Source organism: Zootoca vivipara, chromosome 5 (genome assembly GCF_963506605.1).
Source record: "Zootoca vivipara chromosome 5, rZooViv1.1, whole genome shotgun sequence".
Taxonomy (NCBI): Eukaryota; Metazoa; Chordata; class Lepidosauria; order Squamata; family Lacertidae; genus Zootoca; species Zootoca vivipara.
This window is the reverse complement of record NC_083280.1, coordinates 34,793,926-35,370,641: the sequence shown is the minus strand read 5'-3', so window position 1 is coordinate 35,370,641 and position 576,716 is coordinate 34,793,926. Positions and strand designations below refer to the sequence as shown.

At 42.5% G+C, this 576,716-nt stretch overlaps 1 protein-coding gene across 2 annotated transcripts; it reads right to left on the bottom strand.

The window, feature by feature from the left end:
- Nucleotides 1-92,128: 92,128 nt before the first annotated feature.
- LOC118093423 (glypican-5) lies at nucleotides 92,129-491,994 on the bottom strand. 2 transcript variants are annotated; one of them, XM_035132482.2, is made up of 9 exons: nucleotides 491,377-491,994; nucleotides 454,069-454,230; nucleotides 376,407-377,101; nucleotides 333,069-333,202; nucleotides 330,110-330,169; nucleotides 328,382-328,507; nucleotides 264,013-264,133; nucleotides 196,215-196,365; nucleotides 92,129-93,373 (listed from the first exon to the last, which is right to left on the bottom strand). In XM_035132482.2, exons 1-9 carry the CDS (start codon nucleotides 491,567-491,569, stop codon nucleotides 93,180-93,182), a joined length of 1,836 nt encoding a protein of 611 aa, XP_034988373.2. In that variant the 5' UTR covers nucleotides 491,570-491,994; the 3' UTR covers nucleotides 92,129-93,179. The 2 variants fall into 2 exon arrangements, with proteins under 2 accessions (XP_034988373.2, XP_034988374.2); XM_035132483.2 differs by lacking the exon at nucleotides 330,110-330,169.
- Between the last annotated feature and the right edge of the window lie 84,722 nt (nucleotides 491,995-576,716).

Below are 576,716 nucleotides of genomic sequence, written 5' to 3'. Positions count from 1 at the left end.
TTAGTAGGAGTTGGGGTACAATTTACATTTTATTCCCCAGGTGTGAAATGTCTCTGGGTAGGCCTGGCCAAAGCACCCTATCAGCAAATTGAACACTTGCTGTTAAACACCCCCACCCTCTGGGCTGACAGTAGCTTGTGAAAAAGCAGCTGTCTCAAAGGTATTAGTAGATTTCAATTAAATCAGCCTCTATTTAGGAGAAAATGGGGCTATTTAAAATGCCTTCCGCTGCCAACTTTTATCCACTAATAGCAGTAGTTATTTTACTAGACGTTCCTCATGCTAATCTTTGCCATCCATAAAATTAAGAGATACCAGGGCTATGAAGTATTTTATAGTCACCTCACTGAAAACCAATCACTCGAAACAGTACTTGTTGCAGAGGAGGAAATGTTTAAATATGACAAATAATAAAATGCTCTGTTTATAAAGCTCAGACTTTCTGAAGAAACAAATGGATTCCCATTGCCAGAAGTAATACATTATGTGTATATTCACTGATTATACAAGCACATTCTTAACAACTGTGCACCGATAGATCTATTGGTTTCTATAGCAATCTATACCAATATGAGTAACTGGGTTTAAGCCAGAGGGTGGATGCAAACATTCCAATATAAATACCTTACTTAAAAATATAGCTGGTTGCTACCGGGTATGTATTTACAGGGACTATTTCACTATAAATCCCAAAGCGTGCAAATGTACAGGAGCAAGATAAACGGAAGCAATGAAATTTACATTGGTAGAACTGTATCCATTCTTAGTACACTATCACTGAACTCGAGTGCGATAAAATGACAGCTGTTGCCGACAAAGGGGAGCATAAAGAAAGCCCTTCTGATTTAGACAGGATCATCAAGTCCAACATCCAATTTTATATGATGGTCAACCAGACGTTTCTGCAAACCCACCAGCAAGGAATAAATGCAACTGCTCCCCCTTGTCAAAGTTGTACCGGTGGAACACACACAAACATTGCTGGTGGGAGGAAGGATGAAAAATGGTCCGAGTCAGATTGCTGAAAAATAACTAATTTACATTAACACTCTCCTCTTAAGCATACTTTCCTTGAAGAACATCCCATTGATTTCAATGGTGCTAACTTTCAACTAGGCATGCTTTGGAGTGCAACCTTGTTCTTTAAAACTAATCAGTTTATAATTCAGTTATGATTTGTATGCCTTTCCTTTAAGTAGTAACATGAAAACAGCAATTGGGGGAGGATGGGGAATGAGATTTTCCCACCTTATTTCTGTAATTGTAAGTCCATTGCAAAATAATATTCAGTGCTGGTTTAAGATCACTGGAGGACTCTTTGTGTGGTCTCAATCTTCTTCATACTGCAAGCAACCGCTTGGCAGAGAGAAACACTCAACAAATGCAACAGGAGGAAGTTGCTGTATTATACCGTATGTGTGTGGATGCAAGGCTTGTGGAAAGGGGGGGTACATTGTTGAAAAAAACATCCCCAAGTTACCCAAGTAAAAAAATTCCTTTAGTAGCACCTTAAAGACCAACTAAGTTTTTATTTTGGTATGAGCTTTCGTGTGCATGCACACTTCTTCAGATACACATAAGTGTGCATGCACACGAAAGCTCATACCAAAATAAAAACTTAGTTGGTCTTTAAGGTGCTACTAAAGGAATTTTTTTTATTTTGCTTCGACTCAGACCAACACGGCTACCTACCTGTAACCCAAGTTACCCATTTGCTATAAATGTTTTATTAGCAACGAGGGCTAGATTAGTTGAAAAAGAGAACACTTCTAAAAAATTTTTAAAGGAATAACCATATTTAGTAGGGGTAAACAAAATTGTATTGATCAGGCTAAATATCATCAGTACTACAAAAACAAAGGAATTGCAAACTTGTGTTTCGGGTATATAGGATCTTACAAGCCTTATTCAGTTGGTGGTCATCAGTTTGGGGATTTAACCTTAAGGATTCTTTCTACATGACAGTAAAATACAGCTGGCAGCAGGGCAACTGTCACTGTGAAGAGTAAGTAACAATCGCTGGGGAGGTAGCCAAAAATAAAAGGGCAAAGCTCTGAAACATGTCCCATAATCTATTAGGAGTGGGTCGTTTTCAGATAATACCGGTGTCATTACTTTGTACCCAGGGAGCTGTCATCAGGGCAGATATTGAAAGGGCACCTCAGGCAGATTTGAATCCTTGTTCCCAACTTAATGACATCTTGCAGAAGAGAGAGAAGAGAGCAAGGAGTCAGGAAGATAATGGAAGGATGAAGGATTTTTATCTAGAAAAATGAAAGGTTATTTACTCTGGCACTATTATAAGATACTCCTCTTGTATTTGTTCTGGAAATGTCAGATTCCTTTGTTTCAGAACAGGCGGGTATCCATTAAGGAATTTTTTTGGGGGGGGCTGCTGCTGCTGCTCCCCACCTCTGTAAATTACTCTGTTAGCCTGTTGCAATGAATAACTTTGCAGTATCTTAAGGACTAGCATTTTTTTTAATGGTATAAGCTTCCATGGACCAAAGTCATTTTCTTCAGATGCATGAAATAATACAACTTTCAGTAATGTTTGCATTCTAAGCAAGTTCACAACAGCCACGGAAGGCAGGTTGTTTTCTGGATCCAATTGTGGTGGATAGTTTTCTCCATGGGTGAGGGAGTAGGCACTCAACAGATTTGCAAATGATGCAATATTACACTGTCCTGTGAACATCCCAGAGGATAAGTTCAATTCAAGTTTATCAGAACAGACCAAGGATCTGGACAGATTGCAACAAGAACAAGTGTAAAGCATTAAACCTAAGGGAAAATAACCCAAATGGGCAGATGAAAGTTGGGGTGGGATGGGAGATTCTCTCTAGTCCACTCTCTGAGAATGCAGATACAATTCCCAGCTCTCCCAACAGTTTCTGGGATTCTTTGGCAGAAGCCATGTACTTCAAATGTATGGTGTGGGTGTGATCGGAGACAGGCTCAAACTAAAACAGCTTTAGATTAGATGGCTCACGGACCACTTAGACCAGGCATAGGCAACCTTGGCTCTCCAGATGTTTTGGAACTACAACTCCCATGATCCCCGACCACTGGCCCTGTTAGCTAGGGACCATGGGAGTTGTAGTTCCAAAACATCTGGAGAGCCAAGGTTGCCTATGCTTGAATTAGACGAAGGACAATGAAACAGAGCAAGCACGCACTAGAGAAATCTTCACTTCTAGAACCCTTTCTTCACTTTTAGAAAGGAGGATTCAGAATATTGCGAGGCTGGGAAAGAGCAAGCAGAATATAGAGAATCTCCCATCCTTGCAAGATATGGTCTTATATTGTACAGACTTTTTCAATCAGGCTGCATTAAACTATATTAGTATTTGGGTTTCTTAAGGCAGCCAAAAATCCCGGGCATGGTATGCATTTTTCATTACTGTGAGAGCCAGATCAGCCTAGGGCTCCAGGGTCAATAAATCACTCTGCTCGGTTGAGATGCTTCTCCCTTAAAGGCAAATGGAACTTCCCCTCCCTTTCCTCCTTAGACACAGAAGATATACTGGGACCTAGTTCTGCCCTGCTGTAATTCCAGTGACTCTACCCCAGGGATAAATTTCACTGCCTGTGAATGTCACTAGTGTGTCTCCTATGATCCATCAAGTCCTCCGAAGTAGGAGGAATTTCCATTGGGATCAGAGTGGTGTGAGAAGCAATGTGTCGGATGCAGTCTCTCAAATATGTACTTTTTATAACTAACAAAAGGTTCGGATTTTTATGTATTCTTTGCAAACTAGTCTAGTACACGCCGTGAAGTTATTATGAGTGAAATTTGCAATATTCTGCTGTCATTCCTCATTCCAACCAAATTCCCATAGCAATTTACCAAGATCATGCCACATTTGTCCCTAAGCAAATAGCTACCAGTCCCCCCTGCTTTAACGGGCTGCTTTTTGTTAAATTGGTCTTCAGCAGCCCTGCTTGCATTTAACGCTGAAGCAGAACTACCAACATTTTTCAATGACATTTACTTCTTCATTCATTTTATTTGGTTCTTGTAATATCACCTCTCTGGGACTCTGCTTAGGCTGAAGCTTTCAGTAATGATTTTCATCTGCTCACTGTATTAAAAACTTAAAGTACAATACTCCCTATTTTGCTGGTTGCTGCCTTTTATTATTGATTGTCTTCAGTGGTCTTTACATCCAGCTTTATGACAGGAGATTAAAGGCTGCAGATTTCTCAGCAGTGATAAAGAAGACGGGAATGGCTAGCCTTACCACTCAGTACTTCTGTTTGAATAAAAAAAAAGGTGACTTTCAATGATTTTATTCATTACATTGATGTATTAAATGTATTACCCTTTCTCCAAGGACCTCTGGGCATACAGTTTTCCAATGCCTTGCATGTCATCCCCATAACCCTGTGAGGTAGCTTAGGTGAGAGAAATGACTGGTCCAAGGTAAGCCAGGGAGAAACAGGTCTTCTCATTCTTAGTCCAACCCATTAAGGTAAAGGTAAAAGGTAAAGGACTCTTGGATGGTTAAGTCCAGTCAAATGTGACTATGGGGTTGTGGCGCTCATCTCGCTTTCAGGCCAAGGGAGCTGGCATTTGTCCTCAGACACCTTTCCGGGTCATGTGGCCAGCATGACTAAACCACTTCTGGTGCAACGGGACACTGTGACGGAAACCAGAGCGCACAGAAACATCGTTTACCTTCCCACTACAGCGGTACCTATTTATCTACCTGCACTGGCATGCTTTCAAACTGCTAGATTGGCAGGAGCTGGGACAGAGCAGTGGGAGCTCACCCCATCACGAGGACTCAAACCGCCGACCTTCTGATCGGCAAGCCCAAGAGATGCTCAGTGGTTTAGACCACTGCACCATGTGCGCTACATCACATACACACACTCTCTCTCAAAGGAGTGTCTTTGGTAAGTAGTTCCTTCCTTTTGGCCCCATCTGATCAAAAGTTTCCCATCCACCATATGATGTAAACACTGTTTTACTCTGCTTCCACTTTTATAGGAAGGCTTGCCTCTTAGGCCCTAATGTAGCCAAGTTATGACAGGAAATCCTATTGACTTGTTTCAATTTTATGCTACTATTGCCACTAATAATATAAAATCATTCAGACTAGTACAGCAAACTAAAGCAACAACAGGCCATTTAAATAGACAGTGAAACCAAACTGGTCAGAGTTAAAATGCATACATTAGTAATTCTTAAGAGCTTGGGAAATCATAAATATTTTTGCTCGACACCAAAATAGTAATAATTAGGGTGGCCAAATGCAAAGGATGGGAGTCCTGGACCTTTAATTGTTTGTTGCTTGTTTGTTAAAATAAAAGAGGGCTGTTCTCTTTTGCATCTGGCCACCATAGGGAGTAACTGAGTGTCCAGGTTCTTGGGGAGAGCATTCAAAAAGTCAGAAGCCACCACAGAAAAGGCTGGTTGAGGCTCTCTGAGAAATTCCGATAAACAACAGTTTCAGTGAACTGACAAGTTGATACTTAATGGGACTAGTTTAAATGGGAGGCTAAGACTGCAATTCTATCCAGACTTACTTGGGAGTAAGTCACATTTTGTTAGGTATAGAGTTGTACTGCTAGTTACAGCTGCAGCTAAATAGGGGTTTAATTGGCTGTACTTGAAAGGCTTAGTCTGGAAGGAAAATGGGTGGGCTATATTGGTGAGAAACAAATTACTATCACCTGTAGTTTGAACTCCCAAGCTTTCTTGCAGAGACTAAAGGCTGCAGAAGAATCTGTGCTAGGGATGTCTCCTTGGGGTTCCTTAGAAGATTTGTGCGTTCTCTGTGTTGTGCAAAGTAAGTAAAAATCCATTTGCTTTGTCTTTTTACATCAGACTCAATTCTGTGCTTGTGCTAATATATGTGCCTACTGGGGATGCACAGTTTACAGTGGGGTGAGAAAATACTGCTGGTTAAATTAAGGATCTTTAGTACTGCCAGCCACCCCTCCCTCCAACAACTATCGTACTGATAGTATCCTTATTTATGGGTGCAAGTTCTTTGAAATGAAATTTTAAAGGGGTTGGGAAGCTAATGGAAATGATTCTAAAGATAGCCAGGTGAGGATGATCACATCTTTGGAAACCAAACTGAGCGGAATAATAACATCAAATTCCAGAATGAACAATTTCATACAAGAATTGATGGCAGGTTCTGCCCTTAGGCTACAGTCATCACTTAATTTAATTAGAGGAGTACTGTGAAAAGGCAGTATTACACGCTATCCTGGAATGAGCTGCCACGGTTTATATGGTCTTTTTTTGTTTGACTTCTGTCTTCTGAAGTTAAAGCTCAAAGCGAATGCTAAATTGTTTATTGTGTTGTACATGGAAGTGTGTGAATGTGATAGAATGTAATGTAACAGAATGCAAAAAATATGCAGGAGTTGGGATGCTTGGGTGTTTGTCTCAACTTGAGAATACTGAATCTGTGAGTGGGAGGGAGGGTTGTACATGCAAACTCTACCCCCACAGTCCCCACCCACTGACCCTCTTTGTGTTGAATGGAGAAGATGTGCAGGGACTTTTACTTGCACTTACTTGAACACAAGTAGCACGTAAGGGATCGTCTACTGATATGATTATGCTTAATTAAATTTACCATATAAAAACCACAAAAATGCACACCATAATAACAACCAAAAACTATACCCCCAAGTTTAAAAGGCCATCAACTTCAGTTATATTTCACATGGTGTGTCTGCATTCCTTTGTCTTGTGATAGGGTTGTCTTTGTATGAAGCATGATTGCTTGGACACACTTTCTAAGTCCACAGGCAGCCAATGAAGAAAGCTGTGTTTATGCAATAAATGTTAGAAAGGGTTTTTAAAAAAATATGTTTAGCCATTTTGAGGATCCACAGATACCGGTAGTGAATAGAGCTTGATTTCTGCAAGCGCTGCCATACTTGTGATGGAGAGCTGGCCTAATAGTAAATAGCATTGTGCTGTGGCCATAACCTGTTTGCAAATAGGCTTTGGTCAGCCATGCTGTGGAGATAATGTGCCCTGCAGACAGGTTTATGCTTGTAGCAATAAATCGGGTGTCATTAAAGTTGAGCACAGTGAATTTCTGGTTTCTGAATCCTTTTCCTCTCCCCTAAAGGGATAATTCATTTCTTCAAGGCTATGTTATACATATATAATAGCTTTAATTAAGATCCCCCCACCCAAGCTCTTGTGCCTGTATAATCCTCAAGTCATAATAAGAATGTATGACACATGAATTATGGAAAAGCATCATTGATTTTTAAAAGTTCAATAAATATAGTTCAGGACCTTGTGATCTCGATTGACAATATGATTGCCCTCAATGATGTCAAAAAATAACCCTATTTTGGAACACTTCAACATAGTTGTGCTTTCCCCCAAACCAAGGAATTAAACAACTGCCGTAAAAATAGCAAGTGCAGTATGCTGATAGAGATGGATGAATCTATTTTGTTTTTACTGTTTCTCATTTTTGCAACCCTAAGTTCAGTTTGCCCCATTTCTGCACCAATTTGTGATCTACTTTAAAAGAGCATGAAAATTCATATGCATTTTTGTGTGCATTATCTTAATATATGCATTTTGGTACATAATTTTGCCTGATATGCACCTATTTGCAAGTCTTCTCCACATATATAATGTTGTTTTCACTACTCACCTTTTTATATACACTTACCCCTGCCCTATACATTTTTTTGTACTCGTGTCTGGTTGAAGAACATCACCACAAAACACAGAGGAGCAAACTTCAAATAATAGCTGCATTTCAGGTTTCATATTGGTTTGGGATGTGTGGATTTTGTAACAAACAGAACAAATTTCTCCCCCATACCTGATCCTGTCTCCATCAGATTTCATAACTGGACTCAAAAATTTGACATGAGTTGAATAACAACATGTAATGGGACCGGTGTTCAAAGGGTGGGGTAGCAGGCAGGAAGTAAGTAATTTGGATAGCTTCACTTCAGATTAGGCTGGATTCAATTTAGCCTGCGGTTCATTCACCAACTTCGTACTCTGTAAAACTATTTGCTAACGAGTTTGAATCTGTACATTTCAAAGTGTGAATGATTAAAGTCAATTATCCATCGAGCACCTTCAGTTTATGTTAGCATTGCGAAAAGTCGCTTGACCCAGGCTAGAGCTGCTGGTAGATTTGGAAGAGCTAAATCTTCTAAGGCAGGTGCTTGAATAGAGAGCTTCTACTTCCTCCAAAGTGATGAGCAGGAATGGTCATCAGAGGCAGATTTAGGGGAGCACAACCGGTTCAGTTGCACTGGGTGTGGAGCCATGGGGTTGCTGCTGAGGATGCTGCAACTGTTCTTTAGAATGGAGTGCGAGCGGCGCATGAGACGGTGGAGAATTTTGGCATTGCACAGGATGCTGCTGAAATTTGAGGCTCCAGAGGCATAGGGCTTCTGTTTGAGAAGTGTCTTTGTACCGGTAAGTAGTGTCTGCTTCTTCCAGTTCTGGGCTGCATCAGGTGACGTCTCACAATGCTGATCTAAAACTCCCCTATGTAGCATCACGGGATGGTTTTACATCAACTGAAAAGAAGTGTCATTGCATCTCCCCCCACCTCCCTGCCCCCCACAAATCAACTCCATTCAAGTCGCTCAATTTTTTCCGTCTACACAGACTGGCTGTGATTGTCTAGCATTTTGAAAAGGACTTATAATCCATCCCTTCCTAGAGACCCCATGGGCTGAAGCTGGGATGTTTTGCATGCAAATGTCCAACCAATAACCCACAGGCTTTTCCAAATCTTGTCTCTCCCAGTCTCCCTAAACCGAACCCCTTGGGAAAAGCACTATATAAATACAGCAATGGCAGCAAACACATTACTTACAAGTTCTTTCATTCATTGCATCATTGTCTGCTTCCTATGGCTACAGGGCATGGTGGTCCAATATCTGCCTCTTAGTTTATCAACTTGCATACAAAACCAACATCTAGCACTTACTGCTTTGAGGTTAGCATGACATATGGGTAGCAGATGCAATCCCATAGCCATTGATGCAGTTGTAGATTCACTTCCTAATAACGGTTTTGAGAGGTGCCGGTATATTGATGCCCTCATCATCATCTAAGAACACTGCACGTTGGGAGTCCCAGGGAAATGAACCGGGCGACATTAATGTCCCACAGGCAAAAGCAAAAACAGAAACAACCCTGGGGCATTAATACGGGGTAGGAAGCTGTTGCTATCTTTTTCAGTTCATTAGCATGGCAGTTAGTAGATTGGGAGACTTGGCGGGAGCTACCAGCAGGCTGGGAGGACTGTGTAAGCTATTTTGGTCATTTGTGCATTTTCTGTGCTAGGAGAAAAGAAAGTCTGTTCCAGGCTTTAGTGCTAAATTGGGAAACCATGATTATTTGGGAGGGAAGAATTCATCCTAAAAATATGAGGAAATGAGGCAAAATTTCTGAAAGGGATAATATCAGTGTTTGGAGAACCTTTTCATGCATTAAAAGCTATTCAATTAAAACCTGAGAACAGTGTGTGTGTGTTCTGAACTTGGACAGCAAAAGTGAGAAAAACTCCGTGAACAATTTCAATGAAGCCTTAGCAGTGGTGTCTTTGCTTGCATGCCTATTGTATACAGGCACAAAAGATGGAAATGGAAAATACCTGCTTATTCAGATTCTTTCTCACAGACAGACCATTAAAAGTGAAATCGGATCTCGAGGTGAAAACCTTGGTCACTAACACTTGTTCCCCTGCCACTTGTCAATTTCACACCACTCAGGCGTGATCCCTGCGCCTCTCCTTGTCATCTCTGCTGTGCTTCTTGTCAATTCTGTGCCAAAGAATGGGGAGGAAATTGGCAACCTGTACAAAGAGATCAGAAATGGAATAATTTGACAGAGTGGCAGAAGAACTCTGCAACGTTTGTACTTCTTCGTAGCAGTTGGAGGAGGGAGGGGTGGAGAGAGAGAGAAAATTTGTGAAAATTAAGATATCAGGAATGCCAAACTGTGAGAGATCAGAAATGTTACTGCAATGAAAGAAGAGAAGACTATGAATTGCTTCAACACAAAGGCAAGGGGATTATGGAGCAAATGGGGGGTTTCCAAGGGATAAGCTAGGGCCAGAAGTTTGTGTGGCAATATGCCCTCCTTCCCCCAGAATAAAGACTCATGACACCGGGATTAAGATTTAATTAATTGGGTGGTTAAGGCCACAACTTTATTAATTATGCATGTAGAGCGGAATTGGCTTAGGCGTTGGAACCTAACAGACTATATCCGACTCCAACCCGTGTGTTGAAGTCTGTGAGAAGTTAACCACCAGAAAGGAGCCCCGCGACGTAGATCAACTAGAGCTCCTCCTGTGGCCACCGAAGGGGCGTGCCTTACGGCCCAGGCAACTCCAGGCTCAGGACCAAGCCTCGCCCCCGGAATCCTTTAACGGAATTACTTCTCCAAATTAGGGCAGCTGATGATGTAACTTGCCCCTCCTCCATCTAATTATTATGCAAATTTCCAACGCCTAACCGCCACTCGAGCCCCTCCAGGCTCGCCGCCAATCCGCTCACATGTAATACCACCCTACTTCCCAATTCAAAATTAATTATTTAATTATTTTAACACTTCAACATTATTAAGGGGCTGTGGTCCTAATCTCTTATTCGCCTAGTTATGTACTCTAACACGTAACCAATCTCAGATTCCCGTAATTATGTTCTCCAGCCAGATATCATTCCCCATAGGCGACAGATGTACACCGTCATAGCGATAAAGGGCTGCTTCACTCTGTTTCAAACTTGGGTGCGAGACGACTCGGCTATTCAAGGATAACACTCTGCGGATCACAAAGGAATTCAGGCGCTGCCTGGTTCTGTTCAGAGCGATAGGGCAACGTCCATCACGCCAAATGCGCCTCTCCAGCAAGGAGGACCAAAGCAGCGTCATCCCCGGGCAGGAGTCGGGCAGCCCACAACCCCACCTCCGACGCAGGCATGGAAGTGGCTATCTCATGAGTGTTCTTTTAGCTGGTCTATGCATTTAATAGCAAGGAAATGGTTGGAACTCATCCAGAGGTAAGGAGCCTGCTGGGTCAGTCTAAAGGAATGGTTCTCCTGGTCCCAGATATCTGTGGTAAGCAGGAACCGAGCAAAAGAGCTCCCTCCATGATTTCCAGCAAGTGGATTCCAGAAGCATTACTGCCTCTGACCATGGAGACAGAACGTAGATGGAGGGAACCCAGTGGTTCATCTAGTCTAACCCTCAAGAGAGAGTATCAGTACAAAAGGCATTCCAGATAGATTTCTTGTAAATCCTTCTTTGGAAACTGACCAAGAAGGAGCTATTCTAACTTCCCTGTGGAGCTTATTTCATTTACTAGACTGCCATAGGAGTTCCTTACGATAATTCTTATGGGGTCAATAGCTATTAGTGAATCAAACTTAAACCACTGTCAGAGAATCCGCCCCAATTTTGGATTTGTATGTTAAGAGACCTCTCCTTGCGTGGAAGTGACAGAGATAAAAAAGCAGCAACACTGCAGTTGGTGCTCTTAAGAGTAATTGCTGTTATTTAGGGCCCGTGATTTCCCTTTCTTTTGTTGTTCTTCCTCAACCTGCTGCAGTTGACTTTATGCAAAGCTTGCTCCACAATCACTTCCCTGGCACAATTTATTTCCCATATTTCAAGCTGTGGGCTTTACCTTGCCAATGAAACCTACGATCTATCTACGGGTGCTTTTGTGGTTCTCCTCCCCCACAGTCAGCGAGCATCTCAATGGAGTCTGCCAAATCGCTCTCGCTACTAAATTATCTAGGATGACTGTGAAGGCTACTCAATAGGCAGTTTTCCCAGTTCGCTGTTGTAGGAGAGGCTTCCTTACATCATTTCTGTTATACATTAAAATGAGGTACACCGTCTGGATTTCTGGTTAGCTGATGCCTCACATTAAATTTCTAAAGGATGCTCCAGGCCTCCAGTTGATGGACTTTTGTATGACCATGAAGTCGCTGGTGCTGTGGGACCTCAGGATATCTTCTGGCAGTAGGACAGTGACACTCTAAAAACCAATGGGATTACTTGTACATGTAGTAAGGATAGCGGCAGCATGTTCAACAGAAAAACAGAACCACAAATATTTTACTGGAAGGCTTCGGGTTTTTAAAAATGACTAAGTAAGTTGCAACATTTCCAAATGTTGCAATTTCCCTTAGACAATACGATTGCTGTCTGTTTCCCCTCTCCCCACTCCCCCCCCTTAATTCTGTAACTTTAATCTCTGGTCAGTGGATAGTAAATAAAGTATTGTTATAGATTTTGATGGGGAATGAAAGTCATGTAAACATTCCCACATTTTGCAGCTTTAACAAAGGATGCAAATGACCTATCTGTGTGAATGTAGCTAGGGCAGGAAAAGTAGGAACTACTGAAATGTACCTATATGAAACACAGAAAAGGGGGGAAATATGTGTATAAGAGAGAAAGAGAGAGAGAGAGAGAGAGAGAGAGAGAGAGAGAGAGAGAGAGAGAGAGAGATGGTATGCTTCCTATAACAGGCTTAAAGGAGCATTTGAAGCCTGACTCAGCCTCTTCAAATTAATGGGCTTCTTTTCAGGGGGCTTAAGCCCAGTTCTCAATCATGTGAAAAGCAAACCTATACTTTGAAGTCCTGTGGCCACATTCACCTTTGACAGAAACACCTGACACTTTGTTGAAGTTCCTGTGAGATTATGGAGGAAGCAAATTGAAGACCAAATGCCATTTAAAGTACGGTTGTACTTTCGCATGAAAATAGCATTGCTCCCCACCTGACAAAATGATTATCGTTTTGAAAGTCTCATCCCAGGGATTCTTATTTGAGGTCAGGAAGTGCTGCCATGTGAATACTAAGATGAAGAGATGAAGAGATTCAAGGGTGCTTCAACATCCTGGCACATGTAATTAGTAGCTCGGGTTTAGGACATTTGTGAAACCTGATAGTTTTGCTGACTTTTATACCTGGACATTCCAAGGGTGCAAATGAAGCCATATTGCTATTAAAGGTTTCTCTTGGGCCCAATGTGTAACTTGATGTGTGGGGTTTGCACTGCCCTAACCCCTATCCCATCTCCACTGACATAGAGGTAGCACTGTCAAAGTACTCAGAAGTGGTTTCACGGTGGTGGTGTCATATATCACTCTATATCTTATCAATCTGTCCATTTCATTTATATCCATCCTTCTTCTGTATCAGCTAGAACGACAGCTCCAGCAATTCCTGAATTCTGATAGTTTTGCTGCTGTAGTTCAGGCATTGGTAACCTCCAGATTAGATTACTGCAACCTCATGGTTGGTTTGGAATGCTACTGCGAGATGTTGATGGATTATTGACAGTGCATACCGTAGCACCTGGGCTGAAAGAGCTATGTTGGCTGCCTATATGATGATGGACACATTGTAAGGATTTGCTGTTGATGTGTAAACTGATGGGTCCAGTTTACCTTCAGAATGCCTTACCATGTATATCCTTACCCAGTCACTCAGTTCTTGGGAGAGACATTCTTAGTAGTGCCACATGCTCTCAAGGTTTGTCTTACATCCATTATAAAGAGGGCCTTTGGTGTGGCAGTACCCAATCATATCAGTATTTAGGCTCCTGCTTAAAACTCGTCTGTTCACCCAGGTTTGCCCTGAGGGTGATGATGATGATGATGATGATAATAATAATAATAAATAAATAAATAAATAAATAAATTATTTATACCCCACCCATCTGGCTGGGTTTCCCCAGCCACTCTGGGCGGCTTCCAACAGAAAAATAAAACACGGTAATCTATTAAACATTAAAAGCCTCCCTGAACAGGGCTGCCTTCAGATGTCTTCTAAAAGTCTGGTAGTTGATCCAGCTACATTGATGTATTCAACTAACCTAACTAAGTTGTGAAGCAGTTTACACTTGTTTTATTAATTTAATTTTACTGTTCATTTTATCCTGTTCACTACTGCATGCCTTCCAAGTGGCCTGGAAAAGGTGGGACATCCCTTTTTTCTTGTGAGATCTTGGTGGCCATCTTGTGTGCTCTTGTCTGTGCTCTTGCTCATTTTTTTTCAGGGCAAGAGCAAGGCAGGGGTCATGTGACTTGCCTGGGAGCATGACCCAGGAGATGTGTGTCCTGGTTTTGTATGGGGAAAGGTGGAAGCTATGCCATCGTGATTTTTTTCATTAATGCTGGTGGCCTAGTGACTTTTCTGGCAAATAAATAAGTGATGGAACTCAAGGCAATGTGTGCAGGGTTCCCAGGCAGTCTCTTGCCTACCTTGCGCATAGCTGCTGCATCACGGCCCCGGCCCCAGACCCATCAGGCCTACAGGTGACAAAACATTCCATTGTGTTGCCCTTCATTCAGTCGATTAATTGCCATTGTTCACACATCGGGCAAAATTTTAGCTCATAGCAGTGCAAACCTTCATGATGGAAATATTGTTGTTGTTTAGTCGTGTCCGACTTTTTGTGACCCCATGGACCAGAGCACGGCATGCACTCCTGTCTTCCACTGCCTCCCGCAGTTTGGTCAGACTCATGTTGGTGGCTTCAAGAACACTGTCCAACCATCTCGTCCTCTGTCGTCCCCTTCCCCTTGTGCCCTCCATCTTTCCCAACATCAGGGTCTTTTCCAGGGAGATGGAAATATTAGTTCCTCAGTATTAGCATAATGCTGTGAATAGTAACACAGAAGGAGTCTGGGCTCTTATTAAGGCACACAGACATCAAAACATGTCTTGCCAGCAGGGTTCATTGATGAAAAAGGATGGCACTGTGGAGTTTGGCCATATCAGTCTGCTCAAACTGTTTTATGTTCAACATAATGAGGGATGACACCCTAGGAAATATATATGCCTGCTCTAGGTGGGAAGAAGGCATGAAGGGAGGGAAAGCGGAACATGGCTAATATTTGAAATGCTGGATGCAGTGATTGCTTATTGTGGATTAGTAGGAAAACATATGAACTAAATATTTCCAAAAGTTTTCAGCGGGGTGTGGCATTTACTGGACCCAATACAAAGAAATTGCCCGTGCTGCTGTCTCTCTCTCTCTCTCTCTCTCTCTCTCTCTCTCTCTCTCTCTCTCTCTCATTCTCCTGATCCATGGAGCCACCTTCTCCCATAATTTGAGATAAGTGCATGTCTTTTTTAAACGATAGAAACTATGAGACATGACAATTATTCTGAATTGGTGGCTGACCCTTTTGTTGTTGTCATCCTCTGTCATCCCCTTCTCCTTGTGCCCTCCATCTTTCCCAGCATCAGGGTCTTTTCCAGGGAATCTTCTCTTCTCACAAGGTGGCCAAAGTATTGGAGCCTCAGCTTCAGGATCTGTCCTTCCAGTGAGCACTTGGGACTGATTTCCTTAAGAACGGATAGGTTTGATCTTCTTGCAGTCCATGGGACTCTCAAGAGTCTCCTCCAGCACCATAATTCAAAAGCATCAATTCTTTGCTGATCGGTCTTCTTTATGCCCCTTTTAGACATAGCAAAATCACGTCCATATCAGGCTGAAATGGCACAAGCATGTGTGTGCTGCCTCATAAATACCTGAAGCTACTTTCGAGAGGTTCTTTGGGTGTTTCTGTGAGGACACCATATTGACAGCTATAAGCTATGATGATTAAACGTAACCTAACATGCCACTGGTGATGAGGTACTAGAGATGAGGTGTTTGTGGATTCACACATGCTGCTTTCATTTCCTGCTCCTGGGCTTCTCAGATGCATCTGGTATGCTAATGTGAAAAACAGCATAACAAACTAAATGGATCTTTGGTGGGATGCTGAAAGGCTCATGTTCTTATGATAAAAAATGAGTATGGGCAATTGGGCTGTTCCAAGAAATTGAGAAAAACAAAGACCGACCAATTTGCCCATCCCTCTGCATAGTATCTAAGTTATGGCCAAGTTATTTTGGCACCTGAGGCCGAAAATCGTCCAAATGCTTCTTCCCATTTCTGAAATAATAATGATGATAGCTTAAATAATCAGCAATTTGCTGCACTTTCATGACACTCCACCACCTCACTGTGCCTAACACCTGGGGTTCAGATTGATCCTACTGGAGTTCCAGCAGGGCAAAAAAATGTGACACACAATTGTTATCTGTTGATTGAACAGTATGGTCAAGTCGTCTTTTTTGCGATGACTCCACAGCTGTTCTGAATTGACATTCTTCTGTGAAATGCAACAACCTAACATGCAAGCATCCAGATTAAAGCTGTTTCTTTAGTACACTGAAACATTCCACACTTAAGAGGATTTTGTAGAAGCATGTTTTGAGGCATCATTATTTGCCCTGGTTTCAAAGCAACCCATGCGTGTCCAAAATGATAAATGATTCAGGTATGCCAAATATGATCTGTGGCATTTGTTTTCAGGGTTTTCCCTCCACCACCCTCTCATATTACTGCGGAAGATACTATGGCAGCTGTTCTGTCTGCCTCATATAAAAACCTAGTATTATATTGAAAACACACATTGCCCATAACACAAAAACAGCATGGCAGCTCCTCAATCTAGTGCACACAAGGATCCCTCTTATGACCCTTGAACACTGTGGGACATCAGCACACAAATATTTTCAGTTTAGTTACCCATCCTAGTGATGGGTAAACTCTTTTTGCACATTTGGAATTGGTCTTTCTTGGGAAATAATTGGGAATATCTCACGGTGTCCTCCCATGGGCATTCCAAGAAAACTACCTGATAAGTGCCAGAGTCTATAAAAAGTCTGTTCTGTTCTTTTCAACATAGCAGCAGCAAGCAGAACATTACGGCAGAACTTAAAAGTAGTTACAGTGGTACCTCGGTTTAAGTACACAATTGGTTCCGGAAGTCAGTACTTAACCAGAAGCATACTTAACCTGAAGTGAACTTTCCCATTGAAAGTAATGGAAAGTGGATTAATCCGTTCCAGATGGGTCTGCGGAGTACTCAACCTGAAGCGTACTTAACCCAAAGTATGAGTGTAATTGGTTCTGGAAGTCCATACTTAACCTGAAGCAAACTTTCCCATTGAAAATAATGGAAAGTGGGTTAATCCGTTCTAGATGGGTCCGTGGAGTACTTAAACTGAAAGTACTCAAACCGAAAAAAAAAAATTCCTTCAGTAGCACCTTAAAGACCAACTAAGTTTTTATTTTGGTATGAGCTTTCGTGTGCATGCACACTTCTTCAGATACTTTCGTGCATGTACACGAAAGCTCATACCAAAATAAAAACTTAGTTGGTCTTTAAGTTGCTACTGAAGGATTTTTTTTATTTTGTCTCTACTCAGACCAACATCTCTACCTACCTGTAACTACTCAAACCGAAGCGTACTTAAACCAAGGTATGACTGTATTCTATTTCCAAAATAATCTCTCTCTTTTTTAGTTTTGACGGTTCATTGACTGTCTCTTGAGCAGGTGAAAGCTGTATAAGGAAATCAGCATTTCTGAATGGCATGACTTTTGTTAATCAGTGTTTACAAGCTGCAGACATTCAAGAGCTTCTTGCAGGTTTCCAAATATAACCAAGAAATAGGATTATACAACCCTTCCCTTTAATTTTTTCCCCTAATCTCAAATCCTCATTAAAGATAGGTAGCCGTGTTGGTCTGAGTCGAAGCAAAATAAAAAAATTCCTTCAGTAGCACCTTAAAGACCAACTAAGTTTATATTTTGGTATGAGCTTTCGTGTGCATGCACACTTCTTCAGATATCTGAAGAAGTGTGCATGCACACGAAAGCTCATACCAAAATATAAACTTAGTTGGTCTTTAAGGTGCTACTGAAGGAATTTTTTTATTTTGCCTCATTAAAGTGTTAGTGAGCTGTTTCTTTCTCCCAGTCTTTCACAGAGTATTGCTTGTGGTGTCCTCCTTTGTTCCAGTTCACAAATGTGTCAACTGTGTATACATGTGAACATGTATATATACATACTGGTGATTATTTTAGGGCCCAATCTACTTGTATTCATGCGCAACATGTTGTGTTTGATGCATATAGCGATGGGTAAGCACCTCCATTTGTATAAAAATGAATGCTGAATAGGTTTAATGGAGCTTAAATCAGGCACCCCCAAACTGCGGCCCCCCCAGATGTTTTGGCCTACAACTCCCATGATCCCTAGCTAAGAGGACCAATGGTCAGGGATGATGGGAATTGTAGTCCAAAACATCTGGAGGGCCAAAGTTTTGGGATGCCTGGCTTATATGAACCCCACAATATGGTGGTCAATTTCATTATCTACCTTAGCTATGCACACAGAATATTCAAGCTTGACCAAGACAACTCTGTTGAATTTGGGCAGCCGATAACAAAAGTTCATCATTGCAGATCCTCTTGCAACATACCTGAATGATTAATTTCTTCTCTACTCAAGTACTTGAGGTAAAGACTTGCAACAACAAAGTTAATTGAGGTTTTAACATTGGATTCCTGATGTTTGCTCATGAAAACAGTACTTAGAGATTATTCTTCAACACAATTACTGTTTGTTGCTTTCTAATGCCACTGCTCTAACATTAGTGGCCCCGGCTAACGATACAGCAAGGAGGAAAACTGCAAGGTCATATGAGTGTGCTTAACAGCAGGGTGTGTGGGCTGTGGGGGTGGCTGGGAGTTGATTCAGGGGGAAAACAGTTTGCCCAGTCCTTTGCCACCCAGTGTGAGGCTGCATAATTTGCTCCATGAAGAGCAAACGCCTTCCATGAATGTAAGCAGCTCCTTAGATCCTGCTGTGAATTGCCTGTGCCAGGAGCATTGAAACACAGACACCTAATGACCAGGAGTGGGTGAGAGAAACATCCCAGAATTAATATGCGGGCAAACTTCTGCTGTATTTATGAATAGCTTTGCACAAGCAGAAGAGAAGGAACTATTATGCCAAACATCCGAAGCATGTAGAAACACTGTTTAAAATCTGATACTGTATAAACAGTACCTTAGCTAATGATGTACCCAAATGTTTCGGTAACATTGTGTAGCATTGTAACATCTGTAGCATTGTGGGGTATGTGTGTGTGTTTGTAGGATAATGTCAGGTAGAAGGGACAATCATTGTATACACCACAGGGCCCAGAATGGAAAGCTATTAGTGACTGTGTTAACACAAAAAGGGTACCTATGTTAGACACCCAAAGAATTGGGGAAAGGAAAGTAGTTCTCTATTGAGAAGAATTAACATAATAAAAATGAGCATACTTCCTAGGATCCTATTTTTATCACATAACCTCCTTGTCTCTAGATTGAATTCAGTAGTAGAATCATGGCAAATGATAATTGATAAGTTTATATGCAAAGACAAAAAGCCAAGAACATCCAGAACGGTTAGGAAAGTAAATAAAAATGAAAGGTGGTTGGGCACCCATGAAATAAGCCAATGTTTTGATGCAGCAGGATTGATATGGTTAATGCAATGGCAAAGTCCAAAGGACAGCTATAACAGGCCAATGGAGAAATACTTAGTGAAGACCAATATTAGGGATCTATTGTGGATAAGTGGGAAAGACAGGCAAACCATGTTCATTATTAAATGGAACCTGTTCATTGCATTCCAAATCTTGTACCCAAAGGTTTTGGCTCTTCCTAGCTCTTGATTATTATTTTTTAAAGCACTGGAATAGAATAAAACAAATCCCTAACCATGAAATCCTGTGTATGTGTACTTAGAATGGGACTGAAATTCTGTGGTCTTACATCTGGAGGGAATGGAGTTCACGGGGGCTTTCTCCTAAGTAAGAGGCTATTGGGCTACAGCTTAAATGTTTCATAGAAAGTCGTATATTTCTACGCCCAGCGCTGCTTTGCATTCCTTCTGATGGTTGTATAAATGATTAATAGGCAGAGGGTCTGCTCAGCTTGACAAGCTTCCAGTCTGAGGGGCAGCATGATTCAATGGGGTCCTTTTGCATTAAAATGAAGCATCCTGTGCTTGCCCTCTCTGACATCTCTCACAGGAACTTGTCAGTTTGCTGACTTGAAGCTGCTGTAAGAGGGAGGGAGGGGGAATCTCAAAACAAATGGATATGCCAAAATATCCCATGGTTGCTTTCTTGACTGCGTGAACGATTACTAGGTGAAGAAAGGGTCATCTTGGTTTTACCTTGGTTTCGGCTTCAGGCCCACCGCCTTGTGTATGTTTTAACACCTGATTTTAAAATCCACACCGAACGTACTGAGTAGACCAGAGGTTTGCAACCTTTTTGCATCCATGGTTCCCTTGACCAACTATGTACAGTCTTTCTGCGGCACTCTCAGAAGCCCAGTTATGTCACCCCTTGCCTGCAGAGCTGGCAGCCTCTCCCTTTTTGAACACCCTTCCTTGTGGACTGTTCCCTTAGCATCCTCTCTTCTCCCCTCTCTTTGGGAGTCCTTCAGGCAGGCAGAGCTGCTGCCCCTTGTTTCTGAGCTGCTTCCCCTCCCCTGCCCCAGAGAGGTGCCTCCTCATCCTGCCCCACAGGGGCCTGGGACTTGTTTGTCCAATCCCAGCAGCAAGGGCTGGCGGACTGGTTGGCTGGGCTCCCTCGCCTGTTTGTTTGTCTGCTTGCTCTGAGGCTGCCTCAGCTCCTGGAAACCAGCACTCCCTGGCAAGCCCCGGAGGACCATTTGCCTGCAGAGCTTGTAGCCAGGGCCTCCGCAACCAACAGTTGTGCAAGCCTTTGCGAGGCAGAGACATGGGAGGGCATCAGAGGATGGAGGTAAGGAAGGAAAGAGGGAAAGAGGCCAGTGTTTCCCATGGCACCCCCGGCCATCATTCAAGGTGCCCCAGGATTCCACGGCACACTGGTTGGAAACCACTAGAGTAGACTGATCTTGTTTGCACTCATTACTTCCTTTACCCACAGTATTGCCAACATATATATTTTTTAAAAAAACGCTTGGAACCCAGACTGCTTCCTTCATCCCCCTTGGCTGCACTAGGGAGTTCCTGATGGTGAATTCTGCATTGAGACCAATCCAGGTGGAATTCAGCTGACAGGGAGCCCCACTTGCAAAGGAGTAATTGGGAGCTCTTTTGAGCTTGTTCCTCTTGAGCCTGCATCCCTACCTGCCCCACACTTGATGTCACAGAAATGTCATGTGTGGGGCAGCTGGGCATAGTTTGAGAGACATGGTCTCATGGACCAAATTGGGCCCATGCGAGGACTAATTAGGCCCAAGAGGCAGAGCTTCCTCACCTCTGATGTAGCAAAGAGATAAAGGATGCTTTTGCTGCAAGCTGACAGGGAGCCATTGGGAAGTGTGTGTGTTTAAGTTTAAATTGTCTGCTCATACCAACACCATGCATTTAAAGCACGTGGCTTCCACCAAAGAATCCTGGGAACTGTAGTTTGTTAAGGGTGCTGGGAATTATAGCTCTGTTAGGGGTAAGCTCCATTTCCCAGCATTCTTTGGGGGAAAGACATGTGTTTAAGATGTGCTTTCAGCGTATTGTGTGGATGTGACTGTGTGTGAAAACGTTCTTTCAAAATTTATGCTATGTTACTGCAAAAGCTTGTACAACTGGGACAAGCAATATAGTCCTTTCCTTGGCTCCTAAATCATAACATCGTATGATATAACCAGGATATTCTGAATTGGGAGAAAGATTTACTATTTATTATTACATTTATATTCCACTTTCTTCTCGGGGATCTTGAGGATCTCCTTCTCCCCATTTTTCCCCTCAAAACAACCCCGTGAGGTAGGTTAGGCTGAGAGACAGCAACTGACCCAAGGTCATCCCATAGGTTTCATGGTTTAGCCCAGTTTTAAACTCTGTCCCGGTCCTAATCCTATGCCCTAACTACTGGACATCACTGCCTAATATAGCGCCACGTCAGACAGCAGTGCCCACAAATTTTCTTTTAGTCCTGCAGTACTACACATTATCTGGGGACTACAATCTTAAGTCTCACATCGAATATGACTGATCTGTAGAAAGGACTTCATAATCTGAAAATAGAGATGATGTACTCATATGTACTTCTGTAACCCCCCAAAATCTTAATTTTTTAAAAAATTAAATTAAAAATCTGGGGACAAGGGGAGAGTAAGAAAATGGCATAAATGGCTGGACTTCTCATGTATAATGACAGCCATTTCCTGTTGAGCCTAAGGCTGTGCTAAGGCTAAAGAAATAGGATATTGCCTATGCAAGTAAAGACTACTTTTCTTGCATGTTATATTATTCACGGACAAAGCAATTTTAATGGATGTAAACATAAATATGCATCTTTTCAGTTTTTGTGGCCTTTAAAACCTAGGCTGCATGAACACCATATTTTAATACCCCCCCCCAAAAAAATCCTGAGGTCTTTCATTTGTTAAAGATGGTATTTCTGTGAGGTGTAAGTTATATCTCCCAAGGTTCTTTGAGGGGCAGTTTTAAATGGATAGTCTGCACACAGTTTTAGGGTGTCTTATCCTGACCCCAGAATAAGCAGGGTATGTTTAGCTAACAAAAACCAAAAAGGCAATGCAGAATACATTTTGTTTGGCTTCCTCCCTGATGTCAGAGAAGACTGCCAAACTATCTTACCTGTGGAATCATCAACAACAAAACAGGGGAACATGGGGTCTTCCACATGTTGTTGAACTACAACTCCCATCAGCCCCCAGCCAGCAGGGCCAGTTTTTGGGGCTTGTGGGACTTGAGTATCAGCAACATCTGGAGGTTCCCCAGCCCTGATGTATGTCCTGCCTGTTTGTAGATATGCAATGACTAGTAACAGCTTTTGATCAATGCGTAAAAGAATGAAAAATTAACAGTATTTAACAAGACTGTTCTGAAACATTTACCTGTCTCTGCAGCTGTTAAATAAAACCAGTGATCTTTACACACACCCTGCATGGCATTATGTTTTCTTAAAGATTTTTATTGGTTTTCACATAAACACACAAATTAACAAATATAAAACACACACACACACACACACACACACACAAAATACACACATAACACAACCTCTTGCATCTTATACTCTTCTGTCTTAATATAATTCGCTCCGCCAAGCTAAGACTTTCCTCCCTCCCACCCTTCGGCTTTGTTTTTCCACTCTTATCCTGCAGTTTCTTTTACCTACTTATTCAAAGTCAATTTTTAGTCCTGCAAGTGTCCTTAAACTTCTACAGTTCCTCTCCATGTATTCAACGAATTTACTCCATTCTTTTTGGAACCTTGTTTCCCCCTGGTATCGGATCCCGTGGGTCAACTTAGCTAGTTCTGCATAGTCCATCATCTTCGTCCTCCACTCCTCAACTGTCGGTAAGTCCTGTAATTTCCATTTTTGGGCCAATAAAGTTCTTGCCGCGGTTGTAGCTACCCTGCACGGCATTATGAAGGCTATGCATACCGGAAAGGATTGTTCTGTGATGATTTATTTAGCTGTAAGCATTACAGTGCATCCTTATTTTTTTTAAAAAAGATTCTGCTCCATTTTACTTACTTCAGGAGCAAACACCCAATGGGGGTACAGTGGAATCTAGGTTGGTTGGTTGGTTGGTTCTTCAACAGACAACCCACCAAACATTTCTCGTGTACAATCCCCAAAGATGTGAACAGCCCCCCCCCCCGGTGTCCAGTTAATTCAATGGGGTTTGTGCAGGGAGACTTCACTGTGAGTGAATCACACCTTTGGCTTTTAATAAACGCAGGAAGAAGGATATAGGGCATTTGATAGCTTTAATAATTCATAACCATGGAACCTTTTTATGTCAGACAGACAGACAGACAGACAGACACACATACACACACCCCTGAAAAGAAAAGAGGTGTGTTGAGGGAATAGCATGAAAAGCACCACTCTGATGGCAAAACTAAACGGGGGGGGGGGGAATCAAATATTGATCCATGTTGCTGCGGCCACTTGCAGTTCAGCACTGAAGGGTTGGGAAGAACACTCCTCAGCTCCTCTGTGGTAATGAATTTATGTGAAGTCTTCCTCCTCTTTTTTTCTGAGCAGATGCAGCTCAGAAAGCAGGGTTTACAGCCAAGATGACTATGAGGAGCTAAATTCCACACACACACACACACACACACACACACACACACACACACACCAGCCATGGATTTAATGGTCCAAAATTGAGATTCGCAAAAATGGTATTCAAGCAGTATGTGTTCTTTCTTTTGGTAAGAAGTGTCTTTCGGCCTAGGTAAAATTCCATTGTCAGCCTGTACTGCATGCTCAGCCTAAAAATAAAGGAGAAGCAATGATAATTAAACTATGCAGGAGCAGGAAATACGTTTAGCACAGAGGATTAGATTACAAAGAAGCAAACTGGAGGGCTGCAGCTAATGTAAATGTTATTTTTCTACATAATTAACAGGCCCCTTCTACATCATTCTGTGTATTTCCGATTGGTTATTAAGCCCAGATCCCACCTCCCTCCCTACAGAATGTTGGGCTTTTCTAAAAATACCCTCTTGCTACTAACTCCCAACAAGCCTGAATCCTTCATAAGGATTTGCACGATCCACTCAAAGGTTAACATTTCAGTGATGATATAACAATAGACAAACATGGCAGGAGCAGACAGTTGTCCTGTGTTAATTCTTAGGTAAGTCTATATATAAAATAGATGGCAGATGAACCTCCTTGTACAATATTATGCATTCATGATGTTTTGTGTTCATAATGGTCTTAGGGCGGTTATACGTAATCTTGCTTTCGTATGGCATTTCCAACCAGTGTTTGTTCTGTAACTTCTTGCTGAAATCCTGCAACTTTTCATGCTGCAAATGATCTAGATATTTTTCTTCTTGCCCTGCTTTTGTGGTACACCCCCCCCCCCCGGAAATCATTATTGTTGTAATTTTGGGGAAGTGTTGCAGTAGAACTAGTAAAAGCAGAGTGATGCGTGGACGGTCCAATATTTTATTTATTATACCGTATTTCTATGCTGCATTTTGCTCACACGAGTCAGAAAGCGGTTTACATACAATAAATAATATCATAGTAGAACATCACAATTGCAACATAAATTGTATAAAATAAGGAACAAATCACCAGTAAAACAACAACCTTCTATAAAACCCTATTAGCAAGACAGCTGGAAAAATAAATGGCACAACCACAGGAAAAGTCGTATTATAAAATTCACAAAGTGTTAGAGCAGGGGTTCCCAACAAAATTTTCTCGAGGACCCCTCATCGAGCCGCTATTGTGACAAGGACCCCCATTAATTCCTAATCCTAAATCTAATTCCTAATTCCTTATCTAATTTTTCCAGTAAGCTTAACACTGATCTTGGAAGGGTTAGGTTCAAGGTACGCCGACGATTTAGGTTCAATGGACACTGACAAGATCGGTTCAAGAGTCACTGACTTACTTGCTTGAACATCAAATGCATTATCTTCCTCTTCATCTGTAGGCCTTTGTCGTTTTAACGAACCACTTTTTAACCAACGGTCCATTTTTAACTACGCGAACTGTAGCTTCCGCGAAAAACAACGCTTTGTTTACAAACACTACTGTTTTGCAAAGAGGCAGCGCGCGCCAGGCAGGAGGGAGGGGAATGGAGAAGACAGGGTACCTGCGCAGTAGCGCACAAATGAAGCCGACGTGCACAAAGCATCTTGGGGAGGTGAGCGTTAGTAGAATGCGCACGCTGCCTCTTTGCAAAACAGTAGTGTTTGTAAAGCGCCACCTAACGGCATACAGCAGAACTACTGCCATCTAATTCTAGTTTTGCGCTAGACTCTGCTCATGCAGAGAGCGGCCAAAACAAAAAATCTGTTATCATACGAAATATATTTAATATATTTTTTATTCTAATAGCATCTTGCGGACCCTTCTGGCATAGCTCGCGGACCCCTGGGGGTCCGCGGACCACCTGTTGGGAACCACTGTGTTAGAGCACTCATAATCCACAAAACAACACTGACAACATTAATGAACTAACAACCAAAAACAAACTTAGCACTGCTGAATTCACACACACTCTCTCTTCACCCCCATGACTCATACTCTTCTATTCAGTTAATCAAAAAGCACATTCACATAATGGCCATGGTAGCAACTTAGAATCATAGAATCATAGAGTTGGAAGAGACCACAAGGACCATCCAGTCCAACCTCCTGCCAAGCAGGAAACACCATCAAAGCATTCCTGGCATATGGCCATCAAGCCTCCGCTTAAAGACCTCCAAAGGAGGAGACTCCACCACACACCTTGGCAGCAAATTCCACTGTCGAACAGCTCTTACTGTCAGGAAGTTCTTCCTAATGTTTAGGTGGAATCTTCTTTCTTGTAGTTTGAATCCATTGTTCCATGTCCGCTTCTCTGGAGCAGCAGAAAACAATCTTTCCCCCTCCTCTATATGACTTCTATCTGAAATCTGAGACATCACCTTGCCGACAAAGACATCACCTTGCCGACAAAGGTCCGTATAGTTAAAGCTATGGTTTTCCCAGTAGTGATGTATGGAAGTGAGAGCTGGACTATAAAGAAGGCTGATCGCCGAAGAATTGATGCTTTTGAATTGTGGTGCTGGAGGAGACTCTTGAGAGTCCCATGGACTGCAAGAAGATCAAACCTATCCATTCTGAAGGAAATCAGCCCTGAGTGCTCCCTGGAAGGACAGATCATGAAGCTGAGGCTCCAATACTTTGGCCACCTCATGAGAAGAGAAGAATCCTTGGAAAAGACCCTGATGTTGGGAAAGATTGAGGGCACTAGGAGAAGGGGACGTCAGAGGACAAGATGGTTGGACAGTGTTCTCGAGGCTACGAACATGAGTTTGACCAAACTGCGGGAGGCAGTGCAAGACAGGAGTGCCTGGCGTGCTGTGGTCCATGGGGTCACGAAGAGTCGGACACGACTAAACGACTAAACAACAACAATCTGAAATCTGGCAAGCAGAGGGTCCCATTCCCCTCCACCACTATCTAGTGAGCACTGATCCTAAGCATGAATCTTACTTACATATTCTGTTGAAAAATATCGGCTGATGAAGACTATTACAAAACAGTATTATCATTCTGGAGACACTGTCCTTTTGAGGCTTTTGAGACGTCTTCCGTTGAAACTTTTGAAAGACTATTGAGAGACTTCTGCAACTTTTGAGACGTCTTCTGTTGGAACTTTTGAAAGACTATAGTGAGACTGTCCTTAGATATCTGTTTTGAACGCACGGCTTGACGGTCCTCGCTTTGTTGTTTAGTCGTTTAGTCGTGTCCGACTCTTCGTGACCCCATGGACCATAGCACGCCAGGCACTCCTGTCTTCCACTGCCTCCCGCAGTTTGGTCAAACTCATGTTCGTAGCTTCGAGAACACTGTCTACCACTCTGTTATTTTGTACATAAGAACTTTGATTGGCTTGTTCCTCCAATTTGAATGATATACTTATTCTGTTAAATATTCTCTACTAACCATTAGCCTACGTATTGTGTTTGTATTGTTGTGATTAGTTCTTATTGCAACACAGGGGTTTGTTTTTGGTTCCAGTTGAAAACCAGGCAGGTAGCAACTTCCGTGGAATTCATTTATTATCATGTAGTGCAAAAGCTGAAGATGGAATCATCTGAGGCACTGCATGGAGAACGTTCAAGGTTTGTTCAGGGTCACAAAGGAATTTGTGGTGTAGCTGAGAATTGAATTAAAGTTGTATAGTCCTTGGCCCAGGGTTTTAGCTATAAAACAATACCTACATTGCCTCCTCTGTTATGCCCTACCTTTTCAAAGCAATCAGGGACTGAAAACAAACCAAGGATAATAATGTGCTTCTTCATCCTCTTTTGATTACCTGCTACTACCAATTTAGGTGGCAGTACATTACATACTTGGACCAACAGCATTTGCAGTCCAGTAAATGAACACTAAAACATGAAAAACATCTTTTTGATTTAAGATGCTTGAGAAAGCATTCTCTGTGTAGTCAAAGTACTCGGCATCCACATGCTCCTTTGGGTGGGAGGAAAAGAAAAGTCAATGTAATGCAATAGATGGAAGGAAATCTAATTATAATGGTAACTGAAACAGCTACAAATAAACCAGCACAATCTTTAAAGAAAGAAAGCATTCCAGCTCACTATCTGTTTTCTTAAAATCAGCTATGAGGTCCACTGTTTGACCAATCAGTCCTTTATGCTGGTGTAAATGCTGCTTCCAGTCTAGATTTGCAGCAAACTCATTATTCTGGTGAATGACTTGTATCAGGGACACAACTGGGGAAGTACAACCATTTTGGATCTCTCAACTGCTTTTAATACAGTTGACCATGGTATCATTCTGGACCATCATGCTGAGATTGGTGGTGGTTTTGTGACCACTGTTTCATCATTCAGCTGTTGGCCTTTAGGGTGCCACAAGATTCCATCTTCTCTTTCATACACTTTGAAATCTACTAGTGGAAGAAGCCATCTGGCAATTTGGGCCGCAATGTCATCATTATGCAGATTGCACTCAACTCTACCTCTCTTTTCCTTCATCTGATCCCAGGAAGACCATGGAAGGTGTCTGGAAGCACTCTAGGGTTGTATGAGGGCAAAAGGCTGAAACAATATCCTTACATAATGCATTTCAGTAAGGCTTTTGACAAAGTCCTCCATGATATTCTTGCGAAGAAACTGTTAAAATGTGGGCTGGACAACGTAACTGTTAGGTGGATTCATAGCTGGTTGACTGACCAAACACAAAGAGTGCTCACTAGCGATTCCTCATCATTCTGGAAAAAAATGTGACACATGGGGTGCTGCAGGGTTCTGTCCTGGGCCTGTTGTTCAACGTCTTCATAAACAACTTAGATGAAGGAATTAAGGGGATGCTCATCAGATTTGCAGATGGCACCAAACTGGGAAAGGTAGCCAATGCCACAGAAGGCACAAACAGGATTCAAGATTAACAGATTGGAGAACTGGGCCCAAATTAACAAAATGAATTTCAATAGGGACATATGTAAAGTTCTTTGCTTAGGCAGGAAGAACCAGCTGCACCAATATAAGATGGAGGACACCTGGTCTGCCAGTAGCAAAAGGATCTAGGGGTCTTGGTAGACCACAAGCTTAACCTGAGTCAACAGTGTGATGCCGCAACAAAGAAAGCTAATGCTATTCTAGGCTGCATAAACAGAAAGGAGATTCAGACTGAATAGTAGGAAGAACTTTCTGGCGGTAGGAGCTGTTCAACAGTGAAATTGACTCCCTTAGAAGGTTGTGGACTCTCCTTCCTTAGAGGTTTTTCAGCAGAGTTTGGATGGCCACCTGTCATGGATGCTTTAGGTGAGATTCCTGCATTGCAGGGTCTTGGAAGGGACCCTTGAGGGTCATCTACAACTCTACAATTCTATGGTTCTGTGATTCTAAGTTTTGTGTGTCACGAAATCTTCTGATCTGGATGGAGGTGGATTACTGGTTCTGGAAACCAAGGGCATAGCACCAAATCCAGGGGAACCCCCAGACTATCTTTGGAGGTGTAGATTGTGTTGGTGACCTGAATGCTTCAGTTGGTTCACCAGGAGAGGGCCCATTTAGAGAAAACATACTTTGGAACATAGGAAGCGCATTTTAACTGACTATTAGTCCATCCAACTCATGGCAGAGCACTTTAGAAGACAAAGCCACAGCTCTTTCATTATTTAGAGTGGATTATTATTATTATTTTTCTTAGTGGCTTTACTCACAGAAATGGCTCAAAGTGACTTAACAAACACAATAGAAATGCTAAAAGCAATTACAGCAAACATAATCAATAAAAAAAACCCCTAAAAGCCAAGCAAGCACATCTATACAAATAAAACTCAGGCCAAGAAGGCCACAAAACCCTTCAGATTAAAGACCAAAAGCCCAGATAAAGAGGAAGGTTTTTGCCTGGTATCTAAAACTAGACAAAGATTGTGACAGTTGATTCTCCCTGAGGAAAGGATTCCACAAGTGGGGGAGCCATCACTGAAAAGGCCTGTGGTCATATTGTCACCCTCTGGACTTCCTGTGGAGTGGGTACCTGAGTAAGGGCCTCAAATAACATTCAGGTCAATTTCTGTGGGGAGAAGTGGTCGTTGAGATACTGGGGTCCTGATCCTTTATAGGTCAAAACCAGTACTTTACACTGAGTTCTGAAACTAATTGGTAGCCAGCACCATCAGGCCAGGATTGGTGTTGTGTGTTGAAACTTGAGACTGTCTTGCTTCAGTGAGCAACCTGGCTGGTAAATTCTGCACCAACTGCAATTTCTGAACTGACCTGCTATAGCACATAGCAATAATATAATATAAGGATTACCAAAGCATAGACAATAGAAGTTAGCCCCTCTATACTCTTGGTCAACAAGTACTAGGTCAGGGAAGGCTGTTCTTGGTGGACGGAAGAGTTTAGAAACCTAAAACAGTTCTTACCTGGGAGCAGAAGTGCTTCAACTAAATGTAACGTGACATAATGTTTGTAACATCCTGAGACCAACAGCATCCAAAACAACTTCACAAGCAAGCCAGGCACCTGTCCTTAAGATTTTGAGCCAACAGAACTTTCTAGTAGCACAACACATCCTGGGCTACCTCTCGCCAAACATTTTGAAAGAACAGGCTCCCAGTGGATTTCCATAGCATGTCTGCTGCTGGGTTCTTTTGAACTTTTAAACTTTTGCTCTACAACAGACTGTAATTACCATGCGTCCTTCTGCATCTGTGCTGCAGAATTCTCCCTTGTGCCTCTCCAAGACTGTGGCTGGCTTAGCAGATCACAATAATAGTCCCTAGATAGATATTCCGTATGTCAATTAACGGTTCAGCTGCTAGCCATGTGTTCTAGAATCTATCCAATGTGTTGATGCAGAAATCATCCGTCAGAAGGAAGCTGCCACAACAATTGTCTTGCGTGGATCAACATGGATTTTCTTATTGCCTCCTCCTCAAATTTTATGTTTGTTTAATCACCAAATCCTTCAAAATCACTAACGCATAGTGCTCTTTCCCACATATTTCTCTCCAGCCCCCTGAAGGAATGGTTCTTAATACAGGCTTGAAGAGCTTCTAATTAGCAATGAAGCAAACTGCTGGAGACTGAATGTGGACTTTGCAGAATGTTTATACCATAAAAAGTTGCAGGGTGCCCATTATCTTTGCCATTCACTAATATATTTAACTATGCATAGTGGCACAATTAGCCACATCCCAGCTTTATATTCCACAGGCATTGTGGTGGGGATCACAAGCACTCAATCTTGTTAATGGAAATGGGAAATCCTGGTGTGAGCTTCAGTCTTTCATTTCCCTAGGCAGGTATTTTGAAAACAAAATACTTTCAGGACTGCTTCATATTTCCAGTGAGTTCCTTGCAGGTATCTCTGGCAGCATGTGGCACTGTCAGACTTGTGATGGGAGGGTGGACACATGGAACCATGACTTATATAGACCAGCATCTCCTGGGGGCTTCAGGTGTATGAACCAGATTTCGGTCCTTTAAATCAAGAGGAGTTTAAAAAGCAATTTTGAAATATGTGGTTTCTGGCGACTCCAGAGAAAGGAATCCACAAACTATATATTTCTAAGGATGAGGAAGACCCAGAACATTTCAGATAAGCAAAGCTGTCTTCTACCAAACTGTGAAGTTTGGCTTTCATTATGCATTTTTTCCCTGGGGTTCCCCCCCCCAACATTGTGTGCGCTCTATTTATTTGGAAAATTCAGCTTCTCTACTGCTCCTATGTTTTGTAACTTTGATTACTTTTTTGTTTGTCTTTGCTTATGATTTTACATCAATGGAAACTACTTTAAAAATGCAATTTGGGGGCTATTATAAGCAGCAGCTGAAAGGGAAAGAGGAAGCTAGACAATGGTAGCTCACATTTTGTGTAGCTGTACCGGATGTCATTATCTTGCTTCAGAAAAGAATACACACACTGATGGTGACACAGCATCAAGAACCACCTAGTAGGTGGCATTAAGTACTCTCTAAGGCAGTTAGATGGGGCTGGTATCTTGTGGTGGGTGTCAGGGTTGATGGCCTGGTGGAAGTCTTGCCAGGAAATTAAGTAATTCTATGAGCAACTCAGCCTGTACCCAAAATGCATTGCTCAGACTGAGAAGCCAAGTCAGTACCAGCAGCTTATAAGACCAAATGGGGCCCTTTTAGCTCCAAGTATCACTTGATTCCTGCTGGGTTTCAGCCGAAGAGGTGGTGTTGCACCACAGCAGAGATCTGTGCAGCAGTTCCCTATTACACCATAGTGACAGAAGTAGCAAGGTGCCTTGGTCCTGCTCCAGAGTGCAACCAGAGCAGCAGTAGGCACTATCCTCAAGCACTCATGGTCCAGCACGCACAGTAGGCACTATCCTCAGGTCCAGCACTCATGACGACACTGTCCTGAAACCCCTTTTCTGTCACTTTGGAGAGTACTGAGGAATGACCTCTGTAAGTGCCGCAAATACCCTATGGTGGCAGTATGTCAGTGTGGGCAGTTACCTGGTGATCCTCAGAGAAGCCCCCTTGCCACCTCTGCCACCCTCTTCTTCCCTTTTCAGTTCCTCTGACAGTAAGCCATCTCACCTGCCCACATGCCTGGGCAGAAATGAGGAGGAGGAGGCGGCGGCGCTGACATGGAGAAGTACACTAGAGAGATCCATAATGAGTACCCCCTCAAAGTTGTAGTGACCAATTTAGAACACTGGCCTGCCCTCCAAATTATAGTGGGATTCTGAAAACGTGGTGGTACTAACTGCCCAGTTGCCCTAAATTATCAGTGAGATTTCAGCAGCCAATGTCCTTGGATGTGCCTTTAAAAAAAACAAACCTGTCTCTAATTGCCCTGCAGGTTTAAATGCCATAAATTAAGCTGCCATGCTAAGAATGTTCAAGTAACATGAATATATGACTGCTTTTAATATTTGAAACAACAACAGCCTAGCTTGATGAAAGGAGTATAAAGCCTATAACAATCCTGTTATGGTTTTATGGCATTTTATATGGCTTAGGTAAACTAGCTATGAGCTGTCCCCACTTAGGTTCCTTTGATTTGCAGCAAGTCCTTTCATGTAGCAAAGTGCAACAGATTCGCCCGGAACTTAGTAAACATATGAAATGAGAAACATTGAATAGATCTGCAAGTTAGTACAGAGGTACAAATCAGGTTCTTAGTTTAGAGGCTGATCCCACAAACACACTGACAAGCAATTCTTAATGCAGCTATACCTTTTTATACATACTTTGGCTAAGGAAATGATCCAGTAGCAACTGTTGACTTAGATTTATACAATCGGGCACTTAAGAGAACATATTCTGGAACAGAAGCATCTTTGCGTATTGTTGTTTTTCTATCTTTAAAAAGAATTCAACTCCGGAGATTTACTTGCTTTTCAACACAGTCCCTCATAGGTATCAAGTATACATGTGTAGTTTCCCCCCTCATAAAAGCTTGAGGACACACTGGCACCACACCCAGTTCACCTTTTGAGCATTCATGAGAACAAAATTGCATTAACACAGAGGTACTTGCCAAATATTCTCCACCATTTTGTGTGTTTGTTGCCACTTCCTTACTACCCTGCCTTGGCAGGGCCGGCCCTAAGGCATGGCTGGGTGGCACAATGCGCCGGGCCACCAGGGGGCACCACACTGCGCCCGCCAGGCAGCCCGGCCACCCTCCCTCCCGCCCTGCTCCTTGCCTCCCTCCCTCCCGCCGCGGGTTCGAGTCCCGGCCTCAGCCTGGCAGGTCAGGTCAGGGGCATGAGGAGGACAAGAGGCCGGACGCTGCGTGGCACCGCCCCCCAAAGAGGCCTCCGCACAGGAGGAGGCAGCGCTAGCGCCCCAGAGGACAACCAGGCAGCCCGGCCCACCCTCAGCGCCCGGCCCGCTCATGCCATGTCCCTCCTCTGCGTCTGCGGTGAGTTGGGGGGGGCGGCGACGGAGGGACCTTTGCGCCATGGCGCTTGATGTGGTTAAGACAGGCCTGTGCCTTGGGATGATGCTAGATCCCAGGAATTGTGGAGGATGTGAAATGGTGGCCAGGCACTTAACACAGCGGCTGCTGTTGTCACAAGTTGTTGGTGGCGGTGGCTTTGGGAAAAAAGAAAGAAAGAAAGAAGCTATACTACTTTGATTGGTTGGTAGTGGTGAGCCCCACCTCTTGGGAGAAATTAACTGAAATAGTTCTCCCCACTTTGTCCCCTCCTGGGTTACTCTGTCCACAAATAGCACAGAACAAGTTAAGAGCCATTTGCAATGCAAACTAAGCCTTCCCTAGTAATTGAGCAAACCAGCATCTAGGTCAGTTGTATGGTTTTTGTTGACCTCATCTCCTAATCCCTTCTACCCTCTCTTTACCCCATTTACTCTTCTTCTTGGAACAGATCATTCTTCCACTTGGAAGTTCCTTGTCGCTGTCACACCAAGGTTTTGCTTAGGAATGTTCTGCTGTGTATTTATAATATAAATTTAGTCATGAGAGATATACTTTAAAGAGAAAAGTACTCTCTGAGCACAAAACCTAGATTAAGGCCTAAATTGCATGTTTATTTGCTTTTAAAAAGCAATGGGTTACATAGCGGCTTTACTATGCCAGTTTTGTTTGGTGAAATATTTCTATGAAATAGCTCTCGTATGAAAAATTTAAAAAGTTACTCTATTCGAGAAAAATGACTCGATTTGAGGATACAGCTCATTTACATGCAATTATTCTGTGCATGATGCCCCCACAAACATTATTCTAGAACCAGACTTTGTAGGGGGTATTAAATTTACACCAGTTTATTGGCTATTCTTTCACATTTGCTTATATTCCTGAGTGGTTATCATCAACAATTTTAGAACACATTTAAATCAGAAAACAAAACAACAACAACAACAAAAAACATGTATATGAGGTCTATGTTAAAATTTACTTTGCTACTTGGCAAGACAACCAAATTACTTGTGTTGGGAGAACACAGTGCTGTGGTAAACTGGTCATCTGTTTGGACTCTTTGTCTTGCCAGGAATTTAAAAAAAATATATCTTTGTAACCACCAGTTCCTAGACCAAATGAAGATGAGACCTAAATGATTAATCATCATCAAAATGTCTTGAAGACTGCATTGTAGACACTGTCTGAAATTCAATGTCATGTCAGCAGAGACTCTATAGTTGTTAAATGCTTTTTAAGATGCAGGATGGAGATGTCATATATGCTGACATGGTATGGATTGTTTGACATTAATTCATGGGCTGTCAGTCTGAAAGATATAGCTAACAGAGTATTTTGAACTTTTTTTCCACCACCCAGGCTACAAACATTTATCTTTGGATTTTTCTTTGAATGAGACGTACGGCTGTTTCTGACAGTAATAGATTGTCCCATGCAGTGCGGCCCGAGAATTTCTCAGTATGCAGCCCCATCGGGGAAGAAATGGCTGAGCTGGTGTGTCCGTAATAAGCCTGTACTGACCAATATTCTCCACTTTTGACCTTCTAGTTGAAAATAGCGATATTGGAGAGACTCCCCTTGCACCAAAAACTTTGTGCAAATAGTCACATTCCTCCTCCCCCCATCCAAACCAATGAAATTGTTTTCAGTGGCTATTGGCTTCTTCTTCTTTCTCCTTCCTGGATATATGTCCTGCCCTTAAATATTGACATCAGGGAGGCTAGCAACATCACTTCTCGAGGTGAGGGAACCACCAGAAAGCCCTCAGAGCCAATCAGATATGACTGGATGATAAAACCGCGGAAGGCAATTGGGAGTCGAAAAAAGAGAGAAGACAATATAAACTAGGGGTCGGCAACCTGTGGCCCATGGGCCACAAGAAGCCCATGGGGGTTGTTTATATGGTCCACGAGCTGCCCCCGAACCAAGCCGCCTGCTCAGTGGCTGTGCTAAACTGATCCAGCCCACGGAGTGATCTCCGTGGGAGTGAACTGGCCCAGGTGAGGTAAACCTTGCCAACCCCTGATATAAACCAATAGGTGAATCTTCTCACGTGGGCTTCCAAAAATCATGGTGAAAGGGAAGCATGTGGGGCAAATGTATGTGTGAAATTGTGGGTGGTTTTGACTCAAGGTTAATCCATAGACGCATCTGTTTCTTCCCAGGAGGGATCAGGCAGCGCATTTTCCAGCAACTACATTCATGCTGATTGCTCTTTGGAGGAACTGTTTTGGAACCAGATATTGCATATAATAATGGCTGAGTTTGTACTCGAGTCCGCTAAAGTTCAGGCCAAGCTATTGGGAAAGGAGAAACACTGAACTGTGGTCCATGACATTCACTTGGGGGCAATGCTGCAATAGTGTAGTGGAAGAGTCCCTTCCCCCTCCAAAAGTCGGGGGAACTGACTGGGTGCTCGTGTGGAGAGTTTGACTGAGATCGCAGCCTAAATCTGCCTGGTGCAAGAGAGGGCTTGCAGGCTTCTTCCCACCTTGCTGCTGCAATGGATCAAGCAAGAACGTACTAAGTTGTGAGTTCATCTTAGTCAACGTCATTCTTCCTTGGTGAGCAGCCTCCTTTCTGCCACCTCCATTCAGTCTTATATTCACACGGGAGACTCCTGGTCTCCTGGGGCTGTGCTTTAGCACACAAGAAGAGCAGTGGGTAGCAGTAACCAAAGGATAATGATGAAAATAATGTCTGGAGGATGCACTATGGTTTTTTTTCATTTTCATTTTCTGGTTTTTTTTTTTACATGCTAACATTGCTCTTTCCCCACACAGGCTCTGCAATCTGTGCACAGCCCACACTTTGCTGCAACTGTATGTGGATCTGTAGTGGATCTGTGTGGGTTGTGCCATGTGTCCTCCAGGAATCAGTTGCACTGAATGAAAGCACCTCCGCATCTTAAAAAGATGCACTGTGGAATGTCACTGTAACATCTTCGAGCTGAAATGATTTAGTGTTGTCCTTTGCCTAAATATATCCTCTTTGAACATCAAGGCCCAGGAGAACTGCATGCAAAGAAATGTTCACTTGCACTAGAGTTTCAGTGAACCTTCTTTTTGTTTTATATAAAGGGATGTTTACTCCAGGTGTTTTGGCTAAGAAGTAGGATTTTTAGAGGGTGAAATGAAATCGCAGACTGAACAACAACTACCACAACCACGCCAATTTTTGAGAGAATACACCATTACAGTCACGAAATGGGATAAAATTTGTTCAAGGCTTGCATGATTTTATATACAGGAGTCTTCTGCATGGCATAGACACTTTTCCTAATATGCTATGACCTAACATATGTCATTGTAGGATGCAGGATGAAATAACAGATCTTGCATGCTGTTTGAGAATATATATAATGTTCTGGGTATGTTGGCTGCCCCTTCTATAATTCTGTGTTTAATGGTTGAATATATAACAGATATGTTTCAGCAGCAGTCCTAAGCTTTTAGCCCAAGACCAGTGGGAAAAAGAGAGGTTGACTGCATTTTGCATTCTTATTCAAGCCTAGATGCTGAACTTAGCAGTTGCCTCATCTCTGTGTTAGAGGGACAGGTTGCTTCCTGGCCCGCTTTTCTCCTTGAGGAAACAGAATTCCCTGTGAGACAGTTGACAATACCACCTGGATCAGGCAGAGATTATTTCTCATGGTCTTTGCAGAGGCTGCCTAAGTTTCACTGTAGTTTAATACGTGTAGCCTGAATGGTGAGTTCCTTTAAATCCCTTCTCTTACTGAATCATCCTGCCTGTGTCACTTTACTGCTGGGAGATTTGCTTATGAGTCAAACCAAGTCAGGGTCGGATGGGACCGCAGCTTTTTTTTTTTTACGAATGCCTAGCAATTAGCGACATTTACTAATTGTCCCCGAAGAGCAAACATTGTGAAAAATGTGGTGTGTTACACTTCCACTGTTAATCTTCTGCCTTTGCTACATTTGCTTCTGGTTTATAGGTCTCAGAGGAGGATAAATGATCAAGGCATGCGCTTTTATTGTTTGTCTGTGGAGCAATGCACATACTCAGCACTAAGGAAAAGTTATTTTTCACGGGGAGTACAGCTTTAAGACTTTTCAAGGTCAGAAGGCTCCAAGAAAGGGGGCATGCAATTGTATCTGGCTCATTACCTCTAGGTTCCCCCTTTTAACTAAGAGTGTGCTTTGAGATAGCCTGGGGTGGGGTCCTCAGCAACTTAAGGTGCCCGGAGGAAGAGCTTGTATCAAAGCAGTTCTATTAGCATCTTTGTTTTTTTTAAAGCAGAAGATGGTTCAAACTAAAAATAGGAAGGAGAATAAACTTTCCTGCTTAGCTTCTTGGCATCTCAGATACCTGCAGTCCAAACCCCTAGTTAACTAAGCTCACTTTGTGTTGCTCTCAAATCCTATGCCAACAGCTCACCTGTTTGGGAGGACATCCTCCTTCAGTGATTATCAAACTCTCATACTGCATTCCATGTTTAGACACGCGATGGTTCAGCACCTCTGACAGTGTAAAGCTCATAACACATGTTCTCATTTACACTGGAGAAAAACTGAGGAATGATGTAGGTATGCCACACCCTGAAAGCAACACTACAACCATTACAGATGTGATACCAAAGCCCCTTAAGGATAAATATACTGTGCATTAATTAGACTAATTAATGGGCAGATATTTCCACTGTTTGACTTCCACTGAATAAGGGCTGTTCTTCTGTGCAAGCGGGTCATGATAAACATTTTCTGAATAGTAATATAGTAATAAGGGATTCCGTGATTAGCATGCTTTTTTGGGGTCAGGCACTGTGTCTTCATTATACGTGTGTACCTTGTTTGCATAATGAAGCCTTGATTCATGGCTCTGCTCCCTCAGCAATTCCATTATACAAATAATAGCCTCCACTCTCGAAGTAGCTATGCTGCGAGTTCATTTATCAAGGTGGCTGAAAGAATGGTAAAAAAAAATCAAAATAATCAGCAGTTTGGGTAGGAAATGTGAATCTTTTATCTTAGGGTGCTTCCAAGCAGGGCTTTATATAGCAGATGGGGCATTCAGATATTGCAAATGCATAATTGGCAACAAATTTATTTATTTATTTATTAATTAAATAAAAAAGAATGGATTTTCCACAGGAAGGGTAAATGTGGGTTGAATGGGAAGAAAATTTAGCCCTGGCGATTTAATGGTGATGACACTGTGTGGATGCTGTGAAAATCCTGCATACATGAACAGCAACGACCTCACAGTGTACCCTTCTGAGAACATGCTCTGAGGAACTCAGGCCAGTTAAACAGCATTATCCAATGCTGTGTTTGTTTGCTTGTTTCCATTTATATCCCACCTTTCCCCCCAAGGAGTTCAAGGTAGCACACATGGTTTCCCCTGACGCCTATTTAATCCCCCAATAACCCTGAGAGGTTGGTTAGGCCAAGAGGCAATGACTGGCCCAAGATCACCCAGTGGGCTTCATGGCCGAGTGGGGATTTGAACCCTGGTCTCCCAGGTTCTAGTCCAACACTCTAACCACTACACCACACTGGCTCCCTTTGTGCTATCCTTGCAAGAACCCTGTGTGGTATCTTAAGCAGAGAGTGAGAGTGATCCAACCTCGCCCTGTCCACCCAATATTCTTAGCCACTAACACATTCCTTATCACGCTTTGTCCACACAGAGGCTTCAAGCGGCAAAGGCCTAAATGGAAGGTGATGCATTTGATTCGCTAGGGAAAGTAATCTCCAGCTCTCTTTTTCTTATGCAAGCCACGTTGAAATAAATAGATCTGCAAGAGCATGCCCATGGGGATTACGCTCTAGGTGCTTAAACCGAGGTTCTTTTGAAAATGAATGTATAGTTCAAAGTGGCGTGTGCGTGCGTGTGTTTTCTTTAAAGAACATTTTGTAGAGAAATTCAGAAGTCACAGCCAAAGCAATTCTTTAAAAGGTTGGGGAAAGCTAAGAAACACTGTTGTTTGTCAAAGTTAGACAAGCCAAAATAGCAAGCATTTGTTCCTTTCAGAATTGCAGCCATCAATATTACTTCCCCCTGCTCCTAAAGCTGGGCTCCATTTGATGTTTTTTAAAAAAGAGTATAGTTTCTTCAAGGAGGCTTGATAAGCTAATGTTTTGTTAAATGTGATCAGCAGGGCAGTGTCAGTGAACGGGAGCAATGTGTGCATATGGGGGAGCGTGCTGCCAAAATAGGTAGCAGGTAGTGCCAAACATCTGGTCTCTGATTCCTCCAAACATAGCTCCATTCACTTGGAAGGTGATATCAAGTATTTATTAAAACACAAAGAGTGTCTCGAGAGCCCCTTCTTTTCACAGCACCTGAGCGCCCTTTGCTCCTGTGTATTCTCCTTCCTGTATTTGATTGCAAATACGCCGAGCAAAGCAAGAACAATGATGTGCACCGGTGCCGAATTATTTGTTCAATGCTTTCTTTCTTTCAGGAATATGATTTAAATGAAAACCTGCACGGACATGTTTAGGAAAGAATTGCCTTGCAGCCTTTGTGGATTTCAGTAATGCATTTGGTAAATGTAAATGAGCACATTGATACTGTATTGTCCTTATGCTCAGTGTACTGGTTTTCTCAAAAGAAGCAATGCATTGAAACATTTCACTGGCTCCAGGGAAAAGGCAACTCTCTGATAAGCAAGTTGCTTATGTGCACATAGGTTGCACAGATCTGATTTTTACATGTGTGCTTTTCTACCTATTCATTCACACACAAATACTTTCAACTGAACTCTGTCTCCGCATTCCTGTCTTTCCTCTAAGTTGCTGTTTAATGGGATATATTCACTGATCAACTGTGTGCTGTTGTCATTTCTCCTTAATTAGTACCTTCCTATCCTCCCTGAATTCCAGAAACCTGAGGTCTGTTGTGGGCATGTTCACAGGGGGGCTTGTTGTCTAGGCAGTCCAGGACCTCCTTACACACTGCCCAGGCTTGCACCACGGGGAAGTCACTTTGGTGTTCAGGGGTGCCAGCTTGGCCCATGATTGTGGGTGCCTGGGGCTGTAGGTGCCACACAGTGTGCATGACCATGGCGCCAAAATGTGTGGGTGACCAGCCTCTTCATGGGGAATTTTGTGGGTGCTCAGGCACCCAGGGCCCCAGCAGCTATGTTGGTGCTGCTAATGTACCAGTTTGATTTCAACCCTGGAGGCACCTTCCTTTGTCTCTCAAAAATAGAGGGATGCCAACAACAGTGTATATTGAGATAAAAACTGGTATGTTGCCCAGAAATCTATATAGGATGAAGAACACTATACAAATATTATAAGTAACTCACAAATGTATTTCTGTTAGACACTGCTTTGCTGTTAATGCTTGGGTGCAAGGGGAAGAGGTAGTAACATCTGTACTGTCCCTAACTCTGTACTGTCCTGAGAGCCAGTGTGGTGTAGTGGTTAAGAGTGGTGGACTCTTAATCTGGGGAACTGGGTTCACGTCTCCGCTCCTCCACATGCAGCTGCTGGGTGACCTTGGGCTAGTCACACTTCTCTGAAGTCTCTCAGCCCCACTCACCTCACAGAGTGTTTGTTGTGGGGGAGGAGGGGAAAGGAGAATGTTAGCCGCTTTGAGACTCCTTCGGGTAGTGATAAAGCGGGATATCAAATCCAAACTCTTCTTCTTCTTCTAACTCGACTATAGTGATGTAATTTCCATAATTTCTTTGGAGAAACCTCCTACAGGAAATTAGGACGAACTTACTGGGTTTCACTCCTAAATGTATTTTATTTCAGGCCATTCTCTCCTACTTCTTATACAATATTAAGCAATTCATTCCATTCCCCCAAGATGGTAGGCATAAGATATCTGTAGAAGGTCACTGCACCGTCTCTTAGCCATGTTTATAACCTCTTTTCCTCTCTTCTCTATCCTTCCAGTCACCTAATTGCTATTCTGTTCTCTCAGCTTTCTTCAATTTGTCTTCATTTCTCTGATATTGATATGTTCATAGCTGAATACAGTTTTGCGCATGGGCTTTTTGTGTGTGGCAAAAGTTCAATGGGAAGAGGCTATCATCCACTCCATACTTTCACGATGGCATGCCTTTGGTTTGGAGGCCTTAAAATTGCATTGACCTTTGCAGTAGCATTGCAAAGTCATAGATGATTTTGTCTTCCACTATCATCTCTAAATGTCTCTTAGTGTCACCACTGAATAACCATATGGGATCTTGCTTTCTTAGCCTCCTTTACAGACTGGTTTGCTTTTGGCATGAAATTCAAGCTGTAATGCTTCCTATGTGTGTGAACAGTACTGGAAACACGTACTGGAAAACACTGGTGATTGGTGCCCTTTGCTAGTGGAAGGCTGAGAGACAATCATCACCATCATTTATTTTTTTACCTGCCCATCACTCAAATGTCCCAGGATGGATCAGAACAATTTAAAATGCAACATTAAAATGGCTTAAAACAAATTGTAATCACAGGAATAGAGTGGTTTCTAAAAATATGTATCTCAAGTATCAAAGACCAAGGGTGTCACCATACAGCACATACCTGATTGGTTGTAAGTAAGAAGGCAAGCAAGCAGGTATGTGGGGGCAGCCTGAGGTTGGTGGGGCACTGCCCCATTTGCCCTAGTAGACCAGGGAACTTTGGATGAGCAAGTGGAAGTCGGTTCCACTCACATATGGCTGCTGCTGGAAACAACCCTTTTGTTTTTCAATGATTTGATACATGAGTCTCAGCAAGAATCATTTTAGAAAGGGCATTTTCCCCTCTCTTTCAATATGGTATTTGCCAACTGCACTGACATTTGTGTAAGTACTAGTACAGGTGGTGATCATTTCATGCAGGAGTTCCATTCTCGCCTCACAGGTGTAAAAGGTAAAGGTAAAGGATCCCTGGATGGTTAAGTCCACTCAAACAACAATGAGGTGCGGCGCTCATCTCACTTTTAGGCCAAGAGAGCTGGTGTTTGCCCACAGACAGCTTTAAGCCAGCATGACTAAACTGCTTCTGGCACAGCGGAACACCGTGACGGAAGCCAGAGCGCGTGGAAAAGCTGTTTACCTTCTAGCCGCAACGGTAGCTATTTATTTACTTGCAGTGGCATGCTTTTGAACTTCTAGGTTGGCAGGAGCTGGTACAGAGCAATGGGAGCTCACCCCGTTGTGTGGATTTGAACCGCCAACCTTCTGATTGGCAAGCCCAAGAAGCTCAGTAGTTTACCACAGCACCACCATCAGCAGAGCGTGCATAAGCATGCCCCACCCCATTCTACCCCACCCCCTTCTGCCCTCTGTTTCACCCCTTTCCACCCCCATTCTACCCTCTTCCTGGTCCAGAAGGACCTGTGTGTTGGTGATCATGTGTCAACCGGATGTGCCTAAAATGGTTGCCTCCTGTACTGAATTTAAAAGGAGAAAAATCTGATTTATCAGGAGAATGTTTTTAGCTGATGAAAATGCTTTGAATGGATATAAATGACTACAGGTGTAATCCTATATCCACTTGTCTTAGAGTAACGTCTATTCAACTCATTGGGACTTACTTTAGAGTAGACAGATTTAGGATTGCACAGCCTTACTGAAAATCAGTTCCTCACCCCCATGTCCCAGCCCTGGTCCCTTGTGCTTCACTCTGAAGTGTCTCCCCAGAGTCAGTCTGCTCATCTAGCCAAAAGTTGTTCCTACATACCCTACAGTTTCTTAAGGCAATGGTGTGCTTTTTTTACAGTGGTTATTCAAGCGTCCCCATTTCTGACTAGATCAAAATACGCACAAGTTACAGCATTAGGCATATTCCAAACACATCTCAGCCTTCAGACCATCTCTCTGAAATACACATTCTTGATGCAGCTGTCCTTTTATGGTGTGATCAATTGATACCCCTGGCTTTCCTTTCCTCTGTGCATTGGGGACCAGAAGCCATCCGCCAGTCTCTCTTGCATGATTTGTGTATGAATACGAAGCCTTGAATGGCAGAGTGCAGGCTACATATGATTTATCGCTCGCTGACATATATGAATACTGTCAAAGACTGCAAGGACTGCATTTTGATTCTAATGCTGAGGTGTGCCCCCCCCCCAACGGAGCCTAGGATCTAGACATGTACAAATATTCAGGCAACTGGATGAAATATTAAACTTTACTGGAACATTTCTGCTAACTCCTCACTTGCATTTTTAGTGGCTGTTAGCAGTGCAATTTCACAACGGAGCTTTAATTCTTCGGGTGTGTTTATTGTATGTGGCATCCCTTGTGTTTTGTACTAAATGGTGAATTGTACAAGTGTGTGTCTAAAATTCAGCAGGCCTGTCCACCCATGAGCTTATCTATATCCACATGTGTGAAATTGCAATGATGAATGTGAAGTAGACACAGATTTGGGAGTTGGTTAAATATAATCTATCCTTCTCATTCCCGCTGTATAACTGGATCCTCTTACAGTCTGCTCAAGGCATTTCCCCTGAACCAGAACTTGCAGCTTAATGAGTGAGGCATTTCCTCTCCAGAATCTTTATACATATGCAAATAGAAATCTGTCCAAATCCTGCCCACACCAAATCACATAAGCTTGTCAATGCCTCCGATGACTTATGAACCCTTCTCCCACTCACCAAGTAGGAAGGGACACATCTCGTACAAGAAGCTCAGGCAAAACTGGAGAGTTTTCCATGATTAGTGGAGTTTTCTTGAACTTTCAAGTCGTGGGAACATCTTTCTTTTCTGAAATTTAAAATATAAGTTCTATGAAAATAGATGGAATTGGATCACAACACAGAAGCTGAGAGTCAAATGGTTAAGCAATTAAAAAGGTACAGCCGTACAACAGATATTTGTAGCTTTTTTTTTAGCAAGTACTAATACATATTTCAAATTCATGCAAATCCACAAGAGCCCTGACCCAAAGACCCTTATGTGTATCTGTGGGCTGCTGCATGACAGGATATCCTTGCCAAACAGATGCTCAGGACTTTCAGCATTGACAGCACTTATTGCTCACTGGTGGAGAGGCAGAGCCCCCTCCCAGCATCCTCATACAGTACTGGTGTTTGGAATTACCCTGGTGGTATCAGTTATGTGTGGTAGTCACTGCACTTGTTCTGTTAGTGCAAGGATTTATGCTTGCACGACAGAACTTCCCCCTCTCCTCCCACCACTGTTTTTCTAGTTTATTTAGTTATATATTTAAAATGCCACTTAATTTAACAAAAAACACTAAGCAGCTTCCATAAAAACATTCACTAAAATGTCTTAAAAATTAGATAAAAACAAAACAAAAACAGCATGTTTCCGAGCACAATTCAAAGTGTTGGTGCTGACCTTTAAAGCCCTAAACGGCCTCGGTCCAGTATACCTGAAGGAGTGTCTCCACCTCCATCGCTCTGCCCGGACACTGAGGTCCCAGTGCCAAGGGCCTTCTGGCGGTTCCCTCGCTGTGAGAAGCCAAGTTAGAGGGAACCAGGCAGAGGGCCTTCTCGGTAGTGGCACCCGCCCTGTGGAACGCCCTCCCACCAGATGTCAAAAAGAAAAATAACTACCAGACTTTTAGAGGACATCTGAAGGCAGCCCTGTTTAGGGATGCTTTTAATGTGTAATCGATTATTTTATTTTATTTTTCTGTTGGAAGCTGCCCAGTGGCTGGGGAAACCCAGCCAGATGGGCGGGGTATAAATAATAAATTATTATTATTATTATTATTATTATTATAAAACACAACTTTATCTCACAAATAAAACTGAGCAGTGTATGAAACAACTACTATAAACTGTTAAGAATCAGTGTTCAAGAAAGCTTCAGAAAGCATAGAAGTTTTAAAGAGGCATTTAAAGCCCATTTCTGTCTCTGCTGCACAAATTAACTGAGGGAAGGCATTCAAGAGGGTGGGCAATATCACTGAGAAGGCCTGCTTCCGTGCTGTCACCAAGTAAAACTCCTCTGATTGTGGAACAACCAATGGGGGTCTCCTCAGAAGGTCACAAAGATTAACTTGGTCTGTAATGAGAGAGGTGGTCTATTATTTCACTCTCTGTCAATCTCAGCATGAACTTTTAAAAGCATTAATTTGGTTTGCTGTAGCTTGTCAGCATCGCATATAGCACATGAATTAATTTGTTTGCAATTTCTCCCTAAATTACATGCTCCTAGTAACTTTTCAGCAGTTCCTCTCTCTCTCCCTGTACCAAATTAGTGTCAGTGTCTTTAATCTCTTTGGTAATTGACAGGCTGATGCTTATAAAAGTCCCAGAAAATGCTCCATAATTGAATAGTATCTAGTTATGATACACGTCTTGTTGCACGACGATAGCTTGAAGGTGGGGATATAGAAAGAGAGCTGGGGATTTAGATATAATGCTTCTCAGTGAATCACAAACCATCTTTTGCAAATAAGGGATTGGTTTTATGGCAGTCATTGAGTTGGCATTTCATATCTTAAAATGTCCCATGCTGCCTCTCAGAAAAAGAAGATGATAAGAAGGCTGACCCTTTTTCATTGCATTGAAAGAACAGAGACATCTCACTAAGATGTGATGATCATGAGGTTAAAGCTAACAAGTTTCTCCCTGTTCTGTACCAGCATGATAGTGGCTGTCCCAGGGCGCTGTGGTCCCTCCTGAGGACATAAGTCCTTGGCCAGTGCCTCACCTGGCTGGCCAGTGCCACCAACTATGATAATAACAACAAAAATAAAAATCCTAGGAAGGGAGGATAAGTTGAGGCTACCAGTGAGTGAACTGAGGCTCTAGAAAGGGATAAGGTTATGTTCTTATTCCATCAGCGGTGTCTCCGAAAATTTTTAGACATCACTTGGGAAGACAGGCGAACTAATATCAGTGTACTGGAAGAAGCAAAGATCACCAGCATTGAAGCAATGATTCTTCAACATCAACTTCGTTGGACTGGTCATGTTGTGTGGATGCCTGATGATCGTCTTCCAAAGCAACTGCTCTATTCCGAACTTTAAAATGGAAAGCGTATTGCTGGTGGTCAACAAAAGAGGTTTAAAGACTGTCTCAAGGCAAATCTAAAAGAAGTAGTATAAACACTGACAACTGGGAAACACTGGCCTGCAAGCGCTCCAGTTGGAGAACAGCCTTTACCAAAGGTGTCATGGGCTTTGAAGAAACTCGATCTCAGGATGCAAGGGAGAAACGTGCTAAGAGGAAGGCACGCTTGGCAAATCCACACCGTGATCAACTCCCGCCTGGAAACCAATGTCCCCACTGTGGAAGGACGTGTGGATCCAGAATTGGCCTCCACAGTCATTTACGGACCCATTGTTAAAATCGTGTTTATGAAAGACAACCTTACTTGGCTACGAGTGATCGAAGAAGAAGAAGAAGAAGAAGAAGAAGAAGAAGAAGAAGCCTGTGAATACCAGTTGATGGGAATTGCAGATGGAGATGCAGTCAGCTTCTGTTTGGCAGCTCACTGTGGATATCTGTTTAGCCACAGTGAGAACAGGATGCTGGACCAGATGGGCCTTTGACCTGATGCAGGCGGCTCTTCCTGTGTTCTTATGCATGCAGGCTGTGTGGAAGAGCTGATGAATGCATGGAGGTCCTGGGCCAGCTTGTTACCATGATTCCCCTCCCCTCCACCATGTGTATAGAATATTCTGATGGTCATGCAACAAGGACAGTTGGTGGGCTTTCTTGGTGCAATTGGCTAGACTGCTGAGCTCTTTCGACTCTTTCACATTTCTTAATGTATTGCTGTTCCAAAGATTTTTATAAGCATGTAATTCTAATAATATAATTAATATATTAATATTGTTAATAAGTAGGCTAATAGGATGACACCCCTAATTCACAAAGGCTCTTATTACTGGACGGCAGTAGCCTTGAAGGTATCATTTCTATAATAGAGTGGATTTGGATGTGGTGCCACAGATCTGAGAGAAGAGGGTTTATTAAACACTGAGTAACTGTATGGGAGACACCCGCACTGATTGGGAAAAAATGGTAATGTATAAAAAGCACAATACCAAGTACTGTAGTTAATGTAATAATTATCAATTAAATTAGCATATGCCCTATAGAGATGGATAACAGAGTACTTAGACTAATTTATCTCCAGCCATTTACAAAATTATCTGTATGGCTATTCTCCAAGTGTGTGGAAGGAGCTACAGAAAGAGAAAAGAAAAGAAATATCAAAGGTTGAACATTGCATTTGTAGTGAGTGGACTTTTGTTGTCCATTTGCACAGGTCCACTAATATGAAATTGCAATTTCATATTCTCTCTCTCTCTCTCTCTCTCTCTCTCTCTCTCTCTCTCTCTCTCTCTCTCTCTTACAGAGACTCTGATTTGCACTTTGGGAAAGACAAGGTTTAGGGAGAACCTTACCATGTTGTAGTTTTTTTCCAGCTGCTTACCTATGTAAACCCCAGTGTAAAACTGTGGACAAGGAGTAGTAGCTGGAACAGCAATGAATGGAAATGGCATAAGCTTCAAGAGCTTGGTGTAGAATTTGATTGTGGGAGACCTTTATAAAGCCATCTGATAAAACTTGAGCTCCATTAAATTTTATTTGATTGAGGTCAGGGCTTTTTTTCCAGCCAGAATTTGCCGGAACTCAGTTATGGCACCTCTCAGGTGGGCACCATTGCCATTATTATAAGAGAACAAGGGAGGCACTCCTGGTGAATTCTGACACCTTTTTTCTAGAAAAATAGCACTGAATGAGGTAGCGTATAGTGTGTGTGTGTAAATGTTTCTGTATATATCTATCTCTGCATATACGCACACTGGCTCACCAACAACCATAAATACTCCACTGGTACTCCATTCCCTCAACTTGCACTTAGACTGTCATGCTTGGACTAACATAGTCATGTTCATTAATTTCAGTGGGTCTACTTTGAGTAAAACTGAGTTCTCCTTGCTCAGTCCTACTTTAAACCGTAACATTAATTTGTAAATTCAACTTGAATTAATGAAAATAAATTTTGCAGATAAGTTTAATTCAGTATGCCTAAACCTAGCCATTTGAAGCTCAACATCAAAAAAACTAAAATAATGGCCACTGGTCCCATCACCTCCTGGCAAACAGAAGGGGAAGAAATGGAGGCAGTGAGAGATTTTACCTTTTGGGGCTCCATGATCATGGCAGATGTTGACAGCAGTCATGAAATCAAAACACGGCTGCTTCATGGGAGAAAAGTGATGATAAACCTAGACAGCATCTCACAAAGCAGAGGCATCACCTTGTTGACAAAGATCCGTATAGTTAAATCTACGGTTTTCCCAGTAGTGATGTATGGAGAGAGCTGAACCACAAAGAAGGCTGTTCGCCAAAGAATGGATGCTTTCAAATTGTGGTGCTGGAGGAGACTCTTGAGAGTCCCATGGACTGCAAAAAAATCAAATGTACCCATTTTGAAGGAAATCAACCCTAAGTGCTCACTGGAAGGACAGATCCTGAAGCTGAGGCTCCAATACTTTGGCCACCTCACGAAAAGAGGACTCTCTGGAAAAAACTCTGATGTTGGGTAAGTTTGAGGGCACAAGGAGAAGGGGACAACAGAGGACAAGATGGTTGGACAGTGTTCTCGAAGCTACCAACTTGAGTTTGACCAAACTGTGGGAGGCAGTGCAAGACAGGAGTGCCTGGCGTGCTCTGGTCCATGAGGTCACGAAGAGTCGGACACGACTAATCAACTAAACAACAACAAACCTAGCCATTACCTATCTACTGCCCAATATTATGAATGTTTACTTGATAGTATGGCTCACTGAATTCAGCTGTACTTACTCCCAGGTAAGAGTGGCCAGGATTGCAAGACAATACTGGGAATATACCTAATTGAACTGCATAGGACTTATTTCTGAGTAGACAAGTACAGGATTGGGCTGTCAGTCTCGGAGGAGAGTTTGGTCAGGCACAGAATATCAACATTCAGTAAGGAAGAAAAGAGCTTTTAATTAGAGCCTTTTCTCAAGCTATTGCTGCAAGGAATGATCCACAGGTATCCCAAAATGCCCCAAGATGCTGCTGACTTTTGTTGGTACCACTTCAGTTAAGATACACAGTTGTTGATTGGCTGATGGAACCCCAGAGGCAAAATGTTGATTATTAATTGTATTTAATGGCTTAGCAAAGTGAGATTCATGCACTTGATATTTGTAGTCTCCAAGTTCTGCTCTAAATTCTGTGTACACTGAAAAAATGTCCTTGGAAAGAAAGCACAAGTGTGTGTTTGCACATGAAATGCTATGACATTTAGTATTGCTATTATACGGCTTTAAATAGGTGAATGACATCTCATGAAAGTATTCTCAAGAACCCAAAAACATACTTGCATTAGGGAGAGCTGCTCTTTTGACTGTTAAAATAGAGCAAATTCAATTCAATTACCATTTTCATTGTCAAATTACAGTATTGCGTGCCAATTGTCAGGAATGTAAGAGCAAAGAACTGTCAAACCCTCAGAGAACATTCACAGAGTTTGTGAGAAATTAGATATAAGTGTGATTATGTTTCCCAACATAGTCAGAAGCTCTTCCTTGTTTTCTGGGAGTGGGTCGTCTCAGGGCTGATTAAAACATTTATTTTCCCCATATGATCCCTCCAGAATAGGGGTTATAGTACGGAAATCGCCTATCTATCAAGTTGCACGCATGCCAGAAGCAACGTCCACAGCCATAATATTACTTGAATCTGTAGATGAAGGGCTACATGTTTTAATGCTTCCTCACATAAAAATATTCTTTGCACGGGGAAGTCTAGAACATCAGGGAGATAGTTTGACTTAAAGTCTTATTCTTGCAACCTTACAGGTGCAGGAAGTCTGGAAGAGAGCGAGAGCGTGTGTACACACACACACACACACACACACACACACCTATGCACATACAGACAGTGGCTGAAGTGATACTCTCTGGGAAGGCTGCAGCATGCAATTTTTAAAAAACCTTTGAATTGTCTGTTATTGTTGGTGAATTAATTAAATGCAAGATTCCTAGTTCCAGTCAGTGGCAGACCTACATTGGGGGCCCCCAAAGTTTGAACTGTTATGGTTGCCCCTTTGCAACCAGTAATGGTAACCACTGTTATCTTCTTTAATGGGGTTGTTCCACAACAGATCACCAGATATCTATATATTTAATTAACCATTACATCTCAGATTTTGAATAAAATTGCCATGCTTGGTTATCTCGCATGTCAGAGTCAATAAAGTGATTAAGAAATCCCTGCGCCTTACAGTTTTCAAGTTATATGGGGGGATACAAATAAGGGAAATGTTATGTACATGCACGATGCCTCATAGAATGAAGATATTGGGTCTACTAGACCTTTTTTTTTCAAGCAATATGAACTAAAGTTGTTTCTGGAGCCCCTCTGGGATTAGGGGCCTTGAAGCTTAAACTTCATTAGTTTCATGGTAGATCCAGCTCTGTTCCCATCGGTTTAATAATTAGGATTCAATCAGTGCTTTTTTCAGCTGGAACTCACCAGGACTCAGTTCTGGCACCTCTCAGGTGGGCACCATTCATGATGAGTTCCAGAACCTCTTTTTCTAGAAAATAGCACTGGATTTAATACATTTCCTTTCCATTGGATTGTACCCAATAACCAAGGAAAACTCCATAAGATAGGAGGTCCCCTGTCATTTGGTCTGCTAGGCATTTTGAAATGACATGTTAATTTTGAGTTCCGGGACAACGTGAAATACTGTGATAAAGGTGGTTGTAGGAGGAAACAGCAAATGCTGGCAGCAAAGTCAATGGGATAGTGACAAACTGAGGAATTCGTTTAATTCAAGGAGACATGCGAATAGAGTAACCTGCAATAAAAAGGCACCATGTGGCTTGGCTCTATCATAAAACACATTGCTTATTTATAGGATTTGTAGTTGCATCTTGGCATTCTACACCAAACTGAGCTATGCCTCCAGTTCTTCATCAGTAAGATGGTATGTTGTACCATGTGTGATATAATCAGTGGCTCGCCAAAACCTTCATGGTATTTTCATGAAATTGATCTCCCCAGCTTATTGATGACACGCATGCCTTCCTTCCAAACTTGATGGGAGGGGCATTTCACAGTGGAAACTGGAGTTTGAATGCCATCCTTTGCTGGGTAGATGGCGTAGCTTAAGATTTCCTTTAGTGACTTTAATTCCTATAAAAAAAGCTCATGGCAATGTTTGGCATTTCCCCTGGCGTGTGACCCTGGCACCTCTTGCTGAAAGGATGTCAGGCAGCAATTAAATGAGTTCTGTAGAAGCAATTCCATATCTCTGTAGATGTAATTCCTAGGCAGTAGCTTCCTAGCACAGTAACACGATTAATTTCACATATATCACAATTCCATTTCCAAAGCTGCTAAAGGGCAGGGATGGCAGTAGAGCACATGATTTGCACACAGAAGGGCCCAGGTTCAGTCCTTGATGCCATTGGTTGAAAGAATCCAGTAGCAAATGGTGTGAAAGACCTGTGTCTGAGATCCCAGAGAGATGCTGCCAGTCAGAGCAGGCAATATTGGTCTAGATCAGGCATCCCCAAACTGCGGCCCTCCAAATGTTTTGGCCTTCAACTCCCATGATCCCTAGCTAACAGGACCAGTGGTCGGGGAAGATGGGAATTGTAGTCCAAAACATCTGGAGGGCCGAAGTTTGGGGATGCCTGGTCTAGATGGATAGATAGTCTGAGCTGGCATAAAGTTTACGTTGACCCTCCAAGCTGGGTTCTGTTCATAAACTCGAGAATTTCTCCACCTGAAGCACCCCAAATGTCCTCAGGGATGTCGCTGCATGGAGTCATTGTTGACAGACACAGCCCTGCAGGGCAAAAACCCTAGAAGAGGGTGGAAAGCAGGCCCAGGAAAATGTGTAGATGGCCTTTGGCGGGGAAGGGAACGTGGCCTGAGATAGAGAAGCCTGGAGTTTGGCCCCAAATCTGAGGTCCCCTCCCCTTTTTAGGTAGATCATCAAGTCTCTCATCTGTGGAAGCTCTGACCCAGCTACTCTGTGTTGTGACCATCATCCAGCAAAAAGTGCATACTTTTGTTCCTATTCTTATCTAACCCCAGTGTTTTGTCTTGTTTTGGGGAGGTTTGCAAAATATAATGGATTTCACTCAAATGCTTGATGCTGCTGCCTAGGCAAGATGCACTCAGTCACTGGACTCTGTTAGGGTAAATTGCTCTTCTTCTACTCAGGCAGTAATTACCATCACATCATGCTTGTTCTGTTTGCTCTGAAGTGTGACTCAGCTAATCATTACTGTTCTCCAGTCATGTCTCTTCAGTCACTTCTCTGGACTGACTACCTGACATCATTGATCTGATAAGTGCTCTGCTGGATCAGGGCCTAAGTACGAGAGTAACTGTAAGGGCATCATTTTACAAGCTCCTGGTGACTTCAAGTAGGCTTTGAGTCAGCCCCATTGATCTCCATGAAGCTACATGTGTGCTTAAATTTATGCACATACTTGAGTGTTTTGTTGGCTCGAAGCCACGCTATCTGCTTACTGGCACTTGAAAGGCTTTTCATTTCCAAAGTAGGATATTTCCAGGGAAATGTGTAAACTAAAGAGTACTGTATAGTGAAAACTTCGAAGCTGCTTCAGCAAAAGTTCTAATTCCGTTTTATTTATTAATTGCATTTATATCGTGCTTTCCTCCTGTGGAGCTCAGGTGAGCGCACATTGTTTTGTTTTAGAAAAAATACAGAAAGGTAGAATAGGATCCCACAAAATGTGCCACAAAATCAATTGTTTAGTAGCAACATTAATAAGCTGTTAAAGACACACATAAAAAGTTATTCACAAGAAACCAGCAAACTGAAAGCTTACACGTTTTTAACTTTGAGTATACAAGAGCACTATATTTATCCTTCGGCATATAGAGCGAGATGAGCGCCGCAACCCCAGAGTTGGACACGACTGGACCTGATGGTCAGGGGCCCCTTTACCTTTATACAAGAGCACAAAAAGAGATTGCTGGATCAGGCCAGGACCCAGCTACCTCCCTATTGAGTTGTACAAAGGCAACACTAACAGGGAGGAGGAGGAGGAGGAGGAGGAGGAGGAGGAGGAGGAGGAGGAGGAGGAGGAGGAGGAGGAAGCAGGTAGCCAGTTCACCTGTTGGGCTGTTGGTAAGGAAGAAGACAGATAAGTGGGGTCTGGCCAGGGCCGTCTTAAGCATATCTGGCACCCTGGCGCCAAGATCCCTCTGGTGCCCCCCTGCCCCATTTCCCAGCGCCTGCTGCGCGGCTGCCCAACGCCACCCAGCCTTGCCTGGGTCTGGCTGAGGGGAGACTGAGGTTGGCAGTGGAGCGGCCCATTTGTCCAAATGGACCAGCCTCCACTGTCTTAAGCCACTTCTTACCAATTGCCTCATTAGTGAAAATGACAAATTTCTGCCCTCATTTTGGCAACCTTTATAAATTATTTTTTTTCCATCGTAACTTGTTATGAGCATAGCCAGGCACTCCAAACGGTTTAGGAAGTGAATAAGTGACAACCGTAAAAACATGAAAGATAACATAATTTTAGCTCAGTGGTAGGAATGGCGTTGCGAAAGTGACTTACATGTTAACACGGGTTCCCAATTCTTGTGATTTGTTCATGCACTGAACATCTGTATATTCCAAATCTATTGCTCAATGGAAACTGGTGAATACAGGAGATGGGTTTTCCATTGTTGGCTGTTGGAACTGCCAAGTTTCTGCCGTATCAACAAGGATAAGCCTTTGGCTTTTGGTGATTCAGCCAAGCTGCTTCGAAGCTTTATTAGAATTGGACTGTGTACATAGGAGGAATAGAAAACTGGCAACCTAACCAATATATTAGCTATATATTTAATAAATTATAGCCCAGCCATGCTGAACAGAAATGACTTTAAACATGTTGTAAAGTGCAGTGATAAAATATTAACTTTCCCATAATTTTTATCTTCTTGTATTTATATTTATTGAGGGCCTGAAAATATCATTTTAATTAGGTCTCCAATGAACGTTTTTCAGTGAAAATGTTAAAAGGTCTCCCTTAGTGAAAGAAAATGGACATGCTACTTAATGCACATAACTCCACATCATACCTTTTGTTTGTCCATTTATGGTGTACATCCTTTACATCCTTTTAAAAGTTGAAAGCATTATGACCCCCAAGAGGAAACTTATTTCCTTGGCCTGGCACTAATCTAGAATACTTCAAATGGATTATTTTATTATTAAGAAGACCCCTGTGAATTGCGATGAGGAGTTTTTAGCTATTTAAAAATCGTAGACTTTTCCTAGGGTCTCTTAAGTGCTTCCGCTGCCTATGAAATATGCAGGCTTTAATGAAAAGCGAGTTTCATTCTAGTCTCATTTCTTGCAATAAAAATATATATCAAGGAGCACACTCGCAAGTTCAGACTTCTTTTTAAAGAAGGTCGTTGAAATGCACAATAAGGTGCAGCTGATTAATTGGTTTTGCCACAGCCTATTGAACTCTATTGTGCTTGCTTCTAAGCAGACATCTATAGGATTGCCTGCACCATTAGAGAATTGACTAGGGAGGTGTCAACCTTTTTGCGTCCGGACAAACTTTGCTGTTTTCGTTTTGCCAAGATTGTACAGTAGCAGAAAGAGTGTGTGGAGGAATTGGATTCTTTTTCTAAGACCTTTTTAAAGTGTCATTGTTTTTTGTACTACTGTATTGCACTCTTCTCTCGACGGCTCAGAGCAAAAGGTATTGAAAATAAAAATGCATGGAAATGTCAATTACATTTATAAGATTGTGGCATAAGCTTGGGAGGGAGATACATCAATATGGCCAGTTTGCTGTTCTTGAGTGGAAGCCTATTGTGAGTAATTGACATGGCCTAGCAGGAAGCAGCTGCTATGATTTCTGCCCCAACGGAAACGATGGAAGGACTGACAGCTGTGCTTTTGAAAGCAATATTTCGTAAAAGGAAAAACAGAGGATTTTAATTCCTACCATAGCAATTTAGTGCATATGTTAACTTAGACTCTAGGAGCCTGGCTACATGTTACATTTACCATTAGGGATTAGCTCCCTGCAATATGAGACAATTCTACAGGCTCCCCCGCTAACAAGCAGAGGAAGTTGGAAGGGATAGTAAACATGCAGCGAAAGGAAGAGTTACTGGCTACCTTTCTCCATTCATTGCATATCTCCCCTAATTTATCTTCTCTCTCGGAGATGGGATTGGTGGTGGTGGGGACTGTGACAGAATGGCCTGGTGGGCAAAAGAACTCCAGGGTGCAGAGAGTTAAACCCCAACCTCCTGGATAAATGATGCATTCCATTCCTGAGGGGCGGGACTGCCAGGAGTTTAAAAGGAATGGGAGGCAGTTAATTCAGGGGAGAGTGTTGTGGGAGCGAGGGAGAGTGTGGGTAGGCGTAGGAGATCTTAAAGTGTTCTGAGGAGTTCAATTGGATTATATTATCTAGCCATTGTTAATTGAAACTAAGAATATGATCTAAGAGCCTGTACACATGAAACCATTACGCATTTAAAAGTCATCTAGTCTAAATAAAGCTTTCTTAAATGTTAGTGGATGTGCTTAGTTATTCCAGCTGGGTATCTAAACTCACAGAAGTGGTGGCTCAATAGAGGACAAAACTTACCTCGGGAATAGAGGCAACGGTTTGTGTCTTAGAGTTACACGGAGGAGGCTTAGGAGGATAACCTGGGGTGCTACAAAGTTGCCAGAGTGGAAAGGGCAAACTTTTGCAGTGGGGAATCAATCTGACTGAGACCCTTTACTGTAGACAAGAGGTTAGTCCGTCAAACAGCCTAGAGTTTATCAAGATACCAGGCCACGTAAGCTGGAAGACTCTCTTTACTAAGGAACCCAAGTAACAGGGGTTTATTTTAAGGTGGCAGGAGAAGTGGGGGGTGGTGGTTTCATCCCTGGATTCCTGTGGCTCATTTTTAGTAATAGAGAGGGAGGACATTTCATCACATATTAAGAAGGATTCCTGAAAGTTTAGTGACAACGCCAGGACTGGGTTTGTCGCATATTAATTGGTGGCAAAGTCCTTGGGTTCGTTACAGGGACCAATAGGGAAAATTATCCACTAGGTGAAGAGATAAGGGAAGATAAACAATATACAGAGAAAAATAACTAGCAGTTTCTTCATTGGTATAAGTAGTGATTTCTATCCCCTTTGGTTTTCTGTGCCTGTTGGCGAAAGAGTCTTCATAACTCTCACATGGTGGGCACTGAATTGTCATGAAGAGCATAATATGTAGCCAGGCTCTTATTTTATTGGGCTTCATCATATCATACAAATACAAAACCATTCAGGTCCGGACCAAGAAATTTTGACACCTGAGGCAGACTCGAAAATGGTGTTTCTCTCCTGCCCCCCCCCCCAGGGAAGAAGGGGTCAGGAAAGATCTGCATCAGCAATGGGGAGGGGGGAGGCAATTTTGACATCAGGATCTTCTGCCCCAGGTGGACCCTACTGCCTGAGATGGTCACCTCATTGGTGGACCGGTCCTAAAACAATTCCAAGAATCCATTGTCGCTTCGGTGGACAGTATGTTGTCAAGGATTAGCTTTGCAAAATTTGGCTTGCAAAAGTACTAGTTTATTGAGCAGGCTCAGGACAGGCAGTGTCACATCAGGACCTGGTGGATTGTGGGTAGAGCCTGAAGGTATCTGGTGGATGAACATCAGCTACAGGTTGATTTGAAGGGTCCCAAATTGTGGGGTCCCTTGATGTCCTCAATGTATGGGGGCAACCTCTCCCCTTCCTCCATGGAGTCAGGTAGGCGGTTTTACCAATGGAGGAGCAGGAAGTGTCAGCACTCCTCTTATGAGCACGAGGAATCTACCCTTGGGATATCCCACATAGCATTATTTCAGGGCATTGTGAGAAATTAAAACGGTGGCTGCCTAGTGCTAATTAGAGCTCCATAAACAGGAGTCCCTGGCAGTGCCACCAAGCACCAGCTCATTCTCCGCCTCCAGCTCAGCAGTGGCAGCACTGGTGGGGGAAACAAGGACATTCCAGGATCAAATCAGAAGCCGGGATGGCTTTCATAATTCTGGGACTGTCCCTGGAAAATCAGGACACTTGGAGGGTTTGTAACCATGTCTACTGTGAGGTAAACCCCATCGTATCCAATGAGGCTGACCTGACCCCTAGGTAAGTGGGCTTAGGACTAATTACAGGTAGGTAGTCATGTTGGTCTGCTGTAGTCGAAACAAAATAATTTCCCCCCCCTTCCAGTAGCACCTTAGAGACCAACTAAGTTTGTCATTGGTATGAGCTTTCGTGTGCATGCACACTCATACCAATGACAAACTTAGTTGGTCTCTAAGGTGCTACTGGAAGGATTTTTTAAAATTTTGTTTGGGCTTAGGACTGCAACTAAAGTGTGCATAGGGACATCTAAGTGTAGGATTGCATTGCATAGCTGCCAAGTCTCCCGCTGAAAAATGCGGGATCAGCAGCGGTGCGGCACTGGAAGTCACTTCTACGCATGTCTGAATATGCATAGAAGCAACTTCCGCTGCCGCTCTGCCCAATTTCCAGTGCCCAGGCATGGGCGGAGCGGCACCGGAAGTCGCTTCTACACATGTCCGGACATGCGTAGAAGCGACTTCCGGTGCTGTGCTACCCATGTAATGGCACTGGAAATCGGGCGGCGCCAGGACCCAAAATGGAGCCTCCCTGGCAGGTAGGGAATACGGGAGGGTTTACAGGATTTTTTCCAATCCGGGCTGCCAGCAGGAAATGGTTTAAAATACGGGGGTTTCCCACGAAAAACGGGAGACTTGGCAGCTATGATTGCATTGCCTGCCACATATTAGGTACACCAAGGCGTTACTGCCAGAAACATCACATTTTCATAAAGCCTTTATGAAATGACTGGCCACAACAAAAAGTCACTTCACACTAAATCTCCAGAGTAGTTAAACCACTGGCGATACACCCTCTCTCTTGTTATTGCGACCACAGCTGACAGACTGTCTTGTAAACTCTGGGAAATATTCACCTGCAAGAAATAATGATTGCTTCATTTGTAAGAGTCATATTATCTATGGAATGCTATTTGTCAAATTTCTATTATCATGTTCTCTAACAGAAATGGGTATTGTAATGAATATATTGTCGTCCAGAAAGCCCCAGGCGACACAGACTTCTATAAAAAAGCTTCATAATGTTTCAGTTCAGCTTCGTAATAAGAGATAGAAATGAAAAATTATCTCATTGTTACTGGGAACTGTGTTAGTCTCCAGTTCAGACGGCATGTAATGTAGGAGTCCATCCTTCAGAACACAGAAATCTGAAAGTTCTCCAGACAAGTTATGCTAGCAGGTGACATGGCAATAGCGAGTTAAAAGTTATTGATTTGAACACTGGGGGTAATGGGGTGGGGGAGAAGAGAAGGCCACCCTAACACTAGCAGTATCTTAACCTTTACTCAACTATCCTTGAACTTTGCTAGTAAGTTACTTTTGTATTGATTCTCAGTCTATCATCTATCATGTCTTTCTGTCTACCTATAAACCTATATACTGCTTTTCTTTTCTGAATTTATAAAATCACAAAGCAGTTCACAATATACATAAAACCATTAAAATCAATAAATGGCAACTGTCAGGAAGAGTGGCTGGTAGGGAAGGTACACCATGACCTTGTGTTAGCAACACAGCTGCATCTTACCAGGAAGGAGCTGAGTGAGGTAACAGGGAGGTCTGTGCTGTGTGGGTGCCTATCTGGCACTCACAGTCATGTGCCCGCACAATGCTGGCTTCCCCAGTGACTCGCTGCTCCGTCTCCCAGTAAGCTGCAGTGATAGTGCATCTCCTAGCTGGCTGCACCTACAAATAATCATAGCCAGATAAACAGAGCCAGAACATAAATAACAACAGTCATGAAACGCCAGCACAAACAGAGAGGTCTTTCTGTAAAAGCACGCGGTTGCTTTTCTGTAAAAGCACCCGGTTGTCCGTGGTTGCCTCATCTCCATGGGGAACTCATTCCACTAAATGGGTGACACAACTGGAAAGGCCAGTTGCCTTCCAACTATCAATGTATTTTTGATCTCACGCTATGGGTAAACGAAGCACTGACCCTTATGAAGGATAAACTGTGGTAGAAAATATTAATAATAATTGCTTAATTGTACATTGAAATGGGAAGTGATTCTGTATGTGTATGGAAATTTCCATTGTATGGTAGCAAAGTAAGAGCTTTTTGAGTGCCTAACAGGTTGACGCGGGTGGGACACAGGTGGTGTTGTGGGTTAAACCACAGAGCCTAGGGCTTGCCGATCAGAAGGTCGGCGGTTCGAATCCCCACAACGCGGTGAGCTCCCATTGCTTGGTCCCTGCTCCTGCCAACCTAGCAGTTTGAAAGCATGCCAGTGCAAGTAGATAAATACCCTGTTTCTCTGAAAATAAGACGTAGCCATAAAATAAGCCATAGCAGGATTTTTAAGCATTCAAGGAATATAAGCCATGCCCCGAAAATAAGCCATAGTGATAGGCAGTTTAACCTTGTAGGTTAAACTGTACCATACTTAATTAAAAAAATAAGACATCTCCTGAAAATAAGCCATAGTGTGTTTTTTTGAGGAAAAAGAAATATGACGGTGTCTTATTTTCGGAGAAACACGGTAGGTACCGCTGTGGCGGGAAGGTAAACGGTGTTTCTGTGTGCTGTTCTGGTTCACTAGAAGCAGCTTAGTCATGCTGGTCACATGACCTGGAAGCTGTATGCCGGCTCCCTCGACCAATAATGCGAGATGAGCACCGCAACCCCAGAGTCGGTCACGACTGGACCTAATGGTCAGGGGTCCCTTTACCTAACAGGTTGATAATTAACTGTTGATGTATCTCTGCTGCTTTCTCACATAGTGCTTAACTTTAGATCACACAAGTAAGGTATTCTGTTGCAAATCTCCATTTTGAGGGCATCGTCTTTGTTCTCAAGCCACCGTAGAAGAAAAGTGTGCTAGTGATTTATCTCAAGGAGAGAACAGCCTCAGGTTGGAATGCTGGCTAATGGAGTCTGTGTGTGGAAAGAAAGACCTTTGATTTCAGGTCTATTTGAAGTAATTTAATATTACTAAGAAGATGTACCTATACTTGGACAAGCATATGATTTTATGCAACTATTTGATGTATCCTAATTGTTATAGGTCTGTCTTGGAACAAGTTCTGTTAGCAAAGCTTTGAAACCATATTTTTGGTCTGGACCATTTTTATTCCAAAAAGAGTTAGGCTTTATTCACCCTATTGCTTCCATATGTGCAATATTAATAACTGCAATAGGAAATCCTTGAAAAGAAAGATTCCGACAGAACAGGATGAGAGTAGCAATTCTGGAGAAAAATGGAGCACTAACCTGCTAACAAGAAATGCCCTTTAGGTGGATGGCTTGCAGATGATTCCATATTAGTTTGCCCGAAACACGAGGACATCCTGTGAAATAGGGGGTATGCTCACACTATTCTCCGAGCCACTGCATTTGCCAACTGAGCATATCCAGTCCTGGGTAAAAACAGCTTCAACAAACAACCAAATTTAAAGGACCAGCAAGCAGGCAACACCTGTCATCAACCTTCATGTTGACAATGATGATCTCATATCTTCTGAGGGGAACAGAGGAGTGAATAGTGCGCTCCAACACATTGTCAGAGAGACTCAGTTCACACAAACTCTTTTGATGAGGAAATTGCCACCAACAAGATGAGACTGGAAGGTGGTTAAAGTGGAGGCACTTGTTGAGTGAATGCATCGTGAGAGATTAGACTGCAGTTTTCACTGAGCATAACAAAGAAGGTAGTAAAGTAAAAGAATAGCAAAAATATCATTCATTATCATTAGGATTTGGACTCAGTGGCTACTGCACGAAGGCAGATATGAAGTGGCTATCATATGAGATTGCCTGTACATTATGATGCTCTCTATGTGCCCATGCCGTCTGAAATACAGCGTTAAAGCCTGGTTGGTGGTGGTGCCAATATTGTGGAAGTCCCTCTCCAGGGATGCATAACTTGCTTCTGCCTGGCTATCCTTTCACTGAGGCTATGGGCTCATCCAAACTTCATTTTGTGCCACATTTCTTGGCAGAGGTTCAGGCTTTAAAGCTCCATGTCCAAGTCCTTTTCGTGTGTGTGTGTGTGTGTCCCAGCACTTTCCCTGGGAAAACCCGCATTTTGCCGCTGAATTGCAGCAAATGACAATCCTTAAAGACCCCAAAAGATACCAAAATAAAAACTTAGTTGGTCTTTAAGGTGCTACTGAAGGATTTTTTTTATTTTACTTAAAGACCCCAGTTGCTGTTTGCTCTGCTTCAGTGGTAAAATGTAGGTCTTTTTCAGGAGAAACATCAGGACAAACAAACAAAACAAAACAAAACAAACACACAAGCAAGCAAGCAAAGAAAGAAAGTTCGGACACAGAGCTTTAAAGCATAAACCTGTTCTTAAAAACATGGAAATGCACACTTGGTTATTCACTCAGTGCATTTGTGGGCCATATTTTGGGCACATTGTGTGCATATTCAGCATAATCCTTCACTTCCAATGTGTGAATCAGACAGTGTTATAAAACAAACAGCCCTTGGATTACAAAGGGGTTTGGTAGATACACTTATTGCCCTGCGGTTTACAGTCCTGGCATGTTATTTACACAGTTTGGTGGTTTCAAATCACTGCGGCAGTTTCCCGGCCCTTCCAACATTAATATTAGACTCGCTCTTTTTCGCCAATGCAGACTCAGAGAGGTTAGATCACAAACTTGCTGAAGCACAAAATATATTTTGTGAGGCCTAGGAAAGAGGGATCAATATCTGAAGAGTCTGGAACGAAAAACATGGCTAGCTTTCCCTAAAACATCTTTACTCATAACCAGGGAGTGCTGTGACTCAGTTGTGTATATATTTCAAAGACTGGATACTTGTGGATGTGAATAATTGATTTTTCATTTTGGGAGAAGCAATGTCAAGTGAGGTTTATACTAACCCCGCTTGTGGCTTCAGCTTTGCACATAAACATATTTCAGGAAAGGTGGAGCGTAGAGAGCCTCAAACGCCTTTTGCCTTAAATCTCCCCTGTCTGTCTTCAAATACTGTAGTCTGCTGCTGCACTAAAGTCATTTTCCTGCTGGAAGGATCCAGGATTGCTACTAGGGTGTAATTTTAAGAACACAGTTCTGCAAGGAAGAGCTCATTTGTATCCCTGCTATATTCTCCTTCATAATAATATCTCAGCACAGACCTTTTCTGATTTTCATTGATCTGTGTTTGTGACAATTGCTACCTCAAAGTATTAGAGAAATGCTGTGGAGAAGGAGGAAACATTGCTGCCGCTGAGCAGGGTGTGTTGCTGTTCTTCTTTACTCTTTCACTGCGAGGTTTGCCACCTTATTATCTGTACAAAGGAATGAGCACACATGGCACAATAGTTTTGTTCAGGCTTTGTGTTTTCACAACGTAGCCCATTTTTTTCTGTGAAAACAAGGAACATGCTGCAGTGTGATTTTTAGCTAGTTACAACCTGCTGTCAGAGCTGGGTGGTCACATGTCCTACTTTATGGAAGACTGTTTGAAAGTGTCCTCTGTTTCAGTCTGTCCAGTCTGGGTCCAGTTTAAAAATAAAAGAAGTGAGAGCAGGGGGCCACCCACAGTTAGCACCTGGGCTGAGCAGGCACACCTGGCCACACGCTTTCCCACTATGGGGAAATGCATTATAGTTTCATTTTAATTATAGTAATTATTTCTAAATGTGCATCCAGACATATACATTAGCACATGCTACTGGTAATTCGATGTGAATCAGCATCCCCTTTGTTGGCAAGACACTTCCTCCTTTGGGTGATGCCTTGACACAGCACACACTTCTTTTCCATATATTTATTTTAATTTCTGTCCCACCCTTCCTTCCAAAGATGCCCAGAATGGCAAACAACAATCAAGAACACTTCACACATTACATATTTTATGTATGCACCTAGTAATTTTTTTCCCTTAAAAATGTTTAGGGGTACTCTCAATTTCCTACTCGTATTGAAATAATGCCCATCAACGAAGCCAAACTTAGATTCACGAAACGTTTTGGGCTATGCGTCCCCCCAGAAAAAAAGCACTGCATGCACCTAAGGTTTTTAAATGCACATACAAAGTAAAGGTTAGAGCAGGCATCCCCAAACTACGGCCCTACAGATGTTTTGGCCTACAACTCCCATGATCCCTAGCTAAAAAGACCAGTGGTCAGGGATGATGGGAATTGTAGTCCAAAACATCTGGAGGGCTGAAGTTTGGGGATGCCTGGGGTAGAGCAACTGCAAAATGGTCCCCACCCCCAATTTGTTCTCTAGTTTATGGGCAGCAGCTTTGGGCACCCATTTTGGCAACTCTTTGGGAAGGCAGTGCAATCTCTAGTTTTTTGCTGGGAGGGTAGTAGCATTGGCAAGCTGCAGTAGTTGCCACAAATCTCTTGTATTGCTTAGTGACTGAAGAGACTGTGCTATAATTCAGCCAGTCCCTGGTTCCAATTTCACCTCTGTCATTAAGCCACTAGGCAGCATTTGGTGCAGTGATGTAGCTTCATGCTCCGCTACCAGGGGCGGAGAGCAGGTGGGGGAGGGACTGCCATGCATTTTGGGAGCAGGGCGCATCGCCCACAGGGGCGGGGTGCGTGTTTTGGGGTGGGGCGTGTCGCCCGCAGGGGCGGGATGCGCTTTTTGGGGGCGGGGTGCGTTGCCCACGGGGATGGGGCGTGTGTTTTGGGGTGGGGCACATTGCCCATGGGGCGGGGCATGCATTTTGGGGGCGGGGCATCCAGTGTGGGCGGGCAGAGGCAGCCACCATGGCACCCTCGGGATCGTGCACTGCCCGGGGCCCCTCTCTTGCCACGCCGCTGATTTGGTGAACCCACTGTCTCTCAAATTCAATCCCCATGATCTCCAATATGGGGTCATCATGGCTTATGAATACTGTTGTATCTTATAGAGTTGATGTACTAGATAAATACCCGATGTGGAGGGCTTTGAACACTTGGAAGCATTGTATAAATATTGAGAATTATTATCAAATACAGTATTAAAGTCACTACAAATGGCGCCTGCACCTAATTTTTGCAGTGTGGTTTATGTTCAGGGTGTCAGCCAGCCATTTCATTCTCCAGGAAACTCAGTTTTGTCCCCAGTAGTTATCCACCCCACCCCACCCCCCAAGAGTCAGCCAGCATTCCTTGGGCACTGGGCATAGTTGTCCTCACTGGGCTGTTTGGGGCTCTCTCTCCCTTGAGGGTTTTTGCTAAAATAAAATTGTACTTCTGCACCCCTTGGGGTTCCTTCAAGCTTCCTAATAACTCCCTTGTAAATGTGGCTGGTGACATTTTGGCTACACAAGGGCCAGCACATCATGAGTTTGCTCTTTTTATATATGGCTTCGTGTTTTGTGCTGTCACTGAGATGGCATCAGCAGAACTCTTTGAAGGCATCTGTGGGCTGGCACCCTCCATTTCTCTATCCCCAAATATCCTGGATGCAACATAATTAAGAGACATTCTGGGGTGGGGTGGGGTGCGGAAAATGGTAGCTGTCACATACACACTTGATGAAGAATGCTCTGGATGTAGCATTGTTCTGGGGAATTAATCTGGAAAAAAGAATTTGTGTGGAAGTGCCATTTCCTTCCCAGAATGCTCCTTAGTGATGCACTGAGGGAGAAAATGGCAGCCATACATCGGCAACAGCCTTAAGTTGCTCTCTATCGCAGCTGCCTTGGTGGCGGGGGGGGGATTAAATTTTAAAAATTGAGACTGTTACGGCTGCTGCCTTCCAATGATAAGCCCCCCCCCAAAATACGTTAAAATAAATTTTGCCACCCCACCTTGATTTACCATGCTAAAAGGTCTTGTTTGAGAATTTTTGCTCAGCTGAATATATGACACAGATACACTGGGCAGTGTACAGCTGCATATCCTTGTTTCATGCATATTCAGTGACATACCTGGGTTTATTTTTGTATAATGTGTGAAAAGGCAGCCAAAGTTCTTTTAAGTGTAATTCCTATATCTAATGGAATCATTGTAACTGTCGTTCTGTACAAGATGGAAAGGAATATCTTAAAAAAAATATTCTCGGCATTCTCACTAAAATACAATTCCCAGGGAAGCCAAGACATTACAGTCACATTTGTAACGCGGACAAATAATGGGTTGCTCCAGTCACTCTGGATGGCTTCCAACAAATATAAACGCATAATAAAACACCAAGCACTAAAAAACATCCCTATACAGGGCTGCCTTCAGATGTCTTCCACAGGGTGGGTGCCACCACCGAGAAGGCCCTCTGCCTGGTTCCCTGTAAGTTCTCTTCTCATAGTGAGGGAATCGCCAGTGAGCGAACAATGCTCAGAATATGGGCCAGTCAGTTTAGACCAGGCATCCCCAAACTGCGGCCCTCCAGATGTTTTGGCCTACAACTCCCATGATCCCTAGCTAACAGGACCAGTGGTCAGGGATGATGAGAATTGTAGTCCAAAACATCTGGAGGGCCGAAGTTTGGGGATGCCTGGTTTAGACAATACTGAGCTAGATTGGCTGAATGGCCCAACTAGGTTTAAAGTATGTTCCTGTGACAAATTAACTTTGTTAAGTGCTGGAACATCTCCTACTCCCAAATTTCATACACAGCAAAGGAAGCAGAATAGCTGGATTTCCTTTTCACTACTTTTTAGGAGCACCACTTTTGTGCTCCTAAATGAAATGTGGAATGAAAACCTTGTCAACAATACAGTGGTACCTCTACTTACGAATAACTCTACTTATGAATGTTTCTACTTACGAATGGAGCTCCGTCCGCCATCTTGGATGTGGTTTAGATAGGATTTTTTCTACTTTTTAGATAGGGTTGCTTCTACTTACGATTTTTTTTCTCCCAATGCATTCCTATGGGATTCGACTTACAATTTTTTTCGACTTACGAATGTGCGTACGGAACGCATTAAATCCGTAAGTAGAGGTACCACTGTACAAACCTCCTCCAGGTTCACAAGGTCATTGTGTTTCTCTTCAAACCCCCCCCCAATGGGAAGCTTAGAATCTTAAAGCTTTGGAAGACTTACCATGTCCATAAAGACTTGAACGCAAGAATGGCAAATATTCCTGAATATGTGCAATATGGTATTCGTTTTATCTTCATAATACTGAGTTTTACAAAGAAGCCCTTAAACCAATAGACAGGCCCTTATGAAGCAAACAGGCACACCCATTCACATACTATATCAAAGTATCTGCTGTCAATCCCTGGTTTTAAAAGGCAAAGATGGTAAAGACAACTGGAAGCAACTACAGAACGAACACCCACTGGTTGTATTTTGAGATAATAAAGTGCATCTTTTGTTCCACAAGTCAAGCGCATGCCTTCAACAATCTGCACCTGGCAAATGTTATTGTTCATAGTCCTTCAGAGAGTCCTTTGAGTATAGAGCCCATTCAAAGCTAACATTTCAATTTGTTGCCCTTTGCTACATAAATGCAAGTGATTTAAGTGAAAGTCAAACATTCGCCCACTGGGATTTAATAATGTTTAATTATTATAATTCTCTTAGTGGTGGGCAAAATGGGATAGAACAGCACTCAGAGGAGTCTGGTATTCTCAAGGTGGTTGTACAAATGTGGATAGAAGCAAAATATCAAACCGGTAGACATCCAGCTCTGCAAAGAAATGCACAATGATTGATGTTCTTGAGGAGAAGAAAAGTCAAGTCATCACATGCCACCCAGGAAGATATTTGTCTGTGGTTTGAATGGCTTACAGGAAAGCGGTGGGTGTTTCCTTTACTGAATTGTATAGTTTGCAAAGGAAGATAGGGGTTGAGAATTGTTTAGGCAAGCATATTACTAATAAATTATGATTAAATAATCACATTTTAAGATTCAAAATAAATAAATGTTAAATTGCTTCCTTTCCATTTTTAAAAAAGAAAAAATATACAGTCCCCTCCCACCATCTTCTATGCTGAATGTTGCAACTTTCCCCAAGTATAATGCTTTCTGCAGCTTCTGAAATGGTCCCACAATTCTTGGAAGACCACACAGCATAGTCCAGCCCACTATAACACAGGTGCTATACCCTGATCCCAAAACGTGAGCTGCTGTGTTGATCTTTGCAGATCTGAATGTTTCCATAACACGGAATGTGAATGGTGACAGTAAGGAACAGAAATGACCTATTAAAAACAAGAGTGGTTGGGCTACATTCTGTAGTCCAGCATTGTTCTCTATGCCACTACTTCCTTAGCACTGATGTACAGAACCAAGAAAATTCAAAATTGCACAGATTTAAATATCCGGCTGGCTTTGGATTGGTTCACACGGTTAAAGTCCCTCACATATACATAAAAAAGTACAAGAATTCACCAAATCCCATGTACCGATAGTATGCCTAGTGAAGAACCATTTGCTACAAAGCATTGGTCTTCAACTGGTGGGTTGCAAGCAAAAAGTGGGTCTACCACCAACAATGGTTGTTGTACCACCAACCCCACTAATCATTGGGTTAAGTTAGGGGTTTCCCAGCCCCCAGCCCCAAGAAAAATGATGATATACCAAAAAAAGAAAAGAAGAACTTCAACATAGAAACCAAATGCAAAAGAGGAAGGAGCTCATTTGGTTTTAATAACTGTGCAAATGCAGAGATTACAGCTATACTCCTCCATTACAAGCTGCACCTACCGAAATTTCCTCTTCTGTGCAAATGTCAAAGCTACAGTAGCCCTGTTTGTCATTTTACCTGGTGAGAAAAAGACGGGCATTGAAAATGGCAAGTGGGTCCCATGTTGTAGGCTTTAATTGTCTGTGGGCTCTAGACCTGGAAAGCTTGAAAGCTTCTTTCCATGAAGGCATAGTTAGTCGGTCCTTGGCTTCCTTTGTTTCTGTCCAGCATTTTTTCCTATCTTTTACTCCGTTCTCACCTCACAATCTCATTTTAGAGCTTGCTAATTAGAAAACATTCAATCCCTTTGTGTTCTACATGGCTTGACACTGCCTTACGCTACCAATTGCTCTGTGAAAGAGAAATGGAAGGCTGGGAGTGGGCGTTATTTTTCACAGGTGATAATTGAACATGTATTCTTCCTTCGTGGTGTTAAAGATCAGATGAGTGAAGCTGGTTTCTCTCCCCCCCCCCCACCGACTGACAGGGGTTGTTTTTGCGAAAGAATTCTCTGTGTTCTTGGTTCGGTGCTTTAGGTACAAAACAGAAATGCAGGAAGCAGCATGCAAAAGAAGGTGTCGCAGAAGCTTTCGTGCACCCTTCACACAGATAAACCTCACTATGAACACTGACTCAGCAACTCTACCCATAATCCCTCCCCCCCCCATCTGCAACATGGGTGACATGGTGGAACAACCTGGCAAGAGTCTGGTGGAATAATTTTTTTTAAACTAAACAGACACTTTAGAGTCCCCAAAAAATGTTTGTTGGGAGGCATACCCAAACAAGAGCTTCAGAGACCGGTTCATCAAAGTTTAAATAAGAACACTGATTATTGGCATGCGGATCTTTCAGAGTTTGTTATTAAAGCTGTATGGTTGAAAAATCCTCTAACACACTTTTTTATTATCATATCCATGCTTTCTAAATCTCAAAAAACACACAACACCATGAAATCTGTGTTCAAAGTATAATCATTTCTAGCCATTATAAAGGTAAAGGTTAGAAGGTAAAGGTTAGAGGACCTTCAGAGTGAACAAGAGATAGCCTAAGTGTCTCTTATTCTGTGAACTAATGCTTTCCTTTTTCACTAGACGGTTTTCCACTTAGGGAGCCACTGTAGTGACACCTGGTGGCAGATTACAAACATTACATGCATTGTAAGCAATTATTAATGTGTTCCGTTCCAGAGATGGCGCACTTAAGCCACATATAGGGAACCTTGTTCAGCCCAAGGAACAGATTCCTTTCCAGACAATCTTCTGGGTGCCACATGCCAGTGTTGAGCAGAGTCGGAAACAAAAGTGGGTCTGTCCAGTGGCAAAAATGCATAGAACAAATGTGATGTTTACTTTTGTAGAGTAGGCTTAGTTTTGTCACACTCTCAAACCCCCTCTATTTTTTGTGTGCAAACTGCTTGGAGGTTTTAATTACAATTAAGTATAGGGTTGCCGGACTCAATAGAGGACAGGACTTCTGTGCCTTTAATTGCCCTGCTCTCTCTTGAGTCTGGAAACCTTAAAGAGAAACCAGCAGACCCTTTGTTTAATTTCCAAGCAAAGGGTCTGCAGGTTTCTCTTTAAGGTTTCCAGACTCAAAAGAGAGCAGGTCAATTAAAGACACAGAAGTCCTGTCCTGTTCTCTTGAGTCTGGCAACCCTAATTAAGTAGCATACATGTTCTGTTGAATAAACAAATATTGCACATACAGGGAGGTAAGAAGCATGATCAGAGTCCAAGAACACATTCCAGCCAAGCAAAACTATTTAAGGAGGGTGAAAAGCAGGGCTGGTGGGGCGTGTGGTTCAGCAGGGTATATGGCAAGCAGAGAGGCCTCCAGGCCTAAGGCTCCCCATACCTGGTTTAGACATAACTCTGTGCCCTAATCCAGGCGATAACATCAGGAAAGAAACTCAGCCACAGGCAACCATGCTCAGTTTCCACATTTGTCTCTTTTTCTGACATGATGAGAGGGCTCTTGCAGTATTTTAATGTTAAAATGCATTAATGGGTTTTGCTCAGGCAGTAAGCCACTTTGATTGCACACTGAGAAGATGCTGTTGAGGTTAATGATTAAATGATTAATTGCAGGAAGCACCTTGCAGTCAAACGTGGCATGGTGACTGAAGGCACAAGAATCAACTTTGTTCTGCCTCAGTTTTGTACTTCAACACATCATGGGGTTGACCGACATTTCTAGTAAAGTCACGACTAGTTGTTGAACAATGGGGTCTTTAATGCAATAAATGCCTGCTATATGTCATATCATTTTAGGAGGTGAATTAACCAGTGTTTCAGTTACAATGAAGAGTCAACCAGCATAAGGGAAGCCATAGCTATGGGTCAAATATATCAGAAGTATTTCAGTGGGAGAAATACCATTCTGCTTTTTTCCTTTTTTGGGGCTGAAAACTGTGTCACACGTAAATGGGGAGTTACCTTTATAGAATAGTTAAATGAGTGAAAGTTTGCTGACTTTTCATGGCACCCCAAAATGTGCCTTAGGTGGGCTACTGTATATTGCCTAATGGCAGAGCCTATGCATAATCACTGCTGCATTTGCTGCTTCCATGTAACCCTGTCTTCAGCACACTATGTGGGCTGGTGAGGCTGGGGTGGAAGTTAACCAAATGATCTGCCCATTCCACATGGGTAACAGCTCCCTGTATTATTACTGCACTGCAGCCAGTTGTCAAATGCAGAGAAAGAGGCCCTTTCTAATACCAATCAATACATTGATATATTAACAAATTTATTCAGAGGGCAAAGGTCTGTATCATGATTTTTTGTTTATTTAATTTATATACCACTTAAGATTTTACCGGTAGCAAAAAGAAAATCTCTAAGTGGTTTACAAGTTTCATTAAAATGCTACAATATATATATATATATATATATATATATATATATATATATATATATATATATATATATATATAAGTTGTTCCATATCCAGTTCTAACTGCAGCTTCTTGTCCCACATAGAGATTTCTCAGGAGACAGATGAGGTGATCAGGCACTCCCATTTCTTTAAGAACTTGCCATAGTTTGCTGTGGTTGACACAGTCAAAGGCTTTTGCATAGTCGATGAAGCAGAAGTCGATGTTTTTCTGGAACTCTCTAGCTTTCTCCATAATCCAGCACATGTTTGCTATTTGGTCTCTGGTTCCTCTGCCCCTGCGAAATCCAGCTTGCACTTCTGGGAGTTCTCGGTCCACATACTGCCTAAGCCTGCCTTGTAGAATTTTAAGCATAACCTTGCTAGCGTGTGAAATGAGGGCAATTGTTCGGTAGTTGGAGCATTCTTTGGCACTGCCCTTCTTTGGGATTGGGATGTAAGGATGTGCAAATCTGTGCAAACCTCATGTAGGGATGTGCAAATCTGTTCATTCTGATTTCTCTCTGTTTCTCACTTTTCCTATATTAAATTCAGTTTGTGAACTTAAAAAAAGCTACAAAGATTCGCCAGCATTTTAATGTGAATTTCTCCGAATACACACTTATGCATTTTTGCCTAAAATACACATTTTGTAAGGTGGTTTCTTCTGAAATAATGCATTTGGGGTGTTGTTTTTACTAATATATTTATTTTTCTGGGCTTTGCTGGTAAATGGGAATTGAATTGAATTAGGGCACATATGTAACACAGGTAAATTCTTGGCAGGTAGGCATGGTCAACACGTGGAGGGGACACCAGCGCTGTCCCGCTCTTACTCCACATGGTCATCTGACATGTGAAAAGGATGTTGTGAAAAGTGCCTTGAGGGTTTCACCTGTCAGTAGGGACTAGTATTCTGACACCTGGCTTCACAGGTATTGTGTCATCTGCTGTCTGAGACCAAGCTTGGAGTTGCAATAGGAAAGCTAACAGAGTCCAATGGAAGATAGACTCAAAAGGGGGTAATCTCCAAGGCATTTAAAGATTACTGCCTATATTTTAAATCATATCATTAAAGAGGCCTTTTAAAGGCTAATCCCTTATCCCCATCATGAGCCTGCCAAGAGAACAGGGGGGGGAAGTGAATTGCTTTTAAAGAGGCTGTTAAAATATTTTGCAACCATGTCATTTAACAACATTTATAACATCTTAAACAGACTCTGTGGTTGCCGGCAAATGGTGCATGTTGCAAAGGAATGGTTTTCTTCATCAGCCTAAAGTATCATTGATAGCTGTGTGCATATTACACACACACAAGCGCGCACACAAACAAACAAACAAACAAACACAGTAGCTACTACTACTACTCCGAACTTAAAAATGGAAAGCGTAATGCTGCTGGTCAACAAAAGAGGCTCAAAGACTCTCTCAAGGCAATTTTTTAAATAAAAAATGTAGTATAAACACCGGCAACTGGGAAACACTGGCCTGCAAGTGCTCCAACTGGAGAACAGCCTTTACCAAAGGTGTCATGGGTTTTGAAGATGTTCGAACTCAGGACAAAAGGGAGAAACATGCTAAGAGGAAGGCACGCTTGGCAAACCCTCACCATGATCAACTCCCACCCTGAAACCTACGTCCCTGTGGAAGGACGTGTGGATCCAGAACTGGCCTTCACAGTCACTTACGGACTCACTGTTAAAACTGTATTTATGGAAGGCAATCTTATTCGTCTACGAATGATCGCCAAAGAAGAACAACTACTGGTATGGGCAGAGAACCATAGCCCAAAGTGGTAAAAGATCTGATGCTTAAATCTCCAGGAACTACCATTAAGAAAGATCTCAGGAACAACGCTGAGAAAGTGCAATCCTTTTTTTAAAAACACACACATCCAAATTGGTGGCCATTGCACTTGTGGGGACAATTGCCACAGTTTATGCAATCTGTGAAGAAGTACTTTGTTTGTCCTGAATCTTCCCACATTCAGCTTCTTTAGATGGCCCTGGTTCTAGTACTATCAATATTATCTCCACTCCATGTATATCTTACATACCTCCCTCATCTCCCCCACCCCTTACTTCCCTTGGTGCTACTATGTTCTGCCATTGCAAACTGCATATCCCACCTAGAGGGCGTAAGGATTACACTTTCAGACAGGAAACATTAGATGAATGTGTAGTGGCAGGAAACAATGATTAATTAGTCAGGAAACATCCTCTTAAAGCTGCTGACTCAACAGACTTCCCACCAAGCAAAAACCCTAATGTTTCAAATTTCAGCATTTGAAGCTTAATTTGAAAACCAGCATTCAGTTCTGGAGTTGTTCGAAGTGGTGTTCCAGTTGTTGACCGTAACTATCCCACTTAAATACAAACTAGTTGGCATCCTATGCACCAGCATTGGTGAGGTTGTTGGACTCAAACTCCCAAATGCGCCAACCATAATAGTCAAATGGTCAGGGCTGATGGGAGTTGTAGTCCAAAAACATCTACAGGGCCACAGGTTCATCACCCCTGTATATTGATAATAAACTCATGTTTTGCAGAAGTAGAAAAGAATTTTTGGGGGGTGGGGGTGGGGAAACTTAAAGGGAGAAAACCCCCCAAAACAGTCCAGTAAGGACTGAGCATGCTTAGTGTGCACATAATGCTGACAGACTACTGGGGTGATGGTGGAAAACTGGATGATGGTGGACGAATGGGGTTTACTGGAAAGGGCTGGAATCTTGAACATGAGTACTCCACACTGCAATGTCTTGTTGTACGCCTGACTTGTTTTCTATAATAGCATAGCATTTAAGATGTTTGCTATTATATTCCTGGCCTCTTGTTCCAGCACTGAAATACAAATGGTCATTTGCTAAGTCTTTGCTAATGCCATTGTTGTCTGCATTAAGGTGGTGTCCTTCTAGATTAGCACAGCTCAGTGCAATAGTTCCTGATGGAACACAGTGTCATTAAACTCTAGTCATTCTCTAGTATGTAGTTCTGTCTGTATGTCTGACTGGGGACAGTTAAGGGAGCCTGTAGCCCTTCTTATAGCTGGTATCCTTGCAATGTCAATGACATTTTGCTAGTCTGCTAGTCTTGCTAGTCTGGGAAATTACTCCTATTGCTAATTAGTGTTCTTGTGATCTAATCTTAGACATGCATGCAAATCAGCACGGTAAACTAAACATCTGCATAGATAGGTGAGAGGGTCTGTTTTTCATCCTACTTTAATTAACCCTTTATCTGACAAAATTACCTATACTTGCACAAAAACGTATTTTTGTGTTAAGTGAAGCAAAAATATCATTCTTCTACAATATCATTCTTCTAAAGTCAATACAAGAACATTTATAGTGATCTATGGGTGGACACTATAACCTGGTTGATGTGTGGCCTGGAGGTAACCAAGAAAATGTTTTAAAAGAGAGGATACAAAGTCAGAATCAAAGGTATACTGCAGCTGACAAACTGTGGAGAAAAGAGATACAGTACCGGTAAATCACTACTAATTTTGTTTAGAGATCATAGGAAGAGCTGTTTCCCATACTGCAATTTTCATCAGTGGAAGTGTTTTAGCAAGCTGCTGCCACATTAAAATCTGCAATGAGTTAAGCACTGACAGCTACAGCTACTCACAATTTTGAAAAGACAATGCCAAGAATCCAGAACATTAACCAAATAACAATGCCCGAGTCCCACATTTACCCTTCTCATAATGTTTATATTTGTAACCAGTTGTAGCCCTGCGAGTCTGAGAGCTTGGGTGAAGGAATGATGGGCAGAGGTAGAGGAGGAGGGGTTGCCCCCACCCTTTCACCTCTGACTGTTTTCCAGCTCAAAAATCACATATGCCCCCATGTAGACGGAGATACTTTCCTTCACATAGGAGAAAATATCTTGGTAATTCTGAGTACTCACAGAGATAAATAGGTCCTTTGTTATGCTATTATTTTCATCACGGGGGTGATTTGCACCACAGTGAATGCAAAGTGTAAGAATATAGAAACGTTAATATCTTGAGGAATGACTTAAGAACAAAGCAGCCCAATTTCACGAAGAAGGGCAGGTGTAAATATTTTCAGCAAGGAAATTCTTCCTTCTGTTCTCATCCATTTATTGAAATGGAATCCACCTTGAAACTCAGTTTGTGACGGTAGCCACCAGTCACTATCCCTTAGGTTAACCTTCCCACAGGGTTGTTGTGAATGCAAAACAACAACAACAACAATGCTTTTTGACTCCGAACACCCATCAGCCCCGCCAATGCCAGGGTTTATGTGAGTTGTTTATGGTTGGACAGTGTTCTCGAAGCTACGAACATGAGTTTGACCAAATTGCGGGAGGCAGTGCAAGACAGGAGTGCCTGGCGTGCTATGGTCCATGGGGTCACGAAGAGTCGGACACGACTAAATGACTAAACAACAACAACATGTGAGTTGTGGTCTTGTAATATCACCTTCTGTATCTTCTTTACGGCTGCTTAAGACCTGTGTGACCCAAGGGAAGGCAGACATCAGGAGGTCCAGGCCAGGGAGCTTGTGCCATCAGCCCCCAGATGCCCTAAGAGGACTCGATCAACCTTTTTATATCATTTATTAGTTTTAGTATATTGAAATTATGAACTGTTCTGGGGGCCTTGGCAGAAAGGCAGGATACAAATCCTCATCTAATTTTAGCTTCACAAATGCCCTGTTTAGTAGGTGTTGCTGTTATAGTGACTTGTTGAAGGTTTCCCAAACAAACTCCATGGCTGATCAGAGAAAACGTTCTACAGGCATTGTATTTTCCTGTCCAATACCATAATGTAGCTGCTATGCCAAACTGCTAGAACTAAAATCAGGCACCTTTAGTTCTCTATGTTAGTGTCCCATTTAGTGAACTGCCAGAACTGCAACTTGGAATATCTTCCAGGGTGCAAAGTTTTTTTTTGTTTTTTTTGCAGGCTTCAGACTGGCACTCTCACCCAAGCAGGCTGTCCACTGGGCCCTTCTTGACAGGAATAACTGTAGAGGACTGGGATGCAGGACTTTGTAGACTAGGATCTTACTACATGGGCCACAAGGCTTTTCTTGCTTTGGTTGTTGTTGGTTCATCTCTGACAGCATAGCTGCCAAGTCTCCCGTTTTCCCTGGGAAATCCCCGTTTTTCCAGCTGTTCCTAGCTGAAAAAACAGATTTTTTTGTTTTCCCCCGGTTTATTCAGGCGCGACGGCCATTTTGGAACTGGGCAAAGCAGCATCAAAAGTCACTTCTGAGCATGCTCCGCCCAGTTCCAAAATGGCGGCAGCACTACTTCCAGCCTGCTATTTTCGGCCCGGTCCCTTATTTCTCTGACAGCAACTTGGCAGGTATGTCTGACAGCTGCCTATGGCTCAGTCACAATAGGCGTCCGCTTAAACTTGCCATTTAAAACCTGAGATTTGTTAGATTTGCCATAATTAACAAATTTTCACATTTGAATTCAATGTTCACAACTGCAAGACACTCAGCACACACCCAATTCTTGCAGTTTTGATTCCCCTATGCTATTGTGTAAACACAGGGATCTGCAGTTTGGGGCATGAGTAGAATGGATGCACTGTGAACATTTCCAGTTTCTATCCATAACTGACACTGGAAAATCAAATGAGATTGCTGACTTTAAGGGGGAGGGGAAATACTACACGTGTAAAACAAATGCTTCCTAATTATGCGATAGTTCACATTAATCATTATTACACATTTGCTAGTTTATTGGAATTCCTAACCTGCTTCTCAGCTGAACAAAGTGAATTTCAAGCTACTGATCTCCTAAACTAAAAGCAAAACTGGATGATTTAGCACCCAGCCCAGCTGCGCAGAGTGGGAGCACAGAAGACTCAGATTCTGTGTGGGTTGTACACAGAAAGGGAATGTAACAGAACCTGACAAGAGATTTAGCGTTAAACAATACAAGAAGACAGGATCTGCATCCACAAGAGCTCACTGAGTCACAGAAGCATTAAAAGGAACACCTAATACAGCCTGACGTATGCAGTATCCTAATTGTTTTTGTCATTTTCTCATACTGCTTTCATGAATAGCTGGTAAGAAAGATAAGAGTTTAGAAGAAGGGGGAAATAGGAGCTAGGCCCGTCAGGAGTGATATTCCTAATAGTATGTAATCCATCTCAACATCCAAGGGCCTCAACATCCAAGATAACTAGGGTGGTGTCTTCTAATTCCAGGTTATAATTTATTGACAATCTCCCAGAAAACACCATCCTAATGAGGTCTTTTATGCCAACATTTGCCACAAAAATGGACTACAAGCCACTAGGAATAGCAGACCTGGCTACCCATAGTTACTTCAGACATGGGTTTAACTTGCATCTGTGTGGTATAGTGGTTAAGAGCGGTAAATTTGTAATCTGGTGAACCGGGTTCACATCTCCGCTCCTCCACATGCAGCTGCTGGGTGACCTTGGGCTAGTCACACTTCTCTGAAGACTCTCAGCCCCACTCACCTCACAGAGTGTTTGTTGTGGGGGAGGAAGGGAAAGGAGAATGTTAGCTGCTTTGAGACTCCTTAGGGTAGTGATAAAGCGGGATCTCAAACCCAAACTCTTCTTCTTCTTCAGATCAATGGCTCTGTCTTGAACACTTGCACATGGTTCCAAAATGGCTGACACAGAGCAATGCTTTCTCAGCTCCTGTCTCCAAAAGCCTCTCCTCAGCTTGAGATACATTGATGACATGTTTATCATCTAGAGCAGGCATCCCCAAACTTTGGCCCTCCAGATGTTTTGGACTACAATTCCCATCATCCCTGACCATTGGCCCTGTTAGCTAGGGATCATGGGAGTTGTAGGCCAAAACATCTGGAGGGCCACAGTATGGGGGTGCCTGATCTAGAGTTATGGGCAGGAGATACTTGAGGAGTTTCAAGAGTACTTCAATGATTGTCACCCTCCATTAACTTGAGCCTAGACCAATCCAGGCAAGGGTCTCTCTGGACACATTCATGCAACTATATCATGAACCACCTTATGCAGAAAAAAAAACACAGACCACCACATTTACTGACAAGTTTCCAGTTGCACCCAGAACACATGACAGCTGAGGCCTATGATACATCTACATGTGTTCAGACTTCAGATTCATTGAACAGAGATTCACAGCTTAAAAATGTAAGGCATTCCTCAGCATGCCTGCCATTTCCTAAACTACAATGCCCACCCAATGAAATGAAAGCATCAATAACAAATAATTAGGGCTAGATTGATATGCAGGAACAATTTACTTTAGAAGAGAAAACGACTGGCCACCATTGGTCGCTTACAGCTCCTAGCTGGAACCACTCAAATATTTTATCATCAATGATCTTCAGCTCAACATTTCACAGGATTTGGGTCACAGGCCTGTACTTGCTTACAGACAGCACCCCCACCCCCCGGCCTAAAACACTCACCGGTAATAACAGACCACGTCATAGAGATATGGACAAAGGAACTGGCCAACACTATTACAGGACCTAATAATGTCATCCTCTACATCAGGGATTCAGTTCACCTGCTCATCCATCAATGTGATAAATGTCATTGTCTGCCAGCAGTGCCCTTCTGCATCCTATATAGGAGAAAAAGGCCAGTCTCTACCCAAAATAATAAATGGACATGGACCTTGCATAAAAATGGCAACATCCAAAATCCAGTGGGGGAAAATTTCAACCTTCCAGGACACAGTGCAAAGTATTATAAAGCTGCTACTCTAGAACAAAGGCACTTCAAAGGAAGGCTTCAGTATGAAACTGCTGGATTGTAGTACAGTACATCAAGGGTTTCAGTGCTTTTGTGTACGGATTGAGCTGAGACAAATAATTTTTAGGATGCTGTATGTATTAATAGCCTCACCAGTGCCTGGATGTCTGTTTCCTCAAGAACTGTTTTGTGAATTACCACTATTCAGGTTGTAATTACCACTGTTACTTTTCTGCATCTCGTTTCCTTCCACACCCCCCTCCCGAAAAGAAAGTTTTGAGAACACCATGCACCTGATAAAGTAGATTACTGTTGGTCTTTAAGATACCACTAAATTCCTTGGTTTTGCTGCAAAAAACTAATACAACCACTGTTCTGGAAATTGTATGAGATAGTGTACACAGACCTATACAATACTCTGGTTTAAACTACAGGCTGTCACTATGAATGAGACACTCTGATCCAGTGTGACTAGAACGTTTGAGACCTAGGCTCAAATGTATGGGCTAGTTTGGACTAAACTCCCCTAAATCATTGTTTTCTGTTCTTGGGTTGCCTGTGCTTAGTACCCAGTCTGACTTGATCCAAATTCACCATGAGCACCCCGTAGCCCTGTTCTCCTGCCTGGATTCCTGTTGAGCTTCACCAGTAGATCTTGGCCAGGGCAATAATGGAAGTAATTGTGCTAAGATTCTTGACACAGCATTTATTTCTATTGGGATCCAGGTGATTTAGCATACAGCCCTAGAAGAACAAGTACGAAAACATTTCTTTTGGCCAAGTGAAATGCAGGTAAACAGTGAATCAAAGCATTGTAGTAATCTTGAATGGGAACCTGTGATTTCACAGCAGCTGGGGGCAAAAGCTACTGTAAATAAAATAAAATAAAACAAGCCATCTTTTGTTTTATAAGCTCTTCACGCAGGAGCCGAAAGCAAGCTGAGCAAAAAATTACACAGTCTAATGGAAAATCTAGATGAGTTAATATTACAATAAAATGGCTGTGATGATAGTTAAGAATCAGTGGGAAGTTCTTTCAATAATCAATCTGTAATAAAATAAGGCAGAAGGAAATAGAGAGCAAAGCTTTTATCAGCGATTGACAGGTGGAAATAAACAGGGATGGTTCTATAGGTTCATGGGGCCAGATGGCTCTTATGTTTTGTCATATTATATGGACCTTAGACACACCTATAGGAATATGCTGTGAGGATGCTGCTGTCTGCTTCAGTGCACAATACTGTGTTTCCTCTTTAGGATGCAACTAGTTTGCTTGAAGCAGATGCTCAGGACCATTTTGCTCTGTTTATTGTCACTAATGAAGGAAGCTAAGTTCCAGTGAAATAGCTGCCTGCTTCAGGGTCAGCTATTCCCCCATATTAAAATGGAAAACTAAAGAAGCAATATAATTATAAATCCAAGCAACTGATATCCATCCTTCTAACAGATTGCAACGATTGTTTTCTTGTTGTTTTTGTTACTGATATTATTTACAGGTTTTTTTTTTAACAAAACATTTACCAGTAAACAATAGAAACATAAAAATAAAATGACTTTCTCGCAAAACAATTACAGTAAAGCATGAATTCATCACATTTCACCTCATTCAAATATCATTTACAAATGTAATCAATAATAAATTGATTAATTTATTTAAATACTCTTGCCTTCTTAGGTTTCTTAACTGAATCATTACATACTTGGATTACCCATCAGATCTGACCCTCATAAACTTCTAAAAGGCAGAGTTTAAATCCAGAAGGTAAAATAACACTAACCCTGACCTCTGTGGGTGCCGTGGTGCCTGAGTCCAGAATTAATGGACACAGTATTCCAGGTGTGGTCAGAGCAAGGCCGAATAAAGTGGTACTATTAATTCCCTTGATTGGGATACTATACTCATCGGCTCTCTTATCTTCTGCTGTGAGGTAGAATCCTTTTTAAGCAGAGAGGCCCCAGAGCTCAGTCTGTTTTGGAATTTGGATTGATTCCTAGTGCAGCTAATAAACTGCGCACATTCTCCTTAATTATACTCCGGCCGCTCCGTTTCTTCTCATCTGTGAAAGAGATCCTTTGCAGGCCTATGTAGAGGTGCCCTGCCAGGGAGCTGTAAATAACCACATAAAATAAATCACTTATGTTGCAGGCGTACAATAGTCAAGGTTCAACAATCAGCATGAGAGGCTTTCTCACTCATATGGAAGCCTGGCCCCTTCACATCTCAGATATGTGGTGGGATTAGGTAGAGGGGAAGCTGTGGTTAGCCTGTGGTGAGGTAAAAATCGGTTAATATATTCGGAAGCATTCTTACTATATCATACATTCCAAGGATGCCTAGTTGCCCTTGCTAATTTGCCCCTACCACCTCATTCTCTCACACCCCGAAAAAAAGCAGGGTTGGGGAACCTGTGGCCCTTCAATGTTGTTGGACTTGGGATGACAAGAATTGCAGATCAACATCATGTTGGCAACCCTGGAGTAGAGTTTCTCTTCAGTGAACCAATGCCAAAACTACTTTGAAGATGTTTGACAAGAGTCACCTAATAGCTGAAATTATAACAAACACATAGATGTAAAACTGTGGAAAGTTGGTAAAGGTAAAGGGACCCCTGACCATTAGGTCCAGTCGTGACCGACTCTGGGGTTGCGCATTCGAACCGTTGGAGTTAAATAGCAATGGATTGCAAAAAGTGCAGTCTGTGACTTCTGAGCTGCTTCTGTACTGCTTGTTGCCCTCAACCACCCCTAATCTAGGCTGAGAATACATGTCTAGCTAAATCTGCCCCCAAAATAGCCCATTTGTGCACAAGCCTCAATTCCTTTCATTTGCCATATATTACTTGACAAGCTTCCTGAAATACTCTTTAGTTAGCCTTGCTCACTCAGACTATATGTAGCAAATGACCCACTAATCTTCCTCTTGCTCAGCTGATCTCAGTTAGTCCCAGAGCAGTAGAGACAGAAAACTGCATCATTTGGGGTTGGCTGGTCAGAAACCTGCCCTATTAACCCTTTTGGTGACAAATGTGAGATTAGCACAAAAACGTATAGGTAGGACAGTTCCTTCTCCACATGGGACTGCTTTTAAAAGAAGCCTTCTAGACTTTTCTTTGCCGTTGCTGCCATTCTGGCAACATATTACTAGACTGGAGAAAGCATTTTGAAAGATCCCTCTGTGTGATCTCTTTTCCTAATAGACACCATAGCTAAGGGGGTTTCCTCTTGCCAGTCGTGTGTGTACCTCGCAGTGGCTCATTTGCAGAAGCTACAAAAGAGATCTGCCCTCCTATTACATTCTAGGCAGCAAGAAACCACCCATTCGTTAACTGGAGAGCTGTGCTTCCTATTCTTTCATTGATCAATGAATCATCATCATTCACAATGGCTGCTTGTTCCAGGAACCACAGCCTTCCCATTTGCCATGAATACCCTCCATTCAGAAAGATAATGCTCACTTTCGAGTAGGTCAGAGTTTTCTTTTTTTACTGTACAGAAAAACACAGGTTGTTTGGCAATAGCTTCATACGGCTCAAATCCCCACCCGGTTGCTGAGGCAATTGAGTTTATTTCTTTTTGCCAGTGTGTGGCATGATCCTTTTGTTGTTGTTGTTCCTAGCCACAGTTTATGCTTGATCATAGCTGCCAAGTTATCCCTTTTTTACAGGGATTTCCCCTTATGCTGAATAGGCTTCCTCGCGAGAAAAGGGAAAACTTGGCAGCTATGTGCTTGATTTAGAGAAGAAGGGGAGAGGCGGACAGCTTAGATATGAATCCGAAACACTAATCAACAGCTATCATTGACAATATCTCCCCTCTCTTATACGTTTGTTTTCCCTACAATAAAACCACTGAATATACACACAGATATCTCTCATGAGGGTCTCATTATTTTTTCCTAATGGGTTTTGAATAACCTTTGGCCAGTCTGTAGAAATCCAGCTGAAAAAGAAGAATATAAATTTATAGAGGTCGTAGAATTGTAGAGTTGGAAGGAGCCATGGGGGGTCACCTAGTCCAACTCCCTGCAATGCAGGCAGGAATCTTTTGCACAACGTGGGTGGGGTTCAAACCCATAACCCAGAAGCTTACTGAGACGTACTCCCAGTTTGAGTCCAAGACTGACACTTTAGGAAACCAATAGACCAGGTTATCCTCCTCATCACTGGTTAAGAACTTTTTTCCTGATTGTGTAGTTCAGAGATTGCAATACGCAAGTAACAATCATATCTTACTTACTTACTTACTTACTTACAAGTGGTACCTCTTGTTGCGAAAGGAATCCATTCCGGAGGCCTGTTCGCAACATGAAAAGGCCACATCCTGAAGCGCCGCGTCTGCGCAGGTGCATGACATCATTCGGTGCTTCTGCGCATGCACAAAGCGCGATTTAGCACTTCTGTGCATGCATGCGAGCCGAACCCGGAAGTAACCCATTCTGGGGCTTCCGGGTCTGCCGTGTCCGTATCCTGAAAAGACGCATCCCGAAGTGGACGTAATATGAGGTATGACTGTACTTACTACTTACTCACTCACTCACTCACTCACTCACTCACTCATGTAAGGTAAAGGTAAAGGGGCCCCTGACCATCAGGTCCAGTCGTGTCCGACTCTGGGGTTGCGGCGCTCATCTCGCTCTATAGGCCGAGGGAACCAGCGTTTGTCCGCAGACAGCTTCCAGGTCATGTGGCCAGCATGACAAAGCTGTTTCTGGCGATCCAGAGCAGCTCACGGAAACGCCGGTTACCTTCCTGCAGGAGCGGTCCCTATTTATCTACTTGCACTTTGATGTGCTTTTGAACTGCTAGGAGCTGGGACCGAGCAACGGGAGCTCACCCCATTGCAGGGATTCGACCCGCCGACCTTCTGATCAGCAAGCCCTAGACTCTGTGGTTTAACCCACAGCGCCACCTGGGTACTTACTTACTTACTCACTCATGTACTTACTCCTTAAAAAAATACCTAATACCCTGCCTTTTCTATTTAAAAAGTCACAATGTTATTAGACGTTTTGTAAAATTGTGAGAGTGTCTGCTTTAAATCCACACAAACACATATGTCCTTTGTGGCAGCTAGGGGTGGATAAATCTATATCATGTTTGGTTTTACCTGGTTTCTCATATTCCCCATGCTATATTTGCCCCGGGTTTGGAGAAATGAAACCTGCCACCTAGCTGCTCTTTCTATAAAAAGAAAGGCACAAGACGAAAGCTGACAGGTTGTGGTTCTGAATACCAGTTGTTTGGATGGTTTCCTGCTGTTTGTGGAATTTAAAGCCATTTTTCTTTTCTAGAGTTAACTTGAAAACTCTTGACAGCCAATACATGCTAAAACAGCAACAGTAGTTTTTCCTCTCAGGGAACCAGCACCCCGGTTTCTTTTGATCCTTTGATAGGATAGCAGATCATTTTTGCTTTCCAGGTCATTAAGCATGTGAGCAGCGGGTTTTCTAATGCAGCTGTTCTTTTTAAAAAATAATTTACAATTTTATTGAGTTTTACAAATAACACACACACACACACACACACACACACACAGAGAGAGAGAGAGAGAGAGAGAGAGAGAGAGAGAGAGTATTGACTCAATAAAAAGCATCACTTAGAAACTGCAGCGTTAGGTGACATATAAATTCTTGAAATAAATACATAAAAAAGTTTTGGCTACATATTTGTGAATATACTTTTAAAGAAGCAAACTTTGTGTGCAATTATATGCTTCAAACATGAGTGAAAACTGTGTATAGGGATGGAGTATCAGAAAAGCCCTGCTGGATGAGACCAAATGGGTCCATCCATTCTACATTCTAGTTACAAAGTGTGTGGCCGGCCACATGCATCTACCAGTAGACATGACTCACTTGTAACATCAGAAGCCAGTCAGAAGCTTTTCTGTGTCTGTGCATCACTTGGAATGCCATTATGTCTCAGGGTCCTGTTTACTTGATAGCTGCTGAATCACAATTGAACATGTATCTTGCAGTCACAGGTTTCCAACCTCAGGAAGATGAGGTATCAAAGCTCTTGACTCCACCCCAGGAATTGGGATCGGAAAGAAATATGGGGCACATTCCAATATGAAATCACCTAAGGGCTTATATCCAATCTTAGCCTTTGCCCTGTTCTTTCCAGGCAGAGGTCTGCACTGTAGTGCTCTATATCGGAGCATTTTTTAATTTTTTTGCCCTAAGTTTCCCCTGCAAAAACTCACTGTCTAAAACTGAATCAGAGCAAATGTCAATTTGGATTTTCCGCAGATTGACATTTGTTCCAACTGAGCTTTAAAGAGTGGGGTTTTGCAAGGAAAGCTCCGGAGCAAAGGGGGTGGGGACGGGGAAGAGGACTCAGACACAGAGCTTTAAATCGCGGACTGTAAGAGTGAATAAGCCCCAATCCACACTTCCAGCCATGCGAACCGAAATGCAGCTGTTTGTTTGACATTTGCACTTTCCTGAGTTTAGTGTAGCTGTTCTCCAACCAAAATGATGCGTACAAAAATGTATAGATGAGGGGAAAGTGTGTATGGAAATGTGTCTCTACCTGTGAAAAGTGTATATGTAGAGAGAAATGCATACAAAAATATGTCAAATATGCACTTTAAATGGCTGTTCAATTCTCATGAGAATTTTTTTAAAAAATAATAAAATAAAAATCCAAGTTGATGTGGAAAAGTGGCAAATTAGTTTTAGGATTGAAAAACTGGGGAAAATGGAGCTGGTCAGATTCATTCATCCCTGTCTGTATCACTGTGTGCACAAGAGTGCATAGTGTTTTGTCACCAGAAAGCGGAATCCAAAGAAAAGGGAAGAACATGGCATCCTGGTTTTCTGCATCCTTTTAAGTGCCTAGAAAGAAAAAAATACCCGTAGTCCATGGGGAAAATATAGGAGCAGGCAATGGCAGGGGCTGTGGTTGGGGGCAGTGCTCACTTGACCTCCCAGCATTTGAGTCCCTGCTGTTTAGAAGGAAGGCGAGGGGAGACAATTGAGAGGTTGGTGTGGTGCAAACAACCTCCCTTCCATCTTGCCACTACTAGTCCACTACTAGGAGCAGGAGATGAAGCCCCTCCAGTGTTATTAAAATCAAGTTCCCAATGTGGAATATGTAAATAAATAAACCACAATTCTTCAGATAGCAAAGCAGGTGGGAATAGATCTAAGGGAATCTAAATTTCCGAGAGAAACGGTTCCAATGATTGTGACAGCCGTTTAATTAGGGGATAAATGCCGAGCCTTCAGTTTAAAAACGTCTTTCTGAAACAGCAGTTTGTAGAACAAGCATTCTTACTCCCTCAGCAGGGGAGAAACTGTATGCCAATACATTTTGAATTAGGTCATATAATCTCTCAGGCCCAGCTAGTCCACAGAGTCTATTCTGCATAGGCAGTGAGCTGAGTGTTTTACATTTAACTAAAGATCAGCCATTAAAGCGGGGGGGTGGTGGTGGTGGTGGACCTTAGCAGTTGGATACATGTTTCAGTAATGAGGTTTATTCTACTACCACTATTTAAAATCACAAAAAGCTTGTGTGTGTGTTTGTGTGTGTGGCCTCGGCCTCCACAGTCACTTACGGACCCATTGTTAAAATCGTGTTTATGGAAGACAATCTTACTCGGCTACAAGTGATTGCCAAAGAAGAAGATGACGACCACACACACACACACACACACACACACACACAGAGTGAGACCCAAAGAAGAAGAATGCTAATTTATGAACACCTAGTTGATCCAATTTTTCATAAGTTTTGGGTCAAAATCTATCCAGTATATCCAATGCGGGAGAATCTTTTGGTAAAAAACCATTAAGCACTTCCCCCAAATACAATTGTTATTTTAATCAAAGTTTCATTGGTTTCTGAAGGATGTACAAGGTAAGGTCAAATATTTGTAGGCCTGAATATCCCAGTTGTCACCATGGATACTTTATTCTTTGATTTTTAGGTTGTTTTCTTCGTGGTTCCAGTCTGGCCCTTCCTGCTTCCTCAGTTCAAAATCAGGACCAGGTAGGCTGGACTATTCAGTTTTAGTATTCTTTATTTATCAGTATTGAATTTATATCCATCCTGCTTTTCCTCCAAGCAGGTCAAAGTAACATTCATTTTACTTTGCCCCATGTTATCCTCTCAGTAACCCTGTGAGGTAGGTTAGGTTGAGAGACAGTGACTCACTCAAGGTGATACTGTGGGCTTTCTGACAGGGCGGACTGTTGAAAGAGGGATGCTCCAGTCCTACTACACCCAATAGCCCTCCATCTTATTCCATATTCTGAAAAGAAGGCATTTAAGTAGGTAATATGGGGAAGGGAAGTAATCTTTTTCCTTAGGTCTGGAATTTTATGCCCTTGTTAACAGTTCTGTGTGGCACTTTTAAGATTAACCATTCAAGTTGCATTCCTGTACACATTTATCAGGAAATTCCTTAATAAACATATAAAACCTCCACAGATATAATTTCGGATTATTTTTTATTATTTGTTATCATACAGAAATAATTGTAACTCACAAATATCACTCTATTGCAATTTTTTATTGTCTCCTCCCTCGATATTGCCTATGGCAACGGCTCTTGACTGTTTTGAAAACTCAGATCCCACACGCAAAACATACCAGAAAAAGTTGATGAGTTTTATTCAGTATTACGTCAATATTTGAACATGGTGCTGGATTAAGAAATCCCTTTTGGTGTAAAAATAACCAGCAATTAAATTAATGTAAAAATCTTCAAATGGCCAAATCTTCTATAAAGTGCTGTTTCAAAAATCAGAAAAGCCAGGAATTATATTATACCTCTGGGCTACAATCCTGCCTGTAGTCTTAGTTCCACAAAACTGTATAGGAAGGGTTCAAGAGCACTGCATGGATATAAAAGATGACTGGCTATTTACATTTCTGAGAGTAGGCCAATGAACATGAACTTATCATGGATACTTATCTCCATAAACTGCTTTTTGAACATTGGTGTGCAACACTTTTTAGAGATTAACTAGTTTCACAGGTGGCAGTTCAAAACATTTTTACATTGACATCAGTGGATGTACTGGATTTTACGAAGTAAGACTTAGAATTGTCAGTCTATTCCTGCTTTATGTCCTTGAATTATACTCATCCCTTGCATGCTGCTAGTTAATCATTCTTTCTGCCTAAGTCGTCTGCCACTCTTTGCTTCTAGTAAAGCAGGTGTGGTGGTAGCTGGTACTAAACCGTTGTCGAACTCCCAATCCAAACTGGTACAAAGTAGACAAGGAGAAAGCTCTTTAGAGAAGGCATTGAAACTCACCTTTTAGTGTGTGGCAACCACACACCCAAAATAAATACCATGAAACAGAAGGGTATGGAAGAGCCCTGTGTGTGTGCTTCATGCAGGTGCAAATTTTGACACTTGCAATATGGGAAAGGCGACAGTCCTAATTGTAAAAGTAGGACAGTAAGTATGATGGACTTAAATCCAGAGGAATCTGTACTGAAAGGAAAGATGCTAAGCCAGGTCAGCATAGAAATGATTAGCAAGAGCTATACTTAAAGCTGCAATCCTACATAGATGTCACAGGCATTACATAAAAAAAAAGAAACCAAGTCAAAATGTTGATGAGGAGTTTCTGTATCAACCCAGCAAGAGCTGTGCAGAGATACAGAGATACAGATTTCTGTAGAACCCTTTTCAGCTTGGTTCTTGCAAATAAAAACCCACCGGGAAAGAAAACCTTCGTCTCTCCATTCAGGCCGGAACGTTTGGTGTAGTTTTGTGACTCCATCACATGACCCTCCTCCCAGTTAGCAAGGTTTGTTCCAGGGGGAGATCTTGAATGCAGCAAAGTGTGGGCAGCCCCACTGCGGTGCACATGGATCTCTGGAGCGCAGAGGCACTCAGGAATGAGCATAGCAGAACAAGTGGCAGTTACCCAAGCCCCAAGATGAGAAGATGGCATACCTTCCAGCACTTTAAAGCCCAAGTCCAGGATTCAATCTTCCCTATCATGAGAGCATGGCTGCAGTTCCCACCCCCAAAAGTACTTTTTTGGGCACTGCGCCTCAAAGTTCTGCAAGATCATGGCAACCAAATTGACCGCCGTTATCTCGCAAAAAAAACGGGATGTACCTTTCTTCCCAGGACACTTCCAGGGTATGAGATAGACAATCTTAGCCTTGGAGGTTTCTGGTCTTATGTCATATATGTGTATCTCTTTCCAAAAGGCAGTGGAGCACATTGGTCAACCTAATCCTTGAAACTGGGTTTTGGGAGAAAGGTTCAGAACACAAGCAATACAGATATTGTTTGTTAGCTGTATTCAGATCTAATATCTATCAGCAGAGATGATGATGTTGATGTCAGTTAAGGCTGTGCACAGGAATATCTTTATATGTAAGGTATATACACACTTTTAAATTCAATTCAAATGGTTTTTAAAACAGTGTGGCCCAGTTTTCACAGGCTCAGCAGGAAATCCTCGATGCTCTGACACCATCACCTTTTTTGCTTCAGTGAGCAGAGAAATTGTTCAGTTCTTCATACAGTAACATTTGAAAGATAGGAGCACATCGCATTACAATGTAAATGAGGTATTGTTGACAAGAGATATCCAACACAGACCATTTCAAAAGCCTGCCAAGTGGGAACAGGATTCTAGCTGGAAAACGTTTTACAAGAGTACAATTGCAAAAAAAATTAGAACATTAGAAATCGGTTCCTCCCCCTCGCACTACCAAATTCAATGTTCATTACCTGGAGAGTATTTCAAAATGGCTTTAATTAGGTGCACAAAAAGGGCACAGTGGACAAATTACACATCCTCTTGTAACAGACGAAGTGAACAAATGTTAATTGCTTATACCATGCAACAAATGACTTCTCGCATGGCAGCATATATTAGGTGCAAATAGTGTAATTGCAAATTATTGTTTAACAGCACAAAAACGGGGGGAAGAGGAGGATGAAGTGAAATGATAAAATACAAGCTACATCACTCTGATTGTTTCAATACATTCTGCCTGGAGACAAAATGATTGATAGTTGTTCACTAATGAAATTTTTTGTGTATTTCATGACATAACTACTGAATTTTGGTTAGATTCAGTGGGTGAAATCCCATATTGGGCATACTCAAGAGTACATGAATTTGAGTACATTTCAGTGAATATACACTGATTATGAGTTAGCTGGATATCACTCAGGGTACATGTCTGAATTAAAGGGACACAGCCATGAACCAGTGGCCCTAAAATGCTTTCCTGAACAGGGAAAATCACAGTAAGCTGTGTTTTGTATGTAAAAGGAAACAGGCAGCATCGGTTTGTGGTAGAGCTTGATGCCGTGGTCATTGAGTGATAGGCCAATGCTCAGTTAAAACCGCAGAAGAATATTTGCTCCAGTCCTCCAGTGTATGAATTCTATTTCCACATGAGCCATCTTAATACCTTGGGGGAAATACTGTGCTTGTTCCAGTCTCCAAAGAATGGTGTCTACGTGTGAGTATATTCCTTGCGCAATGCCAGTTTTCTTGTGTGCATTTGAAACAACTGCAAACTTTTGGACATAACAATAACAAATAATTCAAATTCAGTTTATTCTTTTTGAATTCTGGAAATGAAGTATTTCTGTCCAAAATCTGATACAAGTCTCATAGAGGCGAGTGCTGATATTTGCTCTTATATGGTTCCTTTTCTTGGACGTAGTACTTGAATGCAAAAGCTTAATTGTGAGCACAGATGTGTCTCATATCATATTTTGTTGCTGTGTGAATGACTGATTAGAATTCCGTAGTATGAACTAGGAAACTATAACAACCACTCTTGTTCTCATCCCGTCCATGTGCTGAATGTTGTTAATGAAAGAAACTTAAGTTGCCTGGAGTGGCAGAAGTAACCCAGTCAGATGGGCGGCATATAAGTAATAAAAATTATTATGCTTATTATTATTAAGTACATGCTTAACTCTTCCATTGACATGAATGGGACAAAAAGTGCTTGCTTTGGTTGGGACATGACCTTACATAAAGATCAGGGATCAATATGGGTTTAAAAGCACCATTCCATGATGCAAAGGATTATGTATCCTCTGCATGTATGGACTGTTATGCACATGAGAAATATGTGCAAAGAATGTGCCACTGAAGTGAATGGGGAGGCCCCTGAGGCCACAATTCTGTGTGGACATCAAACCTGCATTGCCTACAAGGAACAGTTATCTAGCTGTGTCTTACCCTTTGACCCTAAACACATATGTTTTCAAGAATTGGTGCGCTAGACTGAGCATAAACAAATCAAAATGCTGAAGTAAATGTTTTTACACACATATATCACACACAAATCAAAAGCAATATTTTACATTATATCTTATAAAACTGTACATTGTAATATTCTGTGTTATGAAAACTACTATTCAGTTATGCGAACAACTGGCTTTGTTTAGTAAATATAAACCAGAGGCAAAAGTGACTGTTACAATTGTTAATTCTACTCAGATTGTATTGTATAGATTTTCAATGGCACTGCAAAAAGAGTTGTCAAAAATACATGGATTTGCCCTCTCCCATCTAATGGTGGTATTGTAACATCTTGTCAAGCTGTCAAACACATCAGTTTCATTTTGTAACTGAAAAGCCCTCATTACAATAACAAAAAAGAAAATATGTATTAGAGAACAAGCAGAAAATAATGTATTTATTATTCTAGGTTTCTTTCATATTTATTATTTTCTATCATAGCACAATAAAACATTAATTGTAATTAAATGGAAAACTATGAGACACACTGTTCTTCATAGCTCTGTAGAGCATCAATATCTCTTTTGAGATAAAAAGTAATAACTTCTGGTAGCTAGATGGAAACATTTGCTCCAATTCAGCAAGAGCGACTCATGTACCAGTCCTCTGCTGGACCATGCCCCACATGGTTACCCAGAGAAGAGGGACTGAGATCATGCACAAACCAACAAAACTGGCAGTGGTTGGCTCTGCCATCTTTAGCAATGCTGACCAGCTGTTTGTGATGGGCATTTTGGGATTGATTCCAGGCCTTCCCCTTCCTGCTCCCTTTAACAAAGGGGAGGGGAACCTGTCACACTCTAGAGCAGGCACCCCCAAATTCGGCCCTCCAGCTGTTTTGGGACTACAACTCCCATCATCCCTAGCTAACAGGGCCAGTGGTCAGGGATGATGGGAGTTGTAGTCCCAAAACAGCTGGAGGGCCGAGTTTGGGGGTGCCTGCTCTAGATGTTGCTGGGCTACAGCTCCCATCATTCCTGACCTTCGGCCATGATGGTTGGGGCTGATGAGAGTTGTAGAGCCATAGCATCTGTAGGGCTGCAGGTTTCCCACCTCTCTTCTGATAGCTATGTAGCACCATGTGAGGATCTGTGGACCAGGGCTTTTGTTATCTCAATGGCTACACCATACAGGAACTGTAGAGGAATTTAAAGAAGTGACAGTTTATGTCTCAGCAATCAAGTGCCGCTCTTCTCCCTTTCACGTTTGTCAGGTATTCACAACACAGTCAAGTCTTAAGCGTATGGTAATGAAGTGCATGGGCAGTGAAACACTTCTATATGTTTCAAAATAACTTGAGAAGTGTTTCTACGTGTTGCCAACAGTTAAGGCAGCTATACTGATACATTAAACACAGCATATGGTTCTTATATTGCTTTCTACATCCTAAACACTACGAAAGAAAATAAGAGATTTGAACATGCTATGGTTTTCCTGACCGCTTCAGAATTTTATCCAACTGGTAGATAGCACTGTACTTTGTTTATAATATATAGTGGCTGATCCCAAAACATATACCGTGTTATTGACCTGTACCTGAAAACCAATTATGCAGTGAAACTCACAAGAAAGATCAAACAAATAGGCAGCCGGTTCATTACTCAATGAGAAAAAAAGAAAAGGGGGGGGGTGCCAACATATTAATTTACAACTTTAACATTCTTAATTGTGTCTGCCACAATAACTTAATCTACTCAGGTTTCCTGTCTTCATCCTTTTATTTTTATTTTTTTTACATCTTGAGTAGATGAGGTGTTATCAAGAGCCATCTCCAGATACCGACAGCTATGGAGATGCTTGCTGTTAACCAGTCCCAGACTAATGTTTAGTACTTACACTAACATACCACATAATGCTAGAGTGCACCATTGAGAGAGCCATTAAACTTGGTTTTTACTTGGATAAGGCTGTAGGTATAAATGACAGCGAGCAGAAACTGCACAGTTATCGCCGCATAATGCAGCTACAACAAAGAGTGCCACAAAACTGCAAGGGCTGTAATAATAAAGAGCAAGGAACTTGAAGCTCTGTTTCCCATATTGCTGCTGTCCACTTTATGTTTAGGAGATGATTTTACAGAAGCTGTGGTTGTGGTGTCCACCTTTCTCACAGTTGGCTTCGGTTCATTCCTGTCTTCTGGACCAGCTCCAAGAACATCTGAAGGAGGTAAACACAACAGAAAAAAAGGCAATGTTAGTTTCTTACTTGACACAAAATGTCAAATGCAAAATGAAGCCCCATTATCAATGAGTTAGAAACAAGGCATTCAGCAGAATCTTAAACATGTACACTGAAAAGCTAGACTCCAGGGAATTTATTTCCTAACAAGGGTTCTTAGAATTGCATTTTTAGCGCTAGACTAGGACCTTGGAAAGCAGGGTGCAAATTTCCACTCAGTCATGAAGCTCACTGGGTGACATTGGGCCAGCCACAGTCTCTTACTTTAACTGAAGGGAGAGATTTGCCAATTGTATTATTGAGCTAAATTTGATCCTATCGTTCGCATTGCCTGCATTGTATGATTCTGATTGTATGGCTTACTCTTTAGCCCCTTTAGGCCTTTAAGCGGAAATGTCATAATTGCTGGGGAAATGAATCAAACAGTTCCCATTCCACTGTGTGTGTGTTTATCTTTTCTTGGTCTTCTTAAGTATATTTTATACCCCAGCACAGCAGCTTTTAACATTCTGAATGTTGATTTTTGTTGTTGTTGAGGATCATTTGGATGAACTTGAATTGAACTGTGAACTGAATATGAATCAAATAAGTTTGTTTTTATAAAGGGATAAATGTGAACTTGAATTAGTTCCTTTTTGGAAATATTGAACTTGAATAAGACCTGGTTACTTTTTGAAATGAACTTTCAAAGCTCAGCTTCTGAGTTTTGTGCAAGACAAGACTATCAGGTCTGTGATCCAAGTGATCTATGTTCTGTCTAAGGTTATCTTGCTTGATTTGATAGCTGAAGTTCCATGGAGTGCAATCACACCCTATTAAAAGCAGAGGTAAAATATGCACTGATTTCTGGATTGTTTTATTTAAATGAGTAAGATTGTCTAGCTAATGGAGTTGTCTGCAGGACTCAAGTGCACAGATGACTCATGGGAAAAAAGAATAGCTAAAAACCTTATATTTGGGTGATTATTTGTCAGAGAGTATTCATCAACTGTTCAGCCAAAGCTTAATGACAATAATCTCATTTGCTAAAGTTAATAGAGCTTTTCCACACCTGTAAATATTTGAACATTCATCTTTGACAGTTAAATCTGAATAATTTCAGAAGTTTGCTTTCAGCTAATTCAAGTGCCAATCCTCTTTTCTTAGAAGTAAGAAACCAAGCTTTCTACAACTTTGAAGCAAGTCCATGTGTAACAAAATCATTTGTGGTTCTGAATATCAGAGGATGCAGTTATAAATCTGACTGTCATGATTTCCAAATTCTAAAACCATGTATCAGCCATCTTTTAAATCAAAGCCTAATAATAATAATTTGCACATTTTGCAAATGTGGCAGGAAGTCCAATTTGCATGTGACACTTTCATGAAATTCAAAGTTTGTTTCGTCTGATCGTTTTATTTTTTTTAAAAAAAATCAGCTCTGAAAATAAGGCAGTAGATTCTTATATGACGTTTCCTTGGTCTGAATCTGACACTTAGTTGGTGCCTCTGGGGATGAGATTTGAAATGATATGACTGACATTCAGGAAAATGTTATGTAGTGTGACAAAGTGACAGCTCTGCCACAGAGCTGGGGTCAAGCTTTGATAACCAGACAGATTTTGTCAAATCTGCAAAATTTTCAGTAGAAACTTAGGGTGATGATATCTGAATGCTTCAGGAAAAGCTCTACATGGAAAAGCAGTTCCAATGTACAGTTGTTGTGTTGTTGTTGTTGTGTTGTTGTTGTTGTTTAGTCGTTTCTGACTCTTCGTGACTCCATGGACCAGAGCATGCCAGGCACTCCTGTCTTCCACTGCCTCCCGTAGTTTGGTCAAACTCATGTTCGTAGCTTCGAGAACACTGTCCAACCATCTCGTCCTCTGTTGTCCCCTTCTCCTTGTGCTCTCAATCTTTCCCAACATCAGGGTCTTTTCCAGGGAGTCTTCTCTTGTCATGAGGTGGCCAAAGTATTGGAGCTTCAGCTTCAGGATCTGTCCTTCCACTGAGTACTCAGGGCTGATTTCCTTAAGAATGGATAGGTTTGATCTTCTAGCAGTCCATGGGACTCTCAAGAGTCTCCTCCAGCACCATAATTCAAATGCATCAATTCTTCGGCTATCAGCCTTCTTTATGGTCCAGCTCTCACTTCCATACATCACTATTGGGAAAACCATAGCTTTAACTATACGGACCTTTGTCGGCAAGGTGATGTCTCCTGCTTTTTAAGATGCTGTCTAGGTTTGTCATTGCTTTTCTCCCAAGAAGCAGGCGTCTTTTAATTTCATGACTGGAATCACCACCTGCCGTGATCATAGAACCCAAGAAAGTAAATTCTCTCACTGCCTCCATTTCTTCCCCTTCTATTTGCCAGGAGGTGATGGGAGCAGTGGCCATGATCTTAGTATTTTTGATGCTGAGCTTCAGACCATATTTTGCGCTCTCCTCTTTCACCCTCATTAAAAGGTTCTTTAATTCCTCCTCACTTTCTGCCATCAAGGTTGTGTCATCAGCATATCTGAGGTTGTTGCCTTTCGCATGATGAATTCTGCATATAAGTTAAATAAGCAGGGAGACAATATACAGCCTTGTCGTACTTCTTTCCCAATTTTGAACCTATCAGTTATTCTATATTCTAACTGTAGCTTCTTGCCCCACATAGAGATTTCTCAGGAGACAGATGAGGTGATCAGGCACTCCCATTTCTTTAAGAACTTGCCATAGTTTGCTGTGGTCGACACAGTCAAAGGCTTTTTGCGTAGTCAATGAAGCAGAAGTAGATGTTTTTCTGGAACTCTCTAGCTTTCTCCATAATCCAGCGCATGTTTGCTATTTGGTCTCTGGTTCCTCTGCCCTTTCGAAATCCAGCTTGCACTTCTGGGAGTTCTCGGTCCACATACTGCTTAAGCCTGCCTTGTAGAATTTTAAGCATAACCTTGCTAGCGTCTGAAATGAGCAAAATTGTGCGGTAGTTGGAGCATTCTTTGGCACTGCCCTTCTTTGGGATTGAGATGTAGACTGATCCTCTCCAATCCTCTGGCCACTGCTGAGTTTTCCAAACTTGCTGGCATATTGAGTGTAGCACCTCAACAGCATCATCTTTTAAAATTTTAAATAGTTCAGCTGGAATATCATCACTTCCACTGGCCTTGTTATTAGCAGTGCTTTCTAAGGCCCATTTGACTTCACTCTCCAAGATGTCTGGCTCAAGGTCAGCAACCACACTACCTGGGGTGTACAAGACCTCCATATCTTTCTGGTATAATTCCTCTGTGTATTCTTGTCACCTCTTCTTGATGTCTTCTGCTTCTGTTAGGTCCTTACTACTTTTGTCCTTTATTATGGTAATCTTTGCATGAAATGTTCCTTTCATATCTCCAATTTTCTTGAGCAGATCTATACTTATATATGGTATTTTAATGCAAAAAATTTTTTGCATATTTTTTTTTGGGGGGGGAGAGAAACATAGATGAATATGAAAATGGTAATAGATGGACTTAGGAATGGAACATATGTGAAAGGGGCATTGGTCCAGAAATAGACTGGTCCACCCATCCCCAATAGTGATTGGCCCAAGATCACCCAGTAAGCTTCATGAATGGTATTCCTAGCCTGGTATTCTATAACCACTACACCATACTGATTCCAGCACTCTGAGTGAGAAAAGAACAGTTCAACCCTTATAATATTGGTACAGCTTTTACTTCCAGTTCTGTTGAAGAGCACAGATAAAGCTATTGACATCCCTATTATACAGAATGATATGTAAGTGATGGTTCTGTATAAGCTGATTATACACTACAACTGCAAAGACGTAAAGCACAGCAAAGTGTACTTTACACATCCTTACTTGTTAGTTTGGTCACATACTGGACTTAATAAGACAATAAGCTAGAAAATGTATTTCCCACAGGATATGCACTTCTAGAGAATTTTCAGTGTCAAGAGGAAAGTTCTTTTGTGCTTTAGCTGGAATTCCCATTTTATCAACATAGTTTCACTGAGGCAGAGACAAACTTTGCTTTGTGTTTGTACGCAAAACACCCAGGCACTACTGCAATAATGACAACCAACAATTGCTACCTGAAACTGCTTACTAAACTCAAGCATAAACGTGCCATTAAAAAAGAAGCATCAGCTCTATTATACAGCTAAAAACCATGTCTTTGGATTTTAGAAATACAGTAGATTCCTGGAAGAACAAGCTTGTTAGGTGGCATAGATTCCAGAAATGGAAATGTAATCTGAGATCACTGTCTGCCGGCCAGTGGCTTTGGAGAACTATCAGTAAACTCTCTCTGCATCATAAAAATGAGTTTATTCTATTTGAAAATACAAACTCTCCGCAACACAAATCACGAAAGAGATGCTGTGTGTTCCCTTCAGCTTCATCATAACATTACCATTCATTTGGGGAGACTAATAGCTTTGAAAATGTACTTAAGGTTGGCTGCAGGTAATGGCTGCATAAGAGGAAAGGACAACGGCCATCCCATCGTGTCATTGTTGAGAATACAGTTCCAGGCTCAGTGCCATTTCTCTGATATCCTGTGCTGGGGTTTACACAAAGGGATGGGGGAAGCAAAAAACAAAAAACCGAGCGGGCAGATATTTACAGGGAAAGAACAGAAGTATGAGAACACTGAAATGGACATCCTTTGGGCTGCCATTAAAGTAAATAAATGCATTTTTCAGGATACTCCATTACGTTTTATTCTCTCTCCCCTCCGGTTTTCTAGTCCCCCAATATGTTAGTTAGCATTCTGTGACCATTGGGGATGTTCAATCCTCTTTGGACTGCTTCAGAGTCTCCCCACCCTGCCCCTGGGTTTGTACTAAACATTTTTTTTTGTACAGGCAACAACCAATTTACACACATCCAATTGATGCGTTTGCTCTGCACACATCCATTGCGCTGAACCCAGAAGTGACGTTAGAAATGGTAAGAAGGGCCTACAAAGAGCCCTGAAAGGGCAAAAAAAGGCATGAAAACAGCCCTTAACAAACTCTGGCACTGACCATTGAGGCTTGTGGGGAGTCGGGAGTTTGAGGAAGGACATTTGGAGGGAGCGATTGTGGTGGAGTTAGGCAGAGTTTGGTGTCTGGTAACTGCTACTGGTTTTTCTCAAGGGTTTCCAGAGGTTTAGAGGGTGCTTGCAGTCTTTTTAGATGATGTTTCAAATGTATGTGATTTCATATAAATATGCGGTACCTTGTACTTGGCCTGAGCCTGTTGATTTCACCCCACCCCGCCCCATGCATTTGCTGTGCCGTTTTGGCTACATATTGGCACTCCTGCCTGAATATCAGTAATAAGAGGGAATTATTAGGAATAAATCATGAGAAGAGGTGGTTTTCTGACAGCACCTGGGCCCTCTTTCCATCACTGTCATTCTCCCTTTCGACTGCGGTAAAGGCACAATTTCTCCATTGCCTCTTATATCATCTTGGGCTGCTGACTTCAGCTCTCTTGAGCCAGCTGATTAAATAAAGACCTCACTAAGTCAAATCTATCCCCCACTTTCACTTGGCTATATCCAGCATTGTAACTTGATTGGCCTCTATAAATTGGCCAGGTTGGAATGTATTAATTCATTTATTTTCCATATATTGACTTAACCAAAACATTTGAGGCAAGATTGAATGCTATCAACAAAAGGGCTGTTGGCTTTTAAAAGCCTCCCCCTCAGTACCGACTGCTTAATGCACTACGTAACAAGCATTAAATAATACATTAGGAAAATCTGTCTTTAACCTTTCTAAGGAAAGGACTTCAACGTTAATTTTCTCGTTCACTGTGGTTTCATAGCAAAGATTATTTCACAGGATGGTATGCATGGCTATTTAGAATCAAAAAGTTAGAAGGTTAGATGTGCAAACAGGGCATTTTGTAAATTTCTATTTAAAAAGTAAACACATGGTGTTTGATAAAGTATTGTAATCAGCCAGGGCCATCCTTTCATTGGAGAAACCTCAGCACAGAGGCTGTGCAATGTTTTATTCATTCTTGATGGGAATTGGTTACAGGTAGGTAGCCGTGTTGGTCTGGATCGAAGTAAAATAAAAAAAATTCCTTCAGTAGCACCTTAAAGACCAACTAAGTTTTTATTTTGGTATGAGCTTTCGTGTGCATGCACACTTCTTCAGATACAGTGAAATGGAAGTTTCCAGGCACTTATGTAGAGAAGGGGTGGGGAGGGGTGGGGATGGGGAGGGGGGATCACTCAGAAGGGTGGTGGAAATGGGTGATTGACTGACTGATAGCTGTTGATGACTGCAAACGACTGCAAATGGTTTTGCATGAAAATGCAAATGGTTTTTGCATGAAAAATATCGTCAATGTATCGCAGGTACAGGAGAGGTTTGAGTGGGTAGGAGTTAAGGAAACGTTGTTCTAAATCTGCCATGAAGATGTTGGCATACTGTGGGGCCATGCGGGTGCCCATGGCTGTGCCGCTGATCTGGAGGAACAGGTCATCACCAAATTTGAAGTGGTTGTGGGTAAGGACAAAGTGGCAGAGTTTGGTAGCAAAGTCCGCTGTGGTTTTATCTGAAATGGTGTTCCTTATGGCTTGTAAACCATCATTGTGTGGGATGTTGGTATATAGAGATTCCACATCCATAGTGGCTAGTATAGTATTGTTAGGAAGATTGTTCAAATATTGTATTTTCCTCAGAAAATCTGTGGTGTCACGTACGGTGTACTACAGGTACTACAACCTCTCCTGTACCTGCGATACATTGACGATATTTTTATTATCTGGACACATGGACAACAGACCCTGGAAACCTTCCACCAGACATTCAATGACTTTCACCCCACCATCAACCTAACAATGAACCAATCTATGCAAGAAATACATTTTTTGGACACTACTATAAAAATACAGGATGGACATATAGACACCACCTTATACAGAAAACCAACTGACCGACAAACATATCTACATGCTTCTAGCTACCATCCCAAACATACCAAACAATCCATCGTATACAGCCAGGCCTTACGTTACAACCGCATCTGTTCCAACTCTACAGACAGAGAATCTCACCTAAGAGATCTACAGCAAACCTTTTTAGAACTAAAATATCCACCTGATGAAGTTAAACAACAGATCAACAGAGCCAGACAGATACCTAGAGAGAACCTGCTGCAAGACAGACCCAAAAAAGAAAATAACAGAACACCACTAGTCATCACATACAGCTCCCAAGCTAAAACAGTACAACGCATCATCAGAGATCTACAGCCTCTCCTGGACAATGACAGCTCCCTTTCTCAAGCTCTGGGAGGAAGACCTTTCATTGCCTACAGACAGCCACCCAATCTTAAACAACTCCTCACCCACAATAATACAACCACCAGACTTAACATGGACACTGGTACCAGAGCCTGCAATAAACCCAGATGCCAACTTTGCTGCCACATACACCCAGACAACACCATTACTGGCCCCAACAACATCCAACATACCATCTCAGGACTATTTAATTGCTCATCTTCTAACATTGTGTATGCCATCAAATGCCAACAGTGCCCTTCAGCTCTCTATATTGGACAAACAGGCCAAACCCTACGCCAAAGGATAAATGGACATAAATCTGACATCAGGAACCAGAAGACAGAAAAACCAGTAGGAGAACACTTCAATCTCCCAGGACATTCTATACAAGATCTCAAAGTAGCTGTCTTACTACAAAAGAATTTCAGAAATAGACTGGAAAGAGAAGTTGCTGAATTGCAACTTATCACCAAGCTCAAAACCATGGAGGGACCTGGTTTGAACAGAGATATCGGATTTTTATCTCATTATACATGATAAGCGATCTTCAGCCATCTCAACCCTTGCTTTTTCATGCAAAACCATTTGCAGTCGTTTGCGGTCATCAACAGCTATCAGTCAGTCAATCACCCATTTCCACCACCCTTCTGAGTGATCCCCCCTCCCCATCCCCACCCCTCCCCACCCCTTCTCTACATAAGTGCCTGGAAACTTCCATTTCACTGTATCTGAAGAAGTGTGCATGCACACGAAAGCTCATACCAAAATAAAAACTTAGTTGGTCTTTAAGGTGCTACTGAAGGAATTTTGATGGGAATTATCTCTGAGATGAAAGAAGAGAAGGCTCTTCCTCTTAAATATTGGACGTACCAGGAGCAAATACCTGGGAGAATGCAATACAGAATTTTAGACACTCCCCATGCGATTATACGTAACTTGTAATTGCTATCTTTAGCTATAATGCAGTCTCAGTGGCAAGAATGAATTTAGCAAATCTATGTCAATGTATGTGAGAATGTGGGGAAGAGAGAACAAGCCACAATTTTAGACCCCACCATGGGGATGAGCAAATCTATTTATTTCTAGTTCCTCTCACTTTTGCATATCTTCACCCATAATTCCATTCCATTTATGCATTAATCTGCAATTCTAAAATATCTTCAGAAAATTTTAAAAATACATGTTCTGTTAAAAGACAACTTTAAATGCATACTTGGATATTAAACTAATGAGAACTGTGTTGCAAAAGATATTCCAACTCTGACTGATAAGTAAGCTCCAATATATACATTACAGTGGTGCCTCGAGTTACGAATTTAATCCGTTCCGAAGGCACCTTCGTAGGTCGAAAAATTCATAAGTCGAAAAGCGCCATTGGAAATGCGATTTCTCATAGGAATGCATTGGAAACGAAAAAATTCGTAAGTCAAAGCAACCCCATCTAAAAATCTGTAAGTCGAAAAAACCACCGCGGTTTCCGTTCAGATGTTGAGAAATTCGTAAGCGTGCGGCCATTTGCCCCATTCGTAAGTCGAAAAATTCAGTTGTCAAGTCGTTTGTAAGTCGAGGTACCACTGTAGATTGAGTGGTGTGGATTGAGTCATTTCATGCAGGAATTCCACAAGGTTGAAGTATCACCTGAATACACCCTCCCCCCAAATCTTACATACGATAAGATTCCTGCCCCATAGGAATCTGCTGCCTGTGTAGGCCACACTTGTCCAAAGAACTTGTCCATACCCTCAGGTTTCAACAACTGAAAACCATCCCATAGCCAGGACAGAGGCACAAACATCTAGCAGTGTCTAGGTCACAGCATCTATGAGCAATTTTATCCCCAAATTGCTTAGGAAACATGACACTGTGTGCCAATAAGGATTCTATAATGGTTTGGACAAAAACCCAGTTTCCTTACCTGTTACTGGTGTTCTGCAGTCACACATATGTGTTTCTAGTTTTGGACCTCTAACCTCCCTGAGCTATGAGCCAGGAAAGAGGAAGACAGTTGTGGAAAGGAGAATAACACCTGTCCTCCTGAGGGGTGTGTGACCTTCACTGAGAAGGAATCAACTGGATTTTAATCTGCCTATGTATGCAGAGTTTATAGAAACATGTCGAATTCCCTTAGGTGTTTCCATATACCTGCCCTTTGTTCATTCATTATGATGGACCTTTTGCTAGTCAATTAATACATTTAAAAACACGGGTAAATAATTTCAGAACAAATAAAGACATTTCCAATAGAATTTGGTATTGCAGTCTTAGGATTTTGTAGTATACTGCATAATAAAGCTCGGCATCTCCTATATAAAGACAATTGTTTAGAGAGATATCTGGTATCAGAAAACTTTTCTTACTCAAGATTACACAAAGCATGTGGTTCTCTCATCAACTAGAGATACTGTCAAAGTACTAAGGACAGTCAAGATGTTATCTTAAGCGCAGCCAATTATTAAATATATAAAGTCAAAGGAAAGACTTCATCAAAAGTTTAATATAGAGGAAACTGTGCCAAGGTTACAGAAGCTCACCTAACTACATTCAAAAGCAAATGCCTCAGGATCTAGGGATCACACGGAATTAATTTTTCCACAAATGCTGAGAAAAAACCTCAGCAGTTCCTAATCTTAAAAGTCAATCATAAAGTAAGGTGGGAATACGTTGGATATGTGTTAAGGATGAAGAGGAACATCTGCAGCAGATAGTGAAGAATAAACATGTAAATGATGGATAACCAAAAGATTTTACCCCTCCACAGCCTCTAGGGATGATAAATCTCTGGACTATAACAATAGAAAGAATATAAAAGTACTGTATCCAAATTGGAACTGAGATCCTAGTATCCCAGTTCTAGAATTCACATACAGCCTAGTCCTGCTGAAACTGACCAACTCAAGGGTACTTCAGGGATCATATTATCCCATATGAATCTCCTGGTATGTTGAAGTCATAACTTGAATATGATGACAAGAAACAGGGGATTGGAAGTAGCAGCAGCCTCATTGCAGAATCCCTTGCCTAAAGAGGCCCACCAAGGAAGTATTCTCATTGTTTTTATGTAGTTGGTGTCAACGTTTCATTTGATTAGCTGTCAACATGAACACTATTTTAGCTGAATGAATGAATGAATATTTCAGAAGGCATTTGAAGCTCTTCTCTGAAGGCTGTTTCAATCCTATTGCGATCTTTTAGTAGGTCTGTTGGTCTAGTTTTATGTATTTTATTTATCGATATGTGTTTTATGCTAACATTATTGTTCTTTATGTAATTTATAAGCTGCCTTGAGTGCTCCTTTGGGGCTAGTAGGTGGGTTAAAATACTACTAATAAATCAACAATGTAGTGTTCAGTGCAACCCAAGAGATGAGCATTGCTCATTCTAGTCTTTGTCGCAGTACAGAAACACATGTACACCCATAACCAGAGATGTTACTCGAGATGCCGATGTACATCTACCTGATGAAGATCTAGCTGCCAATTCAGTCAGAGACATACAGTATATTCCTGCGTATAAGACTACTTTTTAACCCAGGAAAATCTTTTCAAAAGTCAGGAGTTGTCTTATACGCCGAGTCGTTTTATTAATACGGCGAGTATATCCCAAACTCTATATTTTTACTGGAAAAGTTGGGGGTCGTCTTATACGCCCAGTCGTCTTATATACGGTACATGCACAGAAGTCTTTTCCTGCATAAACACAGCCCATGCTGGATGGCAGCAATCAAGTGTGCTCTGCCAGAGTTAACAGGAAGAATAGTTGTCACTCAAAAGAAGACCTGATTTATCTTTTGCATGCCAAAATTAAAAGACTTTCTTGGAATAACATTCAAATGCTCAAACAATACTTCTTTCATTGCCTAATAGTTAAACTAAGAAGGCGCAACTGTGACTAGGATCACTAAACCTTGTGTTCCTAGAGAAGAAAGGTCACCGTGACTTATGATCTCTATTCCTTATGCAACATATGTGCACTTAGCTGACAACTGAGGTGTTCGTATACATAAGGAGTGATGGATCATTATGCTAGTCAAACAGACTGGCCCTGTGGGGTTTGAAGAGAGAACCCAATTTTGTTTGGAATACAAGCAAGCAGAGACTAATTACAGACGCCTTGAGCCAACTCAAACATTCACTGGCTGAAGTGGTTTAGAAGGAAACAAAACACCACATCCTAGTTTTGCCTCTGAGGTTTGGACACGACACATAATTTTCATGTCGGGACACTTTGTCCCAACTGAAAACTGAGATAGCGAAGGCCTGTGTGAGCACTTCCTGATTTGTGATGGGCTCGTAGTTCACAATAGTTGCCTATTGAGGGGGCCAATGTCTGATGACATGTGCCACATCGCACATGACATAATGTGTGCCACGTCACTGCTCAGTATTGAGGGGCCCCGGCCTCCTCCTTAAGAACTGGGGGTGGGGGGCAGCTGGGGAGCCTCAGCCTCCCCAGCTGGCGTGCCTGAGTGGTAGAGTACCTCCCTCTCTTGCAGGCAGAACATTCCAGGTGCGACCCCTAGCATCACCAAGTAGGACTGGGAAAGACTCATGCCTGAGATCCTAGACAGTCTATTTTAGTCAGTGCAGACGATAGTGACCAAGTCAGTATAAGGGAATTTCCTATGTTCACTTCAGTAACACAAGAGAGACTGGGCCAAACTAATGGGCCAGGACATGAAGAAGTTGAGGAGAGCAGCAAAGCCTCGTGGTGCATAAAAGGTAAAGGTAAAGGTACCCCTGACAGTTAAGTCCAGTCACGAATGACTCTGGGGTTGCGACGCTCATCTCACTTTACAGGTTGTGGGGGCCAGCGTTTGTCCGCTTCCGCAGACTGTTTTTCTGAGTCATGTGGCCAGCATAACTAAGCCGCTTCTGGCGAAACCAGAGCAGCGCACGGAAACGCTGTTTACCTTCCTGCCTGTTTATCTACTTGCACTGCGTGCTTTCGAAATGCTAGGTGGCAGGAGCTGGGACCGAGCAACGGAAGCTCACCCCGTCACAGGGCCTCGAACAGCCGACCTTCCGATCGGCAAGTCCAAGCGGCGCAGTGGTTTAAACATATAAGGGCACAAATATTTGAGAACTTGAAATCTGTCACCTTTTCTGGTCTTAGCATCCTCATATGAATTGCAAAATGCTCAGGCCTGTTAGCATCTTCAAATATTTCTTTCAAAAGTCACATAACTATCTGTGGTCAGAAGTTAGATATCTGGGTGATTTGCAATAGATTGGAAAGGGTTTCTTTCTGCTAATTGAGTAGCAATGGCAACAAAATGCCCTTCTTAAATTGCACCACTGAAACAGGGTGGAAGGTCTGTGGACTCAGTTCTAGTACTTGAAACAAATTTCTGAGCTGGATAGCTCAGTTGGTTAGAACATGGTGCTGATAACACCAAGGTTGCAGGTTTGATCCCCGTAAGGAATAGCTACATTTTCCTACATTGCAGGGGGATGGACTAGATCAGGCATCCCCAAACTGCGGCCCTCCAGATGTTTTGGCCTACAACTCCCATGATCCCTAGCTAACAGGACCAGTGGTTGGGGAAGATGGGAATTGTAGTCCAAAACATCTGGAGGGCCGAAGTTTGAGGATGCCAGGACTAGATGATACTCAGGGTCCCTTCCAACATTATTGATTCTATGAATTCTCTAATTAATTATTTCAATCCAAATATATACGTTTCACACCTAGTTCCTTTTATGGGATCTTCGATTTCTAGCTAAAAACAAAGTAGATCTCACTCGTTTAAAATCTGCCCTACCCTGGACTATATAATCACAGCTACCACAACAATGAGTTTTAGCAGGACATTTATGGAGTATATAGCTTGTGAATATGTTATTCCCAAACTTATTTCCTGGGAAGCACAATGAAATGATTTCATTGTGGCTTATTTTCAAGTTAAGTGCATTTAAGACTAAAGTGTGTAGGTCGCTAAGGCTGCAGTCTATGCACACTTACTTGGGAGAAGGCCCACTGAATACAATGGGGAATTACTTCCAAGTAAGCATGCATAGGATCAGACTGCATGAGTTTGAGCTTCGGCCTTGGCAAGTTATCACAAGGAGAATAAAATGTCATATGGCATCCATCTCGAGGAAAATGCAAGCATGTTTATAGTGATATTCAGCAAGTTGATGGGCTCTCGTCTGATCAAAGAGACTGTTTTGGTTGACAGCTTTGTGAGAAAATTAAAGAAAAGTGCAACCTGGTGGAACAGGCTCTTAAATTACAGTAGATGCTGCACTACTGTTATTACATTTTTATCACCTTTGGTATCACTAGCTGAAATTGCTTTTACATATCCAAAACAAGGAGCCCTCAAAACAAGGTAATAACCATGAAATGTGCACTTTTCCAACAGCACCAAACAATCTCCAAATGATGCATTATCCTGACATCATGACCAATACTAATTATTTTCAAATGTGGCTGTAGCAGACAAATGAGAGAAATGAAAGATTATGCCTCTTAGAATGGAAGTGGAAATTAGAGAACCCTCAAACTGTCATGCCTGTAGAATTCATAATGCAGATCTGGGGTCCTAATGAATTCTTTTCTGCCAAAAAACTGGTTGAGGTAGTCAATTGATATTTATTCATGCAGTAGAATGCATGATTAATAAGCCTGCTTTGGATGCTGCTACTGCTAGTTGCCGGCATTTTTTGTCTCTAAAATTAAAAACAGGACAGTCCCAAGGCTTGCTTCTGTACTAGTTAATGATTTTTAACAACATATGGGAAGAGCAAGATATAAATATAATAAATACATAAATATTTAAATAAAAGCACTTTCTCCAAGAAGCTGCTCAAACATCTGATCGGCGTTCTGTACTCTAAACCGAAGCTAATAAAGGAGGAACTCTCTGTACTGGACAACTCTATCAGAAATCACCCTGCTTGGCAAGAGCTCCACAAGGAAAAACAAACCATTTACCACTCTCAACTGGAATTACTGAAAAACAAACTTAGTTGGTCTCTAAGGTGCTACTGGAAGGAATTTTTTAATTTTGTTTCGACTACGGCAGACCAACACGGCTACCTACCTGTACATAAATATGGACTGGAATGAATGAGAGCTCCCACTGCTAAAGGCAAATAAAAACTAGGGATAGATGAATTGGTCAGTTTCTGTTGTGCCATTTCTATATGTATTCACTCTGCTCCATCCTATTTCCTGATTAATATTTTTAAATTAAAAATGTAAATAAACAATCACATTAATGTACTTTTTTTTTACTACATTTCCCCTCTAAATGCACATTTTAAAAGGCATTTGAATGCTTTTCCTTTTCTACGTTCCGATGATCACATTAGCGCATTAGGTGCTGATGGGGTCAGTCTGCACCAGAATGTGCAAAGTCTACATTCCCCGTTCCCTTGGCTCAAGGGGCAAAGTTCACTGCTTGCTTAGGGGCTGTCAACCTTTTGCTTATTCTTACTAGCTCAAACTCCCATCCAGATAATCCGGGAGCAGATAGCCCCTTCACATTTCTAAACATTAATGTCAAGCAAAAGTGTTCAAGTAATAAAAGGGAATATCACTCTGAATATGGCAGCTTTAGCAAACATTAATATATGGGTTATAATTTCTTTTGTTAAATATTAGCCATGACTTCCCCCAGTTCTAGGGAGAATATTAGATTTCCCCAAAGTATAAAAAAATCAGAGTCAAAATGGTTCATTCTTCATTAACGGGAACAGAGGGCTCTGCTTATTCTTTTCATTTGCCAGATTACAGCAACTGTGGTGTTTCTTTAAAATCACGAAAAGAAGAGCAGCTGACTTAAAAAAAACCATAATCACACTTCCCTTTTAAACAAATGTTGTGTGAGCTGCAACGATGGCTCTAGATTGATAACTTTCTCACAAAGAAAATCAAGTCCTATTCTTTGGGCTCCCCTGAAAACGATCCCAAAGCTTTGTTTCTCTAACTTTTTTTTTAATAAACAATTTTGTGTATTAAAAAAAAATCACACAATTTTTACACCCCCCAAACCGCAGCATAGCTTAAATGCCAACATTATTTTGTGGGAGGGGAAAGGGGAAAGTAACATTAACTTAAAAGGTATACATATATTAAGATGGGAAGAAAATCTACAACAGGGATGACGAAAAACAAAAAACAAAACAGGGACAAAGCTGAGGATGAAGCAAACCGTGGACTAAAGATAAAAAAGAGAAGCTTGCCTAATAAATAAAGGTAAAAAAATAATGATGCATTTATCGCACACTGACTTGGGAGTAAGTCCCATTGAACTCAATGGGGCTTAGTTGTGAGTAGACACACACGAGACTCCACTGCTAATGAATGAAGCCCTGGTAACTAGAAATGCCGCATATTTAGCTCTGCCCAGTGCTTTTTTCCTTAAAAAAATGTTTAGGGGGGTACTCTCATTTCCCTACTCATATTGAAATACTGCCCCTCAATGAGGCCAAACTTAGATTCACAAAATGTTTAGGGGTATGTGTACCCCTGTCCCCCCAGGAAAAAAGCACTGGCTCTGCCCAAACTGATTTCAATTTAGTACAGCATCTCCAGCAACAGGAATATCCCACCCTTTGACAACCAATGATTTTGAACTTCTCTCCCTGCTCTCTTCTGATGTCACCTCTTCCAATACAGCAGGAGTGGGGAACCTCAGGTCGAGGGCCCAAATAATGTTGTTCAGCCCTCTCTACCAGACTCCTGTGACTCTCCCCAGGCCACACTCTTCTCTGAGTGCTTTTGTGTGGCTGGAATGTGTTGCTGAATAATGCTGCCCACTTGCTTGGATGGGAGATGGGAAAATGTGTATGTTTGCAGAGAGAACCTCTGACTTTCGCGTGGGTGGATTACAGCCTAATGTACAAGGCTGCATTCCCTGCTCTCCATTCTGGCCCATCAAATGGTTACCAGTAAGAAAATGTGGCCCTCAAACTGAAAAAAGGTTCTCTGCCTTTGCAATACAGGGCCTCTGCTATCCGCTGTTACTGCAGTTGTTAGCTGCACAAATAAAACTACAAATACAAAAGAATGGGGTCAGTTGTCTTCGGGAAAGCAAAATACAGAACTTATGCATCATTTACAATGCCGTATTTTCCTCTCGTTCGACATAACTGAAAGCAGTTTCATTGTATACCTATGCTGAATATTATATCTTCTTTGAGGTGGCATTGCAAGACAGCCTGCCTGGTTTTTTTTTATGTTTCCACTGATATACAACTGCCAGAGCAAAGGATGGTGATTTTCATGAGGAACAATAAAATCCTATTGCCGGCGGGCGGGGAGGCGAGCAAAGAAAAGAAAGCAAACCAACAGAGATAACTGTTGTGTGATAAAAACGCCAGTTTATTTCTTTTGGAGCAAATAATTGGAAGCCACAACCAAGAGGCAGATAATATGCCAAAGTAGGCATGCATGCATACACACACACACACACACACACACACACACACACACACACTTGGAGTTTCTGTTTGTATTGCAGAACATCCTAAAATGAATGGGCCCAGAAGAAAGCAAACAGTCTAAGGGTGTGCTTGAAACATCTGCTTTTCTCTTTATAACACAGGTTACCCAAAGTTTTGGATTTTAGATTTGTAAAGCTTGAATGGTGTACCTTGCACAAACATATACTGCAAACCAGTAGGCATTACGGCAAAACCTGACACACAACTTGGGAGTCCTCGTAAAACATAAAGTTTCTAGTCCCTGTAATGTAAATTTCATTGTAACCAAGGAAGCAATTAAAGATTGCAATATAAACAAACTCCCAGCATTGCTGCAATCCCTAGTTAAGGCTCAAAATTCTGTTCTTCACAAGGAAAGGCAATGACCCTAATCTAGAGTACACTTGGCCACTCAGAAAGTCCATTAAATTTAACGAGCATTTGCGGGATGCCAGGAATGCAAGAGTGGCTTCTGTGGCTACACAGAATTGCCTGCTACTAGCTTCAAAGGCCAGGTATCCCTGCCACTCTGAGTTCTTAGAAGTGATTGCAGTTGGAGCAGAGCACTGGAGACATCTGCTAAATATCACTCCACAGCTAGGAGCTGCAATTAAGAAGGGAAAATATTAGTAATAATTTAAAATGCTATGGCTGTTGACTTCATCCAGATGATCTCATTAGCTCTGGGCCAAAATAACAGGCTTCCCTTCAGCTGAAGTGGGGTGAACTACACATGGGTGTTTGCTATGAACACATTTTCCCCTTGATGTTTTGTTGCATAATGCAATAGGTCATCTTATGGAGATGGTCTTGACTGGGGAATTTACTCAATTTTCTCCCCTGTGTTCTTCGGTATTTGAGGGTGAGAGACCAAAATTTACATTTGATGTAAATTAATCCCTTGCAGATAATAACCGTAGAGGAAAAGAAGGGTCAGCAAGTTTAACCTCATTTATAAACTTTCCGTGGTTATCGTTTCAGTTAAATACAGTTCTGAAGAGACTCAAAGTGCCAATTATTTGTGAAACATATTCTGTCACCAAAAATACACAAACTTTCAGGATCATTGAACTCTTCTAGCTTAAAAAAGCCGCAAAGAAGCACAGAGAACATCACATCTTGCGCATAATTGACAATGTAGGTTTTTGTGGTAAAATATATCATAATTGCTGCTCAGCCAGGCCCAGGGTTAACTAGTCTAGTATTCTGTTTCCATATGTGGCTGGTCAGATGCTCACAACAAGCTCTGAAACAGAGCATGATCTGTTGCCTTCTCCCCTGCAATTGCCTCTGAATATTAGAACTTGGAGTCACCTTTTATAATTGAATGGCACTAGATTCAAGACAGAAAAATGAATTATTGACAGAATTCACCACCATGTGGCATTGGCCACTAATTTAGATGGCTTTAAAGGGGAGAGGGGGGAGGCTAAGACAATAGCATACAATATGACACTAAGAGGTCTTGGCTGGGGACAGGCATTATGGACATATTACATGGGTCCTTTGTCACTTTCACTGGCTTCCAGTTTCCTTCTGGGCCCAATAAAGCCCTTTATGGCTTGGTATCTTGGTACCTGAAGGAATACCTCTTCCCATTAGGGAAGAAGGAGGGATCAGTCCATTTTGATGGTTGGTTAGATTTCCAGTGTGGCTTTATCTCTTCACATGTGTAAAATGTGTTGTGTAGAGCCATGTTTTACTCTATCGTTCTCCTTTGACTTTTAGTGTGAATCTGTATTAATGATAATTTTTTTTAAAATTCTTTGATTTAACTTATTGTACATCATCTAGAGAATCTATATCATGAGCTGTCAGGGACTGGACATTGGAGGAGGATCTTCCTGAATCTTCCTGAGGAGGAGAGTATAGATTTACAAAGGTGGTTTGCAGAGGGTCACAGCTCAGAGATAGAAGATGGGCAAATCTGGGAGATAATGGGAGAAGCAGAGCAGGAGCAGCTGGCTGACACATTATCACTAGAGAGCATTCCAGATCCCCCTTCTCCCAGGACCCGATGAGCAATGAAAGTAGGAGAGCAGAGAGGCCAGAGGCAATTGTGCCTAAGCAGACACCGTAAGGGGGGGTGAGGGCTGTTGATGACTGAGAAGGGAAGGGGGGGGAGGAGCATACTTGGAGCAACGCCATTAACAAGAGGCAACGTCTCTAAGCCTCTCTCTGTGAACATTGATTAAAATACATTGGTAAGAACTTCTTGTGTATTACTGGCAGCCAGTTGTGAGAGGGCAGGATCAGATTCCCTGAAGCTTGACACGAGCCAGCAAAGAAGCAAGCAAACAAAGACTGATCTGTCAACGGCCAGTAGTTGTGATGGCTAAATGGAATCACTGTCAGCCGCGGGGGCCAAGACTGGGGTGGGGGGTGGGCTGTCACCTTCATGCCTTACTGTTGGGCCACTGTGGGAAGAAAAATGGTAGACTGCAGCATGGACCTTTGGTCTGATCCAGCACGGCTCTTATGTTCTTCAGCTTTCTAGACCACATTTATATTAAGGATTTACATGGGGGAAACACCACATCTGAACTCTCTATTATATCTGTTAAATGAGATGGCAGAAATATTAACCATTAAGTCAAAATAAGAGCTTGCTCCCTAAGTATGGATTGTGGTCACCTTCAGAGAGAGGGATATGAAATGATCAAAGAAAACTTCAGGAGGATAATATTTTTGCATAAGCCATTTCAATGCTTGAGATAAACGAGTGAAAAGAAAGCATCAAGCAGAATCGAGAAGGCTCCAGCACAAGACATTTAGCTGCAGTTTTTCTCAGGGATTGGTTTGGCAAATATTCAGCGTACATCCCCCCCCCCAATTTCACGTTGACAGGTTTATCCAGCCAACCAGAACCTTAGCTCTATCACAGTTGACAGTTATTGACGGCAGGCTTGATTAGCACCATCAGTCTGTTGAATATCTGTATTGAAAAGACAGCATTTCATGTAGACACACCAAACTGGTTAGAAGCATTATCTTATTAATAGCATGCTGTGAAACCAATGAACGCTTATCTCATGCAGCCGGATGAAGAATACCCACATCGACATAGATGTAATGGAGGTAAACAAGCAAGAATGAAAAATAAACTTTCAGAATGCTTCACAGAATAAACCTGCATGCAATACACTGCTATGTTGAACAAGTGGGTGTTCTTGAACAGTGTTTAGCTGTGCCCATGACAGGTGTGTGAGGGGGAAAACTCATTTGGGGAAACACTAAAGTGTGGAGGTCTGGGTAGATCTGGCCTCTGAGAAACTTATCTACCTCTCTGCTGGTTCTCAGTGGGTAGATCCGCTAGCCATCTATGGGTGGACCTGCCATCTTTCTTCCCACCTCTGAAACCCTCAGTTGTTTTCCTGGCTCCTTTCGCCTCCTCCAGCCCTGAATTAATTGCATTGCTCCTTCCGTGAGCTTCACAGCCCCCTTCCTACTCCATGTTCCAAAACGAAGCTCCTAAAAATGGCCAGGTTAACAACAGTGCTCTACACTGGAAGGGAAATACACCATTTCCCTTCAGCAAAATGGGCATAGCAACACTGGGCTACTTATAGTTACAGGTAGGTAGCCGTGTTGGTCTGAGTCGAAACATAATAAAAAAATTCCTTCAGTAGCACCTTAAAGACCAACTAAGTTTTTATTTTGGTATGGGCTTTCGTGTGCATGCACACTTCATCAGATACACTGAAACAGAAGGGCTACTTCATAGGGCTTCCATAACCATATTCACTTAACCACAGTCCTGCCTCCTACAATATGGTAAAATAATGATGGACTTTATCTGCAATGACATTAACAGAGTAATCTTTAAAATTTTTATGAACTCAGAAGAATCCCCCCTCCTGTGAAATAAGATCTGAGTTATAAAGATCATGAATGTCTATTTTATTTTTACAACAGTAATCCCCAATCACAGCTGCTCTAAAATCCTGGCTATCTAAATTGTTTTTATTTATTTAAATGGGGCATGAATCACTTCATCAAGGAGGACCAGCAGAAAAGGCCTAACACCAAACCAAGGGTCTTGATAATGGTTATTTCACTCCAGCTAGATCTTCTCCCATCATAGCTGCCAAGTTTTCCATTTTCTCGCGAGGAAGCCTATTCAGCATAAGGGAATTGCCCTTTAAAAAAGGGAGAACTTGGCAGCTATGTCTCCCATGAATGTCAGCCAGTGCTATGACACTGAAAGCTGGAAACAGGCTAATTTATCAGAAAAGGAACAAGAATAGTGCCCGTACATTTCCCCTCATATCTCAGGTTCTACAGCTTATGGTCCAACCAGGAGGGCAGCTTAGAATCATAGAATTGGAAGGGATCACAAGGGTCATCTAGTCTCCCATCCAATTTGAAACCACACTGGGCCCTGTTTAGCTTTGCAAATGTGCTAGCAGACTGTCCCCCATTGTACCAGCATGCTTGCTTGTTCATGGTGGTAACCCATGGTTAGCCATACTGTTATGTGTGAATGAGGCCAGTATAACAAAATTGCCATTGGGTTGTGGCCGGGAAGATGTCATAATATTTGGGGACAAGGCTTTCTGCAATTCTATGCTCATGGCTAAAGTCTTGAGGTATGACACTGACAACAGCAAATTTTCACCCCAGCTCTGTAGACAAAGGGAGATGTTGGGTGCCTAAATCGCACAGAAGCAAATCAGAGTTAGGCTTCAATCCTAAATTCAATGACCCACTTCAGGTTATGTTTTGGTTTAGAGATTGTTTGTGGATGCAAAGGTGATGTGATTGCACCCAAAATGGTTGGTTAGGAAATGGAAGTATAGAACAATGCTTTTCCTAACATTGTTCCAAGACAGATGACGACGCTGTGCCTTTAATATCTTTAAATTCAATCAGTGATTGATTACTAATTCCCATTTATTAGATAGAGGAAAGCCATAACGAATTTTACAAGCCCTGACAATCTGCTATGTTGGGTGCTGCCCTTGTGTTTTATTATGCAAAGTGCATGAACGGACAACTCAAGACATAAATTATGCAAATATCTATTAAGAGACTTTGAAAAATGCAGATTACTCACCAAATACATGGAACAAAAAAGAAAAGTTAACTGGCTTGTGAACTTGGGGGTAAAGGTCCATATGCTCTGAAGTCTATTCTACCCCTAGGAATGCCACATTAATACAACCCTGGAATTTGTGTTGCAGAAATTAGCTGCTACGAACTGCTAAAGAGACTAATGGCATAGCTGAATTCTTCACAACATCTGCTCTAGTGAGTCTCTCACTTCCCATAAAGGCAGCCTAAAATATTTTAAAATTAATCAATTAATTAAACTTAAATAACAAGCCTGGTGTCGAGAGAAGACACTTCCCAGGAGAGGATGAGCACAAGCTCTTCTCTGTAGAGTAGGAATGGGAGCCTGTGGCCCTCTGGAATTTGCTGGACTCCAGTTCCCATCAGCCCCAACCAGCATGGCTAATGGGAGTTGCAGTCCTGCAGTGTCTAAAAGGCTGCAGGTTCCTTACCCCTGCTGTAGAGTTATGTGGAGTCATTGGGTAAATGTAAGCTCGCCCCAGGAGCACCTAGATAACTGAAAAGGCTTCTAGGCAAACTCTCATTCCCTAATGAGCGGGATGCTCAGGGGCAGCACCACAAGGACAACAATTCACACCCTGCTCTCTTTGCTACAACGTGGGGCTCTTTCCAGTAAACTATAGAAAATAATCTCCCAGTCTCTTGTCTAGTGACCCACTTAAAGCTGGAACCAGCCATGGGCAATTATGTACCTCCTAAGACTTTTAAAACAAACAGAAATGGACAAATTAGAAGTGATATTTGTGGTTGTAGCTAGCACAACAATGTGGTCCTCTAGAAGTTGGACTGCAACTCCCACCATCCCTGAGTTTTTTCTTTGCTGCTTGGGGTGGAGTTGCAACAACACATGGACAGCCACAGGTTTCCCATCTCTAGGGTATGAGCAGAAGTAGGTATGTTGTATGATTAGCAAGTCTGGAGATACTGGGTGTAGCCACCTGGAAAAAGTGTCATAAAACACATGCTTATTTTAATAGCTCACTCAAAACGAAGGAAGACATTTTATTAGTTCCATGATTCATTGAGCAAACTGGTGCTTTATTAGCCTCAGAGAAAGGTGAGGGAAGAGGCAATTTGATATCTAAGACTTTCCAAGCCTGATGAACTTTGCTGTCAAGGCTGCTCCCTTATAGGTATGCCAAGCTGTCTGGCATGATAAAAGAGATGCAGCTTTCTCAGTCCTTCCAGACTGATCGACTGATAAGGCAGGAAACCAAATTTGGCTGAGAGCAGAGCAAACTAATGAATTGTTAAGAGTGGGCCTGCATGCATTATGGATATCAGCAAATAAACTGTTGCTCAGTTACTAGGTTGATAGTAAAAGTTGTAAAAGAAAGACTTGGGCGTTTTGTTAGATCAGTCCTCACTCCCCGTTTGGGGTTATCTTTGGATGTGTGATATAGCTCTAAGAAATCTTTATTTAGGGAAGCAGCTCTGTGTAAGAAAATGAAGGGAATGTTCTTCAGCCACTCTGTGGATGTCAAAGTAACAGGTAAAAATATCCTCATTAAGCCCACCCCCATGGAATTGAGGCAGATAGTTGCTATTATGTTAAGATTAATTCTCCTGGTATTGACAGGAAAAAAAGAATGAAAGTTGTTTCCTTGTGCTTTATTATATGGAGAGCATCAATTGACCTCTCAAAAGACAAATTATGTCAATATCTATTAAGGGACTTTGTAAAATGTAGATTATTCATAGAAAGTACAATAAATTGTCTGGTTAGCCAGTTTTTAGACATCATAGTCAGGTTAGAAAAATTGTATGCCAGAAAAAGAGTTAAGTGAGGGTACGAACTAATCCATATGGACTAGAGATGATTGTTTTAAACTCAAATTGTTGGCTATAACAGCCACACGTGTATTACCATTTTCTGCACAGCATTTTGAGTTTAAAATTGAAGAGATAAAGTGTTCTTGGTCCCAATCTGATTTTAAGAAATGCGTTATTGGGATTTAAAAACTTACTAGACCATTTCTTGGTATTTTTTTTTTTTTTTGGTAGTATGGCCTTCCGTTTATACTTTTAAAATGTATCCTGGGGTTACAGGAATTAAACAGTTTAGTTTATAGCTAAAAGAATAGAGACAAACCATTTAACTTTGCGTTGAACTGTCCTAATTATTGGTGATAGTCTTTAAGCTGTCTCCTTCTGAGACCTCAGCAGCAATTTCTGGGGGGGCTTGCACTTGCCGATTGGCCTTGAAAGTGCTTTTCGTTGTAATTTCCTGCTCTGTGTTTGGAGATTATTCATTAGCTAGGTCTTAGATTTGGACAGTTAGGTCCTAACTAGATGGAAGAACAATTGCACACAGTGTTTGAGTTGGATGGAAAATTATAGGACTTCCTTCCCCAACCTGGTGCTCACCAATGTTGTTGGACTATAACTCCCATCAGCCGCAGCCAGCATGGCCAAGGACCAGGAATGATGAGAGTTGTAGTCCAACACCTGGAGGCACTAGGTTGAGGGAGTATACAGACGAACTAGGGCTGGCCTAAGAGGCAGAGGACAAACAGCTGATTGGACTGTCAGTTGAATCTTAATGGGAAACAGGATGCAGCCCCTGAGAGACTCTGACAGGTAGACTGAGCCAGATTGTTCCTTTGCAAGTGTGGTTGCATGCCTACCTAGGTTCCCTTCCACTAGGGCAGGAAAATGCTGAATGCTCTACAGAAGACTAGGCGTTCTGTTTGGACTAACTCTCACATATGGCTTTGTGCATCTGCAAAAAACAAAAACAAACCCTAAGCAAAAAAAGAAGTTATTTCTCACTGCTAAAAGCGACTTCTATATCAGTGTGAATGACAAAGATAAAACTTGTCTCTTATCTTCACAAGCTATTGTACTAGGAACATCTCTACTGGTTCTTTAATGTGAGAAGTGAAACGTAAATGGATTAGAATGCAGCTACTGCTCCTGGATCTTATTCATTTAAATTATTTTGTCCCAGATGAAACAAGAAGGATAATTGTGCTAGGAGTACAGGAATATCACTAATCAGTTACATCAGAGAGAATTTTACCATCAAGATAGGTGTCAGAACAAGCCAAAAAGCAAAAGGAAAAGGTGTTAGGGAAGGTATTATTACTAACAGCAGTATATGAGTCTGTCCCTCTGATGCAGCACTCAGCCTGCCTAGGTAGTGGCCAGAAGCAGCACAGCCTGCAGTATTGTAAAGGAAGGGCTTTAGCTCAGCGGCAGAGTACTTGCTTTCAAGGAGCACAGCCATAAAAGACCTTCTCCCTAAGACAGGCATAGGCAAACTTGGCTCTCCAGATGTTTTGGAACTACAACTCCCATGATCCCTGACCACTGGCCCTGTTAGCTAGGGATCATGGGAGTTGTAGTTCTAAAACATCTGGAGAGCCAAGGATGCCCTAAGACAGTGTTTCTCAACCTTTTTTGGGCCACGGCACACTTGTTCCGTGAAAAAAATCACGAGGCACACCACCATTAAAAAAGTTTAAAAAATTAACTCTGTGCCGCCCTATATTATAATTATGACTGTAAGAAACACTTGCCAAATATTGCTTTCCGGCGGGTCAGCGCTGCCGAGTTCTTAAAAGATCCGGGTTTCTGATCCACCCCACTCGACCCCGCCGTCCCGTATCTTACCCTGTGCGTGTTCTCGGACTTGTGAGAGGACGATTTGGTCTTCATGCCTCTGTGAATTAGCAACAAACTACCTTTTGAATGATGGAGATTGAATATTTTAAAAGTAGCTACTTGAAGTCCGCTCGATTTTCCAAAAAAAGAGACACACGTGCGGCACTATTAGCTGCTGGGGGCTGCCATCTTGGCTAAAGGATTCTGGGATGATCCTGTCATGTGAGGCATGGGGAAAATGGAAATAATGAAAGCTGATTGGTCTGTGGAAACTAGAAGGGGCGAAGAAATAGGACGCCCAGGGAGGTGGAGTTTGCAGCTGCAAAATCGCCCTTCTCCTTGCACACCAGCCAGCGTCTCGCGGCACACTAGTGTGCCGCGGAACAGCGGTTGAGAAACGCTGCCCTAAGATGATGGCAAGCCACTGCCAGTAATGAGTAGACAACAAAGTAAGGCTATTTGGATTAATGTTTGGGCACAGCACAAGGCAATACAACAGGAATGCAGAAACACAGAAAACGACCTTCTGTCTTCATAAGGCAGGTCTTTATCAGACCTTTCCAGCTCAGTATCATCTACACTGCTTGGAAGTGGTACTCCAGGTTTTCAGATGCAAGTCTTTAGCAGCCATACCTGGAGATGGCTAGAGACTGAATTTGGGGTATTCTGTATGCCATAGCATGCAGGGAAGACTGAAGGCTTGGCTAGACAATAATGAAATCGAGTGTATTCCATGTATATGCTTTTCTCTCTCAATTGTAGCCATGGGGGGAGGTAGGGTTGCCAGACTCAATAGAGGACAGGACTTCTGTGCCTTTAATTGCCCTGCTCTCTTTTGAGTCTGGAAACCTTAAAGAGAAACCAGCAGACCCTTTGTTTAATTTCCAAGCAAAGGGTCTGCTGGTTTCTCTTTAAGGTTTCCAGACTCAAAAGAGAGCAGGGCAATTAAAGGCACAGAAGTCCTGTCCTCTATTGAGTCTGGCAACCCTAGGGGGAGGGGGCATGTAATCCAGATCAGGGTCATGATACACAGAGAGGATGTATTCTAACCATTTCTCCACACATTGTGGACTCAGTGGAAATTACCCCCCCCCTTCTTAAGTCTAGGAGTAAAGCTGTCATTTGGGGCCAGTTGTAACCTCTCTTCCAGGGAAACAGAAACTCAAGGTGTGCATGGATGTGACTTTTACAGGACCTGCAAAGTTGGGGATATGGGTTTAATCCCTTCTTTATGCGCGGCCCCAATCCTGATTACCCCTGGCAAGGCAAAATGGAGGTACTGTCCAGTTACCGTATTGGCCCAATATAAGCCACACTCCCCCCCCCTTTGAATTCTGATTGTGAAAAGTTAAATTGTGGCTTATATTCGTGACCTTATGGTATCGCTGCTGAAACAGCTGCCCAGGAGGGCCATTGGGAGTGCGGGACAACGGTGCGCCACCTGCCCACAACTCCCAAGCCTTCCCCAAGCTGTCAAGGAGGGGGGGAGGCCGCCGGCAAAGTGGTGTGGCTCCCCCCCCCAGGAAGCAGCCTGGGAGCGCGAGCAATGGCACACCACCTGCGCGCGACTCCCAAGCCTCCCCTGGGCTGTCAAAATGAAGGGGGAAGGGGGAGGCCACCGGCAAAGCCCCCCCCCCCGTTCAGGATGGTAGGGGTGGGAGGTGGATCGCACCCGCAAATAAGCCTTGACTTTTAAAGGTGCGGCTTATTTGCGGGTGCATCTTATATTCGGGCCAATACAACATTTAGTTTCAGTCTTTCTACAGTGCTTTTATCCGAAACAACTGAAATAATGCGCCCTGATTTCTTATAGTCTTGCTTTAAGGTGGGGGAGTTAATTTTGGAATCATGCCTCTTTGTCTTCTGCATCATTGCCACTATCCATTGATCACTGCTTCATACTGTTCTTCTATACAGTTGTTACTTCTGTGTAATGATAACCTGCAATTCACCTCCAGCTAATCATGTGCAATAGGTATGCTGGAGTGTATTTTGTGCTATGGAAATGGGGTCATGGGCGGTGGTGATGTACATGTGCAGATTGTACTGTAGGTTTCCTGCTTCCATGGAAGTGCATTCCATGTAAGGAAGTGCAATGTGTGAAGCTACTCTCAGAGAGAGGGGGAGGGGATTTGTGTTTCCAAGTCAGCTGGCCCAGAGTCTTCCAGCTCTGCGCTTCCTGAAAACTTCCCTGGGGGGTGGTGCAGCCAATATTGGCTGCTCTGTATTTGCAGGAAATATTTTTCTCTTTAATCTCTGCATACCAGACTTTCTCACCTATGCATCCCCTGACAGAAAAGCTACGCAGCCGCAGCCGCCATTCGCTGACATTTCCAACGGTTAACTCAGTAACAGCAGGCGGGGGGAAATGTACAGAACCACCTATGCTTCTCAGTGAGGAGAATGGCATAAAATGACTAATGTTTCCACTTCTTATATTAAACATTTTTTCCTACTATGGGAATCCCCTCCAGAATACAGTTTCCTGTATAGCCAGTGGGGTGTTGTGGATAGAGTCTAATCCCCACTCAGCCATGAAGCTCAGTGGGCAAACTTGGACCAGTCACCATCTCTCAGCCCAACTGACCTTACTGGGTAGTTGTGAGGATTAAATGGAGACAGGATGAACCATGTCCACCATCTTGACCACTTTGGGAACATATAAATGTATTAAATACGTAAATATGAGAGTGCCTTTTATCAAATGTAGCTGTGATTGCTCTACAGGCATCATGAAGTACTCCTTGCAGTAACAGTCAATGTTTGTAAAATGTTCTACCTGCCTCCTCCACCTTCTAGTAAGGTAAAGTTGTAAAGGGACCGCTGACCATTAAGTCCAGTTGTGAACGACTTTGGGATTGCATCCCTAATCTCACTTTAAAGGCCGAGGGAGCCAGAATTTGTCCACTTCCACAGACAGTTTTCCCGGGCCATGTGGCCAGCATGACTAAGCCACTCCTGGCGAAACCAGAGCAGCGCATGGAAACGCTGTTTACCTTCCCGCCAGAGCGGTACCTATTTATCTACTTGTACTTTTTGGGTGCGTTATCGAACTGCTAGGTTGGCAGGAGCTGGGACCGAGCAACGGGAGCTCACCCCATTGTGGGGATTTGAACCGCCAACCTTTCGATCGGCAATCCCAAGTGGCACAGTGGTTTAACCCTCAGCGCCACCCGTGTCCCCCCACCTTCTAGTAGTGCTAAACAAATTTGAAAAGGTGTTATCAGAGTGTCCAATTGCTAACATTATAGTAAAATTACGATGTTTGTGGGTAGAAATTACAACATGTCACTATCACAGGAAGTATGTGACATTTGGACCCTGTGGTGTTAGTGATTTTCTTTCTGAAGAACTCATAGAAACAAATTTGCAATGTCAGACAAGGACATTAGTCATCTGTTGTCTTCTCAGGGGCATAGATATCTTTTCCTTTAGTCGTTTATTTTTATTTTCCTCCTTTTCTCTAGAAATTCCTTCTCCTGCTGCAGAATAACAGATGCCAGGACCGTCACTTTGAATCTAGGTTAATTTGCTAGGAGATTACTTGCTGCAATTAAGCACTTTTTTCCTTGGCCAGAAAGATTTTTACCATTTACCATCAAGCCAAATTGCACTGACATGCCTCTGCCACAAGCTTGTAGGAAATATTCCTAGATTTACCCTAGGTAACGCTGAAAGGACAATTTAGTTCACAGTTCTGAAGGGAGTCTGCAAAATTAAAACAGATGGGGGGAGTTATTTTGGGTTTGCTTTTGATACCCATGAGAAAATTCCCAGACTTTGCAGGAAGTCTATATTACACAATCAGAGATGTGACTCCTTTTAACCAGGTTTGAGATGCTCCGAATATCTTTGAATGCTCCTTGAAGCCATGTGGTTGTAATTGAAAGCAAAGGTTTGCTTGTAATTCCTTTAAAAAACAATAAGCAAGAAAAGGCAGAGGTAAAAAGAGGAAGTGAGGCAATTAAGGCTGCAATCTTACACACTTAACTGGGTGTAATTTCCACTGAAGTCAATGGGGCTTCGGGGGAGGCAGGTAAAGGATATGCTTTGGTGTATGTACCAAGTACAAAAATGTGTTATGCTGTATTAACATAGTGTCACAAATGTGCTAGTTACTTAAATGTGGCATGTCCCAGAGGACTTGTGCTCCACATTAAATAGACAAATCAGGAAAGGGGGGACAGGGACATAGGAAGCGGCCTTGTACTGAGTCAGGCCATTGGTCCATCTAGCTCAGTATTTTCTACACTGACTGGCAGGACCTTTCCAGAACTTCTGACCGGAGTCTCTCCTGGCCATACTTGGAGCTGCTAGGGACTGAACTTGGGCCCTTCTGCACACAAGGCAGATGTTCCACTACTGAGATAGGACCAAAAAATAATATTATTATTGACCTTAGCTCATTTAATATATGTGAAAGTGAAACAGATGATGGAACCAAGGCCCTCCTTACAGAGTATTGAGCTTTGGGGCACAACATATTACTTGAACATTCTTGTGTTTGTGCGCCATTGGAGAAAAGTATAGCTAACAACATGATATTAGCAGATTTATTTTCAAATCCTTTCCTGACAATTCTTTCCTTGAAATCTCTCCCCCCCCCACTTTCCCTTAACCTTCCTTGCAAGGGGGGGGGGGAATTGACATTAGGGAAGTCTGGGGACATTAGTAACTTAAATGCCAGGCACGGTTGTCTTTTTACATTTAATGATGTGTTTTTGGCAAACGCTGTAAATAAAATCTAATGCTCTGACCTTAAACAAGCTTCAGTGCTTCCCAGGTAAGTTTGCTTAGTTCCAGGATCTACATCGAGCTGATTAAGTTAATATATATGAGCCTTGGTTTACATAAACTGCCTTTAGCATATGGGTTGTTTATAATTATGTCCCAGTAACAGCATTTAAGCTGCTGCGATTAAAAATGCAAGCTTGTTTTATAGCTACTGAAATTTATTTCTTTTAATGGTGCTTGTGTTTAGATCATTTTTTAAAAAGGCCTGTCAGAAAATAGAACCAAAGCAAGCAATAAAGTCAGAATGAAACACTGGAGAAAAATTGCGTGCCCCAAGTAGAGTCTATAATTCTGTTTGGGCACATTTTAAGGCACAGCAGTTAAGTAAGCTTCAGATGGAATGAGTGTTGCAGAGACTTCCCCCCCCCCGCCCCCAGTCAGTATTCACCACATCAGTTGTCACTGTGGCTGTGCAAATCAATTTCCTTTTGTCTTTGTACAATCATAATATTCTTTCTTAACACAGTGATATTAGCACCTTGTGAGTGGAGTTCAAAAGTTCCAGTCTGTTACCCTCACAATCTGACCAGGCTCCCACAAGGCACTTGTCTGGATACAGGTGCAACCAATGGAGAGTGGGAAGAAGGCCACGATCCACATCTTTGTTTCTTAAGCTCTGCTCAAACACATTTAGATGATTTATCAACACAAAGCCTTCTCAGATATGCACTGGGTCTGTTCTGCACTTATTGCTCTTGGAATTCAACTTGGATTCAAACTTCAAGAAAGAAGATTCCACCTAAACATTAGGAAGAACTTCCTGACAGTAAGAGCTGTTCGGCAGTGGAATTTGCTGCCAAGGAGTGTGGTGGAGTCTCCTTCTTTGGAGGTCTTTAAGCAGAGGCTTGACAGGCATATGTCAAGAATGCTTTGATGGTGTCTCCTGCTTGGCAGGGGGTTGGACTGGATGGCCCTTGTGGTCTCTTCCAACTCTATGATTCTATGATTCTATGAAGTTCTTTCTGAAGAACTTAATCTTAAATGCATGAAGCACCTTTTACACATGCCACATGGTTTGCAAGCATAGTGTAAAACAGTGAAAAAATAATTTTTAAAACAGCCCTAAAAATTAACTTAAGACAGGTGTTTATTTTGTAGTGGTTTTTATACCTCAGGCAGAGACCTTTTCATCAAGCTGGAAAAGCTTGTCAAAACCAACGTGTCTTCTGTTGTTTCTGGAAAGTGCAGATAGCGGGAGCCTGTCACATATTGGCAAGGATGTTGTTCCACAGAACGGGGAAGCCACACTGAAAACCCTGCTCTTGAGTTACTGTGGACCATGCTTCTGATATTTTAAAGTTATTTAATATGCCAGCCATTTAGTTTGTTGTTGTATTTCAATCATCAGGTGGGGGGGGGGGAGAAGTGTTTGTGAGATTTTCTGCCTCAGGTGCCAAAATAACTCATCTGGCCTTGAGAACTGCATACCTTCAACTGGGGCGAGGGCTTTTGATGCTCTACCTCAGGCAACAAAACGTCTTGGGCCAGCCCTGTAATTACAGAATGTGCCTGGAGGAAGGAGTCCCATTAATTTCAATTAGTATAAAAAGCACAGCAAGATCCATCTGAAAACAATTTGTAAAACTTTATGATCCCGATTTAATGGTTGCTGTTGTTGTTTTGGTTGTTGTTAACTGTAAGTCTTTAAAAGCACGGAATGGCATGCCATTTCTACGCCTGTTCAGTAGCTAAGTCTAAGCTAGAACATGCTATTTTGCTCCTGCTGTCCAAGCCCAGAACCGAGTGAGACTGGCTATTATGCAACTTCTTTTCCATGTTATTAAGCACATGTTCCGTTTTGAACGGCACATGCAATAACAGATGGTGCCTCAAAGGCTCATTTCAGTGATGAGGCCAAGCCACAGCATCTCTTCACAAGGAGCCAAAGGAATGTGCATATGGCATTGCGTCAATTTTTAGGGCAGTGGCACACCTTTCTTCACAGCTGGTGACTGGGATTTGCATGCATAACATCCTATATGAAGCTGCCTTGAACTAAGTCAGACCATTGCCCCAGCCGCTTCTGTAGACTGGCTAGCAGTGGCTCTCTGGGGTAGGTCTTCCCTGGACACTCACGGGACTGAATATAGAATTTTGGCTTTCAGCACCCATGCTCTACTGCTTCCGTAACATGAGAGAGGTTTCTGCAGCCCATCAGGGAACACACAAACTGTTGGCAAATAAATTATGAATGTTCATGATAAAAACGAAACAAAACAGAAGGGACGCTAATGCAATATGTTACAGGCTGTTGCAGATCAGGAAACAATGGGCAGAGAAGTCCCTCTGAGGAACTTGTGCTGCATTGCAGAGAGGGATCCATGTTATTTGGGCAACAAGGAGGTAAGATCTCCTGCCTAAAAAGCGCCATTGGATAGTTAAGATAGGCTGGATCTAGACCAGTGGTTCCCAACCTGTTTTTTGGCCATGCCCCACCTAAGCATCTCTAAAATCCTGACACCCCCTGGTGACATATAATTCTTATCATTCAAAAAGCAAACTCCTATTCACATGGAGGAAGCCTAAAAAGCCATTCACTGTTAATAACTCATTCTTGAATTGCCCCCCTTAAAAATCAAATTGTCCTCCTGTGGGGCATGTGCCCCACCTTGGGAACCACGGATCTAGACACACCAAAGAAGCATTTCAGTTAAATGTGTTGTAAACTGTGTATGAGAAATTGTGTTGGCCAAAACAGAACTCCACAGTGCCATCTGGTGCCACAGTGTTATAATGCGTATACAACGCATATACAACACTTTTTCTTTACCAATTTAGCTGAGTCCATAGGACAATTGTGCATTACTCTTAGTACACCCCAAGGTTGAGGTGGCATGTTGGAACAGTACAGTGTTGGAGAATCAAGCTTCTTTCTCAACTGAAATCTGGGCATTCTTAAAAAAAATTTTTTTTGGCCCTTTCAACCCCATCCTTACAACAAGCACCTCAACTTAGCAGCCTCCACTTTGTCCCTTGGTAACACAATGCAACATAGCTGCACTGTGAGATTCCCTGCCCCCTCAGGTGCTCCCAAGGGGAGCATGGAAACTCACAATGTGATGAAGAGAGGAGAAGTATTCAGATCCAAGAACCACTTACAGGAAACAACACCATTTACTTTTAAGGAAAGTCCTTCTTAGTGTCCACGGGAGCCCTGCTTTGAATTTCTAAACCCTCTTTCTCACAATTACCGGTAGGCGATGTTTTCGTTTGAGGGTAATGATATTACCAAGAAGAGCATGACAGTGGTGCAGGTGAGCTGCAAGGCCCAATTTAGCTTCCACGTGCCTAGTTTAAATTGGGACTGCCATATTTCAGCAGGGCATGTTCACACTGAAGCCCCTCCTTTCACATACTTGTCATCTCCCTTGCTCTTGTTGTGTAATGAGCCGGGCAGCCCAGGAGACAAGGCAGGATAATGTTGCTTCTGCCTGCTAGAATCAAAAGTCCCATCGCTGGTGCTAGTCTGGGTCACATCCAAACCGAACATTTAAAGCACTATTATACCACTTTAGCAGTTATGACTCCCCCCCCCCCCGGTCAAAAAATCCTGGGAGCTGTAGTTTGTGAAGCATGCTGAGCGTTATTAGGGGACCCCTATTCCTCTCATAAAGGTACAATTCCCAGAATGGTTTAAGAACCAACCCCTCTTCCCAGGGAAATATGAGAACAGTAGCTCTGTGAATGGAATAGGAATCTCCTAACAACTCTCAGTACTCTAAGAAATTACAGTTCCCAGGAATTCTCTGGAGGAAGTACTTTAAATATATGGTGTAGATGTGGTCCTTGTACATCTGGATGAAAGGGCTTGGGTCTGGAGGCAGATTGTTTCTCTTTGGTGTGCCCTGTCATTATAAGGGGAGGGAAGGCCACACTAGTCAGCACTTTCAGTGCATTTATATTTCTCCCCCACCTATGTACAGGACTCTCAGAGGGCATTACAGAAGGGGAGGTCACTATTAATAATGATTCGTCACCAGCTGATGGAATGAAACACCAGGGGCTACTGCAAATCTATATTTGATTCTACAGGGCCAGTTTTTATGTTCTTATAATGGTTAACAGTAGATCTGTTCTTTTCCATCCACATCACACATTCTTTGCTATGCTTCATGTGCATACAGTGAGATGGAATGGTCCAGCACTGGAAGCAACAGGACAGAATGGGATGGAGTTGACCTATATCTAAGGATCATTGAAGCCAAACCTGGATAGAATTGGCTGCTCAGCCCAACTGTATTAATTCCTCAGGTTTTATCACCTAATATTGTTACTCCTAGGGACCCAGGTGGTGCTGTGGTTAAACCACTGAGCCTAGGGCTTGCTGATCAGAAGGTCGGTGGTTCGAATCCCTGTGACGGGGTGAGCTCCCGTTGCTTGGTCCCAGCTCCTGCCAACCTAGCAGTTCGAAAGCACGTCAAAATGCAAGTAGATAAATAGGAACCGCTATAGCGGGAAGGTAAACGGCGTTTCCATGTGCTGCTCTGGTTTGCCAGAAGCTGCTTTGTCATGCTGGCCACATGACCTGGAAGCTATACGCCGGCTCCCTCGACCAATAATGCGAGATGAGCGTGCAACCCCAGAGTCGGTCACGACTGGACCTAATGGTCAGGGGTTCCTTTACCTTTACTATTGTTACTCCTAAGGGACCCAGGTGGCGCTGTGGTTAAACCACTGAGCCTAGGGCTTGCTGATTAGAAGGTCGGCGGTTCGAATCCCTGTGACGGGGTGAGCTCCCGTTGCTTGGTCCCAGCTCCTGCCAACCTAGCAGTTCGAAAGCATGTCAAAATGCAAGTAGATAAATAGGAACCGCTACAGCGGGAAGGTAAACGGCGTTTCCATGTGCTGCTCTGGTTTGCCAGAAGCGGCTTTGTCATGCTGGCCACATGACCTGGAAGCTATACGTCGGCTCCCTCGGTCAATAATGCGAGATGAGCGCGCAACCCCAGAGTCGGTCACGACTGGACCTAATGGTCAGGGGTCCCTTTACCTTTACCTTTATTGTTACTCCTAATGCAGGAGACCACAGATGGTCTACAAATTTTATCCAGGTGGTCCACAGCATGCCTGTAAACACGCAATTAAAAATCATGCAGCATCTACATAGTGCTTTAAAATGGCTACAACATACAGAAAAAATATTGTGGTCCATTGAGATCCTGAGCAATTTTTAAGTGGTCCATGGGGCAAAAAGTTTGAGGACCAGTGTCCTGATGTTCTACCTGCTTCCAAAGGGACCTAATATCCCCATCAATAGTGTGGATGTCCAGTCAGGTTTTGTAGCTAGAGAAAGGTTGCATAACATCACCACCTGTATCTCCACCCAAAGAAAGAGGAGGTTAAATTTCTTGTGCCTTTAGAGACTGTGATATTGCTTCTACTATATTATGCATTGTCCTGTAATTGCTGACAACGAGAACAGGCAGGTACTTGTGAATATAATTACCATTTGATAACGGGGATTATATTTTGCCCTTTATCTACAGTTTCTCTCTAGAGCAAACCAGGTTGGGTGAGTAGTATTCATTTGGAATGAACTTATCAGTGTTTTGCCCCGACACCAATTGTTCCCTCTGTAGCTCCTTTTCATTTTAAATGGAACAATGATTCACATTAGAAGTAGCAATAATTCCGTCGCTACACCCTGGAGATTAAAGGGACGTGATTCGTGTTGCAGTCAGAGAACACGCAGCACACTTTGCTAATTGCCGATTACCAAAACAGCACAGGCATGATCCGTAAACGGGAAATAGCATTAGCATCAATACTACATCAATAGAGAAAATGAAACGGAAAACAGAGCTACAGCTGTAGCTGATGAGCCCCACTGTGACATTCATTATTTATTGCAGCAATGAGAGTTTGATTTTATTAAAATAGCTCAGTCGGCTCCTTTGCTTTTCTGGTACATTATATACATATACATACATATACATATCTATCATCTATCTATCTATCTATCTATCTATCTATCTATCTATCTATCTATCTATCTATCTATCTTTCAGGAGTGCCTGGCGTGCTATGGTCCATGGGGTCACGAAGAGTCGGACACGACTAAACAACTAAATAACATAGGGAAAAGTGAAAGGAGCAAAATACACAGAAAATGCACCCACCATGCACAAACACACACCACAACAAGGCTATTCCTTGAATAGTCCAGGCCTGCATCTCATTAAGCATGTTGGCTTAATGTCACCAGAAACAATGGAGTGCACCTCCAGAGGTGAAGTCAAACTCCAGGGGTGAAGTCAAACTGTTGCATTGGCAGCACCAAAGTGACCTCCTCGCACAAGCATGGACAGTGTGTATGGAGGTCCTGGCTGCCCAGACAAGAGGTCTCTCCTCTTAGCCTCAAGGACAAAGGAAAAACAGAGCAATACATTGGCCCTGCAGCCCACTTAATCTATCACAAGATGTGACGGGCACACGCTCTTTGAATGGCAATGCCCATCAACTTTGAGTTGTTGTAAAGATGCTTGAATCAGGAAACTCTACCCAAAATGAAAGCCAGGCAGTTTCTGATAACGTGAACTGGTCCTACCAGCCAATTCACATCTTATATCCCCCTCCTCATTTTCTTTTTCATGAAGTTCATGCAAGAGGCCCACTTGTGTGAGTCATGTAATATATAACCTGGGAATTGATGTATGGCAGCAGCAATTTTCTTGATTTATTAGGCCCAGTTTGGAGCTCTCCTTATCACAGGAGCTGCTGCTGTTCGGTTGCGTTAGTTCCTGGCTGCACTGCTAACCCAAAGTGATTGCTCACCTGAGCACTGGAAGTGGCACAAAACCACAAATTGGCTCCCCCCCCCCCAACAGGGAAGAAGGGGTATGTGAAGATCTAGATTCGGGAACAAGGAGGGGATCCAATCAACCTTACCTGGTGGCTGAAGTGGGAAGCAAAGCCTGTTGCAGGGGGGAAAGTGGCCCACTCTGAATCCTGTGGGTGGGTGCACGACCATGTCCTCCCTGGGGTGGGAGGAGACCAGCAGAGCTGTGGATGTGGCATTGGGCGAGGGCTGCTGAGGAGGTGGCGCATCAGGCTTCCAAGGAGTGTGCCACAGCTGTTGCTGCCACCGTGGCAGCAGCAGTAGGCAATGCATTCCTTGGAGGTCAGAAATGCTGCCCCTATGGATCCTGCCACCTGAAGCGGTCACTTCTCCTTCCCTCAGTTGACCAGCCCTGATATTAACCCCCTAATAGAACATTAAAAAGGCAAAGGACCTCTGACAGTTAAGTCCAGTTGCAGACCACTCTGGGGTTGCGGTGCTCATCTCGCTTTACAGACCAAGGGAGCCAGTGTTTGTCCGCAGACAGTTTTTCTGGGTCATGTGGCCAGCATGACTAAGCCGCTTCTGGTGCAACAGAACACCGAAACCAGGGCAGTGCACGGAAACGCTGTTTACCTTCCCACCGGAGCAGTACCTATTAATCTACTTGCACTTTTTGGCGTGCTTTAGAACTGCTAGGTTGGCAAGAGCTGGGACAGAGCAACGGGAGCTCACCCTGTCGCGGGGATTCGAACTGCCGACCTTCCGATCGGCGAGCCCTAGCCTCAGTGGTTTAGACCACAGCGCCACCCGCATCCCAACTTCGGATTACAGTGTGCATATTCTCCTGGGTTCTCAAGTCAGTTTTGAGGACTACTAAACAGTCCCCTGTTTTGATATTTAAATTTGAATAATGCAAATAAAAATTCCCCCCGTTTTTACTGTTTGAACATGAAAGCAGTAGCAGGGGAAGTTATCTCTTTGTAAACTTCACCAGCATTATAAATCTGGAAGAACAAATTATTGGAATGTATCATTTGTTTCGAAATTTACCGATAACCTGGACAACATACACAATACATGGCTCAACAGATTGGCTTTGCTATTGCTTTGGTTTTTATAAGGCTACACACATTTAGCTTAAGCAGACAAGTATGAAGGGGAAGGCAGAACTATTTATGTGACCTAAATTAAAGTAGAAATGCAGACTCATTTCAAACGACCCCAATAATTGTTTCTGTATCAGTTACCTTTTGTCTAAATGTATCCTTTGACATTTAACTGCATGGCATGGCGCAAAATAATCTACAGCTACTTGAAAAGCCTTCTGATAAGGAAAAGTTATCTTGGATTCCTAGCACTGTCCTTGTCTCTAGAATTGTTAAAGGCCTATACAGCGTGTTTGTCTCATTCTGGTAAAAACACATGAGAGAATGGTTTAGTGAAGATTAATTGCATTCCTTTTGACGTGGGATTCTTCACTAAATGTGTTTGTTCCCATCATTCTGTCTTACCAAAATGACAAGTCTTCTGATAAACATGCAGACTTTGTATAATTCATCAGGAATTTAAACAAACACTGTCTCAAACTTCTAATTCCCTCCCCTTTAACCCCACAGGCATGCTCAAAAATAACAGCTTCTGGCATGAAAACGCAAGGCCATTTGGGGGGACATTGAGCTTCAATAAAGCTCTTTGGAAACATAGACATCTTTAATATGCACAGCCACAGAAAAGCAGAGTGCATCTGGGTTTAATGGCTGAGTCCATGGCTAAAGGACAAGAGACTGTGGATTATATGACCTATCAATTTGTTTATCAGAATATATACAGTAACAGGCTAATTTTACAATTGTAATGGTAAGGAGGAGATGGGGATAGGGCAGGGTGAGGGTCAGCTGGAATCAAGTGAACAATGGCAGCTGAGATAGCAGCAGAGCATTAATTGAAGCATGGGAATTGCATATCACTACTGTTGAACCCAAGGGCGTTGCAATAGGGGGGTGGGTGGGGCACCCTGGACTCCACTCTGCGGGGGGCAGCGCGCCCCCCCTTGCCATCTCCACTGATGGCTGCTGCTACCGTGGCGGTGGTGCGACTGCCATCACGGAGGCCCTGATGTTGCTGGCCTTGCCCCTTGCTTCTTCCTGGTGGGGCGCAGGCAAGGGGTGGGCGAGAGAGCAGCATCAGCGGCGGCCGCTGACGCCCCTCGCCACTCCGCCTCCGCCTGAGTAGAAAGAAGCACAAAGCGCACAATGGATCGGCTTGCCGCGCACTTTGTGCTTCTTCCTACTCAGGCGGAGGCGGAGCGGCGAGGGGCGTCAGCGGAGACCAAGATGGCCACCGCCATGCGGCCACCACCAAGATGGCCGTCGGGCATGCGTAGAAGCGACTTCCGGTGCCGCTCTGCCCTATTTCAGGTCCCACACATGGGCAGAGCAGCCCCGGAAGTTGCTTCTACGCAACTTTCGGTGCCGCGCCGCTGCTGATCCCGCATTTTTCAGTGGGAGACTTGGCAGGTATGGTCCCACCCTGTTTGGAGCGCCTATACACATTTTTGCAAACAGTCTTCCCTAATAAAATGCATTTGTGCACGCCATTTTCACATATATATACATTTTTATGCACACTTTCCCGTAAGATACCCATTTTTTTGTTAAGATTTCTGCATCACAAAATTTAGAGAAGTGCAGATTTCAAAGGATAGCTGTTTTTTTGTGTTGGCATATTGTTTTGGGAAGTGTAAATTGGGTAGTTTTGCATTAAATCTGAATCTCACTGCCATTCCTAGTGTCATCCTGCGATGACCGCTTCAGTAACTTCCATTATTGTTAAGGAATACATGTACTTGCTAATATTGTTTCTGGGAAATTCATACCCTCAAAGATATAGCTCATTAGGCCTCTCGCAGTCTTTTTGTCTACATTTCTTGAATACTTGGTATATCATTCGAAAGCCCAAAGAATGCAGCCTTATGAATCTTAAGCATTATTGTTTGCATAAAATTATTTTCAATATCTAAAGCAGAGTAGAGGACTACTGCAATTCAGCTCACTTTAGAGTCAATACCATGAAAAATGTCATTCTTGTTTTAGCAAATGGCAGCAGATATGCAATACAAGGAGCAGAAACACTAATATAGAAATCAATATCTATTACACTTTAAATCACATTTCGGTCCTTTAGCAATCCTTTAAAAGCTATTGCTGATCCTGTTTGTATTAGAAATCATTTCAGTGCCTTTCAGGATTTTAATTCTTTTACTAAAAAAAATCACCACTTAAAAGCACACTCACCCACGTTATATGATCATTCCCCTTTCCTCATCCTCTAGACACAACACAACAAACAAATATTGCTTTTGCTACATTCCTAAGGTTTAGTAGATAAACCTATTGTGAGTGACCACTGGTATGCAGACCCCCACTCAAAGGTTATGATTTCACATAGTTTTTGTTAGGGTTCAGCCCTGCCCAGACCATCTCAGGTGAGCAGCAAGGTAATCAGGACTCTCCAGCAGATCTCAACACAATCAATGATCCTAAGAGTCACTAAATCTGGACACCCCCATGCAGAGCTGAATGTCACCACAACAGGTTCCTGGTGGGCTCAAAGCCCCCCCCCCATCTCATCCAGGTTCACAGGAGCAGAGGAGATGGCGACCCAGGCAGGAGCTTCAGAGCCATTGTTGAAATGCTCAGTCAGTGGTCCATGGCGCTGCTGGAAGGATATGGAGCAGGCATCCCCAAACTTCGGCCCTCCAGATGTTTTGGACTGCAATTCCCATCATCCCTGACCACTGGTCCTGTTAGCTAGGGATCATGGGAGTTGTAGGCCAAAACATCTGGAGGGCTGCGTTTGGGGATGCCTGATATGGAGACATCTGCTTGAATTAGAGACAGGAAGGGGCAGAGTCTCCAGCACCTATATAAGCTCCTGGTTTAACCTACTTCATTGCTCTCACCAGGAGGAAGCAGACAGTTTTATTGTCAATTAGCACCATTTCTGTTTGAAATGTCAACTCCAGAACTGATGGAAACCCAGGAGTCCAACAGGAATGTTTTCCAGGCAGCTACGATGAATATAAGACTGAATACAATTCCTAAATTTCTGGAATGCACAATCTCAATTGTACACCAATGTTCTGCTTTTTCTGGTATAATCCAGACTAAAAGCCAATTCTAGCATCATTTTTGAACAAACAAGCTCATCTTTTATGACCTAAAAATTGTGTTTGTGTTGTGGGTTTTTAGGGCCTAGTAAAATGTAGGAAACATGTATGCTAAATTTCCAACTTGACTTCCTGAGGTTTTGACTGTACCCATTAAGAATGCCTTCAAGAAACATTAGCAAATAATATCCAATTAAAACAAAAAGACCGGTTAATAGATTGTATATATCAACCAGTGCAATAAACCTCTTATGATTGATTATGTGTTTTTAATTCTTATAATCTCCATGACGTTAAATTAATCATTACTATGGAAGCGTATTAATATAGGACTCTAGTGACATATCTCTGCTGTTCAGTATGCCTTGAGGAATCGTAAAAAATGATTATTAAAACAACCAGAGCTGGCTCAGATCATAAGCACACTGTGATGAAAAGAAGATGAGCTTCACATTGGGAAAAAAAGAAACCTAGAATAAAGATATTCTTTAAAATGCATATTAATATTTATTAGAAAATTACATTTGCTTTAAGTCTGTAAGCAGTGGAAGCCAAAAATACAGCAATATGCAAATACAGTGTTGCCCTACCATAAACAAACAGGCTAGTCCCAATTAAGTCAATCTATTGTATTTCCAAAGTCAATCAATTGTATTTCCAAAAGAGCTCCAGACATAACCATTTGGTAGAGGTGCTATTTAATTTGGGCTTGATCAAGTACCCCCTCCTGTCCTGGCAAGCCCACTCAGAAAATCAGGCCACAAAGGAATCCTATGTCTCTCCCATTCTCTGTGGCCAAGCTAGAAGAGGCAAGCTAAATAGGCATGAGGTATAGGTGGTCTGCACAGGCCTTCCATTCCCAGGAATGATCTGGGGTTTTATCTGTGAATATATACACCAAGAATGGGAAAACAGAACTCTGTTGTGTCCTTTGGGGGATCCCTCCATGTAGTTGCAGTCGATGGGCTTAATTCCTTTGTGTAGTAAAATGATACCTTTCACTAATGAATACATCTGAAATAACAAATAAATATTATCTGATGGCTCTGAGTATGTGAGCAGTTGGTGTTTGCTCTGTTTTTTTATCTAACCAGAATTTGTTTGCAGTTTACAAACACGCTGGTGCTAAACTAATATTAGAAATACGTGTAGGCAGCGAGCCACCTGCTGTTTTCAGGTAATGCTTCCTTCCAATTAATTACCCACAATGTTTTGGACCTCAAGAGTTACAGTGGTACCTTGAGTTGCGGACCCGATCCGTTCCGGGGTGCCGTTCGCACCCCGAAAAGTCTGCAACCCGAGCGGCCAATAGAGCGCTTCTGCGCATGCATGCATGGTGAAACCTGGAAGTAAATACTTCCGGGTCCGCTGTGTTCGTATCATGAAAAAACACAACCCGCAGCAGACACAACATGAGGTATGACTGTATTGTGATTATGGGAAGGTCCAATGTGACAAGCTCTTTCAGAGTCTCAGGCTGGGGAGACAAGAGGGAAAGATTCGGCCAAAAATTGCTTTCATAACTTAGGGTACACATAATAGTTTGAGGAATATGGAACAAACCCCGCCTCATTTTATTCCTAGTGTTTAGACCAGTAGTTCTCAACTGGTGGTCTCCAAACCCCAGGGGCTTTGTGTAACCCACCCAGAGGGTCCACGGCACCATTCACATAACAAAAGATAGAGATATCAAAATTTTGCAAAGTAGGAGGTCCATGGGGGTCCACAGTACTTAGTTAATTGGGAATCACTGGTTTAGACCATTACACCGAATTATGACGAGCAAAATTACTGAGCAATTTCCCAATCCAGGGAATTGAACAAGAAACAACTGGTCACGAAAGACAGCTTCCTTACCCACACTCATGATGGGGCTCTGCTCTGGACATGCTAACGATCTATTAGGAAGAGAGCTTGTAGTGGTGTTGTTGCTCCTATTTGTAATTACCTTGTTAGGTGATTTTTAGTAATATAGTAACACTGGGTTGTATTATGAATCGTTTCCCTAAGGAGTTCTTCTCTAGGTTGGAAAGGAAAATGAGATGCAGCACATGAGACGAATGTGTGAGAAGTCCTGCCGCATCCTACCAAATGCCTATCTAGTGCAGCCTTCTACTCCCACAGTGGCCGACCCAAAGCCTATGTGAAGCGCACAAACAAAGCATGAGTGTGATAGACACGTGCATGTTCAGAGAGACTGGCAAAACATAGTAGCACACAGTGCTATTAGAGAAAGCAGCAGCATGTGCAGTACCAGGCTATGTCACAGTCAAGCCTGCACTAGAACTAAATTGTTGGGAAGTGGCATTAAGGCTGATTTACAAGAGGCAATGTGTAGGCTTACAATGGCTGATGGGAAGAATATAGCATATAGTCTCTAATTCCAATTCCATTCTCACTTCTGACTGATGTGACTGACCTCTCACAAGGGCAAAAGCTGCCATGTATAGGCTTGTATAGGTGATAGAAAACCCCGCAGAGTCATGTGCACAAAGCCTGTAAGCATGGGGCCTGTTGTCACAGGCTACTGAATACTTGTAGACTAGGTCAATGACCACAACCTGGTGCTTTTTTTCTGCGTATACTCAAGGGTACACAGCACCGACACCTATTTTCTAGAAGAAAAGCACCGCCACAACTCTACTCCACCCATGATCCAGTAAACCCAGACTTCTTGTCTTGAAAAGGGGCTGCAAAGTTTTTGTATTTCTAGAGGCGAACTACTGTGGTGGCCAGCCTGTGGCTACAGTATCTGGATTATCTAGACCAGTGATAGTCAACTCTTTCCTTAGTTGAAGAACCACTGTATCCTGTTGCGACATCCTGCAGAACCCCAGCCTCCTCTTACTGTCGCCCCCTGTTGTTTATTTAACAATTATAAAATGCCCCCCCTCGAACATATACAAAGTAAAAATCATAAGGAATATTGGTAGTAAGAAGTGTATTTCATCATTACAAAGCTTCATGGAATCCTGGAGGGGGGAGGGGGGAGTTCACAAAACCCACGGGTTCCATGGAGTCCTGGTTGAAAGACATTGATGTAGACATATTTGGTTGTCTCCAATGGTACCACTCTGCTGATGGCAAGGATGTAATTGCCCATGATTCTTCCTTCCTCCACCCTAAGCCTCCCACATTCCTAAATCTGCTCCAGAGGATTGGGAAACCCTTCAGAGCAAGTATAGGAGAAACGGGTGGGGTGGGGTGCAAGTGAGAGGAGGAATCACTGAAAATGGCTTCTCTCCTCGTTCTGCTGCTTGAAGGCTTATTGGCAGGTGCCAGCTGAGTGACCTCACTGATTACAACCCTTTAAAGTTAATATTCATACCAAACACGTAGGTAACTGAAGCCTACATTATCATAATAGGTCAACATCTGTTTTTGACGTCTGTTTGACTGACGCTCCAATGTTCAGCAGGTCTTCAGGTAGACCTTTGTCTAGCACTGGCCCAAATACATTTTCACAGCTCCCAAGGTTTGCAGTAATGTTCAACTAGGACGGCACATGCTACTAATTTCCAGTGTGTGTGTGTGTTTATCATGATTTGTGATAAGTTATGGTAAGTGCTAATTTCCCTGCTTTCTTTTGATGTACAAGCGGTGGCAGAGCTACAACCTGTACACACTGCCCGCAATCCCTTGTATCGAGCATTTCCTGTGCGCAAAATAAGCCCACACGATCCCTTGTGCGGGCTTGTGTGCTCTCAAGTAGATTTATCCAGGTGATTATGGCTACAATGGCATAGCTAGCCGCCTGGCTGCCCGGGATGGCAAACGCGAAGGCACCTCGACGTGTGTGTGTGTGTCTGTCGCACGCATCGCACGGCGCATGCACGCACAGGAGGCATGGGGTGCGGTGATGTGGCAAACCCCGCAAGCAAGCTGCAGAGTGAGGCAGTCTCACTTGTGTCAAGGCTTCTCCTCCATGGCGGTGGCGGCCGTCAAAGGTGGTCAGCCCCGTCCAGCTTGCTGCCCCCCACCCAGCCTGCTGCCCGGGGCGGCGCGCCCCCGCCCCCCGTTACTACGCCACTGCATGGCTATCAACTGAACTGTAGTATTGCCACCATCACCAAAGCTCCGTTCAGCTTTTCTGCATCCACCAAAACCTACTTGTGGAGAAAGGGACAGACAGCAAGGCTGTTTGATCCTGCCTCCAACCTTGTACATGACATTAGCCCCACCCCTGGACATCCATGATTCATTTTATTTTATTTACTGAATTTATATACCTGGGGGTCTCAGGGTGGTTCACAGGATAAAATCAAGATATAATAAAACTAAAAAAACTAAAAATCAAGATATAATAAAACAACCCAATAGCACCCTCAAAAACACACACATTTTAAAAGGGCATAGGATGTCAATCGGATCAACCAAAGACCTGGTTAAAAAGGATCATTTTTCCTGGTGCCTAAAGGTGTATAATGAAGGCGTCAGGTGAACTTCCCTGGGGAGAGCGTTCCACAGATGGGAAGCCACTGCAGAGAAGGCCCGTTCTCGTGTTGCCACCCTTGGGACCTCTTGAGGAGGAGGCACATGAAGGAGGACCTCAGAAGATGATCTCAGGGTCTGGGAAGGTTCATATGGAAAGAGGCGGCCCTTGAAGTATCACAGTCCTGAGTCACTTAAGGCTTTATAGGTCTAAACCGGCACTTTGAATTGGGCATGGTACATTGGACGCCTGCAAACAGAAAGCCTGTGTGTGATCAGCTGGTCAGATGTCGGATCTTTCTATGCAAATGTCTGTATCAAAGCAAGGATGTTTGCTGGGTGAGGTGAGCTGCCTCCTTCTCTGTGAGTACGCTCCGTGCATGAAGGATGCCCATGGTAGCGATGACATTGCTACAGTTCCGTTGTTCGCCATGATCACCTGAGTGAATATACTTTCAAGCGCACCAGCACATCTGACTGATACTGCAGGCCTATTCCCCTCACAGGAAATACTGAATACAAGGGATTAGCCAGGTCACAGAACGCAGCGTGACAGGAAGTCTGATCAAGGAGACAGACATATCTGCTTAATGAGCGTGCTCTATGAGAGAAGCTGCCAATACCCTGTGCAGCAGGCAACCGAGAAGAGATACGCAGGTATTGATTGGCGCCTTCAGGGGGCGAGGAGAAGCCTGATTATAGTTCTCATGAGAACATAGGCTGCATGTCGTCTTTGAATGGGCAGGACCTGCCAATAATAACCTTCTCCTGATGCCAGCAGCACAGATTCCACCCCACCCCAATGCAGCACTGTGAGAAGTGACAAAGGCTTTCCCACAGCATTTTGTGGGTTGTTTTTTAAGCCGCGTTAAAAGCAGATCATTTAAATTAAATCCCAATTCCACATTTTGTGGCAGGTGGGCCTTTGTGCAAAAGAAACAAGAAGAAAAATGCCAGGGTAACTCCTCATCGCCAGAGCTGCCAGTTAAGAAACGCAGAAGCTAAGTCTTCTTGACGTCTTAAATGCCACTTAGTCACAATGTGTGATATTCCCTCCTTGCATGTGAAATAAACAGATTGAGCAGCTACAGACATTTTGTACTACACACACACACACACACACGCACACACACACACACACACACACACACACACTTCAGTTCTTGAAAGAATAGGGCACTGATTCCAAGTATGTAGGAAGGAGAGGAGGAAGACAAAGCCCTTTTCGCACAGTAATAATAGCTTTCAAAATCAGACTTAAAATAAACACAATGTTATTTTTGCAATCAAAGCGCCACTAATGCAATACTCATTTTATAAACAGAACTACAAGGCAGACATGTTGCATGAGCATTTCTGTATAGCGCTCCCATATTCCCTCCCTCTCGCCACTACTGTGTTTTCCATAACGGTGCAGAGATCAGAAGACATTGTGGTGCCAAAGATGCTGGCACTGTCAAAGGACAGTAAGAAAGCTTCCTAGAGAGGCATCACATTGAATAAATATTAAATTAACACCGCCATCGCCATCATGCTTATGATATAGTAAAGGCTTTCCATGTTCACTCAGGTTTCAAAACGCAAGGGAATTACACCCTTAACAAACATATTATTAAGGCATACCATGTTGATATGGTATAGTATCCTATCCTATGGTTAGTTCCAGCTTCACCACTACCTTGTGCGTGGGAGAGTGATGGAGTTCCCTGTATATACATGGCATCAATGCAACTAAAGCTACATTACAAACACAAAGCCAATTTCTTATTGTAATGGTGAAATGCCAGTCAGCCACCTCACCTTTAACAGCAGAGAGAACTGTGCTTTATAATTGATATCTAACTCCTTTAATAACTTAAGTAGTCCAAATGGTTGGAGGCGTAAGTCAGACACAGGGCAGATTTTTAGCACGCTGGAAGTTTTCCCCAATACTGTACAGTAATAAATAGCACTGGTGACAACAGATCATCAAGGGCAAAGGAAACCGTTTGCATCAAGACATAACACAATCAATGTAAATAATTATCAAATAAGACAAAAGGAAAAAGGGAAATGTATCAAAAATTACCAAATAAAACATGATACAGTTGTAAACTTAATCATGTGAAGCCAATCATTTAGCTCTGAGACTGAATAAAAGAAGGTATTTTGAGAAACATGTTATTAAACCACTGTGAATAAACAAAAAATATCAAACGTAAGGGCACATTGCACAACAAAACAAGATAAGGTAGTGGTGGAACTATTAAAGTATTTAGCCTATTTTCCCATAGAGGTATATATTGATATGGGAAGGTTCCAGTCATGTCTTAGTTCAAAATTATATATGGAAGCATTGACCGCTATATACATATATTATATAATAATAATAATAATAATAATAATAATAATAATAATAATAATATTTATACTCCGCCCATCTGGCTGGGTTTCCCTTGCCACTCTGGGCAGCTTCCAACTGAATATTAAAAACAATACAGCATCAAACATTAAAAACTTCCCTAAACAGGGTTGCCTTCAGTTGTCTTTTAAAAGTAAAATAGTTGCTTATTGCCTTGACATATTCTGAGAGGGTGTTCCACAGGGAGGGCGCCACCACCGAGAAGGCCCTCTGCCTGGTTCCCTGTAACTTGGCTTCTCGCAATGAGGGAACCGCCAGAAGGGCCTCAGCACTGGACCTCAGTGTCCGGGCTAGACGATGGGGGTGGAGACGCTCCTTCAGGTATACTGGACCGAGGCCATTTAGGGCTTTAAAGGTCAGCACCAACACTTTGAATAGTGCTTGGAAACGTACTGGGAGCCAATGAAGATCTTTCAGGACCGGTGTTACAAGGTCTCGGCGGGCACTCCCAGTCACCAGTCACATTAATATAATCCACTATATAAATATATGTGGAAGACAGGAGTGCCTGGCGTGCTCTGGTTCATGGGGTCATGAAGAGTCGGACACGACTAAACGACTAAACAACAACAAATATAAATATATATATATTTCACAGTATGAATTGACATTTGACACGGAGATTATATTATTATCTTAGGAAATTTAACTGAATGATGTAAGTGGGGTACTGATCAGTAATCTTTTATTAGCTGCAATTTCTGGCACACTTCTTCTTCTTTTTTTTTAGTAAGAGCTGTTGTTGATATTTGGGTCTCCGTTGCTAACTTTTTAAAATCATACTGTTTTTACTGCTATCATTTTTACTGCACTGGTTTAAATGTTGTTTAATTTATTTATTTATTTTTGGTAAGATGCCTTGAGTTTGATTTTCTCTTAGAAAGCCATCATAGAAATATCAAATATCAAATGAAATCTCTCACTTGCCAAGCAGAAGATCAGGCTTTTCCTCCAGTGGTACAAGTCAGAGCTCTACTAGGTGTGTTTGTTGCTGTTTCATGCTACTTTGATTCCACTTCACTTTGCCTTTGATACCAAATGTATTTTGTTAGAAAGGAAGCAATGCCAGATACAAAATATGCATCCCATACTGCAATATTTGAAATGATGAAGAAGCGACTTATGTTAAGGAGGAACAGCAGCATTTTTAATGTCAGCAATTATTTCCTGGATTTGACTGTAAGATAATAGAATTGCTGGGGACTTTCCAGGTGGAAGCAGCAAAAGGGCATGGGAAATAATTGTATAGAAGACACTGAAATTACAGTGGAGTAGAACAAGGTTTTGGACTAATGTCTCTATACTTCAGGAACAGGGGAACACTGCCAGCAAGGGGGATAAAGATGTTTGTGGTTTTGGTGGGGTCAGAAAGAGTGCAATAATGTTCACACGTCCTTTGATCTCCACTGGGAAGGTGAACAACAGTGAAGATGACTTAAGTTGCTAAACAACTTGAAATCCTGCTGCCATTTAATAAATCCATTTGGCAAAGCAACACAGTGGTTTCCTTAATTCATGGCAAACTTTATTATGGATGACTGTAATAGATATATTTCAGAACATGACATATGTTTTGGGTATGGCTGTTCCAATGATTTCAACTGCAGGGTTTGTTTGTGGGTTTTAGTTTTAGTTTTGCTATTTCCAGGGAAGAGGTGTAAAAGCAATCGCCCTAAAAAGATTTTCTGGTGAAATTTAAAGGTGGGGAGCAGGTCAAGCACTAACTTTAATCATTTGTGTTACAAGATGGCCAAGGGCTGTGTGTGTTCTTGCCTTGAAGTTCAAAAATAATAATATTCACACTGCTCTCTGGTCCTCTGCAGCTTTCCCTGGGAGGGTTGTTTTCTGGAATACCCCTGGGAGGTAATAATGATGTAATCTAATATACAAAGTAATGATGTAAAATCATGATGTAGTGTATTCCAAGAAATGAAATGGTTGGGGGAGTTGTAGAGCACTAGAAAATATTATGATTTTTTTTTAAAAAAAGAGGAGTTAAAAGCAACCCCCCAACATCTTTTAGTGATCTTGTCACATTAATGTAAGTGACCAGCCTTGAATTTCAGCAAGATTATCCGTTTTCCAAGAAAGAGACAGGAAAAAGACTGCTTCTTTCAAGAGGCAAAAATTTCAATAAAATATACAGGTGGGATTCGGAACAGGATTAGTTCAGAGAGCAAAACAAATATTAACAATAGAGAAAAAAACTACCAGAAAAGGTACTACTTGTTACAACTCTATGAACTTTAGAGGCGCTGAAAGTGAGGTTGTTTCTGGAAGTTGCCAAACAGAAATGTGTCGGTTGTTATGATCTACATACATTCTTCGAACATAAGCAATAGGAGGAAGTTCTTCCCCTGGGTTCTTATCCCTTTTCATTTGTGTTCCATTCACAACCAGAATTCAACTTTAAATCTCCTTATGTACACAAACACATGCCACCTCTGCCACCACTATCTGATGTTAGTTAAAAAAAAATATGATGAATAATCCAGCATGATATTTCATTCTTTGGAAGAGCCGACACAATTTTATATTTACAGAAAACCAATATAAAGCCACAATAAAAAGGACATTCTAAGGTATTAATAGTCACTTGGATTGTTTCCTGTTGCCCTAAAAGAGCAACTTGAGAATGCTCACTGACGTACTCTTTTGCATTAAGCATTATCTCTGATAGTAACCAATTTACTAAATAGAAGCCTTAATGATTCAGTAAATTGTAACAGTTCCTATCATTACACGCTGGCATTTATGAGACACATATTGATGTATTTTTTGCTTCCCAGTGTGTTAGAGATACCTACCTGCTAATATTTATTCTTCATGCTCAAATGTGACTCATGAATATCAGTTAACAATCACAATATCACTGATTAGGGGCAATTCACAATTTGCAGCATTTGCCTTCTTTATGCCAATTAACCCAAACAAAATCATACAGTAAAGCAAGACTGCTTTCCTAGCATACATGCTAAGGGGGGAAAATGTATCGAGTTCTGGGGTGGCTAGCCTATGACTCTCAAGATGTTGTAATGCACACCAAATTATCCCTGACCATTCCTGGCCATGCTGGTTGGGAACGACTGGAGTTGCAGTCCAACAACATCTGGAAGACTATGGGTTAGCCAGGTTTTGCATTTTTTACTTGTCACTAAATATTGCAAAAATAAAGATGGTTGGTTCAAAAATGTTGCAAGGATACTGAAAGTATCACACACAAAAATAAAAAAAAACCAGCATGATAATGCAGCAAATCAAATAATAAGACCTGATGGTAAGCATATGAGCCTGTACCAATTTAATATCTGGCAGATTCATGAAGTGTAATGAATTTTGTCATGCTACCAGAATTTTCAGATAAGGATTTGGAACAGCTGAAACCACAGTATTTGCCATGCATTCCATTGCTTAATTAACATTTTATAGACAAATCTAATTTTTCCACACACCATCTTTTGTTATGTTGTACTTGCAAAACACCATTGCCGACATTGGCTAACTGGAGACTAGTAGGTATTTAATAGGAATGAAGATGGATGGATAACTAGGAAGCATAACTATCTGAAATGGCTGAATGGAAGAGCTATATCTATCTTGAAATTCAGTGACTGGGCAGTTCTTTTATTCCTAGGAAATCTCCTCTCTGGCAGAATGAATCAGCTCCTGGGAAGAACCAGAAATCTCAAACTTTTGAGTTGTTCAAGTAGTGCCCAATAAACAGAGACAAAATTTGAAAATAAAGCACCCGATATTTCCTAGAATATATTAGCCTTTTGCTCTGGATAGATTTTAATGGAAATCTTTGAAAGCATGCTGCCTATATGAATGCTGGTGGGCATATCACAATACAAATACAGACAGATAAACCAAAGGATTTTAGGTACCTATCATGCAAACCATTCAACATGAAATACAGACAACCGCATATAGAAAACTGCACCTTCAGTTGCTGCCTTCAAACCCTTACCAGAGACTAAAATTCCCCTAAATAGTCCTACACAACTTCAGAGTAGTCCCATAAGATTGCCAGGGACTGGCAGGGCTCTGATGAGTGTGTGGCAGAGGCAGGAGACCAGGGGATTGTTCCAGAAGAGGAGGCCAGTGATTTAAGGGGTTTCGTGTCGCCCGTGAGGGAGAAGCCAGGGCGGGAGGAAGTGGAATGATCAGAGCCATCAGAGATGAATATGCAGAACACATTGGAGGAAGTTGTCGTTCAGGTGAGGGATGGGCCAGACAATTCCTCACCACCCTTGTCTCCTACAACCAGGAGGGGCTTGAAGAGGGAAGCAGCAGCTATAGCTTCCATGTAGGAGAAGCCTGATGTTGTGCGCACACACACACACCCATCAGATAAGGGTACATAAGCTGGAGAAGCACACTCCCACGGTTCCACTGGGCACAGACCTGGGGACTATCAGGCATGTGCCTTTCTTGTCTGGGGGTGCCTATGATAGAAATTCACTTTATGAATCTCTCTTGTCTCGTTATAATTTAGTCTGAGTCCCAGATCATTTTTCTTTAGGATTGTTTTTCAGCATCTGCAGTGAGGGATCATTTACCTAGATGACATTTCATTTCATTTCTACAATTGTAACCAGCAAACTAATGGAATTATTTTAGAGACCGTGGATTCAGGAGTACCTGTAACAGAAGTAGCACTTGGTTTGCTGGTGGCATTAAAAGAGGTGAGTGTGTGTGATAATTGTAGCAAACTGTGGTTGAATCTTTTCCGGAAGTTATTTTAGAAATTCTCCAGACGAAATTGGAAAGCCATCAGAGCCGAACATGTGGCAAATTCAACTCATGAAACAATAGTGAAACAGAAAAGAGAGCACCCTCTAATCCCCAATTGCTAGTTACTACCAGGGATTTTTAAGAAGGCATGAGAGGGTTTGCAGGGCTATGTAAAGCCAGGAGTTGGTTAAAAGGGTGCTGCTGTATTAGGTTCAGAACCAGAAGGGTCCAGACTATGAGTTTTCTATTCTGTCAAGACTCTAGATCCTTTAAAATGAAAGTTAGGACACAAAATGTGCAGGCACTATTTAAAGCAATTGTAAGAGTTGTTAGCCAACTGAGTGACGTCACACCTGTGAATGTCAACTGTTAAGAGTCATAAAAACCCAAGGAAAGACCACCCCTCAAATGGTTTCAAAATGACCCAGGAGGTACCTTCTCCAGGCAACTGAGACATTTCAAGCTGGTTTCACTATTGAGTTTTCTCTGTAGATTCATTTCGAAAGAGCTTCCTGCTTCATTTTGATTCTTATTTTATTTTTTGTCTTCCCTAGGCAGAGGACTGATTGTTGAGTGATAATTGAGAAAATGAGGATGTTAGTGTAGCTGTGGCTGGGTGGTAGGTTGCCCACCCAAAAGCAAAAGGTAGCTACAAAGATAGGCTCTTTTCAGTGCCAGTATAATTTCATGCAAAAAAATGCTATTTTTCTTCTGAGTATATGCACATTAAGAATTGATGTAACATTAGCATTGTATTGCAGGGGGGCAACCTTGTGGATGAGAAACTGCAGGCTACATCTAAGTAGTCTAGTGCTATTATACTAACATTTGTAGGGGTGGGGACTGAGGGACAGAGAGAGGCAGAGCAGGACACGAAACCCTGTACTGCACTCCAATATTGTTATCCAACAATTTGTAGTAGTTTCTTTTTTAAGGGGGAAATTGTTGGTTGGGACTGTAGAGGTGATTGCTGCAATAACATGGGGGGTGGTTGCAGGAGATTAATTGCTTTCCTATCCATGGGGTAAAAATAAGGCAATTCTTGGGTTGGGGGTGTGTGTTGTTGCTGTGACTATAAATACTTAAATGGGTATATTCATTTCAAAGGCTGAGATCCTTTATGTTCAGATAAAAGAAAGAGAAAAAGAAAGAGGTGGCTGTTTGACCTGTGCTGATGCCGTTGCTGTAGTTATTATGAGGTATAAATAATAAATAATCACAACAAATGTTCTTAGAACGCACTGCTTGCTTTAGAAACAATTCATCCAAGCATGGATAACTGAACCTTAGTTGTTGTGAATCTTAAATCTATTCTGACTGCTCTGCCCATCCCCCCACCTGTCCAAGCCATCTGAAATTACGTCTTGCAGTGACTATAGTATTATCAGCCCAGGATCAATTGATGTAAGATCTACAGTTACAACACTGGTTTACAACTCATGATCTAGGGTTGGTGCTGGGGGAGACCAGGTCTGTTGTCCCTTTAAGCAGGCAGGAATTCAACTGATTAAGCCTTTTCTAATATAAAAATATTATGAAATATTATGAGGAAACTTATTTGTTGTGGTAGCCCCTCATTTATTTTTTGGCCCTCCATCCTTCCTGTCAACGATAGGAATTTGGATGTGACACAAAATCTATGCAAATCCCATGCAAATTTACTTCATTTTCTGGTGGAAACAATCCATGTATCATGGGTGGAGTTTATGTATGTACATAACTGTACATACATAGTATAAGCCCTTGTATTGGCAAATGGTGTCCAGCTGCTGCATGGCTCATCACAGGGGGGAGGAGCTATCAAGCATTGACCCAAGATGGCCAGGAATGGAAGGGTATGCAGCAACTGGCAATGAGGACTGGGCCTGGTTTGATGAGGGGTAATCCTCCTGGTGTAGTGCCCTTCTTAAGTCATTGGACTACAACTCCCATCAACACCATCAACTGACAAGGCAGTTGTCGCAACAGAGAGGCCCTGCCCTCAACCTTGGCTTATATATCTCCCCTACTGGGAGACAGTGGAGCAGGAGAGGTAGGTGGAGGAGGTGCAGGTGTGGAAATACCCTCCCCAAATCTGCAGTTTTTCTGCTTCTGCCTCTCATCTCCCAGGGGTTATAGGTTTCCCTCAGTTAGGGTCGTACAAAGGTGGGGGCGGTCTGCCCCGGGTGCCATCCCAGAGGGGTGTGTGATAAAATCCCCCCTGGGCGGATCGTGCTGCTGTGCTGTGATCAACCCCCCCCTCCCGGGCCGGGAGGATCACACTGCTGCGCTGTGATTGGACCCCCTGGGAGGATCACGCCACCGTGCCACGATCGGACCCCCCCCCCAGGATCACACTGCTGCGCCGATCGCCCCATGGGCGGATATCCCCTCCGCCACTGCCCCCATTTCACTGATCCTTTCTTCCAAGTCAGTCTCCAACCCCCGCTTAACCAGGTGTCCACTCATTTGTATGCAGCCACCACTCCTCAGGGTTCAGTCTGTTCCTGACAATGGTGCTATCAACAGCCAGGGATGATGGGAATTGTAGTTCAGCAACATTTGGAAACCTTCATGCCGGCTAACTCTGCAGTAGGAAAAGGCGTAAGGTGAGCCTACGATGGCGCAAGGGAGACATTATTAAAGATATAAGGAAAGCCATGAAAGAGAAGGATGACGTGGCTGGGGGAACAAAGAATACAAGGCTCTTCTAGGTACAAGGAGGACCATGAAGATTAGAGTCATCGTGGTTTAATCGTCTTAGTTGTGTTTGACTCTATGTGACCCCATGAACCAGAGCATGCCTTGGAAACTCTCACTTTCTTCTCAAAGCTTCTCCTTTTTTTATGTTCATGGAGTTTTCTTGGCAAAATACTGGAGTGGTTTGCCAGTTCCTTCTCCAGAAGATCAGAGTAGAACGGGGGGGGGAAGGGGGGGAGTAGACAGCAGACAATGATCTTCTGCAGAGTGGAGGAAATCAAAGGAGGCACAAAGGAATAGCAGTGGAGAATTACAGTATGGGAGATGGAGAGGTGAAGAGGTTTAAGAGCATAGAAACGGATGTGGACCGACGGAGGCGACGTAAAGAGTTTGGTAAATGATCATAGCCATGGAAGAGAGAAATGAATGCGGCTGCCCTTCTAATCAGCATTTCATATGTGCTCTTCACTTCTCACTGCCCTTGTTTGACTGGAAATAGAATTATCAGCGTGGGTCTTGCATTCTTATAACCAGTCACATGAGGCAATGGAATAATTGACTAAAAAGCTTAGCCTTTCTTTATTAGACTTCAAACAAATTAGAATTCAAGTGTCTGTGCGGGCCCATACTGGAAATATTTTTAACCCAGAGAATAATGAATTAACAGTCTAATAATTTAATTAGAAAACCTGATGAGTCATTGGAGTGAAGAGGGCTGAAAAACAGCTGGACCTAAAATATAATGGCCTTTTCTATCTGGTTGTTCATCAGATGTCACACACGAAGCTTTGTATGAAAGCCCTGAAGAAATCTTACACACCACACAGGACTGGCCATCAGATACTTTCCCTAGTAACTCACCAAGGGTTGGAGCAGGCATAAGCAAACTCGGCCCTCCAGATGTTTTGAGACTACAATTCCCATCATCCCTGGGATGATGGGAGTTGTAGTCCCAAAACATCTGGAGAGCCGAGTTTGCCTATGCCTGGGTTAGAGCTTTCTGTTTTGCTGGAAACGTGTGTGTGTGTGGGTTAGTAGTAGGTTTATAGGGAAACATATATGACTATAGAGGCCTGCCTAGGGCTGTTTTAAGTATTAAACTGTTTTATACACCCTGGTTCCGAATTCTTGAAGTGAGGTAGGCCTCAGTTGGCAATGGTTTCTGTGGAACATCCCTACAGAACCGCCCTCTGAATTAATTTTTTCTTCAGATATAGAAGATGGAGGTTGTGTTCACCAAGGAAGAAGCATATTAATGTTTTCTCTCTCGCTCTTGGTTAGCACTGTGGTGCAGTACTTCTCCCCTGACAAAGCCCACCTGGTCAGAATCAAACATTTTCTGAAGCTTTTCTTGTAGCGTCTTTGCCAGACTTCTGCCCACACACCTGCTGCGAGCATTAATGAAGGACACCAGCCTAACCCCTGCAGGTCTATTACGCTTGTCAGCTTTATGAATTAATTGTTACAGCAGGGATCTGGCTCATAAAGTCTTCTAGGATCAAAGGGTCCAGCTGCTTATAGTGGCAACAGAATTTACACCAGCTCTGGTCCTTTCCAGGGGAGCTGTCCTTACTAGCTCTCTCTTAGAGAAAGCTCAGCTTCCACTTTTGTGACTGGATTATCCATGTATTTCTTTACCATCCAAGTGCAGTGGTTTGATACCGTTCATGAAGTCCCCAGTCACTGTTGGCTTACAGAGAGGATGAGACACATGGTTTTTGATGAAAATCCATGAAAGCCTGGCTTATTTCTTTTGGATCCTTACTTACTGTTTCCCTGGGTAGAATCTTTGTGTATCGAATTACAAATAAAGGAAGTAGGGTTGTTGCAGAATACTCAATTTAAGTCTCCTCTAAAGTTCCATCGTATTATGTATAGCCCAGCAATGCCAGAAAAAGGTTGCAATTTGATTATTAAATATTTTCTGAAAGCATGATAGATTTGCCTTTGAGTCTTTTTGATAGGCTCCTTGTACATTTGTTATGAATTGTGAGTTCATCATCCCCTCTACCCACTACCACTACAAAGCCTTTGATGCTCCACTGGCTGGCCTTGTTTGTTCTGATTATGCAACCTACTCCACAGAGCTCACCTATCCTTGAGTCTTTTGTCTCTTCCTCTGCCCACCTTCTTCTTTCTTCCTTCTCTTTCACCCCTTGGTCTCTTTCCTAGTTTTTCATCCTTGGTGTCAAGCATGCTTAAAACTTCTTCATCCTCAATAAAGTTCCATTGAACCGTATCCAGCTCTGTGAAGTTTGCATGCAACAACTCTCCAAAGGTAAGTGCTTGCCATGCGCTTTCTCTTTTAAACTCTGCCCCTCCTTTCCTATCTACTGAGCAGTCTGATGCAATTCCAGTACAGGCTTGCTGCTACTCATTTGTCTTCTGTTCCATTATGTGGATTCTTTTTAGAAAGAACACAGGAAAAGTCCACATTTAAATTCTGTGCATTTTGTAGGCACTTTTGACTTTACAAACAGAACAGACTTTTCAATTTTTTAAACATATTTGCCTGTAAAATATGATTTGTGTGCACATCTTTAATGCAAGACATTTATGTTTTCAGCCCAGTATACCTGAGGGAGCGTCTCTACCACCATCGTTCTGCCCGGATACTGAGGTCCAGCTCCGAGGGCCTTCTGACGGTCCCCTCACTGTGAGAAGCAAAGCTACAGGAAACCATGCAGAGAGCCTTCTCGGTTGTGACACCCGCCTTCCTATCAGATGTCAAGGAATAAACAACTATCTGACTTTTAGAAGACATCTGAAGGCAGCCTTATCTAGGGAAGTTTTTAATGTCTGATGTTTTATTGTATTTTTAATATTGTGTTGGAAGCCGCCCAGAGTGGCTGGGGAAACCTAGCCAGATGGGCGGGGTATAAACAATATATTATTATTATTATTATTATTATTATTATTATTATTATTCACTGAAATCTGGTGAGGTTGCATTCCAGTCTTACTAGGCGTTGTGTTCCAACCCACAGGTACATTTGGGAGCATAGGATTAGATCAGCTCCTGCAAAAAGCTGACCAAATTCCTTCCCAATCAACTCTTACCCAGAAGTCCAAACTTGCAGAAGCATCCACTACCCCTGTCCACTGTCATCAAAAACTTCACAGATACTGCTCTACAAGATTCAGCCCATGTTTCCCTTACCTCCCTGCTCCCAGATCAAGGGTGGGGAGCCTTTTTCAATCCATGGGCCACATTTCTTTCTGGGCAATTTTCTAAGGGCCACGTGCTGATGGGAGCTAGAGGCCAAAGTATACAGCAGGTTAGTTTCTAGACACACTCACAGAACCCTCTTCAGCCAGACAATCAAGAGGCTCAAGGGACGTATCCCAGCCTGGCAAATACAGGGTCACTGAGGTCTTAGTGAGGGCTGTGCCTTGGGGAGCGTTCCAAGGGTCAGATAAGGAGTGCCTGAATGCATATTCAGCCTCCAGGCCCCTGCCACTGCTTTAGGCCAATAGATGCAGGGTAAAACAAAGCAACTTGGGCAAGTGGAGGATTACTTTTTGGTTCTTAAAGTAGGCACCTGATTCCTAATATCCAACCTAGAAATACTTTATTATGTTTAAAAAAAGGAAAGAGACCAGAAAGCAATCAAACAAGGTGCAAGATAAAAAGTAAAGGTGTTTCTACTGAGCACCTAGCAAGCAAAATTCCCAAAACCTTCATGCAAAATAGCAAGAGTCTTCATGGGTGTCTGGAAGAGGAGAATTTCAGAGAAAAATTCAACCCCATTATCTTCCGTCTAATGAAACTTGGACCGCGCTGTGCCTGCCCACCCGCCACGCAGCAGTGTCTGTGGCAGCCGCGCTGTGCGCTGCGCCCGCCCACCGCGCTGGGAAATGGGGCGGGGGCGCTGGAGGGATCCGGAGCACCACGGCGCCAGGGGCGCTTAAGACGGCCCTGCTGCTGGGTTGACTACGTTCAACATGTATGCACAGAAATGTCAGTTATCGTGTTTCATCTCAGGGAAAACAAAATAAAAATGTGGTTAGACTGAGGGGATTCTCTTCCTTTCCTGCCAGACAGATATAACAAAGGAAACCTCATCCTGTGGATTTGGTAAAAAGATAATGTGCACTGACAGTTTCTCTAAAATGAAGAAGCTACTCTCTCAACAGGCTTAGGGATTCTTAAAGGGCAGCTCTGTTAGGTCTCCAGCTTATTCTTCACAACCTCTAACATCTCCTTCCTTCTGCTCAATGTCCCTAATACACTCAACTGAAATCTGAAACTGCTCTCAGTAGCGGGTAAAATAGTAATATTGGCAAATTTTGGAGGAGACATGGACATGACATTTGAGACCCTGCTGAGGCAGAATTCTGTAGCGTTCGGGAACATTTTGTGTTTCTCTTGTCACCAGTTAAATTTGAGTGGAAGGGAAGGAAGAGCTGTGGGTTTGGTTTCAACAGTGGAGACCTTGTTTCTCTTAAGTTACCTAGAGATTCTAGCATATGTGACCCACAATAACTACTACTACTGATGATAACAATACAGTTGATCAGAAGAACAACTGATAGAAGAAATTATTATTTTATATAGGGAAAAGGGAAGCCTGGACTACACATGAAAATCATTCTGCAATGGTGCCTTCCCCAAATGAACCAATCCAATAATTAAACTGTTTGAGAATTTATTAATGTAAGGGAAAACCCCACAACTCCTTAATTATGTAGATTATATGCACACAGAAATCTCTGTTGGAAAAGTGCCCATCATGTATTTAAAACCTAAAATATTGTTTTGCATTCTCAAAATTCATACAGTGCACAATGCCATGGGGGGCAATTGTTGTGTAACGCATTCAACAACAGGATTAAATATGCTTTGAAAATTAGCATCGGGAATCAAGATTGGAATTTTGATCTTCATGTTATTTCTAGATTAAATTTCCCATCTCCCCTTCAAATGGCTCCTGCAATTGTTTTGATTTGAATTATATGTGCAAGTTAAATTATTCATTGCATACGTAAATAGTAAAATGCATTCTTTTTTCCTGAATGCATTATAAAGTGCATCATTTTATGTCATTTGAAATAAGTATTAGGGAACTAGATGCAATATAACAGCTGGAAAAGCTTCTTCATTTTCAAACAACTTTTACACTGAAAGTTTGAATTCTTTTATAACTCTTGTTGGGTCTCTCCCTGTACATGCACAATTTGAGAAACAGTCCCTGTTTAAGGAAAAATCCAAATGTGGACATGAAAAAACAATAATATCCAAATGACGAAAGCCTTCTTATTTATATGCTGTTTGCACGGTTCCTACCCACTAACCTAGAAAAATAAATAGCATCCTTAAGCACTCAGAGAGAAGAACAGCAAAATCCCATTAACTGAAAGAAACCCTAACAGCTGCCTTGAGAGACATTCTGGTATCCATTACCTTCCTCTCATCCAGTGCATTTCTTGTTGGTTGTAATTAGGTGCACTTCAGATTTATGCAAGAGTGCTTTCCAGGACAAGAGCACATCCTCATTCTTGTGTAGATGGTGCAGCCAATATACGCCCCACCAAATTAGGATGGGCCTTCTCGACCCCAGTAGATACTTTATGATTGTACAGTTCCTTGAGTAGAAAGGCAGCCATCTGGTTCCCCAGAATATCGAAAGCTAGGATGCTTTCAGCTGAGTATTTTCAGCTTCATGACTACTTAAAAACACAGAGCAAGAAATGTTACTGCTGCAGCTTTGTTGAAAGGAATGAATAGGAGTTGTGCAAGAGCAATGGGGCTCTTGCAGAACTTCCCAGTGGAATGTGTCCTCATTATATTGCAGTCTATTGACAGAATTCAGCAATATAGTAGACATAACAAGAGTAAGAGACAATTATCAGTTTTGACAAAAAAAGACACACTATGATGCTACTCAGTAGTTCAGTCTTCTTGGAAAAAATGATTCTCTCCTCTGGAGTGCCATGAAGATTTGAGCTCCATCTTCCACAAAGCGTGTGGGATTCAGCTGCTGTTTGTGGAAGTGAATGGGGATGCCAAACTCATCACAATCTGTGTCTGTATCATTTTTAAATGTAGCAGACTTTCAACTGGGTTGTTGTTGTTTAGCTGTTTAGTCATGTCTGACCAGAGCATGCCAGGCACTCCTGTCTTCTACTGCCTCCCACAGTTTGGTCAGACTCATTTTGGTGGCTTCGAGAACACTGTCCAACCACCTTGTCCTCTGTCGTCCCCTCCTCCTTGTGCCCTCCATCTTTCCCAACATCAGGGTCTTTTCCAGGGAGTCTTCTCTTCTCATGAGGTGGCCAAAGCTTCAGGATCTGTCCTTCCAGTGAGCACTCAGGGCTGATTTCCTTAAGAATGGATAGGTTTGACCTTCTTGCAGTCCATGGGACTCTCAATCAACTGGGTTATTTCCTCATAATAAGGAAACTACTTTTCATAATGTAGGAATAATAATAAGGAAGCTACATTTCATCTGGAGGCTGTGTCATAAACCAGGACGTCAGAGCTCTATTCATAGATTTTTCTTTTATGAGCTCCCAGCGCTAAATTCAGCACTAGGAGGCACCATGGTCTTGGCAACCTATGCCAAGGCAGGCACTGGCTCACTATGAAAGCTTAACAAGAGAGGTAAATTCACCTTTGTTGCTTCATAAAAGAGAATTAGATGTCAACTTCTAATTGCCAGTTAATCAATGTGTTGCAAAATAAATGAACTATATTAATTCCACTTAGCTCCGGTACGACTTAAAATAGCATGGAAACTATATGCTCATTTTCCCCAATGAGCTCAGCAGTTGCAGTCCATATCAAGAAGAAACAATTTGCCCAGAACCCTTTATTTCAACATAATCACAAGCCCACAGTAGACTATGAAATGGAATATAAAGAACTGAAACTGGGTGATAACTTACTTTCCCAGTGTATTGTATATTACCAGGATTCCTGAGCAATAATAGATCGCTGAAAAGATTTAATGCACACCAACTCTTTTTTTAAAAAGAGCTGCCCTGTTTGTTTGCTGTCACATGACCTTTTATTGCACTTTGAACATGTAAACCTTCCATTTATACTGTGCTGTCAACTCCCTTTGATGAAGCACTGTTATATAAATGTATTTCTTTAGACTGTTGTCCTACATTATCTCAAGGACGTTTCCATTGTTTTAGTAACTTTATTGTGGTTAAATTCAAATGAGACCCCCAAGTCAACCTGTCCTTCAAAGTGCATGATGATCACACATATGATCATATTTTGTTTCTATATGCTGTAACACCAACTGACCCTTTCAGGTGGTACTTTTGGAAAACCAGCACAAATCACAGTGAATCAGCTCTCTTATAGTTAAAAAGAGAGATGGAGAGATAGATTGGTGGAACATACTCTGCATTACCATCTTTGTTGATCACACACAATATAACTAACTGGATAGTTAGACCCCAACCCCATGCATTCAAATGAGGGATTAATAATATAACCCACCCTCACTGATAGCAGGGGCATGTTGGCTCCTAACCCCTTTCTCAAAAAGGAGTTATGAGAGTGGCTCTCAAAGGCAGGGGGTTGAGAAGACCAAGGGGTCCTGATGGGAGTGGGGTAGGTGTGGCTCTATAAAGCCAACTCCCTTCCGGAGCTCATCCATATGCTTTTGCTGTACCTGTACCCATCCTTCCTGCCTATATGGAGTGTGGGATTTTGCTAGTTGCCTGCTAGAAGGAGCCAAATAGGATTTTCTCCTTATTAGCCTATTTCACATCGCTTGATAGAATTAGGTTGACAGTTGGAAGTGGTACGACTCAGTTGTTCTTTGGGCCATGAGTCTGGGCAGGTGAGGACGTTGGGCAGAGAAACATTAGGTATACTGAGGCATTACTGGATAAAGGGAACCCATTTGGGACTTGCCAGTACACAGTGTCTGGTGGGACTGAGGCCCAACATGTGCATTTCAGGGAAACATTTGTCTCTTGAGTCTTCTTTGAAGGTGTGGGAGCAATACCATGCATTTCTGCATATTCCATAATGCATATGTCCTGATGTGTTCAGTGTGGCTTACTCCATGGTGCAGATGGTTTTACTGATGTGCAGCATACTGCTACTACTACTGTTACTACTACAATGGTACCTTGGTTTAAGTACACAATTGGTTCCGGAAGTCTGTACTTAACCTGAAGCGTACTTAACCTGAAGCGAACTTTCCCATTGAAAGTAATGGAAAGTGGATTAATCCATTCCAGATGGGTCCGCAGAGTACTTAAACTGAAAGTACTCAAACTGAAGCATACTTAAACCGAGGTGTGACTGTGCTAGGATGTACCCAACAGTGTACATAAAGAAGAAGAGTAGAACTTCCTCTTCCTTTCCTCCTCTATGCACCCCCCCAAATCTGCTCCAGAGGGTTGAGGGACCATTTGGAACAGATTGGGGGGTGGGTGCAGGGAAGGAGATGAAGGGGGAAGTTCTGTTATGTGAGTGGACGCCTGCAAAAGTGACGTTGTATTAGGGATGGGGGGGATCCAGTTCACTTGCCATTTTCATGTGACTCTACGTAATTCACACTTCATGGAAGGATATGCAGCCTGAAAACTCAGCTGTCCTTTGAAATTCACACTTCTCTGAATTATGCAATGCACTTCTCCAACCAAATAATGTGTGTGGTGATCTGTTTATGTGTGTATTATTGGAAAGGTGTGCTTAACAATGCATATAGGAGTGAAAACAGAGAAATTGAGAGTAACAGAATTGACAGCTTTGTCTATCCCGGCATTGGCTACAACCCCATAATAATGATTTAAAGGTTTTTTGAGCTAGAAAATTGATTTCCACAGAAAACAAAAGTAAAGTTATGTCTTCAATTTCATAACTTTCCATTGCCTGAAGTGAGAAAACAGCAAGCATGCTTCCCTTAATATACATGCAGCATACATTAGCTGCAACTGCTTAAAAAAAAGGGTGGGGTGGTTGTACTTTCCATGTAACACACTTTTTGCCAGCTAGGTCATGTTTGGGTGTGGTAGAAGTGACAATTGCCTCAGGCTTCTCCACTCTAGACAGTCAAATAGAGGCAGCATTTGAATGATTTAAATGAGGAGTGTGAGTTAGGTTTGCCCTTCCTGCTGTTTCATTATATATCAGTAATAAATCATCATTAAACTCATGTACATTCTTCCTTTTCACTCACCAGCTTTTACTTAGACAACTCCTATAAAAAGATAAGGCAATACTTAAGGCAATACTGAAATATTGTGCCAGAAAAACAGTGGGAATTTGCTTTGCCTAGGATTATAAAATCAAAATTAAAGCAGAACAGGGAGAAGGAGAAAGAGGGCACAACCCTTGAGCAGTAGTGTCTAAAATGTGTTTGAAAGTGATATGCAAACTCTGAAGCAAGCGATAATCCTTTAGGAACCTTAGAGAATTCCAACAGTCTTTCCTTATCAGGGCAAAACCTTCCCAACAATAATCCCACAATGTAATCAGTCTGTAGCAGGCACCCCCAAACTTTGGCCCTCCAGATGTTTTGGACTACAATTCCCATCTTCCCTGACCACTGGTCCTGTTAGCTAGGGATCATGGGAGTTGTAGGCAAAAACATCTGGAGGGCCGCAGTTTGGGGATGCCTGGTCTGTAGGTTAATGGTTGTAATGGTTGATACTCAGGAGTAACAGTAAAGGAGCCTTCCATCCTGTTTCTCCATTTCTGGGGTATTCTAGTTGGTTGCTGTAGGCACCAGGCAGACTAGATGAACCTTTAATCTGATCGAGGAGGACTCTTTTTAAAAAAATCCACATATATGTGACATTTGCATGCTGTTCCATAACTGTTCTCCAATGATCTTATATTCTTGCATTTTTATGATTCTGAGCTCATGACTGGGCTGGAACAACAGGGTATGTGGTACTTGTGTATCTCACCAACCTACCTTCTGCTTTGAGTGCATGTTGCACAAGCACATTCAGGCAATCTAAGAAGGCACAAAGCCCCTTCAATCAGGTGTCAACATGCTGTTCAGCAGTGCAAAGGGCAGGGCACGGCAGGGCAGTAAAACACAGGAGCAAGGTTTGTTTGTTTTTAAGCCAGGGAGGATTGCATTCTGAGTTCCCCCATTGCAAATTTGCTCATAAAACTACTGGTAATTAAGACCAAAATTAAAAGTATTAAAGCCTGGAAGCCAAGAATGCATCCTTGCCATCCATTCCAGAGGTGGGCAGTGGTGGACTTTGGGCTCTCAAATTTCAGTGCCGCCCTGTGTGATGCTAAAATTCTGTGCCACTTGCCTCTCCTGCTGCATTCTATGGCATTGTTTTGACTGCCCCTGCAGCGCAATGTGCACTGGGTATGCCACCCTAAGGCTGCCTCTGAGGTGGGTAGCTGTGTGTTAGACTGTTGCAGCAATACGGTAGAGAAGGCAGTGTTCATTTCCTTTGCAAACCAACCAAATTCCGATCTGCAACATTCAGTTGCATCACAAATTTCCTCATCTTTTTACCTTGTAGTGTTTGGTCTCAGCACTCCGATGCAGCACTAAAATGGGCTGCCCTAGTAGTGCAAAGCTGTGAATGGGCAGAATTCATCTCTTCTGCTCAGCATGCCTGATATCACATAAATAAAACATACTCTGTGTGGGCCTTGCCCCTTGTGAATTGTCTGATCTTCCCCCACTTAAGGCACAAATACGATGTCTTAATTTAGGCTATTGCAAATCCTCTCTGCAAAGGTCTGTAAAATGCAAATGCAAGCCCTTTAATTCAGTGGCTTTACCACTGTGAAATGGAACACTATGAATTACATCCATTTATGAATGGAAATAATAACGAGCTGTCGCCAAAGGCCTCATTTTCATGCAAACAATGTGGAGGATAGCTTATTTCAGAGATATACGTGCATGTGTATATTGGCTCCAGTCCAAAGACACCCATTCATAGCAGCATGGAATCACTGTCCCATAGACAGTTGGCCACACTTTCCACTCTATTAAAGTGGGGTGCTGCCCTGTGGTTCTGATCCATCACTCAGAAAGAGATGTGCAATCTTGATCCCTAGATGCAGGGATCCACCTGTCGGAATTCCACCCGCAACATTGGTGTGCGCACACACGTGTGCCTGTCTGTCTGTCTGTCTGTCTGTCTGTCTGTCTGTGTATTTGTTGCGGGATCCACCCTGGCTTTCTTATGCGGATTGTTCTGATTGGTCTAGGTTTGTGTTTCTGTGTCTGCTTGTTCCACTAAAATAGCATCAAGTTTCATGAGAGAGATCATCTTGTTAGGAGGTTCTAGCAGGGAAGTGCAGCTATAGTGTGGAATTAAGCCTGCCCAGAGCTTGTCTGAGGCCTGGGGTGGGAATCTTGTTAGAAGAAAGTTATAAACTCAAAGAAAAAAGCAGCCGGTCCCTAGCAGCAGACCCCCCCCCAGTTGCCTTAGCCCTCTGAAACCTGGGGCAAGTGTACCCAGCTGTAACCTGCCCTCCTCTGCAAGTGCCTGTCTGGGATGGTCATCCTCTTCCATTGATCATGCATCTTCGGAAGGGATGCACATGAAGCGGTGAGGGAAGAAGGGGGCACTCATCTAGGCAGCCAGATCAGTTGAATCAACCCTGCTGTTCAGCAGAGTGACAGATCCCCCTCATATTCTTCACAACAGAGATTATGTCAAAGAACCATTTGGACAGAAAGACTGCCTAAGGTATGATGTAGACCTTTGTATGTTACAGGTACTTGTGTGATAGGGGGAAAGTGGTACTTATTCACTTAGTCATGTTTCATGCAGGAGCTAGCTAGTCTACTTCCATGATAAGATGGTGTTTTACAAGTCCAGACATTCGGTTAGTCCAGCCTGAAAAAGATAGATGGATATGTAGTGGTCTTGGAGAATAGTGAAAACTACAGTAAATGGTGAAATGCATCTCAAACTTTCTCTATATGTATTCCAGGACAGAAAACAGAGAGCCCAAGATATCCCCCAAAAGTGAAGGATGTAAATCAATGCCATGGGATGTAGCCAAGGTTCGTTTTATGTAGAGTGGATCTACTGAAATTCATGGCCATGACTACCTTAGGTCCATTAATTTCATGGGGTCTACACTTAGTTGCATGCAACTCCACATTCTTAGCTGTGACAGAGGTGGGCATCTGCCATTGGGATCAAAACTTGCTTTTATCCAAAAGCCCCTGCGGGACTTCGTAGCTATGAAGGCTACAGCAGAATGAGGTTTACAGGGTGTGTGTGTGTGTGTGTGTGTGTGTGTGTGTGTGTGTCAAATTAAAGAGTGCACCAGTTTTATCTGCACAAGATGAGGTTTTCCATATAAGATTCTCTCATCTCACACAAACATTTTCATACAAATACAACACATGCATCTGGAGTGCTCAAAGCAACCCTACATGAGTTGTGGGGATAGATGCATAACACACCTTTATGGACTGCAAGGTTTAAAATAATATTTAAAAACACATGTACCTAAAAAAAAAACCAAAAGAATGTGCCAGTGAGTGGCCAAATTAGTATTATTTTACTTATTATAACAGCAGGTACTGTAGAGGCAGTATTTTATGACATTAAATCAAACCGCAATGCAGCTTGAAATAAACAGTAAGTACCACCTAGAAATAGTATGTCTTTGTTCACTGGAATTTTTGTTATATACATCAAGAAGCTTTTACTCTTGACTAGCTCAACCAAGGCAGCTCTTTAAAAAAAACCCTGTGCACGCACAAAATGGAACAAGGCTTTTAGTGCTTTACAGCTGTCTACATGGGGGCATATCTATAATTTCTCTCACTATGTTGCCTTCTTGGTTCTTTGCTTGTTTAAAAGCAGTATGCCTCCTAACCTGTAGATTGTAATTTCAGAGCTAGGCAACAAAAATGCTCTTGAAATACATTATCTTTGTAGGTGAGCAACCAACGCTTCTAAATAACTATGACATGTGTTACTTGCAAGAGAACAACACGCTTTCCCCTACACCTTCCCTGGAGCTCCTATGGGAGAAAGGGCGGGATATAAGTTGAATAAATAATAATAAGGCATATGTAAGGATCAATAGTGTTGACTGTTATGTCTTCAGGACTTCATATAGTAAAAAAAGAAAACTAAAGGAAAGCAGAGTCAGTTTCAGGAGCTACTTATTATTATTATTATTATTATTATTATTATTATTATTATTATTATTATACTGCCCTTCATCTGAAGATCTCAGAATGGTTCACAGCATAAACATACAATATAAGTCATGTGAAAAGAAGGACATTCTCATATCTATTTAATTTGAGGAACTGGAACGATGGTACCCACAGGAGCAGACCTTGGTAATATGCCGCCCTGTGGGAGGCCAACATTTGACACCCTCCCCAAAGCACTCGCAGTGCCGGCTTCAGTAGGGTAAATAAGGTGCCAGACTTTGGGAAGGAGGCAGGAGGACTCTAGGACCCTGTCAGAACCCTCACACCTCCTTCCTGAAGCCAGGCAAGTGCTTACTCCGAGAAGCCGCCCGCCTCAGTTGTGTGCCCAGTGCCCCTCCCACAGCTTGCGCTGTCCTAAATCCACCTCTCGTACCTATTCCCTATGACTACATTGTTCACATCCCTGTGAAAGTCTCTCCATTTGGTAAGCTTAGCCAACCCCAAACCATCTGGTCCAGAACAGTCTCATAGAAGCCAGTAGCTCTAAGTAGATAGGCTAAAGAATTACAGTGGTACCTCTACTTACGAATAACTCTACTTACGAATGTTTCTACTTACGAACGGAGCTCCATCCGCCATCTTGGATGCGGTTTAGGTAGGATTTTTTCTACTTACGAATTTTTAGATAGGGTTGCTTCTACTTACGAATTTTTTCTCCCAATGCATTCCTATGGGATTCGACTTACATTTTTTTTCGACTTACAGATGTGTGTTCAGAACGCATTAAATTCGTAAGTAGAGGTACCACTGTAAATGAAAAAACCCAAGAGACATGTGGTTTGAGAATTACATCTGAGAATAATCAGGCGCTAATCAATTTTGTTCAGTACAATTGTATGACAGATGATAAAAGTATGACCCTTTTCTTACAAGGCCTTTATCAGGATTCTAGATGCCTTAGAAGTGGTAAAAATAGAAATACAAATGGCTTTCAAAACACAATGTAGTTATGAACTTGTTCCAAAATAAGGAGTAATAAATAATAATAATAATAATAATAATAATAATAATACTTATACCATGCCCATCTGGCTGGGTCTCCCCAGCCACTCTGGGCGGCTCCCAACATAATATTAAAAACACGATAAAAGATTAACCATTAAAAACTTCCGTAAGCAGGGCTGATTTCAGATGTCTTCTAAAAGTCAGATAGTTGTTTATTTCCTTGACATCTGATGGGAGGGTCAGGCACCACTACCGAGAAGGCCATCTGCCTGGTTCCCTGTAACCTCGCTTCTCACAACTTATGTGACAGTCAAGTACCATATTGTTACGTGAGTGTGGTATGTAGCAAATCACCCGATTCACACGTCAAATCATTGCAGAAAGGACAGTGGCAGCAGCCATCATACGAATCAATTCAAAGCAGCATACATATGGCAGCCATACAATTATCTCAAACAATCCCTTGAATCAAAAGAAAAGTGCAGATGCTGCATTAAACAAGGAGTAAAGCCCAAAGTAAAATATTCACAGGTGCTAAAAAACATGCTCATCAAAACAGAAAAAGATACAAATTATAGTGACACATCCCAACCGGATTAAAAGCAGCGAGCACATTTGTTTTCAGATGGATTTAGAAATTGGGTAGTTCCATTAAACAGATATTTGCATAAGCCTGTAAGGTTTTATACAAATCCTACAAAAAGAGAAGTTTTATTTTTTTTAAATAAACCTTCTTTAAAGTGAAGGCTGCAAATTATTTACCCCTGGTTTAAAAACTGTGGTTTCAGTGGATACAAATAAAAGATGACACAACAGCAAGATACTGTACAACTGTGTCACATTATCCACAACTCTCCAGGATGTCAGCAAAATAATAATAATAGAGGAACCTTCTATCAGAAGCCAGAGGTTATTTTGCTATCTGGAAACCATCTTGAAGGTTTAGGGCTGGTTCTTCCCAGTGACTGAATCCATGCAGAGCACTTGTGAACAGATATCTATTAAGAAGATGCTCACTGTGGTCCACAGGATATTTTATAATAAGCTATTTCAAAGCTGCTGTGTCAAATCCTGTTCTTGTGGCCCAGCTGATATCAAACTACCTTAAAGGTATAAATGATCTGAAGTTTGCATTCACTAGAACATTTTCCTAATATAATCTACAATGTCAAAGAAACAGAGTATTAATCTGTCCTCCTCCAAGATATGCCACTTCAACGATAGCATCAGTTGGCGTACCAAGCTACAGACAAGTGCAATCAAAACCTCAGGTGAGGTTACATTTATGCTTGAACATCTATCAGGAAGGAGTGCAGTAAATGCTTGATGTTTGTGGCTTGATTTGCCTTTGCCTATTTATCATGGTGCAAGTCATTCTCAAGTTTATGACTTTATTGTTCTAGCCAAAGACCATGACAAATTTGTATTAGGCTATAGTATTAATAAAATAATACAGAACATACATCTGTAACATAAAAATCCATAATCTAAAAAAAGAAAACTTTCCCAAGTTCCTTTATGCATCTCTGACGGCTCCAATTCTAATACTATTTGCCTTTAAAAAATACTATTTGCCAACATTTATGATGTAAGAGAGAGACACCAGAGACACCAACAAACTCAAATTCAGCTTGATTTCAGATTAAACCTCTGAATCACAACAATTTATAGCAATTTTACCTAACTCAATTTTCCTGGTTGTTGGTTTTTTGTTTTTTACAGCCAGTGCATAGAGGGGCCACTCTGTGTGCTACAAAGCTATTTGTTGTTGTTGTTGTTGTTGTTTAGTCATTTAGTCGTGTCCGACTCTTCGTGACCCCATGGACCAGAGCATGCCAGGCACTCCTGTCTTGCACTGTCTCCCGCAGTTTGGTCAGACTCATGTTCGTAGCTTCAAGAACACTGTCCAACCATCTCATCCTCTGTCATCCCCTTCTCCTAGTGCCCTCCATCTTTCCCAACATCAGGGACTTTTCAAAAGAAACCAAAACATTTCTGCCAGGGTGTATCTTCTTGCTTGTGTGAACAAAGGTTTCAGAAAGGGATCTCTTGGACAAGGGGCAGGCTAACAGATAATGAGTGATGTCTTCCACCTGAGGTTGACCACAAATGCCAAGTCTGTCTCTGTATGGGACCTTGTTGTAGTGGCCATCCAAGACTGCAGTTGGCATCACTTGGAAATGCAGCTCAATAAAGTCATTTCTTAAGGAAACTGGTGAGAGTTTGGTCAGATAATGAGCGCTAAGATGCTCTGTTCTCAAGTGTGGATACCAAAGGAAAAGTTGGTGTTTCTAATTAGTTGTAGGTCCTTTCTGGATTCTATCAAGAAGAGTCAATCCCTTAGTTGACACTTATTCAAGGGCAAAACAGAGCTCAGTTCTAGAAAATAATAAAACTTAAAACATATTGACAAGCTGCTTTCCAGAGCTGGTTATGACCCAATTCCATATAGCACAGCACAGGAAAATGCTCAATAGGCACAGTAGCAATTTTAAAAAATATATTTAACTGAGCGCAGTCCACTCTTCTCTTAATTGTTGGCTACCCAGATTCTGTATGAAGAAGAGCGGCTATTCTTGATGGTAGAGACTATAGCTTCAAAAAATAAACAAATCATTCTGCAGTTTCCAAAACTTCAATGAAGTTCAAATCAGAGTCCCAGATTTCAACACCACAAAGCATTTGAGTAAGTACTTTGCCAGTAAATATCTTCTTGGCTCAATAAAGTACGACAAGGTTGTATATTGTCTCCCTGCTTATTTAACTTATATGCAGAATTCATCATGCGAAAGGCTGGACTAGATGAATCCCAAGCCGGAATTAAGATTGCCGGAAGAAATATCAACAACCTCAGATATGCAGATGACACAACCTTGATGGCAGAAAGCGAGGAGGAATTAAAGAACCTTTTAATGAGGGTGAAAGAGGAGAGCGCAAAATATGGTCTGAAGCTCAACATCAAAAAAACCAAGATCATGGCCACTGGTCCCATCACCTCCTGGCAAATAGAAGGGGAAGAAATGGAGGCAGTGAGAGATTTTACTTTCTTGGGCTCCTTGATCACTGCAGATGGTGACAGCAGTCACGAAATTAAAAGACGCCTGCTTCTTGGGAGAAAAGCAATGACAAACCTAGACAGCATCTTAAAAAGCAGAGACATCACTTTGCCGACAAAGGTCCGTATAGTTAAAGCTATGGTTTTCCCAGTAGTGATGTATGGAAGTGAGAGCTGGACCATAAAGAAGGCTGATCGTCGAAGAATTGATGCTTTTGAATTATGGTGCTGGAGGAGACTCTTGAGAGTCCCATGGACTGCTAGAAGATCAAACCTATCCATTCTTAAGGAAATCAGCCCTGAGTGCTCCCTGGAAGGACAGATCGTGAAGCTGAGGCTCCAATACTTTGGCCACCTCATGAGAAGAGAAGAATCCTTGGAAAAGACCCTGATGTTGGGAAAGATTGAGGGCACTAGGAGAAGGGGACGACAGAGGACAAGATGGTTGGACAGTGTTCTCGAAGCTACGAACATGAGTTTGACCAAACTGCGGGAGGCAGAGCAAGACAGGAGTGCCTGGCGTGCTATGGTCCATGGGGTCACGAAGAGTCGGACACGACTAAACGACTAAACAACAATCTTCTTGGCAGGATCAATCAGCTGCCCTCTTTATTGTAATAGAAATTCATCAATGCCCCAATGGTTTTTTGTGTTTTGACTTTCACGGCTCCATATGATACTTCCAAGAGAGGGTTTCACATGTATCTAAATGAGTGAAGTTTGTTCTATAGCTTGCTGATCTAAGCTCCATTTATACCTAGGACTGTGTTTGCCAAAAATCATCTCAGTCTTAGAGTAATTTATAGATAGGCTTTCCTGTTTACACTATGTGCTGAACACCTTCAAGCAAGTCGTTCTCAATATCATCCATTTATTTGCATGCCACTTTCCCACGATATTGTGCCCAAAGCAGTTGGCAACATGTCAAATGAGCAACAAATAAATAATAATCAGTATGTAAATGCAGAACAAAAGTATAAATCCATATAACTTTAAAGAAGACGTTACAATAAACTCACATGATGCAAAACAAAACAGGAAAGAGAATAAAACCGAACACAGAAATAAAAGCACAGCACATCCAAGTCCAAATGGATTGCCAAAATCTTTCAGAGTGTTCCATAATAATTTTATTGGCTTCCTTATGGCTTCCTTGCCACCTGCGAAATCTTATCACGGTTTCTTCCACTGCGTTAATCTTAAGGTATATCTTGAGGGCTTCTTTCCATTCTGTTAGGGTGACAGCATGCAAGTGGAGGTGTGGGAAACATGTCCAGAAAAGGAATGGACTGAAACCCATGTAGGTACTGCAATTATTCACAGTATCCAAGGAGGGAAGCTGCAAGGGGCCATCACAAGTGCATGTGGACTTCAGAGACTGTAGAACAGTGGTGCAGAATCTGTTGTCCACTTCCATGTTCCTGGGTTGCAGCTCCCATCGGCCACAGCCAGCAAAGGTCAGGGATGATGGGAGTTATAGTCCAGCAACATCTTCTACAGAGTCACAAGCTCCCCATCCCTGCTGCAGAAATTGGTTGCACTGTGCGAGTGCATCTCATCCTTGAAATAAACCTGTTAAGATGGATCTGTCCCTACAGCAGGGATTTAACTGTTATAGATGGGAGGCCAATGCAATGTGAGAAAGAGAGTGGAAATCTTCTGCTCACATTCTCTTTATGGCTTATCTCACAAGTGATGAAAAGTTTCAAGGCAACATTGCATATCGCACAGCAGATTACTTAAGCAGTGCTTCATTTGGGCTGAAAATAATTTCTGTTTATTTATATTACTCATTTTTTGCAGCATGCTACAACATCAGCTTTGAAGGGACATCTGAAAACATTGTGCTTCTTCTGTTTACCTATCTGGACCTAGCAATGTAATTATGGATTGGCTGAGCATCTAATTCCACCCCAGCCTAGTCTTGCTGCTACTCAATCATAGGTCTGCTCCATCCCATTACATACCATCACATGCCATTCCATTTCATTCAGTCCCATTGTATGCATTTTGTGCATGCTTTTTAGTTTTTTTAAAAAAAATAAAAATAGGAATTTTCAGTGTATTCACCAGCAAAATACACATTTTGCATGCATCATTTATATAAAATATGTATTTTATGTGTACTTTTATACAAAAAATGCAAAATCCAGAGAAGTGAGCCGTCAGACTGGGAGTTTCATTCTGATCTGCAAGCAGCTTTGGGAGAGTCGGAGCCAGTTGTTATGAAAAGCAGACTAAAAAACTCTCCCTCCCACCCCCAGTTATAAGACTATCTTGCTGTTCTGCAAGTGCTGATTTGCTTGCCATGTCTGTTTTCAGCCAACATCTATGCCCTTACAATGGGGCTGCCATTGCTACCACATCTACCACTTACTTGCTCGGGAGCAACTGCTACTTTCCCCATCCAAGAGGACATATCACTGATTACAAGGCTGTCCTAAAGCAATCACATTGCATTATCCCATGGGAGCAAGTTACTCCACTTGTTGATCCATTTATGCCTTGAAGCACAAAGATTAATAGCCTTGGCTGACGTTAACGGTGGTGCCTGCAAGGGACATCTTTGCTTTGCTTCCATTTATTTTACCTGACAATATCGAATTTCTTATTTGTCCCAGACAGCTCATTTGAGTGGAGCCATACTTTTTTGTGTGAAAGGTATTAATGCTCTCAGTAACTACATATTTCAAATCCTTCTGCCTACTTTCCAGCCTGATGTTCCAAAGAGGTGAAGGCTGTTATGATGGATTCTTTGTCTCAGAAATCTGCAACTTAGAAGAAGGAATCTAACTTTCCGGAGGCCACACGAGATTTCCTATCATTTAATGATAAGGAGAAACTGTCCCCTATTCAAGGAGAGAAGCAGCTAAGCTGGCATGATGCTAGATAACTACCTATGTCTGGACCAGTAAGAAACAGTGATGAAGTATAGGAAGCAAGGGCATGAAACCCTCACTATAGGACCTGCACACTTCCCAGGTGGAATGACACCTAACATCATCCCAGAATTTCCCTCTGCTTTTCGCATATACTTTGGCAAATGTTATGTTAAAAAGGTAAAAGTAGAGGACCCCTGACAGTTAAGTCCAGTTGCAGGCAACTCTGGGGTTGCGGCGCTCATCTCACTTTACAGGCCGAGGGAGCCGGCGTTTGTCCGCAGGCAGTTTCTCCGGGTCATGTGGCCAGCATGACTAAGCCGCTTCTGGCGCAACGGAACACCGAAACCAGAGCAGCGCGCGGAAACACCGTTTACCTTCCCAATGGAACGGTACCTATTTATCTACTTGCACTTTTTGGCGTGCTTTCAAACTGCTAGGTTGGCAGGAGCTGGGACTGAAGAACAGGCGCTCACCCCGTTGCGGGGATTCGAACTGCCAACCTTCCAATTGCAAGCTCTATGCTCAGTGGTTTAGACCACAGCGCCACCTGCGTCCCTATTATGTTACCAAAATGTAATTTGTAAGGCTAAACCTATGTAGCATAAGACCTTAGTAGTTTGGTGCCAAGTCCCTGACTGCAAAGCCTGGGTTTCACTGCATACATTACAGTGAATTGAAGTCTTGTGACAAAGCGGCAGGATTGTGTTGGCATCCACACATACACTAGTTTATTAATGTTGCCTTCACAGTTTTCTTTACATTCTTCCACCGTCCTGCTCAAGGACAGAATGGAGCATGTGCAAGGGAAACAAACATTATCTTGACACTGGGTGGGCCAACCTATTTCTCAGAGCCTTTCCCTCAGTGCAGCTACTCACCCACCATCCTAGGTTGATAGTGAAGGCTGAGGCAGGTGCCAAAGAGGATTTTTTTTGGGGGGGGGGTAACTAAATTGACCCTTTTCATTGACTACTCACTGTTGTTGTTGTTTTCAATTGTGGGGGGTGTTACTTTGTCACTTTGGAAGTGGGCAGTGTGGGCCACAGATAGGTAAGTGAAGATGATTTGGTGAACTACTTGAGGCATTTCCAGGGTGAATGGACGCTAACCCAGCCTCTCTCTTATTCCTGGCTGGCTTGAGAGGATGGGAGCACACTTTGGCTCAGAAAATCCATTAGTTGAATGCTGACCAGAAGTTATAGATAGGGCAAGCACAGTTCCCTTGGCCTGCCTTTATGGCAGGGTGTTTATGACAGATGTTAATCCACTCTGCTGGGTTGGTACCTTGAGTCAGAGGGAAGAAAAGAACTCTGGTAGTTCAATAGTGGTCATACTTGTCCTTGTTTCTATTGCGGTCTTTGTGATGAAGGCCATGAAAGCCAGGGAAAGATTTATGGATGATAAAGCAAAGACCCCTTCATCGTCTGTTTAACTCATTGCTTGTTTTCCTTCTCTTTCTGTTTTGTGGGATGAAGGTTTTGTTGGGATAGTATGTAATGAATTTTAACATTTTTAATTATTGTTTTTAATTATTGTTGTGTTGATATTTGTGTACAGGCATGGTCCTCACAATAAACAGTTTTGTTGTTGTTGTTTGCTATTGCCTTGCTGCAGATTCTGATTTGAATGAATAAAGGGACTTATTCAACTAAGTTTTTGTGTTGTGGCATCAGTCTGGTGGGGAGGAGGGGGGATGGCATGGTAAGCAGTGCTCCCCCCCCCAATTGTTCATTTATATGTTGTACATAGCAGTATTTATTCGTTACTTAGAAGACGAAATGGTTTGAAAAATGGATGGATGTTAATTAAGAAAGCCACACTCTGGACAAGTTCCAAGAGTCTTCCAATGACCAATTATGGAAATGAAATAATAATAAAATCCTGCCAGCTAATTTTGTCTTGTCAGAAGTTGGGTGGCCAGGCTGAAAAAGATGCCTCAAGACATGATCGTCCAAAGTAACTTAGCCACGCTGCCCTCCCATTGGTCATGCTGCATGAAGTAGGATGATCCTTTTTTCCTCCATGAAGGAGAGGCAAAGAAGTCTCCTGCACAAAGCACACGAGGAGTCAGAATCTGATTGGCTTTGTGGTATGTGACATCATGTTCATTACATAACTGGCTGTGAGAGTTCTGGGAAGTAAAGAAGATGGGGAAAATGATGCTGAAGCACAGATGAGAGGGAGGAAAACTAACAAACAGAAGTGAAAAGAGGTGCAGAATGATTTGGGGAGATTGGAAACATTTTTTGGAAACACAAGAGAGGCAGGACATAAGAAACCTGTTGGATCAGACTAATGGCCGAATTAGTCCATCAACCTGAACTCACAGTAGCCTACCAGATGCCTATGGGAAAGCCCACAAGCCAGAGTGATCTCTCTACTTACGATTCCCCAGCAACTGGAATTCAGAGGCATACTGCCTCTGACAGTGGAGTCAGAATACTAGCCATTTTGGCTAGTAGCCCATGATAGTCTTATCCTCCATGAATTCGTCTAATCCTCTTTCCAAGCCATCAAACTTGGTGGCTATCTCTACATCTTGTGGGACTGAATTCCAAAGTTTAACTATGTGCTGAGTGAAGAGATACTTCCGTTTGTCTTTTGTGAGTCTTCCAACAATTGTCTTCATTGAAAGTCCCTAATAGTTCCCTTTTAGTCCCCAAATGTTTGTGAATGAACATTTGGCACGGGTCTAGTTAAAACATTACGAGAACGGCAGTTCACAGAGTTCACTGAATCATGGGGCATCTCCAAAATTAGGAAATGCTGCTAAGGTCAATTTGATGGGACTTTACCAAATGCAACCCCCCCCCCTGTATATTATGATCCTTTCTTTTTCCACCCTGCATAATTTCATTATTCAGAAGGCAATTGGAACCTCAGGAATATTCTGCTTTGCTGCTCCAAAGCAAAAAAAGTGCCGTAAATTCTTGAAGCCCCTTCACAGCACTTTCTATAAGGTGGTAATTCAAAACAGCCTGAAGATAACGTAAGGTTGGCTTGAAAAGCAATAGCACAAAAATGAAAAATGAGAAGTGAACACACTGTTTATTTCATACGTTTAACTCAAAAAATGAGGTTCACGCCTTAGACTGTAAATATATGTTTATTCATGAGGAGCTTACTCTTGAAACTGCAGGCCTGCAGCTGTTTTACATTACAAAGCAGTGGCATATATTGAGGGACAGGTGAAAGAATGTGAGGTTTCAACAGAATGAACTCATTCTGCTTGACCATAATGTCAGTGTGAATCAGTAAACCTTCTGCAATTCTCTACTGTCATCTTCTAATCAGCTAAGGGAAACAGTCCACTCTCATTCTAATTCAAAGAGCTGCAACACAGGACAACGTCTGAAAGTCTCTTATTCAGAAGCAGAATGACGTGCTGCTGTTTTTATGCTGTGTGCTGTTGTTTTTTGACCCTCAGTGGGTCAAAACCTTCCCTAATCAGGTGTAGAACCCAGTACACAGCCTGTTAGGGAAAGTCTCTGAGGCAGCAAGGACAAAGCACCATCCTTTCACTGCCTTGGAGAACTATCAGAAGGGTTCAGTGGGTGAAAGTGCCTTGGAAGATAAAAGAAGGCAAAAACATTCCCCCTTCCCTTCCCTAGGGATCTCCCTTTAATAACATAGCAGGTATAGCACCTATCAGAAAGCAGTGAGTGCTGTGCCTATTTTACAGATGCTTCCATCCTTATTGGAAGAGACTGTTCTGGACTAGTTTTCTGTAAGGGGAAGATCTGCCTTATTCAAGCTGTTTTCTTTGGCATTCATACTGCATGAGACATTCAAGCACTGGAAGTGCTATCATTGCCACTGGCCAGTGCAATTGACCATTTCCCCGCTGACCTAGAGTTGATCTCATGGGGCATTCTGTTTCAACTTAGAAGGCAACACTACATCCTCGGTGGCAGGACATCTTCACTACCACTTCAAGTGGTGGCAAATCTTTTGTTTTCCTTGTAAAATAGAACAACTTGGCCCCCTCATCTTTAAAGCTAAGCCCATACCTGCCTGAAAATGACGAAACTTTCTCCCATCCCCGGAAAGTCCTCATATCCCCTCTTACGTCTTTGCCAGGGCTGAAAGTACTCTGGTGTAGAGCTAAATTGCAAGGGGGATTGGAGAGCCAAACAACAAAAAGAAAATACAAATATTTTTGTATGGTTTTGTTGTCAGAATTTTTTTAAAATAAATATATTATATATATAAAAAAACAACAACAACAAACTGAGACGTTCAAACTGCAGATTGGAGATCCCAGTTTTGGAAAATATTTAAAACATGACAGGGGGAATCTCTCTCTCTCTCTCTCTCTCTCTCTCTCTCTCTCTCTCTCTCCCACTATAGTTCAAAATAGTGGGGTGAATATGTGTGAATAGTAGCCCAGAAATATGAAAGAGCACATTATGCTTGGATCAAACTCATCCTGTTTGCAGGTGATGCAGTAAAGCACCAATGGGTGACAACAGTATTTGATAAAGACATGAAAGAAACATTTATGATGTCAAGGCTGCATTTGCCTCAAAGTTAGCACATCACAGTAATCTCACTGGCCCTATTCAGGCACCATGTCTGAATAAGGAACATAATCATTTGTAGGGGCTGCCAGGCAGAGAACTCAGACATGCCAACCTACTTTCAATATCCCTTCATGTGCTAGCCAAAGGGAGAATGGGCAATTCAAAGGCCACAAAATGCTTCCAATGAGTACTTTATAAAAAGTCTTAAAAAGCAGAGAAAACCCTGAAGCTGGTTAAGTTTCCCTGTAAGTGAAGGTGAACCAGTGCAGTATTGTTCCTTTGGAAATCTGCCCAGTTTTCCTAAAATGCAACATGGAGCCAGGAAAATGCATTGCTTTAGAAAGTGACTTCAGATACGATAAAACTTGGCACTCAGAAATGGGTATACTGAACATAAAAGTGTCATGCAGCAGAGTTCATAGTATGTGAATAGTCACTGGGTCAGCAAGGGTATTTAAATGACGAGAATGCACTGTAAAGGGCACATATAAGACCTCTCTCTACAATCCATTCACTACATAATAAATCTATATTTGCTTCTATTTTGTTGTGCATCGTTGTCCACTTGCCCCTTGAGATTGCACTTCAAGATTGTATTGATGAAGAAAATTGTGTTCCGGGGTGATCACATTTTCTCACCAAATATTTTGTATCTTGGGAAACTGTCACACACTAGGGGTTGTAAGAGTGACCTGGCTCGGGGGGGGGGGGGGGGGGTTCAGTGTATGTGTGAAGCAATTAGTGAAGAGCAACACAACCTTCCCCTAGTATCTGTGCAACATTTATTTTAGAAACTTAAAAAAACAAAATGGAGCGTGCTGTACAACTTCAGCAAAGGAGCTCTCACTGAGCAAAGGCAGAAATACCACAGCATTTCATGGTCCTTTTGTTTAGCAGGATCTAGGAACACAATAAACTGCCTTAAGACAAGCCAATTGGTCAGTCTAGCTCAGTATTCTCTACAGCGGATGGCAATGGCTCTCTGGGATGGAGTTTCTCTCAGCTCTACCAAGAGATGCTAGAGCAGGCATGGGCAAACTCGGCCCTCCAGATAATTTGGGACTACAACACCCATCATCCCTAGCTAACAGGACCAGTGGTCAGGGATGATGGGAACTGTAGTCTCAAAACATCTGGAGGGCCAAGTTTGCCTATGCCTGTGCTAGAGATTGAGGCTGGGACCTTCTGTATACAAAGCAGATGGGAATTTATATTTGGCAGCAGTAATTTCCTTGATTTATTCGGCATAGTTTGGTGGTCCCCTTATGAAAACTGTATTGTCTACACCAGGCATCCCCAAACTGCGGCCCTGCAGATGTTTTGGCCTACAACTCCCATGATCCCTAGCTAACAGGACCAGTGGTTGGGGAAGATGGGAATAGTAGTCCAAAACATCTGGAGGGCCGAAGTTTGGGGATGCCTGGTCTACACTGCCTAGGATTTCTCCCAGCCCTACAAAGAGATGCAAGGGATGAACCTGGAACCTCCTGCATGCTTTCCACTTCTGATCTATGACTCTTCTCCACATTATTGTATTTTAATACTTCTGTTGGAAGCCTCCCAGAGAGGCTGGGGAAACCCAGCCATATGGGCAGGGTATAAATAATAAATTATTGTTATATTATGTTTTCTAGTTCTTTGGAAGGGGTTGACTTGTCTTGTCCCGTCCATCTAGCAAGTTTAAGAGAATGTGATAAACAGAACTTTATATTCTCCCTGCTTGCCTTATGTACAGATGAGATACTATGTTATTGTCACTGGAAAATGTGAGTGACTCTACAGAGAGGCCCCAAGTTCTATTCAACCGAGAGAGCTGCCATTTTTTTTGCAGCAGCAGATGTTCTGTTCTTTATTATGCTGCTATTTCGCTATCTTGCTGCCATATAATGGAGGAAGAAAAGCAGGCTCTACTTAGGGACATCTATTGTTACAACATATATGCTGCAGCAAAGGCCACTAATTGAATGGGGGGATTCCTGTTTATAACAGGAAGGCCATAACAAAAACTTAAACAAGGGGTTGTCTTTGCTCTTCCTGTTTTCTGCTTGTGATAAATTGAAAAACAAATTGGGCATTTGCTGTACTGTTTGAGCAGATCCAATGTATTAAACATTTTAAAATAAGGAGCCACAAGAGGTTGCAGTGGAGTAGTGGGGACCCCGGTAGCCAAGCTAGAGATTAAATTGAGTGAAAAGGAAGGAGGAGCTCCAATTAATAGTGGGTGGAAGTCCTCATTTCTTAAAGTGGTACCATGGATGATTGGAATCATAGAGGTTTCAAGTTCCTATGATTAATTTCTCCCATAGTTAATGGAAGTGCTCTAGTGCTAAATTCATGCACCAAAGGTTTTCTAGTTTGCGTCTTATTATGGACAGACATCTGTCTGATTCGTATAGATCAGCACTCTATACACCTGACTAATTTCACTCTCATCCATTAAATATTTGCAACAATTGGGTATTCCCATATCCCTTTCCCACACTTTTGGGAGGCCATTTCACTTCACTTCCATTCATCTTCATTAACTTAAATTACTACAATAAAAGGAAAGTTATAGGAAAATCTCATTTGTACTAGACAGATTAAACTTGCATCAATTTAAATTTGCTGCAATAACCAGTTCCTTATGATGGTGCTGTACTCTGGGGCCTTTGGCAGGTTTAGGAATATTGTGAGTTGGGTCAGGAGAAAATGGTGGATTTGGAAGGAAGTGCTGCTGACTAGATAATTCTGTATGTTGCTGATGCAAGTTTGAAATAATAAAAAAGATGGAAACTCTTGAAGAGACAAAGAGGACAGCAAGAAGAGGACATCTCAGATATATTGATGGCACCTGCCATTTGGAAGGTAGAGTAGCAGTGTGTAAATATAGAGTTGACTGTGGTGAAATATATTTTTTATTATTCATTTTGATCCCTAGCTTGTCCTGCCCCATCTCAACCCTGCTTTAAAGGGAAAAAATGGGCGTTAGGCTGCTGTCAGCAAGAACTCAACCCAATCAGAAGTTTTTGAAGCTAGATCTTAAGAGTGTCAGGTAGGGTTTCTGCTTCGTATGCTGGTATCACCTAATGCCAATCAAAGGAGTAAAGTACAGTACAGTGAAACCAGCCAAATTATCAAGTGGCAATCCTTGACAACAATAGTCATGTGGTACTCCATGACACCTGTTTAAAAGCTTGCAGGCTAGACTTGCTCACTCCTTGCTCAGGCATAAGAGAGTTTTGCTGCTCCTGTGAGAGAAAACTATCACTTTGGACTCCAACTTGACAGGACAAGAGAGAGGACATCATTTACACTGACAGCACAGATTGATTCAGACGTTATGGAAAAGTAGAGCTGTGTGTCATCAGCATACTGATGGCACCGTGCTCCAAAACCCCCAATGATCACTCCCAGTGGCTTCATATAGATGTTAAATAGCATTGGAGACAAAGTCGTCCCCTGTGGAACCCCAAAGCGCAGTTGCTAGGGTGTCGAAGAGCACTCCCCTAATGCTACTTTCTTGACCATCATCTTTGAAGATGACTTGGCCATCATCTTTACTATTTGATGCCTGACTGGCTGAGATCATACAACTCCTACAGCCAAGCTGGTGCCAACTGTACTGTTTTGCTTTCCTTTGGACTACACCAGCAAGGCCAACGGGGGCGGGGTATTGTTGCCTGGGCAGTCCAGGACTTCCATATACACTGCGCCCAGGCTTGTGTCCCAGAGAGGTCACTGTGGTGCTGCTAAAACAGCAAAACCAACACAGGAGCTAGCAGTTGTAAGAGCAACCTGTTTGGCATTAAGCGTTATGGTTGCCTTTGTTGATGGCAGAGATCATTGTGTCTCCCTGGTGCCCCCAGTCAATAAGATGCTGACCCACCACTGTCCGTCTGCTTTAATGGGTGCTTGGAACTCAGAGTATCACTCAACAAGCAGACTGAACCACCAGGCAACAATGAAAAGAAACAAACTTCCTTATGCCAAGCAAGCTAGAATGTCAGAACCATGTGTGCTGGCTGTGAAGGTCAATGACTCATGGAAGACAGCTATCACAGAAAATATGTCTCTTTCGTATTGGTCTCTACAGCCACAGCAGTTGCCCTAACTCTCCAATGGTTTGAGTTTACCCCCAATGGCACACTCTTTCATTGTTTCTTGAGACAGACAGATGCCAACAACAAAATACAACAAAAAATAAGTACAGAAAGGAACAACACTTGAATACTTGGATTGGGGCTACAAATTGCAACAGAAATGCTGCAAATTATTATGGGAAACCAGTTGATATAGAACTCCGTAAGTATTAACAATGCGCTTTTCTTAATGACAGTAGCCTGAATGGCTTTTGCAAAGTCACCATTCTTCATAGTATCTAAATTCACAAGTATAAAGAGTATGTTGAAACCCAGGCTGAGCCCCTGAAAGAAGGCTTTAAATTAGCAAACGTCCAATTTCATAATAGCAGTAACATTCAGGAAACCTACTAGTGTATTAAAACAGAAGGTCTTTTTGACTAACGTAGAATCTATACTACATTATGAAACGGCAGGTGTTAATGTTATAGAGCTTTGTGTAAATATATGTACTTTTACTAATTTTACAAAAGAAACACTATTGCCTGTTTTAATATACAGTATCTGTTCTGATTAGTAACTGTATCTCTCCAAATGTTCTAATGCACAGAGGCAAACAAAAAGTTCAATAAAATGTATTTTGCTACAATTTTGCAAGTTTGTACTGCTTTAATTGGCATGTGTTTACATTTCTTTCAAAAGATAAAAATGGAAATATGCAAAAGTATTTATGTTGTAATCCCAAACACACTCTTATGGCAAAAAGCACCTGCGGCAATCAGTGGGGCATACTTCTACATAAATGTGTTTAGAGCTGAGATGTCAAACCATATGTAATGTGCCTTTCCTAAAAGGTGCCTGCAGTACTTCAGGCTAATGAATCAATCTTTAATAATATTAATGTCAAAATGTAATTTTAGAAGCAAAGTGGGAGTGCCTCTCTGGCTCATCCATTAGTATTTTTCCTTGCTGAATATTACTTAAGAACCTAGTAGTCACACAGCTGATGTGGGGAATTTAACAGCATTAGCACTGCCAAATTTCTCTAATTTCTTTTCAGTATAAATCTCCTTAAGTGTCTACATCTTAACACTTCAGAAGACTAAAGACCTTGCATCCTGAGACTTTAATGGAAAACATTAACATGCAGTGTGATATCTTCTGTTGTTACTGCACCTTGTACATGACCTATATTATTATTATTATTTATTTATTTGTTTAAATTTGTATCTTGCCCTTCATCTGAAGATCACAGGACAGTTTACAACATAAAAACAAAAACTCGAAAAACGTAACAAAAAAAATAAGCATACCAATAATCCACAATCACATTTAAAAGCCCATAGATCATTTAATAAGCCAAAGGTCTGGTTATATAGAAACATTTTTACTTAGCACCTAATGATATGTAATGAAGGTACCAGGCAAGCCTCCCAAGGGAAAGCATTCCACAAATAGGGAGCCACCACAGAAAAAAGCCTGTTCTCATGTCACTGCCCTCCAGGCTTCTCATGGAGGGGGCACAGGAAGAAGGGCCTCAGATGATGATTGCAGGGTCTGGGTCAGTTCATATGGAGAGAGGCGGCCCTTGAGGTATGGTGGTCCTGAGGCTTTATAGGTCAAAACCAGCACTTTGAATTGGGCCCAGAAACTGATTGGCAACCAGTGCAGTCAGACCAGGGTTGGAGTTATATGCTCAAACCATCTTGCTCCACTGAACAAGCTGACCCCTAAGTGCCTCAGTCTTATCTGGAGTGAGCTTCAGTTTGTTGGCTCTCATCCAGACCATTACTGAGGCAAGACAATGTCTCATCCATTGCCACACCTGCAGATATAATGGAGAATTAGAGCTGTGTGTCAGCAGCATATTGCTGACAACTTACTTCAAAACTCCAGATGACCTCACTCAGCGGTTTCATGTAGATGTTAAACAGCATAGGGGATAAAACTCAACCCTGATGAAACCCACACTGAAGGCCCCACAGGGCCAAAAAGTATTACCCTCTGGAAATAACCACCCAAACAGGACTGGAACTACTGCAAAGGGGCACAACCCACCCACAACTTGGACAGCCAGAAGGATACTATGGTGGATGTAAGGGGAAGACAGTATAGAGAACCTCTCCCTTGCATCAGGAATAGCTCCTCCCCAAGCAGCGATGGAAGCGCGGGCTCTGAAGGGGCTAGTCAGGAAGCGGAGGGAGAGTGCCTGGGCTCTGACAGCATGGGAGAGCCCTGACTACACAGGAGGGAAAAGAGAGAGATGGAAGGGGGGGGGAGGGAAAGCACAGAGCGTAGACCCTTTCCCCCGGTTCCGGAATTACGGAGGAGGAAAAAGGGGAGGAGATTCACTGTCCCGAGATTCTTATGTTGGGAGAAGTCACGCCGGGGGGCAGTGCCGGATTCTGGATCGGAATGAGCAGACATGTTTCCAACACCCCGTTTCACTGTAACTAGAGTGCACCAATAAAGACTGTTAAAAGACAAGCCTGTGGAGAGTCGTTACTCTGGAGTAGTCGCAACAACCCATGACAGTTGATGATATTGAAAGTTGCTGAGAGGTTGAGGAAAAAATTAACAGCGACACATTTCCCCTGTCTCTGTTCTGACAGAGGTCATCATACAGGGCGACCAAAGCAGTTTCTGTGCCAAAACTGGGCCTAGAACATGTTATATCAGACAAGTTTCCATTAACTAATGTTTAGATTACCCAACCACACAGGCAGTAGCCAATTCCATGGGTTTTCCCATAGAACAGTCACCTCTTCTGTTCCTGAGCTGCTGGAACTCTGCAGATGCCCTGAAACTTCATGAATCTTTTAGCTTCGCTCAGGTGACTGTGCAATTAGTGTACCCTTGGTGTAAGCACAACACAGAGAGAAACTCTTGGCCTATTACTACCGGTACTACTGCTACAGTACTGCTACAATTTAGTAGATTTCTCACTCACCCTTCACCATGAGGCCCCAGGTAGGATACAACAAATAAAAAATACAATATTTTTTAAAAATACTGAAAGATATCTCAGCTGTCAAAGACTAGGCTATAGAGATGCATCTTCAGCATCCGATGATAACTACATAATGAAGGTGTCAGACACATCTCTGTGAGGAAAGAATTCAACAACTGGGGGGTGCAATGGAGAATGTCATCTTATAGACCACCAAAATCTGAATATCTGAGGGCAGATACCAAGAGGGCCCCTCATGTTAATATCGACATCAGAGAGGGTTTGTAGGGAAGCAGGTGGTCTTTCATTTATTTGGGGCTTAAGTTATTTAAGGTTCTAAACACTAATGTGAATTAGGCCCAGAGATCTCACAGGGTTGTTGTGAAGAGAAATGGCACATCGCTCGACCACAGCCATAATACATGTTACAAATAGCAGCAGAACCATCCATAAGGAAATATACAGTAGTAGTCTTTTAAGCTAGCTTCTTTTACCAACACTGTGTGGGGAATTTTTAATTTTATGATTTGATATTTAACAAGATGCAGAGAGTTTGCACATGGTTAGCCAATAGTTTAGTACTTTACATAAATGCTTTACAAATCGTGACAGTAATTACAATTCCAGCAAATGGTTATTATCTGTCTCTTTGAAATTTTCCAGACTAAATAGAAATTTCATGCATACTGAGTACATTTGCACTACTTCCATTCTCTCTTTCCTCCCCCCTCAAAAATGCTTTATAAGGTAAGAATAATATTAATTTCAAATTACTATTCAAATATTATATGCATCCATTCATCACAAGTTGCATTTTAAAGGAAGTGAGGTTGCACTGTAAGCACATTCAGTGTTTGCATAATCCCTTGGAGAAATTTATCCCACCAATTTGTTATTTGCATATTTCCTACAAACCTTCATTTGATGTAATCTGTGCATTGATTCCCCCCCTGAAACATGTCTATGTATTCATTTGCACACATTTTAATGTTTATCTTTGCCAATAAGCACTTTTTATCGTTTGCAATATTTTTCTTTACACATTTTGCAAAATAAGTCTTGGTACCGAGCTGCAGTTTATAAAAGTAAGTCGCCACGAGTACAAAGTACTACACAAGTTTTTATTGAAAAGCAAAAAAATAAAAATGGCATGGCAAGTTTGCTAACCCACTTTAAAGGAATGATTGGGCTGTGAAGCTTAGATGACTGTACTCTGTGTACTAAATCACACCGACTCTTTCACTCCTATGCGAGCTGAGACGACTCATCTTTAGCATCCAATGCGGCATCTCCCACTAGACCCATCTCAGTTACGCATCAAGTGCAGTACTGAAAAACAGGCATGCCTCTATTCAAGGGGGCTGCTGGGAGAGAAAATGTTGTAGAAGGAGATGCTAACTTGTCACCATTGTGGAAGTAAGGTTCAACTGCCAAATCCAGTTAGCTTTTGTACATGGAATGTGTCATGTGTCATCTGGCCCTTTGCCCTAGGTAGCAAAATGTCTTGGGCCATGTAAGAATGGCAGAGGACAGGAAAATCTGGGCTCCCAGATTTTTTTGGTAGCTTTCTTAGCTTTGACCTTGTCCCAGACATAGAGAGAATGAACCAGACATCCCACAGGTCTGCAAGTCCCCGATTCTCATTTCCCTGCCTTGTGTTGTACCTTGTCCGAACTCCCTGCAATAATGACCTTGGGCCATTGCCTGACTTTGTCTCAGGGTCACATTTGGGTCTAGATGCCTGAGGGCATCTCCTAGAGCATGGGCAGGAAAACTAAAAGTCTCAGCCCTTTTGCTGGGTTCTGGTTACAGATAAATTGTAGGTTCTGCCATGGAAGTAGCGGTGTCTAGGCCAGGCGTAAAATGCCTTTGTTAGTAGGAAGGGATTTATAGATCGATGACATTTTATTTCAGAGGTGTGGGCTACTTGATTGTTTTTCCTCTTATCTGCAAGGCTGTTGTAAAAAGACACAGGCTTTGGGGTAGATTATATGAGTTTTCTATCCTCACATTCATTATTATTTTTTTATGATGTGCAATAAAAATATTCTAGCTGTTTCTGGCAACCGACCAAAACGTCGTAACAGTATAGTTTCCTGATTGTGTGCTTTTTCTGTGGCTAACAGCTCATCTTTATACTATGCTGCAAACTCAATCTGTTTATCGTGCATGTCATAAAGATGCAGCATAAAATGTGATACAAGTTTTTAAAGAGACCAAGGGTGGGGTCCACAAAATAACCGTGCAGGCAGGCGGCTGAAACTCTGCAAAATCCAGGCATCTTGAGTTTCTGTGCAGCACCTACTACCGCTATGAGTGCACAGAGCAGCCGGAGTTAGGTGCCTTTTGTGGGAGCCACAGATATGCAGCTGGCGTGTAGAAAATTAGAGTTGGAAGGGACCCAAGGGTCATCTAGTCTAACCCCCTGCAGTGCAGGAATCTCAAGGAAAGCATCCATAACAGATGGTCATCCAACCTCTGCTTTAAAAAACCTCTAATCAAGGAGAATCCACCAATTTTCAAGGGAGGTGCACTTACTAGGGATGTTCCCAAAAATTTTGTCATCATTAAGAATGGAATGCAGGGCAAAGCAAACTCATGTTAACAATAAAGGAGTGGGATGAAGATAATCGGCTCATCCTTAGGCCTAAAATCAACTAAAATAGCAGCATTGCAACAGTGGCGGAGCTAGCTGCTCTGGCACCCAGAGTGGCGGGGCGGGGCTAAGTGCCATGGGGGCGGGGCTAGGTGCCCGTGGGGGCCAGGGATGACACCTGGGGCAGGCCACATCCGCCTTCTTCCGCCAGTGCTTTGCAAGGAACTTACTGGGTTTGGTCAGACGTGAGCTGCTTTTGTTGGTGCCAAGGAGAAGAAGGGCTCTCACTTGTGGGGTGCCTCAGGGTTCCATCCTCTCCCCCATGCTTTTTAACATCTATATGAAACCGCTGGGAGAGATCATCAGGGGGTTTGGGCTGGGTGTTCATCAGTATGCGGATGACACCCAACTCTATCTCTCTTTTAAATCAGAACCAGTGAAGGCGGTGAATGTCCTGTGAGAGTGTCTGGAGGCGGTTGGAGGATGGATGGCGGCTAACAGATTGAGGTTGAATCCTGGCAAGACAGAAGTACTGTTTTTGGTGGACAGGGGGCGGGTGGGTGTGGGGGACTCCCTGGTCCTGAATGGGATAACTGTGCCTTTGAATGACCAGGTGCGCAGTCTAGGAGTCATTTTGGACTCACAGCTGTCCATGGAGGCACAGGTTAATTATGTGTCCAGGGCGGCTGTCTACCAGCTCAATCTGGTACGCAGGCTGAGACCCTACCTGCCCGCAGACTGTCTCACCAGAGTGGTGCATGCTCTAGTTATCTCCCGCTTGGACTACTGCAATGCGCTCTATGTGGGGCTACCTTTGAAGGTGACCCGGAAACTGCAATTAATCCAGAATGCGGCAGCTAGACTGGTGACTGGGAGCGGCTGCCGAGACCACATAACACCGGTCCTAAGAGACCTACATTGGCTCCCAGTATGTTTCCGAGCACAATTTAAAGTGTTGGTGCTGACCTTTAAAGCCCTAAACGGCCTCGGTCCTATATACCAGAAGGAGCGTCTCCATCCCCATCATTTAGCCCGGACACTGAGATCCAGCGCCGAGGGCCTTCTGGCGGTTCCCTCACTGCGAGAAGCAAAGCTACAGGGAACCAGGCAGAGGGCCTTCTCGGTAGTGGCGCCCGCCCTGTGGAACGCCCTTCCATCGGAGGTCAAGGAGATAAACAACTACCTGACATTTAGAAAACACCTAAAGGCAGCCCTGTTTAGGGAAGTTTTTAATCTGTGATATTTTAATGTATTTTGGTATTTGTTGGAAGCCGCCCAGAGTGGCGGGATAAACCCAGCCAGATGGGTGGGGTATAATAATAATAATAATAATAATAATAATAATAATAATACAACACAACAGTTTGTGGTCAGTGTCCTAATGTTCAAAGCATCAAAGATTCTGGTCTGAGGCCACATACTTCAGATAATTTCAACAGCTGTTATCTCAAGTATAAGAACATGGGGCCAGCTCAAGACATTTTACCACCTCAAGCAAAGGACCAGATAGTGATCTTCCTATTTCATGTGATTTCTAAATGACTGGGCCAACAGTGACATCTTAGTTCAACAATGCATCTTCTACTGCACCAGAGGTCCACAGGCCAACTTAAAGAGTGTAGGGCAGACACACAGCTCTGTCCCCCAACACCTTGCTGCCATTTCCTGTCCCCATCTCCAGCATTTGCTTCTTAAGGTGGCCATTTCACCTATCTCTGACAAATAATAAAGCCAGCCTTACAGATATAAGCAGCAGATCATACCCGTAAAACAATGAATACGGACTATTATAGTATGAGGTTCATTTCACTTGCTCACACAAGAGTAATGGCTTAGAATTACCATTCATACCAATGATTGTTATGGCGACACCCACTAATTGCAACACAAAGTTGAACACCACAGAAGTATATTGAGAAGCCTGGTACTGAAATTACTGGGATAAAAAAATCTTTCTATTAAATTAAAAGCTAAATCCCCATTGACCTCATCACAGTCAGCTTTCTCACAACATACTATGCAAAATAGACTTAAATATTCATGTACTGAAAAACAATGTGAAAACAAAACCTTACTTGGCTCATGAAAATAAATCCTCACAATAATAGCAATTTTTGGCATTTTGATGCCATGAATCTGTAAAAAGCGAGCCTTCTGAAAAGTGATAAACAGAGCTTTACACAAAATGAGCACTTCACAGCTCATGAGCTATACATATTGCTCAATAATTGATCTGCTTTGTTGGCATATGGGTTTGGGCAGAGTATTCCTCCCAGCTTGTGATTGATTTAGAAATTCTGATATCACAGAAGGCATAGGCAAGTCAGGGAGAACTTTCTTTTTTTGCAAGGGTGGGGGCAACCATAGAATTCTAAGGGCCATGGAAGTATTTGCTGTTGGGAACCCACAGACTTTTTAACATCACCTCCATGCACTTTGGGTGGGTTCTTCTGGATCCATGCAGCAAACAGTTATTATCCACAGAGAAGAACCCCAAAGTTCTATTTTCAAGAGTGAAGACCCAGAGCATGGAAAGCAAAATACAGCTGTGGGGTTTTTTTTTTGCCTACCTGTAAATTAATTGGCTTCAATTCGGCTACTTCCAGCTTACAAATTAAATGATTTATCAATATCTGATATAACCCTTCTTATCTGCTAACTGAGAAGAGCAATTCTGTGAGAAAGGGGCTAAACTTGTCCTTTTTTGAGAGTACTTAATGGTTTTCTAAGGAACTAATTGGAAGGATCAATTATTACTTGTGTATGCTTCCAAGAAAATCATTGCTTACCATTCATGCCACAAAGTTATTGTATCACTGAAAACACCTGGAGAAAACTTCAAATACATGCTTAAGATGGAAGAGCTGCAAGAAATCATACCCTACACTGTTCAAAAGTTGAAATTTCTATTACATTTACAGTTCTCACAGTTGAAAGCATTCTATATTCATTTGTTTTTAAAGCCCAAATCTAGGGATACATATTTCGTTCTGCGTAGAAAAGCTAACCAGGTAATATTTGCTTGGTTCTTTTTTTTAACCCCACAACCCACCCTTCCCCCATGTGCCTTGATCAAGAAAAATATGCTACACTTTCAGGAAGCACAACATCAGGAAACGGGAATTTATTTACCTGAAATGAAAAACAGATTGTAGACTTCAGGGATATATCCATTTGGAAGATGAACAAACTGTAGAGTTGACATTGGGCACTTGGGTATAACAAAGAAAGAATTTATCTTCAGTTTTGAGATGTAATTCAATCAAAGTGTCTTCCCTGCAGGCTTTTTTATGTCCCCGCATGATTCCCACATGATTTCAGTTTTATTGGCCAACAGGAACAAACTCAGGAAACAGCAACAGAATAGTTCAGAGGACTAGGGCAAATGAACAGTGAAGACGCGCCGGTGTTACATGTCTCAAATCAATTACGATGGAATTGAATTCTGAAGGCCCAGTCAGATGAAAACAGTTTCAGCTTTCAAGACTGGAGACTCATAGACCCACCCTAACTATGTTCATTGGGGAGTTTTGTTTACGACAAAAGCAGTGGTGTAGCAGTAAATATTGGCACACAGGAACTTACCATGGCAGCCTCATCCCCAGAGCCACATCTCTAAGGAGATTCAAAAGATGCAAGGAGCTTTGCTATTCCACTGACATATTTTCGTCTCAGCTGACAATGAGGGACTTCTAAGTTGGGGTTGTAGCCAACTTAGAGTAAACCCATTGGAATTACTTAATATTGTCTATTAACTTCAGTGGTGCAGGGAGGAGAGAACAGGTTCAATTTTCCACCCTTCCACATCTCTGGTGCTCCATCAAACTGGCTAACAGAATGCCGTGGGGTTTAGACAGATGTAATTCCCCCACAGGTTTTGATTTACCTTTTGAGAATGATAGTTTTAGTTTGCCTTTTAGCTTTAAGATAAACTTGCCATAGCAATGATATTCTATGAATTTTGAACTTGACAGCCACCTAAGCAAAATTAAATCTTTCTGAATTAAAAATAACTCTGAAAAGTATGATGGAGGCATTATTTTGAAGAGTTCATTTCACTGCTGTGAAGGAATGTTGATCCAAACTGAAATGTTTCCAGTTCTCAATATAGTACCAGAATTTTCTTCGCAAGTTTTCATTTTCCCATGACAAACCACTGATGGCAATATTTTTTCCAAGCAGAAAATGGAAGGCTTTTTGATGCGACTTTTGCAAAATAATTCAGTGGACTCAGAGATAATTGATTCATGCCAAGAGGGAATTGGGCTGTTTATGGTTTGTTAGATTATTTTAATATTGAGTTTGAATTTCTCATCTTTTGCTTATTGACTTCTATTAAATTTCTATGCCTCATTGGTACTGTTCCCTACTGTTCTATACAAAGCTCTATGAGAAAGTAACTTTTAAATTCTGCAAATGTATGTAGGCTGGTGGGGGTGGGGTGGGGGTAGAATCCAGGACTCAGAAATGAGCAAGCATGCATTTATAAAGTTTACAAGCTACTGTTTTAAAACACTAAAATCACCTAACACTATAGTTATGTACCTAGTACTGTATAAAGGATGAAAAACATTTGCCGCAGTGACGAAAATATATCTTTAAAACATGTTGACTATTAATCCTCCCTATATTTCCTGCCTTTTTCTATCACAGAACCCAAGATGGTAAACATGTGTTTCTCAGGCAGCAACCCATCCAGGCACTGACCAAAGCCAGAACTGCTTACTTTCAGCAAAATGGCAGCCTTGTGTTCAAGAGCCCCTGTGTTCCACATCTTCATATCTGTGTGGGTAATATCTGCCATGGGAAGCCAGAGCTGGAGATGCCACAGGACCAGCAAGGTGCCAGCAACGGTTGAAGCAACTAATACTTCTAGAGCAGGGATGGGGAACCTGTAGCCCTCCAAATGTGGATGTGTCATTCATGAGCCTCAGTCAGCACTGACAATGGTCAGGGATGATAGGCGTTGTAGTCCAGTGATGGCCAAACTTGGCCCTCCAGCTGTTTGGGGACTATAATTTCCATCATCCCTGACCACTGGTCCTGTTAGCTAGGGATGATGGGAGTTGTAGTCCCAAAACAGCTGAAGGGCCAAGTTTGGCCATCACTGTTGTAGTCCAACAACATATGGAGACATCTGCTGGTATGCACTATTACTGCAGTGCACAAGGATCAAACCATTGTATATGAAATCTCTCACGTGCGTGATGTGAGGACACCTTCCTGCAAGATGGATTCTCCACCTCATGATACAAGCATAGTGACTCAGACTTGATAGAGCACTCTGAAGCCTGGCTGCTACCAAGTAATAGATATGTCTACTGGATTCATGTGGGATGCTGTGGTAGTAGCTGTTGCCACTGCTTGTGCTATAACATCTACAGCAGGGGGCAGGATTGAGAAGTTAGATTGCAAGCCAGGCCCATGCAGCTTATCTAAGGCCCAGGGTGGTGGAGTCCTATTAGAATAAGGTAAAAGGTAAGGCTAAAGGACCCCTGGATGGCTAAGTCCAGTCAAAAGTGACTACAGTATGGGCTTGCGGCACTCATCTTGCCTTCAGGCTCAGGGAGCTGGCATTTGTCTGCAGACAGTTTTCTGGGTCATGTGGCCAGCATGACTAAACCACTTCTGGCACAATGGAACACCATGACGGAAACCAGAGCACATGGAAACACTGTTTACCTTTCTGCCACAGTGGTACCTATTTATCTACTTGCACTGGTGTGCTTTCAAACTGCTAGGTTGGCAGGAGCTGGGACAGAGCAATGGGAGCTCACTCCGTCACCGGGATCCAAACTGCTGACCTTCTGATCGGCAAGCCCAAGTGAGACCATAGCGCCACCCACACCCACTTTTTAGAATAAAGTTATAAACTCAAACAAAGAAGCAGTTTGTCCCTAGCAGGCCCCCTCCCCAACTAGGTTAGCCCTCCGAGGCCTGCCGCAAGGGTACCCAGCTGCCCCCTCCCTTCTGAATGGGCCTACTGCAAGCTGTCTATGTAATGCCTGTTCAGTCAAGAAACAGAGTTCATTGCACAAGTTAGATTTTGGTATCAGCAACAATAGTGTAACATAGGTCTGGGCAAAATCTGTCCATTTTGGTTTATTCCAGTTTCTCATTTTCCCAACCTCAAGTTCAATACTCCACATTTCTTCATTGTCAGAAATTTGGTGCATGATTTCTCTAAAATCCACATTTTTATTCCTCCAAATATAAAGCTTTGTTGTGTACTGCTTTTGCTAATATGCACATTTTTTCTTCACCCTTTACCCCGATATAATTTCTTGTATGCATTACTTGGTTGGAGAACCACATTGCAAAATTCAGAGAAGTGTGAATTCTGAAGGATAGTTGTGTTTCAGCTCATGTACAGTGGTGCCTCACTTAACGAATGCCCTGCTTAACGAAATTTCCGCTTAACGAAAGGATTTTTCGAGCGGAGCTTGCCTCGCTAGACGAATGCATTTTACGAAAAAATCATCTAGCGAATCGCGGTTTCCCATAGGAATGCATTGAAATTCAATTAATGCGTTCCTATGGGCAAAAAAAAAAAAATTCAATGCATTCCTATGGGATTCGCTAGACAAATATTTCGCTATAAGAAAAGACCCGTGGAACGAATTAATTTCGTCTAGTGAGGCACCACTGTAAAGTTTTGTAAAGTACAAACTAGGTAGTTTCACATTGAAAGGCTAACATCCCTTCGTTAATGCTGCAATGGACTGGGTACAATATGCCGTCATTTTATTTTTGTCATTTCCTTTCCCGCTTTCATTTGTGCGCCACCCTCCCTCAGCAGCTCTGCTAAGCCATTTGATTTCCCATAAACTGTGAAGAAATTCACCCCACTGTGTTGATAATAGGTCTTGATTAAGCTGTAGCTGGGACAGACAGTAATCCTTCCATGCAAGAACCTAAGGCACCAAATAAGTTGGATGTCAAGGACGTTTTAAGCTAAAGTAGGCCATTAAGCTCTTCCTGAACAGAATGAACCATTTACAGTGGTACGACACTGAAATCATTTGTAAGGATTGTAAAGATGGAAGCGGAAACAAAACACCTCATGAAACACAGGAAGGTGGGGGGAAGAGAGGCTGCACTCTCAGAATGATGTGGGATGTGAAGAATTCAAATGACAGGAGCAGAGGGGGAAAATATTGAGAAAATTCAGTAGTATGGTAATCTGCTAGGAGGTGGGAGACCTGTGGAGATGAAGATCTAGTACCCCTGGCATGTTGCCAGCAGACGTTCTACCCTTGGAATATTGATGAAATAATCATCGCTTAAAAAATAATATCACCAGCTGTACAATTACATATTTAGATACACGCAAGCTTTAGCGCAACCTGAGAACGCGACACATGGGGCAGGAAGACTGATTAAGATGGCAATTTATACAGCACATTGGTGTTGAGCAGCAGCATAGAAATGTTAGCAGATAAGAACATAATGAGGGCTAAAAGGTTCTTGACATGTGAAAACGGCGCCTAGTGATAGCATTTGTGCTCAATGAGAGAAATACATTAGTTCTGAACAGCTGTTGAGATGTGATAGAAATCAAGCAGGGAGATGTCATTAATATATATATTAAATCATCTGCCTATCAGTGCAGAGGGGGAAATAATATATACTTATAGCAAGCTCATTCTCTGAGTGCAAGTCCTTCTGGAGATGAAATAGTACCATGTGTGCACAGGAAGTAAGTCAGGTGGGGGATGAACACTGGTTGCAATAACACAGTTTTTAAAGGTAGGTAGCCGTGTTGGTCTGACGTAGTCAAAAAAATAAAAATAAAATCCTTCTAGTAGCACCTTAGTTGGTCTCTAAGGTGCTACTAAAAGGATTTTTTTATTTTTGTTTTGCCAGTTTTTAAAAACTCTAATGGGGAAGAAAACACAAAACCACAAAGTAAGGGTTAAACATACTCAGTTAGCACAGACTGCTGCAGGGTCACAGGACAGAAAACTGGGAAAGGGAGTGAAAGGCAATATCCTGAAAAAGGGCTTGGCTTGTAGGGTTGAATCCTGTAGAGGAGCTCTTCACACAACACAACCTGTCACAGGTGCCACTTCTTTCCTTCTTGGCAATTACATGCATGCAAGGCAGCTTTTAATCCTTGCTTTTATTTATAGATAAAAATGATTCATCTAGTCCCCACATTTCTGACTTGCAACTATGATTTAATAAGAAAGGAGGGGGAAAGTCCTAGAGTGTGCAGGCTCCCCACTTTTCTTTCTGACTTCCTTGAAAATCCTCCAGCTTGACAAAGAACTCCAAATGAACCACATTTCATTTTAGCTGAAACCAATGGCTAGGTTGTAAAACATCACTAGTGGCGAAGCAGCCACACAACAGGGCAAGGGAGAAGAAGAAGAAGAGTTTGGATTTGATATCCCGCTTTATCACTACCCGAAGGAGTCTCAAAGCGGCTAACAATCTCCTTTCCCCTCCTCCCCCACAACAGACACCCTGTGAGGTGAGTGGGGCTGAGAGACTTCAGAGAAGTGTGACTAGCCCAAGGTCACCCAGAGCTGCATGTGGAGGAGCGGAGTCGTGAACCCGGTTCCCCAGATTACGAGCCTACCGCTCTTAATCACTACACCACACTGGCTCTCGAGCAGTGGCAAATGTCCTGGTAGGTAGGACTGCAGTGGCTGCTTGCTTCCTGCTAGGCCTGGCTGGCTGACCAGACTTGACAGCAGCCGCTAGGATTATAAGACCAGGCTATATGGGAAGCTCGTATAGCTTCTCTGCCGCATGTGCAGTAAGTAGCTGGTGGAAATGTGATGGGACTCAGATGGCAGAGTGGAGTGGCAGTGGCAGCAGTTCTGCCGCTTTACCTCAGGTGGCGAAAGGAGGCACATTTCACAGAGAGCGAAAATGTCCAGGAAATGGGGCCCCAGATTTGGCTCAGCAGGACTATTGCTAAACATTTAAATAGCTATTTACTGCCTAGAAAGCCTGACAAATTGTGGAATACTTGAGAATGTGTTTAGCTCTGCTAGGTGGATTCGTACTTGAATACGCTCATGTGGGTCTGTAGATGTAATTAAATACATTGTGCTTAAATATTTAAATGGGTTTTTTAAGAGCTAATAATAGCTTTTGCTATAAAAAGGCTTATTTGCAATTATAGTAAACTAAACACTGGATTTATTTATTTTTTAAAAAACAACTTTTAATGGAAGAGTTTAAGGAAAGCAGTTAATATTACTTTGAAGATTCGTGGTTTTAAGAAAAATGCTCGGTAGGTGGAGTTTTGCCAGAAGCATGAACGTTTGCTGACCTGTCCATTAATTTTGGAACCAGTTTGATGGTAAAACAGGATTTGTGGGCCACTGATTAAGAGGCCGTCAGTGAATCAACCCTGCTGGACCCACTTTGACCCTGGAGATGTGAACATGAAAACAATGCCCTTGAGAATGTACCCAGTGCTTTCCATTACCACTGCATTACTGCAGCTAGCCTTAAAACATTAGGATGCTGGGTTTCTAGGAAAATGGCTATTTCTTCCAGGTTGCACTTCTCTCCTCTCATTTCAAATATTTATGAAGTTTTTGGTCGTGGTTCACACAAACAATTTCTGTCGCTACAGTGAATAGGAGGTTGTAGACTCTCCTGCATGTGTGTAGTCTCAAGGAAGATGATGACTGCAGTAATAAATGGTGGCTATTCAAGACACCTGAGCTCTGGCAACTGCCCAGTCCACCCCAACTCAATGATGACATTGGCCACGACTGTAAGAACATGCACAGGTTGTGCTTTCCATACTAAACTAATTCCATTACAGAGTATATCTGCCTGGGTTTGCTTATTATTTTACAGTTTTGCTTGCACGTCTTTATGGTCTGAAAACATCTCTGGCAGTCCACTTTCTCTCTTGCTCATCCCCCCATAAAATCAGGTGCAAACTGTAGGCTAGCTCTGCCCAGGACAGGCGTGCAGGGCGAGGAGGGAGCTGCTGTGGCGGGTGTACCACAACTGAGAAGGGCAGGCAGCAGCATTGCCACGACTCTCCTCTCTCTGCCCCAGGCTGCCCCCCACTACGCCACTGGCAACGCTGGACTTTTTGCCCTGTATTCATCCCTTTCCTTTACTCTGAAAACTTTTCAATCCATGGTGGTGTCACCATGTAGACCAGGCACCCCCAAACTGCGGCCCTCCAGATGTTTTGGCCTACAACTCCCATGATCCCAAGCTAACAGGACCAGTGGTCGGGGAAGATGGGAATTGTAGTCCAAAACATCTGGCGGGCCGAAGTTTGGGGATGTCTGATGTAGACCAACGTGGTGGAACCAGGTGGCCAATCCCCCCCAAAAAAGTGGGCAGTTAAGTAGCAGAAGCATAAAAGGAATGGTAAAAAATACTTGTAAGAAACCACTTCTTCAAATAAATTCCAGCTACCCAAAAGGAGGTACATTTATTGTTTTTTAATATGTTCCATTGCACACAATGCAGTACTCATTTCTTTCTATAATATGCTTGGAACATTTGCTCATTGACTACTAAATATTTTATCCACTGTAGAGAAAGCTACACAGGATCCAAACAATGAAAGCAACTCATCCTGTTGATGCTTTAGCACACACTTCTTTAAATACTGGCTATTATTTAAGGGGAAGTGTCTCATATCACATTGAATTGCTTTGAGAAGCTTAATTGTAAGATAGTTGAGGAATTACAGTGGTACCTCGGGCTACGAACTTACTTCGTTCTGGAGCTCCGTTCTTAACCTGAAACTGTTCTTAACCTGAGGTACCACTTTAGCTAATGGGGCCTTCCGCCACCGCCGCCACGTGATTTCTGTTCTCATCCTGAAGCAAAGTTCTTAACACGAGGTACTATTTCTGGGTTAGCAGAGTCTGTAACCTGAAGTGTCTGGAACCCGAGGTACCACTGTATCACTTTTTGCTAACTGAATATAGCATATGCACGTAATGAATCGTTCTCCTTCCCCTCTTCCCCTCAACATCTGGGCACTATTTACCCTGCCTCCCCAAATGAGGGAAATCTTGGAAGTGGAAGTCACACCATCTTGCCAAATCAGGTGAGACTGCTTACCTTAGGGGCAGCAATGGTGACAAGCCCTCCTCTTTTTACCTTTGTAATGCCACTGCTTGTGAGGGGGGCAGGTAACTTCTCCCCCTCCCCCACCATGTTCCCTTCAACTCTTAAAGTCACAGCGATTGGAGCTTTTGCACTGTGTGAGGTGCATTCCCCCACTTCCAGTATCTGGAGCCATGACATTTGCTTAAAGAACCAGGAGAAGCTGGAACCAGCAAAGAGAGCAGAGGGAGCCCTCTATCACCCTCAAAGGTGCAAGAATGCAAAAGCTTTTCATTCCCTGCAACTAAAATAAATGCCCCCTCTAAAACGAATTCAAGCAAATTGATTCCATTCCCCGCATCTTTGTAAACAATTGACCTTCCTTTCCAGTTAACCCTATTCAGATGGCCATGGCAATTTGGGGGTGGCCAATCACGAACAAACATTCTATGTGCTAGCACTGCCGCACCAAATTCTGCATTAGATTAGGGTGGCTGCTAAGAGAGGGGAGACAGAAAGCTCAAACTAGTGCTAACATTATAAATGGAACAATTATTCTGGGTATGTCTCAAGCTGTGAAATACACACATCTACACTATGGTACCAATTTAAATAGACCAAGGTTTACGGCATTATACAAAACTGACAATGGATTGAAATTACTAGGATTCTGTAAAATCATACTACTGTAAAAGCAAAGGAGCCCTTTAATTAGATGACTCCCACTCTCTCTCTTAATTGCATCGGAATATGCAAAACAGATTTACAGCTAGCGGCCTAAACACATAACACTACTTTAAAGTTAATTACAAAATACCATTATAATTTTTTCAAGGTGGAATTGCTGCTGTTAATGTTATAAATATAAACATGTGCAACACTTTATATGAACTATATTTTTGGAATATATGGTTTCTACCAAATAATTTCATCACTAGTTATGAAAAATATTTTTCTCTCTTTCTCACTTCCATCTGTGGCAATATCAGGAGGAGGGGAGAATGCAGATTTCACATATTGTGTAGATGAGCCAACTATTGGACAAGTTTTCAATGCTTTTCATTTTACATTACTGAGTGTCTGAAAGACAATAGAGCCTTGGTAGATTCTGGCACAGCTATAGCATTTAAATAGTTTAATAGTCAATTAAAAAATACTTAGTAGCACCTGGCTGCTGTTTAATTTGCACCGCTTTGAAGAGAAAACATGTTACTTAAAGCACTTAACAAGTCTGAAATCCTGGCTGGAAAACACAGAAAGGAAAACATTGTACAGGGTTTTCTAGAATGCACATGAACGTAGAAATAATGGCTTTAAATTAAAAGTCACCACTGCAGTATGGCCTAAGGCGAAGAACCTATAATCATGGATGAAACATAGCTCCTATCCTATAGAGCAGCATACTGCCTCAGACGTTTACTCCATCAACATTATCCATAACGCATGCCTTGCCCCGCAAACAGGTCACCATTCCTTTACAGGAGTAGAAACACCAGAGAAGACAATGAACTGTGGGTGAGCAGACAGACAATACATCTTTAGTAAAATATCATAACCGAATGGCAAAACTTTGGTTCAAGTGCTATGCTTGCTTACTTCAGCTATGTTCAAATTAAAAGAACGAGCAGTTGTTATTTTAAAATTTGTGGCGCCACAGTTCTATCCAAGAAAGGCTTAAGTCACAGTGGTTGTGGTTCGACTTCATGCTGAACCATGGCTTGTGAATGATCCTAGCTTCTTCCTGGGCATGCATGTTTACCATTCGCCTGTCCCTTTTTTAGTGCGGCTGAAAGCAGCAGTTTGGAAGTCTTCCTGCCGTGCCCAAACTATGGTTGGTTCCAGCACGCCAGATTCACAGCCCGTGGTTTGAAGTTGGCTTGTTTTGAATCTCACAGCTAACGTTAAGCAACAATATCTGGCCCACACGACACAAGAAGCTGCTAAAATGGGGAGAAAAATGTTTTTGAATACCTCCTCTCAGCCACATATGAAGATGGGACAGTAGTGGTGGCGGGGAGTCCAGGAGGAGACAAGGCTCGTCCCCAAAGCATCAAATAATTGTTTTGCGCAGAAAAGGGGAACCTGCGGCTCTCTAGATGTTGCTGCATTACACCAGCCACCCATTGGTCATGTAGGAGTCTTAGCAACATCTGGAAGGCTACAGGTTACCTATCCAAGGGTTAGTGTAGTACCTGGATGAGATTAAAGTCAAACACAGCTTAGTGAATCTATGCACAACTATTGGACCTACCTTTCGTGAGGCTCCTCTCACCAGATCCTTGACATCCATCCTCATCATCACATTCTCCGCTGGATCCCACCTCTTCATTCATTCCATTCCCACTGCCGCCGTCCCTGATAGCCATTCTTTCCGACTTTAAGTTTGTTTTCTCAGTTGCCCCCTAAAACACAAAATAAAATGTTGGCTATTGTTTTAATGATTTTCTACAGTTCGGTCTTCAAAGGAAAGGTGCTGGGGGCTTCCTTATTTCACTGGTCCATTTACCCACTGGAAGCCACGTTCTTGCAATTTCATATCAGCCCATATAAAACAGCACAGAGTCACTGAATGGAAGGTGGGACATTGTTGAAGAGCTCATAAATGAGACCCTGGGCATTTGAGGTCCTGGAACACACATGTGGCTCAGTGAAATCTCCTTCCCTCTCCAGCGTCAATCTTTCACTTTACAACATCTTTCACTTGCTGCTTCTCTGATGTTAGGCTGTGCAGGGGGCTGTCATTTTTCTACCACTTCCTTTCCCCACTTTCCTGAAGTCAGTAATTGCATTGGCTGGGAGCTGGAATACGACACCATGAATGTTCAGTGAAAAGCCCCCAGGGATAAGGCTAGCTATAGATGTGGCTCATAAGAACAGAATAAGGACCCTACTGGATCATAACCAAAACCTATCCAGTCCAGGATCCTGGTCCCATAACTGCCAACCAGATTCCTATGGGAGTGGAAGAGCACTCTTCCTGCTTGTGTTCCTCAGCAATGACCGCTCCCCACATAAAATGGGGAAACATTTTGCGTAGTCGCGTGCAGCCCCCTTGACCCCCAAAAACGACTCCCTGGAAGTTCGGATCTGGCACCACCTCACCAGGCAGGATGCAGGGGGTCTCCGCCTACGCCAGCCAACTGCCCAATCCTGCCTAGGGGAGGTGTTTGCCAGGGGTCTGGCCAGGCAAGGGGAAGGTCTTACAGCTCACACAATAGAAGTTGAATCCTACCTACAGGCACCAGTTGGCTCCGGAGGTTCTCCCACCCTCCACACACTCATTGACCATTTCGTTGCAGTTCACTGACTTTCTGTTGCAGATTAACCCCCTTTTTCCACAGGTACGCAGGCACTGCTACGTCAAGGTCATTGTTGACCTTGGCAGGTTTAGCCTTTCCTGTAGTAATACGTCACAACTTTGGCAGTGTCAGGCCTTGGGAGGAATTCTTTAGGCTATCTTCCTGATGGGAGGGGTGTGAGGCAGTGACCTCACCCCCTTTGCGGCGACATGATCGGGGTCCCCCCCTAAGGGATATTGGGGGGGAAGCATTGTCCATGCCAAGAGGTTGACATTGCTCCCCCCCTTCCAGTGGCGGCAAACGGGGGGGGGCGGCTCTTTCTGCTTGAACATATGTTCTCCATAGCCAGCCCTACCCCCCTGTACATTCTGGATAAACCCGAAGCATCCCAGAACCCCGGCTGGTGCCTGGGAGAGGATAACACCCAATGCCTGAGCCAAGGTCTCCCTACATCTGAATCTCAATAAAGTTGTGGCCAATTTTTTAATCCCATAGCATGTTGTCTTGCGTCATTATTCCGCTCAGGGGTCGCATGGGGTTTGGGGGACTCCGCCTGTCCACACAAATGGTATTCAGAGAAGTACTGCCTTGGATCCTGGAGGTAATACAACCATCATTACTAGTAGGCATTAGCACCCTAATTCTCCATTCTTTTAAAGCTGTTCAAGTTGCTGGCCATCATATAAAAATGAATTCTGGAGTCTAAACACACACTATATGTACTTCCTGTTGGTCCTTTTTACAGGGCACACAGCTTACTGAACCACCATCTTGAGGTCAAAGACTTATGGAAAAACTGCCACATATGTTGATTTTTACTTGTTTTCTCCAAGTAGGGATCCTGGACCCTAAAGTCTCGAGGCTCCTGCACTGCTGCAGGATGCACCACATGTACATAAAAATGCTGTTTGGGGGTTTGCCTGTATGTTGCCCTGAGTGTCTGTGCTGTGGCATGGTGAAGGAGGAGGAGGGGTAGTAGTAGAGGCAGGCTGCCTATCAGAGTGCTGGAAGGCTGCTGATAGGACCACAGGAGTCCTGGGTATTTTTCTTGGGACAGGGTGAGGAACTAGTGCTGCTCGAGACGTTGTTAGACTATAGTTCCCAGGCAATATAGCCCAATGCTGGTGCTGATGAGAGTTGGAGTTCAACACTGACCCTTGGTGTCCCTCCCAACTCTACAATACAATTATTGAGAGGGCCACAAGGCAATCAACATATTTGCAATCAGTATAACATTTTTTTGTTACGCAAATATCAGCCAGAGAGAAGTATTGGGACCACGGCAGGTAGGGAGGGAGAATTTAGCTCTCCCTCTGCTATAGTTCTGACAAGCCTTTCTGAAGCTGTTGTTTGCTTTTCAAGGCCTCCACTAGCACAAGTGGGATGAAAAGCATAAGTATCACTGAAATTTTTGAGGTTTCCCCCCCTACCTTTAGTCTCAAAACTTCAGCTTCCCTTTGTATGATCATTTACAACAATAATCATTTTGCTTGGGCTGCTTTCATTTTGAATGGTTTGAAACGTCAGTATTGTATAGCTGTTCTAGTTATGGGGTGTACAGCAGCAATTAGAAAGGATTATCAGTTTCCCCCATAAAATCTCCTCCCCCTTTTTTCATCAAAAGAGACTGTGTAGTCACTAACTACTCCCCTTCCCACTGTTCATTTTTTTATTATTATTACGTCTGAGGTGACCCACTAGCTATCTCCCTGAAGACTGGACAATGGTGAACACTGCAAGAAATGGACAATTACTTTCTTATGCTTACAGCGTTCAAACAATGGAGGAGGTAGGTGGTAAGACTAGACACATACTGAGTATGTTGACATATACTTGCATTACACACCATTCAGTGATTCATCACAATCTTTCATGGGAGGCAACAAAAGCATGCATCATCAACAAATGCTCCTTTCTTTTGGAGAAACACAGGGTAATTATTCAGCCCTATTGCAAAAAGTTCACAGTGTCACACTTTTTACAGATGGGCATCAGAGGCATGATTTGTGTCAACATGACAATATCCAATTGTAGTTCAATTTTGTTTTAAAACAAGCAGCTTGATGTTCATCATTACTATTATTCATTATCTGAAAGCCTGATGTCATGCCGACATGGTAGAACGAGCTTGCTTTTAAAAGTCTTTTTATACTTGATGAAGGATTGCTTCATTGTCTCATAGATTTCTGTTGTGTTTTGGCTGTAAGATAACTAGACACAGTCAGCTTTCTACGGCCTTCCTGTTGAATAAATGCTTATGTTTTACGGAGCCAATGTATAATTAAATACAGGCTTATATGACTGCTTGCCACTGAAACAAGTCATATTTACTCTCTGTGAAAGGCAGAAAATCCTGTTAAGAGTTATTCAGCACTTACAGCTCATTTCTGGCCACGGCAAGAGCCTGATTCTGACTATGCTCCCTACTGAATTCAATGGGACATATTTTCATGTCATTCCACATAGTCTGGCAATTTGAAAGGGCTTCACTTAAACATTTGTATGCATCGCATAATCACTGAGCACAGGTGCTTTTCTTATGCATTTTTTTCCTGCACTCTTTTCAGGAGAAGAAAACTAGTTTTGTCCCACCTCTGCAACCTGTTTTGTAGTTCTGATATTGCATTAATTCTAATAACCATCTTATACTGTATGGAAATGCTCCCAGCCTGCCCGTTTAGTTTGAAAAGATCAGCTATACTACCACATGCAGATTTTACCTCCCAACCTGTAGCTTCCTTTTGCTCTGATCACCTTCACCTGCAGAGTCCAAAATGTTTCACTTTCTCTACTGAGATTTCTGAAATGTTACTGGCAAAAGGGATAAGCAAGTTCAGCTTTGCAAGAATAAAACCATTTGGTAAAAGGTTCCATATGCTGATTCCTCTGTTGGATCAAGAGCTGTTAAGTGCAAATGGGTTGCTAGGAAAAGCATCCAATGCAATTCTAGCCTGTGTGGTATCTTGAAAGCAGGATACGTTTCCCTACTTGCTGTCTCAGGCCTTGCTGTGTATGACTATGCAGGGAACACAACGCATCCATCATTTAAGAGAACTCTGAGAGGGTATACCAAACAACACTGTAGGATTGGAAATGAAGAACAATGATATGGAAGAAGATCTGGGAGCTTGCCAGCATACTTTAAGGGCTAGTTTATTGTCTGTCCTTCTAAGAAAGGATACAGGATTACATCCAGAGACCACAGCTTCAGTTTCTTAACTCTACACAGTTAGAAACGGGGAACATGACAACAACATAAGTGTGTCCAGGTTCAGTGTCTGTTTTCTAGTGTAACAAGGAGACAGAGAAATGAAACTTTACTGATCAAGCCAAAATTGAGTTGATATATGGGGCTAGATAGAATGCACACAACCTGATATGCAGTAAGGTAAAGGTAAAGGGTAAAGGAGCCCCTGACCATCAGGTCCAGTCGTGTCCGACTCTGGGGTTGCGGCGCTCATCTTGCTCTATAGGCCAAGGGAGCCGGCGTTTGTCCGCAGACAGGTTCCGGGTCATGTGGCCAGCATAACAAAGCTGCTTCTGGCGAACCAGAGCAGCGCACGGAAACACCGTTTACCTTCCCGCCGGAGCGGTCCCTATTTATCTACCTGCACTTTGACGTGCTTTCAAACTGCTAGGTGGGCAGGAGCTAGGACCGAGCAACGGGAGCTCACCCCGTTGCAGGGATTCGAACCACCGACCTTCTGATCAGCAAGCCCTAGACTCTGTGGTTTAACCCACAGCGCCACCTGGGTCACCAGCGTCCACCTAGATAGATATAAATATGAACAGGATTGTATAGCTCAGGGGAAAAAAACTTATCTAATTTACTCCTTCCCCCCTCATATAGTGTTAGATTTATTCTAGCAAGCCAAAATGATACCGTGTAACAACATTAATGACCCTTACAGAGAAGATTCACAGTAATAAAAGTAATTCATCATCAATTCCTGAACCCAGCTCTCCACAGCCTTGTCTGATATGCTTTCCACTATGCCACACTTGTCTTACAAGGATCCCATTCAAATAAAGCTGACTAATAGCGCGTGCTTGGAATATAGAGGCCTGAATTCTGTATGGCAATTGCTTTCCAAAATGCCTCTTCACTTGATTGTTGTGGTAACCTTCAACAAACCTTTGCATTCAAATTCCCCCAGTAGGCAATCACTGCAAAACAACAGAAACACCCAGAACTGTCCTGCTCCCCCCCCCACTTTAATCATCTACAAAGATTGAGAGTGGAATCCTGGCTCTCACTTGCTGATGCTTTCCTGAAGGCCAGAAAGACATTGGGCATGGATCATTTACTAACCAAAAGCATGATCTTTCAGCAAGACTTTGGCAGTTAGTTTCCTTTTTTAATATGCCGTAGCAAATTATGTATTGGCATCTAATGGGGTGACCAAATGCCACAGTGCTGACTTTTGCACAAATGATGCAAGAAAGCATCCCTATGCAAATGACTTAAAAGTGTGATCTTTGCTTAGAGACACGTAGGAAGCAGCCTTAGCCAATTTGTCTGTATCATTTGCCTATCGACCTAGTATACAGTACTAGTACTCTGACCAGCAGTGGCTGCCTGGATCTCAAGCATATCATCTTTTGAAAACACTGGATATGCTAGGGATTAAATCTGGGGCTTTCTTTCTATATGCCAAGTCTGTGCTTTACCACTGAGTTATAGCCCCTACCCTGACATGCTAATAGTTTTTTTGACATTAATTTCAATAGACTTCTAATACAGTTAAATAACATTCTCTAAATATGTTTAGATTTCTTTTTTCAATTTTTAAATAAAATTGTACTTTGAATGGTTTCGGTATTCTCAGTAAAGCTCATGGCATGCATTGTTCTAAAAACCATTCATGCCATTCCTCATCTATTCTTTTTATCATTTCATGGTTTAAGGCTGCAATCCTAAGGCATGCTTGCCAGGAAGTAAGGCCCACTGAACTCTGCAGGGACTTACATTTGAGTAAACATGCATTTGTTCTGGCTCTTAATCTTTTCATCATCTTTCGGACTTTAAAGTCTTTTACTTCACAGGTTCTGTACCTATAACGTGACGATATTTTAGAAGCAAGGGATCAAACAAAAGAAAGTTTTAGAAGCAAGGGATCAAATAAAAGCTAGTCATCTATGCTAGCTTTAGTGCCTACAGGATTCCTAAAGCTGTGTTTTAGCCTGGATTTCTATATAGCACATGGCTAGTTTAAATGGAAGAAGTTGATAGAATTTATGGAACTGTCTGAGCAGACCGGGAGACTCCGGGATCGAAGTGAAGTAGCAGTGGAAGAAGATTGGAAGAAATTTAAAATTTATTTAAAGAATAAACGTATAATAGATTAGAATTAGTGGAAGTGAGGGAGATAAAATAGAGGTTGTAGATAATACAATGGTGTGAAATAAGCATTGATAGAAATTAAGGGCAATTTAATTAAGAAGTAAGATCTAGATAGACTATAAAAGGATAAGATATAAAAGATTAAAGAATTAAGGTATAGTTAAAATAACAATTAGAATTTATATAAGATTTAGAGTTTACTATGGAGGATATGTAAAGAATCGCAGAAGGAGGTGGAATGAGGAAGTCAATAGATTGGAAATAAGGGTTATAGTTAGAATTTTTGTTTTTGTATTTTTTTGTATTCTTGTTTTTTCTTTTTTATGTTTTGTAATTTTCTTTGTGTGTTTTGTATTTTTGTATGTTTTTTTGTTTGAGAAAATCTTTAATAAATACATTAAAAAAAGTTTAAATGGATGCCTTCCTGGAATGATGGGCAATATTATCAAAATTATATTAAGAAAACTAAATATTTTCACTTTTCTTTAGTAAACAAGTCACTGTGCATTATCATCACCATCAACATCTTTATTATATTTTTAATTTTTAATCTTTATTACTCACCCTTCACCAGCGGGTCGGGGGTGTGTGTTACTATCAACTCCACCTCTTCCTGCCCAGGTAAGTTACGTGGGGCCTTTCAGAGGAGAAAAGGGGGAGATGGTAGCTTTGGGCACCGATGAATGTTTTGTGTTTGTTCACTTTGGATCAAGCTGGGATTGAAATACTAATAAATTAGTAGGGATAGAGAAGAAGTTTTGTTTGTTTGGCACCTTACTGCAAATCAGCACAATTCACATTCCTGAAACAGTATAGAAACCCAAATGCACCCATCCTCTAATTCACACTTTTCCAAATTTTGTACTGCAATAAATTATGTACAACGATGTGAATATTATGGAGAAGTGTGCATAAAAGCACATATATTAGTGAAAAGTGTACACAAAATATTGTTATTGTCTTCCACATATCTCTCAGGGCGATATACAAAATGTAATGAAACAGTTTCAAAATAGCACCAGAAATAACAGACAAGTTTAAAAAGCAATACAAAATGGACACCCACGACAGTCCACTAAATGCATGATGGGGAAACCACTTGCAAAAATCCATGTATTCTGCAAAAACGCATCCCAAAATGTACATATTTGGAGAAATGCTGACAAATTTTCAGGAAGGTTTTTAATACAAAAATAAAAATCACCAATCAATGTGGAAATCTAGTTAACCGAACTCAAAATGGGGAAAAAATTGTAACTGAGATACACCAGTACTGAAAGCAAGAGTCCATCTGCAACAGTCAGCCAGCAGTTCTCTGCCATATATATGTCCTCATTACACCTTAGGGGTGGTTTGGGTTTTTTTGCACTTCTGCAAATCTCATGGTTTCCCTAGGTATGCCGATACAACCCCCCTCTAGTGCACAGGTGGTATGATTTTGGCTACATAAGTGATGGTACTCTCCCTCTGAAGAATAGGTATAGTGGAATAGTCTCCATGGTGACATGCAGTATCAGAGACTGGGGATATACAATTGAGAGAAGACTCTTGCTTCCCTGCCCAGTTGTGTACTTCCTGGAAGACCTTTGGTCTGATCCAGCAGGACTGTTACTTATTTTGAAAATTTATACGTTGCTTCATCTTCAGTGAACCCAATCACAACAAACCCCCGAAACAAGAAACATTGAACTGCAAGCCAATAAGCTACTAATCACTTCTTATACTCTTACCAAAATTCATCAGAAAACTTTTTACGCTGTGTGGTTTTCAGCAGGGCTGTGCAGATATGAGGGCAAACTCTTTCCGAGATAAATTTGTGGAATTAATGACTGATCAGCATGAACCTGTGATAGAACTGTCCTGCTTTAAACATTCACACCTGCCAGCTTTGAGGCTAGTAATAACAGGGCAAAAACATTCTGTTTGATCAGACCTAGGAAGTGTGAAATGAGACGTGTCTGCAATCCGGAAGCTTGTCTCACTCCATCAGTCCTTGAATGGCACCATTTTGAGGAAGCATGTTCTGATGGGTTAAACGAATAAACAGTGCTCCCTCCAAATTGTCAGATAGAAGGGAACAAAACTCTTCCCCCCCCCCTGCTTTGTACTCCGACAGCAATTACCTTGCTTGTTTGCTGAAGGAAATGTTCATGACATGCTCTACTGCATGTTAATTCTGTTTCATGTTGTCAGATAATTATTTGTTTCCAAGCTCTGCATTAGTTTGGATTATTCTCATGACAACATGAAAAGTTTGACATTTCTCCATGAAGACTGGAGAACATTCTTGCCATTTATAACAGCAAGGTCTCAGGCAGTGTCAAATTAGTAAAATCACATACATAGCTATATGCAAAGCTACTAAGAAAATGGATAACTTTACTTGAACCCTCCACTAGCGAGAATATAAATTATATTTAAAGAATATGATCAAACAAATTAGCACTGAGCTAACTTCTTTGGTCTTGTTCTGAAAAAAAAACCCCAAACTACCTAGTTTATTTGGCTACTGTGGGTTTGAGTTGCATATACAGTGGTACCTCGCGAGATGAAAATAATTCATTCCGCGGGTCGTGCCGTCTTACGAAAATTTTTGTCTTGCAGAAACAAACGGCAGATGGCAAAAAAGCGGCAAAAAAAACCATATTGCGAGACGCGGCCATAGAAAGCTTCGCCTTGCGAGGCATCAAAGAATTGCTAGACGCTTTCGTCTAGCGAGTTTTTCGTTGCGCGAGGCATTCGTCTTGCGAGGTACCACTGTATATAGGTATAACCCTATCCTGTTTCTACACAATTTATTAGTGAAACAGGGTTGATGTGTACATTATGACTGGCTTTTTACAGCTCATGTACGAGGAATATAACATGAGGAGTATAATGCAGGAACCAACAGAGCACTGCAACATCTGTCAAGGTGGTTGGAAGTCCAACTGAACATGCATGATAATGGAAATGGGTACTGCAGTTGACATAACAGTGCTTATGCAAACTGAGAAAAGAGAAAATGAGAAGGCAACTACAACATGATTCAACAGTTGCAGAATTCCTTTTCGTTCATACCTTCCTCATTCCCATGGAAGGGACAGACCACAGCTGTTGGGGCCACGGCTGTTGAATTCTACTCACTCCACCACTGGTATCTGTGCTTTCAGTGGGACATATTGAAAAGGGAACCCATGTGCATTCAGCTGTATGTGTATAGATGCCTCTTTTCAGACATCTTGGTGAATGTACCAATCAGGGTGAGGCCAGCAGGGTACTACTCCCTCCCCCTCCCAGTTTACATGGTGGGATTACACAAAGAGCAACACAGATGTACCAAATCCAGCATTTTTAGCACCCAGACACACCAAGTGTCTGCATTCGTCTCTGCTGCGCAAGTGCCTACTCACACCCTCTTCAGTGCCAAAGAATGTACAGTCAAGGCATCTCCCAAATCAAAGTGAATAGAGAGGATAGGCCGTTGCTTGTGAAACTTTCTACAAGCCTTAGAGCAGGGGTCAGCAAACTTTTTCAGCAGGGGGCCGGTCCAGTGTCCCTCAGACCTTGTGGGGGGGCCGGACTATATTTTGAAAAAAAATATGAACGAATTCCTATGCCCCACAAATAACCCAGAGAGGCATTTTAAATGAAAGGACACATTCTACTCATATAAAAACACCAGGCAGGCCCCACAAATAACCCAGAGATGCATTTTAAAGAAAAGGACACATTCTACTCATGTAAAAACATGCTGATTCCCGGACCGTCCGCGGGCCGGGTTTAGAAGGCGATTGGGCCGCATCCGGCCCCCGGACCTTAGTTTGGGGACCCCTGCCTGAGAGTGAGTGGGGGGTGGGTGAATCTGTCCATTCTGGTTTCTCTCTGTTTCCCATTCTTCCAGTCTTAAATTCAGTTTTCTTTGTTTCCACATCAGTTTGTGTATTTTTTTAAAAAAAATCATTGTGAAAATTCATCAGTTTATCCATATATATATATATATATATATATATATATATATATATATATATTGCAATTGTGCCTATTAGACACATTTTTTTGGCAAAGCTAATGCATGCATTCTTATGCACACTGCAGCCCAGTACATGCATTTTTGTACCCATAGCTTCTCTGGAAAAGTGCACTGAGAAATATGGAGAAGTATGAAAATTGAAGGATGGCTGGGTTTCAGTTTGTGAATTGTTTCAGAAAGTGACAACTAGGTCAGTTCACCTCTAAAAGCAAACTGAATAAAATTTCTCCTCCATCCCTAATATTAGTGAGTAATACTGTTGGTCCATATAGCCAAGTACTGTTCATTATGCTTGGCAAAGGATCCAAACCATTATGCACATGTCTTGCCCAGCCCTGCTTTAACAACGCAATCTGAACCATGGTTAATCAGAAGTAAATAAGTGGGGTTGGAATGGTAGCCTAAAATGCTGGAGATTGAAGCTGTGCCATTATGCACACAAAGTATGCGTTCTTCCACCATGATAGATAGATGATAGATAGAAATATATATATATAGTATATAAAGTCTGCAACTGTAAACACACATCTAAATTGTGCATGTTTACATATTGCCACATATTACTGGTACTAAAAATGCCTGATTGTACAAAATTATCATGCTACATACTTGATATGTAGATGAAAGTTTAATATCTAGCTAATATGCAGGGATATATTATTGTAAGCAGAAAAATTAGTCAGTATGAGCACATTCAGTGCAGGCACAGCTACTTGATATCCTGCATTTTTTTCTCAAGACAACCTTACTGTAGTAGGAATAACAAACAACAAAATAATGTTCAGTTCTACGAAATAGCTGTGTTTGTGGGCAAAGTATGATAGGTTGCTGTTGGAATGATTTTTTAAAATAAGCAATTTATTAAAAAGGAGAAACAATGCAGTCTTAATCATCACTGCAATTAAAACAAATTTACATTATTTATCCCATTTATTTAAATATCCACAAATATCACATTATACGGGAACACTACAGATGGATACACAGCTTGTATGGGAAATCACGATTATTTGTTACAACAAAGGATCATTTATGCAAACAAGATGAAAACTTCTATACAGTTAACTTGTCAGAAATATTAATGATCCACTTGTATGTTAGGCTGCCTTCATTTAGCCTCAGGCGATTCTCTCACAGCTACTCATTAAGTACCAAGAAAGAGACAGCAGACAGAGATTATGTGTTAATTTTTTAAAAACAGTACTTCATATTTCTATTGTTCTCCAGATTTAGGTTTGAGGAGGCCCTAAGCTACTGAAGGTAATGGGGCCCTTTCTATGTCCAGCTGTCCTTTGCCAACAACAAATTGTTGCTGTTTTATGTGTTGAATATATGCTATATGGTAATTTATGGACCTAACATATAGGTCTTAACCCCTTCTGAGTAATACCCCTCCCCACCCTCTCACTATATATAAAGGTCTGGTGACTTCTGTTTCAGTGTATCTGAAGAAGTGTGCATGCACACGAAAGCTCATACCTATGACAAACTTAGTTGGTCTCTAAGGTGCTTCTGGAAGGAATTTTTTATTTTGTTTTGTCCTAACATATAGCACATGTTTCCATGCAACCAGTCCATGCAGAATGTAGGCATCCTATATATAGAAATGAGCAAACCAGTGATATTTTAGGGAGCAGGCTAGCAGGTGGGGCCCATTACTTACATCATAGGCTCCTACACAACACAAAACACTGCATGTAGGTTGTTTTTTATTTGTTTTTTATCTTATATTTTGGAAATGTACATCCGGGTTTTTCCCCTTTAATTTTTTTGGGGGCCCCCAAGAGAGTGGGGCCCTAAGCTATAGCTTGTTTAGCTTATATGTAAATCCGGCACTGCCTGCAAGTAATAGGCTTCTGTCTTTCTGGATGCCTCGTGGCTTTCCCTTGAAGCCCCTTATTCTGTGCACATGAGCAATCCAGTCACTTCAGCTCCAAAGGCATGTACCTCTATTCTACAACATGCTAAGAACACAGGTGTGTTAAAACATATGTGTTGCTATAGATACATGCCTGACAAGTGCAATTCCATGCATGTTGACTCAGACACAAGTCTTCACTGGGACTTTACCAGTAGGAGAACACTTCAATCTCCCAGGACATTCTATACAACATCTCAAAGTAGATGTCTTATTGCGAAAGAATTTCAGAAATAGACTGGAAAGAGAAGTTGCTGAATTGCAACTTATTACCAAACTTAAAACCATTGAGAGACCTGGTCTGAATAAGGACATTGGATTCTTATCTCATTATACATGATAAAGCTATTTTAACCATCTCACCCCTTGCTTTTTCCTGTAAGACCAATTGCAGTTGTCAACAGGTTTACCACACCTATCAGCCTATCACCCATTCCCACCACCCTTCTGAGTAATACCCCTCCCCACCCTCTCACTATATATAAAGGTCTGGTGACTTCTGTTTCAGTGTATCTGAAGAAGTGTGCATGCACATGAAAGCTCATACCAATAATAAACTTAGTTGGTCTCTAAGGTGCTACTGGAAGGAATTTTTTTTATTTTGTTTCGACTACAGCAGACCAACACGGCTACCTACCTGTAGCTTATATGTAAATCCTGCCCCTGCCTGCAAGTTACAGGATAGCGAGTTCAACCCTTTTGGTTTCCCTTCTCCAACTACATTGTAGGACTCTGCTTAGCTACAGGGAAATGCCACAGCGACTCATGATTAGTTTGGGCTCCTGGGGGAATAAATGTGTTTCACCCTCATATGTATGAAGCAAGCATTTCTGTCTTGTTTCCACCTGTTTCCCCAGGATCAGTGGAACACTGGGTTTCTTGGGCCTATTATGAGATGATTTTCCCAACACATCCAGCCTTTACATTTGCGTGTGGAGACCTTTTAACCAGGCCTAGGAATAAATTCAGACAGGACTCAAATTTTTGGTTTGGTTTTTGGCAGAATTTAGGCCACAACCTTATTGATTACAAATCAAGCGAGTAGTTGCATAGGCTCTGGTTCAACTAGCTACCTGCAGCCCTGCAGGCAGCCCTGACTCTGGGCACCAACCATAAGTCAGCCTTGGGTGAACACCTGGGACACAGAGGCAAGCAGGGGTGTCTGCCACACCTCCACCCAGATGATCCCTGGACTCAGGCTCAGGGCACAACCCCGCACGGGGAAGACCAACCATGAGTCCGTGGATTCCTTCTTAAAGGAATAACCAACACATAGGGATGGCTAGGCACCCTGCTACCCCTATCACCTGAACCAGGGCCTATCCGCAACCTTACAAGTTGTGACGATTTGCTACAAGGCAGGTGAAACCCAAATGGCACCAGACAATCAGCCAAGTGGGGAAAATTCCTGCTGTGCCCCTGTCCCAATGACAGGCGATACACGACGGCATAGCAAGGTCGAGCGCAAGCTCTAAATATAGGGAGAGGTGGGTGGGTGTTCCGATGCACTGAGCCCATAAGAGGAAGCACAGGGACACGTGCATCAGCGTAAATACCGTGTTTCCCCCTTTTTAAGGCGTAGTCATAAAGTAAGCCATAGCAGGCTTTTAAAGTATTTGTTAAATAGAAGACACCCCCTGAAAATAAGCCATACCTCCGCGCTGCGCGGAGTGAGACCGCGAGCGCCCAGCCAGCCAGTGATACACAGCATGCTAGCCGCAGCAGGAGGAGGAGGTTGTCTGCCTCTTTTCGGGAGAAGGAGGCAGACGCCCGGAACCGGCTGCCGCAGCTGGGCCCAGCAGAGGCGAGGCCACTGCTCGCCCCTGGGGGCTGCGGAGGCAGCTGGGCAGGGACAGCCGGAGCCCAGCCGGGCAGCAGCAGCAGCGGGAAGATGAGTACGGTGCTGCTGCTGGCCACGGCAGGAGGAAGCAGGCGCCCGAAAGCGGGCCAGATGGGGGCGAGGCGATGGGTCCTGCTTCCTCGGGAGGAGCTGCTGGCCACGGCAGGAGGAAGCAGGCGCCCGAAAGCGGCGGCTGCTGCAGTCCCGACAGAGCGCGGAGCAGCGCCGCTCGTCCCGAGGCAGTGGGACCCAGCAGCAGCGCCGTCCTCATCCTCCCGCTGCTGTTGCTGCTGCTGCCGGGCCAGGTGGCTCCTGGGGGTCGCAGAGGAGGCTGGGCGGGGACAGCCGGAGCCCAGGCAGGCAGCAGCGGAAGGACAAGGACGGCGCTGCTGCTGGGTCCTGCTGCCTCGGGAGGAGTGGCACTGCTGCACGCTCTGTCGGCGCTGCAGCAGCCGCGCCGCCTTCGGGCGCCTGCTTCCTTGCCGCGGCCAGCAGCAGCGCCGTCCTCGTCCTTCCGCTGCTGCCTGGCTGGGCTCCGGCTGTCCCCGCCCAGCCTCCTCTGCGACCCCCAGGAACCACCTGGCCCGGCAGCAGCAGCAACAGCAGCGGGAGGATGAGGACGGCGCTGCTGCTGGGTCCCACTGCCTCCGGATGAGCGGCGCTGCTCCGCGCTCTGTCGGGACTGCAGCAGCCGCCGCTTTCGGGCGCCTGCTTTCGCCTGCAGTGGCCAGCAGCACCGTACTCGTCCTCCCGCTGCTGCTGCTACCTGGCTGGGCTCCGGCTGTCCCCGCCCAGCCACCTCCGCAGCCCCCAGGGGCAAGCAGCGGCCTCGCCTCCGCCTGGCCCAGCTGCAGCAGCCGGTTCCGGGCATCTGCCTCCTCCTCCTGAAAAGAGGCATAGAATCATACGATTCTATGATTCTATTAAAAGAAACGCCCCGCGGCAATGAGGGAGGGTCTCTGGGTTGGCTGGGCATGGGAGTTGAGCGTGGCGGCCCCAGGAGGAGCGCGGGCAGCACTGGGCGCGCTCCTGGCTCTGACCACGCTCGCCTGTGAAAAAGTATGACGGGTGCCCAGCTCCAAAGGTCAAAATGTAGATTGCTTAATTAAAAAAATATGACACCCCACCGAAAATAAGCCACAGGCTTATTTTCTTGAGTAAAATAAATATAAGACGGTGTCTTAAAATGTGGGAAACACGGTAGTGGTCCCTTGATCGCTTTGGCTGGCGTCCCGCTAGCCCAATTGCTCCCAAGATCGACGGACCACTAATAGGATGTTATGGGAGGACCCGATTTACCTGCACCATGGATGGAGGCCAAGGCAGTGGAAGCAGCATGGTCATTGCATCACTGCATATGCATTGCTAGTACACCTGAAACATTAAGAGCGTGTTCCATAATGTTATTGAAGCACATAACAATTACAAAAAAAACCACTCACTGCAGATATTGTTTTCTTATGCTAATTAAATGTTGTACAAACAAACAAACAAGGATAGGAAAGACACTCACACACACTTTTTCTCTCTCATTCTTCAGGTTTAATTAAGGGACAAAAAATAAACTCTTGCTGCCCTGGCTATCAAAAGAATAAAATGCATGAATGGTATTGGAATTAACTTTTAAATATTATTACATTAGCAATAAGATTTCTTTTTAAAAGAGTGACCATGAAGAACAATGACTTAATCATTTTCTTCACTCTAATATTGGTTTATTTATGGATTGCCGTTTACATTTGTCTCAAGGCTATTTACAAGACAATCTTGGATATATTGTCAGGGCAAATGGATGCTTATTCCCCTGCACTGTTCCATGTAGTATTGAGTGAGAAGTAGTTCAAACATTTGAGTCCTTCTACCAATCAATTTGTTCAAATGGTGATGGTGTGTAAACTGCCCCCCTCACCCTACATATGAGACAAACACTAGAAATATTTGTCTACCGGACAGGATTCCCAGTGTATAAATTAGTTTAATCCCTATGTTAGGCCTTGCATGGATAAAATCATGTGGAGGACAATGATTACTGCCTGCTGAACCCTCTGAGCAGTTATTGAACACCTGAACCTTCAGAAGGTTTGTTTAGCATTGTCCAGTCCTCCTATTCTCTGTTCCAGTTGGCAGCAAGACACTAGACTTTGATAGGGTAAGCAATCTCCTGGTTGTACTACTATTTACATATATAACTAGGGGGAGCAAATCTAGGGATACACATAACAAAAAGGAAAAGTGTAGAACTCTCTTGGTCACATGGCTGAGAGCTCCATTTCAAAATACAGAGAAATGCAACTTTCAAAGCATGGCTGCATTCTGCTTCGTGGTTTCAGAAAGTGTGAATTACATAGGTTCGCCTGAAATGTGAACTGAATCTAATTTCAAGTTAGTGCAATACCTCTCCATGCAGCACATGGATTCAGGGAGGGCCCATGCCAACATTATGAGCCTTCTTCAAGACGTCTGCTTTGCAAACCATCAACAAATGTCATCTTGATGCTTGGAAGCTGCCCATCCTGAAATTTTGCACCACTGTAGGCCACTTAGCATTTGCATAAATTTAATTAATCTTAATGCCTAGAAGTGTGACATTTGCCCTTTACGTAACATTGAATCAGACACTGTGATAAAAACAGAAGTGGCAGGCGGTGGAAGCACTGGCTTGTTTAAAATTTACTGGGAGATTATCCTACATATTTTCTACTTCATTCCTGCAAAATTGTCAGGCCTCTAGCCAAGTATGCCAACTTTCATCCTTGCCCAGTGTTCCAAACAACCTACCAGCTTTCTGGCTCTGTCTGGTTCTTTCGCCCCACCATTTTCTTTCTCCACCCTCTCCTCTAGCTCTTTTGAACCTACATCACACATTTGATTCAGTGAATTCAGTCAACACTGCACCTATTTTTCTGGTTACAGGTAGGTAGCCGTGTTGGTCTGACGTAGTCGAAACAAAACAAAAAAAATTCCCTCCAGCAGCACCTTAGAGACCAACTAAGTTTGTTATTGGTATGAGCTTTTGTGTGCACGCACGAAATGGTATCATGGTATCTGAAGAAGTGTGCATGCACATGAGGGGCTACACTGATGGCACAGGGTTTCAAGCAAATCCTGTTTGCCTGTCCATACATTAAAATAAAAATGTCACTTGCTGTCATTTCCCTATTGGAGTGCTCCAATTCCTTCATCATTCAATATATGGATACCGGGAGAGATAGGCAGATTAAACAGATATTACATTGTCTATACAGCAGTTAATGAATCAGTGTATGAACAGACTAATTCTGCTCATTATGTACCTCAGGGTTTTCTTGCTGCTCTAATATGACAGCTTTTCTTATTGAGGAATTATACTAAGATGCACATGCGCGTTATGCATTCTATTCTATTTTTTATTTTGCTAGGGAAGCTGATAATGTGGAACCTTAATAAAAGACCTTCTGGTGTCACGTTTTATCATTTGGAAGGTTTGGATTAATATGAAACACACAGCTGAGGTACCTGTGGTCTGAAGTGCTTGAGAGACTCTTTTAATTGCCGCAATCTGTTGTTCCTCTCAGATCTATTTGGAAAGGTGTTCAGCAAGGCATGTGTTTTGCTGATGAGCTGCTCTACGTCTTGTAAAGCAGTAATATTTTGGCTTGTGTCAGATGTTGGCACTGCTGATACTTAAATGTTTAAGAAGAGGAAATGAAAGGATGAGGACTGAATGTTAAAGAGAGAGGCAGAGATATGTTAATGGATGCTTGAAGTAATAGTGTGTGATAGGTTAAGTTGCTGTTCTCTCCTGTTGTGTTGCTTACAATAACCAGAACACAGAAATCTGCCAATAGGGAAGTATCAGCGTAAACATTATTCTAGCAGAACACAGCAGTCCAAGTCAACTGCATCTCTACCTCATGCCTTGCCTTGTTTTCATTAGCAATGGTGTTTTGTTTTGCTAGACTCCCCCAAAAGGCCAGCTTGGTTCAAATTAAGTACTCGGTCCAGTATACCTGAAGGAGCGTCTCCACCCCCATTGTTCTGCCCGGACGCCGAGGTCCAGTGCTGAGGGCCTTTTGGCAGTTCCCTCGTTGTGAGAAGCCAAGTTGCAGGAAACTAGGCAGAGGGCCTTCTCGGTAGTGGCGCCCACCCTGTGGAACGCCCTCCCATCAGATGTCAAAGAGAAAAACAGCTACCAGATTTTTAGAAGACATCTGAAGGCAGCCAGCCCTGTTTGGGGAGGCTTTTAATGTTTAATGGATTGTTTTATTTTGTTTTTCTTTTGGAAGCCGCCCAGAGTGGCTGGGGAGACCCAGCCAGATGGGCGGGGTATAAATAATATATTATATTATAATATATTATATTATATTATATTATATTATAATTATTATTACTCTTTTTAAAAAATAATTGCAGTGCATTAGAAGTAAACAGGATGCACTGTCCTTTATTATGAAGCTATTCACCTTTGGAATTAAATATACGTATTTATCTTTAATTACACATTATTTTAATTACACTTTAATTACACATATTTCCCTTGTTTGAATTGTCTGACAGCTACGTGAATCAATAGTGCACAAAGCTGCATTACCATTTTGATTTTTGTGTGGTTTTATTGTATTATAATTGTTGCATTGATATTTTCTATTAATTCTTAAAATATAAATAAATAACTAAAAATGACTACAGGGCCTACAGCACTTGCCTTCTGCCTGCTCAAAATTCCAGGTTTCCTTGTCAGGTGTTGTTTATGAATGAGTCATGGAAACAACTCACAGGACTACCTAGTCTCAACTATTTATTATTATTATCATTATTTAACATTTATGGAGCATCTTACCACTTTAATTTTAACATATAATTTTATGCACATCACATAACATTTACATGTAACTAAGCACACTGCATACCCATAAGCATTGTTTAATTCCGAAATAATGATTGTACAGCACTGCCCAGTTGTCTTTCCCACTGTTATTAGGGATGAAAAATGTTAAAATCATATAACAACTACTGCCAAATGTTAATCCAATGGCGATCCCAGTGCAGGGTTGAATTCATTGCTCCTGGACATACCCTAGGCAACAGTGCTGGCTGAAGTAAAAGCTACTTGCAGCCTTAAAACTAGATTCTGGAGGATCATCCATATATCATTGCCTTCACAAGAAGATGCTTCAGGTTGCTAAGCTTACCTATCTTCCTGTTTCTTGACAGACATGATGGAAAGGGCAATGCAAGGTGACAATTAATGTTCTTTTCCAAATCTGCACTGAATATTTTAAAACTTCTGATAAGTATTTAATTTAGAATACCCTATACTACCCCCACTGCATGTGATTGAACTTTTGCAGCTGTTTGGCATCTGTGCTGAGACACATGGAATAGAAAGAATATAATAAAGGTCTGCTAATTTGAAAAAAGAAGAAAAAGGATGTGGTTCTGGTAAGTATTCTGGGAAAGACATATTTAGTAACTCTAATAGAAACCTTCCACATCTCTGTTGAGATGTAATGCTGGTTTCTCACAATTACAGTTGTACTCTAATTCAGTTGTTCTTCTTATGATCTATACACACATTTTAGCAACACTTCCAGGCATATTTTAATTCTTATTTGCAACATTAGCTCTTCAGATTAAAATTAGACTATGCATAGAAACACGGGCCGTTTCCAATCGGCAAACTGATGTCTCCATAAAAGAAACCAACATGCTGTCTACAAATATACCCCTTTGCTTCATTCCAGGGATCTTGTTAACACTGTACATTTGGGCAACACATTTCCAGTGCAAACTCAAACTCTTCATAGAACATTTTCAAACCTTTGATCACTGAAGGGTGTCATGTGGCTTCAGACCACAGGCAGTAACCTTCTTTCACTGTTCCAAACTATTTTCAGCAAGTAGTTATACAAGGCTTAAACAACAGCAGAGGAAAGATGGTGCAATGCCAGTACCTCATTCCTGGTTATTAGTGAGAACAATCTTCTGCACTCACATACCTGCAAAATTGTCTCTTCAAGGATTAAGTGGAAAATAAGCCATGAGACAATACGATCATGTGTGAACAAAATTAATGCCACCAGAAATAAGAACATACTGCTGGGCTGAAATTTGGGGGCTATGTCCTCAGATGTTTCCGTAAATGGCACATTTCTTGTGCAGACAGTGAGGGCTGGTCCACACCTCAGCTTGCACCATGCCTAGAAACAGGGCCGTCTTTACCCGGGGTGCAATGGGTGCGGGGCACCTGGGCGCTGAATTCTGGTGGGCGCCAGGTGCCCGCCTCTGAAGCTGCCTAAGCTCTTAATCGCGATCGGCTTTAAGATCCGTTCTCTTTTGCAGAAGAGCTGCAGAATCAATGTATCTGGTGCTGCCCCCTAGTGGTGTCTTTCATTTTTGCATGATCACAAAAATGGAAGATGGAGCTATTCCTGCTGCTTTTTTAATTATGGAGCTATTCCTGCTGCTTTTTTAATTATTCCATGTTGGCAGTTTTTGCTCCTTAAAAGCCAAACAACTTAGATTTGCGCCCCTAAAAAAAGGTCAACAACTTTGGGCGCACTGGGCGGATCTTTGCACCCCGGCGGCACATATGCTAAAAATGGCCCTGCCTAGAAAGCGCAGGTCCAAGAGGTTTCTTGCTTGTCCTATGTTTTTGAGACACAGATCTGAGAAGTTTTCCATTTGCCCCGCTGCTTTTCTGGGGAAAATGCAATCTTTACTGCTTAATCAGGCATTTACACTTTCACATACTCTGTCCTCCATTTGACACTCCAGCAAGGCAAAAAAGACTTGCGAGGGGTAAAAGCAGGGCCCATGAGGGGTATAGTCTGTGGAGATGAGAGTTACCAGGGCCAGAGAAAGAGGCCTGAAGAGCTACATCTGGCCCCTGGGCTTCAGGTTCCCTACCAGTGACTACACTGATCAGGAACAGAAAATAAATTGGGTTAGAATAATCATTGTTTTCGGACTTCCAGTATGCCGCCATTGCTGACTAGCGAGAGAATCTCAAGCTCCGGGATTCCCTAGCGTTGCAAGGGAGGGGGGAGCAGTGAGAGCGATGTGGACCCCCAAAAGATCCCCAGATAGAGCGTTCTGGGGACGTGGGGACTCAGCTGCACTGTTTTCGGCCTCCTCCGCCCCCCGGTAGCCCTAATAAGGGCGCTGAGAGCGAATGGAGTGGAGACGGGGTGCCTTGAGTTAAACTGCTACCCTCGCAACGCAAAGCTCCATGCCAGCACCCTGGAGCGGTGGAGTCTTCTAAGTTAGTTGGATTTGAGAACATTGGACACTGTAAGTATAGAAAAAGACTTTGAATTAATTTTTAATTGGATACGGGAAGAGATTTAAAGAGGAAGTCGATCTCCCCCATTGAGTGAATTGAGACGCAGTTAATTTGCCCGAAGCCAGAAAAACTGACAGGAAGCATTCAATTATCAAAAACTGCAGCTAAAACCTTCCCCCTAAGGCAGGGTAAAGGGGAGAAGGATTGAACCTAGCAAAACCCCTGTAAAGATCTTTATTCTGGACTAGGGAAAGTCCCCCTGAAAGTCCCCCTGGAGGGATCAGCGAGCCGCCATTATGACATCATAAGAGAAAGGAATTTGCTTGCCTCTTTGAGGCTGGAAACTGTCAGCAGTGAAGAGAGCACAAAATATAAGGCTGTGCACATGAAGTTGGACAATGCTCCTTTCATAAATGGACACAAGATTTTTAAGATATGAAGAATTAAAAATGAGAGTTTGTAACCAGATCGGACATAACTTTTGTTTCTGAACTTTGGAAATAAGAACTATGCCATTTCCTGTCTAGTAATCTCTGCTTTCCCAGGAAATTTGAGACGAGCAAGATGTCAGTAGATACAACATCATCTGACTTGGACTTTCAAAAACAACTTCTGGAACTTATTGAAGATTTAAGATGTGATGTGTATCAGAACACAATACAGATTGCAAAAATGAAAAAAAAAATCAGATCAGAACTGTGTGGAAAATGAAGAAGGATTATTCCCAACTGAGAATTTAGACAAGAAAGACCTACAACCACCAGTCCTGGACAATGTAGAATGAAAATAAGAAAAGGAAGGCAAAGGGAACATTGTTCCCCCAGTGAGGGGGGGGGGAAACAAGATTCCTGTTTGACTTTTAAAGAAGAACCAGTATGGAATAATGCCCTCCCAGTGAGAGAGGGAGGGCGGAATCCATACTGGGGCCATACTGGGAAAGAAAAATTGTGAAAGGGCTAAAAAGTGGGAAAGCAGTTGGATGGTGTCTTGTAACATTTAAAGAATTGGGGAGGCAGCCGGGGATGGCCAAGGAAGAAGGGTGGATAGGAAGGGACATGGTGGGAGTGGGGTGAGGAACAATAATGGATGTTACTTTTTGATTGCTTTAGATGGTCTGAAACTGGAATGACCTATGGAACTTGCTGAATCATCTGGGAGACCCTGAATCCAGGGGAAGGGGGGCTGATTTAGTTTTAAGTGGTTAAATGTTATTATGTTAGAAAAATTAATATTTGAATTCATGGAAAGTTTTTGGTAATAAATTTTAGGCTAAGGGGAGAAATAAAAGATAGAGGATGGGAAAATAATTTTTTATTTGAATTAATTGATTAATTATTGGTGGAGGATAGTGGACATTTTTCAGAATAGAATAGTTGAGAGATAATGATAAAATGTGTTAAAATGATTTAAGATACAAAATGAAAATTGCTTAATTGAGATTTTAAAATGGACCCAGTTGGGGGGGGGGGAATTGAGGAAGTCAACAATGTTAAGTAAAAAATGTAAGAACTGTTATGTTTTTCTTTTTCATGTTATATTTTTATTTTTGTTTTATGTTTTTTGTGAATATTGGAAAATGAATAAAAATTATTTGGAAAAAAAAGAATAACCATTGTTTTCAAGGTGTGGCTTAGTTTTTCTGTGGTGTTAGGAACAATCTGAGCCATTTTTCTGCAGTCAAAGAGCTCTGTTCGTGTCAGGATCTCTCCTGAAACCTCTCCATCAGTTATATTTTAAGTCTCCACTGCTGATCCTGTGTTCAAGTATGTGCCAAATTAAGGCAAGTGGTGGCTGAAAAGGCAACTTCCACAGCAAAAAAAGGACACAAAATGAAATTCTCCCAGGCAACAATAAGATATGATCAGTATTTCCCCCATTGCTGAATGAATAATTCCACTAGCTACTAGACTTTAAAGTTTCCCTTTCCCAAAGAACCTGAAGCCAGCCCTCTAGGTTAATTAGCTTATTTGCAGCTTTTGGAAATGAGCCCCTTCAAGCAGAAAGAGAAAAATCAATATGGCTTAGACAAATGATCAAGTGTGCCGATACAGACATAGCCAGCACCCTTTAAGTATAAGCCATTCCACCAGCACTCTGTGCCCTGGCCTTATCACTGGAGACTGCCTTGGCAATACCTTCCATGCTCGTGTCAGAATTACGTATGCTAATGCTATGCCTTCTTTTTAACTCTTCTTTGACTTTTACATAACCTTCAACATGGTCTCATTTCATCAAGGGCACACAAAATCCACTTTCCCAAGTATTAGTGGAAGTTTATCTTGTGCTCTTAGCAGGCACAACTCAAAGCTGTACGCAAAATGTTGCTCTGTTCTGTGCAGGAGACATGCCCTTCTTCTAGGGTGATAACTAATACAAGACATCTAAAATATCCCTGATTTAGGATTACTAAGTACATACCAGCCTCCTTGGGCCTGCCCATAGAAAGCAAGTCTAGAATGAGAGGCTAGGATGATGTCCACTATTTCCAGAAAGTCTTCTCATTGTGAGAATTTTGTGGATGAGCTTGTTTCGACCCTGGGTGAGAACTGGAGGCTGGCAGGGTGTGTCAGAAGGAAAATCACCCGATACTGATTTTTATATATTAGTAACTTTGTATTCAGGTTATATTTTTTTTATGTAGCCATGTTTTGTGTTTTAAATGTCTGTTGTTGCTTCAGTTTTTCTACACTGCTTAGAGATATTTTTAATGTACTAAGTGGTATAGAAATTAAATAAACAATCAATCAACTAAGTCCCACTAAACCCAATAGAGCTTACTGTTTGAGTAAACTTGGTTAGCTTTGCAGTGCGTATGCAAAAAATAAAGAACTACACTGGTACCTCGGTTTATGAACACAATTGGTTCCGGAAGTCTGTTCATAAACTGAAGCGTTCATAAACTGAAGCGAACTTTCCCATTGAAAGTAATGGAAAGTGGATTAATCCGTTCCAGACGGTCTGCGGAGTAACCGTTCATAAACTGAAGCGAACTTTCCCATTGAAAGTAATGGAAAGTGGATTAATCCGTTCCAGATGGGTCCGCGGAGTACTTAAACTGAAGCGTTCATAAACTGAAACATGGGTGTAATTGGTTCCGGAAGTCTGTTCATAAACTGAAGCGTTCATAAACTGAAGCGAACTTTCCCATTGAAAGTAATGGAAAGTGGATTAATCCGTTCCAGACGGTCTGCGGAGTAACCGTTCATAAACTGAAGCGAACTTTCCCATTAAAAGTAATGGAAAGTGAATTAATCCGTTCCAGATGGGTCCGCGGCGTTCATAAACCGAAAATTCATAAACCGAGGTGTTCATAAACCGAGGTTCCACTGTACTATGGAACAAACAGGGGCTATATTTCATCCTTATTGTGGGGGAGAGCCCACCCCATAGATAATCTTTCAGGCATGAAGCTTATTGAACACAGCATATCTTTCCAAAGAAAAGCAACCACCTTTTGATTTATACTAGTAATATCATGTCCTCCCTGCATGAAATTCAAAGTACAAGATAATGTGCAATGCATCTCAGGAATAATGAAGGGAACCCCTGGTTAACTGGCTGTGTTTCAATAATACATGCAAGGACGAATAAAAAAAAATTTCAGGTGTGATTTTCCAGTCCCTCTTTTTGTACAGTTAAGTATGGGAATGTCATCACCAACAACTACTGTTGATATATTTGCGGGATCCTCACCCTCTGGGGCAGGGACGTGGGTGGCGCTGTGGTCTAAACCACAGAGCCTAGGGCTTGCTGATCGGAAGGTTGGCGGTTCAAATCCCCACAACGGAGTGAGCTCCCATTGCTCGGTCCCAGCTCCTGCCAACCTAGGAGTTTGAAAGCATGCCAGTGCAAGTAGATAAACAGATACCGCTCCGGTGGGAAGGTAAATGGTGTTTCTGTTCACTGGTCTGGTTTTGCCAGAAGCGGCTTAGTCATGCTGGCCACCTGACCTGGAAAAACTGTCTGCCGACAAACGTCGGCTCCCTCGGCCAGTAAAGCGAGATGTAAGGGGGGAGGTTTATAGAGAACAGCCCCCCCTCATCAGGTCGAGCTCTTCAGAGAGCAGCAGGTCCAGTAGCGGGTCGGATTACAAGAATCAGGAAGTAGAGAGCGAGGTGAGAGGCTCTGACAGCATGCGAGAGCCTCAGCACCACGTCGAGAGGGAAACAGCTGAGAAGGAAATGACGGGATCGGCCACTGGAGAGCAGTCACAAGGACGACCCTTCCCCCCGACGCCTGAATTGACGAGACGGAGCCGCTTTGGGGTTCCCAAGCTGTTATGTTGGGCGCGAAACAGGAAGAAGCCATTGAGAGGTTCTGACTCGGACTAAGCAGACATGTTTCCCAGAACAAAATAAAAAATAAAAATAAAATTCCTTCCAGTAGCACCTTAGAGACCAACTAAGTTTGTCATAGGTATGAGCTTTCGTGTGCATGCACACTTCTTCAGATACCAGACTCTTTGCACTGTAAATAATATGCACAATAAAACACACATTAAAGACAAGGAGGTGTGGAGCATCGTTACTCAAGAGTAGCCACAAGAACCCGTGACACAAGATGAGCGCCGCAACCCCAGAGTCGTTCGCGACTGGACTTAACTGTCAGGGGTCCTTTACCTTCACCTCACCCTCTGAGTGGTTCCTCCCTTTGGTATCCACACTTACAGTGCAAATGTACGGAAGAGTGAGGGGAAAACCTTTGTGTATACAGTATTCCTGCTCTTTATCTAGGCAAATTGATTTATGCCACAATCTTCATTTTGTTTCTATGGCATTAATCATGGTTCCAATGTGCCCCAGATCCATTTTGCACCCCCCCTCCACCTGATGCATTAATTCTGAATATGTTGCATCTCCATTTGGTGAGATATAAACATGAGGTGTTTCCTTAAGGCCACCAATGCTTTCCTGCTTGTGTCTCCAGGCTTTGTGAAGGAAACAAAGCAACATATTTGAGTTAAAAGCACCAGAAGAACTGCTTACCCTCTGGTCTTCTCCAAAACAAAAGCACACTGTTAAACTTCACCAGTTACTGATAGATATTGGCCTGATATTTATTACAACATCTAAAACTAGGTTAATGGGCCATATGACCACTTTTGCACTGTACAGAAGTTGGTAATTAAAGTGCCTTTATTCTTCACATTGTGAGAGGGTGAGTAGAAAATCAAGAAGAGTTCCCTTGGGGAAGCAAGAATGTTTTAAACAGATTGTTCTCACATCCCTAACGGGTGTGTGCGTGTGATGCCACAGTAAAAGAGACTTTACTCTTCTCTAAGCAACCATAGGGGTTGACCTGGAAAGCAAGAGACTAATCAGAAAAATAATTTTTAGAAAAGCGATGTTCAAATAATTGTTCCATTTGATTATTTTTGCATTGGATCTCTAACAAGATTACAGTTTCTGAGACATTGAGTGCTCTACAAAAAGTAGTCCTCATATTCTGGATCACAGACCTGACACCAGCGATCAGATGAGTATTGGCTCATCATCCTGACCCAGTCATTCACCATAGCAGGGTGCTGCTCCTCCTTTTGAATGAGGGTAAAGTTCAGCTCTCTTCTACAGCACCTACCCTCTATCTTCATTTACCCTAAATACAATGTACCAGTCTATAGCTATACAGGTTTTAGAGATCTATGGACTGGGACATAGCATTCTGTTTGATTGGCAGGCAGCCACCACAGCTGGCTATTAAGCTTGTCTCACATTCAGAAGTGTCACCCCTGCCTGTCCACTGTACAGTGCAAGGGTCTCCTTTGAGTTTGATACCAATCCTGCTGGCTCAGGTCCAAAAGTATTTCTTACAGTCAGTTCAATTAGCTTTGGCAGTGCCGACTATGAGCTGAGAAGAGGTAGGGAGACTGAATCCACAACTTTCCCTCTTCTTCAACCTCCTCACACTCCAAGCAGGGCCAGTCCAAGAGAGTTTGCTGTCTGAGGCAAAGGACAAGATTCCACAAACAGAAGCCATCAGGACTGAACTGTGGTGATGGGATAGTGCAGCAGGCTGGTTTAGGGTGAAAGGAGAGACTGTGTGGCAACAGAAGGGAATGGCAAGGTGGCTCAGTAGGACTAGCAGGGGGCTGTTGTTGCTGTCCCCAAGCATCTGCCTCCTGATGGGTTGTCCCCCGCTGTCTAATGGTAGGGCTGGCCCTGCCCCCAGCCATTGGTGCTATCCGCCATGGCCGTCAATTATATGTTTGGCAAGCAAGGGCACAGAGACTGTTGCACCTACATGTGTGCAGCCCTCTGCTGCTGCTAAAGGTTTTGAGCATGTGCCCACAACCATAATATGAAGTTATTTAGCAAGCTGCCGAGGGTCTCTAAATATTAAACATGCTTTACAGCGAGATATTTCACCAGCTGCTATACAGCTCTAAGTTTTAAATATTTCAAGAGCTTCCCTGCATAGCTGTTGAATGCCTACGTTTTAACTCTTTGAGAGGTTTTCCCTGAGCAAACTTTATCAGAACTCAGGGCACAGTTGGAATAAAGCAAAAATTTCATTATGGCTTGCACATCTCAGCCTGTTCGGGTGGTATAATGAAGCAATGCCTAATAAGTTGAGGAACAAAAGGCATTTTGAAGGGCAGGTGGTGGGCAAGTCAGATAAGCAGAGTAAAAGTCTTTTTGGAAACAGTGATCAGTTACTTATAAACAAGCATTCCCAACTTATAAATCATAAAAATAATAGTCAGCTTTTTTTAGTGTTGGCATGTTACAATCTACATTCATTTTTATGTGCCCTGATTGATAGAACTCAACAATATTAAGAGTCATTCACATAAACTGGTATATTATGTGGAATCTTGGCTTATTTCTATTCCTCTTAGGGGGGAGCTGAAGTCTCTCACACCCAACATGAAACTCATTAACGTTTTTTATTTACTCACAAGATGCTGGAGGGAGAGACAGAAGCATTTCCCTCAGTATAATTTGCCTCTGTGACAATGCCACATAGACATGATTAAGTTACGGTATCTTTCGATGATGTCTGAAGCCAACCAAGAGTTTGGGGTGTAGGGAGGCTACCTCTAAAGATGGTTCAGAAACATCAGCTGGTGCAGAAGTGAATGAACAGGTTGCTCACCGGGGCAAGAGAGTTTGAGCATATAATGCTAATCCTGAACTGACTGCACTGGCTGCCAATAAGTTTCTGGGCCCAATTCAAAGTGCTGGTTTTGACCTATAAAGCCTGAAATGGTTGAGGACCACAGTACCTCAAGGACCATCTCTCCCCATATGAACCAACTTGGACACTGCGATCATCATCTGAGCACCTTCTTCATGTGCCTCCTCCATGAGAGGTCCAGAGATAAATAGATAGATAGATAGATAGATGATAGATAGATAGATAGATAGATGATAGACAGACAGATGATAGACAGACAGAGCAATGCTACTTGCCCTCACTGTAGTATCAAGGGTAAACAGTTGCCATGGCATCCAGCAGGACTGAAAAGTGAGGTCACTCTCACTACCATGATAAGCAACTAAGAAGTGGCAAAGTGGATTAGCTGAGTGGGGGGGGGCAATCACCATTGCTGACTGAAGGAAAGGGAAAAGAGGAGAATTTGTGGCGAGGGGGATACTGGTGAGGAAGGTTTTTTGGTAATTTCTGAGTTCACCTCAGGTGAATTTCAGGTACCTCACCCATCTCTAATAAAGGATGTTGTTTTTGTAGTTTTTTTGGTCAATGCAGACATGCACATTGGCAATGAACTGAAGGAACTGAAATCTGTAAAGAGAAAAATATTATAACGGATGGTTTCCAACACATTAATTAAATCAGGTCCCATCTGCATGATACATTTAAAGCAGTACCACATGTGGTGGACCTGCCAGGAAATTAAAAGATATTGGAATAATATATACGAAGAAATCAAAAAACTATTTAAACAACCAATAAAAAAGGCCGGAATTATTCTTATTAAACATACTACCACCAGAAACTCCAAAAGAAACAAAATCCTTACTGCTGTATGCAATGACCGCGGCCAGGGTACTAGTGGCAAGAAAGTGGAAGAGTGAGATCTTACCCACTATATTGGAGTGGCAAACACTTATGCTAGAATACGTACAACTGGCTAAACTCACTGACTCAGTAAGAGAATCATCAACACAAAAAGTATCCAAAGAGTGGAAGGTCTACAAAAAATACCTAAAAATGTATTATCCTAATAATTCCATATTGGCAGATATAGAATAACGTTTGTAATATAAAAATGAGATTAAGGGAAAATAGAGAAGAAAGGAAGAAAGTTATAACGAAGACCCGTAGAAAACAAAGAATTTGAAATTGTAATATTGGAAGGACAGGAAGTTTCTAAGAAGGAAGAAATAGGATTTAACATAAAGATAATATACGGTTCACATTGCGAAGAAGAATTTATTTTGAATTATGTATTTAGTTCTTCTGTATTTATTTATTTTTCTTTTGTATGAGATACGACGAGGAGAAAATTATCGTTGTATTCATATCATGCATATGTTCTACTCTGTATTATTTTAAACAATAAAGTCTTTAAAAAAAATAAAGCAGTAAAAAATAAAGCAGTATCACACCACTTTAAAGAGTCATGGCTTCCCCCAAGGAATCCTGGGAAATGTGGTTTGTTGCTGAGAATGATTAGGAGACCCCTATTCCCCTCAGAGAGCTACAATTTTCCAGATTAACCTGCAAAGAGGTTTTTGATGGTCAAAAACACTCTGAACTGTAACTCTCTGAGGGGAACAGGGTCTCCTAAACATATACTGCAAATGGGGCCCGATACAGAACTCCACTATCAAAAGAGAAATTTTGTTGAGAATTTTGGAAGCATCCCTATTGCATGTACCTGTTGTGCACATTATAGTTCTGTTTGCTTGAAGCGATTGAGTGCATGTAGGACAGGAGTGGATTTAATCCTCCCTGTTACACACATCCAGCCTACACCATTCTCACTATATGAAAAGGACTCTTGTAGAAGCCCTACACCAGGCATCCCCAAACTGCGGCCCTCCAGATGTTTTGGCCTACAACTCCCATGATCCCTAGCTAACAGGACCAGTGGTCGGGGAAGATGGGAATTGTATTCCAAAATATCTGGAGGGCTGAAGTTTGGGGATGCCTGCCCTACATGGATCTTACGGCATAACTAGCAGAGAATCTGTTGGTTCGATTCTCCCAACATCCCTCGTGAAAGGCACTTACAAAGATCTGCCTACAGAGGAATGGGCTGTGAGTCTCACAATCCTAGGATATTTTCACCACCACTTTCCCATCATTCCTTCTACTTAATTCCATTTCAGGGCTTATGCACTGGTTGGTTAGTCATGCTATATCAGCCTATTATCAAAACATGGAAATTTCTGCGAAGAGGAAGAAAAATCAAATCAATGTTGCCGACTTGAGAAATAAGACTCTCTGCAGCAGGCACAGATCTTCCCTCAAGTAATTCAAACATATAAAAACCAATTTATGCTTATGAAGTATAGTAGCAATACTAAAATATTGGCAAACGGATCAAGGAAAGACTGCCATTGTTAAAAATATATATTTATATGGTACTATAAAGGAGATGTTATTTGCCAGTGCAGATATCACCCGTCTCTCTCTTATGGAACAGTTTAGGGAAATGGGTTATAGATCTCTGTTTTTCTCCTTTTTTCACTTTTGGCATCCTGCTTGTGCTAAAGGAAGAGGCAATGTTATTACATTGCTTCATGCAGTCTGTTTATTCATTTCCATGCTGAGGAACAGGGGAATATGATAGGCAAGAAATATATTTCTTTCTCTGCCCAATAACCCTGTGGGATCCATCTTGCTTCTCTTTGAAATAAGCATTTGGCCAGGTCTAATATGGCTGGAAAAGGCCCAGTTAGAATCTAGATTTAAGGTCAGACAAAGACAAAGACAGACAGACAGACACAGACACACAGACACACAGACACACAGACACACACACACACACACACACACACACACACACACACACACACAGAAGAGGTATGCACAATGGGAGTCCAAGGTGGAAAATGCTTATATGGGGACCACATGATTTTTCAGTCTCCAGGGGAATGACTGTATGTGCCACAGAAAAAACCCTGAAAATTCATAAATGTTATATTGCATGGGAAGAGCACCCGGGATGCAATCAGAAACATTATCAGCACCCAGCTACCGAATGTGAGCTTCACCCAGCAGCACCCAAGTGCTTTTGTAGGGAACCAAGTACTTGACCAGGTCAAACCTGCCACCATTTTAAGTTTCGCAGGGCAGGATGTCATGGAGTATCAAACGTTAAGTGCTCATGGTAATGCATGTTGAGAAACTTGTTTGCCAAACCTTTATTAGGCATTCCAAGTATAGGTCATCATAAAACATCCATCTACAAAATTTTTCAATATGTACAAATAAACAACCATGTAAAATATGCAATAATGAGGATTTTCATTAGAGTTTCTTCCCACTAAATAGTGCTATTCGCCACTCTAAGAGATACTATTGACAAAAACTCAGCCACCCTTGCAGTTACTTCTGGGTTAATTCCAGACAGATAGATTCTGATATTTTCATTGTGCATGTCGAGAAACTAAAACTGGTGGATTCAGTTGCTCACTCCTGTATTACACACAACCTGGGATTAAGGACCACTGAGGCCTAAAGGAATTACTTGTTTTAGTGGATATGGATAGGAATGCACGGAAGTACGGCCCTAAAGTAAACTTGTTTAGGATTCAGCTGCAAATGTAATTTAGTTCCTTTCTTCTTTTACAGCTTTTTACTTCTTTTTACTATGGATCATAATTCATTGGAAAGATTTTTTTGGTGGGTAGAGGTGCTGGAATCCTTTCCTAGAAGATATTCAGTTTCAATAAAAGAAATATTGCTGCAAAGCACATTGCAATTTCACAGCAATAAAGATGGGTCAATTGGAGTCATTTAGATTTGCAGCATCCACTGTTTCAATACCTTACAAGAGAATGTATTGCCTTGGAAAACAGCAGTCTTCCTTAATTTGGCATTCACAGTAAAAGCTAAATTACAGAATGTCAACTTGAAAGTACTAAACAAAACGTTTGCCATTCTTGGGAGTCAAACATGCCATGTTTTACATCAAAATTTCAAAAGCAGTAATGACATTTTTTACAAATACAACTTTTTTTAAAAAGGGTTTTGAAAAATATGCATTAACTCCTGTACTTATTAATAAGTGACGCAGTTCTAAGCTCACAAAATTTGGCAGAGAGAGCAGAGTGGGGCAATAACTTGCCATTCATATTTATTGCCATGGACCTGGGTCTCATTCTGGAAGCAGTGGGAAAGGAATTCACAAAAGCTTTCTATTTGTTCCTTACAATCAATGTGTGCCTAAATGAGAGCTGGACCATGCTGTCAGGAGCCAGAATCATGGGAAGGTCAGCAATTAAGAAAAACACTGGTGTCGGTGAAGTTAACTCATTATTCAAAGAAACCAAAACAGTGCAGGCATAGTGATCTCAAAAACTCTTCCTAGTAGGTCTTGCCCCAATGAAGCAGCTGTGAGGACTGAAGGTCCTCACCTTCCAACAGCGGCCCAAGTGCCCTCCTCTCCAGGTTTGCCCCCCCAAGCAATCAGAGACTGTCTGTGTGCAACCAATCTTTCTTCTCATTTCTCTCTGTGTTCTAGGAGACCAGGGGAAAAGGAAGCTGGTCACAACAGGAGGGGGAGACTCCCTGGATTTTTCAGTAACCTGACTCCTCTCTGTCTCCTGGCCCCCTCTGAATAAGGACTGCTCTTTGCTCCATCTTCTTCCTGCTCACAAATCCCTGTTGCCTCTTCATTTTTTTGGAAGTATTTTTATTAAAGATTTCTTGATCTACAAAGGTATGTGCAGTGTCTCTCTCATACCTTTACGTGCATCATTTTTGCAAATCAGTTTCATTTGTTGAGACACTGGTAAGAAAGAGGGGGAACGAGGTGGGTAGGGGGTGGGAGGACAACAACCAGACGAGAAAGATGTAAAATAACCAAGCAAGTAATAGAAATCACCCCAGAATTGGCCTTACTAAACATCTTCCAAGACAATAATGCCCATTTACACCATGCAGAACTCATAACCCACCTACTTTCAGCAACCAGAAACATCATCACCAGACACTGGAGAGACCTGTCAGGAGTAAGCATGGACCAATGGTACCAAATAGTATGGGAAACAGCCTTACTCCTAACCAATAAGCTGAAACTGACACGGGGACAAATAGAAGAGGATGCCTTCACCCCGGTTTGGCTCCCCTTTATCACACACACAGCCCAACAAGACAATGACAAAAATCTACTGAGAGCATACAAATCAGTATGGCTAACCTGATCCAAAACACCCACCCAACTCACTCACACATGAAAACAAAGACCACCACAGCCTCTTCAGCTTTTGACACTACACTTCCTCCTCCTCTACGTCTGCTCCCTCTTCTCCCTCTGACCACTCAGCGTCATCTCACCACTAGTCCCCTGGGCTCTGAGCCTTCTTCCCCTAGAGGTTCTCTTGGGGGTTCCTCAGTTGGTGTCTCCTACAACTCCTTTGCTTTCAGCCAGGCTTTTTCAGCCAGTGCTTCATCAGCAGAGCTTTGTCTTCATTTTGCACATAGGGAAACAAGGTGCTTCTGAATCTTCAAGATTTGTGAATATATTGCTTCAAGGATGGCCAACCTTTCAACATTAGGGCTAGCATTGTTTAGACAAGGAAAGCTTAGGTTTAGTGTGGCATGCAACAGTATTTCTGGAGTGAAAACTATTGAAAGACCTAGCCCAGATTCAAAGAAGCTGTTATACACACAGTGGGACAAGGAGTGGTTTGCTGAGTTTTGCTTGTGGATTGGTGCTCAGTCCCCCAAATGAGCATTTGTACTCATTAATTGAAAATGGGGTCCTAGATAAAATAGGTCGACCACCATTAATGAATCAGATCACTTGAAATTCATAAAAGCAAATAGGGTACACACTTTATTGTGCCATTATGAGTAATGGAACAAAGCACATATATGCTGTAGCCATCCATTTCCTCAATAACTTTACTCAAGACATTTCAAATTGGTTGTGCCATTTCAAAATTGGGCTTTGCCAGGCCCTTCCAAGCTTGCAACGAAACTATATTTTCTGCAGTCATCAGGAGAAAGGGAGAGAAAAAGGAAATGGAAACAAGTAAGAATTCTTATGTCCCCTAACCTATTTAACACATAACCTATTAGGATTGGAGTTCACCAGTGTGGGGATTTAGCTATCAAGTATTTGGAAGTGGCTTGAGGTAGGGATTGTGAAAAGCCACCAAAGTAAGCCTATGAAGATTCCATTATTGTATTTAAAAAGTGTGATTTGAAACTAACTACCTAACCATCAGACAGGCCAGGAAGGTGAGAATTTAAAGCTGACACCACTGCTAGGCAGATTGATCAAAAACTGGGAAAAATCCCCAAGACCAAATTAGAACACTTAATGAGGATTAGGCAGTGAATAGAAATTGGAGTGAGGGGGTGGGTGGTGGGCTTTGCACGTTAAGCAACAGAAAACTGGAATCCATAAAAGATATACACTAGAGTTACTGACTCCTCAGAATGGAGTGTTGCCCTCTGTAAAACCAGCCAGTAGTTATGTCAAACGGGCCAATATAAACCTGGGATTGCATGGGCTTTGCTGTGTGAACCTAGTGCAAGGCTTGAGTTGCAGGAGCAGGTTGGTACACAGGTGTCAGGGACTGGCAGGGCTCAGAGGCCAACAGAGGAGAGAGGGCCAGCAATTTATGAGGTTATGTGCCACCTGCAATGCATAAGTGAGGTGTCACAGACTCGTTGGACCCAGAGGAATGGTGGGAGGAACCAGCTGGGGAACCCCTAAGGCAGTGATGGCCAAACTTGGCCCTCCAGCTGTTTTAGGACTACAACTCTCATCATCCCTAGCTAGCAGGACCAGTGGTCAATGATGAGTGGTCAGAGGGAGGGGGGGCATCAGAAGCTGAACAGGCAACAGGGCTTAGTGAGCAGGGGGAGTATGTTGCAGAGAGAAGTCCAGAATCAGGAAAAGAAACTGAAGCAGGAGAGGAGGGAGGCAGAGAGGCAGAGATGAGTCCAACTGGTGAACAGGTATGACTTTCTTCCTCTCCTGCTGTAACAATTAAACTATACTAGATGACCCTCAGGGTCCCTTCCAACCCTACAATTCTATGATTCCACTGACCGTTTCCCTTCCTTGGGGGACAAAGCTAACAATAAATACTGGTACCTTAGATTTCAGAGGTTAATATGTCATTTCTTGCAGCAGGTGCTAATCTTGGTTTTGCTCCTGGCAGCATTTAGCTTTACAGTCAATATATCTTCTTGTTCTTCTCGATGTGAGTCAACATCTTCTTAATATTTCAGGATATAGCTAACTGTTGAGCACCAAATAAATTTGCTCAGAGAAGCAAATAAGGGGTAATACAAACTACCTGTGAAAATATGAGGCACAGCACATATTTCCATTGTATCTCAAATTATATCTTGGTGTTGCACATTATAAAAAGGGAACTATGCCCTAAATTCTATGTCTTCAGGAAGTTATCTATGCACAAAGTCAGTTATGCAAAAATAAATGTCTCTATGATCATGACCTGAACTTGCTAAAAGTCTGTTATTTATGTGTGTAAAATTGTACTTCCAATTTATTCTAGGAAGTTAATATTCATTTGACCTTGAGTTCTTTGATTAATTTCTACTGGGCAGACAAATGATGAAGCCATAGCTGCCAAGTTTTCACTTTTCTCGCGAGGAAGCCTATTCAGCATAAGGGAAAATCCCTGTAAAAAAGGGATAACTTGGCAGCTATGGATGAAGCTCAAATTAAACAGAACCACTGTACTAAAGTGGTTAATAACTTATGTTGGGGAGGGGACAGGGGCAAGAAGGCTTGTGGGCTTCATGGTATATATATATATATATATATATATATATATATATATATATATATCCTCCAGAAAAATCACCAACATTTAGCAAAAGTTGGGGTGCATCACATATTCCAAAATCAATTCAAAGTAAAAAATCTGGAGCTCAGAGATCCTGAGGTAAGACTAAGGAAAGTTCTTAAAGTAGTGGGCTGTGAATCCCTAAAAAAGCACAACAGAGAATTATGAATGAATGAATGAATGAATGAATGAATGAATGAAATGGCTATATTACAGCATTGTTTACTATGGATGTAGCTTCCCGAGAAGATCTCCTTCAAGCCTATGATTCTCTGCAAGTAGCCTCTGGTAAACACCCAGAGAAGGGAGGGCTTCTTAGATCAGGCATCCCCAAACTTCGGCCCTCCAGATATTTTGGCCTACAATTCCCATCATCCCTGACCACTGGTTCTGTTAGCTAGGGATCATGGGAGTTGTAGGCCAAAACATCTGGAGGGCCGCAGTTTGGGGATGCCTGTCTTAGATCATGCCTTTTTCTCCAAGCTTGGCCACTCACCTCCTAATACTTAACAGACTATTCCCAGGGTAGGCTTTGGGAAATAAGCATCTGGGGCAAGCAGGGCCGTCTTAAGCATGCCCGGCGCCCTGGCGCTGTGGTGCGCCGGATCCCTCCGGCGGCCCCCCCATCCCGTTTCCCAGCGCGGCGGGGGGCTGCCGTGGGTGCAGCTGCACTGCGCCACCCTCCGGAGAGTGGCCTGAAGCCGCTGAACAGCGGAGGCGCGCCTGGGGCAGCCTCAGCTGTGCCTCTCAGCGGGCGCAGCCAGGAGCGGGCCTAGAGCCGGCCCTGGGAGCAAGGGCATTTAAGAGCAGCAGTAACAGAAAGGAAAGTCTTGAATGGTATGTACTATTGAAAATATCCATGTTTTTTCCCAGGGTCAGCAGCATCTGTTGCTTAATGAGTCCCATTACAAAATTATGCCTTAGTATTGGGCTGAAGGTACTTTGATTATGAAAGCACAAACAAAGCAGCACAGAGATCAATTGGCTTAGCATGTTACTAAATGGATGTGCCATGTTTTGTGCATCTGGTTTGAGGGACATTTTTGACAAAGCAGCAACTTAAAAGCAAAACTGTCCAATATTGTCAGCTTCTTTTAAAAAAAAGTCTGCAGGCAGCAGATTGATATATTCCAGATTGAGTATTAATTTTGCAGGTACATGCAACTGTCAATTTATATTGAGGAAGAAAGTACTGGGTATGGTTGAATTATTAGTCTATTTCCAAACTGTGTCAGTTTCACATGTTCACACTTAAATTTGTTTCATCTTATTTTAGCATTTGCAAATTTCTTTTTTTAAATCTACACAAATACAGTCATACCTCGGTTTAAGTATGCCTCAGTTTCAGTACTTTCAGTTTCAGTACTCTGCGGATCCGTCTGGAACAGATTAATCCACTTTCCATTACTTTCAATGGGAAAGTTCGCTTCAGGTTAAGTACGTTTCAGGTTAAGTATGGACTTCCAGAACCAATTACACTCATACTTCGGGTTAAGTATGCTCAGGTTGAATACTCCACGGACCCGTCTGGAATGGATTAATCCACTTTCCATTACTTTCAATGGGAAAGTTCGCTTCAGGTTAAGTACGCTTCAGGTTAAGTACAGACTTCCAGAACCAACTGTGTACTTAAACCGAGGTACCACTGTATTCACTTTTAAATACTTAATGTATTTTCTCTCAAAACGCACACTTTAAAAACTGTGTCTGGTTGTGGTTTTCTTGAGCCAAGAACTATGTTGGCACATTTGGGAGGTACAAAAGCAATTAGATGACTTAAGTTCCAACCCACACAGGTCAGTTTGTATTTGAATTCATGACTAATAAATTGCCCAAGCAAGGCTATTAGGCTTCCACCTCCAGTACAGTCGTACCTTGGATCTCAAACGACTTGCAAGACAAATGTTTTGGGTCCCAAATGCCACAAACCTGGAAGTGATTGTTCCAGTTTGCATAGTTCTTTGGAACCTGAACGTCCGTCACGACTTCCGCGGCTTCCTATTGTTTTAGAAGTCGAACGGATTCCATTCGACTTCCAAGGTACCACTGTATTTAAAAGAGAAACAAGGCCTATGGTTATCATGACCTCAAAAGTCAAAATTATTAAATCTGAGGGTTGAGGGAAAATTAGTAAATGCAACTGCCAAGGTTGGGGGGGAGGGGAAAGGAAATCACCCTTCCCCAAATTGGTACACTCCAGTTGTTTTGGACTATAACTCCCACAAATCCTAACCAACATGGGAGTTTACTCCAAAACATCTGGAGGGGACTAGGCAGGGGAAGGTTGAATTACACAATGTCCTTATAAGTGGGAAGTTTACATCTGGGCAGGTGGCAAAACCTGAGAAGACCGATTGTAATAGCATTCATAGAAATACTGCATGAGGTAAACCATTGTTCCAGCAATAGGACATAAACTTAAAAGGGATGTCCATTATTAAGGATTCATTTATATACCCTCATAAATATGGAGAAGGAATGAACAGAATCTTAACCTTACCCTTCCCATTTCATTCTCATGCTCCATGTTTCCCCCTTTTTCAACTGGGCACTTATTTCCCCTATAGTGAATAGAGCTCTCCATTAAGTGGAAAGCTGCAGAATTTTAATGAATTGCAAAATATAGCTAATTATGAGGGGGGAAAGCATCCTTTGCACTTTCTCATGCAAATTAGACAAATTAATTGGTGTTCAGGGACTCTCTCTCTCCCTCTCTCTTTTTTAATGCATTAAGACCTTGGAGGGAACAGTGTGGGCGTGGGAAGGGGACTGACATTTCAGGATCATGTTCGCAGTAAGTAAATAAATACAAACAGAAAAGGGCATTTTTAATATGTCGAACAATTCTTATTTAGACCCCTGGGAAGCTTATTTGTTCTAAAACAAACAAACCCCAAATCATTCCATTTACAAATTGCTCATGTTGACAGAGAAGGGCCTAGATCCAAGGACACCCTTCCTCACAGAAGGGGGCCACTGACCCCCCCTGCCTGCCAAGAGGTGCTGCTGATAGGTGGTCAGCAGGTCCATGCCCAAAATAAAACATTAACATTTTTAAAGGTTCTTTCTAAAAATGGGTAGCAGGCCTACAGCCAGCCCTAGCTGTCAACGCTGTATCCACTTGCATTTACAGGCGAGGTGAAAAGCAGAGTCACAGGTGAGACAATTGAGCATGTACCGTAGTATTGAGAATCGTGGGCTTCTCTTCTCAACCTTTGTACAAGCAAAGGAACCAACCTGTGGTTACATGGATACCATACATTCAAAGTACTCTTGAACAGTCACGACTTCCCCCAAAGATTCCTGGGAACTGTAGTGTGTTAAGACTGATGTCACAGACCTCCGCTTCCCAGCCTCCTTAAACTACAGTTTCCAGGACTGTTGAAGTGGCATAAGAGTATGAACATGGTTGAGGCGTCTACTGTTCAAGACTCATCTCAGCATCTAAAGAATGCAGGAGGCTGGTTAATATATTATCCACAAACTAATATACAGTGGAACCTCTACTCACGTACGGAATCCGTTCCAGAGGTCCGTTCATGAGTTGATCCGGGTCGCTGGTAGAAGCGCTGTTCTGCGCATGTGCAGATGGCAGCAGCCGCTTCTGTGCATATGCAAACAGCAGAAGCTGCTTCTGCACGTGCATGAATCGTGGCAAACCCAGTATTCGCGAGTCGAATTGTTCGCGAGTAGGGGCGGTGGTAAGCTGAGGTTCTACTATATTAGCATGTAATGGCCCAGATACTAGATGAACGAGTACTCTGAATGCATTATTCTTATTTAACTACATGACTTTTAGAAGACACCTGAAGGCAGACCATACAGGGAAGTTTTTAATGGTTGATTTTTTTTATTGTGTTTTTAATGTTTGGTTGGGAGCTACCCAGAGTGGCTGGGGCAACCCAGTCAGATGGGCAACATACAAATAATAAAATTTTTCCTATTCTTATCATCATCATCATCTGCCATACCAAACTCTCTTCTTATGCTGTGATCCAAAATTAATTTATTTTCCCTCTCCACATATACCTATGCAGCTTAGCACAGTTAAGAGGGTGCTTAACTACAATGTGATTTGGCGTCCTTCAATAAAGTTCAGAAAGTGGGGCCCATTTATTTGCACATTGCTGGATGAAATCTGATACGTTGTATTTGCCCTTTCCTCTTGATGAATTATATAATCAATGACAGCAAGGACTCATGGGTAATGTTCATATTTCCATTCAGAAAAAAACAGTAGCTTCTTTGTATCTTAGCAAGAGAGCAGTGTGGGAAGTGGCATTAAGAGCTGTGACTCCTTGTGATTCAAAAGGGAGAAGAACAAGCTCACTAGCAATAAAGGCCTCTGTATGGTGTTTCTTTCCATACATATAACTGTGAGGAGTCAAGGCTGAGGAGCTCAGAATCACATATGAAAGCACACCCCTTGTTTCACATGGCTTATGAGAGGGTTGAAATCTGGGCAAACCAAGTGTGTGAGATCAGAATAAGGACTTTATGCTTTCCAGATGCTATTCTGATTAACTAATTCACTAATTAATCTTCACAGCATCCCCCACAAGGCAAGCACCGGAGGGGCCTTTTTCACATCTCAGGGAACAAGGAGAGCAAACTGTCAAGATGTCAAAAAAAAAAAGTCCAACATTTAAGGGAAAGAAAACCTTAAAATGAAAAATGAACATGAAAGTGATGGAAGAATGATAAATGCTACATTTTTATCAAGGTAACACAGTTCAAAGCAATGCAAGCCACTGATGATATTAACTGAAGAGAAGAGAGAACGCCCTACGGATATTACAGCTGGCTTCAAAAAAAACTGATTGATTTGAAAGGTGCATTTAAAAGAAAAACCACACAAAATTGACTGACATGGAGGAGGTCCCCCCCCCCTTCCAAATGACAAACTGTGAATCATGAGTAGGTTGCATTGCAGTAATGACAAAGAAAAACTGAAGGAATGATGGTGCAACTCTGATGGAAACCATTATCCAGCATACTGAGCCCATGAATATGCTTGGAAACCAGGCACCCTGACCTAGAGGGTGCTCACACTCTTGCAAGCTTGAGTAATCCCATTAACTACTAAGATCTAAGCTACCACATCCTTGACAGTGAACCAGAGTTCTGGTGCATATACGGGACTGGGTGCAGAAAATTCATGAAAATTCATCTGCACTTTATAGTTTATATGCAGTTTTAACTAATGTACACATATTTAGAGTACTGTAATTTTCCCTAATACACAACATTTTTGTATTTTATTCTCACTAAAATATTCATTTTTACATATACTTTCTCCTAATAAGGCATTTTTGTAAACGTTGGTCATTGAAGTGCATAGCAAAACCTGGGTAAGTGCAAATTTCCAAGCAAAGCTGTGTTTAGGTTTGGATTTTGTTTTGGAAATTCAAATTGGATAGATTCACCTTTCAGTGTAACCTGGATCAAATTTCTTGCTCATCCCTATCCAAGAGCTGAGTGATATTGTACAGCAACAATGTTTGGGAGCAGCGGGTGGCACTGTGGTCTAAACCACTGAGCCTCTTGGGCTTGCCGATCGGAAGGTCGGCAGTTTGAATCCCCGTGATGGGGTGAGTTCCCGTTGCTCGGTCCCAGCTCCTGCCAACCTAGCAGTTCGAAAGCATGCCAAAAAAAAAAGCAAGTAGATAAATAGGTACCGTTCCAGCGGGAAGGTAAACGGCGTTTCTGTGCACTGCTCTGGTTTCGCCAGAAGCAGCTTAGTCATGCTGGTCACATGACCCAGAAAAACTGCCTGCGGACAAACACCGGCTCCCTCGGCCTGTAAAGTGAGATGAGCGCCACAACCCCAGAATTGTCTGTGACTGGACTTAACTGTCAGGGGTCCTTTACCTTTATCTTTTTATCAGCTTAAAACAGGCACCCCCAAACTTTGGCCCTCCAGATGTTTTGGACTACAATTCCCATCTTCCCCGACCACTGGTCCTGTTAGCTAGGGACCATGGGAGTTGTAGGCCAAAACATCTGGAGGGCCGCAGTTCGGGGATGCCTGGCTTAAAACAACAAGGAAGAACATAGTCCGCCAAAAGAGCATGCTTTTGATTGGCACATGTAGAGGCTGAAAATACATCATACTTAAATAGTACTACCTTCCTCAAGATTGAGGCTTTCAATAATGTCACTGGCAGGGCCGGCTGAAGACATTTTACTGCCTGGGACAAAAGCCAGGATGGCGCCTCTTCTCCCAGTTCGACATAGGGAAGCTGAGAATGGATCTTTAACACTGGTAATGTATCTCCCTCAACACCTGAGGACAGCAAGCTAGGTCAGAGGAACAGGCAGCTTGGACTGTTTCATGCCCAACAGCACCTGCCACCTGAGGTGGCTGTCTCATTCTGCCTAATGGTAAGGCTGTCCCCGATTCTTGACCTCCAAATACCACAGCACCAAATAGCTACCCAGGATTGCTTTTCTGTGTGTGTTTCTTTAAATGTGCACATCTCTAATATTTAGTGATTTAGTTATAGATGGCCTTACTTTAACTGAAGGGCGAGTGCCACCCTTTGCACAGAGCACGTCAATCTTAAATGCCAGGCGAGCTTCCCTCAGCTATAATCAATCATAATGCCGTTGATTAAAAAGGTGCGTTGTTTCAGACCTCAGGCATGCACTACTGGGGTCAGCGTCATTGACTATAGTGGAAGCAGGATCAGTCCATCAGGGAAAATTAAAACCATCCCAGGAATGATTATTACAAAGCTGATGCTGATTAAAGGAAACACCACAAAATCGCTTAGGTTTTGAATTTAAAATCATAACCTCTGGAGGAAAAATAAAAAAATTCCTTCAGTAGCACCTTAAAGACCAACTAAGTTTTTATTTTGGTATGAGCTTTCGTGTGCATGCACACTTCTTCAGATACAGTGAAATGGAAGTTTCCAGGCACTTATGTAGAGAAGGGGTGGGGAGGGGTGGGGATGGGGAGGGGGGATCACTCAGAAGGGTGGTGGAAATGGGTGATTGACTGACTGATAGCTGTTGATGACCGGAAACGACTGCAAATGGTTTTGCATGAAAAAGCAAGGGTGGAGATGGCTGAAGATCGCTTATCATGTATAATGAGATAAGAACCCGATATCTCTGTTCAAACCAGGTCCCTCCATGGTTTTGAGCTTGGTGATAAGTTGCAATTCAGCAACTTCTCTTTCCAGTCTATTTCTGAAATTCTTTTGTAGTAAGACAGCTACTTTGAGATCTTGTATAGAATGTCCTGGGAGATTGAAGTGTTCTCCTACTGGTTTTTCTGTCTTCTGGTTCCTGATGTCAGATTTATGTCCATTTATCCTTTGGCGTAGGGTTTGGCCTGTTTGTCCAATATAGAGAGCTGAAGGGCACTGTTGGCATTTGATGGCATACACAATGTTAGAGGATGAGCAATTAAATAGTCCTGAGATGGTATGTTGGATGTTGTTGGGGCCAGTAATGGTATTGTCTGGGTGTATGTGGCAGCAAAGTTGGCATCTGGGTTTATTGCAGGCTCTGGTACCAGTGTCCATGTTAAGTCTGGTGGTTGTATTATTGTGGGTGAGGAGTTGTTTAAGATTGGGTGGCTGTCTGTAGGCAATGAAAGGTCTTCCTCCCAGAGCTTGAGAAAGGGAGCTGTCATTGTCCAGGAGAGGCTGTAGATCTCTGATGATGTGTTGTACTGTTTTAACTTGGGAGCTGTATGTGATGACTAGTGATGACTAGTATGTGATGACAAGTAGAACAAACTACATCCCCACAACACAACACCTCTCAACTTACTGGGGAACAACCATCACCCTCCAAACGCATCAATGAACAGAACATTGACCACCAACTACCACCGAAAAGAAGTTACACAAAAAGGGACTCCACATGGACCCCTCCTGATGGACGCAATACCACACTAGATCTGTACATCGAATGCTTCCGCCACAGAATCCAAACGGATGTGACCAGAAAACACCATCGCTTACAACAAAATCTAAACCATGCTGAAAGGAGAGCCATAGAAAATCTCAGGAACAACCCAGACATAATAATTAAAGAGGCAGACAAGGGTGGAGCTGTCGTCATCATGAACAAAACTGATTACATCCAGGAGGCCCACAGACAACTTTCCAATACTGCCTTTTACATGAAATTGGACTCAGACCCCACACAAGCATACAAAAAAGAACTGAACAAGATTATTAAGGAGCTACCCCTACACATCCAAGAACAGATCCTCACAAACACACCAGCGGAACCTCGGCCAGGAACTTTCTATCTTCTACCCAAAATACACAAACCAGGAAACCCAGGACGCCCCATCATCTCAGGTATTGGCACCATTACAGTGGGTGTTTCCGGCTATATGGACTCTGTTCTGAAACCATATGCCATCAGTGCTCCCAGCTACGTACGTGACACCACAGATTTTCTGAGGAAAATACAATCTTTGAACAATCTTCCTAACAATACTATACTAGCCACTATGGATGTGGAATCTCTATATACCAACATCCCACACAATGATGGTTTACAAGCCATAAGGAACACCATTTCAGATAAAACCACAGCGGACTTTGCTACCAAACTCTGCCACTTTGTCCTTACCCACAACCACTTCAAATTTGGTGATGACCTGTTCCTCCAGATCAGCGGCACAGCCATGGGCACCCGCATGGCCCCACAGTATGCCAACATCTTCATGGCAGATTTAGAACAACGTTTCCTTAACTCCTACCCACTCAAACCTCTCCTGTACCTGCGATACATTGACGATATTTTTATTATCTGGACACATGGACAACAGACCCTGGAAACCTTCCACCAGACATTCAATGACTTTCACCCCACCATCAACCTAACAATGAACCAATCTATGCAAGAAATACATTTTTTGGACACTACTATAAAAATACAGGATGGACATATAGACACCACCTTATACAGAAAACCAACTGACCGACAAACATATCTACATGCTTCTAGCTACCATCCCAAACATACCAAACAATCCATCGTATACAGCCAGGCCTTACGTTACAACCGCATCTGTTCCAACTCTACAGACAGAGAATCTCACCTAAGAGATCTACAGCAAACCTTTTTAGAACTAAAATATCCACCTGATGAAGTTAAACAACAGATCAACAGAGCCAGACAGATACCTAGAGAGAACCTGCTGCAAGACAGACCCAAAAAAGAAAATAACAGAACACCACTAGTCATCACATACAGCTCCCAAGTTAAAACAGTACAACACATCATCAGAGATCTACAGCCTCTCCTGGACAATGACAGCTCCCTTTCTCAAGCTCTGGGAGGAAGACCTTTCATTGCCTACAGACAGCCACCCAATCTTAAACAACTCCTCACCCACAATAATACAACCACCAGACTTAACATGGACACTGGTACCAGAGCCTGCAATAAACCCAGATGCCAACTTTGCTGCCACATACACCCAGACAATACCATTACTGGCCCCAACAACATCCAACATACCATCTCAGGACTATTTAATTGCTCATCCTCTAACATTGTGTATGCCATCAAATGCCAACAGTGCCCTTCAGCTCTCTATATTGGACAAACAGGCCAAACCCTACGCCAAAGGATAAATGGACATAAATCTGACATCAGGAACCAGAAGACAGAAAAACCAGTAGGAGAACACTTCAATCTCCCAGGACATTCTATACAAGATCTCAAAGTAGCTGTCTTACTACAAAAGAATTTCAGAAATAGACTGGAAAGAGAAGTTGCTGAATTGCAACTTATCACCAAGCTCAAAACCATGGAGGGACCTGGTTTGAACAGAGATATCGGGTTCTTATCTCATTATACATGATAAGCGATCTTCAGCCATCTCCACCCTTGCTTTTTCATGCAAAACCATTTGCAGTCGTTTCCGGTCATCAACAGCTATCAGTCAGTCAATCACCCATTTCCACCACCCTTCTGAGTGATCCCCCCTCCCCATCCCCACCCCTCCCCACCCCTTCTCTACATAAGTGCCTGGAAACTTCCATTTCACTGTATCTGAAGAAGTGTGCATGCACACGAAAGCTCATACCAAAATAAAAACTTAGTTGGTCTTTAAGGTGCTACTGAAGGAATTTTTTTATTTTACTTCGATCCAGACCAACACGGCTACCTACCTGTAACCTCTGGAGGAGCATGTGAATGTCAAACAGATTATCCCACAAGATGGGAATTTGTGACAAATGTAATTCTCTCACTCAAAGTGTGCCCTCTTTGCAGAAAATAATAATAATTCCAAGCCTTTTTGACTGTTAACAGAAAAGCTTCTCTGGAATCCAATGCGCTCCAGAGCAGGCCTCGAGTCATTTGAGCACCGTGGCAACATCCTAGAGAAAGCTAATTGGTATCTGCTGTTCATTGTTACTCCTCTGAAGAGGATTCTTGCGGTAGCACAGAAAGTGGGTTGATGCCCAACAGCATATCTACCTCATACTGCTGTTGTGCGGATTATAAAATTAATCACTGCAAAGTGCTTTGAACATGCAAAGCACTCTATAAATGGCAAGTTATAATCTTCTCCAACGAGAAAAAAGCCCAGGAGGTGAGAATTTTAAGCCTAGACAAAAATGTTGCAACTAATTAATGTTCCCAGACAAAGTTTATTGAGCACCGCATACTTTTGGCTAGACAGAAGATCAGTGTCCACCCCCTACCATCAGAGCATTTGCTAAAATGAAATGTTAAAAGTCCTGACTTTCACTCCTTCGAGTGAGGCAAATGGATTTACTGCTACCACCAAGACAGTGGGCCTACGCAAATGTCTTGATCAAAAGCTCCATGGGACTCTGGAGTTACGCGCCTCCTGGTATGAGCAACAGCTTCACGTCCCCTTCAGTGAAAGGAAGAAGAGAGAGTACAATGGGAATGATCGTGTGCAGCCGTCCTCAACAATAAAACGGGGAACTCTGCTTTGTATGCAGGACAGATTATGAGAGTTCCTGGACTTGAGCAATAATAGGATTTGGGGTTTGCTTGCTTTTTGGTACAGTGCTATATAACCAGTGAACCAATTTAGGAAACTCCCCTTTGTGTTGCAATATGTAGATTGTAGATCCAACATTTCTCCATTTTCCTATTCCCCAGGCCTACCTGGCGGCAAGTCAGCACGTCAACTCCCCAGTCCAGGGTCAATTCACATGTCCGAAGTCCAAACCGAAGCACAGCACAGTCCTACAGAGTTCCTGCAGCACCCAGGCTGAGGTCCATCAACATGGGCACTTGGGCAGACACAGCACCTGTGATCTGCTGCCCTCTTATACTTTGCATGTTGATTGCAGCATCTGGATTTGACGAGGAATGTGACCCTCACCTGTCCCAAGCCTACTTCAGCTGAGGAATCACACCCTTAATCCTAGAGATAGCAAGCCCCACCTGGTCAGCTAGGGAGCTGGGTTGTGGGCCCTTGCCTGCCTTAGCCTCCTGGAGCACCCTGCCCTACGCCTCAGAGCCTGCCATGTTCCTGGAGACAGGGGCCCCTTTGGCTCTGGTGAAGGGTCCTGCTGCTCTGGTTCCTGTGCACTTAAACCCCATCCCCTCACCATCCTACATCACCCTGTGAGTACTTCCTACACCAACCTCTCCTTCCCCACCCCCAGCTTTCCCCAGTGTGTCTCAGTCCCAGCTACACCCCTCACCAGGATCAACTTCCTCCTCTTCACATTGTGCAGTTCATGACACTTTTCAGCAGGCCTGGCTCTGGAGGGAGAGGGCTTTGGCTAGACCAGGCACCCCCAAACTGCGGCCCTCCAGATGTTTTAGCCTACAACTCCCATGATCCCTAGCTAACAGGACCAGTGGTCGGGGAAGATGGGAATTGTAGTCCAAAACATCTGGAGGGCCGAAGTTTGGGGATGCCTGGGCTAGATCTTAAGCCCATTCAGCATGGTCACATCACCTGGGAACCCAGAATAAATTAAGCCATCAAAAGGGTGGTGTAACTCAAACTCTGTTTTAAAGGATCATTTCCCCTCTGCCATGCTGATGTCTATTCAGCTAGCAGTAGCCTCACTCCTAAATGGTCTTTGGATCTAGGGTACTTCATGCTGGGATAATTTAAATGCTAGCTTCCCATACTTAGTATTGCTTCCTTAGTGTCTCGCCCAAGAGGAATAGTTTTAGCTTTTACTTTATAGCTTTCTACTACTTTTCAGTGCAATGCAGCTGAGTGTTCAGAAGGATAAGGGGGCAGGGAGGAACAGATGGGGCTCAATCTTTTGTGGTGCCTCCTTAGCTGCTGTTTTTTTGAAGGCTATGGTGGAAGGAAGATTTGGCTAAAATTGGAAGGAGGTAAGAGGTTGCATGTCAGGGATTCTGTAGTTTTGAATCCTGCATTAACAGGCCTTAGACTAGATGATGCTGGGATCTCTTACAACTCTACAGTTCTTCATAGAACTAGTCTTTTCTCCAATAGGTCAAGCCTTTCCCAATGGTGTCATCTGTGACTCAGTGGAAGGTGTTCATCCAAGCCCTGGCCATGCTAGACAAAATGTCCCATTCTCCCTGTTTGCTTGACATGTAGCACTTTCGAGACATGCCATCTCTCCCAGGGAAACAGCAATAACAACCTGGCACAACTCTTGACATGTTCATATCCCTTTGTTACTGTAAGTACTCATCACTCAACAGAATTTATTCCCAATCAAGATCCTCAAGTTGATCCCCATTACACTTAAAATGAAAGATGTATATAAACTGGTATGCCTGTCCCAGTACAATAATTACTTCCAAGTCTCAAAACAGACATCTCTTTTGAAGGTTTGCAATAATCTGAATGCTTCTTGTTTTTTTTTCATTTACTGTATGCACCTGACTCATATTGTTACCTGGCCCACATCCAGGAGCTGAAACAGAAGCAGAGGTGCCAAAGCTCCAAAGAAGTGCTTGTTCTCACATGATAGCTATCATAATTTTGTAGATTCAAAAGAGAGAAAGCAATCAGATGCGCACACCCCAAACGTGCTTGCTTGTTTTCCTAGCGTCATGGGAATTTACAAGTCCATTAATCACAGCTGAAGGCAGAAAAGAGCTACAGGCTTCCCCTTATTCTGTGATGGCTCACTTTCATTTGCCTAATTATAACTTTTTCCCCGCAATCTCTTTTATGACTTTCATTTTGTCTTTAGTCACAAGAACTCTAGAATCTAATTATAGCAGACTTTAGCACCCCCACCCACCCACCCATGTGTAGTATATAGTTGTGGTGATAGTTTTAACAATTTTAGTGAAAACAATCAGTTTCATGTTTCAAAGTGTGTGTGTGTGTGTGTGTGTGTGTGTGTGTGTGTGTGTGTGTACATACATATGTTGTGTGTGTGCCTGTAAATTCTGGGAGACCTGCTCTTTGCCTTGCAGGCATTTTTCCACCTGGCCTGGGGAGATTTGGGCCCTGACTGACTCCAGCTACAAAAGCTGAGGCTGCAGAACCAACTTTTGGGGTAGAGTGTTGTTTCAGTTTTTTCACTGGGTAGGTGGTGTTGTTGTTGGTTTTTTGTGCCTTTATTTTAGGTTTTGTTGTGATCTATATGCAAATTCTTCAGTTTGGTTGTGTGTTCTTTAATACTTTACAGTATTTAGTGTTTATGACTACTTTTGTTATGTTATAGGTATGTACTTTTTCATGTTATAAGCTGCCTTGAACATGGTTTGAACCGTGGAAAGGCAGCATACAAATATATGCTGCTTCTGCAGTTTCAATATCTAATAAGTCTGCACAGTTAAACTTTAAGGCACGGGTAACAAGGATAATCACATTTCTAGATAGTTTTAGATGTGCAATTGTATATGGATGCTATTTGTGAAGGGTGATTGCTCTCATGTACACTGAAAAGCTCTGGACACGGAGGAAAGTGGTGTCCCCCCCACCATGCCAGCCCTTCCAGACCATCAAAGCCACACCAATTGCCTGTTATTTGGCCATAGATCCTTCCTTTGTTCTGTGTCCTCTTCCTTCCACCTTCCCTTTGTAAGACAGCTATGTGAATGAAAGCAGGCGGTGCCTTTTCACAAGTGTTCAGTCTGCTCCCAAAACCCACCTAATGCTAGTAAGAAAGCATACCTAATATTTAAATGTAAAGTCAATTTACAGGTGCCAGTAATCATATTTGCCCCTCCAAATGCTTTAGGGACAAAGCCAAAGAATGAGCGAGGTGAAAAGGTAGGAAGCCAGTTCTAGCTATGTGTGCACATGGTCAGAGCTGTGATGGCTGAATAAGGCGTTAACTTCTGAAAAGAAGATAGATGAATTGCAATGTAGATCAGAGATTATGGTGGTAAAAAAAGTGAAATGTTTGGGAATCTGGTTGACACCCAAAATATTTATTTAAGGATAATTATGAAACCAAAGTTGTCCTTTTCTGGCAGAATATCAGCGGTAAAAATGAATTGTATTGTAATGTTGAAAAGGTTGTTTAAGGAGGAAAATAATAATAAATTATTTTAAAAATAACTTCTGAAAAGAGAGGTTAAACCAATTCTCAAGGCAAAAGGTGGAGGAGAAAGCCAGAGGTGTTATCAACCCTTGAATATTATTTAAGTATATAGCATATTTGTATCCTGGTCTTTCTTCAAGGAGCTCAGGGCCATGCATGGATTTATTTTGTTCTCATTATATTGTTATACAGCACCATAAGAACATAAGAGTGCTGCTGGATCCAAGCAAAAGGCCCATCCTGTTTTCACAGTGGCTAACCAGTTGCTTTTGGGAAACTTGCAAGCAGGACATGAGTGCAATAGCATCTGCCTGCTCATGAACCCCTGTGACTGGTATTCAAGGCATACTGCTCCTTGTAGCACAGAGGTAATATAGCACAGAGGTAATCACAACTAGCAGCCATGGTAAGCCTGGCCCGCCATGAATGGGTCTAATCTCAAGTCGAAACCAACCAAGTTGGTGGCCATCACTAATCTTGTGGCAGCAAATTCTATCGTTTTGAGTTGTGTGAAAGCAGTGCTTCATTTTGGCAGTCCTGAATCTCCCAACCAGCTGAACTGGATTAGCCACCATCGGTGTACGTGAGTCACAAAGGCAGGATGAACCAGCCCTTGCCCCCAGGAGGAAGGGAAGAAGTGAGAATAAAGGGGATAAACCATATGGGCCATGGATAAAGGGTGGGTTTTGAGGAGGGACTTGAAGGAAGGGGAGAGGTGGCAATACATACATATTCATGGAGGCAGTTCCCCAATTAGGAGGCAGCAGAACGGTTAGAGTCATTTAAGGAAGCAGGAGATCATTGGTCAGATGAGGGTAATGGGGGAGTCACAGGTGGAGATAGAACAAGAATCAAAATATAGGGCACAACACCACCATGAGATTGATTAGGCTGGAGACAGACTGGATGGGCTACCCCTGCTCCCCAATTTTCAATCAGCACAAAGTCAGATATCCCCCAAAATGTTTCCTGTGGCAACTTCTTCTCTTTTTTTTAAGTCACGGGGTGAGGAAATAAAAGCACGCACCCTTCTAAAGTAGTTTACAGTTTGTAGGATGACTAAGTGGACAAGTACGCCTTCTACCCTGATTGGCACTGGTCTGTTATAGTAGCCCTACTCATGGGAAGAGGCACCTAATAAATACTATAGCAGGACAAGAACAGCATAGAATAGAATCAAAGCTTTATCAGTGTACAGGCATCACAATTCCTCCATATTCCCCCCAAACATTTAAAGAATTCCAACTATAAACAAGCTGAGAGCTTCTTCTTCATTTACACCTTAAAAATGGTGCACATTAGCAAGACTATCCCCTTCATCTACAGCAGCTCTCTCCAACATGGTCCCGTCTGGATATTTTGTACTATAACAGCCTCAGCTGGCATTGGTTAGTGACGAGACGATTGTATTTCATAGAATCATAGAGTTCGAAGAGACCACAAGGGCCATCCAGTCCAACCCCCTGCCAAGCAGGAAACACCATCAAAGCATTCCTGACATATGCCTGTCAAGCCTCCACTTAAAGACCTCCAAAGAGAGACTCCACCACACTCCTTGGTAGCAAATTCCACTGCCAAACAGCTCTTACTGTCAGAAAGTTCTTCCTAATGTTTAGGTGGAATCTTCTTTCTTGTAGTTTGAATCCATTGCTCCGTGTCTGCTTCTCTGGAGCAGCAGAAAACAACCTTTCTCCCTCCTCTATATGGCATCATTTTATATATTTGAACATGGCTATCATATCACCCCTTAACCTTCTCTTCTCCAGGCTAAACATACCCAGCTCCCTAAGCCGTTCCTCATGAGGCATCGTTTCCAGGCCTTTGACCATTTTGGCTGCCCTCTTCTGGACACGTTCCAGCTTGTCAGTATCCTTCTTGAACTGTGGTGCCCAGAACTGGACACAGTACTCCAGTTGAGGTCTGACCAGAGTAGAATACAGTGGTACTATTACTTCCCTTGATCTAGATGCTATACTCCTATTGATGCAGCCCAGAATTGCATTGGCTTTTTTAGCTGCTGCATCACACTGTTGACTCATGTCAAGTTTGTGGTCTACCAAGACTCCTAGATCCTTTTCACATGTACTGCTCTCAAGCCAGGTGTCACCCATCCTGTATTTGTGCCTTTCAATTTTTTTTGCCCAAGTGTAGTTCTTTACATTTCTCCTTGTTAAAATTCATCTTGTTTGCTTTGGCCCAGTTGTCTAATCTGTTAAGGTCATTTTGAAGTGTGATCTTGTCCTCTGGGGTATTAGCCACCCCTCCCAATTTGGTGTCATCTGCAAACTTGCTCAGGATGCCCTCAAGCCCTTCATCCAAGTCATTGATAAAGATGTTGAATAAGATTGGGCCCAAGACAGAACCCTGTTGCACCCCATTAGTCACTACTCTCCAGGATGAGGAGGAGCCATTGATGAGCACCCTTTGGGTTCGGTCAGTCATTTATAGTCCAAAACACCAGAAGATGTGGAAGACCGCACTACAGCAATGGCCAACAACTTTCTGAAGGATGTGGGTTCTCCATCTCCATTGCTAAAACCCACTTACCCCCTGATTCTTTGCAAGTAGCAAACTAGAGTGTAGGTGTCTTTTCCCTGGAGACATAAGTGGAGAAAGAATATCATATCATCCTAGCAATGTTTGGCAGGTGCTAATGAGAATATATGCAGTATATATGCAGAACATTTACCATCTGGGAATGCCTAACAGATTCTTGCACATCACCCACAGGAATAAAGCAAAGGAATAGAATATTCATGCTGTACTGAATCAGGGTGGCTGGATTCTGCAATTCCTTCAGCCCCCCACCCCAACAATTTCTACATGGCAACCTAATGACAGATATGAAGATATCAAAGAGAGAGACTAAAAATTAGGAGGTCAAATACAAATGAAGTTGAGCCCTACTCTGAAAACAGCTTTTGCAAATTTAATTTGGGTAATAAAAATCAATCTGATGTAACCTATCGGGGAGTATAACAGGTTGTGGCATAAAAGCTTAACATTTTTAATTTTTCTGCTTATGGCCTTCTTTAATTCTGGGGCTTTCTAGTACTGTAATATAAATTTAGACTATGCACTGTTGTTAGCTGTGATAATGTTTTTAAATTGTTCCTGGAAGAACAACTGTCTTATGAGGTTGATAGAGGGCTAAAATGCCTTTCATATATGAGGAATGATTAATTCTGAATGATCACATCCAAATAGACAATATGCAATAGACAGATGTCAACTCTGTGATTCAACCCTCAATTATACAATTTTACAGTTTATAATTTAATGATGTGTTCGGTAATAAAGTGAATAGTGCAAGATTAAATTAATGTTGAATGTGACATCTGATATAAATGACACTCCTGAGCTCTTAATTTATACTCACCAGAAACCCTGAATATCTGCAATTTGTAGCACAGCAAGGCTTATGGCATCATCTCCTAGAAACTAGTCAGTAAACAGTGGATGGTTCACAACTTCAGGGCTGGCAGGCAGATGGGCACATTCCATTAGTGCACCGTGTCTCCTTTCCCAGAAATTGATTCTTGGAGTGTTTCATATAAAGATGAAGCTACCATAAATCTTAATGTTTCGCACAATACATCTAATACAAATTCTGGCAGAGTCAAAATAAATAGCCCACCGTTAAAAAGAATTGGCCTCGACTGTGTTGAACACAAAGTAGTCTGGTTATGCCTAGTAAGAAAATAAAAAATGAACCCAAGTTTGGTTTCATGGCATCCTTGTCCTGAAAGCATACTACTGTGCCAACATACTAGGGGTGGGGGGGTGGGTGGGGGGGGGAAGGATACAGACATGCCAAGTTGATTCTGATATGCTTTGGATTATTTAACGTACACCTCTCTCTCCCTTCCAAGATCTCTGAGAGACATTGTTCCCAGGTGGACTAGTCTCAGCCAGACAGCCTACTGGGCCAAAGCTGAGTAACTTCAGAAGTATAACTGCATCACTTATCTGCACTCAATTCTCTGGACCAATTCACAGGGTAAGAAACCCTGAGCTATTAAATTTTGGTATTTACTTTGGTTTGGTATTTACAGCTCTGTTACGATAGCAGATATTAAAGGAGAATACAGTGTGAGCCCTTTAGTTCGTGATGTGAAATTTACAACACCATATATTAATCAGTTTTATGGCTGGCTGATGAATTGCCTGATGCTGATGCCTTCATTCACACCCACAGTTTTCAGGCTAATATTTAATGCACCATAGGGGGAAGATCAGCCTTGGTACCACTAAAATCTACAGTCCCGGGCTGAGAAGTAAACTATTTCACATTTCAAAACAAGTCATGAGAAGGGTTTTACAATAAAACCCCAGTTACAACTATTTTATTATGCTATGCAAGTTTTAAAAATGAAATTGGAATTAATATTTCATTGAACAAAATCCATTAATATTAGCATTCTTAGATGTTTGTGGGACATTCAATTGCTTCAAAAATTGCTGGTTCAGTAGAAGAAGGAAGACTTTTAAAAGTGTTCTCTTTTGTTAAAATTCAGTCCTCAGCACCATGGACAGAGATGCAGGTCTCAAGTTTTCAAAGCCTTCTTTGAGGTACAACTCAGCAGAAACTTTCAAAACTGCAGTCTGCCCTATACTCAGAAATTCAGACCACCAAGTCAAAGATTTGGCAACCCCCCCCATCCTGCAACCACACAAAACAACTAAGATCCCCTTCCCCTCTTCTGAGCCATTTCAGACTATATACTGGCACCATTCTCTAGAACAGAGTGAGTGTATGCCTGACCCCCATGTGATCTCCAAATGTAAAATCACACATTTGCACACTTCAGTCACAAAATCAATACCCCCCACCCAAGTATGCAGGAATCACCCATACTGGATATTTCATACATAAGCCACCTTTGGACGTGCCATTTCATTCTGTTCCACGGAGAAAATGAAGGGGATAATCTTTTATTATTCCAATTTATTATTCCCCTCACTAAAATTTAATAATTTCCTCCTGTCCCCCCAAAAAACAACAGAAAATGACCCTCATCTTCACGTTTTGTGAAGGGGCTGTGCACGGGATACTTCCAACTTGGCTTTAGTGATGACTCTTATTTAAGCACTCTCCAAGCATCCTGCCAGCCCTGACCTTCTTGCTTAACATTTGACCTTGCTACTTTTACTTTGCTGCTCCTAAGTCCTCAACCCTTCCATGTCTTTTGCTTGGGAAAGCAGGGCTGAGAGGCAGGGTTTGCTAGCAGCAGAAGCAGGGTTTGAACGGACACCATTAGGCATCAAGCCCAGCATCAAGCCCGCCCCCTGTTGCGATGCCCCTGCACGCGGCGGAGGCAGACCCAGGCCCGTGCGCCTCCGGAGAGCGGCCTGAAGCCGCTGAACAGCGGAGGCACGCCTAGGGCAGCCTCAGCCACGCCTCTCAGCGGGCGCAGCGGCGCCCCTGTCGCCCAGCACCATCCGGAGCGGGCCTAGAGCCGGCCCTGTAACTACCATATCTTTAAAAGGAGACTCAAGCCCCACAGCGGAGCAAACTACATGTTTAGAACTTCATCCATGAACAATTCCACCATCAAGGCCAAATTCTGCCACTTACTATTTATCATTCACTTTGATTAGGTTATCTTTCTCAAATGTCACATCAAATACAGCGTTACTGCCATGAAGCACAAATCATGCTTTTCTATATTATCCAATTATTACCTTGCTTGTCTGCCAGATCACTCCCATAAACATGCCTTTTTGACAAATTCCACTGAGGATATATTTCACATATAAAAGACCAAACAAATTAGGGTAACAGAATACCAAAATGACATTGAATACACTCTTATAGCAGAATGCCTCAGATTCGTGGAAATGTCTTGGTAATATTAAATTGTTATAAAACAAAAGGCCAATGATACTTCTGGATATACAGGATCCATCAGCCCCCGCCTTCACCAAATGTGCACAACAGAGTCTATTTTGTGTCCCCCACAGTCTTTATCATCCAGCAGGACAGGAGGAGGACAGGACTGGAGGCAGGTTAAATAAACTGTTATGTGACCCGCATGGCATGCCTCGCCTATTCCTGCTAAGCATGGTCCATACTTATCTGTAAATGGTCAAAGGCCTGAAAACTATGCCTTATGAGGAACGGCATAGGGAGCTGGGTATGTTTAGCCTGGAGAAGAGAAGGTTAAGGGGTGATATGATAGCCATGTTCAAATATATAAAAGGATGTCATATAGAAGAGGGACACGGAGCTATGGAATCAAGCTACAAGAAAGAAGATTCCACCTAAACATTAGGAAGAACTTCCTGACAGTAAGAGCTGTCCGATAGTGGAATTTGCTGCCAAGGAGTGTCTTGGAGGTCTTTAAGCGGAGGCTTGACTGCCATCTGTCAGGAATGCTTTGATGGTGTTTCCTGCTTGGCAGGGGGTTGGACTGGATGGTCTCTTCCAACTCTATGATTCTATAGAAGATGGTGTTTATTTATAAAAGTATTATACACTGCCCTCCCATAAAACATCAGGAGCATGGCAATACTATATATTACAGATCATTTAAATGGTTGGATGCTCAAGGAAAATTTTAAAGAGCTGCATAGGCACGCTGGCATAAAAAAGTATTCAAGTGCCACCTGAAAGTCATGAGTGATGATCCTTGCAGAATCTCTGCTACAAGAGTGTTCCACAGCACAGCACAGGCAACATTAAATGCCCAGCCTCTGTTGCTATTAAAAATCCAGTTTGTTCCCAGGTCTAATTCAAGGTGCTCAACATTAGTGTTTATAGCCCCAGACAACTTGGCCCATCCCTGCCAGGTAAGAGTGGTATGGAGTCCCTTTTTTGGTCTTCTCTTTCTTTTTTTACATGATGGCATATGTGCTGCAAGGTGAACTGATGACCAAGGCTGCGGGGTCTGGAATTATTCTAAGGAAATGGAGATGGTGAGTGACTGCAGCCTGGCCAGCATTTCACAGCATACCCACCATTGAGTGAGAAGAAAAAGTGAGCGATGATGTCGTTGCGGTTGGCATCTGCCCTCCTGGGCCCCTGCATTTGCCTGACTGTGATGGATGTAAAACGCTGGACCAGTTCACAACTTATTTAAATAATGCACATTTTAAATCTTTCATCGGGGACGTCAGCCAGAGCCATTTCTATGTAATGAAACCTTGGCTAAAATTGGGGAGGGTTGCAGCAGAAAGTAAACAACACTTATAAAAGCAAGCATATCTACTTTAAGTTGCAGTTTTGGGTATCACCTACTACAAACGGGGGGGGGGGCGATTTCAAGCAAGAGCAAACTGTTCACCAACCATACCCACAGCGGGTATTGATACTACCAGGAAAGTGGGGACACCTGCAAGTTAATTTGGGGGCCTGGGTGAGTTCCTGCAGTGTTCTGTCACCTGGCAGATGTGGCTGATGTATGTGACTTCAGGATTCCCAGGGTAAAAGACACCTGCATTTTCCAGGAGTACTTTCAGTTGTGGACAGTGTAGACCTCTCTTGAGGTCACTGCCACACATGGATGTGACCTCAAGAGTTGCTTTCGCTGCTGCAATTGACATAGCAGCTTCTCCACCTCCATGTTTCAGACCACATGCAAGTAGGATTAGCTGGATCTCTGGACAGCTCACTTGCCATACACACAGCTTCCTTGTTATTAACCATTATGTGGTCCTTTGTACTAGATTACAGATATCAAAGCACTTTTGCTTGAAAAACAAGCTGATTGTAGACCTGCCTTGAATATGCTGTTGCAGTTAGTATGCAGATAAATATATGCTTTTAAAATACTTTTGTCTCGATTCCGGATTAGCAATGAGCTGAAATGGGGGGGGGGCATTTTCCACGAGCACTTTCAGCAACATCTAAAAAATGGCCCTCGTTTCTTCAGGAATGTGGAAAGGGGCAAAAGTGTGTGTGCTCATTTGGAGTGAGGGCAATGCTCTGTTCTCGCTCTCAGTTGGCTGTTCTTCCCCCTGACTGGCATTTTCACGCAGCCAGATCTGATTGGCTACCATTTTATACTGCCTAAGATCATTCTAGGAAGGAGAGGAAGCTCCCAAATAGAAGACGCTGTTTGCAGAGAAGGGAAGCTGGGTGAAAACAGTCATGAAGGCACATTTGGTAGTGTAAATGTTTAGAGGAACTCCAAAACTAAAACAGGTCAATATTTCAGATCTGAAATGCTGCTTCTGCCTGACCTACTTAGGATGCATTCAAAGGGTTAGAGTAACCAAGATACCCACCCTCTGTTTTCTGTAAAGATGTGCCGTCCTTTCTTAAGGAAGTATGCAAAGCTCATCCTTGACTGACTCTCTCTCTCTTTTCACAGTCAGGTTTTTCAAACATAATCTAAAGATGGGGCAAGGAGCTTTGATGGAAGGAATCTGATCAATTATCCCTCTGATGCCTGCTCTTCTGACCTTTTTCCCCCTCCTTTGGAGACTGTGCTATAAAAGCCAGGGAGCTTGTTTGACCTTTCTTTGCACTTACATCATAGTCATTCCCCCTAAAAAGAATACATGATTTATTACATGCATATAAATGGCATCTCACTGCTTCACAGCTTCCAGTATCTTTGTACAATGCAATCACAGTTAGCATAATTCTTCAAGAATAGCTGAATGGACAAAGCATGATGACCAATTTTATTTGAAACAGTCACAAAAGCGATAGGGCTGAATATGGCTAAACATTTGGCCATCCTGACATGGTCCACAAAAATCGCCTGGCTAATAAGGTAAAGGTAACTGGACCATTAGGTCCAGTCGTGACCGACCATGGGGTTGTGGCGCTCATCTCGTGTTATTGGCCAAGGGAGCTGGCGTACAGTTCCAGGTCATGTGGCCAGCATGACAAAGCTGCTTCTGGAAAACCAGAGCAGCACACAGAAACACCATTTACCTTCCCGCTGTAGCGGTTCCTATTTATCTACTTGCATTTTGACGTGCTTTTGAACTGCTAGGTTGGCAGGAGCAGGGACTGAACAACGGGAGCTCACCCCGTCGCGGGGATTCGAACCGCCAACCTTCCGATCGGCAAGCCCTAGGCTCCGTGGTTTAACCCACAGCGCCACCCGCGTCCCATGGCTAATAAAAGAGGGCCATATTTCCTAAAGCTGAACCACTGGGCATGAAAGTGAGCAACTACAGAGGCTTGTATGTAGCTCTGTTTGATAAGTCGTGCCCACTGCCTGATTGGATGGTAAGGACCCTAGTTTGGTAAGGACCTATTACATCCCTGCTATGTCAGGCTTTTGCCTAGACAGTAGTTCTGTGCTTTGTTGTCAACCTGTTTTCTTGGACTATATCAGCTTTTTGCAACCTGGTGCCCTGTGGATGTTTTGAACTTCAGCTCCCACCATTCTCGCCCAGTCCAAAAACATTGGAATGGCCACAGGTTCCCCATCCCTGGGCAATATGGAATGACCTTCATGACCTTCAGCTTTATTTCTGTACCTTATGTAGGGGTTTCGTTCTTGGCCCCAGCATGCATTGGCAGAGCGTGTATAAGCAACCCGCCCCACTTATTTTGCCCCACCCCCATTATGCACTCCAAAAGGATCTGTGTATCGGCGATCACACATCAATTGGACGCATCTAAAATGTGTGTGTGGAGAGAGAGAGAGTGAGTTCTAATGGTAAACAATAGCACTCTTTTTCCAATTTGGCTCATGTTGTTATTATGACTCAATATATGATTCTTTTTTATTAAGATTAATTTTCCCTAATGAAAACAAAACAAAACATATATAACGGCCCATCTGGGTAAATAATTCTTGAAAGTGCTTGGAAGAGAAATGGCACCTGCATATCCAGAGACACAGCGCATGAATCATAAGCAGGCCTTTTAGGGTTATATATGTGGCAGCATGAAAAAATAAGAGGCGTACAATTTACATAGTGATTCAGAACTTTTGTTTCAGAATGTTACATTCATGTTTAATTATTTTACATGATCTATGTCTTTGGCAGAAATCCTCCTGCTGCTTTTAACGCTGAACCACATCAGTAATCCTTAGTTTAATTATATCTGAAGTTGCTATATTTTTCCTACAAACCAAACGGAACATCTGTAATTCTCAGGTACATAAAATTCCACTGACTGCTCTAGAAGGTGTAGACATTAAATACATTTTAGACCAGCTGTTAAATTTAGAGTCTAAAGAGCTTTTAGATGATGCTTCCATGGAAAAGAGACATGCACGTGGGTCTATAGATTCGTTTCCCAGTTGACGACAAATCTGTCTGGTATTGCAAAATATTATAAGATGTACACCTGTATCCAGAATTTCCCAAGTGGTTAGGTTGCCCTTTGTGCAGTTTGGCAGGGAGCAAGCCAAGAAATAATAAATGAACTGAGAGCGGCAGCTTTACCCCACCTGATGGTTGGACCAAGCCTATCATAGTTCTTCCATTTACCCAACATGTCCCTGGGGAGAGACACACTCCAATGGGGCAGAAACAATGGGAGGAACACCAGTTTTGTTTGAAAAGGAAAAAGCAAGTGCAAACACTGCTCTGCCCTCCCTTCTGTCTTGTTCCTGTGTACCCAACAGGTCTTGGGGCATTCAGGAGTCTCTGTCCTAGATTCTCTCCTCCATGGGGATCTACCAGTAGGGTTGATCAGCCTTGCTCCAATTCATGTACATTTTAGACGGTCCCTGTGAGCCAACTGATGGATGGCTGCTCCTTATCTTCATTCACGGGAATAAGAATCCCAGGAATAAAAATAACAGCCCTGATTTCTTTATTGTTTTTATGATGCACAATATATATGTGTAGATTCAGAGAGCTGTGATTCATTTTGTAATAACGCTTCTAAATACACGTCATATACTTGCACACAAATCAAATGACTTCATTCCTGTACTGGCAATAATCCCCCTGGTTACAATTAGTGCTAAAATGTTCATGGGGAACCTTCATAGAAGGGAGACACACAAATTATTTCCCATTTCATAGCAATTAACATAGAGATTGAAGACGAGATGGCTTTAAACTACATAGCTTCAATTCTCTAAGAAACAGTGGAGGCTTATAGTAAAAGGACAATATGATAAATTATAGGTGTGGGACCATATTGTAGAAGGGGCAGGTTAAAGGCTTCAAGGTCTGTGATCTCTGGGGGGATGGACGGACCAGGAAAGCAAAGTGTAGCTGCTCATGATTTATTGAGGCTTCAGAGCTTGAGGAGTGAAAGGTCCAGGTCTTATGATACCCTGAGGCTACTCCAGATGGCCAGGTCCTCCCAAATCCTAGTCCAATACAGTTGGGATAACCAGGTAGGTACTTCTCAGGAGTCCCTCTGCCTCTCAACATATAGGAGGAGAAGGTCCTATAGCAGTGCCACGAGGTATTCTCTGCTTCTGAACCCTTCATTGGGCCTTGGCTGGTGGTAGCAGCTGCTCCCTGCCTTGCTTCTTCCTGTACTGACTGAGTAGCAGCAGTCTTGGCTCCTAGATAGGTGAACTGGGGCCGCCTTGAAAGGAAAGTCACACAGCAAAAGCTGTTCTACTCAAGACTGTTGTTTAGTCGTTTAGTCATGCCCGACTCTTCATGAACCCATGGACCAGAGCACGCCAGGCACTCCTGTCTTCCACTGCCTCCCGCAGTTTGGTCAAACTCATGTTCATAGCTTCGAGAACACTGTCCAACCATCTCGTCCTCTGTCGTCCCCTTCTCCTAGTGCCTTCCATCTTTCTCAACATCAGGGTCTTTTCCAGGGAGTCTTCTCTTCTCATGAGGTGGCCAAAGTATTGGAGCCTCAGCTTCACGATCTGTCCTTCCAGTGAGCACTTGGGACAGTGCCCAGCAAATCCTCACAACAGTCAGATTATCCAGATAAACACATCTTAGTTATACAGAATAAAGCTTTAGTTTTAGCTTCTTGCTACACAACTGATGATGTGTATACAACTCGTTTTGTTTTTGATAGATTTTCTCACTGTCTTTAAGGAGCAGTATTTTGAAATGAAGTCCAACAGGACAAGTTCCTATGCCAGGGAGGGAGGACCTGTGACCTTTGGTGTGTTCTTAGACTCCAGCTCTTATCATCCCTGACTGCTGGTCTTGCTATCTTAGGCTGATGGGAGGGGGCCTCCAACAACATCTGGACTGTCACACTTATCTTCACACTAGGGATGAATGGATCAGTCTATTTCTGCTGTGTCAATTTCACACGTTCATTTGTAACACATGTCACTCTATCCCACTTCCACACTAATCTGCCTTTAAAATAATCTGCATGAAAATCCATATTCAAATGAGCATTTTAATGCATTTTCTCACAAATATCTATATATATCTATATATATATATATATAAACTGGGCGTGTGGGTGTGTTTCCACTTTTCACCAAAACGGTTTGACCGATTGAGGTCAAATTTTGACACAACACATGCGAATGTCCGAAGGCTATAGGAAAGTTTGCTAAGACAGATGTCACACCTCCGCCAGGTAAAACCCCCCAAACCCCGTGTTTCAAAACACACCACTCAGACAAAAATACATGCTGGGAAAAGAACCAGGTTGCAAACTAGCACCCTCTAGTGGCAGCTACACTGGTACTGCACCTATAAAACTTTCCCTCTCAACAGCACCTCGGCTCCCGTTTACATACTAGGCCGAATGGAGGTACTGACTCGCTTGGGTGGGGGTTGGGGGGAGGAGGGGATAGGTCAGGACACGGTGGGACCAGTCACAAGGATGATCTGGGGGGTGGGGGGAAGTGATATATCATGGGTCGGGACAGGGTGGGGGAATCACAGGGATAAGCCAGGGGGTGGGGGGGAGGATGGGACGGGATACGTCATGGATCGGCACAGGGTCGGGGAAATCACACAGATGAGCCACAGCGATGCGTGGCAGGGCCAGGTAGTGATCTATAAATTCATTTTCTTCCAAAAAATGTACAGTGAATATATTGTGAAACTATGCATTTTTGCCTGGCTTATTTTTTGATCTGAGAACTCCACTGCAATATTCAGAGAAATGAAAAATCGAATGATATGGACATTTTGGCCCACATATTGGGAGGGAGGGATCAGGTCACTTCACATTGGAATTTGCCATGTTCAAATTCCTCAAGCATCCTTCCTCCACGTGGAAGTTCTCCCCTGTTCTAAACCTTAATAAAATGAACCCCAGGCTGCGTAGCTAGGGAGTGCAGTGGTGGTCTAGGAACACATGACTATCTTAGAAGGCACGAATGAAAGTGAGAGTGGCAGTGTTATTTATTCTAAATTAAAATAAACTGGCTCAGAATACACACACACAGCTTGGTGTGATTTCTCCAGTATATTTTATACATCATTCTTAAGGAACCAAAATAAAATAAAACGAGATGCAGGGAAACCCAAATATAAGCTTGGTCTCTGAAGATTTTTTAAATGAGTCACTTCAGTTTGAAGCAGCACATGATCATAACAAGAACCAAAGTGATCTCAGGACTGATGGCACTGAAGCCTGCAGGGCATGTTAGGAGAGAGACTGCCTACAGATCTAATTAAAATGCACCCAGGAATAAAGTAAGAGGAGGAATCTTTTCTGCCTAATTGGTAAGAGAGGAACTTACTCTGCTAAACTGCTGATGTAATTGGAAATGCCACATACTGGTTTAGCTGGACACAGTGATCAATCAGACATTATTCCTTGCCGTGGTTGGGGAAATGGCTGTGTCACTTGTGGGGGTTAACAAAAGCAGACTTCTTCAAGCCATGAAACAATGGCAACTGCTTTGTGCATGGCAAAGCACACTTCTGGGAGGGACTGGCATGAACATGACTTATTTCCCTTGCACTGCTTTCATATAGCCTTGTTTTAGTGGTCTGTAATTGCAGAAGTAAATGTTCCTCAAGGGCTCCTCCACAGTTCTTGGAGAAGTAACTGTTGAAGGTGATGAGGTGATTTAGGTATGAAAACCTCTGGTCAAATTAAATCCTTAAATATAGGGTCCCTAACTACACCATCTTACTGTAAATAAAAAACAGGTTCAATTTCATGGGCTGTTCTAGAGAAAGAGAGCAGGTGGTATGGGTGATTCCTGAATTCAGTGCCTAGAGGTAACAGTGGACTGGATTAAGGCCAATAAAATGAAGCTTAATCCAGACAAGGCAAAAGTGCTTCAACTTTAGGAGAGCAGCCAACCTATTTTGAATAGGGTTTCTTTGAAGAAAGGTTCAAAGCATAGCTGTCAGCCTTTCCTTTTTTTGCTGGAAATTCCCTTAGTCCAGCGCCGCTTCCCGCTGCTATCCTGGATTAGATATACTGTAGAGTAGACTGTCCCTGGGACAGGTGAGCCTGCTGCTGATCCCTTATTTTCAAATCCGAAAGTTGACAGCTATGGTTCAGAGCCTAGGAGCGCTCCAGGGTCCAAATAGCAGCTAAGGAGGCCCCTGCTTGAATTCATAGTAATTCTATCAGCCGATAAATAGCACTGCAACTTTGCTTTCATAATACTAATGCTGATAACAAAAAAAGTTTAGTACTTTCACGTGTTCCAAGTGTTTCACATGGATTTTCTAATTATAGCCCTGTAAAGTTAAGTTTACACATTATTTCCGTGCACTGCTCTGGTTTGCCAGAAGCAACTTAGTCATGCTGGCCACATGACCTGGAAGCTGTCTGCGGACAAACGCCGGCTCCCTCGGCCTATAGAGCGAGATGAGCACCGCAACCACAGAGTCATTTGTGACTGGACTTAACAGTCAGGAGTCCCTGTTCCTTTTAAAAATTAAGTCAGTATTATCTCTCATTTTGCAGATTTGGGGGGGGGGGGGACAGAGGCAGAGAGACAGAGAAAGCAGCTCGTTTTAATCCAGCTAGTGAGTTCATGGCAGAAGTAAGATTTGAACCACAGACTTCAGGGTTTGTAGCTGAATCTCTTAGCATGCTATGCTACACCAGTTCCACATTCAACCTTTAACCACAAGAAAGGGGAATATATATGCAGGATTGTTATTCAAAAACTATTGAACTAACTTCAAAAACTGGGGGGAAATGCCAGTGTATGTCAAGTGTTTAATGGGGCTTCCTTCCCAGGTAAATGTGTATAAGGGTTGCAGCCACAATCATCTTCTGAGTGTCAGCTTTTATTCATAAATTAATCCAACCCTGAGATAAACACCCTAAGAAAACGGCGACACATGTTTGATGTTATGCTGAAAGCGTTAAAGAAAAATTGAACAACTTCTTTGATGCTTTGATCTCTGAAGAAATCTCACTAAAATTATGATCAAAGTAATTTATACTACTTAACAACAAATCATCTTAAGGCAATAATAAGCATTCTGTTTAATCCATGCAGTCAATTAACCACTACAAATCTCCATCTGTTGGGGGGGGGCAGGACTCCACTTAAGGATCATTTTCTCTTAAAGGTCAACAGAAAGTCACAGAGAGAATCTCTGATATATTGCACAGGAGGTCATGTCATTTGTGGAATTTTTGTTTTGCGAAGAGAAGGTGCAGTTCTTAGTATACTAGTGCTGAAGAGCCAAAATTCAAAGAGTTACAGAAGGGTCACTCACTGGCTTGGACCCAATGGGATATCTGACATTTTCCCACTTGTACGGCAGGTCCCTATGTCATGCCACCAGCAACCTTGGAAACATCAAGGTTTGGTTTACTGTGTGGCATGATGTGGTTGTTGGTGCTTTGCCCACACTCCCCTGGCCATACAAAATTAATCATGTTGTTCTTTGCCATCACAGAGAACTCCTAGATGACCCTGTCTTACATCTCACAACTGGAAGAAAAAGAAGCTAATTTGAGGCATGGTTTTGCATGACATACACTATTCCTTTCCACACTAATCAGTGCAATCAATATTACAGCCAGTAGCAGTTGTCAAAAGTTATACCTATTCTCTAACGGTGAATGATTAGGGAGGAGATGCTACTCTGTCATTACAAACTCTGCAGATGCCATTATCCACGTTTCCTCAAATTGGACAAGAAAATATGCTTACATTAAATGAAAATCGATTGCTGTTAAATGTGGTAGGTAGCTCTGGCTAATTTGGATTGACACCATCTATGCGACTTGCAAAGCAGTGGATTGAAGGAAGAGTATTATGTAGCCATAATATATTCAGCACTGACTAGCTGAAGTTCCGTGTAGACAGCCATGCATAACCCACAGAATTCAAGTGAATCACTTACGCAGGCGCCCATTCATCATGTTTTTGGCATACCTACTGGCAGACCATCTTTTTCTTCTGGGTTGGGAAAATTAAGAATCACTTTCAGCAAAACTTTACTGGCTACTTGTAGAGCCACAGGTTCCAATGTGGCCCCACTGTAGTTCATGCAAGGTATTTCAGGTTTTTTTTTTTAAGGGCAATGAGCCTCCAAAACCTAGTGCAATTTTATAGAAACCTACTCAGAAGATAAAGGTAAAGGGACCCCTGACCATTAGGTCGAGTCGTGACCGACTCTGGGGTTGCGGTGCTCATCTCGCATTATTGGCCAAGGGAGCTGACATACAGCTTCCAGGTCATGTGGCCAGCATGACTAAGCCGCTTCTGGCGAACCAGAGCAGCACATGGAAACACCGTTTACCTTCCCGCTGTAGCGGTACCTTTTTATATACTTGCACTTTGACATGCTTTCGAACTGCTAGGTTAGCAGGAGCAGGGACCGAGCAACGGGAGCTCACCCTGTTGTGGGGATTCGAACCGCCGACCTTCTGATCGGCAAGCGCTAGGCTCTGTGGTTTAACCCACAGCGCCGAGAGTGATAAATGCAAAACTATTGGAATTATGGGCCATAAACAACTGTGGGAATTTGTCATGACTGGATGCAGCCTTGCCTGGTCAGCTGACATACACCAGGACATATTTAATTCTTTGCAGAATCCTGGTTTGTCAATATGTACAAACTTCATATATATAATTACTACAAATTTGTGTTTCCATTCCATGTTTCCTTTTAGGTTGAATGTGAAACTTGAGTACTTACCTGATTAAATTGTTGCAGTTTAGCAATTAAGTTACTGACGTGTGGGTCCATTCCTCTGACTTTCAATTCTGGGTTATTAATTTGTGCCTTCATCCCATTGGTAACCACTCTGCTTGTATAACTGCAATAGAAAAGGAAAGGAAGGCTTAACATTCAGGTAAATGTCCTTTTCTTTTAAGATTCAGTAAACACTTTGGAAGAGTCTACCAAGCTGATATCCTGATTTTGTGTGTGTATGAAATACAGACTTAAGAAGGTGCAGCACAGTTTCTGTAATCAGGTATGCAGCAGGTATGCAGCACCTTGAACCTGCATTTATCTAAAGAACCCTCCCCTGCAAAAAACAACAACCCAGAATATACAGTAGGTTAATGCTTTTATTACAACTAACAAGAACGAGCAAGCTTTTTAGTTCTTCAGAATTCCGTCAGAATTAAGATTTCTGAAGAACCTGAAAATTGCCCACAATTTTGCTACCTTTTGATTGATCCTAATAAAGCTACTGCCCTACTTTTTTATTTGTATTTTTTTATATATATAGAGAGAGCTGAATACTGGAATATTCAGTACTGTATAGGCAAAACGAGGTATTTCTTCACCTAGTGCATTGTTAAACTGTATAACTCACTGCAACTTGGATGGCTTTGATCGTAGGCTAAAGAAGATCATTGAGACTAAAGCTACTATCAATGGCTACTGGTTATGATGGCTGTGTACAACCTCCAGTAATGTCAAAAACAAAGCAGAAAATTGCATGATTATTTACATATTATTGATCAAAAAAACCAACAATAGTAAATACTGCTCATATGCGCTTGTGTGCATTTCACTCTTGACATGAAAATTGTGACAATTTTGACTATTTCCATTTATGACAGAATTCTCTAGCATCCCTAGTTAAAAGACAATTTGCAGACTCATATGTATATATACATATAGAGAGAGAAAAAAATCAAATCATCAGTTAACCCTCAGCTCAGAAATTCTCTCATTGATGCACACTATAAATTGCTTTGATTGTAAATTATATTATTCCATTAAATGAACTCATTTGATAAGATTCATCAGCTGGTTGTGATCCTGTTCGCCACATGCAGTGACAAACTCTTTTGCTAATTATGACCAAATACCTTAGACAGGTATTGTGTGTCCTTAACGTTTGTGACACCAGGGAGAAAATGATGGTAAGAAATAGAAATGGAAATAGTGAGCCAATTAACAAGATATAAATTTCAGCTTGTTAGGTGAACAAATGGTTGAAAGTGTGGCCTACGCACAGTCAGCCTTGCCCATATGCCCAGAATCATAGCAGCCATTAATTCATCAGATAACAGAGCACACCAAAAATGCTTGGCATGCCGGCTCCCTTTAATTCATGGAGAATAAATAGGTTTTAATCCAGGGAGGTCTGCAAATCATAAAATTTGTTGGGCATTGATCATCATAACTCATCATTTTCTAGCACACATTGGAGAGCAGGCTTCTGTGAAGTTTAACAACACAACCTGCTCAAAAATAAATCTGACTGGGGCTCCTAAAGAATTGCAGTCTAAATAAAATAACTGCCTGGCTCTTTGGAATTACCTTGGCTGCAATCCTGATTGTCCTGGGCACAGAATGCAGGGTGCAGAGTGATTTTATTAGAAGCCAGTATCGCTCACCCTTCTCTCACCATATACCTTGGTACCTGGACACAAGTGGCTCTCCACAAAGCCCAGGTGCTCATTTCAAGGAAAGTTATTCCACCTTGCACTTGATTTATTTATTTCTCACACTTAAATCCCACCTTTCTTCCATAGATCTCAAGGACGTGCACATGGGATTCTCAAGCCTGCTTCGTTTCAACAAGGACCATAGGTCTTCAGGTCATAGCCCAGGTACCACACCTCCTTCTCAGGGTCCCAACACTCAGGCTACTTTCCATGGAAGCAGCACAAAGCCATGTTAAGGTGTTAAGGAGGAGTGTGTTAAGGTTGCCGAATGTGAGCCACAGAAGTCTTCTTCTTGAAGCGACTGCTTGGGCCATAACTGAGCACACACTGAAAAAAGTTGAGGCTAAGTGCTTAGGTGGAACAGCAAGAGACGACTGCACAGAACTTTAATGCAGGGACGGGGAACTCTTTTGTTCCTATTTAAGGCTACATTTCATCAGGGGTAATCTGTTGGGGTCTGGGTAGATCCAGAAACAAACATGGGTGGGGCCAGAGCCAAAGGTAGGTGGAGCCAACAGCATCACATCAGCCCATCTCCCTCTATTGGTGCCTTCCTCCCCCTCCATCTATTCTGCCCCACTTGTCCACCACCATTAATGCAGGTCAGTCCTGATTGCTTGCAGGGGGCTTTTCGCCCTCCTTCCATTGCTCCACCCATTTCCATCCCTTGAATGCTACTTTTCTTCCCCACCCCACAGTTCGCAGCAAGGCTTTCCCCTGGGATGTAGCTATGGTAGCCAGACTCAATAGAGGACAGGACTTCTGTGCCTTTAATTGCCCTGCTCTCTTTTGAGTCTGGAAACCCTAAAGAGAAACCAGCAGACCCTTTGCTTGGAAATTAAACAAAGGGTCTGCTGGTTTCTCTTTAAGGTTTCCAGGCTCAAAAGAGAGCAGGGCAATTAAAGGCACAGAAGTCCTGTCCTCTATTGAGTCTGGCAACCCTAGATGTAGCAGTCACATCTCTCTCTCCTCAGAGAGAGGCCTGGGGAACAAGAGTGGACCTGGAGTATCCAGAGGGCAGCATGAGGAAGCCATTGGTTCCCCAAGGCTGCCTTAATGAGCCAACCTGCATCCTGTGCACAGAGCCACAAGGGCTGCAGTCATGGTGTGCAGCGCTGGGTTGTGACAATGCCCATGCCTAAGAACATGTGATGGAAACAGCGTTCTTTCCCTGCTTACCCCTTCCCCTCCTTTCTCGCCCTGTTGTTTCCCGTGTCTAATTGTAGATTGTATATGGGTGTTTCCTTAAAACTGCTGCAATGCAAATGAGTCCTTTTTTATATATCACCGCTTCCAAATGTTCTCACAATATTTAATGGGTTAAGTAATCTATCTGAGCATCATATTCATAAAACAGAATCACAGGCTTCTTCTTTTTATCTTTTTAAGCACAACTAAATAAGAGGCAATGTCCTTAAGTGCCTATTGAAGAGGATTCGCTAATTTTCCAAATCAATGAACCTGTTAGGGATTTTCAGTACTCGATGGTACAAATCTCACCCTAATTTAATTACGTAACTTTTGCTAGATCAGCACCACCTTTTGCAAAATACTTAGGTTATGCCATATTGAATGTCTTCATTTAAATTACTTGTGGTTGGCTGAGCCAAAATCTGAAAGAAAGAAAAATTGAGTGCTTTTTCTTTGTTTTGTATGGGACATTCCTAACGTTTGTTATTCCTGCTTGGTGTTAAAGAAGTAAAGAAGAGTATTCAATGTTTTTTATGCTTTAAAAAGCTGACTAAGGTGAAATATTAGAGAACCTAAGGGAATTTATTTGTCAGACACAAATGAACTACAATCTAGCAATGTAAAAGGGAAGAGTCATTCTCATACAGTTAATTTAGAATACTGATACAGCAATGAATGATTAAAGTTGGTTATCAAAACTATATAATAAGCTGCATTCCAGGGAGGGTTGCACTCTTTGTTTCTCTCTGACACATACACCCCTTAAAAAATCTGATTGCCACTGTTCCATTATCAGTGTAATTATTTACGATGCCTAAAATGCATGCACAGGTTGATAAGTTGGTTCCTTCAATCATCTGCGATCATCTGTTCATACTTCTATGCAATATACAGTGGTGCCTTGACTTACAAAGGTGATCCATTCTGCGGCGCTCTTCGTAAGTCAAAGTCTTCGGTTGTCGAAGCGCCTGTTTTGCGCATGCGCGGAGTGCGCTTTTGCGTATACCGTGATTTTGCGCTTCTGCGCATGCACGGACCTCACGCGTCGCTTCTGCGCAGGCGCGGACTGTGCGCACAGCGAAGAGACTTCTGGGGTTGTCGACTTCGTAAGTCGAAACCTTCGTAAGTCGAGTCATTCAGATGTCGAGGTACCACTGTACAAGATTTTTTAACAGAGTTTTAGGAAAGGGTAAACTATGTACAGCTGAAGGGAAAGTGGAAATTTTGCAAAGAAAGGGAAAGGGCAAATCTTGTGTATAGATGTGTGTGCATGGGAGACAGTGGATGCTGCATAATATTTTTTCTCTGGTGACTTTGGTTGCTTTTCCTTATTACAACACACTGGCAAACATTTAAAGAACATAAAGAGCACAAACTACTGGATCAGACCAAACAAGTCTGTAATCCTGTTTCCTACAGTGGCCAACCAGATGCCTAGATGAAGCCCTTAAGCAACAGGACTCTTCCAATTGTGTTCCCCCACAACTGGTATAAAATGCAGTGTAACATTAAGCGTTGCTAATGCATTTCTGAACCACTCATAGCTGCCAAGTACCCCGTTTTCCCTGGGAAACCCCCGTATTTTCTTACCGTTTCCTGCAGGTGTCCTGAATGGCAAAATACCCCGTATTCCCCCGGATTACGGAGCTCCTGCCGGCGGCCATGTTCTTCAGGTGCCGTGCTGACACTGGAAGTCACTTCTAAGCACTTCCGGACATGTGGACATGCGTAGAAGTGACTTTCGATGCCGCTGTGCCCATTTCGTCCGCAGCGCCAGAAGTCGCTTCTACGCACTTCCGCTGCTGATCCCAGATTTTTCAATCCGGAACTTGGCACCTATGGAACCACTGGATTTAGAAAGTATTGCTCTACTCAGGTTCTGAGGTTTTTTTTTAATGTCTCATTTTAGTTATTTAGGGCACAATCCAACCACATGCCCATCTGCATGTGAAAGGGGATCCACATAGGGATCAATGGAGCCTCTTTCCCCTCCCTCAGCCTTTGCCATAGGCCTTTGGACAGGCACTCATCACATGTCAACAGAATCGCCATTATCAGCTACAGGAATCTTGTGCATTTCTCCCATATATATTATATATCCCATGTATATTGACTGGGAAATGTGTTCAATTTTCTCTTCATGAAAGAATGATGTGCACATTCTCCATGAGGCCTGGTGAATGTGTACAATGGCTGGTGATTGTGCACATTAACTGTTCAACTTCCATTCCTCTTCGCATAAACACCTCGGGTCTCCAGTCCTCCAGAGGGCAGCATGTGTGAGGGGAGAGATCATGCCCACTTTAACCTTGAAGGTCCAGGAGTGCTAATGTCAAATATATATTTAATATAAATTGAAACAAAACATGCAGATTTCATCTTTTTTCTTCGTATCTATATTTTTAATGATTCCATCGGCAGAGGAGACATATAGAAAGTGGAACTCACCAAGGTCAAGACACAATCCACTTCTCACATTTGGGATGGAACATGCCAATTGCAAGTGGAAGCATCAAATACCCATATGCTCCTGTGTATACAGCACAGATTAACCCTACTGGATCCCTATTAATCAAAATGGAAAACTACATTATACGAAAAGCTAAAAGGCTTGGGGTTTTCGCCACAGGCATTGTTAGCCGCAGGTTATGGGAAAGCCAGAGCAACAATTCGCCAACGAATCTGGGACGTAGAATTTCAGTGTTGCCCAGCAATCAAAGACAACAGGAGAGGTTTCACCCCAGCAATACATCTGTCAAAATTACAAATATCTAAATATAGGTGGTTATTCACCCTCACTAGATTCAACGTACTGCCACCTGCCTTATTGATAAGATAAGATATCTTTATTGTCATTGTCCCCTTGCGGGAACAACGAAATTATTGCAGGACAGATATGTGGGTAAACCGTATGTGGAGCGAGTCTGCCCCTGCGGCCTGATAGAAGAAGAAGAGAAGAGTTTGGATTTGATATCCCGCTTTATCACTACCCGAAGAAGTCTCAAAGCGGCTAACAATCTCCTTTCCCCTCCTCCCCCACAACAGACACCCTGTGAGGTGGGTGGGGCTGAGAGACTTCAGAGAAGTGTGACTAGCCCAAGGTCACCCAGCAGCTGCATGTGGAGGAGCGGAGACGCGAACTGGGTTCCCCAGATTACAAGTCTACTGCTCTTAACCACTACACCACACTGGCTCTCACTGATAGAGGTGGAAACCATCTCTCATGTCTTGCTAAGGTGTCATTTTTATGAGGATATACGCTCAGTCTTTATCTCCCCTGTTATACAAAAAATTCCAAGTGGGTCTGAACCGCAATGCCTAAAATCCCTGATAGAGGATAGGGATCCAGAGATCATGCTAAGGGTGGCCAAATTTTGCGCGGCTGCCATAAAACTCAGGGAACAAGCTGTGCTATTACAAAGACTAAGGCCTCAGATGCAAACTGTAGATAATATTTTAGAGACTAAGACCTAAACCACATTTCTAATGGCTGTCATATTCATATTGTTTATTGTCATATTTGATTGCTAATTCAAACTTAATTCTATTGTGTTTTATGTTCGCTTAGTATGGTATGTGAATCTGGTCTGGGACCGTAATAAATTTCATTCATCTACAGCACAGCAAAATCCTAACTTTGTCTTCTCAGAAGTAAATCCTGCTGAATTCAGTGGGGCTTATTACCCCAGGTAATTGGGGTTAGAGTTGTAGCCCGAGAGACTTGTGATTAGCCCTAGTTCCCCACCACATGAAATACATGTGTAAAAGAGCTTCCAATCCCTGCACTTTAAGTAGGCTATTATATCAACCCTCACTCCACAAACAGCCTGACCACTTACTTCCAATAAATGAATTTTAAGATTTGCATCACAAAAGCTTTTGGTTAGTTTTATTAAGTCTTTTGATTAATTGCCTCGGTGCCATTTTTTTAAAAAAGCAACAACTAAGCCTACGAACAGAGCAATTTGAGGCATAGCTATATTTCAACATGAACTCCAAGTATGTGGTTTTCTTTGAATCAGGATCATCTAGAGAACAGCATAATTTCTTTCAAGCTGCCTGCTCTTTCAAAAGGTACTGAAAAAAGACTACCCATCCTCTCCCCTACACATATGCAGATTCACCTACTTAAATCCCCTTTTCATGTGTGGAGGCGCAGCTATTGACTGGAGAGGGAGAGACTGCTCTGGAATCAGTAATTTGGAAACGGCTATCCTGCGATATGTATAATTAGGGGTCCAAGATAACAGCACTGAAGTATGCATAGGAAAAAGCTGAAGTAAGTGAAGCAGTGCAGTATCAAAATGCAAGTATAAAATGATGGCCATATATATATATATATATATATATATATATATATATATATAGTTGAGCAAAACTCAAAGAAGCGCCACAACTACCGGTATTTGTCAGAGAAATGTAAGACAAAAGGGAAAGGGAAGGCAAAAAACAGGCACACCTTTAAAACCACATACAGTGGAACCTCGGTTTACGAACACCTCGGTTTACGAATTTTCGGTTTACGAACGCCGTGGACCCATCTGGAACGGATTAATTCACTTTCCATTACTTTCAATGGGAAAGTTCGCTTCAGTTTATGAACGCTTCAGTTTATGAACAGATTTCCGGAACCAATTACTCCCATGCTTCGGGTTAAGTACGCTTCAGGTTGAGTACTCCGCGGACCTGTCTGGAACGGATTAATCCACTTTCCATTACTTTCAATGGTAAAGTTCGCTTCAGTTTATGAACGCTTCAGTTTAAGTACTCCGCGGACAGTCTGGGACAGATTAATCCACTTTCCATTACTTTCAATGGGAAAGTTCGCTTCAGTTTATGAACGCTTCAGTTTATGAACAGACTTCCGGAACCAATTGTGTTCATAAACCGAGGTACCACTGTATTTGGCATCACAGCTGACAGAAATATTCCAATATTTGAGTGTGCGCAATTCAAATGTGGCTCTGACTTCAGAGTTTGAATAATTAAATTTAATAGCAATATTCTAAATGCTCACCCAACACATACAGCCAAACATGCTATAAAGTTTCTCGAAGCTACTGAAAAGGGTATCATTGTGTGGTGCCTAAATTCTACTTAGCTTTATAACACATAAATGTCTGCATCTGATTAAGTGACTGTCAAAGCATTTGATGGTTTGTTTGTTTTTTAAGACTTTAAGGTGTTCTGTTGGTTTTTTTCTGCATTAGATGTTCTGCTGATTTTTCTGCAATACACCAGCCTGACTTCCCTTCTAGATGAAAATGTTCAAGCAATTAAGCATGGAATGTTCAGACAGAGTGGGGCAGATTTTATAGCTGTTATGAGAAAATGAAGATCCCATTACAGCAGGTTGATAAGACAAGCATAAAGGATGTTCAAGGGTTTCATTTGGTCCACATTTTAAAGCTAACTAGCTTGGTTCACACTTTCTGGACTAATATGTGGTCCAGACCGTTATCATTTGGTTTAGGACATCTTTGAATCTGTGATACAGTTTTCAGCTTTAAAAAGAAAGAACCAAAATATGCATAAAAATGTATACACAAATGCATATTTTAAGATAAAATGCATAGAAAAAGGCACCTTTTCCATTAAAAGGCATACTAAAATTCCATAATTTGCAAACAGTTTAGAAATAATAATCACAAGAGGTTGTAGAAATGGGGCAAAAATAGACCAATCTATTTAACCCCAGTAGACATGAGGGGAAACGGTTCATTTTATATATTAAAAAGCCTGCTGGATAAATGTTGAAATTACACACTACAGGTAACGTATAATATACCATTATATGTTCAGTCCTTTTAGAGAAGGACTGTAAGCTTAGTGACAGAGGTAAAAGGTAAAAAGGTCACATGCTTTGCATGCAAAAGGTCCCAGGTTCAATTCCTGGCATCTCTAGGCAGAGCTTGAAATCACGGAGAGCTCAACCAGTCAGTGTTGTCAGTGGTACTTAGATGTCGAACGGCTTGGCTCCCAAACAAAACGGCTCCCAAATGCCACAAACCTGGAAGTGAGTGTTCTGGTTTGGGAATGTTTTTCAGAAGCCGAATGTCTGATGCAGCTTTCTTGGCTTCTGATTGATTGCAGGGAGCTCCTGAAGCCAATGGGAAGCCGTGCCTTGATTTTTGAACCGTTTCGGAGATCGAACGGACTCTTGGAAAGGATTAAATTCGAGAACCAAGGTACCACTGTACTGGATTAGACAGAACAACAGTCAGACGCCGTATAAGGCAGCTCCGTATGTCATCCTGCTCCCATGAACTGCCTGCGCATCTATTTGGCCACTCTTGGGTGTGCTCAGCTGGCTGGACGTCTGCTTGATCAGCAAGACAATCCTGATGTTGGGTGCCTGAAGCCGCCAGGTCAAGCTGCAGTCAGCAGAAATAACAGATTTCATTGGCGATCCCTAAGTAGCCAGAGGTCAGCTTTTAAGTTCACCTACTGGGAATGCAGAGCACGCGGAGAGACATCATTATTCTTCAGGTCATTTCTCATTAAGGAGCAGGAATTCCATCCTGTCCATCTTAGCCGCTGTCCATTAGAGGTTTCTGTGTTGGCTTTTGCCCTGGCCATGAATGTAATTGTTATCAAAAATTAATAGGCTCCAGGTACACATGGACATTCAGCAATACAAGGATCTGTAATCTTATTTCTCCAAAGAATTCTTGAAACCCTTAATGAAAGCTCATGAAGTAAATACAAGAAACTGCTTGCAGTGGGTGGGGGGTGGGGGCACGCGGAAACAAACATAATCAATGTTTCGATTAGTGTCCATTTTGAAAAGAGCAGTGTGCTGCCCACATCAAAAGAGAAAGTGAAGAACTATGAGAAATCCGGAGATGGTTACATGAGCTCTGTGTGTCAAACCTAAGCATTGTAGGGGATCAAAGTTGTGTGGCAAAGTGATGTGTGTGCTCCATCTGCACAAGGAAGGACAGACAAGTTCAAACCTGACTCCTGTATAAATGGAATAAAGCAAATATATCTGAGACGTAGAGGCTGTGCTTTGTTAAGATTGCACTAAAACACTTCTCTTGACAATCAGGCATCTATCAAGATGTTAACTGTGAGAAATAGGTTTCCATCATCAGCCAGCCAAATAACCGATCTGCTTCAAGCACAGGACTCAGGAGTCTGCAATCTGATCTCTGCAGCACCTGTGCGGAGCCTCACTGTCTTTATGGAATTTCATAAAAGTGTAAGCGCCCATCCTAACGGAGCCGAATGCAGGAGCTCTATGACAGCTCTAGTAACATCTGCAACAAGGCTAAGCACTGTAATGCCATAAGCTTTCCGCTCTCTATAATTCCGCCCCCTCTCCCCAAGTTTAGAAATATTCGTGCACCATTATCTACAGAATCAGGAGGTGTGCAAACATGGCAAACTGATCAAACAAGGTGAAATTTCAGCTGAACAGCAACTGAGCTTTCGCTGTCTTTATCCAGTGGGAAAACCTTTACCAATCCAGTAATTTCTAGGGCTCCTCCTGTTTATTGAACATTTATCCAGATTTGATTGCACAAAGCTTATGTGAAAGTCACCGAGCATTCATTCCAATTTGTTTGTGGGGAGGTTGTAAGACAATGAGCATGCATCCTCATTTGTTTGCTTGGGGGTTATATGTCTTCCCATCCATCTATCATTATCCCATACTTTTCCCCATCACTTTCCTAGCCACAAAAAAAGTTTGGTTGTTTTTTTTTAAAAAAAGTTATGCTAGAGGGATAGAGCATTTCAATCCACTTTAATTACACAAACTTATATTTATGATTTATATTTATGACCTTTACAAAGGTCCGTATAGTTAAAGCTATGGTTTTCCCAGTAGTGATGTATGGAAGTGAGAGCTGGACCATAAAGAAGGCTGATCGCCGAAGAATTGATGCTTTTGAATTATGGTGCTGGAGGAGACTCTTGAGAGTCCCATGGACTGCAAGAAGATCAAACCTATCCATTCTTAAGGAAATCAGCCCTGAGTGCTCACTGGAAGGACAGATCGTGAAGCTGAGGCTCCAATACTTTGGCCACCTCATGAGAAGAGAAGAATCCTTGGAAAAGACCCTGATGTTGGGAAAGATTGAGGGCACTAGGAGAAGGGGACGACAGAGGACGAGATGGTTGGACAGTGTTCTCGAAGCTACGAACATGAGTTTGACCAAACTGCGGGAGGCAGTGCAAGACAGGAGTGCCTGGCGTGCTCTGGTCCATGGGGTCACGGAGAGTCGGACACGACTAAACGACTAAACAACAATATTTATGATATATAACTGGATCCTTCCTGTAAAATACTGACAGTCTGGAGGCAAACCAAGACAAAATCATAGAATTGCAGAGTTGGAAGGTATCCCCCAGGGTCATCTAGTCCAACCCCCTACGATGCAGGAATCTCAGCTGAATCATCCAAGACAGGTGGTCATCCAACCTCTGCTTAAAAACCTCCAAGGAAGGAGAGTCCACAACATCCTGGGGGAGCCTGTTCCACCCTCAAACAGCTCTTACTGTCAGAAAGTTCTCCCTGGTGTTTAGCTGAAATTTCCTTTCTTGCAACTCGAAGCCATTGGTTCAAGTCCTACCCTCACGAGCAGGAGGAAAAAAAGCTTGTTCCCCCTGACGATCCTTCAGGATATTTGAACTGGGACCGATCCTAAGACTTCCTTTATGCAAAGCATGTGCTCTGCCACTGAGCCATCGTCTCGTAATAAAAGAGATTCTGACCTTTGGGCTCAATCCATTTGTGGCGTTTCATGTCTTCATTCTGCGATGCAGGAGCAAAGCAGCTTTTCTGTGAACCTTACCAGCTGCTTTCGCATAGTATATAGCAGCAAATCAGGACACCGTAGGCAATCCAAGCCGCCTCATTTGCTCGTACCCTTCACGCACAGCACTGAAAACATGCATTTTTCCAGTGGACATAGCACATCTTTAAAGATGCACATCAATCTTTGAATATATAATCTTAAAAAAAGGAAAGATTATAATGTGATCATAGTTATGATGTGCCAAGCAGCCCTGGGTGGCAGGGTGAAGACAGGAATTCCTAATGGTTCCCCTTTTGCTAGGGTGAATCTCGCCAACAAAAGAGAATTCATTGAGGACTTGCTTCTGTTCAATTGTTCTCACTAAGGACTCAAGACTCAAAGTGCCCTCTCTCTGATAAGCAGCAGTAATTAATCTCCCAGCTGTACAGTAAAAGAGTGGAAATGAAAAGTCTTTTATTGGCATTCTCATTATTTAATGATAATTAGGCCCTGGAGTGCCATAACTGCCCCCAATTTTTATTTTACAAATAGCAGTCAGAGTCATTGCTCTTCCTACAGCTGTCTTAAAAATCTGTTGCCAACCCCCAATTGAATAGGATATAATAATAATGATAAAATAGGCAAGGGCACAGCAGCGGTTCATGCTATGCAGAAACATGCATGATACAGGGACACACAAGCATTTTACTATTTTGAGTTAAATTCTCTTCCCTGCAGATCTCAGTGTTTCACTTGCAGAGGACAGTTCAATACTCCTATATGGTATCATGGGCCCCACGGTCAGCATTGAGCTAATATCTGAGCATCAAAGGATGGAAAATGATCAAGATGACATAAATGACTTCATGTCACCACCCTAAAACATTCCGAGTCCTCCAACAAGAGATCTACAATTATTTAAATGCACAGTGAGGTGCAAAACACTGAAGTCCTCCCCATACTGGTTCTTCCTGTCCCGGAGTTAAGTCAGTCCCCTTTACCTGGACAATATCAGAACTCTGCATCAGGCTGAATGATGGGAGGTTAGTTACAGAAAGTAATAATACCAAGGCATCGCAACACTGTTAATCCTCAGGATCTGCTCTTGAAAAAAAACTGGCATCTGCTGCTACACTGGTCCTCTTCTAAAATTACCTTGTGCATTCAGGGCATTAAGAGAAAAGGGCAAATAGAACCACAGAAATGAAGATTAATTCATATGTGGCCCCCTCCCCGGTAGGTTATTTAGCAAAAGGGAACCAGTCCCCTGGGTGGAAGAGGAGAAGGAGGAGAAGCCATAGTGAATGCTTTCTGAGCATGCATTGAGTAATTCATGACAGTCAGGATCAGGCCCAAATCCTTGCATGGTGGCTGGTGATGGCGGATGCAGGGCTGGAACTCAGCAGAACTATGTTCTCCAAGGTGGGCACCATTGCCATTCTGAGAGAACGAGGGAGGCATTCATGGTGAGTTCCAGCACCTCTTTTTCCGGGTGGATGGGTAATCAGGACAGCATAGTTTGGTTGTGCTCAAAAGAGCTAAAGCAGGCATAGGCAAACTCTGCCCTCCAGATGTTTTGAGACTACAATTCCCATCATCCCTGACCACTGGTCCTGCTAGCTAGGGATGATGGGAGTTGTAGTCCCAAAACATCTGGAGGGCCGAGTTTGCCTATGCCTGAGCTAAAGCAAAACAAAACCTCCACTCTACAATAAAGATGAGCAAGTTTACTTCTGCTCGCTTTCAGATTCATTCCGATTTGTTTTCAGGGAGGTTAGATGACATAGCATCAAAGCAAGTGCTATTTCACACTTTCCAGTACATTTTCCTGTCACTTTCTTTAAAGGAAATGGTTTCTTGTGCAAGGCTTCCTAAACAACTATAATGCAAAATATGAATCTGCCAGTCTGTGATTAAATCCCACCTCAATATAGTCTGGAGACAGAAACAGTTTTAAAAAAATGAAACAAGTATTGCCACCCTAAAATAACTCACTTTCATTTTCTGAGTTGATCTGAGATGTGGAAAATAAACCCAGCCTTTCCTCCCCCAAAACAATATTTTTCCTTCTCCTTAAAGGCTTACCTTGATGAGAAAGAATGGCAGATACACAGCAGTGGCATTCAGGACCACATAGTAAAGCAATACTTTGAGAGCGACAGTATTTGGGTGAGCTATTTCCTCTGACCATTACTTTATGGTCAGTCTTCTACCTGCCTGCAGACTGTCTCACCAGAGTGGTGCATGCTCTAGTTATCACCCGCTTGGACTACTGCAATGCGCTCTACGTGGGGCTACCTTTGAAGGTGACCCAGAAACTACAACTAATCCAGAATGCGGCAGCTAGACCACATAACACCGGTCTTGAAAGATCTACATTGGCTCCCAGTACGTTTCTGAGCACAGTACAAAGTGTTGGTGCTGACCTTTAAAGCCCTAAATGGCCTCGGTCCAGTATACCTGAAGGAGCGTCTCCTCCCCCATCATTCTGCCTGGACACTGGGGTCCAGTACTGAGGGCCTCCTGGCAGTTCCCTCCAGGGCCGTCTTAAGTATATTTGGCGCCCTTTCGCCGTGGTGCGACGGATCCCTCCGGCGCCCCCGCCCTGCCCCATTTCCCAGCGCAGCGGACGGGTGGAGCTGCGTGGGCGGGCGCAGCGCACAGTGCAGCGGGCGGGTAGGCACCCTGGCACCCTGCGCCACCCAGCCTGGCCCTAGGGCCGGCCCTGTTTCCCTCGTTGCGAGAAGCCAAGTTGCAGGGAACCAGGCAGAGGGCCTTTTTGGTAGTGGCCCCCGCCCTGTGGAACGCCCTTCCATCAGATGTCAAAGAGAAAAACAGCTACCAGATTTTTAGAAGACATCTGAAGGCAGCCCTGTTTAGGGAGGCTTTTAATGTTTAATAGGTTATTTTATTTCATTTTTCTGTTGCAAGCCGCCCAGATGGGTGGGGTATAAATAATAAATTAATAATAATAATAATAATAATAATAATAATAATAATAATAATAATAGCAAGGGGAAATACCTCTTGATAGAACAGGCGCAGAGGGCAAGTGGCTCTCACAGACGTGTCCTCATACGACGAGAGCAAAAGCAGAGCAGAATTCAGGAAATCTTCCTTTATTGCATTAGCATTTGTCAGGCATCCTGTGGACATCAGTTTAGCACACCTAGGCCTTAACTAGGATGCCAATCCAACCTGCATTAGTAGCTTTTGCTTCATATACTTCTGTCATTGCCGGAACAGCTCTATTATCACGATCCTTTGACTTTTTGCCAACAAATTGGTATTTCTACTAAATGACGTACTTTTTAAAAAAAAATGCAGAAAAGGGATAAACAATGGCTTTTTATTTCCATTGTAAAAGAACATGAAATAATTTCCTGCCATTTCTATGCACTCTCTGACATACCAATCACAAAGGGGTTTCATTCACATTTCAGCTTTCCTATAATTTCTGTAATGGGGCAGACATTGTTAAGAGCACAATTAACAGCGGACCACCATCAGGAGATAAGTGGTACAGTTCCAAAATGCATCCAAGGCAAAACGTTTTTCTCTCACTCACTTCTGTAAAAAATATATATATAGAAGGATCTGATCTTTTCTCTGTCTCCTCATTCTGAGTCTCCTCATTCTGAGATGACTCTCAATACGATCATGTTACTGTATTTTGAATTGACTTTTTTCTTTAAAGCTTTTATATGTCCATTAAAATAACTGAATTGTAAGACATCTGACTGTAGAAATCTCAACAGATATCTGGGGCTGTTTCTGGGCACCAAAGTAGTCTAGTTGTTGCAGTCTGAAAAAAATAATAAAACTATATATCTATATCTATATCTATATCATATATATATATGATTATATATATATATATATATATATATATATATATATATATATATATATATATGTGTGTGTGTGTGTGTGTGTGTGTGTGTGTGTGTGTGTGTGTGTGTGTAGTACCTGATTCTAATCGAGGGGTTTGGGGTGGTAGACAGAAATTTCCTTGCATAATGGAGTCTAATGCACCAGTTTACACAAACAATATTTCCTGAATAAATTGCTCTCCTGTTAAACGCTGCTGTGAATATTTAGAATCATGCTGAACCTCGAGCTCCCCCTAGTGCTGAATAGCTTAATAACCATCATAACCATTACATTTTCTTTCGCAGAAGAGACTGTGTGATCTACAGTCTCTTTCTCATAGGGGACATTCTTTTTGATGCGCGGCTGGAAACAGAAAGGAGTGTTAATAGTTCCGTAGGGTAAGTCAGGTTCATTAGAGAGCATGGAGAAAGCTAAGTGTGCATCAATGAACCTGCAGTCAATGCTAGTCACAGCTAGAAGTGGGATGGGAGAAGGACTACTGAACAGGAAAAACAAGAGAGGGAAACCTTCTCTTGCATGCTGAGCAGCGGTAAGATTGCAGTGTTGTTGGACTTCAACTAGCATCATTCCCAGCCAGCATGGCCAATGGTCAGTAGGTCAACAACATCTGGAGGGGAGCACATAGCCTACCCCTGAGTAGAGGACTGCATTCAAATCTTCACTCTCCATATCTTTCCATAGACATGCCCACACCCAAACCATTTTCTTTTCAGTGGTAATTCAATCTGAAGGGCAGAGGCAAGTGAACAGTTGTGCTCCGCATGCAAGAATTCAACTAGTGATTAATTTTACATTTATTTATCACTTGTGTGGTACCTCCAATGTCTATTTCAACACAGCACATGTCCTCTCAAGAAATTGCCATTCACCGATAGGCCAGACAGGGTCTCTCAAATGTCTGTTCCCCCCATTGAAGATAAATGCTGTCTGTGCCTTTTGGATGTTAGCCTCCCCAAAACAAAGACAAGCAAATGTAATTTAGCTAGCAAAATATCCAGTGGAATGTTTGACTTTTTTTATAAAAAAAACCAGATACTGTATAAGAAGAGGGCAACCAAAATGGTCAAAGGTCTGGAAACAATCCCTTATGAGGAATGGCTTAGGGAGCTGGGTATGTTTAGCCTGGAGGGGAGGTGGTTAAGGGGTGATATGATAGCCATATTCAAATATATAAAAGGATGTCATATAGAGGAGGGAGAAATATTGTTTTCTGCTGCTCCAGAGAAGCGGACACGGAGCAATGGATTCAAACTACAAGAAAGAAGATTCCACCTAAACATTAGGAAGAACTCCCTGACAGTAAGAGCTGTTCGGCAGTGGAATTTGCTACCAAGGAGTGTGGTGGAGTCTCCTTCTTTGGAGGTCTTTAAGCAGAGGTTTGACAGGCATATGTTAAGAATGCTTTGATGGTGTTTCCTGCTTGGCAGAGGGGGTTGGACTGGATGGCCCTTGTGGTCTCTTCCAACTCTATGATTCTATGAAAATGGTGCGATGATAAGGCTGCAATGCTGACGTGCTTTGGAAGCAAACATGGCCAAAGAATCTGTATTTCCTTTTCAGGAAATGAGGATTTTTCAGCAGAAAAAGAAAGAAATATAACTTTTATTTGGTGCAGAAGGTAACATTGGGTTTTTTCTGATGGCAATACAAATGTAGGCATTCTATATTCTAGTTCTTTGAAGCAAGCAGACTTCTGACTGTCTAGCTACAATTCGTATACAGGCGTACCTTGGGAGTTGAACGGAATCCGTTCCGGAAGTCCGTTTTACTTCCAAAACATTCGGAAACCAAAGCGTGGCTTCTGATTTGCTGCAGGAAGCTCCTGCAGCCAATTGGAAGCCACGGAAGACCGTTCAGCTTCCAAAATAGTTCGAAAACCAGACCACTCACTTCCGGGTTTCGATCGTTCAGGAGCTGATTTGTTCAGGAGCCAAGGCGTTTGAGATCCAAGGTACAACTGTAATCTGTAAAATATTTGTACAATTTTAATACTACACCAGGAGTGGGAATACCCCCCTTCAATGTACTTGAGTGTTGCATTCCCTTGGGGGAAATCTCTCAAGGATTATACGGCAGTGGTGGGTGGAGTCAGACTTACAGGGTCATGCCAAAAGCCAGACTCCCACCTCAGACCTCAGATAAACTGCCCTAGGACATGGAATCATATGGGCTGGGTGAGTCCGCCTGATTCAAGCTTCGCCTGCATAGCATGTGGTGAAGCTGGGAAAGGACGTCTTACAAACTCAGCTGCATGTTGGCCTGTGAGCAGAGAAAGTGATGATCAGTCCCTCTACTAAGTTGGCTAGCAAGGTTAAGGATTCCTTCAAGCCACAATGATTCCTTGTGAGCATACAAGCTCCTGAGACAAAGTTTTAACTGCTGCTGCTGCTGCGAGATAAGTATTTGCCGATATTTTGGGAAGAAAGAGGCAGTTTTTCATTATGGGGTGGGGCGGGGAAATATAGTGAGGAAGCCACCACAAAGCAAATCCCAGTGGTTTCTCCCTGCTCCATTTGGCCCCTGACTCAAGCGTTCAGTGCAGAGTGGGTGGATTGGGGGAGGGGGAAAGAGACACTATTGATTATTTGCTACGGGGATATTTGGGAGTAAAGCAAAGAGGAAAAAAACTTATCTGAGCAACTATTGCACTTGTCAACCACATGATTAAATTGACAGGTCTGTGCAGATGGAGGGAAAGAGTTGGTTTGTTAAGGGCTAGAAATGAGAATTTATTAAGTGCATGTAGACAACTCCCTGGTATACTCATTAAGGGTTGAATGAAGCTCCCTTAATGCCTTGCTGGAGGGTGCTAGGCTATTTCTAATCTGAAGAAATGCCATACAAAAGACATGATAACCTGAAAAAGATTTGCCACTGTTCCTCTTATTTAGCACTCTCTCTTATTGGTTCCTGCCCATCTCTCTTCAGTTACGAGCCAAGGTTTTATTAAAAATGGGGGGGGGGTTACTGGTGGCAATGGAGAGGCTTCCTCATTGTTTTCTTTAGCAATTGAAAGAAAAATCCTCCCCCACAGTGGGAAATACTCAGAGTAGACCCACTAAAGTCAACCGACACGACCAACTTAAGTTTATACATTTCTGTGTCTACTAAGACTTAGCTGCATACAAACCTTTGAAAGGTGATGCATCATAATGAGGATGTCACTATTGGTACACATGTTGGATTTTATTCCAAAATGCAAACACAGCAGTGCAGCATCCCATCAAAAGCATCTTGGAAATGCAATTCCCAGAGATTCTCCTCCAGGTGATTTTTCAGAGCAACCAAGTCCCACTTTTTGTATGAACCAATTTACTCTCTGCCGGCCTTGCGCCTCTTCCTGGCTCCGCAGCTGGAGACAGAATTTATTGTAGTTTAATGTTGTGTAGCATCTGTATAACTATGAATTAATCATTGTCAGAAAAGAATAAAGATAATTAGTTTCATCCTCTGTGGCTTTTTTACTTGGTAATTGTCCAAGCAGGGACCTGTGCCTTTCATAGAGTCAGCAGATCCACAATGTTGAAATGTCATTATTCAGTTTCTCTCTTGCACACAGAAAATAATATTTAAAATTTTTGATAAGATGTGTGAGCAGGCTTGGAAATTAATTGAATCATCTGCATTTTATTTGTTTAGTTGAATGATATTCTGTGGTAACAGTCAGTATAAAAGGGCAGCAGAGCTCAAATGGCCATGGCTTGGATGTTCCAGAACAGTAGGCATGTCCAACAGGTCAGTCATGATCTACTGGTTGATCGTGGGGTGTTCCTGGTCAATCTTTGGTCCCTCACCGATCTGTAACCTAAAAAAGCTCAACAACTCTGGCTTCCTAAAAAAGCTGAACCACTCTGGTCTATCCTCGAATGGCAATGGGTAGATCACTGCCAGTTTTTTTATACTGTGAGTAGATCGCAGTCTCTTGGGAGTTGGACGTGCCTGCTCTACAGGACTGTCCTTTGGGTTTGACTTTGGATTGTATTCTGACTGCTGGACTTCAGACTTGGCTACTCAGATTGACCCTGGACTGTGTTTCCTGACCTCTGTATTTTGCTCTTTGCTGGCATGGCTTGACCTCCAGACCTGGACTTTGGAATTGACATAATGGCTTGCTGCCAGGTAGGCCACGGGTTCGGGACAGTGCCCTTTAGAGGTTGGTGGATTCCAATCCCACCAGCCTCAGACTTGTATGGCTAACTATAAGGGGTGATGCCACTTGTAGGCCGGGTTTGCCCAGAACAACACCGCTGGCATGTTGATCCTAGAAAGTTGACCACAAAGGAATATAGCCCTTGAGCTGAAAAAAGTTCCCCATCCCTGACGTAAGCTAAGCTATCCTAATTTATATGTAACAATATAATGTTGCCTTTTCTCTGTGCAGTGAATGTGAATTCGAACTTAAAATTTGAGACCAAGTCTTGCAATGCTGATTTTCCAGTTGGAAGAAAGAGGAAACATGCCCATGAAATTTCTTTTTTACTTTTATTTTTTTATGATTACTCCCCCACCCCCTTTATTACCCAGCTTACACCTATTCAGGCATTACAGAACCCATATAGAACGACAGCAGAGAAGGTGCAGAGCCCACATGAAATAGCTACTCCCCATGGTTTCAGGGTCTATGGTGCAAACTTCTTCAGCACTAGCAGGAAGGATTCCATGCAATCCAGCACTCCAATGGTGCAGGGTTCCGGTTCGTATGGAAACCTTTGCACATGCATCTCTGCACAGCCACCTCCCTGCAGATATTCATGGCTGGTCAAGGCATTTGACACCAGAAGTGTAGCTTCTTTATGTGACCTTGCTCTCATGCAGGATTACATGGGATCTGTTTGGGATACAAATTTGGCGGTGGGGGTTATTTCAGTTCTGAACTGTGCTTGTTCTGCCTTTCTCTGTTTCAGCACTCTTCACAAATTCAGCAATACTTGAGAGAGGAAACAAATGGGGGAGAAAATGAGATTCTGTAGCGGTGATTTCAATGGCATGTTTTTGTAGGTCCCTGTTGTATACCCCGGTTACAGCTCCCTTCCTCTAATTGAAAAGCAGTGTCTTAACTTATAATAGTAATAACAACCAGACAAAATTATGTTGTCCATGTTTAAACAGGCTCTTTGAAACTATTTTATTCTGGTCATCAGCTTTTTCTAGTCAAAACCACTGATTCGTGCTTTGTTTTTCCTCTCGAAGATTTAGGGCAGTGATGGCGAACCTATGATATGTGTGTCAGGACTGACATGCATAGCCATTTTTGGTGACACGCGGCCGCATGCTGAGACCTCACTTCCTGCCGGCTGTAGAATGCCACAGGCGACGCATCTCTGGGGGCCTTGTGGACTTCCAGCGAGGCAAGATGGCGGTCGGCACGGAGCTCCTGAAAGTGACCAGCGCTGCAGGAGCTGCCGGACGGGCTCCCGAGCCACTGAAACCACCACCGCCCGGACACTGGGAGCCACTAGTGCAGCAACCAGGGAGCTGCCGGACCCCACCCCCACCCCGCGAACCTGATGGACGGCTTCGAGGCACTCCGGAGGCTGGAGGAGGAAAAAGGAAGCCCCGGCCACGCTGCCGCCGTAAAAAGGAGGGAGAAAAGAAGGAAAAACAAAGCAAAAGGGAGCAGGGGTCCGCTTACTCCGTTACCGTCCCTGTCGTCCCCACCTCAAGGGAGAGGAGAGGGTCCTTGGAGGAGGGAGAAGAACTACGCCCCTGACCTCACTACTGCCACTGCCGCCACCTCGCCGCCATCCCAGGAAGAGAGAAGAGACACCCAAGTAAGCTGAAACCCCTTCCCTGTTGCCCCGCCGCCGTGCAAGCATAGCCGAGTTAGGGGAGAGGTAGGCTGAAGAGGGCCACGAGGAGGCACAGCCCCAACCCGAGCCCACCTCCCCAGCGGAAGACCTGTTGGAGGAAGGCCTGAGCCCAGAGTCCCACTGGGAAAGACCTCTGGGTTTTGCCTTATCCCCCCCCCCTTTTTAAATAATTTTTTTAAAAAAAAACTTTAACAATTTCCCCCCTCCCCTTCTCCCCCTTTAAAAAAGGGAAGCAATTATACATTTTTGTTATTTAAACTATCAATATCGTGAAATTATGGTTTTGTTCTTGAAGTGACACACCACCCGAGTTATGCTTGGTTTTTTGGCGAATTTTGAAACAGCAAGCTCAAAAGGTTGCCCATCACTGATTTAGTGGGTATGTGTGGGGCTGGAGAATAGAATAGAGTAACAAGAAGGTCCATTGTGGAATCTGATTTCCACTGTACAATTGGGTGGACATCATTAGTGCTGGTCACAAATATTATCTCATAGAGTATATGCAACTATGAGAATAAATAAACTATACTACTACTACTACTACTAATAATAATAATAACGCAAACAATAACATCTGCAGGTAGTTATGAAATTATGGGGGGGGAAATGGCTTCTTTACTAAAAATGGGAGCTTTCCACAAGCTGAGGAAGTAGCTCCATGTGCTGTATTCTCCCTTCTATAATGTATACATCAACATTTGTACTTCTTTACCTGACTAACTTAATTGACTCCAGATGAATGAATCCTGATTTACAATGGAACAAATGAAGAAAGAATTGAGCCACAGGCCATTGCACAATCGGTAATAAAGATAAGGCTGATCATAATGTGTTCTTTTCTGGCTTATTGGTTCTACTTACTATTAACGCATTTAATTGAGAATTGCTGATAGAAGATTAATGGCCATGCTTTGATCTAGAATGAATTCATGCACCCAAAATACTCAGGAATTGATGGTCACGGCTGTATTCTAGAAGTAAAAACACAATTTAAATTAATTTAAAAAGCCTGGTGCTAAACAGGCAATTTGTATGAAGGTGTCGTGAGTAAAGTTAGAATCACTTAGCTGAGCAGAAAATACAAAGATGAGGTACAACTGGCATTGGCTTGGCATCCAGGCCTCTCTTCTCCATTCAAATTTCCTTCATGTGTCAGTTTCCCTAAGTAAAAGTATGCGTATATGAAGGAAATAGTGCAAAGGTGCCATGGCTAACTCTCTGGGTAGCAAGTTCATGCCCTGAGGTTGGTAGGAAGCTGAACAAAACCCTCGAAGGCACCAGATGGTCTTTATTAGCTCCTTAGACTTCAATGGCACTTCTAACCTTGGGACCAGTTTACTTGAAGAAGCACTGCATTCCATGTATGCTGACTTAATGCTTCAGTCTGTGGAACTTTTGCAAGCGCCACATAATGCTTCTTCCATTAGGAAGGCATCGATTCTTCAGACTGGCAGCAGACTAAAGTATCCTGACCACTGATATTAAGAAGACATCTTCAATATATTGTGACTTCTATTTTAGACCCAGATGTGCAATGATAACATGTTGTTGTTGTTGCTGCTGTTGTTGCTAAGTCCCTTCCGGCATTGCAGGAAGGGGGGTTGCGGGCGGACCACAAGCCCTTCACATCCCTCCAGCCATAGGCTAGGCCCTGGGCGCGGCGCTCCCCGGTGCATCCAATCCGGATGCCCCGGGGGTGTGGCTTGCAGCCTTTTAAGCGAGTGTGCGGCCGGGGTCCGGTCTCTTTGTTCCTGCCCCCAGCCAGTGGAAGGTGAAGGCCGAAGGCACGCCCCTTATCGGTGGCCCCAGGGTGAGTTCCTAGTTGATCTGCAGCGCAGGACTCACCCAATGGTGGTTAACCCTTCACAGACTGCCAGCACAACGGGTTGGAGTCGGATATAGTTGGTTAGATCCAATGCCTAAGCCAATACCTCTCTACATCTGTAATCAATAAAGTTGTGGACTTTTATGCCCATTTAACCTTACTCACCGTGTCTTGTGTCTTATTTTATTCGGGAGGGTTGGGGTATCGCCATGCAATTATTATTATTATTAACTGCTGCTGGTTTTATTTATATTTTTATAACTTTTTGGTCCACTTATTTTAATGCTTTATTTTGTTGGAATTTTTAAAAATGAAACATTTATGCCATTTTATGTAAAACCCCATAGAAACTTTGGGTGACTGAGCAGTATTATCAACCCTATGAAATAAATACAAATAAATGAAAAAGGGCGGCACTACATCCTAATTTACTGCTCTCAGAGAAGATCAGTATAAAAATATTTAAGACTCAATGAGTGCCCCCTGCAAGGCGGCTCTTGAGCGCACTCCTAATTTGCATGCTGTGCCCCTCCTTCTGCCCCTTGATGGCGGAGTAGGCCTGAGGTTCACTTTTGCCCACAGTACTCCTTCATATAGCTATCCCAAGGATGCCAGCTCTTTCCAGAACGCCCACATGTGGCTAACCAATTTTGGGCAAGATACCTCAGTACCTGTTCCTGACACATGAGAGATATATTCAGGACCCACCCTATTCTCCTCAGATGTTTTTGGCCTACAGCTCCCATGATCCCTAGCTAGCAGGACCAGTGGTCAGGGATGATGGGAATTGTCTCAAAACATCTGGAGGGCCAAGGTTGAGGAAGCCTGCTCTTGACTGTAAATGTCTTACCTGGTTTGAATATTGCATTTTTAAGTTGTTGCAACCCAACCTGGATCCGTATGGGAAAGGGTAGGTAATAAACAATTAATCACCATCCTCTTCAGATTAATAGAATCATAGAGTTGGAAGAGACCACATGGGTCATCCAGTCCAACCCCCTGCCAAGCAGGAAACACCATCAAAGCATTCTTGACATATGGCTGTCAAGCCTCTGCTTAAAGACCTCCAAAGAAGGAGACTCCATCACACTCCTTGGTAGCAAATTCCACTGCCGAACAGCTTTTACTGTCAGGAAGTTCTTCCTAATGTTTAGGTGGAATCTTCTTTCTTGAAGTTTGAATCCATTGCTCCGTGTCCGCTTCCCTGGAGCAGCAGAAAACAATCTTTCTCCCTCCTCCATATGACATCCTTTCATATATTTGAACATGGCTATCATATCACCCCTTAACCTTCTCTTCTCCAGGCTAAACATACCCAGCTCCCTAAGCCGTTCCTCATAAGGCATCGTTTCCAGGCCTTTGACCATTTTGGTTGCCCTCCTCTGGACACGTTCCAGCTTGTCAGTATCCTTCTTGAACTGTGGTGCCCAGAACTGGACACAGTACTCCAGGTAAGGTCTGACCAGAGCAGAATACAGTGGTACTATTACTTCCCTAGATCTAGATGCTATACTCCTATTGATTCATCCAAGGACTGCTGACAGGGTCAGTTACATTAGCAGCACCTCTTACATTACTCGGTATATCGAGGGAAAATGCTACATGGTCAATGGCATTCCAGGCAAAGCCCTGTTTATAAAGTTGCCTTCCTTGAGAAGGTTTCTGTTACCAGGTCAGATTGTTTCTCCATTGACTGGCAGTGTCTTTTCAGGTAGAGATCCTTCCCATAACATGCTGTTTGAGAGCCATACTGGGAGTTGAGCCTGGAAGATTCTGCAGGCAGTGCATATGCTCTGCCAAGGACTTACAACCAGTGCCTTTTTTTCTGGGGATACTCAAGAGTAAGCAGTACCAGCACCCTTTTTCTAGAAGAAAAGCGCTGGTTACAACCCCTTGTGAAGTTTTCATGCATAATGCCTCACCTTCAAATAACCTCACTTTATTTTTCACTTAGGAATCTCTAAATGTGAACTTTGCCAAGCATACATCACAAAGGAACTGATGGTCTTTCTCTGGTCACTGCACTTCCTAACATTTGAAAACCTTCCCCTATCTGAGATCCCATCAAAATCCAATAATTACAGAAAACTTTAACTAATCAAGCGTTCAAGGGGAAAAATAGGAGAAGATTATAATTATTCTTCAGACAGGCACTTAATCTACTCTGCCTCTCAGTGGGCTGCCAGAGCTCTTGAAGAAACAATAAACGACTAAGATAAACTGCCTTCACGCTCCGAGCCAGGATTCTGCCAGGGAGGTGAGAGTTATTTGCTCTACTCATGGGCTTCCTGGGACCATCTGGTTAGTCACTGTGCAAAATAACAGGCAGAACTCAGTGTCCCTTTGGATGTGAGATGTGAGGTTACAGGGAACCAGGCAGAGGGCCTTCTTGGTAGTGGCACCCTTCCTGAAGAATGCACTCCCATCAGATGTCAAGGAAATAAAGAGCTATACAACTTTTATCTGAAGGCAGCCCTGAAGTTTTTAAGTTCTGATATTTTACTGTGTTTGTTTAAATTTGTTGGAAGCCCATAGTGGCTGGGATAACACAGTCAGATGGGTAGCATATAACTAAAAAAAACCAAGATCATGGCCACTGGTCCCATCACCTCCTGGCAAATAGAAGGGGAAGAAATGGAGGCAGTGAGAGATTTTACTTTCTTGGGCTCCTTGATTACTGCAGGTGGTGACAGCAGTCACGAAATTAAAAGAGGCCTGCTTCTTGGGAGAAAAGCAATGACAAACCTAGACAGCATTTTAAAAAGCAGAGACATCACCTTGCCTACAAAGGTCCGTATAGTTAAAGCTATGGTTTTCCCAGTAGTGATGTATGGAAGTGAGAGCTGGACCATAAAGAAGGCTGAGCGCCGAAGAATTTATGCTTTTGAATTATGGTGCTGGAGGAGACTCTTGAGAGTCCCATGGACTGCAAGAATACCAAACCTATCCATTTAGAAGGAAATCAGCCCTGAGTGCTCACTGGAAGGACAGATCGTGAAGCTGAGGCTCCAATACTTTGGCCACCTCATGAGAAGAGAAGACTCCCTGGAAAAGACCCTGATGTTGGGAAAGATTGAGGGCACAAGGAGAAGGGGACGACAGAGGATGAGATGGTTGGACAGTGTTCTCGAAGCTACGAACATGAGTTTGACCAAACTGCGGGAGGCAGTGCAAGACAGGAGGGCCTGGCGTGCTCTGGTCCATGGAGTCACGAAGAGTCTGACACGACTAAACAACAACAATGGTGGTGGTGGCCATCACTGCCTGTCGTGGGAGCATATTCCATGGTTTAAAGGTGTGCTGCATCAATAAGCACTTTTTTACCCATCCTAAATCTTCCAACATTCCACTTCATTGGTTGCTCACAACTTCTAGTGTTATCAGAGAGGGAGAAAAACGTTTCTTTACCCACTTTCCATGCTATGCATAGTTTTATCACCTTCTCAGGCAGCCCTGTTTAGGGAAGTTTTTAATGTTTGATGTTTTACTGTGGTTTTAATATCCTGTTAGAAGCTGCCCAGAGTGACTGGGGAGGCCTGGCCAAATGGGCGGGGTATAAATAAACAACAACAACAACAACAGCCTTGTCTGTAAACTAAAAAGTCCCAAATGCTGTACCCTTTCCTCATGATCAAGGGTGATGGGAGCTGAAGTGCACTAACATCTGGAGAGTCACAGGTTAGCCACCTGAGATACATTTAACTCTCTGCTACAGAAAAGGAGCTTCCTTTTCCTACTCTCAGCCTTAAAACTATTACCAGATACAGATGGGTTGACCAACAACTCTCCGCCCCCCCCCTCATCTATGCACTTTTAATGATCTGATCTGACGGAAAACTCAAAAGCTTCTACCCTAATTTGTGACATTTTAAAGTCCAATAAGGGTATAGCCCTAATGTGGATTTGTTTTTCCTTTATGGGCCAACATTTTATGTAAGCTGCCTAGTTTATGTAAACAAAACAAGGGTGCTTTAATTTTCTGAAAGATTTTTAAAAAAATTCCATAGAAAATGACAAATACTTGACAACAACATTGTATCTAAGTCCCAAACACTGCCAAAACAAACTTGAGACCCGAGGATACTCGTTTATATTTAGCAGCAATGTGTGCATTTGAAAGCATTTTAAAATTTACAATTGAGGATTTTCTCATACTTCAAAGAGAACAGCCAACCCAATCAGTTGTGTTTGTAATTAAATGTCTCCAAAAGAAATCTGATGATTGGCAAAGAGTGGGGTGAAGCTGACAGCCAAAAAATTCTGGGATTGTTTCAAAGTTGTCATATAGCACTTGGATTAAGAATCCCTCTCAGGAATGGCTCTGTCACTATTGATTAGCTTCTCAAAATGATCCCTTTTATTACAGAAAAAGCCTAGTTAAACCTTGCTTTTGGTACATTTTCTTCTTAGTGTTTCCATGATTTTAACTGCACTACTAGACTCTCATCATCTCCACATTGCACAATTATTATTCTACAATACATGAAAATATGGAACACCACAAAGAGTTCTAGCTACAGGTAAGTAGCCGTGTTGGTCTGCTGTAGTTGAAACAAAACTTAGTTGGTCTCTAAGGTGCTACTGGAAGGAATTTTTTTATTTTGTTTCGACCACAAAGAGTTATTTGTCAAGTTTATCTCATGCTTCCAGGTTGTCTATGGGGTTTCTTTTTTTAGCAGCACTGAATCATAGCTGTTCTGCTTTAAACTAGGAGAATAGCAGCTTACAGACTGCTATGAAACCCAAATAATGTTCCGAACTTGTTGCTGGAGGGGTTATTGGGACCATTGTGTGTGGGCAAAGGGTTGAATCCCTTCCCTCTCACTAAACTCCTGATCAGGGGAAGAGGTAGAGTCAATTCCTCAAGAGGAGAGAACAATCTATATAGGCAGTGCTTTCCCCCCCGGGAGGGTACTCAAGGGTACACAGTACCAGAACCCTTTTCTTCTGGAAGAAAAGTACTGGTTAAAAATATGGAACTTACTGTAACAACTTCATGGTGAGTACTGCCACCTTTCTAGAAGAAAAGCACTGTATATAGGCCATAACTGGTCAGAGAATAGATGAGTGATAGACCATGGACACTGTCTAAAAAAAATGAAAGTTGCATTTTCTGAGCTCTGAATCTGACCAATGAAAAGAGGGTTTATGTGAGGTTAAGTTCTGCCAGGCTCAGCTCACAGGCTGGACACTTGCTGACCCAGGATGGGGGATTATCAACACATCTCCAGCTAAACTGGGGTTGAGGATTCATGTTAGCTGAACTAGAGATCTGCCACATCCTAATTCACTCATCCCTACAGATCTAGAGTTAGGATTGCCCCTAAATCAGGGTCTACGAAGAATATGACTTAATTGGATACAACTCATTGGTGTGAGAAAGCAACCAAGTTTAAGCTAAAAGAACATTTCACACTTGCAAGTTGTTGAACCTGCAAGTTGGTCTGGTTTTAACATGTTCAGTTATTCAGGAATAGGAATGATGACTCACTCATGCAAGATAAACTAAGGTTTCCACATGATGGGTCTCATACAAATGAGTAAAGCAATAAACTGTTCCAAAAATATCCCTTCTGAAACATGTATATCATTAAGTGTTGTTGATTTTTTTTTAGTGCAATTGAACTAAATCGTATTCCAAATATAGTTGGATATGGATAGGGACCATAAGCAAAAAGTTAATTATTTAATAATTGATAAATGTACCTCTAACAAAAATGTAGCAACTAAATTACAGATACGGCAAATTACATATTTAGATAGATACGTAGCAACCAAGTCTGTTCATTTTTCATTTCACTAAGAAAAGAAATACAAATAAGGAATGCAACAGCTAAATTTAAAAGTAAATGATGAAATCAGCATGTGTACTGGCTGCTGTAACCTACAAGAGCGCACCCTCCCCAAGAAAAATATGGGGGAGGGGCGCACAATAAGGAAATGATATTCAACCCAACCATGAAGAGCTTTGAGGTATTGAGCCATTTTTTACAGAGTGATATAATCCAGTATATAAATTTCACAATACATTTTTTCATACTAAACAACTATGCATTGACTCACCAAATTGTGATTTGCTGTCGTACCCATGGACATGTTGAGATGAGGCACAGGGCTTCAACATTCCTCTTTGCAGAAATCAATAGGCCTATGTACTTGAGGGATACCCATGTAGAAGCAGATTTCCTTCCACCCCATCTTCACTCTTTGGTCCAGACTTCCCTTAATAGCCCACAAAGAATCTGCTGCTGTCATCTATAGAGAAAAGGATTCTCCTTCTATTTACTCAGCTGTGTATCTTAGAATATTGACCCCCCCCCTTAACAGATAACAGAACTCCTGGCCTGGCCCCCCACCCCATCTCATTCACACACACACACTCCTCTCTCTCTCAACTGGATCGTTCTCTCTGCTTTTCTCAACCAACTCTTTCCACCTGACTCCACCAACAAGTACCTCACACACCCCTGCTGTCAATCATTCTTCTATGCGTTATTATGTTCTATCAGGTCATTTGTGCTTGCCTTACATCGAGGCAGACATTGAAGACGGCAATGTGCTGCTTAGCAGAGGTAAGGCTCTGTATCTCAGCCATTTCCCTGCCCCTCAGAGCTGGCGTGTCACGGGGGGCTGGGCCTCAGTGGCAGCAGCCTCTTGTCCTGCTCATTCACTCTCCAGCAGCCGCTATGAGGTGCCATGGAGAGGGGGCGGGATGCTCCTTTCCTGACACTGCTGCTTGGGACAAGGGCCGGCTCATCCTCTTCCCTGAGCGTGACAGCAGCAGCACTGGCAGGGAAAATAGGGACATTCCAGGATCAAATCAGAAGCCGGGGGGTTTTCATAATTCCAGGACTGTCCCTGTAAAATCGGGACACTTGGAGCTTATGTCACAAGTCACACTGGCCCTCTGGCTCCCCTTTGCCCACCAACTCCTTAGAGCAGGGGTCAGCAAACTTTTTCAGCAGGGGGCCAGTCCACTGTCCCTCAGACCTTGTGGGGGACCGGACTGTATTTTTCTTTCTCGGGGGGGGGGGGGGAGGGGGACGAATTCCTATGCCCCCCCAAATAACCCAGAGATGCATTTTAAATAAAAGCACACATTCTACTCATGTAAAAACACCAGGCAGGCCCCACAAATAACCCAGGGATGCATTTTAAATAAAAGCACACATTCTACTCATGTAAAAACATGCTGATTCCCAGACCGTCCGCGGGCCGGATTGAGAAGGTGATTTGGCCGGATCCGGCCCACGGGCCTTAGTTTGCCTACCCATGCCTTAGAGAAAAGGGTGGAATGTATCTGAATGAAGAAAAACAGAGATTTCTTCCAAGTCTGCCAAACTGAAACTCTGCTTGGAAGACATCTCCCTTTCCTAACATACCAGAGGCCTAGCATGCCAGCTTCGCTGTTTAATGAAGTGGATGTTCAAATGAGGTCTGCCTATGGATTCTGAAGCAAGTTGCTGCTGCTAAGGAATACACAATGAGCTCTAACCCTTGTGGAACAATTTCTAGACTACATATTTCCTTTTACAGGAAATGACAGTCAAGAGAAGGCTTTATATATGAGAGGGAAACAGGTCAGTGATAATTTCAAGAGAGAGGTGAAGGCTATAGGACATGACTCTTGCACACAAGAGATGGAGAGTTAATTATATTTAATCAATGATCACTCCAAACATACAAATGGATTTGAAAGATAAGGACCTGAGTAATTTGAGGAGTCTGAAACAATTCATGTTGCAAGAGGAAATTAAAAAGCCAGGGTGACACATTATTTTAAAATGTTAAACCCAATCTACATTCCTATAAAGAGAATCTGCACATTCAAAATAGAGTTCAGGGCATGTATCTCAAAGTGCACATTTCTGTAGCAGGATATTTGCCAGGCAAAATACAATAAACAAACATACATATCTCAGCAATTTTTGACAGGAAAAGATATGATGACGGGGCATCTTGTTTCTTAATGAAATGAATGTGGGCATAAAGCTCTTTGGGTATCATAGGATCATAGGAAGCAAACTGATTTCACAAAGAGGGCTGCTGGCGAATCACATGGGCACAGCCACCATTCCTCACATATTCCGCTTGTCTTTGGGATGGGAAGGGCAAAAATTCAAAGGGGCAAGATTTTGACAAAGGGCCGATACCTAATCTAAAATTTCTTAAGTTGACTGAAGGACAATGTGGATATTCACTATTTAGGTCATTATGGGTTACACCCAGAAGCAAATGTAACACTTTTCACTGTGCTGCTAAAACTGCCCTTCTTCTTCTTCTTCTTCTTCTTCTTCTTCTTCTTCTTCTTCTTCTTCTTCTTCTTCTTCTTCTTCTTCTTCTTCTTCTTCTATCACTCGTAGCCAAGTAAGATTGTCTTCCATAAACACAATTTTAACAATGGGTCCGTAAGTGACTGTGGAGGCCAATTCTGGACCCACACGTCCTTCCACAGTGGGGACATTGGTTTCCAGGCAGGAGTTTATCACGGTGTGGATTTGCCAAGCGTGCCTTCCTCTTAGCACGTTTCTCCCTTGCGTCCTGAGACTGCCCTACTGTAGCCATGATCACACATACAACATAAACACCACCATGGAAGCTATTATTATGTGTTTTACAAAGTTACAACATTCACTTCCTTGTCCAGAGGAAAAATTGTGGGTAGAGAAGGTGAAAATTACTTTGAAACTCACAGGTCATAATGTCACTCCTTGAAGGTGAAAGCATTTTTCCTTTTGCAATGCTTGCATCCAGCTGTTAATTCTTTCTGCCTGAGACCAAAAAATATTTTGCACAGCCAATTTTGCTTTCTCAAAATATTTGTTTACAGTATCCAGCATTATTGAGCATTATCACTTTTGTTTGGCAGGGATTACATGTGCACTGGGACTCACGAGAGTAAAGAAGAAAGAGGTCCTTCCTCTCACTAGAATATAATCCCAGCTACCAATCCCCTCCCCAAATCTGGAACGAGAGACTAGGGTTTCAAGTGAGGGGCAAGCGCTCCTTTTATCTCTAAGAAGCAGACATGAGCAAAGATTTTGTTGGGACTCAGTCAGCTCCACCCCCTGGGTGTGCCTACCCTTAAACCCTCTTGCCTTAAACCCTCTTGCCATTGGTCAGTCAGAAGTCCAATAACATCAGGAGGGCGCTGTAACGGATTAGCCCCAGGATGGAAGATTTATTACACCCTGGATTAGAAAGAGTTAATCCACCTCCAGCTTAACTGACAGCGCATCTTCAGGAGGCGGGACAGTGCCCGGTTTAAAAAGGAGGGAAAAACCGTTTGGGCAGTGGGGAGAGGAAGAGTGGGAGTGTGGTGACGAAGAGGGAAGAAGAAGGGTGTGGGGCCAGGATAGTGGTGGTTTAGGTTAGGCTTAGGATAACTTGAAGTTAAAAGTTTGACAGAGTTAATGTATAAATGTAACTAAGCTTGTAAACATATGCATCGTTAAGAAAAGACAAACCTATGTTCTCAAGAAAATAAAATTCATCTTCTTTTTGTGCCAAAGAGTATCGTCTTGCTTATTCCAGCAGCGTATTAAAACTCACAGAGGTGGAGACTCAGAAAAGGGCAAAGCTTACCTAAGGAAAAGGGGATAGTTTGTGTCCTAGAGTCACACGGGAAGGGCAGTATGGTGAAAACCTAGAGTGCTACAAGTTTGCCAGGGTGATATGGCAGACTGATACAGTGGGGCTCTGAGTTGAGGGAGTCCCTGTTCTGTAGGCAAGAGGTTGTCCATTCAAATAGCCCTGGGTGTTTGTGAGATCAGGCCACGAAAGCCGGAATTAGACTCTCTTTACTGAGAAGCCCAGAATTGAGGGGTTTATTTTAAGGCGTAAGGAATTGAGTGGGGATTGCTTTACCCCTGTACCCTTTCGCCTCATAATCTATTGGCAATGTCGGCGAGGGGGTTCGTCGCAAGCGCCACACTGGCTACTTTTTGCTCTGGCAGATTACACTACATTGGTTCTACAGAATTTAGAGTTCATAAAGCCCATGTCATAATGTCATGAATAGAGCAGACCGTCAAACCCTGATTGTCTTGAACTACAACAGACTCTATCTCTCTGAGCTTTTTCAGAGAATTTGCAGACAATGGTCAAGAAAAGCCCAGCCATTTCGTGAGAGGGCTCATTGAGTTCAAAAATGATTCCACACCATTAAGAATGAAGCCATTAAAAATCAAGAGAAGAAGTCTTTTTATGCAAGGTAAACATAATACCAAGTTCTGCCAGTCTCCACAGCTATCCTCTTGTGCACCTGTTTTTATTTTTATTTTAATTATATCAAAATTCTGGAACTGGTGAGCTTATTAAACTCTCAGTGGTACTGTCCATCATTAGAGAAGATGCCAATACAAACAATCAGAAGAATAACAAAATTATCTCAAGATGCACTTTAGTTTTACTACTATCAGGGGGGTGAGGTTTGGCTGAAAATCACAGGTTTTAAGTGAAAATGAGAAAATCCATTGCAATTCAGAGCATGAACTGGAATGTTGAACTGCAAAGGCGGCAATTTTGATGCACATAAAGATGGAGTAAGCTTGTTTCTCCTACTCTGAAGGGTAGGACCCAAAGCAATGGATTCAAGTTACAAGAGAGGAGATACCGCTTACTGGTGCAATGGAACACCATGACGAGTGCCAGAGCACACTGAAACGGCGTTTACCTTCCCACCACAGCGGTACCTATTTATCTACTTACACTGGTGTGCTTTTGAACTGCTAGGTTGGCAGAAGCTGGGACAGAGCAGAGGTGAGACTTTTAATTTTGTTCTGTGTATATTGCAATGTTTTTCGATGCTATGGCTAATGGCTGATGTAAAGTTTCATTCATTCATTCATTCATCCATTCTGGGACAGAGCAATGGGAGCTCACCCTGTTGCACAGATTCAAACTTCTGAACTTCCGATTGGCAAGCTCAAAAGGCTCAGTGGTTTAGATCACAATGCCACCCGCGTCCCAATTCTGGGAATATGCATATGCAAGTTTGAATGAACACAGTATCTTTTCTATATACACATTCACAGAAACTGAGTTTGGCCACTCCTGTGCTGTTATGAAGCTGTAATAAAACAGCAGGAATAACCTATACACAACACACAAACATTCACACACAGGTTTTCCCTGAGGGGTGATCCAGTTATGTTAATGTGTTAAGTTGATCTACTGATTGGTGATCTACTTATGAATGTAATTGTATTGTTGGTGTTATTTTTACAATATTTTTCACAATGTTAGTAGTACAGACATTTCGGCAAATCAATAATCAATAAATGTGTGTGTATAAAACTTACTTTCACATACTAAGCACATGGAAACCATGACAAAACGAAAAGCAAAACAGGTTTCCATGTATGCCTGCAGGCAGTCACCCTAAAGAAATGCAGATGCCAACGTGAAAAAGAAGAGATGATGGAGCACATTTTAAGTACTCAAAGCACTTAATCCCCAGTATTCCTTACTGGTACATCACTACTACCACCCCCATACTGCAGGAAGGAAAGACAGATGCCAAGAGAATACCGGCTTCCTTAAGGTCTCCTAGTGAGTTTATTTCACGGCTGACATAAGATTGGAAGCAGAACTTCATTTACATTCAGTCTTGTAGCCTCTCCAGATATCAACGCAGACCCATTTTCTTGTGCAGAATTTGTGCATGCTATAAAACCATTTAAACAAAATGTTCCAATTGCTTTCAGTTTTGTATAAGAACTGTAAGCAAACAGCACAATTTAGCTTCAGCAACAAGGAAAAGTATGTTCAGGGGTGGGGTGTGTGTGTTTTTTGCGAGAAAGTGTATTTTTGCGAAAAACATTTTTTCATTTTTCCTGTCTTTGTGCTTGTCAAATCTGTCCCTGCAGCTGTACCTCAGATTGTGTGTCATTATCAGTTTGGAAACTTCATTTCCCCATCTAGCCAGAATATCTGAAGGGAGTTCTCATTAGTAGCATGAGGCTTGCTGATTTCTCCCCTTGTCAGATCTCACTCGCTTCCTTCTTAGAGTTACAGAAATTACTTTTCTTTTGGGAACCAGCACATTATTAGCAACATATCATGCATAAAAGATTTTTTGATGAAATGGGATATTGCCTGCAGCATCCTTTTATTAAAAGGCTTAACCCTGCAGTATTCAGGTGTGCTAATAAAATACTACCCCGTAATTACACACACACACACTTAAGACTTCACAGTGTCTTTAATCTGCTGTAATGGCAAACAGTTTCCACTGACTAGAAGTATCTAAAATCTGAAAAGTATCCCATCTGTTGCTCTATAAAAGTTATTTACAGCATACCAACAGTTTTTTGTTTTTGTTTTTGCTTTAAAAAATGGACACTGAGAAAAAAAGTGGTTTTGCTGAATTTTAAAGGAGGGGAGAGATTTCATCATCCAGAAAAAAATAAAGGAAATTGTAATCTAGTATAAAATGGAAGAAAAGCTATTCTTGCGATAGTGGCAGTGTCCCACCAAATGTCTCAGAGTCCAGTTTCTTATACAGATGGCCCAGTGCCAAGAACTCATGAATGCTAGCCAGATGTCTTCAACAAATGGTTTTAATGACAAAGCTCATATGACTATCACTTGACAAATTCCCACTGGGCATGCCTCACATTACACCCATGATGTAAGTACCGTTAAGTCACATTTTACAGACATAGGGAAGGGAGGGGATGCAGAATAGCAAATTTTAGTGATTTAAGGCAAGGTGATGCAGCAGAGGGCCAAACCAGATGAAATATTAAAGGTACAATGTAAATTACATCAGCCTGAGTTAAGCTGCTGTAAAATATGCCAGATTGAAATGCTGTTCAGGAGCAGGGCTACTGCTGGTTGGGTTGGCCTAAACCTGTTGATGTTCTCTGCTCTTTCACATGAGTGTTTAACCTTAGGCCACATGATTAAGGTATTCAATTGCAAATCGCCATTTTGAGGGGAGTTGCCTTTGTCTTTTGCTCCCAGCTATTTGGATACATCACTGATTTGTTTTTGTATCTGTTTTGAAGATGTTCTGGTTAGTAAAGCTTTGAATAATATTTATGGTTCTGGACATTTTTTATTTCAAAAGGAGTCAAGATTTTATGCATCCACTTGCTTCAGGCTGTGCAATATTAATATCCACAATACGCATCCGGTTGGCCATGGTGAGAACAAAATTCTGGATTAGATACTAGGTCACTTCTGATCCAGCAGGATATGTGTAAAGAAAGAACAGTATTGTGCCTTTTAATGCAACACTGTTTCCCTGGAAGGATCCATTTTTGTGTAGTTAGTGCCAAGAGCAGTGATTCATGCCTTCCTGTAAGAAAAGGTGTGGATTGGGTTGCTGGCTGATGAAGACAGGGCAATAAAAAGGTTGGTGAGATCGCAAAGCCATTTTGACCTGGGAATAATATCGCGGGTGGGCTTGCCGGACGGCTGGCAGCTCGCCTTCCTTCTCTGGCCGAGTGGATGAGCTGTGTCTCCTTCCACCCTGAGCTGGACGCCTGAGGTTGCGGGAACAGCAGCAGCTTCACCCTGGGGCCTCACAGGACTGGGGCTCCTCCCTCCATGCGCTGGGCACAGGCGGCAGCTTCACTCCATTGCTCTTTCCCTTTCAACATTGTGATGTATATATCACAAGGTTTAGCTGGTGATACATCACAATGTTGAAAACCCACTCCTAGTTCCCTATAAATAAGCACATTTGATCAAAAACTATGGCATCTTTTTGTGACTTCCATACTGCATCTAAATTTGTAGTAAACACCCTGTTCAGGGAAGGGCGAGGTTTAATTCTTAATGCACAAGAAGGGATTTTCTACAGTTTCTGCAATAAATAAATAAATCTTGAGTGCTTGCTCTTTTATCCCATGATTCACTGAATTATAAGCTACATCTCCCTCACAGGTGCCACTGTTAAGTAAAAAATAATGGAAATGTTTGCAAGGCCTCTTTGAGTGAAACGATCTATTACAAATCGACAGAGATGAGATGGAACAGAATGGCAAACATCTGTGCTGTTCTTGTGTCGCTGGGTGCAGTGCGGCTTAATTACTCTGTGCCTGGCTTCCTCCTTGCCATCAGCATTTATAGAGTGGGAAAGGACCAGCAGGGTTCCTTAAAAAAAATCACTCAGCAGAATCCCAGCTGGAACTCCTAATACCCCTGCCTTTGAGAATTTGATTCTGCTAGCCAACAATTTAACAATAGAATTATGGTGTTCTTTTCTTATGTGTTAGCACAAAGGGGGTTTTCAGATGTGAGGCAAAGAGCTATCAAGCAGCATATTCTCAGCTTCAGGACAGTCACAAACAGTCACAAACATCGACGAAAGAAACTGAACTAAGGATGCTTTTAAAATCCAAAGTGCATTCAAGCAAACAGATGCATCAAACTCCGCCATCACTTCCCTAAGCTACTACTGTAGCTTGTGCCTTTGAAATCCGAGCATTTAGCAGATAACAATTTTGCCATTTATACAAGTCCTCTGCTATAATATCCATTGTCCATTGCTGCACAAAAGGAAGAACAGAACGGCTTTGCCGGATCAGACCAAAGGTCTGTCTAGGGACTCGCAAGCGCTCGGGAAGTGATTCAGAAAGTTCCTTTAAGCAAATATGCATCGTGATTTCCTCTCCGGGAGACACGTAGCTTTTGAAACTGTCAGAAGCAACTTGTTCAAAGAGAAGGAGGGTGGGCAGAAACCGTTCACTCTCAGACTTTGCCCCTAAGCTCCCTATATAAGATCACCCAATGTCTCTTACAAGGCACTTTATCTGTACAAGCCTGTGTACTGTGACCCAGCTGCAGCCCAAATGGGCAGATCCAAAGATGCAGAATCTTCCTTCTTTCTGTATATACCAGCCATCCACTGGATGCCACTGGGCATGGGTATACTGATTGAGATCCACAGGCACTGATGTGGTTCCTCAGATGTGCCTATATGTGACCATACAGAGGACTTTTTCAAATATTGCATCCAACAAGCACAGTACAGTCCTTAGCATCCATATGCTTCACAAATTTAGTGACACTCATATCTAAGTGAAGGTGGGAATGTACATACTGGTTCCACTGCGAGTGGTTTTCCACAAAGGCAGCATCACTCAAGAGCACATCATCTTGTTGCACATCACTTTGGGTGAGTATCTCTAAACTGGAGCCATCATTTCTACTGCTGATGTGCTGAAAATTTACCTGCATCTCCCCCCAAGCATCTGCATCCCCCCCAAACATTAATGACAGGCCCCGCCAATTGCATTTGTCGAAGGGGAAAACGTTCAGTGCAATTCTCAGGGGCAGGATTGCAGGTTCTTCTGCTCTGCTTCCTACATTTGAGGTGACCAAGGGGTGCATTTGAGTGCCCTTTCTTTCATACTGCAAATCATCTCTCAAATGGTCTGCCCTCTGCAGCCTTCCCAGGTGTCTGTGTCTCCTGAAAACTCTGTTACATCCTAGAGTGTCCTTTCCAGGAAGTGTAGGCAGGCAGGGAGGCTACCTCATATCTGACAGCTGCTTGTTATTATTTCTTTAAGTAAAGCCTCTTTACTTATAAAGAGATCAGTGCAGAAAACAAAGTAAGTGAGTGCACCAATCTTAGATCATCAATAGCTGAACTACTACCAGCATCCCAGACTTCAGCTGAAACCCAGGGAACGAAATCATGGGGCTACTCCTCCCATGAGGACTCTTCAGAGTAGGATGTCCAAGAAGTTAGGGAGGCAGCAGAGCTTGAAGATAAATTTAAAGGAAAGGAAAGCACCCACCACCCGACAACTACTTTACACTGATAATTCTGCACTCATCGGAATGACAGAGACATTCTACAGTGCCCTGCAGATGAGGCGGAAAAATGGAAACCTCTTTCACAAGTGAAGAAAACTTTCAGAAATTGAAGGGCAGGTTTTGGGACGGAGCTTATTTTACCCATTGTGGTTCCTCCCTTTTTGTAGTATCAGTTCAATTTAGTGTAAACCCTGTGGATGAGGATTCCATGTTAGAAGATCGTCTCCTTGTTTACCATCAATAAAAGAAACCCAAAAAGTGCTATAACCTCACACAGTGACAGAATTATTGCAGTTAGCCTTCACATTCCTTTTGAGCTTTTACTTCTGTCTTTTCATTTTTCAAGCTGTGGCCTACAGTCACTGGACACTTTCTTAAGACTGAACCTGTTCTCCTGAAAAATGCAAGAACAAAACTCTAAGTGTCAATGTAGTTACATTGGTATCAGTTGCCTTTATTCCATCGACAAGGATTCAGAAAGGCAGTGTGAAATGCAGCAAAGACAGTTCACACTTTATGGAAATAATATTGTACATGCTTCAACTGCAACATGCACCTGTTGGGTGGAACATATGAAGAGATTTATGTTCAGCTTGCCATAACTTATGAAGGAATGAGACTGGAAAGGGAATACTCTTCTGCTAAGAAACTTGATCTGTCCCAGATCAGATTCCAGTAATGAATGAAGTTTTAGTCAATTTAATGGTCTATTACTTTTGAATTTCTCATGTTCAAACGGGACTTTTCTTACAGTTGATTGAAGGAATGAAATAAAAACATAATATGTCATTATTATTTTCCCTTTCTAATAAGCTGGTGAACTAATTCAGTTGGAACATGCTGATTCCAGCTACACAAAACTTCATTTTAGTAACCAAATGAGATGTGTAATCCTTAATAAGGGCTAAGATAATTGCATTACAACTGTTGGCACAGTTCAAAAATAGGGATTAGGGGAGAGAGGGAGAAAGAAGAGAAAGAGAGAAACATTTTGCCATCTGGAGCAGTGACTTCCAGTGTCTAGAAATTCAAGTCACTCAAAATCAGTTATGTCTCTATTTGAAACAACATAATGCAGGATGAAGTAGAGTATAAAGTATAGTATTCAGAATATTTTAAATATGATGCATTTAAAATATCAGTCACTAGCAGCCCTGTTACCTGTCATTGCCTGAGAAGTCTAATAAGTTTTTTTTTAAAAAAATCATCCTATTCCAGTCATTCATTTTAACTGAGGTGTACATCTATATGCATAACCCCTTTTGAGTGCAGGTAGCTCTCTCCACTGAAACAAAGCAGGATGGTTGTATTTGCTAAGAACTTTGTGTGTGCATCAAGATCACACAGAACTCTGAACCAGGGCAAATGATTATTCCTGCTTCTATAGAGATAACTGAATTACAGTTATGAAGATGGGGGCAGAAAACATCTTTTGAAAGTCCATGGGAAGGATCACAAACACAATGAAACTTAAATGTGGTCAACTCTGGCTGGACCAGGTCCAAAGCATGTTTGTTTAGTTATCCAGTGCAGTTGTAGGCTGACCTTTCAGCCTTCTCAGGACAGTTTACACAAATAAAACAGAACAATAAGCTACGCAATGAATGAAATGAAACCAGAGGATAAAGCTAGCACCAAAGATCTCATCACAATTAAAAGTTTAAAAAACGGAAAAGTAAAAAGAAGAAAAAGAAGCTTTGCTCTGGGCTGGAAAGGCCGCAAAGTCAATGTCAGGTGATCCTCCCTAGAGATTTCTGCATTTCCTTTCCTCCTGACCTTACTGCTTACAATTCTCTCTCCCATACCAAGCAGGTCACTCTTAAGGTTTAAATTGTTCCTCTCCCCGCAGTACGCTGCTCTGAGGAACAGCTGAGAGGTGAAAAGAAGGCTGGAAAAAAATCAACCTTTCATCTGGACTCCTCTTTTTCCTAGTGCTTAGTTGATCAGTGCGAGGGGATACCGTAGGTCATGTAAAATTAGACAGTGGGCCAAAAGCAGCTCAGGGAGCACAAATTGCACACATCTGAACAAGAAACAGGGTGGGGGAAGCATGTTTCTTGGAGACTGTGCATACTGACTATAGAATGAACAAAAATCAGCCAAATACAATGACTGGAGAAAGTACAAAATTCAGTTGATATATATGCACATTTCACAAGGTGTGTTACACTGTGCATAATGACCATAGAATGTGCAAAATTTAGTCAAGAGACTCTATACATTTCTCAGAGACTTTAATTTCTGTAACAAACAATTGTAACAAATTATATCAATATGCATAAACAGATAAGATCTACAAAATCCTGTCCTCTCATCTGGCACTATAGCGAGGTAGATATAACCCAGTCCCAAAACTTGGTATTCAAAGAAATCCAACTGCTGCTGACAATGCCTGCACATACCCTATACATTTTTTTTAAAGAACAATTTATGGGTCTGGAATAATTCAGTGATCAGGTATTTGGATGGTATTTCCATTATGCTGGACCTGGAATACTTTGCTCTATCACCTTAAAATATAGCTCTCTGAAGAATTCAAAGTGAGACATAGCAGACTCACTGTAAAAAAAACACGGGATAGGGATCAGAAGGAAACCATAGACGACCAACTTAGGATCAGAACAGGCATGCTCTTTTAAAATGACTTAAGCCACTCAGGGACATATCTGTCAATAGAACCACATACACACTCGTGTAGCCATCTGCTATCAATTTTTCAGGAATGCTTACAGCTGTACCAAGGAACAGGACTTACTATATATGCTTCTCACTGCCTGCATGATATTGCAACATCTAATTTATCCTAAGAGACCTACATATCTCTGTCCATGTCAGACTGCAGTCACAAATGCATAGTTTATAGCCCACTTAAGCCTTCCCCTTAGAATCTCTGTGGCTATTCCAGGCAGATGATGCTCAAAGATAGGACCTACAGTCATGGCTGAGCTGAGAGTGGCTTGTGCTACCTCGCACAAAACTATACCATCTTCCTTAGCAAGCATGTTCTGTAATGCTGTCTACAGGTAGCCTATACTGTACTTTTCCGTCTATAAGCCCACCCCCCACCCCGATTTTTGGGGACCCAGTTTTAAGAAAATGAGGGGAGATGGCCCAAAGTTGTTGAGCTTCTCCCCGCATGCAGCTTCAGGCAGAAAACACTCCCTAGATCGTTTCCCGCTCACTGTAGCATCAGGGGAAGTTGCGCTCCCACTGTGTATTGGATGACACTAGTTTTTTGGCGCAATTTCTTAGTCAAAAAACACCGTCTAATACATGGAAAAATACGGTACTTGGTGCCAGAAGATTTTATACACCTATAAGAGTAATTCTCAGCGGCACATTGCTCTCCCTTCACTTACGCAGAAGCTACAAGGTACAAGAACATTACCAGGTTACAACCCTTGCCAATTTCCTTGCCACCCGAGAGGCAAGGAGAGGTAGCTTATTGCACTCAATTGCACTACAGACTAGCTCCATCAGTTTCCAGGGATTTCCTTGCTGTGGGGGCACCATTCCCACTGCCCGTTCTAGATCCTTAAATATGCAGTGCCCTGCATGAGTAGCCAGGATACAGTATTCTGTTCAGCAGCAAGGCAAATCAATGACAGGCTAAGAATAAGAGCTCTGCATGTTCATTAACCCTCCTGACCACTGAAGCCCACCGGAGTTGAACTATCCATTCATTCAACAGCACTTGTAGGCTACTTTTCAACCATAATGGCTATCCAAATCAGTTCTCAGTTACAACAGATTCATAGGATAGGGTTACCAGATGTCCCCATTTTCCGGGGACAGTCCCCGGATTTTCAAATAAGTTCCATCCCCAGAATGTCCCCGGATTGCAACTAATATCCCTGGGAAACGCAGCAGTGGAAGTCTCAGCAGCCCGGAGCAGTTGACTCTAGGAGCTGCTCAGAAGTCCCCAAATGATGGTGGTGGTGCAGGGGCTTTAAGATGCAGCTTCCGGGCTGCCTCCACCTTCCTTGACCCCAGCAACTAAGCTGTGAAGGGAAGCTTCATGCTGCCTATCGGAGCAGCCTCCCAACTCCTACTTGCATGCAAGCAGGAGTGGGGCGGGGATCTCTCAGCTGTGAACGGAGCCTTCATGCTGTTTAGCTGCCTATCAGAGCCTGTGTGCAAGCAGGAAGGGGCAGGGATCTCTCAGTTAGGCAACTGGATGCCTCCCTTCCCAGCTGAGGGATCCCCACCTCTCCTGCTTGCATGCAAGTAGGAATGGGATTGGGGCTGCTCCGATGGGAAGGGAGGCATTGCGCTGCCTGAGAGATCCCTACCTCCTCCTGCTTGCACGCAAGTAGGAGTTGGGATGGGGCTGCTCCAAAAGGCAGTGTGAAGGCTCGCTTTCCAGCTGAGGGACCCCACCCCCTCCTGCTTGCACGCAAGTAGGAATGGGATTGGGGCTACTCCAATGGAGGCATCACGCTGCCTGAGCCCCACCACCGCTGCTGCTCTCAGCCCTCCTCCTCCGCCTTCCATGCCTGACCCACCGCGCACCGCTTCCCCACCACCACCACCACCAAAGAACCAACAACTTAGAGGCTGCCCAGGTTCATGGAGAAAGGAGATAGAAGTCTCGGAGGAAGGGGAAACGCGGCGATTGAGGTCAAGGCGGCAGCCACCCCTCTGCCACTGCCATCGCTGCAGCATCAACGTCCCGTACGTGTAGTATTTATTTATTTTATTTAAAGTGCCCCTGGATTCATTGAATTCTTTTTGGTAACCTTTGGTAACAGTATTGTCCTCCTTTTCTCCTCTGTCTTTGGAAAACCAGATGCATATTGCTCTTCCCCTCAAAGGAAGTGACAGCAAAGCAAGTTCCGGGAGGATGGGGAGAGATGTTCTTCAAAGTCCTCTTTCCAGTTCACCAAATGTTCAAGCTATCATTAGCAATGTTGCTGCTGCCCCAGGCAGGGGATATCAACAGCTCCCACCCCTTACAACTTTCTGTGGCTATTGGGAGCACTTGATGATGTAATGCATCTTCTGCCACAGCCTGCTGTTCCCTCACCAGGTCTTCAGCAGTGGCCAACAAGTGGATTCAACAAGAATGTCCAAACAAACAGCCCAACAGAGCTTTTTAATGTTCCAGAGCCCAGTGGGAAAGTGCAGTGTCACTACTGCAAACTGGTGGGCAAGAAGATGTGACTATCAGAGTATCGGCTATGAGAAGCTTCCTAACCCAGTCAATAGCACAGACCAGGCTTTGATTACAGGCTCTATGAGGAAGTCAGATTAGCCTCAACCAGAGCCAGGGGCTTTTCAACATTGGCTCCGGCCTGGTGCAAGGCTCTGTCTCATGAGACCAGGGCCCTGCGGGATATGATTTCTTTCCGCAGGGCCTGTAAGACAGAGTTGTCCCGCCTTGCCTTTGGCCTGGACCCAACTTGATCCCCTCCCCCACTTTCCTTTTTCCTTCTGTGATGGAACTCATATTTGGGGACTTCCCTGGCTTTTTGTGGCCCACGTAGGACCAGTCTGGATAGTTGGCCTTGGTGAAGATTTGACATTCTTGTTGTATTTAATCTTGTTTTTAAGCTGTATTTTATTCAATTGTTTTATATCTGGTGTTCGCCTCCCTGAGTCTTGGCTGGGGTCTTGGCTGGGGTCTTGGCTGGGGTATAAATAAATTTATTTATACCCCAGCCAAATAAATTTATACCCCAGTCTTGGCTGGGGTATAAATAAATTATTATTATTATTATTATTATTATTATTAACAACTCATTTTCCAATGCTAATGATGACGTTATAGAATGAAAACTGTTATGAAACTGTTTTGGAGAGAAAGCACAAATCAGTAGTCTGGCAATTCAGATGAAACAACCAACTATGGTTTAACCAAACTTAGGAACTGACTGAACTGGAATACATGAGGAAGAAGGAGGCATTACTGTAACACTCAACCATGGTTTGGTTTTATATATGAGCCATCTCCATGTTAGATGAAACATCGAAATATCTTCCCCCAAACAAATGGCCCTGTTTAATACAAAACTGACTGTGAAGCCACAAACAAACACCTAAATTGCATGCCAACAACAAAATAAGCATGTCTCCAAGTACATTGTGGTAAATATGTCAATAACAGCAATTCTGCATGCAGTGGAATGGCTAAGCTGATTGGATAAATGCTTTACGAAGTAGATGAAAAGCACGGAAGAATTTGTGACAAGTAGTTTATTTCATTTCAATTCTCATACTGTTATACTGGAGTCAGAAATTATTTCCAAACAGAGTTGAAATAACTACCTATGAGCTCATATGTAGAGCAGACCCGCCATTGTAAAAATATCCAAGGAATTTTGATGTTCCATTGATCTTTGTTAGTTCACTTCTACTAACTGACATGCTTTCCTCCTTTTGGGTTTATTTTTAAAATGCCAGGACTGAAATTCCTTTGAAATTCAAATTCATTTGTCCATTTGGATTTGGATTTACACAACAATACATCTTTCAAAGTAGATGTGTGTGAGGGAGGGAAGACAAGACAAATAGGGGTTTATCCCCACACAAGGCAGCAATGTCAAGTAGTCTGAAACCATGGTAACCGTCAATTTAAACAATTTAAAGGAAAATGAATTGGTGCAACAGTCTCTCAACCACTTATGTCTTATCACCATTGTAAATAACATACTTCATATTTTAATGTGAGTTTCATTTCAGTGAAGGAAGCCACTGTCTATTATTTTAACCAGATATTCATGATCTGCACTCAACAGTTCCCACAGGAAGTAAATCTATGCGAGAAGGAGAGTAAAAAGTGGGAATTGTAGAGTTGAAGAATTTCTCTTCCAATAATACAGGCCAAATGTTGCCAGCAAGAGCAAATATTTTGGGACCCTTTTTAAGAATAAAAATCAACTATACATTTGCATGGCAGGAGGAATGACAGAAATATTGAGCTCCATTGTCATTTGAGGAACTAGAGCCTAATTAAACGCAGCAAAAAGTAGGTTTGCCAAAGAAAATAACTTTCAAAAGTTTTAGAGCAGACTGTTAAGATGTACATCTGCAGTTATAAGTTCCAATGTGGGGAGAGCAGGGGAAGATCACATTATGCGTTACAATGTTGGTGGAATAAGTCAGACTTAGCGATTCAAAGGAAATAAATTAGTGACAGTTAAAAATGCATTTGTATTTGAAGACCTAATATCCACAGAAATTAACTATAACAGTAAAAGTGGAAACAGCTCTTTACACCAGCCATTAATCTTTGCCTTTAATCATTTTCTATGGGCTATCTTGCTCATCAAAGACATTTCTGCAATCACGTACTTCTAAGTGCCAAACTGCACATGACATCAATCGTATGAATGCAAGAGGCGTTCCAAAGAGTGCATAGAACGGCTGGAAATCATGGCACATTCTTCTAACATAGGCATAAAAAGTCATAGTTTCTCCTTTTCCTAAATAAAAAAGAATGGCATATAGGAGAAATATTATCAACGTCTCAAGTGATCCACCAATTTATTGCCAGAAGCTCAAAGTGTCTTTAGGGCCATTCTGGCAATGACAGAAGCGTATGAAACAAAGGCTAAGAATGCACATCGGCTTGGCATCAGAGTTAGGGCCTAGGTATGCTAAGTTGGCATCCAAAAGATCTTCAGGTAGCAGCAACAGGTTATGGGAAAGGCCTTTGCATGCTAAATGTTCCAGGTTCAACTTCTGGCATCTCTAGGTAGGGCTGAGAAGGACTTCCTGCCTGAAACCCTGAGAACACGCTGCAAGTTACTGTTGATAAAGTCATTTCCCTTCCCCAGAGAAATGAAGTTGCAGGCTGGTCATGAGCCCGCCCCGTGCATGGGGGGCGGGGCTGGCCTCCACGTCATAAGGAGTCCCTGGTTCACCAGGCTCTGTTCCAACACCTGTCAGGTGGGTGGCACTGCCATTATAAGAGAGTTCTGGCACCTTTTTTCTGGAAAAAATAGCACTGATTAAAATTAACAAAAGATTTAAAGGGTTTCCAATCATTCTAAATAATTTTTATCCAGGCATTCTTTGCTCAAATTTCTGTTGCTGTGTATTTCTAGATGCAGAAGTCATACAGCAGATGTTTAAATTAGGCATTTTGATTTAGACAAGTCTAAAATAGCATCTTTCATATGCAACATAATGCAGGAAAAAAAGAAAAGTCTTTTGTACTCAAGAATTCAGAAATGCTTTGTATTGTGAAGTTGCCGGAAAGATGTGCCTGACAAGTCATTTTCTTTTTTTTCTTTTTTTCTTTTTTCTTTTTTTCTTTCTTTTTGTAATGAATTGCTGTTCTATATTTAACAATGGGCCTTAGAAAGCACTGCTAATAACAAGGCCAGTGGAAGTGATGATATTCCAGCTGAACTATTTAAAATTTTAAAAGATGATGCTGTTAAGGTGCTACACCCAATATGCCAGCAAGTTTGGAAAACTCAGCAATGGCCAGAGGATTGGAGAAGATCAGTCTACATCCCAATTCCAAAGAAGGGCAGTGCCAAAGAATGCTCCAACTACCGCACAATTGCGCTCATTTCACACGCTAGCAAGGTTATGCTTAAAATTCTACAAGGCAGGCTTAGGCAGTATGTGGACCGAGAACTCCCAGAAGTGCAAGCTGGATTTCGAAAGGGCAGAGGAACCAGAGACCAAATAGCAAACATGCGCTGGATTATGGAGAAAGCAAGAGAGTTCCAGAAAAACGTCTACTTCTGCTTCATTGACTATGCAAAAGCCTTTGACTGTGTCGACCACAGCAAACTATGGCAAGTTCTTAAAGAAATGGGAGTGCCTGATCACCTCATCTGTCTCCTGAGAAATCTCTATGTGGGACAAGAAGCTACAGTTAGAACTGGATATGGAACAACTGAGTGGTTCAAAATTGGGAAAGGAGTACGACAAGGTTGTATATTGTCTCCCTGCTTATTTAACTTATATGCAGAATTCATCATGCGAAAGGCTGGACTAGATGAATCCCAAGCCGGAATTAAGATTGCCGGAAGAAATATCAACAACCTCAGATATGCAGATGACACAACCTTGATGGCAGAAAGCGAGGAGGAATTAAAGAACCTTTTAATGAGGGTGAAAGAGGAGAGCGCAAAATATGGTCTGAAGCTCAACATCAAAAAAACCAAGATCATGGCCACTGGTCCCATCACCTCCTGGCAAATAGAAGGGGAAGAAATGGATGCAGTGAGAGATTTTACTTTCTTGGGCTCCTTGATCACTGCAGATGGTGACAGCAGTCACGAAATTAAAAGACGCCTGCTTCTTGGGAGAAAAGCAATGACAAACCTAGACAGCATCTTAAAAAGCAGAGACATCACCTTGCCGACAAAGGTCCGTATAGTTAAAGCTATGGTTTTCCCAGTAGTGATGTATGGAAGTGAGAGCTGGACCATAAAGAAGGCTGATCGCCGAAGAATTGATGCTTTTGAATTATGGTGCTGGAGGAGACTCTTGAGAGTCCCATGGACTGCAAGAAGATCAAACCTATCCATTCTTAAGGAAATCAGCCCTGAGTGCTCCCTGGAAGGACAGATCGTGAAGCTGAGGCTCCAATACTTTGGCCACCTCATGAGAAGAGAAGAATCCTTGGAAAAGACCCTGATGTTGGGAAAGATTGAGGGCACTAGGAGAAGGGGACGTCAGAGGACAAGGTGGTTGGACAGTGTTCTCGAAGCTACGAACATGAGTTTGACCAAACTGCGGGAGGCAGTGCAAGACAGGAGTGCCTGGCGTGCTATGGTCCATGGGGTCACGAAGAGTCGGACACGACTAAACGACTAAACAACAACAACAACAACATTTAACAGCAATTTTGCAAATACAGCGGTACCTCTACTTACGAATTTAATGCGTTCCGAACGCACATTCGTAAGTCGAAAAAATTTGTAAGCCAAATCCCATAGGAATGCATTGGGAGAAAAAATTAGTAAGTAGAAGCAACCCTATCTAAAAATTCGTAAGTAGAAAAAATCCTATCTAAACCGTATCCAAGATGGCGGACGGAGCTCCGTTCATAAGTAGAAACATTCGTAAGTAGAGTTATTCGTAAGTAGTGGTACCACTGTAAATTGCTATTCTTTCAGGTCATGGTGAAGATACACATTGCCAGAAACAAACAGATTCTCAAACCGGCCTACTAATAAATGCTATATTTAGTATTGCTGCATATATTGCTCTCAAGGTTTGGATGCCAGGAAACATGCCTTACCCGTGGTCAGTTTTCCACATCCTGATGTAATGTTTAGAGGCCCTTGCTGCCTGGAACAGCCTCATTGTGTTGCAAGCAACCATGACTTCGTCCGTGGCCAGTAGGAGCATTGTGTGAGGTCATGGCCACTTACAATGTGATGAGGCTGATCTGTGTAAATAGGAACCCCTGCACTTTATAGCTGCAAATGGAGGGGGGCGGGTAGAAAAGTCATCATAAATATGTCAATTTGCACAGCACTGCCATGGTCAGGCCAAGGTGCGCTGAGTTCTGAACTCAGTTGCAGTTTCCATGTGTATTTTGGCTTCAGATGCCTTGCAAAGATGTTTGAAGTATAATACATCTAATTCAAAACAAAACCGGCTATACTTTCTTCATAGGCATGTGACTGTGCAGCTGGGCACTGCGCTGAATGCTGCTTTAAGGGATCAGTGTCCTGCTAGTGTCCTGAAATCCAGCAATCCTTTCAAGGCACATAACTGACATACGTCCCTAATTCCTCCTTCGAATGAACATTTCAGCACCGCATTTGCAGCTAACCATAAATCTTTGCATATTTAATATGAATTTCACACACACACCTGACATTGGAAAGGCACACAGTTGGAAGAAGAAACTCAGGCGGTGTACTAATAAAACTTGGACTAAGGATGCTATTGGTTTTATTTAGTTACAGATTCTTAATCACCCTTCATCCATTTGCTATTTGGATGGTGTACAAAATAAACCACAAGGATCACTCATAGTGGCTGGCTTATGTTTGTATTCTTGAGCTTCTCACTAGGGTTTATTTATGCATGTGATATTTATATTGTTTCTCACCCATGGTCTGCCACTGCCTATGACCTCCCTTCTCCGCCTCCGCCACATGGCAATTAGGTTTAGGAGAAAATCTCACATTCATGAGATTAGGACTGTTTCTACCCCTTGAGCCTAATTTCTGTGCAGAAGTGATTGGGGGCAGCTGGGGATAGAAGACTTAACCCTCCTCATGTGCAGTGATCCCCAGATTCATTCACACACACACACACACACACACACACACACACTGTGGTTATTATTTTTTGGAGGGAAAAGGTCCCATTTCTAAAAACCTCTGGATTCAGATATGGTACAAACCATTTTTTTTGGGAAAAAAATGCCCTTTTTTATTTTACATTTGAATATAATTTCAAACTAATAATAAATAATAAAAAGTAGGCGTACAGACCCATGAAATAATTCACATCAGCCTATGAGGAGGTGATAGGAAAATTGCATCTATAAGATAGACATCTCTTTGTACCTTCTACAAGTCTGTTTTCAATCATTTGCCTCTGCAGGCGATAAGAAAGTTTTGGGTCTTTTGCCAAATCACAATGTGTGGCCACCATATGAAACAAGCTCATGCAGCCTGCTTGGAAATTAAGAGGATGCCTGGTTTAAAGTTGGGAGGGGAAGTATGTATGTACTTGCCTGATATTGAAAAAAAGGTTTTTTAAAAATAATAATAAAAACTACCTTATATTCTCACTAAAGTCCTGGGAGGCACCCTGTCAGTTGCATTTCTACTTATGAAAGAAGAAACTAGCAACGTACAAGGGACTAGGGGTCTGAATCATATATAGAAGTTGGTGGTATTTTAGCTGGTATTTCAACATGAGACTGTATCCTGGACTGCTAAAATACACAGTATATATCTGCATGGTTGCATTGCTGCCATGTCTCCCGTATTCCTCAGGAAACCTCCGTTTTTCCAGCCGTTTCCCGCTGGCAGCCCCGATTTTAAAAAAAAACCCGTAAAGGATTCTTACCGGCCCGGGGAGGCTCCTTCTGCGCATGTCTGGAGTCTCTAGACATGCGCAAAAGCGACTTCTGGTGCTGCTCTGCCCAGTTCCAAAATGGCCGCAGCGTGACTTCCGGTCGCAGCGCGACTTCCGATCCCGGATTTTTCAATCTGGGAGTTGGCACCTATGCATGGTTGTAGCTAGGGCCACCACAGGAACCTGCCATTACTGTGCACTTGCTCAGGGCCAAGTATCCCAGCAGAGACTGCTGCTGCTGTTGGACCAGGACCATTCAAGGTGGGCAGCTGGATCTGTCAGACACCTATTAGAATGTTTTTCATTTCTTGCTGCAGGGTTAATTGGTATTCCTAACATATACAATCACTTTGAATTTTGTGATTTTCCTATTTTATATGTTTTATTCATTTACCATATTTTTACTGTATGTTTCTTTTGTATTAGAAGTGTTGTTTTTATTTGTTAATGCTTTGTTATCATCAAAGAAGACTGCATGCCCCTCTTCCTTCGGAATTCCTCATGCCAGATTTGGTGATGATATCTCAAGAGGAGGCCAGACCTATGCCAAAAAACCTGGCAAAGTCATGCCAAAAGTCACATTTCAATCTGCCATTTTGATTCAAAATGGTGTCTGGCATCCAAACATTGGCAAAGACCACTGCCCCCACCTCAGGAACCTTCGTTCTAAGTTTGGTGCTGATATTTTGAGAGGATGCTTAACTTATGCAAAAAAAAATGGACAAAGTCATGCTGAAGTCATATTTCAGTCCACCATTTTGATTCAAAATGGCACCTGGTGTCCAAATGGTGACAAAGCCTGCAGCCCCACCTTAGGAAACCTTGTGCCAAATTTATTTCAAGAGGCAGCTGAACCCATGTCAGAAAACAGGTGGTCAATCCAGTCACATTTTGTCCACCATCTTGATTCAGAATGGCAGCCTGTGTTCACATGTCAATGAAGAGCCCCTTTCCACACACACATACACACACACACACTTTGGCTACCCTCACGCCAAGTTTGGTGATGATATCTTGAGAAGTTTCCAAATGTATACAGAACAAACAAATGGGCACATAAACTACTTCTCAAAATATTGAACAGCCGATGAACCATTTGTGTGTTTTGTATCTATGACTTATAGTTTAAACAAATGACAAAACATGAACTGGTTTTCACATTCCATGAAATATATTTGTAGATGCACAGCCATCACGTTGATGTTTGAAAAAAGCAAGCTTATTCACGATCATTACACAAGTCATGCCTCATCCAACCACAGAGGGAATATTTTCTTTCCTTTGCTCTTTAGGAACAAGAACAGATTCCTGAAACCTGACAGGGCCATATTTATCCAAAAAGTGGCTTTTAATTTCAGCTGCAATCAGATATTCAGACTCTAGCACAAGCACAAAGCTCACAGGAATGTGCATGGCTTGTACCATAGGAGTAGCCTACCATTGGGAGTGGGAAGGAAGGAGTCACTTAAGCACAAGGCGTACCATGAGCCAACTTCTCATAGCACCTTGATAATGTTTTGCCCTGTTGTAGTAATTTCCAGATGTCTCAGAGGGAGCACCTTTAAATTTAAATGTCAAAGAGCACACAAAATTTCACCCTACAACCCCTGTGGGCTGCAAAAGATATTATTATTATTATTATTATTATTATTATTATTATTATTATTATTATTATTTTATTGAATTTATATATTGCCCTATACCCCGTGTGTGTGTGTGTGTGTGTGTGTGTGTGTGTGTGTGTGTGTGTGAGGGCGGTTTACAGAATTAAACCAAGATGTAAAACCACAAAATACCTAATAAAAATAAAAACAACAACCCAATAGTCCCCCCCCAAAAAACCCCACATTTTAAAAGGGCATAGGATATAAATCAGATCAATCAAAGGCCTGGTTATAAAGGAACTTTTTGCCTAGCGCCTAAAGGTATATAATGAAGGCGCCAGGCGAACTTCCCTGGGGAGAGCATTCCACAGATGGGGAGCCACTGCAGAGAAGGCCCGTTCTCGTGTTGCCACCCTCCGGACCTCTCAATAGGAACATGTGAAGCTGTCATATACTGAGTCAGAGCATTGGTCCAAGACATTCTTCATTGTATACTCTACTGTAAGGGTGTTGTTGAGGCTACTCTTGAGTAAAGACGCTGAAGTCTGCTCTGTCTTTAAGGGTTTTATTGTGCGTAGTATTTACAGTGCAGAGATAGCAGAAAACATGACCTCTCAGTCACTCGCAGAATCTGGGAGTGGACGTTTCCGGCTACGTGACCAGCATAAGAGTTTGGGGACCCCGAAACGCCTCCTCCCGAACTTACGTTTGGTGGCTCGCCTTAATTCGGGTGCCGGAAGGGGCTCACAGCTGCCAAGTACCCCGCGGAGAAATCCGGAATCGGCAGCCACGCGACACCGGAAGTTGCGTCTACTACGTGGGGGGGAGAGCTTTGAAGCCCCTCTGCATACACCTCCCAGGCGTTCCTTTTATATTTTAATTTCTCCGGTGCTCTATAGCACACAAAAATGAAAAGATTTGCAGAAGAATTCAAAATGTGCAGTTCCACCCTGAGAGCAAGTCCTTGGAAACGCTGAACTCCCTCTAACAGCTGCACATTACAGGGCAATTGCGGTAATAATTGACAAACTGTCTTCCAGGGAAGTTTGTCCGCTATTTCTGCTCTCATTGAGAAACCCTTGATAAGCCTCCAAGGAACCCTAGGAACACACTTGCAAAAACACTGCCTGACTGAAATGTACAACCATTCACCCCCCCCCTCCCCAAAGCATCGAAGTTTGAAGCTGGCTCTTTTTAAAAGCACCTGTCAATGCTTCTGGAAGAGGTTAAGTACTGTGATTATCTCTCTTCGACTTCCCGTGCCAGCAATAACACAACACCAGCCCCAGTGCAATGTCTGAAGAGGGAGGGGGCAGCAGAACACCCCAGCATTACAGGAAAAGCATGCAGGCATTAGAAAACAGGCCTCCCAAAATAGATCAATTGGTTTCAAGTATCAAAAATGTTTTCTTTTACACCAGATGTGTATCTGAATTATTTGCAAACAGATGAAGCCTCTTCTCTTCTAGGAAGGTTCCCCACTTTGCTGAGCTTCTAAGACCTTTTCATTTAATCAAACTCATCAGGGTTGTTGTTTTTTTAAATACTGAAATGCTTTATCTTGATCTTGGTTTTAATATATGGAATTTGTTTTTTTGTAATCTGAACTATTTTTACTGCAACCTAAATTGTCTCTTTGCATTTTATGATTTGCCTGTAAGTTGCTTTGAGAATTATTTATAGAGAAAAGTGAGGTATGATTCCCCACCCCAGCTCCCAAAAATAAATGTCATGTACAGCTCACAGCCCAACACAAGAAATATTCAGAGAAACTTTCACCATCCATTTAACTATTTGTAATAAATAGTGCAAAGGTTTTGCTGCCCCCCCCAATGTCTGCAAGTGCAGACATTTCTTCTTCAGTGCAATATGTTTCTTTAAAATCTGATCACCTTTCAAACGTTATGGCTGGTGATAAAGGCAAAATGCTAGGTGGGCCTATGAGGAGAGACCATAGTTTTGCAGTAGTACACAAATTCTACACGCAGAAGTTCCAAGATTTAAACCCTGGAATCTGCAGTTCAAAGAATCAGGCAGAAAGTGATAAGAAAAGCATCTGCCCAACCCAGTATTGAGCTAGATGAAAATGCAAGCATGAAGGTATCTTCCCAGTGTTTATGTTCAGCAGTAGACGAGCAAAATTTCCCCAAAGAGATTGCCATTTAATATGATGCAAACAGAATCACAAATAACCATTTTGAACCAAATAGGTGCTTATGACAATACAAAGGGAGGCGGGATTCAACAAATATTCTCAGAGACAAAAAGTTTCGGGCAAAATACAAGCGCCGAAAGAAGCCCAACCACAGGCAGATCGCACAGCTGTTAAATTGCGATCAGCAACACTTGAGCAGCTTGCTCATCCAAAGCAATTTCCTTGTGGGCTAGTAACAACATCACAACTGGCAACACAACTGGCTCAAAGGAGTGATGAGATTGAAGGGGAGGGGAGGGGAAGAGAATTATGCGTCATCGCAGAGCCCAGGTGGCAAAGCTGACAGAATTTCAATTTTAAGGACTTGAGGGTATCCATGCCCAGACGCAGTGCTTTTTTCCCCTGTGGATACTGTTATGTATTGGAATTCTCACCCTGGCCACCAGGGGTATTGTGTATATAGTTTTCACTCAGGTCCATGTCAGTTAATTTAGGCGGGGAACCCTGGGCTGTTGTTACAATGTTGACAGCCGGCTGCCTATGAAAGCAGGCTGGCTGAGCTGTTCAGTTCAGTTCCAGCTTACTTATAAAGGACTACTTGGTGAAATCGCTGTGTTGTCTGATATGTCCACAATTGGTTCCGGAAGTCTGTTCATAAACTGAAGCATTCATAAACTGAAGCGAACTTTCCCATTAAAAGTAATGGAAAGTGAATTAATCCGTTCCAGATGGGTCCGCGGCGTTTGTAAACCGAAAATTCGTAAACCGAGGTGTTCGTAAACCGAGGTTCCACTGTACTTACCGTGTTTCTCATATTATAAGACATGTCTTATATTTATTTTTTCCTCAAAAAAACACACTATGGCTTATTTTCAAGGGATGTCTTATTTTTTCCCTCCTCCTCCTGCCGCGGCCGGCATTGCTGCTGCGCCTATCACTATGTCTTATTTTCGGGGTATGGCTTATATTCCTTGAATGCTTAAAAATCCTGCTATGGCTTATTTTATGGGTATGTCTTAAAATATGAGAAACAGGGTAATAGATACTCAGAGGTACATGGAACAGACATCCCCCCCCCCCAAAAAAGTGTGGCACTTACTATAACAAATTCATGGCAAGTACTGGCACCTGGGAACCAGCAACCCATACTATGCCACCCTCGCATATACCATTTCCACCATTTAGCCACAGTTCCAGGGCTAGATTAAGACCTTTAGAGGCCCTAAGCACTTATTGGGTTGCCCCAATATATATCTAATTCAAAATTATAAACAACAATAAACCGTAAAAAAAATATTTTTTGAAATGAAATGAAACCTACAGTACAATGGAAAATGTTTATTTTTGCATACTTCCACTTTATTAATATTTGGATTTTTTTCTCCTTTTTCTAATTTCTGTGGTGCCCCCCTTCCCTTCCCGTGCTTATTTTGCTTAATGGTTAATCCAGTCCTGCATAGTTCCACATATCCAGAAGATGGCAGGAGCTCAGCCATACAGCCTTGATGAGGGAGCCTGTTGTGGCGGCATCTGGTTGCACCGCTCTCAGAATTTTGCGCCTGGGGCCACCGCCCCTCTGGCCCTGCCATGCTACACCACCACTGCCACTAATTCCATTGCATGACATTGCAATGAAAAATATCCCACAACATGATTGCAAACAGATTTCCCCCGCTGGAAATAATTAACATGGAAATGACCACCAAACTGTGAAAGATCACATAAATTGCAAAAATTCACAGGTAAGGAAATGCCAGGAAGACAGAATGAAGTACCATCTGAATGCAACCCTTAACTATCTTGACAGGCACTCAGATTCCTGTACTCAAATTCAGGAAAGCAGATTGGGAAGCTCTGCACATTTACTCACAATCTGAAAGTCCGTTTCCCACACATAGATGAGTCTCTCTTTGCAGCAAGTATGAAGGGTCCTTGGCAAAGCGCCCTTGGCTTGGACCTCCTTCTCCATTGGTGGACCTTGATGAACTTCCTGTCAGTGGTGGGTGGAAGCAGCAGAGCGCTGGGCAGCTGCGAGCCACCATTTAAATTTCCCACAATGCCCTGGAACACATTGCATCAGGAGCATGCTGCAGGAATGAAAATGCTGTCTCCCAGACTCAGCTGCTGAGGGATTTTTTTTTAAGGGACACCCAGGGAAGCCATCAGCTGAGGGCCTTAGCAACTGCCTAAAGAGTACCAGCACACTGATGTGGAGCCTATTTGCACATCAAGGCAACAGCATTTTAGCAGCAGGCTGCATGAAGTCCACAGTCATTTCAGACTGTGAACGTCATGCATATCACATCCTTACACATACAACTCCCAGTGGCTTGGCAACTGCAGTTGGGGATTAAGAATGTAACATGGGTGAACAGGAGGTATCACAGGGTTTACATGCCCTCGTAACATACTGCTGCCTGAGCCCCCGATAGCTGAATAACCCACGGAAGCTGCTAGGTGGCATTGCACTACAGCAAAGGAAAAGACCAGCAGGCTGCTGTTCTCCCCATATCCTCTACAGAGTGATTATTAAAGAACAAACCTCTTCTTTTGTTCTTTCATCCTTTGCAGGGTTTATTTGGAATTAAACATCTTGTTGGCATTGGCCCTGTTTCCTTCAATTCATTGCTGTTTCATTCAATTCACCAATGCCGGTCACCAGGGTAGCTTTCTTACAGCTTTCTCATTTCACTGAGCCGAGATAAGTCTAGCGCTGTTGTTTGGGTTGTGCAGGCATAAAATGTAACTGTGGTCGGGTTTTTAATTTGGATCTGGGTGCCCTTTCAACAGCTAAAGCCATTCCTTGGCTTCAATTCACTAATGAGGCTTTTGCCGTCACGAATCAGCTTCTGAGCTACAGCAGACATTTGGCAGAAATAGCAAAGGTGAGTTGTACCTGCCCACACTCATCCTGAAAAAAGAGCCATTGAGGAAAAAATGGGATGCAGTGCAGGGAAATTGTTCCTAGGATCTACTGTGGGGAGCTGGAATTAGGAGTACAGGGGGAAGACCTATATCTATTATTAAATCACATGGCAAACGCACTTGAATTTCTCCCCATTCATTTCACTATTTATAACTTGATACGGTATTTTGCTCCATGCAGCAGGAACCCTTAAACCTGACTAAGCTTCTGTGCCGATATATGTGACAAAAACCCACCCCTAGAGCAGCTATCCCCTTCTTATATTTGCTTTGGGTGGTACAGATGGGTTTTGCATAAGCATAAATGTTTGCATGGTGCCATAAACAGACTACCACCAGCACAATAATCTATTAGATTTATATCCTGCCTTCCAATGTGACATGGAGTAAACATTTTCCTGCACAAAAAGAACTCAGGATGCAGATTTAAGTGCCCAGACAGTTTTCTTTTTGAAATTCCAAAAGAGTCTGGGACAAAACGATATCCCATTCAATGTATCCATTTTTTTGTCACTGGGGTGCTTTTCGTCCCAGCCAATGTTGACGTATTTCATTAGATTTTATATTTTATTTCTTTAAAGGGGGGAATTATCTGCATTTGTGTGTCTTTTTTGGAAGATATTCGCCAGCTGTGAAAATTTTGCTTTTCAAATGACGAATAACAGTATTTGTAAGAGAAGACGACTATAGGATGCATTTTAAAATGGCTTCATCCCAGCAAGATTGTGCTTGGTTTTTAGTGAGTTGTTTACTTTGAAAACATTTTGATGACCGTGGCAAACTAGAAACATTCAAAATACATTCCATGTTCTCCTCTCTCCCCCCCCCCCAATTACAATCCACTGTGACTTGGTTTCTGAGGTAATGTATGCTGTAGGCTCAAGGAAACCACAATAATTCCTACAGCTGCGCTCCTCCCTTTGATTTCGACATCAAACTTAATCAGCACTTAAAAATAAATAAATCACAAACCCAAGCTATTGTTTTCATGCTATTCCAAAGTAGTCCTAAGATGATTCAGCTCCTAAGCATTCGCGTACCCTTCCCATGTAAAGTATGGGCCATGCAAAAGCAATTGGGCATCTCTATTGTGCTGTCATCAAAGTTCAGTCAAAAATATTTGCCAGTGCCTGTATTGCACTGAATGGTTGGACCCGGGAAGCTATCCTCCCCCTAAGTGCCTCTTCCTAGCACATCTGGAGGTCATATACAACAGAGAAAAACTCAGAAGAGGGAACCCAACCATGCACTGAACATGGGTGAGTTTATGGTGAAAACAAGATTTAAATCAAAGCCTACTCTAAGCCACAACACTACATTAAGCTCTCCTGCTTAAGGTAACGGGATCTAAGCATTCAGAGTGGAAAAGGTTGAAATACAAACGTTCCTTCCCATAAACTCTGTATTTTTCTTTTAAATTATTACTATTATTACGGCTTCAAAACCAGTCTCCCAGCTGCTTCTTTCACAGTAGCAGCTGCCACTCCTGATTTAATACAAAATTCTAATTCAATACACGGATTTGTTCTGCAAAACTTAAACCACCCTCTTTAATGACTGACATATTTTACTATTTATAAATATTCCGTCGTAATATTTAATGTCATGTTTATGTGGTGCATTATTTATAAAGTCTACATTTGTTTTTCCTAAAGAGCTAAGTATCAATTAGTGGATGCCATAAATAAATATTACTCACCTTGCAGACAACTTCTTGAAATGCAAGAAGGGGTAGGGAAATTAAAACCAGGACCCTTGCCAATATGTATGCTTGAGGAATCTCAGGGCTGAGTTCACAAGCAACTCACCCAACCAGATTAATATGGATGAACTACCTGTACTTTCTGATTCAATATTGGATTCAGAATTACATCTACCAAATGCTACCAAACCCTCCACAGAGAATGCGGAAAACTGATTTTTTTAAGGGAGCAAAGAGTCCTCACGCTGCAAGCATTTATTAAGCACTCAGTGTGTAGAACAGGTTCTAAAAGATGCCAAATCCCTCTCGTTCTCAGGTTAGGGCCCCAATCCAGATCAGTAGCTCAGTGCTGCTAATTTGTGAAAATAAGTCCCTGCACTCAAATGCAGTACTACATAGCTAAGGTCACACATAGCTTGGCCCAGACTGGACATTATTGGAGGAAGAATGTTGGACTACATACCCCTTGGGTCAGATCTATAGGGGCTCTTTATACAGTCCTATCCCCTCATTTCTTTCATTTTTGGCTTTGCCTGAAACATGCTGAGTTATATTGTTTTCAGTGCTTTTTCACTAGGTGTCACTTTAGTGCTACTTGGATAGCTGACAGCACTAAAGCAGCAGTACTTGAAAACCTTGAACCCTAAAAGCAACTCTTCACAGATCCTCTAGCAGCATTCCTTCCAGATGTTTCACAGGAGATAATGGGCTGATCCAGGATAATTTGAGCACAATAGTGTAATTGATAGTACAATCCTGTTATCCAGTCAGCATCTTTACAGCAGAGGTGAGAAACCCCAAGTCTGGGGACCAATTCTGTCATCAAACCCTTTCTATCTGGGCTCATGAGCAGCAGCATATCGTTGTTTGCTGGCTCCCGGGGTGTTTGCCTGGTGGGGAAGGGTGTGAAGGGTGAACAAAACCCACTGCACTAGCTTAGCCCTTGCCACCCACTCTGCTGGGCAAATGCATACGGAGAGTTCATGGAGCCTGCTGTGCCTGCCCAGCCCTCATCACAAGAGCCAAGTGGGGCCATGCTGTGCCGCCTGCCCACCCACCCATGCAGGGAGGAGCCTAGCCAGCCACAGCAGCCCTTGGCGGCTGAATCTCCCATTGCTAGTTGGGTGGCCATTCAGCAAGAGGGCCAGGGACACAGCAGCATAGTCAGGCCAGGCTCTGGGGCCCAGAGACCCCTGGTAGCAGGCAGGGTGGAACGTGGATCCCTGCATTTGTGCCCCCTCAAAATTGTGCACCCAGGGCTGTGCTGTGGGAAGCCCCCACACTTCTTCTTCTTCTTCTTCTTCTTCTTCTTCTTCTTCTTCTTCTTCTTCTTCTTCTTCTTCTTCTTCTTCTATCACTCATAGCCAAGTAAGTAAGATTGTCTTCCATAAACACGATTTTAACAATGGGTCTGTAAGTGACTGTGGAGGCCAATTCTGGATCCACATGCCCTTCCACAGTGGGGACATTGGTTTCCAGGCGGGAGTTGATCACGGTGTGGATTTGCCAAGCGTGCCCTTCCTCTTAGCACGTTTCTCCCTTGCGTCCTGAGATCAAGTTTCTTCAAAGCCCATGACACCTTTGGTAAAGGCTGTTCTCCAACTGGAGCACTCATAGGCCAGTGTTTCCCAGTTGTCAGTGTTTATACTACATTTTTTAAGATTTGCTTTGAGACAGTCTTTAAATCTTTTTTGTTGACCACCAGCATTACGCTTTCCATTTTTAAGTTCGTAATAGAGTACAGTAGTTGTTTTGGAAGACGATTATCAGGCATCCGCACAACATGACCAGTCCAACGAAGTTGATGTTGAAGAATCACACTGGTGATCTTTGCTTCTTCCAGTACACTGATATTAGTTCGCCTGTCTTCCCAAGTGATGTGTAAAAAATTTTGGAGACACCATTGATGGAATCTTTCGATGAGTTTGAGATGGCATTTATACCTCCTCGTATAAATTTTTACTCCTGCCATACCCCATCGCCCTAGGCTACAACTCACAAGCCCTGCTCTGCACCATCCTTGAGAGCTTTTGCTCAAACAGAACAGGTCCTTGGACTCTTCCTTGCTTGGATGGAGGTATATGTTTTTGCATAAACCTGAGTTTTGCATGGCTGGAATGTAGCTTGCTGTACAAAAGATAAGAATCAATTGTGCCACCTTTAATCCTTTGTTTTTTTAATCAAAATGCCTTAGTGAAATGCATCCCATCTCACTCTCCACCAGCCAAATAACCTTTCATGAAAGAGACTTTTCTCTGGGTGAGATGCATCTTCCTGCTAAGGCGAAAAGGACAATAAACGAATCTGAAGCAAACAAGTCTGCAAAGAATTCCTTAAGGATCTGTAAACAGAACACACAGCAAGAAAGCACACATAGAGAGTGCCAAGTATGAAGACTCAAAAGCTTTCCCCGCTGCGATGCCATCAGGGACAGAGATGATCTTTGCAAAAGTTGTGAAGGTCGCATAGTGTTTGCTACATTTATGTGGCTTATTTTATTGTGTTGGTGCAGATTTGGAATCACGCCAAGCCAAGAACAGATTCAGCATGAACTTTCAAGACACAGTAATCATCCAGGTCGTTTTGTCCTACCTAGTGCCAGCACAGACACAGCATGACCTCTCAACTAGGGATAAGCAATGGGGTATCATGCTTGCTCCTCCAGAAGAGCACCAAGCATCTGAGTGAGCAGCTGGTTGAGGTCCTGTCACTCAGCAGGGTCCATTTGCCCTCGGTTCTTGCTTAAAAAAAATATAAATCAGGGCTGACTCTACATTGGGAAAGTGCAGGAAATGAGAATGTTGCTGACATTCAACCACCCAATTCTGTGTAGATCACTTGGAAAGCTGGCATTGCTGCCAGTGAATCTGTCAAGACCCACTGATAAAGGAGGGAGCCCAATCCTTCTTCGTTTCAGTTTCCCTACCCTTCTGCTTCTGGATTTAACCAAAGTTAAGAGGTAGATTAAAAGTTAAGAGTTAAGAGTTAGACCTTGCCGACAAAGGTTCGTATGGTTAAAGCTATGGTTTTCCCAGTAGTGATGTATGGAAGTGAGAACTGGACCATAAAGAAGGCTGATCGCCAAAGGATTGGTGCTTTTGAATTATGGTGCAGGAGGAGACTCTTGAGAGTCCCATGGACTGCAAGAAGATCAAACCTATCCATTCTTAAGGAAATCAATCCTGAGTGCTCACTGGGAGGACAGATCCTGAAGCTGAGGATCCAATACTTTGGCCACCTCATGAGAAGAGAAGAATCCTTGGAAAAGACCTTGATGTTGAGAAAGATTGAGGGCACTAGGAGAAGGGGACGACAGAGGATGAGATGGTTGGACAGTGTTCTCGAAGCTACGAACATGAGTTTGACCAAACTGCGGGAGGCAGTGGAAGACAGGAGTGCCTGGCGTGCTCTGGTCCATGGGGTCATGAAGAGTCGGACGCGACTAAACGACTAAACAACAACAGCAACAACAACAGTTAGATCTGCTTTAACTTTAATTATGGTCAATATTAATCTGGTTCTCTTTTCATTTGCTAGTCAGTTGTGGCTTCAAATAAAGGTCCATCAATAGCCACAGTTAAGGGATAGGCCATGGGGTCACGATGAGTCAGACACGGCTAAACTACTAAACAACAACAAAGTGGTGATAGGTATTGGACCCCTGTAGTTCACAAACGTTTGAAAATCTACATATATACGTTACAAGAAATAAGCACCAATTACATCTGGCTCAAATCAGTCAACCATAGTTCTGAAGAGGGGTCAGTGACTGTAAACATGCCCCTTTAAATTGTTCATCAGCAGAGACCATCTAGGAAACAATAAAGTGCACCCACCACTTTACTTAAGGTTTAACATTTCTGTTATAACATTTAAAAAATAATAATATGCTGAATGTAGCCAAGAATCCAGGCTGTAAAACCAATTGTGAATATTCAAATCTATACAGAAATCACTACCATCACCATATGGAAGGGAATTACTAAAACCATCAGCTGGTCCTTCTTATCTACTCTGTTCCTAAGCATTTTTGCTCTATTTCTACCTATTGAACAAGAGGAAACTGAAAACAAGTCTTCCAGTGGGATTCACCTAACAAGGCCTGCAGGGCCGTCTTAAGCGCCCCTGGTGCCGTGGTGCGCCAGATCCCTCCGGCGCCCTCCCGCCCCGTTTCCCAGCGCAGTGGGCACAGTGCGGTGGGCGCAGTGGGCAGGCGGGCACAGCGCGGTTGCCGTGGCTGCAGCTGCGCGGCAGACCGGCCGGCCAGCGGGCGGGCGCAGCTCGCGGCGCCCTCCTGGCGGGCCGGCGCCATGGTGCCCTGTGCCACCCAGCCTGGCCGTAGGGCCGGCCCTGAAGGCCTGTCTGTGGAATCCCTGCGCAAGGACTACTACTTGTGCAATGGGGTTGTTTCCCCTCCAGTCCCCCCATCCTTGAAATTAGCTGGAGAACTCTCTAAACAGTGCACATGGGGAGGAGATGGGGCATCAACACTTGCACAGATGGAAAGATTGGAAGAGCGCAACATTCAATTCCATCCCTTGTCAGAACTGCAAAATAATGTGCAAAGTAGCAATAGTAGAATGGATTAAAAAGATCAGAGTGGCAAAGAACCACAGTCAAATGTTTGTTCTCATCAAGCCTCTCCGCCAGCAATAGTCAACATACAGAGCGACCTCCACATGGCAGGTAAAACGTTCTTTCTAGCTCCAGTGCTATGATACAAGAAGACTGGTAATGGCATGGCATCCTATACTGCATATAGTATACTACATATTTAATCAACTTTCAGAAGTTATATTGCACCTCTGTAAGGCAGTACAAACTAGGCAGGAATTAAGTGTCACCTACCCAAGCCAGAAAGGCCTGGTGACAGACTCAGAATGACAAGTGTATGTAAGTGCTTTTGCCCAGTCTGAAAGAAACTGACTTATAATAAAGGGTTTTGTCCCAGTCCAGCAAGAAACAATCAGTATGCAGAAACAAATTCCCTCCATCATGTCCACTCAGAGAGAGAACACAGTTACCTTTCTACAACATCCTCTCCGTTCCAGCAAGTCGAACTGTCTTTCATCACAAGATCACCATCACAGAGTCTTTCAGTTAAAGAGGCATAGAGTGTTCTGGATCGTTTCATGTAGTTGATGAATTCCCTAGAAATTAAAAACATAACGTTTGCAATGCAACACCAACATTTAACATTCTAGGCAACTTTGTAATCTTAATCCTATGTCCATTCTTAAACTTCTGCCCAGCTCTGTCTAACTATTCTAACTCACTGAGGGCCAATCCACACATTACATGCAAATGGATGTACTGAAATCCCAAAGCATCATTCCTGTATGAATAGCATCTTGGTATGTGTGTGAAAGAGAGAAGTGGCAAAGCAGAGGAGATGATGATGCCTTCCCTTCCCTACCACTTTCCCCATTGAAAAGTTCCTGCTTCAAGTCAATTTCCTCAGTTGCCAAGTTCCAAACCAAACCTTCCCCATTTTCAAGTGTGTCCTGGAGAACAAAGAAAAGACCCAGGTGGGGGTTACAGCAAGGTCTTTGCCTTTGGAATAGATAATATTTCTGCTGAAGAGCCACCCAATGAAATTCTAAGAGTAGAGTCTAGTCTACATTTGTATAAGATACTGTCTATCAAAAATTCAGGCATCCTAGTACTTCCTTCATTTAAATTATGGTGTCCCAAACCTGGATCTCCAGTTGTTTTTTGGATTACATCTCCCATCATCCCTAGCTAGCAGGACCAGTGGTCAAGGATGATGGGGATTGTAGTCCAAAAACAGCTGGAGGCCCAAGTTTGAGAAACCCTGGTTTAAATTCTAGCATCAAGGAGAAAAACAACTGAATAACAGTTGCTGGAAACTTCAGGAGGAAAGAGTGCCCGGCCACTGTGAGAACAGGATGCTGGACTAAATGGGCCATTGACCTGGTCTAGCAGTTTTTTTTAATGTTCTTCTGTAACTATTTCCAGAACACAAAGTCCTGGGTATTTTCTAGACGCCTAGCCCTAACAGTGAAGACAATAGCATTCTTAGCATACAGAGGATGATCCAGTCTCTGTGTGCCTCAATCTCACCATAGTTGCAAGAGGATTTCCATACCACTGATCTCATCCTGAGCCACTCTCCCTTCCTACAGGTCTAGGTGCAAGAACTACTGGACACGTAGGAAGAGGATTTGGATCATGCACACAAGTGCAATTATTGCATTTTCTCCAGATACAGATAAAAGGCTAATTCTAGCTTAGGAGTGGCAGGCAAAAGTGAGATTTTAGTAGTGAAAAGTCTGCATGTTACAATAGGAATGTACAAACTCCCTATTAATACTGAACACAAAATCCAACTGCATACTTAGTTTTGAAGAGTGATATATTAATTTTCAGTATAGAAACAAAAAAAAGGCTTGACTTAAAAATATGATTGAAACTTCAGGCTGGAGCTAAGAAATATTCAAATTTCATTGTCCATGTTACCTGTTGTGTATAAAACAGAGCAAGGAGAACATTTTCTGGGTATGCATTTAAACAGTAGATATTTCAGCCAAGAGTTCCAGTATTTCCCCCCTCTCTTAATAACATGGTTCTTCTAGATGGTTGCATTTGAGTTAAGAAATTAATATTAGAGGCATTTTATGGTAATGCTGAACAAAACCTTGTACTCTTAAAACGAAAGCAAGAGCCTTGAGGTTTGGACAGCTCATTTAAAATGAAGAGACAAAACCATGTCAGCTTCTTTTCATTCTTACCGGGCAATTTTTTTCAAACTTCTGGATTTGTCATTCTTTGAAGATTTCAGAGGCAGAGAACTGGAGTGGGCCAGGGAGAATAGTCAGAAGGCGGGGAGGAGGAGTGGGGAAGCAGGAATTCAGGCAAAGAAAGAAAAAGAAATGAGAAACAAAAAGTAATAAATTATTTGAAAGAAAAGATAATCAAGAACATGCACAGGATTAAACCAGAGAAGCAAAAATGCAAATAAAAAAAATATGCTCCAGCAAATAAAATATGCTTTAACCTATATATTAAAATATAATAATAAAGGCACAGTCCACCCACAGTTTAGTTCTGGGTAGATTGTGCTCTGTGCTTGAGGATTTGAGCTTTACTCTAAAACACGTTAAAAGAAATTTATCCTTTTTTTTAAATGGGTACCATTACAAAATGAAGGTTCAAAATGCTGAAAATAAATCTCCTGAATTTATCTCCAAATGTCACATTAAGAAAAGTTATTGCATACATGTGAGAACAGAGCAGGACAAATGATTTGTAGATCAGAAGAAGCACATGTGAAAGTGCTTGAGATGGAAAAGCATTCCTTCTCAGGGGAACGAAACACTTATTTCCACAGGGAAAAGAAACAAAGAAAAGATCATTGCTCCTTCAGGGATATTGGAAGTGTAGGGTTAAGTGAGTAAATAAATCCGTATCTGCTTGTTTTAGTTTACATCCTTTGCGAAGTGATGTAGCTCAGTGGAAGAGAACCTGCTTTGTATGCAAAATGTACCAGGTTCATTCCCAGGTGTATCCAGGTGAATTTTTGGAGAAAATATCTCTCTCTCTGAAATCTTGGAGAGCCCCTATCCATCTCTGTAGACAATACTGAAGCAGCTGGACCAATGTTTGTATAAAGTTGTTCCTTATCTTCCTATGAAATCCTTATAAAGGGCTTCATTTGAGTTACAAGAACTTTCCTGAAACTTTAGATCACTGGCGTATATGAACTCAGGAGGTCCTATGGGAAATCTTATGAAATGTAATGGTCTAGTGCAGGCATCCCCAAACTTTGGCCCTCCAGATGTTTTGGACTACAATTCCCCTCATCCTTGACCACTGGTCCTGTTAACTAGGGATCATGGGAGTTGTAGGCCAAAACATCTGGAGGGCTGCAGTTTGGGGATGCCTGGTCTAGTGTATGTCCTTATATTGTTTAAGTTTAAAAGAGAGTACCACAGGTACTTGACATCATATTACCTCAGCTGTTTCCTTCTCCAATTAAAGTGCCAACTGTTCTGCTTTTAAACAGAGTGCATTTCCAGACGGTGTTTTGTGGCAGAATTTATTAACATGGATCCCAGATAGGAAAGCCAATACCATCTATATGTAGGCTCCTTTTATGGGTGACTGCTCCTGCGATCCTAAAATGTTTCTGTACTGCTCATGTTGAGACTTCCAAGTTAAAAGAAAATTGTATTTCCAGGGTCCATTATTTTCTGAGTTGTGTTTGGTAAAGAAAAAACAAAAGAATACCACTAACATGTGCTGAATAGGCGTAGCATCGCATGTACATGCAGACATAAGAAGAACTGAAATAGCATGCAGTTTTTGTGCAAGCTTTAGTCATGCCAGCATCATCCACAGAGAAACAAGTTTCATAAAAGTTCAAAAGATATGGGAAGAGGAAAATAAATTTAGATGGCAATAAAACAGAACACCATTACTTTGAGCAGACATCAGCTACAGGAAACAGAGGGGGGAAATGGGGTGGGAGGAAGAAATGCTTACCAATCTGGAACTGATTACATCACAATCTTGATAGAAAAAGAAGGCTGTTCTAATATTTTATTCTATAGCTGTATGCTGGCCATTAGAACTTCCTACAATGTTGGCCGACTTCAGCCCCAACATAAACTACTGGAATTTGTAGCTGCTCAACTATTTTATGTTGCTCTAGATCTTGAATTTGCAAATAAGCATTCACAAGAGTTCCTTGCATCAAAAGGGAACTGCTTACAGGGATTTTGCAATAAAGGACATCATGTTGCTTGTTAAGGTATCTGAACCAACAGACGTTGGTTGGAGTGCATTGGTCTAATAAGCTAAACATTAACACCTGAATTTCTACACAAACCCATTATCATTTTAGATGGGTCTGATTCAGCGTTAGAATGAAGTAAGGCTGCCCTCAAGGGCTTTAACAGGTATACTGGTAACTGAGATAATATTTCCTCCAAACAGCTGAAGAACAATTTATTGTGTATTCAGGTATTCTTTTAGCTGCTTGAACACTAGAGACAAATAAGGCTTTTTAGTGCAGATTATATCGCTCTGCTTAGAATATTCATTTGAATACTTCTGGATTCTCTTATGGGTTAAATTAACTTGTTATGAAATAACAAAAACCAAAGCAGGGGACCAGAGAATCTGCCTTATGTCTCAATTAATCAACACTTTCCATTAGTGGACAAGGAAGTGGAACTCAGCTCTAGGAATCTTTGGATCAATCCCAACAATGCCATATGGGTAAATGCTTCTTGCTCACCAGCTATGATGTTAAAATTTGGTCATATAGTGCAAAACATAACCTGCTCTTTCTATTCAGTTAGGTTGTAACAGTAAGCAAGTACATAATATTTACTACTACCAGGAGTATGGAACCTATAGCTCTCCAGAAGTTGTTTGCCTCCAATTTCCATCAGTCACAGTCAGCATGGTACATGGCCAGGGATGATGGGAGTTGTAGCCCTCCATATGTTTTGAACTACAAGTTCCCCATGTGTAACTTGAATCATTTAATCTAGATTTCTAAATAGGACCAGTTTCATACAAACATGCTTAGTGAACATGTAATGGAACTGAGTATTGGAAAGCACAATTCTGGTTTCAGAAGCATTGGATTGTTTGTTTGTTTTTTCCATTTTTTAAAAATGGTGTATTTTGGGGAAGCTCCAGTTTCAAATTCATGAGGAAAAATTGTTGCATCAGGGTTACCTCCTTTTATTGCTTAGAGTATTTGAGTGTGTCATTGTCAGAGCCTGTGTCTCAGTTACTTCCTTTGCTTGAACTATGTTGTCTGGTAAAGGTTTCACTTCTTTTTCTTCAGGCTGTCCACACACTTTATCTACCTGTAATAAAAAGGAACGAGAGAAAATGATTACATGGTAAGAACTAGCATGCATGCTTAGCATCAAAGCTCCAACGGTGGAGAATCTACATGAGAAGGACCATGGGACAGAGATGGAGTATCAGGCTAGCCATGCAATTGTTCAATTATGTATTTATATGCATTATCTCTATGTGTCGTCCATATGAGAACACACATCCACCCGTGGTTTGCCTGCAACAAAAAACAAACACTTGTATGGGGCATGTGCAATGTAGGAATTGCGAGAGGCAATGCATGCGTTTCCATCAGATTGCACAGCACATGTATCAGAGAAGGGTTTGTGTGAGTCGTACGACCAGCTCCTGCATGTGGCCATGGTGTGAAATGACACTAAAGGGTTGAATGGAGATAGTATAGCAGTGATGAAATTATTCCAATTCACTGTAAAGGAACATGCTTATATTTCCAGAATACTTCTGAAACTTAATAAGCTATTAAAATTTAGTATCAAAACAGAAAACAATATTATAACGAACCATGCAATAGTAGTAGTAGTAGTAGTAGTAGTAGTAGTAGTAGTAGTAATTATTATTATTTATTATTTATACCCCACCCATCTGGCTGGGTTTTCCCAGCCACTCTGGGCAGCTTCCAGCAAAACATTAAAATACAATAATTCATCAAATATTAAAAGCTTCCCTAAATGGGGCTGCCTTCAGATGTTTTCTAAAAGTCAGACAGTTGTTTATTTCTTTGACATCTTGTGGGAGGGCGTTCCACAGTGTGGGCGCCACTACCAAGAAGGCCCTCTGCCTGGTTCCCTGTAACTTCGTTTCTCACAGTGAGGGAACCGCCAGAAGGCCCTCGGCGCTGCACCTGAGTGTCTGGGCAAAATGATGGGGGTGGAGACGCTTCTTCAGGTATACTGGACCGAGGCTATTTAGGGCTCTAAAGGTCAGCACCAACACTTTGAATTGTGCTCGGAAACGTACTGGGAGCCAATGTAGATCTTTCAAGATCGGTGTTATGTGGTCTCGGCGGCCGCTCCCAGTCACCAGTCTATCTGCCGCATTCTGGATTAGTTGTAGTTTCCGGGTCACCTTCAAAGGTAGCCCCATGTTGAGCGTTATGTGCTGGCTTGCAAGAACAATCCTTTCATATCCATCACCTAGGGTTTTGAGATATCAGCCATGCGGACTGGGGAAGGTACTCTTTTTTTTAAAAAAAGTGGTTTTGATGTTGCAGTGGCACACTTTTAGAAGCCCTGCCAGCTGTGCTAAGAATGAAAATGGATAATCATCGTCATATATACTGTACTATGTATCCAAAATGTATCCAAAATCAGGAGTTTCAGGGGACCCCCAAGGTTTGAAGAAGTACTTTTAAAAAACTGCTGGGAGAGAAATGGAAAACAGGGGGATGGGGGCAAAGCAAAAAGAAGTATTCAGTGGCTACACTGGACTCTATCTAGTGGAAAGGATGGAAGGCAAAACAATAAAGCAATAAACAATGCAGCAATTCTAAAACTAACGGCCAATGACAGCCCCAGTGAATACATTGCACAACATGAACTGAATGGAAATGATCAGTGACACAAATGATTACAATTAAAACTCTATTGCTACATACTAATTTGTTTACTTAAATTCTGCTGCATGTGATTACTTGAAACACACATGACTAGTCCATAAATTATTTATTATAAACACTTCAGTTTGCTGGTTTTCCCCCCCCTTTTCTTATTATAACTTTCACAATAATAATGGTAATGTTATAAGGAGGTATGGAGCAGAAAGATCCCACTGTCCAAAAAGAAATACTCAATAATCTCTTAGAGATGATGGTGATGGACAATTCTCATCATCCCTGGCAATTGGCCAGGGCTGATCTGGAAAGGCCAAAGGTTCCCTATTCCTCTGCCTTATCTTCCAAATAACATATACTTAAGAGTTGCAGAAACATTAGCTGAAACAAACAGAATTAGAGTTTCAGCTGACCGACCTATTAATTGAAGCTTGCAGCTGTACATTTTGCAAACAGTGTGTTACTGAAGGGATATACTACCGACCCCCCCCTTTTGTAATAATGATCAATAATTTGGCACCCAAAGAGATGTGAATTCTAGAGTTGCGCATACACACACCATCTGATTTAGCTCCTCAGATATGGGACCTGATTTAACATTTCATATTGCACCCAAACTGACCTGGGATGACCTGAACCAATCCAGGCCCCAACTTGAATTGGGGACCTTGCAAAGCAATCTAGTTTTTAACCTTAAAACCGTCATGGGGTGGGGTGGGGCAAAAAGGAGGCGAAGACAGCAACCCTCACCTGCATTGTTTCCTTCTCCCCCCTCCAGACTGCATGTTTAATCAATGTTTTAAACACTAATTAAACATGTGGTCAGCAGTGGGCGGGGGAAAGTCACCAACAATGTATTTCTTTAGGGTTTGAAACTGTGATTAAAGAGGTCCCTCCCCCAATTTAAATGAATAATGGTATGGAAATATTTCAAATAAATAAAGTGAGTGCTATGTATGAATAATAAAAGTGACAACTAATGGTGAAGTCTAAAGGTGAATTAATTCCTATCATGGAATATAGTTTTACAGCACCATATATTTTCCTTGGCTATTTTGTTTTCCATACCAATAGCTGGTTGATAACGGGTAAGTGTAGCCTATCAGTCTCAGTGGTACACCTGTCTTTCTTAATTCAAGAAGTTTACATCCATGAAGCATTGTGCAAATTATCACCATTTCAACAGCTTCACAGCAAAAGGGAGAAAAAAGATCCCCTCATTTGTCCTTTGAATTCTCACAGCCTGAGAGACCCAACAGATTCAGATCATATTTAATATATCTATAATCAAATACAGAGAAAAAAATCACCTCCTTCTAAACCTGGAAATCTCTTATCTCCCTAAATATTCAGAAACTTTACTCTCTGTTCAGAGACATCTCCAATTTCTGAAAGGGGGACATTTTTCAGGGTCGAATCTAGCTTGCAGAGAGTTGAAAAGGTATTTTAAATTATTGCAGACAGCATCACATTTTGCAAATACTGTACTCAGTGTAATTCCAGGCATAGTGTATTTTTTTTAAAAAAATCCCAGCAATGTGGCAAGATGATCTTTTGAACTGACTCATTGCTTCATGTGACCTGAAGACGCTTAAAAGGATAATGGCTATCTGCGCAAAGATACCCTTAAGATCAAGTACTAATCATTATTGACTGACAATTCCTACCTTGTTAGTGGTGACATTTGGCTTTGGATATTGACAATCAGCAAAGGTTTGTGCCTAAGGGTATAATTACCATAGTCCAGTAAATAAAAGGGGAATCTATTGGGACTCGATCCAATAAATCCTTTTAAAAGCTCTCAAAAATATTAGGTAACTCTTTAGAAAGATAGCATAAGAAGAAATCAATTTAAAAGATTTCCATTTTAATTCAATTTCCATTTTGGAAATTAATTATATTAGGCCAGAGATGTGCTGGGAGCTCATGTTCTCTTAGCTGGAATAAAAATTTTTTATCAAAGTATAGCTGAAGCTTTTTTCTTTCTTTCTAAGTCATGTCCTCTTATAAAACACATATAAAGAAACATGAGAACAGTCTTCACAATACTGAATAAAATAGTAATTAATCTAAACATGGCTAATAGAAAGCATGCACAACCAAAGCTCTTCAATTTAAAAAGGTTTTAAAAATCTTTAGCTTTTCCCTATACAGGGAGAAGTCAGCCAAAACATTTTCTTTTTCTTTTTTGGCAGGCATTTGTGGGTATTGTTTTCCAAATGGGATTCTGATCCCTACAGTCTGATTTAGCTTTTTAAAATGATGTTTTAATGTGATTGTGATTATTTTTGTTTCCTTATAATAAAAATGTACAAATGTATGTTTGCTGCTTGAATATTTTAACGGAAGGCTGGGGTAAAAGTACTGAAATTAATACATCCCACATATTTTACTTGGCACATTCTTCTGTGAATCGTTTAATTTTGCAACACAGTATTTTGAAGCTGTGAAGTTGGATGAGAGGTAAATAAGACATTAGCCTCTGTTGGTATTATGACTCTGTCTGGTTGTGTACTCCACCCTACATAACAAGATTTTTATTTTATTTTTCCTTACTCACGGCCTCATCACTCCCCCCTGGAGACATAGACCAATTTACAAGGTCAGTTGAGCTGAGTTTCTCTCTCATGACTTTGAGCCAGAATATGAAACCAGAATCAGAGTTGGTTTTTGTATCCTGGTTTGTAAACCAAGATTAAACCACAGCTTCCCAGTTCAGTTGTTATGGAAAGCAATGGCTTTGCAAATCCTAGAAGTTGTCTGTTATGGCATACAAGAGGAGGGAGGGGTTGTGGAAGCACAATGCTTGCATTCGACCAAAATAGTTATGCCTGAACTAACTCAGTATCTCTCTGTTACTTGATAGCTTGCCTAAATTGGCAGGTACCTCATTCAAACAACAGGAAAGCTTAATTGGCCAGCCAAGAAATCACATGATAGCTATACTTATCAGTCCTCAACATGTCCTGCAAATGGCTTATTCCCAATTTGCCCATTTGAAAACCTAAATACCTAAGCATATAATTTGCCTATGACTGACACACACTATCATGAGGCTGCTTCAGAAGCAGACAAAGAGGTGACAATGTTAATCTTATTTTTACCTTAACTCTAATTCAAATGCATTTTTATTCATATCCACCTATCTTTTATTGTGTTTTCTTATTTTATTACATCTGTGGTAATGAGAGCCTTTGAAAGACTAGTGTTGGCCTGTTTGAAAGATGCTACCGACCCTTTGATGGAACCTTTGCAATTTGCTTATCGAGCTAATAGGTCAGTAGATGATACGGTCAACATGACATTGCACTACTTCCTGCAACATCTGGATTCCCTGCGGCCCACGTGCGAGTTTTGTTTGTGGACTTTAGCTCAGCCTTTAATACTATTGTTCCATCTAAATTGTTTTCTAAATTACTTCATCTTAATGTGCCTGCTCTTGTTTGCCAGTGGATATACAGCTTTTTAACGGACAGGAGGCAGCAGGTGAGGTTGGGGAAAATTATATCAAGCAACAATACCATCAGTACATGTGCTCCCCAGGGGTATGTGCTTTGCCCGCTGCTTTTCTCTCTATACACAAATTACTGCACCTCAACTGATCCATCGGTTAAGACCTTGAAATTTGCAGATGATACAACAGTTATTGGGCTTATATGGGAGGACGATGAATCTGCATATAGGCGGGAAGTAGACCATCTTGTTTTGTGGTGCAGTAGGAATACTTTGGTGCTAAATGCCCAAAAGACATTGGAAATAGTAATTGATTTCAGAAGGCACTCTTCCGTCTTGCTGCCACTTTCCATCCTTGGTAACATGGTTGTAGTAGTAGAGTCTTTTAAGTTCCTGGGCTCTATAATTTCTCAAAACTTAAATTGGTCAGACAACATCAATAGTAATATTAAAAAGGCCCACCAGGGGTTGTATTTCTTGCATCAACTAAGAAAATTTAATTTGCCCCAAGAAGTGTTGATCCAATTTTACAGAGGTATCGTTGAAACTGTTCTCTGTAATTCTATTACTGCCTGGTATGGCACAGCCTCCAAGATGAACAAGAAAAGGCTCCAACGAGCAGTAAGAATTGCAGAAAGGGTAATTGGTGTTAGTTTGCCTTCAATAGAGACACTTTATGCTATCCAAGCTAGGAAGAGAGCAGAGTGAATTGTCGCAGATCCTTTGCACCCCGGTCATCATCTGTTTGATTTACTTCCATCTGGACGTTGCTACAGGTCTCTATACACAAAAACGGCTAGGCACAGGAACAGTTTTTTCCCTTGTGCCACCAAACTGTTAAATTCATAATTGTGTAGCGGAAGTAGAGGCTAATTATGGGTGGGGTTCCTTTGCAGTGCTATTGTATTGTGTAACAGTGTTTGTTTAAGGTATGTTTACATTGCAATGTAGCCGAAGCAAAATTCCAAGTATGTTGGTACTTGGACAACAAATTATTATTCTATTCTATTCTATTCTATTCTATTACAATATTTCATTATCTTTGGCATGGGTGAAGATAAAAATACCCCCCTTAGTATTAAGTCCTTATCTTCACAGGGCACTGACTTACCCCTTGAGTAAACTGCAGCCCAATTTAGAAAAATCTGAGACATTTCAACTGCATTTATGTACACGTTAGGTGCTCAGTTGATGACATATATGGTATTCAGTAGCAGTGTGCCTGTCTGTGTTAACTGCAATAACTTATTGATTTGACCCAAAGGTCAGCATTTAGGAAACAAGAAAGATGACACCTTCTCTTTTCCTCTGAGGAACTTGTGGACTATGAATGCAGGCAATCTGTCCCTTCCTGTCATCATGTCATAAAATATCACGCCTCCCTCCCCACCTCTCTAAATATGCACGCACACAAAGGCATCATAAGTCATCACATAAAGCTTTTAAATACCATTCAATTCCCATGTGAATTGAAAACTACTTCATTTTGATTGAATTTCCCACAGTAAATGCAGCTTACATTCTGAAACTATAGATTTCTTACTATTTCTGAAATACATATACCCTTTGAAACCTTTGGCTGTTCACACCTCTCAACTCTGTCCCCTGTCACTCTCTACTGGAAGGCAGAGGAATATTTTAGGTAGCATTTCTGCTGGTGCAGATGAAAATCTCCATTCCCCCCCCCCCAGTAATTAAACTATTATCTTATGCTAGATTTCAGCTTCCAATGACTTGTGAAAGTTCTCTTCACTTTTTTAATACTTCAAGCAATAGTCGAGCAATGATTCAGCCTGCTTTGGCAACTTTTTATTTATTTATAAAAAAAGGTAATTTCTCCACTAGGAACAAGAGAGTCATCCCACAGCCACTTACAGTAACTATGGCTATGCAATGATGCTCCAGCTCTGAACCTGGTGTTTCCTTCCCCATTTGTGACAGCACTGCTGCTGCCATGCCTCTGCCTCACTGTGTGAGCTGCTGCTGAGTCAGTGTGAGGCCTCAATGGGATGAACTAGGAAGTGTGAGGGTTCAGCTACTATGCTCGTGCTGCTGGCACACTACCTGGAGCTAAGCCATGACTTGGCTTAGTGCTGCATCCAAACTCAGAAAGGAGTCAAACTTTCCTCAACATTCTGTTTACAGGGTTGGTATATTATGTGCTGATGAAGAACAGGCTTTCTCTGTTGTGGCACCCCGAATGTACAATGTTCTCTTCTTGGAGGTCTAGCTAGTACCAACTGTGGTGTCTTTATGGCAGCAGCCTGAAGCCCATTTATTCTCCCAAGCTTTCTGTGACTGAAATAAGTTTTATGGAACCATCCCACAGCATTCAAATTTTATCTGGATTATATTACTGGATTATATCTATCTGCTTGGTGTTTAGCATATTATTGACACATGCTTTGCATATTTGACTATGTTTGTAACCCATATTGGGGTTGGCAAAAAAGAGGGGTGAGGTAGACATTTCCTAAATGAATGCATAATATATTTAGAAACTGATATTACCTGTTCCTGACTCCCTAACCCCCACTTTCAGTTGCTTCTACAGATTACTCTACGTGTGGGCAAAGAGTCTCAACTAGCATAAATTCCGGGATAATTTTAATTTTTTTTACCAGCTGGAAATACTGGCTCTTTGCTTGAATTAATACTAAAAAGCAATCCACCACTAGAATGAATCATTCATCCCTATGCTGATGCACTTACACAAATGCACAAGCATAATATGCTGTTATCTGAATTACATTACTATAATATAGTTCACTATATAAATTAACTTAACAAGAACCAAGAGTGATTAGATCATGAATCTTAAATATTCTCATTCCACAAAAAGGAGCACTAAGAGAAGATTGTCCCCATTCTGATCTGTGGGCTTCACCTTCCAGCTTCCATACAGCCTTAGTCAGGCATGTTTCTCCTGGTGAGATGAGAGGGAGAAAAGGGATACCCTAGCTAGCTCCATCTTCTCTGCCTTGCCCACCTGCCCCCCACCCCCACCCCCACTACCTTCCATGGACTGGAAGGCAAACATCCACAGCAGGGAGAATCTTGTAGTCATGGAGGCAGCACCACATGATTTAAAGCTCCATGTGATATCAGCTCTATGTTGTGTGGAGAGCCTCTACAATTATACAGGCTTCTTGCTCCAGACGCTTGCCCTCCAATGTGTAGAAGGTGAATTTGGGAGAGCAAAAATCAAGCAAACAGTCTGGAACAAAAAGGACAGGTAAGAAACAAACAGCCAGGGTTTTATCAAGATTAGGATGACAGGCGACAAGGGAGTTTGGTAGTGGGTCTTTCAGGACTCTGGACAGAGCCCAGGAAGCAGACAACCACTTGTTCCGACTAGTGCTACTTCTCAACTGAGCTGTTTTATTGTCTCTAAGTCTGACCACTTGTCACAGGCTCCACCCACTTGCTGAGCAGCGTGGAGACTTACATTTTTGGTCTTGAGTCTAGAATGAGCTTGTGCTGGGCAAGCTGCCTGTGTTTGTGTCTCAGCTCCATGGAGTGTGAGCCTCTTAGAGGCAAATATGCTTGACTCTTGCTGGCTCGGGCCCACTGCCTCCTCAATCAGTACCTCACCCTCTGTGTTCAAGTTACTGCTGGACTCTGAGGTCATGACAAAAGGCAGTAGGACCAAGCAACAGAGAAACAACAGAAGTGGCAGAGATACGGTAGGTAGTGTGTCTTTGGTATCCCTCATGTGATTCTATGGACATGGGAAGAACAGCTAGGATTTCTAGTTTCAAAAGGATTTATAAAACATGAACTCCTTGGTACAGCTTTCAGTTGCTTGACATTATTTGAATCTGTTTCCTATCCAAATTATTAGAGCACATGTGTATTATTTTTTAAGTGATTGATACGATTGTGCTTATTATTCTATCAAGGTTCTTTGTGTGAGGTGTTCTGCTGATGCATCCCTGCACTACTACAGGTTGGTAAAACAATACCAAAAACTAAAATAAAATATTGATGCAACCATACGTACAAACCACAAGATTTGTTTTCTGTGGTTTTCTTATCTATACACACAACTGTACACGTGAATCAATAAAATGCTTCACAAAAAGTATTGTTATGCAAACATATATATGGCTGAACTGAAAGCAGCAACAAAAGGAACACTGGGTTGGATTTTTATTGCTTTAAAGGAAATAATCAAGATTTTTAATGCATTTGACTCCACTTTAAAAATAAGGCCAGGTAATTCAGAACTCCAAACTTGAGGGAGGAAAATGTGAGTTGGATAAGGTCAGAACAGCCCTCAAAAGGATTCCATGGAATTTTCTTTGCAAGACTCAAGGAATTATTGATTACTTGATACTGAACAAAATCACAACTCATGTGAAAGTTCTAGAGATGAATAGATATTTAACTACCCATCTTTTATATGCCCATCACAAACAATCTTAAAAACCCCAGCATTACGACCTAAGTTGATAGTTCCTGTCCTGTTATCTAGTGCCTCTGATACATATGTATTAATGACTGTTCCCCACATAAAGGGGAGGCGCATTTTGCGCAGTCGCACGCAGCACCCTGGGACCCTTAAAGGCAGCCCTGGAAGTTTGGAAGCCGGCACTGCCTACCTGGGCTGGATACTGGTGTTATCCGCCCACTCAGTTAGCTGTCCAATCCAGCTCAGGGAGGCGGGCTGGGGGGATGGGCCAGGTAGGAACAGGTAACCTTACCTTGCACACAGTAGAAGGTGAGCCATTCAAGGGAAGCAGCCAGCACGTCCAGAGCTTCCCACCGTCCACTCCCTAATTTAATGCTTGCATTACAAGTTATTTCCTTCCACAGGCGTACACGCACGCAGGTGCTGCTATGACAAGGCTGCTGTTGAAGAGCCGGAAAGGAATTTACCTGCATTGGCAGGTATCGCCTTTCCCGTAGCAATTTGTCACAACTTGGCGGATGCAGGCCTTGGGCGGAATCCTTTAGTCATTTACATAAATGGGCGGGGTGTGGGGGCGGTGACCCCCCGCCCCATTGCGGCGGCGATAACAGAGTTCCTGTAAAAGGGGAAAGGGGTGGGCATTGACCAAATGCATAGGCGGTCATTGCCCTCCCCCTCCAGCGGCTGCGATCGAGGGGGCGGGCTATCTGTTTGAACATATGTTCTCCAGAGTTAGCCCAACCCCCACACATGCTGGACAACCCTGAAAATTATCCCTGAGGGATATATGCCCAATGCCTGCGCCAAGGTCTCCCTACATCTGAATTCTTAATAACGTTGTGGCCAATTTTTAATCCCATCAAAACGTGGTCTGGTGTCATTATTCCTCTCGGGGGCTGCCGGGGGTCTTGGGGGACTCCGCCTGACTGCGCAATAATATTCCTGAAAACTTTCCTACTGCAAATAAATGATATGTATATTCATTTCATGCCCACAATAACAGACCGATGCATTTTAAGTGTGTCATAACATTCTGCTGCCTGTTGGATCTATGAAGATGTCTGACCTTCCAGAAATGGGCATGGAATTCTTGGCTTGTTCAGGAAGTAGACAGTGTGGCTGTGACATTTTCAACTACTGCAATCCATTTCTGTTTGTCATGAGATAATCACAAGTGATCATCTCATGCCCAGGGCGGGTGAGACAGTTGTGTGACTGCATATAATATGGGAGTTTCCATAAATCACATAAAATAACTTTACTCTTTACTTTCATTTTGACATGTAAGGGGCAGCTCTGTCCAACAAATGACACTTCCTTTTCTTTGAGCTGCAGAAATGTGCCTTTTTGAAGAAGAAGAAGAAGAAGAAGAAGAAGAAGAAGAAGAAGGCAGCAGAATGAATATTGTATTACAATCCTTTCTACGCAGCCCACCTTCCAACATGCAACCTTTAAAGCAAAGTGTAAGCATCTAGAACAGGCATAGGCAAGCTTGGCTCTCCAGATGTTTTGGAACTACAACTCCCATGATCCCTGACCACTGGCCCTGTTAGCTAGGGACCATGGGAGTTGTAGTTCCAAAACATCTGGAGAGCCAATATTGCCTATGCCTGATCTAGAAGTTATCCCACAATATGATGTATCTCAGATCGGCAAAAGGTCACTAAGAAGTACTAAAGAAAGGGCTGAAGAAACCACAGGATTCTGTGAGTTAAATTTGTTCTCAGAGAGCTTCAGGTCATCCTTTCTGACAATATTAACTTTCAGTGGAATGTTTTTCAGTGTATACCTTCCACCACTGCCACAAAGAGAGTTATCTGCTTTAAAAAATGAATAAGGGAGCGTGACAGAGAGAGGGTAAAATAGTTCGGAATCGAAAGTTCTTCAACGAAGCTTTTAGCTAGTTCATTGACCTGAAGTGAGATACCAGCAATGAGCAGCTGTAGAACCTTTGGGTAAAAGTGTAAACTGCATACAAAATACATTGATCTTACACTACCTGTTTTGGCTATTCCACATCACACAGAAAGCAACTCTGATTTGTCTTCACAGGCCATTATTATGTTTCTCATTTTCTTACAGACCCACAAAGAATCTACATAAAAATGAAGTGCAGATAAGCAAAACTGTGTCATATGGACCCAGTTGCACATGGGCCTGCCTTTAAAAATGGTTCGGAAACAGCACTTGGTTCAGAAACTTTGCCTGTGTTTAAAAAATAGGACTGGAATAGTATATGCAATAAGTGAACTAGAATGAAGAATGGAGGAATGAATTACAGAGTGCCACATTAGTTATAAATAGAAACGTGGAAGGGGGGGAGGAGGAAGTCAATAGAGTAAAGGAATTACAGGGGAGCATTATTTGGTTAAGGGGTATCGGTACTATATTGTTAAAATACGAGAATATGTTTCCCCCAATGTGATTAAGCTTTGATGTACTTTATTTTTATTTTTATATGTTTAGTTGTTTTTTATTTGTATTTTTCTTTTTGTATTTTGTCTTTTTTCTATGTAACTGTTAGAAAATCAATAAAAAAATTTTTTTTTAAAAAAGAAATCTTCCTCAATTGACTGAAAACCTTTTTATTCACCCTGATTTTTCAAATCTGGTTTGTTTTGATGCTTTCTCTGTTATAAGAAAATTCTGTCTTTTATTGTTTATTTTAATTGTTTGTTTTAATTAATATATATTGTTTCATTTTTAGGTCACCCAGGGAATATTTCTTGATGGCAGCTGTATCTTGTTTTAATTTTTTTATTCATGAATTGTATTTTTTTTATTCATTCAATTTATATACTGCCCTATACCCAAAGGTCTCAAGGCAGTTCACAGAACAAAATCAGTATATAAAACCATGAAGTATATAATCAAAATAAAAACAGCAACCCAATAACACCCCCCCCAAAACCCCCCACATTTTAAAAGGGCATAAGATGTCAATCAAATCAACCAAAGGCTTGGTTAAAAAGGAATGTTTTTGCCAGGTGCCTTAAGGTGCATAATGAAGGCGCCAGGCGAACTTCCCTGGGGAGAGCATTTCACAAATGGGGAGCCACTGCAGAGAAGGCCCGTTCTTATGTTGCCACCCTCCGGACCTCTTGAGGAGGAGGTGCACGAAGGAGGGCCTCAGAAGATGATTGCAATGTCCAAGTTGGTTCACATGGGGAGAGCTGGTCCTTGAGGTATTATGGTCCCTTTAAAAAGTATCACTGAAAGTTTTAAACACAGGTGAAAAGACCTTCAAATGTGGTTGGACTACAACTCCCATTATCCATTACCATTGGTCATGCTGGCTGGGCCTGTTGGAAGCTGAAAATGTCTGAAAAGCCACAAATTCTTTCAGACCAGGTTTAAAAGGAGCATAATGTCCAATGGCACTGGTAAATGGCAGCCATACACCCTGATCTTGGCCATATTTACTGAAAATAAATATTGATGAGTTTCCATGAACTTACTCCCAGCCCATGTAAGTATCTTGGGTTGCAGTCATGGGTGCCTAAGGCCAAAATGTAAGGGCTCTTGGGTAGGCAAAGTATATTTTTCCTCAGCATATTTATTGCAATGGTAGCAGTATTTTTAAAACCCTAAGAAATATTTTAATATAGAATCCTTGTAATAATTGAAAAGAAGAGTAAATGTAAAACATGCCAAGCCTTGTTATTTTTTAAGTCTGAATTGCCTTTGGGGTAGCAAATGAAAACTCAGAAATGTAAAATATGAAAGTAATAAAACACACAATTGCTCAGAACTTGATAATGATCTTTTTGGGAGGGAAATCTGTGGATTTCTGGTTACCTTTGATGATGAATCTGAGCATTGCATTTAGTTGAATGTATTTGAAATGAAACCTAAAATAAAAACAGCTGTTGGAAGAACATGCATGGCAAACCTTTTCATTGGGAAAAAATGCTGCTTTGGAGCTATTCTGTTTTGGCTTGTTCTAACTAGACTGGCATTCAGTGAATTTGATTCAATACCAGACCATTTACAGTAGCTGTTAGTGGCATCCAGTAAAGCCAACTGGATTGTCAAACATCTCAAAATGACATTGTCAGAGCCAATTCCACCCAAGCAAGACTTATATTGCCCAATATGTTTGGAGTACATTTTTTAAAATGCCATTTAGCTGTGTTGGCTCCCTAAAATGGAGCCTAGGAGTTATGCAGTGGTTGTAGACAGACCGTGTTTTCACCAATAACAATCCTTGCTATTCAAAGAGCAGAGACAACTCTGAGCCACTAAAGCTCTCTTTGGAAACTAGTTCAAAGAATGCACAGAGGGAAAGCGGGGCTGTGAAAGTTGGCCCTGCCCCCTCAGTCTTCTGGCTCCACCTCCAGATCTTCACGCATTGAGCAGAAGGCCTGAGGAGGGAACTGAACCACATTCAGCTGGACATATGCAGGTTGTCTCTTAGACCAAGAATGGGATAGGGCTATCCAGGTGAACCTTGGAAGATATGAGCAAGCTTTGAAGAAGGAGAAAGTTGGCTTTTTTAGATTCAGAGATGAGGAAGATGCTTACAGATTTCCAATGCTGGAAATATCTGAATAACATGACTGACTGGAATGTGCTCTTACATCCTATAATTAGGGGGGGGGGGTGTCAGAGAATCCCAACAAAAAATGGAAAAGGAAGCAGAAATTGCTGTGGTCTGGAACAGAAATCAGTCAAATGAATATGACTGACTGGTCTTCATTCATATCACTGCCTTTTCAGTCAACAATTGATACCTACTGAATTTTTTCCACATTAGCTTGACATTTCTTTTACACCGAAATGAATGTAAAATATGTACGTTATGTAAATGGTGGCACGCGTGACGTAACTTATGTTAAATGGTGGACAGCAAGCCAAATGTCATGGTATTTGGCAGAAACCAAACTGCAGCAGAGCAGAAGCAGCACTGATTGGAAAGAATAAAGATCAGAATAGAAATTGCTGTCTTCTTACATCCCCAGCTCAATATTTTAAGGGGGGGGGGGAGATCAGCAGCATAATGTGTCCTTTTGAAAACAAAACAAGTTTCTTTTCTGCAACCTTTTCGTTTTTAACAAAAACCTGAAACATCCGAGTTGTACCTTTGTAGTTTCTTGGATGACAGCTCCAAATTTAAACATTCCTTTGTTCAGTGCCTGTAAAGAATATTCCTTCAGCCCATATATCACTACCCCATTTCAGGAATTTATGGCACATGAAGATAGACTGTAGGGATTGCACAAATTACCTGAAATGATTCCTTATGAGAACAATGAAAGAAAACTGCTATAAGGCCAAATCTTAAAGCAGGAACAACAGAGCAGCTGAATAATTGTGCCAGTGTTATTTTAACAACAGTAGTTATACTTTTTTTATTCAATATTTGCCCTGAAATGGACATTTCTGCATTGCTCAATAGCTGCCTCAAATTCCTGACCCCACAGTTGGCCTATAGTCAAGAACCCCTGGAAATCTCCTCCCTCCACAGTTTAATAATAATAATAATAATAATAATAATAATAATAATAGCTTCCCCTGGTGCCTGCAATTGCCATAAGTGGAGGATCGGCTAGGTTTAAAGATGGATTAAAATTCAACTCTCCACACACGCTGTAGTCCCAATCCAGATCATGCCAGGATGCTTCCATTTGAGTACGAGAAAGCACATATATAGCTACAGGCTATGAATTAAACTGAATGTGTTTGACAGTGAATGTGTTTGACACTGAAGGCTCATTCACACTTGCATTTGTCTCTCTGCTTCCCCCAGGAAAACCTGCTCAAACCTGAATCAAACCAAACGTCAAGTCGGGCTTTCCACACATTTACATTTGCTATGATTCAGTCGTAAATAGCAGGTTTTCCCAGGGAAAGTGGCAAGGCAAGTGGCAAACATCTTGGGCCGGTGCCTAGAAAGTACGGGACAAGCGGAAAACTCTTGGATCTGTGCTTTCTAGAAGAGGGACAAGCAAAATGTGGATGAGCCCCAGGCCGATGGGATTGTGTCTGTTCCACTAGGATTGAGAAGCTGGCTCTTTCAAGTATCAGAACATGACTGCCCAAAACAGGTCTCCTGAAGGTATTGCCAAGGGACTGGGTTTCTCCAGTGGGATTTTGGACTTCTTTTTTTTCTAGCTCTGTAATTATTTGAATCTAGGCATGAACTTTTTTCAAACCTATCTTCTGATCCCTCAGATATGGACTCACATTTCCTCCTTCATAACAGTCACAGTTGCCCTTGCCTGATACATACACTGTACAGTGGTACCTTGAGTTACAGGCGCTTCAGGTTACAAACTCCGTGACCCCAGAAATAGTACCTTGGGTTAAAAACTTTACTTCAGGATAAGAACAGAAATTGTGCGGCGGCAGCACGGCGGCAGGCCCCATTAGCTAAAGTGGTACCTCAGGTAAAGAACAGTTTCAGGTTAAGAACAGACCTCCAGAACAAATTAAGTTCTTAACCTGAGGTACCACTGGAACTGGAACAGGAATGTTTTTGAACGCAGAAATTTCTTGAGCAAACAAGAGGTTGTAGCATTTTATTATCAAACTCACTGGGCCATGTTTTCCCATTTGTTCCACTCAGTGTTGGCAAGCATCTTTCCAAGAAGTTAACATGGATGTTCCTCATTTTTCTGCTTTTCAGTTTACTTGAGCATCTGAATATCTGGGAACCTCACCACAGCCCAGCGGAGAGCAAGACAGAGACTTGTCATTAACACAACAACAGCGGGAGGCATACATCAAAGACTTGCAAAATATGGCCACTCATTTCCATCCACCTTGGCCCCAAAACAAAATGCTAAAGCAGTTCCAAATGTTTGAATCTGTTCTTCTAGTGTGGAAAGCAAAACAACAACCAAGAAGAGTCTTTCTATTGCTACAGTCTAAACACTGCCCATTTCTGACTAGACTGTGTGCTGTTTTGCCTTCGCAGGCTTATCAGATCCAAATGGCACATGATAGTGGCAAATATACAAAAACCATCTCAAGAAAATCTTCACTATTATGCATCTTGGATTTATGAGCTCCCAATTGTAGATCAAGTGAGGTCATAAATCCCGCATGTTTATAAATAAAGTAATGGTACCCTTTAGTGAGCCATGTTTTTGGATTTACAAGCTTCAGTTTCTCCCTTAGGTCCCATTGCAATTTCTGTCCAGGAGTGTAATCCTGATTACAGATGGGCATCACGCTTCCATAAACTATATGCTGGCAAAAGTATTCTCTTGGCAGACCTCAGCGCCTTGTTCTGATCCAACCATAAAGCTTTATGAAGAACATTGTGTTAAAATGGAATGGTGTGATGACAACTTGCATTCTCAGGGGGTGGGGAATGGATGTAGAAGAGTAATATAAAATATATAGGAAAATACTACATGTCTTCCCCTAAAGAATCCTGAAAACCATTCTACTAAGAGAACAAGAAATGTGTTTGAGATGTCCGGGCTTCTTAGGGTCACCTGATGAGCATGAATGATTACTATAGCTTTTAAAATCTTGAAATAACTGTGCTTTTAGATTGTGAAGCCCTTTGGGTGATAAAGCTGACAAGATTTTTTGCTATCTGCCCTGAGCACATGAGACAGGGCATATCAATACATAATGAAATATTTAGTGGAATGCTAAAACCCAAAGTAAATATTCTACCATTGTTGCTAAACAAAACCCAATATTGCACTGAGAAATAAGAATATCATTTTCTATAGCTTAGAAAAAATGCTGAGATGGGTAATGTCATAGGAATAAAAAACATTTTGAATGCTGGTTATGCCACTTTCCATCTTTCTTTGCTACATTACACAACTATCCTAGATAATGTACTGGTATATATAAATCAGAGATGAGCCAAAATTTCTCAGAAAATTTTTTTCCTGAGAGTTTCCTTTCCCCCCCCCTCACCTCCCCAAAAGAAGGTCATTTTGCCTCATTTATTTCTAATATTCTCTATCTTTTCCCCCATCAACCACCACATACACACACACACACACACGGGGGGGGGGGTACCCTGGAATGACACTGGGGCACTGGAGGATGCAAAATTGTGGTCAGGGTGCAGGCAAAATCCCTCAAACAAAACACCACCTTGGGTGGGGGAGGGGAAGAAAGAAGCTGTCTACTACCATTGCTGCTGGTGAGTCTCATGCCTGATAAACTGGTGGAGAAGGTCTCCTCCCCATGGAGAAATCTGATGTCCTCACAGAAGCGTGAAGGACCTTGAGGGACAATTTGTGCGCCACCCTAATATAAACAAACGTAGCAAACTTGAAAGTGGAAACAGAAAGAAAAAAAAAGGTATGTTTTAGAAATTTTTGGCAAAGGTGTCTTAAGTATGAAATAAACAAGCTCATATCTCCTCAGAGGCACAGCGTATTCAAGGAACTCATTTTTCAGGCATTTAGTTTGAACTTCTTCAAAAAGCACCTTGGCTTGGATAGGCTTCCTTTCAGATGTTTTGCAAGCTTTTGTCCTCTTAAAACATTTCCAAAACAATATGCTTCTGTACATCTGGAGCCTAATGTGCAAATCAAAGAACACAAATACCAGTGTAAGAGTCAATGGGACTACAACAGCACAGTCAATGAAGTCAATAAAGCTACATGACTGTAATTGGTCACTGAGCCCTTTTCTTTGTCCCATTTAGGTTGTTGTTGTTGTTGTTGTTTAGTCGTTTAGTCGTGTCCGACTCTTCGTGACCCCATGGACCATAGCACGCCAGGCACTCCTGTCTTGCACTGCCTCCTGCAGTTTGGTCAAACTCATGTTCGTAGCTTCGAGAACACTGTCCAACCATCTTGTCCTCTGTCGTCCCCTTCTCCTTGTGCCCTCCATCTTTCCCAGCATCAAGGTCTTTTCCAAGGATTCTTCTCTTCTCATGAGGTGGCCAAAGTATTGGAGCCTCAGCTTCACGATCTGTCCTTCCAGGGAGCACTCAGGGCTGATTTCCTTAAGAATGGATAGGTTTGATCTTCTAGCAGTCCATGGGACTCTCAAGAGTCTCCTCCAGCACCATAATTCAAAAGCCTCAATTCTTCGGCGATCAGCCCATTTAGGTAATTCACCTCAATTGTTTCAGTGGGAGTAGATGATTCATCATTTTATACCGTAGAAGGTCACTCAGGGCAGACCAGCTTCTCACATTACTTTTTTTTGTGGGGAGCAGGACGATTCATGATATCCATGATACTCATAGTGACGTACTGGATTGGCTCATCGAAAGCATTGGGGTGGAAGGGGGGGAGGACTATCATGTTAAATGACCACACACACACACACACACACACACACACACACTCAACAGCAGCAGCAGCAGCAACAACAACAGTAGTCTAATGTTTATCAGAGCTACATGTATCACAGCTACAAGTCCCAAGCAAGTGAAAACAAAGCATGAACATTGCAAGCTATCTGACAGATCCCCAGTGCTCATGAGCAGGAACACAGCCAAAGGCAATACCAAGAGAACGAGCATATGAAATGTCAGTAATTAATAACAGCAGAAGGACATGGGAAGGAATGCAGAGCACGCCTGAAAAACTATCAGTAGCGAATTTTTCTCTGCAAGCCCCATCAGAATGAGTGGGAGTTGTGGGAAGACACAGTTGAGTTTGTGTGGAACCAGGGAGAGGGCCTTCTCGGTAGTCGTGCCTGCCCTGTGGAACACCCCCCCCCATCAGATGTGAAGGAAATAAACAACTATCTGACTTTTAGGGGACATCTGAAGGCAGCCCTGTTTAGGGAAGTTTTTAATGTTTGGTGATTTATCGTGTTTTTAATATTCTGTTGGGAGTCGCCCAGAGTGGCTGAGGAAACCTAGCCAGATGGGCGAGGTATAAATAATAAATGATGATGATGATTCCCATGTCAATAAGTTCTTATCCACACTTAACTTCCTTCCCCACTTTTGAAGCAGTCTACACTTTAAAACTCTGTGTCTGAGTGATCTATTTTCTCTCTCTGTTGCTTTCCCCATGAAAACTCGCTCTTTACCGCCGAATCAGAGCAAACAGCAGTCCACGGAAAACCCGAATTGCCATTTGTTGTGCTTCAGCTTTAAAGAGTGGGTTTCTGCAGGTATAGCTCTGGAATGAAAAAAAAAGAGTGCTAGGACTTAGAATCATAGAATTGTAGAGCTGGAAGGAACCCCTAGGGTCATCTAGTCTAACCCCCTGCAATGCCAGAATCTCAAGCAAAGCATCCATGACAGATAGCCATCCAACCTCTGCTTAAAAGCTTCCAAGGAAGGCAAGCCCACTACCTCCCAAGGGAGTCCATTCCACGGTTGAACAGCTCCTACTGTCAGAAAGTTTTTTCTAGTTTTTAATGGGAATCTCCTCTCTTTTAACTTGAAGTCATTGGTTTGGGTCCTACCCTTCAGAGCAGGATAAAAGAAGCTTGCTCCATCTTCCATATGATATATTATATTTGATATGATACCGGTATATGATATTTGACAGCTTTCATGCATCCCTTGTTAGCTGTTTTGTGCCTTCCTTTCCCTCCCTCCGCAGTAGGGAGTTCCTCACACTTTCAAAATAACAGGTACAGAGGTTTATAAATAAATCCCAAAACTGAGTTTTAAAAGAAGCTAAAGAGACTAAAGGCGGCTTTGGAAATCCTGCATGGGCAATAAATTCCCCAATGTCGTAAGTGAATCCAAGGTCCCAGAAGATGTAATCCTAAGAAACAATGGATTTCTCGCGTCCAAATGAGTAAGCAGACTGTTCAAATTTTAGAAGCAGCAAGGGACACACGCAGCAGTATTTCTATATAGATCGTATATCTTCAGGTCTTTGGGGGCCTCTATTCTACTAAAGACCCTTATCGTACTAAGGCAGGAGTGTTTCAGGTAGTCTAGTACATGAAATATCATACTGCCTGAATGAAGTATTCATAGAATTGTTTTTCTTAAAAAGAGAATTACACTTTAGGGCCAAACTAGAGGGTAACATGGGAGATGGATGAATCAGTCTCCAGTGTGTGTGTGTGTTTAAAATAAAAAGCAGCTGTGGAGGTTGCAGTCAGAAACAAAGAAAGATTAGGAGGCAGGATACTTCACCCTCTCTGCCATCTGCCTGCCCCAAATTCCCCCCTTCCACATGCTCAAGCTACTTAGTGGTGAAAATGGCGAGACCCCTATAGCTTTTCCCATGCAGCTGGGGAAGTGGTTCAGGGGAAGCAATTCTGAACCTGCCCACCTGCCTTTCTCCACCTCTGACTGCTGCCTCAGAATCTGCTTTTTCATTTTAAAAACAAACAAACCTGAGGAACAATTCACATATCTCCCATGTTACCCTCTAGTTTGGCCCTTAATCCAACACTCAAAATGTTATTCTAAAAAGGTGAAAAGGCAGGGAATGCAGTGGTGGGCTAGATGAGAGCTAATAAACTCAGAGCTGTTGTGAGACCTATCACAGAGCTACATTTCCCAGACTCTTAACAAACTATAATTTCCATGATTTCTTGAAAGAAGCCATGACTCTTAAAGTGGTATGAGAGTGATTTAAATGCACAATGTGAATGGGACCATTTTATTAAAACTGTGCTACCTGTCTCCTGATTTTTTCAGGATGAACTAGTACGCTGGATTTTGAAGTTCCCTAGTTATCCCATTAGTAGCATAATATTCAAGCCCTAAGGAAGAAGAAAATGTGACAAAAGAGAGAAAGACCTGGTGGATACAGGCATTCATCAGAAATGGATACTGCAAGGCCAACAGAAAAGAATTACTGTACTAAAAATATAAAAGCTCTTGGGAGAATGAACATCTATACTTTGTCAAATCTGGGAAAGATATTTGTCATGAGAATCTCTTCAAAAATATACTCAATTTCCACTGCTGCCATAGCAGGTCACCATGCTCCACCTGTAGATGTTTACAAGTACCAATCTGTACACGATGGTTTTTTGTTTGTTTGTTTGTTTCCAATTTGCACTGAGGGTGAGCACTAGCTTCGTATGTAAGTCTTGCCTTCCTATTGCACAAGTGGGGCAGGGGTAGCCAACGTGATGTTCTCTAGATGTCGCTGGAATACAATTCCCAGCAGCCCCAACCTAGATGGCCAATGGTCAGGGATGATGGGAGTTGCACAATCCCCCAAGAGGAACAAGACATTTCCCAGGAGCATGAGCCTTGCACAGGCCACTCGTTTTGCACCTCTGCTGCCATGGGGAAGGTCTGTGACTGAGAGACGGAGCAACAGCAGGTCCAGGCGGCTCTCGTTTGTGGGCCCACTTCTGACATGTGGGGTCCTTGGTGAATGCCTGATCGTGCTGCCCCTTGGTGCTGGCTATAATGGTAGAGCTTGTAAGTTGTTGACACAAGTTCCTCTGAACAAAGCTCTTTCTATCAAACAATTCCTCATTCTTGGTACCTATTCTTGGACCCAGAAACATTACACTGGCCCTCCTTATTTGCACTTTGTTTACAGCACCTGACAATTCTCAGGATTCTTGCTGGGAAGGGATGTGTTTTGCATGTGATTTCAATGTATGATAGGTACACAGCCATAGTAAGCTCCCACTCAGTAATGTGCTAATTTAGGACTAAAAGGTAAAGGTAAAGGGCCCCTGACAGGTAAGTCCAGTCACGAACAACTCTGGGGTTGCAGTACTCATCTCGCTTTACTAGCCGAGGGAGCTGAGGTTTGTCGGCAGACAGTTTTTCCAGGTCATGTGGCCAGCATGACTAAGCCGCTTCTGGCGAAACCAAAGCAGCACACGGAAACTACTAATTATTAATTAATTATTAACTAATTATTAACAAAAACAACTAATTAATAAGTGTTGATGTCATGATTGAAAACTAATTGCTGCACCACAAATGTGATAAAATCTGAGTTTTTCTAGGTAGACCTTTAAAAGGCTGTACAAATATAGAACAGCAGAATTCAAATCAGGAAAAGGAAAGCAGCACATAAAAAAAAAACACCTCACTGTGGCAGAGGAACAAAAATAACTGGCACCTCTAGTGATATTTTTCATATATCCCCTGCTCTTCATTGTGCACATGGAACAAGTCAGAAACCATTATACAGTTTTGTTTGAACTCTGTACAAATACTGAAGAGAATAGGGAGAATTTCTGACTCAGAAATTGGATAGTCACAGCTTGAAATGTACATAAGTTACAAAAAATGTTTTTCACGGAGAACATTGCAGATAGTAGCTTGAAACTCAAATGAATCTAAAGAATATATAGAAATGTATTTCAAAATGGTCTAAGGCTTTGGGGTAGTTTCATTATTGATCTGTATCTTTCTAAAGCTTCCTGATAGACCATGAAGCATGTTTGAAATTCTCTGTGTGAACAAATACATTTTGTTGTCTATTCATAGACTGTTTCGATTGAGATTCCCAATCATAGCTCCCTGACCTTAAGATCTGAAACAAGATGAAAGCTAAACCTTGAGCTGACATTATCCACGCAACTTGAGGACGGATTTACTGCACTTTCCCCCTATATATAGTGGTAGCTGATAAGGGATTTAAATGGACCCCTGCCATTTAAGATGCTTCATCCATCACAAAATATCGAGAAACTGTGAGTGGCTCACAGGAGGACTCCCTTGCTGAGTGCCTGAGGGCCCCAGTCTGGCCACTCACCACCTGGCTTGGGGCAGAGCCTGATGGACTCCATAAAGAATTGCAGCCGCTGCTGCTGGGCAGAGAGGGCTCTGTTTTTTTGTTTTGTTTTTTCAAAAATTCCTGTTATTTTTTTTTAAAAAAATATTTTTATTAATTTTCCAATTAAAACCAATTATATCACATTCAATATTTCAAATTATACACATATATATATCAATCAAACCGAATGTTATGCCAAATCATCTAAAGAATTTTTTATTTGGGTTCCCATGCTTCAAGAAATTGGGAATTCCTCGCAACCGTCCACTGCCGTCTTTTTTCTAAAGTTCAAATCGTCCTCCAAGTTCATAATAATCCAGATCTTCCCCTTACAGTCACATAGATGTTTTCCACTTTCATCCGATTGTTTCCCAGCTGCTGAGATAAATATCAAACAAAGTTTCACAGATGTTCTTTCTCCTGTGTGAGTTAATCAGTCCAGCCTCCCCATAAATCTTCTTAGTGGAGCTCCCTGTTGCGTCGAAGCAGCTCGAAGCAGCGCCATCTTAAAAAGCTCAAATCACTTTCGTTTTCTCTCATAGCCATGAAGATTTACGATCTTTATAGAATTTACAGCTTTTCCAGGCAGGAGACCCAAACATCAAACCATAAACTCTTGGTAAATTAATGGATCTCCTTGCCCTATAGCTGAACTTAGCTTCAGGTCGCTGCTCCAATTTAAAGTGCGTCACAGCTCATAAATCCTCCGAACGCGTCCAGAACTCCTTCCGTCCGACTAGGGGGGGGCTTTTCTCATCGGCAACTCCACATCTTTAAAAAATATGCTCAGTAACAACAGTTATAAAGTTCAACTCACACAGTCTTTTGCTTCTCTTTCACTCCAAACAAGCCAGGACATCGCGTCCGGGAAGGTACGAGGCAACATATATGAAGAAAAAATAAAAACTCACTTCCCTTATCGCTCCGTCCCCATCAATCCTTCTTCCAGATGCAGTACAGTCTTTGACTCCTCTCCCTCAGCAGCATAAATTTCTCAGCAGTAAACAGCGCTTCTTCCCCTCCTTCTGAAGTATGTCCATAGATTTAAGCCTAATTATCTTCTTTAACCATGGAAATCCCCGCCATGCAGATTAGCGTCCGGGAGTCCTGGCCCTCGTAAGTGCTCAGCCCAAGCTCCCCCCACTCCAAAAACAGTCGGAGTGGGTCTGGGGGCATCGCGGGCCAGCGGCCCCTCTCCGTAACCCCCGGAGAGGGTAGGGGGTTGCCATTTACTCCCCTAGCAACCGCCAAATTCCTTACGAAGGTCAGAGAGATGGAAAACAGGTCCGCCATTCCTGCAGGCGGAAACCGGAACCCTGTTATTTTTTACCTATGTCATTTTAAACTGTGATATTAATGCTGTATTCTTATTTTAGATTTTCAATTTATGTGGAAATTGTTTCCCATTTGCTTGTGTATTTTTTTTGATGTGGTTTATTTATTGTTTATGACTTTTGTAATTATGTAAATCTTGTCATGTTGTAAGCTGCCTTGCGTATTGTTTTTAACTGTGGAAAGGTGGCATACAAATCAAATGATGATGATGAATTCCAATAGTCATACTTCCTGTGTGACTTCACATGGCACCACAACAAGGTGGGAAAAATACGCACATACACAACGAAAATTGGCAATGGTATGGGTCCATTTGTGCTTCCAACACCTTGAGTCTATAAACAACAGAGGTTTTACAAGTGGGCTGTATTCCGGTGAAGTGAATTAACTCTGCACTGTCCACCAAAGGAAGCCCAATCTCCACCGTTCTACTTTCTTTTGCCCCTTAAATTAAAAGTAGCTCTGCCAGAGCACTGCCAATTCCCTCCTCACAGAGATGCATCTGGCAACTTCGTTATGAAATTTTCAGTGAATGCTGAAGATGCACCTTTTTGAAACCTGAGAAGTACATTTTTAGGACCCACACTATTTTTGTGATTGTAAGTTGTTTCACACTACTTTTAACATGGTGTGTTAATTGCCCTACATAATAAATTAGTACAAGCAGCAGCAGCAGCAGCCGCAGCAGGAGGAACCGAACCTAATTTCCCCCGGCCCTAGGTCAGGCCCAGGAGCTGAGCAATTCCAGGCCAAAGATATGCTTAAACAGCGGTGGCAATAAAATATGGCTGTTATAGGGATGTTATACAGGGTTTGTCACACACTCTGGATGTAATCAGAAAACAAGGAGGTGACAGAGAGGAGGTGATGAGGTGATGGAATTGTCAGCAGCTATGGTGAAAGGTTGAAGAGGCAGGTGAAAGAGGTCAGATGGGGAAAGATAAGCAGAGATAATGAGGAAAAAAAATACAGGGTGTAGAAGATGGTTCATGTACAGAAACCTTTATCAAGAGTGACAGAGAACTCTATTATCTTGCATAATAGCTTCTCCAGGAGCACCACTTCTCAAAATGTTTAAAGCTACGCAAGACGCAGCAGAAACAGAAAGGACTCACTTTAGAAACCTATCAATGATTTTTAAATGACAAGACGGTGTCTGCATAATGAAGGAGACAAATAGCTTTCTTCAATTATCTCTACTTCTATTATCTGCCCATGATATCCAGAATAACATAGTGTTATGCGTTTCTCGCTTCCCAACTGGTGAGAGGTTCCAGGGGCAGCACTACAAAGTTGTTTCCTTTGGATGAGAGAACATGGGATCTTGATTGTAACAATTTGCTACATTGGAAGCCGTTTGACATTCCCGTGGCAGGTAGCAAACCTGCTAGCTTTGCATCAGGCAACTGAAATGAATTGGGCACATTTGTTTAGTTTCCAATTTAGTTCTAAAACGAGCACTCGCGCCACATACACACAAAAATTACTCCACGTTACATTTGGGCTAGAATGGGGGAGGTGAACATGATGCCTTCCAGACGTTTTGGAACTTAGCTCCTTTCAGCCCCACCCTCAATCCATTGACCGAGGATGATGGGAGTTGTAGTCCAAAACACGTGGAGGAATCCATGATGGGTACCACCGTGCTAGAAGCACAGAATACGGGAGACTGCACCGACAGAAATATTATTCGGGAAGGTCAGCTTTAAAACTAGTTTCGCTTCAGTTGACAAGTTCATTTAAGTGTGCTCTACAATATAAGCAACAACATATTTGGTATATTAAGCAGCAAATATAAACATTGGCAACCAAAGAGTTAAGAAAGTCCAAAAGCAGCAAAGAGAATTAGCTGTTGCTAAAACAATTTTATGGTCTTTTCCACTTGACTGGAGGTAGTTTGTATGGCTGACTGGAATCTATTCAATGCTGTCAAACATCTAACACTCCCATAGCTAGGCGCCTTACAATGAATAACAAGCAGTCTAGCTGCCAATATGCTGGGGCTGCATTTTTCATCAGGGATTGGACCCTAACCCAGCAACACTCTAAATTCATTGGTTGATGCCTTGTTAATTTATGAGACCAACAATTTGCTGCAACAGGCAGAAGTGCCAACTGAAATTTGCTGGCTTATAGCCAACTAGGCCATACTCAGAGTAGACCTACTGAAAGCAATGGTCCATTGACTTCAATAGGTCTACTCCAAGTAGAACAAACACTGGTGTGTATTATTTATATCATTTCCTTCTATTTTTGAGCCCACCATTCATTCATTGTAAACAAGCCCGGCATTGGTGATAATGTAAAATCAACATAAAACAAATTAACGACACAAAATACATTCTCTAAATAGAATCAAAACACTTTTAAACATAAGAAAAGATTTACTCAGACATAATTATGCAGCAGCTGGGAGATGCTATAGCAAGCCACAGCAAAAAATCCCAAACGCAGAATCCATCAGATACTCTAAAACTTTCTGTTTCAATTTTGTTTGCCACTTGGCAGCCTGGAAAGGGATAGGGTGGGGGGGAAACATCTCACAAACAGTGCGCTACATGTTCCTGGGAAACCTGGTACTAAATCATCAGGTTAGCGCACCAGGAAGGAAGCACTCAGCAACCCATGTGATATAGGCCTTTTTGTTTTGGGGAATATTTATTTTGACAATCAAGTGACTTAAGGTTCAAAGGCAACACTGCTTCCTGTGTCCTGAATGGAGCCGGAAGGTAATAGTTTAACCAGCCAAGACGATTTCCAGTGCATGCTGGGAATCCCCATCAGCAGGTGGAAAAGTATCTGTCCACTGCCCTGCGGCAAGCCTTTGACCAACATCCCTGGATTTTCTCAGCGCAGGGCTAGCCAAGGGAAAAAATGGCACATGGCCAAAGAATGCAACTGAAACACTCCAAGGAGAATGCATGCTGGAGTTCCCTTGCTAGCAGATAATTCATTAAAACTATTATTTTCTCTAGCTGCAAATTCATGATGGATTGCGCTATTTTATTTGTAGCACCTCAAGAGTGATTGGCTACTACACTACTTGCTGACAGCGCATGGTGATTATCTGAACTGTGTGAGCTTCGGGGAAAGAAGTGGCTAAGCTTTGTTCTCAGCGTTCTCCCAAAAGTGGCCAGAAGTACTTTACAATGCTGTTCGGCCCACTTAATAAAGCTGTTCATTACCAGCTTGCAAATACTGTGAATTCACTCTAAACAAAGTTACATTCTTCACAGGGTGGCTATTTCCGTTTCAGATTTGGAAGATTTGCTGCGCATTAGTCTAAGGTTGTATGACCTGTCTGAAATTTCCAAGTTCTCGAGCTATTCAACTCGGGATGTAGCAACTGACAATGCAATTTTGCTCTTGGAATTGCATCTTCGATTCTAGGTGCTCTCAAGAAACCACCTGAATTATCATCCTTGTCAGAATCGAGACTCTGAAAAAATTCAGATTACCTTGTTTCTGGGAAAGATGTGCAGAGCAGTGGACAGGGTCTTTAATTCACATGGAGGAAAGCCTGCTTAAATCCTTGCTCAGCCATAAACCAGACATGTCCAGTTCAATCTGGCCCCCGTGGCAGTTTATTTCCTGGGGTAAAATCAACTTCAACAACTTCAATCCTTGGGTCGGCCCTCACGTCCCTTCACTTCATCAAATCTGGCCCTCTGAAAAAAGTTTGGACACCACTGGCATAAACCATTTTTTGGGTGGTCTTGGGCAAATAAATGTCAACCAAATCTATATCATAGGGTTGTTGTGTAGATGTCCATGCATCTTTATGTGCTAAAAAAGGGGGTGACCAACCTGTAGCTTGTCAGACATTGCTGGACCACAACTCTTATTATCCTAATTCACTGTCATAATGGCCATGCTGCTTGGGGCTGATGGGAGATGGAGCTGAACACCTGGAATGCCACAGGTTACCTACCTCTCTGCTAAAGTAAGAAAGCTGAACTACTGATCAGCCTCAAACAGGCTTGGTGTCAAGCTCAAGCATAGGACTTAGGCTGGGTCTCAAGCCCATTCTGCTCAGTCACGTGACCCAGCAACCCAGTGTAAGTTAAGGCAGCAAAAAGGGTGGTGAAACGTTATTTTAAAGGCTTGTTTTCCTTCAGCCTGGTTCAGACAGCTGTAACCCTCATCCTGAATGGCATTTGGATCTGGAGTAATTTATGCTATCTTAACTTAAACTGGAATAATTTATGCTGGCTTCCCCTATTTAGGATTGTTCACGTATACTTTCTTTTTAAAAATGCTGATAGATGCCTGGCCAACATTTCTTGGTGCAACTCCAAAGAAGGCAACCTTCTGAAGCAGCTCCTTTGAAAGAGAAAGGAATGAAGAACCTAGAAAAGGGGCAGAACCTCTTGATCGGGACTGATAGTAATGACCCAACGCTACCTGGAAGAACAAAAGGTCCACATCCCTGACATAAGGAGTTCAGAATCATGGAAGAGGTGAGATCGCTCCTGCTGACTCACAAAACTGCACCAGACCTCCTAATGCTGACCATCATAGCTGCCAAGTCTCCCGTTTTTCGCGGGAAACCCCTGGATTTTAATCCGTTTCCCGCTGTTCTCCCGAATGGAAAAAAATCCCAGAAATCCCCCGGATTTCCTACCTGCCAGAGGCTCCATTTCGGGTGCCGCTCTGCCCATGTATGCGCACCGGAAATTGGGCAGAGTGGCACCAGAAGTCGCTTCTACGCATGTCCGGACATGCGTAGAAGCGACTTCCGGTGTAGCGCTACCCATGTGTGGGCACCGGAAATCGGGCGGCACCAGCACCAGAAGTTGCTTCTATGCATGCCCAGACATGCATAGAAGCGACTTCCGGTGCCGCGCCGCTGCTGATCCCGCATTTTTCAGTGGGAGAATTGGCAGCTATGCTGACCATCCCTACATTCATTTGGTTATGCAAGCATTTTGTTCTCACATCCAGTTATCTTCATTTGTAGCAATGGTAGGACTTGAGAGAAGGCCTTGTTATGGTCTTGACTTGATTCCCGCAGTCCTCTTCTGCTGTCTGCTAATGCTACTGTCAGGTATGAAGAATATTAGAGGATAAAGGTAGGGAGAAATATTATCATCTGTGCTTTTTTGTGCTGGTAGTCTTTCTTTTCTTTCCATGGTAGCCAATTTTTGCTGGCACCTATGACACTTTTATCAAGATATGAATACCAGCAGCTGAGTTTTTGTAAAGAAAAATGCACTTATTTATATTAGTATAATATTTCATTAAAAAATATACTCTGCATTGCCATAATAAATACCATCTATCTTACTTAATATCTTACTTAATTTTGAGTACTGTATCTCCTTAAGCTTCAAGAAATCCAAGCAAAGAATTACTATTCATACCACTTCTTAAAATTAACATATTTTAATAAAATGACTGAAAAGTCCATCTACTATATGATTTCTCCCTGCTGTAATTGGATGCAATATATTATTGATAATTTTGAATTGCTAGCCGTCAGGTGCCAAAGTACAGCAGACATCTCCAGTGCAATTAATTTTTATTTTGTATATTTGTCAAGATCAATACTTATGGCTTGGCTCTCATTCTCACAAAGTCATCTTAATCCCACTCTGCAAGGGTGTAATTTACTTTCTGTCCAGAGTTGATCGGTAGAGCCAAGCTATAATGAAGCCTCTGAACAAATGAACATGGAAATCTTGAAGGGATAATGGGACTTTCTTGGAGGCTAGTCCTTCAGTGAATCCATGGAGGGAGGGAATTGGAATGCCCTGCTCTCAGGCTTCATGCATTTATCTGAAGGCGGAGTCAGGGTCGAGATGCATTCAACTATATAAGCATAACATGTGTGGAGCCTGTAAGGATCACTGAGGACTCTGCTTTTTGCAGGGTCTCCTATATACGGCTATAACCTCTGCATAAACACCATACAACTTGCATGAGTATATAGGCTCTATTCAGATCTTTGGCTGGACTAATTAGAGCTGAGCTAAAATTACCCGGAAGACAATTTTCTGAGAATATTACTTAGATTTTTCTCACCTCACCACAGAAAATGCTACTTTGCAAATTCTTCTCCAAATATTGTCCAACTTTTGGGGGAGCAGCAGCAGCTGCCATTTTCCAACTAGAGCATTGTGGGAAATTGTGGCCAGTCCGCCAACACAGTTTCAGCCACTTGCAGCAGCGGGTGGGGATGGTGGGGGCTTAGGAAAGAAAGAAAGAGCAATTGCCATTGCTAATAATGGGCCCCAGGCCTGAGAAACTGTTGGGAGAATTTCTACTCCTCCTGGAGAAATGTAATGAAAAGTCACACACACCCCAAATTCTTTCAAATAGGGTGGATTTTGATAGGCCATTTCAGCACACCTCTAGAACATATGGAAGTTATGAGCTGGGCAAGAGATAGGGATGATTGAAGAACTTTATCTTTGCAATTCTAATGGAGGTCATCCTTCCCTCCCAGACTAATGCACAGATTGTATCTCCACGCACATATAAATAAATCAAAATGTGTATTTTGACAGAAAGTATTTTAATCATATATACTTAAACAGCGCTTTTCTGCAAAAAACTGGGAGACAGAATGTGAAAATGGGGCAGAATGGACAGAATGCATGTAACATGTGCAAAAGTGACATAGAGTGGAAAGAAGAACCTAAGAAGAGACTGCTGGATCAGGCCAATGGTCCATCTAGCTTAGCATCCTGTTCCCACAGTGGCCAACCAGGTGTCTGTGGGAAACCAGGAAGCCAAATGCAAGCACAAGAGCACTCTACCCTCCAGTGGCTTTGAGCAGCTGATATTTTTTTTAAAAAATTATATTTATTGTCATTTTCAACTTAAAATTCCCATTCATATCATTATCTCCATATAACCATATAACCAATCATCAACAATAAAAAGAAAAAATCCAAAAAAGACAGAAAAAAGAAAAAAGCAAAAAATAGCAAAAACAAAAAGCAAAGGCGAAAGAAAAAAAAGAAAAATTGAGCAGCTGATATTCAGGAACACTACAGCCTCCAACAGTGGAGGCAGAGGATAGCTGCCATGGCTAGTCACCATTGATAACTTCATTCCCCATGAATATCCCTATTTGCCAATCTCTTGTCCAAGATAATGAGTGTAATCCCAGTCAGTTTCCCTCAGTGTGATTTCTGAATGTCTTAAAGCGGTGGTTAGGTACACAGATCCTTAACATCAATAGCCCCAAATCAAATGAATATACAGAATATTATGTTTAATGTCAGAAATCCTAGTCAGTTTTAGTGACAGTTCATTTAGCTGATAGAAACATTGTCTTAAATTAGTGGGAAAATCATTCTGATGAATCTTTAATATGCTGAAGCGTTCTGAATTTTGACATATCTTGAACAACTACTTCTGAAACTGAGCAGACCATTTGAATCACTAATTTTGGTCCCTAACTAGATAAGTGAAAAATTCAAAAATTGGGGGGGGGCCCTGCTGCTGCTGATGATGCAAAGTTTTTACAAATCAGCTCTTTTAAAGGTTCGGGAAAACACAAGTTACAAACATTATTGCAGCTAAAATGCATCATTTTAGGAAGCCACAACCTACCGTAAATGAAAGCCTCAAAAATGCAATTTCATTACTCTGAGACAATTCAACAAAATGCACAAAGGCAATTTAGGATCCCGTCCCAGTATTTTACCATCTCTAGGAATGGCTCCCCGCCATCCCTTGTGAAGCCTGTAAGTTAGCCCAATGCCTCTTTGGAAAGTATGGAAGAGAAGGAGCATAGGGCCAGAGGCAAGAGATGGACTGGTCAGAGGCCATTCCCCCGGCAGAAAAGTACATGACAGCAGTGGAGGGTTAAAGAGGGCGGAAGCAGAAGTGAAATCAAAGGCAAGTAGGATCATGATCCAAGGTAGCCAGTAGGAAAAAGAGGCAAGAGTCCTCATGTTCAAGACAAGTTGCTTGGACTAATAAACTGACTTTCCCTTAAGGGCTTTATAGGGCCAAGTGTATCTCGATAGGTGTGGGGAGTCAGGTGATGTTATGCAGACAAGTAGATGAATTAACTTATTTCCGGCTGGAACCAGAAGGGCTTTGTGTTCCCTGAAACCAAGTCTACCTGACCTCCTGAGGCTCTAGACCAGGCATCCCCAAACTTCGGCCCTCCAGATGCTTTGGACTACATTTCCCATCTTCCCCGACCACTGGTCCTGTTAGCTAGGGATCATGGGAGTTGTAGGCCAAAACATCTGGAGGGCCGCAGTTTGGGGATGCCTGCTCTAGACTTTCTCTAGCCTGGTCCTTTTCCTTGACCACTGCTTTAGATGTTCACTTTGGGCTGCCTTAGACTACATACCTGCTTCTGGGTCTCCTGCCCTTTTGTTGATGCCTTGAATCTAGACTTCTGCCTTACTTTGACTACACACCTTTATCTGGCCCCAGTGATCCTTTTTTGCTGCTCTAGAGCTCGACTTTGGGCTACACACCTCCTTCTCACCAGATTCCAAGGTCCTGACATCTGATTGCCTAGAAAGCTTCACCCCACTGAGGTCTGGCAAGTTCAGAGACAGTGAAACATCACCTTTTATTGGAGCAAATGCATTGCACCTTCATGAATTTCTTCTTGAGACTTAGATGTTCTGACTAGGACACAGCCCCACCCAGCCATAGCAAGCTGACCCAGGGAACACCTGACCCAATCTAATTCACATCCCTAATTCTGACCAGTGACAACCATTCCAGCGTTTTAGAAATGCCATGATAAAAGAAATGCAATTCCATTGTTCATCTGCTTTGTGTGAGAGAAATAAACATCCCATTGTATGAAGGTACTTTGACCAAACTGCGGGAGGCAGTGGAAGACAGGAGTGCCTGGCGTGCTTTGATCCAATGGGTCACGAAGAGTCAGACACGACTAAATGACTAAACAACAACAACTTTACTCAAAGGTCTGCAATTGGTTTCCTCTCAGTTACCTCCATCCCTACTTTATGTCTGATGTTGTTTTAAAACACTACTTCTCCCTCTCAGTGTTCCTCTCTTCTTATTCCCATGTTATAAGCGTGTCTCCTTTTTCTCTCCCCCACCCCACCCTTACTTTATGCAATTCCGGGATTGTGATGTGGCACTGCAAATAATCCAGGGGTGATGACAGCCTTGCAATTTATGTACACAGAAAGAAGATTATGATGCAGATAGGACAGAACATGCCTTGATTCTTTTACACCAATTATACATACCATATAATCTACACGTGTATAATTTTGATGACAATGCATGATTGCCTCAGATATAAGTGAGTGCTTAATTTAAAAAATCCAAGTACGAGCAAAGCTCAATTCAATTGGAACTGTCAAATTCCATGTATAATTCCATTTAAAATAGACTCTTCCTCCCTCCCTAGACAGGGAAGAGAACAATAAAAATAAAAAATAAAACCAGATGGAGAATATTACATCAGTGCTCCAGCATCTGTAAGCTCCCTTGTCTTCCATGCAGAATTGAAAGTTTTGACTTTAAAACCCCAAAAGTTTTAAGATTAACACGCAATAGAGATCAAAATGCTTCTATGTGTCCTGTCATAATCTTCTAAAATCCAGGGCCAAGATCATCAAGAATACCCAATGAATGATACCTTTGAATGATATTGAGCTAACTTTGGGGAGTTTGAGTTGGGTCTGATGAGCTGTTGGAGATTTTTTTACCTTCTTTTAATCTGATTTATGTTTTAATTCTATGTAAATGTAATCTCTAAACAGGACCTGGAGTGAACCTGGAGTGAACCAGCATGGATTTAAGGTGTATAGGCAAAGTCACTGAGAGGGACTGCATGCTAGCTTGACTCAGGAGCAGAATACTCTTAAGTGGAGCTACCGCTCGCTCTCCTCCACAGCCATCTCCTTTTAGTTTTGCTCTACACAGTTCAAAAGCTTTTACAACTGGCTGTCCACTGCTGAAGAATGTTTATACATCTACTGGGAATAGAGCGGCTAGATTGCTGAGGTTGATGACATAATTATGTCAACCACAAAGAATTCTGGGATTACAGCTGTAAAGAAATGGGTCTGAAACCCTTTCTGAGAACATTCAATTTGGATGGGTAGACGAACTAATGACTCCATTAAAACAAAAGCAATGCCGTCTATATATAAACTTGCTTATGCAGGATTTAAGGAAGCAAACAAACAATGCTGTTATTTGGAGTCAGTGTTTCATGACCATCAGCTAGGCTGGAAAACTTGTCTCCAAGTCTGTCAACACAAAAATGTTAACAGCAGTAAATTTACCACTTGAAAAGCAAAGCAAAAGAAATGCCAAGGAATGATAACATAGCATCTATATCTTGCTTTTTGGAAAAAGTGGATCACTGGAATTCCTGCAATGGGCCCCACCAGTACTTCATTCTGTCCATTCAGCTCCTACTTTGCTTTCCTTCTTAATCCCGTCTCTAGTGGTTTGAACCTGTAAAATAACTGTCAATCTTCATTCGAACTCTGTGAGCTAAATCATTGTTATTAAAGATTGAAGTGAAGCAATGAATTGCCAGTGGCGGCCCAGTGAATTAGAGGCTGAGCAGGGATATGAAGCCCATCTACAGACACAAACTCTGTCCCATGAACTACACTCTCGCTGATTCTTTCCTTGTTCCTCTGCCTAGAAACCAGTAACTCTCTGGAGTGGCAATGACTGCCTTTCTTGCTAGACCCATATCGGTCAAGCTTTACTCAGGTGTTCAAAATCTTGAGGTCAGACCACTGTCAGACATTGCAGGCAAAGCTGTCCTTGAAGACCAAACTAACGTGGAGCATCCCAGCTAGTTGTTGGGATTCCCAAAATGTAGCCCCGTACAACCTTCTTTGTACAAGCCAAGGTGCACCAGCTTCATCCATGGCTTCATCCTTAAGAGCAACAAAGCCCTCTAGGCTACCCTACTTTGCCCTCAAGACTCCTCAGGTGGCAACCCTCCTGCTCCATGCCCTCTCTGAGAACTTTTGCTTGGCTGGAATGTGTCCTTGAACTGTGATAATACATTTTGCAGGCCTGGATAGAGAGGGGTGTGCGGAGAAACGTCTGGTTTTCAGGTGTCTGAAGAAGTGTGCAATCACACGAAAGCTTATACCAAGAACAAACTTAGTTGGTCTCTAATGTGCTACTGGAGATTATATATATATATATATATATATATATATATATATATATATATATATATGACTATATATATATATATATATGACTCTGTTACTGTGTTAGACCAACACAGCTACCTACCTGAATCTGGTTTTCAGGAGGCTGCAATGTAGCCTACTGTGCAAAGGTAAGAGTTTCCCCTGTTGCCCCACCTGATTTTACCTCTGGCCGCACCCACTACTGCCATAGGTAAAGGTAAAGTACCCCTGACAGTTAAGTCCAGTCGCGAACGACTCTACGGTTGCGGTGCTCATCTCGCTTTACTGGCCGAGGGAGCCAACGTTTGTCCATAGACAGTTTTTCTGGGTCATGTGGCCAGCATGACTAAGCCGCTTCTGGGGAACCAGAGCCGTGCACAGAAATGCCGTTTACCTTCCTGCTGGAGTGGTACCTATTTACCTACTTGCACTTTGACGTGCTTTTGAACTGCTAGGTTGGCAGGAGCAGGGACCGAGCAACGGGAGCTCACCCTGTTGCGGGGATTTGAACCGTCGACCTTCCAATCGGCAAGCCCAAGGCTCAGTGGTTTACACCACAGCTTCACCCACGTCCCTACTGCCGTATGGCCCCCAAAACATTGCCTGTTCTTCATAGCTCATGCAGAATTCCAAGATTGTTTCAGATTATCATTGTTTGCCTGTTTAAAGGAATCATTTCAAGAAGATCTCCTACCGGTGTTAGCTGGTTGAGAATCCTGAAGCCAGACCCTGATCATTTGCTAGACTCTTTCCTCTGGGCCTGTGACTCCCTATTTTCTATTTCAAAGTGAATGCCTCTCTCATCCTTTCCACTGCAGCAACTTGTCTAAAGGGATCGAGGCTTCTTACATTCCCTCCTCTCATATGTTGTTTGTCTGTCCTCAGATCCCTCCATCCCAAGCAGCTGGTCGTTCCACACACTTTATGGAAGTGCGGCTTGCCATTCAACTAAAAGGCAGCTGGAAATATTTTATATAGTGGGTGGTGTCTGTGGTGGAGGGGGGTGGAGAGTGATAGAAAGAGTCTCCAGACATTGTCTTGATTTGTGCTTAAATCAGTCAGTAATGCGAACTGGTCAGAAGACACAACTAGTTTTTCTTTTCTACATTATTTCCCACATTATCAACATTTTTACACATGCCACAGCTTATCCAAGAAAGGCTCAAATGCACTTTAAAATGCAAAAACGGTCTTAATAGTTTGGTGGAAAAGATTGTCATCCACTCCTGAGCCTTTGGGAAAGGGCAAGAAAAAGAATAGAACAAATGAAAAAAAGGTGGACTAAGGTGTGTACTGCCACAGAATAAAAAACAAGGTGAGAGGAAGGTCTACCAGTCTTCAAAATCTTAACACTATAGCACAGAGGAAGAAAAGCAAAAGTCTCAAAAAGTGATGGCAAGGGTCAACAAGCTAAGTCAACCTATCTGGCACCGCAGTGCATGGGGGATTTCTTCCAGGAGGACACACAAATTAAGATTCTAACTGATGAAACATAAAATAACGGCTGTGATTGCTGAGGCTGCAGACTGTAGAGGACCTACATTAGCTGAAGTAGTTGGGTAGAAGCCAGCGTCATTGAACAAATGGCACGGCACACTAAAGAGAAATGCACTGAGCCCAAGAGTGGTTTAATATCTTAATGGCAACCTTTCACACATACCACAAGCAGGTATTAAAACAATCTTCCTTGACTTCAATGGGAAAGATATTTCTGCAGTTCAACATAAAGAGGTCTCCCCTTTTTTTCTTTCAAGTGTGGTGAGCACTTCTGCTAAGTACAGTAAATGCTTTACTTAACCTTTTTTCCCCAACAAAGTAAAAATAGCCAACTTTCCATTATTCACTGCCAAGTTCTCAATTAGCAAAAAAGGAATTCTTTATGTTAATGCATAGCCTTTGCCTAGCTATTTCAGAAATGTTAACCGTTTCCTAAAAAGTGAGCACGGCTGTTAATGAAAGCTGCCTCAGGGTAAATGAAAGCTACCAGCGGGGGTTGTTTTCTTAATTTGAAGATGTTTTCCATAACTACCATATTTCTCGTTGAATTACACCAGGTGCACAGTTGGTTGCAAAAGTGGATTTCATGGAAGAAAGGCACACAATTCCTGAAGCAGAAATGGAAATATATCAAAATACTTCTGAAAGATAAGTATTTTAAAATATTTTTTTTAAAAAAAATGCTGATACTGAATAGAATGGAATTATGTGTAAAGACATGGGGAAATGGCTTAAATGGACAGATCTGCTCATCTCTTAATTTAACTTAAATGTTAAACCAGCTATTCTATTCTGGGAGTGCTAGTTTTTTTCAAAACTCTAGCAAACCAGGCAGATTACGAATTTAGCTCTTAGATTCTGCCAGCTAAAAGCTCTAAAATTATTTGGTCACAGTGACGAGCTGCTCAAGGCATACTCTCCAAGCCATGGCATAGGAAAAAGGCTGCCTCTCCTTGCTCCTGTGAGCTCTCAGAATGTGAAAGGCTTCTTGGCTAGCTAGATGCAGCCAGCATCATGAGCTGAATTAAGCTTTTGACTCATCACTGCAAAGCAGACTCAGTTAGAAATGAATTGCAGATTTGTAGAACTGTAGAATTGAAAGGGTCCAAGAGGGTCATCCAGTCCAACACCCTGCAATGCAAGAATTTTCTGTCCAACATGGGGCTTGAACCCACGATCCTGAGATTACGAGTCTCATGCTCTATCACCTGTGCTATTCCTGGCTAATGGTTTTCTAAAATATTAATTCAGAGAGCTGTATCAAGTTCTGACCTTGGATCTTTCTGTACTGTACAGCAGTGGACATGAGTAGGTGAGCCCTGAGTCAAACATATAACATAAACATTGGGTATAATGCACTAAGTTATGAATATTAAGAAGTGCCCTACAGGATCAAACCCAAGACCTATCTGTTCCACCACTGAGATTCCTACAATGGCCAACCATTGTAGGATGTGAGGTGAACAGTACTTGCACAGTGTTGCTCCTGGACAATTGATGTCCCTGGAGAATATAGCCATCAATATCCAATGACAGCATTCTCAACTGTGAGTTTGTTTAATTCCCTTTTAAACCCATCTGGGTTGGTGATCATTGCCACATCTGGTGGCCGAGAATGCCATAGTTTAACTGTGTGTGTGTGTGTGTGTGTGTGAGAGAGAGAGAGAGAGAGAGAGAGAACTTCATTTTGTGTGTCATGAATCAAAGTTAACAGTTAACTGAAGCTAACTAGGATAATTTAAAATTTGTTAGGGGCTCAATCCCCCCCCAAACCCATTAGATCAGAGGTAGGCAATATTTTTGGTTCCCACCTTGTTTGTGGGCCAACTTTGAGCCAGCTGCAGTTGGAGCTCAGGCTTTTAAAATAAGATTAAATCTCAGTCTGTTATAGTGTGGTGGCTGGAGGCCAGACTAGGATTCATAATACCCAGCTTCAGATCCTCACTCAGCCACAAAGAACACTGAAGTGACCATGGCCTCAACCATTCAGCTGCGGCCGCCTCACATATAGGAAAGAACCCTGTATGATACTGGGACTTCTTTGGAAGAAAATTAGGATAATAATATACTAAATAAACACATATTGGTAGTATCTGTAATACGCTCTTTGCAAACTGCAGTGAGGGTTTTTCATGAAAAGAAACAATGAAGCAGTGCATAAATATAATGAAATAAATATGCTCTCTCTCTCAGAACTGGAAAATAGTTACATTTGGCATGTCAGGTGGTGCAATAGTCACTGTGTCTGGCTGTTAACCAGAAGGTTGGTGGTTTGAGACCTCCCAGGGCAGGATTCTTGCATTGCAGTGGGTTGAACTAGATGACCCTCGGGGTCCCTTCCAACTCTATGATTCTCTTACTTCTATCGTTGTTCTTTCAGCTGCAAGTCTATAGTAGAATATCGTCTATAGCAGTGGTGGCAAACCTTTTTGAGACCGAGTGCCCAAACTGCAAACTAAACCCCACTTATTTATCGCAAAGTGCCCAAAGTTTTTGAGCTGGGGGAGGGGTCCCCCAAAGTTGGTGGGCTTTTGGGGGAGAGACAGAACAGAAAAATCACTGCGGTTCTTGACATCTCCCTCCTTCTCCCCCCCCCCCCCCTCCTGCTGGGTGGCTGGGCACGCTCTCTGGCTAGCTGGCTGGCTCGCTCTTGGGCTGTTGCAATGGGGAGGATTGGGCAGCTCTGAGGCCAAGTGAGCGGCAGCAGCCAGGAGGAGATGGAGAGCCCCCCCCCCCAACCAGCCATCTCAGCTCAACAGCCACAGCTGCCTGCCTGCCTGCCTGCCTGCTCCCCACCCACAATCCCGGCATGGCCTTCCCCATCTTCTTCCCTTCCTCCCTCCCTCGGGCAATGTCGCCGTAGCAAAGGGATGAGGCTGGGTTGGGCCAGGCGCGCAGGGAGGCAGCAGGTGCAGGTGCCCTCCTAGCCTGGGCAGGTCAGGCCCACAGGAGGTCAGGGGCCTGCAGAGGATTGGAGCTGGGGGAGGGCAGAAGGGAATGGGCGAGGCCTGGCTTGGAGGGGGGAGCTGGGAACTACCACGCAGCACTGAAAAAAGTGCAGAAAAAAATCACGAGGGTCAAATAACGAACGCTGTTACGCCCAATCAGAAACAGCCACTGCCGCAGCCAGTTGAGAAACAGACCAATCGCTGAACACAATCGCCGGCTACTAGCAAAAAAATAATAAAAAAAAATTCCAGGTTAAAGCAGTGGATGGACGCAGCAGCGTGGGGAGGGCGGGAGCACAAATGGAAAAAGCAACAACAGGGCTGATGGCGTGCGTGCCAGCAGTGAGGGCTCCGCGTGCCCACTCTGGCACGCATGCCATAGGTTCACCACTGCAGGTCTATAGAAAAATATCATCCAGGTAGACCAACGGCAGTTCCCATCTTAATTTTTTTCTCTATGCCTTCGAGTCTTTTCCATACCCCAAACCAACAGAATAACCAAAGTTAAGCAATGAAATCACCCTGTCTAAAGGCATGTGATTTATTTATTTTTGCATTCTTCCACATTAGCTTAATCCTTGTTTTGAGTCCAGCTGCCATGTTGCTATGTTGACAGTTATGCTGCACTTCACGTAAGAATAGCCAGCTGCCTCATTAGTCATTCCTGTAATTTCTAACCTATACTTCAATCTTTCATATAGGACTTTTTCAGTTTATGGACTGGTGCATTATATATTGGCAATGTGGTTTTAAAAACCACAACAGCATGGTGAAAAAAATGAACATTGCACTGGAACAGTCTTATTCCTCAGGTAAAAAATATTCCACAGAGCAAAAGTACATTTTCTATTTTGAGCACTATTCTCATTTCCAGAACTGAAATCTTGATAGCTGGAGTTAAAAGAAAGTGTTTCACCTAAAAAAACCACCTTTGTGCAAATGTCTTAAATGGTGGGGGCAGGGGGAAGTGAATCACTCATGGAACAATCCCTCAGTGTGCCAATGGAAAGTTCTGGAAGTAAAAAGCTGAATCCAACAAATTTGTCCTGTTAGTGCAAGGGCTTCTGCTTCTGCGATGGAACCTCCCCCCTCTCTGCTCCCTCCACACACCCCAAATCTGTTCTGGGTTTCCCAAAACAGTCTGGAGCAGATTTGGGAAGGGCACGGAGGATGCACAGGGAGAGGAGAGAGAAAAATAGTTTCCTTGCACAAGGAGAAGCCCTTGAGCTGATGGGACAACGCCTTGGATGCAACCCAAGGTATCTACTTTAAGTAAAGTAGTGACTGGTGCTAAATATGACTTTTCTATATCCATATGCCATAAAAACAATTGAGCAAATAAATAACTTTGCATATTGCATGTTTTTATATTGTAAACTTCCCTGTGAACTTTGGATGAAGGGTGTTATATTATCAATATACTGAAGGAAATGCAAAATAGCTTAACATTTAATCTACAAAACCTATGACTAATTGCTAGAATAAATATTATTGCATTTGTCATTCTCCATTACAGTGAAACACTAGAAGCAAGAGAGAGTCTCAACAATTACATAGTCATGCACTTAACATGCAGCTCATTGATTAATATCCTTCTGCTCTTGGTCACTTGATATTTTTCTATTCACTTTATTGTTTATGGTTGGCTTATTCTTAAACTATTGTTCATGTGGTCATTAGGATGTTATTATAGGAGGCTAATTTTTTTGTTTGTTATTATGCTATATATGTTTGTGTAATACTGTAAATATCTTTTTATATTTGTGTAAATTTTAATACTGTACATATCTTTTTATATTTGTGTATGTGTGTGTATGGTGTGGGTGTGGTATTTCTTTTGTAAATGAAAATCAGTATTAAAAATATATATGATCCATCGATCAAATGTAGGCCTTACTTGATTATCTCACTTAACTCCAGTTTTTTTCTTCTGTGGAACCATAATGACTACTAACATTCTGATTTACACATGCTACTCAAGAAGTCTCTTCATTGAGGTTGAATCCTGGCAAGACAGAAGTACTGTTTTGGGGGGACAGGAGGCATGTGGGTATGGAGGACTCCCTGGTCCTGAATGGGGTAACTGTGCCCCTGAAGGACCAGGTGCGCAGCCTGGGAGTCATTTTGGACTCACAGCTGTCCATGGAGGCGCAGGTCAATTATGTGTCCAGGGCAGCTGTCTATCACCTCCATCTGGTACGCAGGCTGAGATCCTGCCTGCCTGCAAACTGTCTTGCCAGAATGGTGCACGCTCTAGTTATCTCCCGCTTGGACTACTGCAATGCGCTCTACTTGGGGCTACCTTTGAAGGGGACCTGGAAACTGCAACTAATCCAGCTAGACTGGTGACTGGGAGCAGCTGCCGAGACCATATAACACTGGTCCTGAAAGACCTACATTGGCTCCCAGTTTGTTTCCGAGCACAATTCAAAGAATTGGTGTTGACCTTTAAAGCCCTAAACAGCCTCGGCCCAGTATACCTGAAGAAGCGTCTCCACCCCCATCGTTCTGCCCAGACGCTGAGATCCAGTGCCGAGGGCCTTCTGGCAGTTCCCTCACTGCAAGAAGTGAGGTTACAGGGAAACAGGCAGAGGGCCTTCCGGTGGTGGCGCCTGCCCTGCGGAACGCCCCTCCCATCAGATGTCAAGGAAATAAACAACTATTGGACTTTTAGAAGAGCTTAGAAGGTAGCCCTGTTTAGGAAGGTTTTTAATGTTTGATGTTTTATCTTGTTTTTAATATTCCATTGGGAGCCGCCCAGAGTGGTTGGGGAAACTCAGCCAGATGGGTGGGCTATAAATAAGACAGTGGTACCTTGGGTTACAAACGCTTCAGGTTACAAACTCCGCTAACCCAGAAATAGTACCTCAGGTTAAGAACTTTGCTTCAGGATGAGAACAGAAATCACACGACGGCGGTGCGGCGGCGGCAGCGGGAGGCCCCATTAGCTAAAGTGGTACCTCAGGTTAAGAATGATTTCAGGTTAAGAACAGACCTCCGGAACGAATTAAGCTCTTAACCAGAGGTACCACGGTAGTTATGATTATTATATTTCCTTTTAAAAGATTCCTCCATGTGAGCTTTCTTCCAATTGCCTAATATTGAAAAGCATGTGAGAAAGGAAAAAGGAAGAAGGCCCCACCAGCAGCTGATATTTGCCTAAGTAGCAGTAAACAATAGTTAGAGACAACATACTGTACACACCAAAGATTAAGAGCAGCAGCAGGAAGTTGAAGACAAATCAGAGCACAATACTTACAGTTGCAGACAGGTGAGGTCCATTCAGCTGGGCATGCAAGATGGCGTCATTGATTGAATTCCGGATGCCCAAAAGTGCCGCTTCTAGATCATACGATCCAGCCATTTCGTTAGTGAGATACTCCAGGGTATAGATATATTCCCTCCACTGAGAGTCCAGTTCAGATATGCTGGCAAAACAGCCCCTCATGACGTTGAGACAATACCCTTCACAGGGCCTGATCAGAGTCAGACCTTGGCAATGTGGGCAATACTGCATCTTCACTAGGGCTCTGCTGCATTCCTTTGTCAACGTGGCATGTTCAGTAGCATTCAGCACTTCAATGCCTATACCCAGGGCCTGATTGAATGTCCTGCTTGCCCAAAGAGACTTTTCCAACTTTGTAACGGCTTCTTTAGAACAGAGTCCAAATGGATTTATATCTTGCCGTGTGAGCCGCAGGCACTCTGTGTACTCCTCTGACAGACTCGCCATGCCTGGGTTGATTAGGCGGCTGTAAACCAAAGGGAAGAGGCTGTCAAAGAACCGGAAAAGGACACTTTCCACTGTGGTCTGAGCGCCCAAGAGGTAGAGAGAGATGTCTGTAAAGAGCTCTTTGACAGGCTCTGCTGCTTCCTTTGACATGGATCTGTAGACAGTCTCAAACAGAGAAGTCGTATGGTTCTCAGCAAAACGAAGCAAGGACTCAAAGGCCGCTGCAGGAAGAGAAATAAAAAGATAAAGAAACATTTTAAAAGTGAAGATAAAAATTGGCTCTTCCTTATCCCAGATCAACAACCTGGATTATAAAATGATGCACTTAGTATATTATTACTCAGGTGGCGCTGTGGGTTAAACCACTGAGCCTAGGGCTTGCTGATCAGAAGGTTGGCGGTTCGAATCCCTGTGACAGGGTGAGCTCGCGTTGCTTGGTCCCAGCTCCTGCCAACCTAGCAGTTCTAAAGCACATCAAAATGCAACTAGATAAATAGGAACCGCTACAGCAGGAAGGTAAACGGTGTTTCCATATGCTGCTCTGGTTTGCCAGAAGCAGCTTTGTCATGCTGGCCACATGACCTGGAAGCTGTACGCCGGCTCCCTCGGCCAATAATGCGAGATGAGCGCACAACCCCAGAGTCAGTCACGACTGGACCTAATGGTCAGGGGTCCCTTTACCTATATTATTACTCAGGTAGTTTCACATTATTGCACTCAAAGGCAGAGTTCCTAATGATTTCAACTGGTTTTTCAAGATGGTTCAATGGTTGCTTGATGCACCCTACCCATGTGTTATTCGTGTGCAAGGGATAAGCACGTGGATCAGGGGAGTGCTTTTAGTCCTTCCCCAACACCATGTCTTCTTTCACGTGGTTGTATGAAAGATAGCCCAGTGTATGAGCTCCAAACTCATCAGTAAGGCAGCTTCCTATGTTCCTGATCGTGTTCTTTCCCTAGACATTTTCAGAACCATCAGTGGCAGGCTATTCCAAGAATAAAATGTCACACATTGGAGCTTCACATTGCCTGGGGGAAAAGATCTACAGTGGTACCTCGACTTATGAACTACTCGACAACTGAATTTTTTGACTTACAAATGGGGGTAATGGCCGCACGCTTACGAATGTCTCGACATCCGGAAAAAAACCATGGCCGTTTTAGATAGGGATATTTTCGACTTACAAATTTTTAGATAGGGTTGCTTCGACTTACGAATTTTTCCGTTTCCAATGCATTCCTATGGGAAATCACGTTTCCAATGGCATTTTTCGACCTACGAAGGTACCTTCGGAACGGATTAAATTCATAAGTCAAGGCACCACTGTATATAGACCCAAAAGTAATTTCTGAAATAAGTCCTCAGTCACATGTCTATGTGGGTATCTGGAGCAGTTAATTGATCAAGTGGGAAAATGGCTGTTTTCTCCATCACTTTGGGCATTATTTTTTTTCAAAACACAGGCATGAGCACAAGGCTGACACTTGGCAACTCTACTGCTGTGCTGCCCATGCAAACATCTCTAAAACAGAAAACAATAGATATCTAAGTGATTCCAATGATGTCAACTTGCAACATGCAACATGCACTTACAATTAAAGCCCCTCTACACATAACAGAAGTTAAAGAGAAGGGAGAAGTGGCGCAAGGGCAGAGGGAATGGATGAGCAGAAACATGGCCGCTTCGTTGCCTACTGGAATTATGGGATCTAAAGTTACAGGTACCAAGTGTTCAGTCGGCAGTGTGGCATGCTATACCATTGATGAGAATGACCACGAATAAAGAACGTCACAGCATGCCGAGTCTGCCAGTTGAAGCAGACATAATATTGTTACAAAACTTCAAAGCAGCACTAACCATTGCTACATTCATGACCCTTATGAGACTATAGTAATTTACAACGCTGAATGGTACCAAAATCCAAAGAGCCCTACAAAAAAACAACAACCCAAAAAGCCAAGAACCTCCAGAAAAACACAGATTCAAAAAACTCCATTCCCACACAGAGCCTTGGCTCGCCCATTTTCAACTTCAGACAGGCTTTTACAACCAAGCTGTAAAATTCTGAAAATGGGGTTTATAATGGAAAGACTGACACTGTGATAACTGTAATATCGTTAACAACACCGCTCTGCTCCAATAAAACAGTTGGTATTTGCCAAGACATCTCTATTTAATTCCCCCCCCCCCCCCCCAGTCTAAGCGAAGTCCAAAAACGTTTTATTTGACAGGGCGGGAAAGCTAGCTAATCATTTAAGGCAAATATGTCAATAAAATAAAATTCACCAAAGTCTGAGCACTCCACCATATATACCCATCACATTCATCTTCCAGCTGTCATTTTCAAATATACTTAATTGAGACATGGGTTTGTTTGTTTGTTTGTTTGTTGACAGATACGAAGAAAGCATCACATTCTATGTTACAACTAATTCTATGTTACAACTAATTCTGTACCTTCAGATTGTCAACGCCAGGCATCATTTCAAGCGACAGAACTTAAATAAGGATGATCCTAAATAAAGAATTGGTCAGGAACAGCTTACATGTGGAAGAAATGGGAGGGTACCAGTGCAACGGATGGTTTACACATGTATGTAGGTGAATCACTTTATGACTTTATTCGTGAACTGTCACAGAAAGTCACCATGTTTCTGCAGTGAGAGAGAAAGGTATGCCTCTGCTCAAATATTTCGATTTATTTGTCTTTTTTGACAATCTGTATACAGTACCACATAATTACGGTTTCTCTAAGTAGCGTACAGGAAGGCTCACTTCAATGGAGCTAAAAATGAGTGAACTGCATTAAATCAGAAATCAATTTTCTAGCTTTTTAGCTAGTTATCTCCTTAACAAAAAAGAATGCCAGGACCATTGAAAGGGTTCTTCAACAGTACTGATTCTATGAATTCTCTCTTGTAAAATCTCCCCATCTTACAACTATATTTGTGTAGAAGGTGAAAAAAAGTGTTCAGTAGGGCACAGCTCATATGGAGCAGTGATGAGGCAGTGAATTAATTTAATGCAAATGTTGTTTGCATTAAGTTAGAATTAATACAAACAACGTTCATAGGTCCATTATTAATATTTGGGACATATTGGTTGCTCCAATTAAAGGTATTTATTTCCTAAGTAAGGATTATTCTCTTACTTATTTCCTAAGTAAGGATCTTTGTTGCTATCTGTGGGAACCTCCCATCACATACTTCTTTCTCCTATTAAAAAGATTATTATTACTATTATTATTTTATTTATTAAATTTGTATACCACCCTTCATCCAAAGATCACATTATGAGGCAAAAGTGAAAAGAAAATACCAGCAGGCAGAAATTTTCAGCCATGTTACATATTGTTTTGCGCCATCAGAGGAAATAGTTTCTATTCTTCTACACTATAAATTGAGGGAACTGAAACGAAATTGCAACACAAGATTTTCTCTTAAGAATGTGTACATACTTCAGAAAGCACCCGCTATTTGTTTGTAATAAGAAAAATGAGAACAGCCACATATTCACCATCTGCAGTCCTAAAGGCATTTTGTTTTTTTTCCATAGTTGCAAGGCACCAAGAAATAGTTTCAGACAATCAAATTACTGGAATGATATTTCCATCCCTCTAATTAGGTATAATGGTGCTATGTGCAGATGAATAACTTCTGCCACACACAAAAGAATTCCGCTCTGATTTGTACAAAGGAGGCAACTTGCCATCTTGTTTTGGAGTTTTATTAATGATGCACTTTCAATATACCTCCCAGAAACCTTGATAAGCAATTTATCAAACCAACAATCAACCTTGTTAGAAACAGAGGGTGTCAGCTTTTGTTGACGAATGTAGAAACCTTTACAGCCATTGAAGAACGGCAAAATCACATGTATAAAGTGATTAAACTGTGCATTTCTTTTAATTGGGAGGCCCTAAGATGTGCCTCCTGGACTTTAAATTATTAGACAGACTTTGCCACATAGCCGACTCAAAATGTACACATTCCAACAACTGATAGTGCCGACTTCTCTCAGTGTAGCACCTTAGTCATAGCGAGGGATGAGTGAACATGGTGATTTTGGTTTCTCTCAGTTTCTCGTTTTTCCAGTCTTAAATTCATTTCTCAACATCAGCTTGTGGTTTGTCTTCTTTAGCTGGAGAACTGTACTCTGAACTTCAGCGAAGTGTGAATGGTTATGCTTTGGTTTGTGAATTGGTATGAAAAGTGCAGGTTCAGTAAATTCGCCTTCAAATGTGAACTGAATCAAATTTCTTCTTCAGCCTTAAACAGAACATTATATGATGTGATGAAACAAGAAGTCTTGGCTTAAAATCTCGCTTCTGTCACCAAATGACTAAACAATGATTGAGATCTTTTGGTCTCAATCCCCCATCTATACTATTGAGATAATAAGGAGGATGTAATGTAATGCTGAGATAATGTAAATGATTTTATAAGGATTACTGATATTTATTTTGAACAGTCAGAATAAGCTATATAATTTTATTGTGCATGTGTGTGCATATTTCCTACTGCTATTGGCTAAGGTTTGTATAAACTACACACTGGAAATCAAAGTTCTTCTAGAAATACACTTTTCCATGAAAGGAATCTTATCTTTACAGCAAATGACTTGCCTCGCCACAAAAAAAGGTGGATTGCAGCCAAGTAGCTATAACAACATGAAATCCACTTGGTGTTCTTCAAAAACAAAAGAAAACCAAAGGCAAACCCTGCCCACAGACATATAGCTTAGGTAAGATGAAAGGAAGGTGGAGCAGAAGGGAAGAAAATGTGAATTGCCAACTTTGAGCTATGAAAAGAAAATCAAGAAACAAAGAAATAAAAACTAAAAGTCTCTAATGAATAACCAAGAGGAATTTTTAGAAGAGTCTTGGGGGGGGGGGGGAGAGAGAAAACAAATTAATTAATTTATTATTTTTTAAATTTATATGGTGTCCTCCAGCCCAGGCTGGAAAACAATAAAAATAAATAAATCTAAAAACAACTGCAGTGCAAATGCGGTCTGGGAAAGAGCTCAACTTAAAAGGCTTGTTGTAAGAGGAAGGTCTTCAGTAGGTCCCGAAAAGACAACAGAGATTGCATGTGTCTGATATTCAGGGGGAGGGAATTCCAAAGGGTAGGGAACACATTAACATAAAACGCTCAATTCCTACATTGTGTGGAAATGACTTCCTGATAAGATGGTATCTGCAGGAGGCCCCCAATTGCAGAGTGTAATGATCGACTGCGTATATATATAAGGGGTGAGACGTTCTTTTAGGTATCACAGTTTCAAGCTGTACAGGGGTTTATGCACCCAAACCAGCACCGTGAACTTAGCCCAACAGCTACTTGACTGCTAATGAAAAAATATTAGGCAGGAGATAATAATGTCATGCATATGGGACGCCCAATGCCTACATGGTCTGTTGTGCTTTGCCTCCAGTTCTTTAGTATTTAACTTGTCACTTGAGTTCCTTTGAGTACACTCCCAAATTAATCTTGCTCAAACTGTACAGTACACATACACAATGCGGCCAGGTGATCTTCCCTCCAGGCACTGACCACCAAACCCAGCAAATTTGATCTATCTTATGATCAGACTATGCTATTTTATAGATATTATCTTGCAACTGTTTCCACTGGAGTAAATGCTAATGTTTTCCATTCTAATACAAAGAAAATGTTTTGCAACACATCAGAGATGCACCCACAAGAAAATACAACTAAATTTGGGAGACTTGAGAGTCTAATTGGTTTTCATTTGAATCATTTGACTCTCTCTTTAACTTAAAACAGCTCAGGGCCACAGTACCTCGATGATCACCTCTATCCATATGAGCCAAACTGGACCCTGAATCTGAGGCCCTTTTTCATATGCCCCCTCCATGAAAGGTCTAGAGGGTGGCAACATGAGAACAGGCCTTTTCTGCAGTGGCTCCCTGTTTATAGAATGCTCTCCCCAGGGAAGCTCGCCTTTGTAGGCACCAGGCAAAACCATCTGTGGCCTTTTAGAAGTGAGTGGGATGTTTTTAATGTATTCCCCCACCCTGCTTGTTTTTAATTTATCTAATGGGTTTTTTGTTTGGTTGATTGTAAGTTGCTTCAGGTTGCCTTGGGCAAATAAAATGTTAATAATAATAATAATAATAATAATAATAATAATAGGAGAAATTAGCAGAGGTGCACACCTTTTTCCTTTTGGAATGCAATATAAATATAAGCGGCTTTAAAGCCTGAGCCAAGCCTTTGAATTTTTAAAATATACATTCACACTGCTGAATATTTCATGAAAACAGGTCAAAGTCACCCTCCAAGGAGAGAATGCTGTTTAAACATTTAATCATGTGCTCACAGCATGCTTGACATCGCAGCTGATGTTGCGTCTGTGATGCCCAAACACAGCTGATCAAACACAGCTCACCTCTGGAAACTTCATGTCTCAACTGCTGGTCTTTTAAAATCAGCTTCTGGAGATGAGCCAAGTCATTACAAGATTCCACACTCTCTTTGACTACGCATTGGAGGTAGAGGGAACCTCCATGCTGAGCAGATAATGAGTTTGTACCTTGGGGAACTCAGCTGACTTCCAACATTAGCAGACAATAAAACTGAAACAATGCCTAATGCATGACGCAGAAAGGATTACCCCCAAATTACATACTTATCTCCCACACAGCATGCTTATTCAGATTATTCAGAATACTTTAGCACAAAGTATCACATTTTCAAGGGATGGATTTAGTTACAGGTAGGTAGCCATGTTGGTCTGAGTCGAAGCAAAATAAAAAAATTCCTTCAGTAGCACTTTAAAGACCAACTAAGTTTATATTTTGGTATGAGCTTTCGTGTGCATGCACACTTCTTCAGATACACCATCTTCAAGGGATGGAGTCATTATGATGGAATGGGAAGGGGGAGTTTCTGTGTCAGAGTCCTTGCCTCACTTAGGATGTAAATGGATTGAAGTGAGATTTGTTTTGCCCTAAAAGGGGATAAAACTGGGTGTGGGTGGGTGTTTTGATTCTAGGTTTTCCGTTACCTAACTCCACTCGCTTTACACCTGTGCAAATCAGAACCAGATGCTCATCATTTCGGAAACCCAACTTTATAATATCCACAGCCCTGGGAAAGTGTAGTGGAAGATAAGAGAAAGGGCCCCTGGGTCAGGAAGAAAGTGTTATCATAAAGTCTACATATGACTTCCATATGATGTATGCAAAGAAAAAGAAAAACCATGCTTCAGTGGAGAAAGTAGATCTTGGCTCTGTTTGCATCAGGAGTTGGGAGCATGTCACATCCTAGATGCTGCTAGAACATAACTCTCAGCATCCTTGACCGTGGCCCTTGATGGCTAAGTCTGACAGAAGTTGAAGACCAACAACACCTGGAGGGTCACAGATTCCCCACCCCTGGTCTGCGTGAAAAAAGGAGCTTCATCATACAAAGTCTGTAGGAAGATGTAGCTTTTTAGATGTGGGATGGGTTTTCACAAGCATGCTGAGTGAAAAGTATTTTCCAAGAATACGATGGCACGTAACATGGGTAATCAAAGTAGCCAGGGAACTCAATATCTGCTGAAGGAGAGGGAACTCCAGTGATATGTGGAGCCACATAGAAAAAGAGACCCACAGTTTGAGGGGATTAAAATCACATTAGCTGTCCACTAGGGTGATGACTTTTGTACAACCTCATTTCCCTGTATCATAATTTGATGAGCTTTCATTAAAGATTAGATAAAATCTTACTTTCAAAGAGATTTGATTAAAAAAACCTCACGCACAAAATGATTTAAAAAAATTTATTTATCAGTTTTTTGACCATTTTTGAAGTCACTGTAAGCAGATATAAAATGGAACCCAAGCTTTAGAGTCACATATATACAACATTATATAGGGTCATCAAACACACAAGGAACCTTTTTTTAGCTGCAGTAACAGTATAGACGCCGCTAGAGGACGATGTTTTGCTACCTCTCCTGACATACAGCCAGCATGTCCGGCAGGGTCTGCTGGCTGAGTTTTGAGGTCCCAAAAAGGGGCTTTTACCTTGTGCAGGTGTGACATTTGTATACCCTATGTGTTGCTAAGAACACTCCCCATTGTGGAATGTGGTGGTGTGTCCAAATTTGATATGAAATATATATAGAATTGTTAATACAATTTTATGAAATGGTAAAATGGCATACAGAAAAATTAAAAACGGTTTGTGCGTAACCTTGTTTAATATTTCAATGGAATATACCTCATTTTATCATTACTAGGCAAAGGTTCATCCATTTGTGCTACAGGAAATAATTTTTGAGAAAAAAAATGGAAAAGTCATCACCCTACCACGTAATCTCAGGCTTAAAAAGGAGGGGGTAACAGTTTCTGTGTGCTGCTCTGGTTCGCCAGAAGCAGCTTAGTCATGCTGGCCACATGACCCGGAAAAACTGTCTGCGGACAAATGCTGGCTCCCTCAGCCTATAGAGAGAGATAAGTGCCGCAACCCCAGAGGCGTCCGCGACTGGACCTAACGGTCAGGGGTACCTTGACCTTTAACAGTGATAAAGAAACCTACACCTGTCTACCCAGGAAAGTGGGCACAAGATTGCAACTTAAAGTACAGTATGCTAAAAAAGAAAAGAAAAGAAAAACACTTTTTATTTAAGGAATGTTCTCTGAAGTGGGAAGTGGTGGTTTTAATTAGGTTGCTACCTTTGAATTTCAGAAATACAGGTGCCCTGAATTGTGGGTGGGCAGGTGAAGAGACAGAATACTCAATGTCAGGCACAACTCAGCACCTGTAGTTTAGTGTCCTATCAGACCCTGAAACTGGTATCTGATACGATACTGTCTTCCTGGCCGGACCAGTAATATACACTCTGGTTAGCAGCACTAACAATGTTAGAGACTGTGAAAACAAACACATGCTCTTTGTTTCTTCAGTGGCCTTTTTCTTAGAGAGAATGTGAGCATGTAAATATGCATCTCTAGGCTCTTATGGAGGAGGAAAATGTGAACATATGTGTGTGTGGACACACACTGTGCATGAGTTTAAATATGTGCATGTTTATATACTTCTCATGCTGGTAATATGAAAATTGGCATGTTATTCTTCAATCTTTTAATTTAGCTATAGAAAGAACAAATATGTCCCAAATGTAAAAGCAGTATGAGGGCAAAAAAAGAAAACGGTGATATTTTAAATCTCAGATTACACAGTGACTTTGAAAGAAGATGCAATGCCCAAAGACTATATTAATTACCAAAAAGAAAACATAAAAAGAAAAGAAATAAGCAAGCACATCGATATATTTGTTAAACATTTTCATTTCCCATAAAACCTCAAGACTACATTCTTTCCAGCTTGGTGACTGCTGACAGCAACAGATTTAAAACAAAACAGGATTTTATTTTCACAATCCTCTCTTATTATTATTATTATTATTATAGCTTATTTTTTATAATACTCTTTAACATTAGCAGACCCTACTGTATGGTGCAGTTGCATGGAACTAGCTGGCAGAAAAAGGTTGTTTTAAAGAACTGGGCAGAATGGCTTGAATGAATATGCTCAGAACTAGGTGTCTTTCCAAACTCTTGGTCTACCAGAGTGGTTCACCAGGAAAAAAAATAGAGAGCTTGGCAAAGTAGGACCATTAAAGAAACACTTGGCACTGTTGACATTTTGATTTAGTGGGAGTATGATACTTCATGGTACTTCACACACTATTGAATGAAATATGCTATGGAGTTACAACTGTACTTGCCTTGTTTTTGTTTTGTTTTTTTAAATGAGAGAAATACAGTTGGTTGGTGTCCTTCTGTTTCTTCCGAGAGAGACACTCTGGCTATAGTTGTCCATGCGCTGGTTGTGCTCACAGGATAGAGCAAGAAGTAAGGGACGCAAGAATCCCTCGAACACTGGAAATGGGTTTAAATGACCTCACCTTTATGGGTTACAGAATTCACAGTTCAGCATGGCTTAGGGCAGGAACGGTGCAATGGACAACCATTGCTGGAAGCCAAGCTTGGGCCCACTACAGTATGGACCGATACTGCGGCCCACCATCATCACCTTGGGAGAGTTGAGGGCATGCTAGCCTCCAAGCTAGGCATAATGCACATTGTTTTCACTAACATCCATGGTGTCAGGCACAATTCCTCCTAATATATGTTCTCTCTCTCTCTCTCTCTTTACACATACTTATTTGCAGAACCACATCACAAAATTTGGAGCACTGCAAGTTTGGAAAGATAGCTATATTTCGGTTAGCATGAAAAACTGACCTAAAGAAATCTCTCCCCTATTCCTATTTGAAAAGTAACGTGGGTAGCAAGTGCAGAGAGAGCCTCTTCTGTGGTGCTGCCCCACACAGGTAACACCTTCTTCCCCAGAGTGGTTTGCTACTTTAGAAGGATGGCGGATTAAAGCAATTATTTCCCCCCGAACTTTTAAACTAAAAGAACAAGGATGGCGTTTTACAGCCACATCAAAGTTTATTTATGTTGTTGGGTTTTATTGCTGCTTTATCTTGTTTCATCTTGTTTGGCTTGTTTTATAATTCTGCTATTGCATTCTAGAGCTTTTTCTTTTTGTATTCTACTTTACTTTTCTCTGTATCCTTGCCTTCTGAATTTATATTACTAAAACTGAAAGGTGGGGTATTTATCTATCCAAACAAATACAGTCAAACCTCGGGTTAGGTTACAGACACTTCAGGTTGCGTCTTTTCAAGTTGTGTCCCGGGCCAAACCCGGAAGTACCGGAACAGGTTACTTCCGGGTTTCGACGTTTGCGCATACGCAGAAGCACTAAATCGCGCTTTGTGCATGCGCAGAAGTGCCGAATCGCGACCCGCGCGTGCACAGACGCGGCACTGCTGGTTGCGCATGTGCCTCCTGCACGGATCACGTTCACAGCCCAAGCGTCCACTGTATCACATAAAAACATAGAATGAAATACATAAGAATGTTTTCTCATGGAAGATGAGCACTGTTTGGGACATGGTACCTAAAGAGCATGGAGTCCTTAAGAAGTCCAGTCCTCTGTGTATTTACTTCTGTGTATTTACTTGAAGTTAAGGCCCCGGGCCTTGAGTGGGACATATTCCCAACTGAGCACAGTGCCTGTGGGACCCAGGTGGCACTGTGGTTAAACCACTGAGCCTAGGGCTTGCTGATCAGAAGGTCGGCAGTTCGAATCCCTGTGACGGGGTGAGCTCCCATTGCTTGGTCCCAGCTCCTGCCAACCTAGCAGTTCAAAAGCACGCCCCAAAGTGCAAGTAGATAAATAGGAACCGCTACAGAGGGAAGGTAAACGGCGTTTCCATGTGCTGCTCTGGTTTGCCAGAAGTGGCTTTGTCATGCTGGCCACATGACCCGGAAGCTATATGCCGGCTCCCTCGGCCAATAATGCGAGATGAGCGCGCAACCCCAGAGTCGGTCACGACTGGACCTAATGGTCAGGGGTCCCTTTACCTTTACCTTTTTACCTAAAGAGCATGGAGTCCTTAAGAAGTCCAGTCCTCTGTGTATTTACTTGAAGTTAAGGCCCCGGGCCTTGAGTGGGACATATTCCCAACTGAGCACATAGAACCACAAAATAAAGAAACAAATTGTCTTACCAACTTGATGTGTTTCCATGTAGCCTCTGTAGCAGTCTCTCTGTACAGTCTTTTATAATTACACTCGCAAATGTGTAGTGAGACTGCAATTCTAATAATCTATGACGAGAAGGCTGGGATTTCCCATAACAGGTTTGATTTAGTGATTTTAGCCTTAGTTTGTGCCTCTCTATCCCCAGTGTCATTACCAAAACCATACTTCTCAGACCTTCATCAGCTGAATGAATCCAGGACGAGTATAAAATATTTCCCATTCGATGAAGCCAGTTTTGTGTCTTAATTCCTGCCTGCTGCTGCATCGAAGTCAATTGACCGCGTGAGTGTCAGGAATCTAAATCTAGAGCTGGCACCGAGGCAGTGAGATTTGTGGTTCAGCAGAGATGTGAATGAGTGTGGGCTCGTCCATGTCAAAACATTCTCAGGCATAGGAATGCTAAGGAACAAAAAGGCCAGTGAAACTTGTGACTGGCTGACTTGGACTTCCAGGAGTGTGTGGGACTATGATTCTCCACCATGTGCCTCTTTTGGCACCCTTCAAGTACCTGACCAATTGTGCATCTGTAGGTAAACAGTTGTATTACAAAGTCACTGCAAGTCTCCATCAGTCTCTTTCAGGAAGGATATTGACCCTGGAAAATTGCTGTGAGGGTGTCCTAAGGGAGAAGCAAGCAATTGCTAGAGAACTAGCCCCCACCCCCTAGCCCTGTGATGAAATTTTCTCCCATTTTTTCCAGTCTATTTTCAATTCATGGAATAAGAAACTGCATTACAATTACCAAAAAAACCTTTTTTTGGGGGGGGGGGTGAAATGGTAATGGTTGGGGTCTGGAGTTGTTATTGCCCTTACCCTACTTTCAAGATGTGTTAAGTGTATCTGCAAGTCATACTTATTGGGTGCCTGTCCTACAAAACCCCATGACATCCTTGGCTGGATTATCCTGTAAGTACGCTTTGCTTTGGTGGGGAGGCTATTTCTTCTTCTTTGGCGATCACTCGTGGCCGAGTAAGATTGTCTTTCATGAACATGGTCTTAACGTACTAGTTACAGGTAGGTAGCCGTATTGGTCTGATGTAGTCGAAACAAAAAATAATTTTTTTTCCCTTCCAGTAGCACCTTAGAGACCAACTAAGTTTGTCATTGGTATGAGCTTTCGTGTGCATGCACACTTATCTGAAGGTATCTGAACACATAACTAGTACGTTAAGACCATTAATTAATGGTTCAAAGAACCATTAATTTGGGCAGTGCTTTTTTCTAAAAAAATGTTTAGGGGTATTCTCATTTTCCTACCCATATTGAAATACTGCCCCTCAACGAGGCCAAACTTAGATTCACAAAATATTTAGAGGTATGCGTACCTCTGCGTCCCCCCAGGAAAAAGCACTGCATTTGGGGATCTTTACTGCAGACGATTGCATGCCACAGACATTTTTGCAAATGATAGGATTACCTGAGAGTGTTGCTGTATATTATCTGCCCTGGAAAAGTTAGCAGGGTATTAAACATTTAAAATAATTTCAACAATTAAGACAGCAGAAAAATTGAATTCACATTTTCTAGAGATAAAAAAATATATTGAGCAGAATGGTTTTTAAAGTTAAGTAATAGCCTGCACATATAAAATAGAAAGACTTGCACCAAAGAAATAAGCAAGCACCATTAGTTTTTATTTATCTATGGTTAAATTTATAGCCTGCTTTCCCCCTCTGGTGGAGATGCTCAGAGCAGCCAACAAAACATATTTTTAAAAACCTGTAATATCTGTTTTAAAAACAACAGCACCGCAACACTAAAGATAGCATGAAGAAATACTAAAACCAGCATTAAAAAAACACTAAAACCAGTGTTAAAAACATTTAAAACAGCATTTAAAACCAAGAGAGCCAGGACTAGCACTTAATCTACAGAGCAGTAAAATGACTTGCTTAAAAAGTAATGTCTTCAAAATGCTGGCAGTACCCAGTTTCAGGCCTTGGGAGCCCTGGGCAAACAGCTTCCCTCTCCTGCATGCCCTGCCATGAAGGTTTGTTGGTTTCCTGGTTTGTTAATGTACATTTAAGGTAGATCTACCCAGATCAGCTGTAACTAGGAACTCTGGCTAAGTACAAGGCAGGATATTTATGCCCAAACCAGCAAGCAGTGAGCCAAGAGGAGGGAAAAGAATTGCCAGCAGTGGCGGACCTTGGGGTCTTAAATTTCAGCAATACCACCTGTGACGCCAAAATTCTCTGCCCCCTACCTCTTCCATTCTACATCACAGTGGTGCCCCCTACAACGCCCCCGAGACTCCATGCCCAGTGCGACCAAACCATTCATGCTTCCCTAAATCCCCCTCTGTTCCTAGTCTTGATCCCCATTCTTGCTGTTTTAAACAGTGGTTTATGAATCCTCAAACAATTACCTGAACCAGGCCATCGACTTAGAAGTATTCTATGTGTTTAAAAACCAAACCACATGGAGTAGCCTCATAAATGACTGGCTGCCCCACATGTCAGAAAACTCTCAGCAGATGGAAAACTAGCATGTTATGGAGAAAACACTGAGCTTTTGGTGTGCATTTGGGGGAAACCTGAATTTAGTTACTAAATCGAATGTATACTGCTGGTTAAAAAAAATTCTTTGTTCCTGTTCTACTTTTATCTCCCAGTGTTTCTGTAGCTACATATGCTGGCTATGGTAGGTTATATAAACAAATAACTGATTCTGTTTATTATTCTCTATACTGCGTTTCAGCATAATTGTATATTATTTCATATACTGTAATTGGATAGCAGTGTTTATTCTTGTAAAAGTGAGCAGCTTAGAGTAAAGCAAATTTGTAGGAGCAGAAAAAAGGCTGGAGTCCAGATGTGGCTCATTCTATGGCATGCAAGGTTTCTATGGCATGCAAGAAAGAAAGAGAGAGAGAGAGAGAGAGAGAGAGAGAGAGAGAGAGAGAGAGAAAAGAAGAAGAAGAAGAAGAAGAAGAAGAAGAAGAAGAAGAAGAAGAAGAAGAAGAAGAAGAAGAAGAAGAAGAAGAAGAAGAAGAAGAAGAAGAAGAAGAAGAAGAAGAAGAAAGGAAGGAAGGAAGGAAGGAAGGAAGGAAGGAAGGAAGGAAGGAAGGAAGGAAGGAAGGAAGGAAGGGAAAAGTGATGTTAGTGCAGCATTTGCTAACTGGCTGTGGTTCCGAGTGCAGGCCAGGAGTGATGGGAGTTGTAAAAACATCTGGAGGGCGCCAAGTTGGCAAAGGCTGTGTTAGTATATAACTTCTGCAACAGGCAGAAACTTCTCTCCTAGAGGGAGTGCGAATGTAGACTGAATTTGAAGGTCCAGGAAATGAAACTTCCATGCATCCAGATGACCCTGCTGTGCATAAAATTCTTAAGAGGTAGGACAGTATTTTCAGCTGATTTGAGTTTTGGACATTGATGGAGGAGTGAAAAACAAATTTATTTAAAGATTAAGGAACAGCAGGGCAAATTTTCACCGAAGGTTCTAGGGGAAAGGGATTCAGCTGGAACTCATTGGAACTCAGTTCTAGCACCTCTCATCTGGACGCCGTTGCCATTCTATGAGAATGAGGGAGGGGTTCGTGGTGAGTTCCAGCAGCACTTTTTCTAGAAAAATAGCACTGCCTTTATCCCTTCAGAGAGGGCCAACCATGCCTGCAAATTGTATCCAATTCTGTGAAAAAATTTAAAAGTTAGAAAAATATGTCAAGGTTCCCTGCACAAAAAAACCCTCTGCAGTTTGGCTGGCTCTAGAAGAGCTCTTTCGCCTTCAAATTTAATCCATTTCTGTTTTCTGATTAAAGGTAAAGGGACCCCTGACCATTAGGTCCAGTCGTGACCGACTCTGGGGTTGCGCGCTCATCTCGCATTATTGGCCGAGGGAGCCGGCATATAGCTTCCAGGTCATGTGGCCAGCATGACAAAGCCGCTTCTGGCAAATCAGAGCAGCACATGGAAACGCCGTTTACCTTCCCGCTGTAGCGGTTCCTATTTATCTACTTGCATTTTGACGTGCTTTCGAACTGCTAGGTTGGCAGGAGCTGGGACCAAGCAACGGGAGCTCACCCCGTTACAGGGATTCGAACCGCCGACCTTCTGATCAGCAAGCCCTAGGCTCAGTGGTTTAACCACAGCGCCACCTGGGTCCCTTTTCTGATTAGGAGGGGGTAAACAGGCCTTTGGATTTAAGAGATATGATGCGGACCTGAATAACAAGCCCAATCAGAAAGACAGTGGATCCCAAACAGCTCAAGTTGTTTTGTAACAGATACAACGTGAATCCTAGAGACCAACTAAGTCTGTTATTGGTTATGAGCTTTCATGTGCAAACACACTTCTTCAGATACACTCAAGAAGTGTGCATGCCCATGAAAGCTCATACCAATAACAAACTTAGTTGGTCTCTAAGGTGCTACTGGAAGGAATTTTTTTATTTTGTTTCGACTACGGCAGACCAACGCAGCTACCTACCTGTAACTAGAACGTGAATCCTGTGAGTGCTGCACATCACTAGGAAGCTAGCAGTGCGTAAGGGAAACAGGAAGAGGATGAAACAGAAGGGGCAGCCTGGCAAAAAATATAATGGAGCAGCCTGAGTAACAGATCTGCTGGATCTTAAACCCACTCATTCCAGAAAATCTAACCTTAGGATTGTTCCCTAAGTAGTTGGGGGCAAATGAGTGAATTTCACCCCTCTCTTTCGCAAAGGGGGCTTGGCTGGCATCCACTTCATCATCTTTCAGCCATCAAATTAAGACCTTCTTTAAAATCCCCTTAGGAATTTTAATGATTTCTTACTTTGAAATAGTATGGGGAGAATCCTATGTCTTAAAACAATAGAAGGAAAGTTCTTGCTTTGCTGCTTCAACTGCATTTAAAAAAAACGTGCCAAATGCTGTTGCTTATAATTTTTAATTGGTTTACTGCGTCGATTGTTATTGTTTTGTTCTCAGTTACATTGTAAATGGTGGTGGGGTAAATATTCTGAAGGGCACCATGAATAGAAATAAAAATAATAATTCATTAGTTCTGTGCACAGCAAACACTTGTCCCGCTATGAGTACAGGATTCCCAGCAGGATATTATGCATTTAGCTATCTATTGTATTTATCAATCACTTTTTACAGTAAATAAAAACCCCATCAAACCCCAGTAAATAAAAACCCCATCAAAGATACTTGACCCCTCCCCTCCAAAAAAGCATATAAAAACCATTTAAAACCAGAGAAAATGTAAAACACTTATTTCTCAAAACCCTTCCCTCTGTAGTATGTGTATGTGTATGTAGTATGTGTAGACACATACAGATGTATGGATAAATGTTCCACATTGCATTGTGTGCCCAAAGAATGATGCACCACTATAGAAAACATGTCTGAAATTAAAATGGGTTGCTGTATTATCAAATCTTGCTTTGGTTCCCAGCATCTACTGGCATCCATTCATATAAACATACCTCCCTGCGAGTGAACCTTCAGACAATTTTAACGTTGAGACTGTAGAGAGCACAGTCTAACTGCAACAATGCACTTTTGAGAACATTTTAGAAATGCTGCCAAAAAGCTCAGCAAGGAATTTCAAGCTGGCAGCGCTGGATTTTAGCATGTTAAGGGAGTTAAAACATTGATGGTGCTCCTGCTATAATACAACATGTAAAAACAATGAGATATAAATATGGCATCATCGCTGGGATACGCTACAAAACAATTGCCTCATTTGCTGTATGTTACTATGACAATTCTTCACCAGCAAGCCCAGGCTGCCATAAATGTCAGCATGGCAAGGCGTCAGTGACGCTAATGTACCTCGATCCCTCATTAACCACCGAGAAATCTGGATCTTTCGGGACACACACAACTTTTTACAAGTAGTTATTTTAGAATACATGATGACAGCATGCAACGTTCCGGTGTTTAACAGTATACAGGAAACTGGGTATTTGCATGCAGTTTCAGAAAGAAAGAAAGAAAGAAAGAAAGAAAGAAAGAAAGAAAGAAAGAAAGAAAGAAAGAAAGAAAGAAAGAAAGAAAAACCCATTTCAGAAAGGGGTTTGTGTATGTTTGACTCTAATGTGCACATTGCTAAAGAAAATTGTAGTCATCATTTTTGCAACGTCTACAGTGTATGGAAAGGTTGCAGCATTAGAGAGAAGTCAAGAGGTGACATGACAGAAGTGTATAAAAGAATGCATGGCATGGAGAAAGTCATAACACTAGATCTTGTGGATTTCCAATGAAGCCGAATTCATTGTACAGATAAATGAAAGCCAGTCTTACATAGTGCATAGTTAAACTATGGAACTTGCTCTCAACAGGAGGCAGTGATGGCCACCAACTCGGATGGCTTTAGAAGAGGATTAGACAAATTCATAGAGGATAAGGCTATTGAACTGAAGGACGGGAGAGGGCTCTTGTGCTCAGGTCCTGCTTGCAGGCTTCCCATTGGCAAAGGACGCTGAACTCTAGGCTGATCCAGCAGGCTGTTCTTAGGTTCTTATCTCAAAATACAACACTCGGGCCTGCTTTATAAATGGCGCCTGTACATGAATGTGTGAGGTTGGGATGGGGGAAACAGTCATCTTGTGGTCCGTGTCACTTTTACATCGTTCCATTTCAGCATTAATCTGTGACTGTGGACATTAATTTCAAAAGGTCTAAGTAAAGCTTAGTTGGATGCACAACTCCTTACTTTGCCTTTATGTTCTATTGTTGTTTCCTGACTCACCATTTCCCCCCTAGTTCCTTGTTTCCATCAGTGTCATCTGCTGCAACTGCATTCTCTGAATGAAACTGCCTCTCTTACTAGTCTTGTTCCACAGCAGCCATATGTTGTACCCTGACCATCTTGCTACAAGAAGCATAACCCCGTGAATAGAATAGAATAGAATAGATCTTTATTGTCATTGTCCCCTTGCGGGAACAACGAAGTTTCTCGATTGCTGTATCAACTCAATTAAATCACTCCACGTGAATTAAAATACTAATAAGCACAATACAATACAATACAGAACAGTAAACAAATGAAAAAAAATGACTTCAAAGTCCAGAATTTCCATTTAAGGCCAAAATTGCTCTAGGAAAGAAACTGTTCTTGAGACGGCTCGTTCTCGCCTTCATGAGATACTTTTCTTCTCCCTCTGAAAAGCCCCTGCCCAACAAAGGGACACAACTCGTAGAGCGCATGACACACAAGCATAGACTCTGCTCATGCTAATTTGTCCATGCCTTTGTTGGCAGGGACTGACCACATCACCATACTGGCATAAATAAAACTGAGCTATGTTTATTACATTTTCTTCTTACACCAGAACTGTGAGTGAAATGACCCTGACTTTTACTATGTTCATCTAACGAGAAAAGTGCCTAAAACTAATTTTGTTCAATAAAACAGATTGCTAACATTGACTATTTTCTTCACTGTGGCAGTCTAAGTCCAAATTTTATGGGGGGGGGGGTTGTATTCATAGTAAATATGGAGCACACAGTGCAGTGGTACCTTGGTTTATAAACTTAATCCATTCCGGAAGTACGTTCCTAAATCAAAGTGTTCTTAAACCAAGGCGTCCTTTCCCATAGCAGCAGGGGCTCAATTTACAATTGGAACACACTCAACAGGAAGCGGAACATGTTCTGCTTCCAAAGCAAAGTTCACAAACCAAAACACCTACTTCCGGGTTTGCAGCGTTCTTAATCCAAGTTGTTCATAAACTAAGCTGTTCTTAAACCAAGGTACCACTGTATGTGAAACTCAAAAATGGCATAAGTAAGTCTCTGAGTTCAATGGGACTTACTCTCAGGTAAGTGGACACAGCATCTTACTCGCAGGATCTAACCCTATGCCCACTTGTCCAGATAGATAGATAGATAGATAGATAGATAGATAGATAGATAGATAGATAGATAGATGTAGTTTTGTATATACAAACAGCTTCTAAACCACTAATATATGATGAAAGATCTTCAGGATTTTCCCTACAACAATGCCTGTTTTCCCGTGAGAATGTTAGCAAGTCTCGCAAGAATTTTCTGTATATTAAAGCTTACATGCATAATGCATATTGCAGATTTCAGACTTTAAAAAAATCCAAACATTTATTTAAAATGACATATAATTGCACACTCCAGGAGACTTGAGGATAACAAATTCTCAGTGCTAATGAATGTTCATCCCTCTTCTAGACAGAGTGAGAATGGAGATATGAGCACATTTCAATATGGTATGCTGTACTTTGTATAGAGAACAAATTGGAAAAAATGACATTTTGCAAATCTTCCTGCTTTCCTAGAGAACCATCCCCCCTAATTTTGAATGGGAATCCTGATGAGTAGAAGTTTGAATGAATAAATGAATGTATATTTATTATTATTTATTATATTTGGAGACCACCCTTCAGCAAGAGTTCTCCAGGCAGTGAACCCTTGATAATAAAATACAAAATATGCAATATATTAATGCATCCATGTGCACACAACCTCAATCAATCAAGATGGCATTGTAAATTGATCAAGGTGGCATTTTTTGAGTAAAGGTGGTTTATCATAATTGGATACCCCCTCCCTCCCCCAATGCATATTTGCTGTAATCCCACATCCAGTAGCTAATGCACAGATCCCTTTGAAATCAATAAGATTTAATAAGGTAGAAGCGATGGCAGGATTTCACCAACACAGTATTAAGCCATTTCTGGATATAAGCAAGTACAGTTATAACTGCATCTTCAGAAAACAGGAAAGGAGATTGATTTTACTCAGCCATTTGCAGGCAAAAGGCACAGGCAACACATGAATGAACTACAACACATTCCCTCCATCGTGAACAAATATCATGATGGGAAATATTCCAAGTGTACCCAAAGCAAAAATCCCAGATGCCAAAAATTGCTTGTGCTACCTTCAGGCAACTAAAAGCTGCGGTTAAAGGGAAAGAAAGAAAGAAAGAAAGAAAGAAAGAAAGAAAGAAAGAAAGAAAGAAAGAAAGAAAGAAAGAAAGAAAGAAAGAAAGAAAGACACATGTACACACGCTGCCAGATATTAATAGCAGTGTGGAACAGATGCCACTGTTGTGCAGGGGGCATTTAATGTTGGCAGAGAGTTGCAGCTCAAAACAGATTGCAGATCACACCCATTTGAACTAGGAGAGAGATCATTGGGTTTCCCAGATGCACTACAAACTGCTCTCCGCTGCCCACTTCATAGAATGGCAATAACAATGGATGCAGAGGGCTGCGCTTCATAACTGTTGTGTGTGGGTAACAGGAGCAACAGGGATGAAGGATGCTTCTCCAATGCAGTGCCACAGGACTGCCTAATTTGTGCCAAGCTGGCCTCTGTCATGAATCTGCATTACATATTCATATTATTTTCTGGCAGAGGGACATTCTCCAGTTGGCAGTAACTTTGGGGCAATGTGTTTCATCTACATGTCTCAAGTGGGTTGCAAGCTATTAGGAAAGGTAAAAGGCATGGGTTGAGCTTGAAAAAGGAATTATTTTATTCTCTCTCTCTGTCTCTCTCCCCGCCCCGCCCCCCTAGTCCCATCAAGATATAGCAATAGAGGAATAGGATCTTGCGGAGATGCAAGGTTTTCTAAAGACTTCTGGGAACCTTTTCATTAACAGAGCAGCAAGCAGATGAAAGTCTCTGGAGACACACTGCTTGACCCTTTGATTATAGAGTTCAACTGGCAGTAAGGAAAGTAATAAGCTTGTTCCAGAAGGTCATGAACCATTTCATGATTTCCAGCTGAATTGGTTAGGTGGTCCATCACTGACCCGTTCCCAAACTCCAAGAGGAACAGTAATAACAAAAGAAGGCTCTGAACTTAATAAGGCCTCCCTCTCTGTGCTCTGTTTATTTTGTCAATGCACAATATCCAGATACTTTTCAAATCTGTCTGAGAATTGGGGGGCGGGGGAAACAAATGTGGCCGAGGACGACAGTTATTCGTCTTTCTATAAAACTCTCAACAGCTTATAAAAAAGGGAGTAAGTGCACATTTATCAACAAGCAAAATCTGAAGAATCCCATCTTTTCTGTAGAGAGCATCAATAAGGCAATTCTGTGTGCCCCCCCCCGAATTGAGAGCCATCTAACTCAGAACTGCCAGCTGGCTTGGAAAGCAAAACACCAAGTGCCCCGTATGCCAAGATTCCAGCTCCAAACTGCATGGAGAGGGAAAAGATCATCACTCACTCTGTCAGCCAAGTACTGAATGGGGCAATTTCCACAGTCGCTATGTTTCTAATTTCATCAAAATAGTAGGCCAAAAGGGCTCTGTGTTGTTCCTTGTGGTTCTGAGTGGGCTAATAGGAACTGTATTCCTGACACTTTAAAGGCCACTACAGTTGTAACCTTGGAAGTCAAACGGAATCTGCTCCGGAAGTCCATTTGACTTCCAAAATGTTCAGAAACCAAAGTGTGGCTTCTGATTGGCTGCAGGAGCTTCCTGCAGCCAATCAGAAGCCACAGAAGCTGTGCTGGACATTCAGCTTACGGAAATCGTTTGAAAACCGGAACACTTACTTCTGGGTTTTGATCGTTTGGGAGCCGATTTGTTCGGGAGCCAAGGCATTTGAGATCCAAGGTACGACTGTAGTTTCAACATACCAGATTGCATGGTTTGCTACACGATGAGTTTTGTCTACTTGTAACTGTTGTGCTGTATTTCTCTGTTGTGCAACATTAAAATACACCCTTAAACAAAGAATGTTGGATACAATCCGGGGAGATTTGAGAACTACCTAGGAATGGGTAGGGAAACTGTTACTGGTCACAGCAATCACACAAAAATAAAAGCACACAGATGTCTTTTAGTTCTAAATCAATCAAAAATATATGTTCTTCATTATTTCCTGCTTTAGTTTGCTAAGAATTATAATAGCGTGATTCAGAGAAGTTTTTAAGTCTCCAGCACTCTTGCAGGTGGAGCCAGCATTGAGACTTTTCTTTTTCACCTGAAACAGCATCAGCAGTAGTCAAAATGGCACCGTGTCCATCATCTCACCCTTCACTCTGGACTGGATTTCATTTTTACTTATGCCACACAGAGGCAGACACCCAAGGCAGGAAAATGGTTTCATCATTATACTCTGCTCCAGCTTTGTTCATAATCAGGTCAGTTCTGAATATAGGCTTTATAGGTAAAGGTAAAGGGACCCCTGACCATTAGGTCCAGTTGTGGCCAACTCTGGGGTTGCGGCGTTCATCTCACGTTACTGGCCGAGGGAGCCGGCGTACAGCTTCCAGGTCATGTGGCCAACTACAGCAGCGCATGGAAATGCCGTTTACCTTCCCGCTGTTTATCTACTTACTTATTTATTTACCTTACCTATTTATCTACTTGCACTTTGACATGCTTTTGAACTGCTAGGTTGGCAGGAGCTGGGACCGAGCAACGGGAGCTCACTCCGTCGTGGGGATTCGAACCACCGACCTTCTGATCAGCAAGCCCTAGGCTCTGTGGTTTAACCCACAGCACCACCCGCATCCCGTATAGGCTTTATAGAAAACCCTTAAACCAAAAGAGTAGCACACTTTTTGGAAAGCCACTGTAACCACAGCCTAGAAGGATCACACTCACTGGTCCCACAGAGAAACAGCAGAGAGAGGAAGGGAGGGAGGGAGGGAGGGAGAGAGAGAGAGAGAGAGAGAGAGAGAGAGAGAGAGAGAGAGAGAGAGAGAATGCATGCAGGTGAACACAGATTGTAGGCATGTAAACTCTGTGCAGAAGGTTCAGTGTGGGGTTGTGAGCAAGACAAGCAGGCATGATTCTGTTCTCTTCTTCATGCACTGACTATCCCTACGTTCATGCTCTTCACAGGAGTTATGATGAATGGGCAGTTATTCAATTGGCTTGAATACATCTGGGTATAGTCCAAAAATATCAGGCTTGTTTAAAAAGAAAACAACAACACATTGTTTTGATTAATGTCCATTAAAGATACATGTCAACAAGTACATGTACTTGAAGCAAAGCAGGGAAATGGGCTGAATAAACAAATGAGCCAAAGAAACAAGGACAAAAATACCAGGATATGGGTATGTAGCTGCAGGAAAACAGAGGTAGAAGCCTCTCCGATCAGCAATGTGTTAGTGTTTAATAATCAGTCAACATCCACTGTTGTCTTCCTTACTCAAGCTTGACCCTTCAATGCAGATGGGCAGTGCATGCCGAACTAGAGGAAGCCAGCAAACTTATGCCAGGGTAAACGATGCTGGTTTAGCTTATCACCAAACCCCATTACTATAGAGACAGACTACTGCCAACTGAGCCTGTCCAAGTCTGGCAGAGGGAAAACAGCAGAAGACTCAGCCAGAAGCCTGCCTATTCCAAACTCAACTCATCCCAGTGGCTCTTGGGTTTGGATTGCTCCCTTAATGCATTTACGTATATTGCTTCAATATACACTTCAATATACACAATATACACCTCCAGCTTCAAACACTTTAATAGTCCAGTTGATAACACTTGGTGTATTTAGTTGGAAGCAAGTTCCATTGAGATAAGTGAATAAACAGTAAAGATAGGTGACTTGGAAAAACATTGGCAAAGAAACATTAATTTGCCTTAATTTGGTTCTAGAACGGATCAGCATTTTTAAAAGCTTCACGAAATGTGGGTGTCTGGTTTTCTCCATTATTTTCAGCACAATGTTCCTGCTGGTGTAACATCATCCAAAATCCCTCACCCCAACAGATATTTAACGAGACAGCCCTGCTACGCTCCATTTGGATGTTGTAATGCATATAACTGGAGCACACCTGAGAAAGCAAACCCAGACCTGCCAACATTACTCTCTGGGTATGTTCCATAGCTGTGGCAAGTCTGCTCTGCTTGTGCAAGTTCAGGGTCAAGTGCATATAACACTGCATTACAAACCCAGCAGTGGAGAAGAGTCGTAGTCAAATGATGAATAACCTAAAACTTGCTAGACTGCCCATTTCTATTTACCCCCCAAAAGCCTTGTTGTACAGCAGATTCAGCTGAAGGATAGTATGTTCCTCAAGTTTATTCAATAAACTTTATAATGAAGAATCAGAGTGTCACAGTATCCATACATTGTTTTTCAGAAGCCAGAATATTGGGTAAGAACATCATATTCCCTCACATATGCCACCCTACAACATATAGAACCTTTTCAGTAGTGGCACCTTAGCTATGAAATACCCTCCTCAGAAAAGCTTGCCTGACAGCTTAAGGTTTTTTCGGTGCCATCCTGGGATTTTAATTCTTGTTTTCCACATAAGCAATAAACTGTTTTTATGCCATCTCTGCGGCAAGAAAGTCCCTGCCCTGTCTTTACATATTTTTATTTGTTTTAATTATTATTTATTGTGTTTTACTATTGACTTCTTTGTACGGTTGGGAGCTAAATTTGACTCACTTCACGTCTAAAGACAAATCTACCTAATTCAGTTTCCAAGACCATCTGCAAACTGAGACACAACCAGCCTTTAAAATTCACACTTATCTGAATCTGGGAAGATTGTAGACAAGAATATGCATATTAAGAAAACTTCACACTTAAAAGACTCGTCCCTGCTGCAATGCAAACTGATATGGAAGTGTGGAGAAGCAGATTTATATGGGGGGGGGGGGCGGAAATAGGAAACTGAAAGAAACAAAAATTGATTGATTCACTCATCCCTACTTATTTGTAGGTTGCACAGGAAATACTGATGGGCTGCTATATACATTAAACAATAAATAAATAAGAGGCTATTGTGTTCAAGAAATTGATGCCTTTGCATTGTACCAGCAATATGTGAATGGATGGGGAAAGTCTGAATATCTTCCTTGATAGCAAAAACTAATAATTTGAGAACTAAAGGGGTGGGGAGGGAGAACAACAAGATACCTTTGTGGTAAATTGGAACTCTTTTTTATTGAGGACAGTAGAAAGAACTTATTACTCCCACAAACAAAAGCTGGGTTTTCAATGTTTTGAAATAGAAAGATAGTGTTATAATGACAGATATGTAATATGGTTACAGGTAGGTAGCCGTGTTGGTCTGGATCGAAGTAAAATAAAAAAATTCCTTCAGTAGCACCTTAAAGACCAACTAAGTTTTTATTTTGGTATGAGCTTTCGTGTGCATGCACACTTCTTCAGATACAGTGAAATGGAAGTTTCCAGGCACTTATGTAGAGAAGGGGTGGGGAGGGGTGGGGATGGGGAGGGGGGATCACTCAGAAGGGTGGTGGAAATGGGTGATTGACTGACTGATAGCTGTTGATGACCGCAAACGACTGCAAATGGTTTTGCATGAAAAAGCAAGGGTTGAGATGGCTGAAGATCGCTTATCATGTATAATGAGATAAGAACCCGATATCTCTGTTCAAACCAGGTCCCTCCATGGTTTTGAGCTTGGTGATAAGTTGCAATTCAGCAACTTCTCTTTCCAGTCTATTTCTGAAATTCTTTTGTAGTAAGACAGCTACTTTGAGATCTTGTATAGAATGTCCTGGGAGATTGAAGTGTTCTCCTACTGGTTTTTCTGTCTTCTGGTTCCTGATGTCAGATTTATGTCCATTTATCCTTTGGCGTAGGGTTTGGCCTGTTTGTCCAATATAGAGAGCTGAAGGGCACTGTTGGCATTTGATGGCATACACAATGTTAGAGGATGAGCAATTAAATAGTCCTGAGATGGTATGTTGGATGTTGTTGGGGCCAGTGATGGTGTTGTCCGGGTGTATGTGGCAGCAAAGTTGGCATCTGGGTTTATTGCAGGCTCTGGTACCAGTGTCCATGTTAAGTCTGGTGGTTGTATTATTGTGGGTGAGGAGTTGTTTAAGATTGGGTGGCTGTCTGTAGGCAATGAAAGGTCTTCCTCCCAGAGCTTGAGAAAGGGAGCGGTCATTGTCCAGGAGAGGCTGTAGATCTCTGATGATGCGTTGTACTGTTTTAGCTTGGGAGCTGTATGTGATGACTAGTGGTGTTCTGTTATTTTCTTTTTTGGGTCTGTCTTGCAGCAGGTTCTCTCTAGGTATCTGTCTGGCTCTGTTGATCTGTTGTTTAACTTCATCAGGTGGATATTTTAGTTCTAAAAAGGTTTGCTGTAGATCTCTTAGGTGAGATTCTCTGTCTGTAGAGTTGGAACAGATGCGGTTGTAACGTAAGGCCTGGCTGTATACGATGGATTGTTTGGTATGTTTGGGATGGTAGCTAGAAGCATGTAGATATGTTTGTCGGTCAGTTGGTTTTCTGTATAAGGTGGTGTCTATACGTCCATCCTGTATTTTTATAGTAGTGTCCAAAAAATGTATTTCTTGCATAGATTGGTTCATTGTTAGGTTGATGGTGGGGTGAAAGTCATTGAATGTCTGGTGGAAGGTTTCCAGGGTCTGTTGTCCATGTGTCCAGATAATAAAAATATCGTCAATGTATCGCAGGTACAGGAGAGGTTTGAGTGGGTAGGAGTTAAGGAAACGTTGTTCTAAATCTGCCATGAAGATGTTGGCATACTGTGGGGCCATGCGGGTGCCCATGGCTGTGCCGCTGATCTGGAGGAACAGGTCATCACCAAATTTGAAGTGGTTGTGGGTAAGGACAAAGTGGCAGAGTTTGGTAGCAAAGTCCGCTGTGGTTTTATCTGAAATGGTGTTCCTTATGGCTTGTAAACCATCATTGTGTGGGATGTTGGTATATAGAGATTCCACATCCATAGTGGCTAGTATAGTATTGTTAGGAAGATTGTTCAAATATTGTATTTTCCTCAGAAAATCTGTGGTGTCACGTACGTAGCTGGGAGCACTGATAGCATATGGTTTCAGAACAGAGTCCATATAGCCGGAAACACCCACTGTAATGGTGCCAATACCTGAGATGATGGGGCGTCCTGGGTTTCCTGGTTTGTGTATTTTGGGTAGAAGATAGAAAGTTCCTGGCCGAGGTTCCGCTGGTGTGTTTGTGAGGATCTGTTCTTGGAAGTGTAGGGGTAGCTCCTTAATAATCTTGTTCAGTTCTTTTTTGTATGCTTGTGTGGGGTCTGAGTCCAATTTCATGTAAAAGGCAGTATTGGAAAGTTGTCTGTGGGCCTCTTGGATGTAATCGGTTTTGTTCATGATGACGACAGCTCCACCCTTGTCTGCCTCTTTAATTATAATGTCTGGGTTGTTCCTGAGATTTTCTATGGCTCTCCTTTCAGCATGGTTTAGATTTTGTTGTAAGCGATGGTGTTTTCTGGTCACATCCGTTTGGATTCTGTGGCGGAAGCATTCGATGTACAGATCTAGTGTGGTATTGCGTCCATCAGGAGGGGTCCATGTGGAGTCCCTTTTTGTGTAACTTCTTTTCGGTGGTAGTTGGTGGTCAATGTTCTGTTCATTGATGCGTTTGGAGGGTGATGGTTGTTCCCCAGTAAGTTGAGAGGTGTTGTGTTGTGGGGATGTAGTTTGTTCTACTTTGTCTTGTTCTTGTGTGTGATGAAAATACTCCTTCAGGCGTAAACGGCGGAAAAATGCTTCCAGGTCCCCGCAGAACTGAATCATGTGTTGGGATTTGGCAGGGCAGAATGATAGTCCCCGTGAAAGGACGGATTCCTCAGCTGGGCTGAGTGTTTGCTGTGAAAGATTGACAATGTTGTTGATCTTGTTTTGATTGGTGGCCTGTAGGTTGGAAAGGTTGCCTGTAGGTTGGAAAGGTAGGCCTGTAGGTTGGAAAGGTTCTATCTAAATGCAAAAACCTGGACATTGTACCTAAGGGTCTTAGAATTAAGAACCCTCTTCAATCAACTTATCCCACAGAATATGCCAGAAAACTATGCCACACTTTATCTAAGAAACTGCTGAAACATCTTATCGGCGTTCTGTATTCCAAACAGAAGTTAATAAAGGAGGAACTCTCTGCACTGGAGAACTCCATCAGGAATCACCCGGCCTGGCAGAAGTTCCACAAGGAAAAACAAACCATTTACCACTCTCAACTGGAGTTACTGAAGAACCAGAAAAATGAAAAACTCTGCAACCTTTCCAACCTACAGGCCACCAATCAAAACAAGATCAACAACATTGTCAATCTTTCACAGCAAACACTCAGCCCAGCTGAGGAATCCGTCCTTTCACGGGGACTATCATTCTGCCCTGCCAAATCCCAACACATGATTCAGTTCTGCGGGGACCTGGAAGCATTTTTCCGCCGTTTACGCCTGAAGGAGTATTTTCATCACACACAAGAACAAGACAAAGTAGAACAAACTACATCCCCACAACACAACACCTCTCAACTTACTGGGGAACAACCATCACCCTCCAAACGCATCAATGAACAGAACATTGACCACCAACTACCACCGAAAAGAAGTTACACAAAAAGGGACTCCACATGGACCCCTCCTGATGGACGCAATACCACACTAGATCTGTACATCGAATGCTTCCGCCACAGAATCCAAACGGATGTGACCAGAAAACACCATCGCTTACAACAAAATCTAAACCATGCTGAAAGGAGAGCCATAGAAAATCTCAGGAACAACCCAGACATTATAATTAAAGAGGCAGACAAGGGTGGAGCTGTCGTCATCATGAACAAAACCGATTACATCCAAGAGGCCCACAGACAACTTTCCAATACTGCCTTTTACATGAAATTGGACTCAGACCCCACACAAGCATACAAAAAAGAACTGAACAAGATTATTAAGGAGCTACCCCTACACATCCAAGAACAGATCCTCACAAACACACCAGCGGAACCTCGGCCAGGAACTTTCTATCTTCTACCCAAAATACACAAACCAGGAAACCCAGGACGCCCCATCATCTCAGGTATTGGCACCATTACAGTGGGTGTTTCCGGCTATATGGACTCTGTTCTGAAACCATATGCTATCAGTGCTCCCAGCTACGTACGTGACACCACAGATTTTCTGAGGAAAATACAATATTTGAACAATCTTCCTAACAATACTATACTAGCCACTATGGATGTGGAATCTCTATATACCAACATCCCACACAATGATGGTTTACAAGCCATAAGGAACACCATTTCAGATAAAACCACAGCGGACTTTGCTACCAAACTCTGCCACTTTGTCCTTACCCACAACCACTTCAAATTTGGTGATGACCTGTTCCTCCAGATCAGCGGCACAGCCATGGGCACCCGCATGGCCCCACAGTATGCCAACATCTTCATGGCAGATTTAGAACAACGTTTCCTTAACTCCTACCCACTCAAACCTCTCCTGTACCTGCGATACATTGACGATATTTTTATTATCTGGACACATGGACAACAGACCCTGGAAACCTTCCACCAGACATTCAATGACTTTCACCCCACCATCAACCTAACAATGAACCAATCTATGCAAGAAATACATTTTTTGGACACTACTATAAAAATACAGGATGGACGTATAGACACCACCTTATACAGAAAACCAACTGACCGACAAACATATCTACATGCTTCTAGCTACCATCCCAAACATACCAAACAATCCATCGTATACAGCCAGGCCTTACGTTACAACCGCATCTGTTCCAACTCTACAGACAGAGAATCTCACCTAAGAGATCTACAGCAAACCTTTTTAGAACTAAAATATCCACCTGATGAAGTTAAACAACAGATCAACAGAGCCAGACAGATACCTAGAGAGAACCTGCTGCAAGACAGACCCAAAAAAGAAAATAACAGAACACCACTAGTCATCACATACAGCTCCCAAGCTAAAACAGTACAACGCATCATCAGAGATCTACAGCCTCTCCTGGACAATGACCGCTCCCTTTCTCAAGCTCTGGGAGGAAGACCTTTCATTGCCTACAGACAGCCACCCAATCTTAAACAACTCCTCACCCACAATAATACAACCACCAGACTTAACATGGACACTGGTACCAGAGCCTGCAATAAACCCAGATGCCAACTTTGCTGCCACATACACCCGGACAACACCATCACTGGCCCCAACAACATCCAACATACCATCTCAGGACTATTTAATTGCTCATCCTCTAACATTGTGTATGCCATCAAATGCCAACAGTGCCCTTCAGCTCTCTATATTGGACAAACAGGCCAAACCCTACGCCAAAGGATAAATGGACATAAATCTGACATCAGGAACCAGAAGACAGAAAAACCAGTAGGAGAACACTTCAATCTCCCAGGACATTCTATACAAGATCTCAAAGTAGCTGTCTTACTACAAAAGAATTTCAGAAATAGACTGGAAAGAGAAGTTGCTGAATTGCAACTTATCACCAAGCTCAAAACCATGGAGGGACCTGGTTTGAACAGAGATATCGGGTTCTTATCTCATTATACATGATAAGCGATCTTCAGCCATCTCAACCCTTGCTTTTTCATGCAAAACCATTTGCAGTCGTTTGCGGTCATCAACAGCTATCAGTCAGTCAATCACCCATTTCCACCACCCTTCTGAGTGATCCCCCCTCCCCATCCCCACCCCTCCCCACCCCTTCTCTACATAAGTGCCTGGAAACTTCCATTTCACTGTATCTGAAGAAGTGTGCATGCACACGAAAGCTCATACCAAAATAAAAACTTAGTTGGTCTTTAAGGTGCTACTGAAGATATGTAATATGAATAGGTAATTTGATGATTGTATCTAGGTGAAGGGCATGAAAAAATGTTCTTTGTTTGCTATATATTGTATGTGGCAAGAAATAATTTCTTTTTCATTTAGTAGCTGCTCTTCTTTTGCATGAAAACTGCAGTGGGGGGGGGGAGAAGACAGGGAAGTTCTGTTGCGCAAGCCATAGTCTGCTATGCCAGTAGAATAGCAGTGCTGGATCTATCCCAGGTTAGGTTCAGCTGCAGAAGTGTCATGAACCAGGCAGAGGGCCTTCTCGGTAGTGGCACACTCAGCCATGATGAGTTGTTCTGTTCCATTCCATAGTCTGTGAGCATGTTTCATGTACAAATGCAATTCATTCTCCAGTAAAAGCACATTCGTGTGCATCTTTTATATAAATGGTGCGGACTTTGTGCGGTGCACCAAAAATGCAGAGAACTGGGTATCACATCTACCAGGGTATCTGTTTGGGTCAGCCCGCTGTGAAAAGTGGACCAAACGAATTCCTCTTCTGATCCCATATATATATTCCCTGCATAGTTATATCTATATAACAAAGAACGGTCTGAATAGTTCTAAATTGCTATTGAAAAGCTACTCAGTACCAGTAATGAACTACAAATGTGTTTAGGCTGCCTTTACGAGCAACACTCAGGACGACTTACACAACAACAGTTCCAAAAATAATAAAAGTAGAATACAAACCCTCCCATTCAACTCACAAATCAGCAATATGAACACATCTAGTAAAAAGATGAAACACAATATTCTTCTTTGATGTCGTGTGCTATGGAGTAGACTCCTATGATAGAGTTTTATGGCATCACTTGGCTGAGAATGGATACCTCTTCCCAATTCTTTTTTGGGTGGGGGTTAGGGTATGTCAACCATGCCCTATCCAAATTGCAAGGGTTACAATCTTGTTCCTTGCTCATAGGGATATATTTATACCAAGTTGCTAGCACGATTCTGCCTTCTTCAAATAGCTTAAAGCAGCCCACAAATAACAAAATTAGCTCCATGGTGCAGCAGCTAAGCATCTGCATGTGTAATGCACAAAGGGAGAGAAAGGATTGCACATAGAAGGTTTGAGGTTGAACATTGTAATTGGGTCGAGGGAGGGGGGAGAAGTAACTTCAACTGCTGAGTTATGTAGAAATCAAGAGGCTTTGAGACCCTGTAGCTATTCACTGCACACTCTGTGATGGGGTGATTCTGTGTCGCTACCTTTTGAATTCTAGAGAGGCCCTTAGCACTCTTGAGCATGTGAACATGATATTGAGCTCCAATACCAAATTCCTATATGAGAGCCACATGCATAAGCTATTGCATAGCTGCCAAGTTATCCCTTTTTTAAAGGGATTTTCCCTTATGCTGAATAGGCTTCCTCGCGAGAAAAGGGAAAACTTAGCAGCTATGAGCTATTGAAATGTGGGAGGGGGAAATAACAGGCATTTTTTCAGTGCTCACTATAAGCTTTTACAAGCACTCACACTAAACAATCACAAAGCCATCAAGCCTTTGCAAGTGTTTTGCAACGGGTCTGTGTTTCTTGGGAAGAAGCAATATGAGTTTTTATATCCCTTATACACACAGAAAGTTTGCATGAATATATATATACGTACGTTGCATTCTACAGGTGGGAACTATTGTGTGATTTCCTGCATGTAAGTGAGCTCTGTGTATAAATGAGCACAATGTGGATGTCCTCAGGCTGTGAAAGATTCCATCCATGATGCATATAATTAAGAGCTGCCACTTATATTGTGTGTGTGTGTGTGTGTGTGTGTGTGCTATTTTAACAAAGCTGGAAAGAAAATGTTTGGGATTCATAGATTTCCTTACTCTCTTTTACTGAACAAAGAATAATCTACTATGTTGTTGTTGTTGTTTAGTTGTTTAGTCATGTCCGACTCTTCGTGACCCCATGGACCAGAGCACGCCAGGCACTATACAGAAAGCAAAGAGAAGTGCTTTCTAACCCCAGTTAGAAACACACTGAAATTGTGGACTTTGTTTTAATGAGTGCTTTCAAGTAATTATTTCAAGTCCTTCTGTATAAAAAAAGGAGGATCCAAAATGCTTTTTTTGATACAATCTAAAAAAGCAGCCATACATGTTGGAAGCACTTTGCTGATACAGGAAAATCTTCAGTGGGGAGATTATTCCACAGGGCAAGGGCTGCTTTGCTGTGGCCTAAACCACTGAGCCTCTTGGGCTTGCTGATCAGAAGGTTGGCAGTTCAAGTCTGTGAAACGGGGTGAGCTCCCATTGCTCTGTCCCTGCTCCTGCCAACCTAGCAGTTTGAAAGCATACCAGCATGAGTAGATAAATAGGTACCACTGCGGCGGGAAAGTAAACAGCGCTTCTATGCGCTCTGGCACTCATCATGGTGTCCTGTTGTGCCACAAGTGGTTTAGTCATGCTAGCCACATGACCCGGAAAGCTGTCTGTGGACAAACGCTGGCTCTCTCAGCCTGAAATGACATGAGTGCCGCACCCCATAATCAAGTTTGACTGGACTTAACCATCCAGGGGTCCTTTACAGTACCCTTTAACCTAGTCCAAACCACCTCTGAACAAACATCTGGCACATGTGACACCACAAGGTGTGTCAATAACAATAATAATTTATTTACATATGTACCCCATCCATATGACTAGGTTGCCCCAGCCACTCTGGGCAGCTTCCAGCATATATAAAAACATAGTAAAATATTAAACCTTAAAAAGTTTGTCTATACAGGGCTGCCTTCAGATGTTTCCTAAATGTTATAGAATTACTCATCTCCTTAACATCTGATGGGAGGGCATTCCACAGGGCAGGTGCCACCACTGAGAAGGCCCTCTGCCTGGTTCCCTGTAACCTCACACCTCACAGTGAGGGAACCGCCAGAAGGTCCTCACTGCTGGATCTCAGTGTCCAGGCTGAACGTTGGGGGTGGAGACACTCCTTCAGGTATACAGGGCTGAGGCCTTGTGGGCCTTAAAGGTCAGCACCAACATTTTGAATTGTGCTTGGAAACCTACTGGGAGCCAATGTAGAAGACCACAGTGAATGGGCAAGAATATAGAGAAGGAGAAGTCAAGCTTGCAAATATCCTAATCTGAAGGAAAGATGGGAAAGAAATTCAATTCAGTTCACATTTGATGCATGCAGCACTCATCCTGTTCTGCTGCAGTTCATCTTCTGTAAAATAGTATATTACTCACTATCTCCCATAGCAAAATTACATCACTTAGGTAATTTATGTATTCAATTATGCAAATTACATAATTTAAGCTGCCATTATCCTCTTCCATCTCATTAATTTCAATACAAAGGAAACAGGACACTAAGAACGGGGAAAATGTAATCAATTACATATAATTTGCAGACGAAAAGCAGCAACAACTGCAAATACCAATGGTATCCGCAGGATTGATTTTCATTCCAGACATGTGACCATAAACAAACACTGGCAATTTCCACTCCCATTTCTATTTTTGTCAGAATTCTCCAGGATCCCTACTGGAGAGTCATGTACACTTCCTTGGGCTCTTTGGAGTAAGGGTGAAATAAAAAAACGTAACACATAAATGTTATGCCCTTACCAGAAATTTTCTCATCTCCATATAAATACCGGTATGACAAGTGCTCTGAACTTTTCTTTCTTGCAGTCCTATTCCATTAAGGCAAGTTCTTCAACATATGAGAATAAAAGACAATGTGTGTTCTTTTTACCATTAAGCTTAACAATTAACCTGCTGCCCTAAAAAAAGGAAGAATAATGCAATAAAATGAGGACTAAAACAATAAAGTGTGAAGCATGAAAGATTCATCATAGCTGTCAAGGAAAATAATTTGTAATCCCAGTGTTTTAACCAGCTTTGGTGTTTCTCAAACATATTTCAGCCTTTATCTTTTTTTGTGATTGAGAAGAAAAAGAGTAATGTGAATTCAAAAAACACTTTGAAATGGAAGGTGCTATGCTTAGTTTTAAATACCATCTAAAATAAACACAGCCAACCATGTCATAGAGCTCTAAGAAGTTAAATGATTTATGACGGACAGAAATTTCATTCAGAATATATAACATACCATCTCATCCCTCAGCTCTTTGAACATGGACATAATATTTCTTGTAATACCTCAAAGTTGTGGTGGTTGAGCATGTGCTCCCAGTACATTTCCGAGTACAATTCAAAGTGTTGGTGCTGACCTTTAAAGCCCTAAATGGCCTTGGTGTCTCCACCCCCATCGTTCAGCCCAAGAGAGCCTTCTGGTGGTTCCCTCACTGCGAGATGCGAGGTTACAGGGAACCAGGCAGAGGGCCTTGTTGGTGGTGGCGCCCACCCTGTGAAACGCCCTCCCATCAGATGTCAAGGAAATAAACAACTATCTGGCTTTTAGAAGACATCTGAAGGCAGCCCTGTTTAGGGAAGTTTTTAATGTTTGATATTTTATGGACCCAGGTGGCGCTGTGGTTAAACCACTGAGCCTAGGGCTTGCTGATCAGAAGGTCGGCGGTTCGAATCCCCGCGATGGGGTGAGCTCCCGTTGCTTGGTCCCAGCTCCTGCCAACCTAGCAGTTCGAAAGCACGTCAAAATGCAAGTAGATAAATAGGAACCGCTACAGCGGGAAGGTAAACGGCGTTTCCATGTGCTGCTCTGGTTTGCCAGAAGCGGCTTTGTCATGCTGGCCACATGACCTGGAAGCTATACGCCGGCTCCCTCGGCCAATAATGCGAGATGAGCGCGCAACCCCAGAGTCGGTCACGACTGGACCTAATGGTCAGGGGTCCCTTTACCTTTACCTATTTTATTCTGTTTTTAATCTGTCGGGAGCTCCCCAGAGTGGCTGGGGAAACCCAGCCGGATGGGCGGGCTATAAATAAATTATTTATTATTATTATTAACGAAAGAGAAGCACCTTTATTATTTCTGAAGAAGCAATAGAAAGCCATATTTACATCGCTCTTGAGTGCTTTGTTCCAGTTCTCTCACCTACCACTACAACCCTCTATTGACATGCAGCATAACCTACTCAACATGCCAATGGCCACATCCCTCAAAACCCAAGAGACCCCATGTGATGGCTTCACATCAAACTACAAGGTCCAAACGCCAAATGTTGATGCAATTGAAAGCAGTGGGTGGGACACCGAGCCCACCTCGCAGCTGAAATGGGGGCACCACCCTTGCGGTGGACAAAATGCTATAAAGCAATGGAAGGCAATGTCTTGTGCGGTCCCAAGACACACAGGAAAGCGAGAGGGTAGTGCCTTTTCAGAGGAAACCCCAGCCGTTTTTACATCAGGCAAGATCTTGCCTGTGAACTATCTATTCACAGCTGTATGCCTATCAGCATGCTGCCATCCCAGAGTCTCTGGATAATTCCCACTGACATTAACTGACACTAAGTGCTTCATACGGTAGGTACAGAACACACCTGTTTGGACTATATTATATCATCAGTGGAGGGGGGGGGACTAAGGAACAAAGGTAATTACTGAAAGTTCTTGCAGTAATCGATTGGCAGTGTTTCTATGCCTTGCATGAGATAGCAGTGTAATAAACTATATCTGAAATGCATACAAAGTATTCATGTCTTCTTTTCCTTACAACTGTAAGCTGCCCTAAATTAATGAAACCTCTCACAGAGAAACCGAAGATTATCATCTTCAATACTGCTTCCAAAATAAAATAATAAAAACAGGACGACAATGGTAACTCTCCCTATATTGTGACAAATTAAACCCAAATGTTTCTTAGAAATGTGGAAAAAAGTTGGCAAAGATGTAGAAGATAGACTTCTAGGTAGGGAGGAGAAATCTCCAAGTCCCAAAGAGAGAAGCACAAAAGGCTTAAAATTAATTTGTCTGCATGCTGCAAATCTCCATCAAAGAGAAATGCAGGGAAGGGTTTATGGTATGCATTAAACAGCTCCTTAGAAGTAGTTGTGTAGCAAAGCAGCTAAAAGACATGAATTAATTAGAGTACGAGTTACAATGTACTCAATACTTCTAAAAGTGCAAATAAAGCAGAGTGTATTAGATAACATCAAGGTCCTTTTCTAACTCGTGCAGGTTTCATCCTCAGCCCAAGGTCTTATCAGTACGTTAAATTATTCTGAGCATGCTCAGATCTGCCAGCACATAGATCACACACCTCACCATCCCCCCCCCCCCGGTACACTACAGCACTCCTTGCCTCTGAAGGCATTAAAGATGAAACCCAATCATAAAAAGCACGTGTCAAATTTTACTATCATTCACTTGATTTTAATACTAATCACTCAGATCTCTACATTGAGTTGTGAATATAATTTTTACGACTCCATTTGGCTTTCAGGACACAGTTGTTCACCAATCTTAATTCCCTGCCTGTGAAAGAAACCATCATTCAGTTAAGTCCCAGTAATGGGATGATGTAACACTTCATCTTCTTACTTATCTGCTTCTACGCTGCTCTCCACCACCTGGTTAAGTGTGCAACATATTAAAACACACAAATACACATTTCTAAAACCCATTAAAACGTCAGTACAAAAGAGCTCGGCATAAACTAAAATGGCAGAGAGTAACATAAGACAGCAATGGCTACCATTACAACTATGACACAGTGACCACATTCACACCATAGAGTTAAAGCACTGTGATCCCACTTCAAACAGTCATGGCTTCCTCCAAAGTGTTCTGGCAGCTGTAGTTTCTTAAGGGCGCTGTGAAGAGACCTCTAGATTGCTCCCAGAGTTGCATTTCCTGGAGTGATCTAACAATCAATCCCTCTTCATGGAGAACTCTGGCATTTGTGGCTCCGTGAGGGACATAGGGAGTGGGACCTCCCAACAACGCCCAGTGCCCTTGACAAACTACAGCTCCCAGAAATATTTGCAGAAGCCATGGCTGTTTAAAGTGGCATCATTATGCTTCAGGTGTATGGTGTGAATTGCCTCTGCTGAGTTGCCATAGGAGCATACAAAGTTGCCTTGCAGGAGGCTGGAATATTTTTCCAGCCTCATACACAGTCCCATACACAGAATGGCAGCTGCCCTGCTGGGATCCCCAGTAAAGGTCTCTCACATTAGCTGCTTCTTTTAACAGGAGATGACAGGGAGTGAAGCTTCTGCATGCCAAGCCTGGCTGTTTTCAGGCTCCACTCCAAGTGTGTGGCAGATCCGTTTCCCCTTATCAACGAGTCCCCTTATATCCTGGCAGCCCAGAGTGGCTAGGAAACCCAGTCAGTTGGGTGGATTCAAAAGCATCAGCATCAGCATTATCCCAAAGAATAAAACCATCTGGAGGTTTGTTGTTGTTGTTTAGTCGTTTAGTCGTGTCCGACTCTTCGTGACCCCATGGACCATAGCATGCCAGGCACTCCTGTCTTCCACTGCCTCCCGCAGTTTGGTCAAACTCATGTTCGTAGCTTCAAGAACACTGTCCAACCATCTCGTCCTCTGTCGTCCCCTTCTCCTTGTGCCCTCAATCTTTCCCAACATCAAGGTCTTTTCCAGGGAGTCTTCTCTTCTCATGAGGTGGCCAAAGTATTGGAGCCTCAAGCTTCACGATCTGTCCTTCCAGTGAGCACTCAGGGCTGATTTCCTTCAGAATGGATAGGTTTGCTGGAGGTTACAGAAGCCCAAATGGATTCACCTAGAAGTTGAGCATTTAACGTTGCTCATCCCATGCAGTGGAATATTCTTCCACCAGAGATTCAGCAGGCTCCTTGCTATGAATTTTCAGGCATCTATATATTTTTTATCCTGCCAGGCCTATGTGGTTTTTAAAACTTTTCCCAAAATGAGCCCATCATCTTTATGTTTATTCTGCATTCTTTACATGGTACTTCATGCTTTATTGTACTTGCAAATTTGTTGGACACCGCCCTGCAAACCCGCGGTCTATAAATATTTTTTATAAAGAAATACATTAGCAATGTCAGTACACCTGCAGTTGGGATTAGGCAGCAGGGCTCCCAGCAGGAGAAGAAGGGGTCAAAGTTGACAAAAGCAACCCGCTTAGACATTGTTTGGTCTAAGCTGGTGGCATAATCTTGTCTATTAATTATTAGAACAGACTGGATTAACCCAACAAGCTGCCCTGTGTCATGCACAAATGCTATAATATCAGCACCTCTTTTAATTTTGACACTGACAGGTTGACTAAATGAGTGGGCATATTTCATAAATATATACTGCATAAAACAGCCAGCATTTTAGCATCATTCACCCAACACTGCAGACCTCTTACATTGCAGGAGTTCTACAGACATCCTTAATTCACCTTACAGTACTTGCTGTGCAACTCCACAGGAGCATATGGATTGCTCAAATCTGGGAGATCTTTCACCCTAAAAAACCTGAATTGTGTGTGTGTGTGTGTGTGTGTGTGTGTGTGTGTGTTTGTCTCCTTTTTTCTGGGGATTATTTTGTTCAACTGTTTGCACTGAGTGAATAAAAACCTGGGAGGACACCCTCAAAATATATATACTGCAAGGGGCTTCAGAACTCAGTTTCCTTTTCATTAAATTCTTGCTGGGTTGGGCTGAGTGCATGGCAGCTCAGGAGGGGAGGACCAAATCGAAAAAACTAATCAAAGGAAAAAGAGGTACAAGAAGCCGTATTAGTCTGTAGTGCCAGAAAAAAATGTCAGCGTAATCCAGGGACCAATTCATGGTAAGACAAGAGGCAGGCTAAATAAAAGTGCCCATTAGATTACGCAGAGCTACAAACAGGGAGCATTTTCTCATACCAAAGACTATCATCTAGCCCCCATACCTATTACAAATTAGTACAGGCTCTTAATGTAAGAGCCATTCTGCGAATGTCAGACCAATAGTCTAGCATCCTCTTTCCCAACATGGCTAGTATATACCACACATTCAAGCTCTTGCCTCATTGCTTATTCCCCTTCCTGGAAATGCCAGTTTTTTGCCATGTCACTTCATGACTCTAGAATAAAAGATTGCATGCATTTATTGGGTGGAGCCGTTGACAGGCTTATCCTTCATGAACTTGTCTAGTTCCCGTTGTCTGTCATATCCTGTATTCATGTTATGAACAGCTCAAAGGGATCCTCACCAGCATGTGGAATGACAGGAACCTTCACATTCATGCTTCTATACTAGAAATAAAATCCATCTATTCACCACACTTAGAGATTTAGCTTCTAGAGGCCTTGAGGAGCCGATTGAAAACCGGAAAATTGAATGGGAATGCTAACAATTCAGAATAATAAAATGCTAGCATGGCTCCTTCAGAAGGAAGGGAAAGATAGAAATTCAATAAATAAATAGTCTCGTGAGGAAGCAAATAGGAATAGGAATTGAATGCATGCTTTGCTACCGGGGGTGGACAACAGACAGAGGGCGTGGCACGCCACCCGCAGGGGCATGGCGCGTGTTCTGGGGGTGTGATGCACCGCCTGTGGGGGCATGGCACCCGGGGCGCGGGGTTGTGTGTGGTGCGTGTCCAGGGGGGGGGGCGCAATAGCACCCTACCACAATAGTGGTGCCGGGGGCGGTCCGCTCCCTCCACACTCCCATTCCTCCACCAGTGCGAACAGCATCTTGTTTGTTTTGAGAATCTACCACTTCTTCTTTTCTTTTTTAATGCTGCTTCAAAACTTGGCCTTTTGTGAATATATTGCAGTAAATCAGATAGGCTCAGAGAAGAAGTCAAAATATAGAATTGATTCAAGAAATGAGGGGGAAGAAGCAAGCAGAACAACCAGCCTAAACCGAAAATCACTGAAGACAAAAATCTGTGAACAGCTACAAGGACAGAATTTTTTACATTAAAAAGAGAAGGGGTGATAAAGGGCTGGCCTGGAACATATTGAAGATCTTGAAGAAACTCATATAGATTCAGTAATAGCAACTACTGGGGCCGAGTGCACAAATGCCGCACAGTTCCAATGCACTCTTATGTCTTCATACCCTTTAACATTTTCTCAAGACTTTTCCCTGCTGTTCTGATCATTTCCATGTCCAGCCTCTACTCAGAAATGAAATACCGTGCATGTAACACATGCCCTTTCATAAAGGGAGAAAACGATATTTTCCCTACTGTTCAAATACTTGAACTCCACTTTTGGAAAACTACCATATGAAATGCACGTTAAACGGTGGTGCTAATTCAATGTTTGCGAAGAGAGTCGGCGGTGCAATTATATGGCAAGCCGAAGAGAGCGGGATTAAGTTGCGCAAATGTTGTAGCATTAACATTAAATCCTTTATTGTTTGATCCTACACATAATTTCTTGGAAACTGAAGCTCTGTTTCTTCAAGTTGGTGGTTCACAGTTCCTATGTGAATCAAGCTAGCCTCAGTCTAGCTTATTGGAAACCAGAGACAAAAGTCCCGCGTATCTGTGTGTCTGCGTGTATGCAGACATACTTCGCAAAAGATCACACACAAGCGCAGGGTGTGTGAACTCTGGAGAAAGTCTGCAGCACTTTGATAGATGCGTGCCTCACACCTGAACTTTAAGTTGTTGTTACACACCTGTGTGCCCCGGGCCATTTGGGGGCTAACTGCCAGAAAACAGGAGTATGGAACTGTAACTTCCAAAGGAGACATAGGCTGCAAAAGAATTCAAAAAGAATTATGAGGCATCCAAGTCTGCGCTGAATTCTGTGTCAGCTGAAACCTACTAAGAGAAGCTCACATTGCTGGAGATCATTGGTCTGCCCCATGAGCCCAAAGCCAGGGTAGTGTAGTGAATCTGGGAGACCGAGGTTCAAATCCTCCCTCAGCCATTAAGCTCACTGGGGTGGTCTTTCATATTTGTAGCAGATTGTGCACAGACCCTCTTAGTGTCTCTATTTTCCAGGGGTAGTCCTGGATTTATAATAATAAAAATAATAATAAATTTTTATTTATACCCCGCCCTCCCCAGTCAAAAACCGGGCTCAGGGCGGCTGACACCAACAGAATTACAATAAAACATAAAAAGAATTAATTAAAATACAGATTAAAATACAGTAATAAAATTTAAAGTGCAGCCTCATTTCAAGTAGGCCATAAATCCAAGCCATGAGGGAGGAAAACACAGGGGTCAGGCTGAGTCCAGCCCAAAGGCCAGGCGGAACAGCTCTGTCTTGCAGGCCCTGCGGAAAGATGACAAATCCCGCAGGGCCCTGGTCTCCTGGGAAAGAGCGTTCCACCAGGTTGGGGCCAGTACTGAAAAGGCCCTGGCTCTAGTAGAGGCCAATCTAGCCATCTTATGACTCGGGATCTCCAGAATATTATTATTTGTGGACCTTAAGGTCCTCCGTGGGGCATACCAGGAGAGGCGGTCCCGTAGGTACGAGGGTCCCAAGTCGCATAGGGCTTTAAAGGTCAAAACCAGCACCTTAAACCTGATCCTGTACTCCACCGGGAGCCAGTGCAGCTGGTAAAGCACTGGATGAATGTGATCCCGCGGCCAGGACCCTGTAAGGAGCCTCGCCGCGGCATTCTGCACCCGCTGGAGTTTCTAGGTCAGCTTTAAGGGCAACCCTGCGTAGAGCGAGTTACAATAGTCAAGCCTGGAGGTGATCGTCGCGTGGATCACTGTGGCCAGATCGGGGCGAGAGAGGTAAGGAGCCACCCCAGTTTCTGATTTGGTCCCAGAACGGCCTGCTTTTCCTTAGGGTGTCCCTATTTTCATCAGAGAAATGGTGGAATATATGGAGTTAGGTGGCCCTCGAGCCAAGTATACAACCTTTTTGAAGTCACCCGAAAGCAGCCCTGTATAGACAAATTTTTTAATGTTTAATGTTTTATTGTTTTTATACATGTTGGAAGCTAACCAGAGTGGCTAGGGCAACCCAGTCAGATGGGTGGGGTATAAATAAAAAATATTATTTATTATTATTATTATTATTATTGAATTGGACATCCCTATTTTCATCGGAGAAATGTTGGAGGGTATGTATACATCATACCAGGTGTGGGGCCCTCTTCCAGGTCCTTTAGGACTCTCCCCACATAGAGAACTGAACCGCTTGTTCCCACCTTGCACTCTCCTTGAGGAGTGTTTTGTTTTGTTTTGTGTTTTGCCTAACTGGAATGTGCCCTGGAACTCTAATAATGCCTCGTGCATACTTACATACAGAATAGAGAAAGATCTGAGAAGAAATTAGCCTACTGTTAGCAACATCTGTTGCTTTTACCTCTAGCCCCTCCCACCACTGGCATGCGGTCCCCAGAGGATTGCCCAGAACAGAATGCATCCCTCAAACAACAACAACAACAACAAAAAGGTTCCCCCCTATCTTGGATTTTCAATGAATGTCATCTCTGCTAATTCTGAAAAGAGAATACACAGGTGAGAAATGCCAGCTATGTTTAAAATGAGTGATTAATGAACTGTTTGTTAATATATGGCTCTTCTGCAACCGGAACAAGTTCAGAAAAGCTGTTGAACACAAACAGTCTCAAACCATGAAAAATGCATGCCAAGTCTTGCTATCTAAAAATGTCCATGTCTGCATGAGAAACGGATGTTTCCTTCTTGTGCCTGGATCGATAAAATAAGCGACAACGGTAGAAGCCATCATTTTAATGACAGTGCCCTTCCCAAATGCAATTGTACACGGCGGCTGATAATCTCTGCTAAGCCTCAGACACCTTTCCACGTGAGGAACGGCCCATTAATCTAGCAGTACTTGCTCCCATTTGAGAAGTAGCGCATGCAGGAAGAACTGACAGAGCCTGTTTATCAACGTCTTTAAACAATTCATCTATAATTACTGATTTGCTGACCCACAACTTAATCATGTTGGAAGCCATGAATCTCTCACAGCCAAGCATGACTTGCTAGTCCCACAGCTCTGAGAGTTATGAAACTTGGGCTACATTTAATCACACCTACGCTTTTGCTCAGGGATCACAATAGATGTGTCCTCTCCCTCACTGTAACTTTTTATAACATAAAGCTTTTTTTTATTATGACAATGAGCCATATGGGTCATTAAGACTTTAACGTGTATGTATTTCCCATGCACCAGCTTCATTAATTTAGAGCCCTGGGTCTTCGCTATAGGTTTGCGGTTCTCAGAAAGCGCAACATCTCTGTGGCTGCAATCTTATACCCACTCACCGGAGCCAAGTCCTTCTTAATTCAGCAGGTACGCCGCAAGGGTAGTATTCAGGTTTTGCTCAAGAGTAGGCCCATTGAAATTAATGGGTGTTACTAAGTTAGATTCATTCATTTTAATAGGTCTGCTCTGAGTATAACTTTGTTGAATAGCTGTTATTTCCGCACTGCAAGAGAATAGATGACCCATGGGGTCCTTCCAACTCCACACAGTCAGACGTGGATCCAATATAGAACTAATGAACCTTAAACTTCAGGGTCTCTAATCTCAGAGGGGCCCCAGAAGCAACTTTAGTTCACGTTGCTTTTTTTAAAAAAAATGGGTCTGGTAGAACCCAATTTGAGTTGCACAACTCAAATTGATCAATTTTTCGTGGCATATATTTCAACAATCTCAAAGTCTGAGAATCAGTAGCACTGATGTTATGAAGTTTGTTGTAAACATCCTTGAAAAAGATAACAGTGGCTATCCAGATCTCATTTTTGGGTGCGAAGGGGCCCCCATAACAGTTTCAAGTTTCAGGGCCCCCAAAATGTAGGTCCGACCACCACATACAGTTCTATGATTCTATGAATACTGACTTAAGGTTCACTCTCCCATTGATACCCATGGTTTCCCGAGACATACGGAAACCAGGCAGAGGGCCTTCTCGGTAGTGGCGCCCACCCTGTGGAATGCCCTCCCACCAGAGGTCAAAGAGAACAACAATTACCAAACCTTTAGAAGGCATCTTAAGGCAGCCCTGTTTAGGGAAGCTTTTAATGTTTGATGGATTTCTGTATTTTAATGTTTTGTTGGAAGCTGCCCAGGGTGGCTGGGGGAACCTGGCCAGATGGGCGGGGTATAAATAATAAATTATTATTATTATTATTATTATTATTATTATTATTATTATTATTATTAACCAACAACTGCGGCAATCCAATGCAAGCTTACTGAATAAGTCCCATGGAAATTAGTTTTGTTTACCTACTTCTGACTAGTTATGTTCTCGACATTTCCACATCATTCTGTGGAAATGTAGAGAATTGTTATCATTTTTCAAGTACTCATAAGAAATCATCAGCATTTTAGTGCAAATTTCTCCTAATACACAATTTTGCCGAGAGTAGACATTTTAACAAAGCAACGTTCCCTAATATACAGCAATGCATTTTTGTATGCTTTTTCCCCATTAATCAATTGGTCCACCAATCATAATGCTACAACAGGTCCCTGCAAGCCTGGTACTCCTCTCAGAGCTGGAAAAATAAAAATAAAGGAAACACACAGCCATGGCTGACAGAAGTCAGTGGTGATGAGGCCCTGGAACCCCAGGAGTGGCCTGATCACATCTAGCGTAAAGAGAGGATGACATCAACAAACAGCTGATTTGATCTGACATTTGGACAGCATCACAAAGCCAAATAAAAGAAATGAAGCTTTGGCCACACCTAAATATGCTTCTTCACAACTCTACCTAGCCAATAGAGATTTACCTATGGACAATGCTACCATTCAGTGGATTTGTAACTGGCTGGCTGACCGAACCCAAAGGGTTCATCCTGGAGAGAAGTGACTAGTGGGGTGCCACAGGGTTCTGTCTTGGGCCCAGTCTTATTCAACATCTTTATCAATGACTTGGATGATGGGCTTGAGGGCATCCTGAGCAAGTTTGCAGATGACACCAAATTGGGAGGGGTGGCTAATACCCCAGAGGACAGGATCACACTTCAAAATGACCTTAACAGATTAGACAACTGGGCCAAAGCAAACAAGATGAATTTTAACAGGGAGAAATGTAAAGTACTACACTTGGACAAAATAATAATAATGATAGGCACAAATACAGGATGGGAGACACCTGGCTTGAGAGCAGTACATGTGAAAAAGATCTAGGAGTCTTGGTAGACCACAAACTTGACATGAGTCAGCAGTGTGATGCAACAGCTAAAAAAGCCAACACAATTCTGGGCTGCATCAATAGGAGTATAGCATCTAGATCAAGGGAAGTAATAGTACCACAGTATTCCGCTCTGGTCAGACATCACCTGGAATACTGTGTCCAGTTCTGGGCACCACAGTTCAAGAAGGATACTGATTAGCTGGAATGTGTCCAGAGGAGGGCAACCAAAATGGTCAAAGGCCTGGAAACAATGCCTTATGAGGAACGGCTTAGGGAGCTGGGTACGTTTAGCCTGGAGAAGAGAAGGTTAAGGGGTGATATGATAGCCATGTTCAAATATATAAAAGGATGTCATATAGAAGAGGGTGAAAGGTTGTTTTCTGCTGCTCCAGAGAAGCAGACACGGAGCAATGGATTTAAGCTACAAGAAAGAAGATTCCACCTAAACATTAGGAAGAACTTCCTGACAGTAAGAGCTGTTCGACAGTGGAATTTGCTGCCAAGGAGTGTGGTGGAGTCTCCTTCTTTAGAGGTCCTTAAGTGGAGGCTTGACAGCCATCTGTCAGAAATGCTTTGATGGTGTTTCCCGCTTGGCAGGGAGTTGGACTGGATGGCCCTTGTGGTTTGTTCCAACTCTATGATTCTATGATTCTAAGATGTCACAAAGCCAATTCAGGGTAAGGGCAATGCTACCTACCCTCACTCTGAATGGGAGTCATTAATTGGATGAATACTTAACAGGGCAGGTAGTGGGGCATTTTTTTCCCCTACAACTAAGTGAAAAAACCTTTCTGAATGGGGTAATTTTAGTACGCTTTAACTCCTTAGTGCAAGCACCACACACACACATACACACACACACACACACACACTTTCTTTCACCGACAATATTCTTAGTAATAGGATAAATATTCTAAAGTAAGGTATGTGGCTAATTAGCCAAGTCACATTTTTTTTCCTTTTAGCATTCCAATATATATTAAATTTTCTGTTTTACTGCACATCAAATTTGCTGAACCAAACAATAAACTTAAAATAAACTGTAAAATCTTTTTATGTCACCATAGATGAAATCTGTTTCATGTCACATATGAGGGATCTGCCCACCATCCCTACTTGTCTTTCCGTGTGTGGTATTCTATAACTTTTTACTGTCTGGCTGTTGCTTAAACGCTCCCCATGCGAGACCAGAGAGCCAACTCTATAGTTTAAAAAAAGTAAAAAAAAGTTTTCCTATGTATATTCCATGGGCTGCTTTTAATCTTATTTTATCTGTAATTCTACTTGGCACTGCATTTGGAAAAGCAGTGCAGAAATTCTGAATGAATAGTGAGCCACGTGCTCCCCCTCCTCATGAAACCATGTGGAAATGCAGGGAAGCTAAGGCTACAGTCGTGCCCAGTTCATGTGTAACTGCAGGACTGGCTTTTTAAAATGATAAGGGCATTTTTTTTATATTAACCGTTTGCTCTCCGCAATCCTGGTCTGCATCTCTCCCCTCCTGCAGCTGCTATTGACTCCAGGAACAGAACTGCCAGTGGTGCCTACAGCTCCACTCGTCTGCCTTTAATAACAGACCAGGCATGCAGAAATCAAGCAAGCTGAAGGTTTTTCCACCTGTTTATCATGCCAGGGAAAGCTACACTTTCTAAATTTGGGGGAAGTGGTGTCAGGATGCTGTTAAAGTCTCAGGAACAGTCCGAGTAAAAAGAGAGTAAATAAAGGCAGGCGCTGAAATGATCACACTGTTATGATAATAAAGTATGTATGAGGTTTCTCACTTCCAGTAGTGATGTATGGAAGTGAGAGCTGGACCATAAAGAAGGCTGATTGCCGAAGAATTGATGCTTTTGAATTATGGTGCTGGAGGAGACTCTTGAGAGTCCCATGGACTGCAAGAAGATCAAACCTATCAATTCTGAAGGAAATCAGCCCTGAGGGCTCACTGGAAGGACAGATCGTGAAGCTGAGGCTCCAATACTTTGGCCACCTCATGAGAAGAGAAGACTCCCTGGAAAAGACCCTGATGTTGGGAAAGATGGAGGGCACTAGGAGAAGGGGACGACAGAGGACGAGATGGTTGGACAGTGTTCTCGAAGCTACGAACATGAGTTTGACCAAACTGCGGGAGGCTGGCGTGCTATGGTCCATGGGGTCACAAAGTGTCGGGCACGACTAAACGACCAACAACAACATGAGGCTTCTTTAGTAAGAGATAAAAAAGGGAAAAATAAGAGCTATTCACTACAGAACAATGGCAATGGAGTCAGAGTAGATGGAAGTATCTAATATGGATGGGCTTAAATAAGTAATAAGACTGGTCAGAAAATTAGTAATTAGGGTTTCATATCTACAAATGGCATCCCCTTAAAATGAGAACTTCCGTAACTTCTGACATTTTACATTTGGATTTTGAAGGTGCATTAAAATATGCAGCCGCATATTGTATTTATCTTGGTAATGAGCTGCTAAATGATATTTGCCTCTCATTACTGTAAAGGATAATGAACTTTCAAGTTCCAAATTGCAACGAGACACTGATTTTCTCCCGAGTGCTGCCAGCAATGACCTAGCTAGATTCTTTAATTATATTAATCTGTAATTCTGGCATAATAATGGAAACCTTTCAAACTGAGATATTACTGCAGTAAGTATTGTTCTCCATAGGGGGGGGGAACAGAATGATTTTAGCATGAAATAAAAGGGTTTGAGAGCAGAGTTCAGTGAATCCAGGACTGGTTCAAGGGCAGTTGAACAGAAGGGGATAAAACCTCCCTGGTCAGCCCTTCTGATTTTCATATAGCAGCCTGATTTTAGAAATCAGCATGTGAAGGCTTTAATGGCAAAGATAGAGATAAGGCTAATCACCCCTTAATGAGTACAGATCAATCTACAGTTAAAGGCTAAGAACTTTTACCAGGGGCTGTTAAAGACAGTACAAACTCTACCAATCTATATCAAAGCAAAAGTGAACAAAAACCAATTACTTAGAGAAAGGCTGAAGTTCTTGAAAAAGGCACTATTAAGCCCTCCTCTAAAAACTGGTGCATGGAACATACTGATGAACTTAAGAAGTTTAAAGGGAGAGCTGTTACATGGTAATCACTTATAAATACACTGTGTACTTTTAACATTACCACTTAAGAGATTTTAAGTGGTCTATACTGTAGTAACTTTTAAATAAGCAAAAGCACATTTATTCCGCACAAGTCACAATTTGATAAAATGGATCTAAACAAATCTAGTGACAGGAGCCAAGACGACAAATGTTCAGTATTGGATGAAACTTTTAATAACAGCAAGACCAAGATGTTTGCAGGACTTTCTAGTGTTCAAAGTGCTTTATATGCATCATCTAGTTATAATCCTTACAGCTCTGTAAGGTACAGCCAAATTATCTCCCATATTGCAGGCAAGACAACTGGCAGAGGGAGCCGGCATTTGTCCACAGACAGTTTTTCCGGGTCATGTGGCCAGCATGACTAAGCCGCTTCTGGTGAAACCAGAGCAGTGCACGGAAATGCCGTTTACCTTCCCGCTGTAGCAGTACCTATCTATCTACTTGCACTTTGACGTGTTTTCGAACTGCTAGGTGGGCAGGAGCTGGGACCGAACAATGGGAGCTCACCCCATCGCGGAGATTCGAACCGCCAACCTTCCAATCGGCAAGCCCTAGGCTCAGAGGTTTAGAGCACAGCGCCACCCGTGTCCCTTCTTAGCCACTAGTGTTACTTGATTCTATTCTATTTTTATTATTGTACATGGTGCGGGAACCCATTTAGATTGAGAGTGGTTTGTTTTATTTTTAAAAAATAATGATAATAGCAACAGCAACCATTGCTACACCACATCACTTCCCACTTCTACCGCCTTCCTCTTCCTCCTGATACCTTACAAGGTGACTGAGGTTGCTGCTTTCTTTTTGTAACTATAAAAAAGCCTTGCCGTTCCTTGACGTGGCAGCAGATGCTCTCCTGGACTGTATGCTCATGAGAAAAATGCTATGTCATCAAGTAGCATCATTTCCACAGACATTTTTGGTGGGGAAAAGATGTCCATCTCCACAGGCCACATTTTCTTCTATATATTCCCTTTTTGTGATGATGTTGATAGGATTTGTTAAAGAATTCTTTCAGTCTGGCGAGAGTATAAAATGTGGCGTGTCTTTAATAACTGAATTATAGGCAAAAATTCCATAGCACTGAATATTCTTCCTGGAGAAAGCTGTACCAGTTGAAATGTTAAAGGCCTATATTTAAAGGTGAGGAGCAAGGGGGAAAGTTGGGAAGAAAGGCAACTTAAGATACAGTGGTACCTCGGTTTATGAACACAATTGGTTCCGGAAGTCTGTTCATAAACTGAAGCGTTCATAAACTAAAGCAGATGGGCGGGGTATAAATAATAAATTATTATTATATTATTATATAAGCGAACTTTCCCATTGAAAGTAATGGAAAGTGGATTAATCTGTTCCAGGCGGTCCGCGGAGTACTCAACCTGAAGCGTACTTAACCCGAAGCATGGGTGTAATTGGTTCCGGAAGTCTGTTCATAAACTGAAGCGTTCATAAACTGAAGTGAACTTTCCCACTGAAAGTAATGGAAAGTGGATTAATCCGTTCCAGACGGGTCCGCGGAGTACTCAACCTGAAGCGTACTTAACCCAAAGCATGGGTGTAATTGGTTCCGGAAGTCTGTTCATAAACTGAAGTGTTCATAAACTGAAGCGATCTTTCCCATTGAAAGTAATGGAAAGTGAATTAATCCGTTCCAGATGGGTCCGTGGCGTTCATAAACCGAAAATTCGTAAACCAAGGTGTTCATAAACCGAGGTTCCACTGTACTAGTACTGCCAGGTTCCAAACTGGTTTTCTTTCCAGGGAAAGTTAATGCAAGCTTTATTCACATCAATTGCAGATACTGTATATTGAGCAAGATTTTTTTAAAGGGTTTGAGCAGGCATATAAAGCTACCTCTTGTTCATTCTGATTACACCTCCACAGTGAGCACAGGGAGGAAACCTGCATGACTCCCTCCAAATGCTGGAAATCTGCATTCTATGCAAAAAGGTCAGAATCAGTTTTCCAGCAGGGGCCTAGACATTTACAGTGCAAGACACAAACATTTAAGCAAATACAGATATAATTTCATTAGCAAGAGCACAGATCAGTAGCCACACTCTAGATTCTAAGTCATAACCAAGATAAACCATGTGCAAATAACGGCCAAAGGTTTTCACACAAAAAACCCCGAAAGCCATTTCTGAAACTTAATTTCAATCATCGGGCATGTGGATAAGAGAAAATGAATGTGACAAAGATGAAGTTCATGACAAGGGGTGGAGTAGCATCACTGCCTACTTAGACTAGCTGCTTGCCGAAATAATCCCAATGGTTATTCCCTCCTAGGGCTGAGAGTAGTTTCAGAGGGACTTTTATCAGGACTGCAATGGGGGGAAAGAGCTGCTCCTCCCCACTTCCTGGCACAACATAGACCTGATTGTGCTCAGGGGATCACACCATCCTTTTCAAGGTGCTCACAGACCAACTGTTTAGTTATCTGTTCTAGGACCTTTCTGGTATAGACGTCAAGCTGACCAGTCAATAAATACCTGGGACCTTGTTTCCCCACGTTTTGAAGACTGGAACAACATTTGTGTGATTTTTTTTACCCACCCTCATTTGATCCTTTATAGCCTCACATAAACCCTGTGGACTACGTCAGGCTGAAAGATGAGGAATTGGAACCTGAGGATTCAGCTACATTAGTAAAGAAAAAGCATTTTATATATGTTATAACACTGTGACACCAGATGGCACTGTGGAGCTCCGTCTTTTGCCAGCGTGATTTCCCACTTTGAGGTTTATAATGCATTTTCTTGAGACACTTTTTTGATGTGTCTAGATCCAGCCAGAGTCTCTTGGATCCTGGTCTAACACTCTAACAACTACACCTGTATCTCTTAAAGGTAAAGGTAAAGGGACCATAAGGTCCAGTTGCAGATGAGTCTGGGGTTGCGGTGCTCATCTCGCTTTATTGGCTGAGGGAGCCTGCATAGAGCTTCCAGGTCATGTGGCCAGCATGACTAAGCCGCTTCTAGCAAAACCAGGGCCATTTACCTTCCCGCCAGAGCAGTACCTATTTATCTACTTGCACTTTGACGTGCTTTTGAACTGCTAGGTTGGCAGGAGCAGAGTACGAGCAATGGGAGCTCACTCCGTCGTGGGGATTTGAACCACCAACCTTCTGATCGGCAAGCCCTAGGCTCTGTGGTTTAACCCACAGCGCCACCCGTGTCCCCACCTGTATCTCTTAGCACATGGCATATTGGCCAGTCAAAACCATTACCATTTAACTCATGGGTATGCAAACTAAGGCCCGGGGGCCAGATCCGGCCCAATCACCTTCTATGGTCCGGGAATCAGCATGTTTTTACATGAGTAAAATGTGTCCTTTTATTTAAAATGCATCTCTGGGTTATTTGTGGGACACAGGAATTCATTCATTCCCCCCCCATATAGTCTGGGCCCCCACAAGGTCTGAGGGACAGTGGACCAGCCCCCTGCTGAAAAAGTTTGCTGACCCCTGATTTAACTATTTAAAAAATACAAAACAGGATTGAAAATGAATGTGAATGAAAAGGCACAAAGCTTTAGAACAAACTTTTTCTTTAAAAGCCACAGAAGAGCATTTTGATAAACTGTATGGCCCGGGGACTATTTTGTTCAGACAGATTATAAAGTTAGATAAAACCATCTATTGCTGCAAGTGATGGCAATGAAATCAACACGTTTAGCTACAGCTAGGAGTCTTTAGATAAGATTTATGTCAGCCTTCCAGGAATAAATTATTATCTACTTCACTCTTCTCTAACTTCCATGAGGTGTAACTCCATAAAACTTAATCAAAATGCTCACAATTCACAACAAAGTATAATAATCTACTCTACTAAAAATGATGGGTTTTAGGAACAACCCTTGCAATTTCTGACTTCTTTCAAGTCTACCCATTTCTAAACCTCTTTTATCTTTGACATTCACTACCTAATTTTGAATGTCATCAGACTTAGATAAGTAGTTTCTTCTATCTTTTCTTTATAGGTTGGAATTCTTTTTTTAAAGAAAATAAAAAACCTTTTTACTGAAAAAATAACACCAGCAGATGAAGCTTTTTTGCAGCAGATAACCATCATGCTGATCTTCTGGCCCTGGAATATCATCTGTACCTGATATTAAGACACAGGAGTGAGAAGAAAAAAGAAGAGAAAAGAGAAGAGGAGAGGAGGAGTATAAAGTTGGCATTCCCAAATGAATTTAAAGTTGCTTTTGTCTAATTTTTCTTAACATTTTATATTTATTAGTAAATAAAATGTAACAAGCACTGACACTTTGTGATTTACCATTACCAGGGCAAGTATGTGGTGCAGTGGGCTTTCTCAGTGAGAAAGGGATAGGGCTTTCTCAGTGCTGGCCCCTTATCTTTGGAAGAACCACCTTTATGAGATGCATCTGACACTAACATCGTTCACCTATATGCTACCAACTGAAAGGCCTTTGATCAATGTTCAGAAATGCCAATTGTTATTGATTAAATCAGCAGCTATACATTTATATTTTGGGTAATATTTACGGTAATCTGACTTTTCGTATTTTGTATTGAGTTGATTTTATGTGTAACCTACCCCCCTGGAATTGTGTGATGAATGCTGCACTTGTAAATAAGATAAGATGATAAGGTAAGATGTTAAGGTAAGGTAAGGTAAGATAAGTAAATAAATAAATAAAGTCTTTAGTTCCTTGTGCAAGTGCTCCAGGTAAATTCTACTTGTACAAGTGCTCCAGGTAAGATTATATGCAGGTCCCATTTTCCAAACACAGTGTTCACCAGGAAATCATGTGTTAGGCCAGCATTTGCATAACGAGCTGATGATTTCCATTATTTCCTATGCTTTCTTTCTCCATGAAACTTCTGCAGCCAAACAGCAAAAGCGAAACATATGAAAAACCAATTTATTCACTCTCCCTCCCTCCATGGTTTCTGCCCAAAATGGCTGTTGCCAACCAGTAACACATAAACAAGGAAGAAAGTGGGCAAACTCCAGCTGTTCAGATATTTGAATCAGACGTTTTTATAGTGAGGTCTGGGTATAATTCTTTGTGTTCAGATAAGGGAGATTTCAGATAATGAACATTCCAATAGTGGGACTTGCATGTATGAACCTCACTAGGCAGAATGTGTTGATCTATAGCATGGGTAGGGAAAGGGTAGCCTGGGGGCCAGATCCAGCCCAATCGCCTTCTAAATCTAGCCCGCGGATGGTCTGGGAATCAGCGTGTTTTTACATGAGTAGAATGTGTCCAAAAAATATAGTCCGGCCCCCCACAAGGTCTGAGGGGCAGTGGACCGGCCCCCTGCTGAAAAAGTTTGCTGACCCCTGATCCATAGAGTATCAATGGCCATATATATGTAAATAATGTACTAGACATATAATAGATGTAGCCTTTAAAGAATTTGGTAAACACAAACACAGGTGTTGTATATCAGGGATGTCCAACAGGTCGATCGTGATCTACTGGTTGATCTCGGGGTGTCCTTGGTTGATCGCAGGACCCTGATGTGCCCCCCCCAAAAAAACCTAAACAACTTTGGCTCATCCTCCCCCCCCAAAAAAACAACAACAACTCAACAACTTTGGCTCATCCTCCCTGCAAAAAGCTCAAGAACTCTGGTCAATCCTCTCCAAATGAAGTTCAACAACTTTGATGAAGCTTCCCCCCCAAAAGCTCAACAATTCTGGTCAATCCAATGGGTAGATCACTGCCAGTTTTTTTTATAGTGACAGTAGATCGCAGTCTCTTGGAAGTTGAACATGCCTGTTGTATATGATACCCAGAATAAAAGTTGCAAACACTTTGACTATTTGCCAGAGACATGGAAGTGATAGGAATACATTTGCTCACATATATTGGGATGGTAGGTATGTTAAGGATTATTGAAGAGTTATTTAACTATGTGATAAATATCTTATAGGATATGAAATTCAAGTCAATCCTCTAAGTATACTCTTGGGGATGTTTGAAAGAAAAAGTAAGAAGAGACCATACGGTGAGAGGGTCTTGTATCATATGCTAACAGCAGCTTGGATTTCGTTGTTGGAAGTAGGGAGAACCTCTCAACCTCCATCATTATATACTTAAAAGTACTGTTGAACCTAAATGATACTTGGAGATTCAAATATCCTCTTGAGAAACAATTCACGCATTATTCCAAACCACATCAATCGGCAGGGTGAAATGACGCAATATGGACAACAAAAGAATTATTAAGTAAAGTGAATCACATGGAAATTGGTCCTAGAACCTTATCTGATCATAACCCTGTAATAATTTGGTTCAAAGAAGAGGAAGAAAAAACAAAAAGATGGTGACTCAATGAAGGATTGATGACAGATGATAATATAGTCCAGAAGGCAAAGCGAATTTTACTTGAATATTTTGAATTCAATCAGAATCAAGGAACAGATGAAAAAATAGTATGGGATGCGAGCAAAGCGGTGTTAAGAGGATTCTTTATCAAGCAGAATGCAATCCAAAAGAAAATAAAGGAAGAGAAAAAAATGGAAATTTTGGAGGAAATTTGGTTAAATGAAAAAAAAAAACCTCTTCCAGAAACCAGATGATGAACAGATTAAACTAACCATTAAAACTTTACAGACTAAATTTTCCATGATAATAAATGAGGAAATAGAATGGAAAATAAAGTTGATGAGACATAGAAACTTTGAGTATGCAAACAAACTGGGTAAATTATTGGCCTGGCAGATAAAAAAGAAGCAAGATGACAGAATTATTAGTAAAATTAAAGTTGAGGAAGCTTGGATTCAAAACCCGAAAGAGATCAGGAAAGGTTTTGTCAACTTCTATTCAAAACTGTATAAAGAAGGCCCGGAGAAGAATGAAAAAATTAAGGAATTCTTAAAGACATGTAAATTACCAATAATTTCTAAGGAAAAATTAATAACTTTGAATTCCTCCATTATAGCGATAGAAGTACAGCATGCTATTCAAAGATGAAAATCAGGGAAGACACCAGGCCCTGACGGTCTTCCAGCTGTTTATTATAAAAAAAAATAGAAGATACTTTATCCCTACCCCTAAAAAATTTAATGAACAATATCCTTAAAACTGGGAAGCTACCGGACTCTTGGAAGGAGAGCTGTATCTCGGTCATCCATAAACAAGGAACAGAACCATCAAATATCGCTAACTATAGACCTATTGCTCTGCTAAACAATGACTATAAGATCTTTGCTGATATCATCATGTGCAGCATCAAGGAGTGCAGAGGCTGCAACCTTCATTTTAAGAACCTGCCCCTTTTCTCATCTGCACAAAGCCATGGTTGCGCTCAGCAGTATGTGTGAGCTGGGTCAATACTGGAAACTGACAAGATCAAGAGAAATTGTTACTCAACGTTTGTTAGTTATGATGTAAAAAGTAAGGGTAAACTAAAGTAGATTGCATCAAAAACTCAGACTGACTGCTCTAGTTCGGCTCAAGTTTTTTGCTTCTGTCATCTGCATTTGATATTTTTATGTAAATAAAAAAAATTGTAAACTTACAAAGGAAGTATGGATGAATTTAAAAGAGGCAGTAAATTGTGCTGCATTTGCCATTTAACATCAATGTGCCTTTAATTTCTTGAGCCCCCATGTCTGGGGAAATAATCCTCCTTGGGAATCTAGTTTTTGTGGGCAAAATGGCAAATTGCCAGGAAGAGGCTTCTCTAGCATATTGTCATATTTGGAGTTGAACTAACTGTGATTCACACACTTGACATTTAGCATCTCGTTCCATTTGGCAGAGCAAAGATGCATCATTTAAAAAAGAAAGGCCAAACCAGTAGACGTTTAAAAAGTTCTACCTCAAATTTCTTAAAGTTTTTTTGTAATGCAGGGGGGAAATCATTGGTTCCTCTGGTCTAGTGCTTGATTACCTAATTCCTCACAAGGTATGGGGAAGTGGGCATAGCTCAGCCTGGCAGGACAGCTTACTCTATGGTATTAACCCCTTCATGAATTAATTAGACTTAAGCATTCTGGTCCAACAAAGCTGGTTATCCCAAACATTCATGAAGAGTCTATGCTCAACACAGTGATGGCAACAATGGTGATGGAGGGGGCAGGTGGAGGAGGGTGTTTTTAGGAATTGCCACCGAGACTAGTTACAGTCCAAAACAGGGTGCAGCACAGTTAACCTCACTTACTTCAGTTGATATACACTGATTTAAGTCTTCTTGGATTGTTACCACTGTGTAAGGCCTGATGGATCCTGGACATTGCTAACAGAAAGTACTACGATGGAGAAAACGGCCACTGAAAAAAATTGTTGCAGACCCATGTTTCATCATTAAAGTACGTATCTTGAATTGCTCATATAGAGGAGACACCATATCTTGAAAGCACATTTAAAAGCACATGGCTTCGCCCAAAGAATCCTAGGAACCATAGTTTGTTAAGGGTGCTGGGAATTGTAGCCCTTGAAGGGTAAGCTACAATTTGCAGGCTTCTTCATTGGAAGTTCTGTGCTTTAAAGGTATGGTGTGTATACAGCCCAAGCATTTGTAGCTTAAATGTGTGAATCAAAAGAAGAAGAATGAAACCTCTTAATGGGTAAGATTGTCAGAACAGCTGCAGCCTGCCCCCTATTTTTAAAGTGCAGGATGAACAAAATACACACAACATGAAGCACTTCTTCCATTTGTCCCAAGGAAAGACAAATACCCTTATTGTCAATCCACACCCAGACCAGGTCAGGGCTTGTGGTTTTGATCTGCTTTACTCATCAAGACAAATGCCCTACTATTTTATTTCCAGGAGGGTGAAGCTGTGTTCCCCCCTCATCCACTCATGAGGAGCACACTTGAATAAGGCTAATGAGGATTTGGAAAGCAGGATAATCTCAAGAGGTTTTATTATTCTCCAAAAATGTTCAGCTCAGTTCTGTGTCTGCTAACGGAGGAATGCTGACATAACACACCTTACTTTTGGATCAAGACATTTGGATTGTTTTATCAGTAGTCATTATGTTTATTTTGTTGGGTTACACATGTACAGAATGCAACTTGTAATGTTGCAGTGTAGCCACTAAACTGTTCCACATATCTTAAGACTTAGTGCCTAGTAATAATTGGAAGTTTATAAGGGCTGCCCTTACATTGGGGACAGAAAACCTCTGCTTCTCCAGATGTTGTTGGACTATAGCAAACCTGGTCAATGGCCAGTGGTGACATGAGCTGCAACCCAGCAGCATCTTGAGGTCTCAGGTACCCCACCCCTGCAGAACATCTCTCTGCCTCATTATATAACCTGGCAGATTGAATAATGGCCAGTCTCCAACAATGGTGTCCTACAGTTCTGTGAAATAAAAGTGTGGCGAATGAGAAGCTGCTGGATGAGCAGCATGTGAGCGTCACCATAGAAGGGGTGTTTCTAGGACTAAGATGAATGGATGCTGCATGTTGTTTAAGTAATCATCTTACACACAAAAATTGTGGTTTTTGTATGTTATTATATTTTTGTTTTGTAATGTCATTACGAATTCATTATGTTATTGTTTTGCAATGTTATGAAACTGTTTAAGTAGTGTTTGAAATGTTGCAAGCCTCTTTCAGCACTGTTTGTGTGTGTGTGTGTGTGTGTGTGTGTGTGTGTGCGTGTGTGTGTAAACATTTCCATTCTCTTTTTCTGAAACAAAACAAAGAAAATGTATGAATGAGAATATGAAAGCATCTGAGCTGTCTATAGATCATATGTACTCCTTTAACAGCCATAAAGGTAAAGGTAAAGGTAAAGGGAGCCCTGACTATTAGGTCCAGTCGCAGACAACTCTGCGGTTCTGGTGCTCAACTTGCTTTACTGGCGGAGGGAGCCGGCGTACAGCTTCCGAGTCATGTGGCTAGCATGACTAAGCCGCTTCTGGCGAACCAGAGCAGCACACAGACACACCATTTACCTTCCCACCTATCTATCTACTGCACTTTGTGCTTTCAAACTGCTAGGTTGGCAGGAGCAGGGACCAAGCAACGGGAGCTCACCCCGTCACGGGGATTCGAACCGCCGACCTTCTGATCGGCAAGCCCTAGGCTCTGTGGTTTAACCCACAGCGCCACCTGCATCCATAGCTCCCCCCCCCCCAAAAAAATAAACTTGGGAGCTGCAGTTTATTAAGGGTACTGAGAGTTGTTAGAAGAAAGCACACAGATATGAGCCAATTTGAGTTCTGGGGGGGGGGGAGACACCTTTCTCTGTAGGGGATGAATTTTAGATATAGTGGTGAGAGAGGATTTTGCAGTTTCTGTTTCTTCTTTAGTTTCTTGCTTTATTTTTTGTAGATTAGTTTTTGTTGTATCATTAAAACTTCAATTAATTTTGTTGTTTTTAGAAATGGAGAACCCTCACAGAGTGACAATCCCTAGCACCCTTAAACTATGGTTCCCAGGATTCTCTGGGGAAAGCTATGCCTTTTAAAGTGCTGAAAAATGCTTTAAATGTGTGATGTGGTTGTGACCTATGTCCGTTATTTCACAGCTGGAAGGCAGGCAAAACCTTATGATTAAGGTTTAATACAGAACTGTGCTTTCCTCTTGCATTCAATATTTTCGGTGAAATGCTTTCTATTCCCCATTTACCTTAAAGAAACCCCACAACTTGTTGTCTGTAAGGCAGAGACCAGCGGCACAAAGAAAGATAATTAAATTCTCTGCTTAATTTTCCAAAAAGAAAGTATCAAAAGAAAGTATTTTTCTTGCATTCCCCCCTCCCCTAAAAAACCCAAGCTTCTGTATTAGAACTGATGTAGCTAAATGTGAGGGTGGGGGAGGTGGGGGGTTGTAAAGGCCTAACAAACACATTCATCTATTTATTTTGCAACATACAGTATTAAATTGTGTCAGTGAAGTGAAAAGTAATAGCATCCACCCACACCAGCCCTTCAGTGCTTAGTTATGGCTACTTTTATTGAGCTACCCAACAACAATAATAACCTTCTGCTGATATATTAAATGGTGCATCTAGAAATGGCCGGAGGGGACAGGCTGCAATTTCATGAAAATAATAAAGTCCTAACCAAATTTACCAATTATCTACCGTATCTTTCTGTTGGATGTGGAGACAAGGCCAATAATATACTTGAGGGTATGCCTTAAGTGTGCTTTATCTATTTTTGAGTGTACTTTATCTATTTTGAGTGCTCACTGGAAGGACAGATCCTGAAGCTGAGGCTCCAATACTTCTGGCCACCTCATAAGAAGAGAAGACTCCCTGGAAAAGACCCTGATGTTGGGAAAGATTGAGGGCACTAGGAGAAGGCGACGACAGAGGACGAGATGGTTGGACAGTGTTCTCGAAGCTACAAACATGAGTTTGACCAAACTGCGGGAGGCAGTGCAAGACAGGAGTGCCTGGCGTGCTCTGGTCCATGGGGTCATGAAGAGTCGGACACGACTAAACGACTAAACAACAACATCTATTTTTACAAATACCATATACTTTATAAAGTCTTGTTTCTATTGTGCCTCTTCCTTTTTTTTTTTTTTTGCTGAGGTACCAATATCTGTTGAAAGAAATACAAAATCTTCCTTTGTGGAAAATATACTAACCTTAAGGGGTTGAAGGAGCCCATGGCTTCAAATGCTGCCGACAAGCAACCATTTTTCATGCACCCCTTAACTGCCATAGCAAGTTTCACCTAAAGCCATTTTTGAAGCAAATTTGGATGTTCTAACATGGACAAACCATCCAAGAAATTTTAAGAGAAACAAAATGAGTTTCAGAAATCATTTTCAAAAAAAGAGAAGAAATTTGGGGAGGCTGAAAACTTTCAAGATGGCTTGCAAAACACCCCATTGGTCATCTAACTCACAATTGCCAACAGAGCTCTCCAGGGTTTCATCCAACAGGATTTTCTTCCAGCCCTATCTGGAGTGCTGGGGATTGGATTTGAGATCTTGTGCTCTACTGCTAAGCTATAGCCCGTTAGTATTGGACTACTGCATCTGAAGAAAACTTACTGCATAAAGAGCACTTTATTTTTACTGTGCTTAAATTCTTTTTATTTTTTTGTGGTAAGGAAGACTCAACTAAAAAAAACCCCACTCTTTAGAATTCTGCCAGTCAGCCAAAATCGGTAGTTTGACAAGTTAAGTGATGGAACTCGACCCCAGATGAAATGGACTGGCCAGCAGGCAGCTTGCAGTGAACTACGTAACTGGGAAATAATGGGATGGCATCCACAGAGATATAACCAATTAGATGAAATGTAATTACGATTTAATGAGGTATTCTTTCACATTTAAGAATCCATATTAGGTTTACAATGTGGTCACTTAGCAAAGCCAATGATCCTGTAATGCCCCCTTTGAGCATGATTGATGTCACATATCTGCTTCACAAAATGGTGGAAGTCGGGCTTTCATCTCTAGGATATTGCTTAGCATCTTAAAGATGATAAAGTCCCTGGAGTATAAAATGTGTCTATGTGAATATCTGGGCTGTCTATTCAGTTGTTTTTTATTTTAAAATCAACAAAAGTCTAGGAACAGAACACTGTTAAGGGAGAAGCATGTTGTAATTGACCCATTTTTGCGAAATCAAACTGAATACTGCTATAATCAGATTTAATTGTTGGAATCCATTAAATTATAAACCTTTACATCTGTCTGTACTGCATGAAGGATAGGGATAGCAACTCATCCTAGTGGCCCTCTTTCCCATCTATTTCTACATTGGCAGTGGCTTTCCCATCCTTATTATTTCAGCCAAGTCCATGGCACTGCAGATAATGCAATGTGTATGAACCTTAGGAGCAACTGAGTGCCTTTGAAAAACTGGGAAGCTGGAATGCACAAATGGTAACAGGTGACCCACTGGGGAAACACTGGCATATGCTCATAATGGAACATGCAACAACTAACCTTGGGGTTTCAGATTTCTGTGACACCAAAATTCGACGCACACACCTCTTGTCTTCCATTCGACACAATAGTTGTGGTACCTCCAAGACTCCATGCCCAGTGCAACCTAACCGATCGTGCCACCCTAAATCTGCCATTGAACTACCCATTCTGCTACATTTTGTTTCTGTGTTGCTGCATCAACCCACAAAACTATTTTACTCATTGCCCACTATTTTGTGCAAATCAAAACCTTAAAATATCAGAGTACATTGTGTGATTCAAGTATGTGAGGGAATATTCTTTCCTTCCTTCCTAGTCCACTACAGTAACCTCTCTGGCACACAATGGTAAAGTTCCCCAAAGGGTCAGTTCTTTGAACACATGTAAAATATTAGTTCATGAGTACATGTTAACAGGAGAGGGTGATTTAAATCAGGAAAATGACACAGGAATGGGTTGAACCTCCTCTCCCAGTGTTACCAGCCTCATCTGAGCCACAGGACTATTTGGATTTTTCTCAAAACAAACAAAAACATGCAGGAATGTCTGTTCAAAGGTACCACAATCTTGCCTTAAGATGTAATTAGATGATCACTTTATATTTACATGTTTGCAACTTCTGTAAAACATGGTGTGATTTCCACGGTGCTGTAAGCTCTGAAGATTCTGTGGCTTCCATGGCCAACATACTTTCAGTAATCTATCTTGCAGTAATCTACCTTACTCAAAGTATAGGCAGCTCTAAGGATATCGCCAGACAGGAGGACATAGCCCATGCGAAATCTGGTGTTTTTAGGGGAGCAGGTGTATCGGGCTGCACCAGCCCGTTACCTGGCGGATATCCACTACGTGGAATACCGCAGACTATTTACTGCGGCCAGACTGAACGTTCTTGATTCGGCGGTTTTGAGGGGAAGATTTGGAGGAGTCCCATACGGTCAGAGAATGTGCCATTGTGCCTTGGGTGAGGTAGAATCCACAGAACACATTCTACTGAGTTGTCCCTTTTATAATGATTTAATTAAGGCAATATCTTATAACCCCATATTTATCTCATATTTAACCCCGACTAAGAGAACTAAGGAGGTTCAGTAGCACGGCCGTACTTCATTTATGTATCCCTCTGATGCCTTCAGTTTTATATTTTTATATTTTTATATTTGTATTGAGAAATGTTTTTTCTTTCTGACTATCGGTCAAATAAAGTGTATTGCATTGCATTATAGGCAGCTCTAGCTCTTAATTTGTGTGCTTTGTTTTTGAGACTGATTGTAAAATGAAACAATATTAACAACAGGAAATTGCCATGAAATAGAAGTCCATGCTTTTGATAGGCCTGCGGCCACAATAACATTTTGCAATTACAAAGTGCTACCAACAACAGAGCTAAATCTGTATTTCTGCATCTTAAAACGGCTGCTTCCCCTCCCCTCTAATCCCTAGTGTAAGAACTTGGGGAAATGCCCGTAGTAAGCTCAGCAGAGCAATATGAAGAGATGAAGCACGCTGCTTGACTTTTGGATCAAGGATTTCTATCCTGATTACTATGGAAAGGTCAGTCTTAATTTAAACCTCGGCAAACTGCACATGAGCCTTCTGTCAATGAACTGCATTTCATAGCAACCCCAAAATAATCTTATTTGCATAGCCAAGAGGATAGCTGATATATTTTAGGCGTTCCGAGGTCAAGTGTGCTCAGGTTGCAGACCGAAGCAGAAGCTTAACAGGCCACTTGTTCATAAAGGAATACTAACATTTACTAAGGCTGCCTGGCGTATCTTAAGAATTCTCTTTATTTCTACATGTTGAAGATATTAAAGAGGTCAGAACTTCAGGAAAAGCTAGACCAAAAAAAACTATTTTTTTTAAAAAAATAAAAATATCTTTTATTAAAGATTTCTTGAATTACAAAGGTCTGTGCAGTGTCACTCATATTTTAGCATGTATCATTTTTGCAAATCAGTTTCATTTATTAAGACACTAAGAAGAAAGAGGGAAAACGAGGTAGATAGGGGGTGGGAGGGTGGATGGGGGTGAGAGTAGGTGACGACGTTTCTGTTTTGCTTAATATATGTAGGGCTTGATGTCAGCTTTGTTTGTGTTGGTACTCCTTTATTCGCTTGTATTCTTTTGATGGTGAGAGAGATTTGGGTTGGCCAAGGGTGTAGTTGCTCATTTGCGATTGGCTAGGATGGTCTTTGTTTTCATGTGTGAGTGGGTATTTTGGGGTCAGGTTAGCCATACTGATTTGTATACTGGTGGTAAATTTTTGTCATTATCTTGTTGGGCTGCGTGTGTGATAAAGGGGAACCATACCGGGGTGAAGGCATCCTCTTCTATTTGTCCCCGCAGCTGAAGTACAGTAAAGGGTTTAATTTACTGAGCTAGATCAAGCTTGTTCCATCAAAATACATACAGTAGTTTAGGGAATACTAGCAAAGCATAAGTGTCCAAATACATTGTTTGGAGTTATACCTACAAGGATTTATAGTAGGGATGATGAGATCATGAAACTAAAACAAAAATCTGATGTGGGTGGGGAGTGCTGTAATAAGAGCTGAAGTTTTTTTATTTTAAGCCAATTCAATTTACTGCTCCTTTAAAAGCTTGGGCACAACTAAGCCAAAGTTAAGCAGTTCAAAAATGGATTTCAGCGGCAGAATTAAGCATGCACAGTGCCTGGATTGTGTCTTTTATCCTAATCAGAGTTTGATTTTATATATACACTTCCTATGTATTTATGCACATCCAAAACAATATGCAAGAGCCGACAAACAAGCAAATATAAACAAAAAAAGCAAAATGATAGACTTCAGTCTAAGGAATTGTAGCAGGTCTGCCAAATTCTACCAAGATTCTACAGAAACTCATTTATTGCAAGATCTCTCCACTCTTTGCCCAGTGTATCAGAATTACATTATTTCCTACTGTGATTCATTAAACTGACGTATCGGTTCACTGCAATGAAGTTTTCGTATATCCTAGAAATCCTTTCCACATAACCAAACCTTAACCCTCTCCATCCCAGAGTAGAGTAAGAAAGAGATGGATGAAAAGGAAGCAGTAGCAGTAGCAGACAAGACAATTCTTCCCTGGGTTATGCTCCTCAGGTGGAAAGATAAATCATCTTGGACACTTCTTCACCCACTTTGCCTGCTCCCCAACCTCCAGTCTCCAGGTGCGAAGAAAACCCCCTGGAGTCTTTTCCAACAATGGAAAGAGTTACTGGAGGGTATAATAAAGTAAAAGGAGAATTGAATGCAGCAATGGAACAGCATAGATGCTTGGTTTTAAAATTAGATACCTAAAAAAACCAAAACATTTTTAGTAAGTTGCTGACAATTCACTAATTAAAGTTTTTATTTATCTTCAAGCATAATATCTAACACAACTGCGGAAATACACATAGGCTGCCAACATTTTTGCTCCTGGATTCCACACCTGTAAGCACCCTTAGGGCACAAGCACAGTCTTTCTAGAAGCCTGCTGATCACAATGAGCTTCCAAGTCATATGGAAGTCCATTTTCAACATCACAACACAGCTCAACCCACCTCTCTCAGGTATGGTTCATTTATAATCATCTTCTACACTCCGGTTTCAATATTTCAGGGAAACAAAAGTTCCAAATAAAGATCCAGGCTTGAAGATATTTACTAGTCTTTTCCCACATTTAATATGACTTCTCCTTTTGGGGTCAATACTCTCAATTTGAAACACAGGAAGTTGCTTTCTACAGAGCCGGACCAGTTGTCCACCTAGCCTGGTACTGTCTGCATCAGGAGTAATGGATACGATTCTCTTCCAATGTTGTTGGGACCACAAAGGCCATCACTCCTAAATATTATCAATGTTGGCTGGGGCTGAAGGGGGTTCAACAAAATCTGAAGGGTGCCACATTGGCCACACCTGGTTTGCACTGTTTCGCAGCAACTCTCCATTATTTCAGACAGGAGTCCAGCACTGTCTAGAGATGGCAGTGAGACCGTTTGCATGCAAATCATCTGCTTTGGGACTGAGCTATGGGCCTTCCAAGGGGAAAACAGTCTTGCATAGGATTTTGTGGCAGTTGTCCCCTACCCGTATCTCAAGCTTTGTCTGTTCCAATGTGGGTTGTTGTTGTTTTTTTACTTTGGAAGAGGAGTGGCCAATAAAGTAAGGCACATCCATGAACAAATATCAACTTTAAAGGACACTCCACTTTCCTCCTAGATGCTCCCTGAGAAAATTTATAGAAACACAGCTAATTCAAAATTAAGCTGGAGAGGGCTCAGCAATTGCAATCTCTATGTGAGGAAGCATTTGTGCCAAAGGCCACAGGCCAGACTTATGCTCAATAAGTCAATATGGAGAAGAGCTATACTTAGTAGGATTACACATGCGAAAAGGCGGGCTGTAACCAATTCTCTGAGCAAGAGACCTAGCATTTAGGAATCATGACAACCTATTTTGAAACAGCAGTTTTACCTCTCAATCATCACACAGCAAGTAATAGAAACCACAGCTGAGATCTCTCGGCTTTTAAATAGCTCATTGATTTTGGATTGAATCCATTCACAGCACTGTGCTTGAACCTCATTTTGTAATTAACTACAAACCAGGATGGATACTTTCAATCAAAGCCTGTGTGGCTTTCAGCATGTCATTGCAAATCAGCATTGCTAATCAAACCTTCCCCTGTGTATCCCAGACATTTTTCTGAAGTTGTTTGCACAAGCATAATTGGGATGAGGTTACCTGCCCCCTGTATAAACCTGTAAGATCACTTAGATCAGGCATCCCCAAACTTCGGCCCTCCAGATGTTTTGGACTACAATTCCCATCATCCCTGACCACTGATCCTGTTAGCTAGGGATCATGAGAGTTGTAGGCCAAAACACCTGGAGGGCCGCAGTTTGGGGATGCCTGACTTAGATTATCTGACAAAATTCTACTCATGGAACTGCACCCTACATAATATCATAGGATGGTGACCCCCCAAAATGGGCATTTTCTGCTTTTGCTCCTTTATTATGGAATGCTCTCCTCCCTGCTATATGTAAAACAGCTTCAGGTGTATTGTAAAAACTTATTTTGTCCAGGCTTTCCTTGATTCATAAGAACAGACCCTGCTTATGCCTGAATCCCCTTGATGCTTTTCACGTGTAGTGCTAGTAAGTCAGGTGTCCCCCATCTTATATTTGTGCATCTGGTTCTTCCTGCCTAAGTGTAGTACCTTACATTTGTCCCCACTGAAATTCATTTTGTTAGTTTGGGCCCAGTTCTCCAACCTGTTAAGGTCATCTTGAATCATGATTCTGTCTTCTCTGGCATTAGCAATCCCTCCCAGTTTGGAGTCATTTGCAGTTCTGATGAACATCCCCTCAATTCCTTCATCCAAGTAGTTTATAAAAACATTGAACAACAATGGGCCCAGAACAGAACCCTTTGGCACCCCACTTGTCCATTTTCCCCAGGATGATGAGAAACCATTAATTTTCCTCCAAATAATTCTGGGAAGCATTTCTTAAGGGTGTTGAGCTTCGATAGGAGACCCCTATTTCCCTCACAGAACTACAATTCCCAGAGTTCCCTTTGAAAGGGGCTTGATTGTTAAACCACAGTCCTTTGAACATATGGCGTGAATGTGGCCAATGGAAAAACCACTTAACTAGACCATGCCTGGGGAAGCAGAAATAGTGTTGACAAAATTGGTTTTTAAACGAAGAAACATTCAGCAATTATAATGTTTGTAGCAAGGGACAGCTATTACTGTATATGCTGTGGGCTTACAATATCATTATGTAGCAATTCTGGTAGAAGGATATTGTGTGGGGTGGAATACAATGTGATCTACTGAAGCAGCAGCGGGGGATCTCTGGTTACTCCTACTTTTGCTTTTTTTATACAGTGGTACCTCGGGTTACAGACGCTTCAGGTTACAGACTCCGCTAACCCAGAAATAGTACCTCGGGTTAAGAACTTTGCTTCAGGATGAGAACAGAAATCGTGTGGCGGCGGGAGGCCCCATTAGCTAAAGTGGTACCTCAGGTTAAGAACAGTTTCAGGTTAAGAACGGACCTCTGGAACAAATTAAGTTCTTAACCAGAGGTCCCACTGTATATTGATTTATTTTCCTACCTGACAAGTCTGTTTATGCCGTGAACTACAACATCTCAGCCTTCTGAATAGATGGGTGCAGGTTTGCTGGCACTCATTTGAAGTCATGGCTGGCCAATGACAGACTTGGATACTGTCAGGAATCATTCACCAGTGGAATTCCTTCAATTGTTAGAATGAAGTGTGCATTCACACACAGACACACACTCCATTTGTTCCTCTTGATGCAATTTGGAGGACTGTGTGGAAGAATCAGAACAATATGAAGCACCAGCCAACAATTCATTTCCTTGCTTGTCAAGAGAAATGACAAGGATTCTGCGACAGGGCTACATCGCTCTTTACTCCCCCAAATAAGGAAGAAAAAGAATCCAGAATTATAAGTAGGGTCTGGCTTAGGCTTGCAAAAAGCTCAGAAATTCTTTCAGGCATTGTGTGTTTTCTACCACACCAGTTCAATCATCATCGCTAGGAAGCTTATAATTCCTCTGTCCTTTAAGAACAAATGAACCAGAAGAGAAATGCTCCAAATCAAATCAAAATCCAATTTGTCTCAAACAGTTGAGTTTAAAACAAACCATTTCCTCACATCCCCTAATACCTGCTAATTCACCGACTGAAGCCTGGGATAGGTTTCAAAGAACCATGTCCTGCCTATCCCTAGAGAAAACGGCAGCAGAATGAATAAATTACCAGTATTTGGATTCTCATTACCTTAAATTACCCTCAGCGTAAAATGACAGGAGTAGAGCCAGCTCTCTCTCTCTCTCTCTCTCTCTCTCATTTTGCACGCAGCACCTGTTACCAATTCATTCAAAGTGTTTGGAGGGGAGACTTCTCTTTAGTTTCTGTGAGTGGCAAAGCTTTATTGTCACACATAAACTCTTGACCATCTCTACCCATCGAAATTGTTTGTCTCCACATGTGTGCCATTTGAACCCATCAAGAATAAAAAGAAATTTACTTCATTCTTGGGAATTTCCCTCAGGAGGGAATGAAGACCGTGTTGCAGTCAGGTGCCACCCATGAGGCCGGTGCAGTGTCGCCCAATGCAGCCCTAACCCTAAACCTTGGAAGTCCGTTCGACTTCCAAAATTTTCGGAAACCAAAACGCGGCTTCTGATTGGCTGCAGGAAGCTCTTGCAGCCAATCAGAAGCCCCGTCGGACGTTCAGGTTCCAAAGAATGTTCGCAAACCGGAACACTCACTTCCGGGTTTGCGGCATTCAGGAGCCAAAACGTCCGAGTACCAAGGCGTTTGGGATCCAAGGTACAACTGTACAAGAAAAGCCACATTCATTCTACACAGCTAAGGTACAATTGCTCTTAAAGCAGCAAAAGGCTTTTTCAGCTGAAGAGGAGGGGTAAAGAGCAGTTCATAAATGCCCTGTGTCAAACAAGTAGTGGCAAACAAGTAGTAATAATAAGAATAAACCGCCACAAATTATTATAAGGAAAAGTCCTCCCCTTCATAAATCCTCCTATCCAAGGCAACCAGGCAAGTGAGTGGAAACTAGAGAGGACTCCCAAATTGAATAAATGAAATAGCGTCCCTTAAGCAAAAAGGAATCCAGGTTCATCTTTCGACTTGAGTTCTGCCAATATAAACATGCATCTCTGGCATTGTGAAGTGGTGCCACTTTTAGGAGCAGGACTTCCCACTTAAAATCTATGTTTCCCATTAAAGACTTCAAAGAAACTTGGAATCGGAGTTTTCTTTTCTTTTTTTACACAGCACCACTTGTCACATTTCAGATCTTCCCTTGACAATGCAGATGAGAAGCATTGGAATTTAGGACAAATTTCACCATGCTTTCCTGCTGCTGTTCCCACCCCACCCCCCTCCTTTGTGACTTGGTGACTGCAAGGGAAGAAGGGGAGGGAAACTGGGAGCAGAGAAGGATGGAGGGCTGGCAATGAGCCATCGCATGCTGAGCTGAAAGCTCACAGGATGGTTTTGCTCACCTTGCAAAGACTTGGAATTTCTGAACTGGGGAAATACTGTCCTTTATTATTATTATTATTATTATTATTATTATTATTATTATTATTAAGAAAAAAACCTGCAAGATAGGCTGCCATTGGTAGTAATATACAACTGCTGGTTTGAAGATATTGATAATGAACCCAAATAGACGGGAATAATGTTGAGGCTGGCATAAGTCCTCTTCTCTGCATCAAGAGGTATACATCAGCAAGCAGCGTCCCCCTTCACTGTTAAAGGCAGTTGACACAGCAACTAGTAAAAGCAAGTCAAAACTAAAAGTATTTTTAGAATGCAACTGATTTATTAAGTGTGTGCCCCAGCAATGGTTTGCTAATATTGCAAATCTTTTTATTAAAACAGAGAATTCGGCAGCAGCACTAAGCCTAACCACATGTATGAAATGGGCAGGATGCCAAGAACAACAATATCTATGCGCAGATGTGATGAATTTAATGTAGCCTTATATACTAATCATTATATGCGAATCTGGCAGCTGTTAAAATTATCCCATTTCAGCCCTAATGGCAAGACTATTGAAATAACCCCCAAAATATAGCTTAAAAACTAAGTCCTTATAGGTGAAAGTATTAAAAAAGGTGTTTGTAAGTCCGCGTTTTTCTAAGAAAAGTATTATGTCAAACTATTTTAATAGAGGTCGGGCTGGCAATTGCACTTTCCTTTAAGGTTTTTAAGCTGGTACCCAAGTCTTTCAATTAACACTCTTACAGCACAGTCCTTAGAGCACTACCTTTCATTCATTTCAGCAGGACAGAAGAGTATTGCAAGAATCAACTTATTGGTCCACCACGATTAATTACACAGGACTGAGCCATCCCACAGAGAGGAGGAGATCCATTTCTTTGTTTATTTAAAATGGAATTCTCAAGATGCTGAGCACAGAGCTCATATTGGATTCAAAAGCAGCAGCCAAATTAAGCCAAGGTTATGCACCAGTGAAAATCCCAATGTCAAATTAATGCTTGCCTTCAGAATTCCGTAATCTTGGGCAATGTTTCAGCTTTATTTTTGGATGCACACCGTGCAGGCTTAGCTATCTTACACAAGGCAGATTGTTCTGACCATTTAACCCATTGAGAGATTTCATTATTTGGCTCTTTAGCCAGCTCATTTAATCCCCTTGCGCTTGGGCTGCAAACACACAATTCATTTAAAGCACAAAGGATCCTGGGAACTGAAGCTCACCCTTAAGAAACTACAGTTCCTGTGTTCTTTTGGGAGAAGTCACATGCTTTAAATGTATGGTGTGTACATAGCCCAAGGAAGTTAATAACAACATAATAATAATAAACCTTTATTGTCACTACACCACCTGTGTGCAGAGAAATTAAATGAGCCCCCCCCCCCCGGTACTCAGTCTTGTTCGCACTCTGTGTGCTTGTCGGAAGTCAATTGCACCACTATTTTTTTTCCATTCAGCAGCCCAACAGCCCACTGATAAAAACTGTTCTTTAATCTGCGGCTGACTATACTTCTGTATCTCCTGCCCGAAGGTAGGAGATTAAGAAGGTGCTGGCCGGGGTGTGAGTCATCCCTGAGAATTTTCCTTGCTCTCCTGAGGCAGCGGTCTCCTGCGATGTCATCAGGGGACAGCCCATGATATCATGTGCTGTATCCACCACCCTCTATAGGGACTTCCTGTCTGTGGCTGTCAAACCAGCTGTCAAACCACACTGTAATACAGCATGAAAGGACACTTTCTATTGTTGACTGGTAGAAAGAGATCATCAATTTTTGTTTGACATTGTTCTTACGCAAGACCCTGAGGAAATGGAGTCTCTGTTGGGTCTTGCTAACCACCTGGGTTGTATTGATTTTCCAAGTGAGGTCTTCACTAAGGAGAACTCCCAGGAATTTAAAGGAAGAGACTCTCTCCACACAGACCCCCCCAATATACAATGGGGCTAGTTCCCCTCTCTTCCTCTGAAAGTCCAACACCATCTTCTTTTTCTTACTGATATTTATTTATTTCTAAATAATTTTTATTACATTTTCCAATTAAACAACATCAAATCACATTGAAATTATTCCCATTTACACTTTATCCAAATTAATTATACAATTCTAATTAAAAGAAACATTCCAATTATGCCTAATTATATTGAATGTTTCCGACTCCCCATGCCTCAGATTCCAGAGCTTCCTGCTAATCACTACTGCCATTTGCTTTTAATAATTTCTCCATTGTTATTCAGCCTCTGGTGTAAACCTTCACATATTGTCCCAAAATAATGCAGTCCTTTCGTACAGTCTTTGTTGACATCCTTCAATCTTCTCCAAGCCTCTGAGTTGTGTTGCCAGCCAGGTTTTACCAAAAATGTTTTCTATCACTGCGTGGAGTTGTGTCTTTAGTCTCCCTCTGGTCGCTGATCTTCCAAATCCAACAAAGCACACAAATTACAGATCATGTCCAAATTTCTACTCCATAGCTCCTCCGAAGACAGATTTACAGCTTTTCCAGAGAGGAGTTAGCCTGGTCAAATCTTATCACTCTTCTAAAAACAAACAGTGGCTTCTTCCTCGCCTCTAGCTGCTCTTCTTACTGATATTTAGGTGCAAGTTGTTCTCTAGGCACCATGTCGAGACTTTTTGAACCTCCTCCCTATACGCTGATTCATCTCCACCTGTAATTAGACCTATTATGGTGGTATCATCTGCAAATTTAAGAATTACAGTGGATGGAGCAGATGAAATATAGCCATATGTATACAACGAGTACAGGTAGGGACTCAGCACATATCCCTGTGGGGTGCCAGGGCTGAGCTTCAGATAGATAGATGTAACAGGCTTAATCCTCACTACAGTATTTGTGTGTGATGCATCGAGGACACAAAACACAAGTTGCCAAGAGCACACAGTTCACCACTAAAGGAACTGTCACTTTCCAAATCTTTAAAAAATAAATCAAGAAGCTGCCTCTGTCCAAAGATATTCTGGCCTGGGCTTTGTTGGACTGACATCAAATGGGTGGGAAGTATCCACTGAAGCTATATTATTGCCCTTGGCATCCAGTGGTTGTGTCTTCCTGTTGCAGATCTCTTGTTGCAGATCTCTTGCCACCATACCTGCCAAGTTGCTGTGAGAGAAATAAGGGACCGGGCCAGAAATAGCAGACCAGAAGTAGCGCTGCCGCCATTTTGGAACTGGGCAGAGCATGCTCAGAAGTGACTTTTGATGCTGCTTTGCCCAGTTCCAAAATGGCCGCCGCGCCAGAAGTCACACTGCAGCCATTTTGGAACTGGGCAGAGCAGCATCAAAAGTCCCTTCTGAGCATGCTCTGCCCACTTCCAAAATGGCCACCACGCCAGAATAAACCAGGGGGGGGGGAATCCGTTTTTTCAGCTAGGAACAGCTGGAAAAACGGGGATTTCCCGGGGGAAACGGGAGACTTGGCAGCTATGCTTGCCACTCTGACTTGACCAGATCAGACCAGGCTTGCCTGGTGGACAACAGGGCTTTGTTGGGGCTTGTATTTAAATTCAAAGTCATGCTTTTTAAGATGGTCTTTGGGGTACTATGATTATTTGCGGTTTTAGGGCAGGGTTAGAGAACCACTACCCACAGGCCAAATTCTGCCTGCCAGGCCTCTCTACTCAGCACACAAGGCCATTTCCCCTAAACCACAAAATCATATGTGGCATCAGGTATGGGGCAGACACTGAGCTCCTGGCTGTATTTTAGGAAACGGTGACTTTTAATTCTTGAATGGTGCGCTGGGTGGGACAGAAAATCTCTATATAATAAAAATAAATAAATCTTTATGTAGTATGGCTTAAAATCTACCAGGCTGCATTTTTAAAAGTGATATATTATCCAACTGAAGACCATAAAACAGCACTGAACAAATTTGGCAGGTTTTGTTTTGTTTTTTAAAAAGTGCTGCAATAGAACATTTTAATGAGAATATTTGTATCTATAGAATGTTAGAAGCCAAAAAGAAGAGAAAGAAATCAAAGAGTGACTCAGTTGTTGCTGAAAATATTGCATATTGTTCAGATTTTGAATTGACTAATTTGATATTCAGCCCATTCTTCAATGGTTCCAAGCAGCAGAAGTCTAATGAAAAAAGTGAATGAGGCTTATGTCCTCCGACCAGTCTGAGGCACGCAGCCTTTAATGTTTCATAATGATACCATGCAACAATAAACCAAACTCAATGCAGGGAAAACTATTTCAGGATTTTAAAAAACCAAAAGGCGCCCCTGCTTGAGCAACAGAATGTTTATACAGTGTCATCTGAAGAAAAGATTTAGAGAGCCTTTTGAAACCTCACACAAACCAAAATGAACAAATGAGCCTTTGAGGCTTTTCAGAAGCCAAAGCTGAAAATTCTGGCATGTTCTCACCTAAGGTGGACAAAGCAAGTTTATAACCACTCACAATACAATAATTTAGGTAGCCATTTCTGGAAAACGCTTGTAAATCCAAGCTACTTTGAAATGTCTAATGACTGATTCCACTCAGTCAAGCAATAAAGCGGCTTGGCTGACCTCAGGGTCTGACAGGTTAATCTATTCTGACCTTTGCTTTATTCTATAATGATGCTGAAAGATCACTTGAATAACTCGCTGTCATTCAACAATGGCTCCATATTTCCCCTTCGGCACAGCAGAGGGCTCAAATGTGACTTGGTGCCAGATTTTCAAAACTGTGTGGGATACTAAGGCCTTTTCCTTCAAGGCTGTGAAATAGAACAAATTGCTCCCCCACCCTTTCTCCTGTCACAGTATCCAACAGCAAAAGCACATTTCTGCCATCCAAATAGAAATTCTATTATAAAACATACTATTAACGCTGGAGAAAAAGCAGGACAGAGGGAGCTGTTGCCTCAGTCATGTCCGTCTTGCCTTACATAGCTTCACACCGGCATTTCTTAATTTCCAACATTGGTAAGGAAATATTAGAACACATATTTGCGCAAATCAGGCCAGGGGGTGGGGGTGAACAATGCTGCACTATTAGAAAACAATGCTGCACTATTAGAAAAAGAGGTGTACAAATCCAATTATTTTTTTAAAAAATGGCTAAAATGCACAAAAATATATATATATATAACCATCATTAAAAACCAAGATAACACCAACAAAACATTTTAAAACAAAATACTTAAAATTATATCATGTGTCTTGATGAAACAGACATTATTTTAGCTCACCAGGTACCCAAAACCGTAAAGTGAAGGTGTGTGCCTAATGTCAATAGGCAATGAGGTACTGCATTAAAAGGAACGGCTCCTTGAAAATGGTTCTCTAAGATCCTGCTTCCTACGTCTCCTGTTTTGGGCAGACTGGTGCAGCTCATATCTGGATGCACTTCTGTCCAAAAATCAACAGTCTGGCATGTGTCATAATACCAGCGCGTGCCATAAAACGGTTTGGTTTAGTGAAGTTAACTGAAGCAGTTGAAAAATCTTGGAACTACACCTGAAAAAAGTTTCCATAACTGCCAGGTAAACTGAATGTGAATGAAGTTCCAGTCACCACCCTTATATTCACCACAACTTTCCTCTACCACCTTCTCTTTCTGTAAGGTATACTGCCCTGAGCCAGGGTACTGGTACGTAGATATTTCTAAACTCCCATTGGTTCTGCTGCCACTACAGATACTATGTACCTGAATATCTTCCCAACTCAATTAAAGCCAGCCAGGAGGCATGTGCGCATGGTATAACATTATATTATATTAATTATTATATTACCAGTATATTACAATATATAGAATAATATGAGGTTTTATGGTGGTACCTTGGTTCTCAAACACCAAAACCCTGGAAGTAAGTTTTCGATGCGGCTGTCGACTATTGTTTCTGGGGCGTCTGCAGCAATCAGAAGCTGCGCCTTGGTTTTCAAACATTTCACAAGTCAAACGGAATGGATTAAGTTTGGTGGGTTTTTTTGCTATTTATTCTGCATTTTTGTTTTTGAGGCTTTTTTGATTAATTTGTTTTTGTGACTGTGTGGAACCCGGTTCAGCTACTGATTGATGGATAGTGTGACTGCGGAAATGGATAAAAGCCCCCCATCCAAACAATGACTATCATCAGTGTAAGAAAAAACAAACTAATTTTAATTTTTATCATCTACAATACTGTCTTATTTACTTTATACTACAGTACATTGATTATTGCTTTCATTTTATGGATCAATGGTCTCATTAGATAGTAAAATCCATGTTAAATTGCTCTTTTAGGGTTTGTTTTTAAAAGTCTGGAACAGATTAATCCGTTTCGCATTACTTTCTATGGGAAAGTGCGCCTTGGTTTTGGAATGCTTTGGTTTTGGAACGGACTTCTGGAACAGATTAAGTTTGAGAACCAAGGTACCACTGTATTATCAGTCAGAGTACAGAAACATATGGCTTTAGTTTTGACTAATAACAATGCTGACCCTACTCTATCCAACTAACACACTCTTTCCCCAACCCCAATGGCTCATAACTCTCAACTGACCCTCTCAACTGTCTCCCACCAGTATTCAAACTCCTTTTCAAAATTTTACCCAATCACCACTCATGTCTAACATCCCAAGCACACACACCTCTCCTCCCAACCACTTGCCCCAATTCACATACCGTGGTACCTTGGTTTTTGAACATAATCCATTCTGGAAGTCCGTTCGACTTCCAAAACATTCAAAAACCAAGGCACGGCTTCCAATTGGCTGCAGGAGCTTCCTGCACTTAAGTGGAAGCCACGTCGGACATTCGGTTTCTGAAAAACGTTCAAAAACCGGAACACACACTTCCGGTTTTTGGCATTCGGGAGCCAAAACGTACGAGTACCAAGGCGTTCAAGAACCAAGCTACAACTGTATTATACTTACCTACATTTAACCTATATTACTCTAATGTTATTACATATACACAGCATCACAGTATTGCTTTCATACCCTAATTGTAAGCTTCCTAGTAACATGTGGCTGGCCGTGGCTGGAACTTGGCTGCCTGACTAGATGGTCCATCGGCCGAGGCAGCAGGCATGTTCTTATGCATTTATTGGCACAGGGAAGAAGTTGCTTCACAGTTTTCTTAATATTCCTACCTTGAAAAGCTGTGATGTGACCGACAATCATATATTTCAGTTCAAAATTTAGAGTCTGGATGTTCTCCATCCTTTCTCTCCGAACTGCTGCTTGATAGCTTTCTTCCATCTTTCTAGTGCAACATGTTTGCACTTTGTGTTGGCAGATCTGCAAGTTGGAATCTGTTGCAAGAAAAGAATAAATTAAAAACAAACACCCTCAGTGAGAGCATCAACAAACAGCGCCAAAGATATTTCTAACAAGCAAAGTGATGCAGCTCGTAAGGAGTAAAATGTCCAGCCTTTCTGTACACTTCAAGGGCTCAGCGTCTGACTGCATTATGACTGCGTCAGCTAAATTAAGGAAACACCATAATATCCAGGATTACATGTACTGCAGCCTCAGTTCAAAAAGGAGCCTAATTCAGGCACATCATTTGTGGGTGCATCCCTATAACCTGTTGATCGAGCATCCATCCTGATTTGCTTGCAGTAAGATTAGATTACTTTGGCAGTTTAATGAGCTTTCATTGTGCTTTGCTTAGAGGTGAGGAGGTTTGATGATGCTCTATCAAGGAAGTGTTATTCCATACCTTGTTGGGATGCTACTGAAAATAGCAAGCATCCTGAAGTGCCCTGTGTGTCCTCTTTACTATCAAGGGAAAAGCAACAGCCCTTTAAGCTGTGTATTCAATTGGTCTGCAACATGTATTGTGTGTGTGCATGTGAGTTGTACACACATTTCAGACCTGGCGAAGTCAGCCTCTGTTGACTTTAGTATGCATTGAAGTTAACCCAATTCCCATGGCTTTTGGGACGCCTTTGAAGATACAGGAGTTGTGAACTGGCCTACAGAAGGGGTGAAGGGACAGAATGAGCCACCTGCCCCTTAGTACAGCAGCACAATAATCTCCACACAGCCAAAATGTGTAACAGTAAAGTCAGCGACTGCCACTTTTGCAGAAACACCAGAGGCTGCATCTGCATGTTTGAGAAGAACGGGGTCAGCTCGCTAGTTTCACCTGAATACTTAGCATCACATCTTACAAATATGTATACCTGGGAACTGTTCAGTCTGTTCGTTCTTCTTCAAAATAGAAGCCTAGGAAGAAATCCTACCAACAATTGCCACAGTTTAGAGCCTAGTTCTTTTTCTGTGCAGTGGTACCAACTTGAATAAAATGTAAGCCCCACTCTACATAATTGATTACAAGACACGATGCACACACACCATTTGAATGGCAATGCCCATGAAGTTGGGGGGGGGCTCAAATTACTTTACTGGGGGGCCAAAGGGACCTCAGCACCTAGGAGTTGGATCTATGCTACTTCTTTGATAAGTGAAGTTACTAGCCTGACAATACAGGCCTATTTCTGCCACAGGATCTTAAATCCATATCCACATATTAGCAGAGTTAATGAAATATATTTTTATTTTCCTGCTTCAGAAATCACTGTATGTCCCAGGTTAAAAGCTTGCATTCGAACCGCCTGTCTATGCCCATTCTATAATTTTGGCTTGGGATTTCTGCAGGTGTTATTACCTACAAATCATACACTGGGTTTGATGAAAATATTTATCTTCAGGAAAACGATTAATCTTCACAGCAAAACAGAAGAAACAGCCACAGAGACCTTAGCAGCCATTGGTGGCCAAGATTCTTTGCCCCATTGGTTTTCTGAACAAACACACAGACGGTTGAAGAGAATGTCTGCAGATTCAGGGCCAAAAGGCTGCAAAGATGGTTCCTAAACAGAAACAGCACAAATCCTCTGAATGCCAAAAGAACACCATGCAGAACACAAAGTATTTAAAGCAAAACATAAAGCAAGTCGCAGTCTCACTAGGAAGCCTTTATGTTGGTATGAGCATCATACTGTGAGCTCAGAAATTCCATTTTTCTCAATACTAGCTTTGGGATAGAACATTTAATTACCAAACAAAAAAAAAACCACACCACCCTAATCTAAGTTTTGGTACTCAACTTTGGCTGCTGAGAATAGTTAATGCAGCTTCGTACAGTCCCAAAATCTTAAATAACTCTAAAGAGAGCATTAAAAAAAAAATCACGCTAGCTGATCTTAATGCAAAGCATACCCCCATCAAATAGGCATTTTTTTTGGGGGGGGGAGTAAGAGCTCAAACAGTGTGGCAACTTAATGGCACACTGCACTGCAGCACCAGAGGAATGCATGCCAGATTTCCGAGGGTGCATCTGCACGCCAGCTTCCCAGGCTGATGGGTCAGTGCCATTTAATGACCCACCTTCTTGCAGATGCCGCCTTTATGGGGCCCAAGGAAACTATCCAAACAGCGGTCCTGCTAACCTGAAGAAGAAATTTGACAATGGTAGTCTTCCCTCAGACAGACACTCATTTCATGAGGCAACAGATTCCACACAGAATCTCAAAACACACAACGATGCTGAAGTCAGATAACCAAAGTCAGCCACAGCTGGGCTGCAAAGCCACTCAATATGGAACTTGTTTGAAGGGGGGGGGGGACCAACTTAATGCATGCAGTATTTTTTTTAATACACTTTTATTGGAAATACCACTGAAAAATGATATTACAATCTTCGAGTCACACCACATAAAAAATCATAGTGGAACTTCAGAGTTATAAATAATTCTATTCCCCAATAGCCGCAGATCAGACAGACAACAAGAACTCCCCAGGAAATCAAGTTAAAGTTTACTGGATAATTATAAGCACACATGGTGGAGTCTTAGGCCCTGTAACAGAAAGAGAACCAAGGCCTTGTGGCCCTTTCAAGGAGGAAGAACACAGGAAAGTGTGTAAATGAAACCAAAATCATTTAAGCGGTGCTTTTTTTCTACAAAAAATGTTTAGAGGCACTGTCATTTCCCTACTCATATTGAAATACTGCCCCCTCAATGAGGCCAAACTTAAGATTCACAAAATTTTGGCGGGTATGTGTACCCCTGCGTACCCCCCAGAAAAAATCACTCCATTTAAGCTAGTGCAGTATTCTCTGTGCTGACTGGGTGCAGCTCTCTATGGTTTCAGTCAAGAACCTTTATCAGCTCTTCCTGGGCATGGCGGGGGGGGGGGGGTAATGGTAAGCAATGGTGACTTCCCTCCTTCCCAACTGGGACTTACTGTATCCAGGACCTACGGTAGGAGCATAGCTGCCATGTCTCCTGTTTTTCGTGGGAAACCCCCGAATTTTAATCCGTTTCCCGCTGTTATAGAAAAAAATCCCAGAAATCCCCCGGATTTCCTACCTGCCAGGGAGGCTCCATTTCGGGTGCTCATGTCTGGACACCAGAAATCAGGCAGCGCCGGCACCGGAAGTTGCTTCTACGCATGTCCGGACATGCATAGAAGCAACTTCCGGTGCCGCGCCGCTGTCGATCCCGCATTTTTCAGCAGGAGACTGGGCAGCTATGGGTAGGAGAAGCAGCAGGAAGGGGAACCATGGAGCAAGAGAACCATTCCAGCAGTTCAGGCATGGCGTGGGGAGGCTGCCACTACGACTGCACACTCAGAACAATGTTGGGCCTCCTTTAACAACTCCCTCCTCTCAGATGCAATGGTACTTAAGATTTTCAGCCTCGGTAGGGCCGAAAACAGGAGCTAGCAGAGAAGAATGTGAAGCGTTTCTTAAACAAGAAAAATATATCTGGGTATTCTGTAGCATTTCCTATAAGTGTTTAGGATATTCTAATGGATAGTAAACTGAACATGAGTCAACAATATGACGTCAGGGCCCAAGGCTAAGTTTCGGCTGTAACCACAGTTAACATTACAGTACATAAGTAAGACTTTGAAAGATCACTCAGTGCTACTGGTATGCATTTATTTTCATTTCCAACTTGCATCCTTCTCGAACTCCGATAGAAAGGATTCAGTTGGAAAGTTACGGAGATGATAAAAGTTTGACAGCAAATCACACGGAGAAAGAATTTAGGAAGTGGATATGTTTGGTATGCCCTGAGGAGGACCTTAAGGTCCATAAATAACAACACTTTCATGGTCCCGAGCCTCAGGGAGGTTAGATTGGTCTCAACTAGGGCTAGGGCTAGGGCCAGGGCCTTTTCAGCACTGGGCCCAACTTGGTGGAACGCTCTGTCACAGGAGACCAGGGCCCTGCGGGATTTGACATCTTTCCACAGGGCCAGCAAGATGGAGCTGTTCCTACTGGCCTTCGGCTTAGACTCACTCTGACCCTTTATATGGGATTTGGCATATACATTTTCCCTTGCCTTTTTTGCTGGCCCATGTAGGACCAGCATGGATAGCTGGCTCAGGTGAATCTCTGATGTTTCCTCCCTTTATGGTCTTGATTTATGGGCTACTACTAAAATGAGGCTGCATTTTAAGCTGCATTTTAAGCCGTATTTTAATTAACTTTTCCCCCTTTTTTCTTTTTTCTATTACTTTTTATTGTAATTTATATTCGGTGTTAGCCACCCTGAGCCCGACCCTGGCCATGGAGGGCGGGGTATAAAAATTTATTATTATTATTATTATTATTATTAGCCTAGAAAGAGTTGAATGAAGGGGACTATGTTAACATTGTAGAAAGAAGAGGGTTTTTTTCCCCTTCTCCCTGAGTACAACAAGCAATGGTACAAGGAGATAAATATTTACACAACTAAGTTCCATGTGCATTGAGACATTCAGAAAAATACTGCGAGAGAGACAGGTCTCTGCTCCAATGATCTTACAGTCTAAATTTTGCATGAGTGGCTACATGGAAGAGCAAAAGTTAACAGAAGGGTCGGAGATTCGCCACTCCTGCCTTAACATTGCCTATTGCGGCTTTCTACCATCTTAGGCAGAAGTCTTTCCCAACACTGCCATGCAATATCATATTTCTCACTGAAGATGCCAGCGGTATAACAATATATGCACCTGAGAGGGCCAGATGTACAATTCTGCCCCAGAGGGATTCCATCGAGCAGCTGGGGATTGAGCCTGGCTCTGTCATATTTGGAGGCTACGAAATTTACAAACAAATTAAGGTTTCAGTTGTGCCATATGCTCAGCCATCCATATAGACTAGCTCCATATCTTTGCTGCCATCCAGAAATTCCACAGTATGTTGCTCCAGGATCAGTATGTTTCCCCTCTCTGGGGAGATGAAACTGAATCCCACTGCTTTAGGGTTGCCCTTAAAAATTATCAAGGATAGAGATTTATTATGCTTCCATGGGAAATGCAGGCGGTTCTGCTTCTCTCGAGTCACATTTTTGTCAGATTTAGCAAGAAGCTAGGCTGGAATTTGACACTTCCATTGATTTGTCAATATTCTTGTTGCCGTCTTGCTGTAGTCCCTGTAGTACTAGCTGTGCCAAGCAAATTAAAGAAACAATATTTTAATGCTGCAAAAACACAATTGTTTCCTTTGTCAACAACAGAGATTTCGCTTGGGTTTCTTGCGCAGTTTTGCCTACAGCATGATTCCTTCTTTTGCCCCTCCTTATGCATCAGTATTTAAGAGCTAATTCATGTAATACATTTTGTCTGCAGAGGATGCTCCTAGATTTTTCCCAGAGACACATTTATTAATAAGGATTTTGTGGGCTATCCAGCCTCACATAACCAACATGCTTAACCCTAATCATAGCTGCCAAGTTATCCCTTTTTTACAGGGATTTTCCCTTATGCTGAATAGGCTTCCTCGCGAGAAAAGCGAGAACTTGGCAGCTATGACCCTAATTAAAGCATGAAGGGGTTAAGACCATAGAGTAAACTGTCCTGCCAGGCCTAGCTAGGTCACTCGTCTTCACCTTGGAACTCTTTGTTCTCCATGTGAACCCTACCAGTAAGGAAGTCTCAGCTGGATGCTCCAGACTTAGACCACATGGCTTAAGCAAGCCATCTTTATGAATATGAATCTATATGAATCATTTAGAAACATTTACCATTTTGGAACCTAAAAATAGGGCCGTCTCAAGCACGTCGGGCGCCCGGGCGCCGTGGTGCGGAGATCGCTCTGGCACCCCCGCCCTGCTCCAATTCTTGCCGCGGCTGGTGGGCGGGCGTCGCGCACTGCGCGGCGCCCCCCTACCGGGCCGGCGCCCTATCACCCCACGCCACCCAGACTACCCCTAGAGCCGGCCCTGCAGCCTAAGCTATTTGATGGACCCCCTGCACCCATATCAGTCTCTCTGCACACCGAGATATGCAACAGAAGGCCACCTTGTTTGTCCAACTCCTAGATCAGTGACATTGGTGGCTGCAAGGGAGGAGATGGCCCTTCTGTGATGACTTCAGGTATGTTGTTGTTGTTGTTTAGTCGTTTAGTCGTGTCCGACTCTTCGTGACCCCATGGACCATAGCACGCCAGGCACTCCTGTCTTGCACTGCCTCCCGCAGTTTGGTCAAACTCATGTTCGTAGCTTCGAGAACACTGTCCAACCATCTCGTCCTCTGTCGTCCCCTTCTCCTAGTGCCCTCCATCTTTCCCAACATCAGGGTCTTTTCCAAGGATTCTTCTCTTCTCATGAGGTGGCCAAAGTATTGGAGCCTCAGCTTCACGATCTGTCCTTCCAGGGAGCACTCAGGGCTGATTTCCTTAAGAATGGATAGGTTTGATCTTCTAGCAGTCCATGGGACTCTCAAGAGTCTCCTCCAGCACCATAATTCAAAAGCATCAATTCTTCGACGATCAGCCTTCTTTATGGTCCAGCTCTCACTTCCATACATCGCTACTGGGAAAACCATAGCTTTAACTATACGGACCTTTGTCGGCAAAGTGATGTCTCTGCTTTTTAAGATGCTGTCTAGGTTTGTCATTGCTTTTCTCCCAAGAAGCAGGCGTCTTTTAATTTCGTGACTGCTGTCACCATCTGCAGTGATCAAGGAGCCCAAGAAAGTAAAATCTCTCACTGCCTCCATTTCTTCCCCTTCTATTTGCCAGGAGGTGATGGGACCAGTGGCCATGATCTTGGTTTTTTTGATGTTGAGCTTCAGACCATATTTTGCGCTCTCCTCTTTCACCCTCATTAAAAGGTTCTTTAATTCCTCCTCGCTTTCTGCCATCAAGGTTGTGTCATCTGCATATCTGAGGTTGTTGATATTTCTTCCGGCAATCTTAATTCCGGCTTGGGATTCATCTAGTCCAGCCTTTCGCATGATGAATTCTGCATATAAGTTAAATAAGCAGGGAGACAATATACAACCTTGTCGTACTCCTTTCCCAATTTTGAACCAATCAGTTGTTCCATATCCAGTTCTAACTGTAGCTTCTTGTCCCACATAAAGATTTCTCAGGAGACAGATGAGGTGATCAGGCACTCCCATTTCTTTAAGAACTTGCCATAGTTTGCTGTGGTCGACACAGTCAAAGGCTTTTGCATAGTCTATGAAGCAGAAGTAGACGTTTTTCTGGAACTCTCTAGCTTTCTCCATAATCCAGCGCATGTTTGCTATTTGGTCTCTGGTTCCTCTGCCCTTTCGAAATCCAGCTTGCACTTCTGGGAGTTCTCGGTCCACATACTGCCTAAGCCTGCCTTGTAGAATTTTAAGCATAACCTTGCTAGCGTGTGAAATGAGCGCAATTGTGCGGTAGTTGGAGCATTCTTTGGCACTGCCCTTCTTTGGAATTGGGATGTAGACTGATCTTCTCCAATCCTCTGGCCATTGCTGAGTTTTCCAAACTTGCTGGCATATTGGGTGTAGCACCTTAACAGCATCATCTTTTAAAATTTTAAATAGTTCAGCTGGAATATCATCACTTCCACTGGCCTTGTTATTAGCAGTGCTTTCTAAGGCCCATTTGACTTCACTCTCCAAGATGTCTGGCTCAAGGTCAGCAACCACACTACCTGGGGTGTACGAGACCTCCATATCTTTCTGGTATAATTCCTCTGTGTATTCTTGCCACCTCTTCTTGATGTCTTCTGCTTCTGTTAGGTCCTTACCACTTTTGTCCTTGATTATGGTAATCTTTGTACGAAATGTTCCTTTCATATCTCCAATTTTCTTGAACAGATCTCTGGTTTTCCCCATTCTATTGTTTTCCTCTATTTCTTTGCATTGCTCATTTAAGAAGACCCTCTTGTCTCTCCTTGCTGTTTTTTGGAAATCTGCATTCAGTTTCCTGTATCTTTCCCTATCTCCCTTGCATTTTGCTTGCCTCCTTTCCTCCGCTATTTGTAAGGCCTCGTTGGATAGCCATTTTGCTTTCTTGCATTTCCTTTTCCTTGGGATGGTTTTTGTTGCTGCCTCCTGTATAATGTTACGAGCCTCCATCCATAGTTCTTCAGGCACTCTGTCCACCAAATCTAAATCCTTAAACCTGTTCCTCACTTCCACTGTGTATTCATAAGGGATTTGATTCAGATTGTATCTTACTGGCCCAGTGCTTTTTCCTACTTTCTTCAGTTTAAGCTGGAATTTTGCTATAAGAAGCTGATGATCTGAGTTACAGTCAGCTCCAGGTCTTGTTTTTGCTGACTGTATAGAGCTTCTCCATCTTTGGCTGCAGAGAATATAATCAATCTGATTTCGATGCTGCCCATTTGGTGATATCCATGTGTAGAGTCGTCTCTTGTGTTGCTGGAAGAGAGTGTTTGTGATGACCAGCTTGTTCTCTTGACAGAACTCTATTAGCCTTTGCCCTGCTTCATTTTGAACTCCAAGGCCAAACTTGCCAGTTGTTCCTTTTATCTCTTGATTCCCTACTTTAGCATTCCAATCCCCTGTAATGAGAAGAACATCCTTCTTTGGTGTCATTTCTAGAAGTTGTTGTAGGTCTTCATAGAATTGGTCAATTTCACTTTCTTCAGCACCGGTAGTTGGTGCATAAACTTGGATTACTGTGATGTTAAAAGGTCTGCCTTGGATTCGTATCGAGATCATTCTGTCATTTTTGAGATTGCATCCCATTACAGCTTTTGCCACTCTTTTGTTGACTATGAGGGCCACTCCATTTCTGCTACAGGATTCTTGCCCACAGTAGTAGATATGATAGTCACCCGAACTGAATTCGCCCATTCCCTTCCATTTTAGTTCACTGATGCCCAGGATGTCGATATTTATTCTTGTCATCTCATTTTTGACCACATCCAGCTTACCTCCACTCATGGTTCTTACATTCCAGGTTCCTATGCAATATTTTTCTTTACAGCATCGGACTTTCCTTTCGCTTCCAGGCATATCCGCAACTGAGCATCCTTTCGGCTTTGGCCCAGCCGCTTCATCAGCTCTGAATCTACTTGTACTTGTCCTCCTCTCTTCCTCAGTAGCATGTTGGACGCCTTCCGACCTGAGGGGCTCATCTTCCAGCGTCATAACTTTTATATGCCTGTTGTCTTTGTCCATGGAGTTTTCTTGGCAGGGATACTGGAGTGGCTTGCCAGTTCCTTCTCCAGGTGGATCACGTTTAGTCAAAACTCTCCACTATGACCTGTCCATCTTGGGTGGCCCTGCATGGCATAGCTCATAGCTTCTCCGAGTTATTCAAGCCCCTTCGCCACGACAAGGCATTGATCCATGAAGGGGACTTCAGGTATAGGAAAAGGTAAAGAATTCCCTTGCAACAGGCTGCCATGTTTCCAGCTTTCAGAAAGCTTTAAAGGCATTTCCTACAAGCCTATTATTGATTCACGTCCTCTGGCTTTGGCTGCAGGTTGCTCATGGTGTGAAAAGTGATTTATCTGGCTGGCTGAGTAGGTTTATTGGTTTTTACTTTAGCAGGAGAAGTAAGGTTTCAGGGTTATTTTGTTGCATTGATATTTTGTAAATACAACGCTAAAACACCAAGGATGGCCAAGCACTCTTCAGAAAGGTGGGCTGAAAATATTTAAAAATAAAGAAATGAAAATGGTATTTAATGAATTGGACTAAAATCAATCCAGCCCTACATTGTGTTTCCAGCAATGAAAACTGCCCATTGCCATCCACAGGTTAGTTGTAATGACAAAGAAAGCCATACAGCTATAAATTTCACTCAGGGATTAGCCCAAGAAGTGTTCCTGGATACCATGTCTCAGTTGCAGAACATATTGCCTTCAGGGCTAAGTAGCTATAGCCCAATTTGTAAAATCTCCGCAGAGTGTGAATGAGCATGTGAAGTTCTGCCCCCTGCGTCCCTATCCAATTCACGGTGGGTGACTGTGTAAAATGGGGGCCACCTTTACTCATGAAAGCGCCCCCACTGTAAACCCGCCATAATTTGGGTTCTAAATAACATTGTTGCCCTTCACAAGTAGGTACCCTGCTTCACACAGCCTCTTTCCATGACAAGGAGAGTGATGTAGATGGCAGGAGTAGGGAAAGAGAAAAGAGATTAGCACACCTGCTTGCTGCTGCAAGTGTTTGAGCTGAATTTATTGAGGTCTTCAGCAGCTTCCAAGCAGGACTGATCATGTTCTCATTGACTTGGTTTCCTCTGCACAAAAGAAGTGCCTTATTTTATTCATAGCTAAAGAGGCTAAAAATGAAGATTGTTATGATGCCCTTCATAGAAATCTATTCCGTATAGGAAGGAGGTCACACTCTCAATTGATTTTTAAGTTAGCTCTGCTGACACATTGGAAAGGCCTTGGCTGGCTCTGTGTGTCTATGTACACCAAATGGATAGGTCAGTGGAGATCCAGACCAGTGGGCCTTGGGATTGCATTTTAAGGCACCTCATTTCAAATACACATACCCTACAAGCATCCCACAAAAAACGGGACATCCTGTTACTCACAGCGGCCATTTTCGGTACCATGATTTCATGCTGAGATCTTGCCCCCCCAAAAAGTGCTTTCCACCCTGAAAAAAGCACTAGGGGAGGCAGTGATCTTGTGAGTGCCCCAAAACTCATGGTTTCTGGGTGCCATGCAAGCACAGTCCAGAAAAGGCACATTTTTAGGGCTCAGTGATCTCACACAGGTCACATGACCCACACGGAAAGGAAGACCCATGTCCTAGTTTTTAGGACCCTAAACGTTGGCGGGTATGAAGACATACTCAATTGGAGGAGGTCAGATTGAGGGTTTATCCACACTTACCTTTTACCCCTCTGTTTCCAGGCACAGGTCCGAGCTCAAAAGCGAGCACGTTGTTGTTGTTGTTGTTGTTGTTGTTGTTGTTGTTGTTGTTGTTGTTGTTGTTGTTACTCTGGATCATTCCCTGTGAAAACCTGCTCCTTAGCACTCAGTTGGCGCAAACATCTATTTGGGTTTCCACAGATTTCTGTTTGCTTTCATTGAGCTTTAAAGAGCGGGTTTCCGTGGGAAAAGCACCAGAGCAAAAAAAGGGGAGGGCACTCAGATTTAAACCGCGGACTGTGCCACAAGTGAGGATAAGCCCTGAGTAATTACCCCCCACCCTCCAAAAAACCAGCTTGCATTTCACACAGATACTTGCTCATCCTGCGTCAGGTTTACAGAAAACAAAAAAGGGTGGGCTATTCACAGGGCGAACCCAACTGGAAGTTACATGGAAGGGTGGCAAAAGATAAGAAAAGAATCAGCCCTTTCAGCAGCAAAATAACCCTGTCAAGGCCCCTGTGCATTCCTGTATGAGGATGGATGATTTGAGAGAAAATGAAATGATATCAACAAAACTGCTGGCCTTGGATACTGTCATAGCACTTTATCTTCTGAAATGTGCAAGATTCCTAGGCAAACACTATTTCTTTTCTAACCTTTAAAACAGAGGCAGGCCATAAATCCCATGAAGGTCTACAAAGTCATGACATCAGTGCTGAAGAGTTCCATAACCTGGCTGTATTTTGGCACATACAAGCACCAGCCTTTAAATTGTCCCCGTGTTAGTGGTCTATAAAACAGTCACGTCTAAATTCAGATACTAGAGTACTAATGCATATCAACTTTACACTTTTATATGCAATACCTCTGTGCAATATATAGATAGGAACGCATCTAAACTTCTCCTAGTTTTCCACTGGAGAAACTGGAGGGTGGGGGGTTAAGTAAGTTGGACAGACAAAGTTAAACGGACACTGTTGTACTCTCTTGGTGGCTGCTATTCCCCAGAATGTGTGTGGATGTAGCCTCACCCTGGAAGCATTCGGGGGGGGGGGAGTAGAGGTTACTAATGTTTTCCCCAGAATGCCCCAAAATGATGCTATGACCAGGACATTCAACAGGGAGAGTAATGGCAGCCAATGAGAGCAGATCCATTGACAATACAAAGTATGCTGCACCACCACCTACTCAAAAACTCTCCCTAATCTTCTCATTCAATTTGACTGTTTTCCCCAAGTCACCACCTGGTTTGAGCCGCCCCACCCCTTTGGCCTGCCCACCTATTTCAAGCCAAAATCTCAAGCTCTTAACAGTGCAGTTTTGCTAGAGTGTATAGTTTCTTCATCTGCGTCCTCCCTCACCTCTGTATATTATGATGCACACACACACACCGCACACACACACAAAATAGCCCAGTCTTAATGAAATAATATTTTCATATCAGGATTACCCACAAAAAACCCACTAGGCTGACATGAGATGGGCTAATTGGTCAGTTGTCAAATTTCTCATTTTCCCAGTCTTATGTCCAGTACTGTACACTTCTGCATCAGTTTGCAATTTAAAAAGTCCTCGTGAAAATGTGTTAGTGTTTCAGTGTAAATTTCACCTAAAATTCACATTTTTGCAAGCAATTTCCCCTAATGTAATGCATTTTATATTTTCTCCAACATATGCCTTTTTAAGCACATTATCCCCTAATGTTTTTGCATGCTGTTTGGTTGGAAAACTGCAGCACAAAACCTGGAGAAGTGTCAATTTCTAAGAAGAGCTGGGTTTTTTATTCGTTTATTGTGTCAGAAAGTGCAAACCAGCTACACATTAAAATCCTATCCAAACTAAATTTCTTTCCATCCCTACGTCTGACTTAGCAGGGCTTTCCTTATGTGCTTATGGTGAGATCTTGTCCCCAGCTCCATCCTACAGGGCATGCATATACCTCTCCTGTATTGGAATGAGCATCATCTGGATATCACCCTTGGGATGAATTACTTCCACCGTAGTTATCTAAAGCACAGAGAATGTTCTTTTTAATTTGTTGTCTTGGTAAATACATCCACACCAGTAACTGGGCTAAGGCTGGCCTATGTAGATGCTCCAGGTGAAGAGGAATTAAACATATATGCAGAGGTAACTTTCATCACACAAACAGCATTTGCAGCAGTTTTCACCATGAAGCCACAAATATGTTTGCTAACTCTTCACAACACAGGGAAGAGGCAGCACCTATAGACATCGTATCTGAATTGAGCAATACCAATCGGGAATGATATGTTTAAAAGTTGACAGTACAATATTGTTAGCATAGCTTGTGTGATTGGATGACCTCCAGCCTCCTAAATCCTAAAAATACACAAATTCCTGAAGGGAGTGGGATGCTGAAAAGGAATGGGATGCTCAGTCATATTGAAATGTTTTGACTTCCACAGCCAATAGCTCTGTTTATGCAGGTCAAAATTTATCATGCATCACCATTTGCTTCCATGGAAATGGACTAAAAATAAGGAAATTTGATCGGCTTCTTGGGTGGACTTTAGAAAGTGCACTTAGTGCAAACATGGGTGTGTAAACACAAGCTTTCTTCTTGCTTTGGTATGCACACTTAGCCCCCACTAGAATTAATGGGAATTATGCATGCATAATGAATGGGGAGACTAGACCCTGCATGAATAGGGCTCTTGTTAGTATAATGAATACATTTAACCACTAATGTTTAGAGATATGCTGAACTATCCAGCTTAAGCCATTTTCTGAACAAAGCTACCATGACCAACCAATACGGTCAATTTAGAAATCATCTCTTACTTCTGTCAGGACTTTGATAGATTCTGAACTCCAAGGAAAGACTTTTACTTGTATTCTCCCAAAAGAATAACCGAAATGGATTCTCAAAATACATTTGTGGAACAAAATTGTGCAAAAGGAGTTGGAACAGGAGCCGGGTGGGGGGGGGGGGGAGTTAATAAAAATAAATAAGACCAAAACCAAAGTCTGACCCATCCTTTAGGCAGGTGTCTGATTGATGCATTACTGGAGTACATTGCATGTATCTCCGAAAATCTTAAATTAGAATTTGGAAAAATAATTCTACCACTGTCATCTGCAAAGAGACATGGCATATCACTGTGTTGTATCTTTACCGCAAGTCTGGCTGGGAAATCTGCTCTGTGAATTTTCCACAGGAAAAACAAAGAAACATGTTTATATAAGACTAAATAGAATTAATTTGGCACCACCAATGAAAAGTGATCTCCTCCCAGAAGCAGCAAAATAGATGTCGTTTTTATTTAACTTAGATGTGCCAGATGGGAACATTCTTGTGTTGCATATAAACCAATTTTGCAGTGTTGCTGTTTAGCCAGATATTATTTGATAAATGCTCACTTGCTGGTTGGTGTTATACAACACAATGGTTAATGGCATGTGATGTCCTCAAAGAATTCCTGCACATACCACAAAACTAAACCAGGCTCTCCTGCGTTTCAGTAATACTTGTGAGAGTTTGACTGGTAGCACACATGACTTCTAATAAGTTGACACCTCTGTAAATGAATAAAAACTACTGTTGTGGAAACCTGGTGTTACTTCTCATATTACCACTATAACCCACAATGAAACTGACTGGTAGAAGATTCCAGACAAACAGAAGGATATACACAGCACATAGTTAACTTATGGTATTTACTGCAACAAGTTGCAGTGACAGCAACTGGTTTAGATGGGTTTATAATGGGATTACAGTCATGGAGAGTAAGTAGATCAATGGCTACTAGTCATTATGGATACATGCTATCTCCAGGATCAGAAACGGCATGTCTCTGAATACCAATCACCAGGGAATAACAGCAGGAGAGGGTTATTGTCTTCATCTCCTGCTTATGAGGCTTCCTAGAGGCATCTGGTTGGGCATCGTGTAAAACAGGAAGCTGAGTTAGACAGGCAGGGCTCGTAGGAATGGTAGCAAACGCTGTTCACCTCCATCCAGAGTTGGAATGACTATAAAATTAACTTGTCCTACCTTTCTTTTCCCTCATGCTTTAACAACCAAAGCTAGCAAACTCTTCCAGCTTCTAAAGAGAACCAGCAAAGGCTTACAGCAGAACAATTCCATGTGACGTGCTACCTAGGCAGCCAAAGCCATCGAAGAGGAAGTCACAAAGGTCCTATTTCTAATCCTTAGCACCATTTGAAGCTACATAGCTTCACCCGCAAATAGAATAAAACACTGAGATGAGAAGAGAGTGGGCTGTAATATCTGGATTAGCACTGTACTGATGTGCGGGTGTGGGGTTTCGTAGCCGACCATTCGCTTCAATGCATGGAGAGAACATCGGGATTCCTTTTGGAAGCCGTCCAAACAACATGCCTTAAAGACAGACAGCGATTAGAACATGCCGTCACTTTCACCTTGAAGATTCTGTGCTTTACTTTGTTGCCTGATGCCAGAAGGGATGACATCAACATCCAGGTGTTAAGGTGTACTTGCACAAGGAGCTTCTTATGCCTTTGCTTTGGGAACTTTTTATTTTTATTTATTTATTTGCTTTTCTGCTACATGTTTTCCGCTGATAAACTACATACATAATACCTTCTACATATACTAATAAAATCAAAACAAAACAAATAAATCCGCTTATGTACTTCCCTTCCACTCCTTCCATGGTTTTTTACCGGTATCTAATCCCTTCCCAACCGCATCTTCTTGTTTCTCTAATTTTTTCCATTCTTCCTCTCTTTACCTCTTGTTATAACTTACACTGCTGAACTCCTCGCATCCTGCTAGGTTAATTATCTTGTTATGATTTTTCATATATTCTATATATAACTTCCATTCTCCCAAAAGTTTTCTGTCATCTCTATTTCTTATTCTATTAGTCATAGCTGCTAATTCCACGTATTCCAACAATTTATGATGCCGCTCATCTTTTGTTGAAACAGCATCCGTATGTATGTATGATAAGTTAGCATTTCAATCAACCCACCCACACGATGAACTCCCATTAGATATGACTAGTTTGACATGGGAAGCTGCTTCCATGCTGCTTGGAGGACAGTCAAACTGGTCCCGTGATGTAGTCCCTGTCCATAATCTCGGATGCAGGACAGAAATAAGGTCTGAACTCACATTCCTTACATCAAAATTCAGTTTTCCATAACTGAACAGGAAAACAGACCACTATCATACAGAAACAGAAGGACTGAGCAACTGGGCACAAATTATTTTTACCAGCAGAGATTTGGCTGTTGACAAGTCAATTTAAATTTTGTTTTGCCCCTATAAACCTGCACACTAGGCTGAAAACTGATATAACAAATGTACCAAAGCATTAACTACCACATAGCTCTGTATCAGGAGCAGCAAGGTGAGTGTGGTTCTTGGGAGTGTGGCCCAAGAACCACACTCACCCTGGGCCATCCTCCAAGGGTTGCATGCTGGTGGTAGGTGTGGCCACCCCACATTTTCTCAGGCACCCACAAACACACACACACACACACACACAACACAGCTCCCCTTGTTTGATCCATACAAATCAGCTGAGGAGACTTCTCATCCCCTCTCCACTCATCAGATTCGCCTGGTGGCCAGTCGGACTTCAGTCTGAAAATTAGTCTCCTCTGCTCTCTTTCATACATTCATGGAATAAGAGCAACTGGATAAAACTGAATTCTGTATATTTGTTCATAACGTATCTTGGAAAGGATCATTTTCAAAAATAAAGCATTGATACATTTTACATGTGGCTTTGCACCACCATGATCTTATGGCAGTTCTAAATGATTAATAATAATAAAAAGCTCCTACTAATTTCAATTAACTTTACTAATTTACAGTGCAACCATCATAGTATTGCCTTATTGGCACTGACCTTAAATAAAAATCCATTCTGTTAGCAAAGAGCCAGAGAGTCTTATTATACCATTGCAAGCGGAAAGGAGAAGATAGGAATTTCTGGATAAATACAGTACCATTTCCAGTTATGTTTGACAGATGTATGTTTATCCATGAAGCACAACTGTAGGAAAATAAATCCAGGAAGGAAGGCTAAAAACAGCGTGCAAAATCTATATCGTTCTATCACTAAGATCTTCAGTAAAGCAACATTCATAGCCAATGCAGCAGGGGTGGGAATTGTGTGATACTCCAGATGTTTCTCCTACTCCCATCAGCCCCAGCCAGAGTGGCCAATTGTCAATGAAGATGGGCCAGCAACACCTGGAATACACACAGGTTCCCCATTCCTGCAATACATGATCAGAATCATTGGATCTTATTGTGACAATTATATTGTTTATCCCAAAACATTGGCTTTGTTGTGGAGTCCAATTGCCTCCCCTATATTGGATGGAAGTGCTTAGCTTTATTTATTTTTAAAAGTACTCTAAAGGCGCATAACCCTTTGGATTGCTTCCCTGATATACAACTTAAAAATAGTTCTAAGGATCCATCTCTTCAAAGCCGCCCTTTATCATCTGGAACAAAGCACTGTAATCTTATCTTTGCAACCTGCCACAATCACAGGTTTTCCAGATAAGTGGTCTAGTAATAGGCAACAAAATACCTACTTGATCTGAGCCTAAGATCACCAGTTGCTGCTAGATGATAAAGTTACTGGTTTTTATTGTTTTATTTTAATCTTAGACTAGATTAATACATATCTCATAGAACAAACTACAGCAAATAAAAAAGGCTGAATATGATCGTTATGCTTATCCCAAAACATCACTAAAGAAACCTTCTCATTTATTCAGAAATCTGTTTGACTGATTTAGTTGCACTCTCCTATAGTACAGCGTTCGGGGCTCTGGAACGGATCCCGGACGCCGCTTGATGAGGTACCACTGTATGTTAATTTGACCAAAGTGACAATAGACCAAGTTTTTTCAATCCATTCAAAACAAGCAAGGGTTATACTCTTCTTCCAAGTGTTCTCTACAACTTTGAAGGAAGCTTCTGTAGCAACTGTACTCTATCTATCCAACTGAATATAATTTGACAGGTGCTCTTCTAAAGATGTCACAAAACTTATCTCTACTGATCCCCTCTAGAAGCCCTCATAATTGCAAATTATTTTTTCTTAGTTCATGGGTTATTTCCTCATACTTAGATGTATTCATTTCTACATCTATCTCTAATATGTACTCTATTCCTTGTTTATGATTCTCTAGGTATATTTTCTAATTCTGTTTGTGCTTTTTCCGTATTTGCCATTTTTATTGTATGTTTCTATTCTATTATCAATTATTCCACCTTTTTCTCCCACCCTAAAGTTTTATTAGCCATCACTTCTAATTGTTCTTATATTTTAATATCATGATTTTTAATCCACGAATTTAATCCAATTCAGACATAAAAACATTCTGAGTTTTATCTTTAACAACAATCCAAATTTCTAATTTTCTGTCCTTTAAACTTTGTCCTTCTTATACTCTTTCTTCCAGAAGGGTCACTTCTTTTGTGTACAGCTTATTATTATTGTCTATTGTGACTCCATTTCCCTCTAGTAACCCCATTCAGACCTTCTCTTTCTTGCCCTTTAGACTTCCAGGGACCTATATTCTGTTATTTTAGTTTTCCCTGATACTCCATTCAAATTCAGTGGCTTCATACATATCATATATATGTGTGTTATTATTGTAAGCAATTTTCTCATATAAACCAGGTATATTTTTCTTATTAGAACACTTTCACCCTCAGTACTTATTTCTACCTTATGCTTGAAATTTTGCTACCACTATCTCAATTAATTCTCAAATATCTCATAGTCATTACATTTTCTGCATCATATGCACTTATGAGATATTCATCCTTCAACTCCACCCACCATCCATTTCAGTTCAATCCAATTATAATTTGTATCCCCATCAACATAATTTATTCCAATCATAGTTCTTACAAGTCATTACATTGCAAGCCAAAATTCATTAGGTAAATCAACTTATGTATTTCTTCAATAATCACGATTTAATTCCTCACTTGATTCAGTTTTGAATTAGTTACACGATCATTGGTTCAGTTGCCAAATTAAGCCAAGCGATCCTGCCTGTGTGTTCTTATCATAAACATATTACTATATATGGCTCAACTCATTTAGCTACCTAGTGCTCAAACTGTGTTGCAATTTGTCTTTTTTCTTAATTTTCCTTACAGAGTGCAGCTGCTCCTTCCATTCTCTCAGCTAAGCCGAGTCACTACTTTGCTGCTTGCCAAATCGGGTCCTCCCTCAAAGAGGGCACATGTTGCAGTGAGACATGGAGACCAACCACCTGTGTTGTGGGTGGGTAAGATTGGTCAGCCACAACACCTGATTGGTAGGTCCCTCGATGTTGGGTTCAATTTGGCCAATGGGACGCAGTCCAAACGGATCAAGGGACCTATATATACCCATGCACGTGACCCAGAGCTTCCTCTTTCGGTGCGCGCATTGGGAACACCCAGCCACCTCTCCCTACTTTTAGGGCTTTGTTGTGCTTGACCTTGCTATGCCGTTGTGTGCCGTCTGTTGTTGGGACAGGGGCACAGCAGGAATTTCCCCCACTTGGCTGATGCCAATTGGGTTTCGCCTGCCGCGTAGCAAATCGTCACAACTTGTAAGGTTGCGGATAGGCACTGGTTCAAGTGATAGGGATGTGAGAACGCTCTTGCCATCCCTATGTGAAGGATATTCTGTTAAAGGAATCCAGGGACTCAAATGGTTTGGTCAACCCCTGTGAGGGGGTTGTGCCCGTGCCTGAGTCCAGGGGGACATCTGGGTGGTGGACATAGCCTGTTCCCGGCTTTCTGCCTATCCAGGTGTTCACCCTTGGCTGACCTATGCTGGTGCCCTGGGTCAGCGCTACCTGCAAGGGGGCAGGGAGCTAGTCAAACCAGCGCCTATGCAACCACTCACTTTCTGTAATCAATAAAGTTGTGGACTAAATTCTGCAAAAAAAAAACCAAACCAAAATTTGAGTCAAGTGTGAATTTGTTTAGGAGGGAGGTCTCTGGTTCTGAACACGCAAAGGGGCCTACCAGAGTTCCTCTAGTGGTGGCAATGGAGGTCTCTGCACCCTGGGGGCTCCTCAACTTTTATAGGCGAGGTTCTGATATATCTTGCCCATGTCTGGGTCAAAATCTCACTCCTCGTCCCTCAAATTTGTGGCATCAGGGAAACTTCCACAGTGGCAGAAGAGTAGTCCCAGTGGTTGGGCAGGAGTTGCTGGTGTGAACCTAGTTGTCCTCTACCTCCATTCCCAGCTTCTCCTGGGGAGCTGTTCAGCTGTTTATATGCCCACCAGGTCTCAGTGTATCTCGCCTATGTCTTGTTCAAAACCTCAGCCCTCCTCCCTCAGGCCTCTTCCACAATTTATTAATTCATTGGCAACAGTTTAAGATGAGGGATTAAGGTGTGGTGACATTGATATTCATCATTTTCAACTGAATGTAATGCAAACCCACTCTCTTAGGTTATAACAGGCATCCCCAAACTTCGGCCCTCCAGATGTTTTGGACTACAGTTCCCATCTTCCCCAACCACTGGTCCTGTTAGCTAGGGATCATGGGAGTTGTAGGCCAAAACATCTGGTGGGCCGCAGTTTGGGGATGCTTGGGTTATAATGTTAATCTACAGTACTAGTAAATATTTGCATCCTCCATTTTTCACCTAAGATGCTTTTGGTGGTCTAAGTAGTAAAAGAAAATGTTTCATTCTGGTTTACTTTGTTTACTTTGTTTCCTTTCTGCTTCTATTTAAAATTCTGAGCAGAATCTGCTCCTACTCGCCTGCCCCATCCATTGCTCGTGAATCACTGGGCCCAGCGTTAGTTTGCTGAAACAGGAAGACAGGGACCTGGAGATCTCCATCTGTTGGTGGTAATTCTATCCATGCAAATGTATAAAAACGGACAGCACACAAGAGAAGCCATTAAAGTAGACAGATAGTCCCAAGGTTGGAGACTTACATTCAGAAGAAGACAGAGAAGAAATCTCCCCACTAGGAATAAGCCCTATATATGGTACTTTCCTCCAGCACGGAGGAAAAACCAGAGTGAATACTTTGATTCTAAGAATGTTGTAGTCAAAAGACCAGAGAAAGACTAGGGTGGGCAAACCCTGATAGACAGCAATGAAAAGTAGGGTTGCTTAAACAGGAATTTAGCAGCACCTGTACTTTATGGTGCAGATTTGGTAATACAGGCTGTGTACATTGAAAACACATTCCTCCTCTCAAATAAATCTGGGAGCTGTAGTTTACGTCTTACAATTCCCAGCATCCTTAACAAAATACACTCCCCCGAGTTTGGGGGGATATTTTCGATGTGCTTTAAATATATGGTTCGTATGCAGCCCAGTCAAGTGTTGTAATGATGATCAAGCGCTGGGCTGCTGCTGTACAGATTCTCTAAACATCTGGTGCTAAGATAGCATCATGTCTTTCCGGACACTCAGAGCCAAAACTGACTTGTGATGCGAGGGATCTGTGATCATGTCTCCTAAAGGTTAAAAAGCAAAACACAAAAAGTAGCCACCAAGGACTAATTTTGATCAAAGAAATGGCACTAGGAAATAAGGGGTTATTCCCCCCCCAGGCAATTTTCCAGATCAGCTACTATTCTGGGAGCAGAAAACAATGGCATGTATTAAAATTCGGTATCTCTAAATTCTTCCATTCCCTTGACTTTGCCAGGCCACCCTGGTGACCTTCCATCATCATATGGGTCCTTCCTGTAATGGCTTTGTAGAAAGTAGCCACATTTGCATAAGACAAGGACTTTAGCTTAGTAAACCATATCATGCATGAACTGTGATACTAATGCATGTTCTGCTACTGCTCCAGCTCTGCTACTCCCCATGGCCTGAACTGGTAAACAAGACTGGAAGAGGATAGCTTAGAATTGCTTCTGAACACAGAGTTGCTATTTGTTTTGCCCTAACAAACCAGGATGTGTAAACCAACAACAAGCCCTAGAGAAACAAAACTTGATCACAGGTTGAGATGTAACAGTAGTAAGGGCTCCTCCAGACATTCTATTTATTGAGCCTTCATCTGCATTTGCTTGCACAAAGCTTACATGGAAAATAAGATTATATCCTGCCTTTGCTGAGCATTTGTTTCGATTTGTTTGTGGAGCCATTATACCACAACAAGCATCCATCCTGCTTTTGCTTGTCCAGTGCCCCATTAATCATTCACTCATCCCACACTTTTCAATATATTTCCCAGTCCCTTTCCAAACCACAAGAAGTCTGATCCTTTCTTAAAGTAGATTTGTAATACTAAGGTGACAGAGTGCTTTAATCCACTTTAGTTGTACAAACCTAAATTTACAGTATGCACTTGACTCTTATGCTATCCCCTTCCTGGTTTGCTTACCTGCTTGTGCCAGGGAGGAGCAGAGCGGAAGTGATTGCTTATTAAAGCGAGAAGTTTATTGAATCTTAACCCCGAATTAAAAATTAGCACACTAAGAAAGAGATTGACAAATTTCCTTAAGGTTTCACAGCACATGAGAATCAAATTACATTTTAAAAAAGGATAATAACCATAAAGTGCTTTACAGAATGATCTAATTAGGATGATTATTCTTGCCACTTATAGTGGTACTTTGGTTCTCGAACGGCTTGGCTCCTGAACAAATCAGCTCCCAAACGCCACAAACCCGGAAGTTCCAGTTTTCAAACGTTTTTTTGAAAGCCGAACGTCCAACGTGGTTTCTGCTTGACTGCAGTAAGCTCCTGCAGCCAACTGGAAGCCATGCCTAGGTTTTCGAACAGTTTCGGGAATCGAACGGACTCCTGGAATGGATTAAGTTCAAGAACCAAGGTACCACTGTACTATAAAAGCATTCCTTGTAACCTCATAGGTAAACAGTTGACTTTCATGAAATTTTGGAGGCAGTCTAGCAGCCTTTGGAGGTTTTGTTTTAAAGTGAAAGAATCAATCATCAGCCAATGAAAATGAGTCGGCCATCATCGAAAACTATCAGTGAGTTCACTGTCTCTACACCACACATAGCTTAGTCCTAAAAACCTGAAACCCTTCCATCAGTTCCAGAGCAAGGTGTTGGATCCAGATTAAATTAGCTGAATTTAGATCTCATAGAAATTAATGAGGCTAGTTTTCTTAATTTCCATGGGAACTAAATGCAACTAACTTTACCTTGATCCCAATTATAAAGCTCAGGCTTTCCCCACAAATATCAAATCCTTAACAAATATATCCCAGTATACAATGTTGTTGTAGGTAAGTCAGTCCCTGCACCTTCGGAATAACTCTGTTTCATGGTGATGTTCTGAAGAGTAGCTGTCAAGAATTGGGCCATTTATCTACCAATCTATCGTGATTGCTGAGAAACATCCAAGCAGTGCTAATTGATCAGATATCCCATTACCCAAGACTCACCAGGTAAGTATAGCAGATTCAATGAATTTTTCAATCAAGAGATTTTAGGCAACTAGATTTACGTTATACACTCATGACATAAGCCTGAATTTCAAGGCCCTTGCCTTATTGATGAGCAATCGAGATTAAATGTCAGAGACACCTGAATTTAAATCATAGTTCAGAAGATAAAAGTTTTAATCGCTTGTCCTGATGGGATAAAGGCTTTCCAGAGATAGCAAAGTAAGTGCACAGCACATCTGGCCTATGACAGAATTATAACTTTGACAGAATGCTGCTGTGCAGAGAAAGTGCCTCATCTCTATAAAATATACTTTTCATTTTTTAAAAAGAGCTAAGTAGGACAACCAAGCATATGAAACGCTCTATAGAAATAAAAAGATTTGATAGATAAACCCACAGAGAGTCTGCTCAGCCAAAATCCAGCGCAGCTCAGAGATAATACAAGGAAGAAGTTACAATATGGGAGATGACGACAAATATTAGATAAATTTAAATTTAGGATTATTTGTATCAGTTACTTAATTCAAGGTATCTTAATTCAAAAGGCTTTTTGTACTATGCTATGGAGACATGTGCTATGGAGGGGTGAACTGATTTTTTAAAATAAAAATAACTCATAATTTACAAGCTTTCTAAGTGACTGAAAAAAATTGTGCCATTTCTTTGAAGATTTGACTTGAAAATTTATCATGCCATCCTCCCAGAATTGTCTCTTGCAAGTGCTACCATGAGGCCTTCTTTTTAAAAGTCTATATCAAGCCTTTATACCGGTAGCATCTGAGTAAATAATCTCACCCACCAAGTATTGTGTCCATTCCAGGCTCTGGGCACATCAATAAAATCCATGAAACCCCAGCATATCAATATTGTTACATGTTTATTATACCTTCCCTGCAAAAACCAATTATCACTCACCATATTCATATTAGTGCATTACCGGGGGGGGGGGGGAGAGATAAAAGCATATGGCCCACAACAACATCTGCACCAACAGAACAAATAGGACACCCACCTTCCCAAGACAAAAGACTTTCCTTCTCCACAGGAGTTTTGAGCTAAGCTCAGGCAACAGTATGAGCCATTCAATTTCTGAAACCAACAGGAAAATTCTATAAATAAGAAGTAGCATCATAATATAAAATATACCCTATCGTTTATTAATGACCTCAGTTTACGTAACTAAATCATCAGATCTGAACTATCTGTGGTGCAGACTGCAATTAACTCACACCCTCATTTATCAGCCAGCGAAGTTAGATTTGCAAATGTGCTGTCCAGATGTTAAGGCAAGGCACCTACATTAAAAAAACTGATAAAAAAGATTTGAACTTACTAACGTATTGGTTGGGAAAATATTACTCACTCTTTTCAGGTCAACCCCCTCAATACTCAGTATACCTGAAGGAGCGTCTCCACCCCCATCGTTCTGCCCGGACACTGAGGTCCAGCTCCGAGGGCCTTCTGGCGGTTCCCTTGCTGCAAGAAACCAAGTTACAGGGAACCAGGCAGAGGGCCTTCTCGGTAGTGGCACCCACCCTGTGGAACGCCCTCCCACCAGATGTCAAAGAGAAAAACAACTACCAGACTTTTAGAAGACATCTGAAGGCAGCCCTGTTTAGGGACGCTTTTAATGTTTAACAGACTATTGTATTTTAATATTTTGTTGGAAGCCACCCAGAGTGGTTGGGGAAACCCAGCCAGATGGGCAGAGTATAAATAAATTGTTGTTGTTGTTGTTGGCAATTCTGTAGCTCCATAGGATCAAGATCACATGGGACCATTTGGACCATTGGAGGGGAACCTGTGGCTCTCCAGAGGTTATTGGATTGCTACTCCAATCGCCCACAACCACTGGCAATGCTGGCTGGGACTGAATTCGAGTTCAGAAACATCTGAAAGGCCACAGGTTCCCTCACCTTTGCTTTTATATAGATGAATATGCATCTTATTAATAATGTTATCAATAAAAACAGAACATTTCCAACTAAATGGACTTGCAACATTTCACATTGTGGCAACCCTTCTCCAAGCATCTGAATAGGTGCATTACATCATACAGTCCAATATCCTCATCTCTCCACAGGAAAGAATGTGGAGGTTATTAGGCAATTACTTAGGCAGACATAATTGGCTTATTCCAGCTGAAGATCTGGCTCCTGACTCTACACAGCTTTGAGATATTAAAAAATAATTTAAAAACAAAAACAGATTGGCACGAGACAAGTTCCAGGCACGCCTGCAAATATGCACATCGGATTTTCCAAGGCAGTGCTCTATTTTCTGCAGATTCTCTGATTCTTATAATATCATTTCACCCCCTACTGAGCACCTTCATTCGTCATAAGTTGTGCTGCATTCCCTTTCACTTCTCTGCTATCCGCCCCCTCCCCCATTGCTGTGGGTGGGAAGTACTGTGTGTACTGTTTTCTATTTTACCCTCCCTCAATTTCTCCTTGCAACAAGCTTCTTGCTGCGTGAGCATATTAATGTTGCCGTATTTGCAGGAAAATGTTTACAGCATGAGCTTTCAGTTTGAAAACAATGGGCCCCGTTTAAACTCTTGTGAAATCAATAGGAAGTTTGTGTACCACATTTGTTGCTAAGTTAATGGCGTGGCCTTGTCATTGTGTCCTTCAGTTGTCTTCCCATCATTTCTTGACCGAGGGCCAACCTAAATGTTATAAGGCAGATGCGTGCCACTCATCCCACATGCATCTTTTAAAAAAATAGTAATAATAATGAAAAGCTGCCGCTGACTACTTCTATTGGCAATGGAGGAACTGCTTAGCACCCTTCCTCTCCCCACAGACAAAACCCCACATCCACCCCACAGGTGAAAAAAGCATATAGGCACCTATCGCATTGCACCTTTAATAAATCCATAGGTGCATTTAGGAACATGCAGGCACTTTCATGTCTCAATCAATATATACTTTTGATTTCTTTATGGAGCCCATCAAGATAAAGCTCATATATACTCCTGGAGACTCCTATTGGGATTTGAGAAACTGCTAGATCAGGTCAAAGGCAGGGGAGCCCAAGCCAGAAGTGTAGATTTTGGTGAATTGCATTAAAAATAGCTCCATTTTTAAGATTTTGCCAAAAAAACAACCAAATTTTTTGTCCGGATATTCACTTTTTGAAATATGGCAACCCTAGTCATCTAGCCCAGCATCCTGTTCTCAGATTCCTATGGGACTTCCCACTTACGATTCTCAGTAACTGGTGGACAGAGGCTTAATGTCTCCAAGCACACAGATAGATGCTTTATACATTGGTGAAGTAATTAGGAGGACAGAAGTTTCCATCAGTTTTTTTTATGTGGTCTATCAATATAAGATTCATATATGCTTCATAACAAGGGACACGGGTGGTGCTATGAGTTAAAGCACAGAGCCTAGGGCTTGCCAATCACAAGGTCAGCGGTTCGAATCCCCACGATGGGGTGAGCTCCCGTTGCTCGGTCCCAGCTCCTGCCAACCTAGCAGTTCGAAAGCACATCAAAGTGCAAGTAGATAAATAGATACCACTCCGGCGGGAAGGTAAACGGCGTTTCCGTGCGCTGCTCTGGTTTGCCAGAAGCGGCTTAGTCATGCTGGCCACATGACCTGGAAGCTATACGCCGGCTCCCTCAGCCAATAACGTGAGATGAGCGTCGCAACCCCAGAGCCGGTCATGACTGGACCTAAATGGTCAGGGGTCCCTTTACCTTTACCTTTCTGCTTCATAACAAGGGGGGGAAACCCCACTACCACCACCAAATTAAGAACCTACAGAAAGGGTTTAAGACTCAATTAAGAAGCCATAGGATAAAAGGCACGGCTGCCTAACAAATATTAAGAGCATGGGAAACACTTAATGCACAATGCTGAGGATCAATATCACCTTTTTGTACATTCCTTCCTATCCTTAATTAAAGAGCATGTCAGCCAAAGTTTAAAAGCATATTAACTTTTCACATCTGTAGCTAGTTGTTGTTTTCTGGGAAAGAAGCTTGTTATTTTCAAGGGAGCTAGCATGCCTCTAACGAGGCAGGAAGAAAACAAGATTCCTCTGAAAAGCCTCAACATTTTTATACCATGGAAGACTGGCCAACCATAACTGTTGAAAAGGTTCACGGATAGGTTCCCGCTTGCACCACAGCTGTACCCAGAAAAGGGTGGAAGATCAAATACCCGCAGAGCAGAATTGGGTTTTTGTGTGCAAAGGTGAACAAAGAACAGTAGCTTGTGAACCAGATAAGTTGTGCAGATGAGGAAATCCGAGCACGTCTAGCTTGTCATGCCAGCTATGCCCGATGGCATTCCTTCTTCGACACAGCTATTAAAGGTGTATATATTTGACCTGCTTTTTCACCTGGCTCCCCTAATTCAGCCCATGCTTCACACCACAAACTTCACAGAGCACTAATCCAGCCACTATCACACAGATAATCCTCAAACGGGTTCCAAATTCCACCACAGCCATAAAGGCTGACAAGTGTGGTAAAAGGCAAACCCAGCCATAAGCGCATCCATAATAAGGGACAATACCCAATTAATTATTATTATTATTATTATTATTTAAAGAGAGTTAGGGAGACCAGGATAAGGGAGGCTTAGCAAGCACACTCCCATCTCTGCCTTCAGAACACAGCCCTTATTTTCCAGTGTTTTGTCTACAATATTTGGAGCAGTGCAGTAAAAACAGAAACAAATGGATTCCCCCCTCCCCACCTCCAATAACCTACTAAGAGCTCCTTTATTTCTGTAACCACAAGAAAAACGTGACACTCTACAGTGGTTTTTAAAAGCCTAGCATAATTCAGAGTTCTGCTGTCTCTCCAGCTTCTGCAAAACAGAAAGCCACAGTAGGTGGGTCCTTTCATGCTGGGGGGTCTGGAGCATATGGGGGCTGCTTATTTCCTGAGCACCATCCAAAAGAATTGCGAAGTGGCAGACAGGAAGAGAAATGAGTAGGAAAGCTGGCTCCTGCCTGATATTCATCTGCCAAAGGAAGCAACGCACATCTTGGTCTCCATTTGGGGGGGAAAGAAAGAAAGACTTCTTTTTGCACATTAATTTTTGGAGACCGAACTGTGATCATCACCATCAATTTATGTAGTGCCACCAACAGGCATGGGTGGTTTACAGAGTACAAGAGGACATGTTTCTGCCCAAAAGACTATAATGTGACACTGGGGAGACAAAAAGAGGAATGGGGAGGTGTTTGAGAGTAAATAGGGAAGCCTCATTTGATGCCTATGCATTTGCACAGGTGTAAGTACATATTGGAGGCACTATGTTAGGGTGGCTCTCCTCTGGTACCTCCAGATGTTACTGGACTCGTCAGAAGGACTGTCTGACATCTGGGGGTACTAAGGATTCAATTTGGTACTTATTGCCCCTGGAGCAGATACCCTATGACCCTTCCCCCAGCCAGCATGGTCAACAGCCAGAGATGGTAGGAGTTACAGTCCAGCAACATCTGCAGGGTCCCAGTGAGACACCTCTGGATAACAAAAGGCTCCATGGAAAATGTGGGGTTTAAAGACGGATTGGAAGCAAGAGAAACGGCATTAGGCAAGCGTGTGTGTGTGTGTTGTTCTGGAGGGTAGGTCCAAGCCAAAGGAGCTGCAAAAGGTTAGAGTCCTTTGGACAGCAGAGGGGGGAAGAGCTGAAGGAGTGGAGGTCAGCAGGGAGATGTACTGGGATATGAGAGGAGATAAATATGACATGGGTTAAAAGCCTTTGAAAAGAAGGAAGAGGAGCGCTGGATGCATTAGGAGGAGATGAGAAGTGAGAATAGAGATTTAAAGAGAGGTGTCATATGGTGAGAGTTATCAGAGAGGTGGGTGGTTTTGACAGCAGAAAGCTAGAGAGAGATGGGGGGGGTATCACGCAGTAGTCAGGGGAAGAGACGAAGAGGGCATGAACCAGAGTTTTTGCAGAAGAGGCAGAGAGGAAAGGTTGTATATTTGTTGTGCCGCAAACTTAAGGAGAAGCAACATGGGCTTGGCAACAGAAGTAGATAATGGAATCCAGGGCAGTTATGTTTTGAGGGACAAACAGCCAACTTCTTAAGTCAGGGACCAGTGGGAGGTAGAGAGAAGTATATGCTTTTAACTGCCGGCATTTGTCAGCAGAGTATTTATAAACTTAGCATTTGTATGTCGATCAATACACCTGAAGCAAATCTGAAGCGGCCTCTTTAATCTTGAGTTATAAAGTAACTTTTCCTGTAAAGTTTCCTGTAATGTCAACAAAGTGTAAAACCTCCTAATCCCAGTGGTAATTCCAGGGCAAACAGAAAGGCACTCTGCATATGCTCAAAGGCACTGTGTCATTTTCCCATCATGCATTCCCGGGCTGAGACATGATTGGCATCATAAAAAGGCTAATATATAAAATAAATGCCTTCAACAATGCTGCCAGAAACAAGACAAAAAAAGTGGGGGGGGGAGGAAAAATAACTCATAACTCAAGACATACTATAAAAGCAGCATTCTAGTCCTGCATACTTTTTATTACAGGATTCAAGAATCCCTCTGAGACACTTTGACAAAAACACTAAAAGTGCAATCCTATGCATGTCTGCTCAGAAGTAAGCCCACTCAGTTCAATGGAACTTATGCTATGGAACTTAGTAGCTTAAAATGCAATGAGAAATTGGTCAGGTAGCCTCAGTGGCTAGAAGTGCTTTTTACCAACTGTGACTGGTTTGACAGCTATGTCTATTCCTGGACCGGGAAAGCCTGGCTTGTGTTGGTTACTTCAAGACTGGATTACTGCAATGAACTCTATGTAGGGCTTCCTTTGCACTTGATCCGGAAGCTGCAGTTAGTGCAGAATGCTGCAGCATGATTGCTGACAGGTGTGAGGCCTTGTCAGCATATAACCCCTGTGCTTAGAGATCTGCCCTGGTTGTTGATTTGCCACTGGGCCAGGTTCAAGGTGTTGCTATTTGTATATAAAGCCCTTAACAACTGGGGACCAGTTCACAAGATCACTTTACCCCACCATGTGCTCACTTGACCGCTTTGATCGGCAGAATTGGCGCTACTTCAGCTGCCAAATAATACCCATTCTGCATTTGAAAAAAAATTGGTCATTTAGTGTGGCAGTACCTACACTTTGGAACTCCCTGCCTATTGAGATCAAGCCAGAACTTTCACTTTACTCTTTTCCATGCCTGTTAAAAGTATTCTTGTTTAGACGAGCCTACCCAGATGGGGACGCGGGTGGCGCTGTGGGTTAAACCACAGAGCCTAGGGCTTGCCAATCAGAAGGTCGGCGGTTCGAATCCCCGCGATGGGGTGAGCTCCCGTTGCTCGGTCCCTGCTCCTGCCAACCTAGCAGTTCAAAAGCATGAAGTGCAAGCAGATAAATAGGTACCGCTACAGCGGGAAGGTAAACGGCATTTCCGTGTGCTGCTCTGGTTCGCCAAAAGCGGCTTTGTCATTCTGGCCACATGACCTGGAAGCTGTACACCGGCTCCCTCGGCCAATAACACGAGATGAGCGCCGCAACCCCAGAGTCGGTCATGACTGGACCTAATGGTCAGGGGTCCCTTTACTATTACCTTACCGAGATGCTTAGAAAGTTGGGGGTAATTTTAATCTGTTTTAGTATTTTATATTTTGTATGTTTTAAGGTAGAGTTGTAAAATTTCCCTTGACTTTATTGTGCTATATTTTCGTAAACTGTTTTGAGGTTTGTTTGTTTTTACAATCAAGCAGTGTATACATTTTATGAAAGAAAAAAAGAAAACAACAATGCCAAGACTTTGGGTGGAAAGAAGCAGAAGTCCCAGCAAAGGAAGAATGGATACAAAAACTTATGGCATATGCAGAAATGGCGAAACTTACCAGAAGAATAAGAAATCAAGATAACAAACTTTTTATAAAAGAATGAAAATGGCTTATTGAATATATACAGATAAATTGCAAACATATAAAAACATTGGCAGTATTACTGTAAGAACCTGCAGTTTCATAAGAGTATATATTTAAAGTAGATAATTGAAAGAGCAAATTAAATGACTTTGGATATGCAGAGGATATTAAAAAATAAATTTAAGGAACCACAAAAAGAAGGGGAAGGAAGTCAAACTTTGAAATGTTAAGTGGATTATAAAATCAATGAAATGTATAAACTTGAAATGTTTAAAAAAGAATACTTTGGGTGGTGACACTTGTTGTTCAATGTAGGCAAGCACAAAACAAACAACATGCAGATAGAAGACCACTATAACACAATAAAAAAGGTTGCATTGGGGAACAAAAAAGACCATAACTAATTGCTTTGTGGGGCTCTCTCTGGCATCTTGTCCAGCAAGATCAACAAAAGGAAAAAGGATGTACAAAGCCACATTTTTTGTATTTACTGGAGAGATGGAGGCAGAATGAGAGGTCAAGGATATGCATTAGCACTCCCCTCAAGATGTCCACCTCATGTTCCCAGCACTGTGCTTAATGTATCTTATTCTCTCCAAGGAGCACAAAGCATTATTTCAGCCTTTTAAAGGAAAAGACCAAAATTACACGGAAGAGACACAACTGGTTCTTGCAATGTCATTTTTTTTTAAAAAAAGCTTTGAAGCAGCGATAGGCTTCTCTGCTTCTGATCAGAGCAGTAGCGCTGGAGGAGGAAGGCTTAACCCAGGGATTGGCAAACTAAGGTACGCGGGCCGGATCAGGCCCAATGGCCTTCAGGATCCGGCCCGCAGACTGTCCGTGGATCGGCATGGGGATTCTGTTCGTTAGGGCTGCACCATTCCCCCCCCCCGCGCCGTTCCATTTCCCCTCCCTCACACACACCTCGGCGGTGCCTCCTCCCTCCCTCCTCCTGGCTTCTCCCCACCTTGCCTAGAGAAGGAAAGGGGCTGCCATAGCTGTCAAGTTTTCCCTTTTCTCGCGAGGAAGCCTATTCAGCATAATGGAATTTCCCTTAAAAAGGGGGAGAACTTGACAGCTATGGGCTGGGCTGAGCTGGCTGAGTGCCATTTTAAGCAGCCCCTCTCCAGAGCCAGCTCTTTTGCACCGCTCATCTTCCCTCCGCCACCGCTGTTGCCACCCTGGTGCTCCTGTGGGTCAGAGAGCGGAGTGGACGAGCTCGCTCTGCCTATCCACGAGAAGCAGAAGCAGCAGTGATGGTGGTGGTGGCGGCAGCCCCAGGGAAGGTAAGTGCAGCGGCTGGGGGCTGGGGGCTGGGGAGGAGGACTACTTGCCCCCTTCGCCTCTTCTTCTAGCTCCTCCTCCCCCCCCCCGTGCACTTCTCCGGCCCGCCACAAGGTCTGAGGGATAGTGGACCGGCCCATGGCAAATAAAAAATAAAAAATGGTGACCCCTGGCTTAACCCTTTGCTCCCTGTACCATTTACCTTCAGTCCTCACTGTTGTCAGGAGGCCCATGCAGGGCTACAGGTACCTTTGTTTCCCCACCATCCATGGGTCAAATAGCAGCCAGGGAGGGTACAATTTTGTTCAGGAATACTGCAAGGAAGGAAAGCTTAAAACAATGTCCTGCCCCCCCGCCACTCCCTGAACACAAATACTTCAATCCAACTTGAAGCCTCCCGTCATGACTGCTTTAAATTTAAAAACTTGAAATGTGGCGAAATCCAATCATTGATCACTTGTATAATTAGGCATGAGGGTTAGACTCAGAGATAACTAACGATTTGCACAAGTCCAGCAAGCAAACTTGATATTGGATGCCAGAACATCAACTTCCTGCAACCCAAAGTAGAAGTCTCATTACTGCACCACAGTGTGTTGGTTGCCATTATCCAAGGCACAGGTGTACAGGCGCTGATCAGAATAAGAGTCTCAGCACACATAACATTAACCGGATTGCTCAGATTGCAAATTTGCCCCTTTGCTCTGGTTGCCTCCCCCTCAACATGCTTGAGAAGGCAGAACCGTTTCCACAATTCTATCAGAATAAATCTCTAATTGTCACTAAATTTCAAGGCTCTTAGGTAAGGAGTTGCCACAAAAGAAGTTAAGATATCCAGCCCAAGACAATAGCAACAGATGCTTCAGAGTAGAAGAGGCAAAGTGAGTATTTTAATCATGTGTCAAACACCTTAATGACTTCCTGAACTAGAGCGATTTGGGTGGGGTGGGGAATACATCTTATGAGCATTCAGACAATAACATTTTGAGAAAAGGCAGTCTTCCATGACCCCACTAGTGCGCACAGGATAGAAAGTTGGTTGAAAGAGTGTCACAGGTACCTATTGGATAGTACCTGTGACATCTCAGTGAAGAGCATTCCCCTTCCCTCTAGTCACTATCAGACCATTTAAAAGATTTTGAGCACTGCCCAGAAGTACTCAAGCATGAAGGGCTTGTGCAATCCTACAAAACAAAAAGGATAAGACAGTAGGGCTGCAATCCTATACTCACTCACCTGGGAGAAAGGTTAATTGAAAACAATAGAACTTGGGTGGCACTGATAGCTTTACCGTGCAGTCCTATTCTCTCACTCTGGAAATGATGTCCCACCATTCTGCGAGGGACTGTGCATGCCTGTGTGAGAGTGAGTGTGCCATGCACACATGTTTAGAAGCTATCTCCACCACCCCCTCGCTTCTGCAATGGGCTGCATCTAGTCCAGTTCATGCCTTCTGCACCATATTTATGTGAGAGTGACCCCAAAACTACCGCCACCTATCTCCCTTCCAGGAACAGAGCAATCCTACAGTAAGTTAACTGCCCCTTTGCATGGGTGCAAAAAAGTACAATATATTGTCCAGTCACCTGCTAAAAGAAGAGGGTGAGGGGAGGGAAGCAAAACTTACCCAGGGGTCACTGTAAATTGAATTATTAAAAAGTTCTTTCATATAAGAAACTTTGGGGTGGAAGGGGGGGGGGAGGCCATTCCTGTCTTCAGATTCCAATCCCACAAAATAAATTTAAGAGGGAATAATACACTAAAATGAATAATACATGACGCAGTATCAATTTCAGCAAATGTTGTGCTTGATATCTGTACAGACAATTACTATAGTGAAAGGCAGAGCTGCTACTTTTAATTACCGTACAAGAAAAGTTTCCTTTTGACTTCCCTGCAAAATGTCCTTTATTGTGGTCCACCTGTGACCGAACTAAAACTGATGCTATAAAAATTTTTTCCACTTTGCATGAGTCTTGCAACAAAGTGGTCTGGGTTAAATTCTTTCTTGGCATAGCTCCAAGAACTTGGTATGCTTGCACCTAGAGATATTTTGCATCTGCAGTTTCTAAACTGCCTGTTAGGAGAGATATTCTTTCTCTCTCTCTCTCTTCTTGGACCAAATGATCCCAGCAATCTAATTTGCTGCTGCAATAGATTCATTTTTCTATGCCTGGTGAAGAGATTTGCTAACAACCTGGCTCTGGGCACAGAGACTGACCAGCGCAGTGCTTGGCTACAATAGGAGCTATATTAAGTTCCTAGGAAGTACAGAACAGGGAGCAGGTAGGTAGCCGTGTTGGTCTGGATCGAAGTAAAATAAAAAAATTCCTTCAGTAGCACCTTAAAGACCAACTAAGTTTTTATTTTGGTATGAGCTTTCGTGTGCATGCACACGAAAGCTCATACCAAAATAAAAACTTAGTTGGTCTTTAAGGTGCTACTGAAGGAATTTTTTTATTTTAGAACAGGGAGCAGACAGACGGGGTAGATATTCAGTTAGACTGCTATTGTGCCTCTGGCTTGAGTCACCCTCCCTTCCATTAACCTGATTTACAGGAAGACTATTTTGCATTTCTGCGAGTTCTGGACAATACTCAAATTATTGGAGGGAAGGTGGGGGAGGGGGCTTTAATGAAATCAGCATGCCATACAACACAGCATGCCCTACAACATCCTCAGCCCAACACACACATTTTAGCCATATCGTGTTCCCCAGTAGCCTTATACAACACAGCAGCTAAGGGGGTTGGGTGTTTCCTGCCTAATCCTTGCCTACATTCCCATAGGGCCAAATACAGGGAAGTTCTGTGTTGTTGTACACTTAGAACTCATTCCACAACAAGCCAGCATTTCCAGGGTGCTGCTCTAAACAGGCCACTTTCATAGAATTATAGAGCTGGATGGGATCCGAGGGTCATCTAGTCCAACCCCCTGCGATGCAGGAATCTCAGCCAAAGCATCCATGAAAGCTTTGGTGGCCTGCACATCTGGGGCAGCGGCCGATGGCACAGAGCCACAGAAGGGGCCACTGGATGGACCAGCTGGTGCTGAAAGCTAGCAGCCCCCAAAAGGTTTGGCAGGGTCTGCTCTGTGCCACACAAACCAGCCCATCTCACTCAGACTTAAAAGGAAGGTGGGGCAATGGAACGTTCACTCCTCTGCCCCCACCCCAAAGTAGACAAAAGTGAGTGGTGGCTGCAAGGAGCATTCGCCTCTGGCTCCAGTCATTCACCCACCAACTCACTTTGGAAGCTCTGCCACCCTGGTCTGGAAATGTAGGTGAGCCAGAGGAAGTGGCACTGGGCTCAGCCTTGGGCCCACTTACCCTCTCTCTTCCAGGATCCATGGTGGGGAGGTGTAGGCCTTACAAGAGCAGCTACTGTCTCCTCTCACTTCTCTGGGTAGGGCTGGACTGATACCTGCATTGCCAGGGGGTTGGGTTAAATGACCCGTTGGGCTCCTTGCAATTCTATGAAAAGCCTCATGCCCACTGGGTCGCCCTCTCTCTAAGGTGGCACAGGCAGGCCTAATCCCCACTCACCTGCCACAGCACCAGACAAGAGAGTGTAGGTGAGCAAGCGAGAAGTTGGGTCCTCATGCAAGAAACATCTGCCTAGTTCTCCTGTCCACTCGCCAGTGCACAAAGTTCCCTAGCAGGCTGCCACTTAAAAAAGTAGGCAAGGGAGCAGGTAAGAGACTCCCAGAGAGAGGGAGACAGGTGGCAATTAGTTCTTGAAACCATTGCTTGCCTCATCCAACCATGCAGGAACAGCATGCTGGAGAAGACAGGGCAAATGATGGTTGCAAAGAGCAGCAATGCACTACTTCTTTTCACCAGCCTGCTGTCTCCCTCTGAGGCTCTCTCTCTCCTTGGGTAACAGGGTGGGAAGGATTGAGCCTAGCAGGGTCATCCTGAGTAAGTGGGTGAGTCACTGCCTCCACTTGGTAGCACAGCTGTGAGGACTCAACCCAAACCCCACTGCTGCACACAAACACCCAGAAGTAAACAAGCAAAAAAAAAATGAGGCACCTTGAACAAATTCCCTGCTTTTACTCACTTGTACACCTGGGTTGTGCGCATACCCTACATTTAAAGCACATCCCACCCACACACCCCCAAATCCTGGGAACTGTAGCTTACCCCCCACTGTGCTATAATTCCCCAACACCCACACAAACTACCGTTCCCAAGGTTATTGGGACCAGACACCTGCACTGCCACTCTCTCCTCTCTGTCTCTCTGCGGTGCCACAGGTCTCAATCCTGCCCCTCCCGTGTTCCTCCCACCAGCAATCAGCCAGCAACCTCTGCCCACCTGCTTGCCCTCATGTATCTTATCAGTACGAGGATTGTGTTGGAGAGGTGTGCGCCCATTCAAACGGGTCACCAAGAGCCCCCAGTCCCCACCACCCACAACCTCCAGGGTCAAAGTGGGGGGAATCAAAAGAATTTCCAGGGAATTGCAACGACCTCCTCTCTAAGCGCTGGGTCCGAGCAACAGCTCAGCCTGAGCAAACCAAGTTGCAGCAGCAGACGCTCGGAGCAGCCCCGGGGGCTATTCTGCCCACGGCCCATTGACCGCTCCTTCAGCTGCCGCCGCGTCCATTTCAACTCCCTCGGCTTTCCCCCACCCGCTCTAGCACCTCTTCCCGAGCCGCCCTGCTCTGTCAAAAGGCGGCCCTACCTCCAGCTCTTGTAACCATTCCCAGGTGCCCTAAGCAGGGCAAGGAACCGGGGTTAAGCGCGTCACAACCCCCAACCCCACGGGGAAGCCTTGGGAGACCGCTGGTGTAAAGGGGAAGAGAAGGGGGTGCATGTGTGGATACTGACCGGCCGTGGGAACATCGGGCACCAGCTTGAGGGGGCCGATCTGTCGGATCTGAAACGCCGTCCTCACTTCGTGGCAGCTGGGATTCTTGACTCCGGAGACCCCGCCGCACAGTCCGGCCGCCGCCGTCGCCAGCAGCAGGAGCCCAAAGCGTCGCCGGCACAAGAAGACCCCAGGGCTCCTGTCACCGGCCATTTCCACATTCCCCACCAGGGACGGAGGAGATAAGCCAGGGACGCCCAGCACGTCCCCAGAAAAAGTCAATCAGAACAAACACAAGGGAAGTGGGTGGACGCGCGGCGGCCGGGGGGGGGGGGAGGAATCGGGTGGAAATGGGTGGCACCGCCGCCGAGCAAGCTATGAGCAAAGTTGCACTGGGCAAAGTTGCGAGTTGAGGAAAGGGGTGGCCGGTGGAGTGAGATTTAAAAGGAAGGAGCCCCGCTCAAGACCGCGCGCTGCCTGCCGAACGCTGAGAGCGGCAACGTTCCAGCCTCCGAACGTTGAGAGCCTGCGAACGTGGGGGTTTCCCTTTCCTTTCCCCACTCAGCGTTCGAACCGTGGAACGCTCGCAAAGGCGGTCCGGTACAGACCAGGGAAAACGCTAACGTTCGAAACGTGCCTTTTCCCTTCCCTACCCTCCTCCTCCTCCTCCTCCTCTTCGTCCTCCAAGCGGCTCTACCTCCAATGAACGCGTCTGGCGGGAGGTGGTCGTGGTCCTGGCGGCCCAGCCCTCCTCACACAGTAGGGTATGTCTCTGAAAGGGGGAGAGGCAAAACTCGCTCATTGGCTTGTTGCTATAATTAGGCTCCTTTAAATAAATAAATAATCCCCACTTTAAGGAGAGAGGGGAAAAAATATTGAGGAAATCTCCTTTAAACACACACACTGACGCAGCAATATCCCGTGCGTGCAAAGTCGCCGAGGAACGACTGTCTGCTGTAACGCAGGGGGTGCGGGGGGGGGGGCTTGGAGTGCCAGGGAACTTCTTCAAGGACTGCGGGACAGCCCTTGCTTGGCACTTGCTGTGAGCCGTAGCCCGTGATCAGATTATACTGCGGGGACCCGATTTTTGAAAAGTGCGACCCAGTTAGGTGCACATGCGTGACTATTCAAAGAAAAGACCTAAATCGCGCCGTGGGAGGTTGCGTCAAGTTTATGCACGTGTGCCGTCTTGGGCTTTGAAACGGCTTGGGTGTCACACCGGCTTCTGTGGGTTATAACAGCAGCTTGGTTTGCAAAAGATATCCTTTCTCTCCATGCCTGGGTAAAGCTCCAGTGATGTCAATATATATAGGGAAAGCTGTTGTCAAAGAAAGCAAGAAACCCTAAAGAATGAAAACAAACCTGGCACTCCTAGATTATGAAGTCCGTGTCCACCAGACACATTCTTCAGGAAGGCATCGCTGAAGAAAGCAAATGCAACTGTACAGTACTTCTGAACAGAATAATTGACAGTGCAGCTAGATCAGACCAACGCCCTATTTAATCCAGAATCCCGTTTCCCTTGGTGACAGGCAGATGCCTATGGGAAGCCCACAACAGGACATGAGAGCCAAAGTTTCCTCCCTCTCCTCATTGTTCTCCGGTTACTGGTATTCAGAGGCATGCTCTTCAGATCATGATTGGTAGCTGGATCTTCCATGTTGCAAGATTCATGCACTGAGCAGGGAGTTGGACAAGGTCCCTTCTAACGCTGAAAAATCCCACAATTCCATGCCCACTCAGAAATAAGTTTCATTGTGTTCTTTGGAACTTACCCCCACATGAGCAGCTTATGCACACACCCAAACACACCATTAGGGTTGCCACCTTTTTATTTTTAGCAAGGATCATGTGCCTTTTAACAGCTGCTCAAGAGGCATAATTCAACAGGTGTATCTTTTCCTGAGCTGAAGTACTGTAGTGATGAAAAAAGCTTCACATGTTGAATTTCTGCCATATGTGCATCTATTAAGACTTGGGAGCACTGCCAAGGGCAGGGGGCAGGATGGAGGAAGAAAAAACTTCAGTGCACACCAATCATATGCAGAGCTTAATTTGAAGCAAGGCTCAGCTCCTGTCATTATTTTCAGTACTAGAAAGCAGCAAAGGGTGAATAGCAACTGCTGCTTTTTAACAATGAATCAGCCGTCACCAACCTGGTGCCAGTCAGATGTCGTTGGACTACAACTCCCATCAGCCCCAGCCAGCACATCCTGGTGGAATTATGCTAGAATTGTTCAGAATCAGAAATAGTCCTAAGAAAGAGCAATTTCCATGGTCTTTCTTGAACTTAACCATGCCATGGTCGACAGATAACAAACAAAAAGCACAGGCTGTCATGCTAGTCAATTTAGTGGGTGGAGGAAGAGCTCCAAAATCAAGAATAAGGTGATGCCCTTACTAAGACCAACGAAAAAGCTCCAGAATACTGATCCAGCTTCTAACATCTGGTAGGATGTAAAACCAAAAGGTGGGGGAGACGAGACAAGAAGCAGGGAGTGGGGCAGTTCCTTCCCAAGTCTGCAGTTTATAACAATCTTGTGCTGGAATGCAGGAGGAGTTTTGCAAACATAATTGGATTAGCTGCTCAAGTGTAAAACAGGTTGTAAAATGTATCTAGGGCTAAACGGACCAAAAAGGTAAAAAAAAAGGGGGGGCACCTCATCAATATTTTTAGAATATATACAATATGCACATTTTTTAAGAATGTAAACAAGAATGTAGCAGAGAATCATAGAATTGTAGAATTGGAAGGGACCCACCGATAAACCATTGGTTGCGACCAATCAGGAGGAGAAGACCAGGGCCAACCCAATGCATTTCACTGCCCCTCCCATTCCACATACAAGCCAGACAGGCTTGCCTATTAATGTTACTTTAACACTGGTGGACAAAGGTGGGGGTGGGGTGGGGGAGCGGCCCGCCCCAGGTGCCATCTCTAGGGGGGTGACAAAATCCCCCCTGGAATGGATCTTCGTGGCGGCGCTCCTCCCACACCGGGCATCTCGTGCACCCGCGGCAGGCGGCGCTGGCACCCGCAGCGGACATTGCACGCACCCACCAACCCGGCTTCCTTCCTCTCCCCTTCCCTTCTCCCTCTGTTATTTACTCGCCTGCCTCCTTCCCATTCTCTCCCCTGCTTGCCTGCCTGCAAGTGTCCTGGTGGTGCGCTGGCGGCGGCAAGCCTCCCGGGACACTCGCAGGCAGGCAGGCAGGCGAGTAAATAATGGAGGGGGAAGGGAAGGGGAGAGGAAGGAAGCAGGATCAGTGGGTGCGCCCCCCCCTCCATGCCCTGCCCCCCCTCAGGAGCACGCCCCCACCCCTTTCGGGAGTGCACCCACCCTGGGCAGCGTGGGCATATGCTCCACCACTGGTGATGGGACAGCATTCTTCAAGGACACGAAGCTAGTTTAGGTGGCATGCGACAGCTTGAATAAAGCACACAGCTCTGTTTCTGATAACTCACCACCCCTCCCAGCATTTGCCACCTGAGGCAGCCAACACACTCTGGAGCCGCCCTGGAAATGACGCATGATCAGGTCAATTTTCACCTCCAGATTCAAATAATCAATTGCATGCCCAAATTCCAGCATGCTGTTGCGAGGCTATGGGAACACAGCTTTATAAGCCGTGGTGATGTTCTGATTTTTGAACAATTCTATCTCTGTCTGGAAATTCTGTGCTCCCCAGCTTGCCTATGTAAACTCAGCTGTGATTGAAAACTCTTTGTATAAATGCAAATGTGCCTCAGGGAAGCAGTACTGATAAGCAGAGAATAGGTTTGACGGTCTCTCTTGTTGCCCTGGACATGAGAAGGCCACGTAGTGAGCATGTTCTAGGATTTCATCATAAAACTGTTGGCTAGGTAATTCCAATGTTCAAAGGGCTCGGCAGCTATTTCTTGGTTCAAACTCTAAGAGGTGAAAAATAAGCAAACACTAAGTCTCTGTATGAAGCCGTGCTACTGCTGGTGTTGGAGCTGTGAGAGGCTTCTGGAAAGATATGAGAGAGAAGAAACAGAAAGACAAGCAAAATAGCTCGTATGGTAAGTCCAGTGCACACAGCAAACTCCTGGAGAAACAGCCTTATCTGATCTGTCTCTCATCCCAGTAATGTTTGCTGATGTTTAGCACCAGGGTATCTGCCATCAGCGGAAGAATTTTCGCCCTCCCACCAGAAACAGTTGGTAAGGGCCAAAATTCCTCCAGAGTTTTCTGAGAATTTATTTATTTATTTGTTCAGCTTTGAAACCACCTTTCATCAAACCAAAATCAGGGGATAGTTTACCTTCCGCCACCCACAAAACGGAGAACCAAGTGGCCAAATATTGTTGTTGTTTATTCGTTTAGTCGTGTCCGACTCTTCGTGACCCCATGGACCAGAGCACGCCAGGCACTCCTGTCTTGCACTGCCTCCCACAGTTTGGTCAAACTCATGTTCGTAGCTTCGAGAACACTGTCCAACCATCTCACCCTCTGTCGTCCCCTTCTCCTAGTGCCCTCAATCTTTCCCAACATCAGGGTCTTTTCCAAGGATTCTTCTCTTCTCATGATGTGGCCAAAGTATTGGAGCCTCAGCTTCACGATCTGTCCTTCCAGTGAGCACTCAGGGCTGATTTCCTTAAGAATGGATAGGTTTGATCTTCTTGCAGTCCATGGGACTCTCAAGAGTCTCCTCCAGCACCATAATTCAAAAGCATCAATTCTTCGGCAATCAGCCTTCTTTATGGTCCAGCTCCCACTTCCATACATCACTACTGGGAAAACCATAGCTGGGAAAACCATAGCAAAACTGGCAAGCCACTCCAGTATCCCTGCCAAGAAAACTCCATGGACAAAGACAACAGGCCATTTTTTTGTGGTGGCTGCCACAGTGTCTCAGAATGACTGCGGCATTGTGACGGATGCAAAATGATCGCCGGTTCCACTTCCTGTGTGGCAACAGCAGCAGGAAAGTGGGGAGAGAAGGACACGCACCACTGCTATTACGAAGGAGCCCCGCCACAAGAAACACCTCCCTCCGGATAATATTTAGAGGGTAGAGGTGATAAATGCTGTATTGCAGAACATCTGGGGAGGGCTCAAGGAGAGGAGTCCTTCAAATACAGGGCTGCCCACTCTCAAGTAAGATACATGATCACTCTTTCTCGGCCCATTTTGATACATCTGCCCATTAGATTCTTTCAGCTTCTAGAAACACACAGGCCAACCAATTTCCTGGCAAAACAATGTAAGATGACTGTGCATGCATATATATATATATATCCATTGTCTCCAAGAAATAACTACCACCTGTAGTAGCAAAGGAATATTAGTAATGTCAGTTCCTCTCAGTCATGTAAACCTTGTAGTGCATTCATTGTCAGTTCCCACCAAGTGAAACATCATAATTAAGTCCTGCTGGCCATGAAATCTATTTCTGTACCGGTTGTAGTATGAGGTTGTCTATAAGCCTCTAGTTATAAAACACAGTCCTGTGCCTAAAATGATATACCAATAAAGCACATGATTGAGTGGCTCCTATTTATAGTCATTAACACCACCAGTCAAGTATTTACAGTGGCCAAGTAAGTTATCTGCACTTTTATTAAGCCTTCATGATTCAGCTGGCATGATTTTTTTTGGGGGGGGGGAGTACTTAGCTGTTATTTAAATGAGGCCCTCAATAATCTCAGAGCTGCTAATCATACTTTAAAAGGGATGCCATATACGATTACTGTATCTAGAGAGGGCACTGAAAGTGGCTTTACTCACAGACCCTCCAAGTGTCCTATTTTCCAGGGACGTCCCTCATTTAGAGAAGCCGTCCTGCTTTCTGATTTGATTCTGGAATGTCCCTATTTTCACTGGAGAAATGTTGGAGGTTATGGAGTTATCCAACCCCCAAGCTGTCTGAAGGCAATCTTGCATAGGGAACTCTTTTTAAAATGTTTAATGTTTTATTATGCTTTATATATGTTGGAAGCTACCCAGAGTGGTTGGGGAACCTGGTAAGATGTGTGGGGTATAAATAGTAAAATTATCATTATGGGGTGGGACATCCCTATTTTCACTGGAGAAATGTTGGAGTCCCTGATGTTGGGAAAGATTGAGGGCACAAGGAGAAAGGGACGACAGACGATGAGATGGTTGGACCATAGCTGCCAAGTCTCCCGTTTTCCCCGGGAAATCCCTGTTTTCCCAGCTGTTCCTAGCTGAAAAAACGGATTTTTTTGTTTCCCCCCGGTTTATTCTGGTGCGGCGGCCATTTTGGAACTGGGCAAAGCATGCTCAGAAGCGACTTTTGATGCTGCTCTGCCCAGTTCCAAAATGGCTGCAGTGCGACTTCTGGCGCGGTCTTACCTTCCAAGTTCCGGGCTGCAGAATCCGGGACTGGCAGCCATTTGACACCGGAAGTTGCGTCGATGTAACTTCCGGTGTCGCTTTGCCCTTCTATGGGCACCTAAAATGGCTGCCGCCGGCTTCGAAAATCGCTTGTGCGCATGTCAGGAAGTGCTCCGACACAACTTCCGGTGACGCTCCGCCCATCTATCGGCACCAAAATGGCCGCCGCCAACACCGGAAGTGGCGTCTATGCACTTCCGGACATGCGTACATGCGGCTTTTGAAGCTGGCGGCGGCCATTTTTGGTGCCCATAGAAGGGCAAATCGGAAAGAAAAAAAATGGCCACCGGTAGGAGAAAATAACGGAGAAAAACGGGAGACAAAGTGATACGGGGAAACCACCGGGAAAAGGTAAGTAAAAAGGGGGTTTTCCCGGGGAAAACGGGAGACTTGGCAGCTATGGGCCATTTTGGAACTGGGCAAAGCAGCATCAAAAGTCACTTCTGAGCATGGAGGGGGAAGACAGACCTTCTGCATCTCTAATAGCATAGGCCAGGCTTCCTCAACCTCGGCCCTCCATTTTGGCCTACAACTCCCATGATCCCTAGCTAGCAGGACCAGCGGTCAGGGATGATGGGAATTGTAGTTTCAAAACATCTGGAGGGCCAAGGTTGAGGAAGCCTGGCATAGGCTGTCATGATAGTCAATTTAGTGGGTGGGGAGGAGGAAGAGCTCCAAAATAAAGAATAAGGTGGTGCCCTTAATAAGACAAATGAAAATGCTCCAGAATACTGATCCAGCTTCTAACATCTGGTAGGATGAAAAACCAAAAGGTGGGGGAGACGAGACAAGAAGCAGGGAGTGGGACAGTTCCTTCCCAAGTCTGCAGTTTATAACAATCTTGTGCTGGAATGCAGGAGGAGTTTTGCAAACATAATTGGATTAGCTGCTCATGTGTAAAACAGGTTGTAAAATGTATCTAGGACAAGAAAAGTAATAAAACAAGGCATGTCACCAATATTTTCAGAATAAATACAATATATACATATTTTTGGAATATAAACAAGAATAGGGGATTTTTCAACAAGTGTAGCTTGTGAGGTGAGCCACACCTGTTGAAAAAATTCCTCTTCCAACTGTTAAAAGGGAAGGAGCCCTGCCTTCTACTTGTCACCCTATTTTTTCTAGTTATTATTTGAACTTTGTAACCCTTTGGGCATTTGAAAATATTATCTGAAAATGAGAAAGCAAGTTAGTACATAGAACCAGTCTATATCTATTTACGGAGATTGTAGACCTGGCCTGGGGTTCCCAAATAGTGGTCTGTGGACCACCAGTGGTCTGTGAGCTTTGTTCAAATGGTCCACGGCATATCTGCGGGTTTGTGGTTGAAAACAGGAGCTGGAACATCCATCCTATTAAATGTTTGTGTTGACTTTCAATCAATCAATCAATCAAGCTTCATTACGGTCGTATACCAGCCATTAAAATAAAAATGCTTTACAGGGCTATGGGGGTTGTCATTCGGGGTGGATATAAGAGTCTATAAGTTTGAAGGGGCTATGTTTGCTGCTCAAAGTTCTCAGTTTCGTACCCGAGCGAAGGAACTACTTCCCACAGTCCAATCCCGCGTTTACTATTCCAATGGCTGTCTTGTTCTTGGGGGGGGGGGAGACTGGTCCTGCAGATCTGGGTGCAGAATCTGGCTACCATCCGAGTTAACTTTTGCTCCTTTCCTAGTAGTAGGGCCTTTAGTTTGGCCTTATCTGGGAGGTCTGCCAGGCTCTCCAGAATGGGGGCGATGGTATCTCTACGTACCTTATCGAACAGAGGGCATCTAAAAAAAAGATGTTCAGGGCTGCCTACTTCCCCCAACGGGCAGGAGCAGAGTCTCTGCTCGTATGGGATCTTTCCGAATGAGCCTAGCAGCACTGGCGAGGGCAATGCTGAGCTTCGGGCGAGCGTGAAGGCTCTTCTTAAGTTTCTGGATTCAAGATAAAAGAGAACATCCATCCTATTAAATGTTTGTGTTGACTTTTAATTGCATTTTGATTGCTTCTTCTGATACAGTCATACCTCGGCTTAAGTACGCCTCTGTTTGAGTACTTTCAGTTTAAGTACTCCGCAGACCCGTCTGGAATGGATTAATCCACTTTCCATTACTTTCAGTGGGAAAGTTCGCTTCAGGTTAAGTACGCTTCAGGTTAAGTACAGACGTCTGGAACCAATTGTGTACTTAAACCGAGGTGCCACTGTACTTAATTTGTATTACATTGGATGGCGATATTGTATGGGGCATATCAGGGCAGCTGAATTTAAGTTCAATGAGACGTTAACAAGCCTTATATTGAGCTTCATCTCCTGGCTGCCTGTCATCAATGGAGGTATTTGTACGAGTGATAGGAAAAGATTTGAGATTTTATATTTTGAAAATGCAGTGGGTTGGAAATGGGTGTGTGCCATGTTAGCATGCACCAAGAAGGGCCCTCTGCTGGTTGCCCCCCCTCCATGTGGGATTTCCCAAGAAAAGGCCTTCCTCAAGCACAATACTGTAGTGGCCTAGGAATTTTAGTGTCAGCTGGCTATAAGAGAGCAGTGGTGTTCATGGGTGAGGGCAGAAAGAAGGAAAGGAGCTTAGCAAACAGAGAGAACAAAAAACCAGAAATGTAGCTCTCTGCAGCATTAGTTGGTTTTCTACATTTGTTGAAATAGCTCTTTTGAAGAAACCAAAGCAATGGTACAACAGAGACTAGGTTTTATGGAGTCCTGCATACTCGCGGTCTTAAAAAAAAGAAAAGAAAAGACACCTGGCTTTGTCAATTTCATCTGTCATTAGATCTGATTTTTAAAACACTTAAGATCCAATATGTTCAGACCTCAAACAGCAATGAAGTGCCCACCTGCAGCCAATTTTACCTTTGAAAACCCCCATAACCATAGCTGCCAAGTTTTCCCTTTTCTCGCGAGGAAGCCTATTCAGCATCAGGGAAAATCCCTTTAAAAAAGGGATAACTTGGCAGCTATGCCCATAACTGCAATCAAAAGTATCTGCATTTTTTCTTTAAAGACTAGCAGTAAAATATATATATGGAAGTACTATTTAAGTACCATGCTTACATTAAAATTTTAGTCTTCTTTTTACTCACTTTAGTCAAATAAAACAAAATCTGGGTAGGGAAGAAAGTACTTTAATTCTTTGCTTTCATGAAAACAGCTATGTTGGGGGGGGGGGCGGAAGTAGATGAATATTGGATTCAGAGCACTATTGGTTTTATTTTTAAGGTATTTGAACCTTGGCATCAAGGCAATGCCCCTCTGCCACGCCCCTCAAGTTTCAGGGTGTCAAATGGAACGTCAGTCTGCCCACACCCCAGCACATGCCCAACTGCTTTTTTCTTTTCAAATCAACTTTTCAGCTGCTTTCATTTATGCTGCTCACTTTCCAAAATGTGGGACTGGAACTTCCAATGCTAATTCTTAAACTCCAAAATCCACTGATCAAATGCAAACCTGACAGCATTTGGGATCTCTTTGTTATTGTTGCACCAATAAGTCTAACAACTGTGAATGTGAGTGTTGATGGGTTGAAAACTTTTGAATTCAAAATCCCAATATTTGCACAGAACCTGGGATCGATCAATACTTTGGCAAGAGTGAGGACAATAGCAAGATCTTTATTCCTGCGGCTGATGCTGACAGACAGGGTGGGCTAAGATTGTGTTTGTATTCACAGCAGGGAGATATCTATAAGCCTAGCATTAACCAAGTGTTGGTGATCGTTTGACATAGTCATGTTCTTGAAATAGTTGTGGGGTTTTTTTGCAGGCTGAAGGTTTAAGTGATCATCTGCCAGATGCCTCAGCTTTAACCATGGTTAATATTAACCCCTTCATGGATCAATGCCTTGTCGTGGCGAAGGGGCTTGAATAACTCAGAGAAGCTATGAGCTATGCCATGCAGGGCCACCCAAGATGGACAGGTCATAGTGGAGAGTTTTGACTAAACGTGATCCACCTGGAGAAGGAACTGGCAAGCCACTCCAGTATCCCTGCCAAGAAAACTCCATGGACAAAAACAACAGGCATATAAAAGTTATGACGCTGGAAGATGAGCCCCTCAGGTCGGAAGGCGTACAACATGCTACTGAGGAAGAGCGGAGGACAAGTACAAGTAGATTCAGAGCTGATGAAGCGGCTGGGCCAAAGCCGAAAGGACGCTCAGTTGCGGATATGCCTGGAAGCGAAAGGAAAGTCCGATGCTGTAAAGAAAAATATTGCATAGGAACCTGGAATGTAAGAACCATGAATGGAGGTAAGCTGGATGTGGTCAAAAATGAGATGACAAGAATAAATATCGACATCCTGGGCATCAGTGAACTAAAATGGAAGGGAATGGGCGAATTCAGTTCGGGTGACTATCATATCTACTATTGTGGGCAAGAATCCTGTAGTAGAAATGGAGTGGCCCTCATAGTCAACAAAAGAGTGGCAAAAGCTGTAATGGGATGCAATCTCAAAAATGACAGAATGATCTCGATACGAATCCAAGGCAGACCTTTTAACATCACGGTAATACAAGTTTATGCACCAACTACCGGTGCTGAAGAAAGTGAAATTGACCAATTCTATGAAGACCTACAACACCTTCTAGAAATGACACCAAAGAAGAATGTTCTTCTCATTACAGGGGATTGGAATGCTAAAGAACGGAATCAAGAGATAAAAGGAACAACTGGCAAGTTTGGCCTTGGAGTTCAAAATGAAGCAGGGCAAAGGCTAATAGAGTTCTGTCAAGAGAACAAGCTGGTCATCACAAACACTCTCTTCCAACAACACAAGAGACGACTCTACACATGGATATCACCAAATGGGCAGCATCGAAATCAGATTGATTATATTCTCTGCAGCCAAAGATGGAGAAGCTCTATACAGTCAGCAAAAACAAGACCTGGAGCTGACTGTAACTCAGATCATCAGCTTCTTATAGCAAAATTCCAGCTTAAACTGAAGAAAGTAGGAAAAACCACTGGGCCAGTAAGATACAATCTGAATCAAATCCCTTATGAATACACAGTGGAAGTGAGGAACAGGTTTAAGGATTTAGATTTGGTGGACAGAGTGCCTGAAGAACTATGGATGGAGGCTCGTAACATTATACAGGAGGCAGCAACGAAAACCATCCCAAGGAAAAGGAAATGCAAGAAAGCAAAATGGCTGTCCAACGAGGCCTTACAAATAGCGGAGGAGAGGAGGCAAGCAAAATGCAAGGGAGATAGGGAAAGATACAGGAAACTGAATGCAGATTTCCAAAAAACAGCAAGGAGAGACAAGAGGGTCTTCTTAAATGAGCAATGCAAAGAAATAGAGGAAAACAATAGAATGGGGAAAACCAGAGATCTGTTCAAGAAAATTGGAGATATGAAAGGAGCATTTCGTACAAAGATTACCATAATCAAGGATAAAAGTGGTAAGGACCTAACAGAAGCAGAAGACATCAAGAAGAGGTGGCAGGAATACACAGAGGAATTATACCAGAAAGATATGGAGGTCTCGTACACCCCAGGTAGTGTGGTTGCTGACCTTGAGCCAGACATCTTGGAGAGTGAAGTCAAATGGGCCTTAGAAAGCACTGCTAATAACAAGGCCAGTGGAAGTGATGATATTCCAGCTGAACTATTTAAAATTTTAAAAGATGATGCTGTTAAGGTGCTACACCCAATATGCCAGCAAGTTTGGAAAACTCAGCAATGGCCAGAGGATTGGAGAAGATCAGTCTACATCCCAATTCCAAAGAAGGGCAGTGCCAAAGAATGCTCCAACTACCGCACAATTGCACTCATTTCACACGCTAGCAAGGTTATGCTTAAAATTCTACAAGGCAGGCTTAGGCAGTATGTGGACCGAGAACTCCCAGAAGTGCAAGCTGGATTTCGAAAGGGCAGAGGAACCAGAGACCAAATAGCAAACATGCGCTGGATTATGGAGAAAGCTAGAGAGTTCCAGAAAAACGTCTACTTCTGCTTCATTGACTATGCAAAAGCCTTTGACTGTGTCGACCACAGCAAACTATGGCAAGTTCTTAAAGAAATGGGAGTGCCTGATCACCTCATCTGTCTCCTGAGAAATCTCTATGTGGGACAAGAAGGTACAGTTAGAACTGGATATGGAACAACTGATTGGTTCAAAATTGGGAAAGGAGTACGACAAGGTTGTATATTGTCTCCCTGCTTATTTAACTTATATGCAGAATTCATCATGCGAAAGGCTGGACTAGATGAATCCCAAGCCGGAATTAAGATTGCCGGAAGAAATATCAACAACCTCAGATATGCAGATGACACAACCTTGATGGCAGAAAGCGAGGAGGAATTAAAGAACCTTTTAATGAGGGTGAAAGAGGAGAGCGCAAAATATGGTCTGAAGCTCAACATCAAAAAAACCAAGATCATGGCCACTGGTCCCATCACCTCCTGGCAAATAGAAGGGGAAGAAATGGAGGCAGTGAGAGATTTTACTTTCTTGGGCTCCTTGATCACTGCAGATGGTGACAGCAGTCACGAAATTAAAAGACGCCTGCTTCTTGGGAGAAAAGCAATGACAAACCTAGACAGCATCTTAAAAAGCAGAGACATCACCTTGCCGACAAAGGTCCATATAGTTAAAGCTATGGTTTTCCCAGTAGTGATGTATGGAAGTGAGAGCTGGACCATAAAGAAGGCTGATCGCCGAAGAATTGATGCTTTTGAATTATGGTGCTGGAGGAGACTCTTGAGAGTCCCATGGACTGCAAGAAGATCAAACCTATCCATTCTTAAGGAAATCAGCCCTGAGTGCTCCCTGGAAGGACAGATCGTGAAGCTGAGGCTCCAATACTTTGGCCACCTCATGAGAAGAGAAGAATCCTTGGAAAAGACCCTGATGTTGGGAAAGATTGAGGGCACTAGGAGAAGGGGACGACAGAGGATGAGATGGTTGGACAGTGTTCTCGAAGCTACGAACATGAGTTTGACCAAACTGCGGGAGGCAGTGCAAGACAGGAGTGCCTGGCGTGCTATGGTCCATGGGGTCACGAAGAGTCGGACACGACTAAACGACTAAACAACAACAACAATATTAACCATGGCTTACAGTTATATGCAAATCAGGCCACTGAAACGCTATAGGGAATACAAAGGGTGAACAGGGGAATATAAAGAATTATTGTGACATTTAACATAACAAGCAGTGATCACACCATGCCAGCTTGCAGGGGGTTGGACTAGATGACCCTCATGGTCCCTTCCCATTGTTCATTTCTATGAACTGAAGGGCAAGGGAGGAGCAGGGACTGAGCTGGGGGAGGGGAAGTAGAGCCAATTCTTAATTAGAACAAACAGGATGGAGCAAACTATACATTACAAATAGATGCATAGCAGTATAAGAAAGAAAGAAAGAAAGAAAGAAAGAAAGAAAGAAAGAAAGAAAGAAAGAAAGAAAGAAAGAAAAGAGAAAACCTCAGTGGGTTGTAATCCAGATTATAAAGAAGGGGAATTTGAGGTTCTTTTCTGTTTTAAATTATGTTATATTACATTTTCTATTATAGCCTGGTAACAGAAGATGCAACAAATACATCAATAACCAAGAGGGGGGGGGGTCAACCCTTTCTTTGCCATTTGTCCATTCAAAGTCATCCTCTCCCCCCAAGGGAGTTGCATGTGATTTCTACCCTACAGAGAAAAACAGCTAGAAGTAGTTGAATTTGAGAATAATAATAATAATAATAATAATAATAATAATAATAATAATAATAATAATGGAAAGTATAAGGGAGCCATTCCCCACTCATTCACCACTGACCACAACCTTTAAAAGCATATGCTGCCTGTAACTCCCAGTTTGGCTCAATTGCCCTGAGTACAAGCCAAACTTTAGCTCTTATTTGCAACACGGACACAGTAACTTCATTGGGAATACTTCCCATTCCTATATACTTTATTCAGACAGTGTGCACTAATTTCAATTGGAATTCTGTCAGAGGAAAGCTAGGAGGATGCATGGGTCTGCTGAATAATTTACTTAATGAATAATGACTTGCTTTAAAGGGTACTTTATTCTAGAAACACCATTCAGCTAGTTATCGTTAATAGTCAATGGCCGGTTCTCTTATTTAATTTAGTGAGCCTTTTGCTTCTTGCATTGCTTCATTCACTATATGTCCACAAACACATGTTTGTCATACAAAAAGCAGGCATGTCTGCACATCTTAGTTGGCCAGTCTGTGTCCCTATAACACAGGGGTGGAGATGTGGTCAGATTACCGTACAACTCCAATCTGCCGAACCATTAGCAATGCTTTCTGGTGCCGATGGGAGTTGCTTAAGGTCCCAGGGCAGGTTACAATAATTAAAAACACAGTATCATAAGCAGTTTAAAACAAAATCCAGGCCAATTGTGCTGCAAGGCACACTTGACTGGAGACACATATTTGTCACATCAACATCATTATTCATTTCAGGCATTTGAAAGCCAGAGTTTCTGACAAAATGGCATGCAAAGGGTTAGCCTCTGGAACATGCCAAGTACCTTGCTATGCTATCACCATCTCTGAAGGTAAATACAGTTTTAAATTGCATTGGTCTGGAAATTGATTTCTCACACTGCAGTCAATTTGAAACGTTGGCAGTGTATACTTGAATGCTTTTTTTTGCATTTTTGTCTGAACGGAAAACTGGAACGTTTTTGCTTTTACCAGGAAACAGAAAAATCCACAATTTTAATTTGGAATGGGCTGTGAATCATCTTCATTGATTGTCTCTAAAAGTGCCTGAAGTGCACGAGTACCACAATGTAGCCCAAATGCCTCATGAGCCAGAAAGCCCATCACATATGCTGTGGCTTCTAAAGGACAAATATCCAGTTTAGATCTATTGCTGGCAGAAATTATAGATCTGTCAACTAGTTTGTTTGGATTCAACAACCCCAATATTCACAACAGAGGCTAAAGTGTTCCTAGCAAGCTACATATACCCCATCCATTCCTCCTGATACTGGCTTGATTATCACCTTTGAAGTTTATTCATTTGCTACATCTACAGTGTTTTCTCCAAGCCCATAAATATATCACAATTCACCTCCAATTAACATTTCCAGCCATCTCAGCAGCTGCTCTGTTTTCAGGCTTGCCCCTTCCATCTGATGTGCAACTATCCACACCCTGAAATGACCAAAATCCACAGCCACTTGCTACCTCAAACAGGAGGCGATTCGTACTCATTTGCAACACTTTCAATAGAAGAGAGTGTGTAGCAAGTTCCTCGGTATCAACCATGGTGGAGGCACCCCATTGTGTCTGATATGCAGGTGTGTGGGGAGGCAGCAAGTGGAGGAAGCTAAGGGGTGGTGCAGCTGCCACTGCTTGGCTCTGAGATCTGTTCATAGCCTAGCCTTAGCCTTCCATCATTTGGCTTGTTGCCGGCTGGCTACTAATGAGGCAAGCAGGAAAGCATATTGGAGTGAAGACTGCTCTTCTGGAACCCACATCTGGGCTACAGAAAATGGCATATTTCAAGTGTTGGTTCGTCTTTCCTCTCTCCCCCAGTGGCGGAGGAAGAGGAGTGCGGGGGGAGCACACCGCCCCCGGCAGCGCGATCCCGATGGGGTGCCATCGTGGCTGTCCCCTGCCTGTGCTGGGCACCACGCCCCCAGGACGCACGCTATGCCCCTGCGGGCGGTGTGCCATGCCCTCTGGACACGCACCAGCCCCGCCCCACCTGCTCTCCACCCCACCCCCCTGGTGCCGGAGCATGGAGCTCCGCCACTACTCTCCTCACCCCTGCAGTTCTGTTTTTTGTTGGTTTGCACCTTTGCTGTGGATTTTGGGCTCGTCCCTGGTTAATACGGATGGAACTGGCTCTCTCTCTCTCTCTCTCTCTCTCTCTCTCTCTCTCTCTCTCTCTCTCTCTCTCTCTCAGCAATTGACCCAGTATGGACATGATTCACCTAACATGACATTCCTGAAGAAACCCCACACAGAGGTCCCCCCCAAAAAAAGGTTCGTCAGGACAGGAGAATCTCTAGAACAGAACATGGTGGGAGGGGACCATTCTGTCTAGAAAGCCAATACAGTGGAACCTCGGTTTATGAACACCTCGATTTACGAATTTTCAGTTTACGAACACCGTGGACCCATCTGGAACAGATTAATTCACTTTCCATTACTTTCAATGGGAAAGTTTGCTTCAGTTTATGAATGCTTCAGTTTATGAACAGACTTCTGGAACCAATTACACCCATGCTTTGGGTTACGTACGCTTCAGGTTAAGTACTCTGTGGACCGTCTGGAACAGATTAATCTACTTTCCATTACTTTCAATGGAAAAGTCCGCTTCAGTTTATGAACGCTTCAGTTTATGAACAGACTTCTTGAACCAAATGTGTTCATAAACCGAGGTACCACTGTATGTTTGTGCAGACAATGTTCCAACAGTGCAAGTTTAAATTCTACCTTATATTTTCAGATTGGGGGGTGGGGGACCCTTGAACTTTTAGAACAGCACAGTAAGTTCACCTTTCTGAAAAAAGCAACTAATATAAATAGTAGCAATATTAATAACAATTAATAGTTCCTCTCTCTGCTTTGTTACAGGGAACGAGAGCTGCACATGTGATCTGCTTTCTTCAGTCGTTTCCAATGCAGGCACCTGCAACTGAGTTAACACAGAAGTCCTTGCTCATTAGGTGACAAGCTAAACCTGCTAAAATGGCTTCTTCTGCGCCACTGTTAAAGGTGCAGGAGACATCTCCCCCTTTTCACCAGGCTAACCTATTGCCCAAGTAGGAAGTAATAAAGTTCTGACCTGTCTCTAACCCGGGCCTGGTCCTTCCTCTTAGAAGAGCCATATGTCCTGCTTTACAACCTGATTTAAAGATAAAGAAACCCTAAAAAGGAAGAGTTGGCAAAACTGGAGAAATAAGAGGAGGAACCTTGAAGTTGCATATTAACACAAGCCAGTTTGTGAGAAGCAGTGCATTGCTATTTAAATTATAGAAATTATTTGAACCTACATATGTAGCCCATGCAAGTTTTAAGCAAATTGGTTTCCTGTTTAATATACATAAAATGCTGTGTTTGAATGTGCTGTATTTAAAATTCCCGTAAAAATAAGTTTACATGAAACAGGAGCTTTCACTATAGCTAATACAGTAAACCCAAGCAGCTATCGTCAGCAGGAAGCTGATACGTGAGAAATCCACATCTCTGTGTTGTGGGAACCCACCAGAGAGTTCACCAGCTCAGCATGTTGGGAGAAGGAGCTTCCAGCATAAAAGAGAGAGAGAAGTTCCAGATTGCATTAAATGACTTAAAGGAATGGACCGCATTTCCTGCTACATGAGTGCAATGTGTTACTTTGTTATTAAACCACTGAGCCTAAGGCTTGCTGATTAGAAGGTCATCGGTTCGAATCCCTGTGACGGGGTGAGCTCCCGTTGCTTGGTCCCAGCTCCTGCCAACCTAGCAGTTCAAAAGCACGTCAAAATGCAAGTAGATAAATAGGAACCGCTACAGCGGGAAGGTAAACGGCGTTTCCATGTGCTGCTCTGGTTCACCAGAAGTGGCTTTGCAATGCTGGCCACATGACCTGGAAGCTATACGCCGGCTCCCTCGGCCAATAATGCGAGATGAGCGCGCAACCCCAGAGTCGGTCATGACTGGACCTAATGGTCAGGGGTCCCTTTACCTTTACCTATATGTAACTAGTTTTAAGACTCTTCTGCAGTGAAGCTTTGAAACTCACTGTTGGGATTGAAATCTCATTCATTTCGACACAAGGTCGAAATCAGGGATTCTGCTGAACAACTTTAACTTTCCCTTGGGCAGGTAAAGGACACTGTCCCCTTAGCAACACAGAAGAAAAATCTAGTTGATAACATTTGCAGGACATCTTTCTTCATGACTCATAAGTGGCTTCTCTACTTCCTTCTTTCCCTGCTACTGGCACATATCAATTTCCACCAGGGTTTCCCATACTTGGATCTCCAGCTGTTTTTGGACTACAATTCCCATTACCTCTGACCACTGGTCTTGTTAGCTAGGGATGATGGAAGTTGTAGTCCAAAAACAGCTGGAGATCCAAGTTTGGGAAACCCTGATTTACACACACTCTCTCTTCTCCAACTGATACATTCTTCTACTTTTTGCGTACTGAGCTCCTTTCTTCAGCTTATCCTGGAAGACTGTTAATGAAGCATCTGGCTAAGGACCTCCACCAAATGTCTCACCTGGTTCTTGAATCACTTCAAGAGTTTTCCCCAACTGCCCATTAGTTTGTATTAAGTGAAATGCAGTACCAAGAGGTGTAAAGAGTGCTGGTTTGGGAAGCTGCCTTTTCTCTCAGCTTGTCATCATTTCCAGACTTCCCATTAATCTTTTCCAATATTAAATAAGGATCTTCAAGCTGTTGAATGGAAATTGGTTGGTCATCTTAAATATTAAATAAATCCCTGGAAGATTTCCCATTAAATATGGGAATGTTTTCCAGAGAAAATGTCTTTGTAATGAATTGACTAGCCATTTCTTACACGAAACTTGAATATTGTCTATCTAAACATCTCCAAAATTGTCCGAATATCAACTGTATTTAAAAAATGTTTTGCCAGACTGAGGCTGTGTACACACACCGTATGCACAATACATTTAAAGTACATGATTCCTCCCAAATAATTCTGAGAACAATAGTTTACCCCTCACAGAGCTACAATTTCAGGCATCCTTAAAGAAACAAGAGTTCCCAGGATTCTTTGGGAGAAGTCAAGTGCTTTAAATGTATGTCTACACAGCCTAAGAACAGTTTCCTGGAAGTAAGTACCATGCAACATATTAGGACTTATTTCTGAGTAAATATGCATAGGATGACATTAGAAAGTTACACTTCTACATACAGTTAGCTGGATATAATGGTTATTAAACTCAGTAGGGCTTTCTTCTGAGTAGCATGCATGAGACTGTATTGTAAAAGTAACTTTCAACATTCTACAGTATTTGGTTGCTTGATGTATTCCTTGCCACATACAGAGAGACACATAAGCAAAGGTTTTGTGTTTTTTAAGCACACACACATTTAGCACCAGTGAAAACCTAACTGCAGGAAGGCATACTATCAAAAATAGAGATGGTATGCTTCTTCACAGATGCTGTTTTCAGATATAGGTGGGGGAGGAATTAATTTGGTCCACTTTTCACAGCAGATCAAACCAATCCAACACTCTTGAACCTGCTTGCAGATCAGAACCCAACTTCTATGGATTTTTCAGTGTAGTTCTGGTGGACAGAACATGCACATCAATGAGCATATTTTACATAAAAGGTGTGCACAGAATGTGTGTTTCGAGGATGAATGTGTTGAAAAATTGTGTGTGCAATTTGGATGTGGATTTTTTTCATGCTTCTCTTCCTCCTCCTCCCCCACCCTCCAGCCATCCACTCATAAAGAAATGGAATTAAAAAATTTAATAAATTAAAATAAATAAATAAAGGGATGGAATTGACCTCTGACTCAGTGTCAGTAAGACTGAAATGGGACAGAATTGGGCTCTTTGCTCCATCACTATTTTCTTTATTAGTGGAAAGTCAGGGAGAACTTTGATAAGCGGGAAGCCCAAAACAGCATGTGGGAAGTCACTCTTGGTGTTATTCCCCCCCCTCCCAACTAGCTCTTGCCTTTGCCCTTAACAGTAACATGATCTCCAAAGATTAGCAGGTGATGATGTCTTATCTGCGGGCTGTGACTAGCTTCCCCTGCCAATTCCTCCATATCAACTAGTTGTAAAATGAATAGCTACCGTTGGTGAGAGATAAAGCTGAAATATAGATGGTGATAAAAGGTAAAGGTAAAGGGACCCCTGACCATTAGGTCCAGTTGTGGACGACTCTGGGGTTGCGGCGCTCATCTCGCTTTACTGGCCGAGGGAGCCGGCATACAGCTTCCGGGTCATGACTAAGCCACTTCTGGCGAACCAGAGCAGCGCACGGAAATGCCGTTTACCTTCCCGCCGGAGTGGTACCTATTTATCTACTTGCACTTCATGCTTTCAATCTGCTAGGTTGGCAGGAGCAGGGACAGAGCAATGGGAGCTCACCCCATCGCAGGGATTTGAACCGCTGACCTTCTGATCGGCAAGCCCTTGGCTCTGTGGTTTAGACCCACAGCACCACCTGTGTCCCTTATGGTGATGGTGATACTCAGCGGCAATTGTCTTTTTGATCCAGGAGCTTCTGTATGGCCTTACAGATTCTCTGCAAAGAAATGCAAGGAAGGTCTTCCACTTCATCCAGTGCATTCAAGGAGAAAAGAAAACATATATCCAACACTTGTTGAAGACTTTTGCTGCCCTACCCACAGATATTGGGGTTGAATCAGGAAGCACACTCTCTACCACCAAGCTAAAGGCCCTCCCTTTAAATGCATAAATGGTTACTGTTCTATATGGTCTGAGATAGTTCTCTAAAGTGCATATTTTTGCAAGAGTGATAATTCACCCCCCACCCCCACCCAAAAAATACCTCATCTGTGTATGTTTCCAAAGATGAAATGAGACAGGTATGGCTTGTAATTTTGTTTGAGGGAATATTTATGCTAGTGTAAGGTCTGCTGCAATCAAAAAATTCACACATTCAAATTATTTTTGTGGGTTGTTTACAAAGGCAGTTTAAGAGCTGTCACAAAGTTGTGGCAAGAACTGTGTCATTGTTTTTTGGTTGGCAGAACAAAATGATCTATTTTTTTGTTTTTTGTTTATGGGGGCACTGAAAAAGAAGGATTTTAAAACCATGTGTCAGAATTTGAACTTAATTAAAACTAATTGCCTGCTGTACTTCTAAGTGATGCTACTGGATTTTCAAATAGCTCTTGTTACCATGGGATGGTTTATGTTAATGTCATTCTCCCACATGATGAATCCTGGTTTTGTCTTAATTATACTGTGTCAGTTGTTTATCATTCCTCCTTAGCTTGCAGTGTTAGTCAGAAGGTCAACAGCTTTACAGAGGTCGTAGGTGAGGAGCAGCGCTTTATTACTGCAGTACAAAATGTATTTGTAGGGTTCAAGATTTGTTATGAAAACCCCCACATTGAAATTTGAATCTTATTAATGAAAAAAAAAATGTTTCTTCCTCACCATTGTCACAGTTTACTTGTGTCCGCTTTTTCCTTGGAAAAGAGGCATATAATATCAGAAGAACTTATGCAATAAAACGTATTTTTTTCTAGATTAAACGAAATGGGGAGGGGGGAAGAGACCCTAAGCGGTTATTTAGATCAATCCTTTCCCAAATCACAACTCTATTTTGGAAAATTCACTCTGGTTCTATTGGGGGGGGGAGGATAAGAACAATGCAGTACTGTTTTTGATTGGATAGAGAAAATAAAAGCAAAATTCACTGTCTCTGTGAGTGTGTGCTCACCCCCCCCTCCAAGTAGAGGCACACACATGTAACCAAAAGCCTTTCCACAAAGCCAGCCAAAGTCACAGCTGCATTCTCCGCCTTTTCATGATACTCCCTTAAGTCTCCTTTTAGCACAATATTGCATCTGTGCATAACAGAGAGGGCAATTAGCCTTGGTGTGTGGGATAGCTCTGCTGCTGCTTGTCCACTCACTTTTCAAATAAATAAATCTGTGTGTATGTGTTTCAGCCTAGGAGAAGGAAAATACTCAGCTTCCAAATAATGCTTATCCAGAAGGACCCTCAGAGAGAGCTACTTGCCAAATTCTTCCTCCGCTCAAATCAAGTCTTTACCATATCAAAGGTGCTAAAATATATAAAATAAAACAGAAACCCTTCTCTGTTGCTAGTCTGTTCATAATTATGCATAGCAGCTCCCCTGCATCACATATACTGCCCAACGAGACAACGGCAAGAATCCACCAACAACGCACAAATCAATATGGCTAACCTGATTCAAAAGCACCCACCCACCCACCCCGCTAACACATGAAAACAAAGTTCACCACAGCCAATCACAAACAAACAACCACACCCTAGGCCAACCCTAACATCTCTCACCACCAACGGAACACAAGCAAATAGTAAAGAGAACCTGCACAAGCGACGCTGACACAAAACCCCACACATTAGGGAGAATAGAAGCATTGCCACCTGACCCCACCCCACTCACCATTCCCCCATCTACCTCGTCCCCCGTTTCTTCCTAAGGTGACACAAATGTCTCAACAAATGAAATGGATCTGTAGAAAATGTAACCTGAAAAAAGAGACATTGCATATACTTTTGTAAACCAAGAAATCTTTAATTAATTAATTAATTAATTAATTAATAATACCCTGCCCATCTGGCTGGGTTTCCCCAGCCACTCTGGGTGGCTTCCAACAAAATATTAAAATACAAATATGTTTTTAAAAAATAATTATTATGCAAAGCAAACCTGTATGGACAGAATAAGGAACTACCATATTTTTTCATCTATAAGAAGCCCCCATGTATAAGACGCCCCCTAATTTTTGACATTATTTTTAGGGGGAGGAGAGCTAGTCTTATACACGGAAAAATACAGTAGTTGATCATTTCTGTATCTAATTATTTTTGCAAATATTAATAATAATAATAATAATAATAATAATAATAATAATAATAATAATTTATTTATACCCCGCCCATCTGGCTGGGTTTCCCCAGCCACTCTGAGCAGCTTCCAGAAGGATATTAAAACACAATAATCTATTAAACATTAAAAGCTTCCCTAAACAGGGCTGCCTTCAGATGTCTTCTAAAAGTCTGGTAGTTGTTTTTCTCTTTGACATCTGGTGGGAGGGCATTCCACAGGACGGGTGCCACTACCGAGAAGGCCCTCTGCCTGGTTCCCTGTAACTTGGCTTCTCGCAGCGAGGGAACTGCCAGAAGGCCCTTGGCACTGGACCTCAGTGTCCGGGCAGAATGACATATGTAACAGGTAAGGGAGAAGTTTGAAATGGTTTAAGGCAGGGGTAGGCAACCTAAGGCCCATGGGCCGGATGCGGCCCAATAGCCTTCTCAATCCTGCCCATGGATGGTCCAGGAATCAGCATGTTTTTACATGAGTAGAATGTGTCCTGTTATTTAAAATGCATCTCTGGGTTATCTGTGGGGCATAGGAATTTGTTCATATTTTCCCCCAAAATATAGTCCAGCCCAGCACATGGTCTGAGGGATGGTGGACCGGCCCACAGCTGAAAAAGGTTTCTGACCCCTGGTTTAAGGTGTGGATGTTGATTTTAAAAACATTGGGTTGGCATTGGGTAGTTCTACTGGGAGTAGGTTGGTCTTGCTATTCTGCACTTAGTGTGCATGTTTAAATTCTGAAAACAATGCTGTATATGTTTTGGATTTTGCTATTAACTCACACTGAGCTTTCATGGTAGGATGAGGTACAAACATAACACATTATATCACAATGCAGTGCAATGAGAGACAGACTGACAGACTGGCAGACTATCAGTATTGGGTTTTAAGAGAGCTCTTAAGACATTTTAAGTTTTAATCTACTTTTGAGGATTTGCTGTGCTTTGACTAATTGTTATTGCACAGTTTAAGGGGGCGCAGTGTAGTTTTAATTGGGTGCTTCTTAGGTTTATCTTGTTATCGTCTGTATTGGGTTTTGTGCTTGTGGGTTTGTGCCCAGAAGGGCAGTTTTTATTTTGTAAAAGTAAGTAAAATGAAATTAAAATATTCACCGCTAATGTGTGAGGCTCTCCGACGCTGTGTTAGAACACCAACAAACTTACCTTTGAATTTGTTTGCACTGAAAGAAATTAACATCTAATATCTTGGTTGTATAAGGTAAAGGTAAAGGATTCCTGGATGGTTAAGTCCAGTCGAATTTGACTATGGGGTGCAGCGCTCATCTCCACTTTCAGGCCAAGGAAGCTGGCATTTGTCCACAGACAGTTTTTCTGGGTCATGTGGCCAGCATGACTAAACTGCTTCTGGCACAATGGAACACTGTGATGGAAGTCAGAGTGCATGGAAACACTGTTTACCTTCCCACCAAAGTGGTACCTATTTATCTACCGGTACTTGCACTTTCGAATTGCTAAGTTGGCAGGAGCTGGGACAAAGCAATGAGAGATCACACCGTCATGGGGATTTGAACTGCCGACCTTATGATTGGCAAGCCCAAGAGGCCCGGTGGTTTAAACCACGGCACCACCCACATCCCTCTCTTGGTTGTATAAAAGGCATGCAAGTATGGATATCCTGGGACACAGATCAGTGTCTTTCAGCACTGCAGATGGGCTAAGTAACAGGGAACAACTTTCCTCTGATAGCTGAATGAAGAGTAAAAATTAGAATTGTGGCACGTTGACCTTTAAAAAACAAACAAATGAGCATTGGCCCTGCTTTGTTGGTATGCAAGATGGTCCTTTGTTATGGTCTCCAGCATTAACCTGACACAATTTCATTATAATCCCGAAGACAAGAGAAGTTATTTCCTGAAACCGCAGCTACAAAGGGGAACTTGCCTTTTTTTCTCTCCCCTTGCCATTTGGAAAGAGCAGTAACGTATTTCTTATATAGACATCTCAATTTCTGTTCAATAGCCTGGTATATCCCATTGCCTGCATGCCTCTTTCTTTGACAGAATTTATGAATATAACTTTACTTCAAGAACACTGGGGAAAATACAGTGCAGTTAGCCATATTTTTCTGGCAATGGAATGAAAGTTGATACAGTATACTTAAGAAGGAAGACTCATACATGCTTCTGAATTTCATTCATCTGAAGGAAAAGAGGTTGCTGATTTTTTTTTTTTTTTAAATCAAAGGCCAAGATTCTGGATAGTCTTACCGACACATCTAGCCGTTATCTAAGACCATTCTCTCATGCACTTTCACAACCCCTGCCAATGTCAGGCCCCTACCTACCCCTGGCTCACATATAGTCAAGCATAGACATTATGCCACTTGGGGGGAAACCATCCACAGAAGCAACTGGAGTTTTATCCTCTTATATTTTACATATTCTGGAAAAATAATAAATTTGCCGCGGGGGGCGGGGCAGTACATGTCTGCATGCACAAACATGCACATTGGAAAGCTGAAAAGAAGGAAATGACACCTGCATTTTTTGTTTGTAGGCGATAGCCTGGGGAGAGGGGACACCACGATCTTTGCCCATGATCACGTCAATGATTGTGTATGAATAGCAAAGAACCATGCAGTGAAACAAACTGCAATTTCACACCCTGAAGCTGCTAAGGTGTTTGCGTGACGAGGCTACCAGAAATCCCCCCTAAATAACTCACACCACACACATCCTTTTGGGTTTGGGTTTTTGGCATTAATTTGGCCACAACTTTATTTAAATACAATTTAAATTTGAGTGTTGGCTTAGGCATTGGTTACTCCATCTGTCCCTTGCTTGGGACAGGACCAGCTCTGACTTCCCTATGCGTATAAGGAAGTCAAGTAAACACCCCGTGGGAGAGGAGGTAGCTGTGCCCAGGCACTCTCCCCTCAACCAGAGATGTTCCCCAGGGCTCGTGCTCTGTAATGGCCCCAGCCCCGCCCATTTGCGGGGTTGTATGGACTAGAGCCCCGGAGCCCCAGGATTCCTTTAACGGAATACTTCTATAAGGAGCAGCATTAAATTGAGGGGTAGGCATCTCCATGCCATACCCCTCCACCAACCAAATTTATTAACCCAGGGGTTCCCAACAAAATTTTCTCGAGTACCCCTTATCGAGCCGCTATTGTGACAAGGACCCCCCTTAATTCCTAATCCTAAAATTAAAAAGTGAGAGCCAAATTAAGAGTCTTTTTATATTTTATATTTATAGGTTTTTTTCAGTTACAACAGAGTACTCCATCAGTATACAGTTAGTTTTAATTTTCAGTTCTTAATGAGATGAGTTAAATCTGTCCTTTGAGTCCATTATTTCTGAAATATTATGTTCCAAACTTGAAACTTTCACTCTGAAATCCGACCGCATGTCGAGCCGATTCCTATATTTGTTTTTCATGAAACACATGGAAGAAAATGCTTGCTTTGTTTACAAACACTACTGTTTTGCAAAGAGGCAGCGTGCGCCAGGGAGGAGGGAGGGGAATGGAGGAGACAGGGTACCTGCGCAGTAGCGCACAAATGAAGCCGACGCGCGCAAAGCATCTTGGGGAGGTGAGCGTTAGTAGAATACGCGCGCTGCCTCTTTGCAAAACAGACTCTGCGCTAGACTCTGCTCATGCAGGAAGCGGCCAAAACAAAAAATCTGTTATCATACGAAATATATTTAATATATTTTTTATTCTAATAGCATCTTGCGGACCCCTCTGGCATAGCTTGCAGACCCCTGGGGGTCCGCGGACCACCTGTTGGGAACCACTGTATTAACCAATGCCTAACCGCCAACCTAAGGGACCCAGGTGGTGCTGTGGTTAAACCACCGAGCCTAGGGCTTGCTGATCAGAAGGTCGGCGGTTAGAATCCCTGTGACAGGGTGAGCTCCCATTGCTTGGTTCCAGCTCCTGCAAACCTAGCAGTTCAAAAGCACGTCAAAATGCAAGTAGATAAATAGGAACCGCTACAGCAGGAAGGTAAACGGCGTTTCCATGTGCTGCTCTGGTTTGCCAGAAGCGGCTTTGTCATGCTGGCCACATGACCTGGAAGCTGTTACGCCGGCTCCCTTGGCCAATAATGCGAGATGAGCGCTGCAACCCCAGAGTCGGTCACGACTGGACCTAATGGTCAGGGGTCCCTTTACCTTTACCTTTTTAACTGCCAACCTAACAAGTTGTGACGATTTGCTAAGCAGCAGGCAAAAACCAAGTGGCAACAGCCAATCAGCCAAATGTCAAAATTCCTACTGGGCCGCTGCAAAAGGCGAGGCCATGAAAGGCAAAGCAATGTCAGGCTAAAACCTTCAGAAAAAGCTGCCGGCGGGTGGGAGATTCAAAACACCTTGCAAGAGTGAAACTAACTGAGAGACACCGGGAGTATAAGGGGCCCAACCTGCCAATCAAAAGTTGCTACATGTTCCCCCCCCCAGCAACACATAAGCCCCTATCACTCAAGCTCTCACTTAGCCCAGCCCCCTCCCCCAACCCCAGGAATTTCTTCCAGCCCTTCTGCAACCCTCGCTCTCCTTTATTAGGATAACGAGCTATTTCGAACTATTGATAAAGTATTGTAAAACAGTTTTGTAAGTAAATATTTAAGTTAAAAGAACCATACACACAAATATACACCTGTGTCCCAAGACCACGTTGCTACCATGGCTTTGAGGGGCCAGGAGCACCGAGAAATGTAGCAAATTGGGTAAGAGAGGAAAAGGTTTGGAGCTCTGCCATGGGGGGAGGCTCAGATCCCCTTGTAGTATAACCACACCATAGGAGGGGGGAACAGGATCCAGTTTGGCTAGGAACAAAACAAACCTCAGTGTTTTATGACTTTGAAGGGACCCTTCAATGCCCCAATTAAGAGCATTGTCTTCATCTTCTGTGAACGAAGATTTGTTATTTTCCTTTCCAAATACTGCATCAACTGCAGGTTTACTTTTACAGTGGTACCTCGGTTTATGAACACAATTGGTTCCGGAAGTCTGTTCATGAACTGAAGCGTTCATAAACTGAAGCGAACTTTCCCATTGAAAGTAATGGAAAGTGGATTAATCTGTTCCAGACAGTCCGTGGAGTACTTAAACTGAAGCGTTCATAAACTGAAGCGAACTTTCCCATTGAAAGTAATGGAAAGTGGATTAATCCGTTCCAGACGGGTCCGCGGAGTACTTAAACTGAAGCGTTCATAAACTGAAGCATGGGTGTAATTGGTTCCGGAAGTCTGTTCATAAACTGAAGCGTTCATAAACTGAAGCGAACTTTCCCATTGAAAGTAATGGAAAATGAATTAATCCGTTCCAGATGGGTCCGCGGCGTTTATAAACCGAGGTGTTCATAAAGTGAGGTTCCACTGTACTGATTAGCAGTTGGGGGGGGAGGCGACTATGGGTAGAATTCAATGGCGGCCTTTCCCAATTATTCAATCTACACAAGCTTTTCAGCTTGCCAGATGGAACGATCCATCTTCTCTCTCCCCCCCCATGCTGTTCTGTGGGTTCACCCACCCTCCCCCAGGCAATTAAAGGAGGGGGGAGTCCCACTGCACAAATATAAGTCTTTGTGCAAGGCTTTAGCTGATGCACCCCACATTAGGTGAAGGTGAATCCCACCTTCTAAATGGGAGATTCTCCTAAAATTATCCTCTTCCCGGCAGAGACATAAGTGCAGCCAATGTAGAGAGGATGATTAACTGTAATCCCAGGGTCTGTCTGAAAGTATTTGTTCATCTTTTTGATTGAAGGCTGTATTAAAGTGCCTATCAATGGGGACTAGATACCAAATAATATTTTCTCTATTAAACATGTGCAGTTTTCCCAAGCAGACAATGATCATTAAAAAATACATTCTGAGGGTTCTCTATAAAAGTAATTGCTTATGCTGACAGCAGGATAATGCAAACCCCCCATTAAGTCTACATGTAATCCTTTCATGAAAATGAAGAATCCTTATGAAATAAATGTTTAATAAACAAGTCAATTAATTAAGGGAATATGTTTAGAATGCCTCAGTGGATTGTCCAGGCCATAAACTAGACAGGGTGGAGAGGGCAGGGGTATCCGTTTTAATTCCCCAGTCTTTCAATCTGTTTTAAATCTGCAGTGCCAACATTTTTTTAAAAAAAACTGAGCGAGTTTTTTAATACTGCTTTCATGCTACCATTTCAGTGATTTAATTTTTGTGTTTCTATTCTGGAAACCATCTTTGGCAGCCTTTGTGGGGGACTGGTGGAAATTTTCTTTAAATAATTAAACATTTCAGCGATGTTGAGCGGACCCTAAAAATGTATTTTTAAAGGAATAACCACTGGCAGAGTGGAGGAACAGGTGTCAGACTTTGACTCCTATCCTTAGCTGCCAAGTACCCCGTTTTTTGCGGGAAACCCCCGGATTTTCATCCGTTTCCCGCTGTTCTCCTGAATGGAGAAAAATCCTGGAAATCCCCCGCATTTCCTACCTGCCAGGGAGCCTCTATTTTGGGTGCTGCTCTGACCATGTGTGGGCATCGGAAATAGGGCAGAGCGGCACTGGAAGTCGCTTCTATGCATGCCCAGTGGCCATTTTGGTGGTGGCTGCATGACAGCGGCTATCTTGGTGGTGGCAGCATGGCAGTTGCCATCACCAAGATGGCCACCGCCATGCGGCCACCGCCAAGATGGCCGTCGAGCATGCGTAGAAGCGACTTCCGGTGCCGCTCGACCCTATTTCCGGTGCCCACACATGGTCAGAGTGGCCCCGGAAGTTGCTTCTACACAACTTCCGGTGTCGCACCACTGCTAATCCCACATTTTTCAGTGGGAGACTTGGCAGGTGTGCTCCTATCAGCCAGCATGACCAATGGTCAGGGATGATGGGAGAGGGAATCAAAAATATCTGGAGAAGTCTGCACCACTATATGTGCCACATTCTCTCTCCTTCTATAGAATACATAACAACCACAGCAAAATGAATATGCCACAGGTACACATTTACTATTAAACACTGTGCACTTAAGATGTCACCAGGACATACATATATATCAGTGTCTATTAGGCACCAACTGGTAGTAAGTTTCAGTTTAGCCTCCTCTGCTTCCTGGCATATTTCACATTAAGAGATGTATCTCCTTCCCCACCCCCAAGCCCTAGCGGAAAAAAAAATATTAAAAATGGTCGTAAGAGTACAATTTTGATACCTCTTATTTTAAATCATATCTTACCTTTCAAATATTATCACTGTCTTGATTCATGGGGGAAACTAATGACTCTAATATATTAAACAGAAATATTAATCAAATACACACCACAGAGATTTCACTGGTGGACTACAATTTAAAAGGGTTTCTGTACTGATTCTATAATGTATGACTTTTTGGACTCATATAGATATTGCTGTCGGTTATTTATGGGGTTGCTACATGATTTCTCATCGGGAAAGTCTTATGCTTACACAGTACTCATGATCTGGGATCGTATGCTGAATCAGACACATGACGGGGATCTAGGAAATGTCTACCATAATATGAATTTAGGAGAGTCATAGAATCGTAGATTTGGACGGGACCCTAAGAATCAACTAGTCCAACCCAGCATAGGGGGCAATTTATTTCTTCTCTTCTTCTTCTTTAGTGATCACCTGTAGCAGGGTAAGATTGCCTTCCATAAACACGGTTTTAACAATGAGTTTGTAAGTGACTGCGGAGGCCAATTCTGGATCCACACATCCTTCCACAGTGGGGACATAGGTTTCTGGGTGGGAATTGATCATGGTGAGGGTTTGCCAAATGTGCCTTCCTCTTAGCACATTTCTCCCTTTTGTCCTGGGTTCAAGCATCTTCAAAGTCCTTGAGACCTTTGGTAAAGGCTGTTCTCCAGTTGGAGCACTCGCAGGCCAGTGTTTCCCAGTTGTTGGTGTTTATACTACGGTACTTTTAAAAGATTTGCCTTGAGACAGTCTTTAAACCTCTTTTGTTTACTGCCAACATTACGCTTTCCATTTTAAAGTTTGGAATAGAGTAGTTGTTTTGGAAGACGGTTAGCCCACTTCATTAAAATAAATCCCAGAGAAGGGATAAACATCAAAGGAAATCATGGACACGGTGAATAATAGTACAGTAAATATAAATCAGATCACAAAGCAATTCAGCGAGGGTTTTGCAAATATTAGCATGTACAAACACAGAGATTCAGCATGCTGAAGTGTGGATAGGGCAAGTGTGTCCCTCTGCCCGGCGCAGCCTGACTGTTGGCTTCAACTGGAGAAGATCTACCATCAGTCGAGAAGCAAAGAAGTATTGCCACTTAAAAGCTTCTAGAGCTTAGTAGAAACCATATCAGAGGAAGATGCATCCATCCTCTTCTTGATTATTTCAATCATTCTCTGAATTCCTTTATGCCAATCTGTCACAAACTGGAAAGCCTCATTATCACCTCATTCACTTGCCACAGAAAGGAACGTCCATCAATCACCCTGACATTTAGGCAGATGAAATCATCACTCCTGCTGGGGGTGAAGTTCAGGAGCTGTACATTCCACCTCCACTATATACCACTAGCTAGAGATAAAGCTTTTTGGGGAAAGGGGTTGTGGGGATTCAGGAGAGCTCTGCTCTCCTTGTCTGCAGAACACTTGTTGTTGTTGTTGTTGTTGTTGTTGTTGTTGTTGTTGTTGTTGTTATCATCGGTCTTTCCACATGTTTATTCATTTTAACAAAATTTATATACTGCTTGATTGTACAAAAAACCTCTAAGCAGTTTGCAAAAGCATAAAACAAAACCTTTAAATGATCATAACCAATTACCGTACAACTTGCCTGGGACAGCGTATGTTTAAACTTCCAATGTCCCATGCAGATGGGCCCTTGGCGTATTGGAAAATAGGTTTTCCCTCTACCTACGGGAGAAATTTCTTGTTCCTAAAGGTGGGAGCTTCAGGGCATGGGCATAATAACACTGGCAATGGTTCCCGGATGAGCATGCCATTTTGGGGCAGGCGAGCATTATGTCCCCCTGAGCACATTTGCGCTATTTGTCATCTTCCCTTTCCAGCCTTCATTTCCACTTTTTAACCAAACAGGCAAAATAACAAAGGAACAAATAGGCAAAGGCATTGCATTTGCACAGAACGCAAGGAGTGGAGACGAAGAGGGGTGAATGAGCAGCAGAGACTAGTCCGGGGCACTGCCTCGAGAAATGCAAGGAACTCTGTTTCTCATCTCCTCGTATCTGCCACCTGCATGCTAATCCACATTTTCCGAACCCTGCCTTGCTCTTAGCGGTTAACCAAATAGATCTGGAAAGGGTTTTTTACACTTCCCAACAGGTGTACAATATTATATGCACAGCTGGATTGGGCTGTTACTGAGATTTGGGAGGAAAATAATAATGTGCAGTTTCATAAATCACACCAAGTCTGGAGACACTTGCATTTCAGATATTACTGAATATTCAGAATGGTATCTTTCTGGGTAGGATTCTCGTAAGGATACTTCTTCCTTTCTCCTCGACTGCCTTTTGCCCGTGTCTCGGTGTCGTTTACTATGACTAAAGAAATATATTGTGCGGTACTTTACTTAATGATTTACAGCTAGGCTTAACAGCACCATATTTTGGCTCAGGGAGGAAAAATCTGTGCCCCATCCTGCTCCCTTTGTTCCCAACTTTCCATGCCAGGACTAACATCTCCAGCCCTGAAACCCTATGCAGGGTGTAATGAGATGCAAGTCTTCTCTGCATCCATGGTTACTATTTACTAACAAAACTGATGATGTCAGAAATTTAATTAGGTTGTTTCTTGCAAAGGGATCTTAAACCATGAAATCATTATAGTGTCTAATCTTTTCTTTGTTTAATTTCTATTCCTACTCCCCTCCCTTTAAAAAGAAAGAGAGAGAGAGATCCCTAAAACACAATTATCTTCTAAGAGAAAAGCAAGAATTCTCAGTGTTTTGCCAGGCATAATATACTAACTGGTTTAAGAGTAATTAACCTACACTGTCCCATATACAGCTATTTTTTCATTTTCTAAGCGGCATCAGCCTATGCTGGCAATGTTGTACTCGAGGGGCGTGCCACTGTTTTCATTATAAATCCTTTCTTTGAGGATTTAAATCTTCTCTCTTAAAAAAGATTGGCTTCCAGCTACAAAATTTGACATATGGACTTGAGCCAAAGTTGTTAGCTGAATTTTCAACAGGAATGCAAAAGAGCCAAAGGATTTTTGGGTTAGATTGTTTCTTTTTTTCTTTTTTTTACTTAAAACATGTGAAAGACACCTGTGTCTCTTACAAGAAGTAGTCATTTTCTGTGCTGAAGTAATCACTCAGGATAGCGAACAGACCCTTGCCTGTGTAAGCCTTTCACTACAGAGCATGTTGGAAACAGAAAGAAGGTAAACGTAAAGGGACCCCTGACCATTAGGTCCAGTCGTGACCGACTCTGGGGTTGCACACTCATCTCGCATTATTGGCCGAGGGAGCCGGCGTACAGCTTCCAGGTCATGTGGCCAGCATGACAAAGCCGCTTCTGGCAAACCGGAGCAACACATGGAAACGCCGTTTACCTTCCCGCTGTAGCGGGTCCTATTTATCTACTTGCATTTTGACATGCTTTCGAACTGCTAGGTTGGCAGGAGCTGGGACCAAGCAACGGGAGCTCACCCCGTCACAGGGATTCGAACCGCCGACCTTCTGATCAGTGGTTTAACCACAGCGCCACCTGGGTCCCAGCGCCACCTGGGTGCTGAAGTAATCACTCAGGATAGCGAACAGACCCTTGCCTATGTAAGCCTTTCACTACAGAGCATGTTGGAAACAGAAAGAAGGTACCAATTTCAAAAAGAAAAGTAACAACTAGCCATTGGATCTATTCCTGCTGAGGAAGATGGTGGATTGTTCACCTAAAGAAAACAAATTAATTATTAAGAAAATGCATTCCTCACAGTTAGGCAGCTTACAGAAACAAGCTTCTCACCAACAATTGCTCCACCCCAATAAATTCCAACAAAAGTGGTGGATAAAACCACAACAAATTATATAGATTGTTATAAAGGAAAGAAACTTTCAGATATTCCCCTCTGCTTGAATATTAGACAGGCGCCATCTCCTTCCTTTTTCAACAAACCTTTTAAGTTGAGATCTTTCCCAGTCTGCACCTGTACTGAAATGGTTTTTAAGATTTTTTTTTATTGTTTTATCACTTGTGCATCACCCTGGTCTCTGTGAGGAAGGGTGTGATATAAATCTGATAAATAAATAAAGATAGGGCAGTATCTAGATAGGGCGCCCTAGAGTATGCAGTTCTACAAGTGATTGCTGCAATGAAGGAATTTTCATGTGTTTGCACCAATAACATATTTCTGATGACCTTAGATCCAGGATACCGGAAGAATAATCTTCTATATCCAATGCCACCAGGAATCAGTCATTTAGGGAGTGAAAGGCAATATCCCTCACTTTGAATCACATCTGGAAATGTGCCAATAGCCAGTAGAATTGATGGAATTGATGGAAAGGAGAAGCATGCTCTAGAAACCTAGCCTCGGTCAGCAGCTTAGCTACATCATTCTACACTAGCAACAGTTTCTGGATGGTTTTAGAATGTAGAGCACGATACAGTAATTCAATCCAGTTTCAGATTGAGCCTTGTGAAATAATACACCAGGAATCTGAGCAGATATTTTAATGTACAGTGGGATTTGCTTGGGAACAGGGGGTCCTTGTGGAAAATCAAATTAACTGGACTTCCAGGGAAAAGGCAATAAAGAGGTGAGCACCAACAGCTGGGAATAAACGGGCCACAATTTTTATTAGAGGAGCAGGGCATAACATGCAGGCTTTTAAGGCTAGTGCAGTGGAGAGGGTAGCTAGAATGCTACTAAGAACCTAAGCAGAGCTTTCTAGATCAGGATGATGGCCCACCTAATTCAGCATCCTGCTCTCGCCATGGCCAACCAGATGCCCATGGGAAACTCACAAGCAGGACCTGAGCACAAGAACCCTTCCTGTGGTTTCCAGCAACTGGTGTTTGGGAAGCATTGCTATCCCTGACCATGGAGACAGAGCATAGCCTTTATGGCTAGTAGTCACCAATAGCATTATCTGCATAAATTTGTCCAATCCTCTTTTAAAGCCAGTGTTGTGTGTTTCCCCCCCCCCCAAGCTGGTCAGCACCACTAGCCCCTGTGGGAGCTAGTTCAACAGTTTAACCATGTTCTGCACAAAGAAGTACAGTGGTACCTCGGTTTAAGTACACAATTGGTTCTGGAAATCTGTACTTAACATGAAGCGTACTTAACCTGAAGCGAACTTTCCCATTGAAAGTAATGGAAAGTGGATTCATCCATTCCAGATGAGTCCGCCGAATACTTAACTTGAAGCATACATAACCTGAAGCGAACTTTCCCATTGAAAGTAATGGAAAGTGGATTAATCCGTTCCAGACGGGTCCGCGGAGGACTCAACCTGAAGCGTGCTTAACCCGAAGTGCAGTCATACCTCAGTTTAAGTACACCTCAGTTTGAGTATTTTCAGTTTAAGTACTCTGCAGACCCGTCTGGAACGGATTAATCCACTTTCCATTACTTTCAATGGGAAAGTTCGCTTCAGGTTTAGTACACTTCAGGTTAAGTATGGACTTCCGGAACCAATTACACTCATACCTCGGGTTAAGTACGCTTCAGGTTGAGTACTCCACGGACCCGTCTGGAACAGATTAATCCACTTTCCATTACTTTCAATGGGAAAGCTTGTTTCAGGTTAAGTACATTTCAGGTTAAGTACAGACTTCCAGAACCAATTGTGTTTGTAAACCGAGGTACCACTGTATGAGTGTAATTGGTTCTGGAAGTCCGTACTTAACCTGAAGCGTACTTAACCTGAAGCGAACTTTCCCATTGAAAGTAATGTAAAGTGGATTAATCCGTTCCAGACGGTCCACGGAGTACTTAAACTGAAGCGTACTTAACCTGAAGCGAACTTTCCCATTGAAAGTAATGGAAAGTGGATTAATCAGTTCCAGACGGGTCTGCGGAGTACTTAAACTGAAAGTACTCAAACTGAAGTACTGCTTGGCAGGGGGTTGGACTGGATGGCCCTTGTGGTCTCTTCCAACTCTATGATTCTATGAAGTGTACTTAAACCGAGGTATGGCAGCATTCAGTTTAATGGGATGTCCATGTGTCAAAGTGTTACTGATATTCCCAGGGACACTGACATGAGTAGCCAGTCCTGACATAAACCAGCTCACATGGAGCTGTACCTCACAAAGTGTTCATTTTCCTGGCAGGCAACGGCAGAGCAAGCCAATTAGGTGCCTGGGGCGGCGCGTGTGCCCTGCACCCAGGGTTGGGGCCAGCTGCCTGCGGGGTGGGACGAGTCAGGGCAGGACACTCTGCAGGGCCTCCAAGGAGTCTGCCTGCCTCCTCCCACTCAGCTGCCCTACAGGTGAGGGGGAGGTGGCAGGAAGACTGTTTGGGGCAGCGTGGAGCCTGCGGGCGCCCAAGCCCCTGCGTCACTCCCAGGAGAGACACGTGGCTCGGCCGCACTGCAGGCCCCATGGTGAGTGCTGCCCAGCATTTTGTCACCCCCCAGTGGTGACACCAGGGGTGAACCGCCCCCACCGCCCCCTTCCTCTGTTCCAAGGGTGATTGCTCAATAAGCAAGTGGTTTGCTCTAGGGGTTTTACCCCCAATTTGAGTGAGGGGTGAGGGGTGTATGTGTGTGTGTTTAGTTCTGGGAAGGAACTTCTTAAACCTAACAGTTCCAGTAGCCTCCTCTTTGTTCTCAGGGGAAGAGGGAGGGGGGGAGAGAGAACATCTGATGAATGAGATGTTTAAAATTCTAATTGATAGGGATATGATCAGACATAAAATTTCTTCCCTAGAGGAGGCAAATCAAAGAAATAACTTCAAAGTTAAATAAGGTAGAAAGCAAACCCAAGAGACCAAATTGACACGGAGCAACCAGGGGATTCAAAGAATATTTTTTTTCAGAGGAAAAGGCTTTGAATGTAAAACTGATAAAAGGCATCTTGGCAGAAGACCAGAACAGGCAAATCTTTAAAAGCTAAGCAAGGAACGAGGAGGGTAGTTCAGTTATAGGTTCCCACCACCACCCCCAAAACAGAATATTGCATGTGTGCAGTTAAGTCCCATCAGCAGAGCATGACAATGTTACAGATAAATCTGTGTTGTTGTTTTTTTAAAAAAAACAACACACAGAGTACTTCTTTGAATTACAGCAAATAAAACAGACATTGGGTACTATATTAAGACCAATGAGTAATTTGTGGAAGTTTTGAGTTCACTTCTAGGTGAACTTCATGAAAAGAATACCTCCAGGATCCAAAGAGCCACGAATTTCTTACTTACCGTATCTTTCTGTGTGTAACATGCCCCCATGTATAAGACACACCCTGTTTGGGGGGACTCAAAATTAAGAAAATGGGGGGGGGGAGATTGTCCATAGTTGTTCAGCTTTGTGGGGGATGGATTAGCCATAGCTATTGAGCTTTTTTTTTTGGGGGGGGTGGCCCAGAGTTGCTGAGATTTTTTTGGGGGGGGGATTGCCAAAAATCGTTAACACACAAGACTGTTCTCTCGCCGACAAAAAACACAAATTGCACGCCCAATTGCCGCAGCGACAGCCAATCAACACCAGCCCTTGCCACAGCCACCAATAACAATATCCGACTCGCGGCAACAACCAATCCCATGTCCCCACAATGTACTATCCATGTATAAGATGACCCCCAATTTTTAACATGATTTTCGAATAAACAAACCTAGTCTTATACATGGAAAAGTAAGGTCATCCATGAAACCAGTAGGGTTTGGACTCTCCCTTCTCCACCCATTGAACAGCAGTCTGCCAAAATGAGCCCAGCTTTCTTGAGGCTTTCTCAATCCTAACCAGGTGACAAGAAGTGTGTGCATGCACACAAAAGCTCATACAGCACCAATAACAAACTTAGTTGGTCTCTAAGGTGCTACTGGAAGGATTTTTTTTATTTTGTTTCGACAGATGACAAGACACCTTTTTGTAAAGGATAGTGGTGTGGTGGAGATGGGTAGGTTATTTCTGTTACACCTGAACTCCAAGCTGCAGGTCTTGTGGAAGGGAAATGCGTACATACATAAGGTCCCTGCTAGATCAGACCAAAGGTCCAGGTATTCCTGCAACCTTTTTCTCAGAGTGGTCAGCCAGATGAATCTGGGAAGCCCACAAGCAGAGGGGAAGGTAAATAGTCCTTCTAGTTGTTGCTCTCTAGCAGCTAGGAATCAGAAGTAGAAATTGGGGGGAAGGGTTGCTTTGCTTCAGATTTTAATGCAAACCCCCCCCCCCCAATTCACACAAATGATACAGGAACCGAAACACAGCTATCCTGCTAAATTTGCACTTCTAGAATTTCACGGTGCTGTTTCCCCCAACCAAATAAGGTGTGTGTATTTGGTGGAAGCATGTGTTGAAATGTATATATAAGAGGAGGAGGAGGAGGAGGAGGAGGAGGAGGAGGAGGAGTTTGGATTTGATATCCCGCTTTATCACTACCCGAAGGAGTCTCAAAGTGGCTAACAATCTCCTTTCCCTTCCTCCCCCACAACAAAGACTCTGTGAGGTGAGTGAGGCTAAGCGACTTCAGAGAAGTGTGACTAGCCCAAGGTCACCCAGCAGCTGCGTGTGGAGGAGCGGGAATGCGAACCCGGTTCACCAGATTATGAGTCCACCGCTCTTAACCACTACACCACAGTAGCTTAGCAAGAATAAGATACAAAAATGCCTTTTATTGGGGGAAATTGCTTGCAAAAATATTAGGAAAATAGCATAAAATGCATATATTACGAGAAATTCACATTAAGATGCTGGTGGGTTTTCATGATAAAGAAATGTGGAGAACTGAAGACTAGAAGAATGAGAATCTGAAATTGACATGCTGTCTCTGAAACTGAAGGTATATGCGTGTTACTATTAAGTCTGTTGCTTCCTGGCACACATCCATGCATGCTCATAGACAACTCTACATAGTATAAGAAATAAGCATCCTTCTATTGTGTTGTTTTCTAAGACAGCAACAGTTGTTTGGGAGTTTATCAGTATTTGACATGCTGCCTGGGCTTGTTACTCCCAAACAGATGCATAAGTGACCAGAGCACAGCTGTAAAAGACTCAGATTGCATAGATGCTATACCTTTAAAGCACATTTACCCCCTCAAAGAATTCTGGGCAGTGTAGTTTAGCCCTCACAGAGTTACAATTCCCAGAAACCCTTAATAAACTTCAGTGTCCAGAATTCTTTGAGCAATGGAAAATGAATCTGTGCTAAAGGTACCCCAGGGTGGCTAAAAAAAAGAAGACGACAAAGGTAAAGGACTCCTGCACGGTTAAGTCCAGTCAAAGGGGCCTATGGGGTTGCGGTGCTCATCTCGCTTTTCAGGCCAAGGGAGTCGGTGTTTGTCCACAGACAGTTTTCCGGGTCATGACTAAACCACTTCTGGCACATGGAGGACTGTGATGAGTGCCAGAGCACACGGAAACACCATTTATCTTCACACTGTAGCAGTACCTATTTATCTTCTTGCACTTGTGGTGCAAATAGATAAATACCCAGAGTGGTATTCAAAGCCAGTCCTATGTCAAGAAGAACTATTGAAGCTAATAGGCATGACTAACTTAAGTTCATTTAGTTCCCTGCCCAGAGTGGCCGGGGAAACCCAGCCAGATGGGCGGGGTATAAATAAATAAATAATAATAATAATAATAATAATAATAATAATAATAAAAAATTTCAATGGGTCTACTCTCTGCATAGGATCCAAATGAATTCCACCCTTGTATCAGCTCTTTGTTGCATTCACATTTTGGTTGAACGGCTTGCATTCTGTCAAATCATAGAACTCTAAGGAATACCAATGGTGAACGGCCCCACAACTCCTGTCCTGTGAACAGTATCCTCTACCTGCAGATATCAAGAACAATTCACTGGGTGGGGCAGAGCCACTATGCTGGCTCTCCATCAGTTGGGTCACTGTTGCTAAGCATCCTCCTGTTGTAGCCAGGAGGACCCTTGGCCTTACAGCAAGTCCTGAGTCAGGTTCAGCCTGCGGCCAATGAATTGGGATCCTGTGATGGAGCTGAGGAGGGACCATCCACACCCAGGGCGAGTCCAGTCTGGCATGAGACCAAATGGGTCCCAAACATGAGGGGAAGGCAGAACTTTAAATGCCAGATGGAAAGCTGATCCATCAGTATTTCAGTCTGCAATTCAAGAAGAGCAAGTGTTGGGTAGTGGTTAGAGTTCCAGATTTGGACTGGGGAGATCCAGGTTCAAATCCCCACCCAGCCTTGAAACTCACCAGGTGACCTTAGGCAAAACCCCTCCAGTTGTTATGTGGATAGAATATGTGTATGTCTGTGCTTGGGCAAGCGGGAACCATGCATTTGCCCTTGAGATCCTCTGAAGGATATAAACATAATAAATAAATATGCCTAGTGATTTGACACAGAGGGCAATTGTTGTATAGCTTAACTGCATAAACTTCCAATTTCCACCCACTATTTATGGACAATGTCTCACTAGCATATTCTTGAAGTTCCGCAGGCCTTGCTGGCATGAATGGCACTGACTGTGCAGAATGGAGCTTGTGCCAGCAAAAGAACGGGAAAAGCTCCTGGATTTGAAGGCACATATTTATTGGCAAGAGGAACACTTACAGCAGCTTCCACAGTGCCCACTGAAGATTCTTGTCTTCCAACAATTCTTTAAATGATATACCTTCCCCAGTTTGCATCTGTATTGAAAATGTTTTCAGTATGTGGTCCCCCCCCCCCAACTTGCTGTTTGTGTTTCCTTTGCATTGAAATGACTGGGGTGGAATGACGTAATGACTAGCGTAATTATGTAATTAATTACATAAGTTTTGCAATTTCAGCACAGCAGAAAGCAAGACGAATAACATAGCTTTTGGCAGAAGATGAACTGCGTCAGAATAGAAACAATGCAGCATGTGACACATAAGACAATGGAATGGGAAACAATGTCTTTTTGCATCTGTAGTCAACAACCGGTCCTCTGCCTCATGGAGCAAACTACTTTGTGCTGCTCCCAGTTGTGATTACAATAAAGGGGGGCATCAGCTCCTGGGGGGCTGAACCCTTTTAGCCCCCCCCATTTGGCGGGGGATAGGGCTGATCCCTCCCCCCAATGTCCCAAAAGCACGGAGGTGAAGCATGGAGCCAAGCATGGTGCGGCTCCAGTGGCCAACTCCTTCTCTTCTTCCTGCTACTGTGGAGGGGAAGGAGAGTCGAAGCGGCTTCCTGCCGGTGGTGGTGCCAGGAGGAGGAGAAACCATCAGCCTGTGAAGCTGTGCAGCCGCCATGTTGAGCTCCACCCCAGCTCCTCCTGATTTCCGACATTGCTGCGCACATGACATTATGTGCATAACGTTCCCCCTCATCAGCCTCGCAAGCTGGCGCCTCTGTAGCAACGTTGCATGACAACTGCTCATGCTGTATTTTACTCATTTCCTTGCTTACCATATCTCTCTTCTCCCAGATATTTAAGGACACAATCCTGTACACACTTACCTGGGAATAAATCCAATTGAATTCAGTGGGGTTTACTGCTGAGTAGGCATGTATAGAACTGCTATTCAAAGTATGTTATTTTATTGAACTACAGGGTGCAAATTCGTGCAGAGTTTTCTTGCAAAGCTAAACTAGCCATCCTTGGCTCTTTGCCTCTGTGATCTTGCTTGTTTTCTCCTTGATGGAAAACACTTCTTTGCTTGGCAAAAATGAATTTGTCACAACAGGGGAGGGAAAGAGTGCATGGGTTTCAGGTCAAAGATTACATTCTTCTCCCCATGAATATATTTTTATAGGCCAGTTGTCACCCATGTGATCAGCTGACCCAAGACTTGCCATGTGGCACGCAGCTCAAAGGGACTGAAAGAGAGAACCTTCTCCAAAACTCCAGGTGGTGGTGGGGAAATGAACAAAATTCCTTCGACTTTGTTTTTATTTTGTTGGCAAAAGAATATTTGAAAGATGTTGAAGGAGGGGCAGTCAAAGAGACCTGGAGCAAAGGTCTAAGACGGCAGCGGTGTGGTTTATTGTCCTTTCTTGCCCCTATGAAATTCCATTCTGTACTAGGATGGGTAAATAAACACAGAATGAGGCAGAGGAGTTAGGAGGGAGAACTGTGAGATTATGCAGAGAAACTGAAGCCAGAATGAGAGAGAGAGAGAGGGAGAGAAAGAAAGTTGGCAGGTGGAAAAGAACAGATAGGCATTTTCAAGCACAAGAGACCACAATCCAGTAACCACACTGTTCTGGTGCAGGACTAGCAAATGTGTTGCCCTCCAGATATTATTGGATTCCAATCCCATCATCCCTGACCATCACCTATGCTTGCTGGCACTGATGGGAGCTGGAGTGCAGCAACATTTGGAGGGAATCACATTGGCTGGCTCTGTTCTGGGGTCTATTTGTGCTCCTTCCTTGTCCCTGGTTGAAATCAGGTCTAATCTCATTAGTACCCCACATATAGACAGATTTGGGGTTTTTTATTAGCCCAGATTGCACTGATGGACAATGACCAGCTTTTCCAAGTTGGATATTCACAACAATAAATTGCCAAAGCTCAACCCACCTTGCAAATCTTTGAAACAGAAAGTAAAATAATGTTTATTGCACAGGACTGCTGGACTTTGCATTTAATTGATTACGGTAATTAATTAAAACAGCCCTGACGTAATCAATGTCTGCTGTTGGTATGACCCAAGATAGAAAGAAACATGGAAGCAAAATAAAAATTAGGGAATGCACAGCAAGTGGGGAAAGCCATCTAGCTGTGAGTTCTGCAAGATCTGGGTTCATGCTTTTCTGCCTGGTTCATTTCTTCTTCTTTTTTAATATATATTTATTGCTTTTTATAAAAACAAAACAAAAAAAGAACAGAAAACACACAAAATATACATAACAAAACAACATACCAACATTACAATAAAAAAGAAATATCCAATCAATCTTATATCACTAATCTTTATCAACTTCCTCCATTCCCACCCAACTGCATTTCATTATATTACTTCCTTAGTACTTTCCAAATCTGCCTGGTTCATTTCAGTCTGGTCTGAGGGGACGGAGCCCTGCCTGGGAAGAATTGGTGGTGTAGGTTTTGGGATTATCTGATGAGAGGGAGAGGAGTCTAATGTGGAGGATGTCCTAGGCAGGGGTGCCAACTTGAATAAATTATTGGGTGGGGGCAGGTAAGCCCCGCCCTGCATAATCACATGACACAGCACACACACACCATTTGAATGGCAATGGCAATCAACTTTGGGGAGGCAGCTCCCTCAAATATTTTAGGGTGGGCTTCTAGGAGTTGGCTCCTATGGTCCTAGTTGAGAGGCTGAGTGCTAGCAAGCAACATGGTCCAGGTGAGAGATGAGCTGCCCAGGCTGTTCTGCAGGCTTGGTACAAGGCAGGGTTCAGACAGACTGGGGGCAAGGTGGAGTAGGGCTCAGGCTGGATGCAAGGATCAGGCTGTGCTCTAGGAACACAGAGTTTCTTGCTTTACATGTTTTATGTAGTAGCAGCAGCTGATTCATCCTAATGGTTAGACCTTGAAAGCTGGCAGGTACTGTTTTAATTAAAAGGGCCCAGCCCTCTCCAATATTCTTCTACTGAAACAAAATGTGGGAGCTCATCGGGTCATCTGCAGTGGAGTTGGCTCAGGCTGAAGCGACAGTAGCCCCACAATCTCATCCACTAGCAGTATCTTCAGGGTTAGCCCTACATGACCTTCCTCTTCTGGTTTGGAGTCCCCAGCCCCATCACCTGAAAAGAGGAATCTGACACTTGGTCACTGGTACAGTCGCAGTTTTTGAGTACTGGACAATTTCTTTCTCATGGGCCATGTATGTGGGTGGGTGGAGGTGGCTGGAAAGCATATTTTCTTGTGTACATTCCCCCCCCCTGAAATCAGCTCTGAGTGCTCACTGGAAGGACAGATCCTGAAGCTGAGGCTCCAATACTTTGGTCACCTCATGAGAAGAGAAGACTCTCTGGAAAAGACCCTGATGTTGGGAAAGATGGAGGGCACAAGGAGAAGGGGACGACAGAGGATGAGATGGTTGGACAGTGTTCTCGAAGCTACGAACATGAGTCTGACCAAACTGCGGGAGGCAGTGGAAGACAGGAGTGCCTGGCGTGCTATGGTCCATGGGGTCACGAAGAGTCAGATACAACTAAATGACTAAACAACAACAACAAAATGCTGCTGCTGTCACATTTTGATATGGACGTCTTTTCTGATACTGATTTCTTAGTGATTTGGATTAGATACTGACAAAGTGTGTTAGCTAAATAAGGATTTTTTAAAATATAAAATGTCCTAATGTGAAGTAATGTATATTAGCCATCAAAAGATAAATGCTTCTCTTGTACCTACATATCGGAAATGTGCTAACTTTTCTTGTGAACTGATTTGAACATAATGTGGTATATAAACCAGTTGCTGAGGTTGCCCCATTTCATGTAAAAAAATTTTTAATTTTTTTTGGCATTGTATCCATAGATATGGCAGCAGAGTTCTGCTGACACAATGGAATTTCTCATTCCTCTCCTCTTGTGCCTCCCCCCAAAATCTGTTTGGGAGGCTCCCCCAACTCTCTGGAGCTCATTTTGAGGATGTGCAGGGAAGTAGGGTAAAGGGGACAGAACTGCATTGTGTGCACAGAAGTCTATTGCACCAGCATTGGATACAGCTCTTTATAGCATAATTGATGAATGTGGGGAAAGTGAAAAGAACAAGCCACTTATATTTTGAAATAAGAGTCCTATTTTGCAGGACTCATTATTCCCCGGTCAAACTGTAATTTCATGGCTAATAAGCTCAGATAGAAATGTAAGTATAGTTCTGCATTATTTGGACCCTTTCTGCAAAAAGGATCTGAGCATTAGGATATTCTGAGTTAATGAGATCTAGGCTTTTTTTTAAAAAAAAAAAACTGGTGTGTCTCAGTAAGTAGTATGCAAAATTTGTGTGTAAGTACCATTCCACATGCACTGGTGATACATTTGGATACACAAAATATTGCCTTGCACTATTAGGGGAAATCACTCAGATCTTCTTGTCCCTTTGATGCTTTTCAGCAACTCATTTATCTCTTGCTCAAACTAGTGCAGGAGCAAGCACAGTGTCTGAAGCAATAACTATTTGTTGTTGTTGGGTCTCTGCTTCACGCTATTGCTGGCTTTTTCATTAGGAGAAAGCAACCTTATTGGTATTCCAAACCTGACCACCGCCAATTAGTGTCTTTTTAGAAAGGGGCTAAACTTTTTTTCACTGCCTTGTATTCTCACAGCTCATTTCTCCTCTAAATACCCACAACTTGCTACGTGAAAGTTCCTTTAAATAAAGGCAGGAGTTTGGGCAAACAGAATAATGTTTCTAAAACTTCCCTTGCTTTATTTTGCTCGAGGTTCTTCATTTGCTTAGATTTTAGCGCTTAAATGGTTGGATTAATTTGGTTCCCTCTTCTGAGCGGTTGTGAGAGATTGCATCCTGAATACCCCTGCTGCCATATTAATTTTTGTGTGCATGCACCAAACATAAGCACAAAAGTATTAAATCTCTTTTTAAAAATTAAAAAATTAAAACATTAAATTGGTCCGTTTTGAAGGTTGGTACTCTACAAGTGACTCTTTCAGGATGAATAAATCTTTCCCTTCGCTCTACAGTACATTAAGCTGCCAATGCAGCAGGTGGTAAACTGCCAGATTTTGGCTTTCATTTGACCGAGGACCAAAGCAGAAATATGGAGAAGGTGACGAGAAAATGTCACTGCGTAGCAGAAAGAAAGATCCATTTCAAGCCATTTGCCAGACCTCTTGGTTACCAGTGAAACTTCATTTCATGGCTAATAACCTCAGATAGAAATGTAGGCTCTGTTATGTTTCATTTGAATCCTTGCAGTTTTCACTGTGGAGAACCAAGGTATTTGAGGTTGTTCTTTTGCCTATTGGGTTCTGAAGTCATCGTTGTATAAGACTCCCTGCTCCAAATGCTCAAGGATTGTACTCAGGAAATGCATGTGATATACACCTCTTGGGTCACATTTTCTTGTTCTGCTGAGGTGAATTGCCTTGGAGCGCTGCCTTCGTACTCCCTAGATTGCAAGCTATCCAGTGTGGGAATCTTCAAGTTGATTTAAGAGGCTATTATCCAAGCTGAGACCTGATTACCCGGCTAAACAGAATGCAGAGTTTCCTAGCTGAGATGGAGGACATGTCTGTCAGGAATAGGGATGCTGGCGAAGAGGGAACGGAAATTGCCAATGTTTGCTTATTTGTTCCATGTCCCAAATGGAAACCAATCCAGTGAATATGATCAGTGTTCACTGTTGCTTTCAGTCCACAAACAACAAGTAATTGATTACATTCCCCCACCCCCACCCCATCTGCATTGAAATGAGTGGGGTGCAATAATGTAATGACAACAGAATTTACAGAATTTCCCCACAGTGGACAGCAAGATGCACAACATAGGTTTTGGCAAAAGAAGAACTGGAGCAGAATGATGCATGCAATGAATACAGGTTGGAACAGGAAATGGCGCCTTCTTATATCTCTGGTCAAGAAATCCGAAGCTTAAGAATGTAAGAAGAGTTGTGCTGGATCCAACTAAGCATTCATCTAGTCCAGACCTTGTTTCCAGTGCAGTCCACCTGGAGGCTTCTGGGAAATCTAGAAGCAGGGCATGAAGGCTCAGTTTGTCCCTCAGCAACAGGAATTCAGAGGTACGACACCTCTATACCTGGAAGTTTCTGATCATGACTAATATGAAGTCCATGATTTTATGTAATCCAGTGGAGAACCTGTAGTTGTTTGAACTCCCAGCTTGCATCATCCCTGACCATTGCTAATGCTAGTTGGGGTTGATGGCAGTTGGAGTCCAGCAAGACTTGGAGTGCCACAAATTTAAGATCCCCAATCTAATCCCCTTCTAAAGCCATCCAGTCCAGCAACTACGGTACCTCTATGTTTTGTGGCAGCAAATCCCATCAATTAATTGTGCATCGTGTGATGCTATTGCACAAATTTTGTTTGCTTGCTCCTTGCTTCTCTTGGCCAGCCCACCGAGGACTGTGCTTTTTCTTAGTTCAACTGTCTGCACATTTACTTGCATTTCCACATGCAAGCAATTTACCTTCAGTGTCTGATGGCCGCAGCACTGGTGCATCTGAAGCACCCTACAAAGGGAGGACCATTAAGGACACCAGCAGTCATTAGGTAGAGATGGAAACAGAGCCAATGGACTGTTGCTGTCTTTTCTTTCTTTCCTTCCGTCTTCCTTCCTTCCCCCACCCCCTTGAGCTGAGCTTAAAGACATTTTTCTCTTTCATTATCTCTGTGTTAGATCACCATACAATGTTTATAGTTGTAATGAATTGAACTTTGCTTAGGAACAAGTTCTGTGGGTGTGGCAAATCAATAATTGGTATTCCTCCTCATTGTGGATGTGGATCTGTGCTTTTGTTCAACAAATTTTTCCCCCATGTAGTTCTTTGGGACTGTCCAGGAATATGCAATTCAATCCCCTTGCTCCAACTTTATCTGTTATGCCTTGGCTTTAAGGAATTTGAGACTGTAGCAATCTGGCTCAAAGCCCTCCAGGTTACAAAATGTGAAATGTGCAAACTTTGGCCCTGGATATAGTTCAATAACTTTTGAACTGGGAGCCATACAGAGTTTGATCAATTAGTTAAAGGCAGCTAGATTAATATAGTGGAGTGCTAAATCCCAGGCAACGGGCAATCCCTTGTGGGATTTGAGTGTAATCAACTATGCAAATACTGCTAGATTAAAAATAGTGGAACGTTCTGGCTCTCTGTGCAATAATTTTTGAATAACTAATTTCTTTAAGACACTGTACAATCCATCACATCAGAGTGCTTGGTCTTTGACTTCAAGTACTATAAAATATATTTTGGGTATGAAATATCCCTGGAACTGAATGTAATTTATTGTGCTAATGCTGCTAAATTAATGTAGTTGAGTGTTGGGTGATATTTAATTTTAGAGGGAGAAACTCTTTAGAGACAAGATGTGATGTGTCCAATGCTTGGTTATATAACTTGGCATTAGCTATGCTTATATGTGAAAATTTTACAGATAATATTTTACAGATTAAGTGTTATTCTCTAAGCATTTGTGTGTGTGCTTCCTTTGCATCTAACACACATCTCTCTTGCAGAGGTATAGAACTGTGTCCCTCACCCAGGGGATCCCAATAATGAGATGCTATTAATTGGTTTAATATTGTTGTTTTTAGGATTTTATGTTGTTTTACAAAACTAATTTTAAATGGGCAAGATAGAAAACTGTGAATGAAACAAAATAATAAATCAAATTAAAAAAGAGGAAAATTGGGAGAAACACCAAAATTTGAAAATATGTTAAGAGGAAAGAATTAAGCAATTGCCTGATACAAACATTGGCTGTACCATAAATGATACGTTAAGGGAACAGAAGTAAAAGAAGAGATTGTTGAGGAGGATGCATATTTTGAAAAGAGAATTGATTACCGGCATACTTTTGAGAGACAAAACTGCTTGAAAGTTGGGTCAGACGGGGGGGGGGGGGGGTGTAGCAAAGGTCGGCTACAGATAGCACAATAGTACACTGGAAGCTATAATCTGGAACTAATAGTGCAGCCATATGTTTACCTAGAAGCAAGTCACACCCACCCCAGTTTGCAGCACTGTTAATCTTCTGCAAAAATGAGCAGACTGATATTTTCGGATACTTTCAGGAAGTGGACATAAAGACTGGTGCTAGTATTCAACTACATTTTACTCAAAGTAGACCCACTGAAATTAATGGGTATGACTAAGTTAGCGCTGTTAATTTCAATGGGTTTACTGTGAGTGAAACTTAGTTGATTACCACCCTTGGCCTAGACAGGGCCTGTAACGCCAGATATGAGGCTCTGCTACCCTGCCATTGTGTGATACTCTGCCACTCAAGTAACACATGAAGAGGGATATTGTCTTAGTTCTTTTGCAACCAGAAGTGTCTGTGTCTATTGCAATTACTTATAAGATCAATCTAGATAAGACTGAGTGGTTTGGTATTTACAGTGGGAAACTAATAGCTAAACTATGCAATATCTCGGAGGAGTCACTGAAATGTGCAAACCTTCTGTTTGGCTTATTCATTATCTAGACAAAATGGTAGAAATAAAAAGAAATACTTTAAAAAAATAATTAGCCAGTTGAAGCTAAGCTCCAATAGATTCTTATCACACCACATATTATGCACTACCTCCTCTTAAGAAATGCATTTGGTTCCACAGCTGGGATGTTCTTAAAAGTTCAACACTAGCTCCTATGTTAGTTCATTTATTTCAATGTGACATTTATTTCAATATATACAAGCCAAAGTTATGGACTGAGCTTTCCCTGTATACATTGTTCCATTATAATGAACAACAGGTCAATTATTGGGGGGGGGGTGACGGAAAAGTTTGTTTTGCTGGGCAGGTTGGGTCACCAAGTGTTTTCTTTTTCTTTTTCCCTTGGCCGGGGTTCCAGGAGAGGGGGTTGGAAAGGAGAGGATTTGGAGAGACAGTTTTGTAGGTTGGGAGATAGGGAGTGAGAGGAGAGAGAGTTGGTTCTGGGTAGAAACATCCACTCTGAGAAATATATCAAAAGCTAGAGAAAGAAGTCTCTGAGCTTGGTGTGAAGGACAGTGTGTGGTGTCTTGTAAGAATAAGAGGCCAAGAATTAACTGTGAGGCTGAGCCAGGAAAAGTAGAATACAGGATACAGTCTACTCGGGTCTCATTCCAGTCAGGAGGGGAGAGATTCTTCTACAAAAAGAGAAGACTCCCAAACCAGTTAAGAGGGGTGTGGTGATCCCTTGGGTTTGTTACTTGGAGTACCTCAAGAGTAGGGTTGTCAAAGGGGTGTGTAACTGACAGGAAGTACCACCCTGTTTAAGAACCAAAGTGTTAAGCGGCAACAGCTGTGCAACAACTGAGAAAGAACTGAAGTGAAATAATCTGAAGTATCTTATGTTTTACCCACTTTGTGTCATAAGCTTCCTTTATTTAATAAAATCATTCTTGTTTATTTGATCCAATCCTGCCTGAGGCTCCAAATTATTAAGTTTTCCCTCACACAAGTCCATAGCTGTCAAGTTCTCCCTTTTTTTAAAGGGAAATTCCCTTATGCTGAATAGGCTTCCTCGCGAGAAAAGGGAAAACTTGACAGCTATGCACAAGTCCCCCAACAAGATAATCTGGGGTAGTTTGTAGGAATTCATGGAATTGGTGTTCTGTGAGGTGGGTACACTATATTTAAGAGTGAGGGGGGAAAGTGCTGTTGTGCCGTCGCAGGGGGGTTAAGGAGATACCAGGAATTTGAGAGGACAACGGAATTGTTCATTGAAAGCTCCATCAATCAAAATCATTTCCAGCACAATCCTATACTCCCCCCCCCAAAGGAAATCTCTTTCTGGTCTACAGAACTTGCCCAGTTATGTGTGTGTACACAGGAGAGCAGCCTATACTTATCAGTTGGTCAAGGGCAGAGAAAATGAGACCAGGGCTGCATCCACACCATACATTGAAAGGGCATGTGTCGCAGTTTCATGCTGAGCAACAGTGTGCAGAGCTCAGTGGAGTGGGAGACCAGCCAACCAGAAGAATCTCTGAGGTGCACTTGCCTGGAGGCAGAGGAAGTATCCAAAGTCAGGTCCAGTCCTACAGTTGGGCAAACACATGGTCAGATGGTCCGGGGGTCCGGGAATCTGATGATCATGGGGTCAAGGGTCAAGATGAACAGGAAGCAGGAAGGTAGGGCCAAGCTACAAGAATTGTTACAAGCACCTGACTGCTGCTGGAAGCTCTGCTGAAGAAGGCTGAAGCCAGCTGGTTCTCATCAGCGCCTTCTCCTTGGTGTCCTTGCAGGCTGATCAGCTGCAGGTGGAGTCACTCCACCTTCTCCCCTTTCAGGCTGCTGTTCAGCAGGCGAAGCTGACTCCTGGACCAAGACAACATGAATTCCCTCAAAGAATCCTGAGAACTGTAATTTGGTAAGGGTGCTGGGAGTTGTATCTGTATAAGGGGTAAACTTGTGTTACCCTGGAATGGAAATGTGGCCCTGTTAGCGATCCAACTAATTTTTACCACTTGTATTGGGCTTACATAGCAGACCCTCTAAGTGTCCCTATTTTCCAGGGACGTCCCTGATTTATAGAAGCTGTCCTGGTTTCTGATTTGATCCCAGAATGTCCCACTTTTCCTTAGGATGTCCCTATTTTCATTGGCGAAATGTTGGAGGATATGTTCTTATTGTTCCTGGTGTTCCAGTAAATCCTATTGAGCTGAATCTCGGTCTTGTGACATGCCTGAACCCACCTACACTTCATTGCAAAATACATACATAGCTTGCTGGTCTTCTGTGGGTAGGGGAGGGGCATCCAAAGCCCCCATCCCTCCTCTTCCTTTGCACAAATAACTGCAACCACCCAATTGTTCAGCTAACAATTGTTTATTAAGGAAAGTTGTTAAATCATACTCCCCCCCCCACTGAATACATTCTAGCAGGTGCTTCTTGGGGCACTACGTAGGTCTAGTCAGGGGCCTCATCCCTTGCCCCTGTGGACTCATCCTTGAGCATCTCCCCTGCATCTTCTCCCTGGGCCTCCCCTCTGCCCCATCCCTTCCTCATCTGTTCAAAGGATCTCTGAAGCTTCACCATCAATAGTAGTGTCCCTCCCCAGCTGTTCCTTATCTCTTTGTGCAGGCCATATTGTAGGCAGGAGAAATGGCATGTCCCGTCTGGTTGCAGTTGCCTCCCTGCTACTCTCTACCAGCAAGCCCTGATGACTGGGACCCGGATTCTGTATCCACACAGACAGGAAACACAAGGGGCAGTTGTGTGGTGCTTCATAGGCCCACAAACGTTTTTTAATGGTTTGTGTGTGTCTGTTTGTATTGCATTATATACACTGGGCATCCCTACTTGCTTATAACATGTGAAGCTGTTATTAAACACAGAGTATTGAGTACTGAAAATAAGTTTTTAAAGATGTTATGAAAGATTGGAAGGTGGGAAATTGGGTTGTCTTTGCTCCACTTCTATTGCCCTCTATGCCTTCGCCTAGGAATGGTTCCAGCACAATACGCTCAGCCTGCCTGCTCTTTGCTTTTGAATTAATTGAAGGACAAAGTTGTCAGGCCTCGCGTGAGGTTTTGCAAAGTGTTGACAAGGAATTGAGTGGGCTAGGTTTCCAGCCTATAATGCAGACCTGTTGTTGCCTGTCTCGCTGCAAGAGATAAAGTTAATTAGCTGCTGACAGCACAAGCAGGCCTTCAAGAGATTACATTCAATTCCGTTTATTTTAAAAATGTGGAACTCACAGTAGCATATTGAGAAAATTGCATGCAGTGAACAAAAGATACCGCAGTAGCAGATGCTGGTTCTCCCCCCCCCCCCCGGTAGGATCTTTTTGATTGCACCCTTCCTGATTTGAAGAACAAACGCAAGTAAAGTAAAGAGCAGCATCTTCAATGTGGTTGGATGTGCTCCCCATCCACCGCCATTTCCCCCATTGGCACAGCAACTTAGCACTCGCCCTCACCTCCTTTCATCCTGTGTTTTCGTCCATTCATCCCAATTGATGTCTGTTCCGATTTGGCGGTAAGCGGCAGGTTTTCCAGTGGAAAGTTGCAGAACTAAAGAAAAAAAAACCTCTTGGCTCTGTGCCTAGAAATCACAGGAGAAACAAAAGTGTGGAAGGGCCCTTAGTCCATGCAAGGCTAAGTTCAGCCCAAGCTGAGGAGAGGGGAAAGAGCCTGCCAACATTTCCATTTCCACTACAAAGTGCCCAGTGTTATTATGCTGCACATAGATGTCATGCATAGCCCTGACCTGATGTCAGACTCTTGAGTCCTCAGAAAAAGAACCAGTACCCTATAGGTTGGGGGCCCTTGGGGAGCAGACAGAGGTCCCTGGGTTCAGTACTAGGGTTTTATCTGAGGGGTCCTCTGGGATGATACCTGATGGATGGCTGGTGATGCTGTGAGAGGGTTAGGGTAAAGCTACCACTGGTCCTCCTTGGGTCTAGGCCAAGGAGAGATGACATGGTATCTATCTCTGGACCTGGAGCTATTGGTCTATTTGTGAGTGGGGAAGTTGCATGTGAGTTGGCAGTTCCTGGTGCTCCTTCACTGCCAGCCAGTGCCCTCCCAATGAGAATGTCAGACATTATATATATATATATATATATATATATATATATATATATATATATATATATATCCTCCCCTCTCAAAGCCACACGCCCTTTCCTATTCCCCTCCCCCTTTATCCTTCTATGAATTTACAGAGGTTAGAGGAGGGATTTCTGACAAACTCTTGTTCTCTGGGCAGCCGGGTCTCTGCACCACTCAGTCAATCCTAATCTAAACTATTGCTAGGGCAAATAAGTCCTCCCTATGTGTCTTTGGGCAGGAAAGCAACAACACGTGACTGACACATTAATATTTATTATCCTGTTTTTCAGCCCCTGTTTTGAAGATTCCCTCTCCCTGTGGTTCTGAGGGCAACCCCAGCCTCTGTATAGGATAAAATAGGGCTGCTTGAAGAGTAAGTAGTCCTCCCTGCCTTTTGAGCATGCTCAGAGCTGTTTCCTTGAATGCCCCACCTCTAAACAGCTCAAAGCGCGTTCTTTGTAGTTTGCTAGGAGAATGATGTGGCTGATAAGTCTGAGCAGCATGTTTTCGTTTCATATTTGTTAAGAGTGAGCAATGGTAAATACATTGTGAGTCTCTTTCTATAATAGATATCCATTTACTTTTTTACCTAATCACTTGAAGTTAGTATTGTGAATGGGGGGGGGAGGAATGATGTGTGTCTTATGTGTGTGTTGCAGCTTTCATCATCTCTATGTTATTGGAACTGTGGGGTTTCTTTCTCTAAATACCATAAACAGCTTGAGATTTGAGAGAAGCATAGAAGCTTTCCTTTCCTTTTTTCCTTTAGGTTTAAAAATGTCCAGTATGTCTATGTGTTCTGTTTAAGCTTGAAAGGTATACATGTGTGTCTCTGTGTGTGTTTAGGTTTGAGAAAGTATGGAGGTTTAGTATTCCTGCTTTTCTTTAGGTTTTAAAAAAGCTGTGTATGTGTGTGTTTGGTTGGCTACTGTGAGAACAGAATGCTGGACTAGATGGGCCTGCAGAAGACTCTTCTCCTGTGGTGTTGATAAGTAGTGTACTGTTTATACAAAGGATACATGTTGTGAAGTCACCTTATTAAAGACTGACAGAGGACCCTTATTGGTGAGGCTGGTGCACTTCATACATGCTCATGCCATTTATTTCTGAAGCTCAGAGTTCATAATCATATCTCTTCCGCTCAAGGCTTTGAAAGGAGGCTGTGGTTTGCAAGGATGAGTGCCTATAGGCTGCATCAGTTTGGGTAGAATATTGTCTGTAAATTTTCCTTCTCAGTAAGCCAGTTGGCCAGAGCCTCCTTGTCTTTATGCCTTTAAAAAAACAAACACACTAGAGGATCTGGAGATCCAGCTTAAAAATCCTCCTCTCTGTCACTACCTCATTGTGTGGTGTTGGGTACATTTCTTACCAAACTGCTAAAGACAATTTCATCTCCTGCACTATAAACCGGAATGTCTTTTCTCTTTGCTTAGGGATGACACTGCACAAAAGACCTTTTTCATTTCTCAGTTGGCAGTTCATGGTAGGAAATAGGTGGTGGGGGCTCCCTCTGCATCATCCATGACTGCCTTGTCCAGTTTGACTCCTTTGCATCTTTTTGAAACTGTTTTGATCCTATTTTCTTTCTTGCACTAATTCAGAAGTTCTTGCTTGCTTCTCTCCCACATCCTGGTCCTCTCCCATTTTGTGAGGTTGCACTGACTGGTCCCAGAGCTTTCTGCTGCTGCTGTTGCCAGTCACTTGGCTTCAGTATCTAGGCTGTAGTGGTGATATACCTTTAAATGGACCTCTGGCATTGTGTTCAATAGCACAGAGCTTTGGGATGACAGGGTATATTTTATTAAAAGTGTCAACATTTCCAATAGAATGGAAATCTTCAGGAGCAGAGTGGCAACACATAAACCTGTTAAGGGCGGTTTTGACATAAGTTGGAAATCCTCTCTAACCTAGTGGAAAAACATTTGCTTTTTCAGTTCCCTAGGAGTCTTCATTGTGGGAGCTCTCATCTTCATTCAGTGAAAACCTGGAATTTCACTGCCCATGGCCAAAGGCTCAGTCTATGGGCCATCCATCATTTTCTAATAGCACTGTAAAAAAAAAATCAGTTAGGCTATAGAGTATCTAGCAGAACCAATCCTACCAGGGAATCAAAACTTGATCAGCTAAAAGTCGCATAGGGACATAACACACATAATCTCACTTGGGAGAATCTCATTTGGAATGAAGCTATCTGTCTTCTTGCAAGACAGGTGGCCATGGCCTTTCACCCCTGATAAACTGGGTGCTGGTTAGATGCAGTAGTCTGACCCTGGTATATAATTCTGTGAAGCTCTGAGATAGTAACATAGTGGGACATTTTGAATAATGGGATTTCTTCATGACAGCCCCTATAGCCATGCTCCCAAAGAGTCCAAAAATGGAGGCAGCTGTTTTGATCCATTAATATAGGAGCTCCTATAGCTAAGGTGAGGGACGTGGGTGGTGCTGTGGTCTAAACCACTGAACCTAGGGCTTGCTGATCAGAAGGTCGGCGGTTCGAATCCCTGTGACGGGGTGAGCTCCCGTTGCTCGGTCCCAGCTCCTGCCCACCTAGCAGTTCGAAAGCACATCAAAGTGCAAGTAGATAAATAGGTACCGCTCCAGTGGGAAGGTAAACGGCGTTTCCGTGTGCTGCTCTGGTTCGCCAGAAGCAGCTTTGTCATGCTGGCCACATGACCTGGAAGCTGTACACCAGCTCCCTTGGCCAATAATGCGAGATGAGCTCCGCAACCCCAGAGTTGGTCACAACTGGACCTAATGGTCAGGGGTCCCTTTACCTTTATAGCTAAGGTTAGGAGCACAAAAAAAACGCAGGTTCTGACTTTAAGAGCCTCAAACAGCATTTGTTTAGCAAATAACTGTAAACATGGCATACAGGATTTGCCTCATGAGATTTCAATCCTATCTGGAACAACTGTTGACAAGACACGGCAAGTTAAAGTGCTGAAAACTGTAAGCTACAAACAGGCATGGGGCAACCCACAGAAGAGTATTTCTAGCAAGGCAATATAGGACTAGGACAACATGGACCATCTCTGCTGGTTCCAGGTACGATTATCCTCACCATCTGGATTTGGCCCTGATTCACCTGAAAGGCCAGTGGAAAGTGTGGGCCCATAAGTTGTAAGCAAGCACAGTTTGTGACATTGCACAACATCCTGGTGAAACACCCTTTACATTTGGTAAAGCATTAGCCTAACCTTCAAATTTTCCACCTTTGTAGCATTTGATCCAACACGACCCTCAATTCTGAACTTAAACTGCCAGGGTTTTTTTGCTCATTGAATGTATATGATGCAATAGTATATCTTAACACCAGTTTCATAGATCAACTAACAGCCATAGAATAATGAACTGGCAAAGGGTGGCGTTGTGGTTAACCATTTTGGAATTTGATTTGGGTGAAGAGGTATGCTGGGTGATGGAGTATGCTTGTTTTTAATTGCTGTTGGAAGCCCCCAGCTCTTGGTGTCCACCTGATCTCTACAAGGATTCTACAAGGTAGGAACCATCACAAAGAAAGCCTTTGTCTGTACCACTGTGAGGTGGGCATCTGCAAGCTATGGTATGGTTGCCAGATCTCCTTTGTAGATTGTTATCACCTCATTGCCACTGGTCCCATCACCTCATGGCCACTGGTCCCATCACCTCCTGGCAAATAGAAGGGGAAGAAATGGAGGCAGTGAGAGATTTTACTTTCTTGGGCTCCTTGATCACTGCAGATGGTGACAGCAGTCACGAAATTAAAAGACGCCTGCTTCTTGGGAGAAAAGCAATGACAAACCTAGACAGCATCTTAAAAAGCAGAGGCATCACTTTGCCGACAAAGGTCCGTATAGTTAAAGCTATGGTTTTCCCAGTAGTGATGTATGGAAGTGAGAGCTGGACCATAAAGAAGGCTGATCGTCGAAGAATTGATGCTTTTGAATTATGGTGCTGGAGGAGACTCTTGAGAGTCCCATGGACTGCTAGAAGATCAAACCTATCCATTCTGAAGGAAATCAGCCCTGAGTGCTCCCTGGAAGGACAGATCGTGAAGCTGAGGCTCCAATACTTTGGCCACCTCATGAGAAGAGAAGAATCCTTGGAAAAGACCCTGATGTTGGGAAAGATTGAGGGCACTAGGAGAAGGGGACGACAGAGGACAAGATGGTTGGACAGTGTTCTCGAAGCTACGAACATGAGTTTGACCAAACTGCGGGAGGCAGTGCAAGACAGGAGTGCCTGGCGTGCTATGGTCCATGGGGTCACGAAGAGTCGGACACGACTAAACGACTAAACAACAACATCACCTCATTCACTTGTCAGAGTGAAGAGAACTCAAATACTCTCATGCTCTGGCAGATTTCATCAATTTTCCTTGCTCTGAAAACTATTGCTGTGCTTTGCCCGCCCCCCCCCCAAAAAAACTTACTTTGGCTCTATTACACCACTACTCAGAACAGGTTATGACTGATGCAACAAATGAGAAGTGTGTCTTCTTTGCAGAGGCATAGGTTGCCTCCAGACACTCAACATTAAAGCACATATCAGAAAAGTTGGTTTGAGTGCTTAAAGTAAATTGGAGTGCTCTGTCACCCTGGCACACAAAGTCCACTTTATTATTAGTTTATTTTTTAAAGTACATTTTGCAGTTAAGAAACTGATAGGAAAATGTGAGATGAACAAAGGATAAATATTCGGTAAAGTTTGGACATGGTTGAACCTCAACATAAGCCTTGTGCAAGCAAACCAGGATGATGGTCCATTAAACAGATCGTATGGAAGGGCCTAAAGAAAACTATGGAAAAGCAGCATATCTTAGCATATATTAACTGGTTTTGAGTTTATTTGTCTTCTGCTTGTAAATCATGTCACTTCTAAGCTGTACAGCTAATGTAGATTTCAGTAAAGTTTTGGTGATGCGTATAATAGAATTCCAACTCGTGTAGCATTGCATTTGGCAAACTATGTTCTTATGGGAAAGAATGAATGTGCGCTGAATGTGTTGAAAAGTTTGGGCACTTCTGGTAATGGAAATGTTGATACCTCAAGTCAGCAGGCTACAGGGAAGAGTTTGCTGGAGAAGAAAGTGAAATTAGAGACACCAGTATCCCAGTTCTAAATATATTTACTTAAAAATTCCACTGCTTTAAGACAAAGTTTCTACAAGAGAAGTATGCATAGGAATGTAGCATTAATTCAGTAACACTGAACTCACAGCATTGCATTCATTTGTGATTCACTACCCACAGAAAGTTCTTTGGTCCAACAGAGGCTCATAGGGATGGAAAGGAGTGGGAGGCATTTTTTGCAATTTCCCCTTTCTTCTGAAGTCCCTGCTTCCCTTTGCTATTCCAAAGGGTCCTTCAACCCTTTGAAACAGACCAGTGGAATGGCATAGATGGCTACAGTTGGAATAAGAAGTCAAGGAAAATCTCCTCCCCCTTTCCATTAACAGAATTATCTCCTGGATCAAAGTGTTTTCCATGAGCAGAGGAGAACAGTTGGATTCAACACAGTGGAATTAAATGAATGTGTTGAGGACTGGCTTATTGGTAACACTTTTTCTTAGATACTGAAGGAAATAATTTAAAGGAATTTCTCTGCATGGTGTAAAATATAATGATAAGTATTTCTGCATTGGATTAATGTATAAATAACATTTCAAGGGGAAGGGAAACCTCGCAAGGTTTCTGTCCTATGAGCACACTACCGCCAAAGGCACACTTGCATTTCTCTCTATTCTACCAATCCGTAAAGTTATTTTGTGGGCTGTATTTGCATTGTAATGGGATGTAGGGGGTGGGGTGGGGGAGTAGTCTGAAGGACCTCTCAACCATGTGACTCTGTAAAAAGAGACAGGGTCAAACTGGCCGAACAAGCTTGGCACGTTCCCCTTTGGGGAAGACCATTTAAAGAAAATGGATGCTGGGTACACATTGCACTTCTGGAGTGTTCACCACTGGGAGAACTGGTGAGATGGGAAAGTCAGAGGAGGGTAGATTAACTGGAGAAATGTCAAAATGGCTGCCATTGCGTCTAGGTAGCCTGTTCCTGCCATCTGCTTCAGGGATCGGGAACATTTTCCAGCCCAAGGGCCACATTTCCATCTGGAAACCTTCCAGGGGCCACATGCCAGCAGTAGACAGGGCCAGAGACAAAAGTGGGTGGAACACTGTAGATGTTAACTTTGTACAGTTGGATACTTTATACTGTACATACACTCACATGACCCTCTGTGTCCTCCATCCAGACAAACAAGAGGCATTAACAAAATCAGCCAGGGTTTTTTTTTTAAAAAAATAGAGTGGAGAAGGGCCAGTGAGGGGTGTGGCCTGAGAGCAGAGGGCGTGGCTTGGGAAGAATTCTGAGGCCAAGAGGGGGGGGGGCTTGAGGGCTGCATTTGGTCCCTAGGCCTGAGGTTCCCTGGTAAAAAATATATAAAAAAGTAGACTCATTGTCTTCCAGATTTGCTCCCACAAGTGAAGTCCTGGTACACTTAATGTTGGAGCACCGCTGAGTAGAAAGGGTTTAAAACGAGAAGAGAATGTTAATGCTGGATGATCCCCACCCTTCCTTCCCTTACTGTATTGTCTCCTTGCTGACACACAGACATCAAGAAGAAATATTCAAGATGAGATCATGTCATAACAATCTCCATTTGACTGTTACCATATGGTATTGGCGGTTTCGTTGGCTCCCACACTAGAAGCAGATTGAATTTCCCAGAAGCTCAGTGGCTCAATTTAAGAATATGAAGCAAAAAAACAAAACAAAGCATTCAAAGTTCAAAGCAGAGGACCTAATTCATTCATATTTTGACATGGAATGAAACATCAAAAAATGAAATTGGGTGTGTGTGTGTGACGGGGGGTGGGGGTGGGGAGAGATAACTAGCCTTGCTCAGTATGAATAGAATCACATCTTCAGAGAAGAAGAACACTGACCTGTAAACCTAATATAATCTATCTAATGTTCCCCAACCTGGTGCCCTCCAACTGCTTTGGACTAAAACTCCCCATCTGCCCAGTCATCATTCTGGCTTGGGCTCTTGAGAACTGTAGTCCAAAACAGCGGAGGAACCTTCTGTACTTGGGTATATTTGGAACTTTGGAAGGTAAGAATATCTTTCAAATATCACTGAGGTTCCAATTCTATGGGGAGCCTGCTTGAGTACAGCCTGTTCCCTGGTGCACAAGTTCAGCCCCAATATGTGATAGACAAGATGCTAGAACAGCAACAAGATATTGATGTAAGAATGAGGGTAAGAAGCTCATCCCCGCCCCCGCCCCCCACCCCCACCGCCTTTCCCTCATATGATGATAGTCACAAGAAGGGAGGGGGAAAGTTTCCATTTCTATAGGAACTGGAGCAGGCTCTGATTGCACTAATTATTTACTTTGAAAAAATGACTAGAATTCCTTACCTACTATAAGTTTATGCTCCCAACCCATATACTGATTTGTTGTTTGAGATGTGAAAGGAAGCAGTTGAACTGACAGTGAGGAAAACTCTATCAGTATTTTGTGGGAATCAGTATTTTGTGGGAATCAGTTACATAGTGGAAATTTATGTTTGTACAATTAAAGTGGATTAATGCACTCTGGAACAACAAATACATTTTAAAAACATGACTTCTTGGGTTAGGAAAGTGACAGACAAATGGACTAAATGGTTTTTGGAATAAATTATTGATTAGTGGGATCACTGTTTGAAACTGCTACCTCCCAATCTAGCCAAGAGCCCTGAATTAGGCCACATCTGGACTCATTATTATACCACGTTAACAGTCATGGGCAGGTATTTAAGCTTTCCTCAGAGCAGACCCACTGAAATTAATTAACAGGGTCCATGATTTCAACAAGCCTACTCTGAGAAATTCACAAGCGTCTTGCTCATTTTGTATGTTTTGTATGTTGTCGTATGCTTATGTTTTGTATTTTTATGAGCTTAAAGCTGCAATAAAATTTGAACTCTGAGAAAAACTTAGTTGAGTATCACCAATGGCTTCTCCCAATGAATCCTGGGAACAGTTAAGGATGCTAAGGGGCGTTAGGAGACCCCTATTCTTTTCACAGAGCTACAGTTCCCAGAGTTTGAGAATTATAGCCCTGTGAGGGAAATAGGCGTCTCCTTACAACTCTCAGCACCCTTAACAAACAAAAGTTCCCAGGTTTCTCTGAGGGAAGCCATGACTTAAAATGGTGTAAGAGTGCTTTAAATGCAATATGTAGCCTCAGTGTAACTCAAATCTACTAAGTGTAAGCCAAAATCTTTGCTGTTCATTTCACTATCCTTTCCCTCGCTCCCTGAACTTGGGTGGCTGCACACCCTAGATCATCAATATTGCAGGGTTTTAAAAGCACACCGTGGTTTATGTTATGTGTTGTCAAAGATACATTTGTCATTCATAAAACAAACACTTGTGAATAATGTTAACTCCTATCTAAATGAGATCGACAATGATTGAGGCATAGATTAAATGTGTGCCAATTCCAGCTCTCAATAATTCAATGCACACATTAAATCTCCTCGCCGCTACACTGCTGTGCCTAGCATATTAAAAGTATTCTGCTGATCCTCCGGTTACTGTGTTATGTGAGTGGAGAAAGATCTTATACAGGATGACAAATGATAGCTTTCCACCTGCAAATTGGGAACCCATGGATTTTATATTTCCTCTCTAGGGTGTCCTGTGTCTCTATGAAAAAGGGAATGCCATTTGCACCCTTGAGCCTGCCGCAGAGGAAATGCTTCTGTCTTCATTGGGATTGGGGGCGGGGAAGAGTATGTGTGTGTTTTTGATTTAGCTCCAGTGGTGGTAGAAGGAGGGAGGCTGTGCGTACTCATCAGGGGGCTTCTTCATATAGCTAAGAGCCACTGAAACCCAGTATTCTTTGGCCATAGAAATACAGAAACTCCAGGGTGTATTTTGTTTGCTTTGTGGCTTGTATTTCTTTCTCCTCTTCACCAGTCTTGGATGCAAAGTGGTCCGGCCGAGAGTTTATATCCGTCCTGAAATTATTCAGGCTTCTGTTCTCCCCCTTTTTGAAGTGTTTGCGAAATGGAGAAGCAACATTCTTTCTGGTTAAATGTTCCCCAAATGCAGAAAACAAACAAAAGCAGCTTAGATGCCGAACATGGTGTTCAGTGAAAAGGAAGACTCTTGGTGAAGTGCATGAAAGACAAGTAGGAATTCATCCCTGAAAAAAGAAAGGCAAGGGGGTGTGGGAAGAATGCAAGAGCTCACACTTTGACAGAAAGCTGGCTTCTTTGTAACTGTAAATTGGACAGCGACCTGCCAAAAACATTGGCACAGAGTCTCATTTACAATCTCCTGGCTTTATTGAGGCTTCTCTCCCCTCTGCCCACAATATCAAACTTCCTCGTAACACTTTTTGCACAACTCACCGCAGAACAGTTCAGGAAAAGAGCCTGTATTTGCATCTGGAACCTGGATTCCAAGTAAGTTAGCCTAAGGTTCTTTTTTTGCAATCCTATCATACAGGCTGCAACAGAGTTACTACATGTGCAAGGACAGAATTTGTGTACCATTTTCTAGCGTCACTATTCATCAGCTGCATTTATACAATCGTCTCTGTTCAATAAGCAGAGATATCAAAAAGGTGTTTGCCCATGCATATAGGCCCTTCTCCCTTTGTGGCAGAAGCCATCAAACCAGTAAGCTTCTGAACATAGCTTCTCGTTTCATCTGAACCCAGAAACTATGGTTAGTGGCTTTTGGAACAAGCCAAGATCTTAAACCAACTTCAAACTGTAGCTTAAGAGTGTGGTTTGTTCCAAATCCACTAACCATAGTCTCTGGGTTCAGGTGAAAGGAGAAGCTATGGTTAATGAGAGGCTTCAAAATGTCATTCCAGCACACAGTGAAGGGAGCATAGAAAGGGTTAATAAACTGTTCTCAACTCAATTTATTAGGTCAAAGTATGATCATCCAAACTTAGCCATTGTGTTCCCTTCTCTATTCAAGAGAAGATGGCCAAAGGCACCTGGAAAAATACAATTAAAACTGAATTACCTAGAGATTTCAAATGTTTGCATTTTAATCTTATGCTTGGGTGCAGTATTAATTAGGCAACAAACACCACCTTTGTGGCAGGCTTAGCTCCCACCCCCAGTAAAAAAAAAAGCAACATTATAAGCCCTAAGCATCCCTTGTAGGCAGGGAGGTAATGGAGGTTAACAAAGCTCTGCCAGATTTTCAGCAGGCCAGCAGAACAGAATAAATCAAGATGAAGGGCCTCCTAATCCTTCCACACATGTAACAGTAAATCAGGGACAATTCCATAAAAGTAAGATGAGTCTCTCTCCCCCCCCCCAATGGTGTATGCTTCATCACCTGCTCTTTCAGGATAAGTATGTGAGACAACATCAGCACCATTAAGAAAGGCTCTCATCAGCTACTGCCTAGCAATTCATGTTTAAATTTCATTTTCTGAAAAGCTTAACACCATCGGGCATTAAGTTTAACCTCTCTGAACACTAAAGAGAGATAGATATAGCAAACCTGAGGGTTCTCACCTGCTCTCCAATAGATCCTGCTCCCCAATAGATCCTGCTCCCCAATAGATCCTGCTCCCCAATAGATCCTACCAGTGCTTTTTTCTGGGGGGATGCAGGGGTACGCATACCCCTATAAATTTTGTGAATCTAACAGGAGAAGAAATGTTTTTTTAATTTTAAAAAAAGTTTCTTCTCTAGCACGGTGAATTGTCAGTTCTGTTGCTACCCCCGATGGCGGCCTCAATTCCTGTCATGATGTTTTCTGAGTCTCAGACAGAATGAGAGTACCCCTAAACATTTTTTTTAAAGAAAAAAAGCACTGGGTCCTACTACTGTCCTAACTCTCATGATGGGGGCTAGTGGGCCACTTCAGTCATGCCAGCCTGATCTGGACTACAGGTTCACCACTCCTAGGTACAGACATACTGAGCTACGGCTTATCCAGACAACGTCCTTACATTCATCCTGCTTTGCTGGCACAAAGCTTACATGGAGGTTAGATCCTATCGCATCTTCACTGAGCTTTCACTCTGTTTTGTTTGTGGGGGAATTACACAGCAGTGAACATTCATTCTGCATTCATCCTGACCGGATATGTTCTAATGCTTCTACATTTCAGAGTAGGCGAGTCTTGCCTTTGACCTCTTTGCCCACTCTTCCTTATCCAAAAGTTGAGTTGCTCACTGGAAACTTTGCCTTCTACCCAGGAGCTTCCCAGTTCAAATCCTGGCTAGTTCCTAGGGATGGAAACTCCTCATTCAATTTCTCTCATTGAAAGCTTGCAGCTTGGTCTTTGCACCTCCCTTGCTCCCACCTTTACCCAGTGCCTTTGCTCTGGTGAACATGACTTTTTGCTTTATCTTTATGTATCCTCCCACCTCATCTTTATTTCTTCAATGACCCACCTCCCACAGCAGTCTAATTTCCCATTTTGCCTCTTATCTTGGGAGAAACCTACTAGAGTTAGTCCAACTTAGCCATGGGACCGCCCCCCCCCAAAGGATGCCCTCAACCTTTTCTTGTTCACATTCTGAAAAACTGAATGAAAGGTAGGCTTTAACATAGTCTTTGGAAAAACTGGTATTTAGCATTGCATTTCAAAAAATTAATTTTAGGAGCAGGAGAGTGAATGCCATCATCGTAATGAAACCAGGCGAGCTAAAACATTGAGCTTTCTTTGTCTGAGCCCTTGCCTGACCCATTGGAACACTCCCTGGGATGTCCTCATACTCTGGTGAAAGAACTATTTGCCTGCAATTGTAATTCATAGATTATGTCTAAGTAGATGAACCACAGACCAATCCAACAATCATCTTCCTGCCAAGAAGAGTAAGGGTTTCCTACATACTCTGTAAATCAAATTGAATATTGGCTCCTGTTACTGATGTTTGTTTAATTACGAATATCGTCAGAATGCATGTGGAATATCTCAAAAATCTCTAAGATGCAAGGGGAAGATCACAGCTAATGGGCTGCTGTAGGGGAAGGTCTCCAAGTGGTGGATCAGTGACAGCACTATTAAAATAACACAAAGCTAAATGGGTTCCAGATTAAAACCATGGGGATTTTTCTAAGCGTGCTTAGGATCAGAAAATGTAAGGCAATGGCACATTCCAAAAGAACTGTGGCCTAAGGATGCAGTCCACAAACCACATCCCTTGGGATAATGCTGTATACTTTAATGAAAGTATTCCGCAGTAAAACTTGGTTCATTGCAAGCCTTGCAGATGTTTTATAAAGGGGACCAATTTAGGAACTGTTGTCTTTGTTCCAAATCTACTTTTCTCTCTCTGCCTCTGCCTACTACTCCTGGTAGTCACCTCCTGCCCTTTAGCTCTTTGTTTCCACTGTATTCAGCCCCAACCCAGACACTTAAGAAGACTTCTAGTATCACATATGCATTCAACATAAGAACAGAAGAAGAACCTGCTGGATCAGGTAAAAGGCACATTTAATCCAGCATCCTGTCCTCACAGTGACCAATTGGGTGCCTGTAGGCCAGGCATCCCCAAACTTCGGCCCTCCAGATGTTTTGGACTACAATTCCCATCTTCCCCGACCACTGGTCCTGTTAGCTAGGGATCATGGGAGTTGTAGGCCAAAACATCTGGAGGGCTGCAGTTTGGGGAGGCCTGCTGTAGGCTTCCAATTCTTCTTCTTCTTCTTCTTCTTCTTCTTCTTCTTCTTCTTCTTCTTCCTCCTCCTCCTCCTCCTCCTCCTCCTCCTCCTCCTCCTCCTCCTCCTCCTCCTCCTCCTCCTTTCTTCTGTTTGTTGTTGTTTATGCAGCTGCTGGAATTCCTTTGTTCTACTCAGTAATTGTCATAGTGGAGTTTCTTGCCATTTTGCATTGGATAATGCCTTTTCCTTTCCGTGCCAGAATTTTCCTTTTTGCATATTTCAAAAACTAATCAAGCAAAATCCAAATGGTGGCAGTGTTAGTGGGACTGTCCACCATAGATCCTCGAGGTCCCTATCCATCGTCTGTTGACCAATCCTTGCTTTAACCAATTCTGTTGTGACTTTGCTGGATTGAGTGGGAGAGGGCCATCATCAGCCAGGAATCAGCAGCTTCAGCTCAAAAAGTATCAATCTCTTTTTCTGAAAACAGTGGAGTTAAAGAGAACTTGGAGACCTTGAGGTTTTCTGGAGTTATGGATACATAATTGTGGCAAAATGGTGAAGAATGCCCAGGTCTCTGAACCAAGCATGTTGTAACTTAAGAAATGTAGCCATTGGAAAGAAAATATTTCAAGAGGAGTTTTCTATAAAGGCCATTTTAATGCAGTCCTCTACATCTCCCCCTCACCTCCTGCCCCAACCTAGCCCCATACAGGCAGGAAAAAATTACTTCTGCGATATAACTGTAACTACAACAGCATTGAAATATGCCAGCATATTATCCAAATTTATACCATTCTCCCCTCCACCTTCATAGCTTGCATTTTTTGCTTCACAGATAATCCTGTTCACAGGATAACCCCCTAGCATTGTCCCAGAAGTCTTTAACCAAATACAAACTGGGCCCCTTTTGGAGCATTCCACATGATCCATCAGCTAGAAACAACATGAGCACATACAATCCAGTTTATTACTATCCAAACATTGCGTCTTTGGACTCTGCATCGGAGCACAGCAGCTGGGCAAATGAAAGGTCCAATCTTGCCCTTTTAACTTAAATCCCACTTGGTGTACTCGGTTATCATGAGGCTATTAGCATATTTAATAAAATAGTATATGCCATTAAAAATCTTGACATTTACTAGAACTATCCATTAAATTAATAGCACATTGCATCCCTTACACACTGCCAACCTGGCAGGAAAGATCAATAGAATGATTTAGGAAATGTCAACATTTGAATAGGGAATGGTTGCAGGCACCTTTTGATAATTTGTGGATGGGAAGCCATGAGAAAACCAGGCTAATTCATAGCGTGCTCAGCGGAAGAACAAACCTTGACTTTATTTACACATGATGATTTGGGGTGTAATGGCCCATGTTTATGATACCACTTGAGATGACCACTGACATTTGAACACCAAGGAGTGGAGGAGCTGTTAATTCCCAGTCCTGTCTACAGAGTTTTTACTGCCAATAATATTTTTGTTCCAGTCTCATGGACATCATAAGTGATAGAAATGAATAAGCCTCCTAGATGGATAACTTTCTATTTGAAATGCAACATTTCTTCGCAAGAAGCCATTCCAGGCACCAGACCTTTCATCTTGTTTCTTCTACTCAGTAGTGCTAAGAATCTTGCATCATTCCATGATGTGTTTGTGTTTTCCACTTACATCATTTCCCTTCCAGCATTTCCCTTCCAGCTGCCTGATTCAGGCTGCAGCCCTATATCTACTTAACTAGGAGTAAGTCCCATTGTGTCTGAATAAACCTGAATACATATTGAGTGGTATCCAATGCTGTCATTTCACTTGCACAACATACTTCCACTTCCATAATGGACATGTCCCCTGCACACCCCTAAAATCTGCTCCAAAAGATTGAGGGATCCTCTACAGCAGATTTTGGGGGGTTTCTGGGGACACTGGACACTCCCTTTCATGAGTTAAAGTCATTGCACCATGCAGCATTGGGTAGATCCAATTATTTTGATTTTGTTTTGGAACCGTTTTGTTTGACATTATTTAATTACATTGTTGTCACCCACCATGGGACCAAATGCTGAAGGGCAGGTCATAAATTCTCTAAATAAATAAATAAATATGGCTGATCTGTAATTATCCTACTTTAAATGTTCCTGGAGCTACAGCTCTAGCATGCTTGTCATTCAGAAGCCGTCTATTTCCTCATCATAAGATTTTGCTGGTACAGCCTTTCACAAGCACTACGCCGGGAATGGAGATGCACCCATTACTCTTAGGTTATAGAAGTACATAGGAAGTTGCCTTACGCAGATTCAGACCATTGGTCCAATTAGCTCAGTATTCCCTACACTGATTGGCCATGCTTCTCTGAGATTTCAGACAGGACTCTTCCTGCCCTGCCTGGAGATGTTAAGGATTCAACCTAGGACCTCTTGCATTCAGATCAGATGCTCTACCACTGAGCTGCCATTCCCGCACAAGGCAACTTCAGGAGACCTAGCTCACCCACAATTCTTTTGGTCCTGATAAAGCAATCCAGCAAGTGTCGCTGTTGTTTCAGTACAATAGTGGAGGAACGGACAAGGTGCCCTAACCAGTAATCCTAGTCGATTTGCACCTTATCTCATGTTCTTCATTGATAAAAGAAATCCTACTGCTGATGAATTGCAGATGTGAGTGACATCTTCCAAGTTGCTTTTGTTCCAGATACCATGAAATATACAGTGTTGCATAGACATGAGTTGGAATGCCACATATTAATAACTAGCTATGCTTATGTACTTGTAGGAGGAGGGAGAAAATACTTTCTTTTCTTCCAAGATGCATGCTTTTGACACCCACTATTTCAAAGCAATTGAAGAAGACAGTAGGGTTTTTCCAAACTCTTTTTAGCTTGTTCTGTTCAGTGGCAAATTGAGGCTCAAATCCAATTCACACATCCCTGGAAGCAAGCCTCATTGAACTTGATGAAACATGCTCAAGATTGTGCTAGGAATCAAAGCCATCAGTACATATACAGGAGCTATTGTTGCCTCTTCTTCATAATGGTGCACTTAGAAAGGGGTGTGTGGATCCCCAATGCCTATACGCAGAAGTTCTTATAAAATAATTCTGTAACAAGTCTGATCTTCTGATACATCAGTCAAAAGTGTTTATAGAGAGGTAGCAAGCAGCTTAATACAAACACTGTTTGATGGAGCAGCCCAACATACATTTGCAAGCATGGCAGACTTCAAAAGTCTCACTCCCTTTATGTGTCTAACCTGGAAATTTCTAGACTAAGTAAATAATCAACATCAGTTTCCACATTTGACATGTCTGTGCTGATCTCTGTGACCTTAATGATGGAACACCTTGCAATGTTGTTATTCCCTAAGGAACACTGGTGATATTTTTGTAGAAAAAGCAATGCTGGAAACCTCTTTATCTCCTGGCCATTGGAAGCTACCATGGAACAATATATTTCTTTCCCATTATTTTAGAAACACAGGACTGGATGTCTTAGCATTCATGTACCTTGAAATTGAGTGGCTGCAGAATATTTAACACAAAAAGTGGCAGATGCTGAATCCCCAATGCCAGATAGGGATAGTAAAGCCAGGTTATTTGCACATTTTCCTGGTCCCTGAAGCCCATTTCAGCTACCTATATTTCACAGGTAACCACCTGGAAGCATGGACCAAAGACAAACTTCAAAGAACTCTTTTGTGATAAAACAGCAAGACTCATCTTAGCTCTCTCAGAGACCTTCAGCTGCCGAGGTTAAGCAGATACAGTTGCATTCTGATCTGAAGAATGGGAAGTTGAAACGTATGCAGAGTTTTGCCACTTTCCCCCTCATCTTCAGATTGGGAATGGGCGGCCTTTCTCTCCAGCCCCCTGCCCTGGCCAGGCAAAGTTATGTACAAGTTACCTTGGCTAAAAGCCAACTTAAATATTTGGTGCCTAAGATTGCAAACCTGGCCGCAATTATTTGTAAGCACATTCCACTATCTGTAAGCATGACCCTTGAGATCAGTACAGCTAGGCATAGTAGACTTCCGTGGCGGCTGGCTCTTCAGCTCCTGTGAATCAGAAACTCCAAAGAAATCTTGCAGAAACTTTAGCCCAACATCAAGACGACCAGACTGGATGATTATTCCACCCACAGCAGGCCTTTCATGTGGAGGAGAGCTCTCCCTGTCCGCTGCATGCACAGGTTTTACCTCCTCTGGCCCCAATTGTCCCATGCAGAAATGGCACATCCAAATGTTTATGATATATTTATTATTTACAAGCTTATTTATAAACCTCAAATTCATAAAATAAAATAAAATGAAGGTGTTGTGCAATAAAACTGTTTAAAAAAATCATGAAACCACAAAATAAAAAAAATGCGGCACAAACATGACTTCCGTACATAAAATCCCAATCATGTTGGGCAAAGTTGTGTAACTGATCCCTTGAAAATAATATGCCAGGTATAAATGATCCTAAAGAAACCCTGTTAACTTTGTTAATCAGATAGACCATTGCTCAGTGAATGGGTGTATTATCAATTAGCTGTTTAAATTCCTGCTGTTTAGGTGGAAACTAATAATAAGTGACTCTGTCCAATGTTTAAAAATTAAATCAAACTTTGCTAAACTGCAGGTTCAAGACAGGAGTGCCTGGTGTGCTATGGTCCATGGGGTCACGAAGAGTCGGACACGACTAAACGACTAAACAACAACAAAAACTGCAGGTTAATTGGATTGCAATGTAAACAGGAATATCAGAAATGGGATTCAAGCTCAATAGTGTAAAATGTGAGGTTAAGTGGATGAGTGTATTTAATATTTCACAAGTTATCTTGAATTCAGCTGGAAGTGACTGCATGGTGGTTTCAGTTGGCCATAATGACTAAAAACTACCCATAAAGCAACTCTTTGAAAGGGAAAACTAAAGTGCATAAGATGGAGTATTGGACCAGAAAAGTATTTTAAAATCATATAACTCCTGTACCCTCTAAGCCAAAAAGCTATGCTTAGTTAGGTCCCCTGTGTGACTTCCACCTGAGGTAAAATGGAAAGAGAACTAATCAAGGAAGTATGATTTCAAGAACGAACATTTTTTATGTAACCTAATGACCCTAGAAAGACCTGCAAAAATTAGGAGTGAGGTGACATATATTAATAGTGTATCAAGAGTGGATACTGGTAAGGAGGAAGAGACTAACAGAGCTGCCCAAACCATAGAAAGCCAGTATAATTTACTCTGGGGTAAATTATGCTGGTGTAACTTGCCCCACAATTCCAAACTCCTTTCAGGAGTGGAGCTGCTATTGGCTTTTAAAATCCAGCTTGACTCACGTCACCCTTTCTGCCAGTATATCTTCTGTTAGGTCACTAGGTTGTGTGAGTTTGGAAAAGCGTAATCTCCTCTTGCCCTGTCCCCATCCCACTCCTAACCCCAGAATGCCTGGTATAGCCTCAGCTTAGTGCAGGCTCAGCCATCTCACCTAGACAGCAGCCTCTTCCAAACCCTGCTCATCCCTGCAGATCTTGGGTGTGGAATAATCTCTAACTAAAAGGAAATACTAGGGATTCGGGTAGTGCTGTGGGTTAAACCACAGAGCCTAGGGCTTGCTGATCAGAAGGTCGGTGGTTCGAATCCCCGCGACGGGGTGAGCTCCCGTTGCTCGGTCCCAGCTCCTGCCAGCCTAGCAGTTCGAAAGCATGTCAAAGTGCAAGTAGATAAATAGGTACCGCTAAAGCAGGAAGGTAAACGGCGTTTCTGTGTGCTGCTCTGGTTCGCCAGAAGCAGCTTTGTCATGCTGGCCACATGACCTGGAAGCTGTACGCCGGCTCCCTTGGCCAATAATGCGAGATGAGCGCCGCAACCCCAGAGTCGGTCACGACTGGACCTAATGGTCAGGGGTCCCTTTACCTTATTAAAAGGAAATATAGACACAATAAAATGTCCTTCCATGCGAGAGACTGGACCAGAGAAAACTCTTAAAAGAATCTCTCAGTTTTGTGGGGGAAATTCTTCCATTATCATGACATTCTTCCTGGTGTGTGTGTGTGTGTGTGTGTGCCAGAGTTGCAAACATACACCTTCCAGTATGTTTTTAATGAAGAAAAGAGCTTAAGAGAACAGTGGGAAATGAAACTAGGGTATATGGCTGGTTGCCAAAATGTTAGATTTTGAGGCAAAAACTAAGATAATATAGCAACAGCCATATGATAACGAGCAATAGCAATTTCACATGTTCAAGATGTCTGCAATTATTATGTGAATAACTCAGTGTATGATCTCACCCCTGAGTCAATTCCCAGGATTTGGCATAGCTTATAGATGTTTTTTTCTGCCTAGACATGAATCTCACATACCCGTTCATGATCTGTGCCTTAATGTTAACACTGTCAGGTCCTCAGACTATAGACAGGATTTCAGTCAGGTATGAAGTTTAAACCAATTCTCCCTGGTAATAAAAGCCTGACAGAAATGGATTCCCTGGTAAATATTCATTACGCAGGAAAAAGAGAAGCCCGCATTTCCTAATGCACCTGGTTTTTACACGGCAGGTGGCCAGCTGCATCCCATTCTGCCAATTTCATCCTGGGGAGTAGTTTATCTCTGAAATCCTGGGTCTTATATGTTGGGAAAAGCAAAGCAAAGCTGCACAAAAATGGGCTTTTTGGCTTTACATATAATTCCACCCAATGAAACCTTTGACCCTTAGCAAATGCACGGCCAAAATTGTATATTTCCCGTTCTAGTCATTTTGCTACGCTTTAACAATTGCTCTCTTTGGTATTGTCAGGATGAATTAACTTCATTCTGTTCCCAGCTTTCCTTCTTGACAATGAGCATTCCCTGGGTTGTATCTAAGTTAGGGTTGTTGTTGTTGTGTTGTTGTTTAGTCGTTTAGTCATGTCCGACTCTTCGTGACTCCATGGACCAGAGCACGCCAGGCACTCCTGTCTTCCACTGCCTCCCGTAGTTTGGTCAAACTCATGTTCATAGCTTCGAGAACACTGTCCAATCATCTCGTCCTCTGCTGTCCCCTTCTCCTTGTGCCCTCAATCTTTCCCAACATCAGGGTCTTTTCCAGGGAGTCTTCTCTTCTCATGAGGTGGCCAAAGTATTGGAGCCTCAGCTTCAGGATCTGTCCTTCCTGATCGTCGATGAATTGATGCTTTTGAAGTTAGGGTAGGCCCACTGAAATTAAGAACCCCAAGTAGTTGTGTTCATTCATTTCAGTGGATCTACTTCAACTATGATCAGTGCTATTTTTCTAGAAAAAGAGATGCCAGAACTCACCATGAATGGCTCCCTTCTTCTCTTATAGCGCCCACCTGAGAGGTGCCGGAACTGAGTTGGAAAAAAACCACTTGCTTATGCCTAATGTTGAATACAACTTCAAGTCCCAGTAGTGGTTTTAATTGGCATTTGATGTTCAGGTGTCATAGGAACTACAGATAGAACCACTGGTGACCCTTGTGCTTGATTCTGTTCTGCTGCTCAAGCCCCTGCTGGCTTTCCAATGCTCAGCAATATCGAAACAACATGATGGCCAGAAACAATTGCAGTATAGAAAACTTTATGGAATAATGCAAAACATCAAAACTATCAAACTGAGGTCTCTGAAAGTCCTTGAATAAGTCACGGTGCCAGACTGTACCCGGCGGAGATCAAGCTTGTAAAGCTTTGTATAGTCGGCAAATGTCCAATTCTGATGTCCAACTCTGAACTCTGCTGAACAGTGTTTCCTGATAGCAACTACTGTTTCGTTCAGTTCTTCATCAGTCAATTAGTTCAACAAACACTCGTAAGTAGAAAGATGTGTAATTTCTTCATTAACTGAAAATAAAATATCCAAACAATGACCTCACATACATAACAATAACTTCAAATAGCGTGGAAATTATAAACTATAACATAAAAAGGTTACACACCTGCTGAGCGGTCAGTTAAGTGCCTCCGCTCCACAACGTCATCTGCTATAGAGGTGATGTTTATAATATTTCTCCAATATCTCCCCAAAAAGTTTAATAAAAGTAGTGTAAAGGGTGGCTTGCATGTACCCAAGCAGTAAATGAAAGATATATAGAAAGACAGACTGATAGAAAGATAGCTAGATAGAGATGAAGAGCAATGAATGGAAGTATCTTTGCACTTTGGCTCCAGCTGTGAAGCTCAGTGCCCATTTGGTAATGAAGGGTGCTGGGAATTGTAGCTCTGTGAGAAGCTCTCCTCAGCCAGAGATGAAGACAGTAAGAGCTGTTCGGCAGTGGAATTTGCTGCCAAGGAGTGTGGTGGAGTCTCCTTCTTTGGAGGTCTTTAAGCAGAGGCTTGACAGCTATATGTCAAGAATGCTTTGATGGTGTTTCCTGCTTGGCAGGGGGTTGGACTGGATGGCCCTTGTGGTCTCTTCCAACTCTATGAATCTATGATTCTATGAATGTTTGTTCTTCCTGGAATCTGTTATGAAATAGGCTACATCAGGCATCCCCAAACTTCGGCCCTCCAGATGTTTTGGACTACAATTCCCATCTTCGCCGACCACTGGTCCTGTTAGCTAGAGATCATGGGAGTTGTAGGCCAAAACATCTGGAGGGCCGCAGTTTGGGGATGTCTGGGCTACATCAATACCATACATTTAAAGCAGTCTCATATCACTTTAAGAATCATGGCTTCCACCAAAGAATCCTGGGAACTGTAGGGTGCTGAGAATGATGAGGAGAGCTTCTCACAGAGCTACAATTCCCAGCACCCTTCATTACCAACTGGGCACTGAGCTTCACAGCTGGAGCCAAAGTGCAAAGATACTTCCATTCGCTTTACAGTAGGCAGCAATATGTGCATTGCAGAACAGGTGACTACTAAGTGGAATATCGCAGCATAATCCGGCAGCTGCTTTTCGAAAATCCCTTGGCTGGTTTCAGAGCACTCTGGCAGCTCTGGAAGCTGGGGCATCTGAGCTTCTTTCAGAGCTTGAGGACCACCCAGCTACCATTCTGAAAGTTAGCCCTTTTTAAGGCATCATTTCAAGCTCTTCCAAGTGCTCCAGTTCAAAACCATTCCACAGGACCACTCAATCCTTTCTCAAAGGGCTCTAGAACCAGTTGTGGGTGGTTTTTAATTCTAAGCCTCTTCACTTGAAGGGATGGTTATAGCAGTGTGCAGAACTGCACATGGACAGTTGTTATTTTTTTTATTAAAAAAAACCCTCTCTGAAAAGGCAAAGAATAAATTTAGGGTGGACGCTGCATGTCCAGATCTTAATGTGACTAGTGGGGTGCCACAGTGACTAGTGGGGTGCCACAGGGTTCTGTCTTGGGCCCAGTCTTATTCAACATCTTTATCAATGACTTAGATGATGGGCTTGAGGGCATCCTGAGCAAGTTTGCAGATGGCACCAAATTGGGAGGGGTGGCTAACACCCCAGAGGACAGGATCACACTTCAAAATGACCTTAACAGATTAGACAACTGGGCCAAAGCAAACAAGATGAATTTTAACAAGGAGAAATGTAAGGTACTACACTTGGGCAAAAAAAATGAAAAGCACAAATACAGGATGGGTGACACCTGGCTTGAGAGCAGTACATGTGAAAAGGATCTAGGAGTCTTGGTAGACCACAAACTTGACATGAGTCAACAGTGTGATGCAGCAGCTAAAAAAGCCAATGCAATTCTGGGCTGCATCAATAGGAGTATAGCATCTAGATCTAGGGAAGTAATAGTACCACTGTATTCTGCTCTGGTCAGACCTCACCTGGAGTACTGTGTCCAGTTCTGGGCACCACAGTTCAAGAAGGATACTGACAAGCTGGAACGTGTCCAGAAGAGGGCAACCAAAATGGTCAAAGGCCTGGAAACGATGCCTTATGAGGAACGGCTTAGGGAGCTGGGTATGTTTAGCCTGGAGAAGAGAAGGTTAAGGGGTGATATGATAGCCATGTTCAAATATATGAAAGGATGTCATATGGAGGAAGGAGAAGGATTGTTTTCTGTTGCTCCAGAGAAGCGGACACGGAGCAATGGATTAAAACTTCAAGAAAGAAGATTCCACCTAAACATTAGGAAGAACTTCCTGACAGTAAGAGCTGTTCGGCAGTGGAATTTGCTACCAAGGAGTGTGGTGGAGTCTCCTTCTTTGGAGGTCTTTAAGCAGAGGCTTGACAGCCATATGTCAAGAATGCTTTGATGGTGTTTCCTGCTTGGCAGGGGGTTGGACTGGATGGCCCTCGTGGTCTCTTCCAACTCTATGATTCTATGATTCTAATGTATGAGCACATTCCAAGTTCAATATCCCAATAGCTCTGTCATTAGAGCATGAGACTCGTAAACTCATGGTCGTGGGTTCAAGCCCCATGTTGGGCCAAAGATTCCAGCTGAACTACATGATCCTTTTTGTCCCTTTCAATTGTACAATTCTAATTCAAGGTGCTGCTCACACACATTTTAGTATGTGTAGGGACCATCTCTTTCCAGGCAAATTTGCCCATCAGTCAAGATCAAATTATGTAACCTTCAGGTGTATATGCCTTTATCTTCTCAGGTACCTTTGGTGGCAATGTGTAAGAGCATTTTCTCTGGTGACATCCTGTCTATGGAAGTCACTGCCCCCCCCCCCAAGTTAACTTCATGTTTACTTATATTCCACGTTGAAGGCTTTTCTTTTTCAGCTTTTGATTCTGTTACTGTTTTATGGTGTATTCTGTAGCTCTGGGCTTTAAGTTTTCATCTCTTAAGTGGACATCCGTTTTCTTTTCCCTGAGTTTTAATTGTTTTTAATATTTTTATATTGGTTTGATGTATCCTGAGCTGCTTTGTGAAGGTCTTACCCAGGCACCCCCAAACTGCGGCCCTCCAGATGTTTTGGCCTACAACTCCCATGATCCCTAGCTAACAGGACTAGTGGTCAGGGAAGATGGGAATTGTAGTCCAAAACATCTGGAGGGCCAAAGTTTGGGGATGCCTGGTCTTACCCTTGAGGAGCAGCATGGAAATATCTGTACAAAAATAATAATAAATAATAAAATGTCCCCTTTAAAATGCAGCCTAATTTTTTAAAATGCAGCCTAATTCAAGGGTGATGGCAGAAACCAGCCATCATGGTTAGCAGCAACTGAGAGACTTATCCTCCACAAATCTGTCAAATCCTCTTTTAAAGGCACCCAAGTTGGTGGCCATGATAACCTCTTCCAATCCCATAGTTTAACAATGTGCTGTGTGAATAAGTACATTCTTTTGCCTCTCCCAAAACCTTACAGCATTTGGCTTCACCGAATGATCCCAAGTTCTAGTTTTATAACAGGGAGAAAAACCACTCCCCACTTTGGAGACAGTCCCATGACCTCCTTTGAAGTGAAAACTTGCATAAGATTGGTCTGTACATCTGTTGTTGCAAGACTGGATAAACCTCCAGTGGGTTTTTCTGCGCATTTTTGCCTCGGTTTCATTTTAAACCCCTCCTTCTTGAACATGGGCAACCTAAAGTGGCTAGAGCATTCCAGACAAAACCTCTTAAAATAATATTTGAACTTTTCTTATCTGTGCTAGAAATAAATGGCCCAATTCATCCAAGGGTTACATTGCAGTATAGCTGAATAAGTGTTATTCTTGTAAAGGCAGTTCAAAGATAGAAATGTATGTGTCAAAACTGCCGAAAGCAAGAACTCAACTTTCCTTGTAAGGTTCATGTATGTTCGCCTTTTTCTCCCTAGTTATTAGACATGCCTGCTAGCAACCAGAAAGAAAGAAAGAAAGAAAGAAAGAAAGAAAGAAAGAAAGAAAGAAAGAAAGAAAGAAAGAAAACTTGCTTTCCGAAACCACCTTTCCTACGGACTGGAAAGCATAAACCATTGTGTACAGCCCTGCTGTCTGTTGCCATGGAAGTGTGGTCAATGTCAACTTATGACTTCACTCTAGGATAGACAGCAGGATACAGGAAACAAGCCCCTAGTTTAAATAAATATGACTTGATTAATAATTAGGGAATATTAAGAAGGACTCGCTATGAGACAATCTGGCAATGGATTTGACATCTCCTAGGGTTCGTCGTTATCCAGTGTGGCTTTGGTTTCGTTGGGTAGATTTTTCTGAGGACCATATATTTGTTTGGTTTTCAGCTTTAGTCGTACTTTTTCAACAGCCTGAAAGCCCAGAGACAGTATTTCATTGCGGATGGGAATGGCAAGGAGTCAGACCTACTGTACGCAATGCACCCTGCATGAACGCTCCCTGCTTCTATTCTTATCGGTTTGCACTGGAAGAACTGTAGGTGTCATGCAAAGCACAGTAGGTTTTCCCGTCACTAAAAGTAGTAACCAACATTTGAGCAAAGGTATCGGGTGTCAGTAATGATGATGAGAAAATTTGGCCGGGAAAGAGTCCGATATTGTTGGACACATGTTACCAGCAGTGCTGGTGTGGAAATGAAAGACCCAGACATATGCTTTCTAAAATTATCCGTGAAACTAAAACCAAGGGCAACATACTTAAAATATTATTAGAGCCTGCGGGCAGCCTGCAATGGGCCAGCAAAATGCTCTTCCACTGTATCACTGCCTGGAATCTGCCTTTGATATGAAGAGTGTATAACTACTGGATTTTGACACCACCTTACCCTCTCTCCCTTTACCATAATCACGCCTGCCTCCCCAGCATTTTTAACATTGCTGTTGCAATGCTGCTTGACGTGATTTCGGTGGGTCGCTTTACAGAGAGAGAGAGAGAGAGAGAGAGAGAGAGAGAGAGAGAGAGAGAGAGAGAGAGAGAGAGAGAGAGAGAGAGAGTGTGTCTATCGTTTATTGGTAGGTGAGGATAACTATTGGAATGCATACTTTTTAGTGATGATCCTAATAAAATGGCCCAATTTCAGAGTTCTGGTTTTAACTTTTTAGGGTGCCCTAAAATAGGCTTGCCATATGTCAGGAAAATTCCTGACATGTCCTGGTTTTCAGGTATAAAAATGGCGTCAGGGGAGATTTTTGCCAAATCGGCAAAATGTCAGGGGGAACCCAGCTGTACAGCAATGCGATGGAAAAAGCAGTGGAAGCAACTCCAAAATCACTATTTTGGGGGGAGGTTTCCCCAAACCTATCCAATCTGAAGGAAATCAGCCCTGAGTGCTCACTGGAAGGACACATCCTGAAGCTGAGGCTCCAATACTTTGGCCACCTCATGAGAAGAGAAGACTCCCTGGAAAAGACCCTGATGTTGGGAAAGATGGAGGGCACAAGGAGAAGGGGATGACAGAGGACGAGATGGTTGGACAGTGTTCTTGAAGCTACAAACATGAGTTTGACCAAACTGCGGGAGGCAGTGGAAGACAGGAGTGCCTGGCGTGCTCTGGTCCCTGGGGTCATGAAGAGTCGGACACGACTAAACGACTAAACAACAAAAACAATTCCCCAAATAGCTCAACAATTTTGGTGGGTCTTCCTTAAAAAAGCTCAACAACTTTGCAGGCCATTTTGAAATATGGCAACCCTAGCTAACAGGCATCAGCTGCTGCCTGGCAGGGCTTGCTGGAGTGCAAGGGCCACTGCCATATCTGCACACAAGCTGTGGTGGAAGATGGGGGAGCAGGAAAATTGCTACCCAAATCTGAAGCTGGCAATCAGACTGAGTGCTTAATAAATATCCACCATTGTCTAACCTCCCTGCAAGCATTGTGCAGCTGAATCAGGATGCTGAATAGTAGTGTGGAAGCAACCCTTGTGGCTTTTTGTTTAATCATGATCATCATCCGGGAAACACATGTTAGAAGCAACTCCATCGAATAAGAGCGTAACCCCTTTAACAGAGCAATCCTGTACATGTTTAGTAAGTCCCACAGCATTCACTTGCACAGGACTGCAACCCAAGGCCCTGAGACCTCTGGGTATAGGGCGCTATATAAATTCAATAAATAATAAAATAATAATATAATCCTGTACGTGTGAGTAAACCTGCCCAACACAAAGAAACTTGCTTCAGGAGAGGGATGTATAGGATTGGACTGTAATCCTGGCAGATCTTTTGGTTGCCCCAAACAATACGCACAAGAAGAACCATGTGCAAAGCTGCAGGAGGCATCTTTAATAACAAAATATCATTTTTGTATTATATATTTTGCATAAAAATTGTATATATTTTGCATAAAATTGTTTCAATAAAGGCCTATAACATAGTTGCGCACTGCCCCAATCTCTGAGCTGTTCGAGATTCCAGCGGTTCCAGGCACATACTTGTGGTTTGTGGAATGAGGTACAGGGGAGACGGTGGTGTCTTTATGATTTATGGTTTACTTACACATATATACAACTTGAGCCTATGGTGGAGGGGTTCACAGCATTAATACCGCAAGAGGGCCTTGCTTTGCCCACAGCTGAAGCCTTGGATTCAAATAAGAATCGACCATTGTTCTGCCTCGCAGGCTTCAGCCAACAGCCTGAATGAAGCTCCTTCCTTCTCAACTCTGACTATATTATTATTACTTACTTACTTACTTACTTACTTACTTACTTACTTACTTACTTACTTATACCCCACCCATCTGGCTGGGTTTCCCCAGCCACTCCGGGCAGCTCCCAATAGAATATTTTAAAAAAAACAATAAAGCATCAAACATTAAAAACTTCTCTAAACAGGGCTCCCTTCAGATGTCTTCTAAAAGTCTGATAGTTGTTTATTTCCTTTACATCTGGTGGGAGGGCGTTCCACAGGGCGGGTGCCGCTACTGAGAAGGCCCTCTGCCTGGTTCCCTGTAACCTCACGTCTCGTGGTGAGGGAACCGCCAGAAGGCTTTTGGAACTGGACCTCAGTGACTGGGCTGAACAATGGGGTTGGAGATGCTCCTTCAGGTATACTGGGCTGAGGCCCTTTAGGGATTTAAAGGTCAGCACCAACACTTTTTATTGTGCTCAGAAACTTTGTCTTTATAAGTACCTGCGAGTTGAGGGATGGAGCCCCCACCCATTTGCTGTCTTACACTGAGCTCCTTCCTTTGTTACTTTGATGGTCCATTACCTCACCAGGAAGCTAGCCTGGCTATTCCATGAATTAGTATCCTTGATTTTAACATTTGCTGGATCCACAGATTAGAAGGGTCTTAGCACACCGTCAACCCCTGCCCCAACTCAACTATATAGAGCAAGTATCCCCAACCTGGTGCCCTCCAGGCCAGCAACTCCCCTCATCCCTGAAAAGTGGCCATGCTGGTTGGGCCTGATGGGAGTTATAGCTCAGAACATCTGGAAGGCACAAGGTTAGGGAAATCTGACATAGTGCTAAGGACTCTGGGAGCAGGAAAGAGTTAAGCCTGATACTGATGTGATGCTGCATGGTAAATGTGGCCTGGGGAGTATGATGCTATGGCCTATGCTCCAGGCAGTAGTCGCTGATCCAGCCAGATGTGCAGGGAGAGGAATTGGAATTGAGGAGGTCTTGCGGTGATTGTTGCATTTGTGGCCATTATGACAAAGCTTGCGCTTCGAATTGTTAAATGCAAATATTTGCAGGACTGCTTCCTGCTTTGGGAAGAAGAGACCTCAATGAGTTAGTGGGTTGTCTTTGGTGAACCTCACACAGCCTTACAAATCACAATAAACCATATAAGAATTGAACAGTTAAATGCAAATATTTGCTAGACTACATCCTGCTTTGGGAAGAGGAGAATTCAGCAAGTTAATGGGCTGGATTTGGTGAGTCTAACAGAGCTTTTAAAAGTCATAATAAGCCATTAAGTATTAGATGGGTGTGAGCTCCTCTGGGAAACCAGGAGCCAGGCTGTCTCTCTGAAAGCTGTTGGATAAGACTTGGGTGAAGAATTCGTGTCCAGAGGTAAAGTAGTCACTTCCCTTGTGTTTTTGTGTGTATCAGCTCAGCAGAGTGTCATTGACGGAGGACACTGGAAGCCAGAGACAAATTTGGACAAGAACTGCAGCAAGTTGTTTGAGCTGACTACAGCTCTCTTCTTATGTCAATCAAGTGGACTTGTAAAGACATGATATCATATTTGGAGGTGTGTGCTGCCTTCTCTTCACAGTGTTGTCATGGTGCCCCTGCCGTGCCATTATGTCATGTGAAACTGAGATGTGGTTCTCTCTCTAGGCCAGGGGGTGCACAACCTGTGGCCCAAGGTCTGTGTGTGGCCCTTGGCTTAATTTCATGCAGGTGGGGGAAGCCGGGAGGGGTGGGGGGGAGAGGAGAAGGAGGTGGGGAACATTGGAGAGAATCCTGAAACAGATAGAGCAAAGGAGGGGGGTGGGGAAGCCCGCTGTAAGTGATCAGTTCCAACTTTTGGCAAGAGCTATGTATCTCTCCCTTGGCAATCTGTTGTGTAGAAAGGAAGGGAGAAGGAGAGAAAGGAACTGGCCCCATGCACTGCGGACTTTAGACTGCACCCACTGGATGGTATCTGATGAAGCTGTTGCATTAGCACAAGGAATTTTAGCTGCAAAATGGAACACCCTCTCCTTTCCCTCTGTGACCCCTAAATCTGTTCTGTGGGTGACCCCAGCCCTCTGGAGCAGATTTGCAGGGCATACAGGGAGAGGAGGGGGCGAGGAAGTTCCACTGCGCAGCTAAAACACCTAATGCTAGCAAGAGCTGTTTCATTGGACATTGCCCACTGCTGACGTGTGTCCCTCGACAAATCACCTTTGAAGGCTTCAGAAAGAAAAATCGTTCCCCACTGTGCTTTAGGCTTTGCCACAGCCTGGAGGTAAAGAGTGGATAGATGTTAATGGGTAACCAGTGTAGTCAGATAGCCTCACCCAACTTGGGTGGTCATGGCAACCTGATAGGCTTAAACTAGTTTTGTCTGGGGCCAATCCAGTTTTTGTTGTTGTTAACTGGCACACCCTCCAACTCCCGGATTGAAAAATCCGGGATCAGTGGCGGCACGGCACCTGAAGTTGCTTCTACGCATGTCCAGACTGTTAGGGTTAAAAGCAAAATCAGCAGAAACTGGTTGAGGAACTTACACATAGAGACCAAGGCTTAAACAAATGCTTGGTTTAATGGAGAAAGGAAAAATTACAAAAAATTAAATTAGGCTTACACAAAATACCCACACAACCAAACCACCCACCAAGAGCACACTGGGAAAACGCCCAGCACAGAGGCAACACACAACACCCCTGATATACCCTGCATCATCAGCTTCACAGCAACACCTGTAGAGCTGCTCCACAGCTGCAGAGCCCCAGTCATTAAATCTTTCCTGACTCTTAAAGGTACAGTGAAACAATAATGACACTTTTACACAATCATTCAACATATCCCCTGCAGTTCATTATTGTGAAACAGAGACAAACTTTGTACATGTCTTTCATGCGCAACTTTTGGAAGTGCTTTAGTAAAGATGTCTGCAACTTGTCTGTCACCGGGGACATATTCAAAAACAATTGTTTTGTCAGCAATCAAATTCTTTACAAATTGTAAACGTAATCTCAACACTCTAGTGTGCTGTGTGTTGGTTTCTGAGCACAGGATAGCAAGTCCACTCTGGGAATCGAGATAAACTTTTACTGGGAGTGATGCTGGCATCTTTAAGTCTTCAAATATTTGTAAATACCACTCTATATCACGAATGGCCTGAGTACAGGCATATAACTCACTTTCAGTTGAAGAAAGACAATTAATCATTTGATTCTGTGCTTTCCATTCAAAAGGACACCCATTATAAAAATAAACCATACCAGATGTACCTTTGTAATTATTTTGCTCTACAGCATGAGATGCATCACAATATATTTCAAAACCTTTGTCAATAGATGGTGTAAATTCCAATCTGTAACGTTTTGTGTGTTTGAGGTACATCACCACTCTCTTAAGAGCTTTGAAGCATTGGGTAGTGGGTTTTTCTACAAATTTTGCCAGAAAATGAAAAGCATAAGTTACATCTGGCCTTGAAACTCTTTGAATAAAATTGAGCTTGCCTATGGCAGAGCGATACAAAGTTTTGTCAGAGAACGTGTTATTGCCATCTGTAAAAGTGAAACCACATACCATAGGCGTTTCTTTCCCATTTGCATTCTTTAAACATAACATTTCAACAAGATCATCTATTTTTGCAGTTTGATGAATCAGATAAGAACCATTTTTGCCTTCTTCAATTTGCATGGATATATAGTTTTTAGCTTTGCCTAATTCTACCACATCAAATTTTTCTTGTAACAGTGACACTATCTGTGTATATTCATGTTTAGTTTTTGTAGAAATTAGTATATCATCTACAAACACACATAATTTGGTCACAGAATTTCCATTTTCTTTTGTAAATACACAGTTATCTGCCTTGCCTTGTGTAAAGCCAAAATTCAGCAATTCCTTCACTAAAGTCTGATGCCAGTTTTTACCACTCTGATGCAAACCATAAAGAGATTTATTTAGTTTGCACACTACTCCTTTAGTGGCGATTACGCCATCAGGGACACGCATAAAAACTTGTTCTTCTAAATCTGCAAACAAATAGGCAGTTTTTATATCTACATGATAGACAGAATGGCCACGCTGGGATGCATCTTTTAACAAAAGCTTAACAGATTCATACTTTACGCTCGGTGAGTAACACAAATCATAGTCTTCACCTGGGATTTGCTGGAAACCTCTGGCTACTAACCTAGCCTTGTACCTCACAACTTCGTTTTTATCATTCATTTTCACTTTATAAACCCATTTTGAATCAATAACTCTCATGTCTGGAGTTTGTGGTACAAGAGACCAAGTGTTATGCTCTTTTAAAGAAGCTATTTCAGCATCCATAGCTTTGTACCAATTTACAGCTTCATGCAAAGGTAATTTTTGAACATCGTTGTAGCATTTTGGCTCAAAAACTGCTTTATTGGCATACACAGTATATAACTGCTCTTTTGAAAACCGTCTTGGTTCCTGTCTCTTTCTGTCTGAACGTCTTAGTCCTGAAGAAGAGCTAGGCCCTTCAGAATCAGTAGAACTATTTGGACTTCTAGCTTCAGACTGTAAATTGCTATCATCAGACTGATGAGACTCTTGTGGGCTTTTCTTACTTTCAGAAAACTCAGAAGAACTTAACCTTTCTTTAGGTGTCTGTGTCTTTAAATTTTCAAACAAATCACCAGACACAACAGGCTTTTCGTCTTCAGATTCACTAGTATCCCCTGCTCCAGCTTCTCCCTCTTCTACTTCCTCCTCATCAGCATTATCTAAACCATCACTATCTTGAAAAATAGCAACTCTATTCCAATTTACAGTTTCAATCATGCTTCTGGTAATATGAAATTTGCCAGTTGCTGGTACATAAACTCTGTACGCCCCCTGCTGGTAGCCCATAAACTTTCCTTGAACACTACGTTCATCCAACTTGTGTCTAGCAGGGTAGTGAATAATAACGTCTGAACCCCAAATTCGCAGGTATTTTAAATTAGGGCGTTTTTTAAACAACATTTCATAGGGTGTAACATTTAAACTAGAATGATAGGATCTGTTTTTAACAAAAAGATAGGCATGAAGAGATTCCGCCCAATATTCTTTCCCCAAATTAGCATCATGCAAGTAAGTTTTAACACCTGCCTGCAAATCACGTTGCACTACTTCTACAATCCCATTCTGCCAAGGACTTCTAGGGCAGGACAACTCGT

What these genes read in the sequence shown, in the direction of transcription:
- LOC118093423 (XM_035132482.2), bottom strand. Translation starts at nt 491,569, where the DNA reads ATGGCCGGTGACAGGAGCCCTGGGGTCTTCTTGTGCCGGCGACGCTTT. An exon ending in TCACATCACAGCTTTTCAAG is followed by an intron (nt 377,102 to 454,068) that starts GTAGGAATATTA and finishes CTCTTCCTGCAG; the next exon opens with CGGCCTTTGAGTCCTTGCTT. An exon ending in ACTCTAAGCAATAAAAGGAG is followed by an intron (nt 330,170 to 333,068) that starts GTAACCCTGATG and finishes GGCCCACTCCAG; the next exon opens with TTCTCTGCCTCTGAAATCTT.